This window comes from Urocitellus parryii, chromosome 10 (genome assembly GCF_045843805.1).
Source record: "Urocitellus parryii isolate mUroPar1 chromosome 10, mUroPar1.hap1, whole genome shotgun sequence".
NCBI lineage: Eukaryota > Metazoa > Chordata > Mammalia > Rodentia > Sciuridae > Urocitellus > Urocitellus parryii.
This window is the reverse complement of record NC_135540.1, coordinates 59,191,810-59,768,525: the sequence shown is the minus strand read 5'-3', so window position 1 is coordinate 59,768,525 and position 576,716 is coordinate 59,191,810. Positions and strand designations below refer to the sequence as shown.

The 576,716-nt window shown below is 35.7% G+C and overlaps 2 protein-coding genes across 9 annotated transcripts; both read left to right on the top strand.

Annotated features, from left to right (window-relative positions):
- The first annotated feature begins 8,254 nt into the window (after positions 1-8,254).
- On the top strand, positions 8,255-85,307 carry Arsj (arylsulfatase family member J). Its single transcript, XM_026389693.2, has 2 exons — positions 8,255-9,037; positions 83,327-85,307. The coding sequence occupies exons 1-2, from the start codon at positions 8,625-8,627 to the stop codon at positions 84,723-84,725; spliced, it is 1,812 nt and encodes a 603-aa protein (XP_026245478.2). The 5' UTR covers positions 8,255-8,624; the 3' UTR covers positions 84,726-85,307.
- Positions 85,308-213,847: 128,540 nt separating this feature from the next.
- On the top strand, positions 213,848-515,323 carry Camk2d (calcium/calmodulin dependent protein kinase II delta). 8 transcript variants are annotated; one of them, XM_077803187.1, is made up of 22 exons: positions 213,849-214,522; positions 216,114-216,208; positions 311,840-311,899; positions 375,154-375,208; positions 429,578-429,643; positions 432,699-432,771; positions 443,440-443,542; positions 450,240-450,323; positions 462,059-462,153; positions 465,147-465,269; positions 466,088-466,171; positions 466,601-466,643; positions 469,883-469,917; positions 471,256-471,288; positions 474,189-474,248; positions 476,369-476,410; positions 478,597-478,645; positions 503,786-503,861; positions 508,619-508,713; positions 510,669-510,897; positions 512,464-512,559; positions 513,755-515,323. In XM_077803187.1, exons 1-21 carry the CDS (start codon positions 214,458-214,460, stop codon positions 512,528-512,530), a joined length of 1,632 nt encoding a protein of 543 aa, XP_077659313.1. In that variant the 5' UTR covers positions 213,849-214,457; the 3' UTR covers positions 512,531-512,559; positions 513,755-515,323. The 8 variants fall into 8 exon arrangements, with proteins under 8 accessions (XP_077659314.1, XP_077659313.1, XP_077659312.1 ...); XM_077803186.1 differs by having other exon boundaries at positions 469,880-469,917; XM_077803188.1 differs by lacking the exon at positions 512,464-512,559 and having other exon boundaries at positions 213,848-214,522; positions 469,880-469,917.
- Positions 515,324-576,716: the final 61,393 nt, after the last annotated feature.

Below are 576,716 nucleotides of genomic sequence, written 5' to 3'. Positions count from 1 at the left end.
TATAAATTTGAATAAATTCTCTTTATAAGCACATAGTAACTCTTCACTGTATTTCTAAAAAAATAATACTTTCCTGGTTATTTTCATTTTTGATTTGACTTTGTAGTTAATTTTCATACAACTAAAAATGTTATGCACAATTAAAACTTTTGTATCTGTTATACCAAAGAAGTATAACAAGAACATTAGGCAATTTTCTTTCTTTTTCTTTTTTTTCCTCAGTGACCCTTTATATTCTGCCTTAACCTGTTGTCTCTGAGACTTCTGAAGTCACCCAACTAACAAATAGTCTTGTGGTTGCTATACATCACAAAACCTGACCTCAATTTAGAAATAGTGTGCCCAAAAATGAATAACTATGAAAACTTAAGGTCTGGGGTTCAGTTAAAGCAAACCTTTATCCTTTCTCCAGATCAACACTTGTTCAGTTGGGGAATTTAGAGTATTTCTCTGCTTCCCTGCCTAGTATTTCTACTTCTTCTTCATCAGCTTGTTATTCTCAACTTCTCCAGGATTAGTGGGCAGAGAGGAATAAAAGATAAGGGAGGCAAAGAAGTTATTAAATGAACAGTGTTATGCACTCTAGGCCTGACACTTGTTCAAAGATGACTTTATTTTATATGGGCTCCCCCATCAACCTTTGAAGACCCCTTATCTTCTCTTGAAATGGGATCAGGCATCTCCAAACATATTCCTAAGAGTCACCTCTGAGTGAAGAGCACAAATACCTTCAATGCTCCTTATAGAGGTCCCTTTGAGTCCATGAGAAGCCCTCCAGAATAGAACCAAAGATAATGGAGATCAGGTTTCTTTCACACATGGCCCACACATGATTACCAGGTAACACCCAAGCATTCTTCGCCCTAACAAAGAGAGCTGACCAGTTTCTGTGACCTCTTTTCCTCTGCTCACCAGTTGTTAATCCTGAGACTTTCTCAGGCAGAAGCCAGGCACCAGACCATCTGATTTTCAGAAAGTCAGCAACTCTCACCTCAAGCCCTGTAAGCAGGGCACATCAAGGGCTTTTTAAAAGATGTCTCTTAACAAATCCTCTCCCATCTCCGAATACTGTGACTCACCCATCCATTACCTTGGTGTAGGTAAGAATTTTAAGAGTTGTCCAACTGGTTTTAAATAATCTTCCTTGAAAACTGGCATCTTTTGACATCCCTCTTTGGAAAAATCTCAGCTTTGAATCTTAATGCCTCAGTTAAAACTTCTGATCTAATCACCTGATGAATTTATTTCATAATTAATCTTTTGCCATTGAAAATTTCATATCATTTAGTGCTGAAAATAGAGTCATTTCTCCACAATATCTGACAATCAAATCTTCTGCTTGGATTTATTTAATATAAATTATTTTTTCTCATTTAGCTCTCCAATTTTAACTAAACATGTTTTTCTTTTGGCCTGTTCTATAAGATACACATCAATTTTTTTTTTTTAGTGTAGAAACATAACTATTTACTGGAAATGTTTATTTAATTATGTTTATCACTGGAAATGCTTGTCCTTTCTTTCATTTTGAAATTATTTCCACATATTGTATTTTTATAGCGACAGATCCATTTTTGGTCTCTTCTTTCTTTCTTAATCAACATTTATTAATGTCTTACTATTATTTTCTATTACGTTCTACTATGTAGTAAGTTGGGATATTCTACTTTTCTTTTTGAAACAACTGTACATTGAGTTCTGGATTTTCATTGGATTGAAGTTGTGACGTTAAAATATAAATTGAGTTTGGAAGAATTATAATGGGAATGGCAAATTAAAACAAACATTAGTAGCTCCACAGTACAGCACTTGCCTAGCATGCACAAAGAACTGGGTTCAATCCCCAGTGCCACATTAACAAAACAACAACAACAAAAAAAAACCCAGCAACAACAATAAAACTCATTAATAGTGTCTACAATGGGCCCAGCACTGTTCCACGTGCTTTTCAAATATTAACTCATTTACTTCTCAAAACAACTATGGTGGATTTAATTATCAGCTCCGATTCTTCACCACTTCCTGCATCCACAGATTTGATATGGACACATCCTAGTAGAAATTTATTCTCTACCCTTGGTTTTGGGCTTAGTCATATAATTTGCTTTGCTTAATGGAATGTAAGCAGATGAACTGAGTCTTGCCATATACTTCCTCAGTTAGGTTTTTTTTCTTTTGGGCGCCAACCATTGCAAAGAACATCTGTCTATCTTGCTGTTTCCAGGAGGACATGGGAAACACTTGGAGCAGAGCTGACCCAATGCTCAGATTTATAAGAACAAAACTGTCATTGCTTTAAAGCACAGAGTTTTGGGGTAGTTTTTTAAATAGCATTAATTGACAATAGCTAACTAATGTGCCACACCATAAACTAGGTATTATTATTACCCCTATTTTGCAGAGGAAAAAAATGAGGCAAATAGTCATTAAGTAATTTATTAGCTAGCAAGTAGACAGCATGGTTCTCACTACTTCTAACAATCTTTATAATATTTAGCCCTCGATTTTGAAAAAAAAGTTTAATCAAACAAATTTTGATTCCTTTTTCTTTATCTCCCACTATCAATGTACGCATTTCTTTATAAAGTCTCTACATATAGCTTATTTAGTTTTTTTTTTAACATTTATATTTGACAATTATTAGTTCTATTTTTATAGATTATGGGTTAAAACCCTATTTCCGTTTCAACCTTGCCTCATTTGTCCATTGTTCAACAGTTTAGAGCTCTATTTTATCAATATTTGTAACTCACAGATAATAACTGCCCATGGGAAATATTAGTTTATTAGGAAAAACTAATGATTGTGTCAATTAACTAAGGGATTATAATGGGTAACCAAATTCAAAAATAAAAATTGATATTCTAAACAGAAAATTACTATATAAATAATAATATAGAATTTAATTTACAATTTAAGCAATAGGAACCGATTTTTTAAATTATAGAAATTATCAGGTTTTCCCATTATAAAAATATTCTTTAAAATTTAACTTTCAGATAAATATTTTTTTGAATACATGAAAGGACTCTTCAACAGTTCAAATTTTCTGAGTTTCTAATATGAAAAAACTTGCTATTTTGGTTGCTATAGATAGACATGATAGAAACTTGAGTTTCTCCCACATTATCCTTTTCTTTATAAATTACTTGTTTGTATCCAACAGAAACTTCCTCCCAATATGAAAGCAACCAAAATCTAACAATTAATAAATCATTCTATTTGGTCTGATCCAAAAAACTTGTGTTGCCTGTGATTATTTAATAGCTCAAAGCAGCTTGAGTGCCATAACTCATTAAAGAGTTTAGTAACAGGGAGTTTGTCAGGATGATCACATTAGGACCAACATCCACTTGAGACTATTTGTGAATTAAGCTAAATGTGGTGACACTCCTTCACTTTTAAATATTTAATGTACTTATAAACCTAATCAAGAAGTAGCTGGACTTTAAATGTTTTAATAGTTATAAATCTTTGGATTGAGTGTTTTCTCTCTTTTTAAAAAACCTATATTTAAAAGTCTACTGTATCTCCTAAGTGTCTGCAACCTGTTAGTTGAAAATAAATACCTCCAGGAGAAAGGGAAATAGTGTAGCAGGCATGATGTCATATAGTAGGCCTCCCTTCAAAAAAGTTTTTAGGTATATACAATTTGTAAGCAAAAGCAATTCTGCCCATGTATACTGGAGGATTGCGGGAAATGTAATTTTTATGGTGAGATTTAATATGGATGTTTCAAAGAAGGATTATTGAATTATGCATTTTACTGCCGGTTTCTACTTTTCTTAGCTTCTCATTCTCCTTACACTCACCTTCCAACCCTGGGCACCAAGTATCCTTGGTCTATCCCTGGGGGTGCCCCAGGCTACCGCATGGTGCCTTTATTCAGATTGTGTCTTTCTGGTGTTGACCATCTCCAAATTTAACCTTCTCTTTTGCCTTTATATTATCTAATCAAACAAAGTCCCAGTTTTGGGTCCCTTACTCTTTCAGGCCCTTAATTGATTCATTCTTTTAAAATTTTAATGAATTCTACTCTGTAGTCATATAACACAATCAAAGTATAGTTCTTTAACCCAGGGAATATATTGCTATGCAAATTTTAGATGTTATGGCCATTCTGTGATTTTTAGCCTTTATTCCTTCAAATCTCCCCTTTAAGTGCCCTGCAATTTCCTCTCTTATCATTATGTCTTGTGGCAATAACATTTTTAAAAAGTCAATAGATTCAGTTCTCTTAGAGTAAAATTACAACTCTTCAAACTCTGATGGATTGAAGCAGTCCATTTCTTACTTACTTATCAGAAACAGGCAGTAAAATGCATAACTGAATAATATTTCTTTGAAACATCCATGTTAAATCTCACCATAAAAATGACATTTCCTGCAACCCTCCAGTATATGCATAACAGAATTGCTTTAGCTTACAAATTACAAATATATACTGGAAAAAATTTTTTTGGAAGGGAGGCCCTGCAAGGCATCATGCAAATCATTTCCCTGTAGGTTCATCCTAGATATATCACTAAAATATTTTATCATGTTATATCCTATGTCCATAAGATGTCATTACTTCTAATATCCCTAGAATCAAGTTCCAGCTCTTTATACCTTTACACAGCCCCTCCATATCTGGTATCACTTGAACTTCCTAACATCATTTTCCATACTCCTCCAATCCAATCATGTCTTCAGTCAGCTGTTCTCTTCATTTATTTTACCAAAAATGCACTTCTTTTAACTTCACCTCCTTCCCAAATGTCAATCCATACATTAGGGGTGTGTTTTGCAATGTGTACATATTCACACTGAAATAAACCCAAGATAGAATTCTGTGAGAGAAGCTGATGCTAGAACACCAAAATACTGATTCTAAAATCAGGAAAAAATTATCAAGTTGTAAAGGTACTTGAATTTGAGAGACCAGGATGGTAAAACCAGTGTGTAGAGTGCATGAAACTCAGTTCTATAAAGAGAAATGAAAATTTAGGTCCTTAAAATACATATACACATACATACAATAAAGCACAGGGCATTCAACAGCCTCCAATTTCATTCTCTGTTTTCTCAAGGGATGTTAAAATAAGCCTGACCTATGGTAAGTAAGGCCTGCAGTTGACCTCGATTTTCCTCTGAGTCACATTTTATTTGTTCTACCATGGCATGACCCTTCTTGTTTCTTGGCTCTTTTACTAGATAAATAGTTCTTAAGTCTCATTTAGTATTAGTCTTGTTTACTCCAGAAATGGCTTCTTCTATCTCAAGTTTTGCTCCTATATCCTGAGTGAGGATGGAGGGTCTGCATGCCTCATATGAGGATAGAGTCCCCCATTAGTAGTAAGAGTATCTTTTAAAAAGTAAGGGCTTCAAAGTCAGGAAGATTTCTGTCCAAATTTTCTGCAAAAAGTAGATAACAAAGTAACATTCCCTCTGTGGAAAGGTCACTTCCCTGAACTACCTCACCCACTAACCACACCCAGCCTAAGTCAGCTTTCTTTGTTTTAAAATTTCTTTGAATTTTGTTCTATTTCTCTAGAACACTTATCTCATGCGTAACTATTGGAGTTTGGGGGGTGATAAGTTGATCAGTATATTTCTTCCCCACCATGATGTAGTTTCCATCAAGAGCTGAGATTGTGTCTGGTTTAGTTCACTGTTGTTCCCAGTCTCTAGCATTGGCCCAGCTCCTCAAATAGTCCCTAAGGTTGAATGGAAGAATAGTCCCTAAGGTTGATGGAGAAGAAAAAGAGTTAAAGTATATAAAACACTCTGTAAACACTATAAAGCATACACACACACACACACACACACACACAAACACACAGGACTATATCTGTATATAGAGTGCTATGGTTAGCACCTGGTAAATATTCAGTAAATAGTAACTTTATTTTTTGCTCTTGCTGGAAATCTAAACTGGAAATATCTTTCTTGCACAGAAGAAATGGACATTTCTGCCACTATGTCACTTGTTAATGTGTTAGTGAACTCTTCATTGCTATGACCAAAATACCTAACATAAACAAAGAGGTAAAGATTTTTTTGGCTAGTGGTTTCAATCCATGCTGGCTCCATTGCACTGGACCTGAGGCAAGGCAGAACATCATGGTGGAAGAGTATGACAGGGGAAAGATATTTTATCTCCTGGCAATAGGGGAGAGAAAGACAGACACAGGGGCCTAGGACACCATACAGTCCCCAAGGACCACTCCCTCCAGTTAGGTTCTACCTCCCACCATTTCTACCACCTCCTAATTGTCCATTCAGATTATAAATTCATCATCAGATTAATCCTTTGAACATTGTTGCTTTGGGTACCAATCACCTGCAAACACTTGAGTCCTACTTCTCAGTACTTTTCAATCCCCTAATACTTACCACTCTCATTACATATTTGGGAATTTAAACTCAGAATTACTAAACATTTCCAAACATGTCTTCTAAAACTACCATTTCTTCCCAGACCTTGGAATGGCTTCCTAGAAAAAGCCAAGACTAGCAGAAGGCCTAGAGAATGTTAGCAAAATTAACTTCATGGAGCATCATTGTGTCTTCCAAAGTTAAGTTTCCATTTTATGAAGTTTTGCTATTATAAAGGTCTCAGGAAGAACTTTAATAGAAAAGAATTTAAACTAAATGGCTAAATGAAACCTAGATTTATGCTTTAGTCAATTGAAAGAATCTAACATGAGGCAGGCCCACAGTAGGTGTTCAATAAATAACCATTGAAAAAATTGTGTGTGGGGGGGAGCATATCTTGGTAACGGTCGGCATTGATTACCTCTTCTATAAAAGAGATACCATAAATCAGTTTCCTGCCTTTAATCTTAAAAACTCTATGACTCTAGTAAAAGCAGGACTATCTTCTCAAGGAAGGCAAGCTTTGGTGTTGAGAGAGAGAGAGAGAGAAAGAGAGAAAGTAAGAAAGGAAAAAATTAAAAAAAAATTGAAGATCCCCAAATTTCTGCACAGAAAGCTCTGACTTCTTGACTGCAGGAGTGCAGACTGGCCTCATGGTTCTTGAGGGTGAAACGTTAACTCCTCTTCCTCTCCAGGGTTCTTGGCTGGATACCCTGCGGGTTAAGTTTGGAGCAAGGAAAAGAGGAGCGGGCAGTTTTAATATTTCACTTAGGAAGAAACTAATGAGTAAGTCAGGCTGTAAAGACCAGCTATTGGAGAAGAAATTCAACTTCAAAAGTTGCAGTTTGTGAGTGTTAAAAAGGGAGCGGGGGGAAGTGGGGAGAACAGGAAAAGAAATAATGGAGGGGGGGTGGGGAGAAGTGGCAGGGGTGACAGGGGAGAAAGGGACTGGTCAAAGAAACCCTGAAGTGAAAATAGGAAAAGAATATGCTTTGCAATTTGTTGATTCTCCTGCTTTTCCTCTCTCACTCAATCCAGAAGTCAGAAAAGTTTTGGAGGCGAGAAAGCTCTTCATTCAACAGACTCCCGAAGAGAAGCGCCTGCTTCATCCTTCCCGACTCCCGCCGAGTCCTTCCCCTTTTCCGGGAGATGGAGCGCAGCGGGCGACCCTCTTGAGAAGCAGCAGCCCTGGCTACCCTCGGAGTCCCTGAAGACTCGGGCAGCACGCAGGTCTCCCGCTAGTAAAGCCTTCCTTCTTTCGTCCGTTCTCCCGGAAAAGAAAAAGGAAAGACTGAGCCTCTAAACCGGCCCTTCCCCTTCCCGCTCTTCCTGAGGGACCTAAGGCAGAAAGCACTATTCTGTGATTCACTGGCGAGAAAAGAGGGAGGAGGCAAAAGAACTTCCGAGAGCCCAAACTAAGTAAGTTTGCCCAGAAAACGCCAGCAGGGTGTAGCGCCTCCGCTGGATGCACCAGCCCGCGGAGAACTGGTGGGCCCGGTGGAGAGGGGCGGCGGGGCGGACCCTGCCTCGCTCCGCACGCGCTCCTGCACCGGGGAGACGGAATCGGCCCCCAAGATCCTGCAAAGAAGTGGGCGGTTAGCGGCAGAGGGTAATCAGGAAACGGCTCTTTTCTCACTTCGCCGCCTGGTGAGTGTTGGGAAGATTGGCAAACGCCTAGGAGAATCGGGAAAGATACAGAGCCCTGGGAAAGGAGCCGGTTCGCTCCGGGCAGTTCCTCGTCGGCCGGGATAAGAGCAAGACGCAGCTACTCCACTCTGCAGTGCTTTCCTGGTGCTGGGACCCCTGGACGTACTGCCAACCTCATCACCCTCTGTGCATGTGCAGCCTAGGACAGCCTGGTCCCCCAAAGTGGAGGACGCTCTGGTTACTAAATGGCCCTGCTCAGTGTGATTATCAATTCCTTATTTGTTTACTTTTGGCTTCTGAGAACTTTTGAGCGGAAATATTAACTTTTCCTGGGGAAGCTACTCTAGGGAGAGAGGAAAAGGAAAAAGTGAAATCTGATGGAGAAGAGTGTCCCCCCCCCCCCCAAAGATTCTGAACTTCTGGATGTCCTGATAAACCAGCGCTAATAGAAGATTAAAGTTGTGGGCAGTAGTGACAGCCGAGAGGAGCAGAGGATTACTTGCCAGGTGGAGACCCTTTGCGGTCTATTGGGTCTCCCCTTCTGCGTGCATGTGTGCTCCAGCGGCGGCCAGTGGTGCAAGGTTTTGCGCGTGGAGTCTCATCTTGGAGCCGAGTGAATGGCCCCCAGGGGCCGCGCGGAGCTGCCGCCTCCGCCGCCTCCACCGCCTGCGCCTCAACAGATCTGGCTCTGGCCTGGAAAGATGCTAGCTATGGGTGCTCTGGCAGGCTTCTGGGTCCTCAGCCTCCTCACCTATGGTTACCTGTCCTGGGGCCAGGGTTTAGAGGATGAGGAAGAAGGGTCCCTGCGAGTTCAAGGTGGAGAAAGACCCGAGCCCAGCACAACTGCCACCTCTCAGCCCCATCTCATTTTCATCCTGGCGGATGATCAGGGATTTAGAGATGTGGGTTACCATGGATCTGAGATAAAGACACCCACTCTTGACAAGCTCGCAGCTGAAGGAGTTAAACTGGAGAATTACTACGTCCAGCCCATTTGCACGCCGTCCAGGAGTCAGTTCATTACTGGAAAGTAAGTATTATTCTTATATGTACTTCTTGGAGAAATCTTAAGCATTTAATTAAGATCCAGCTCTTAATTTAAGAAAGTAACAGAGTATGGGGAACAACTGAATGGATGAATGAATGAATAAATGAATGAATGAATGATGTATGGTGTTGGGCTATGGCATTAAAATTGATGCCCTGTTAATGAATCTTGGTCATCTAGTCAGTAGTCGTCTCGTTTTCCTTAGGACAGAGCCAGCTGGGAGCTTTTGAATGAGGTCAGGACTGTAAGCACCAACCAGAGAACTCCAGAAGCATTACCAATTCCGAATCTATTCTGACTTTAAAGCATGCTCAGTTTTGCTTTCAGGTGTCACAATAGAATTCACACTGGTTTTCGGTGATAAGAAGGACCGACCAAACTTTTTCTGTAATTCTTGCTTTGTTCTTAAATCTAGAATTGAATGATGAAAGCCGCAGGTCACTTCAAAGACAAAAGAGGTCACAAAAAATAGACGAAGGTAATGTAAAATCTGATCATTGTGTGTAGGACTCTGGTTGGGTCTTTGACGGTTATTTTTTTCTCTTGTGGCGTCATTATGAGGCCATATTTAATGCCAAGGCAGTTTTCAAAATGCAAAGAAGTTCAATGATCTGCTCAACAGGAGTGGGACTTCTGAAGTTTTCTGCTGCTCTTCACAGGACTGAAAATTTTCTGAGTAATGGCACTTAGATTATTTGGATGTTTAAGTGTTCTTAATATTGCCATCATTTTCCTAGTCAAATCTTCCACTTAGGGTTTTCACACATTTTAATTTTTTTACTCTATCCTATCAGAATATGGATTACTGTAACCTATTTCATTGCACCAGTTCAGCCTGGAATGAAGAGAAAGCAGGAGAGCTAGGAATCAAACTACTCCTGGATAGAGGTAGAAAAGAAGGCTTAAGAGTTCACTCTGTGGGCCTTGTGATTTCCGTTGCAAGACAGGGAACCCTTGCTTCAGTGAAGTTGTTCTTGGAATTGGATCCTATAGGAGTAGCCAGTATCCATTGGAAAAATAAAGACTACAGTATTTTGTAGGAATCTCTGTCTTGCAAAGACTTTTGCTTACAGCATAATTTCCACTACTTAGCAAACTGTCAAAACTTAGCATCTCTGCCAGAAAAACAACAAAAAAAGACATCCTTAGGAGTCTCATTGTATGTACTTCAGAATCAACTTTAAGGTTAATTACACAGCCTAAAGTCAAGGGCATTTGATATTTACAATGGAAAAGATTGTTGGCTAGAAAACAACAAGTCCATCTGGTGGCCTGGAGGTCAAGTTCTTCACATTTAATATCAACCACACTTACATATGGCTCATGAAATAATTGTGTCATATAGCCTCACTAGAGCTCTTCTAATTCGTAAAACCAAAATTTGTGCAGATAGCCAATAATACTTGAAAAATACGTAATTGAATTATATGAGTATATTTTTCACAACAAAGTACATGTTCAGAGCTTTTCACCAAACAAGAAAATTTAGTTCTTAAATTTCTTGCACTGATAACATATTGAGGTTTTATCTTTTGATCTTCATATTTACTTAAGATGAAACAGAAATTAAGCTGGAAATAATTCCTAATTTTTCTCTTTGGTCAGAGGTTAACTCTTCTATACTTTCAATGCAATCAAACATTTAATGAGAAGATTTCTTTTCATATTAAAACTGTCTATTGAGTGCAACAAGTTGTATTACTGTTCTCTAGACAGAAAGTTCAAATATCTTGAGTTACTTGATTTAAATTTCTATTTGAATTAACAGTTGAAGACATTTCACTTCTAGTTTTCCTTTTAAACAAATTGCTGGAACTTTCCTTTAAATGAACACAGATGTAAAAAAGAAAGTGGTTATAGAAACCTAGCTCCAGGCTTAATAGTAATACTACAGGGCCCAGAGAATACGGTCATTTAACCTCTCTATGAGCACATGTCTAGCCTTTCTGGATCCTCTAAAGTAAAAAAGGAAGCAATAAAATCCCAAATGGATTGAATTATTTTAAAGGGAAAAATAGGTTATGTGAAATGTGAGAGTATTCAGATATCTTCACATGATAAAAGAAGAGTTGAAATGATGGAAGCTGAATTTACTTTTAACACAATTTAACAAAACAACCCTCCCTTAATATTTTGCTAAGTTCAAAATGTAAAAAAAAAAAAAAAAAACAAACTTTTTTCTGCTGTACAAATCCATAACAAATTCCAGATTCTTTTAAAAATTTGCCATACCAGTCTGGCAATATTGACTATCAGTAAGCATCAACTGTGTTCAGACCCCTGTATTAGAGCTGTGAGGAGCAAATAAGGAGCAAGCCCTGATCTCTAGATGGTAATCCTCAAATTTGAGTGAGTAAAAAAAAATCATCAAAATGCTAGTTAAAATGCAGATCTCTGCACTTAATCAGTGATTCAGCTTCAGTAGGTCTAGGACTGAATCTAGAAATCAGCAGTAATTTAATGAGCACATCAAGTTATCTTGATGATAATACTCTGATAATAAATTTAAGAGTCTTGGTATTACATGGTGGCATCTACTGATCACTCACTGTGTTCTGGGATAATGTTTTTTAAGTACATTATCTCATTTAATCTTATGATAACTCTGTGGTGGTGGTTTTGACTATCACTCCCATTTTATATAGATGTGACAACAGATCCAAGAGGGGTAGTGATGTAGAGGTTCTGGTGACTGGACTTGGAGAAACAGAACTCTAGGTGTTGAAAGTTGGCCTGGTGAGACAAAAGGTTGAATGGGAAAGTGGCTGTGTGTGTTGAGTTTATTTCAAAGTAATTTTCTTATTTTAAAGTGTTACAAATAACAACATGGAGAAATGGCAGCATTTCTTCTTAAAAAAGAACACAATGAAAGCTTCAGTGTTAAAAATTTTGCAAAATTTAGACATGTGTCTATTGAAGAGTACAGAATAGGAGATAGGCAATATGAACTACATTCATATCTTTAACAACAAGTTTGTGATTTTTCTATTCTGTTATTTACTTATTGCAATTGAAATGCCCTGATGATTATTTTAATAAATTCAAAGGTAACTCAAACAGTATGCCTTTGTAACAGGATAACTTGATAAATTCATTTCACTTAAAATATACCCACCCCTATCCAACTGCTGCCATTTGCCAAGGTTAATCACTCTCTTGACTTCTAACACCTTAGATTAATTGTGTCTATTTTTGAACTTCATATGAATGGAATTACAGTGATAAATATGTGGCTTCTTATGTCTGGCTTCTTTTAATATTATATTTATAAAAGTTTTCCACGGTTGTTGTCAATGGATACAATTTGTTCATTTTCAGCATTAGATAGTGTGCCTTTGTATAAGTATACTACAGTTTATCCATTCTACTGTTTGTAGATAAATTTGAGTATTTTCCAGTGTTGGGCTATTATGAATAGTACTGCCATAAACATACTTCTGTGTGGTTTTTGGTAAATATATGTATGCATTTCTCTTGGATACCTATCCAGAAGTGGCATTGTTGTACATCACTGAATGTACATGTTCAGTTTTTGTAGATATTACCTAACAGTTTCCAAAGTGATGCTCCAATTTACATGTCTCTAGCAATTGTATGGGGAGTTCCATTTGCTTTACATCTTTGCCATTACTTGGTATTGTCTTTTTTCATTTTAGTCTTTCTGGATCATTTTGTATTGGTAGTCCATATTGGTTTAAATTTCCCGTTTTCTGATAACTAAAGAAAATTGTGTGTCTTCATATATTTTTATGGGCCATTTGGATATCCCTTTTAAGAAATATTCATTTAAGTCTTTAGCCTATTTTCCCTTTATGTGATTGTTTTCTCCTTACAGATTTGTGGTAATTCTATTCTATTCTATTCCTTTGTTAGATATTTATATTGCAAATATATTGGGATAATGTATTTTAAGTACATTATCTCATTTAATCTTATGATAACTCTGTGGTGGTGGTTTTGACTATTACTCCCATTTTATATAGATGTGACAACAGATCCAAGAGGGGTATTGATGTAGAGGTTCTGGTGACTGGACTTTGAAAGTACAGAATAGGAGATTGGCACTCTGGCCTGCTTATTCGCTCTCAATGTTTTTTTGTTGGCTTTTGTGAATAAGTTTAAATTTTATCATAACACATTTACATTCTTTTTCTTTTTACATCCTTCTTGAGATATTCTTGCCTAACTCATGATCACAATGGGTTTTTTCTCTGAAAAGCCTTATTGCTTTATTTTTATATCTACATCTACAATTCATTTGTAATTAATTTCAGTATAGTGTAAATCAGAGTTGAAGATGATTTTTTCCACATGTATATTCTAGCCTGCAGTTAATTAAAATCTACTCTGTACTGCTAAAATCTACTTCTTCATAAAACAGATGTGCACATTTGGTCTGTTTTTGGACCTTATTTTGTCCACGGTCTGTCTTTGTGCCCATATGCCATTCTCTTAACTACTGTAGCTTTATTATATATATATATATATATATATATATATATATATATATATATATATATAGAGAGAGAGAGAGAGAGAGAGAGAGAGAGAGAATCTATGTCTTTCTGTGTCTTCCTGTTCATTCTTCAAAATTGCCCTTGTTATTCTTTACCAATTCATTTATTTTAATAGGAAAGAAGGAGAATGGATGTACAGATACAAATAGGTCAGAAAAATTCAGTTTGGGAAATATGTAGTCTTTGTGGATTATTCTGCTAAGTAATATAACAAGTGATATCATCAGCTGAGAAAATCTAGAGATTTACATAGAGAATTACAAAGTATTCTTCTAGTAGAGTAAGCAAATTGAGTAGGGCAATGTATGAAAAATGCTGGGCACTAATGAAAGATCACTTGAGATCTGGGGTCATAAATTTTTGCAGAGCCCAGCCATCATTTGTTTGCTTTTCTCCCGTCATGCTTAGTTGCTTTAGTGCAGAGGCAGTGAAGGTGAAGGAGAGGATTGAACTCTATTTGGGGATCTCCCAAATGAATAGAGGGGTGGATCATGGACTCTGAATGTAGCAAGGAGGAGAGGAAATCTCTGGGGAATTTATGTTCTCTAAAAAAGTGCTGGGGTAAATGGATTGCCTGTTCTGAAGCAGGTGAAGTCAGACACTGCAGTAAATTTTGAAAGCTGGAAAGATAGGTTATAGTGTTTGGGAAATTGTATACTCGGGACCAAAATTTTGTAAGCAGTGCAGTTTGTTTTATTTTTTAATGATGTGGGAATGAGTGCTAAAGTGACATGGAGGAAAACATCTTTGGAAGTGAAAAATGAAAGATATTATAAATTGGATGGATAATTCCCATGAATATCTAAGTCATTGATAATTAGCAGTAAAGTCATGGTGCAAAGTACAGTAAGCCCATTTGGGGGATCAGGAAAGAGACCTGAGATTAGTTAAAGAATTCTAACAGGAACAAGAGTGAGTCTATCTATAGTCCCTTGCCTTGTTTTTCAAAGGAGTTGAACTTCTAAAGGGAATCAGAAGCCCAAATTGTCTAGAAGCATCAGTGAGAGAATTATAAGAACTCCTACCCCTTCTCCAGGTTCTGTGATAGCTGGATGCATGTAAAAGCTCAGTCCCAAGTTGAGGGTATAGCCAGCAATCAATCAGAGCAAAAAGGTAGAAAATGTCCATAAAAGAGATAAGGGCAAAGGAGACTTTCTAAATAACAGACTTTCAATAACAGGGTTTGTTGGAGAGGGCTAGGAGTTCATATAGAGAGGGGTTGAATCAGAGTAGAGGACAAAGAGACATATGGAGTTCAGGCTCTGAGTGAAAGCTGATATGTTGGGAAGATTATAGTTATGGTAAAGACTTAAATAAATGGGGCTGAAAGGTACAATGAGATGTTTTTCTAGCTCTCTTAAGAAATAGTAAGGGTCTGGTTTTAATTATAGCTTTTCTCTGGAGCTTGAGCTGGGCCTTCTAACTGTCCATCACCAACTATTGCCGCCACAAAACTACAGCCAGGCATGTAACCAGAAGAGCCAGGGGCCTACTTTGGCCCTGGGTGATGAGAAGAAAGACCACTTGAGATCTGTAGACCTGTGTACACCTGTCTAGACTGCAGGGGGCTTCAATGACAGAAGTATGAGTCTTCCAGGGGTTTACCAAGGACTGCCTTAAGATGCTAAATTTTCAGTTTACAATTGTGCTGGTGTTAGAAACTCTGAAAAAGTAACTGAATTCTTTTAGTCATTCTTACAGGAGAGAGTCGAGAGGAAGCTTAGGGGAATAGGGTTCAGGTAGTTTATTTTATGGGTTTCCTGTCAGCTTGTATTGTAAATGCCAAGGTCATGGATGCTTCCTTATCCATACAGTTTACTGAAGACCTTGTTTTAAGTAGTATTCTAAAACAGAGAGTAATCAATAAAAACCTACTAAGAAATCACTCATTACCTTTATAAACAGCTGATACTGAAACTTTTTAAAAAATTAAATACTTATGGTTAGGACTTCAGAAGAAATACAGATTTCCTTCAAGTCTTACTTTGACTTTTGAAAATGAATATAGCAGGTCGAGAGAGTGGCTCTCGTGCATTTCATAAAGAGTAGCTCAACAATCAGGGCCATGCTACAGGAGCTGCCAATTCCTATCTGACCCTGTAGTTGTTCTCATGCTAGAATCATGGTCAAGTAAGGTATTGGCTCACCCTGATGATCAAAGCCCCCAGTTTTAAGAGAGTCTTTTCTAAAAAGACACCCTTTGAAGTGAATCCCTGTTCAGGTAATACTGTTGAGTTTCCTGATTAGATATTCTGAAAGGTGGAGATTTATCCAGGTGCAGAGGGCTCAGAACATCTAGTTTCATCCATTGACCTTTCTCAGAGATCAAAGATGGGAGGTCTGAAGGACTGGGAGCTCCCGTTTTTAATGTGGGCTCAGTATGAAAGCTGCTTTTATTTTAAAGTTCAGTTTCATTCCATTTTTTTTCCTGTAGTAATATTCTAGAATTAATTTTGAATTAGTCTTTCTCTGTACTTCATTCTGATCTAATTAGACATGTTCTTTTTATCATTCTAAATATTAAATATTCCCAGTAGTGTTACCTACGCATGGAAGCATCTATTTCTCTTATGTGCTCTATTTTGAAAAAGACTTTCTGCCTCTCATCTTTTACTCCCTCTCTTCTAATTCACCCAACTCATCTGCATTGCTAAGACACGATTCTCATTACATTACTACCCTCAGCAAATATTCCTCTGGTTCCCCACTAACTACCAAAGAATAAGAAAAGAAATGAACTTTTACTGAGGGTCTTCCTGTGCCACTTGCTTTTCAGACATCCTGTCATTTGATCTTCACATCTGCCCTGAAGGCAAAATAATTTTATTATTTTGAGAAATATTAATAAAATATTTAACAAATGTCCTCGTTTTATGGATGGCATATAAAAAATTTAGAGGATTGTATAAATAGGTCACATCACAGAGCTTCTAAGCCACAGAGCAAATGTTTGAACCTAAACTTGTGTGACTTCCACAAAACCCTCATTGTTTCTGTCACCCCATTCCACCTTCTACAAAATTGCAAGCTCCCTAGTCCAGTCTTCAAACAAAAATATTCGTCTCTATACCTTCAAACTCTCTGCTCCAGAGAATTGGGTGGTTTAGTTTCTCCGGCAAATCTGATACCCTCTTCTTTTGCCATCTCTGCTCCATGGGATTCATACCCTTCTCTTTGCCCAAATGCTAACCACTCATTAAGACTCAGCTAAAAACCCACATTCCCCATACAGCTTTCCACGTTTCCTTAGCCAGAAATAATTTATCTCAACGATGACCTTTTATAATTCTTTCTAGAACTGTCTTATTAGGCCATGATTTTCCACTCTTTCACAGCTGTTACTGAAACTTTTAGCTCCTTTCCTGGTCCCCTGAGAAGAGTAGCTGATTTATAATCTCCATAAATCTCACAGCACCCAATCCAGTGATTTGTACTAATAGGCACTAAGCAAATGTGTGAAGACTGAACGAATGAATAGATGAGTAACAAGTATTTATTTCCCTCTGACAGGCAACATGATTGAACAGAAATAGCATAGTGAGAAAAATCGAGTCAGAGGGCTGATTCGACTAACAAGCTCCTGACTGTGACCTTGAATAAGTTATTTAATTTTTCTGAGCCCCATTGTTTTCATCTGTAGAATACGAAAATGGATGTCATTTACCTTTCCAACCTCAGAAGTTATTTCACTAACCAAATGAGGTAATGTGAAAGGAATTTGAGAACTTACATATTATGTAATTTTTAAGTAAAAATTATTTTAAACTTAAATTTATGTCCCCATGAATTTTAATCAATGTAAACCATAGAAGAACTGGTTATTTATTCTTTTTAAAATATTTCTGTGAGCATATTCAGCTTTCTGTCTTTTCCAATTTCACTGTAAGTTTAAAAAATTAAAATTAAACTATCTATTTTAATTTTAGTATAATTTATGAACTATAGGAACTTCATGATTTCGCTCATGAAAATGTTCAGGAAGGTGCTGAGGAGTGGATTTTCTTAAGTTTCTGCACTTTCAGATCATTGTAGTTGTTACTTGTCATGCTTGGCAGAACCTGCTGGAACCCCGCTAAGCCTGTGACAGGCGAGAGCAGCTGTGTATTTCAACAGTGATGTTAAAAGTCTAACACTAAATGAAAAGATTTGCAAACAGGGTAATGGAAAAAACAGTAATTACTTAACATCCCTCAACAATACTTCTAAAGCATTTTACTGAAGAGTGTTGATATATCTTATTCAGTTTTGAATGTCAGCTCACCCAGGAACTACCACCCCACAGGTACACAGAAAATAATTTTGAATGAATACACTGTGTTCTAGGCTTCAGGACCTTGTGTGTTCTGAGATCATTAATTATTTCAATAGCCTCCTACATTATTACAGTGCCTGAAGCTTCTGATCCTTACTCCACAATAGGACCTGAGTGAAATTTCTATAATACAGTCCAACTCCTGCCACTCCCCTGCTTAAAATTTTTAACAGCTCCTACTTCCTGAAGGTGACTGCCCAATTGCTAAGCATCCCATATAAGGACCTGCAAAATCCAGCCTCTGATAAAGTTATGGTGCAATCTCTCAGTGCTTCCTCAGTTACACTCTTTGGATTATCACTGCCAATGTATTCCTGCTTTACCATGGGGCTACATCCTTTATTTCCTGTTTCCTTCTGAATAGATTCCTTTGGTAGAATGGTCTTCATTGTCCTCTGGGAAAACACTGCTGCATCCTTTCAGACCTTCCACCACCCTCCTCTCTGCAGTCCTTTTCTGACCATCTTCTCACCCCACACTGGCAAAGTTGAGTACATTTTTTTAGCCTCTTTTGCATATTTCTGTTTCAGTTTTTATAATTGAAATATGTTATAATCATTTGCTTATCTCTTTCCTCCCAATCCCCCACAATTTAGTATACTAAATGATATAAACTCTGTAGAGTCTAATTTTTAAAAACATACAGAAGGAACTATGGTTAAAAGCAAGGAACTTGTGTGACTTGAGTCACATAACTTTATGATTCAAATTCCTGAAAAACAAATGAGGATGATAATTCTTGTACCTAACTTGTGGAGTTTATTGAGAGGATTAAGTTTGTGTACATCAAGAACTTAGAACAGGGCCAGCTTTGTAGAATCCACATAACCTTAATAATCTTGGTTACCTCCAGGCAGAGAAATTTAAAACTACCCCACAATTAGTCTATGAATATTTATTGATAAATGGACTCTCAAAAAAAATAGTCAATAATCACATTGAATCAAGTGAAAATCTCTGAGAAAATCTTAAAATAACTGTTTTAATGACGAATATATTTGAAATTAAGAAATAATTCTTAATTTCAGGAGTTTCCTTAGTTTTATCTACTAGTAATTGCTTCAAAATGTAAAGGAATGTTTTGATTTAAAAATTGTCAACATTTATGTCACCTTTGCTCATCAACCAAGATATGATAATATTTTTGACAGATGTGGATATTGAGATTGGTAACAATTTTTAATAATTGCTCAGATATAATTTTCAACTTTCTCATATTCAGGGAAAGCATATTAGGTGAAAGTTATTCGAGAAGCAGGGGCATGGGATTAAATACCTGGGTCTAAGCAGTATCTCCCCACTTACAGTAAAACTCAAGTTCCTTATAGCTTGTGAGTCTCCTCACCCAATGACAGAAGAGGAACTTCACAGATCTTTATTTTCTGGTGTAGTTATCTTAGTAAATAAGATCAGATTGGTAAAAGCCTGGCATGTAATAGATGCTGAATACACTTTAGTTTTAGGTTTAACTGAATTCCTTAGGGAATATGTTTTGAATAGAAAAACACAAATCATTCCAAAATCTCAACTACTCTTATCATTTTCTTCCCACAATGAGTATATGTAGAATTCTAATCAGAAATTATGTTTATCTTATATAGATAAGTTTTCTACATCTTTTCATTACTATAATAAGCAGTGGCAGCTAACATAAAGTAAGAGAATTCTTAGAGCTCAAAGAATGTTGCTTATTGTTTTTTCCCCAATTTCTTCATTTTATAACAATGACTTGGAATGTCTCTCCACTAACTGAATAGAAACAATAATAAAATGTCTCTCCCATATCACTAACATCAAATCTATCAAACAGCTGGGCCTAATGGGGAGACAATTAAAAAAATAACCACTAGGTCATTGTCTCCTTGCTAAAGCAGTACACTGATAAGCCTTCTCGGTAAATCCTTGTCCTCAGGCCTGGTAGAGAGAGTGAAAAAAAAAACAGAGAGGCTGAGAAACTGACTAAACCCTTTGTAGGTACAAGACTGCACAGTGCCCAAGTAGGCTTGGTAAGCATGTTTGGCAATATTCAGTGCCTAAGAAGGTCCAACCAGCAGGTAGATACAGCAGCAAGGACTTCTGTGGCAACTGATACTTGGTGAAATTAAATTTGTAGCCATAAATGTAAAATAGGCACTCAGAAATATTCAATGATTTTGAGGCTGGGGATGTGGCTCAAGCGGTAGTGCGCTCGCCTGGCTTGCTTGCGGCAGGGGGGTTTGATCCCCAGCACCACATACAAAGATGTTGTGTCCGCCAAAAACTAAAAAATAAATATTAAAAAATTCTCTATCTCTCTCAATGATTTTTCAATGATTTTTTTATTACCTCCTTCTATTGGGTCCCCTTCCTCAGAATTACTATTTCCAAATTTCTTGTCTCTTCTAACTGCAAATGTCAGTTGATTTCCTTACTTTGAAATTCCATAGGAAGAACAAAAACGATAATAGATTATCTCTTTTATATTATCAACACCAAATTCATGAACCTACCTGCATTGACCACCATGTTTTCTGCCTTCCTCCTCATAGGCGTTGAAGTACATCCATCCATCGAAGACACAAACCTCTGAAGCTCTGAGCCCCTTCTTCTATTCTCTGGGACCTGATTCCTATAATTTCACCCCTTTCCCTCCTTCCTTATTGATCTCTCTCTTTACAAAATCATTTCTATCAGCATGTAAATTATTTTAAATTTCTTCTATCTAAAAACCCAAACAAAGTGAATATACTTGATCCAAATTCTTAGCTCTCCTACCTTGTAAAAATTCACAAAAGAGCTATGTGTACTTGCTAACTCAATTCCAATTATTAGCCTATTTTATGTAAGTCTTAGACTATAAATTTGATGGTATTTCTGTATTATAATATTAATTAATTTCTAGGCAATCTATGTTCCAAGGTTTTAATGAATCTATAATTTACTAGATATTATGGAGAGTTAGTGCTATAATCTTGAACCTGAAGAACTGAAAATTTTTTAAGTAATTTTATCAGATTGTAAAAAATTACCTTTGGAGTTGAACATTTTGCATTATAGTCTTTGAGCAGCAAGTTCTTGCATTAGGTAAGACTGTTATAAATCTACCTGAACTGAGCACTCAGACTTATCAAATTAAATTTCAATTAGATTTAGATTTTTAAAACAAAATATAAACTCAAACACTCAATATCAGTGTTTTGCTCTGATCATTTTCCTAACTACAGGATTTAGTTAAAGACAGCTTGTAAGTGATAAGAAATTTATATACATATTTATAAATTTCTAATGTACATCCTCCAATCTAGCTATCTCTAAATATATGTGTATATCTACATCTAGATTTCTCTCCATAATATTCTCTAAGCCTCATAACTCTGAGTAATAATTACTATCTACATTTTACATAAGAGAATTAAAGCTCAGAGAAGTAAGTTGCTCTTGGCCAAGGTCCCATGGTAAGTAATGAAGGTAGGATTCAAAATCCAATATGGTGATTTTTCAACTACATTACCTAGATGATCCATAGGATGGGTTTGATAAAACTGCACAACTTATCTTCAGCGTGGAAGTCAATAAATATTCAAGAAAAGCAACAGCAGGCTGAAAAACTATATAATTATTCTAAAACCAGAAATTTATTTTCAAACTGACTTTCTCATAAAATTTTGGGAAATAGAAGTAAGTTTTTCTTCTTTCTTTATTTTATAAATAAATTTAAAATGACAATAATAGTTAATCTGTCACAATTTCTAAGAATATTGAAACCATTAGTCAAACTATACTTTCTCATAATTGAGATGAAATGTCTTATCATTTTATTATCATAATTTCTTAAATATTCAACAAGCGCAGGTCCCATAAGATATTTAAAGTATAATTCCAGTTCTAGTTACTGTGTTTTGAAGCAACCATTATATAGTTCCTATAAAATACTTTGTTTAAATTTGACTTTGAATACTTTTAATAGTTTTTCCATATATGTTGATTCTAATAACCTCTTAAGTTATTAAAAATTAGACATTTAGAACTGCAAACAGTACATGAAAATAACATGGAGAACTTGTTAGACATTATTCCTCTCATCCCCACCTTAGAAATTTTATTTCAGAAGTCTAGATTCTGCATTTCCAGGAAACTCTCTGGTGATGGTGAAGTTGTTCAGGGATCATGCCTCCTAACACTGCAATAGAGTCCTGGTCTTTCATGATCCATGGCCATTTGTTACCGTCTTCCTCTCTCAATTTCCCGCTGCCATTTATTTAATACCTAGTGTATACATATAGCCATTTAATGTGCATGTTAGTTGACTTGGGTTTTTTTTCCTCAAATGCTTCACAACTGAAAGCTTGTTTCAGGTCTCACAGATTCATCTCTTGAAAGAGACATGATCCCTATTAAAGTGCTTCTGCTCTCCCATAAAATTAGTGATAAAAACATTCCTATTTTAGGCAAAGCCATTGGCTCAAGAACAAAGCACAACTAAACTTCTGAAAACTAAATCATGAAATTAAAGGTACTAGGAGATGTAAACATTTGCAATATTGCTCTTCTTGAAACTTTCTGCCACAATGCCGACTTGAAAATAAATGGATAATTCACCTGAGTTCTTATAAATAATTAAGCTATGACTTTGATCCAGTTTCATCACTTTCCAGGTGTATTCATACATAGCATAATATACTACCGAGCTATACCATTTGATTTTGTTGCCATCATTTACCTTTAAAAGAAAATCTGGTCTGAAATTTGCTAAAATAATCCAATGATTTGTTTCTAACAGAATTATTCAGGTCCCTTTTCTGATGTGCTTCTGAATGATTTCAGGTATCAAAAGAACAAAACAAAAAACATTAGTAAATAAAAATAAAAATAAATATTATGCATTTTTTTCTCATCTTGAACCATAAGGTGGATGTTATTATTTCTCAGTTTTATAAAGAGACTCCAAAGGTTAAATTCACATCCTTAGAAATTCTAGAATCGAGTAAACTATGCATTACAAATTATGTAAGCCTTTTTGACTTTCCATCGCCAGTTAAATGTTTCCTGAAGTTGCTACCCTTAATTTAATTGGTCTTGTGTTTATTTCTTGAAATTCCTTCATCATTTATTCATTCATTCAATATGGAGCACCTAGTCCTTTTCAGCTACTATTCCAACACATTGGAAAACATCATGTAAGTGTTTGTTCTCATGATATTGAACTTCAAAGCAAGGGGATACACATAAGTAAAATAGATAGTGTGCTAGAGGTTAAAGTACTCTATAACATATAATAAAGCAGTAAAGGGAATGTGGAGTTACAGAGGTTGGGAAGGCAATATTATGCACTGCTCAGGGAAGGCAGCACAAAGAGATGAAGTGAGAGAGGAAGCCTTGTATGTAGCTTCTCTGAGCAGAAATGCATAGGCCCTGGGATAGGAGCACCTCTGGTGTGTTCAGGTACCATGAAGAGACCAGCCTAGTAAGAGTGGACCAGAGAGAGAAGACAGGAGAGGGTAAGAGGAAGTGGTATCAAAGAAGTTAAAGAAGTCAAATCTTTCGGTGTGATGCAGGCTGCGTATTAGCTTTTTGTCACTGTAACAAATACCTGAAAAAATTAACTTAATGGAAGAAATATTTATTTTAGCTCATGGTTTCAGAGATTCCAACCCATGGTTAACTGGCTCCAAGGCAGAAATACCTTGATAGAAGGGTGTAGTGGGGTAAAGCTGCTCACCTCATGGCAATTCAGAAGCAGAAAAAGAGAGATGGGAGGCAGAAGACAAGATACACTCTTCCAGAACACACCACCAGTGATCTCCTTTCTCCAAATAAGCTGCACTCCTAAAATTTCTACCCCCTTATATAAGCTTTGAAATCATAAATGGATCAATTCGTTGATGAGATGAATACCCTCATGATAGAATCACTGCCCCAGAGGGCCACCTCTGAGCATTGCAGCCTTGGGGATCAAGCCTTCAACCCATGAGTCTTGACACCAGGACAAGGACTTTCCCTCTGAGTGAAATGGGAGCCATTGGAAGGCTTGGACCAGAAGGGTGACATGATCTAACTGGGATTTTAGCACAGTTGCTTTCGTGGCTGTGCTGTGGATGTATTATAGAGGTAAAGTTTGCCCCAGGGAGACCTGTTAAAGAGTTCCTGGCACTGACCTGTGTGAGAGACAGTAGGGTGTAGAAAGGGGTGATGAGAAGGGGTAGATAATAAGTGTACTTCACACTTAGAGGAGACAAAAGTTTTTGATGGACTGCAAATGGGATGAGAAAAAAAGGAGGAGTTGAAGACAACTTCAAGGTCACTCATTCAAATATTAGCAAAAATAAAAGGCAGTACTTGCCCAAGCAGATAGTTCCAACTGGTCACAAGCTGTAGGAATCTGTTTGTCAATTAATCTGTCACTTCAAAGTCCACTTATGAATAATAATGGACTTAATTTCTGCTTCTCCTTTATCCAACTCCCTTAGGTTTTATAGTTTAGACAATTACCATCATAGATCCTTTTTTTTTTTTTTTTCATTTAGCCTTATAGTAAATCAGAAGGTCTGCAGTTGAGTCCTGGCCTAGATACTCACTATATTTCAAAAGAAGACAAAGCAGTGCAGGTGAATGTGGAGGAGGGATGCTCTCAGGGCAGGAGTGCTTGTAGGCCCCATGCCTGTCCCAGGGTGGCATTCACTGGGTGAATTTACCATTCTCAATCTCTGTCCTGCCTCAGGTTCACAGACACAAACTCTGTGTAGCATTAGCACATCCAGTTGCTCAGATGATTGGTGAGAAAAGGAAATCAACATGGAGATCCTATGTATGAGCTCAACATTTGTATTTCCATCAAAACAAAAATTCTACTAACTTCAAATTATTGGTCGTGTTAAATATCCAATGCATGCACACACATACATGAACGCACACACACACACACATGAATGCACACACACACACACCAATGTGCACACACACACATTTCTTCTTTGTCTTGGATTCATGTCATAACAAGAGTTTGAATGGTAGTTATTGTTAGACTCTGAATTTTTGGTGATATTATATTAGGGGATTTACCTCTAGCAAGATATTTTTAAAAGTTAGGCACACCCTTTATATTTGAAAATGGCTAACAATATATCCTTTGCTTTCATTTTTAGAAAACGATTTTTATTTTAAACTGTTGCACATGGTCATCTCTTTGTTCTCCAAGAGCAAAGCACTTATTGAGCAGCTTGTGAAGTACCCTGAGTCAATTGTATTACTACCATCTCCTGCTGTTGTCATCTGGGCCAGAGAGTTAACAGCTGCTCAGACACGGAGAAAATTTTTATTGAGATGAATATTTGCTTTAATGCATTCTCCTAAGTAACCACACCCTGTTTTGAAATCAGAACATCCAACCTCCATCTGATATCACATGTCAGCCCAAACATTTCCTTTCTTGGATTTTAAAGAAGACAACTGTAAGAAATTTCATTCTAATGCAAGAGAAAATTTTCAGTTCTTTGTTTCTTAAAGAAGATCAGTCTAAGAAATCTGTTACAATTTCAAATCCCTCTTCCAAGTCCCTTGATTTTAAATCTCAGTGTGAAACTTTCAGCGAGCATGTCATCTTGTCACATAAGTAAGTGTTCTTTCACTTCCCTAGTGCTAGAAGCATGCAGGACTGAGCAGCCCTTGAGTGTCAGGTCGCCCTGCTGTCTAGGCAAGAACTTTACTGTACTTTTCTCCCATTACTTATGTTTGACCTAGAGGAGCTGGCACACATGTTTGTCTGCCATAGGTAAATTGGCTTATTTCCTTGTTGGACTTGAAACTTGTTCTATGATTTGTAAACTCTTTGACGCTGTGGAATGTTTCATTCAAATAACTCCTTTGACAGAAAAACATGGAACAAAAAACAGATGAAAGCAGAACTGCTGGCAGAAGTCTCTAGCCCTAACCCTCTCCTTCCAAGGCAGGCTCAGGGCACTTCTGCTGTACAACCTCCAGGGCTCCCAGGTCATGATTGAAACACTCTGGTTTATTTCATGTACTCCAGGGATGTTTTTCCAACATATCAAGAAAGATAAATTGCTGACTTAATGCTGCAAATGAGTAACATGTTGATAACATGATCATGCTCAAAAGAATGACTGTGCAATAAAAGCCACTGATCTTTTAAATGCATCTTTGGTGGAGGGCGGAGTTACCAGGGATTGAACTCAGGAACACTCGACCACTGAGCCACATCCCCAGCCTTAATTTGTATTTTATTTAGCAATAGGGTCTCGCTGAGTTGCTTAACGCCTTGCTTTTTTCTGAGGCTGGGTTTGAACTCGCAATCCTCCTGCCTCAGCCTCCTGAGCTGCTGGGATTACAAGCATGCACCACTATACCTGGCTCTTAAGTGTATCTTTTATGAAAGTGCTTTTATTATATGTTTTACAAAGTATAGCTTCCATTTTGATGCATATGCCCAGAATCAAATACAGCTATGAAGCAGTTCAATAATGATCTTATGGCATCACAATGCTACAGTGGAGGTAGACATCCAAAACAGGGCACAGGGAGGGATGTGGAAAATAACGATGAAACCGACGTGTCCCTAAAGTAGAGACAGTTTCTCAGATAATGTCAGACTTTCAAGTTTTTCTTCTTGTCATCAAATGTCTTTTCAATAGCCCAGGAGAGAGAGAGAGAGAGAGAGAGAGAGAGAGAGAGAGAACACATAAACTATTATTCAAAAACTAAGTTGTAGGTAAGCTTATTACAAAACAGATACAGGGAACGACCACATGAAATTTGTTCTCCATTGATGTATATTTTTTGAGATACTACTACAACTCATTATCAATGCCTCATTTTTTTTAGTATTTCATCATTTCATCATTATTTTTATCAATATCTCATCATTTCTCTAACTCTACAAAAGGGAAATCAGTAGGGAACTGATGAGAAATAAGAAACTGGAAAAAAACACATAATTATAATAGTAAAAATTGAAAAGCAACCCAAATTTAAAGATAGTCAGTGATAGAAAGAACATTACTTCAAGCCCCAGTGAACATAGGCTTGAAATAGGAGAAACTAGAAGACTTCAGAAAATGTTGTTTGGGTGGCTGGTAAATCAGCAATATGAACCAAAGTAGACATTCACCAGGATGGAAGGCAGGGGATATTCTGACTTTAAACGGTGCCATTTGGCTTCATATTTTCATTCCAACCAAATGCCCTTTGATAATATGCCACTGTATGAGCATATTCTGTTGAAGCAGTTAACCCCATGTTAGCAGTAGGCGCCAAATGGTCTTTAAAAATCATGTTAAATTAACATAAAATAAAACAGAATGTCTATAAACATTTAATTTAAATGCTACACTTGATCATTATAATCTCTTTAAATAAAAAAATGATAGAACAGTGGTTCTCTTAATAAATGTTGTAAATTCATGAAAGATACATGAAAACCATGAAGTGCTATTTCTTTCTTCCCTGGTGCCTCATAACAGCTAAAAATTCTGTATCCCTTGAGACCATGAAATTGTTCACAGGTTTACATTTGTCCCTAAAGTTCAAATAGCTAAGTGTCTCAGAGAGCTTTATTACACTGACTCATTTTTGGCCGGATGATTCAATATTAGGGAATTGAGTCACCAAGTCAGACCGAAGTCTGTGCATTTGGAACATTAAACAGAAGATTTCTGAAAGGAAATGTCAGGCATATTTAAAAGCAGAGCCGTTAATGAGACAGAACACTGGACTGAGAGTAAACAAATTATCCCCCCCCCACCACACACACACAACAGTGTGCTGTTGGATTTTGAGGTTTATGTTCTGTGTGAGCCGTTCAGCAGTGTGGACAGCAATGTGAGGCAGAGTACTTGATTTCACAACATTAGTCTGAAAAGAAGTGTTCCCTTACAGTTCTCATTATGAAATTTTTTTTTCTTGAGTTTAAATTGCTATTTCAAGAAGAAAGTTCATTTTTCCCCTCTACTCCAGGAACACAAATGGCTTTGATTCTAGAATTCTTGAAAGCATGGTAGAGGAGAAAGGGAGAGAGTGTAACTGAGGGAGGGGTTTGGACTTGAAGAAAAGGGAAGAGAGATACTGTGGTCCTTAAAAAAGAAGGATATTTTCAAGATAGACCCATGTTTGAAGGTGGGAGGGAAGGCACAGTAGAATTTGTAGGGGAATTAGAACAAAATCAAAGTTAAAAGACCAGAGAAGTAAATTTGTTCCACAAAAAAAGTTGTCCTCTTCTTTGCCTATTTGAAATTTTACTTGTCCTTGAAGATCCAGGCCAATGCCATGTCCTCTCCAAATCCTCCATGCCCTAAACTATGTGTGTACATACTTTTATATCTATAACAACTAAAGATAAAATATGGAAGCTAATATCCATAAAGAAAAAAAAATAACCAGTTCATGATGTAGGGAACTAGTATTTATCAAAGCTAAAGGTTTAAAGAGCTTCTTTGATTATCATAGGTGTCTAGTGTGAGGAGCAAGGTACAAATAGAAAAATAATGGATTCCTTAATTTACCTACACATAGGTAAACATTTGTCCACATCCTGTCATTAGTTATGACACTGATAATACCATTTGTACTTTTGGTAGTGCACATAATTTTTAGCATTAATTTTCCTTCTGTACCTCTCTTGCCAATTAGACTAGATTCTTATAAGATAAACCTTTATGTACAGAAACATTCAAACGGGGTGGCTGATTTTACCAGAATGTTTCACAGGATTCAAGATGTATCAGGAAAACTGTTGTTCAGCTTCCTTTTCCATGTAAGTCTGGAAGGAGGGACTCGGAGGAAACAGAGGTTCCCCGGCAATGGTAACAGCTAGAAGGCATCTCTAATTATATTCCAGGATAACTTGGACTGCATTTATAATTTTCCGTATGCAGGCTTACCAGTTTCTTTTTAAAAGTTTCCCAGCACAATATGCAAATTTTAAAAGATTTGCTGCACTTACATATGTCACTCAATATTAAGTTGTTTTTCTTGAGTACCTTAGCATGGAATATTGAGTGGGCTTAACTTAGAAGATGTTCTCCAGACAGGATGTCTTAGATCTGTGTGTCGCCCCATTTGTTATATATTCATAAAATTTTTAAGATTGCCATTAAATCATAAAATTAAGAGAGGTATTTAAGCCTTGTAGGTGAAATTCTATCACGCTTGTAGGTTGGGTTTTTATGTTTTGTTTTGTTTTTCCCCCTCACATAAGCAATTTGTAGTTTTAGAAGCAGAAAAGAAGCAAATCATTGCCTTCAATATGCAAACAAATCAGTCCCATGAAATGTGAAAGCACATGTGGGGCACTTGTAATGGTACTTTTGGTCTCCACACTACAGACAGGGCTTAAAGTTGTTGGTTTGTGTTCTTCAGTATTCTATCTTGAAAAGGTTGATGTAAGATTTTCCTACTCAATGGAACTAAAGACCACATTTGTTGCAGGAGAACAACTTTAAAGACCCATTGCCACTCTCAACTAAAGGGTTATTCTACTTATTTTTACATTTTATCTTGCAATAAATTGTATTGTTTATTAGCCTTGCAAACATAAAGGACTTTTTTCTGTTCACGTTTCTCAGCAAACATTTCTAAAATTAACTTTTTAAAAAGAAACCCTTAAGGTTGAAGGATGCTAAAAAATATTTAAATAAAATGCTCAACCCCTTTTGGAAAGCTGAGAATAAAGGAACTGTCACCATCCTAAGGCATCAGACATGGTGTTGAAGACTTCATTGCTTTTTAGCTCATTTTGAGTCTTCCTGAAGGACCTCCTCTCCAAACCTAGCCTTGTCCGAAAACATTTCATGTTCTGAGCTATCCACAGTTATTCAAGACATTAGCTATTCAAAAGTAAAATGCATCTTGCAGTTAATGACCACATACACAACTCTATAGGTTCATGTTGCCACTAAATTGCAGCAGCCTGGAAATGGTCCACTGCCATCAGCCTTTGCCTTTTATCCTTTTTCCTCTGTTAAGCCATTGGAATTGCCTTTCTAAATTGCATGTCACGTGGTGCTAGTGTGGGCCTGAAAAGGATAAGTTTGTTGGAGCCTGCAGATTCACAACACCCCATTTTTGCAGAAGAGCCCCCTCATGTACCACCACCTCGTTTCTTTTCCACTTCCTTCAACAGCCCATCTTCTACTTGTGGTGGTCCCTGCCATCATTTCACAAATTAATCTTTTTCTCATACTTCTATGTCTTGGCACTATTGCTATTGCTTTTGAAGTGTCTCTGACCCATTTATTTGTCCTGTGTGTATCTGATTTATCCCTCAGAATTCAAATCAAATATTATTTCTTCATGTATTCCTGCAGACAAGAATTGTTCAATTCATTTTATTTACATTTGCCAGTACACAGCACTCATCCTTGTATTCTCCATTGTACTTTGAGATCTTCAGTGGCCCTTATAAATTTAAGTTTGCCCCAGTATCTGACATTGCAGGACATAAACTGCCAATAAATATTAGATGAATGGGTGGTCCCAGTGATTTCTAGTATTTAGAAAATATTTCTGTATTTTTCTACTTTAATATCTTAGATCTCCATCTCTTATTCTTTCTAAATGATTAATAATGTACTCTTTGTATTCTGAGATAACAATATTTTAAATACACCCTTTGAGAAGGGGAGGCTCCTTAATTATTATGAATAATCTGAATCCAAATCTGTTCTATCTTAAGTGCATTTTTTATATGGTGGTTTTTATATTACTTGCTTTCAGAATCACCACAAACTGTTCTCCTCAATATTATATTTTAGACAAAGAAATTACATGAGATTGTTATTTTTTTTTTTTTAGCTTGGGACTATAGCTCAACAGATGTTCAACTTCTCCAATGCTGGTTTTAAAAATTGCTGTGTTTCAATACATTTATATTACTCTGTCCCACATACTACTCATCTAGAGTCAGTTAATAGATGGGCCTCAGTGAAGACTTGATTATTTGAGAGTCAAACCAGTTGGAAATATAAAAATAAGAAAAAGGGAAAGGGAAAAAGAGAAATTATCTCCAGACTATAAGCCAAACAGCTACGGTTTGTACATAGTTGACATAGAAACATAAAGATAAACTCTTTGTACCACATATTTTACATTCATTTGGGCTTGATTATTATCCTGTAGGAAAACAGTTATATCTCTCTTTCATAAACTTCAAATCAAATCTTTTAAAGTCATAAAAATTGTTTTCTCACAGAACCCATTTGGCTAAAACCCATTAATATTACTTATTATAAATGAAAAGAATTTGCATTTGCCACATTTCATTAACACATTAGCATTCTGATTAAAATCAGGGTCTATACACAGGAGCTGAATTATCTACTTTGTCTTCTCATGAGTGACATAGTACATTGTTGTCCTGGAACAATTAGGAAATGAGTTTTCTTTCCTTCTGCAGCCATTTTGGACATGGTCTGTTTCTTTATGTTCAATTGGAGTTACATGAAAGTTAAACAATCCACAAAAGATAATTTTCATTAAAGAAAAAAGAATCTGGAGAAGAAAATTCCAAAGGCTTCTCTGATGTAAAATTGTTTTCAACCACATAATCAGGAAACTGCCCCTTCATAACCAATTTTAGATTCCAGTTAGGCTGCTTCTGCCCTCCCCGTACTCAGTGGGATGATATACTCACCAGAAGCTATCATTTGCATATCTTATAAATACTTTAATTCATTCCTCAGTCTCTAGTTCCTTGAACTTTTGTTTTCATGGAGATTTTTCTTTTTTATCATGATTGGATTACACATATACTAAGAGCTCAATGGAAATAAATGCTAGTAAAGCACTGGAGTTTTTAGAACTATATTATGGGTTATGTAGATATATTTAAGTTTACATATAACAAATACATTTCTGTGACACAAAAAAGAGCATTTTGTGGCAATAGCTACTCTCCTTTTAAAATAAACAGGATAAAAACAGAATAGATAAAGTAGGTAAAATAAGCCAACCCATGTTGCAGTCTTCCTAACAGAAGTGGGCTTACAAAAAAAATTCTCATTTAAAGAAAATATGTCAATGAAGATAAACAAGACGCATCACATGTAAATCATAGGTTATTATTTAAATTCCTGATATTTGGAATTTTGTTAATTATAAAAATGATACTTTTGTAGCTGAGACTTATGTTAATAAAAATATGATACAATGTCAAGAGGTGGTGAATACAATGGGAAAAAATAAAGCAATTTAAGGGAAAAGATTGGATTGCTTTGGGTTTCTTTTTCTTTTTTTTTTTTCTTTTCTTTTCTTTTCTTTTCTTTTCTTTTTTTTTATTCTGGGAATTAAACCCAGGGGTGCTTTACCACTGAGTTACATCCCCATCCCATTTTATTTTTTTATTTTAGATAGGGTTTCTTTAACTGTCCAGGTTGGGCTCAAACTTACGATATTCTTGCCTCAGCTTCCCAAGCCCCTGGGATTACAGGCCTGGGCCCCACTCTTAGCACAGGGATTGCTATCTTAAAAGTGCACTTAGGGAAGGTGACTGTAAAGAGGAGGCATTTGAGACTGAAATGAAATGAAGAACAAAACTACACCAAAATTGAGAGAGAAAAAGTGGCAAAGAGCATGGTAAGGGAGCTGATGTGGCATATTTGAAAACTGGTCAGTAGAGTGGTGTGGAATGAGAGGGCAAAGTGTGGTAGAAAATAAGAATTCAACAAAGTCAGAGTCAGACTTCAACTAAATGAGAGCCCATGGTAAGGACTTAGAAACTTAGCCCACATGTAATATCACTGGTAGGTTTTCACCACAGTTGTGATGTGTTCTTATTCCAAGTGATTTTTCTCCATCTTAGTATCTCAGACAAACTGCATGAGAGAGGGCTACTGTCTCACAGAGCAAAAGAAAGCCTGGGTCCCAGGATGAACTAGAATATTCTCTCTCTCTCAGTTCATAGCCACCTAAGTACCAGGACTAAAGAGTTCATTTTATTTTGCCTGCTGGGCAAGATCAGAATCAATAAAAAGAAACTTGACAATTGTATTCTTAGTTTCTATTAAAATCATGAAACTATCACTTTGCAATGCTTAAAAACTAACTTTCTTCTTAATTTGGCTATGCAGAACTTTATAAACTCTTACCTATTGCAAATGAATACTTTTATGTTTTGCCCCCAAGCAAGAGGGAACATACTTTCTTGAAAATCTGAGAGATTTTCCTTTAACTTTTCTTGAAAAATTGACACTACAGAAAGATTTCGTGCCTTAAGAAAAATGGGAACAACAACACAAGCTTAAGTGTGCTTAACATGAGATCAGTTATTGAGTTCTCTAAAGACATGGTTATCTGGTTTTCCTTTATATTAATATACATCCTTATCTTTAGTTCAAAAACATTGATCACTGGCACAGCACCTTAGGCAAAGGTGCTCAAGATGAGTGTGCTTTAAAACTTTTCCTTAACCCACTTCATTTTCAATCAGTACTCTTTGCTCTGAGGTGTTTCACTGTGACTTAGAGCCCATTTGTGCAGGGCAAGAGTCAGTAACCATGAGGTCCCTGGAAGGAGGAGGGTATATATATATATATATATATATATATATATATATATATATATATATATATATTTTTTATGGCTACAGTGCACCCAAGCTGCAAGCTTCAGCACATGGAAAAATATTTTTATTCACAAGTAGAAACAAATAAAAATGTTTAAATGTATTTCAATAATGTTTTCAAATGTGCAGTTTCCATATTATAAATGGCTCAGAAATATTCATAAAATATTAGCTCACAGCTCCTATGGCTGGAAGATAAAAAAGAGCAACATTTTCTTAAAATTGCATTAAAAGACATAAATCACAACATTATTGTTCCTACTATGTAGACCGTGTTGAAGTGTTTTTGAAGAAGCAATGCAAAATGGTAGAAATAACACTAGATTTGGAATCAGAAAACCTCAGTTGGAGTTGAAAGGTATATTTTAAAACATAGTTTTTTTTACTAGGTGATCTTCACTAAATCCCTTTATTTCCCTAAGCCTTGATTTCCTGAACTATAAATGAGGATTATAACAGTTACGAACGTTAAACAAAGCAACATGTAGACCGGAAAGCACTCTACAGATGTTAGTCATTATAATTTGCATGGTATTTATTGAGCTCTACCCACATGAATTTGGTGCTTGGAAATACCAGGCTGACAGCATTTTGGTAGTTACTTTTATAATAAAAAACCATAGCACAGTCCCTGCAGGATGGCATGAAACCTGGGTTTCCAAGTATGTTGAAGCTCTTTCCTCACTACTTTCTATTTAATAACATAGTCATTAAATTGATCATGAATCCATGTATATTTAAGAACTAAAAGATGTCTGTTAATTGGGTTAGGTTGAATTTTATTGGGTCAGGTTAAAATATTACCTTCATAAAATATTAGATCATAGCACATATTAAATATTTAAATAATATCCAGCCTGTCCATTTATCTTGATAGATTTTACTTGGGGGTGGGTAAGCATGGTATATCTGAGGTGACTCAAATGAGATTTATGTGGTGCCACTGGATCTGGCAAAACTCTGAGAAGTGGCTTTAGCTTATCTTGACAATGAGTGTCTGTTTTTGAGTTCTGTCCTTCTGTTATCTTTTGTCTATGCTAAAAGTACCTTGATCTCTTTTTCCTCAGGTTTTTCCAATAATTAATTTTATCCATCTGGCATGGGTTCTCAAACAGATGCAGTGTGCTCACATATGCTAAAGAAAATAGTCAAGAAATTGAAAAGGGGAAAAAAGAACATAGCTCTGTTTACAGAAGGGAAGAGGGACTAAAATAACACACAACAGATAAAGTGCACAAAGAACAGCAAAAAGAAAGGCATTACTGTATTAGAACAGGCTTAAAATCCTTTCTGAGAGGTTCCAGACATCTGGCTCAAGTACAGGTGTTGGATCTCCATGGATAAATTCAGAAACAGCCACATTTTCAAAAGTAATGACTCTATTTTAATCAAGTAGGACAAGTAAGAGCTGGGTTCATCTGTATTGCTTCTATGAGATAAAGTCCCACATACTGATAATTCTTGAACATCAGAAAATGCTGTTAACCATTATGGAAATATTTATCCTTGGGACAGTTTGTACAATAAGAGTTAATGCCAATAGATACAGGCTTCTAAAGTACATTTCTGTGGTTAACCCTAAATGAAGAAAGTTTAGCTTTTTGAAAAGCAGCTTCCTAGGTATTTTGTTATTTTATGTGCATTTAAAACTTATATCCTCATAAAAAAAATAAAAACTTAAGACAATAATATTAATGGAGGCCTATATTCCATAAGTCTGGGTTATTTTCTATTTTGAGTTCCTTATAAATGATATTGTTTGGGATGAGAGAAAATTGCTTGGAACATTATCCACTAATTCAAGGAAAAAAAATTGTATTAATTGCAGTTATTCTTTTATTTATGTATGTTGGGAAAGAGGGCAGCAAAGAGGAGAGAGGACATTGTTAATGGTCTTCATACATTAGAACTGTAATGAATGTATTCAGATATTTAATGAGATGTCAGTGACTCTGGAAAACCAAAGGACATCCTTTCAGAAGATCTAAAGTCGATTTTGATGGTACTATATTATTTTAATTACTTCTAGGCTGAGAAAGGTATTAGGAACCCAGAACAGTTAGAACTATCAAGAACCAAACTCATCACATAGTCCTATAGCTTATTCTAGAATGCTTCCACTGTATTTAGAAATATTGTCTTTTTAAATCTCAGATTTCTTAAATAATTTTATTCAAACATATGCATCTTTGACATCAGTAACCTTACTTGTAATAATTTATAATTTTAAATTACTTTAAATCTTAAATTTAAAGTGGGCTGGTATTTTCTAGCCCACTTTTAAAATCTTTTTTTTTTAGGCTGCCACTGAAAAAGACCCTTGTTACATTTACATTTTATCCTCCAACTCATTTCTCCATCTACCTAATAATCATTTTACAGTGGCTAAACTTGAAATCTATTTTATCCCCTTCTAACATTTATTTCCTTCTTTAATTACTTAGTATGCATTTTTACTAGATCAATCTGGTACCATGTTTTTGTGGGCTCTATTTGAGTCAAAAGGTACAGATTCTATTTTAAATTCAAATTGTCACTGAGAATTTTCACTGAACTAAGTTTGTTAAATACACAAAATAAAGAAAAAGACCCTTGTTACATTTACAAAATATGTTTGCTTCAAGACTTGAAAAAAAATAGACTATATTAATAGAATGTTTTATTTATTTCATCCTTAAAACTGAATGAACTTCAAACTATGAAGGACTAATGAGATGTGTTAGTGGCATAAAATAAGGCCAAGATAGGTAAAATGTCTCTATACAAGTTCTAAGAGAAAAAGCCAAATCTTTGAAGCAGATTGCCACAAGCTTTCTACCATGTTCTCTTTCCAGAATTCTCTTTGCTTCTGTTCTTCAGCACAGAGAATAAAGGCTTTGCACTTAGCTTACTCTGTTCACATCCTGCTTCTGCCACTCAAAGTCCTTAAGCCCTGTTTTTCAGTTTCCTGTTTATGAAGTAAGGATGATATTACTTCTAACAATTTCTCCAACAATGGGAGATATTGTTGGTCTGTTGCTAGACGTAAGGTAGACACTCAATAAACTGTAGCTATTACTGCTAGTTCTATGTTTTTTTTTTTTTGATCTTGGCTTTTGAATTCAGATTTCAACTATGGCACCAAGACTTCTGGTGTCAAGGTTATTGTCTGGCATTCATATCAAATTTCCTAAAAATGTTCTGTCGTTGCTGTGTAATTCAACCAAGGGCTAACTGGCTGATCCTTCTTCATCATGTTCCCATTTTAACCCAGTTCTTCTGTGACTGTATCTAAACTAAAATTTTCTGATAAGCCTAACGGATTTGCTTCTCAAATGGAGGGCTGGTATTTTCTAGCCCATAGAGAATGGTCCTATTGGTCCTTCTAACCAAGTCATGCACTTCAACACCTATTTCTCAGCCCTCTATTGCCCTCTAGTGACTGCTTTCAGCACTGCCTCACCCAGGGTTTGTTCTTTCAAAGAAACCCTTGGTTACCTAGGTTAATAGGTAGTAAGAACAGTTAGCTGAAATAAGAATCAGAGTGAATTAAATTACGTGTCATACTTTGAACATTAATATGTGTGTAAGAATATTTAAAAGGAGTAATTGAAGACTTGTGAAAATCAAGGATATCAGAATACTGAGGATGTGTCACATCTCAATGTCAGAAAAAGTCTGAGTTTTAGGGAAAAATCAGTTGATTTTGATTAACAAAAAACTTTACTTGAGTAGTCAGTTGGTTGTTACTGAGCAAATTACTATAGGAATTAGTGATCATTAGAAGCTGCTTTGGGTTGAGAAAACATCAAGCCAAAAAATATAGTTTAAATTTGTTCAAGCATGCTGACATCAGGGATGTTACATGTACATGATATCTCATAAAACAGAGAGTTATAGAATAGACAATCCTTTTAAGTTAAAAGAAAATAGACCAATAAGTAAAAAGTTGTTTACCGTGCCATTCAAAGTGATCTGAGTAGTAATTCAAGATTAACCTAAGGTCAGGTAGCTGGTAACAGTTTATAAGGCCTTGTTCTGGGTAAGTTCTGTTCCCTCCAACTCTTTAATACATGATTCAGAATACATCTATTTACCCAAATTAACAGAGTATGAATAGCTAGGATACTGTATGTATCTTCTCCACCTTTATGTACCAAGAAGGATGAGAGAAAGCATCAAGAAATGGGAAATTCTCTGTGTGGATTCACAAAATCAGCTGCTCTTCTACAAGACACAAGAAATCTGGCTTAAGAACAGCTTAAGTGGGAAGAAAATATCTTGGGTTTTCAGCCTCCTGCAAGCTTACTGTGCAGTGAGCTGCCAAATGAGCTAATATGGGACCTAATAAAGTGTGAACTTCAGGTCAAGGCAGGTAGTAGTCCCATTGAACTTTGCACAGTCGAGACCACATCTGGAGTATTATGTTCAATTCAAAGTGCCAGATTTTAAGATTATACCAACAGACTGAAGTCTATGCTGAGAGGGAGATCTGGCAACCACAGGGTGTAAGGATTGGCTGGAATAATTGAGACGATTCAGAAACATGGTTACTGTCTTCATATATTAGAAGAACTATGATGTAAAAAGAGATTCTGCATTTATTAGGATTCCAGACAAATAGAGCCTGAATGTATCCAAGTAAGAACCTTCTATTAGTAAGTGACTCAGAAATAAAATGAACCATTGATAAATAAAATGAGTCTTGGTGAGACATTGTATTTCCCACCACGGGAAGCATTCTAGAACAAGCTGTAGGACTAGGTGACAAGTATGGCTTTTTATAGCTTTACTGTTCTGGGTTTCTAATGCCTTTCTCATAAATCTGTAACTTTTATGATTCTGCTTCATTTCTCTCTTTACATTTGTTTTTTCAAACATTAAAAAAATCTTCAATTATTTTCTTTTACTCCCAATTTTATAGTCTTGTACAGAGTTGGCACTGTTCAGTGCCATTAACAGAATTATAGGATATCATGGCCACATCAGTATGCCAGTGCTTCAACCATATTTCTATCTTGGAACAGACTCCAGAGAAAATAATCCCCATTCTCCTGCCCAGTTATGATCGGGAAACCATAGCCTCTTCATGTGAAGACCTTCATAATTGGTGGCTATAAAAACAAAGAGAACACAGTCATTAGAGCATAAATCTAAGGAATTTATGTTCAATATTTTGATATTCACATTAAAGACACAAATGGAATTTATATACTTCAACAGTTTGCAGGCTTTTCAGTGCAAAATCAGTGTTTAATCCTCTCCTTTCCACCATCCTTCCCTCTCCTCTCCCTACTTTCACTCCCTCCTTTCTTCCCCCTCCTCCCTCTCTCATATGCCCTTCTTCCATTATTCCCTTTTCTCTCTCTTTCAAGATTTATCTCCCAGCTGTTGGATAGTGTTTCTCGATGAAATGTTCAGTGTTCCTTCCTATGTTTACCTGGATCTGTTTCCTTATTACCAAATCAAACCAACAGCCAGTTCCAGGTCACATCTGGCTGGTGCTTCCTACATCTGCTGGGCTTGGAATAGCTTTTCCCTTCACCAACTGGACAGGGAGCAGTGATGAGGGTGCATGGGGAGACACAGATTGGGGGAGCATCAAAGGGAATGGGGTTAGGAGACAACAGAAGTTTCCTTTCTTCTCTCTGATGGATTTCCTTCAGGGCAGTCCCAGACAGCTGACATCACTTCAAAGGAAGGGAAATGGAGATGCTGTTCTTCCAAAAGCAGGTTTCTCCTTTCATACAGCCCAATAGTATTATCCCTGTGTAATCACTTTTCAGTACATTTTATTAGAACTTCCTTCTATTTCCTGAGAAACCATATAGTTTGCATCTGTGTAGCATGCATGTCTGTGGACCCCTAGAGCTTGGCTTCTGATTCCCTTCTCAGATTAAAAGTGGGGAAAATCTAGAAGACAGAAAGTCCCCTACACCTTTTTTATTTCCTCTAAAGAGCTTCTTAACTGGAGGAGAGGCAGGAAGCCCTAACAATGATCTTCCACTTCACAGAGGTTTTAGATGGCATAGGAGTTCATAAAACACACTAGGGGTAGAACACAGATTTCAAAAGTGCTTTATCAGTGATGAGCTCATCAGTTTCACCTCTTTTTGCCTTTGTTTCTTTATACTTATGATGATGCTAATTTATCTGGCTCACAAAGAATTGTGGGAAGAAAATAAGGGACGGAAAGTAAATCCCTCAACGCAGGGATTGGCATGGAATAAATCTCAATCACATTCAGCTACTAACATGATTCCTTTTTGTTTTTAAGGTGGACATTGAGGGAGCCATCAGTAAATACCTATGGAAAGATGGAAGGCCCTGAATAACAATCTTAGTTCAGTGTGTACAGTTCTTGAGCTTCTTTCAGAAATGGCAAATCCTACTATGTGCTACACCATTTTATCCTTATGCCCCTTTCCTCCTCCTTTGATTGTTATCAAACATAAATAAAAGAGAGGGCCTCTGGTATTCACCATATCTTCAAGTCTAGCCTGAAGAAAATGTTACCAGAGAGGTGGCACATATCTTGCATTTGGACCTGAAGAAGCTCTTCGAGTATTTGTTGCAATGAAGACATAAAGAAAATCCTAAGAACAAAGCCAGATACAACCCAAAAAAGCCTAAAAGAGCTTAGAAATGTCTACAGACAGCTGCACTGTGGCACAGAGATATATTTTTCTTTGAGCTCCTGCAGCAATGTTAGGTTTTCTAATACCTGCTTTGGAATTTGATTCTAAAATATGATTGCCTGAACATATTGGTGAAGCATCATAGATAAGTTATGCCTCTAAGGATAACATTAAAATGTAGTTGGGGAAAAAAATCTAGAATACTACATTCTTGCAGCTATTATCAAAGCATAATAAAGTACAATAAAGTACAAGTATTTGGTTTTATAATAAATAAGACTACTTAGATACTGTAAAATGTGTCATTTAATAATACATTTAGAGTTCGAGGGAATGGTCAAATCTTTGTTAATTATAAGAAAGTTTTTGAAGAAGAGAATAAAATAGATTTTCCTGACTCCAAATTCTTGGTGATGTCTATCCCTTAGATTTATTGGTCCATAGTTACGATAGAATGTATATTTCAACAAGTAATTGCCTCTTCAAGTTTATGTAAACAAGATAGTACAGTGAGGCTCTAAATTACTCATAAGCCCATTACTTCATAATACAATAAGTAAAACCCTATACATTAATATATTTTATTAAATAGAAAATTTAGAGATTTACTTTCCAAAAATTCTATAATTAAAAACATACTCTATATTCAGATAGATTTGTTAATGTTTTACCATATTGCACCTACTGAAGAATGTAAATAAGTGCAAATTAAGTAAGGAAAAGGTAAAATGTATTAAGTAACTCATATAGTCCATATCCTTTATTTAATTGTTCAGTGAATTTATTCCCTACTGAATAAAAAGGTATTTTTTCCTATTTTAAATCACTATTATAGTACTAAATATCACAACTTGAAATATTCAAATATATATTAATATTGTTTAAAATACTTTATGGACAAATCTTAAATCTTATGTTTCCCAAAGAGTTCATGGAATTAATGGGAGGTGATATTCATAATTTTTTAAAATGAATAATCAATTATTAAATCACTTCATTTTGCTGCTTCACCCCCTGATAGATGAAGGTTTTAATATATTGTCTTTTAAGTGTTATTAAAATATCCATAACCTTTGTATAATTGAAAAAGTAAATACATCTAGAAAAAGAGAACCAGAAACCACTGTATCAGAAAACAGAAGAACTATAATTCAGATAACCAAAATAATTTTAATACTGCATTTGTTTCCTCATGGGATACCTACTGAGCTCAACTATAATACTATGTGTGAAAATGTGTGATTTATGCAAATGTAAAGCATAATGGATGCATTATTATTATTGAGGTCAAGGAGAAATGTAGATTTATGTAAATTAGAATGCAATTAGAATTTTGCATATTAAATATATAAATCATATTTATACTCTCATGTGTGTATACATATATACTGTATATTATAATACTACCTTTATACTATGTAGAAATGTTTTTTATTAGTGCATTTTAATTATATAGAATAATAAATTTCATTGTAGCATATTTGTACTTGCACATAGAATACTCAAGAAATCTTTTAACCAAGTATTTTAAAATCTTAATATTAGAATATGAAAGCCATAGATACACTTAAAAAATTGAGATGTAATTTACACAGAGAAAACTCATTTTAGTTCACAGTGCTCTTTTGATAATTTATATAGTCATATGACTATCACCACAATCAAAATATAGAATAATTCCATTATCTACAAAATTCCTTGTATTCCTTTGATGTCAGCCCTTCCCCATCTTCTACTTTCTGGCAACTACTAATCTGTTTCTTGTTCCTATAGTTTTACCTTTTCCAGAATGTCACTATTGTAGTCAGCTTTTGAGTTACTGTGACCAAAAGACCTGACCAGAGCAACTTAGAGAAGGAGAAGTTTATTTGGGGATCCTAGTTTCCCATTGCTCTGGCCCTATATGAGGCGGAACTTCATGGTAGAAGGGCGTGGTAGAGGAGCACTGCTCCACTCATGGAGCCAGAAACAGGGAGAGAGACAGAGAAGGTAGAAAAGGGGCCACAAAGCAGAAGAACCCTTCTAGGGTTCACTTTCATTGACCCATCTACTCCAGCAATTAACTACCTACCCACAGTTACCATCCAGTCAGTTCACTCAAACTGGAATGGATCGGTTAGGTTACAACTCTCACAATGCGATTATTTCACCTCTGAACATTCCTGTATTAACACAGAGCACCATCTTCTCTCTCTCTCCCTCTCTCTCTCTCTCTCTCTCTCTCTCTCTCTCTCTCTCTCTCTCTGTGTGTGTGTGTGTGTGTGTGTTTACTCTAAATTGTTTTGTGGAAACCATGTGCAAATTTGGGATGCTAGTTCACTGTGAAATGTGACATATTTAAATTATCTCCATATCTTAACCTTCTCCTCTTTAAAGAGCAACTGCTTATGCTCTTAAAATTTTCACTTGATATATAAGACTCTTTTTGGTGTGAAACTTCTGTTTAGGACCTCATTGTATTTATACATAGTGATTTGCAAGTGATTCAAAGATGCAGGTTACATTTAGGATTTTTATTCACTGAAAGTTTGGAAAGCAAACAGAATCCCTGTGGTTTCCAGTTCAAGGAAAGCATAAAGGAGAAAGATAATAAAGCAGAGCAAAAGACACTTAGGAAAGAGTAAAGAAGTAAATTCTGGCTTGCTTTTTACTTTCTGCTGCTCAACCAGACGAAAATGACCTACACCTCCTTTAAGTTAATCATTTCAAACCACAAAGCAAATTATTTTGGTGACAAGGGGGGAAAGTAAGTTGGAAGCACACACAAAAATTTAAAGAGTAGAAGAAATGTGTTTTATGAGAAATTGGTTTCCTGCATCACTCTTCTAGAAACTATGAACAGATTGATATTGGATCCTGTTGACTACCAAGATTGTTGGTTCAATTTGGAGAAGATCCTGTGTGGGAGAGATTCTTTTCATCAGGAAGAAAGTAAGAAGAAAACAAAGAACAGACAAATGCAATTATATGGAGTAATTCTGAACAATGGTATTTATAACTGGTTCTATAAATATGTGTGTGTGTGTGTGTGTGTGTGTGTGTGTGTACACAAAAGTAAACTGCATTAAGGGTCTTAGAGTGTAAATTGAGTAATAGAATTTATAGCAATTAAACTAGTTTTCTCATGGTTATTTATCATGCCTTTTTGCAAAACTGACTCACTTTCCCCTAAAATTTTTTTCTTATGATTGTGGGTATCTTAGGATCAAATTCACATATACTCAATAATAGGAATAATATTACTGAAATTCTACTGGTCAATTATGGTCCCAACTCTTAAAAGTTCATTTACTTCTGTCTTCTCTTGTCTCATTGTTGGCAATGAGCATTTAAAGAGAAACCAGCAAAGAACTAATTACAGCATGTAAGTTACTATTTAGACTTCAAAACTGATTCTTGATTTTTAATGTACTATTGTTGTTTTTATTAACATACATTTTCAAGAGCTAAAAAATATTATTCTCATTCAATTTAGAATAAAAAAATGTCCAAGATTTTATTAGTCACTAATTAATGAGAGTATGATTGAAATGCCATTACTATTTCAAATGAGAATTTGAAGTAGATATATATTCAATCTGGAATGTTGAGATGAATTTGTTAATAAGCATAAAACTGGCTAATATTCATAAACTATAAATATAATGTTTGAAGTCATCTTTCCTATAGGGCAGAAATCATTTGTATTGCTAATAACCAAGATTCATTTACATTGCTATGAGCAAAAATAATTTGTGTTACTCTCAGTTTTCTATCTCTTATGAGTTGTCAGTCACAAGACATGCTCCTCTAGAATGGATGTCCCCACAGGATCTGCTAGACACCAACCTACCAGCATTTCTCAGAAAGGACGCCTAGTATGTTAGCCAGATTTTCATCACTGTGACAAAATACCTTACAAAAACAATCTAGAGGAGGAAAATTTTATTTTTAGCTCACAGTTTAGGGGTTCAGTTAATGATGGTGCATTTCCATTGCACCTCATCTATAAGCAAGGTGAGGCAGAAAATCATGGCCAAAGGACTTGATAGAGGAGTTCTGCTCTGTTTATGATGGCCAGGAAGCAGAGAGCAGAAAGGGGAGGGGTCACTGAGAAGATGAACCCTTCCAGGGCACACACCCCTCTTCCAGCCATGCTTCACCTGCCTACAGTTAGCACCCAACTAATCCATTCAAACTAGGATAGACTAATTAGGTTACAGTTCTCATAATCTAATCATTTCACCTCTGAATATTGTTACATTGGCGGAGGAGCTTTTGGAGGGCACTTGCTATCCAAACTATAACAATTCACCACCTCTGGCCACCAAAAGCTCATGTTCACTCAATGCAAAATGCATTTTGTCTATTTCCAAGGATTCCCATAGTCTTAACAGTTCCAGCACTGCCCCAAAGTGCAAGTCTAAAGTCTCATCTGAGATTCTTGGCTGTGAGCCCATGTAAAAATCAAAAGCAAGTTACATATATCCAAAATGCAATGGCACAGAGTAAACATCCCCATATCAAAAGGGAGGGATAGGAGCATACAAAGAAATAATGTAGACTAAAAGAAGACTGAAACCCAGCCTGGCAAACATTTCCTGTAGTTCCACCTCCAGTATGTGGGGCACATGGGGATGACAAAGAGGATCTACCCAAAAGTGGTGGGCAGTTCTGCCCCTTTGCCTTTGCCAGCTGCAGTTCTCTTGGTGGCGCTCTTATCCTGATTCTCTTCACAGATAGCAGTTCCACATAATTGGCATCTCTTATTTTGAGGGCTCCACTCCAGCTTTCGCTTCACTATTACAGTTTCATGCACTGCCCTCTTCAGGAGCTGCCCCTGCTACATTTTGTCTGTCCTCCTGGGCCTTCCTTTGAAATCTCAGTGGAATCCTCCTATGACATCCTCACTATGGAATTCTGCATTCTTGAAGAACCAGAAGCACAGGTCTGCCACAAATTTGAAAAGTGGTTTACCACCCTGAGACTATGGCTATAGTGGCTTCTGAGTGCCTGGGTGACTGAGAATGGTGAAACAATTTTCTAGAATTTGCTATGCAAGCAAGTGCCCCCGCAGTCTCTCTCAAAAGAATTTTTACTTTTAGACCCTTGATGGGTCTGATCTTCCCAATTCCTGGGATGCCCTCAGAACATCTTTCCTATTGTCTGTGTACGAAGTGTTTAACATCACTTTGTTATAATTGCTTCAACAATCACATCTTCTTTTACATGTACTTTTCTGGCCAAATTGCAAGTGTTAAAAATCCTTCTTTGCTTTCTGCTCCTAATTCTCACAGTAAACCTGGCTAAAATCTGCCAACAACATTCAATCTCCTGAATGCTGTGCTTCTTTGAAATTTTCTCTTTCAGATTAATTATTCCATAACCTTTAAATCAAGCCTCACAGAAAGTTTCAGAACATAAGCAAAATGTAGACAACTCCTTTGGCATAATATAACACAAATGGCCTCTAGTTCAATTTCTTGTAGAGTTCCACATTCCTCTCTAAAAGCTCATAAAGCATCATCTTTACTCTCTGTGGTCCTATTGGCTTTCTGGTCTTCTGAACTCCCACCAGAATCGCCCATTAAGCTTCACTTACAACATTTTTGGACTTCTCATTGCCAAACTTTTCCAAACTCCTGCAAGCCAGTTCCAAAGGCTTCACAAACACATGGTCAGGTTAGTCACAGCAACAACTCTACTTCTTGATAGCAATTTCTGTGTTAATCAGATTTTTGTCACTATGACAAGAATGACTTACAGGATGAAAAGTTTATCTGGGATCATGGATTCAGAGGTTCAGCCCATAGATAGTCCACTCTTTTGCTCTGGGCCTGAGGTGAAGTGGGGCCTCATAACTGCAGAACATGGTGGAAAAAATTTACTCAGCTCATGGCAGCCAGAAGCAGAAGAAAAAGAGAGAGAGAAAGAAAGGGTGGTGAGGGAAGGGGTCAGAAGGAAGATGAACCCTTGTAGGGTACACCCGCACCTTCTCATACTACCCAATAAATCCATTCAAACTAGGATGAACTGATTAAGTCACAGGTCTAGTAATCTAATAATTTCACCTCTAAATATTCCTGCACTAACACAGAAGCTTTAGGGGGATATCTCATATCCAAACCATAACACTCAGTCTTCTTTTGCCTGTTTACAGGTCATGGACAGTATCTCTTTGACACTGTATATAATTTTATTGGACATGTTAGTTTCAAGGTTTTTTTTCTAAGTTAATGGGTCCCTTTTGGTGGCTAGATGACACTAAAATTATGCAACCATTTTTCTTGTGAAAATCTTAGACATCTGCCTACTGCTAGTCATCTCAAACTTTTAAGACAGAGTTATTGATATTCTTTTATCCACATCATTATAAGAGTTGCTTAAAAGCATCCCCTAGGAATCATCCTGGCTTCTACTTATCCATTTCCCTTGAAAACACTTGAAAAAACTTGAAAACACAGATACATATATACACATATGTTTCTTGTCTAGACTTTTCAAACTGACCTGCAAATCATTTCCTAAATATCACTCTCAACATCTCCTGGGTTCAAGCCACAAATAACAGTTCCTGGATGAATAAAGCGGCACTCATTATTTTCTGTTCACCACCCAAAATCCATTCTCACATGTCAGCGAGAGAGATTTTGAAAAGCTTAGATCATATTACTACCCTGCTTAAAACTTTTTGTCATTTTAATTAGAATAAAAGCCTAATTCCATGGCATGGCCTACAAGGTATAACATATTCTGACCCCTACCTACCACCCTGGCCTTGTTTCCTATCATCCTCTCCAACGGTGTCTATTTCATTCTCTGTCTATAAATACATCTATCTGATTCCCAGTTCAGGGCCCAGGCATTAATCATGCTTCTTGCTGGGATGACTTCCCCCATGTCTTCCCTTAACTTGCTCCATCTCATTACTTGATGTCAGCTCAAAAATCACATCCTTGAGTTTGAAAGTGGATCCTATGGCAGATGGTGTCAACTTTTAAAAGACGTCTGAACAGCTTTTGAGTCCACAGGGATGAATTTTGACCACAAGGTTAGTAGTCTCCAGTTTAACCCTGATTCTGCTTGGGTTTGAGATGTATTGGAATCTACCAAAGAGTTTCAAAATCCACATTTATGAATGAATATCTTGTGATTCCTAATAGAAAGATGCTCTACACTCTTAACTTACTGTTTTAATATCTAGATAAATTTCTGACTCAAAAGATTTTTTTTTCCCCCACATTCATCTATTAACCACACCACAGAGATAAATCACTATTTCTATGCTATGATGGAACATACATTTTTGGGGGTGCCGTTTAGTAATTTAAAAGAAGCATGGTACATTTTCAGATTTTTATGACTTTTTCATTTTAAGAAGCTCTGAAATTCTATCAGCATTGCCTTTTGTGTATATGCCAAAATAAAATGAAAATCTGAAAAGGTCACTGTCTCCACTGCTTGCTAAAATCTAACACTTCCTAGTGGTTGCTGATTGCATTCTGTCTTGTGCTTAAGGGAGCAGGGAAAGTGCATGACAGAGGTGGCCTTTGAAATGGGCCTTTTATCTGGACATGGTTTCATAACAAGGATTTATTTCAAGTTATAGGAGTGGTGTTGTTTGAGGGATTTTTTAGGACAGTGAAGAATGGGTCCCTTGTGATTTGGGCTCCTGAAAGGTTATGTGAAAGGTTGTGGCCATAATTTCAGGGGTCTAGTCCACTGAAACGTCTATACTTAGTGTATTTTATAGGTAACTGTGTGTTTAGCCACAGGATTATGTCATGAGGCTTCACTTATACAATATTGATCTGGAAACTGATAAATTAATCTGGGCAGAAAGACATAGGAAACAAGTAGTAGAAACAAATTCAGAGGCTGTTATCATAGCTTATGTTTTCATGTCCTCCCTTGATCTGACCTTTACTTACCTTTCTAACATTTCCATGTTACATTCACCAAACTGGGCTTCTTGCACTCCCGGGTTCATTAAGTCCAACACATTGACCTAATGAGGTCCCTTGCAACTGGAATCTCATCCTCCTTTCTCAGTGTCTCAACGGTCTCATCAAACTTCAAGGAGCTCAAGACCTTGATCCTTTATTTATTTTGCTCTGACCACTATTCCTGCAGCTCTGCTTCCAGAAAATATTTTTTAATACAGTTCTTACCTCCCTAAACCCCTCATTTTGAATCTGTAAGAACAATAGTATCTTCCTCAAAAATGTACAAAAGTAGATAATGAATGAAAATAATTTTGAGCATTCTTATTTTTGTTTCAGTTTAACTTGACAATATAAATTTACCATTTTATCTTGCTGTTGGTAATTTAAATACATAGATTATTGATTCCTCTAGATAATTGGATGTCAAAATGGTCTATTTATTTTTACTTCCACCATAGAGTTTGGTGTGATGCTTTACATATTAGACATTTAATTAATATTTTTAAATTTAATTAAGTGACATTTTTTTTCACAGCACATCTGTCTTGAATTATGATCATTTGGGGGCTTTTTGGCAAAACACCAGTACCAGATGCAAGTTATTTAAAGGCATTTAGGCCCTCTCATCTTTGTACTATCTCATTAAACTCCTGGTAGATTTTCTTCCATATGGTAGGAACCAAATAAACATTTGCTAAACCAAAGCATGCATAAGAGAAAGCAAATGCTATGTCCTTTAAAATTCTCTGGGGTGCCAAAGGCCTACACTTTGGCTTACACAGATATTGTACAAACAAGAAGAGGACAAGTAAATCAGTTTTGTGAAAGGTCCCTGAGACCTTCACCCCAGAGTCACCTTGCCTTAAAATATGCACCCAAATTCAAGAAATATGCCTGCTGCCTGTCAAAATATTTGGATCTAATATGATTTTTTTCTCATTTAAAATTTTAATTTATTTTAAATTTACTCTTTAACTCTTAAAGCCATCTCTAGGCGGTTTTAAAGTGGAAGAAATCTGTCTGTGGTCATTTCACCTTTTTCATTGGGTCTTTTCTAGGTATTGAGGGCTTTCCTGATGCTTGGTTTTGTCTGGCAAGACTATATTCTAGCAAAGGTTTTCATGTCCTTTTGTGTCACTAGAAGATTTTTGTCATGATTTGAATGATTACAGATAGACAAGCTATAACAGTAAGAATGCCTATGTGAATACTCAAAATCTCTCACCTTTTCATAGAGCAGATATTAGAAGAAATGGATCTTCTGGTGCCACCAAATCACAACTAGAATATGCTGATAATCAGTTAATATTACTTATTAACTGTACATAGTTATTTGTTTGTTAATAACGGCATACACATTTTTATTTTGGTTAATTTTCTTCAAAAATCATTTTGTGTGTCAGTTGAATTTTTCAAGATAATGTGTTTAGATGTAGTAGTGTTCTTATCCTCACAGAACTCAATGTAACATAACTGAAAGTGGAGATTTAAACATATAAAAGAAGATGGAAAAGACATTAATATTTTATCTAAGAAATAACAAAATGATTATTTTATCGAGAGGCATTTTTAAAAATTTTTGCTTCATTATTCTGCTTATGATAACTGCAACATAAAAATGGCTTGGTATTCACACCATAATAAAATATCTTCACCTTTATGATTAATGACAGTGTGTTTTCAATTATTTTTAGAGTAAGGAAAGCGTACAGTGAATCTGATTCTGATTCCAAAAGAATACATGCCAGGTTTCTAAATTTTGGAGAAATTATTTTGTGATTATATTATTTCCGTGCAGTATAAAAAATAGAAAGCAACTTATTTTTCTGTAAAATGAGTCCACTATTTTAAAAATTAAATATTTTTCTTCAACAAGACCAACTGCAACATCATCTAATCAATTCAAAATGTTTAATAAAAATTGTCTTTTTCTGCATTAGTGGGTTATATTGGAGAAGACCGCATTAACTATCATCATTTCATAAAGATGAATTAAAAACAAAAATCTATAATTTTTATATACCTAAATTGTTTTTTAGTGTATAGATCCTAGGTGGCATCCTGCGCAATGCCATATACATAATGAATATTCAATAAATGAGTTCATTTTTCAAGGCAACTTTTCTCATTTATAATGGTTACCTTTATTACCTTCTCCCCTCAGGCTGGTCTGTGCATTAATATACTCCTGCTGCACTATTTCAGGCTGCAAGCACTGTGCCATACACCAGCAATTCTGTGCTGAAGAAGTCAGAAAAGGCCTTGGCTGCATTGAACTTATATTCTATTGAGCAGCCAACGAGGAACAAAGAACAACCCTATCAGTAAGATTAATTCAGTTTTAGGATGAGAAAATACATTGATTTGATAGAGACTACTATTAAGCATTCAATATTGACTTATGCATATGGATATCCAGCTTGTTTATTTTTAAAGTAAAATTTCTGGTATACCAGAAATTACAAACCCAAGTCCTTGTATGTGCAATGCATGAAGTAGCTAACTACTGTAAGGAGTAGATGTTTTTTCAAATGTTTTTCCCTAGTTTTTGGCCTACCGCTGGCTACCACTACATGCAGATGTCCTATTTTCAGGTGACACATTCATTATTTTTCTTTTGAATTGCCAGTCTGATTCTAGAAAATACATATACCTAAAACAATGCATTCATTTTTCACTCATTCATTCGATAATCTCAAAAGTGACAATCATCCTTCAGAGCTTGTATGAAGTAGAAAACCAAAACGGTAAGATGCAGACTCTACTTTCCACTGATGATAACCCCCTCACCCTTGGCACCTTTCTGTCCACACAGCCAGAAGTAATTTTCTCCTCCTTGGAACACTGAAGAATTTTCTGTCTTGCATTCATTTCTATGTCTTACCCTCCTCACTTAGCTCTTTATGTATTTCTTTTATATATTGTGGCATTCCTCATAACCTCCTAAACTGTAAAAAAAAAACCACAGAAGTTGCTCAGTACATTTTTATTGCATGAATGAGGAAAAGACCAAACTAAAAAAGAAACATTGCTCATTTGATATCATCATTTCTTATAGGTTTTAATATCATATTTTTCACTGAATATTATGGAAAGAATATAATGGACATTACATCCTTTAATGTAATGATATGATTTTATTTGACATTTTCTTCCCTCAGTAAATATACTTAATTAATTAGTTAAGTTTAGGAAAATGTTTAAAATACATGTTAAACTTTCATAAAGACCAACTTTCACACAAAGTAATATGAAATCTACATACTGTTAATTTTTATTTTAGGGAAAGTTTGAGAATCATGATATATACTTAGAATAAATGGGAAAGTAGAGGAATAGATGACCAAGCAATCGGAATAGCAAAACAAATATTAATCCTTTTGTAGTTTGATGTAATTGCATTTGTCTATTTTTAGTTTTGTTGCCTATATTTTGAGGTCTTATGAATATAAAAAAAATTATTGCTCAGATTGGTGTCATGAAGCATTTCCCCTCTTTTCTTCTAGTAGTTTCATGGTTTCTGGTCTTACAGTTGCACCTTTTATCCATTTGAGTTGATATCAAGTCTATATCTCTTCTGCGTATGGATATCCAGTTTCCCCAAAACAGTTTATTGAAAAGACTTATTATTTCCTCAATGTTTGTTCTTGGTTCTTATACAAAATTAGTTGGCTAATAATGAGTGAAACAATTCATCTATCTATCTATCTATCTATCTATCTATATACATACACACAAATATATATACACACACACATATATATATACATATACATATGCATACAATGGTATATTTTTATCCATAAACTATATCCATAAAATATTTTGTCCATAAAATAATACTATTTATCCATAGAAAAAAAATGAGTTCCTGCCATTTGTGACAACTTGATGAAGCTGGACAACATTATGTTAAGTGAATGAACCAAACACAGATAGACAAATCCATATGATCTCACTCTTGCTGAATTTTAAAACATTGACTGACTCAGACAAGTACTACATGTTCTTTTTCATAAGTAGGAAGTAAAAAAAAAGTCAACCTGAATATAAAATAATAATTAATAAATGTTGGGAAAGATGGGGTTTGGGAGAATATGATGGAAAAGAGGGAAGATGGATTTAATCAGTGCATGCTGTATGTCTATGTTGAACTATCACACTGAACTCCATTAATATGTATAATTAATACATGTTAATCAAAAATAAAATAATTTTTAAAAGTTTATCTCCTACAAATAGAGTGTAAAATACTTACCAGAAATTAAGATGGTTATGGATTGGGGTAGGATGGGTAGATATTGGTCAAAGGATACATAATTCCATTTATATAGAAGGGATACTCTTCAAGAAATCTATTGTACAGCAAGATGATGTCAATATAACAATCAATATAACAATATAGCAAGTCAATGACAATATAACCTATTCTCAACAATTTCATACAGTGGCTATTATGTATTATCACCACAAAATTATAACTGTGTAAAGTAATACATGTTAATTTCTCAGATTTAAACATTCCACAGCATATATATAATTCATAATATCATATTTTATAAGATAAAAACATATAATCTTATAATAAGGTAAGGAAAATAAATAACCAAAAAGGAAGTATAAAATTCTTAATTCAGGTTTGCACTGGAAAATTTGTTTTGTTTGCTCTTAACTCAGACCAGTTCGTATTCTAGCATGGTAAAAGATAAACTCCAAATTTAGAATACACAATATTAAATTATTTATTGTTTTAAATTATTTATGTCTTTCAAGAAGGGAAGTAAATAGTTTGGTTTTAGCCTTATAAACCATATTAGATGTTAAAGTGGAGTTGTCAGGTAACCATTCAATACAAGAAACTGGTATTTAGAAGAGAGATTTTAAAAATACAATAAAAGAAATTAGAAGATACAAATGAAAGAATTAGAAGATACAAATGAAAGAATTAGAAGCCACAAGATGGTCTGATATGCAAAGATGAATCCTAACCACTCCAGAGTTAAGTGTCTAGTGGATAAAAGAGGATCAAAAGGATGCTGAATAGAAGCAGCTATTGAGGTTAGTCAAGAAAGTGTTTCAAAGCCAAGGGAAGAGAGTGAACAAAGGAGGAGCAAATGATCAACTTTACCAAAAGCTACTCGAGGATCAAGGAAGACAAGGACTGCAAATTGACCAATGGATTTAACAGCATGGAGGCAACTGGTGATCTTTTAATGGAATTATAGATATAAAAATCTATTAGAATATGATCAAAAGACAATGGGGAAATTAGGTGCATACAAATACTTCAAGGCATTTTGTTAGAAAACTGAAGAGATAAATAGAACAGCACATGGAAAGGATTATAGAGATAAGAGAAGGTATTTTGCAAATTGTGATAACAACATATGTGTAAGTTTTTCAGAATAGTTCAGTAGAGAGACAAAATTTGCTGATGCCAGAATCACTGGATAAATGTTCTTAAATAGGTAGGAGAGGACGGGATCTAATGCACAGCCAAGGGCTGCCTTAGCCAAGAACATGGGAAGAAAGGAAGAATGCAGGAGCTGATGCAGAGAAACAATAGATTGGGGGGGCTACTTACAGAAATTAGAATAGAATCTGAGTAATTCTGCTTCCTTTGCAAAACAAGGAGCAAATTTACCACTGAAAGTAAGAATGAGACAGGGACTGTGGGTTTTTTTTTTTCAATAAATGACAGTGGAATGCATTACAATTCTTATTACACATATAGAGCACAATTTTTCATATCTCTGGTTGTATATAAAGTATGTTCACACCAATTCATATCTTCATACATGTACTTTGGATAATGATGTCTATCATATTTCACATCATTACTAACCCTCTGCCCCATCTAGAGTTCGTCTTTTCCTCCCATGCTCCCCTTCCCTACCCACCTATGAGTCAGTCACCTTATATAAGAGAAAATATTCAGCATTTGTTCTTTTGAGATTGGCTAACTTCACTTATCTTTTCCAACTCAATCCATTTGCCTGCAGATGCCATAGTTTTATTCTCTTTTATTGCTGAGTAATATTCCATTGTGTATATATGCCACATTTTTTTATCCATTCATCTACTGAAGGGCATTTAGGTTGGTTCCATAGTTTAGCTATTATGAATTGTGCTGCTATAAATATTGATGTGGCTGTGTCCCTGTAGTATGCTGTCTTTAAGTCCTTTAGGTATAGACCGAGAAGAGGGATAGCTGAGTCAAATGGCAATTCCATTTCAAGTTTTCCAAGGGATCTCCATACTGCTATCCATATTGGCTGCACCAATTTGCAGTCCCACCAGCAGCGAATGAGTGAACCTTTTTCCCCACATCCTCGCCAACACTTATTGTTGTTTGTCTTCATAATAGCTGCCATTCTGACAGGAGTGAAATGAAATCTTAGAGTAGTTTTGATTTACATTTCTCTAATTGCTAGAGATGATGAATATTTTTCCATATATTTTTTGATCGATTGTATATCCTCTTCTGAGAAGTGTCTGCTCAGGTCCTTGGCCCATTTATTGATTGGGTTATTTGTGGGTTTTTTTTTTTTTTTTTTTTTTTGGTGCTTAGCTTTTTGAGTTCTTTATGTACCTAGAGATTAGTGCTGTATCTAATGTGTGAGGGGTAAAGATTTGCTCCCAGGATGTAGGCTCTCTATTAACCTCATAGATTGTTTCTTTTGCTGAGAAGAAACTTTTTAGTTTGAGTCCATCTCATTTATTGATTCTTGATTTTAATTCTTGCACTATAAGAGTCTTATTAAGGAAGTTGGGACCTAATCCAACATAATGAAAATTAGGGCCTACTTTTTCTTCTATTAGACACAGAATCTCTGATTTAATTCCTAAGTCCTTTATCCATTTTGAGTTGACTTTTGTGCATGGTGAGAAATAGGGGTTTAATTTTATTTTGTTGCATATGGATTTCCAGTTTTCCCAGCAACTTTTGTTGAAGAGGCTATCTTTTATCCAATGTATGTTTTTGGCACCTTTGTCTAATATAAGATAATTGTAATTCTGTGGGTTTGTCTCTATGTCCTCTATTCTGTACCACTGGTCTACCTGTCTGTTTTGGTTGCCAATACCATGCTGTTTTTGTTACTATTGTTCTGTGGTATAGTTTTGATAAGAATTGCATTAAATCTGTACAGTTTGGTAGTATGGTCATTTTGATAATGTTAATTCTGCCTATCCAAGAACAAGGTAGATCTTTCCATCTTCTAAGGTCTTCTTTGATTTCTTTCTTTAGGGCTTTTTAGTTTTCATTGTATAGATCTTTTACCTCTTTCATTAAATTGATCCCAAGTATTTTATTTTATTTTATTTTATTTTGGCTATTGTAAAAGGCGTAGTTTTCCTTGTTTCCCTTTCTGAGAAGTTGTCACTGACATACAGAAATGCCTTTGATTTATGGGTGTTGATTTTATATCCTGCTACTTTGCTGAATTCATGTACTAGTTCTAGAAGTTTTCTGGTGGAACTTTTTGGGTCTTCTAGGTATAAATTAGCAAATAGTGCTAATTTAAGTTCTTCTTTTCCTATCTGTATCCCTTTAATCTCTTTCGCCTAATCATTCTGGCCAGTGTCTCAAGAACTATGTTAAATAGAAGTGGTGAAAGAGGGCATCCCTTTCTTGTTCCAGTTTTTAGAGGGAATGCTTTCAATTTTTCTCCATTTAGAATGACACTGGCCTGGAGCTTAACATAGATAGTCTTTACGATGTTGAGATATGTTCCTGTTATTTCTAGTTTTTCTAGTGTTTTGAACATGAAGGGTTGCTGTATTTTGTCAAATGCTTTTTCTGTGTCTATTGAGATGATCAAGAATTGCGTTTTAATCACCTTTTTCATTGCTGTGGCTTAAAGACACAACCCAAACAACTGTAGAAGAGGAAAAGTTGATTTGAGGTCTCATGGTGTCAGAGGTCTTAATGCATAGAAGGCTGGCTCCATTCCTTGGGGTCAAGGTGAGGCAGAACATCATGTCGGAAGAGTCTGACAGAGGGAAGCAGCTCGTATTGTGATCAGAAAACAGAGAAAGGCTCTCCACTGTCCAGATACAAAATATACACTCCATAGCCCCCCTTCCTAATGAACTACTTCCTCCAGCCACTCTGCACTTGCCTCCAGTCACCACTCAATTAATCCAACAGGAATTAATTCACTGACTAGACTAAAGCTATAACTAATCGTTTCTCCCCAAACCTTGCACTATCTCATATGTGAGCTTTTAGAGGACACCACATCTAAAGTACAACAAATTGTTAGAGATCTGAGAGGAAGAGTGTGTTATGAAATATTTATTTAGGAAAACAAGTGAGGCAATAAATGAGTGAAATTGAGCAGGACTCGTGGCCAGCATGAAGGGTCTACTTCAGGTTAGTGGCTGTGACTTCAAAGTGAGACCAGTATACCAGTCCATTTGGGCTCCTAACAAAATACCTTATAATTTATAAATGACAGAAATGTATTTCTTAAAGTTCTATAAGCTGGGACTTCCAAGATCCATTCAGGAGACTCATGTCTGATGAGAACTTGCTCTCTGCTGAAAACATGTCACCGTCTTGCTAAATCCTCACATGGAAGAAGGGGCAAGGACACTCCATCTGATTGCTTTTAATAAGAGGCTCTACAAGGCCCTATCTCTAATACTGTCATATTGGTGACTGAGTTTCAATATTTTGAGGGAATGCATTCAGAACATAGCAAACAGTATGCCTCAGTTTAGATTTTTCTCTGGAATGGTTGCGGCCACAGGGTAGATTAGGCAGAATTAGAGTTTTACCAAGAGACGATGATAAAGTGAGAGGGAAGAAATAGAATTGCACAAATGTCCAAGGAGTAATGACCATGATGGAACATGGAATTTAGACAAAAAGCCATGGAATATAAGGGACAGCCAAAAGGTAATAGAATAAATGAAACTGTTGTCTCAATAAGAATTATTAGAAATTACGTGCTTAAAACTGTGATTTATGCCTTTCTGTTAATGGTAATGATTAGATCTTCTAGGTCATGATCCTTCATGTCACTGGAAATACAAGATTATAAGAAAAGAAGACCTCAAGAAACCAAGAGTGCAAGGCATTGAAAGAATCTTCCATGTGGATATTGAAGTAGAACTGAATAGTGTCTGACAGTAGGCCAAACACTAAACAAGAGCAGTAGAGTCTATATTCTGATAACACGGGTTTAAGGATTAGGATTTATAGAGAAGAGAGATTGTTTGGAAGTAGTAATGAAATGCAGATGGGATATCTACCCATTTCCAGGCCCGGTAATATTGGACCATCCCTAAAAGAGAGCCACAGGGATTGGAGTGTCTTCAGAGAGCCAGTTTTCTGTGGCACCAAGAAGATGCAGGTTATTTTCACCAAGAGATTGAGACAAAAGAAACTGTTTCTGACTACCTGAGGGTTGCAGAGGGCACATTCTGCTGGGGAGGAGTCAGGGATGGGAGCAGAAAGGAATGTTCAGAACCAGAGAAGAATTAGAGTCTAAAACCAGAGGAGACCCAGATTTCATCTGATGCATGACATAAACAGTAATAAAGGATAAAATGGAATTGGAGCTGAGCCAGAGAGAAAGGGGGACCTCAGTCTCATCAGGGCGGGTCTTGCCAGTAGACAGTAAAAAAAAAAAAAAAAAAAAAAAAAAAAAGTTCTTAAATGAGAGTGTTTTGAGGTTCCTGAGTTGAAAGGTAGAATATGAATAAAAATAGGGTCTTTAACTCTTGCTAGAGAATTCTATTTTGGATCACTTAAAAATTAATAGTCTGTAAATTTAGCCTAAGTGAACTCAGCTTATGAAAGAAAAAAAAAACTTGTTTAGGGAATGGTTTTTATGAGTTTTGTCAGATCTAGGCTATGGTTCCAGATATTCATAATGCTTTGTCATCTACTTCTTGAGTAAATCTGTAGCTTCACATAACTTCCTATCTCCCATATTCCCCTTCAGTTCCCTGGAGTCTAACCTTCACTAAAAATATTTTGCTTTATCATGGTTATGGCAGGGCTTAGTACTCTAGTAAACCAAATTTCTGGTCTATGAATGAGCTTTAATTATTTAAAAATACGTTTTTGGCCAAATTGAGTGTTTAGCAACAATCTTTTTGAATAAAAATTAGATAATTACCAATTGTCTAATATCAAATTATTTAAATCTCTAAACTATTTCCTCTCTCCAATTTCTTGCATCTTTTCCCTTTCTCCTGGTCTTCTAATGGTTTCTCCTCACTTCTACTTTTCCAAACAATTCAGTTCCAGTGTATAAGAATAGATTCCAAGTTGCTATGAGAGGCAGACAGATCCAGGATTGCAGAGTACAGTTTTTTGAGGACTTACTGATGGAAGCATGGTGCTAAGCAACAGAAAGACCAGTTGAAGCCCTGCAATTTGAGTCTGAAGGAGAGGCTAATATATTGGTTGAGACAAAAGTGACTTCATCCATGTTAGAATGTAACTGGTTTGTCTTAAGCTAACACCAGAGTCAAGTACACTCATGGCACCACTATCTCACATGAAAACTCCATAGACTAATGATTTTATCTGTTTTTAGTATGCTGGGAAACTATGGAAGAAAAACTTACTAGGGTTTCTCTGAGGCAATCAGTGATCAAGGTGGCTACAGACATGTGAAGCTGAATCTACAGAGCCATTTTTGAGACTGTGATGTGAGCTCTAGTCTATTGTCAATTTATTATGAATTCTCATCATTCTTTCCTGATGGGTATTAACAATTTCATTTACCTTCATTCACTTTTCAGTTTGTTTTGATACAGAAATTAAAATTACATTTTAATGTCTCCTGGATCAAGATATTTCCTGTGTTTCAATTCTATTTATTATTTTTTTTCTTATAAATATTCTTGACATGAGTTCTTGATTGTGTGTAAAGATTCCTCACAGGAAAAAAATATTTAACCTCTCCTCATTCCAAAATCACCCAAAAATTATTTTTAATCATAACGAGGTAAAATTACTTTCTTAGAGACATTTACTTTCAACAAATCTTGGTAACATCATGAAGTGAGGCTTGGAGCATTGGGAGAGTACATCTGTTCTTTCTTGAATCTCTTCTAAGCTTTGATCTCTTCTAAGCAAGTGAAAACAACAGCTATTCTTTTCAAACTCCTTTTATTCAGTTTGCCTCCTAAACTCTACCCTTTTTTGCTTTAGTTATCTCATAAATTCTTCCCCCCCCCCTTTTTTTTTCACTTAATCTTGGATTATGATAGATCCAAGAGAAGAGTAAGGTTGTTAGTAAAGAGGGAAAATCCATTCTGTTCCTTTCTTCCTTGCTTAAAATGCTGAATTTGGATTAAAGTAAAAGGAGGCTGAGTCATTGACTGTCTTTATTGTTATGCATATTTATTTTTACTTTTATTGACTGAATATTTTCCTACACTTAATAGAATCAGAAACATGTGTAGACCATATTGAAAAATAAGATTAAAAAGCCTGACTTAATTGTTATACTTAATTGGGTGATATTTTACTTTTAAGTTTCCATGGTTCAGGGTCCAATATTTGAATTTTCAGGCATTGCAGTGAAAATGGGTTCTTTTCTTTAGAAAGAAATGCTGAGTAGCCAGCTCAAGATAAATACATACATACCAGGTTACATATTTATTAACCTAAAATACAAATTGTCATATTGTTTAAAATGCTATTATGGTGGCACAAATATTGTGTTCATTCTCTCCATGAATGGAAATCGAATTATAAGCAAAAACAGGTGAATGAGTTTAGAACTGGTAGTAATATTTATGATTCAAATGTTTTGATTCAAATTAATTCTAATTTTTAATCACATCTTTGAATGAAAATATTAGCAATTATCCCTAACAAATGTGTATTTTTAAATCATGCATTAAATATACAAATAATATACAATATAAAAATATAATATTCCCAGCCAGGCAGGATGGGACACACCTGTAATCCCAGTGGCTCAGGAGGCTGAGGCAGAAGGCTCAAAAATTCAAAGCCAGCCTCAGCAACTTAGTGAGGCCCTAAGCAACTTAGCAAGACCCTGTCTCAAAGTGAAAAATAAATAGGGCTGGGATGATGCTCAGTGGTTAAGAACCCCTGGGTTCAATCCCTGGAAAGAAAGAAAGAGGTGGGTAGGGGAGAGGGAGGGAGGAAAGAAGGAAGGGGAAAGGGAAAGGGAAAAGGAAAGAAAAGAGAGAGAGAGAAAATTCCAAGATAGAAATTTTAAAGGATGATAATTAAAAATAGTGCTTCTAATCTGTTTTTTTTTTTTTTGTTGTTGTTGTTGTTGTTTTTGTTTTGTTTTTGGTTTTTGGTTTTTGTTTGTTTTACCTTCTGCCTACTGAGGTAGGTACTAGATCTCTGTACCCAGTGACTTTGACATTTACCCAAATTCTTCCCTCACATAATTACTGTTGAGGATTAGTTCTCACAGGCTACACCCTTTTCTCTGTTCTGTGTTTATAAGGCTGCTTCTCTTACAGGGACTCTCATGGCTGTTCACACTTATTTCCTTCTTGTGATGCTTTTAATTGTTTGATATGTAAATTTGATAAATGCATCACTTCTAGAACATTTTATATTTTAGTGATTATAAAATGCAATTAATAGTACAGAATCCAACATATTAAATAAAACCACCCAGAATATCTAAGTTGATTATGAAATACTTAATAATTTTGAATTAAGTTATGAAAAATGTCTATTTTAGAATTGAAGACTATGGTAATATTTACCAATGGTGAGGGCTAACAATTATTAAATGCTTACAAAATGCCAAGTGCTTGAGTCTCTACCTGGACTCTGCCATGTTGAGTCTTGTAGGTCGTTTGGTGTCCTGTGAGATTGCTGAGTTGGGCATCTACCCAGTTGTGGATCCTCTAGACTCCACCTCTCATATCATGGATCCCAACATTGTTGGCAGTGAGCCTCTGAAGTCAAAAGATCCTGCAGGACTACAAATCCCTCCAGGATATCATTTCCATCCTGGGTATGGACAAATTTTCCAAGGAAGATAAGTTGACTGTGTCCGGTGCATGGAAAATACAGCGTTTCTTGTCTCAGTCATTCCACGTTGCTGAGGTCTTCATGGGTCATAGGGAGAAGATGGTACCCCTGAAGGAGACCATCAAAGGATTCCAGAAGATTTTGACAGGTGAATATGACCATCTCCCAGAACAAACCTTGTATATGGTGGGACCCATTGAAGAATGTGTGGCAAAAGCTGATAAACTGGCTGAAGAGCATTCATCGTGAGAGGTTCTCTTGCCAAACTTAAGCACTCATCCAGTGTATTTGCCCTCTCCTTGCCTTTAATCCTAAAAACCACAGTTTTCTGTGTAGGCCACACAAGAACCTGATCGAAGACATTATGTTCTGTTTGAAGATTATATTTAAAGTTTCCAATAAAATATACACTGCTCAAAAAAAATGCCAAGTGCTTTACATATACTACAACTTTTAATTCTCAAAACAACTCAAGGTAGTAAATTCTTCCATTATCATTTACATATGAGAAATCTAAAGCATAGAGAGGTCAAGTTCACACTGCTAATAAGTCTGGAACTAAAATTTGAACCTATACAGTCTTATACTAGAGCAGTATGGGCCAATAGAATTTTATTTAGCCAAACAGACATAAAATTATCCATCGCATGGGTCATTTGACCTTTTTAAATGTAAAACATGTTCCACTGTTCCATGTAGGCACTGGAAAGGAATATGAATATTACTACAGCAAATTGCTTTCATGTAATCAAACAAAACTGATGTGTTTGAAAATTCACCAGCTAGAACCTTCTAAAGTAATGTCACATTGATTCATGATATTCTATAACTCCTTAATGCCAGTTATGACCAAATAGTATTTTCTTGTCTTCTTTAATATGTGAGTAAAATTATAAAGACAACTCTAAATATTAGTATTTCCCAATTGTGAGAATATAACAATGACTGATCAGAGTTGAATCTATCATTCTTCTAATGAATAACTACTGAACATGTCTAGTATATTTGGAAAAAAAATAAAAGCATACCAATAGACTGGATGTGACAATATTGTGTTACCCACAACACAATTAAACATGGAACAATAGCTAATCAAGAAGAAACAATTCAAGTATTTGTCATCTTCCTATTTACATTTCAAGTATAAAAATTAAATGTTCAAATACATTTCCTCATTGATTACAAAATCTTACCAATTAAAACCATTTAAAATTGATTAATGATATCAGATTTGGGCTGGTTTATAATTTCACACCAAGGATTTCAACTCAGTGTTCTCCCAACATAACCTCTTTGACAAAGGTATAAGGTTTTACTTAATGTGACAGTGGCTCTTAGGAAATTAGAGATATAAATATTTCCTGGGATTTTTCAATGTCCTTTCATGTAGGACAAACCTCTGTGTCAATGAATTGGAGACGGACCACAAAGGGGAAATACCTACCCCATCCATGTCATCAAACACATTGGCTGTTATTTGAATTATTCTTATGTGCCGCAGTCCGGCTGCAGCAAAATAACCGGGGGGGGGTGACGAATAACTTCTGTAGATTGATGCAGCAGGAATAGGAGCCATTTATTGTAGGGCAACAGAGCTATTTATACATTTTGCACAGCTTATCTTAATTAGCATAAACTAGAAACATCAATCAACCAATAAGGCATCTCCAAACTTAATGGTTCGCTTTTGTTACTTCTCAAACCACTCCCTCTGACATTTTGCCAGGCACCATCCAGACTTGTTTACGAACTCTAACATTTCTCTGGCAAAATACCAGGTGTTATTTTTGACTTATTTACAGACCTTAACAATTCCCCCTTTTGTTTAATTTAAATAAAGACCATAGTGGTTTTTACAGAAACACCAAAAATAACCTGCTACAAACAGAAAGGGAGGATACAAAATGCTATAATACAAGCCAACTTATGGCTCCATGCAAGAAGCCCTTGGAAAAATTATACCAGCAATGACACTGTTAGCAAAGATACCGAGTTACAATTTGTTGTACATTACAGTTTGTTGTCTCAGTCCAGGTAATGCAGTATCTCAATAGAATAACTCACAGTCCAGGTAAATCACAGTCCAGGTAAGTTCTGCAGGCAGCTAGCTTAAATCACAGTCCAGGTAAGTTCTGCAGGCAGCTAGCTTAAATCACAGTCCAGGTAAGTTCTGCAGGCAGCTAGCTTGATCCGAAGTCTTGTCCGGTTCTCAGCCGAAATCTCCTCCAGTTTTCAGCAACGCTGGAAATTCTTCCACGTTCGTTTTCACTGGCACTGGGACAAAGGCAGGAACTCTGCAGCGCTGGCTAAAGAAAATCCTGTAGCATTTCACTAAGAAAACAACTTTTTGAACAATTTAGTACATTATCTCAAGGTTTTGTTACATTTGAAATAAGCCTTAATAGTGCTCATTACTCATTAGCTTCCTGGTGTGGGAGAACCATTGTAGCTTAGTTATTGGCATTGAAAATGACCAAACATCAGGGACGCTGGTAGCGTCTTCTGCCAGCTGTAGTGTCCCAGGCATCCCCGGATGGCCCTGGGGAGTGTCCCGGACTCAAACTGCTTCTGAGCACAGGGAGCAAGAGCCTGCTAGACTGTGCCTCCAGGTCAGGTCTAGATTTGGGCTCCCGGCAGTGGAAGAGCCGGCTGCCACCGCTGCTTGGAAGGTACTTGCTGCACCATGACCCGCTTGCGCACATGGCAGCCACTGCACAGATTCACGCACCCTCCGGTAACGAAAAGCATTTAGTAATAGCCTTTTGCTGCAACTTTTTTTCTGATAATCCTTTTTTTTCTGAACTTTCTTTTTCTTTTTCTTTCTGACTAGAGTTCCTGGGCTTTTATCAACACATGCCCTAACTATTCTTGGTTTCATTGGGGTGTCTTCTTCCCTTAGTAATTTACTTCTCACCCCTTCCATATTTTCATTGCAAAGACAATACAATACACTGAGACAAAACAAGACACAAACATACTGTATCAATCTTCTCCATTTTCTCGAAATGGCCATTTTTCCTCTCTCTTTCCTTTCTCGCCCTATCTGCCTAGGGATGAGCGGATTGCTCCCATCCTATCTATGGACGGGCAGCTTTTTTTTCGTCACTTACCCCCGAGTGTCCCGGGGCTCCCCGTAACGGGCCACCATCTGCAGCAGTCCGGCTGCAGCAAAATAGCCGGGGGGGGGGGTGACGAATAACTTCTGTAGATTGATGCAGCAGGAATAGGAGCCATTTATTGTAGGGCAACAGAGCTATTTATACATTTTGCACAGCTTATCTTAATTAGCATAAACTAGAAACATCAATCAACCAATAAGGCATCTCCAAACTTAATGGTTCGCTTTTGTTACTTCTCAAACCACTCCCTCTGACATTTTGCCAGGCACCATCCAGACTTGTTTACGAACTCTAACATTTCTCTGGCAAAATACCAGGTGTTATTTTTGACTTATTTACAGACCTTAACACTTATGACTACTTGAGAATTCCTTGTATTTGTCCATTTTTGCTAAAGTTTTCATCAAAGTGTCCCACTCGGTGGTGGTTGTGCACCAGGTTGTCGGCAAATGGCTACATTAAAAGATGAAATTTTATCGTATATTTGGATTAGAAATTGCCAGGTGCAGCCTTTATTTCAGTAGTTTGCAAAAGAGAAAGCTGGATACACCATGCTTGCAGCTTCACAATTAAGAAGAAAAGCTAGGCTATGTGCTAGTTTAATTAACACAGGGCTGAGGAGATTATTCCTAGAATGATGGGTTAATATTCACTAAGCTGCTGGCTTCATTACAGTCTAAATGAACAAAATTCCCCATAACAATTGTGTTTAATCAGCTTTGTAGTGTCTGGAGCCCTGAATCTCTTGGTGAAAAGTTATATCCCTGGTAAATTAAACAAATTTTGTAGATTCAGGTGAGTAACTTGGAAAGCCTCTTGCCCCTTCTCAGTAAACAGACAAAGGAGCAATCATCCAAGATAATAACAAAAAGAACATGCACAAATTAAAAGAATTTTTACTTTACCAACACACACCCCACTCCCAGTCTCCTAACAGTCCTGTTCTTTGTACCCTTCCTTCTATTACTGAAATGAGCAATGTTCCACACATTTTGGGAAAGTTGCAGACCACTAATGTCACTCAGACCTCCTTTCTCTCTAGGCTTGTCACAAAATACCTTTGTGTTCTATTGTTTGTTTTAACCAAAGATGACCCAAAGTCTGAAGCTTCTAAATTTTATTTCTATTCTCCAGTTTCCCAGTGAGTATCATATTCACAGTTATTTTAAAATGTGTGTGTGTGTGTGTGTGTGTGTGTGTGTGTGTGTGTGTTTCAGAGAATTTCGAACAACATCATGCTCTCTCTGGTGAACTTAACCAGCTCCATACTGTACCTGTGCAGTGCAGCCATCCCATGTAGTAGGCCTAGCTTTAATGTTGCAGTGTAACATTACAAGTGCCTCTGCTCTTTATTTCATGATTTTTAAGGCTTGTCGGCCCAGATCAAATTGTTCAAGAATATGAATATGACATTTGTGGTTTCCTGGGCCACATTGCTATTTAGAAATTCCAAATCTTCCTTTATATTCTAAAATATGACAATGTACATATGATTTCTCTTCTTAGACAAAGTTCTCATTTTAGGAGAGACAACTTTCATCTTTTAATTGATAATAAACCTACCATTTTACATTAAGTTTGAATCAAACAACCACGGGAGTTCTCTAATTCCAGAATCTTTATTTTCTAAGAGAAAGTTTGTTAATTTTTGAAGAGGTTTCCTGATGTTGACTAGTGTATTTTTTTAGGTGTATCACTAATAGTTTTTCAGATTCATTTCTGCAAATATATGAAGAACCCTCAACATGCAGGGATATTGGAAAGTATTCTTCATAAAATTTATGTTTATGGTTGTGTTTTAAGCATGTTCACTTGAACCTAATAGAAACTGAGTGCTTTCCTAGAGAATATTTTATGATATTTGAACATTCATGAAGACATGAATTTCCATGGAAACCTTTTCATCCTCACTGAAACTATCTTGACCTGGAGAAAAACTTTATCTTTGGCAGAATGGTGCTTTTTGTTCTCTCATAAACTAGATGTTAGCTATAAGGTTCTACTCCAACAAATATGCAAAGGAATCTCAAACTGCCCCTTCTCCTATTAAAATTTGAAGGGGAATGGAACAATACAATACATATAATACACAGAAGGAAATGCTTTCCTTTACAAACTTAGTTGGTTTCCAGTTCCTTCTAGAAATCCTCAATAAAATTTGGCCACACTCATCCTACAGAGCATGATTTTTGTGACATACAGAACTATTTGACTCTCATCATTTCTTTGCTTTTCTCAGTTGCACTTCTGCATCTATCCATCTTTTAGTTTCCCCCCCCCTTGTCATGCCCAGGCTAGTCACGAACCTCAGCTCCTCCACAAAATTCCCCTTGCATTTTTGAGACATTACTAGTTTTCCAAAGATGTGGGTTTATGCGACATAGCGGTGGGTTTCTGTCATTTCTCTGGCTCCCCAACTGACACACTTTCATGTCCCAAATCCCACAACCATGATGCATGTCTGTCCTACCACAAACAGATGGGGAAAGTTAGGTTTCGAAGGGACAAGAGAAGAAGCCAGATGATGAAGCATGGCCTGAAAATCCTATGCTCTGGTTGAAGATCCAGGGATCCATTGGCTACTTTAACAAAATCAACAATAACCATTTGTGCATTATTGTTTACACATACATTTTCTTCACATTAACACATACAATTGTTGAATAACCCTGTGATGTGAGTATTATTTTCCCACTTTGCAGAAGCTTATGCAGAAACATCAAGAAATGACTTCTCTAATGCTTTGTTGTCACATGGATTTACGTTTTCATTTGAGATCTGATTATATAAAATTGATTTCAATTCCTAGTGGTCTGGTAGTCTTTTGAGGATTTCTGTTAATTACTAGGGGTTCACAGCCCTACAGTCAACTCTTTCTATAGCTGAGTCCTTGGTCTCAGTTAAATCTTATCCTCTAGATCCAGTGCAACCCAGAACTGAGAACTGGTCATTTTTTTGCTTATTTGTTTTTAACTCTTTGTAAAAAATGAAAGCAAACTCCTCTAGAAGTTGAAAAAAGAAACGTAGAAGTCTTCCCGATTAACATGAATAGTATTAAAATCTGCATGTTATTTTGTCTTTAAAAATAATTTTTTCAACCAAATAGAAATTAAAATGATTTTTTAAAAATATGTATTCACTTAAAAATCATAACTATTTACCTGATATATTAGAATTTATATATATATATATATATATATATATATGTGTGTGTGTGTGTGTGTGTGTGTGTATATATATTCTTAAAAACAAAAAAAATGAGTAAAGAGTAGCATTACTTGTCTTTTTTTTTTTTGCTAGTCTTTTTAACATTTATCTTAATTGAAAGTAAATGGATTTCTCATTGTTATTTGTTGTTTCTATTGAAGCATATGAATAAAAATCAGCCTCATAGAGGTATATAGTTGGGAAACGGAGATTTAGTTGAGTTGTTTTTTCGGGTAATGATGGGTTTTTTTGTTTTGTTTTGTTTTGTTTTTGTTTTTGTACTGCACCAACAGTTGACAAGTGGTGGTGTTTTGCAGAATCTTATTTACTATTGTTAAGTAAGACCAGACAACAACCTATGGGCCAGAAAGTGTATTAGATCCACCAATGATGATACTCAACTCTGAAATTGCTGTGTTTTTACATGCTAGGCACTATCCTAAGCACTTCACATATATTAACCCCTTCTGTCCTCACAGTGACTCAATGGGAAAGTTGCTATTATAAAGCCCATTTTATGCAAATGAGGAAACAGAGGCATAGAAATTCTTTTTAATAAATTTGTCACTTTAATCCAAGGTTTTTCCCAGGGCAGTAATTTCAAAGTAAAATAAACCCAATGAAATGGATGTGAAATAGAATTTCAGAGTTATTGGTAACCATATATCAATCATATTAGACACCCTAATAATACACTGGTAAGTTATAAAGGGAATAACATTCATCTTTAGCAGGTCCAAACACTTATTTTTCCCTTAGTATCCTTTCAACTATATTGTCATGAATTGATCTATTTTGTTAATGTGTGTTTCTAAATCTTCTAAATATGACAATTTAAGAAATTTATTAATACAGCTTCTGAATATAATTTTTAGTTAATTGTGCTTTTATGAGCATTTTTATTACTATTATAAAATATTACTAACTGATTTTCAGACTCTTTGTCTTGTATCCTAGTAGCAAGACAGCTAAGACAGCATTTTACCTTTCAGGATTGTAAAAGTTCTTGGGGGGGGGGGCGACATTTTTAATGTTGTAATACAAATCTTAAGAGCAGGTGGCAAGCAAGGCATAGCAGAAGGGTACACGTTTCCTCTTGGTACAAGCAAAGGGGCAACAGGCACTAGAAGCAGCACTGTAAAGGAAATATTTACTGCAAGGAATCTTAAAGGTATCTTTTAGGAGCATCCCATGATACGAAATCTATGGTCAGTCATGGGTATGGTTTCCCAGGTCAGAGATGCAGTGTTTTTGCAATATTTTCATATTTATGAGTAAAGAACAAGAAAAAAAATGGGTAGAATATCCCACCTGAGTTTTATCCATCAAATTTTTCTTCTGGAAAGAGAAATAAACATTACTTAATAATATTAAAGAGAATTTTGGAAAAAAAATTCTTTACTTTCAGAATATATCAAGATGTACATATTAAATTAATAATGGAAAGTCTAACTCAAGCAACTAATAGAACAGTTGAGTTTTGTCTATATGTAATTGTAAGTCAGTCAGCATATCATAAATATTCCTAAAGATTCTATACCTATACTCCTTTTTACAAACCATCCCCATTCTGGATATTTGTTGTTTTGAAAAAAATAAACCTGAATAATTGGCAAGTAACTTGGGTTTCCCTATAGAGGAATGTGAAGTATTTCTTCACAGTCCTTCATAAATATTTTTTTAAAAAATTGCCACATTGGTCAAAGAAAAATAAAGAGCAACTCCATGGACTAAACCTTAGTTTAGTTTGACATTTGGTAATTCCAGGCTGACTACTAGGAGACAGAAAGAAATACTGTTTCACCTCACTCGAAAAATGGTATTATGTTTTGGTTTGGTTTGGTTTTGGTTTCTTCATTTGCACACAGTAGAGCAGGAGGAGGAAGAGGACATGGAATTGAAGGATGATGAAAAGAATATGTAGGAACAATTAATTATAACTAGCATTTACAAAAAGTTTTACAGTTTACAATACAATTTATGTTTTATTTTATTTAATCCTACACCTCTCCCTCAAAATAATACTGTGGAGTTGATATAACACTATTATTGATATCTTCTTTTCTTTATGAATATAGTCTTTACAAATGAAGAGACTGCGCTTCAGATTGACTTGCTCAAGGTTACATAGGAGGGGAGGGGGGATAGTAGGGGATAGGAAAGGTAGCAGAATACAACAGTTACTAATTTGGCATTATGTAAAATTGTGGATGTGTAACCGACGTGATTCTGCAATCTGCATTTGGGGTAAAATTGGGAGTTCATAACCTACTTCAACCTAATGTATGAAATATGATATGTCAAGAGCTTTGTAATGTTGTGAACAACCAATAAAAATAAAAATTAAAAAAAAATAAAATAAAAAAAAGGTTACATAGGAACAGAATTCAAAATCCAGGAATTTTGATTCTTAATGTTGGTGGCTTTTCTTAACACAATACGTGCTGAAAAAAATTCCTATAATGTCAAGGCACAGTATCCAGAGTACAGCCTCTACCAATCCCTCCACTGACCTGACTTTTAACAGATATATTTCCTTTCCCACACGCACCCAGAAAATGAATGGTTACCTCCAAGGACATGCTGGGCTGTGGACCCAACCCGTAGTGCAGGGACAAACTTATTGCAAAAGACAAAACAGAACTGCCAGAGAACCTGTGAGATCACCAACCAATTAGTGCTCTTTCCACCCTGCAAGCCGTGATCTCCCCGTAAAGGGAAATGATCTACCTGCTCAGTGATTCCTTTTCATTTTTCTAGTACTTTGGGAATATCATTCCCAGAGAAAAAATATATGATCACTGTTAGAGAGAAAATGCTGACCATGGGCTCTTCATGCTCAGCGATGACTAAGAAAAGGATGCTCTTTAACTTCAGCAACAGAGGTACAGGAAATTGTGATAAAGATGTTCAGATAGTGAGCAAGTGGGAGCAGTTCACGCCAGGGGTGTGTTTCCAGACAGTAGGTTTCATCTATTAGAAATATTCAGAAGGTGTTTGTTTTCCTATTTTTCTTTTTGGTTTTGAAAATTATTATCATCACTATAAATATTTCCAGTCCAGAGAACAATATAGCAAATACTCTGAGTACTTTTCTACATAATAGAGAATGCTAAATGAAAAGAATTACTATATGAAATTTATGCATGCTACTGTACATGTGATAAGGGAGGGAATATGACTTATAATAAATATTAGGGTAATAAATATACTTAACTTGCTAATTTTCTATTAAATAAAGCTATTCACAAAGTTCAACACTTCAGAATATAAAATATCAATTTTATATCCTTACCTGCCAGCACTAGTCACATAATAATACTGTCATTTTATTAATAAATCCTAAGCTATTCAAAATAGCTCAATATTGGCATTCAAGATACAGTCAGTAGTCATCACTCTTAGAATTTAGAAAATACAATAATGTAAGGGCAAAGTCACAGATAGATTAAAGTTCATGAATTTATTTTTTAAATACTTAATACCTGTTAATCAGTGTCTATATCATATTTCTAATAGGATACCTATATGAATTTCACTAGCCTTAAGAATCTGATCATACCAATTATGAAGTTTTACTCATCCAATAATTTCTTTCTCTTTAGCTGAAACTTCTTTGTAGCATACAATTATAAACATCCTTTAAAAATAATGAGAGTATAATAAGCCCAACTGTCATAAGAAATAAACAAATACATGATCAGCTTTCTCTAAGTCATAAAAATTATTCTCTACTTGTGATACTTAATAAATCACAACATTTCCCACAGAATTATTTGTCATACTATCTCACTGTCCTTTAGGCCTTTCCCCAGTCACAGTACAGAGCTGGCATGTGTGGGTATTTAATAAATGTGGTTTTCATCAAATTGAATTTGTGGTTTTTGTCTGGGGATTGCTTCATTTTCTGTATTAAGTAAGTCATCTTGAATTTCAGTTTGTTTTCACAGGGCTTATAGCTGAGACACTGATAAGTTCCACATGAGTCTGACGTGAAATACTTTCTCACTGTGTGCATAATTTCAGGTGCAAAGATACTCAATTGCTTGACAGATACTTCCTAGTCTTGTCTAAGAGGAAATAATTTTGCTTAAAAAAAATAGAACTTTTTTTTTGAGCTAATTTCTAAAGAAGACACCTGGTGATGATAAGTGTCAAACTCCTCATAATTTTTCTTTTTTCAAAGTCAGAAATACAAAGAAAGTGTTGAATTTCTTGTATATAGCAGTCCCATCTCTAGAGGAATAACTAAATCTTGATGAACCAATATATATAAAAGAAAATGAGAGATTATAATTTTAAAATAATTGAAAGATTTTAAATTTTTGTTAGGACATCTAGATCTTACTTTGAAAATTCCAAGTTGAATACACTGGTACATGCCTCTAATTCCAGTGGCTCAGGAGACTGAGGCAGGAGGATCACAAGTTCAAAGCTAGCCTCAACAATGTAGCTAGTTCCTAAGCAACTTACTAGTAGAATGTTAGTTAAGGATATTTTCCTTAACACAGCCTGTTTGTAGGTCAAAGTTGGTAGCATCATGCATGGTTTACTATTTAAGTATCTCCCTGGTTTACACCTTTAAGTGAATTTTCTAATTATAATAAAAGATATTAAAACTTATAAGTATTCTGCAATTATATTGACAATGGCAAAAGAATATAAACTTTATATTGTCAATATGGATATACTTTGTTTTATGGAATATGTGTATTCTTAAAATAATCTCCATAAATGAAATAATTTTATATGCATCTGCAAAGTTGCTTCTTAAATTTTATTCTGTACGTAATTTTACAAATGAAGAATCCACTAGTTACATAAGCAAATATTCATTTTGACAGATGGTAGATAGTCTGGTAATTTGTAAATTATATATTAAATCTTATTTTTTGAATAATGGGTCTTTGAAAAACAATTCTGGAAGTAAGGAAGGGAGGAAGGGGGAGAGAGAAAAGAAGGAGGAGGAGAAGAAGGAAAGTATGAAGGGAAAAAAGGAAGAAAGGGAGGGAGGGAGGGGGGGAAAATAAAAGAATATGGAAGAAAAGAATCAGAGAGAAGACCCTCTAGTGGGAAAGAAACTTAATTTGGGATGGAAACTACTTCCAGAAAGGAACCATTTAACATGTGATTTGCAGCCAAGTTTCCATGGAGACCAGGAAAACTGTAATCAGTGTAGATAAGGCTTTGATATCATAAATGTTAGCATATTGTGGATGAGAAGGACATTTGGAAGGACAAACAACAGGTTCTGATGAGGAGGAAAACTTATCCAAAGACAGAATTTTGAAGTTAACAAGTTATCTTCATTTTCTTGTTCAGGATAAGGAACATTTTCTCTGGCTTTGAGGGAATAATTAAATAATTTATTCAGCTCATGTCATCCCTTTCTTGTGGTCTCAAGGGAGTCTCCTGAGAAGATGTCAATACCAGGAATAACATTCCTTGATGAGATGAATGAGTGTTCCCATTCAATTGGCATTTAGATTTAGTCTTTTTTACTTTAATTCATTGCCTTGATAAAATTAGTCTCATATTAATCTGAGTAGAATATAAGCTAAATTTTTTGGAACTCAATCATCATCTAAGTTTAATTTATGTATAAATTCATAAAACAAAGTAAAAATTTCTCTCCTAGAATTAATATCTCCCTGGAAACAATCACATTTAACAGCCTGATATACCTCCTTACATATTTTTCTTTCTCTAGCAACACACAGACTCTCAATCATTCATTCAGTATTTATAGATGTGCTATTATGCCCCAGGTATTGTTCTAGGTGATATGAATATAACAGTGAGGAAAGTCCTGTCCTCATGAAATTTAGGAATTTTTTATTGTAAAAGCACAGTAATGCAATGGACATTCCACCATGGCCAAGTGGAAAGAACTCCACGATGCAGCATGAACACTTTTCCACATCAGCACTTGTAGTCCCACCTCTTGAAATAGTCTATGTTCCCCATCTGTACTGCTTCACTTCTCATTCGTTTCTCAACTCATTAGTTTCTGAGTTTCTGCACACTTTTATTTTACTGACATGTGTCTGTAAAGTTATGCATGCTTATTGCCAAATGCAGTCAATGCTTTTCAGTGCTCACCTATTCCTGCTTCTCTATGGTGTATGATGCTGTCAGGTCTCTAAAACTCTCTTCCACTACTTTAGCTCACACGATAGTTGTTTTATCTCAAACTTTTCTTAGCACTTCTTGCTAAATGATGGTATCTTCTGGGCTCTGTCTTTAGCCCTTAGTCTCCATTTCTATCTTTTTTCTAATTGTGTTTTTATTGGTGCATTGTATCTTTAAGTAATAGTAGAATTCCTTGTGGCATATTCATACATGTATATAATTTGCTCCATTTCATTTTTCATTATTTCCCTTTCCCTCCTCTCCTTACCCCTCTTTCCTTACCCTTTCCCTCCTCTCCTTACCCCTCCTTCCTTACCCTTCCTCCCTTCTATTTACTTTTTAAATTAATGCATTATATTTATACACAAAGTGGGATATGCTGTAATATATTGATACATGCAGATAGCATAATTTGGTCAATTTAATTCCTCAGAACCTACTACCCTTCCATCCCCTCCTCAGTCCCTCTTTTAATTCCTTTTTTCTAAGTTCTTTATAAGGTCTCATGAATTTACCCCCAGCGTACATACCTATAAGCTGATGAGTCTCAAACTTTTATTTTGCTTGGTCCATATATTTTAAGGTGACTATCTTCCAGGTACTTTTAGCTAAGCAGAGCAAACCTCATTATCTTCCCCTTATTCCTGTCCCTCCTTCTGGGTTTCAAGGAAACTGCTCTTGCCCAGCCATTTAGACCAGACATGATGGCCTAGTGTTAACATTTCTTCTCCCATGTTCCCCACATAGTTTGCAGCCCTATAAATGTCCCTCTTTAAATATCTGATCTCCTTATCTCATCTTCACTGTCACTAATCTTGACTATCATCCTCTATCTCTTGGATTCAGGTAAATCTCCTTGCCCATGTCTTATTTCATTCCAACCGATTCTTCACACAACCACAATGAATTTTCGAATGCAAGGTTTCTATTATATGATTCTTTTCTCTATCTTTTGTTTTTTGATGGGCACATAGCTGCTCCATTCACCATAGAACTTATTAAACAGTTATCATGTATATATCTACGCGCTGAATTCTGTGGTCGGTACAAGGATGAACATAATGAGAAATGAAGCAATAAATATAATCTGGTAACTCTCATACAAGTTAAACATGATAAAGGCAAATACACTGTTGTGATCACACGTACAGAGAATGCTATGCAGGAAAAAGTTCACATTGCTAAAAGGGAGCCTGAAGCTCAAGTTGGGAGCTCATAGGAGGAAATTCATTCCATTCCCCCTGCTTTCCTTAGGGAAGACACCTCTATTTTCTACATCCTGCATTGCTGACCACCTTTAATTTCCCATTTCTACTGCCTAATTGATATTTGTCCCCTTTCTTGGGAAAACCATCCTCTCATAATGCTCATGCCACCTGAATGGTCTCTCTCCTCACTCTGCTCCCCAAACCTAAATTATATATTTTGTGAATTGGCTCTTGCCTCAGTCTCCCTTTCCACTCCAAGTGTTGTCAGCTACCTCAAGTACTTCAGACATTTGCATAGCCACCTATTAAAATTTTCAAGCTTCTCTAATGACCTTCATTTCCCTTCTCGGCCATGCAGGCCAAGGCCAGATGCCTAAATAGTACAGTTGCTCAGAAGTGCCTCATATATCTGAAATCTCAAGTCAGTAACATGCGTTTCACCTTTACCTCAGTCTTTCAATGTCATGATTACCTTGATAATACAATTTCTGCTCTTTAATTCACCACAACCTTTAGTTTTTAGGTTCCCCTACTTTTAATATCACCCCCATCCTTTCTAGACTTCCTGATGCATCACCTCAGCTATGGTTTGGCCAGGGCATTCACATCTCTTCTTCATTTCACCATGGTCTATGTGGTTCTCAGAAGTTTAACTAGAATTTCCCCTTCAAGGAAAACCTTCAGTAGATGCATCTACAATCCTTAGAGACACTGCATTATTTAACATGATGATGTTTCCTATCCTCCAGATTTTTTCTTCCACAGATTTCTTTCCTGCTCATATCCCCTTTTTTTTTTTTTTTGGCAGGGAGGCTACCAGGGATTGAAATTAGGGGCACTTGACCACTGAGCTACATCCCCAGCCCTATTTTATATTTTATTTAGAGATAGGGTCTCCCTGAGTTGCTTAGCACTTCGCCATCGCTGAGGCGGGCTTTAAACTTGTGATCCTCTTGCCTCAGCCTCCCAAGCTAGTGGGAATATCATTCTGTTTACAAAAGTACTTCTCTTCCTTCCTGTGACCTTGACATTAAATACAGCTCTATACTGTCATACAGCTCTCTGTCATTTAGCTTATACCTCTTTCCATAGACTAATCTTCCATCAGGCAGAATCTGAATCTCTACTGTCATATTCTAAACTCTTGATTAGTAGAGGGCCACAACCTTGGCATTTTAGATTTGAGCATTGTGCTCCTCTTATTGAAACACAATTTTTGTCCTCCTTTCAGCCCTTCATGAGGATTGCTCTTCCTCCTGCAAGTTTGGAACCTTAGATGTGTTTTGTGTTTCTTGTCCGTGTTCTTTCAGTTGGTTACCTTTGTTCTGCATTCACCCAGACACTCCTATGAATGCACTAAAACTCTACCCATTAGGAGAGAGTTCTCAACCCTGATATGAGCTCTTATAAAAGTCTGCAGTTGTCTTCTGATAGCACTTTCAGCTGTCATGAAAATCCTATAATTGTTTATGTCTGTCCCTAGAGGGACTAAGTTCCTTGAGAGCAGAGACCATCTTAATCATCTCTGTGACCCTCAAAGTTAGTATACTCTATGGCACATAGTAGGCAAATCAGTGTTAAATGAGTAATTCATTCAATCCACTCATTCATGAGATCAAAAACTAGGTATAGTCTGGTTGTAACACCCCTCCCCCAGCAGCACCCATCTTCAGAAGATACAATTAACTGAAAGATGAAATTAATCCCTGTAAATAGAATTTGTCTTTGAGACAAGAGAAAGGAAGTGATAAATTAACCTTTTAGAATATGTAATAATAGTTATATTTTCTCACTTATGAATACCTGATACTTTATTTGCAAATCAAAGTTTTCTAACTTATGAATATCTGATTGACATTTAATTTGTAAACTGCAATCTTATACCTTTGCATCCTTCAAAAAATTAATTTACACTCCACTATTGGCTTATTTTGTACTCTCTAACCATTTGTAATTCAGAATCTGCATGGAGGTATGAGGATTCATATTTCATTCCACTTATAATTGTACATTAAATATGTAATTAGTTTAAAACAATAGGTTTGTACTAAACATTCTTAGATAAAGGAAAATCATGAATTATAATATCTAGCTCCCAGTGATATAAATTAATAAAAAACTGATTAGAAACTTTTTATATATTTTTATGCCAAGTTGAAAGACCCTCTTAGCATTTTTCTTTTTAATTGGCAGGAAAGTGAGAATGATGGCTGTTACTCTTAACAGATTTGGCATCGTCACTATCATTTATATGCAATTTTCTTCACATGGTACCCAGATGGTGACAAAAAGTCCACCAAATTTTAAAACTATTTTCTTTATATTTTAGCCTAGGTGATGTGAACACTCAAAATATATTACTTGGAAAAAAATCTTATTTTAAAACAAATTTTATATTATGTAAAAATATAAGTTAAATATATACTGATGTATTTTTGGAAACTTCCTTATCAAAGACCTGTAAATGATATTATAAATTTGGTTTTGAAAACTGTTCATAGGGCCTGGGGTTGTAGCTCAGTCGCAGAGCACTTGCCTAGCATGTGTGAGACACTGGGTTCAATCCTCAGTACCACATAAAAATAAATAAAATAAAGATTTTGTGTCCATCTACAGAAAATAAAATACACACACACACACACACACACACACACACAAACTGTTCAGAGATTATATGAAGATTTTTATTTTTAACATTGAACTATAGTTTTTGACTCATGGATTCTTACAGCCAGAAGGAAACGTAAAGGTCATCTAGAACTTCTTTTCCAATTCTGGAATCTTTTTTTACAGAATCCTTGGTAGCTGACCCTCTAACCTGATTTACTGTTTGTTCATTTTCTTTTTTGCAAATTCCTTTTTTTTGCATTAGGTTGTAATCATCCTCTTTGTAATCTTACATTAGTCCTAATTCTATACTCTGGAATAAGAGATGAGTTGGGCCATTCACTAAGTTATAAAAGCTACAAATCTGGAAATCATTCTTTATCATTTCCTTTTTCTCTCACTCCCTCTATCAGCCCCTTACTGGTTTAGTTCTATCAGTTCTAAATTAAAAGAATACATTTGACCCACCCACTTCTTTCCATTTTTACTACCACTAGATGGTAGTCCAAGCCACCATCATCTTTGACCTAATCAACTGTAATAGCCTGCTAAACAATTTCTGTGTCTCGGTTCTCAGACTACAATTCACTTTCAATACCTGTGATGTCAAATTTGGAGTACATGCACCCTAAGGCAAAGCAAGATAATTCATTGAGATTCAAGAAGAAATGCTAGAAATTCTACTCATTTATTTTTGTCTCATTCTTTTAGATTTCTATTTTAATATATTTTATAACGTTCACAAATAAGTACCATAGTATGTATGTGCGATTTATAAATAAAAAATGTGTATATATTGGGGCACAGGCTAAGATAGTGACTATTTCCCAGATATGCTCTTATTAGTATATAGTAGTATTATTTATTTAAGAATTTACACACAGTACTTTGTATAATGTATTCTCTAATTAGCATTTTACCTCTCATTTTTGTCTTTTGCCTTTATTAAATTCATGGTTTGAGATATCCAGCTTCTCAGATCTGTTTGCACAGTCTTTTATAACAGGTAAATAATTTATGTTTTTCAATCGAAAGGCCTTCCATTTGTCTTAGTTATATTTGTCTTATACATTTTTTATATTTTAAAACAATATCATCTTTATAGAAAAATTGCAAGTAAAACACAAATGACATTTTTTTTTTCCTGAATGATTTTGAAAGTTAATTACTGTGGTAGTAGGAGCAAATGTGATTCCATTTTGTTTTATGACTTCATCCTGTAAAACAACCATGCCAAGTAGAAGGGTTATGACTGGAGCAAGATGTTCTTTTCCTTTTGCTATAGAAACCTTTAAGAACACGGGGTACCCCTAATGGGGTATTGTTTCTGTAACTGGGGTGACTGGGCTAACTGTGATTGGTTAGGTTTCCCTCCGCTTGACTGCACTGTCCCGCTTCTGTCACCTGGCTTGCTTGCATTGGCTAGACCGCCCCCCCCAACATCCCTTTTGAGGTTTTCAGGCTTATAAGGAGTGCCCTTGCAATTGTTCTGGGCTGATCAGGGGAACAGCCTTATGTTCTGTTCAGCCGCCACCAGTGTGCTTCCATAAAGGCTTGATTCGATTATACGTGAGCAGTCTGGAAGTCAGTTTATGAAACCCTGGGACAAAGCTTTAACTATAACATTACCAACATGGGGCCCTCGTATCCCCAATACTTTACTCCATATTTCCTATAAGTAAGGATAGTCTCCTAAAGGTAGCCACAAAACAACCATCAAAATCAGGAAATTAACATTGTTATTCCCTTTTCAACCTGAGACTTCATCTAAGTTTTATCAGTTCTTTAAGAACATCCATTTGGGCTGGGGATGTGGCTCAAGTGGTAGCGCGCTCGCCTGGTATGCGTGCGACCCGGGTTCGATCCTCAGCACCACATACCAACAAAGATGTTGTGTCCGCCGAGAACTAAAAAATAAATATTAAAAAAAAAAAAATTCTCTCTCTCTCTCCTCTCTCACTCTTTCTTTAAAAAAAAAAAAAAAAAAAAAAAAAAAAAGAACATCCATTTGAACTCAGAGCCACCTATTGCATTTAATTATAATGTCTCCTAGTCTCTTTCAAACTGGAAGAACTCCTTGTCCTTTGAACTACATAAGCTTGGGATTGAATTCAGGTTACACATCTTTGGTTTTGACATCACAGAAATAATATTGTGCTTTCTCTGTGCATCATATTTGTTATAATAACATCCTACAAAATTTTGGTTTGTCCCATAACTGACGATGGAAACTTTAATCACTTGATTAAGATGGTGTCTATTAGCATCTCCCTGTAAACTTTCTCTTTTCCCTATGTAATGTATGAGGAGGTACTTTGAGACTATGTCAATATCCCCTTTCATATCAAATTTTTATTACTTATTTATATCAGTATGGACTCAGGGGTTCCTATTTTACTTAAAGAATACATTTTTTTAATTACCACTATTTATTTTGGTGCTCAAATTGACCCAAATTTGACCACTGAGAGCCCCTTCAATCAGGTTTCTGCATCCTTTTAACATACTCTCATCAATTCTTGAACTTCTCCTTATTTTCCATCTATATTTAATTTCCTTTGCTTCAGCAACATTTTAGGTCATTTAGATTACTTGAATCATGATTCTGTCACTTCCAATATAAACTATTCCTCCCAAGATAATAAGCATTTCTCGTTGAGATATTTAAGTCATAGATAATAAGTATCAATGAGTATGGGCCTAAGAGAGGGTCCTCAATAATTGTTACTACTAAGTGACAGGCCCTATCAAGCCCATCACTCCAGCCAGCTCTTCTCTAGATTTCAACTGTCTCTTTTTGGAAATAAAATGACTTGTTAGCATTCTTAACGGAAAAAAGAGAAAAACAAAACCAGTAGTTTGTTTTCCACATGATTGACAGCACTGTGTCCATCCCCACCTGATCCCAGGGCCCAGATAATTTGTACTTAATAGGCCTTTACTTTCAGCCCACATGGTAATAATGAAGCTTTGTAGAGGGAGGAATAACCAAATTAGTCCCTGCCACACATTATGCACTTAGTAATGTTGCTCAACTGAGCAAATTAGCAAATACTTCAGATTAATGCAAATAAATTAATTCAAACTTTAAATGGATCTCGCTGTTTAACTAGCTATTTGTGTACTGTGGAAGAATCTACAAAGTCAAAAACTTGAGTCCAACGTGAACCCTAAGGATTCAAGCTGTGGAACTCGGGCAATCCACTAAATTATTATTATGAGTATTTTGGGAGATTTTTGTTTGTTTGTTTTGTCTTTGGTTCAATGGAACATCACTACCTACTTCATAGAACTGTGCAGCCTAAAGAAGATCATGTAAAATAAAATTTTCTGTGCTTCATTAACTGGTATTAAAGTGTAAAATTATCATTCTTGCCTCCAATCTAGATGATTTTACATCATTTTATAAGACAAGTTTCCTGTGAACATTTTCCAAATGCTACATCAGTCCTAAGCCATTTACCTAATGTTGATCCTTTAAAAGAAAAGAAGGAAATGAAGCTCTCCCTGCAGGACTTTTCTCTTGACTCTTGTCTAATTTGTTCTTTTTGAAATGCTCATAAATCATCTACTTAAAAAAATCATTCTCACATTTTTCTATGATCAACACAAGCCTCACAGTCCAGTTTGCAAATTTTTCCTCCTTTTTTAATGGAAAATTAGAACAGATTTGCTTTTCAAGTTTTCTGGCATCTTCCCTCTGCTCCTTGATTTTTTAGAAAGTTCTAATATTAACTCTTAAAAAAAAATAAGTGTTAGACTTAGCTCTGCTGTTCGGGAATCAGTGTTATAGCTTGGTGGATCAGGTTGAGGGACATAAGAAAAACATATATCACAATTTCTCTACCTCTCTATTTTCCCACCTAATAATCTGAGCATAAAGAATAAATTAGACTCTTATTATGTTCACACTGCAGATCAAATACAATCATGCATATGAAGGAAAGTCTGTATATTATAAAACTTTATGTAACAAACAATTCTATACTCCAGGCTAATTATGATAAAAGCTACCATTTATTACATGTACTCTCCTCACCGAGGTCAGTAGTCTCTTCCAGTACCCACAGCAACCCAAGAAAACTGGGGATCAGAAGGATTAAGAAATGCTTGAAGTCACACTCATAAAAAGCTGTGGAGGAAATTCAAACCCAACTCTGACTTCTTCCAAAATCTATACGCTTATCTATACCCCAAAAGGCACTCCTAACTCCCCCTTGTGAGGCCTAGGAGTTCAGCATTTAAACAGAAGCTGCCCTGAAAATTTTATACCTTTTAAGAGCTCCTGCCAAACTTATATGTTGTTGGTCCTAAATTTTCCAATATGAAAACCATTCCACTTTCTGGAGGAGACAGAAACCATGTAGTTGATTAATAGCTCTGAACTCTCATTTATCACCTAACACTATACCATCTTTCGAAAATAGCAAACTTTTCTCCCGCAAACATTTTTTATTTCAAGTTTTTCATAAGCCTAAATTCCTTTTGCCTTTACCACTAGGTGAGGGGGGGAAAAAAAACCCTAGAAAAACCTGAACCAATTATCCTTTCAAGGAATTGAATAGCCATTATGTCCAAGTATACTTTCTGCATATGATAGTTATTTAATTATATAACCCATCCCCATAAATCCTTTCCAAAATTTTTACCTCCCTTTTTAATTTTCTCCAAGTTTCCCTTGATAGGTAATACCAATTTGTCATGGGCAAAATCAGTGGTTTCACAAGTGATAGTAACAATGGCTTCTGAATGCCTTCTAATAATGCTTAAGAAATGTCTGTATCTTTGGGAGTTTATTACATTTTAAATTACTACAACTATGGTTATTGTGAAACTTTTATGGATAATGATCTGTGGAGTGGACAAAGAGAACATGAATGTGCCTCAGCAGTAGTGACCAGCTATCACTTTAGCTCCCACAAAACATTTTAGTATGTCTATAAATAACACACCAAAAGAACTCATGATTGCATTACACAGTCATTGGAGCAACTTAAAAATAAATTGAATCATTTACCCATTGTGTATATAACATGCTGATATTTCAGGATAACCACTGTGAAAAAAGTTTTGTATTTTTACCTCAATGTTATGCTTTGTAATCTGATTCTAAGAATATTTTAATATTTACCCTAGTAATTTTCCACAATCATCATTCTTTTATAATTTCTATATTGACAAATACAAAAGTGCTTTTTTGAATTTCTTAAATAAGTCGCTTTGAAAATGTCATGAACTAACAAACACATCTGGACCCACTTATGGTCCACTTCTACCCAAAAGCCCTCAGAAAAATGTCTGTAAGGAAAATATGATAGAAATTAAAATCCATTTAATTTTACCTTATAGGACTGCTCCATATTTTCTTAGACTATATTATAAGTGTTGCCACTGATAAACAACTATTTCCAACTACAAGTGGAGAAACATAACTCTTAGCACTAGCTAAAACATCTACTCTAAAATGGCTTTGCAAAAATAAAGTCCTGTGTAGTCAGAAACCTCTCTTTTCAGTGATCTAACAGGTTAGGGACTAAGTATGGATTATTGTTCGACTATCAGTCAAGAGATTTTTGTATGATTTTTGCCTGTGTCTTTAGTACTTAAAATCTAGTTTGAAATAAATGATCTCAGGAAATCACTTAGAAGCTAATGTGAGGTTCCTAAATTGAAAGCAATGATAATAATACTCCAATTCTGTGTATCCTTTCTCTTGTTAATTTTCATATAATTATGACTAAATTTTATTTTAATTAACTCTGTAATTAGTAGAATGACGTTTATTTGAATTAATTATGTTGTAAAGACTTTTATAATAAGACTGTGAAATAAGTGGTGAAATCATTGCTTTGAAAGCATTCATTTAGACTTATGCATTTCAAATGTTAAATCTGAAGCTAATCAGAATAAAACTTTTGAGTCAAGAGTAGAAATGTGGAATTGGTCATATATAGTTTGTATTAAAGCTTATCTTCATAGAAACATTATTTAATTTAGGAATCATTATTTGATTTATGTAGACTCTCTCTTTTATTCTGCCCTAACAAAATTTTTACTCTTTTTTTTTTTTTTTCCTCAAGGTATCAGATACACACAGGACTTCAACATTCTATCATAAGACCTACCCAACCCAACTGTTTACCTCTGGACAATGCAACCTTACCTCAAAAGTTGAAGGAGGTTGGATATTCGACACATATGGTCGGAAAATGGCACTTGGGTTTTTACAAAAAAGAATGCATGCCCACCAAGAGAGGATTTGATACCTTTTTTGGTTCCCTTTTGGGAAGTGGTGATTACTATACACACTACAAATGTGACAGCCCTGGGATGTGTGGCTATGACTTGTATGAAAATGACAATGCTGCCTGGGACTACGACAACGGCATCTACTCCACACAGATGTACACACAGAGAGTGCAGCACATCTTAGCTTCCCATAACCCTGCAAAGCCTATATTTTTATATATTGCCTACCAAGCTGTTCACTCACCACTGCAAGCCCCTGGCAGGTATTTTGAGCACTACCGATCCATTATCAATATAAACAGACGGAGGTATGCTGCCATGCTTTCTTGCTTAGATGAAGCAATCAACAATGTGACTCTGGCCCTAAAGACATATGGTTTCTATAACAACAGCATTATCATTTACTCTTCAGATAACGGCGGCCAGCCAATGGCAGGAGGAAGTAACTGGCCTCTGAGAGGTAGCAAAGGAACCTACTGGGAAGGGGGAATCCGGGCTGTTGGATTTGTGCATAGCCCACTTCTGAAAAACAAGGGAACAGTATGTAAAGAACTTGTGCACATCACTGACTGGTACCCCACTCTGATTTCCCTGGCTGAGGGACAGATCGATGAAGACATCCAACTAGATGGTTATGATGTCTGGGAGACCATAAGTGAAGGCCTTCGCTCACCCCGAGTAGATATTTTGCACAACATTGACCCTATTTACACAAAAGCAAAAAATGGCTCCTTGGCAGCAGGTTATGGGATCTGGAATACGGCCATCCAATCAGCCATCAGGGTGCAGCACTGGAAACTGCTCACAGGAAATCCTGGCTACAGTGACTGGGTTCCCCCTCAGTCTTTCAGCAACCTGGGGCCAAACCGGTGGCACAATGAACGGATTACCTTGTCAACTGGCAAAAGTATATGGCTTTTCAACATCACAGCTGACCCATATGAAAGGGTGGACCTATCCAGCAGGTATCCAGGGATTGTGAAGAAGCTCCTACGGAGGCTGTCACAGTTCAACAAGACTGCAGTCCCTGTCAGGTACCCTCCCAAAGATCCCAGGAGTAACCCACGGCTCAATGGAGGAGTCTGGGGACCATGGTATAAAGAGGAAAGCAAGAAAAAGAAGGCAAGCAAAAACAAAGCTGAGAAAAAGAAAAAGAAAAGTAAGACAAAGAAGAAAGGGCCCAAAACACGTTCATCTCCAAATTGCTATTCAGGTGTTATTCTTGGATAACTACAAATAGTTCCAGTTTGGTTAAACTTTAAAATTCTTAGTCTTTCACCTGTTTGCTAGGTAAGCCAGCAAATTTGGCTCAGAAATATCACTGCCATAAACACAGGGCTCATTTTCATGTTGTACCAGTCCAGAGACTTCTGCCACCTGGCTGCCACATGGAAAATTGTCCAGCTCCATGCCAAAGGTACTGCTTCTGCAAGCCACACTTAGAGGCCATGGAGATGTTTATTTCTCTGGATCCTTTATAAAAGGTGGTCAGTCATGAGTTTAACTGCTGTGCTTCCTTCAGTTGACCAAACACAATGCTTTACATTATAAGTGGGGACAATGATCAGCAATTGAGGAGCATGCTGATTTGATGGAAATGACAGGGTAGCATGATTTTAAAACTACTTTTGATATAGGCAAAGATTGTGTCACCTCAAAGGCCTCAAGAAGATATTTTCATAGTGAATTTTTGTATCTCTATCACATGACACTTGAGTTTTAACATTAATTCTATTTCATGTATCATTTCCTTGCCTGTGAAAATAAGCTGTTTTTCTTACATGTGAACAGCTTGCACCTCATTTTGTCATGCATGAGGAAATGGCAAATAAGAATGTTTGAGCACACTGCCAAAAATGAATGTAACTATTTTCTAAACACTTTAATAGAATAACACTTCAATATAAAGTGCATAATTTATTTTTAAAGTAAAAATATTTTGTTTTCATAAAAGATATGCAAATGGTTTTAATTATTTTATTTTTATTTTCTGCATACCATTAGAATAATTTTATTTCATTTCTTCAAGATTACCAAGCACTGTTATACAACAAATTACTGTAGTACTGTGTAAATACATAGAATATAAAAAGAAAATTTTCAGAAAAAAATTATAATCAATATGTTCAATCATTATTTTGAATGTAATGAGTATAGTCTTACAAATTATTTGGAAAGTCAATGTGCAGAGCTGATACTTCTTTATTGTTTCTACCATAAACTATTTATGTATATTAATTATTAAAATGATTTATTTTACGACACTGGCATATTTAGTGTGGCTTCTCTGACCTAACCTCTAGACTTCTAGATAATATTACTCATCTCAACAAGTAAAATTCTTTACAAATAGTCAAGTGAAGGTATGATTTGGTAACATAATAATATAAAGATTTTGCAAATAAGAGATGTTTCCACCTGGCTATTGCATTGAGAAAGATGTTCCCCTTATTAATAAATAACATTCAAAATGACACTAGCTTTATGCAAAGTAGACAGGAGAGAAATGGAAATATGAAAGATATGGATCTTGGTAGTAGTTAAAAATCTAGTTTGGAACTCATACAAGCAAACATTATGAGGAAGATCAAGAGAATTATCCATAATGATGTTTACCATGGACCATGGATAAGCTTAGATGTGTGTGTGGTTCCTGAGGGGCCTGGAGTTTTCTTTGAAGTGTCTTCTCTTAATGCATAGGCCCCTGAGCCACACCTCATGAATCACAGGAAGAACTGTGATTTGTGAGTTATGACTATGGTAAGAGGACATATGTGGTAGAATAGCAGTGTGCTAGTAAGTACCTGTATGTTAGAACTTAAGTGATTGACCACTGTAGTTTCTGGGAATCTATAAAACAAATCTGTAAACAAGTACTGAAATTACTATCTACGTGGGCAAATTAATTTAATTTTTAAAAATGTTTATATTTTTAGAATATGTAGCTTCATTTTATTATATAATATTAAGTAATATTTCCCAAAGTTTAGTCTAAAAGAATATTGTCAATGTTTTCCTTTGTTGATGCCATAACTTATAATAGATGATATACATTTAAAAAAAAAAAAGACCACTGAAGAGAAATAACTTTCAGATATTTTCTATTAAAGAAAGTTAAAGATGATAATTTACTGCAGACTTTCTTAGAGTTTTTTAAATCCTAGTTGGCACTGGAACTCTCTAACAGAAGAAAAATCATATACAATATTTTCTAATTTATTTTATGATAAAACTCTTCTCTATAATGCATTACATTGAACTCGGGTTCCGAGGAACAAACTGTGAAAATTTCCAATGTAAGCATAGAATCTTCTCCATGTGCCTAGCAAAACAAGGAAAAGGAACAAAGAAGTAAATTAGAAATATGAAAATTAATTTAATTTGGAGTCTCCATGGGCTTTACCTATTATGATGTGATTTTAAGTTCTTTATAAATGACCATAACTTTCTAAATGAAACTAAGTTAACATACACTGAAATGGCTTTAGGGATATTGATCACTGTTTTAAAGAGAGTACTTGCGGGGCTTGATCCTCAGCACCACATACAAAGATGTTGTGTCCGCTGTCAACAAGTTGCTAGTTATTTCAAGAAGGCCAGGAAGGAAAGCACCATGCATTTGACTTTTACGCCATAATCACCAAATGCCATGTTACTATCGGGTCTTCATTGTCTTATGTCCTTCTGAAATGGATCTGCAAGAGGCATTTCTAGGCTATCTGTACCTATTTTACACCTCGAATCCTTTTCTTAGGATAGCAAAGATAACCCCATTATCTTTGCCAGAAAATTCCTTGTAGGTGCAACTCAAATAAAAACAAACAAGGACAGTAGAGTGAATCAGACATAACTTTCCTATGTTTATATATGCATACAGGACCATGTTACTCCACATCATGTACAACCACAAAAATGGGAAGTTAAACTCCATGTACCTATTATATATCAAAATACATAATACTGTCATGTATAACTAAAAATAACAAATTTTTAAAAATTAACAAAAATACAAACAAGGAGGTGCCTTTCACCCAGTGAAAACATTTACTGTCAAGTCTACCTACAAATGTGTTTCATTTATCTTTACTTACTCTTTTCTTCTTATTCAAAAAATTGATGACTATCATGGTTGTGTTAATCAGAACTGTTTTTAAAGTCCTAAATATTTAGGGGAAACTGTGTCATTGATAGGTGAATATCCATATATTAATATATTTGAACAGTTGATTTCCCAGTATGCCAGAATGTGGCGTCAGGATTTGCTTCCTAAGCATTTTATTCATAGCATTATTAAGCACACAAATTGTGAATTTGTCATTAGCAGTCAGAATGTATGTTGTTGGCAGAGAAAAAAAAAATGACTTGCCCAAATCAGAAAGCAAAATTTGTATGTCATAAGCTAATAGCTACATTGTTCCCCCTCAAGGAAAAGTATGTCATAAAATTCATTCATTCATTCATTCATTCATTCATTCATTCATTCATTCAAAAACTACTAAATCTTTACTATCTGTTGGGCCATCAATGTTCTAGGTACTTGGGATACCTCTGTGAACAAAAGAGATAAAAATTTCTTAAGCTTGTGCAGGTTACTTTGTAGCTAAGCGGGGAAGATGACCACTAATAAACAAGAAATGAGTTAAATTATATACTAGAAAGTATGATGGGGGGGGAGAATATATCAGATAAAGGGAGGGTTCACTGCCCACCAAGTTCATCCATTGGTTTAGTATTTGTAAGTGCCGATGTGATGACATATACAAGGGAGTGATGACAAGCTGCATCAGGCAGGGTCTCTTTCTTCAGGTAGTGTACATCTTCCTAAAAGATAAGGCCATCAATCAAAAAACTAAACATGCCCTCTCCATATCCTTCCATGGCCACTCACCTCCTCCCTGTTTTGTCTTTATTCATAGCCCTTCCCACTGTTTACTGTATTTCATATTTTAATGTTTTCTTTGTCTGCCTCATCCTACTATAGTATAAGCTTCTTAAGAAGCTTATTAACATTTGTTACATTTACATCTATATTTCTAATATATATAAACCAATGCCTACTGATAGCACTCAACGTATATTAATATATGCATGTTTGACTGAATAAAGAAAATCACATATCCACTACATTAGCTTAGGTTTTCCCTTATTATTTCTTATACAGGGATTTCACTGTTGAAAACAGAATGAGTCATCTTTAATGCCATTCCTCATAATAACAACAATAATATAAAAGGCAGAAATTTCTAGCACTATAAAAACTAACTCTAATAACATAGTTATTGTAGGAACAGAGTGTTACAGCAAAAGCCAAGTAAAAATTACACAAAATTGAGACTAAATTGTATCTATATCATCTTTATTACCTAGCAGGGTAGAACATGTTTATCCTAACACTACTGTGAGTATTACAGGATACATTGATTTAAATGAAATTTTCCAAAAAAGAAATGGTTATTAATTTCTTCAAAACTAAGTTGAGAAATGAAAAATATAATTATCAAATGAACCTCAAAGTCTTCATAGAATTATGAAGCCAAATGAATTATGCCTCACCTCCTTTGTGTTTTATTACAAAGCTCTATGATTTGGCAGATTGGGAAATTTCTTTTTTAAAAGGTTTATTTTTCCTGAACATTTTATTGGTTGTAGCCTTGATATGAAATTGATGGACTGTTGGTTGGATATGCTGTTATTTAAAGCATAACAAAATGTTGCCTTAGGGAATCAGACAGACTTGAAGATACCTAAGTTTTTATTTCATGTTTCTAATTCAGAATTTTCTTTCAACAAATAATTATTAACTGGGGAGCACCATTTCTCATGAAGCAAGTAAAAGTAAATTTTCTTTTGGAATAAAAATTCAAAAAAACAATTCTCAGTGTGATTTACATAATATCAGACCCTCCAGAAACTATGCTTTAAGAAGGAAAGTTATTTCAGCCTTGAGAATAGTGAATGAGGAAGGCTTTCAACTGACCTTCTAAATCCTAAGCAACTATAAAAAAGAAAAAATATATATATAACCAAGTATAGGGTCAAAAGGAAAGTCTTCCCTTTGCCCTCTGAAGTTTTGCTGGAATAGGAGAAAGGATACACAAATTTGTTATCTGCAGGGAGGGGACCACAGAGTGTAATTACCCACTAGCCTGACATGACTCAGAAGGTTATATACCACTTTTCTGTAGGAGAGGAAGAGAATCTAGAATGGAGACAATTCTGAGGAATACGAAGAAAAAGCAGTTAACTTGGAGAAATATGTAATGGCCAGGGACAAAGTCCACTGGGCTCCAGAGGAGCAGAAAATGGACTTTAAATGACTGGATTGGATGGACCATAATAGACAAGACCACAATAGACAAGAGACTGTCCAGGAATGTGGGCTAACTTAAGTCTTTCTTCTTGCAATATGAATTCAGTTAATGAAAACTCAGGGAAGGGACTGAGTGATTGTTTTCTTCATCAGTGGGTCCAGACTTTAGCAGACAAGGAGGTGTCAGAGTAAAACCTCTTCCAGCATCTTCTGCTGTCTAAATTTCTTTCATCTGAAATATAATATCAGAGCACCATATTTGGAAACAACAATCCCTGGATTTCGCAACATTAAACTACAAACAAAAACAACCTTAATTTCGCTTATCGTCTGAAACTGCTATGTTTTTATTTCACTAGCACCAGACTTCCATAGCCTTCCTTCCTATAAAACCTAAAACGTAACTCCTCAGTCATGGAGACTCATTCTCTCCAATGCAGATTCTACTAACACTTCTATATTAATGGCATTTCCTGATTGCAATAATCCCCTTGACCACCTAAGAGGTCGGGAATGATAAGCATTAAAAAAAAAAAACACCTATAATTATTTACACTGTACAGACTTAATAGAAACAAAAAAAGTGTTTTCATTAAACTTTTTTTTTTCAGGTTTTGCTCAAAGCAACAGTTAACTTAGTATTTCGGAGACTAAGGTCACAGGTGCAGAGTACCCCTTCTCTCCCAGTGGAAGCAGTGACTTCAGGGCAGGGGGGCAGGCAGGTGAGGGAAAAACAAATAAAGCGTTTCCCTTTATTTTGACTTTGATGCGCACTGTACACTTCTCAGCATCCATGTGGTGCTGTGTTCAGACTATTTCTCTCTCTCCAGTCATATGCAACCATGGCTCATGCCTTTCTGCCACAGAACTAGGGACATAGATGCCTGTGTCCAACAAAAGTATCAGCATTCAATTCTGTCCCCTCCTGGGGCTATCCAACATAAAAGGAGAGGTGTGTAGGAGAGGTGTGTAGCATTATTTCTATTCTCTGGTGACAAGAAGATCTGAGGCCCAAACCCTAAACTTTAAAAGAGCAGAGATTAGGAGACAGAAGAGTGAGGGGTATTGCTGGGGGGTGGGGGTGTCCCCCACTGCAGTGAAATTCATCTCCCTAAAGGTGCCAGTGGGTGTAGCCGCTGGAATGCCCAGAGCCTGCTTCAGTTTGGGGAACTAATGAATGATTTCTTTTCCTGCCCAGAAAAGAACGCAGTGAACAATATAGTATTTCCTCTTTGGAGCATACCCAAATCATGCCTTTAGGAATTCCTGCCGTTTTTCCTCCTGTACAACAATAACAGAAAAACAGAGATTTCTAAGATTCTTTGGCCACTAAAAGCTCAAGTTTGGGAAATTCCTGAATCCTTCCTTCCTTTTTCCTGGAAGAGAAAGCAAAAACCAAAAGCACTATCCAGAGACTTGTTCCAGCCCTATATCCCAGCCATCAGCCAACAATTGGCTCCCAAACCTCTCAGTGTGTCTGCTCCTGGTTCCTGTTGACATCCCTCAAATCCCGTTAGTCGACTTGTGGGACTTTCCTATATCTCTTCCAGAAAACCATGTCAAAACAGGATATCATCCTTGTCAGCAAAAATGGATAAGTTTTTACTATTTGTTATTTATTCATCGTTATCCTGAAGCAATGGAATTCCTAGAGCACAGATTAGAGTCTTTATAGCAATAAGCACACTGCCTTACCACAGGTGACGCTATGAGAGCCACATGTGTAGGATTTCCAGGGCAGGGCTTGTTCCATAGGAGAGAAAAATCTGAAATTATGTAGCTGGAATTCTATATAGGAACAGGACAGCTATGCTCTCCTCTTCCATTATTGATAGAAAAATTGTTTTGCTCCTAGTCTTTTGCAATCCTTTGGAATATAAATGAAATCTCTCAAGAAGGTAAATGGGGGAAGTCCCCAGAATATAAGAATTTGGCTCTGGGGAAAGTAATTTTTTACCCTTTGAATGAGAGCAGAAGATTCCAGATCCATCTAACATCCTTGAACTCCCAAGATTTGTCCTTTAGCTCAGGTGCCAGTGACATTTGCCCAGAAAATCCTAGCTGCACAGAAACATGAAAATACTCATTATAGTCACTTCCTAACAGGTTAGTGGTTGTTTGCAAATGGAGGTTGGAGCGAAAATTGACTGCAAACAGGTATGAGGGAACCTTTTAAAGGAAGTATTTTATAACTGAAACATAGAAATAATTCACATCCATATAATGTACTAAAAATCACTGAATTGTACATTTACAAAGGGCAAATTATATGGTATGTCAATTATTACTCAATAAAGCTATCAAATACAAACCACTGTTTAAGGAGAATTACTTATAATAAATATAACTTAACAAAAGATTAGTTTCTATAATACATAATAAACTCTTTCAAATCAATAAAAGAAAATGACCTTAAAAGTCCTTCACAAAAGATGTTACATAATGGACAATAAATATATAAAAATTTGCTTAGAAATCATTAGGCATTAGAGAAATACAAATTAAAATCATAGTGGTAAATATACCACTATATATCTATTAGAAAGTTTAAAATTTTAAAAAAAGACACCACATATCGATGACTATATGAAACCACTGAGAGAGATGGTTAATGAGAATGTACATTGATATAACTGCATTTGAAAAAAATTTTGGTTATATCAATGAAAGTTAAACATATACATATATGTATGTATGTATGTATATGTATTGATATAACTGCTTTAGAAAAAATTTTGGTTGTATCAGTGAAAATTAAACATATATGTATGTATATATATGTATATACATACATATATGTATGTATGCATATGTACATGTATACATGTACAATGTATACATACAAACATATATATGTATAACTATGACGGATAAATTTTACTCCTAGGTATATATCCAAGAGAAACATATATATATTTATTTATTTATAATATATACATATTATATATATGGATTTCTGGGGTTCTGTTAATAATTTTATGTGTACCTCTATGAGATTAAGTATATTCACTTTTTAAAAATTCATTGAGCTGTATAACTGTGGTTGAGCTACTTTTCTGCATTTGTGTTATACTTCTCACCCACCTCACCAATACCAGAGTCCACTATACATGTCTATTCTGTGCTTATAACATAGCAATTTCACTTTCAAATATTTACCCAAATACAGGGAGAAAATTATTATGTACCTAGCAGAGTGTCTTGCACATGGTAATATTCAATTAAGATGGAACATAGAAGAACAACAACAAAAGGCCTAATATAATATTTCAATCTCTCTCTCTCTTTTTTTTTAACCATGTAGCCAGCAAACAGAAATTAGTGGGGCCTAAACATCTGCCTTCAACACATATTATAGATGACTGCCAATTTGTTTCAACTAGTTAAAGCTGAATATAATTAATTTTATAATTTCTAATAGTTCAAATCAATTCATTTACAATTAAATCATGAAAGTAAAGTGACATTAATAATTATATTAATAAGTGAAATAAAATCTGCATGTGCATTTAATTCATAATTGAGTCTTGTCCAATAATCACAATCTAAAGTCAATTACTTCAAAATTACTGACAATATAATTTAAAATAAAAAATGATGGTCCCTATATATATATGATATTCTGAATATATAAAAATCTGCTGAGAAAACAAAACTCCCCCTCTATTCCTCTCTGTTGCTCTTATTTTTTTCAGTGACTATCATTCTATTGCTTTGCGTTACCCTATTCCACCTCATCACTATCTCTTCTGCCTATTCATCTCTAGCTCATTCTGGCTCTTCTCTCTTTTTGATCCTTACTTTTTCTTCCCACTCTTTCAGTAACTATAATGTGTTTAATATCACTAGAAGCTAACTAGTTTGTTCAAATTCAACACATTGGCATCTGTGCACCTATGTTTTAAAAAAATTCTTTGAGCAGTGGTGGGAGTGAAAAAACGGGAGGTTGGAGTTGATTTGTACTTGCATGTTTGGAAATATGATAAACCCCATCAATATGTACAATTAACATACTGTGATGGTTAATATTGTTTGTCAACTTGAATAGACTAAGAGGTGCCTAGAAAACAAATAGCCAGACACACTCGTGAGGGTAATTCTAGAGATGATTGGAATATGGGTTCCCGAATGAGGAAGAAAGGCCCAACCTGAACTTAGGTGGCACCATCCAATAGCCTGAGGGCCCAGATGGAGCAAAAAGCAGGAGACAAAGTGCTCAACCGTTCTGAGCCAGTACATTTTTGCTTCCGCCATTGCTGTAGACTTGAGACTCCAGATTCTTCAGCCTTTGAACACAGATACACCAATGATTCTCCAGGCCTTCAGCCTTGAACAGGGGTTGCATCACTGGTCCCTCTTGCTGAAGCTTCCAGATTCTTGAACAGAGCAATTACTGGTTTCTCTACCTTTCCATCCTACAGATGGCCATTGTGGGTCTATCTGGCCTCTGACCATGTAAACTAACCTAATAAATCCCCTCTCATAATTATATGTACATTCAATGGGCTCTACTCCTTTAGAGAACCCTAACACTTATTTTATATGCTAATTAAAAAAATAAATTTTAGTCCTCAAGCAAACTTTCATACTAAGAGAGTTTTCCTACTAGCCACTTATATTCTAACTTAATTTATGAGTGAATAGGACTCTTCAGAGATTAATATTTTCACTTATAGTCAAAATATTATCACATTTCTATAATAGAAAACTTCATTTACCATTACCAAAAAATAAATAATTATCTTTGTGCATATATTTGCATGTTTAATTATAAATATACTTGTATAAATTATGGCTTTCAGAACTAATTATAAATATTAGTGGCTATTAAATAAGAAGTTTGTTTACAACTCAAAATTTGTCTTGTTATATTTCCTAGAAGAAAGTATATACCAACAGAATGTTAATTAATTTTAAGTGAATTCATGTTATTGCCATGCACAATAAAAAAAAAAGACTCTACATTATGGATTGTGAATTTTTAACATTTATGAATATTATTTTGTTTCATGAATTATCCCTATTTTGATTATAGCAAAATAAAGGTAGGTTAGATCCTTTAAGGAATAGTTGAAATCTGTGTTTTCAAATTCCCTCACTCCATGCAATTGATATTTTATTTTATTGAGATATAATCATTTTGTAAGTAAAATTATGGCATAAGATTTTATTTTAATACTTGTGAATAAAAAGATAAATCTTTTTTTCAATTAAACTATATTAATACTTTAAAGCAAGAAGTTGTTGATTAAATTATATTCTACCCACCTTAATACATTGGTACATTTGTCATATAACATCATTTGTGTTGTGTTGTGGAAGAATATTTGTGCTATGTAGCTTAAATTATTCATTGTAACTAAATCGACTGATTAAATTGAAAAACAATAGCTATTTTATGAGTTATCTAATTTTATCTCTAAATTTCACCTAATGATTTTAATTAAAAACAAAGTTATAATTTTTATAAACTTCTGGTTATTGATGTACATAAACCTCCTTTTCTCTCTAAGCACCTTTCAACTATTTTCCCACCATGTTCTGCTTTCTCTATAGATCGTAAATAAATCTTTTTTTCTGAATATGAAAATGTTCTATCTCCTTATAACTTGTTATCGGTGCTAATTTACTCTATAATTTATTTGCCCTTTGAAACATCTTTCTCTTTTGACACTTATCCCCTTGAAGCAGCTGGTTATTGAACTGAAGCATTTCATTAACTGTTTTGGATGCTGAACTTACTCAAGTAAATCCTTGAAAATTTTCACTATATTGGGCTGGGGTTGTGGCTCTGTGACAGAGCACTTGCCTAGCATGTGTGAGGTCCTGGGTTCAATTCTCAGTACCACATATCAATAAATAAAATAAAGGTCCATTGACAACTAAAAAAGAAAAATTCACTATAGTTGTCTGGCTTTCTCTTACACTAAAAAGTATTATATGCATTTTCATGCAAAATATACACTTCTGAAATCTGACTCCTAAAGTCCATCTCAATTTTATAAAGTGAGAGATTTTAACACATAAATTTCAATTATTGCTCCAAGGGTCTAACATCCTTTATTTCATAAAATATATAATAAAGAGTCACTGTTATTATTTAATATTTATTTTGAGAACCTAAAAGATCCTTCAAGGTAATGAGTCTACTGTAGCTTTATAAATAATGAGCCATAGGTTCAAGTTTGCCATCCAAAATCATTCAGCCAGTTCTCACCTCACGTTATCTTTTAAATCCTACAGTAGTCAAAAATTAAACCAGTATCATTGAATGGACTTCATATAATTGTGTGCAAAAAGGGGGAATGCCAATTACATAAAGATGTCAGTAACTTTATTTCATTTATTTTGCTCCCTTTCTGTAGGTCAGATAACAATTGTTGATACACCAGAAGAAGAAAAATAGGTAGCTAGAGGCTTTATGTTGCTAGTGTGTGTCTTCTACAAAGAAAAACAAAGCACACAAAAGGTTTATTGGTTGGGTCAGATTTTTGTAGTGTTTTGGTTTTTTAAAGATGAGAAAAATGAGAACTTTGTAGGGAAACTGCATGGTCTTAGCAAGCCCTTTGTTCAGGGGATCAGTTTTCTAGAAAAAGAAGAGGTTGGATTTAAATTAAGTCAGAGAACAAAAGATAAAATTGATTTTTCACAAGTCATAATGTTTAAAAACACATGTCACTAATCCCCTCGAGCCGGAAACATGTCTCTTGAGTCTCACCTGAATCTCACCTTATCTTTTCTCCTGGTGGTTAGTAGAGCAACAACCAAGCAAAATTCTAAAATCAGTCAAATGAGGAGCTCAACCTTTTCTCTTCTCTGTCAGGACCTCTCACTTATTCTCCAGCCTACAGAGACTCACAGACAAAGAGAGTTGCTGTACCTCTTTGTGGTTAAAAATATAAAGTGAGTTGGGGCTGTGGCTCAGCGGTAGTGCATTTGCCTGGCATATGTGAGCACTGAGTACGGTTCTCAGCACAGAATATAAATAAATAAAATTAAATTTAAAAAATATATAAAGTGATATGTACATAACTACTACAAATAATAGTAGAAGTACCACCATGTGTCCCTTAATAGCAGGGATAAATTCTGGGAAATGGTTAGACAATTTTGTCATCATGAGAATATCATAGAGTATATTTACACAAACTACAATGGCTACGATGTCACTAGGCATACAATTTGTTGGACCACCATTGTATATGTGTGCCATCATTGATCAAAACCTCATTATGTGGCACTAGACTATACATTATTATTATCTATCATGGTTAATAATAAAAGTGCAACTACTAAGAGGCATATTTAAACATTTATGATTGGCAAACTCATTATAAAAGGCATTAGCTTAAAGTCATTAGAGCTCAAGAATAGATTTAAATGTTTTTAAAACTGCCAGAGGTGACTCTCTAAAGTCAACTTAGAACTAATCAATTGAAATTACTAAAAGACAAATTTCAGCTCAATATACATAAGTAATTTTGTTTTCAGCAGAACATGGTAGACTCTAAAACATCATATGTCCTATTATTGAATGAAATCCAGAAGTGGAATCACTGTATGCACAAAACATCTAGAACCTCTGTGTTAACAAGGGCAGAAGAATCAAGCTTAGCTCAAGCTGCCGTAATGATGTTAGTCAGCTTTTGCGTCCCTGTCACAAAATACAAGATAAATAATTTAAAAGGAGAAAAATTTACTTTGGCTCACAGTTTCAAGAAGTTTCAATCCATGACACTTGGCCCTGTCTTTTGGGCCCTGTGGCAGGGAGTGCCTGGTGGAACAGAGCACTGACCCATGATGACTGGGAAGCAGAGACAGAGAATGGTTCAAGGTCCCAATGTCCCCTTCAGGGGTACACCCTCGAGGACCCAAATTCCTTCAATTAGGCCCTACTTCCTAAATTTTCTAACATCTCCCAACAGTCTCATCAGATGGGGCTAAGCCCTCAACACATGAACTTCTAAGACATATTTAAGATCTGAGCTACACTAAATAGCTTTCACAAGAAAGTGGGCTCTCAGTTTATCAGTCTAAGTTTCCTATCCAGAAGAGATTCTAACTTATTATATTATAATGCAAATGTACATCTAATACACACTCTGCTTATTTTCCCCCAGCTTCAATTGAAATCAGTAGAAAAAAACAATAGATTTGTGCCATACTCAGAAGCATGTGAAAATAAGGTCCACGTAAATCTTCCAAATATAACTAAAATTTTCCCTCTGATGACCTATTTTTAGTGGATAGCATAAGCCTCTCCTATAGTCTTTTCAACCCTGTTGTCAAGAGAGATAGGGCCACCTCTAATTATGATTACTTTCATGAGCTTTTACTAATTATAATATGTTAGCAGAAGAAGATAACCCTGTTGCCAGGGCAACCCAAATTACAATTTGTTTCCTTAAATCCTAACCCTACCTCATCAAATGTGTTTTGTATTCTTAGTTGGCTTCACTTTTATGTTTTTAAATGTTAGAATTTTACAGTTTCTCTTTTCTTATTTTGCCTGAGTCCCTCCCACATTAACAAGGTGTTTTTGCTTTTGATTTTCTGGCATTTTATTTTTATTAACCAATTCAAATACATATCTCCACCTTGAAAACAAGATATTTTTTCATATCTTTTACATATATCTGCCTTAAAAAGTTTATCCTCTTTTTAAAAATAAATTGATCAAAACTTCATTGTGTCTTAAATAATTTAGGTTGCTCAATACAATGCATTTTTACATAAACATTGAAAGCCTATATGAGCATTCCAACAAATTTCATACCCCACAAGAAGGATAAAATAACACTTGTGTTTTGATCAAACCCTAAGGGTTAAATCTAAGCTTCCATCAACTCAATTTTGTAGCCAAATATGCAGTGAAAAAGTAAAGGGTCAAAGTAGTTTGGTTATATTTACATATATGTGATCTTTTGAAAAAAAAAGCTTCAAAATGAAATTCTGGAAATGTATTTTGGAGATACATTCCTTCAACAAAGTAAAACTTTAAAGATTTTTTTTAGAGACAGGCCAATTATTGTTAGTCTCACTAGCAACCATTCATATGACACAAATGCTTATGATACACTCTCCTCAGAGAGCTTGTTAAGGTGTTGCATCAGACCAGAGACATTCATAAATCTTAGTTGTGTTTACAAGAGCTGTTGTTCCTCCTAATTATACCAACTACAATTTGCTAACTTCATTCATAGATACATTTGAATAGTTCACCAATATATCAATTTTTTTTTTTTATTTTCAGGGCAGAGGGGATTGAACTCAGGGGCACTCAACCACTGAGCCACATCCCCAGCCCTTTTTTGTATTTTGTTTGGAGACACGGTCTCACGCAGTTGCTTAGGACTTTACTAAGTTGCTGAGCCTAGCTTTGAACTTGTGATTCTCCTGCCTCAAACTCCTGAGCCTCTGGGATTCCATGCGTGCCACTGAACCCAGCTAATATATCAATCTTGAGGCACACAAACTTGAAATTAACTATCAGTATGAAACCAGTAATTTTATTTCTTTATTTATTCATTAATAAATAATCAAAACAAACTTTACAAACTTAAGGCATCAGAAGAGACAGCAAAGTCTTGAATTTATTTTTCACTTAATTATACTTTGGACTCAATATTCTGTGTGGAAAGAACTTATCATTTTCTTGTACTTATATGTAGAAAGAATATATTTTGCACAGTCACTCAAAATTTATATTATTACTGTACCAATCTCACTAAGAAATAGGAACAATGGAAAGGAGGCTAGAAGAATAAATTGTTTTCTTCCAAGTTCAATGTAGTTCAGGAAAAGTTAAGTCTAGAAAGCATAAAACAGAATTCATAAATGAAATAGCACCCTAGAATTTCTCAGATTGAGTGGCTCTATTTTTTTTATTCATTTAGAATAATTCTGCAAACCAGAACACTCTGTCATCCATATTTAACTGTATCCACTTTCTCTTCATGGCTTATTTCTAATGTTTCTTATATTTTAATATTACCTCCAACAACCAGTTTTCTATATTTAAAAACTTGGATTGTTTCATTGTAAACACTGGTTTTTAATATAGTTCAGAGATTCAATGATGTTAGTTATTAACTAACTAATTAAATGATGTTAGTTGCTAATACTTCCAAAGACAGCTACTAAGACAGTAAATCTCTGACCACAGAGGTAATATAATTTACCTTCCATGGCTGAAATTGGGGATATTGAGTGGTTAAGCCTCATCTGATTCTCCCAAACCATGAAATTATAAAGGGAAAGAATTGCTTACCGCCCTTCCCTTCACAGAACCAATGACCATCTACTCACTAGAAAACTAGTATTTGGATGTCTATCATAGAGAAGTAGCTGGAAGTAATAGGAAGAGTAACCCTACCTCATGTTGGGTTTGTTTAAGTAATGAAAGAGCTGTTTCAACTAACAAAATAAACATTAACCAGTGAACTATGGACAGTTACTTATGGAAATGCCTTTTTGACTTGCTTTACTCCTACCCCAACACCAGAGGATGAAGTGCTTAAAACACACTTGGTTGTGATTTTTTTGCATCCCCACCATAAGCACACATTCCAAGCCACTAGACATAGTCGAAAGGAGATCTTTGTGTGGTTTCAGGATTTAGGTTCTCAAATAGACAGGACTAAATACTAATAACCAGTAACATGTATGGTTTCTCTTTATGGCAAATGCTTATTCATACTTCATTTTTGAAAGAAAGTTCTATTCAATTTGTAATTCTAGGGTATAATTATTTCCTGTCAGTGCTTGAAATATATTTTGCTACTGTTTTACAAAACCTTTAAAGAAGAATTAATACCAATACTTTTCAAGTTATTTCAGGAAATAGAAAAAGAGGGAGCTCTTCCAAATTCACTCTATGAGGCCAACATCACCCTGATCCCGAAACCAGACAAAGACACCTCAAAGAAAGAAAACTACAGACCAATATCTCTAATGAACCTAGATGCAAAAATACTCAATAAAATTCTGGCGAATCCGACACAAAAACACATCAAAAAAAATTGTGCACCATGATCAAGTAGGATTCATCCCTGGGATGCAAGGATGGTTCAATATACGGAAATCAATAAATGTTATTCACTACATCAATAGACTTAAAGATAAGAATCATATGATCATCTCCATAGTTGCAGAAAAAACATTCAACAAAGTACAGCATCCCTTTATGTTCAAACATTAGAAAAACTAGGGATAACAGGAACTTACCTCAACATTGTAAAAGCAATCTATGCTAAGCCTCAGGCTAGCATCATTCTGAATGGAGAAAAATTGAAGGCATTCCCTCTAAAATCTGGAACAAGACAGGGATGCCCTCTATCACCACTTCTATTCAATATAGTTCTCAAAACACTGGCCAGAGCAATTAGACAGACAAAAGAAATTAAAGGCATAAAAACAGGAAAAGAAGAACTTAAATTATCACTATTTGCAGATGACATGATTATATACCTAGAAGACCCAAAAGGGTCTACAAAAAAAGAACTAATAAATGAATTCAGCAAAGTGGCAGAATATAAAATCAACACGCATAAATCAAAGGCATTTCTGTATATCAGCAACAAAACTTCTGAAACGGAAATGAGGAAAAACACTCCATTCACAATATCCTCAAAAAAAAAAAAAATACTTGGGAATCAACCTAACAAAAGAGGTGAAAGATTTATACAATAAAAACTACAGAACCCTAAAGAGAGAAGTAGAAGAAGATCTTAGAAGATGGAAAAATATACCCTGTTCATGGATAGGCAGAACTAACATCATCAAAATGGCGATATTACCAAAGTTCTCTATAGGTTTAATGCCAGTCAAAATCCCAATGGCATTTCTTGTAGAAATAGACAAAGCAATCATGAAATTCATTTGGAAAAATAAAAGACCCAGAATAGCAAAAACAACTCTAAACAGGAAGTGTGAATCAGGCAGTATAGCAATACCAGATTTCAAACTATATTACAGAGCAATAGTAACAAAAACAGCATGGTACTGGTACCAAAACAGGTGGGTGGACCAATGGTACAGAATAGAGGACACAGAGACTAATCCACAAAGTTACAAGTATCTTATATTTGATAAAGGGGCTAAAAGCATGCAATGGAGGAAGGATAGCATCTTCAACAAATGGTGCTGGGAAAACTGGAAATCCATATGCAACAAAATGAAACTGAATCCCCTCCTCTCTCCATGCACAAAAGTTAACTCAAAATGGATCAAGGAGCTTGATATCAAATCAGAGACTCTGTGTCTGATGGAAGAACAAGTTGGCTCCAATCTACATATTGTGGGGTCGGGCTCCAAATTCCTCAATAGGACACTCATAGCACAAGAGTTAATAACAAGAATCAACAAATGAGACTTACTTAAACTAAAAAGTTTTATCTCAGCAAGAGAAACAATAAGAGAGGTAAATAGGGAGCCTACATCATGGGAACAAATTTTTACTCCTCACACTTCAGATAGAGCCCTAATATCCAGAGTATAAAAAGAACTCAAAAAATTAGACAATAAGTTAACAAATAGCCCAATCAACAAATGGGCCAAGGACCTGAACAGACACTTCTCAGAGGAGGACATACAATCAATCAACAAGTACATGAAAAAATGCTCACCATCTCTAGCAGTCAGAGAAATGCAAATCAAAACCACCCTAAGATACCATCTCACTCCAGTAAGATTGGCAGCCATTATGAAGCCAAACAACAACAAGTGCTGGTGAGAATGTGGTGAAAAGGGTACACTTGTACATTGCTGGTGGGACTGCAAATTGGTACTGCCAATTTGGAAAGCAGTATGGAGATTCCTGGGAAAGCTGGGAATGGAACCACCATTTGACCCAGCTATTGCCCTTCTCGGACTATTCCCTGAAGACCTTAAAAGAGCGTACTACAGGGATACTGCCACATCGATGTTCATAGCAGCACAATTCACAATAGCTAGACTGTGGAACCAACCCAGATGCCCTTCAATAGATGAATGGATAAAAAAAAAATGTGGCATTTATACACCATGGAGTATTACGCAACACTAAAAAATGACAAAATCATGGAATTTGCAGGGAAATGGATGGCACTAGAGCAGATTATGCTAAGTGAAGCTAGCCAATCCCTAAAAGACAAATGCCAAATGTCTTCTTTGATATAATGAGAGCAACTAAGAACAGAGCAGGGAGAAAGAGCAGGAAGAAAAGATTAACATTAAACAGAGACATGAGGTGGGAGGGAAAGGGAGAGAAAAGGGATATTGCATGGAAATGCAAGGAGACCCTCATTGTTATACCAAATTACATATAAGAGGTTGTGAGGGGAATGGGAAAATAAACAAGGAAAGAAATGAATTACAGTAGATGGGGTAGAGAGAGAAGATGGGAGGGGAGGGGAGGAGGGATAATAGAGGATAGGAAAAGTAGCAGAATACAACAATTACTAATATGGCATTATGTAAAAATGTGGATGTGTAACCGATGTGATTCTGCAATCTGCATTTGGGGTTACAATGGGAGTTCATAACCCACTTGAATCTAATGTATGAAATATGATATGTCAAGAGCTTTGTAATGTTTTGAACAACCAATAGAAAAAAAAATCTTAATTTTCTCCTTGTTTAGGTGTATATTTGTCTTCCTTTAACTCTTTGGAATTCAATGAGTTTCCAAATTTGGCATTTATACTTTCATAAAATCTGAAAAGGCAATTTCCTTCTCAAGCATTTCCTTTTCATTTTTTTTTTTTTTAATAACAGGGCCAATGTAAAAAAAAAAAAAAAAAGGAAGTTATCAGGGACACATGCTCAACCAGCATCACCACGTCTTCTACTTTGTTATTTTGGAGCTCTCATTAGATGTGTATGGGAACTCTTCCCTCTGTCCTCACTTTAACATTTTCAGTTCCTTCTCTCTTCACTGAATCCTGGGAAGTTTCTTTACATCCATCTTCTATAAAATAACTGTAGCTGTGTAATATACTATTTTTTTTCATCAATCAAGTTTTTAAACTTAATTTTATACTTTAATTTTTAGAACCATTGTTTGGCTCTTTATCAATAGTACCTTGGTTTTAGTTTATGTTTTTGATTCCCTCTTTTCTTTCCTGAGAGATTTCACAACCACTCATTTTTTTTTCTATTACAATATCTACAGTCTTTGTACATTTGGCCCATAAAGTGTTGTTTCTGCTAACCTTGTTTATGGCTTATTAGGTCATGCTTTTAATTACGTTCTACTGTTTGATAACATTCATTGGAACTCTGGAAATTGTTCATTCCCCATAGGACATTTGAGTTTCCTTTTGCCAGGCTCTTGGGATCACCACCAGTCCTAAATCACTTCAACCTAATTGTTGGTTTGGGTATTTGAAGTCATGAAGTAATGTCATCCTTGCCTTAAATCAATGTGTGTCACATCTTCTGGTTAAGAATGCAAAGAATTTTGGATTATTTTTGTAGCTGTTTTTGTTATTTTTGTTTGTTTGTTATTTGTTTTTAATTTTACATTCTGTTCCATTAACACCAAGATGTTTTCATAGGTACCCAAGATTGTTGCAATAAAATGTGGTCAGATGACAGAAATGGAGACACCTGCCTTGAAACAAGAGTGTGTTGAAGATGCAGAGCAGGCAGAGTCAAACAGGGAAGAACCAGGGTCAGTCAGGAAACAGGAGAAGAGGAAGAGGAAGGCGGGACCCAGAGTCTTTCTGTGTGTGTGTTGGAAGGAAGAGATGAAAGAGGTAAGACAGTAAGCTGAGCAGGTTTAGGATTAAAAAGTTTTAAAACCTTTGGCAACCTCCAGGTTATAGGGGCAGTATTGGAACCTTGCATTAGTTAGAAGTTATTGTGGGCAAAGACTCAGGATCCTTTGTCTTGCATCAGAGGGGTACACTCATAGACAAGATGTTTGCTCTCTGTAGGAATCTGCTTCCCTTGGAGCAGATTCTTGACAATTCAAGATGTCAAAGCCTTATAAAATATTTTAAAAGATTAATTAATATGTAAAACAGACAGGCAAGTGTTCTCAACAAGGGAATTCCCTTCAAATCTCTTTTGGGGCTTAAGATGCCCTCTGGAAGCCGGAGTGTCAGATTCTTGACATCTCTGGTCCAATCTGCCATGGAATGCAAGGCCTTGCTTTGCCTCCAGCCTACAGGGGTGCATAGAACCTAAAAAGGGAAGCTCAAGCCTAACAAAGCCTGCCTGTTGCTGCCCAGGCAAACACAGACTCCAACCTCACTCATTCCTCTGCACTTGTATTTTCTTGTCAGTTTGTCCTCTGAAAACTTGGTTGTGGATTTTCCTAATTTATTGCCACAGTAGCCATGATTTTCTAAAAAGTTTTTATAATTAATCCATTCCTTCAGACAGATCCTGGGAGTTATTTCTCTGCTCAGCTAGTGAACTGTCTAGCTAAAAGTCTTACATTTACATTTTTAATGACTCTTCTCCTGTTGGAAAATTTTCTCACTTAACTCAATTAAAAATAAGGGGGGAGGGGGGGAATCTAAAAAAGAGTACTTAATAAAAATCTATCTTGGGTTTTCCAGATCTTTCAAACAGTTACAGCCATGGAGAATAATTGTCATAAAAGTGTAAGTTATTAAGATTTTTTTTAGCTAAATATTCTGTAACTTTAATTTTCTCTGTGAAATTTTAAAACCTTTCTATGCTGCAATCTGAAATCTAGCTATAAAATGTGAGAATATCTATGTTGCCTTTTCAATATGGAAACTATTTTTGTGATGATGCAAATATTTCTTCATGTTTCCTATTTTCTGATTTGCTAACTTTGTAGCATAGAAGTTGTTGACCCCATCTTCTTGAAACTCAGGGTCGGGTCTTCATTCCCCCAGTGTTAAAGATAACACCCAAGAAACACTGAAGCACTAATTAGAACAAATAAAAAATATATTAATTTTTAAAAAAAGAAACACTGAGGCAAGAATAAAAAGTAAATTTTTTTTTAAGAAATAGGAGAAAGAGACTCCTCCAAAAAAAGAAGGGGTCCAAAACTAGTGCTCCAGGGAGTGGGGGTGTCTTGCCCCTTTTATAGATTTCAGGTTTTCTTTCTTCTCAGGTGCCCTCCCCCTTTTATCTTGCCTATTTGACCAAAAGGTGACCAAAAGGCAGGAAGAGAGCCACAGGGGTTAATTGCCTGTGTTGGAAGCGCTGTCCTTCTGATACCGCTGGTATCACATGTTGAGGTATAACGTTAGAGAAGCCCACCAGGACAAGCCTATAAAGCAGGATTTATTTTTAAAAGGGGTAACATAGACTTCTCCTGGGAGGGAGAAGGGGTTCATAGCTGGTATCCTGGTATCCCCAGAAGTGAGGGTGTTCTTCCTTTTTTATATGTCCTAGGCTTCCTCTGTTCTCCTGCTCTCCTCCCCTTATCTCTCTCTTTCCTGTGTACGTGACTGGGTCCAGGAAATGCCCAGTGTGAGGGCCAAAAGGTGGGAACCAGATGGCCTGGAGGGGCGGGAAGGAGTCATCTAAGCAGGAAGAGGGCATAATGAACAACTCCCTGTAGGAAGGGACAATACTTGGGACAGGTGACTTTAGCAACTGGCTGGATGGAGCAGAGGCAGGTTATCTTGATAAGAGTGGAGGAAGGGCTCTGAAGGAATTAACATTTCAATTCCTCCATTCTCTGGACCCTTGCCTATCTGCCTAATTCTGCCTTCACTTCTCCTCCCCTGGAGGTGTTAGCCACTGTTTGAAGGTAAAGTGCTATCTACCCATTTCCTTTTCTCTTATAATCAGCTACCTGTTCTTTACCCCATCTCATTGTGAATATGCAATGTCCTTTAAATGGGAATAAGAAAACATTTTAAAACCAACTAAAGAAGACTTAGACACATTAGACAAGAATACAGATGTAGAGTTCAAAAATTGTATCAGGGAATACAATGTTAATTGCATGGGATATCACATGCGACTTAAAGGGCATATTAATTTTAAATCACTTTGCTTTCATTTTTGAGATCTGATAGCACAAAAATATACAAAAAAAATTTGATAATATGCTTTTGTTGTCATAAAACAGCCATTGAGATGCAGATAACTATTCTGAATTGTGTAATAGAGAAGTTTTGGTCTAATTTATTGTTTCATTTTTAACTTTAAACAAACTGGAAGTTCATAAAGTCATTTTAGAATATTGTGTGTCACCAAATAATGTTGGGAATTTAAACAACTTTTGTCCTTAATTGATCATGAGTTCCATTTTCTTAGGACTGAAGCCAGGTTTGAGATCTAACTAGTAAGCAGGAAGCTTGGGAAAAGCCTGCTTAGAAAAAGCCATCTGAATAAACATGTTTTGTATGCAATGACAACACCAAAGTCATTTGCCAATTAAGCTATCTGCCCATGAGAATTGAAGTATTCTAGACTGTTTATATCAAGAACAGCAGACACAGGGAAGAACAAAGGAAATGTTTTGAAGAAGCAAGCCTTTCTTTACTAAGAATTGGTTCTAACTAGCAATAGCAATCAAACATAATTTAAAACAAGATTTTTTTGTTTTTGTTTTTGTACAAAGGATTGAACCCAGGAGCAGGAGCATTTAACCATTGAGCCACATCCTCAACTCATCTCTTTTTTTAATTTTTAATTTTGAAGTAAGTTCTCTCCAAGTTACTTAAGGCCTCACCAAGTTGCTGAGGCTGGCTTCAAACTTTGAATCCTTTTGCCTCAGCCTCTCAAGCCACTGGGATTACAGACATGTGCCACCGTGGCAGGCCAAGATTTTTTTAACCCTTAGTAGCAATGAAAATAATATAATACTCAGGTTGGACAAGGGGGAAGAAAAAGAGACACATTGTTAGAGTCTGTAAACAAGTCAGGATGGCGCCTGGCAAAATGCCAGAGGGAGTGGTTTGAGAAGTAACAAAAGCGAGCCATTAAGTGTGGAGATTCCTTATTGGTTGACTGATGTATCTAGTTTATGCTAATTAAGATAAGCTGTGTAAAATGTATAAATACCTCTGTTGTCCACTCCTGCTGTATCAATCTACACAAGTTGTTTGTCACCCCCCAGTTATTTTGCTGCAGCCGGACTGCGGCAACACATTCTTCCTCTGTTGGTTGAAAAGTATGCTGCTACCAGCCATATTGACATTATACATTATCAAAAACCTTTCAAAAAATGTATTCACTTTAACCAACTAAACTTTCAGATTTTTTTTTCTAAAAAGTGTATGAAAATATGTAGGTACATAAGTGTTTATCACAATTTTGTTTTTAATGGTGAAACATTTTAACAAAAGTGAGGTCTTTCATTCTAAACATGGGCTAAGGAATTTGCATGGCTCTGCTCTTTAAAGAAGAAATACATGCCTTCAAGTCACCTCCCAGCAAAACCTGTCCTTCTGCTTGCCTGCCCACAGTGTGGTTGGGTGTTTTACCTTTTCTAGGTTTTCTCACCTCAACATTGATTATTAACTTGTAGGATGCTACTCATAGTTACACTGTAATTTCATTATCTTATTTTTTATATTTTAAGTTTTCTACCTCTTTCTTACTTTCCTTTAACTAAAATACTTATTCTTACATTTTAATAAAAATAATTTAACTCTATTAGAGTATTCTTTTTTAAAAATATTTTTTAGTTGTCAATGGGCCTTTATTTTATTTATTTTTATGTGGTGCTCAGACTTGAACACATGCTTGGCAAGCGCTCCACCACTGAGCCACAACCCCAGACCCTATATGAGTATTCTTAAAAACTACTTTCAATTTTAATAATCTCATTCATAACTTTTTGCTTGTTATCTGACATATATTTATTTTCAAGTTTAATTTTTTAAGTGTCTGTTTTCTATTTATTATTTTATATTTTGGTTATTTCTCAGCTCTGTTGAAAATCTGATTCCATATAGCTCATATTCCCAGCCCTGCCCACAAAGGACTCCTCAACTCATCTACATGAAAAAGAAGGGAATGTGGCTTCCTGTTCCAGCAATGTTACTCTTAAACTCAACCTCCACAAGAATAATTCTCCCTGCCAGCTCCACTGAAATTAAGTTAAAATATAAATGGAAACACATTATATTTGCAGAATGAGGGTTAACAAAAAGTCATTTGAATGACATGTCATTGATTGAGGGCAGACTAAAAGATGTGAAAACCTTTCACATCTCTCTAAGACCTTCAATGTGAGTTCCTGGTTCAAGTCAGATCATCAGAAATTTTGCACTTGAATATGTAGCGCTTGGGGAGTGTGTGTGTGTGTGTGTGTGTGTGTGTGTGTGTAGATATAGATGTAGAAATATTTTTTCCCCCACATTAGATCTTTACTGCACCCACTGTGGATAGCCCCTTCTTAGCACTTTAGAGGTAGGAGCTAGGGACCATTTAAATTAATTATACTAGATTATGCTTTGGTGTTCTCTTGTTGATATAGTTTCAAGAATGTTATACCAAATTACCCTAGGAAAACTGTTAACATATGTACTGTGGAACAGTTATTCAGAACATAGTTTCCCTGGAACAATTTTTCTGTTCTGATTTTGTGGCTATCGATATGATTAATTTTATCTTATTAACCCTGTGAGTGGTGTAACCTATTTTCTTCTCTTTTGTTGGCTGCTAAATAGCAGAGTCAAAATCATGGCCCATATCTAACAAGCACACAGTGTCTCTTGGCAAGCAACTTACTACTCACTCCTAGGTTTATTTTTCATATATATATATATAGTATGAGATTTCTTAGTTACTTAGTTTTGTCTGTGCATATTATGTACTTCAATATATTCCATCTGAACAAATTTTGAAACAAGAAATATTCTGGGAAACAAAGGAAAGGTCAGCTTTATAACCTCATTTTACACTTAAGAAAACCAGGACAGTATGATGATAGGCACAAGTCCGTAGCAGAACAGAAATTAGAGCAGTCATCTTTGAGTTCTGAAATGATTTAAGATGCAGATTCCAAAGGCATTAACCTGTGTTGCTAAGTCATACTTGCCAGATTTCCATCAACGCTGGGGATCAGCCACTAGTTAGAAATAATCAAATTTCTTATGCGGTTTTTCTATTTTGAGTCATATTAAAGTTCCAGCAATATTTCAACCCAAGCAAAGTCAGGGAGGATAAATAACTACAAGCATCATCTCCCACTTCTTTGCCATATGCTCAGAACAATCTTAGACAAGTTCAACTTGATCTTTTGTGAATACCCGTCTAGAAAGACTGCAGCCTTTACCAGGTGGGGATTTGTGACAATTGTGACAATTTTAAAGTACACAAGGGTAGTCATGCATGTATACATAAGTATGACATAAGGATACATTTTATTTTGAAGGTCTATTTTTGCCATATAATACTAAACAAAAAATTTAAATAATGCTGATAAAATACTTCAGGTAATAGATTAAAATTAGTGTAATAGACATGGTTTCTAAGCCAAAAAAAGAGTCTGAAAAGCAAACTCTGTTCCATAGAACTTTATACTTGTTTTAGAGTTCGGTACTAAGCATCATTCAGAGATTTTTCTATAAGACTCTGCTTTTTCTGGCTTTCTGAATGTGAACGTAACTTGTCATATTGTATAAAATTGAAGGACTAAAATGTATAGAAAAAATATTAAAATTAAAGATTTAATTTTATAGAAATATTTTTAGTTAACATTTATTAAATATTTACTTAGTGTGAGCACAAACCCAGGTGTCTTACTTACATTTTCTCTACTTCCTAACAAGCTTACCAAGCAGATACACTACTTCACTTTTTTATGGCTGAAGAAAATAAGGCTCAATGAGGCTGATTAAATGGTTAAGTGAATGGACCACTAAAATTTACAAGCGGCATTTTATGTATTACAATCTATTTTTTTATTTATTCATGTATGATAGATATAAAGATGCAGGGGTCTTATTTGTCAGTCTCATGTCTCATAATTATTTTTTTTTCTTGGCTTCAAATTTTAATAAAACTTGAAAAGCTTGCTGAGTCTGTTTAAATTGCATTCAATTGGAAGACGGAGCAACCCTAACAGACAAGTAAACTAGGAGAACTCTAGAAATAGGCAGATGAGAGCTGGCACAGCAGTTCAAGGATGCCTTCACCAGCCTGGCCATCTTTTCCTCTGCCTGTCCTTTACATATAAGTCTTCATGCTCCCTTTCATCACCTCATGGTCAGAAGATAACTATTGCATCTGTAGCTGTTATGTTTTAAGAAGGAGAAAAAAAGTGGAGGAGGGGCAAAAGGAAAAAAGCCATGCTTGTGGCTGCATGCCTCAGAAGCCCCTCTTGTCATTAACCATATCACCTTGATTTCTGTTACCTACCCCTCGTCACTCACCTTTTAAAGGGCAGACAACTCTGCCATTGGATAGGTTCCTCCAGGGCAGGCTACCCACTGCCCCAGATGCTGTTGGCTGGAGGAGCTTACCTGGGGCTAGAGGATTCAGGATGGCTTCACCCACAAATCTGGCACTCACCTGGTATGGTTACAATGCCTGGAGCCTCTCTCCTTGCCTTTGTAATTTCTCATCCTCAAGGGCTCATCTCTCTCTTCTCATGGACTTTTTCTAGCCAGATCGTTTGAATTCTTTACATGATGGCTGGCTTCCAAGAGAGTGACAAATGGAAGCTGCAAAGTGTCTTAAGATTTAGGCCCAGCAGTCAACAACATCACTTTTGTCAAAGTCAAACAAAAAATATAGAGATGAATCTTCGATAAATAAACTGTAAAGGAAGGGATTGGAATTCAGGAGGCATACACAGGCCAGGATGGCCTCTGCTGTATCTAGAGAACAAAGGAAAGGTTGTAGGGTTTATTGGGACAGAAAAATCTACACAGGTTGTTTAAGGGAGTTGGCAAACAGATTGTTAGTGCAACAGTTACTATGTAAAGCTAGTAGAAAATTCATAGTTGTAGTTTCATCCACAATTGCTGAGAAGAATGATTTTAGTTTTAAAGATAAAGCAGGCTGTTTTGCTGGATTGACCAGGTGGGGCAGGTTCTAGAACAATTGTTTGTCATCTGAGCATCTCTTCCCCTTGACCTCATAGCTCTATTTTAGATAGATATGACAAGAATGTTTTTTATTTATATGCCAAATTTCCACAATTTCAACATAGTCTACTGTCAAAGCAAGAGAAAGGACCACCTCTGATTCAAAGGTGAAGGAAAACTGACTTCATACATACATATCCCTGTAACTGAGTTAGCATTTAGGTTGTAAATCACTAAATCATATCTGTAAATAATATAAAATTTTCCCTACAAATATCTTTTCCAAGAAATATTTCCCGTTTAGACTTTCATCAACAGTGTATAAAATATTTAGTCTAATTATATTTTCAGCAATATATCTTCTGCATATCTTCTGCATTTTGACATTTATCACAACTTATTTTTTACATGCTTTGTTTTGATTAGTGAGTTTGAGATTGTATAAAACGTCTTTTCACTACTCTGTATTTTATTGTATGATTGTCTACATCATTGCCAGTTTTTCTATTTGGAAACTAAAACTTTTTTTTAACCCATCTTTAAGTCTTCATAAAATAAATATATATAAACTTACTGTTTATAATGTATTATATTTTAATAGTTTCTCATTTGCCTTTTTTGATGTTTTTTCCATAGAAAATATTTTGTTTTGTTTTTGAAGAGTATCAATCCTCTAATATGTATTTTATCGCATAGTGCTTATCCTTAGATATTCCTCTCCTCACCTACTAATACTTAAATTTTGTTACAGTATATTTCAGAAGGTTTTATGCTTAACTTTTTTATTCAGTTGGGTTTTATTTTTGTATGTGATCTGATGAAAAGGTTTGAACTAACAACCCCAAATACACAAAAGACCATTTCTCAATGTCATTTACTGAAAAATTCATCCATCTACATATATCCATATGTACACATAAATTCTAATATAAAAGCATATTGCACACACACACACAATACACTATGGTCTGATTAACTTATCTATTAATTCATAATGATATCAAGTGATGTATCCCTAATTTTATAACCTACCACATTTTCCTTCTCTCAAAAAGAAAAAAGATGTTGAGATTCTCTGAATTATTTTACGATTCCAAATAAATGCTTAAATCTTCATTTCAAAGTCCTAAAATGATCCCTCTGTTATTTTCTTTTTTACTTAAAAGTGTAATAAACTGGGTGCAGTGGCACATGTGGGTAATCCCAGTGACTCTGCAGGACTGAGGCAAGAAGACTGCAAGTTGGAGGCCAACCAGAGCTGCCTAACAAGGCCCTGTCTCAAAATTTTAAAAATAAAAGGGCCTGGGGATGTGGCTCAGTGGTAAAGCGCCTCTGGGTACAATTCCCATTACAAGAAAAAAAAAGGGTAAAAAAATATAAATTAATTTGGGAAGAACTGATATCTCAAAAATATTCTCATGTGGAATTTTCTTTCTTTTTGTAATTCTGGGGTTTGAACTCAGGGCCTCACACGTATTAAGCAAGCATTCCACAACTGAGATGTGTGAACCCCCATAAGAAGATGGGGGTATTGCTCCATGGATGAATCTTTTTTTCAGTAAAGTTCTATATTTATTTAATGTTGATCTGATATTCTTCTTAAGATTGTCTCTTGGTAGTATGTCTTCTTAGGGTAAGTCCTTTAGAATGACATAATTTTCTTTCACTTTATCTGCTAAGTAGTAAGTGTTATACTGGAAAGGTTTTGACTTTTGTAACTTTCACAAACCTGACCCTTTTATCAAATTGTTTTGCCTAAACAAAGGATTTCAAATTATTTTCTTAGATAACTCTTGATATATATGATATCTCCAACAAATAAATATTTTTGTCTTATTCACCACAAAATAAAAACCTTTTGTTGTATTTTATGTCTTTTACATTGGCTGGAATTTCAAAACATTGTCATGATAAACTTATTCATTCAATTAATATATAGTGAGTGGTTGGCCCTTTTCTGGCTGCCAATTTATGCTAGAAGGTTGTTTTTCAATTTCAGAACCTCATACTTATTTAAAGTGCTCATCCTAACTTTTGTAACTATGTGTCCCACACCAGTCATCACATTTTTTATGGGCAAGGTCTTTTTTGGTTGTTGCTGTGGTTGTTGACTTTGTAATCCTAATTACAAAGTTGAAGGTACAGAGCTTCAAACATTAGATATTCAATAGATGTTTCATCCACCAAGCTTCATCGACCTCCAACCAAGGAGCTGTCATCTTGAAGAACAAAATATTATGAGCAGTACAGCTGAAGTAAAAGGATTGTCATGCCAGAAAATTATCTGCGCAGTGAAAAGCAGCAGGAATCAGGGAGGTTTTGCCAAGAAATCTTAGTTTTAGAATATATTTACATACAGGATGTCCATGGCTCTTATCCCTGAGGAGATTCTAAGAACAGGTTTGCAACAATGCCTGGTGTGTGTTTGCTATTAGGTTAACTGTGGGAATGGGAGATAAACTAATACAAATGAAACTAAAGATTTCAATGTTGTCTTGTAGGCAAAGCTCAAATTAGAAAATGATAGAGTTAATCAATATGCAGATTAAGAGGCAAAAAATCTCATTTTTTTTGCTTAAATTATATCTAAAGGTATGCATGTGAATGATACAACTATCACTGAAAAATCTTAATTCAAAATGTAGCTTAAAGATTTAAGAATCTGTGTAGTAATTTATTGTCTTCCCCATAACCACTTGTCAATAAGTCTTTCACAAGTCTAGTTATTAAATATAACATTACTGTATAAAGTGACTTAGGAAAAAAAAGCAAATGTATTCTCCTGTCTAGACCATGGATTCTCAAGATCACTTTCTGGGTTAGAAAGAGATGGTGTAAGTGAACAGGGTTCCAAAGATTCCATGGAAATTGCTGGAGACTAATATTATATCTAAGGAATTTCAATTTTTCTGAATAATAATTCTGGCTTTGTGCCTGTTTCTATGGCTCATTCTATTCAGTCTGCAAACCAGTATATGTTAGCAGTCTCTTTTGAAGAGTTTGGAAGTCTGGTAAACATGGGCCAGGAAGAGCACTTGTTTTCTAAAACCAGTAAAGTTTAGGCATGACATTCTGGAATTTTGAGTAAGTTTACTCTGGGTAACTTAACAGCTCTGATTTAAACCGAGTCATTCAAATATAAAATGTCTTAAATACAAAAGACCAGGACATTCTTTCTTATCTAGTACTAGTGGTTAAATGTTGTATAATTGCCAAAGTACCATCTAAATTTAAATTCGTTAATTGACCCAAGATAATTGATCAATGGGACAAGTTATCCTAGGTACAACAGTGCAATTCTATTCAAGAGTTCATATCAACATACTCCTGAGGTGCTCCAAGAGAAAAGAGAGCAAGACAAATGACAAATTTAAACTATTTATATTATTTTGTTCTTGAAAATAACAAATCTATCCTAAGTATTTATAAAGAAAGATTGGGATACATCCATGAAATGTAAATTGTCTCACAAGCATAAAAAGAAATTGTGTTATTTTTATTAATTATGAATGTTAACATGTAGTTACTTATGTTATTATTAATTTAGCTTTAAAAAACTATGATGAGGGAATTCTACACTGATATGGTGCTAGGATAATAAATGGTACATTACAGAATATATTACTCAGACACAAGACTTTAAATTAATCAATATGGATCTATATGGCCTAAAAAAGTGAGAGGGAAAATAAGTGGGGAAAAATTTTTTTTAAGAGAGAGTGAGAATGTGTGTGTGAGAGAGAAAGAGAGAGAGAATTTTTTAAAGTTTATTTTTTAGTTTTCGGCGGACACAACATCTTTGTTTGTATGTGGTGCTGAGGCTCGAACCCGGGCCTCACGCATGCCAGGCAAGTGCGCTACCGCTTGAGCCACATCCCCAGCCCATGGGGAAATTTTAAATGTAATATTATCTATCAAAGGGAACATAGGTAGTCAAGAAGAATATAAATAATGGCTAAGTTTAGTCAAGTAACTAAATTGTTTGTTCTAGTATTAAAAAATACACACATAACATTTTCTAAATGATACCAGCCCTCTTTTGTAGAAACATGTCACAAGATCAGATATCATTTGTGAACAAAGCCTCTGGAGCTATAGTTATATTTTGAATCAGGCCTTTCATCATAACAAATCATAAATAAAATATGAAACCTCTGCTTCATGCATTAGTAGCCCAATGTAAACACAATGCATGCCTAAATTATTTTTCATTTTATACATTGAATCCAGGCCTGATAAGAAAAAAGTGTTTACTACTGTAAAAGTCTATAGCCTTGTTTAATCTAGGCTAATATGAACAGAAAAGAAATGATTTCTGAAAGATGGCAAAGTTCACCAAATCCAATGAAATTTTAAAATATCTCTGAATGAACAAAGCTAGAGATTCCTTCAGCTGATTCTGCCTCATGAAATTATCTGCATATCAAGTGATCCCACAGCTATAGAACTGATGTGCAGAAATTCTAGACCTTTGTAAAGAAAAGCAAACCACATTATAAAACAAGGCCAATATCAAAATTGATGCTGAGGCAATATTCAATGTTAGATTTTTCTAATACATCATTGGGAAGTTTCTAGTTTCTGTCTTTGTCTCCATCACTCAGGTAGCCGAGTGACCATGGACCACACTAGTGACTAGGAACACATACAAGTAACCACTGATATTAAGCCTTCTATGACTGAAAAATATCACTAGACATAATGATTACAGTGTTATAATTTAATAGTCACTATCACCCTCATATAAACTTATATAAATTGATATATTTATATAAATTGATATAGTTATATATAATTATATTATGTTTTCTATTATATATAATAATATAAACATTATATTTTATATAATATTCATTATTTATATATGACTATATAAATTATAGTGATAGCAACTCAGATATATTCATTTTTATTTTATATTTTCAAATATATAAAAGTTTACATGTTCACATATGTGTCCATATGTCTTTATGTATACATATAAATATATAAATTTATAAACATATAAATCAGATAAGTAACTCACACACATTTACTGTCATATGATGCAAGGTTCCCTTTTAGACTCTTTATACATGCTAAGTAATTCTCCCAACAACCCTGTGTAATAGGTACTATTATTATCCCCATTTTATTAAGGAAGAAACTGAGGGAAAGAAAGGTTAAGTAATGTGCCCAAACATGGTTAAGTTGTGGAACCAGGATTTAAATGCAGGCAGTCCAGTGTCAAGATCCGAACCCCTGTCTAAACAGGTTATACTTTTATAAAGGATGCAAATAAAGGACGACTTTGGGGAGAAGTCAGGGACCAGCCAGCAAATAAAAAATGCGAACCTAAGGCATTATTCAGTCCTAAATGTCTAGCCAGGAATGACCTGAAACATGTATTTCAGTATGTGCTTTTGTCCTTGTGTTAGTTCCATGTGAGAAGCTAAGCAGAACTATTGTAAAGACAGATTCGTTGCTGTTTAAGAAACATGTACTATCTATCCACTTAGAACTAGATAATTTTCCCGGTTTCGAATGCCTAATTTCCCTCAGAATTATAGGCCCTCAGTATGTTTAGCATTCTCTTCACCTGGACATTCTTGATCTATTCAAAGGCCTCTCTTTCAAGATTGAACACACTGCAACACACACACACACACACACACACACACACACACACACACAATATTCTTCCCTGACTTTCATAGCCTGAAAAATTATTTTTCCCATTTTAGTTCCTTTAGGATGCATTGTAAATACCATCCACTGGAAATTATGAAATCTTTTGCTTCTGCCTCATTTTCAAATATCATATTATATTTGCATTCTTACCTTTTAAGCTGAGTTGAAAATTCTTTGGGTACTCCTACTTCTTTCCATAAACCATAGACTATTGTAAAATGTTTTACATGTAGAATAAATATGTATTGATATGATTATCATTAAATGACCTTCGCCAAGGCTTTCATTTAACAAATGCAGGTAGGTCCTCATGTCACACGAAGATTCAGTGAACTATCTATGATTGCAATTATCTAATATTTGAAAAGTTGATCGAAGATTATGTTTCCTTACTCTTGATCTGATCTTTGCCAACCTACACACCATGCTTAATCTGCATTTGGAAAATAATGATTGGTAATCCAGTATTTTCTTCACTCTATACCCCCCACAGGAGAAACATTATATTATAAATCAAATTAGTACAATTTAAAATAATGTTCAAATAGCACAGAAACCTGGTGAAACCTAAAAAAATGCCACTTTTATATCACTCTTTCTTGGAACTGTGATAAATATTTGTCCACTCTTTTTCTGGGAATGTTTTATAGTATTCATGAAAGTGGACCACAATCACATAGAATTCCCCTTTATTGTAGAAAAATTTCTAAACAGAGAAACCACATCTGCTTTTTTCGCTAGTGTATGGGAGTCCAGGGACTAAAATAGAGATATTCAATAAATATTTATCAAGCGTAAAATGAATGAATAAACAAAGACCATTTTCTTGATAATGTCTTCATGTTTGATATTTAGTCCCTACAAAAAATCGTCTGGGGGGTGGCTGGGGTGTGTCTCAGTGGTAAATCCCTTGCCTCCCCCATGTGAGGCACTGGGTTTGATCCTCAGCACCACATAAAAATAAATAAACAAAATAAAGATACTGTGTCCATGTATAACAACAACAGCAACAAAATCCTCTGGGGTAGTTTCTGTTCCAGAAACAGGAAACAACTGAGGGAGGTTAACTGAGCTGCCCATAGTTACACAACCAGTAAAGCTGTAGCCCATGTTTGCATTCTGCAGGTTCATCCCATGTAACAAATAAGATCTGCAAGCAGTCATCCATCATGGCTTTTCCACTTTATATCTGAGTCCTCTGTGACTGGTACCTATTTGCTCTGTAAACTTTCCAAGGTCAAGAGCTTAGATTCTTCATTATTCTAGATAGCTGTAAAGGGGTATAGTTTGTTAAAGAAATGTTACTGAACTTGTAAACAGTCTGTGGGAAATTCTTGCAATTCAAAAAGCCCTAACCTGAAAGTGTAATCCTATCTAGTATTTATTTAATTAGCTATAAGTAGAGGTTTATACTAATAATCAGGAAAAGAGAGCCATTATTGTGAAAAAAAAAAACTGTTAATAAAGAACTGTTAATAAATATTTGACATGTGAATGAATTTTGTATTGAATAAAGTTATATTGAGGTTATTTATAGCCTTGAAACTATTTTAATTATGACTTATTACTTGATCCACAACTAACATAAATGACTATTACTTTATTTTGTTTTGTTTTGTTTTTAGGGGCATTTGTATCCCAATACTGACCAGAAGTATAAAATATTTCTCAGTTTATTTTATCAGGTTGAAAACTTACAGCTAAATGAACTGAAAGAAATATTTCAAAACCCACTTAGGAATAATTATTCTTAAAAGCTAAATCAAAAGGAAATTCACTATAATGAAATAAAGTAAAAATTGTTCTTAGCAGGTTAAATTTAATTATTCTGTCATCAGATTATTAACTAAACTATGTAGGTTTCAAGGAGTTACATGAGTTAAATGCTCTGAAAATTAGAAGAGATAAGCTAAAAACAGAAGATGTATGAAAATGTATAAATTATAGTTTTGTATGTCACAATAAGCATTTGAATATAAAATTTTGTTCTATCTTAAGTGATATTATTTCTTCTCATTCTTTTTTCGTATCCAAGAGCCTGAGTTTTAATAATAAGTAACCCTCAGGCAAGAAAAACAGTGCTTCAAAATAATTTGTAAAGTAAGACTAATTTTTAGCAAATTCTCCAAGGAATTTCTTCTTACTATTTCAAATTAAACTTTTCATGTCACAGATTCTTTAAAAATATCTGATTAAATTATATAGCCTCTATAAAGTAATCCATGGACCTAGGGACACTGTTTCCATCACTTCAGGGGAAATGACATTTTTTAAAATTAAAATTAATACCAAACTAAAAAAAAATCATCCCTTGCATGATGCAAATATATGTTGTATTTACATATATTATTTTATCATATATCATAATGTGAGCAGTTCCATTTAATAAAAAGTACCTAATAACTTTATTCCTTCACATAAATGGGATATGAATAGTCATTGATGTAAGAAGAATCTTAAGAAAATCTTAAAATTTGCACCCTCTTATTTCTTTTAATTCATTTTTTTTCCTTTCTGGGGCTATTTTTTAAAGAGCAAAGTTAGGTCAAACAAGATGATTAATAAAAGGAGATAACAGCAATAAAGGATGAGGGAACTAAATACATTTTAAGCAGAAACCCTGAGATCCACAACAATATTCATTTGCAACAGTCACACAGACCTTCAACATCTTCCTTGATTTTCAGTCATTTGAGTTCTTTATTTAAAATCAGTGGATAGTTTTGAACACTAACTATGGACTAGGTGCTATGCCTTGAGTACACACACAAAAAATATGTTCTCAATGTGGAATAAGAATACCTGTATTTGTGCTTAGATTGGGCAGTTCCTGGCTTGCAATCTAGACCGAATCCTTTTATGCCATAAGCCTTACATTCTTCATCTATAATATCTACTCTGATGTATGATCCTTGAAAACGAGGAAGGACATCAAGCACCATGTCTTTGAGATGCTCTTTTACCATTTACAAGACTCTATCAAGGTCAAGGGAACAATTACAGCCATAATGTCTGGGTAACTATCATCTGAAGGAGCATCAACTCTCTCACACATACACTGGGAACTGGGTAAGCAAGTGTTGTCTGCAAAAAAATTTCTTCTGTGCACATATGCAGAAGCTGTTCTATGGAATGCTGGTCATACAAAGGGACAACACAAACTAAAGGCATCATATAGCTTCAACTATAAAACCCGAAGGGGTCTCATAGTGATAGGCAGAACACTACCCGTCCAGCCTCCACTGGACATTCTGTTAGTATGTTTCAATAAACTCTGTCTCATATGCCATCTCCATGTTTTTTCTTTGGTCTCAATTTATCCTACTGTCCTAGCACAGCTAGACTGTGGACAGGACATCTGTCAACTCAATAAATAGAGATCAGATACGTAAATTATCTTGCCTATTAAAAGACATAGGCAAATGCCAAACACTGTTGTACCTCTAGCATCAGAGATTATGTCCTATTCACTGTTTTCAATCTCTTAAATTCCTTAGTACAATGCCTGTCATGTAGACAGCGCATAACAAAAAATAGATATGGAGAGAGAGTTCTGTGTTCGTAGATTGAAAGAATCAGTATTACTAAAGAGTTTATGCTATGCAAAGCTATCTATAGATTTAATGCAATTTCTATCAAAATTCCAATGCCTTTTTTAACAGAATTTAAAAAATCAATCCTAAAATTTGTATAGAACCACAAAAGACCCCAAGTAATCACAGCAATCCTGAACAAAAACAACAAAACCTAGGCACCATACTATAGATTTTGAAATACACTGCAAAGCTATCATAACCAAAACATCATGGTACTGGAACAAAGACAGACACACAGACCAATGGAATAAAATAGGGCACTTAGAAATAAATCTACACATTTATGATTGATTCAGACAAAGGTGCCCAAGAACACAGTTGGGAAAGTGATAGTTTCTATAATAAATTGTGCTGGGAAAACTGGAATCCATATACAGAAGAATGAAATGAGACTCCACATCTCACACCATAAATAAAATTCAACTCAAAATGGATTACAGACTTAAATGTAGGAACTGAAACTTTAATTCTACCAGAAGAAAACACAAGATACAATCTTCTAGAACATTGATCTGGTCAATGATATTTTTGGATATGACCTCAGAAATATGGGCAAAAAAGAAAGTAGGCAAATGGGGTTACATTGAACTAAAAAACTTCTACAGAGTCAAAGAAATAATCAAATGTGAGGAGACAAGCCAGGAAAAAGGAGAATATAATTGCATATCATACATTTGACAAAAAATTAATATCCAAGAAAATATAAGGAACTCAATAGTAAGAAAACAAATAACCTAATGATGGGCAAATAACCTTAAAACATCTCTCAAAGAAGATATAGAAAAGGTCAACAGGTATATTTAAAAATGCTGAACATCAAATAAATACAAATCAAACCAAAATGAAATATTATTTCACATCTGTTACAATGGCTACTTTCAAAAACATAAATGATACACAGAATATCCAAAGCAATCTTTGGCAAGAAGAGTGAAGCAAGAGGCACAATATGAGACTTTTAATTATACTACAGAGCTATAGTAACAAAAACAGCATGGTATTGGCACCAAAACAGACACATAGACCAATGATACAAAATAGAAGACACAGAGACAAATCCACCTAGAGTTTTCTCATCCCACACAAAGGTGCAAAAACATATATTAGAGAAAAGATGGCCTCTTCAGCAAATGGTGCTGGGAAAACTGGAAATCCATAAGATGCCATGTGAAATTAAATCCCTATCTCTCACCCTTACAAAACTCAACTCAAAGTGGATCAAGGACTTTGGCATTAGAACAGAGACCCTGTGCCTAACAGAAGAAAAAGTAGGACCAAATCTTCATCGTGTCAGGTTAGGAACTGACTTTCTTAACAACACTCCCAAATCACAAGTAGTAAAATCAAGAATCAATAAATGGGATGAAATAAAACTAAAAAACTTCTTATTTACCTCAAATGCAACCAATCAAGAACATGAACAGAGAGCTTACAGAATGGGAGAAAATCTTTACCACCTGCACCACAGAGTATAAAGAACCCAAGATACAAAAAGAACTCAAACTTAACACCAATAATAATAATAATAATCATCATCATCATCATCATCAATAAATGGGCAAATGAACTGAACAGACACTTCACAGAAGAATAAATACAATTTATCAACAAATATATGAAAAAAAATGTTCAACATGACAAGCAATTAGAGAAATGCAAATTAAAGCTACACAGAGATTTTTATCTCATTCCAGTCAAAATGGCAATTATCAAGAATACAATCAACAATAAATGTTGGCAAGGCTAGTGGGATTGCCAGTTGGTGCAACCAGTATGGAAAGTGGTATAGTGATTCCTCAGAAAGCATGGAATGGAACACCACATGACCCAGTTATCCGACTCCTAGGTTTATACCCAAAGGACTTAAAATCACCATACTACAGTGACATAACAACATCAATATTTATAGCAGCTCAACTCACAACAGCTAAACTATGGAACCAACCTAGGAGCCCTTCAACAGATGAATGCATAAAGAAAATTTGGTATATATACACAATACTCAAACATTTAAAAAAACAATGAAATTATGGCATTTACAGGTAAATGGATGGAACTGGAGCGTATCATGCTAAATGAAATAAGCCAATCCCCAAATTCAAAAATGGGTGTTTTTCTCTGATGTGTGGAATCTAATTTCACAATGTGTTGGGAGGGGAAGCAGATAGGGAACAATAGAGGTACTTTGGATTAGAAAAAGTGGAATGAAGGGAAGGGAGGGGGAATAGGAATAGGAAATGTAGTAGACTGAATCTTGGACATTACTATCCTATGTGCATATATGTTTATACAACTACATCATGTACAACCAGAAGAATGAGAAGTAATATTCCATGTATGTTTAACATGTCAAAATACATTCTACTATCATCTATAACTAATTGGAACAAATAAAAAGAATTTTAAAGAACAATATAAGTGTTGATAAATATACAGAGAAGAGTATTCTTGTGTACTATTAGTGGGAATGTAAACTAGGTTTGCTATTGTAGAAAACAATATGGCATTTCCTAAAAAAATTAAAAATAGAACTACCAGATGATCCAACAATCTTACTTCTAGGTATAAATCCAAAAGAAATGAAATATGTATGTTGAAGAGTTATCTGCATGTACATGTTCATTAGAGCACTGTTCATAATAATCAAAATACAGAATCAGCCTGTCCATCAAAAGATGAATGGATTTAAAAAATGTGTTATATATATGGGCTGGGGATGTGGCTCAAGCGGTAGCGCGCTCGCCTGGCATGCGTGCGGCCCGGGTTCGATCCTCAGCACCACATACAAAACAAAGATTTTGTATCCGCCGATAACTAAAAAAAATAAATAAATAAATATTAAAATTCTCTCTCTCTCTCCCTCACTCTCTCTTTAAAAAAAAATGTGTTATATATACATAAGGGAATAGCATTCAGTCTTTCAAAAAAGAAAATTTTGTTATTTAATACAACATGGATAAACCTGGAAGATACCACATTAGATGAAATAAGTCAGGCACAGAAAGACAAATATCACATAATCTCACTTATATGGAGTGGAAAAAATTTCATCTCAAAAAACAACAACAACAACAAAAAAAAAAAACAGAGACGAAAATGGTGGTTACCAGAGACTGGGGCAAGGAGGGGGTGATACTGAGGAAATTGTCAAAGGGCACTGCATTAGCCAGCTTTCTGTTCCTGTGGCAAAATACCTGAGGAAAAAAATTTAGAGGAGGAAAGGTGTATTTTGATTCATAGTTTTAGATGTTTCAATCCATGGTTAGCTGGCTCTATTGCCTTGGGCCTGAGGTAAAGCAGAATATCATGGTGAAATGATGTGGGGAAGTAAAAATATCACCCCATAGCAGCCAGGAAGCAGAAAGAGATAAAGAAAGGGCCAGGGCTATATATAGTCCCCAAGGGTGCACTCTAAAGAACCCACTTCTTTCAAGTAGATCCCACTTCTGACAGTCTCCATCACAATCCTGCAATACTATCAGATTATGAACTCATCAATGGATTAATCCATTTATAAGATTCAGAGTTCTCATGATCCAATTACTTCTCCAAAGCACCAACTCTGGACACTGCTGGATTGGAGACCAAGTCTTCAGCACATGAGCCATTGGGAGACAGTCCAGATGAAAACCAAAGCAGGCACAAAATTTCAGTCAGACAGGAGGAGTAAGTTCAAGAGATCTACAGCACTCCATGATGGTTACAATTAATAACACTATATTGTATACTTGAAAGTTGCCAAAAGAATAGAATTTTAGGGCTGAAGTTGTAGCTCTGTTGTAGAACACTTGCCTCGCGAGTATGAGGCACTGGGTTCCATCCTAGCACCACATAAAAACAAATAAAGGCACTGGGTCCATATACAATTAAAAAAAAAATTTAAAAAAAAGAATAGAATTTTAGTGTTTCTCACCTCACAATAAAATGGTAAATATGTGATGTAATGCATGTTAATTAACTTGACTTAACTCTTCTATAATGTGTTCATATATCAAAATATCAGGTTGTACATCATAAAATATATAATTTTTACTTAATTTCAAAAAATTAAAAAATATGTATTTTTTAAAAAGAATTCATCAGGTGTTGAGAAGACATTCTGACGTCAAATATGATAAAAGAATCTACACAGACAAATATAGAAAATGGTGAATCCCTCCTAGCCTAAAAACTGTATGAACAAAAATATACTAATATGTTCTACAGTAATTGGAATATATAGAAATATGATTAAAAGGTCCACATTCTAGTCTCAGGTCTGTTCCTTAATGTCTGTATGACCTAAGAAAAATGACTTAACCTCTCTTGAACTTGTGTTCCTCATCTGGAAAATGTAGACCTTCATATTTCTGGAAACTTCAAAAGACTGTTGTTAGACTCCCATGAGATCACATAAAAATATTTTGAAATATTTTGAATATTCTATACATATTACAAAATATTATCATATTTTCTTCCTGTGTTTCTTGTATTATCTTCTATGGTATTAAGTTTCTGAATATATGTCTTCCTTCTCTTCTTAAGCCACTAAATGTTCCAATAAATACATTTTTCTTACTTTTTTAAAAAAATAATGGATGAACGATCATGCCAGTGATAGCCTCACAGGGATGGGAACTATCTTAGAGAACAGAGTGAGATAGGTCTATGGTGGAGCCCAGTTCCCACTTGCCTCTAATCCCTAGTCCTATACTGGAGGCTGCTTTTCCTAATTCTGTCTGACACCTGGGTGGAGGTGAACTGTGTTCCCTAAAAGCAGCATGATATATGAAACCATTTAACAGCCAAAAACCAGATTTAGCTCTTGGATGTAGACTTATTTTAATGCTAACATTACATTTCTGGGACTTTGCTCCACTCTAATAGAAGAAATAGGCAATCTAATAGAATGTGTTTCCTTTACCACCCATACACACTCATTTATTGAATAAAACTTGTCCTCTTATCAAGTTATTTTTGCCTTGGTGTTCCTATAATACCTATTAGTAAACCATGATGTCTGAAAAGAAATTGTTCCCATTTTTAAAAAGAAATCACGTCCCATTTAATGTTACAAAGTTAAATTCTATGAGCATCAATAAGCCTATTAAATATTTTCATCCCCTTTCACAAATTTGCCTTTTCGTTTCCTACTCTATTATTCTACCAGCAGAATAAGAGCAGGCAAAGAACATTTTTCCTCTATGGCAGAGGGCTCAGCTTTTCCTTAAGGCCTGGAACATGAAATTAAGCAATATTTTAGTCTAAAATTAATCTATTATTAACCTAAAACTTCAAACAATAGCATACCAACTTGAAGGCAAGCCAGTGAGAGGTGAGCAAATATTAACCAGCCTAATCAGTACATATTTAACTTTCTACTACCATGTCAGGCTCCATGTCAGGAAATAGGGGTAAAAATGTTGCTTCTCCTTAAATAACTCATACATATTTATTATTATTTAGTAAAGTACATATTAGATGGAAAACACTAAAAGAACAGAATGAACATCAAAAAACACAGAAACCAGAAAGTTTAAAGAATTAGGGCAAAAAGGAAAAAAAAAAAGAATGGTTTCAATTTTTATAGGACAAAAGTGTAAGAGTAATAAGAGCTTCTACATGTCATTACATTTTGAGACTCAGTTTCATTTGTGAAATTACGGGAATGATCCAGATACTTTCATCCTTACAGGATTGTGGGAGTTTTAAAATATGTTTGCAAATTCTTAGACTCTCCACCCTCCAAAGAGTGGAGACTCATTCTTCTCCCCTTGAGTTTGGACCGGATTTCTTGACTCAAATAACAAGAGATTATGGTGGAGAGAACAAGAATAAGCCATAGAATAAGTCATAAAAGCATTGCTGCCTCTTCCTTACTCTCTCTTGATTGTTAATTCAGGGAAAATGTAGATTCCTTGGTAAGCAGCCCTACGGAGTGTGAGGCCTCACACCAAAAATCCTATGTTTGAGACCTCTTAGAAGCACCTCAGCAAAGCCCCCTCAAGCCTTCCCATGATGGCACACTGGCTGACCTTTTGACTGAAGTCTCATGAGAAAGCATAAGTCAAAAATACTCAACTAAGTCCCCTTCAGGGTTCCAGATTTTCCAAAAATTTTGAGACAATAAACATTGACTGTTTTAAGTTCCTAGGTTTGAGAAAATTCATTACAGAGAAATAGATAACTAATATAATGATATGAATTCTATAATGAAAAATACTATAAAATAATGAATAATGACTTTATATTTGACAAAGAATCTGGGAAATTAGTAGCAGCTTTTGCATGCAGAACCATTTAAGATTAAAACGGAAAAGATGTGATTCTGTTAGAAATACTAGGAAATATATAGAGACCATAGAACTTGACCATAGTCTGGGCCTGAACGCTAAACACACTACTGCAATGTAGCCCACTGAGACAGTTCATGGCTTTCACGAGACTGTGTGACACTCAATAAATATTTGTTGAATGAGAGAACAACGGGAAAAAAGTGAGAAATGAGTACGTTTAGGAAGAATATGGACACAAGTTAATGTTAGAGAACACTTTGCTTGTTTTAGACAGTGAGATAAAAACTTCATATGAATGAACAAGAAAGTACTTATGTTATTCAGAACAATTGATTTGAAAGGATCCACTGTCTGAAACTCATTTAAACATAGAGAAAAGAAGGAAAGGAATTTGATGAAAATTTTAAAAACCACCAAGCAGAGCAGAAAAAGTAATTAGATGAACCCAAGATTATCTTGGAAAATATGCCTTATCAGTATCTCAGAAGATGTTTCTCTAGGTAATATGATTTTTCAACAAGAAAAAACTGAGCAAACCAGTGTGAATTACTGGAATAGAGTTTAAACCAGTGTTTATTTAAAACTACCTAACACAATTATATGAATAAGGCCTGCTTGCTAATCATTAACTTTACTAGGGCCAATAGAATCATATATTATTTTTCAAAAATTAGTTATTTATTTCAGCATTCTGAACTAAAACTACAAATAAAGGTACAAGAAAATGATGATAAATTAAAATTTAAAGATGTTGAAATATTTATCAGTTATATACAAAAATATTTTGTCATGAACTTTAATAATTTATAAACACAGATTCCATTAAATGTCACCTCGATTACTGTCTAAGTATATTGTTAGAGTTCTGAAAGAACAGATTTGGACTTAGAAAGAGACCTGATTATTGTCTTCATATTCTTTCCCTTTCACCTCTAATTGGAGGAGCAAACATTTGTTTTTTATTTGGGCTGAACATTCACATAGCAAAAGACCTGAGATTAGTAGAACATTTTAAAAATATTTTCAAATTTTGTTCTTATGCAACTCAGTTTTCTTCTAAAATCTATGCACCTCTGACTCTTCAATTTTTATCTTTTTATTTTTTTAATATTTTTAACTCTTGTGCCTTTTATCTAAACAATAAGGGCGATTTAAATAAATACATTCATATGAACTACAACCCATATAAAAATCCTGAGAACATGGATCCTATTTACCTGGCACAGCTCAATCCCATGCTGTGCCTACGAGGAATACCCTGGCGTTCCAAATGCAGTCACAGAATGACTTTCAGAACAGCTCCTTGACACTTTGCTCATTTCTCTTGTTCTCCTGCGGTGGACCTTCACTTGTTCCCATGCTGCTCAGCTCGGTATTATGACTGGCTCCCATCCCAGTTCCAGACTTTTGGCTTAGTTCCCAAGACTCAAAATCACAGCTCTTATTTCTAACATCATTGCAAATTATTAACTGATAATGAGCCCTTTTTTGGAAGTGACCCCAGCTCTTCTGCAATACATACCATATTTCTGGGGGCTGATACTTGGCTAGGCCTGGTCCACAAGTAGGTACAAGATATTGTAGATTTGGCATATCTACATATGAGAGATTATCCACCCATGCCACGCATATTGTTGTTGGACCTGCCCAGTAAAAACTGGGCCTTTGGCCATCTGCCTGTGTATCACCCTTTACAGAGGTCCTTGTTTCAGAAAGTGCCTGCTTTAATATCTCTCTCAGGTGCCAGATCATGTATTTTCATCAAAACCCCATGGAGAGTAAGGACAATCATATATTCAAACATACATACGCTTTATTCAGGAAAGTGAACTTTTGCACTTTAGAAAAAGTTAAAAGAAAGACAAAATACAGGAGTTGGAAATTTGGCACCACTCAGAGTTAAAAGTTTGCCAATCTTTGGTATACACAAACACAAAAACAGTCCCAAGTGCATTGACTCAGGCAATAATTGATCAAAGCTCATAACGAAATCCTTAGACCTTCTTCAATTTCAAAAACCTGACAAGAAGTACTTGGAAGGGAAAATACATGAGAAAAATGGCTCTGAAATCAATATTTTCCATCTGTGGAAGATAGAAGGAAAAAAATTTTTTTGCCCTTCGCCTGGGAGTGTTTTATATCTTTCCATGGCCACATGCCCGTATATTCTTGCAGCATCCAAAGACTGCAGAACAACAGGAATGAATGGAACCTGGGACGTTAATGCAATTCAGTGCATTCATTTGTACAACTGTTATATGTTAAGCTCTCACTGTGTGCTGGAACAATAATGTTCCTGCCCTTCTCAGAGCTTATGTTTTCATGGACCAGAGGGATAAAAGTAAAATAAGTAAGGTAGTGTTATGTGCTGAGGGGAAATAAAGGCAGATTAAAAAAGGACTGTGAAGTGCTACTCTGGTAAGCAATGTTGCTATGGAGGTCTTTCTTAGGAAATAACATTTGGTCAGCATCCAAAATTAGACAAAGCCAAGGAAGCTCAGCAAACATGGGAAGAAATTACAGCAGAAGGAAGGATGGAGGCAAAAGTCCAGCAGCAAGAATATGCTTGGAGGATTCAATGAATGAAAAAAAGGAATAGGCATCTGCAACCCAGAGTGAAAGTTGTAAAGTGTAGGAAATTATTCAGAAAGGTTGCCACAGGCCAGATCACAAAGTCCTCGTATATTGTAGTAAGAGTTATAGTTGTTTTTGTTCGTTTGTTTTTCTCAAGTGCCATTAGAAGCTATCTGGGGGAAATTCAATTATCGGTCCCAATATTTTCCTTGCCAGAATAGGTTTATGTACTCAAGCTCTTGGCCACATTATTTTCACTGTGCCCTTCAATGAGGGTGGAGTATATTTCTGCACACCATCAATCCATGAGACTCTCTTTGGTCAAAGGAAGATTAACAAATGTGAAACACAGGCCTTAGATGTGCCCACAAGAGTTGTCTAGGCTTCTGGAGACGCAACTCTTGATTTTCATTTAAAGAGCAGGTATCAGGTAGTTCCTGTCCCTTCAACCAGGACCCCAGAATAAAACTCACAACAGAATCCATCCTAAAGCCTGAAGCAGAGCCACATGAACCGAACTGGGAGTGAGTTTGCTATGGCAAACCACTGAAAGTCAGGGTGGCTTGTTAAGCAGAATTATTGAAACAAAAGCTGAGTGATATATCATAGGAGGGTTTCAACCAAAGAAAAAAGTAGTTATTAATTTTTTATAGAGAGTAGACAGAAAAAAGACAAGAGGGGAAAGAGGAGGCCAGTTTGGAGATTGCTGCAAGAATTCAGGTGAGAGGTAGTGGAGGCTTAAGCCAGGGCGACAGTGGGGGGAGTTGGCAGGATTTGTTGATGAATGAGATGTGAGGTCTGAGATAAAGGAGTGTTGTAGCACACCATCTCACAGCAATTTTATCATCCAGCTTGTTATTTTATCCATCCCACCAGCCCAACTTACGTTTCTAAGCTTAAAAATCAGCATATAAAGAGTGTTTTTGTCAACTGCCATATATCCAGGGACACAGTTGCTATAGCAGCCAAGCAATTCTCTTTGGGCAGCCAGGTGGAAACCAAATCATCTTCAAGAATCCTAGTACAGAATAAGGAGATTTTTCTTCAATACAACATAACAAACTTCATAATTGCTGTTTTTAAAAAAGAAATAAGAATATCTAAATCAGGATGCTCTGGTCTGGCACATAATAATCTTTTTTGGAAACAACTCTTGTTTTTTTTTTTTTTTTTTTCATTTTGCGGTTTGTTCTGAGGATGTCATGGACATTGTTGTTTTGCCTCTAGGCTGACTCTGGCAGATGCTAGGTCATCTGTCTCCCTCCTTATCTGAGTGAGTGCCTGACCTTGAGTTCCTACAGTGACCCAGGCCAGGGTACATACTTCATTCATAGCCGGGGATTTGCTTCCAATTTATGTCATTTCTCCTAAGTGAAACAATACTAGAGCCTCAAGGACCACCTGGCCTCCCTCTGGCCATTTTTCTTTGAAGCTCAGAGCCAAACCAGTCTTAGGAGTCTGAATATCCCTTTCCCATATGGCTCACTCTGGCACTTCTCTCTATAAAACCAAGATTTTCTACCTGTACATTGTACATCCAGCTCAAAGCCCTGACCACTCAGATGACAAATGAATAAAGACAGTCTCCACGACTCATACATTTATAATCCCCTTGCTTCTCTCATAAAATCTTTAGCCTCCAGCTCTTATGATTTGGGTGACACATTATCTTATAGTGTACCCCACCTACCATCTGCATGCATATAGAACCATTTGTGGCGTCTCCTGTTCATTGTGTCCCCAGTGGTCCTTCATAAGCATTTGTCCTCCTCCTTGAGAAGACTGGAATAAGGGAAGACCAGCAGGTGCTGACATTAATGGAATTCTTTCTATTTCTGACATTGACCTTACATCACAGTATATTAAACTCTTTTTACTGTTGTATTATGACAGTCAGGGTCAAACAGTTTTTGAAATGCCTCATGTCTACTTGACAGCCATGGAAGCAATTGGTCTGATAGACTATAATAAAGAACTAGCCCCTAAAGCTCATGGTTATTCAAAGTAGACAGTACTGATGTGAGAGACAATAGTCAAACATTCATTAAACTCATTAAAGTCCTAAGAAACTCAAGAGGACTCAAAATAAATAGCATTTGACACAAAGAGTTTAAGGAGAAATCTCTTAGGGAAGAGTTTAGAATTGTTTGCAATTTGTAGGAGGGATACATTTTCTGCATTTTAGGAAGAAATCTTAAAAACGTTCAAGAGAGATTTATTGCCTGTGGTTTCTATGCAGCCAGTGAGTGCTAGGTAAATAAGATGCCTTGCTGGTGAGAGAGCTGTTACTTATTCTTGCAACCTTGGTAAGTATGCGCATGCTATCACAGGACAGATAGATCCTTACTGGAGACACTAAGCAGGCACAAAATATGCATGATGTAATCACACTCTTTAAGAAAATGACTGCATCATGCTACATACTTCACAGTTCCCTTTTCCTTCATATTCAGGAAAACATGTTTCGCCTTGCTCCTCTGTTGAATCGGAGTCACAAAAGACAGGTGTCTCTACATGTCTCATCTAGAATCATGAGAGTTTAGACCAACTAAAAGGCTAATGTCATAATATATTCTAGAAACAATGTTATTATTATATTACTGTTAGATCCTTGAGGAGAGAGAAGAGATGGATTCTGCAATATCATTAGGCACAAACTATATTCATCTAATTCTCTCTTGAGATAAAAAATATTGGGAGTCAGGATATGTATTTAAGTTATTATTGATTCCCATAGGACCTTGAGCAACTTTCCATTTCTCACCTCTGTGTATTAGTTGCTTCTCTGGCAATAAATAGTGTCTGTTCTCCTCCTCAATGAAGAGATCAGAATGAAGGAAGGGCAAGGATGTGACAACATCCTGTGACCTCAACTTTTCCACTTCTGATTCTTGCCTCATACCAAGTAAACTGTGGTTAGACAGCTTCCATGGATTGGATGTTGTTGGTTCCTCAAGGGTCCCTATATTGGAAACTTGGTCCATAATGGTAGAAAGTGCCATGGAACCTTTCAGAGGTAAGGGTGTATGGGTCACTGAAGGCATGCCTTTGGAAGGGAGTAAACCCCTTCTCACAGTTCCTCTCACTAGTCCAGAAGAGAGGGTTGTTACAGCATCAATCCATGGATTGAAGCCACATGCTCTGCATTGCCATCAGCCTTGATGTGAAGTAACTGGTAGGATTCTTACCAGAACTGAGCCAACATTCATGACCTGCCCTTGAACCCCCAAGACTTGTAAGCTAAATAAATCTCTTTTCTTCACAGGTTGATTACCTCATAGAAGTCACTGAGGTGACAAAGTGCTATTAAGACTACAATTTTAGAAATAAAGGATAAAAAAGGCATAAATTTAAGGACTCTTAAAATCAATACGCACATTTGGAACACTGTTTTAATTGTGAATTGTTAATTTCTACTAGCCTATTAGACGTTCCTACTAGTAGGTTCCTCAGCATTCTATTCTAACATGTCCAAAACAAAAGCTACTATTTTTCCCTATAAATGTAATCTTTTTTCTAAGTTTTCCATCTCAACCATTATTTCACCTTGTCAGGCAAGCCAAAAAATGCTGTATTGTCCTGTGCTCTTCTCTCCCCAACTACAATTGTTCAGTTGCTCAATAATAGAAATTCTGCCTCTAAGAATCTCTCAAATTTATTTATTCTTTTTCATTTTCCACAGTCGCTACACTCATTGTGTTATAAATAAACCTCTCTCATTTCTTTCCAACCCATCCAGCAAACCTGTTTCACAACTGAAATATTTACCTGCTAGTGCCATTCTCTAACCAAAGTCGACTTTGGTGATGCCCTGTTGCCCGTAGGGAAAACTCAAAGTCATTTCAACATTCTTTTTTTTTTTTTAGTATCTACTACATATACTATGAAGTATGGAAATATGAAGATGAAAAGATATGGACTCGTAGGGTATCTATACTGTGATTCTAGGAGAATCAGATTTGTTACCAGCTATTTACAATGCAATGAAATATATGTAAGCACAAGATGATGTTCAATATTCAGAGACAGGGTGGAATATAGAATGTTCACTAATTTACAGACTTTCCAATGTAAATATGTTTGAGCTTCAGATGAGTATGCCAAGCAAAGGGAATGACATATAGAGGATTCATAAAAATGAGCAGCACTTCAGAAACTATTCCTTTCAATCATTTTTATTGCTGGGAACCTGGATACCAAGAACTTGAGATGGAGAGCCCTGGAATTGGAATCATTGGGTATGGTGTTAGGAGGTGGTATTATAAGTAAGAAGGAAGAAGAGGGAGTAATCAAAGTACAGACAATGGGACGGGGAGGGGGATAATATTTATGTTGAAACATTCCAGAGTAGGTCTCAGTTCAAGGGAGAATTCTATAGAAGAAATTAAGATATGGCCATAAAAGCCATGCAGTAAGTTAAAGCTTTGAAAGGAAGAACCCAGTGCCTGAGAACTCAAGATGTGACCTACTGAGGAAAATTAAGATGTGACATTCAAAAAGAAGACAAAACCCATAGAAGAGTGATGTCAGAGAAGTCAAAAGAGAAAAATGATCAAAAAGAAACAGCAACTAATACAGTCCCACTCCAGCATCGAACTCTGATCCAGACTACAGGTTCAGCCTCACTCACTCCTGGCTCAGCTCTACTCTTTCTGTGTCTTCTCTGCCTCTAATTGTAGCAATAAGAGGAACACCAATAACAGTAGCTCTCTTTGATAGCTTATTTGCATGTGATGTCCTTTGGTATTTTAGCTTATTTAATTCTTATATTTCATAAAATAAATACTATTATTATCTCTAATTAACAGAAAAAGAAACTAAGGCTAAGAGAATATGGGAATGGTCCATGATTACACAGCTTATATTTATATATTTAAGTAATAAGATATTATCTATTATTAAAAATCTAACAATTTATTAGCACAATTAGTATTTAAGTTCAGGTATAATTTAGCTACACTAGACCATTTGCCAATCCCAAACATGCCCAACTGTTTTTTGTCTTCCTGACTATGCTTACCTACCATATCCTGAATTTACCCATCCTCTCTGGGGAAAGTACATTCTTCAGTAGAAACACAATTCAAGTGTTGTAGGAAGCCATTCTCGAATGTGATTGGGCACCTCCCTGACTGGGTGAGAGGTGTTCTGGCCAAACTGTGTCAGAACTAATCCCCACCCTTTTTAGGTTCGAGAGCCCATCCGTGTGGGGGTGTGACTGACCACTGACCCTGAGACCAATCACTGACCCTGACCTTGGAATGCTGTCCTCCTTGACCTTCACTGCATGGAATTTCCCCCTGAATTTCTTGTTCCCCAATAAAAGGCCACTCTCTGGCATGCCCTGCCTCTCTCTCTCTCCTGCTAGTCTCTTGTGTAAACCTCGCTACCTCACCAGGTGGCTCCAGGCAGGAGCCAGAAGGGGAGCCATCTCAGACCTGGTCAAAGAAAAAGGTAAGTTGAGTTTATGTGTGTTTATGTTGATCCCACTAGTTAACTTCTATGCTTAGAACCTCTAGTATGAAGCTAGCGTGCTGGTCGCGCGGCTGAAAGTGTCACTTGTTTGATGAAGTCTTTCCCTGAACTGACTTTTCTCCAGACAATTTTACGACTTTCTTCCTCTGGGTTTCCATGAGCATACTATTCATGCCATCCTAACAGGTAAAAAGCAGGTGAACACCCAAGGAGATCATTAGGACCTGTGAACACGTTACATCACATGGCTAAAGGGACTTGGCAGATGTAATTAAGGCCACTGGACTTTAAAGTGATTATCTTGGATTATCTAGGAGTCCAATCTAACCAAACAAATTCTTTTCTCTCTCTCTCTCTCTTTCTATCCTAGGGATTAAATCCAGGACCTTATGCGTGTTAGGTAAACAACCTACTACTAAGTTACATCTCCAGCCCTCCTGATACAACTTCTTAAAATTAGAGAAATTTCTCTGGCTAGAGTCAGAAAGATGTGGGGAAAGGTGGGAAAAGGAAGTCATAGAGATTGGAAGTATGAGACACTCAACCCATCACGGCTGTGTGGGACTTCAGAGAAACGATGAGAAAGAATGCAGGAAACCCAAAGAGGGGAAACTGGCCCTTAAATGACAGCCAGCAAACAAACAAACAAAACAGACCTTGCTTCACACTCCAACCTGAAGAGAACTAGTGCGGCCAACATCCTGGATAATTTTGGGAGCTGAGTTTTCCCCAGAGCTTCTAATGAAAAATACAGACTAACCCAAACCTGAAGTTTCACCTTGTGACATCCTAAGCCAAGGACCTATCAGAGCTCACTTGGACTTCTGAACTACAGAAATCATGAATTAGTAAATTTTTGTTGCAAGTAAATTTTTGGCAACTTGTTGTGGCAGCCGTAGAAAGAAAATTAATACAACATCCCATGTATTCCAGTTCACTGGTTACATGTGGCTATATTCCCTGGAAGTTGATTCAATGAATCAAGCAATCTCATATTATCTGTGAAGCATTTGTCCTTAATATTATGAGTAATCCAAAGAACAATTGCAGTCAAATTTGAATTGAATTTATTAAATGTTCTTTGGGTTCCCCATCTTGACCTCATAAGGGCCCTTCATCTTATAGCCTGTTTGTTCTTGGTTCCATCTGAAAATGAGTACTTCTTCTGCTGTTATTGGAAGATCATCTTCTTAATACCAGGGTCACCCAAAACAAATATGATACTGGCCTTACTTCAGGACTCTCAGACTCAAAAGCTACTCCAAAAAGTTGGGCTATTTTGTTCTCAAATACTTTTGTAATCTAGTCCCAAACACATGTTCTTGACCTTGACCATTCCCTTGTCTGCCGAATAACTGATTGCTTTGCTGTCATCTAAAACATAAGGTGGATTGGTGAACATGGGGTCTCTTATCTTGGTCAGGGACTTCACCCCTACAAAAGGTATAATACACCAGACATGGTGGCACATGCCTGTAATGCCAGCAACTCAGGAGACTGAGGCAGGAGGATCGAAAGTTCAAGTCCATCCTCAGCCAAAATAAAAAATCAAAAAAGGCATGGGGATGTAGCTCTGTGATACAGTGCTCCTGGGTTCAATCGCCCATACAAAAAAATAAATAAACAAACAGGAGAAGAAAAGTAGAATACCTTTAATTTCTTTCGTCTGTCTAATTGCACTGGCCAGTGTTTCGAGAACTAGAAGAACTTAAATTATCACTATTTGCAGATGACATGATTCTATACCTAGAAGACCCAAAAGGGTCTACAAAGAAACTATTAGAGCTAATAAATGAATTCAGCAGAGTGGCAGGAAATAAAATCAACACGCATAAATCAAAGGCATTCCTGTATATCAGCGACAAATCTTCTGAAATGGAAATGAGGACGACCACTCCATGCACAATATCCTCAAAAAAAATAAAATACTTGGGAATCAACCTAACAAAAGAGGTGAAAGATTTATACAATGAAAACTACAGAACACTAAAGAGAGAAATAGAAGAAGATCTTAGAAGATGGAAAAATATACCCTGTTCACGGATAAGCAGAACTAACATCATCAAAATGGCGATATTACCAAAAGTTCTCTATAGGTTTAATGCAATGCCAATCAAAATCCCAACGGCATTTCTTGTAGAAATAGATAAAGCAATCATGAAAATCATATGGAAAAATAAAAGACCCAGAATAGCAAAAACAACTCTAAGCAGGAAGTGTGAATCAGGCAGTATAGCGATACCAGACTTCAAACTATACTACAGAGCAATAGTAACAAAAACAGCATGGTACTGGTACCAAAACAGGCAGGTAGACCAATGGTACAGAATAGAGGACACAGAAACCAATCCACAAAATTACAACTATCTTATATTTGATAAAGGGGCTAAAAGCATGCAATGGAGGAAGGATAGCATCTTCAACAAATGGTGCTGGGAAAACTGGAAATCCATATGCAACAAAATGAAACTGAATCCCTTTCTCTCACCATGCACAAAAGTTAACTCAAAATGGATCAAGGAGCTTGATATCAAATCAGAGACATGGCATATGATAGAAGAAAAAGTTGGCTACGATCTACATACTGTGGGGTCAGGCTCCAAATTCCTCAATAGGACACCCATAGCACAAGAGTTAATAACTAGAATCAACAAATGGGACTTACTCAAACTAAAACGTTTTTTCTCAGCAAGAGAAACAATAAGAGAGGTAAATAGGGAGCCTACATCATGGGAACAAATTTTTACTCCTCACACTTCAGATAGAGCCCTAATATCCAGAGTATACAAAGAACTCAAAAAATTAAAGAATAAGAAAACAAATAACCCAATCAACAAATGGGCCAAGGACCTGAATAGACACTTCTCAGAGGAGGACATACAATCAATCAACAAGTACATGAAAAAATGCTCACCATCTCTAGCAGTCAGAGAAATGCAAATCAAAACCACCCTAAGATACCATCTCACTCCAGTAAGATTGGCAGCCATTATGAAGTCAAACAACAACAAGTGCTGGTGAGGATGTGGGGAAAAGGGTACACTTGCACATTGCTGGTGGGACTGCAAATTGGTGAGGCCAATTTGGAAAGCAGTATGGAGATTCCTGGGAAAGCTGGGAATGGAACCACCATTTGACTCAGCTATTCCCCTTCTCAGTCTATTCCCTAAAGACCTAAAAAGAGCATACTACAGGGACACTGCTACATCAATGTTCATAGCAACACAATTCACAATAGCAAGACTGTGGAACCAACTTAGATGCCCTTCAATAGATGAATGGATAAAAAAACGTGGCATTTATACACAATGGAGTATTACTCTGCATTAAAATATGACAAAAATCATAGAATTTGCAGGGAAATGGATGGCATTAGAGCAGAGTATGCTAAGTGAAGCTAGCCAATCCCTAAAAAACAAATGCCAAATGTCTTCTTTGATATAAGGAGAGTAACTAAGAACAGAGTAGGGAGGAAGAGCATGAGAAGAAGATTAACATTAAACAGGGATGAGAGGTGGGAGGGAAATCGAGAGAGAAGGGAAATTGCATGGAAATGGAAGGAGACCCTCATGGTTATACAAAATTACATACAAGAGGAAGTGAGGGGAAAGGGAAAAAAAACAAGGGGGAGAAATGACTTACAGTAGATGGGGTAGAGAGAGAAGATGGGAGGGAAGGGGAGAGGGGGATAGTAGAGGATAGGAAAGGCAGCAGAATACAACAGACACTAGTATGGCAATATGTAAATCAGTGGATATGTAACCGATGTGATTCTGCAATCTGTATACCGGGTAAAAATGGGAGTTCATAACCCACTGGAATCAAAGTGTGAAATATGTCAAGAACTATGCAATGTTTTGAACAACCAACAATAAAAATTAAAAAAAAAAAAAAGAAAAGTAGAATACCTACTGAGGGCCTATACTCAAGCCCCATGACTAAATATCTGGGCACTGTGGCTAAACCAGGGTGACACAAATTAACCATCACAGTGGTAAAATCATCTTAGCCTTTGCACGAGAGGGTGTGCCTACTTGGACTACTTATTTAGTACCATAGAAAATACAATTGGAGGCCCGGACTCAACCATTTTTTGACAAAATATGCCTTTTAGATTTTTTTCTTATTTTTTTTGTCTCATTATTTTAAAGGATTATTTTCTTCATCCTATGTATGTATATTTAACTAAGGGAACAAGATATTGAACCTGAGATGCAGATTTCTAGGTAGGTATTTAAAAGCATCCTCTTTAAACCACATCTCATATAGTCAATGTTGTTTCCCCTAAAGCAATTCATAATGAATCCACAGGGGATAAAAACAAATGAGGCTAATGCAAATTTATTCATATTAGGTTTCAACTTTTTATAAAGTCTTGTAAGAATTGTTGCTCTTTGCTTCTTTATGCAAAGTTGCAAGAAGTTTAAACTGCAGATGATATTAGCATTGCTAACATCATCTAAGATTTTAACATTTCTTTTTCATCAGTCTTGCTTTTCTCATTCTGCAACAGAGTCATGTCTACCTACACCTTTGGAAGTGCTGCAAAAGTGGACTTCCATTTGCTTATCTATTCATCATTCTGTGTCCTTATTGAGTGGCTCATTCTTCATGCAGGATCTCTGGAGTGTATCTCAGTCACAGGCAATATGCTAGTTTTGTGAATACAGCCAGCTCTGAGTATTTGTTCTACAAAGGCAGATTCAGGCAAGAAATTGTTTTTTTGTCCAAGGTTAATACAAAGGCATATGATAAGAACTCACACTTCAGTTCAAGTCCAACAGTAAGAGCCCTTTTCTTTTTTATAACATGGTCAGAAGTTTTGTTTTTGTTTTCTGGGATATTGACTTGTTAATTTTAAAGGTTATTTTTCCTTTCAAAGAAATAAATATCTTTCAAGATATTTTAAACTTTGAAGTTAATATGTTCACTGTAGCTAAGGATACAATAAAATAATTAAAGAAAATCTAACAATTTGCTCCATCTCACTGAGGAAACCAATGCTAACAACTTGATGTGCATCTTTTCATCTTTCTCCAAGGTTATAGAAACACACACACACACAGACACACATACACATACACACTCGGACACCTTTCATTTTATAAATGACATAGCACACATTAATCTGCAGCTTCCTTTGCCTCATTTAACAATCCACTTATGGGTAGCCCAATAGGTCAACACTTTGACACTTTTTTTTTTCCTTTTTAAACTACTGTTTTATCCTAGGTACATCCAAAAACCCTAACACAAGGATTTGACCACAGGCATTTTATTTGGGGGCAAGTTACCTTAAGACAGGCAAGAATGAAGCATAGGTGGCAGGAAAGTCAACCAGTGAATGATTATCAAGTTGGCCGATACTGTGGGAATCTAGGGTTTAAAGAGCAGAAAATGTATCCCAGAACAGTCTGCATACGAGAAAGAAGAGAAAATTTATATACTGGCCATACTCTGACCACTAGAGAGGGGGACCAGTATATAAGACCCATATCCTTATCTAAAAAGACTCATATCTTTTGCAATGTCATGTTTTCATGTTTATTGAAAAGGCAGAATTCCTACCTATAAATGTTCTGAGTGTTAACTGAGTGATTCTGGACACAAAGGAAGAAATATGGAATATAAATTAAGGAAAGTGCTGTCAATTATGCCTACAAGCAGCTGGTTGCTACAGCAACAGCTGGAGTGCAATGTGGTCTAAAAGGATGTGGGATGCCCAAGAGATGTCTAAAACAACCGCATAGTGTTCCATGATGTCTATGTGCCATATTTGTTTAACTATACACAGCTGAATAGTTACTTGCATTCTTTTCCGTTTTATTTTTTGCCCCTACAATGTTGCACAGAACATCCTTAAATATAAATAGTCATATATATTAGTATTTTATGTACATAATATATTTTCCTAAAGTGGAATTGCTGATTCAGAGCACTTTTCGTTGGTTAACTGATTCATTTCTCCCATAGCACAGTGATTATTATTGTCTTCAGTTTTCACATGAGGAATCAGAGATACCCAGAAGTCTAGGAAGGCAGATAGAATTTTTAAATGGCTACTAAAAGATTAAATTCCAAAAATATTCTTGGACTTTAAAAAAGAAAATATCTTAACATTATTAAATTAACCTTCTTTTAGTTCTTTAACTTATAAATCATATTTCTTTGCACCAATTAAAACATCATAACTTCAGGAAAGGGAGTAAGGTGGATGCTACTCCCAGGTGACACATCTAAATGGAATGGCAGAACTCCTTCCCTGTAAAAGAATAAAGAGGAAGGCCTAGCCCTTGGTGAAATGCTTACATGGAAGTCACCTTTAGGGTAGGATACAGGAAATGATCCTAATTTGAGAGCTACAAGGTTGAAAGCTTAATTTCTGAACCTCGGTGGACGCTGTATCTTTCTGTAAAGAACTTTCTGTCACAGTACCAAAACCAATGGCTTGTACTATGCCTCAATTATTGATTAAAAAATTAGTTGACAGGGCATATTAAGAGGTAAAAAGGCTTCTAACATGTGCCCTCTTTTTGTCTCTGACCCTACACCAAAGCAGAAGAATGTATTCCACTTATAAGACCTAACACGTGTTACACTTCGGAAAATAACCTCAAAAAAAGAATTTAAAAGGTATACATGCAATAGTAGTGCAATTACACGCATCAGGGAATACATCTTAAGTTCCTAGCAATGAATATTTTCATGAACAGTATTAATAAAAGCTTTTTGCCCCTTAGCCTATTTGTGATGCTAAGGATCCAGTTAGCAATAATAGCTCTTTAAAGACAGAAGAAATTCAAAATGATTTGTTTTTCAAGAGCATAAAAAGCAAAAGATGCTCCAGGGAAGGTTTATCAGCTATTACCAAATCAGAAATGATTGCCAAACTTTCTAAACACGTGGATGAATTATTCGTTTTGAAAAAGAAAATAGATGTTAATAGATTTGTCTATCTGGGGAAAATGTAGCAGACAGACTTCTAGAAAGCAAAATACCATATAAAGTATACTTGAAAATCGGGAGTTTCTTTCATTAGAAAAGGTGACACATCTAAATTCAGAGACTTTCGCATCCACATGCCTTCATGTTCACTTAGAAAACTGAGCAATTAAGGGTGAATTGGTAGTTAAGGCCCTAACTTTACCACTTGTAAAGTAATGATAGTACTTGTCCTGCAGGTTTCCTATATGAGAACTTGCCTCATATTGAGTCTTGGTGACATGAGGTATCATGGGAAAAAGAAGCAGAATGCTTTCAAAGAAGTAATGATGGATATGGAAGCATATAATATCTGCAAAGCCAAAAAAACTACAGAACTTACCCAATGCTGAACTCAGAGCAGCCACATGGCTTAATTTTTAAAAAGTGAAATGAGAAGATTCCAATATGAATCATGATATAAATTTCTAGGCACCTTTCTTTATAGGCAATTCTATCCTCTACTAGAAATCAGTAAGACAGAACATACTGAAAAATGTTCAGGTCTCCCCCAGGCTTTGGTTCATTATAAACTCTTTTACTTAATGCACACATGTTATAAGCTAAAATCTCTAGTGAATAGAGATATTATTCACCACAGCCCAGAATTTAGTTTAGCAATACTGGATCTAATCCAAAGGTTTCTCGTTACATGAAGTTCCACAGTGACTTTATTAAAATGTGGTTACAATGATCGTATGTCCTGATCTCTGAAGGTGGCCTTTTAGGGAAAGTCAAATACAATATGTGATCACAGACTTGTATAATTTGTGTATTGAAAGATTATCATAGAACTTGTCATCCAATCCCTCAATTTTATGTCTAAGGAAACAAAGACATTTAGAAGCTAGGTGTCTAATAATGTCTTCAATATAAATACAAAAAAAAAAATGCAATTAATGGGATGGTCCCAGTGAGGAAAGAATTATTCTGACACATCTTCGGCAGACTCTGAGCAGAACAGAACAAGCCATGATTCTGAGAAAAACATAGCAAAATTTCTAGCAGACACATATCTGGTTTTCTCTTTAAAAGACAGAGTGTTGGCCACATGGTCTTGTATTTCTTCACTTCCTGTCTTACCTTAGGACCTTCCACTGAGCAGAGCCTCACTCAGGGCGGAGTCACGTTGAGCAATGGCTTGTCACATACAAATAGCAGATACCAGTGAAATGTCTGGAGCAATGTTTGTGCAAACCCTGGTCTTTAGGCCTTTGTTTTGATAGCCACAGTGTTTAGCCCATCAGTATGACTGCATTGCCTTAACAAGAAAAGTAGCAAGATAAAAATCTTTTGTATGTTTGTGTAATGTCATAGGTAAAAGCAATTACCTTTGTTCAATACTACTACAAAGTAGATACTGTTTTAGCAAAAGAATTCTAAAAGATAGGTGAGCTTATCATCCCTTTCACAGAGATGAGAAAACAGGGGCTAAGAGAGTTAAGAAAAATGGCCCCAAGTCAGAAACTGTCTTCCAGACTCAAGGAGCCTCGTTCCAGGACCAACACTTTAATCAGGACACTCTCAATCCCTGCATTCATAACCATCAGATCTAAAACACTTCATCTAATCCTCAAAAAAAAAAAGAATTTTTTTTTTTTAAACCTGAGTATTTTTAGCTCCACTTATTTTACCAGAGATAAAACTCAGGTTTAGCAATGTTAAAGATAAAGAGGTCACACACATGACAAGTATGCTGGAAAGCCAGGGCTGTAATCCAGGTCTGACTGATTCCAAAGTCTCTACACCATTTTAACCACTGTGCACTTCCAGCCTTCAGTAGCACTATCCCCTGCTGGGGATAGAACCTGGGGCCCTGGCTCAGCTTTAGGGGCTGCATCCTGCTCTCTATAATCCTGGCTTAGGGAGAGACCATCTGGAACCATGATGTGTCCATCTCCCCCACACTGCCTGTGGCTATTTCTTACAAACCCATCCTGCCTTATTCTCTCAAGCCGAGTTCATCACCCTTTGGACACCCTGTGTTGGCTGCTGGCCATCCCTTCTGCTGGGAACCGGGAGGGGAAAAAAAAAAAAAAAAAAAAACAGTTAATTTCCTCAGCTCTGGCCAAGCTTCTTTTCTTCTTCCCTTTGTTCTGTAGAACTAAAAATCAGTATCCCTTCTAGTCCAAATTATCCAAGTCTCTCCAACTAGATTATATTCTTAATTAAAAATTCTTAATTAAAAATAGTTCAGTGTAATGCTATTTTTATCTGCAGTTATATATGTAGGTATACACATTTAGATTTATAAATTACAGTTTTTTTATTTTATCCAATTTAATAAAACAGTCTTTTAAATAACTTTAATATATATTTAGTGATGTAAACACATTTCTGTGGAATATTTAGTTGTAGAAACTATTTGCTAACCTTCAACAGAGTGTCTTATGCTTTCCTTTCAGACACACACATTTAGGGCCATTAGGAATGATAGTATTCCAAACCCGACTGCATTGTTTAACATAGTGGAATGTTTTACCTTTAAATCAATGAATTATATTTTGCATTAACTATGTGAAATCAGCAAGGTAATCCAGTTATGTCCATTTTATTCGAGGCTAACGTTAATGCTTTGAATTAGCCACATCAGTTCCATTGCTAATGAGCCAACTACCTTTCAAAATAGCCCATATCTATTTGCTGTTCTTGGCAATATTATGCATTATTTTCATGAATACTTGTGGAAAAAAGAGTGAATAGTTGACATTGATATTAAAGATACCTGTATAAGATTTGGCCAAGAGTGACAGAGAAAGAATATAGACCATAAGGAGATTGTTTATTTTTGTACAGTTTTGTTTAAACTATATCATATCCCTGATGCAAGGTTTCATTAAAGAAAAAAAGCCATTGCTTTGAGCATCTTGATATACAATTTTCTTTCATGTGAACAGATTAAAAGCATTTAAGCTAATGCCAATTCTAAAAGTGCCAACTGTTGAAAATATCTTTCCAATCAGACATCATTAATGTCTGCAGCTCTAAGAAATCTTTTTCTCTTAGATTCTGAGAGTCCCTGAAAGTTTCTTATTTTGCCAAAGTCATAGCTGTTTAGATGGAGCAATAGTTGCCTATTCATTCTTGCAGATACACTTTGGCATGATTATGTAATCATAAGGCCAAGATTCTCTCCTCTGAACCAAAATGACCTTTCAGAGATAGATTGCACTGGATAACATTTATCACCTTCTTTAATACTCTTACTGAATACCATTTTCAGTCATAAATTCAGCAAAACACTTTTAATTTAGCCAAACAGGAAAGTTCTAAGAATGCTGAAAGAGACCAATTGCACATTTTTTTCTTAGATATTAAAGTGAAGAATTGTTATTTTCAGCAACATCATTTTAAAACTCCAGTGGTTCTCACCATTAAGTGTATAAATAAAGAGAAATAGTGTGGGATTTACATTACAAATACATATTAGACAGTTTCAATGTCCAGAGCAAAAATAATCAGCGAGTAAATAGAAGAATTCTGCTTCTACCCATCAGGATAATTATTGTGAGTAATGCCCTACACCTTAAAGAGGCTCAAGGGTAAGGCATGAGGTATTTTCTAAGCTTGAGCAACAGCAAATATGAAAACAGCCTTCGACTGAGAGCCAGACAATCTTATACCTAGATTCTGGTTCTTCTTTATACTACCTGTGTATAAAGAGCAAGTTACCTGTGCTCTCTGAGTTGCAGGTTAATGTCCAATTTAGCAGACCAACATGTTATATATATATACATAACATGTGACATAATTTATAAAGACCTAATTCTGTTTTTTACTTCCCTCCCTGGTTTTTGGCCATCAAATTGCCAGAATTTAACTGTAAGACATGAGTAATCTTATGTAAGAATCTGTATTTGACATTATCTGTAAGACATTTAATTGTGAACTTCATAAAAATGGCAAAAATGTTTATGTAAATTAACTTAACCCACATGTATAATGGAAAATACTCCAAGTCTACTGTGCAACTTTATATATACAATACATACAGGATGTGTTAGTATGTCTTCCTAGAGAATTTGATGATATTTTCTAAAAGTATTGCTGGGATGGTTCTATTTCTGTATGTTCCTGTGGTCCAACTAAATTGGATCTGATACATCTGTTTTCTTCTTCCAAGGCTCTTATCAATAGGTTTTAGTTATGCTTTTGTCCTAAGCCAAAATACAGGATATAAGTATTTGTCTTTCTTTAATTTAACAAATATTTATTTAGCTCGTATTATGGGTCAGAACTCTTATCTGTTGATTTTCTCAGACTCATTTGATTTCCACAGAACTTTTCAGGCTCACCTGATAAGCCCTAATCTGCAGGCCACATGATGAAGGGCTTTGTTGGGACCGGAATCAGTGTTTTCTGTTTTAATGATTATATTCTCTCTGTAGGACTAATATTCTTCTCCATGGTGTGGAAACTTCACACAGGTTTAGACATCTTTAGACGAAAAAATAATCTCCTGTTCATAAAATGACATTTTACTTTCAGTGCAATACATTAAGTACTCCTAGCAATAGTAGTTCAAAGTCATTTCTATTTTATCATTGCATGCTCACTGTTTCCTAGTGGTCAGCACGAGATACATACATAATCCTGATGAGATAATATTTTACTCTAAGTTCAAAGCTTTTAATCCCTGTTGCTGTAACCAGAGGACATTTAATGGTAGGTAACAGGAAACAAATAGGTAATGGTAGTTGAGTAATTTGAGGGAGGAGATAAGAGCAGAAGCAGGGGTACGGCAAAGGGGATTACTTTGGAGAAGAATGTTAAAAATGGAAAATTTACCCAGAAAGAATCTTCAATATTGATTTAGAAGTTGATCATGATAAGAGTTATCCTATAAGATTAGCTAACAATTCTCTACTTGGTCCTTTAATAATTATCTCTTTCTTTAAGATTTTTTTTCTTTTGGAAATTTCAAGATCACCTACATTATTATGAATTTCCAATGCAGTCTATTTGTGGAAGTGTATAACTCATGAAGACTCTGCCAGAAAGACAAGCAGTTTGTTGCCAAAGAGAATAGCATTCAATGAGAAGCCATTAACTGCAAGACGATTTTGAGATCATGGAGAGAGAAATGACAATGGCTGGAAAGGAGTTAAAATCAGCTTAGTACCGTGACACAGCCACATTCAAAATATCTTTTGAAGGTACTGAAGAAGGAAAATTTAGAAGCAGAAGCAAGGCAGAGAAACAGAAAATCCCAGTGATAAGGATGCGAAGAGGAAAGAGCACTTAGTTGAGTTGGCGAGGAAGTAGTATTTAGGCTGAAACTTAAGAATAAGAAATATTTAAATTGGTGGAAATGGGGGGTGCACAAATCTCTGCAGCATGAGCAAAGGCCCCAAATGAGAACATATTTTCAGAGTTTATTCCAAAAACTGAAAGTATGGCCATAGTGTAAGACTAAAACAAAACAAAAAGACACGGAGAGCTGAAGCAGTACTTTGTTAATTTACCTCCCATTAGTTCAAGCATACCAGTGAAGGCTACTCTGAGACCTGTGCAACAGAATATTTGAAATATTTTTCATGTGCAAATCATTTTCCATCTTTGGATCCATTGTCATTCCTCTCTCCATTGAACTTCTACTCTGAGGAGTGGTATAACCTGGGCAAATTGTAGTTCCAGACCTTGCCAACTAGGTTCCTTCAACAGATGAATGAATAAAGAAAAATGTGGTATATATACACAATGGAATATTACTCAGCTATAAAAAAAGAATGACTTTTGTTGGTAAATGGGTGGATCTGGACATTATCATGCTAAGTGAAATAAGCCAATCGCAAAATAAATAAATAGAACCTAAAGGTTCTCTCTGATATGAGGATGCTAACACACATTAATGCAGAGGGAGAATAGAAATTCAATGGATTAGATAAAGGGGAATGAAGGGAAGAGGAGGTAGGGATGGTGGAATGAATCAGACATAATTTTCCTATGTTCATCTATGAATATACCACAGTGAAACGACACATCATGTACAATCACAATAATGGGATCCTACTAGAATAAGTTATACTCCAGGTATTTATGTCAAAATACATTCTACTATCGTGTCTATCTAAAAGGAACAAACAACAAAAGGAGATATTTAACTTGCCTTTGTATATCGACGGCACCTGAGAGAATGTCTCACAACTAGTAAACATTCAATACCATTTGTTTAATCCAGACAAAAGTGTGGGGTACATTTTGAAATATTAAAAGATAAATTGCTCAAGGACTCAAGCTAATAGGCATTGCCAACCACTGAGATTGAAGACAATTGGAGTTCTGGAGGATGTCATGTCAGCAGTTAAATGCTAGGCCTGGATATGACACATGTCACTTCTGCTCATCGGTCACTGGCCACAGCTAGCTGGCTCCTCCCACCCAAAAAAGGTACTAGAAGTAATAGTCCTATTGTGTACTCGGGAGAAAGATGACCAGAAATATTTGGTTCACGGCACTAATGACTATTGCATAAGTATTCTCAAAAAAACCTTGTCTGGACTTGCCAGCCAAGATCCCCACCTTAACCTCAAATTCCAACTTTCTTCCTTCAGACATGACCTGTGTTAGTTGACCTTCTCTCCTAAGGCCAGTGGCTTTTGTATTGTTACCATTTTACTATTTGTGAACTATATCTATGTCTAATCTTCCTACCTACCCTTCCTGAACATTATTTGCATATAAAGCAGTGGCTGTTGTGGTCTCCATGGCAACCAAGACTATCTTGTGCTTTTGCTAAACCCCTAATCATAAGGTAGTGTGTTTCTTTTTGCATTTAAATACATTTCTTATTTTTTTTTTAAAAAAAACTATTTTTTTTCTTTGAAGAATAGTGAAGATGTTGATGATTCTTAATATGTGTGGGCTTATGCTTTAGGACCAAGCAATATGCCTGTGACTTCCGAGTAACTAACTGATCAAGTGAACAGGAACCCTAAGAGGCAAATACTAAGGGAAGTCTGTGGCATGAAAATATGGTGATATTGTTTTTGCTTCAAATAAACTAAGCCCCCAGGAAAAATAAATTCTCAGTAGTTATTTTCCTTAGAAGGCAAGGTTAATTAAAATCAATATCGCCAAGACTTAAAATGAACATGACCATATTTCTTATTCATTAACTAGATGTTCCTCTTTGGTTAAATGACAGTTAATATCCTAGTTTCCCAACACTGTGTTGAGAGGATTTAATGCATTATTAAAAATGACTGTGATATATTCAACTGTTATATTCTTTGAGTGTTAACACATCCATAAAGTATTTTCAAAGAAATAAAATTATCATAAATATCTGTAATGGATGTCAAATATATAAACATAAGAGCTATTTTTATTAAATGCCTCTCTGATGCCAATATTGGCTATGAAAATATATACAGTCATTCCTTGGTATTCAGGGGGGAATTGGTTTTAGAACTCCAGGCAGTTACTAAAATCCATGAATGCTCAAGTTCATTATATAAAATTGCATAGTATTTGCATATAACTCATGCACATACTCTTGAATTCTTTAAATAATCTCTGGATTAATTATAAAAACTAACACAATGGATGTGCTATGTAAATAGTTGTTATACTATATTGTTTAGGGAATATTGATAAGAAAATGTCTGTATATGTTTTGTGCAGATACAATTTTAATATTTTTTAAAGATTTTCAGTCTGTGGTCAGATGAATCTGAGGATGCCAGACCCATGAATATGGAGGGCTGACTGCAGTACAGTTAGTGATGCTCAAATTATGCTGCTGCTTTGGTCTCATTACCCTTACGCATCTGCAAGAGAGGACTGGAGGTTCACAGAGTACAAAGAGCTCATCCACCCCCACAGTTACTCAAGAGCAGGTGCTGGCTTCAGTCCCATGTCACTGTTCCCTTCTGCCAGGTGTACTGGTAGTTTTTTCTGCTATGTGGCCATGTCTGTGACTGCCTCAAATCTGAGAAGGAAAGCTGGGACATTGGTGTTAGGGTGCCCAGAGCTCCTGCCAGATTGCAGTTATGGTTTTCCTTAAAAAGATGGAGCTCATTAAGATTATGTTGCTCTCTTTATCTAGGTCCTTGGCACCATGCCAAAAGTGACTTCCCTCTTGGGCCACATTTCTGCCAAGGAGCAGAATGATCCCCCAAATTTTCTGGGCCCAAGGTGATATAGCACATGGTAGGAAAGGTGATCATAGGATTTCTCTCTCTCCTCTCTCTCTCTCTCTCTCTCTCTCTCTCTCTCTCTCTCTGCTGTGTGTGTGTGTGTGTGTGTGTGTGTCCCTTTTTGTCTTTTCTTTCTGAGAGCCAAAATCAGGCTTATATAAAGAATTCATGCCTTTTGCACCTCAAATAAAAAAAAAAATATGTCCTGGACTCAACATTCTGGCTTGAATGATTACTCATATGAGGTATTAAGTGAAGAAATTTATAAAGAAGAAAAGGAGGAATGGCAATAGAAAGAAATGTAAGAAGGAAGAAAATTATTTTTTTTAAAGAGAAAAAAGAGACTACAAAAAAGAAGGATAGCAAATAAAGAAGGGAAATGAACACATTTTAATGCAAATTCTTTACTAGGTTTTAAATACCTGCCATGTCACTTCTCCGTTTTTAATATTTTGTAATATTTTATTTGCAGTGAGGACTCAAAATACTTCTACCCAATAAAGTAGTTGAAGGATAAAGTTAATTAACTTAATTAATTAACCAAGTAAAAATGTGTTAAAATCAAAAGTGCCATTCAACTTCAAAGTTATTAGCATTATATCCACTTTAACCAAACATAAAACTGATGGTTGTTAGTAAAGAGTCTCTGATGGCTGTTTAAGATTTGTAGGTTTTAGAAAATTCCAACCTATACTATGTCCAACGGGGGTCTTCAAGACTTGTAGGTACAAGGTGGTGAATGATATGCATAGTTAATACTATGGCATGTGATACCACCAATTAAGTAGTTTGGGGGAGTCTTACCAGAGGCCAAAAATCTAGAAATATACTTCTCTGATAAATGCCTTTCAATAGTACTAGTGACCTAAATATCATTCAATGGCCTTCTATTCACCCACATCCTGCTTGAGATTTTTTAGTAAAGGCTGATTGGCCCTGTTACCAGTTCTTCTAGAAATGGACCTGTTTAGAATTCAATGCCTTGATTTTTCTATATTAATGATGGCTATAGAGTGAAAATTAGCAGGTTTGCTAGATAATTAGATAATTCCTACCAAAATAGCTAATTTCCATATGCTTTTACTCTTGTATTTTTTACTTTCTTAAGACATACAAAATGATACCATGAGTTTAGAATTCAAAGTGGGATGACAACTTCAAGCTAAGTAACATATCCTTTACCTCAAATATTTAAGTTTTTTGTGATGAAAACATTTGAAATCTATTCTTAGCAACATTGAAATGTATAGTACTCAATCCTTAGCTATAATAGCTTTTCCTCTGACATTTTCCACTACTCTTTCTCTGACACTTCTAATGAATCTTTTTTCCCATCTCCTAAATGTAGACTTTTCCCCAAGTTTTGATGATCTGTTTTCATCCATTAAAATAACTTTAACCAGTCATGCTTCATGGATGATAAGAAAAACTATACCCTTAGTCCTTCCTTCTCTCACATATTCAAAACTCATGTTTCTCCCAGCAAATAACAACAAAATGACAAAACAAACAAACAAAAAAGACGATTACTATTGAAACACATCCTATCATACTCCATGAAAATAATTTTACATAAATTATTTTACTTAATAATAATTTAGTCTTTAGACATCAAATTTGTCTCCACTTTGCAGATGAGGAAACTGAGACTCAGGAATACTAAGTAAATTCCTGAAAGGTATCATAATAAAGCATTCAAGACTAAGTACATCTTATTCCAAGGATGGTACTCTTTATCTCTATGCTTTAAATTTTTTCTTGTCTTAAAATTTTTCTGATACACTGTCAGAATCTCAAAATCAACACACCTAAACCCGAAAATCTAAAATACAAAATTGTCCTCTCTCCACTATTTCTGTCAGTGTTATTAATGTTTTGTTAATTATCCAAACATTAAACCTTGGAATTATTGTGAACTTTTCCATATTCATCCCCTCCTATTCTCCCCTATATTCTTAGTAGATTAATATAGTATTCTCCCCTATACTCTTAGTAGATTAATTTCCCCCAGTCTTTCATATTTCATACAATTCCATGCCCTCCGATATTGTCCGCAGGCATGAACTCCAACAGTAACCTCTGAACAGTTCACTCTGCTTTCCATCTCTCCCCATGTACACTGTTCTCAGACTGACCCTGCTAAAGCCCGGTTTTCATTGTCTTATTTCACAAACTTCAGATCCAGAACCCTTAGCTTGATACTCCAAGCACATGTTTGCATTGACCTCATTTTAAGAAAATCAGCTAATTGTATCTAATGACTATTCCTTGAACATTCTTTTCTCTCCTCTGCCTTTTTTCACCTCACCACTACTTATGAGATCCTCTTCATCAATTAGAGATCTAGTGAAATAATATTTCCACCAGGAAGCCCAACTTAGTCTTCCCAATAAGCTCCTGAACAACTTGTTTATACCACTATTAATGTACTTATCCAGTACCTCCTTAAACTATGGTTCTGTATGGTTATCTCATTTTCTACCCCACTACTATAATCCTTCAAGTAGAAAAAAAAAGTCTTAGACATCTTTACATTTTTATAACATTGCTTTGCACACATACTAGGATAAATATCAACAAATATTGATTGTATGAATAAGTAGAAAGAAACACACATGAAACGTATCTTCAGAAAAACATCATATAAATCATATAAATGTACAATTTATAAGCTTAGACTGACATTTTATATGCCTAGTATATACTGTGTCATATATCATAGTATATATTAGTCATCAGTGACTATGTTCAATTATTTACCTACCAGAAGCTGTAACTCAGGCAGAAAGGGACTTTGTTTTGGAGAGCCTGTCTTAATTAAAGAGTATGTGCTGGCTTTCTAACAGTCAACATTGGAAAGAAAGAGAAGCACTCATTTCCAAATCTTCCTATATTATCTAATATAACTATGTGCTTCATGCCAAAACAAGAAAGAAAACATGATGTCGATTTCGTGTGAAATGGTAAATTGAATTATTTGGCTTATAATGGAGTTGAGTTCTAAACTTCTGTAAATTTCAATACAACAAAACAATATTTGGGGCATCCAAATCTTAAAAATAACTGTTTCTCTATATTTTAATTCAGTCCTCCAACTCCATTCTTAGGATATACCAGCATGCTCAATATAAAGTCAGAAAAATCCAACTTCAAAATCAAAATGAAAGCATCATGTGCCATTTTCTGTAGTATCATAAAACATTCTAGAATGTTTTATGGGTGTGCATATAAAAATAGTTATTAAGTCACTGACTTCTTGAGGAGACTCCTTGTTGGAAATGTTCATCCTGCAAGTGCTGGAGCAGGAGGGAAGCTTAGATTTAATTTCAAGCCTGTGGTTGATGATGAATTTCTATTCATCCCTGATGAAAGGCCACGCAATCTCTAGATATTTTTAATCTAAGGTGCCTTACAAGGTAACCGAGTCTATTTTCAAACAGCAGTTGCTGTCAGAAAATTCATTTGACAAAATTCTACCTAGAGTCCTAAACAATTAGCCTAATGTTTATTAATATTACAGCCCTTTAATGATTTGAAGACAACAATCATATCTCTCTTCCAGACAAAATATTGTAAGATAGAAGCTTGCTTTTATTCCAGCATTAAAGGGTATATGTAATTATTTCAAAAGCCTTCAACAGGACATTGAACTGTATAATGTTGATAAATTTTCAATAGGAGTTTCCTCTGAGTCTTTTCACTCTCCCAGCTCTGCTGTGCAGCACTGAGACTTGTTTTTGCCTGCTCTGACTCGGCAGATGAACAGTAGTATCCACAGAGGATATGTTCCCAGAGCCCCAGTGCTCGCCTGGAGCTCTGGGTAGTACTAAATCTTTTATATAGTGCTTTTTCCTGAAATGAAGTTTAAAAAACCATGCACAGTAGAATATTACCATCAAGTAACAATAAAATAGGATACCTATTATAATAGTTATGTGAATATGGTGCCTGTACTCACCCTCCCTCTTGCAATGACATGAGATAAAACGATGCCCAAGTGGATCATGGGCAATTGAAACCCCCAAAAGCAAAACCACAGTTAAGGGGGACTGCAGAACCATGATTTGTTCCTGACACAGGAAACCACGAGAATGCCCAGTATATGACTTGAGACGTTCATTAAACCCCAACTAAATAGATGTGGATTCCATCTTGCAGCTACACTGACCATTTCGCTCCCATACACAAGTACATCTCTGATAGTTGCTATGCACTCTATTCTATTCTTATACCTGACCACAAAACCAGTATTCCTTCCTTCATACCATTTACATATTTGCTTTAAAAACATAGCAAGATTATGCCTCACACTGTTAGTTTCTGTGTGTTTTTTGAGTTTTGTCTCTCCTTCTGCTTTTAAAGCATTTTGTCTAACCCATAATCAAACCCATCAACCAAAGACCCAAACCATGAAGTAATTAGCCACAGTTTGCAACAGAAAGATTAGGAAGCAGGTTTGAAATTGAACTTTTTTTCTGTTCCTAGAAACAAGATGGTTCAGAAGTTCAGTAAGGGCAGACACCTGATGGAGAAGGTGGAAGAACAGGAGGAAGATGTGCACAAATATGAGCTTTGAAGGTGGTTGGGGTCTGTGAAAAGTGTTAGGAGATACAATGGGTTAGAAATGGCCATGAGAACACTCCCCCATTAAGAAGATGCAAACATACTGCCTAGCATAAGGGTCATAAAGGACCCACTATCACTATGAGCCATTCATGTTTAGGATGTCCACCCAGGTATTTTTCCCATTTGGTATTTAAAGTATTTTCATTCCATTTGTTTATAATTACTTGATTCATGTATGCCTCCCTCCATCTCAGACTATAAGTTCATGAAGACTGTGTCTGACTGCACTTATTTTATTCGGGTACCTTGAACAGTGTCTGGCATGTAGTAGGCCTTAAATAAGTGGTTTTTTTAAAAGTTAGGTTTATATGACAGCAGAATGCATTTTGATTCATTGTACACAATTGCAGCACAAGTTTACAGTTCTGTGGCTGTATATGATGTAGTGTCTCACCATACGTGCAGTTCACACACGTACCTAGGGTAATGGTGTCCATCTCTTTCTACCATCTTTACTATAAATAAGTGTTTGATAAATGAACAAAAATGTGAAAATAAAATATGTAAATGCAGAGAGATTATAAATTATTCTAGGATAGACAGTGAGGCATAGGTGTATGCTTAAATTAACTCTTAGGAACACTGTTGTATAGTTTATCATAATGGTGTTTGGATTTTGCTCAATTTTGTTGTATTTCATAACTGTTTATTAAATATCTTATGCATTATAAAAACTTGAAGTGGATAGAAGCATTGACCACCTGGAAACCACCAGCATAGGGTTCAATAAAAGACAACGACACCATCGGTATCCTGGCAGTAATAACTGCACACATGGTGTCTGAACACCGACGAATCCAAGTTTGAATATGCCAAGTGTTGGTTACATAACCAGCCAGGGTCATCCAACAAGGGCTGTTCCTGACCATCATCCAGAATGTAGATTCTTCTCCAAAACTCATTTTTTGGACCATCTCGGGATTTTTTCTTTATTCCTTTTTCTTTTCTTTCTTTTTCTCTCTTTTTTAAAAAATTTTTTGCAGCCACTTTAAATAGTCAAACAGCATTATTTCACCCCAATTTTTGTTATTTGAATCACTTAATTAAGGGATTATGTGTAAAATATTTCTTTGAATGGGGCTAATTTTAAAAGGAGCTGTGTAGAACTCCCTATGTGGAAGCCAGGCATACCTCTTTTAACCCTAGCAGCTCAGAAGGCTGAGACAGGAGAATCACAAGTTCAAAGCCAGCCTCAGCAATGACGAGTGAGACCTTGTATCTAAATACAAAATAGGGCTGGGGATGTGGCTCAGTTATAGAGTGCCCCTCGGTTCAATGTGTGTGTGTGTGTGTGTGTGTATATATACTCACGCACAGACACAAATAATCATACTAGTATAGTATGAACATTTGTTGCCCTCCATAGTACCAACAGTTCCAATTTTCCTTCAGAATACAATCCTACCCACTTCAGCTTTCTATTGAAATTATGTTGTCAAATTTTCTGTTTATCAATTTTTCATCATTGTGACCAAAATATCTGACAAGAACAACTTAGAGGAGGAACAATTTATTTTGGACTCATAGTTTGAGAGTTTTCCTTTATGGTTAGTGAGACCCTGTTTCTAAATAAAAAACAAAATAGGGCTGGGGATGTGGCTCAGAGGTTGAGTGCACCCCTGAGTTCAATCCTCCCCCCCAAAAAGAGAGAGAGAGAGAGAGAGAGAGAGAGAGAGAGAGAGAGAGAAACCACAAGGATCCAGGGACAACATGGTAATCCCTAAAGGCATGTCCTCCCACAGTGACCTACTTCCTGTAGCCATATCCCACCTGCCCATAGTTATTACCCAGTAGTTCATTCAAATTATTAACACATCAAATAAATTAATTCAGGGATTAGATTACAGCTCTCATCCCTGCCTTAAAACCCCACCTCTGAACCTTGTGATATTGGGGACCATGCTTCTAACCCATAAAGCTCTGGGGATATTTCAGATCCAAATGATAATAGGCGTCATCACTAAGCCCATGGAGGGACATAGGACTAAAGCAGAAGCCAACCAGAGCTTCACAGCACCCTGGATTTTATCAGAAATGAGAACATACACTAAGCCAGTGTAATTAAAGAGACTTTCAGGACTATCAAGAAAAGATTTTCACCGTTTTCTAATTTAGAAATTCTGTAACCATTGTACCACAACATGCAGATAAAGAATAAAACCCAAAATAGTCTTTAGCAAAGTAAAAAGATGGAGGAAAGGGCTACTAAAGCACTTTGTAAATGTTAAACACAATTGTTGTCTTGAATACAGTTTCATGCATGGATTTCATGTCAGCTCTAAGGACCAATAGAGTCAATATGTTCAATTGAATTTTTTATGATTTACAACAAGGCATCTTAACTAATAATATTGATAATCCAGAGTTTACATGTCAGTAAACTTTTCCCTTCCTTTCTTCTAATGATTATATAATTATAAATAGTATTTTTTCATAAAGAAAGGTTTACTTTAACATATAATTCTATAACTATAATTTTTGGAGTGAATAACCACATCCTATTTTGCTAATATTCTTAACTTGTAGACAAATTATACCAATATTAATCTAACTGGTTTGGAAGCAAACTGAAAATTTCATCAAAAATTAAAAGTTAATATATTAAAAACTATTGAGATAAATACAAAATGGCATAAGCACACTGGAAAATGTTTTAGCAATTTGTTTCAGCAATTTCTATTTCACTCTTAATATGAATCCAAGAGACATGTGTTCCCAAAGACCTTTATGCAAATATAAATAATGGCTTTAGGGCTGGGGTTGTGACTCAGCAGTAGAGCTCTCTGCCTCGCACGTGTGCAGCCCTGGGTTCGATCCTCAGCACCACATAAAACTAAATAAATAAAATGAAGATATTGTGCTCAACTACAACTAAAAAATAAATATTTTTTAAAAAGGGCTTTAGTCATGAGCTTAATACCCAAAAGTGAAGGAGTCTAAACAAAGAACAATTTTATTAAAATATGGGTAGTACTATAATCACCAGAGAAGCTGGGTATTTTCTATCCCTGAAAATAGTTTTATGTAGAATTCATTATCTATAGATGGCAAAGAGTAAATCTTATTGAAGTGTACATGTATAGACAGATACAGTGCTGAGAATCCAACCCAAAACCTTGTACATGCTAAGTGTGCGTTATACCACTGAGCTCAATAGTACATATTTTTTAAATTAAAAAAATTTTTTTTTTAGTTGTCAATGGACCTTCATTTATTTGTATGTGATGCTGAAAATCAAACCCAGTGCCTCACACATGCTTGGCAAGAGCTCTACCACTGAGCCACAACCTCAGCCTCTCAAAATATATTTTTGACAGTACTAACATTCAGAGGATTGTCTTCCACTACAGTGACAGAATCAGTAAACAGAGCCTGTTGCCTATATTAACAGACATAGGTTAATTAATCAAAGAAATTGCTGAGAACATTTTTAACTTATTAGAGTTTAACTTCCAGTTGGTTATAGTGATCAGCAATATTATTCTCATTGCTTTGAGCAGTTGGACCCTTAAAGACACAAATATTTTGACCTCCATCTTCCATCTTCTCTCTCCAGTATTTCTAAGAACATTTCAGCAACTCCTCAGCAAAGTCTTTTCTTTTTCTACTTTGAGGATGGCAACCTTAATTAAGCAGTTTCTCCTCCCACCTTCATCTGCTCTCTGTACAGTAATATTTTACTTTGAGATTATCCCAGACCTCCTACTGATTCCATTAAAGAGTAAGCAGACTTTCTCTGACTCAAGTTTTTGGTTTCTCCTTTGTTTTTCCTGGCAGATACAGTTCTCTTATTATATGTAACACCTACAATAATTGCTGTTGCTTCAAAAAATCTGTAAGTTCTTTCTGAATGTTATTAAGACACACAGAAGGAAAAAAGAGTTCACAAAATAGAGATATTACTTTTATTTATATTCCAGCAATCTCAGAGGGGGAAAAAAAGTGGAAAGCCTTTCACCCTGGTGTCTCATTAATTCTGACAACATCCCTAGAGTCAGGGAAGTGCTGAGAACCATTATTCTTGTTATAGTGGAGAAAAACACTGAAAAACCCATAGAGGTTAGATATCTTGTTGAAGGTGACACACAGTTAATGGGAGCCTGAGGGTGGGGGTGAAATACATATATAAAGACAAACCTCAGGTTTCTGACTCCCAGGTACTTCAGCCTTTCTCAATTTGACTTATAAGTGTCTGTTCATAAAGTCTGCTTAACATTTAATTGTTATAGGTAATTAATTCTGTAACCAAAATGGGGGGGGGAGGGCAACAACAACAAAAAAAAAAAAAACAGAAAAATCTCAGACAGCCCAGACAATCCTCTGTATATTCAGACTTACCATTTTTTTTTTTAAATGTACTTCTTTGCAAACATTTGAGCATCCAGTAGAAAGGCAAATGAAATGGCAGATTCTAAGGACTGAATTGCTAAGAATTTATCCCCTCCTACTCATCTGCATCACTTAGAGGCTAGAAACCTGAGAGCTACATCTTCTCAGACTCCTTTGCAGTTTGAGGTTTTGAATGCAAAAGAAGTGCTGACAATATGATGTACGTATGCAAAATTTGGAAGGCAGGAGTGAATGGGGAGGCCGTCTTTAAATTCTATAATCTGCTGTTGCTAGCAAACATATTTAGAAAGATATTTAATGGATTGCAGCAACATTCAACTAGATGTGGAGAGATGGTTGAGCTGGCTCTGGCAGTCCAGCTCCACACTGAGTAACCCCATCGATTATCCCAGCAACAATAGTAGTTGTTACCTTCTGGCAGCTAAATGTTCCTGTTTCCGGCTGATGGGGCATGAATGATGTGACTGGTGAGGGCAAGGATTTAAGAAAAGTGTAGAATTAGAATAGAACTGTCTTCTGCCTTAGCTCTGTATTCACTCTTCAGTAATTAGCAACTTGACTCCCTAGTGTATGTGGGAGTAGGGTCTCTATTAAATAAGAATAATAATACTTACTTTGAAAGATTTTAATGAACAATATAGTAAATCTATATCGAAGTCTCAAGCACATTACCTTGAATCAGATGCCTACTCCATCTAGGTCAAAGCCCCATGTGGGTAGAAATAATATCTGTTGCATTTACCTTCTCTTTGTGGTAGGTGCTCAATAACAGACCTATCAATTTAGGATCGTTTCAGGGCTAATTCCAGGAAAACAGTTCAATGTGACCAGTTATCCTCTCCCATGAATGAAAAATCTCATCAGTTAAGGACAAGAGAGAAGTCATGTTCAAGTATTGCTCCCTGGAATCTGCCCGCTTGTAACTGGGTTTGTTTTTATGGATAAGAGGATAGTTTGCAGTCTAAAAGAGGCTTCAATGGAGGCCACTACATATATTCTCTATCTCACAAATACAAGGAAGGTTCTCACTCCAGACATTCTCTCATTATTTTCCCATCACTACCATAATTCATCATCCATGGAGTGATTTTTCCATTTTTTCAATGTTGTTTTCATCTATACATGCTCTAACTTTCTGTTAACTATGTGAAGAAATTTCTTTACCTTCTAAGATTTTAAGTTATTCTTCTATTCCTCAACCCTCATCCATAATTAGTCTTAGAGATTATCTTTATCAAGCTTGCTAGCTGCAGGACAGGCTGCATAAATGTTAGCTGCAGGGTAAAACTGAATACCCAACCCCCACACTTCATTAGCCCCTCCTTCTCTGGATGGTTATTTGATGCTTTCCCTTTACTTCCTCTTGTTTTTCAATTGGAAACTGGCACCTAGTCCATGCCCAATCTGCTTGAAGGCAGAAGATGACACCCTTAGCAACTACTTTGTGACCCAATCACTATATGCCAACAAGGCAGCTTGCAGACCCAGAGACCCTATTAGATTTAAGCAGCACAGCAAACGGCTATAAAAGCCTTCTCCTGCAGGTCCTTTCTCCCTCTCCTCTTTTCTCTGGTTGATCAGACACCCCTACAATAAAGATTTCTTGGTCACTCCGAGTATCCTGGTCACTTTTCTTTCAAAGCTCATCTTGCACTAGTTAGCCAGTCAAGAATATAAATTAAATTAATTTTATTGTAAACAACAACCTCCCATATTAGGACCATATTAGGAACATGAAGAATATATATAGGATTATGAATTATCTTAAAGAATAAGAGAATACGCTTCAGCCTCTAGAACTAGAACCCATAAATTTAAAGCCATCAGAAATCAAGAGAGTAACATCTTTTCTTGTAGGCTTCATTCTTATCTCTGTGCAAACCCTCAGAATCCCCAAATGATGAGGCAGAATTTGGTTCCAATAGCTTTGAGTTTACATATACCATAGCTCCAGTCACATAGAAGCTGAATCCCTCTTTAGTTCCCATTTCCACACCTGTCAATAAGAAGCTCTGATTGACTCTGCAGGAGTCCAAGGTTACTTTGAATTGTCAATACCCACAAATCTTTTGATTATTAATTACATGGTGCATGTAGCAGATGTTCAATACATTTTTTTTACTTATTTTTCATTTGTTCTGATTAGTTTGTACTATGATACATCATACGTGAATGGATGATAATTTCTCGTTCTTCTGGTTGTACATGATGAAAACCCACTAAAGGTGTAGTCATATATGTACATAGAGTAATGTATGATTCATTCTACTATCCTTCCTACTCCCATAGACCCTGCCCTCCCTTTGAAGCCAAAATTAGAAAGGCAGTCAGTATAGATAGGTAAATTGAGTCAGGTTGAATCAAGGAGGCCAATTTTGAATGAGTCCGGCAAGTTGGAGACTGTCCCCTGAGGGACTGAAATGTCAACTCCTTCAGAGCCCCTCCTCCACCCTTATCAAAAACCTCCCCTGGATCCAACCTGTTGCTAAGGTAACCTGTCCCAGGAATTGCCCTCCCTACAGGGAGCTGTAAGGTTGTTAATTAATGTGTCCCCATCCTGCCCTTCCCCCTTCAGCCCACTGGTTTCTCACCTTTTGGTCATACCACTGAGCATTCCTGGGTCTACTCACATACTCAGGAAGGAGAAAGATAAGGGGAAGAGGGCAGGAGAACAATGGAAGCCTAGGACAAACAAAAAGGGCAGAACACCTAGTTTCTTGGGATACAGGATACCAGCTATGGTTCCCTTCTCCCTCCCAGGAGAAGTCTATGTTACCCCTTTTTGAATAAACCCTGCTTTATATGCTTGCCTCAGTGTGATTCTCTAATGTTTAAACTTCAACAGGTGAGGAAGCTGAACTCCTCACCAGTAACGGGCAGGGCAGTATCACCTTGACTCGCTCTATCTAATCTAAAGGTACTCTATTCTTTCCTAACCCCACCCCTCAGCCCTCCTCATACACCGTCCTTATTGTGAGTTAGTATCGTCAAATCAGAGAAAACATTCAGCCTTTGGTTTTGGGGGACTGGCTTATTTCGCTTACCATAATATTCTCCAGCTCCATCCATTTACCTGCAAATGCCATAATTTCATTCTTCTTTAAGACTGAATAATATTCCATTGTGTATATATATAAAATTTTCTTTATCTGTTAATCTGTTGAAGAGCACCTAGGTTTTGGTTCCATAGTTTAGCTATTGTGAGTTGAGCTGCTATAAACATTGATATGTTTGTCTCAGTGTAATATGCTGATTTTAATTCCTTTAGGTATAAACCAAGGAGTGGGATAACCAAGTCATGTGGTGGTTCTATTCCAAGTTTTCTAAGGAATCTCCATACTGCTTTCCAGAGTGGCTGTACCAAATTGCAGTCCCACCAACAATGTATGAAGGTACCTTTCTCCCCACATTCTTGCCAACATTTATTGTTGCTTGTATTCTTGATAATTGCCATTCTGACTGGAGTGAAATGAAATCTCAGGGTAGTTTTAATTTGCATTTCTCTAATTGCTAGTGATGCTGAACATTTTTCATATATTTGTTGGTCGATTGTATATCTTCTTCTGTGAAGTGTCTGTTAAGTTTCTTTGCCCATTTATTGATTGGGTTATTGGGGAGGGTGTTTGTTTGTTTTTGATGTTAAGTTTTTTGAGTTCTTTATGTATCCTGGAGATTAATGCTCTATCTGAGATGCATGTGGTAAAATCCTCTCCTATTCTGTAGGCTCTCTCTTTATGTTATTGATTGTTTCCTTTGCTGAGAAGAAGCTTTTTAGTTTGAATTCATCCCATGCTCCTGGATAGGCAGAATTAATAATGTCAAAATGGCCATACTACCAAAAAATTTATAAATTTAATGCAATTCCTATTAAAATCCCAATGACATTTTTCTAGAAATAGAAAAAACAATCATGAAATTCATCTGGAAAAATAAGAGTTGCAGAATAGCCAAAGCAATCCTTAGCAAGAAGAGTGAAACAGGAGGCATCAGAATACCAGAACTTAAACTATACTACAGAGCAATAGTGACAAAAACAGCATGGTATTGGCACCAAAACAGACACATAGACCAATGGTACAGAATAGAAGACACAGAGACAAACCCACATAAATACACTTATCTCATATTAAAAAAAAAAAAGTGCCAAAAACATTCACTGGAGAAAAGATAGCCTATTCAACAAATGGTGCTGGGAAAATTGAATCCACATGTAATAAAATGAAGTTAAACCTCTCTCTCTCACCCTGCATGAAACGCAACTCAAAATGGATCAAATACTTAGGCACTAGAACAGAGACCCTGAGCCTAATAGAAGAAAAAGTAGGCCCAAATCTTCACCATGTCGGCCTAAGATCTGACTTCCTTAACAAGACTCCTAAAGTCCAGGAAGTAAAATCAACAATCAGTACATTTTTGTTCATGAAAAATGTGGCCAGAGGAGTGGTGTTATATATAAACATGGCTTCCAGGAGTCTACCCTTGGGGATTGAGTATGGAATGCAGTTAAGAATGCTTTTGTGAGCTTGATTGACCTTCCAAAATGTATCCAAAATATCTATTTCATAATTTGCATCCTGCTTTCTTTCCAACTTTTAACCCCTGTCTTCCCTACTTCCCACAGTCCAGCCACAGTAGCTCATTCTCAATTTTTTTCTTTTTTTTTTTTAAGAGAGAGAGAATTTTAACTTTTTTTTTTTTTTTTTTTTTTTTTTTTTTTAGTTTTCGGCGGACACAACATCTTTGTTGGTATGTGGTGCTAAGGATCAAACCCGGGCCGCACGCGTGCCAGGCGAGCGCGCTACCGCTTGAGCCACATCCCCAGCCCAGTAGCTCATTTCTATCATACATTATAACAAGTCTCTTCCCTTCTGCAAACCCTTTTAGTTTCAATTTGGCCTGAAATTCACTTTGACTTTTCATATGGTGACATATTCTCATCTTTTAATTGTAAGGCCAAATGTAAATGTAAGAGAGAGTAACTGGAGTAGGCCCATGGTTTTACTATCTGTTTATTTCCTTCATACATAGCTCTTACAACAATCAACAAATATCCTATGTATTAATTTGGTTTTGATTTTACTCCCTGTCTCTGCTGACTACTTCATATGCAAGGCTAAGAATGGTAGGGATCTCATTGGTCTTGGTCATTGCTTTCATGTTAATGTCTGGTACCAGCATCTAAAGGATTACAGGGCTCCATTGTTATCTGAATTATCTGGCATGACAACAGGTTCTGCCCAGGAGAGCCCATTCTACCGTTATCTTACAAGAAATGGTGGTAAAGAATGAGGATAAAATTTGAATATCTGAATTCATATGATAGATCTGGCAGTTTTGACAGTGTTTTCTTAGAAGCTAGTAACTTTCGACTTCCTCACTATAAAATGCTAAAGTAATGGTTATGATACTTAACTTTTCCATTAGATCATTTAAGGATATCAAGTAAAATGTTACATGAAATCATTTTGTGATTGGATACTTTAACATTAGTGTTACTTATAGCTAAAACAGTATGATAGCACTAATCACTTAATTAAATAATAATAGTAATTATTATTATTTAATAATAATAAATTAAAAAATAGTAATAACTATATTTGTTTGCCTAGACTTAGCCCAAAACCCATCCTAAGTGGATAGAATTTTAAGTTGTGTAATTTCCATAAGAATAACACCATCCCCACAGCCCAATCTTAGTACACTAATGTTATAGGATTTCCTGATGATTACTAGAAAAGATTCTTTCCGAAGGAACTATCAACAATGCAGTATAACCAGGCACAGTGGCACACATCTGTAATCCCAGCAATTTAGGAGACTGGGGCAGGATGATCACAAGTTGGAGGCCAGCCTCATCAATTTATGAAAGCTCTAAGTAACTTAGTAAGAGCTTGTCTCAACATAAAACAAACAAACAAAAAAGAATAAAAATATTGGTGATGTAGCTCAATGGTAAAGCATCCCTGGGTTCAATCCCCAGTACCAAAAATAAATAAATAAACACACATACACACACAAGAGTCCAGAATATTTTTGACACATTTATTATCTCCATTTTCCTTTCCATTTTGCTAATGTCCACCTCCTCCATGAAGCCTTCCTTACAATTCCCATTTGGAAATACTGTCCTTCTTTGGCTTACTTCAGCAGTTTATTGGACTGCCCATGGGCAGTAATCCCTTATCATTGAGATTCAGGGAAGCTGAAGAGGTAGGAGAGGAAAAAATTAAAGACTATCATTAGGAGGAGAGGCAAGGCTTGTACCACAGATTGTAAAAGAAAAGGCATCAGGGTTGTTACTTCGTTGTTTTTCCCCGAGAAAGATTTCAACTAGGGGAAAAAAAATGAAAATTAAAGACCAAAATCACCAACAGTTATTCTGAAAAATCTAAAAGAAGAGTATCCACTATGTTTTCTGACAATTTGGAAAGAAGCACAAAAAAAAAAAAAAATCCAAAACCAAGATTCTCTGTTCCATACATCTTATAAAGATGTAATGATAAAATAAAAAAACTAAAATATATGCTATTGAGATACTAATGTGACTCTATTTTAAAAAATAAATAAATAACAGCAGCTTCGACCTCAAGGCCTGTCCTAAGGAAGGGACTCCTGTCCCTGGAAAAACCCACAGAGCACTCCTAAGCACATACCCACCCTACTGAGTTGTTTGTCTGTAAATAACAGGAGAGACCTGCTACACCAGGTGTCCCTGACTCAGTTAGGCTAGATGAGGACCCATAGCAACCCCCTAGCAACCTCCAATCAGCATGAGACAGGGAAAATACCTGGAATGCCAGATGACCCCCTAGTAGTTTATGGTGGTTGATAACATGTTGGGAAACCATGTAGTTTAGCACGTACACTCCTTGTGGCCTAAACCAATCAGTTCAAAGGAATCCCCCTCTTGTACTAACCAATCACCCCTACCCAACTTGTTCACGCCAGTGAATGTGCTAATCGATGTTAAGAGTTGTTGTTTGATTTTCCCGTGGTATGGAATGATTTGCTGTGTGATGTTGTGATGCACAGAGTATCCCCCCAAAACCTATAAAATCTCACTGAACAAAGGACCAGGACTCACTCCCTGGGACCACTGCGTTGGGAACAGTTGTGAGTCCAGGCTCAAGCTTGCAATAAAGACTCTTGTGTGATTGCATCACACTCGGCTCCTGGAGGTCTATTGGGGTCCCACGAATCTGGCATAACACTACATGTCAAGCACTGGGCTGAACGTTTTACCAGTATTATTACCTCATTTAATCTGATAATAATATGTAAGTAAGTATATTCTGTACTCATTTTACAGATTAAAACACTGATGCCCACAGAGGCTCAATAACTTGCCCATGGTTGGTTTCATAGCTAATAAGTAACAGATGATATAATTATTTTCTATGTATAGATTTGCCTAGAAGGAGTCAAATTTTCCATATATAATTCACAGAAATTACTAAACATGATATTTTCTATTTAACTATCTTACATAATCATATTTTATGCGTATTTATAAAAAGAAAAGAGAAAATATTGTTGTCTAATATAGTGCATTTCCTAAATTACCTGAATGGAGATTTCCAGCAATGGGGACAGTGATAAGCAATGTCCTCTGGATTCCATTTCAAATCAATTTATAGTTTGTGAGAACTTCATTGGATAAATGACTTAATCTCTTTATATAGCAGGCTCTCTGTGTATAAATAGGAACAATAATATTGAGCAACTGTGAAAGCTAAATTTCTGTCTTCTTAATTCTCCCTTTGCTTTGCTCACAGAAAATATCCAATAAATATTGTCCTGCAGTCATGGTGGTTGTTGCTCTTAATAAACTATGGATAGTTGAATATCCTTGGGTGAGAACCCAGCCAGACCCTCTCGATGGGTTTTTTCTTAGCCAAAATTATTGTTTGACTCAGCAGGTTTCAGAGAATAGAAAAGGAAAAGCACAGAAATTGAGCATTGATTTTAGGCAATATTAAGTTTTAAAATAAAAGTATTGTTTTTCATGATTTGCTGCCATCGTTGTTGATGAGGCATATCATTTCTTATATAAAAAGGATGCTCCTACAAAATCATTTATTTGTTATTGAAACTGCAGTACCTATGCTTTAGGTGGGGCATAGCTTTTTCATTTTTATAATTTGCACAGTGAGAAGTTAATGAAATATTTAGAATACGTATTCTTCCATTATTCAAATTTAATCAGCTTGGCAGACAGACTGAAATCATGCAAATAAACATTTCGTGAGCCAGGGCCTGCCATACCATTGTAGTTCGTTCTCATCTAAACAGCTGCAGCAACTTTCACAGGATGCTCATAAAAGAGCATAAGCCTCTTTTGTAGTCAGATAGGTAAAAATTCTGTGCACATAGAAAATATGATGCACAAACTTTTTTTTTTCTCCATAAAATTTGGTGTAAATTTAATTTGTCTAGAATATGAAACTATGGCTAAAAATAATAAGGAAACAGATGTGGAGAAAGACTATGGGTAGATGGTACAGGAAACTCTCCAAGGAAAGGTAGTCAAATTAGAACAGTCAGATTTGGGGGGACAACTTGAGCATTTAAGCACAAGTTGAGCCCCATATTGTGGAAATGGGAGAATCCAAGACAGGAGACAGAATAAAATAAATAGATAAATAAATAAATAAATAAAATGAGTTAATCTTATTTTATAAGTATTTCTTCTTCAAGAATCTGTTGATGTCTCACTAATTAACATAAAAAAAGTAATGGATAAAGGGAAGAAGGAAACTAGGGCCTTCCTATAGAGGCTAGGGGCCTGTTTTCTGTCCTCATCATCATTATGGCTAACACACTTCATCAGCTTGGGTAGCTCAAACAGTGAGAAGGTGTGTCTCATAGCTCTGGAGGCTAAAAAGTCCAAGATTAAGGTGCCAGCCCTTAAGTTTATTCTAAGTCCTTTTGTATGTGGCAACCAACTCCTCATGTGCCCTCAGGATCTTTGTGTGCACAGAGAGAAGAGAACAAACTATCCCCAGTCTTTTCCTATAAGGGCACTATTGCCATCAGTTAGGTCCCCCACCCTCATGACCTCTCCTAACCCTCCACAAAACCTTATCTCCAATTACCGTCACATCAGGATTCATATTTCACAACATGATTTCTAGGGAACATAAACGTTCAGTCCATAACATATATCATGGGTGTAACATTTTACTTGCCTATCTCACTGAATCCTCATAATGATCCAATGAGATAGTGTCTATTACAATTTTTATTTCTCTTTCAGATATAAAGAAACTGTGGTCTTGAAATTTCTTGCATAAAGTTTATGCAGTCTGTAAGTAAGAAGTTTAATGTCTTTTTAAAAAATATTTTTTAGTTGTAAATGGGTGTTCTTATTTAATTATTTATGTGTATGCAGTGCTGAGGATTGAACCCAGGGCCTCACACATGCCAGGCAAGTACTCTAACACTGAGCCACAACTCCAGCCCCAAAGTTTAATGTCTTAACAAAGGGGTCTTTTTGTTTCTTTGGTTGTTAGTTGGTTAGCTGATTGGTTGGTTTGTTATTTAATTGGTTGATTGGTTAGGTGGGTAGGTAGTTAGTTGGTTGATTGATTAGTTGATTTCCTTCAGCAAGTTCTGTTATCAGGACTCTGTATTTTGAATGGTACCTTAACTTGCCCTTTCTTGACAAGAATGAATATCTAGTGAGGACGTTTTTTTTCATATACAAAATGAAAGAAATGGAAGGTCATATCCAAGTCTTCCTTTCCTTTTCAAATATTTTCATTTTTAAGAATTTAGTGAATGTTAAATTACAGCTACATTGAGCATCATAAAAGACTAATTGTAGATCAAAAGCATTAATTTTCTCTGACGTGATACTGAACCAAGGGATATCAGAATCTTCTAAAACAGGCCAACAAGCAAAATGAAGGCATTACTGCTACCTATGAGTCTTTTAAAAAAAAAAAATGGTCTAATTATACATGACAGTAGAATGCATTCTGACACATCATACATAAATGGAGTATAACTTCTCATCCTTCTGGTTGTACATGATATAGGATCACACCGGTTGTGTAGTCATATATGCCCATAGGGTATTAATGATTGATTCATTCTACTACTCTTTTTACTCCCCTCCCATCTCCCCATCACTCTCCTTAACGAATCCAAAGTACCTGTATTCTTCGCTTGCCTCCTAGGAGTCTTAATTCCTGATTTAAATTTGCCACACAAAGGGAAATTATTTAATATTGCATTCACTAGGGACCAAAATATTGAGTTAAGCAACATTGTCAATCTAAGTTTAGGGTTAGACAGCTTTTCTGTCATGGTTCTCTATGTTTTTTTAAAAGTTTTTCCAAGAAGACGATAGAGAAAAATCACAGAGAACTAGAAAACATTAAGGAAAACCTGTGATTCAAAGCACGTCTTGACACAACTCTTGTAAGCTAATCAATGCAGGAGAAGCTCCTCACACTTTAATATCTTGCTTCCTCATGAGAATATTAATGTGCAGGCTCATTTCTACTCAATTTTGCCATGCCTACTTGCATACTTGAGCACATACTCATTCTTAATTGACAGGAATGTTTAAGCACTAAAAAATAAGGAAGACCTGGAATGAAATGTGCTCATCTCTTAGAGAAACAGTACGTTTTGTGAGAACTGATGTTTCAATCAGGGCATTCCTCAGACTTCAGTCAGTCTCTTTTCAAGAAGAGGCAGAAAATCAATGATCAGATGTTGTAACCTTCCACTTCAGAGGGTGCAACTTGTGTTTTTATTACTAGTGTGCCAAAAGTCTTAATTCCTAAATGCTGACAAATTGTCTGCATCAAAAGGGCTGCAATTCAACTTAATTTATAAATGTGCCTAACAGACAGATCCAAATGTTCTAAAGCTGCTTTTCAAGCCGACGGTTAAATATCAGTGTATACAGAAAAGGTTTATCCTCGATTCTCCTCTCTCATTGTCATTTCTTCTTTTCATTGTAATTTCTTCATTATTTAAACAGAACATGTAAATAACATGGTGTCTGCAAATTGTTTCTAATATATGATTAGCATTCATACATATTTCTTGCATCATTAGGATGAAAAGAAACGGCCTATGACATATTGTTGGCAAACAGATAGGACATAAGTCTTTCTCCAAAAGGAATTGGGTCTTTTTCTAAATGGTTCTCATGAAAATTCATTATTTAGATTTTGTTTGTTATTGTTGAACTTTATTCCTGCTAAGATTTTCTCAAAAAAAAAAAAAAAAGAAAAAGAAAAAGAAAAGAAAAGGAAAAAAGTCACAAGAAACTAGGAAGCAGAACATGTGAATGTGAAAGGGGAGCTCAGAGAAATCTGTCACCATAAATAAAGACTACTCTATCATAAGATAATTTCCTAAATCAGATTGACTTCTAAAGTTGGAAGAATGTTACCCGATTCTTCGTGAAAACATATTAAAGGGCTAGGTTTGAGATGTTCCCTAGCAGGCATTTTGAAGAATTTTGATAGTCTTTGTCAATTTATACCCGAAGGAAATATAAAGGGAAATATAATGAATTGGTTCTACAAAGAGACATTTTTAGATTTTATATGATATAGGTGGTAGAATAAAAATACATTTAAGTATAAATCCTGATTATATAATGCTAAATTCTTTGCCAGCTATCTCCAGGGTTCCAAAACCCTTTCTACACAATAAGTAATCATTTCAACCAATGTGGAGATGACTCCATGGCTTAGGTATGATGTAATCACTCCGGGGGTTTTTTCCAGAGTACTAATTTGACTCACAAAATCATTTTATTTTAAGCAGCTTTCAAAGAACAAAGGTTTAAATTCTTGGCTTTTGTTTCTATTAACTAACATGTTAAAAATGCAGGAGATATGACAGTTGCATAGTTTGATCTCAGCTTCTTTTCTTCTTGTGATTTTCCTACTTCCTTAAGATACTAAATAACAGGGCAAAAAAAAAAAAAAGTATATCACAATGGGCAAGACAAAATAACCATATTTTGTGAGTAGAAAATAAAGAATTAAGCAATGCTGTTTGGGGGCTTCTGTGGTTGTTGCTAATAAACAGTGACATTTAATTAACTGAAATTTAAAAAGTACCAAGGTGAATGGCTTATTTATTTCATATATTTTTAGTAGTAGATGGATGCAATAACTTTATTTTATTTATTTATTTTTTATGTGGTGCTGAGGATCGAACCCAGTGCCTCACACATGCTAAGTAAGCGCTTTAACATTGAGTCCCTGCTCCAGCCCTGGCTTAGTTACTTAAATTAAGAAAAATGATTGTTCATGAAAGGGAAAAATATTTCAGTAGACAAAATATTAGTTCTCCTCCAAAATATTCCTAACAAAGCAATGAGCAAAGGGAAATTTGGATTCTTAAAGAGAGGGTTTTTAAAAACAAACCAAATTGTGAAAAATAGGAAGAAAAGAGATTCTGACTCTCAGTATTTGGTGACTTTAAATTTCAGGTATGGGAAAATTCTTCAGTTGTACTACTGGCCACATATAATATGCAAAATCAATCAGCACCAAAATACAGTGCTTCTCCCAAGGCTGGTATTTGTCTTCAAAATGCAATTCGATTTAGTATGTGATAATATACACAAAAATAAATGAAGAAAGACACACATACACAGTACATATACTGAAACACATTCCTATTTGCAACATGTGAGAATGATTCCAGAGTGGAAAAAAATATATATAAAAAGCAGTACTTGAAACACCATTTATGACAATAAATTTTACATCATTCAGTATCTCACAAATTTTCATGCAACTCATTCCTTCCATATAAAGGCAAGTAAAAAAAAAAAAACTTGTTACATTTTATAGCACATTATTGCAAATCATACTAAACATTTGCAAGAAGAATCTATGAGTCTGAAACTTCTACTAATATCCAGATAATCACTACCAATGAGGTGATTATTCAGTTTCAGTGTAATGAGAACTGCAGTAATTTGGATTTTATGCTTACCATTTCTCAAAATCATGAAAAGGTTTTTTTTGTTACACATTACACTAAAGGCAGAAAAGTTCTTTTCTTCTTCCTCTTCTTCTTTTTCTTTTTTCTTTTTTTTTCCCCAAAAGGTAAAACACAGAGAATTCTGTCAAAATTCTAAAAGAAGGAATGAGTTAGAATTTATTTGAAAGCTTTGTATCTATAGTATTAACATCTAATAGTAGTAATTCACACACTATGTTCTGAGTTCTGGTTCACATAATAATTTATTCTAAGAAACTTTTCTTCCCCCCTAAATTCACCCACATTAAGACTTTTTTAAAAAAGGACTCAGAAATAGACCCTGGAACATTATACTTGTTAGTGGCTTTCAGAATTACTACTCGCCTTTAAAGGGCAATGCCATGGGAGTGGGGGGATGGTTGTGGCGAGGTGGACTGCAGCTGCAAATCTGGTGTGGCGGAATAGATACTTCTGTAGCCAGGAAATGCCTCAGTAAGATTATTCTGGGTTTGGAACTGGCCAAGCTCTGTAGGGGAGATAGTGCATGACACTTCCTGGGGGGAGGGCGAGTACTCCCATGATGTGGTGTTTCCCTGTGGACCCTGTGGCTGAGCATGGGGCAGGTGGGGTAAAGCCAGGTGGCCCAAGCACACAGACGGCAGTAGCCCTTTGAGCAGTGATCTTTCTCCTTTCATCCTAAGGCTTTTTTTTTTTTTTTTTTTTTTTTTAATTTCCCTTTTAAGCAACATCACAGGGTGGAAATCATTGCCATAGTTGACAGCTGGTACCTATGACAAAAGAACTTTCTAGTTTTTTTTTGGTTGGAGATATATTTAGGTCACCTCTAAATCGCATGAGAGAAGCCAGTATTTTGGTGATACTGTGGATAGTTATTTTTAAAACACAGCTGTCCTAAGTAAAACAATGTAAGGGCAGCAAAATTTTATTTCTACCTTCTTAGGATTTTTGGCTGGGCCTGGGAATTAAATTGATATAAGATAGAGGAAGAGGGGAAAAAAGTGTACAAATTTATTTAATAATAAATGCTATGGACATGGGAGCCCTCATGAGGAAGTGAAGACCTAAGGAAGCAATTAGAGTTGAATGTTTACGCAGTGAATAGTACAAAGAGTAGCAAGTTATGAAAATATGACAAGGCAAAGGGCCTTAGGCTAGGTCAGTTAATGGTACAAAAGTAACTAGGAAGATAAGGTTAGTTTAACAAGGTTTGTTTGTACTGATTTTTCTCAGCTTCCACTCCTCAGCCCTGGTGATAAGAAAATTATGTTCCTGTTGGTATAGAAAGGAAATCTTCCATACAGAAGTTTTATTTCCTGCTTTCAGGAAGAAAAGGGAGAGATCAGAGCGCATCTACTCCCACCTGCTGATTTTTTTAGCTGCTGTTAGCTTGATATAATCCTTATACCAAAGTGGCATAGTATGGAGTGGTATTATCTGCCTCCCTTCAACAGTCTTCTTCCTTTTATTTCCCTAGATTTCAAAATCAAACAAATGCTATAAGCGCATAAATATAATGCTTGGTAAAATTATAAAAACAAGTAATGCATTCCACTTAGACTATCACGTTAAATTAGTCTTCCGCTTAAGAACTGATTAAGATATATGATATTCATTTGCCTTTTTAAATTGTGTCCTTTGAATTCTAAGCACTTTATGCTTTTTAAAAATTCATAAATCCTATCGAAAAAGAAGATTTTAAAGACAAATAAAATTTAACTTAGAGATGTATTCATATATGTCCAATTTCTTACATAATGAACTCAAATAAAAATGGAAAATATAATCAATAATGGCATGTCTATGGTGTAGCATAGTTTGAGTACAGTAAGAAATAATTTGCTATCTAAATGCTAAAACATATGCAGCCTTAGAATTGAGTATTGCAGTCCAGAGATCACAAATATTCTGATTAGTTTTTAGCAACCTTATATTTTTAACTTTGCATAAACCATTAACACTTTCATTTTCATGCTCCACTGCATGACAGTGGGCATGCTGACATGCTGCCCTCCAAGCATGGTGGCTGGTACCTGTAATCCCAACTACTCAAGAGCTAAAGCAGAAGGATTTCAATTGAGGGCAGCCTCAGCCACTTTGCAAGACCCTGTCTCAAAATAAAAAATGGCTGGGGATGTAATTTAGTGGTATAGCTTCCCTGGACTCAATTCCTAGTACCTCAAAAAAAGAAAAAAATTAAAATAAAAAAAAAAAAACATGCTGCCTTTGCTGAACTCCTTCCTCAGAGAATATGTTCCAATTTGTGGCCCCCTCTCTGGATACAATCTCATCCATTGTTCCTGAACATTTCATGTGATTGTATGTCTGTCCTTTAACTCTGCCACCCAGACCACAGCTTTTTTCCAAGTTTGGATACCTTTGACGGGCATCCAGTCTATTGGCTGAGTGACATCAATCAAATTACTTCAGAGGGATTAAGATGAGAGAACAATTTTGGTTTGTTCACAGAATAGTCAATATCCTAAACCAAAGGAACAATTTCAGCAACCCTCTTCCTACAATTCTGGGTTCCAGCACACTTGCAGTAGGTCATAAATATTCACCTCTATGAATTATTACAAAGTGCATGAGTGTATGTGTACATGTGACCACCAATAAGAAAAGAAAAAAAAAAAAAACACTCCTAACATCCCAAAAGCCCCCTGTGTATCCTAGTACTCTCTCCTTATAGTTTAACTTTACGCTGATTTCTTTCTTTTTAATCTTTTTTTAATTTGTTCTTTTTAGTTATACATGACAGTAGAATGTATTTTGACATATTATACATACATGGAATATAACTTCCCATTCTTGTAGTTGTACATGATGTGGAGTTACACTGTTTGTGTCTTCATATATGAACATAGGAAAGTTATGTCTAAAGGCAATGGAATGTCTACTGTCTTTCACATTCCCATCTCCCCTCCTATCCCCCTATACCCCACCCCGATCCAATCCAGTAAACCTCCACTTTTCCTCCCCACCCCACCCCACCCCACCTATTGTGAGTCAGCATTCACATATCAGAAAGAACATTCAGACTTTGGTTTGGGGGGACTGACTTATTTCATTTGGCATGATAGTCTCCAGTTCCATCCATTTACTGGCAAATGCCATAATTTCATTCTTCTTTAAGCTGAGTAATATTCCATTGTACATATGTACCATATTTTCTTTATCCATTCATCTGTTGTAGTGTACTTAGGTTAGTTCCATAGCTTAACTACTATGAATTGAGCTGCTGTGGACATTGATGTGGCTGTGTCACCATAGTATGCTGATTTTAACTCATTTGGATATATACTGAGGAGTGGGATAACTGGATCAAATGGTGGTTCCATTCTAAGTCTTCTGAGGAATCTCCATACTCCAGAGTTGTTGCACCAATTTGCAGTCCCACCAGCAAAGTATGCAAGTACCCTTCTCCTCACTTCCTCGACAAAATTTATTGTTACTTATAATCTTGATAATTGCCATTCGGACTGGAGTGAGATGGAATTTCAGTGTAGTTTTAAATTGAATTTCTCTAATTGCTAGTGATATTGAACATTTTTTTTTATATATTTGTCTTCTTTTGTAAAGTGTCTGTTCAGTTCCTTTGCCCATTTATTGATTGGGTTATTTGTTTGTTTGTTTGTTTGTTTGGTGTGTGTTAAGTTTTTTGAGTTCTTCATATATCTTGGAGATTAAAGCTCTATCTGAGATGCAGATGGCAAAGATTTTCTCTCATTCTGTAGGCTCTCTGTTTATGTTTTATGCTGACTACAGATATGTTTTTGCATCATTTTGGACTTCATATTGATGGACTCATATAGGACATACTATTTTATGACTGGTTTCTGCCACTCAATATTTTGTTTGTAAATCATCTGTGTTTGATTTATTTATTTATTTATTTATTTATTTACCTATCTATTTATTTATTTTGATGCCATGGATTGAACCTAGGGAAACTTAACCCCTGAGTCACATCCCCAGCCCTTTTTATTTTCATTTTATTTTAGTTTTTTATTTTGAGACAGAATCTCCCTGAGTTGCTCAGGGTCTTGCTCTATTTCTACAGCTGGCTTTGAACTCATGCTCCTTCTACCTCAGCCTCATGAGCAGCTGGGATTACAGGCATGTGTCATTGTACCTGGCTCCGCGTTATTTTAAGTATAAGTAGTTGATTTTTTTTTCATTACTGTACCCTATTTATTTGCCCATTCTACTAGAGATGAACATTTGGATGATTTTCAGTTTGAACTATTAAAATTATATTAATATAGATGTTCTTGAGAATTTATTTGGTATACCTAGGTATTGTTTCTGCTTTGTTTAAAGTGAGGATTTCTGGGTCATTGGGTAACTTGGGGTCACAGTTAATAGTTAAGGCACAACAGTTTTTAAAACTGATTGCATTTAAAGTATGATATTTCCAGCACATATTGTTAAATGCTTAAGATTGTCAGTTTAATTTCTTATAATTTCAGACATTTTATAGCCATGTGGTTCTCTCATTGTAGTTCTAATTTGCTTTCTCTGATTACCAATGAGGTTAGTCTGCTTTTCGTCTATTTATTCACCATGGATATGGTCTGCTGAAGTGCTAGTTCAATATTCTCCTGCCTATTTTTTTAAATTAGGGTTTTTCTATCTCATATTTATTTGTAAAGAGTTCATTATAGATTCTGGAATAGAAGCCATTTGTCAGTTGTAAATGTTCTAAATATCTTCTCTACTTTTTACTTTCTACTGGTATCCTTTGATTAAAAGATGTTTTGTTTTGTTTTGTTGTTTTTTTTTTTGTGTGTGTGTGTTGTTCCAATTTAACAATCTTTATTTTATCATTAGTGCTTTTGGTGTCCCTTTCATGACATTGTTGCCTATTCCAAATCATGAGAATATTTCACTATACTCTGCTCTAAAAGATTATTGCTGGGCTGGGATGTCGCTCAGCGGTTAATTATTTGCCTAGCATCGCAAGTACCACAATTAATTAAATTATTGATAATATAAATTGATATTTGTACATGGTAGGATTTGCTTTCTTTCATATGGGATGTCAAATTCAAGTAGCAACCAACTGAGAGTTCAACCAGCAGTGAGGGACTGAGACCCCGTCCAAAGGGGTCAACAACCTGTCAATAAGCCCAAAAGGAAACTAAAAATTGAACCCTCCCCTAGTTGAGCCTTCAGAAGTGTACCGGTAAGCTTTTCACCGATGTCTAGCCAATAGAAACTAGAAGATAATGAAACTAGCTGCTTTAAGACACTAAATTTGGGGATTATTTGTTATGTAGCCATAGATAACTAATATAGGGTATATCCACCATAGACTCTATTGCCCTCCACTGGCATTCAATATTTCTTATTATTTACCAATGAACAATTTTTATTGATCTTACACAGCATATAGAATTGAATAAAAAATGTTTCAGGTAATTAATTAATTAATACCTCTGACCTCCAGAAATGTTGAAATTACCCTTCTAACATTTACACTTTAAAATACTAGAAGTAAAAATACCTGAGGTTGAAGGCATTTTTAAAATTTTATGGGTGACCAACTTAATCTCACCACTAAGTCCATTTGGTTATGATACATAGCATTAAAAAAATCCTCCAAGATTAAGGTATAAATGCAAATTTTTCATATCACAAATTAATGCAGAACCCAAGTCTACCATGACTCCAGTATAAAGCCTAATTAATGAACATTATAAAGATAGAAATTCAAAGTTCTTTCAGGCTGTGTTTTTTTTTTTAATACATACTAATGCCATAGTTACTTTTCCCCATCAAACCACTGATTATTATTTATACTTAAATTTAACTTCACTTATATGACATACAAATTGGGGTGTCTCTCCATTATGTCTGCTCAAAAGCACTTTGGTCTTACCACATTTTTATAGACATTTTTTTAATCTAAGAAATATTACTAAGATAGAGCAGGGGGTTTTAAATTATTACTTATAAATATCCACTTTTCTAGAATGTTTAAAGATGTTTTATATTTTTAATTAAATTTTTAGAATAACATTAAAAAATGATAGTGTTGGGGCTGGGGTTGTGGCTCAGTGGTAGAGCGCTGGCCTAGCATGTTCGAGGCCCTGGGTTCCATCCTCAGCACCACATATAAATAGAGGTAATGTGTGCAGCTACAACTAAAAAATAAATAAATATTAAAAAAAGATAGTGTTTAAAATATGTAATAGGTATAAGAATCCTTTAGGTATTAAAGGGCATGCAGTCATTAGAAACCTAAGAGTGATAAATGAAATTGGGAAGAGAAAATAAGTTACATTGGATATTATTACAAATATTATTGGAATGATTAAGATCTTTATAATCTGAATCATAAAACATAGTCATTAAATTTAATGGAAATAATCTTACTTAAAATTCAGTTTATTTTCTTCCATTTTTCATAGCTATTAGAAAAATGTCATCTAAAATGAAAATGACCAGAAAGTTCATAAATTCACATGAGTTCCCTTTTCTTTGTTATGATTTTCTCTAATGAGCTTTTCTTTTGAACAAGAAAAATAACAGACACATAATGCCTGCGATGTCTAGGGAAGCTAATGTCATACAATGTATATTTCACATTTGTGTGTGTGTGTGTGTGTGTGTGTGTGTGTGTTCTACATTGTTGAATGAAATGGCTACAATGCTGGCATAAATTTAAGAAGTACATCCATCATGACTCAGACTCCTTCTGAATCAATGCCTGAGGGCCAGCCATCAACAACATTTTCCTTTCCTAGAACATGAGAGGTCTGAATTTTGCCAGAGAGGCCTGCCTGCCAGCCAACCAGAACCTGCCAATGCATTTAGGAAGCAGGCACATTATTGGAACATTTGGCTTGTCATTGCTCTGACTATAAAATCAGAAACATCATCAAGACAAAGAAGAACTTGGGCTGACTACTGGATTTACTACCCAGCTGTTCAAGAAATTGTCTGGATTCATCATCTTTGACCACACTAGCAAACACTCCTGGTCCATATGAATAACCAGATTTAAAAGCAGAGTGAAGCCTAACTTTCCAGTTTTATCAATGAGTCCTTTAGCTATATGATCCTTCCAAAACACATTAACTGGGTCTGAGATCACTTAAAAAAGAAGAAGGAGAAGGAGGAAGAGGAAAGAAAGAAAGAGAAAGGAGGAAAAAAAAGAAAGAAAGAAAAGAAAAAATATCTTGTCAGTAATTTTATGCATGTTTCAAATGTCATGAATGCTTCCAAAAGCAAGAAATTGCTTCAGTGTTCCTAGTTTATTTCTGGTACTTGTAAACATCTGGATAAGCATATTGTATTTCTAGGGGCCACTGGTATGTTAAACAACCAATGGAGCCTAAGTCAGTATTTTTTGAGTATTTTTGATCATACTTAATTTCACTTTTTCCCATTAATGTCTTTATTCATTTTATGCTCTTATAACAGAATACCACAAACTGTGATATATAATAAACAGAAATTTGTTGGCTCACAGTTCTGGAGGCTGAAAGTCCAATATCAAAGTGATAACATCCAATGAGGGCCTTGTTATTATGTGAATGTGAAAGGGCAAAAAGATAGCAAGAGAAGGCTGAACTTGCCCTTTTTCACATCAATCCCGACTCATAAACAGAGTTCTCATGGACTACTAACTTCTTGAAGACCTTACTTCTTAATATTGTTATAATGACAATTAAGTTTCAATGAGAATTTTGAAGGGGACAAACATTCAAACTATAGTACTTACTCTGGGTACTTATCTTTATTAACTGACTTAAATTTTTGGATAGAGAAACTTTATATTAGCATGCCATGTTTCCATTTACCTTTTTTGTTGCAAACACTAGCCTATATGTTTTAACATCTTTAATGTAATTTGCCTCCTTGATCAGTAGGGAAAGCTCTTTAAAGTCCTGTTTGAATGAAAGTAAATGAATATCAAAGGGAGTGAAGTTTCTATTGGCCTTAAAGAACATGTAGGATTTCTCCAGCCGGAAAGCAATAAGGGCATTTCTTGTTGGGAAAAATAACCCAACCAGAGACCTGGAAGAGCTAAAATAAATACAATTAAAGATACTGTTATGGTTTAGATATTAGGTGTTCCCCAAAAGCTCATATGTGAGACAATGCAAGAATATTCAGAGGTTAAATGATCGGGTTATGAGAGCCTTAACCCAATCAGTAAATTAATCCCTGATGGGGATTAACTGAGTAGTAATGGTAGGCCTGTAGGATATGGCGGGAGGAGGTGGGCATTGGGGTGTGCCTTTGGGGTTTATATTTTGTACCTGATGAGTGGAGTCTCTCTCTGCTTTCTGATTATCTTGTGAGATGCTTCCCTCCACTATAGTCTTTTCCCACGATGTTCTGCCTCACCTTAAGTCCCACAGAATGGATTCAGACTTCTATGAACTGAGACCTCTAAGAACATGTGCCCCCAAATAAACTTTTCCTCCCCTAAAATTGTTTTTCTTGGGTCTTTCAGTCACAGCAGTGAAAAAAAAAAAACGACTAAAACAGATATATTGAACTGGGTAAGTCTTAAGGAAGAACTTGCATGCTGTGCAATGAATTTTGGACTTGGTTCTTTAGGATTTGGAGTGAAGTAGATTTTTTTAAACAAAGTAGTAACATGTTTCCAACAAGTCACTGTTCACTGATAGAGACGAAGGACAGAGAAAACAATAAAGGCAACAGAAAATATCATTTAAATGGCTATTTAAACAATAATGGCAATGGATTGTAGCCAGAAATTTATTTGAATTTATTTCATCTAATTCTCTGAAAACCTCTTATCCTAATCAGCATTTTCTTTTTTCTTCCTTTCTTATTTTTTAAACTTTCATCATTTTTGACTTTCCATTTGGCTCTTCATTTTTAAGCTTAAAACCAATAGATTCTCCATCTCCTCCATTTTTTTTATAAACCTGCCTATGCTACTTCTACATTTATATAGTTTAGGAATATTAATAGAACTCATCACATATTAATTTAGTATCTATTGAAAACTGATTAAACTCTACTCTTCCTGAATAATTATCTTCTACTTATACCAAATTCCTGATGCTATAAACTCTCCTTCACATTACAAGAATGTAAATGTGAATGCTGCCAAAGTAAAAAAAAAAAAATTATTTCTTGGGCACAGTATAATGCAGCTGATTTGCAAAAGAAATTCTAGGGAAATATTTGACTCTAAGGCCTGTGAAACTTAGTCAACAAAGACATCTGCTCCACTTTCTTTCCTAAAATTCCTAAAGATTTCCCTCTTCCATCATTAAAGTTCAAAAGGACAGCCACAACCATGGCAATATAAGGAATCAGGCCAGAAGACTGAGCTGCTTATTGGAGCAACTATTCCAGTGAGCAGCTGGTTTTAATTGTGATCTAAGTCAAAACTAGGGCTGGGAACTGACCATGGGAGGTTAACAGGAGTTAGGAAAGACACTGGAGCTAGGCAAGACTAGATCAGTTTCTGAGGCCTAGGTCTAAGCCAGTAATTCAAAAATGACTACAGTCCAGTATCCTAGAGAGCTTCAGGGACATATGAGGTCTAGGAAGAATATCAATGCCTTGCAATAAGGTGACATTTGAACCAAGACAAGAAGGGAGTGAGGGAAGAAAATCATGCCTTGGTCATATATATCTTGGGCAGAGAAAATGGCAATTGTAAAATTATGTGGGTTCTTGATGAGAACCAAATAGCAAAGAAAACCAGTAAAGCTGGAACACAATGAATAAAGTGGAGAATGGAAATAGTTAGACCCAGTGTAATGGTTTGGATCTAGAAATGTTTCCACAAAAGCTCATGTTTTAAAACCATGATCCCCAACAAAGCATATTCGGCAGTGGTTCTTTTAGTGAGTCACAAGGGCTAAAACTTTACCAATGAGTTAATCCACAGGTGGGACATGGCTATAGGAAGTAGGTCACTGGGGACATGCCCTTGGGGACTACATCTGTCCCTGGCTTCTTTCCCCATGTCTCTCTCTCTTTTTCTCTCTGTTCCCTGGCTGCCATGGGATAAGCAACTTTCCTCTTCAATGTCCTTCCACCATAATGTTCTGCCTCACTTCAGACCCAGAGCAATGGAATCAGTTGACCATGGGCTGCACCTCTAAACCATGATCCCCTAAAACCTTTTCCTCCTATAAATTGTTCTTTCCAGGCATTTTTGGTAGGAGTAAAAAATGCAACTGACACATCAGACTTTGAGGGTCAGAGAACAAGTTTTTTTAAATTTTATTTTATTTTACTGTATATAAAAAGAAATTATATAATCTGACATGTTTTGAAAAATTAACAGATTTCTGGGTGGAAAGTAGACTCTAGTACTATACAGCAGATGTAGGTCAACCAGTTAGACTCTTACAGTAATTCAGGCAAGAGTTAATGGAATCTTTACCCAAAGTGGTAACAATAGAGATATGGAGAGGTGGACAGATTTAGGCTATATTCTGAAGTTTAACTGACAAATTTCGCTAATGGATTGGATGTGAAACAAAGGAAGTAAGGATGACAGGAGTTTTTGTTTGTAACAATTGGAAAAATATGAAGTTTTCATTCTGTATAATGACATATGAAGAAGGCTACATAAAGAGCTGTTTCTAATGTTTAGGGTGGGGGAATCAGGAGTCTCTTTTGAGACATGTTAAGTTTGAGATGTTTATTAGACATCCAAATACAGACACTGAATAAATAACTGTATATATAACACTGAAGCTCAGGGAGAAATCTCAGGCTGGGGTTGTGAGTTTTGGAATCTATCGCATTTAAAGTATAAAATTGCATTGAGCTCATACAGAGAGTGACCAGTTAAGAGGAAAATTATTTCTAGGACTGATCTTTTGGAAAATCCAGAACTTAGACATTGAGAAAATGAGGAAGAAGCTACAGGACATGGAGAAAGAACAATTAGTAAAGGAAGAGACAGATTGTTGTTTTAAAGCCCAAATAAAGAAAATTGTTGTAAAGCAAGAGACTGTGTTTAAATCTAATGACAAGGGCCAAGTAATTGGAGGACTAAAGATTGTTGTTACAGTGAACAGCAAGGAGATCACAAGTGGTCTTGACTAGAGTATCTTTGGTTGGATGGGGAAGGAAAACTTGTGAAATGAATTCAATAGGAAATGCAAATAGAGGAAATCAAGATGAGTCTAGGCAAGTTTTCCTTGAGTTTTGGTAAAACTGGAGTATAATATGAACACAAGAAGATGTAATAACAAGGCAGGGTTTGTTTAGGTGAACTATATATTACAGAATATGTGCTTGTTGGTTCCAATGATCCAGGAGAGAGTGAAAATGTGAAGATAATGGGGGGACAGGGTTTCTGGAGTATATAGATGTGAGCGTGCTTTGGAGGTAGCCAGCAACTGGATTGAGAAATGCAACAGAGCTAATGTAATCAGTTGCACTGGACTTTTCTCCCTCTCTGAATACACCTTCCTCTTACTCAGTAGTATTTAACTCCCAAAGTACTAAACTTAAAATTTCTGACAGCATACTGGTATTTCACCTCCAATTTTTAATCTATTATACACAGCCTTTTAAATTTTTTTCTAAGAAAACCCTTGTTCATTTTGTTAGAAATAATTACAACTTGTTAAAATAACTACTCATTTTAAGTGTATGAACATAAATCTTTCCTTCTGTCCTGTAAGATACCCTGCACTATGTCACCATCATGGTAAAATATGAAAAAAAAAAAAAAGTCTGAGCACCTTGGATGAGAGCATATTTAAAGTTCATTCTTTATATTTTTTTTTTGCAAGTAGAATTGAATATTTTAAAAGAGTATTGATTGTTCACAGAATCTCTAGGAAAGCTGATGAAAAAAGATTGATGAAAAATGTCCAAAATCACACAGCACAACTGATTCATGAAGGACATCACTCTGCAATCAATATGGCTGTCACTGGTGTGGGACCATATCTAAGGATCACTGCTTATCCCAGCAATCTCCCTCAAGTCCCTACTGCCCACAAAGCAATTCTTAACATGGTTGGTGACTGGGAGTATATGTCTTTTTAGAGAAGTACCTATCAGCAGCAGAAGAGACCAGGAAAGCAAGCATCTAGTTGTCACGAGCCATCCACGGGCTGTGTGTGTGAGAGCTGTGTGCATTTGAGCATATAAGGGGACTGGTCTGACATTGCGTGCTGATTGGGCTTTGTGATGCAAGTATGTCTTTCCTCTCATTCTGTCTGTGATCCCACACAGCACCTGAGATGGGTGTGACTTGCCAAGATTGTTAAACCATGACGCAAAGAAAAGAACACTGACTCTAATTGTAAACCAAATTAAAGAAAGCTTGTAATTCGATGGGCTGGGACTATCTCTCTCAAAATCCGTGGGTTAGAGGACAGTACCCCAGCTCTCTAGGAACAAGGTTTTATAGCACAAAAAGTTGCAAAAAGGGGTGTGTTTTGAGAACAGGATTTTGACAAGCATAATACAAAGGCAGATAGTAGGCTAATGATCTAAATGGTCCAACATTTCAAGTTAGGGAGTAAATTTAGATCCCAACACCAGAATTTATGAAGCGCCACTAAGGTTTCAGAGAGGGTTGTTATCTGGTCAGGGAAAACCAGAATTTCTGAGGTGCCACTAAGGTTTTAGAAAGGGTTGTTATCTGGTCAAGGAAAGCCAGACATGGGTGAGTTCAAGGCACGGGCAGGCATTCCAAGTAAGTTTAGAAATCCTAGTCATTTATAGTAAAACAGAAATTAACTTTTCATGACTTTATGATGAATGGCTCCCAATCTTAAGATGGAAGTAGGTTGGGTTCATCAAAGATGTCAATCCATCTGCTGACCACAATACATCACAAAGCAAAACTGTGTCTTCGAAACCCTATTCTCTGCCTTATTCCATCAAACCTCCCTTTTTTGTGTGTCCCCTCTATAAAATAAAAAGAATCTGGGTGCACGCTCTCTTTTTTCAGTGCTGCCCAGAGTGGAGCTGACCCTTGGGGTGACAGAGCAGTCCCACTCTGAATCTTAGAAACTCATGTCCGTGTGCTGCTTGGTTTCTTTGCTGTTTTCTTAGTTATTGATACAGCCAGCTCCTTTGAACCCAACTCATCTCACCAGCCCAGCAAGCTGGCGACATCTAGTATTTTCAGCTACTTGAATGGGGAGCAGGCCCACATTGGAGTATTATAATTGACCAAATTTTGGATTCCTACTACCAAAGAGTTTGATCAGTCTTTTTTTAATAATAAATTCCATTGATATTTATCTTAAAACACAAAAAAAGGCACATGTGTTGTTGTTTAACTCCTTGGTAAGTTTTTGAATGTCTCAGGTTCCTAGGTTTTATCTGTTTTTATCTTCCTCATGTCTTTTAAGAGGAGGACTTTCCAGACCTGCTGTGTCTGTAGACTACGTTTTGGATCACCTACTATGTGCCAGGCAGGTATTAGTGATACAAAGTGACACAAAGCCAGGCAGGTATTAATGACACAAAGCCATATTTCCTATCATCAAGCAGTAATGAATCCAGTGGCATATACGCTGAAAATCAAGGTGTGCTTAAGTCTCAAGGAACAATTATAGAATTGAACATTTATCAAGAAGTAACTCAATCTGGCAGGGAGTCAAATAATTATCTCATTTATTTTCATAGCAACCTTATATTCAAATATTAAGAGAATTATTAAATATCTTTAATCATATAAATAGTATGTGGTGGAGCTGTAATGAGAAACTAACCACTTTCTTTTGGAATTTTGTAGGTAGGAAAACCATCCAGCTCCCTCTCCACCCTTCTAACTAGACAGTCATCCAATCCCAGTACTTTAATATTATTTCAGGCCTTATGTGAGAGCTCTGTAAGAACCTCTGATTTAACAGTTTTAGCACAAAATTAATTAAAACACCTACAAATAGATATCACTAACAATAATGATCTCATCCTGTAGCTTCCCGCCACACACAGCCAGGAGTTTAAGTACCTGACCTCTCCTATTCTCCATTCCTATGACCATTTTTCTCCTATTCTCTCAGTCTGGAAGCCCAGTCCCTACCTCCTGACAGTTCAAAACTCTTAATATGTTGTTTTGTCCTTCTGTTTTCTAACCACCCTTTTAAACACAGTCTCTTCCCTTCCTTTTTACCACATTAGCATGTTACATTCCTACATGACCAATCCCAAATCCTAACATCTTCTAACTTTACCCTCAGCATCTGAGTCTTAGAAGGATACTCGACTTTAAGATTTAAAACTCTGATGAATAGTCAACAAACAAAAGTTAAAGGTGAACATAGAACATAGTTGATAACTTTAGTAACACCTGAGAATATTTAGTAATTCTTACTCCTCTTTCCTGTCCAAACTTTCAAACAATCAACAAAATCTGTTCTACCAAGATGTGTCTAGCAAATATGTTAGTGAATTTGTCTCATCTAGTTTAGTCTAAACAACAATTTTTGGATGTTAAAATAGCTAATCCTACATAAACATCTGAAGGTTCATTCAGAGTCCAGCAGTTTTGGCAGATTAGCAAATGAAATTTAAATACTTCTTTTGGGCATTGAGACCCACACAGTTAAATTCTAATTTTAACAATACGACTTTTCCATAGCCCTTTAATTATACAATGAACCCACTACTATTCCATTTTCCTCTAAACTTCAAGATAAATCTATGAAGTACCAAACGAAGTAAAGATTTGCAAATTATCTGCCTAAGAGGATGTGAATCACCAAACTATATAATTCAAAACCATGTGTTTTACTGACTTTCTTCATTTTACTGACTCGTTTGATTTACTGGCCACTTGAATCAAGTTAATTAAACAAATGATTAATATGTCAAGAACCTACTCCTGGACACAAAACCCAACCTTTCGCATTCCAGAAATATACTTGATGCTGTTGATGTTACTTCTCCTCATACCCCAGGTACAGTCATGGAATTGTCACATGTGTAATACCAACATGGAATGTTTTGATCACTGAGTTCATGGAATACGTTCATTTCTCCAGCCTGAATATGAAACTTCTATTAATGTGCCATAAAATAAAGAAACAGCATTCTTTGTTGCTTCTGAGATGTGAGAAAGTACTCATATTTTGCTCTTTCCCAAATGTCAGAGATCCACTTCTCTGATCTTGAACAGGTAAGTTTTTAGCAGTGGAGGAAGTTTGTATGATTTTCTTATTGTCTCATAAAATTCAATCACAGTGACTCCGTGGGATTCTGGCTTGGACAAGCTCACCATGGGCCCTGTGTATTTCCCAAGCATTCTTCTTAATGAAGAAGAATATTATAAAGATAAAAGCACATGAAACTATTCGGCCTTTCCTATTCTAAAAGACTGCTACACTTTTAAATAATTTAAATGCAAAATATAGCTTCTTTTTTTTTTTTTTTAGAATTTTTTTAATATTTATTTTTTAGTTCTCGGCGGACACAACATCTTTGTTGGTATGTGGTGCTGAGGATCCAACCCGGGCCGCACGCATGCCAGGCGAGCGCACTACCGCTTGAGCCACATCCCCAGCCCCAAAATATAGCTTCTAATTTTAATACTGATGTCTAAATTTCTGTGAAACTTCATGACACTGTAGGGCATTAACATTTTTTTCCTGTCTGGGTGGAATTAGTGTTTGAGGGTTCTTTGCATATTTCTATCTTAGCTTACCCTCAAACACAGTATAATTTTTGTATTTTAATAATTTTTGTATTTTCGTCCTATAAACCAAAATAAGTTTTAGTCATATCTGAATTTTGTAAGTCATTTTCCCCTTTGCATCATATTATTTTCCAGAGAGCTACCTTTGTTTTAAAACAGTTACATTAATTAATGATTAAATATAATGATAGAATCATCTACATCCTAAACTCTTCACTGAAAATTTCCTTCTCATTTTCTCCATCTTTATCACCTCAGTATTTATCTGCAGTTTGCTTAATTAGACTCTTATCTCTTTGGATGAGAACATCATCAAAATTAAGACAGCATCTCAGAAATCAGGGTTATGTATTTACAGCACCTAGCACAAGGTTCACCCAAAGGAAGCCCTCAACAACTAGTAATAATAGTTATACAGATAAAGCTTTCTTTCTCCTTTTTAAATTTTTTTGGTACATTATAATTATACATAATAGTGGGGTTCATTTTAACATATTCATATGTGCACATAATATAATTTGATCAATTTTGACTTCTGAATCTCCCCATAAATTTCCTTTCTCCCTCCCACTCATTCCCTTCCTCTGCTCTACTGCTCTTTCTTTCATTTTCATGAGATAATTTTTTTTCATTTTTTTTCTCCCTAGCTTCCACATTAAGAGATAAAACATATGACCCTCCTTGACTTTCTGAGTCTGGTTGATTTCATTTAATAGGATGCTCTCCATTTCCATCTATCCATCGATTTACCTTCAGATGACATGATTTCATTCTTGTTTATGGTTGAAAAATCTCTCTCTCTTTCTCCCTCTGTATGTATTTGTATGAGCACCTAATAAGTCCTGAGTTTTTGATCCAGTTTGTGGATGTGATCTACTTGATGGCACAGATATAAGGTAAGCCACAGATCTTGGGTTCAGTGTATGATGGGAGAGACAGGTAATTCATTATAATGGAATGTCATTCAGATTAAGAGATGTTTGTACAAAGTGCTTTGAATTCAAAGGAAATGACTTAACTATGGGATGTGGAGATTTGGAATGGGTTCCCAGAGCAAGGGACTTTTGGGATTAGAGATTCTGCGGGAGTTGTTCCAGTAAGTACATTTACTAAGAAAGACCTTACTGGGAAAGTAAAGGTCACTGAATGACTACTCTTTCTCCTGCAATATTGGACCCATGATTTCCACATATCCCTTGCTCTAATACCCCAGGCATGATACTACTACCTCCCCCACTGCTCTAGCTCCAGCTGTAGGCAAGTTCAGCCACTCCATAACAGTAAATCATGATACTGTGGGTCTTCTGAAACAAATATCACCATACTTCTAACACCATCAGAGCCCAAGCTTCCCAAGTAATTCAATTTTGTAGATATTTATCACTACTCTTCTCTCAGCATCTGACCACATCTCCCAAACTCTCGGTCATCCAGTCTTTTCACCAATACTTTTTCCCTATCCTGAGAAACTACCTCTACATCCTAAACTCTTCACGGAATATTTCCTTCCCATTTTTGCTGAAATTTAACCTGGCTCCTGAAAACACTGCTTACCCTTGAAGTCTTCAAGAGAAGATATTTTTAAAATTTTTTCTTCTTATACTCTATGTATTACATATGCCTGGAGCTTGAGATAGAGTCCTCTCTGTTCCTAGTTACTACTTCTAAACTTTCACTCATGTTTCCTCCTACTAAATGGTGATGTCTTTTGAAATACATGCTATTTCACTTTGCCACCTGTCTTCCCTCCTTGTTAATCTTTTTTTTTTAATTGTTGGTCGTTCAAAACATTACATAGTTCTTAATACATCATATTTCACAGTTTGATTCAAGTGGGTTATGAACTCCCAATTTTACCCCGTATACAGATTGCTGTATCACATCAGTTACCCTTCCATTGATTGACAAATTGCCTTTCTAGTGTCTGATGTATTCTGTTGTCTGTCCTATTCTCTACTATCCCCCCTCCCCTCCCCTCCCCTCCCCTTTTCTCTCTCTACCCCTTCTACTGTAAATCATTTCTTCGATTTGTATTATCTTGTCTTACCCCTCCTTTCCTCTTATATGTCATTTTGTATAACCCTGAGGATCGCCTTCCATTTCCATGCGATTTCCCTTCTCACTCCCTTTCCCTCCCACCTCTCATCCCTGTTTAATGTAAATCTTCTTCTCAAGCTCTTCGTCCCTACCCTGTCCTTGTTTACTCCCCTTATATCAAAGGGGTCATTTGGTATTTGTTTTTTAAAGATTGACTAGCTTCACTTAGCATAATCTGCTCTAATGCCATCCATTTCCCTCCAAATTCTATGATTTTGTCATCTTTTAATGCAGAGTAATACTCCATTGTGTATAAATGCCACATTTTTTTATCCATTCATCTATTGAAGGGCATCTAGGCTGATTCCACAATCTTGCTATCATGAATTGTGCTGCTATGAACATCGATGTAGCAGTGTCCCTGTAGCATGCTCTTATTAGGTCTTTAGGGAATAGACCGAGAAGCGGAATAGCTGGGTCAAATGGTGGTTCCATTCCCAGCTTTCCAAGAAATCTCCATACTGCTTTCCAAATTGGCTGCACCAATTTGCAGTCACACCAGCAATGAACAAGAGTGCCCTTTTCCCCGCATCCTCTCCAGCACTTATTGTTGTTTGACTTCCTAATGGCTGCCAATCTTACTGGAGTGAGATGGTATCTTAGGGTAGTTTTGATTTGCATTTCTCTTACTGCTAGCGATGGTGAGCATTTTTTCATGTACTTATTGATTGATTGTATGTCCTCCTCTGAGAAGTGTCTGTTCAGGTCCTTGGCCCATTTATTGATTGGGTTATTTGTTATCTCATTGTCTAATTTTTTGAGTTCTTTGTATATTCTGGATATTAGGGCTCTATCTGAAGTGTGTGGAGTAAAGATTTGTTCCTAGGATGTAGGCTCCCTGTTTATCTCTCTTATTGTTTCTTTTGCTGAGAAAAAACTTTTTAGTTTGAGTAAGTCCCATTTGTTGATTCTAGTTGTTAACTCTTGCGCTATGGGTGTCCTATTGAGGAATTTGGAGCCTGACCCCACAGTATGTAGATCATAACCAACTTTTTTTTCTATCAGATGCCGTGTCTCTGATTTAATATCAAACTCCTTGATCCATTTTGAGTTAACTTTTGTGCATGGCGAGAGATAGGGATTCAGATTCATTTTGATGCAAATGGATTTCCAGTTTTCCCAGCACCATTTGTTGAAGATGCTATCCTTCCTCCATTGCATGCTTTTAGCCCCTTTATCAAATATAAGATAGTTGTAGTTTTGTGGATTGGTTACTGTGTCCTCTATTCTGTACCATTGGTCCACCCGCCTGTTTTGGTACCAGTACCATGCTGTTTTTGTTACTATTGCTCTGTAGTATAGTTTGAAGTCTGGAATCACTATACCGCCTGATTCACACTTCCTGCTTAGCATTGTTTTTGCTATTCTGGGTCTTTTATTATTCCATATGAATTTCATGATTCTTTTATCTATTTCTACAAGAAATGCTGTTGGGATTTTGATTGGCATTGCATTGAACTTATAGAGAACTTTTGGTAATATCGCCATTTTGATGATGTTAGTTCTGCCTATCCATGAGCAGGGTATATTTTTCCATCTTCTAAGGTCTTCTTCTATATCTTTCTTTAGTGTTCTGTAATTTTCATTGTATAAATCTTTCACCTCTTTTGTTAGGTTGATTCCCAAGTATTTTATTTTTTGGGTGGATATTGTGAATGGAGTAGTTTTCCTCATTTCCGTTTCAGAGGATTTGTTGCTGATATACAGGAATTTATGCGTGTTGATCTTATATCCGGCCACTTTGCTGAATTCATTTATTAGCTCTAATAGCTTCTTTGTAGACCCTTTTGGGTCTGCTAGGTATAGAATCATATCATCTGCAAATAGTGATAATTTAAATTCTTCTTTTCCTATTTTTATGCCTTTAATTTCTTTCGTCTGTCTAATTGCTCTGGCCAGTGTTTCGAGGACTATGTTGAACAGAAGTGGTGAGAGAGGGCATCCCTGTCTTGTACCAGATCTTAGAGGGAATGCCTTCAATTTTTCTCCATTCAGAATGATGCTAGCCTGTGGCTTATCATAGATTGCTTTTACAATGTTGAGGTATGATCCTGTTATCCCTAATTTTTCTAGAGTTTTGAACATAAAGGGATGCTGTACTTTGTCGAATGCTTTTTCTGCATCTATTGAGATGATCATATGGTTCTTATTTTTAAGTCTATTGATGTGGTGAATAACATTTATTGATTTCCGTATATTGAACCAGCCTTGCATCCCAGGGATGAATCCTACTTGATCATGGTGTATAATTTTTTTGATATGTATTTGAATCCGATTCGCCAGAATTTTATTGAGGATTTTTGCGTCAAGGTTCATTAGAGATTTTGGTCTGTAGTTTTCTTTCTTTGAAGTGTCTTTGTCTGGTTTCGGAATCAGGGTGATGTTGGCCTCGTAGAATGAATTTGGAAGTTCTCCCTCTTTTTCTGTTTCCTGGAATAGCTTGAAAAGTATTGGTGTCAGTTCCTCTTTAAAGGTTTTGTAAAACTCTGCTGTATACCCATCCGGTCCTGGGCTTTTCTTAGTTGGTAGTCTTTTGATGGTTTCTTCTATTTTCTCTATTGTTATTGGTCTGTTTAGGTTGTCAATATCCTCCTGACTCAATCTGGGCAGATCATAAGACTTAAGGAATTTATCTATGCCTTCACTATCTTCTATTTTATTGGAGTATAAGGATTCAAAATAATTTCTGATTATCTTCTGTATTTCTGAAGTGTCTGTTGTGATATTGCCTTTTTCATCCCGTATGCTAGTAATTTGGGTTCTCTCTCTTCTTCTCTTCGTTAGCATGGCTAAGGGTCTGTCAATTTTATTTATTTTTTCAAAGAACCAGCTTTTAATTTTGTCAATTTTTTCAATTGTTTCTTTTGTTTCAATTTCATTAATTTCAGCTCTGATTTTAATTATTTCTTGCCTTCTACTTCTTTTGCTGTTGTTTTGCTCTTCTTTTTCTAGGATTTTGAGATGAAGTATGAGGTCATTTATTTTTTGGTTTTTTTCTTTTTTTGAGGAATGAACTCCAAGCAATGAATTTTCCTCTTAGAACTGCTTTCAATGTGTCCCATAGATTCGATATGTTGTGTCAGTGTTTTCATCCCCAGTCCCGAGCCTGAGCAAGAAATCTGTCTGCTAGACGCAGGCAAATACCAGCCTGAAATCACCTGTTCCGTAGCTGAATGAGCTGAGATCAGTAGAACATGGGGATGATTACATCATCTCTCCGAAATGGCAGCTGCTGTCCTCCTCTGTGGTCCGACCGGTGTCTGGAACCAAACTGGGCAGCTTCTCTCCTCTGTCTCAAAGCCGGAACTCAGCACTAAGGGCTGCCAATGTACCACTGGCGGGAGCCCCCCGAATCCGTATCGCTGCTCCCCTGCTCCGGCACCTTGCCGCTCCCCAGTGCGCGCCACAGACTCCAGCCACTGGGCGATCGCCTGTCAGGCTATGCGACCCTCCGTGCAGGGAAATGGAGCTCTCACGGCCGAACTTCGCACGATGGAAATCTGTCCACTAGATTCTGGAGCACCTCAATTTCACTGGAAATTCCCAACAAGATAGCCTTCAGCCGTTTCACATCGTCTTTCTCCTGCTTAGTGACGCGGTGCACTGGGGTGATGCACTCCCTTCGCCGCCATCTTGTAGCCTCTGTTTCAAACTCCCCTTGTTAATCTTTTATGGATCTCTGCATCCTTATTCCTTACTCATCAGTACCTTTCATGTCATGGGTTATCAATTTCAAAATCCAAGTAGATGATCTAACTAACACCTTAGTCTTTACGTTCCATTGTTTCTTTAGCTCCAATCATCTTGTCCTCCATCCTTCTCTAAGGCCCTCACAGGTCACACCTGGATTTGATCTCTGAATTTCAGTTTCATACATCTCATTCTGTTATCATCTCTTATTGTTTCAGCCTACTTACTCTTGTACTTCACTTTGTAATTCTCCACTTATCAACACCACCAATTCACTGACCTTATAAATTATTTTTATTTATCATAAACCCTACATCCTCATGTGTCACGGTATCCATTTTGTTTTTTAGGATTGCACTCTATAGTTACTTTATTTCATTCTGTAAGTACTTTATCTCCTTTTTTCTTTCTCATTCAATCATTATTTCCTAGCTTAAAGTCTGTCCAAATGCAACTAACTATTCATTTGTTCACACATGCTCATTGGAGTCAGGTGTGAATAACATCCTACCAAAGACAATTGCTAATTCTATGTCTTCAACTATCATTTCCTCCTCCTTGGAAATTTTTTTTTCTCTGTACATTATCTATAACTGTGTGCTTGCAGCCCTGAGTATGTTTGTAGTTGAAACTATTGTAAGTGCACTTTTATGAAGACCCTCCAAATAACATTCCATAAGACAGTTATATAACCTCTCTTTTGGGGTCTCCAGACAGTACCAAACACAAAGAATTTTCTTATCACTAGCTAAGCCAAGAAACTTAATTATCAGAAATTGCTACCGAACACATATTTAGTATATCAGGTGTTTGTTTTATATTTGTTTTCTGGTGTGTTTTACTTTGGCTCACCGTTTTTAGCCTTTAACAATCTATGACTTAGGCCAGTCTTTAAATATCTAGTTATTTAACATTGCTAATTCACTAATCATTATATCACTCCCTCATCTTCCAGACAAGATTTTAGACCAAGTGCAACTTTCTAATTTGAACAATCAGAGATTATTAAATGACATTATATTTTCTACCAGCAGACATTAAATGCACTGACCTGTTTTCCCAAAGTATAAAATGGATGCATCCACAGCTGGAACCATTGTTCTTCCTAGATCTTGAATTTAGTAGACTCCAAATCTTGAGTATTTGGCAGAATACATTGATTCTCCCTCATCCTCACTGATTTTGTTTTTTAATGTGGTAGGAGGGAGGGGTGGTTACAGGAAGTCTCTGTTTGTTTATATGTAAAATAACAAGAAGAGTAAAATAAATATCATGAGTTAATATATGTAAAAGTCAAAAGAGTCCTGGTACCTAGTAAACATTCAGTAGAAGTCAGTTTTATAATACATTTCATTATAAACCCAATCTCTCAAACCGTGAATTAATTTGGAGTCCCAAATACTTGTTAATCCATCCAAGGAAAAATGGATTACTCAATTTGTTTATGTTGTTGTTGTTGTTTTTTGACATCGTTTCTCTGTTCTCCAGCATCTCCTCCAATCATCTGTTGGCTTCTCTTTCTACTAGGTATTCTAAGTTCTTCTCTCTAAAGTTTATACCAATACTTTGCTTCAACTGAATTATCTTCTACCTTCATTCAAATTGTCTGGGAACTTGATCAAATAATAATTTTAAAATAGTTACTCCAACGGCATAATAGCTTAGAATTGTGTAATGTTTCCAAAAAATATTAAAATTATTGTTATTTAATTATAATATTTGTTAATCACAGGAGAACCCTGGAGTCAGTCTGATTTCCCTTTTCAAAATTTATCATAGCTCATAATGAAAGGTCCCCCCGTACTACAATGTCACTAACAGGGATGGCAAATTTCAAGCCCTCTAGTGGTCAATTTCATGTGGTTCCTTATCTAAAATTGAAAGCATTCTTCAAAGAAAAGGAAAAATTACCACAACTTCGACATATTTTCTTCCAAAAGATAATTGGACATTATCTATGTCCTTACACAATGTATCATAGTTAATGAATTATAGATTTAAAAGCAAATTTGCCAATGTCAATTCTTAAAATCATATATTTATTTTTTATTAAGAATAAGAAAAAATCAAGAAACTAAGATAAATTATTAGTACTTCCTGCTATAAGGATAGGTCAAATATTTAGTAACATACTGAACTTATTTTTTATTCTTTAGTATATCACATACATAGGCTTTTGGACCAGATGCAACCTCTTATTTATGTATGTTACTCAAAGGAGATAACAAATATTTTTAAGCCTTTTCTAACAGAGTTTTAAATTTTAGATCTTAATACCTATCTGGTAGAAATTATAAAAAGAAAATAACATTAAAAATGTGTATTTTAGCCAGGCTCAGTGGTACACACCTATAATCCCAGTGACTCGGGAGGCTGAGGAAGGAGGATTACAAATTCAATGCCATCCTCAGCAATAAAGTAAGTCCCTAAGCACTTTAGCAAGACCTTGTTTCAAAATAAAAAGTAAAAAGGTCTTGGGGATGGAGCTGGGGTTGTGGCTCAGTGGTAGAGCACTTACCTAGCATGTGTGAAGCACTAGGTTCAATTCTCAGCACCACATATAAATAAATGAACAAAGGTTCATCAACATCTAAAAAAAATTTAAAAAGAGGGGGGATAGTGGGGATGTGGCACAATGGTAAAGCAACTCTGGGTTCAATACCTTGAACCAAAAAAAAAAAAAAAAAAAAATCTGTAACTTGACCAATACACTGCATGGAAAATAATTGTAATGGCATTATTATTATTTGGGGGTGGGTACCAGGATTGAACCCAGGGGCACTTAATGACTGAGCAATATCCTTAGCCCTTTTTACATTGAGACTGGGTCTCACTTAGTTGCTTAAGGCCTCACTAAATTGCTGAGGCTGGCCTTGAATTTGCAATCCTCCTGCCTCAACCTCTTGAGTCCCTGGCATTACAGGTGTGCACCACTGTGCCTAAAGTAATAGGATTACTTTTGAGAGATAAGAAAAATTAAGATATTTTTCTAATTTCTTATAAAAATTATAGTCTTACTTGAATTATGCTATTATAAGTCCAAGTGTACTTTTTGTGTACCTAAAGAATAATTATTCCAATTTTTAAGTTGTACATGACTTAATAAGATAATTTCCCGCTAGCAAAACTTGGGGATACAAGTTTTTAAGTTTAACACATTCTGTGTCATTTCTTAAAAAGCAAAACACCGTTCCTTCTTCAGTTTCAAGGACTAAGGGCAAAACTAGGTGATTTTTTTAAAAATGACTATAAGTAATTGAAAAGATTCTATGTAGTTAAGACTTAAAATACTCAAAATGAAAAGTTTAAAAAGACATGAAAATATTAATCTGTGGTGATATCTTCCGACTTCTTTCAGCTCTAAAATGGTAAATTTACTTTTGATGAAATGATGTGCTATTTAATTACTGACATTTTATTTATAAAACTTCCTTGTTCCATCATCAAGAATCCAAATAACAATAAGTACTGGTGAGAAATTGGAGGGAAAGAGCTTCTATGAAAATTAGTATGTTGGTTCTTCAAAAACTAAAAATCAAACTACCATATGATTAATACCATATGATGCTATGCCACTTCTTGATGTTTATCTAAGAGAATTAAAGTCAGCTTACTTTAGAGATACATGCACACCCATGTTAATCATAGCACAATTCATAATAACCAAATTATGGAATGATGAGTCTGTTGACAGATGAATGTATAAAGAAAATATGGTATACAAACACAATAGAATTTTTGTCAGCCATAAAGAATGAAACTAGGGCAGGGCCTGTGGCTCAGTGGTAGAGCGCTAGCTTTACATGTGTGAGGCACTGGGTTCGATTCTCAGCACTGCATAAAAATAAATGAAAAAAATCAAGGTCCATCAACAACTAAAAACATATTTAGTAATCTTACAAGGAAATTAAAATTTTGAAGGGAAATCTACAAAACAAGTATTTCAACATTTGTACCTTATATTTTAATTGAAAAATAAAGAGATCTTCAGTTCCCTAGAAATGTAAGACCAAATGTAAAGAATTTTGTACATAATGGAAAGATTAAAAAAAAAAAAACTTCTGGTAAGTGGATGGAACTGTAGACTATCATGATGCTAAGTGAAATAAGTCAATCCCAAGAAACCAAAGGCCTAACGTTCTCCCTAATATGTAGATGCTAACACACTATTTTGCTAACACACAGTTTGAAGTTCATTGGATTAGACAAAGTGGAATGAATGGAAGAGAAGGGGGATGGAAATAAGAAAGACAGTAGAATGAATCAGACTTAACTTTTCTATATTCAAATATGAATACACAATCAGGGAAACTCCATATCATGTACAATCACAAGAGTGGGATCCTAATTAGAATAAGTTATACTCTATGATGTATAATATGTCAAAATATATTCTACTAACATGTATATCTAAAAAGAACAAGTTAAAATTATTTTTTAAAGACAGCACTTCCTCCAAATCCATATTATTTCTACCACAGTTGGTGTATTTTCCATTCTGATATAAATCTCATAAGTAATTGACTGTAAGGAAATTTCTGTGTTAGTGATCAGGCTGAAATATAAAAATGCAGAACTATTGTGAAATAGTTGCTCTATCCACCAAATTCTATCCAATTTATGGCATTAATTTTTTTTTCTTGCCTTCTGTATCACACCTAATTGAGCCAGAAGAGGGGAGCAACATTTGATCAAAATCTCTTGTCTGGCTATTTGCAGTTTGAAACATAATCATTTTCTTTGGGTGATTAGACCTGAAACATGCAAACCCATGACCATTTGATGGGGCCTCTACTTGGCCATATGCTATCTTTTAGAGATAAAAAATTTTGCTCTTTCTAGGACAACTCAGCCCTGAGGGTTCACAGCTTGGTTAACAGAACTGGGTCTGTTTTTTAACTCCCTTGGCAAGACATCCTTGTGCAGTGAGCAAACTGTACAACTTAATGGTATAGCCTTACCATTTTATGCCATGCAAAATAAAACAAAGCCCAGAAGCAGGTGCTCAAATAAGAGGTGGAGCTAGCAAAGATCCTTAGGTCTTTGATGCTAAATTAAATTTTAAACCTCTTTGAGACAAGTTTATTCCTATAATTCTGTTCTTTCAAATATTCTTGAATCTTTATAATAAATTATTTCATTTTGCTTAAGGTAGCTAATACTCATTCCAGTCACTTGAAATTTAAAAAAAAAAAATCAGACTTAGTTACGTAAATATCAGCTTTAATTCTTAGAAATCATTGGTAGATTCTGATATGATTCTAGCAATAACCTATATTGAATTGATATTTGAATATGTCAAAGTACCTTTTACTTCTGTATTGATTTCTTGAAATCCCTTTCAAATGCTGGGGTCTCTCAGGGTTTCAGAGCCTGACAAATCCTTCTCCAGTGTAGTGAACAAAAATGATTGCCTTCGATTGTATCCAGAATGGACTTAGCTTTGATTCACACCCTATGCATAAGGATTCCTCAAGCTAGACAATAATCTGTGTTGTTTAATATAACATGCCTTTTCTTTCTTTGCAACAATTGGTAAATATAGAATTGGAGAGGTGGTAGAAAAAGAAAGAATCAGAGGCTTTTGTACCAATGTAGTTTAAATGACATGAAAGAAACAAAGACCAAAATGCATGAATAAATAAACATAAGAATGAGACCACTTAGTGTGTTAATAAGCCCTCTTTGGGAATTCATTTATAACTTTCCGAAAGTTTTTGGTTCTGTTTTTATTTACTTAGTTATTTTTTTATGTCCACCAGTGGAGGGGAAACGCTTTACTCTTTCACCAACTGTGGCATCCTGGGTGTTCATAGAGCCATTTTCATGCACATATTTACTTTCTGTCTAGCTGAAGGAATGGGGGACTGCTTTTTGTTTTCTTTATCATCATGTATGAGAGGCAAACACACTTGAGTACACAGTTCCTTAAAGGACTCTTTTGTAAGCATGTATCTATAAGCATCCATTTCACACGACATCTCCCAGGGAATGTCCCTGCCACTGCAGGAATGTGGTGAGATGACTTTCCTTCTTACAGTTAACAACCATAGATCAGATCTAAATAAACACTTGGCTGACCTAGAAATTACCATTTCCTGAATCTGAGCTAGGAAATTTAGAACAGGTTAAAGTATCAATGTCTAATTTTTTTCTACTTATATTAAATTTAATTCTATATCAATAAAATTCTCTAGAGTACATTTTTTTACCATCTTTAGTTTTTTTTAATGCACAGTGACTTTATAAAACAAATATTTACATTTTTATCTATTGATTCTCTAATATGTGCATCTTGGTAGTGATAGGGGACAGATTGCACCCCCGGGTTCAGTCCCCCACCAAAAAACCCAAAAAGCCAAGAGGCAGACTTGGGTGAGACTCTGAAAATGTCTCTGGTATCCCAATAAAACTGGACTGCACTAGAGGCACGCTCGCTGTCCCTTTCCTTTCTCAGAGGATCTACTCTCTCCCTTGAGAGTGTTCTCTTTCCCTTTTCCTATTTCTTCAGTAAACTAATGCCTATTACTCTGAGCCAGATGTCTAAAATCTTTAGGACTTGATGGTGAAAATCAGGGTTTGAAGGATGGGGGATCTTCCTACTGCCCCACATTCCTGGGAGGCCCCAGCCCTATAACAGTAGTATCTTATGTGTTAAATTTTCAGAACAGATTTTGAAATCCAAGAGAGCTGGATCAGATAACAGGCGTGTCTGCCTTTTTGTGACCTTATGAACGTAAATATACTATCAACTGAATCTTGTTTTCTCAAATGTACAAAAGACATAACAAGCTTCACTTTTCAGGATTGTTGAAAGGATTAAAAAGATCTATGTAACATTTTTAACAAAGTGTTGGCAGATAGTAGATGCTAAATAATAGTCATTATGGAAGGGATGTACAGAAGTCTTCACCTTTTATTTTAGAACTTTATTTCTTATTTCTCACTTTTAATTTGGAAAGTGCTTTATGAAGCCTATAGAAGACTGGAAAACTGGGCTAGTGGTTTGGAGGAAGGGGCTCAAAAGATAAAACAGTAAGGAGACCAGACCAGTCACTAAGCACCAAGACAATAAGGACTTCTTCTATGATGATTGTATTATGTATGTGAAAAGCAATAAATCCTAACACAGGTGAAAAATAAGTTTTAGAATTGAATCTACAAGATATGGTACTTGTTGGAAATGAGGAACATAGGGAAAGAAAGAAAGCAGTTGAATATTATTTCTCCAAAGATCATGTTTTTAAAAAATGAAGAAATGGTACTATCAACAGAAATTGAAATTTTAGAAAGAATACATTTTGGCAGCAAAAACAGAATTGGGAAAAAAGAATGAGCAACTCAAAAGAGCTGTGGGAGTGATCTGAAGGCAGACAGGAGACAGGAATATGACAGTCTAAGGAGTGGGAAAGTTATAAATTTAAGGAAAAAAAACAAAGAATAAGAAATGTGAGCTCTGGGGATGTGGCTCAAGTGGTAGCGTGCTCGCCTAGCATGCGTGAGGCACTGGGTTCGATCCTCAGCACCACATAAAAGTAAAATAAATATATTGTGTCCACCTAAACTAAAAAATAAATTTAAAAAAAAAGAATAAGAAATGTGAATAATGAAGGAAAAATTTCTAGCAAAAGGAAAACCAAAAGAATGTAATTGAGGAAGTCTAAGGAAGAGAGTTTTAAACAAAGATGTTGTGATTTACATGTATTTGGCCTTTGTCCCCAGTTCCTGGCACACAGCCCCTAAAACCTGAAAACCTGAGAGAACCTTCTGTATACTAATGAGGTGCAGGTAGCTGAGGCCTGGATGGCTTCAGGATGAGTGCGGGGTGACCAGATAAACCAAGGCAGGATCTGAGAGTTGGAACTTTCAGTCCCATTCTCCAAACTCAAGGGAGGGGAGAGGGGCTAAATATTGAGTCAATCATAAATTGCTATGATTTAATCAATCATTCCTACATAATGGAATATCCATAAAAATTCCAAATGATAGGTTTTGTGGAAACTTCAAAGTTGGTGAACATATCCATGTGCCGGAAAGTGACATACCCCAATTCCGTGGGAGCTGCAGCTCCCACACTTTGAACTCTTCTGCATCTCATTGTTTGTTTGGCCATTCATTTGCATTTATTATAATATCCTTTATAATGAATTGGTAAATTAAGTAAAGTGTTTCCCTGAGTTATGCAAGTTATTCTAGAAAATTATCAAATTGTAGGAGCCCCCAATTTATAGCCAGTTGGTTATACATATCCAGTGGGACTGATCCCTTAACCTGTGACAACTAACTTTGAGTATTAGTATCAAAATTGAATAGAAATGAATTGAATTGAGTAAAAACAGTTTAGTAGTGGTTATTGGTTATATAAATTTCTACAGATTGCCATGATGAGGCTTAAATTAGTTCCCTGAAGTTGGTCGCTGGGAGGGCTTGGTCATTCTACCCCTAGATGGTAGAAGGATGGAAGTCAGATGGCACAAGAATGAAACAGAGGGCAATGGTAGCTCTGATAAAACCCATGTGCATGAGAATCCTTCTTTACATTTCTGAGGAACACCTGGATTCTGGCTTGGCCAGTCTGTTGGAAGAGCCTGGATTAATGTGTAAGAACCTTGGAAATGTGCTAAGGAATTGAGATGGTCTGGGAATGTTAAGGAAATGCCTTTGCTTCTAGTCGCTGGAATATCTGTCTAGTAAGGATTTAAGAGTCTGTCATTCCCTTTCCCACTTCCCATTTACTCTAAATTTACAGACCTGAATTATCCCAAGGTAAAAAAAAAAAAAAAGAAAGAAAGAAAGAGAAATTAAACTGAAGAATGGAGAAATAAAAATTGAAGATGAGATCTAACAGGGAGAGGGAAAAGATGGGCTCAGGCAAACTTCTGGCACTGAAGGTGATAACTACAAAAGCAGCATGCTCGGAAAACAAGCCAACAATCTCTGGAAAAACGGTTGTTGACAAGCTAATATTATTTGACGTTTAGGGACTATGGTAGCTAATTAGTGAAGAAGGATATTTAGTTTGTTTCCCCTGAAGACAAATTATTTCTATAATCCGTTTGCTCAGTTTACTCTGCTCTTTCCTCAAAGCAAACCCAAATAACTAAATATTTTCAACATTATCCCTTTGAAAAATATAGTATATTTGTAAAGCAGGAAAGATGCAGAGATTAGGAACCACAGAACAATAATGAGGCACCAAAAGAGGGTTTATGCGGGCGGGGCGGGGCGGGGGAGGGGGGGGTTCCCAGCGAGGTTTATCATCAAAGGGTGAGGTCCAGGGAAGTCCCGGGCAGCAAAGGCAGGAACAATGGTAATAAGGAAAGTTGAAGGCAGGAGGGCCTAGGCCATCTACATTGAAGCTACAGAGAGCAGGTTGGCCGAGCTGAGTTTAGGGGGATTGTTGCGCGTTGGTCAGTGCTGATGTGAGTTGACAGGGCGATTGCTTCAGCTGCAGAAACCCGTGGTGGTTGGGGTCCATTGCCATGTCAGCTTCTGATTGGCCATTTTGAGTCTCCTCAGCCAGGTGGAAATCCTTCTCCCACATCCACCATGAAAGAGGAGGGGAAGGGAAGCCTGCTGACCCAAAAATATTTAAGAGTATCTTGCTGTAGCATAAAGAAATAAATTGAAATATAGAAAATTAAATATAGTGATTAAAAATACAGGCTCGGGGTTCAGGCTACATGTGTTGATTCCTTACTTGGTTACATGCTTTGGGCACATATCTGTGCCTGTTTCCTCATCTGAAAAATGAAGATTATAGAAAACTATTTCGGAGGCTTGCAATTCGTAAACACTCAATAAATATTACCTTTTATTATAATCTTACACATGTATAAAACTTGAATTGACCTTTACTTTCAGTGAGAAATAAAACTATTTAAACATTTTGTGTCCCTGTTTTCTCATCCATAAAATGAAAAATACCATATTTCTTAGCAGACTGCTTGAAAAAACGTCATGATTCCTCTGGTTACCGGTTACCGTGATGAGTCCTGCTTCTTCCAATGTTGAAGTCTAACACTAGAGAAGCACACTGAAGCAAGCATAGAGTAGGAAATAAGAAGCTTTATTAAAGGATAGTAAAACAGACTTCTCCCGGTGGAAGAAGGGGACCCAAAGGTGTAACCCTTGGGATGAGGAAGTCCTGTCCCTTTCATATGTCTAAAGTTTCCCTTGTTCTCCTGCATTTTTCTCCCTTATCTTGTTCATTTGCCCTCATCTGCATAATGACTGGGGCATGTGGGTGGAATGGCCAGGGGTTAGCAGGTGGGCACCAAGGGCCTAGGTGGAGTGGTAGCCAGGAAGGGAGCAGCAGCCCAGGGGGCCTTGATTAGCAGCTCCCCATCTGCTCTGGAGTTGCTTAATTAACAACCTTTTTGGGAGGGGGAGTATCAAAGGGCTTTGGAGACTTGAACCTTCCATTCTCCCAGGGGCTGTTTCCAATTTCCCAGATTCAAATCCATTTTCTCCATCAGACCCCTTTCACCTAGCTACACTACCTGTCTTTAAACCTGGCTTCATCATGCAAAGAAAAGTTATTACTGTTCCCCATCCTATTTTTCCCAACCAAGTGAGGAAAGCTCAAGAAACCACACAGCCTACAAGCTGTAAACTTTTTTATCACATGTAAAAATTCAAAAGTTATATCTCTTTGTAGAACTCGTTGCTTTTATTACACAAGCAAAATATATTCAGTGAAGAAAATAAGAAAAAAACTCGAAAAAATTAATTTATATTTCTATCTACATAGGTGATCACAGTTGACACTTGGGAAATCTTACTTTGAGAATTTAATATCTTTCTTTATATCCATCCATACAAACAACCAAAAAAGGCCAAACTGGGACTGAAATATGTAAACTTTCAGTAACTTTACTTTTTAGTTAACACATTGTGACATTTTTCTATGCAAATATTTTCCTATAGCATATTTAATGTAACTGGAATTGCATATATATCATTGTACAGCTACAACAGTATTTGTGAATGCATTTCCTGTATTTCCACCATCAAACTCATTGACATGCTAATATGGCACTAAAAACTCCTCACAACAGGGAAAATACCATCTTGGCAGAATCTCCATATTTCAGAAGGAAATCAGAGATGAGATCTGGGGTCTGACCTCAAGTGGTTTAAGAAAATCTTTCATGAAGGGGAATCAATCACATATTGGATAAAGTTCATGATATAATGGTTTAAAATTGGGGAATACAGTGAAGTCATTCTTGATAATTAAGTGGATAAGCAAGCTATTTTACCAGGTGTCAGATTACTGTTCCTAATAACTTGATCTGAAGAAAATTTTAAAAGCAAACAGTTAAGTATCTACTGATTTATATTTCCTGACCAGAATTTCAAAAACAAAGGAAAAATAAAAACACACCTACATCATGATAATGTTATAGGGCTGGGGTCTTCCAGGAAACTGAGGCAGTGCGAATGTCCCCCTTCAAACCTCAGTCTTGAGATCAAGTCAGAAAGATTTCAGACTTGTTGTTCAGTTTATTAGAAGAGATAGAAAAGGGGACACTCTTAAGGGAGAGAGTGAGTCTTCTCAGAGAGGAAAGGAACAGTCTCTCTCCTGCCCTCCAGCTTTATTGGGGGATCCCAGAGATGTTTCTGGAGACTTTCATCCATGTTCACTTCTTGACCTTTGACAGCAGAATGACATCAGACTTTCAAGTCCCCACTGCCATGACAACTCTAGGTCACGTTGGCCCACGCTGACCAATTCTAATTAGAACCCATTCTTACAGATTTTATGTTCAGGGGGAATTATCCTTATCTTCCTGAGTCCCAGGTTCTGGTGTGCAAAAGGATCACAAAAGTCCCCCTTTCAATGTGACTTATATTTCTCACTTTAGCCAGATAGAGCTGCAGGTAACTTGCTTTTCAAAGGTGAAAGCATGTGGGCATCAGCACAGTGGCCCTGTTTTATAGAATTATTCCCTTAACCTCCTGTTTCCAACACTCTTGCCTGTCTGTCCCCTATCAATAATAAAGATAGTCTATCATATTACTTTATATTAAATAGATACTCTCAAATGTTGATGCATTTAGTATTCTAATGTTAATTTTCCAAATATATTTGAATATTCATTTATGCTTATTTTTACCACCACCACCTAAATTCAAACTTTTGCCTTCTCATACCTTCTTTTTTTTTTTTTTTTTTTTGGTTGTGGAGGTGCCAAGGATTGAACCCAAGGCCTTCTGCATGCTAGGCAAGCACTCTACCAATTGAGCTATACCCAGCCCCTCAAAAACCTCCTTTTTTTTTTTTTGAGAGAGAGAGAGAATATGTTTTTTTTTTTAGATGGACACAACACAATGCTTTTATTTTTATGTGGTGCTGAGAATCGAACCCAGGTTGTGCCCGTGCACTCTATCGCTGAGCCACAATCCCAGCCCAACCTTCTTTTTTAAAGTTGATCATCATGGATTGATGAAAATCATTCTCTGCAAGAAACTTGATGACTCAGAAATGTCACAGCCATTAATCCTTTCAGAGTTTCCACATTGTTCTTCATCTAGTTTATTTTTGTTGTTGTTTAAAAGGTCTTTCTAACAAGTGGGAAAAGATGGACTATTCAGTTAATGTATTGGCAAAACTCAGGAGTTATCTGCTATAGTTTTGATCCTGAATGCTCCCTAAAGGCTCAGGTAGTAAAGGCTTTGTCCCAGCTGTGGTGCTTTTGGGGGTGGGCAGAACTTTTAGGAGGAGGCCACTAGTGGAAGAAAGTTAGGCTATGGAAGAAGATATTGCTTGTAGAAGATATTGGAACCCTAACCTCCCCTTTATTTACTTCCTGGCGATCTTAAGGTGAGCAACTTCTTCTGCCATAATGTACTGCCTCACCACAGGCCCAAAAGCAAAGGGCTTAACCACCCATAAAGTGAAACCTCTGAAACTGTGAAACAAAATAAACTTTTTCTCTTTTTAAATTGATTTTTGTCACAGTAACATAAAGCTGACTAACACACTATCTGAAGGAAAAACTGAAAATAGATCCTTGCCTCGTACTATCCACAAAAATAAATTTCAGACAGATCATATTATATCAATATTGAGGGAAAATATCTTTTATAGCTTGGCGTTAGGAAAGCCTTCTTAAGACACAAGAAAGAAATCTTGTAGAACTTTTTGAAATGAAAGAAAGATCTTGTTACGTATTTTAAGATTACTAGAGAAGTGACTGAAATATTTCAGGAAAGGAATAATGGAATCAGATTTGTTTCCAAAGATGCATTTCTCAACAAGAGTACAAGTACCAGTGCAATTTGGAGTCTATTTCAGCAAACTGGGTGAGAGGAGGTGATAGCCGGTCTAGAATGCCAGTGGTGGAAAATGGAGAGAAGTGGATTGATAATTCTAGAAACATTTAGAACTTAGGGTACAATGTGGGGACAAGACATAATAATGAAACTAAGCAGGGACCAGCCTATTCAGTTAATGCATTGGCAAAATTCTGCTACAGTTTGGATCTTTAAAGTTCCCCACAGTCTCATGTATTGAAGGTTTTTCCCCCCAGTCTTAGTCTCCTCTGAATGTTCTTCCCTACCTTTGAATTTTGAGCTTTCTTATACATACATGTTTACATTGCCCAATTTTAGCACAAATCCTGCTATGTTGGTTTATCCAAAACAAAACAAAACAAAACAAAACAAAAAAACAGCCTGCCTTCAGCAAGGATCCATGCTAACAGTCATAGCCAAGTAGTAATGATGCATGGCATTTTTGGTTGAAAGGTGACTCCAGCAAGCCATTGAGATGATATGATTATGTTAAGATCTGCATTCAAATAGATATTAGACCCCTACTGTCCGCCTCCGCCTACTACATTGGAGCTCTAGCGGGACTCCCGGAGAGTTCCCATTGGTTGGGGAAGTGCGGCAGGAGGGATTTCCGGAGGAGGGATTTCCTGTTGGCGTGTGTGGGCCAGCATATTTCCCGGGAACATACAGGGCATTGGAAGGGAGTTTCAAAAATAAAGTTTGTTCCTGTTTGAGTGGCTCGTGATTTTGTGCCCAGCCAGACTGCGGCAGATCCAGTTAGATCAGATTAGCCAGAAGACCCCATCAGCCCTGGTGTTTCCTCTTGGTAATTTGCCATCTGTTACCCACTACCTATATACTCACTCACTTTAGCTATAAATATCTACTTGTATTGGGAGTTGAGCCTACTTCCTCTCCTCTATTCCAAATTCAGATTGCAATAGTTCCTACACCCATTGAGCTACCCCTGAATAAAGTCTGTCTTACTATACTTCAGCAAGCATCATTGAGTAATGTTTTCTAAAATGTTACACTTAACCAAACACAGTGTGCACACCTGTAATCCCAGTTACTCAGGAAGCTGAGGCAGGAGGATCACAAGGAGGTCAGCCTAGGCAACTTATCAAGATCCTGTTTCAAAATAAACAATAAAAAGGTCTGGGGGGTTCAGTGGTATTGCACCCCTGGATTCAATCATTAGTACCATAAAAACAAAACAATTTGTTCCTCAGAGAACTGCCTCAGTGAATCTATTTCCCCTACATTCTCATCTTAGGGTCTATATCTGGAGAGCCAAATGTGAGACAATAATTATGTCAGTGAGAGTCATTAAGGTAAACCAGGAAAGTTGTGTAAAGTAATTAAAAGGGCAAGCTAAGGTGGAATCCTAAAAGCACTATAATATACCATAAAGACAGAGAAAAAAAGAGTCCAGAAGCAGAAAGCAGGAAAGAGGCAGTAGAAATGTGGGAATGGGCAAGGGTATCCTCATGGAAACCAAGAGAAAGAATTTCAAATGAAGAATATAAAAAGATACAAAGTTCTTTATATACATACCCTAGGGATTAGTGTTCTATCTGATGTGTGAGGGGAAAAGATTTGTTTCCAGGATGTAGGCTCTCTATTCACCTCACAGATTGTTTCTTTTGCTGAGAAGAAACTTCAGTTTGAGTTTATCCCATTTATTGATTCTTGATTTTAATTCTTGCACTACAGGAGTCTTGTTAAAGAAGTTGGGGGCCTAATCCTACATGATCCAGATTAGGGCCTACTTTTTCTTCTATTAAACACAGGGTCTCTGGTTTTATTCCTAGGTCCTTGATCCATTTTGAGTTGAGTTTTGTGCATGGTGAGAGATAGGGGTTTAATTTCATTTTGTTGCATATGGATTTCCAGTTTTCCCAGCACCATTTGTTGAAGAGGCTATCTTTTCTCCAATGCATGTTTTTTGGTGCCTTTGTCTAATATAAGATAAGTGTAATTTGGGGGTTAGTCTCTGTGTCCTCTATTCTGTACCATTGCTCTACCAGTCTGTTTTAGTGCCAATACCGTGCTGTTTTTGTTACTATTGCTCTATAGTATAGTTTAAGATCTGGTATAGTGATACCACCTGCTTCACTCTTACATATATAAAGACATGAATTGGTGTGAGTATACTTTGTATACAACCAGAGATATGAAAAATTGTGCTCTATTTGTGTAATAAGAATTGTAATGCATTTTGCTGTCATATATAAATTTTAAAAATTAATAAATAAAAAAGAAACAAACAAATAAATAAATAAATAAATACAAAGAAATCAAGTTACTTGAAAAAAGATTTATTAAATATAGCAACAAAGAGGGCTCATTAAAGCCTATTAAGTTTGGTGTATTTTGGAAGACAAAAACATTTTGATACTGTAAATTCATTTGTTTAAGAAATATTTTTTTTTGAGTACTTATTATGGCAACACCTCTGTGCAACTGCTATAGTGTGGGAATGAATGACAGTTCTGCCACAAAGTGACTACTGGTCTTAGTACAGTCCAGTTGATTAATGATGAAACAGGTGTACATGAGAATCATTGCATGTGCACAAAATAAAGCTCAAAATCTAATCAATTTATTTAATTTATTAATAACTACAGTATTTTATAGTTATTTTGCTTTTCATCTTATATAATTTCTTACCACAAGTCTTTCAGTAAGTATTAGATATGTATGTATAATTATTCATAAAGAAACAAGTTTGCTAACCAATATATGTACTTGGATGATGGAGAGAAAAAATGCCACTCCTCCATTGTGTAAACACCTCTTCATTTCTTGTTTATTTACACATTTTCAGGACAAAATTATTTCAGTAGCTGATGAAACAAAATATTTTCTGTTGTTAGCTTTTGTTCTATGGATAGTTTCTCTCTCTGCAAATTGAATTTGTCTTGCACTAAGAGATGGTGCAGTGAACAGGCTTTCTGCTCATGCACAGACCATATCTGTGTCTGGCTTTAGACTCTATCTGTATCTGGCTCTGTGTCATTAAGTTATCACATGGGAAGGTCAACTGGAAAAATCAATAGCAAGTTGCTTATTTACTCATTGACTCTGAATCTGGCTAATAATCTGGACTGTAGTCCAGTGTAATAAATGCTAAAACAGCTATCTGTAAGTGAAAATCATTACAGGTGCACAAAAGACTCAAATTCTGCTGATACAGTCTTGCTAACAAATTTTACAAAAAAATCTACTTGGAACTTGCACTGAGCCAACTATGGAAATAACATTATTTCTTCATTGTTTCTTGTCTTGTAACTTGTATCAAGGAAAATCCATGAATATTAATATCTGCCCTTATATACTTAAATATGAGAAACTGGGCTGGGGATGTGGCTCAAGTGGTAGCGCGCTCGCCTAGCATGCGTGCGGCCCGGGTTCGATCCTCAGCACCACATACCAACAAAGATGTTGTGTCCGCCAAGAACTAAAAAATAAATATTAAAAATTCTCTCTCCCTGTCTCTCCTCTCTCACTCTCTCTTAAAAAAAAAAATATGAGAAACTTGCATCTTCCTGGTGACTCTACTAAAGTCCTGCAATTTTTAATTGCAAGTAGCTAAATGAGAGGGAGAGAATTTTACACACACTGACCTTCACCATGCTCCTTGGTTATAAATTGCCACTTGTCCTTGTTGGAGTTAAGAGTTGAATACAATCTCTCTTCCAGTTGCAGTGGTCCCTATCAACATTGCCCAATTTGAATAAAACCTGCCTTGTCATCCAAGTTTTGTGAATAATTTTTTCTTAAAAACTCCGTCTCTTAACTCCTTATTCCTCCTCTCTTTTACTCTTGGGAACAGTTAAGCATGTTTGTTGAAACACATCTGGCACTAAACTGAAGCACAACATCTAATGTTCGTCTATGTTTATGGGTCTATACCTTTTATTATTTAACTGTATTTCGTAGTTATTTCAGAAATGCTGTTAAAGTTAAAAAATATTTTAATCTAATTACTATCTTAGGAGGTTCAAACTTCAGAAATAACAGTGACTATTTACTTAAATAAGAAATATTTTAATTAGTTCAAAATATAGATTAAAGAACAGAGCAAATATAGATTAAGCAACCAGGGCTTTTTATTAAAAAATGTACACATTAATTGTCTGATCATACATCAACATTAATCTCAGTTGTTTCTTTTATTGTATTGCACAATTATCATAACCATTGTTGGTAGTTTAAATAACTGAGATAAATACTATAATTATGTAAAACTTCATTACTGGAATATTTAAGAAACAATTTTCTTCCCAGAGCTGTAAAAATTTTATATTATCTTTATTTATTGTTTTAATTTTAGTTTTTCTGTTTCATTTTTAGAGTCAGGGAAGAATATTACATTATTTCATTATAAATTGGAGACATAGTACTAAATATTTGAGATGTACATTAAAAATTCTTAGTCAATACCAAATTGTTTTTTTCAATTTATAGCTCAATTATTAATGTTTAAACAGCAGGTTTCATTCCTTTATGTAGTTTTTGGTATCATTTTGTGCTATACCACTATATTTTAAGCAATGTGATTCTTGCTTTAGAAGGCTGGGAATCAAGACTCATACAAACTTCATTTTTTTCTTAACAGGTGTTAAAATTTATGAACTACATTAAAGACAAGAGATGCAAGGATCAAGGGATCCAAACTAGAGAAAGGGCAAAAAGAATTTTAAAGATGAAGCAAATGATGTTCTATGATGCCAGCTGAACAGTAGAAGTCTTCAATTAGACACACACAAGAAAAAAATTGCAACCTATGGATGACCTAATGTGTTTGGCATTGTTGAAAACTGTACTCAGACTACTGGAAGAATTAGCAACAGATACAAATAAAGGCGACCAGGAACAAAATCATAGTAAAGCATAACATTCTATTATAAATAACATTTTCATAGATAGAACGATGCAGACACTGAATAATAGTTTAACACAGAAATATTTATTGGCGAGGTGGGGGAGGGATATCTGAGATGTTGGCAATTCTTGTAAATGTGCAACCAACAACAACAACAAAAATCCCAGAGCATTTTAAAAACATTTATGTATCTTGAGTATTTCAGTAAAAGGAGGTCACTGGCAGAACCGCATTCCTTAGATGAGGGAATAAAAAAATTAGGATCAAACCTGACTGCAGGTAAGGTAATTTACTAATTAATAGCCTCTGGGAACAAGCAACACCACCTTTAAATCTTAAGTTCTCCGTAAATGTAAATTATCCTTTATCTTCCAGCTGTAAAGTTTTAAGTTGAAAATGAACTAAAGAGGAGCAAATTACCAACAGGAATGCAAGTCCTTGTGCTGTAGAACAAAAGGCAGCAATTTGAAGAAGACTATTCATGATGCTTTTGTTTTTAGTCTGCCTCTAAATTTGCAGTTGCATAGTTTATATTAAAGACCTAGAAGTGAAAAGCAGGCCCAGGAAGTTATTTTAACTGTCAACAACTATTTATCTAGTTTAAATGTAATGAATAATTATTTTTCTCCTAATTACGGAAAACAATGGCAGACATTCCTGAACTGTCAGTTGGTTTTGCAGATTACCATTTACGGAGAATACTCAAGTGCCACTATCTGTTTGGATCTTTGCGCCTGCAAGCGAAGCACACACGACCTCTCCTTTTCCTTTTCCCTTTACAAAGCGAAACAGACTAGACAAGTTCATGTGACGCGAGTGACGTCAGCCCCCACTGGGTCGCGTGACCGACACCCAACCTTGCCTACTATCCCGCCCCCGCCACCGGAGCGGGAAAGCTCGCGAGAACTGGCCTTACTATCAGAACTTACTTAGGTGACTGGGGGAATTACTCTGGAGGGAAAGGAAGGTGTGGCAGGGTGGTGGAGTTTTTGCTTTCATTCTGTTAAAATTCATGGCCAAGCTAAAGGCCTTTGGGGACTGCCAGAGTCTAAGCAACCCACCTGGAAAACACTAGGGGAGCTGGCTGGACAGAAGTGACAGTCAAATCTGAAGTGAAACGTGGCGCACGGGCTGTCCTCGGCCCTAGCTAAAAGGGTTGCGTGGGAGGGAGACAACCCGTGTCTTGAGCCGCGCTAGGCGCGGCGAACGCGGGCTTGAGCTGGGTTGGTCCCCCACAGTCGCTGGGAGACCGTGGGAGGTTAGGACCCTTCCGTGGAAGCATTCAGATGCCCACATCCGGCCCTGCCGGGTTGACACTGAGCGCCCAGACGGGTAGTGGTTGCGCCCCTCGCCTAGACTTCCCTAGTGCCCGCCACCCCAAAGGGCGCGGGCCTCTGCGACCCCCCGCAGCAGCCCCTGTGGGTGCACGAGCTGCCCCGTGTTTCCCCGGTCCGGAAACCCCACCTTGAGGAAGGATTCTCTGGTTTAAATGGGTAATTTTGACCCACTCTTCATTCACCAAAATCCTCTACAGGCTTCTCCCCCGCACATCCTCCTCCCACCAGGTTTCCTTAGACGGGTGTGCTCCAGTGTGAGACCACGGGAGGAAGAGAGAGCCTGGAAGGGACGCGGTTGGAGTCGCTAGAGGGAGGTGTGGGACCGGCGAGGAGGGGGCTTCGCGAGGAAGGGGGTGCTGGCAGGCGGAGGGAGCGGCGGAGGAGGTGCTGGGGGTGGAGACAGAGGCCCAGGGACGGTCTACGAGGCTTCGCCCGAGCCGAGCGCTCTTTCTCTCTCCGCACCGTCTCCAAGCCTCTCGGGCTCGTGTGGACCGCGAGGCCGCCGAGGTGCTCGGCGCCGCCTGCGCCGCCGCTGCTCTCGGGAGAGAGCTGGCCCCGGGTGCGCACGCTCGGCCGAGCCCAGGCGCGCCCCGCGCCCGCGCCTGCTGACAGCTGCAGCTGGGCTCGCGCTGTCCGCTCCGGGCTCCGCGGCCTCAGCCCCTCTGCACTCCGCCTCCACCCGTTCGGACTCCCTCCCCTCCACCCTTGCCCCTGGTGTGGATCGTTTCGCAACTGCTCGCCTGTCGCCCCGTGCCCGACTGTTTTTCCCTTTCCCTGCTCCTTCTTGAGTACTTTGCCCCCTACATTTGGGGAGAGGGGCTAGAAAGGGAACAGGCGAAGCGTCTAGGGAAGAAGGAAGCGAGGCCCACAGGCGGAGGAGGATCGGCGGACTGTGGGGAGGAGACCCCACACCACCCTTTCTGGTCATCTCCCCTCCCGCCCCGCCCCTGCGCACACTCCCTCGCGGGTGAGCTACTTTGGGACGAGGAAAGTGAGGGCGGCTCTGGGTGACAGCGCCGCGGGGCCAGTCCCAGGGAAGACGCGCGTCTGCTCGCCTCTCGCCAGTCGCGCTCCCAGCCAGGGCACAGCCCGGACCGAGGATGGCATCGACCACCACCTGCACCAGGTTCACCGACGAGTATCAGCTTTTCGAGGAGCTCGGAAAGTAAGCGCCTTTGCCCTGCATCGCACGTCCCCTTTCCAGCAGAGGGAGGGTCGCTTTGCCCCCGACCCATTCACCTCTGGTGTGGGCAGGGGAGTTCTGGAGACCGGAGGAGAGGGAGGAGGGCCCCTGGTTTGTCTCTCTGGAAAGGTGCTCTTAGGAAAGGGGACTGGGGAGGGTAAGAACCCCCTACTCCGACTGTGGCCCGCTGCCACAGTCCTTAGCCCACCTTTTCCCGCTCCCCACCCTCTTGCAGGGAGAGACTTAGTGAATTTACGGTCTCTGCAGTTGTAGCTGTCATCCTCAGAAGTGTGCGTGCGTGTGTGTGTGTGTGCGCGCGCGTGTATGTGTTTGGAGAGGAAGCAAGAACCCATGTAAAATGCAACATATATCACGTTTTCTGTAAATAGAGATGCCTCCTGGTTAGCCCGCGTGTCCGCCGTCTGACCCACGTACGAAAGAGCGCTCACTGCCACAGACAGTGCCATATTTATTGATGCCGAAAGTTCAACTTGGCTTAATGTAGAGTCTGTTTCGCATCCAGTAGTTCTGTCCAGGAAAAGGGCCACCCAACAGAACCCAACCCCCTGCCCTATATTCGCTATTATTCTTTGCGCTAGATTACTCGCTCACCATCATTCTTCCTAGGATTTATGTGTGCATCTTTGCATTCTCTGGGAGGATTTATTTATACAGGCAGCTGAAAAGCCCTTTGGAGACTGGGAGAGCGCATCCCAAGGGTAGCCTAGCGTTGTATAAACGACCTCCTATGCTTAACTGGCAAGAACTACTTGGAAATGTTAAGGAAGAGGACAGAATACCTACTGAGGATCTGTGCAAAGGAACCTAGGGGCAGAGTCATGAATGTTGATTTATGTAGCATCAAACCCAAATCCTTCTCTATCGCTAGTTTCCACTTTTTTGAAAGGGGTGCGTTGAGAGGCATTGTTGGATTATACGGTTGAATTGAAGGAAATAAATATTTGTAAATGTCGTCAAAACCACCTTTTTATATTGTCTGCTGTTAAAACATGGAGAATATGTCGGAAGAGCAGCTTAATTCAACCCTCTCCCCTCCCCCAGCCTAAAACAGGACATGGAGAAATCACCATACCAGAATTTGTTAAAGCACATCAGTGTGCTCAAGTTTTATATTTTAATGAAAATAATCGCCATATTTACTTACTTGGAGTCACGTTAATTTTTTTTCCCTACCAAAATAAATAGGCAGCAGATTTTTGCTGCTCTTCTTCAGCTCTGTGCTTAGCAAGGTTTTCTCAGAGCATTTGGTGCTGTGAGTGTGAATTGCAAAATGTTTTCAAATTTCATGTGCAAACAAGAGCGGTCATAATTGGCAGTTTCTTTCATTTTGTTGATTAGTAATGTGTGCTTCCAGCTAAATAAAATTGATTTTATTCTTTATCATTAAGAAGGTGTGGGTTTCCAGGAAGAATTGTTCATTTTCTGAATATTGCTGTGTTACATTGATATTTAATAGTCCACCCAAATCAGTTAAAAACGTCCAAGTGTTGTAAATTTTTAATAGAATGCTAGGTCTGATATTATTGATAACCTGCTAATTATTGGTTTCCAGGGGAGCATTCTCAGTGGTCAGAAGATGTATGAAAATCCCTACTGGACAAGAGTATGCTGCCAAAATTATCAACACCAAAAAGCTTTCTGCTAGGGGTGGGTATTTTCATCCACATATATATGTTTATTTTTGTATATGTCATGCTAATTGTTGATTTTCTTATAAGCAAATATGTCATGTAGTTATAATTGAATTTTAGATGTAGGTATCATATTACATATTGACATTATTCTTTCCTGAATGCCTCTTGGTCTGTACAGTTTAAAAATAAATGACCAAATATAATTGTTGTTATTTAATAAATAACTAAAATTCTGTGTTATGAACAACAACATAAGTAACTATTTTGTAAAGCAAATAAGTGTCAATAAGTTCATTTTACTTTTAACTGTACTGTAAAAGAAGTTTTAGAGGATCCTGGAATGGAAAAATATGTCTTACAACTGTCATGATTCCTGTTTGCTTTTGAGAGGAAAAATAGGTCATAGCTCAGGTGAATCATATATTTCAATTGTAGTTACACTTGAACTTAATTCATCAAGTTATATTTAACAGTAATGGCTTCAGGAGAAAAAAATTATGATTGTTATATTCTAAGAAGTTCAGCTTGATTTTGATGTTTCTGTGTGTAGTTTAGATCTTTATGTGGTCTTCTGACTTAAGGCTTCACTTGGGATCATTTAATGTATTCTACACATGCAGTTTACAATCACAGAGATAATTTAATAATCATAAAATAGCGGTTGACATAAGCAGAAAACTTGGAGGAATATCACTGCATTCTTTTTATTTTGTTGAACTCTCACAAAAGTACTTATTACTGAAATGTTAGGCATTCCAATTATTGTGGGCATGTGTCTGAGGTATTTCCAAGGGAATTTGTGGTTTGATGAAATAAAAATGAAATTAAAATGAACAAAATACTATAGTGTAAGCCCATTTCAGTGTCCTGGTTTATTTTAGGTAATGAGAGAAGAAATTCCATTAGTTTTCCAGTTTTCCTCATTTAACATGGCTTTTCAAAAGTACTTCTTACTGGTGTCCTGGGATCATTGCCTTTATCCAGTGCTTTTTTTTTTTTTTAATTCATTGCAAATTCTACTTTTAACATGTACTTTAGATTTAAGTTGGCATTTCAGTTTATTCATTTGAATGGAATTTTGTTGTAATTTCCTTCATCTGATTTTAATATGCATCTGAGGCAGATCTATTGCTAAAGTAACCAGCATCATAGAATCTTGGTATGAAAATTAATGAGAAGCATGTTGTGCTAATTATGTTCTCCCTTCCTTAGTCTCTACTCCATAGTAAGTTAACAATGAAAAAGAAGTTACTAAACTATGAATACCATTTTAGAAAAAAAGGAGAAAAATGAGTAGATTTTGTTCAGTGATTACCTTATTTCTTTTGGTGTGTAGGGTTATATCATTTTGACAAGTGTGGGGGTATCACTTCTTTTGGAGCCATTATAAAACCTATTCCAAATCTTTTGGTCACTTTAATTTTTTTCTCAAAACAACTTACTCTAGTGCTACACTTTTACTGATTTCCTTGATTAGAGTCATACCTCTTCATCCACACCACTTCATAATTCTACATCAAAATGACAAATACCCTTGTCCATGTTTACATATGTTTTACTCTGTTCTGCCTCCAATCTATGGAAGATAAATCTTCCCTAGCTTGATTAGCTTGATGGAATTTCTTCTCCCTGCCACTTTGCCAGTGTCTCTCCACTGTTCTCAAACTGTGCTTCACAAAACCACCTGCACCAAAGTCTTCTTGCCCTCTCTGGATTTAATGACTCCGAGTATTTCACTACATGTTGAAAAAGTAGCTAGGATGAAGAGTTAGAAGAAATTCTTGTTCTTCCTCTGCATATTTTTTTTTTCTGGTAACTTTGGGCAAGTTTCTTAATCTGTTTTATGTTAACCTGCCTAAAAATGAACAAGTAAAGAATGTCATTAGCACTGGACCCAAATGGTCGGGATTGAATTCTGATTCCTATTAATACCTACTAACCATGTGATCTTGGACATTTTGCCCTCTTTTCTCTGAGCTTCAGTTGTTTTCTTTTTTTATCTGTAAAATAGGGTAATAATAAAACTCTTTCTTATAGAGTTTTGCATGCAGCAAATGAATTATTACAGTGTAGAACAATAGTATCTGCCACGTTATATGTATTTGGTGAATGTAAGAACTCTAATAAGGTTGTTATAATGATCAAATTAGATTATTTATGAAAGAATTGGAACATTATAATTATAGTGGTGGATTTGATTTAGCTGTGAGAGCCCAATTTGAATCTTAGCTCTGTCTGTTGCTTGGTATGTAACTTTGGTTCAGTCACTTACCTTTTTCCATCTCTGGTTCTTTTTTCAGTAAAGTAGGAAAACATAATCAAGGGATTTTTTTTTTTTTTTTTTTTTTGTACCAGAGATTGAACTCAGGGACACTTGACCACAGAGCCACATCCCCAGCCCTATCTTGTATTTTTTATTTAGAAAAAGGATCTCAATGAGTTGCTTAGCACCTCTCTGTTACTAAGGCTTCCTTTGAACTTGAGAACCTCCTGCCTCAGCCTCCTGAGTTGCTGGCATTACAGGCATGCACCACTGTGCCCAGCTTCATGGGGTGTTTTGAGCATTCAGTGAATTTTGTGAGGATTACTTCTTCAATTGCACAGTGCTGTGTCATTTTTACCTATTACAATTCTGTAAAAATTGTGGTACTTTTTCTAAAAAATGCTCAACAACTTTATTGGGGGTCACCACACAATTAGAGCTGGTTATAGAATATTGTACTTTGTAATGTAGACAATCTAACCCCCCAGATTAAATTATAAAATTTTAAAGAAAAATATCATTCTTTCATTTTTTGAAAAAACATTCAAAACATGCAACTAGAGAACAAAGAAGAGACCAAGTACAAAGTGACTGAAATAAAATGTGGTTATTACATGATCTGTAAAGGAGCTAAGTATTTAGTTTACCCCTAAGAACAAGCAAAGATTGAGCATAAGGAAATCTGTAAATTAATGTATTGGGAGCACATGCTTTAAAATACATATTTTTTCTAATCCTATTCCCTTCAGAGAATATATGATCCACAAAGAGTCCGCAGAAAAAATTTTAAAATTACAAATACATTCAAAGTCAATTGTAGAATGAAGTGTGAAAATAGTATGGCTATTTTTTCTAAGGTACTGATTTGAGAGAGGTACACTGGCAAGTTTTATGGAACATGGAATTTTTTTGTGCCATATTTTGTTTGCATTAGTAGAAATTCCATGCCTTTATAAATTCAAACCTTAGTCCTATTTATTTTAAAGACCAGGCAGGTTTTCTATCTCAGCTGATGTTCTTTGGATGTAACATTATAATTGAAAAAGAAAGGGCCATTTGTCAATAAACCTAAGACTATGAGAGAATTGAAAAAATTTGGCTACATTCCTGCACAAATTTGCACATCCAACTTTGCTGTCACCCAGCATTTTTCTGCGCCTAGGTTTTAATGGATCTCTAGCAAACAGTTTCAGTTGCATTTCCTCTCAGCTGTTAGTCACACACACCATATTTGGGAGACTCAGTGTCTGTTGAAGAATTTCTTTCCTTTTGCATGGGCATGCACATGCATAGAACATCCATTATTAGTATTATTAAGCAAGTAGGTTAACTAGGCTTATGATTTTAACTTGGCCTCTTTTTTTTAAAAAAAAATAGTGTAGAAATATCTTAAACATCTGATATTTTATATGTAAATTCTGTCTTCTCAAAAAAGTTTTTTTTTTTTCCCCCGGGGGCAGAAGAAAGCAGAGGGCACTGCTCTTAGTAAATGGTGACTAGCAATAGAATTTTCCCCATATTTTCTCCATAAGAATTAGAAATTATATAATTTTGATTCCAGCAGTTTAAGTGAGTGCTTAACAAATGCTAATTTGCTTTGCTGTTTTGATATTCTATTTGTTCAGAGTGATAAACTGTTTTCATATTCCATAAAGTCCATGGAGGATTGTGATTGCCATTAGAATCCAGTAGATTGATTGGTTCTGATGACGGTTGTCTTTAGAAATATTCTATGTGACATTTTATTTAACTTCTATTTATTTTGCATTTTCAAGCTTCCCGATTGTCATAGTGACTACTTGACATTAATCTTCCATTGTATTTCACGATCCTCAGAAACCACTTATTACATAGTCTTAATATGCCACAGGTTACTGGTTTTATAAAATATAATGAATTAAACATAAGCTTGAAATAATGTATGCTATTACAAATATATTTTATCTCTACCCAGTTGCTAAAGTTAAAAAGGAGTTTTATATTTCTATAAAACTTCATAATGCAGTTAAATAATTTCATTTTTTTCTTTTACTAGTCCTAATAATTTCTAAATGGGTGACAGTAGTAGAACATGATGAATCAGAACTATAAAACTACTTGACCATGTACACAAAATTAGTGTTGTGCATGTGTGTATGTACATATCCCTAAGTAATATTTTTTGATTTTTTTATATTTATTTTTTAGTTGTAGGTGGACACAGTGTCTTTATTTCATTTTTATGTGGTGCTGAGGATGGAGCCCAGTGCCCTACTCACGATAGGCGAGCACTTTACCACTAAGCCACAACTCAAGTTCGTGTTTTTTTTTTTTTTTTGGTTTTTTTTTGGTGTTTTAATAGGGATGTCAAAATCTAACTCAGACTGCTTTTTTGTTTGTTTGTTTTTTAATCCAGGCAATCAAGAACTTACTATACTTTCTCAACTTTGTGGTTACTTATCTTGAATTGGAAGTAAAATTGAGACTATATAGATGATTCAAGTTGTTCTGATTATACATTATTGATGTGGCAATTTGGAACTAATTGGAGAAATCAATATTTGAAGGTTTCTTGACTAGAATGTTTTCAGAAAAAGTTAAGTCTTTTATTTTTATACAAGTCACCATAACTCTTCACTTTTTGGGCCCAGAAGTGGCTTGTTTTATTCTTATTTTGTTTCCTTTGGTTATGTTTGGTTATACTGTGTTCTTACATAGGCCTTGATATTGGACATTTATTTTTTTCTTTTGGTGAATGAGAATATTGGTATTCAAAACTGGTCTGAAGATAAAAATAATAAGAATGTATACCCACGTTTCCAGGAAATAATAGAAATCCTTTCTTGATTCAAACATCATTAAATAAGGTAAACTTAATGTCAGGTTCCTAACTATGATATCAATAACTGGTGTCCACCTTTGCCTGACTGTTGATATAAGAGCAGACCCTCTAAGAACTTTGATTATTAGTACAATTAGATTAGTGCTTTTCACTCCCATTGACATACTGAATCAACTCAATGTAAAAATTAAAATTTAGTAGTATGTCACCTTTTGGGGGTCTTTTAATGTTATTATCTTGAATTCTAGAAATCAAGTACTGGGATTTTCTTTGGCATTTAACTTATTTTGTTAACTAGATTTTAACTTATTTTTAAAAGTCTTTTTTTTGAGCTGAAATCCAAGGCTCATTCATAGTACCACTAGGGATGGGTTGATATATTTCTTTCTATGCTGTCTCTCCCCATTTATTAGGGTACGCTGTGTTATACAATGTTTTTATATATTACTGGCATTAATTGAAGGTTGTTTACGGAAATATGTGAAAGATTTTTAGTTACTCATTATGTGTGTGTGTGTGCATTAAAGATTTTAAGTTACAGTAATAGCACTTAGTATTAGCAATATCTTAACTGTAGAACATTTTTGTAATGGTAACTTATAGTTCACATCACTTTATAGGTTATTAAGTACAGTCACATATTACTTATTTTATGTGTTTATTGAATAAATATTGAACTGTTACAATAGGAGAGTCTTAGGAAAATAAAAATTATACAAACAAACATGTGAGAAGACAAATTGAGTTACAAGTAGAGCATGAATAAAGTACTGTGCCTTTTCAGCGGAAAAGATCATTTCTGCCTAGGAAAAAAATTAAAAAGGCTTTCATATGTACAGATTTAAAGAAATGTTAAAAGCCACAATAAAGGTAAGACTCAAGTGCTTCACCCTGCAACACAAAAAAGATTAAATTGTCAGGTGCAGTGGCACCCACCTGTAATTCCAGTGACTTGGAATGCTGAGGCAGGAGGATCGTTAGTTTAAACCCAGCTTCAGCAACTTAATAAGGCCCTAAGCAACTCAGGAACACCTTGTCTCTATTAATAATAATAATAATAATAATAATAATAATAAGGATAAAAAATACACACACACATACACACATGCGCATATATATATATATATATATATATATATATATATACACACACACACATATGTATATATATCTCAAAGGGCTAGGGGCATGGCTTGGTGGTTAAGCATGCCTGGGTACAATCCCTGGTACAAAAATAAAAAAGGCTAAGTAAACAACTTGGAGAAATTGTTCAAAATGACTTATTGGATTATAATGAAAATGACATTTTATTCATAATGGTAAAAATATTGCAATTATCAACATGCAATTTTTATAATATATTAATTAATTAACTAATTAATTAATTTTGCTGTGTAGGGGATCAAACCCAGGAACTTGCAGGTGGTAGGCAAGTGCTCTGCCACTGAGCTACACCCTAGCACCTTAGAATAAAATTATTTTAAGTGAAGTAGGGCGTTTCTTAAGATGAAAGAAGTCCTTTGATTACAGTTAAGATGTACAGAGCAACATTTCTTAAGATGAAATCATAGACCTTCATCTGCTATAACTTCTTACTTCAGGACTGGGAAACTGGTAGGTTTCAAGAGGAGAGGGATTTGTATGTTGTTTATAAATCTCTTAACTATCATAGTAATTATACACACTTACAGAACAATAACATCATTGATTTTTATTTATTTTTTAGTCACACGACTCATCTGGGACTACAGTCTCCTTAGAACTTAATTATCTTCCAAATCAATAATGCCACCATCATCAATAATAATTTAGAAAAATAGAAGTGGTGATAGTCATTATATAAAACATGCCTTCTAAGTGACATCAGGTGTATATTTACAAGAGACTGTTTTAATTTATTTGCACATTGCATCCTTTCAGATTAAGAATATTACCTTAATTTTAAAAAGAGGAAACTGAGGCTCTTATACAAGGCCTCAAAATTAGTTAAGTAATAGCGTCTGAATTTCAATCCATTTTTTTTCTAGTCACAAAGACTGCCCATTTCCATGATCACATCCCATAAATTATTATTATATAGAACTTAACCTTTATGTATTTACCTGTGTGTTCTTGACTGATCTCACTAGGCTACAGAGTCCTTCATAAAAAAGACTATGTCTTGTACTCATACATTTCTATTGTAAGGAGGGAACTGAGAATCACTTCTTCTTTTTTCTTTCTTTCTTTTTTTTGTTTTGGTTTTAGGGATTGAACTCGGGGGCACTCAAGACTAAGCCGCATCCCCAACCCTATTTTATATTTTATTTAGAGACAGGGTCTCACTGAGTTGCTTAGCACCTTTCTTTTGCTGAGACTTTGAACTTGCGATTCTCATGTCTCAGCCAGGAATTGAATATTACTTCTACAAAACACATGTAACATAAGATCAGATTGAGGCTTCAGACAGCCTCCACATATATATTCTAGAAGGAAAATAATGAAATATGTTATCAGAATGGTAGAAAGATGATTGCAGAAGAGTTAAGTGTTTTGGTAAACTCACCTCATTAATGGATCAAAATTATCTCACTACACAATAAGTTTCTAGCATTACTTTTCAGTGATTTACTTGCCACTACTTCTGAAAAACTTGGCCCTTTAACCAAAGCCCAGAGAAACCTCCTGAGAAAGCCATTCTGTTCCTTTCACTTATCCTGTTTAACTAGTGAACAGAAGACAATTTTTTGTTGTTTCTTGAACAACAGTATTGAATGTGTCAAATTCATACCAAAAATGTAGCAACAGAAAGAAAAACCCCAAATTATCAGGTTCCATATATATTGGAAGAATAACTCCTAGGTATCACAAGTAGTACAAAGGTACACAAATGAAATATTGTGATATAATATTCATGTACACTTACATGTTCTGCCTAAGGTGCTCTACTTTTTTGATTGACAATATAGGGATTTTGAAACTTTTATTACATAAAATTTGATATATGTAATTATGTATACACTTAATTTTAAAATAATAAGCAAACAGTAAACATTCACTCAACTAGGATGTTTCCTCTTACTTTTGAAGCTGCCTGTGTTCTCCTTGCTGATTCCCAACCCTTATCTCCTTCTAAGAGTTAATCACCATCCCTGTTTTCGTTTCTCCCTCCATTTCTCCATACCCTGGAGTTTTAAAATTAATTGGCAGATCTTAGTTGATCAAAGGAAAATCTGTGCACTCCTTATCTAGATAAACTTTGTTTTATTGGGGGTATAAACTCATGGAATAAAATGCATTACTTCTAATGTATTACTATATCATTTTGCCTTCTCCCTTAAGGTCAAGGCAAAGCATAAATTTGGGATTTTTTAAATAACAAGAAACTATTTTCTTCTGATGCCTTTTTGAAGAAATTGAGTTAATGATGGGTACATATACATTGAAATAAACTAAAAATAACAAGTGAAACTAACTTGTTAAATGTAAATATCATGAGTAAAATTTGATCAAATTTTATCTTATAAAGAAGCTACGGAGAGTTGGGAGATGCGACATTATGCCATTAGTGTTTAAATTATAGTCTATACTTTGATGAGGAAATGATATTTCTGTGATATCTGGAGTCAGCCTTCTGGTGACGTATATTCATTAGTAATACAGCTTCAAACCCTGCATGTCCCAAATGGACTCACAGACTTTTTCCTTCTGTGAATGGTGTCATAATTTTTCCAGACTTTCAAGAAGGCACATTTGGTTTTTTTCCCCCCTCTCTTTGTTTTTTACCATTCATCCCATTCCTTTCCTGCTTCAACTTTTTAAAATAGTTTCCTAAACAGGATGACAGTTGTCATATTTTTTATACGTTTTTTTGAGTTCACCTTTCAGCAGCACCCTGCTTGGCATCTTGATAAGTTCTAGGAACACAGAGGTGAAAGACAGTGATTCCATCTTCAAGTATTTCCTGGATTCTGTCTTCAAGTATTTAAGAGTGGAAGTCAGCGTGACAAATACTGTAGAGCTTGTCAGGATTGTAATGGAGGTATGCCCTGGGCCTTCTGAGAGCATGTAGGTATGGGCTCAGGGAGATTGTATTACAGGGATTTCCTGGAAAGACTGATATATGAGGTTGTGTTGTAAATAAGTGAGAAGGGAGCAGTGGTTGTCTAGGCAAAGTAGGCAGCATATTCAGAAGGGAGAAAGTTCCTGTTCTAGCTTCCCAATGGAATGTGAGTACACCTAGTAGTGTTATGGAGTCATCTATAACTTCCTCTCCTAGTCTTCCTATCTCCAGCCAGAAGTGATTTTTTTTTTTAATCCTTTACTTTCTAAATAACTCTTACAGGGAGCTATCACATTTCTCCTTCTATGTTACAATTAATTATATATGTTGTAACTTTTAATTATATAAGATATATGTGGACATTCTCCCCCCTCCCCCTCTTTCTTTCTGTGGTACTGGTAATGGTAATAGGCCCCAGGAACCCAGGGGTGCTGAGTGCTCTATCACTTGAGATACACAACCTTAGCCCTTTTTATTTTTATTTTTTAATTTATTTTGAGACAGGATTTTGCTAGGTGGCCCAGGCTGGCCTCAAACTTCCAATCCTCCTGCTTCAACCCTTCAGTCACTAGGATTATGGGCATGTGCCATTAAGCTCAGCTTGTAGGCACTTCTTAACTTTTACTCTGCTTGGCATGGTAATTATAATATTTCAAATACTTGCACGTTTTAAATGAGTGAACAAGTGAATGAGTGAATGAATTCAAAGATGTTGTCTCTTGAAATAGACATTTCCCCAAAAGAGACTTATGACAAGTAAAGTAAATGAAAATTGAGCTTAGGCTTTATGTCAAACGGCATATATTAGCTTCATCAATTAATTTCTAATTTATATACTCTTTTGTAATTTCCCTAATGACAATTCCTGCTTTGTTGGAAAGAGTTTTGTATAATTCAGTAATTTTTTGAGCAGCTACTTTTAAGCTGTCATTGCTGTGTTTTTCTCTTTTTACATATTATAAAGTGGCTTATTAATGAGGGATAATATTTTTGTGGTCTTTGTGTCTGTCAGCACCATTTCAGTAATGCCAGGCTCGTGTCATCATTACATTATTTAACATGTATTAGTCCTTAAATTTTTTGATCTCTTCTACAGAGGTAAGTGGTTATCTAATTTTTCATTTATCTTTTGTCAAAGTTCATTTTATAAAGTGTTTTGGTGATCCTTTACAAAGTTTTGAGTGCATAAATCATGGATGCTGTTTGCTTAGTGTTTATTTGATTGTTTTTTAAAGCAGTTGGTGGGAAATTGTTGTAACTATTTATCTGTCAATTCAGAAATTTGGTAAAAGGAAAATGTACTTGTTTCACTATCAAAGGCCCTTAAAACAGAATGCTTGTTGAATAGCACTTATTTGTGTTCCCTCCTCAAGGGAACTTTTGTTGCGTGATGTGTTGCAAGATGTGGAGAATTTTATACACACACACACACACAGACACACATACACACACACACATACATACATACATACATATATAAGTTAGAGATATATTTCTAATATAATAGAAATTGCATATTCTAATAAATATTATGTAATAGAAAACATGTTCTTTTCATAAAAACATCTCAATCATATTTTTAGACGGTGATTTAATGGCTATAAGCATAGTAGCAAAAGTAATTTGGAAAATTAGTTCAGGTGAATATTTGGGTCACTTTGTGGAAAATTTATCCATGATGAATCTCTTATTATTTTAATGAGCTGAATTTTACATGCTTTTATTTTAAAACCTGTATAACAATATTTGTTAGGTTCAGAGAGAATGATAAACTTTGGACATACCTCTGAAATACATACTTATTACCAATTTGTATAAGTACATTTAAAATTAATTATATGATAAAATAGAATTTGGGAAAATATATAAAAATAGAAAAGGCAACTATCATAGTCTAGTTCAGTTTCCTCAAGCAAGCACTGTTGATACTTTCTTTTTTAATTTGTTCATGTACTAGACTAAAATGCACAACTTTTTGCCCTGCTTTTTTATTTACAATTATTACATTTTCTTTCTACAAATCATTCCATTTAATTATTTGGTACTGGGGATTAAAACCAGGGGTGCTTAACCACTGAGCCACATCTCAAGTCCTTTTTATTTTTTATTTTGAAAAAGGGTCTTGCTAATGTGCTTAGGGCCTTGCTATGTTGATGAGGTTGGCCTTGAACTTGTGATCCTTCTACCTCAGAATTCCACGTCTCTGGATCCTTTAAGTTATTAATAACTCCGTTGTGCTTTACTGAGAACACCAACAAATTATTTTAGTATTGCTAGATTTAAAAAAAATTTTTTTGCTCTTTGTTATGGTAACTGACATGATTTTAAAAATTGTTTTGTGAAACTCTTTATACTTTTTATTCTTTTCTTAGGAAATGTTCATAGAGGAGAATTAAAGAGTTCCAGGATTAAGTATTATCAAAATTCTTGGTAAATATTGTCCAATTGCTATCTACTTTTGTATATTTTCACCAAGGACATTGAAGTATAGTACAATACTGAAATTGAATTTTGAGGAATTAGTTTTTAAATTTTAATTTCAATTAAATAAAAACTGTGTACTCACCATGTCCTAGTCTCTTTGCTAGGTACTGGATAAATAAAGCCACAAAGATAAGGTCCTTCCTCTCAAGGTAAACCGATGTGCAGTCAGCTAAATTACCATACAGGTTGATAAGTGTCACAATAAAAGGTATACTGAGTTCTGAGGTATAAGGAGATAACTGTTGAGTTGATGAAAGGTCAGGGACACTTCTTCAAGGAACTGATATCTGCACTAGGTTTTGAAAATATTCAGTTTTTAGAGAGAGATAAAAAACCAAATTAATAACTTATTATGAAAAAATATTCACGATAAGTGAGCAAATTGGAAAGTGCCACTGAAGTGAATTAGATAGAAACACTTTCTAGCCTTTGGTGATCCACTTACCAGGTGTAGTTTCATGGAAGCATGCAAGAACTGATGAAAAGAAATGGATTTTTTTTTCTTTCATGGATTCATTAAGTGTGGCAAGATTTGTTGGTATTTGTAAGGAGAATTCTGGGATTTTATATCACTGAGTAATTTAGGGATGATCAGCTGATAAAAGAGGACTAATTTCTTTTCAACCTCTCATTTTGTTTTATTTAGTCTCAGAACAAAATTTTTTAAAAAGTAAGAATGACTAAATGGAAAATAAAAGAATAACAGTTAATTAAAGTAACCAATATTATAAATGTGCACTAGAAAATCTGATTTGCATTTATAAAACAAAAAGCTAGTCACTGATGTTGCAATATTGATTTGATGGCTATTTTAAAAATGTGTTTTTAAACTTTTTAAATAAAATAAGATGTCTAAAAATGATACTGACAAGCCGGGCATGGTGGCACACTCCTGTAATACCAGCGACAGGCTGAGACATGAGGATTGCGAGTTAAAGCCAGCCTCAGCAAAAGTGAGGCGCTAAGCAACTCGTTGAGACCCTGTCTCTAAATAAAAATACAATTCCCGGTACCAAAATTAAAAATAAGAAAAAGTGAACACTGGAAACATTGAGGGAAAAAAAAAATGATACTGGCCTTAGAGCATGTGTCTAGAATAGTGCCTGATTACTCTTCACAGATATTTATTGAATAGATGGAGGAATAAATTATTGCTAAGCTGTATTATCTTATGATTCATCAGTACACATTTAGGGACCCAGAACTTTTAGCATTTACCGAAATGTTGCCTCTCTCTTTTACTTTTTTTTTAAAAGAAAAGCTAACGATTACACTGTCAGAGTAATTCAATAATTTTTAAGTTAGTACAACTTTGTCATTGGAAAATAGTCACTTCTTTATTCACATCACTTAAATAATGTAAAAATCTTTTATTCACTTAGCAGATAACTTTGATTTAAATAGTATTTTAAAAAAGATAATATTTATAATATTGGTTACTTTTCCCTCTAGTGAGGCTAAACAATGCATTTTTTTCATTTTTAGAATGATCTTAGTAGCAATAAAAAATTAGGATGTAAGATCTCTCATTTTTATTAGCGTTAAAGTTGCATATTTGTAGTTTAAAGGAAAAAAGATCATTACTCTTTGTAAATCTATAATTTGGAGTCAAATTTAAAAAAAAATTAAAGTGGAAGTAGGAGCTTTGGGAGCAGAGCAGAAAGTCTTTTATTACCTTAAAAAACAGGGACTCAAAATTGGTATAGTTATTAGAAAGTAAGTTGGGAAAATTCTAATTCCTGACCACAAGGAGAATTTGAGGGTCAAGGTGTACTCCAGTTTTCTGAATGTAGATTTCTTGATATCTTACCATTTTTCATTCTAATAGAATTAAAGAGGAAGAAAATGCTGTCAAGGAGAATAGTTTGCCTCCTGTACATAGGATTGACACCTACTTTTCTTGAAATCTGGAAATTTTGGAAAAAAGCTTTCTTTGGGTTAATTTTGCCTCTTTCTCCCTATGCATTCGTACAATCAAGAAAATACAAACCAAAATTTAATTGGTAACCTTATTTAAGTTTGTTTGAAAGAAGAAAATCCGCATTCCTTATACTAGCATAGAACCAGTTACTGGGTTACCTCTGGCACTATATCTTCCACTTAGTGTTAATAATCATAATGTGTATAATCTGCCAGTGACAAAATAAAAAGATAGCACTAAGACATGAATAGGGATGGCTGAAGGATCACTGAAATAGTTTATCTTTTTAAAAATAATAATGGTTTTTAAATGGAATTAATACTTGTTGACCTTTTACAAAGTAAAAAAAATTATTATAGGTAGGAAACTTTTTAAGGTATGTTTTGAGATAATCCAAACCAAATGAACCTAAATTTAGAAACACCAGTGTTAGAAATATACAGTGAGCACATACAAGGTCAGTTTTATAAATAGCCCTTAGCTTCCAGAGTATAATTTCTCCTCCACCCGGCATGTGAATGATTTATTCACAATGTCTATAATAAGCTTAGTGGAAAAAGGGATGGAGGAAGTGAGAAATAAGTCTTCGAGAAATTCCTGTGGCTCACACTACTGCTTATTTAGCATCTTTCATTCAAAAATCTTAAGAGATTCCCCAGTTGAGTTCCACAGTACTTCTGGAGCGTGGGTGAGGGACACTGAGGGATTCCTGTGCCTGCTGCCTTACAGCCTGACATCCCCGGGAAGCATGTTGCAGCTGTTCCATAGAGCATGCCCCATTCCTTCCTGTGCCCAGAAACAGAGGAGACACATTACCCAGCCAAGGACATGGCACAGGGATTAAGGGAACAGGAGTGAATCACCTGGAACTAGAATTTGTCTAGGCTTGTGGGTCAGTAACTGTATTGCTATAAAAATGTTCTTCTTTATATTCTTCTTTTTGCCAAGAAAATAAACTCTGCCTACTATGTACTTATGAGAGCTTAACATTTAATAGTGAGGAATATGATATCTTTTATCTATTATTGATGAGAAAAGAAAGCAAGGTTAGCATCTTATCTAAAAGATATCAAAAAGAGAACCATTTGCATTATTTCTTTTTAAAAAATATATATTTTTTTAGTTGTAAATGGACCCTTATTTTATTTGGTTATTTATTTATTTATATGTGGGGCTGAGGACTGAACCCAGAGCCTTACACATGCCAGACAAGTGCTCTACCTCTGAGCTACAACCCCAGCACACATTATTTCTTTTATATATATTATATATATAGTTGTAGGTAGACACAATACCTTTATTTTATTTATTTATTTTTATGTGGTACTGAGGATTTAACCCAGTACCTCCCATGTGCTAGGCAAGTGCTCTACCACTGTGAAACAACCCCAGACCCTGTCTCAAAAATAAAAAGAGATTAGGGGAACAGTTTAGTATAGCTCAGTGGTAGAAGGGTTGCCTAGCATAGGTGAAGTTCTAGGTTCAATTTTTAGTACCATACAAAACCAACAGAAGAAAAGCAAGATTTTTTTTATGAAGATAATAAAATATGTCCAGTTTCCACACACACACACACACACACAAAAAAAAAAAAACATAAGGTTTTTGGCAAATAGTTGACACACGTAAGTAATCTTAGAGGAGATAAAGATGAGTACCAGAACAAAGTAATGTGATAATTCAGTGTACATGCCGATGACAGTTTTGGAAACAAGGAAAGTAATACTGAGAAAGAAGAAGCTAAGATGGATGGACAGAGGAAAGAAAAATAAAGTCACCTGGGTGCAGGAAAGCACACAGTATTCAGAGACAGACCAAAAATGTCCTTTTGGGCAAATGATAGAGAATTTTTATGGAAAATGAGGAAAAAAAGACTAATACCAGGTATAGATTTTTGCCAAGGTGAGAATGGTGTCTTAAATATATTGGAGGCACATTAAAGAGGACTTCTAAGTCCTTGCTTGGCAGGAGTGAATAAATTGGATGGATTGGCATAAAGGATGAGGGACATTGAGATTCTGACATCTTAAGGTAGTGAGGGTTCAAGGTTGAGTCGTGGAGAATTATAATTTTAAAATAGTAAATTGAGAAGTGAGAATTGAGCTGATTTGGGTGAGAGAAAATGAAATGTGTTTGAAGTACAAGCAGTATATTCAGGTTGAAATATCTAAAAGAGCTTTGAAATTAGGTGCAGTCCTTGAGAAAGGGCCTCAAAAGATGGTACAATGTGTGGCCCAGGTTACCAGCATCAGCTCTGAAGTGAGATTGCCAGGGTTCAAGAAGTGGCTTGACCACTTCCTAGTCCTTGTGATTTCGAGCAAACTTCCTAACCTCTCCAAGTCTTGGTTTCCATACTTATAAAAGTGTAGTAGTCATTTTAGCAACTGTTATTTGTGATTTGTTTACATGGAGATGGTAGTGAAAGTGGTGCTGGTGAATAAGATCACAGTGGAGAATGGGAAGGAAAAGAGGGTTGAAGAGGGCGGTGCAGAGAAATGCAGCGACTAATGGGTGAAAGGAGAAAGTAAGGTCAAATTAAAATAAGTGGAAGGGTATATATCAGGAAGATAGGAGGAAAGTAGGATATCACAGCACTTTGAACTGTGAAGGAGGTAATTTTCACAAAGGAGAGGGTGGCAGAGTAACATTCATTGTTGTAGATAGGTAGAGAGAAACGAAGGTCAATATTCAGGAGTTTCTAGGACAGAGTCATGAGACCAGTAATCTACTCTTTATCTTCACAACCTTGGAACCTAGCACATTGCATAAAATGTAATGTGTTTAATAAATATTTGTTGAATGAATGGAGAATAAATGACTATTTCTTGGGATTAAGGAAAAAATGCACATAACCTGCAAAAGCTTGCAGGAGATAGACATATAATATGAGAATAACATCAGAGATTATCCCAATCAAGGAAGTTAACCAGGATAAAGAAAACTGAAGTTTATTTGGAGAAAAGGAAAAAGAATAAGTAGGGAAAATACACATAATTTGAGGAAGAGTGTAAAATATTTTGGGGCAGAGTCCTAGAAGAGATAGGGCATGAATGGAAGTGTAAGAACAGTTTGGGAAAGACATTCTTTTTCTCCAGGGACAGCAGGATGGTGAGAATAGCTGAAAATAGGACAAGTGGAAGTGATGTTGACAGTTTTGAGATTTGGTATGGTCTTTGGGGATTGTAGAAAGGAGCCAACCAAAGGCATTATGCAGTGGTGTTAACCTGAATGATTTGCAGGTGCAGCTAACAGGACCTTGAATTTGGCACTAAAGTGTCCAGAGAGGGCTCTTGCCACAATGTGGCAAGGTAACTATAGGTAATCTGGCATTTTAAAAATATTTCAGGAGAAAGAGACTTCTCTTTTTGTTTTTTCCCCTTACATTATTTCCCCTCAGTTCATAAATCTAATAAGTGAGAATAAAGCAGCTGCAATTTAAATTTAAGGTGGGTAATAGCAGAAGCCCTTGCTGTTATTCTTTTATGTTATTTCCAGTTTGCATCTAGCAAGAGAGATGAAGCAGGGAGGTGGTTAGAAAATAGAAAATTGGTAAATTTTTTTTTCTCCAGGAGTAACTACTAAAATGGTATCATTCTGGAATGTTTTTACCTGAAAGCAAAGCCTGGGAGATCTTTTATTAACAATCTAAATTAGCTATTTCTTTTTCTATTCAATTTCATTCAATTTCTCTTTATATACAAAGGATTCTCCAGGCAGCTTTTGATAGCTCAGGTTTGTGCATAATTTTATTAGCAGGGAAAAAAGTATTCTTTATGGAGAAAAATATTATTGCAGATTGGAAATGAGCATTAAATATGAGAAAAGACAAAAGGTAGACATAAGCTGATTCATTCTGGCTGTTCTGTTATTTCTTGGACCTTGCTTACTTTCTTACTGTTTCTCTCTAGTTCAGTAACTACAATAATAAGAACTTTGGGTTTGGTAGGTTTTACCGAAATTATTGGTATCCTTAAATATCTTTTTTAAAAGTCTGTGTCCCTTTTCAGAGTTCCCTCCAAAGGCTTATTTTGCTCCCTGAGAAAAGCAATGAAAGCCAAGGATTGTTATTGTAGAAGATGTGATTGGGATGTGTTGTTTTTAGTTTTTACAGAAAATGTTTTTAATGTTCCCTATGTGATTTTCCATCTCCCCCTTTGGTATTTCTGTTGATGTTTAATATTTAATTATTGCTACTTTTCCCTCCCTCTATCAACCCATTTCTCAGAATCAAAACAATATCTTACGAATTTTTGTTCTAGAAAAAAAAGGTATTTTCTATATACTTTTCCCAGTTCACCACTGCTCTTGAAGTATATGGGAGACATAAAAGTGGTGGTAGAAATAGGATATATTTTGGAGAAAGAAAATATAAGAGATTCTGATTGAAAGATAGTGATGTGAGAAAAGTAAGGAGATATGACTTCCAGATTTATAGCTAAATTAGTTATATGATGGTGGTGCTGTAACTGAGATGGAGAAAATGAATAGAGTCAAACTGGGATGGGAAATCGAAGAGTCTGGTGTAATAAATCTGATATTTATCATCCCTCAAAGTAACCCCTTACCTATTGGTAGCTATTCTACATTCTTACCTTTCCTCTTCTCCCCACAACTCCGGGCAACTTCATATCAATTTTCTGACTCTTTAGATTTGTAGTCATACATTTTATAGTCTCTGGACTGGCTTCTTTCCCTTAGCATAGTACTTTCAAGGTACATCCCTGTTGTAGCATGTAATGTTACATAATGTTCTACCATGTGAGTATACCACATTTTAAAATCCATTCTTTAAATAATGAGTAGTTAAGGTTGTTTCCACTTTTTGTCAGTTTTGAAAAATGCTGCTGTGAACTTCTATGTCCAAGTTTTTTTTGTGTAGATATGAGTTTTTATTTCTCTGGCATGTACACTTGAAATGAAGAAAATATTTTATATACACATTCACGAACTATAAAGAGTTTACTATATAGACAGTATCTTATAGTATAGTACAGCAATTACTATAGTGATTACTAACCTGATTAATGTTCATTATAACTCTTGTGCATCAAATTAATAGGGAAGAAAATTTTGCAATTTAGATATTTGATGTGTGGACAAGAAATGGAAGACTTTCAGTGAGAAAGTGAATTATCCTCCCTTTGTGTGTGAGAAAAAGAGATGTCCTATCATATGTGAAAGTCTTTATTTAACCATTATTTTAAGTTAGCTGTTCCTAGCGGTGAAAGGAACATCTATTTCATGTCAAAGTAACATCATTCCAATCTATTATTGTATGATCTCTACTCTTGTCAACTATTGCTAGAAAGAATTTAGCATGGGGATCATTCTTTGTCATAGATTTTTGTTATATTATTGATGCAGATGCATATTTTTCATTTAATTGAATGGAAGGTTTGATAGTATTGTTACACAGGATCTGCTTTTTCTGTTCTCCCTTTGTGGGGAAGATGGCTCTTTCTGCATGTTACTTGTCAGCTGTAGCAGATACAATGTCAACTGACACTGGAATAAAGTTTGCTAAGCTTTTGCTTTAGGGCTGGGAAGCTGTTTGTGGGGAGTGATGTGTCAGGGGACTGAGGAATAGGCTGAAGTTGTCTTTCATCCAAATCTTGGGTTAGTTGGATAATCAAGTGTTTTCATCTTAGTCTTTTAAATAGTGAATTTAGGATTTCTTGAAAACCTAACAATGGGACATGCCCCCTTTCTTTCCAGTGAAATTTGAATGTTGAATTTCAGTTCTTTTGCAGCATTGAATTTTCTTGATCTGCTTAACAAAACAGGACCAACGGTCTGTGAAGGACTTCCATGTACTGTGGCTCTTAAGTGCTATGAACCGTGTAGGAGTGGAAAAGAACAAGGAAAGATGATTTTTTTTGGTAACGAGGAATTGAACTCAGGGGCACTCAACCACTAAACCACATCCTCAGCCCTATTTTTTTTGTATTTTATTTAGAGATAGGGTCTCACTGAGTTGCTAAGTGCCTTTCCATTGCTGAGGCTGGCTTTGAACTCATGATCCTCCTGTCTCAGCCTCCCAAGCTGCTGGGATTACAGGCATGGACCACCATACCTAGCTGGAAAGGTGATTTTTTAAAAAAGGATATCTTTTTTTAAAAATCTTTTTGGGTACTAAGGATTAAACCCAGGGGCATTTGAAAACTGAGCTATATCCCCAACTTGTTTTATTTTTTATTTTGATACAGTGTCTCAGTAAGTTGCTTAGGGCCTCACTTAGTTGCTGAGGCTGACTTTGGATTTGTGATCCCCCTGCCTCAGCCTCCCGAGTCACTGGGATTACAGGATGCACTACTGCACCTGGCTTTGAAGGGATATTCTAATTCACAGTTAATATTTATTTTTACAAAAGTAAAAACCCTGTTTTGCACTAATGGTAGGATATTTGTATATACATATATTTACAACTGTATATATTTTCAAGTGAATTACTATTGTTTCCCACATTATATCTTTCATAAGATGCTTTAGTCAGTTTTATAGGCTGGTTTAATAGTCCTTTTATGCCTTTCAGAGTTGACTCTTGTTATTGGTTTGGATATGAAGTGTCCCCCAAAAGCTCATGTGTGAGACAGTGCAAGAAAGTTCATAGAAGAAATGATTAGGTTATGAGAGCCTTAACCCAATCAGTGAATTCTTGTCACCTGATGGAATTAATTGAGTGGTAACTGAAGGCAGGTGAGGTGTGACTGTAGGAGGTGGGGCATTGCGGGTGTGGCTTTGGGGTATATATTTGTATCTGGCAAGTGGAGACCTCTCTCTCTGCTTTCTGATCGCCATGTGAGCTGCTCCCCTGTGCCACACTCTGCCTATATGATGTTCTACCTCACCTCGTTGCCCCAAGGAATGGAGGTGTCCATGGACTGAGACCTCTGAAAGCGTGAGCCCCCAAATTAACTCTTCCTCCTCTGCAGTTGCTCTAGTCAGATATTATAGTCACAGCAGTGTAAAAGATGACTAAAACAATTCTTCTCAAGGAGTTTTTGGTGACAGGGAGAAATTCATCTTGGAAAAGTTTGCCTGATATGTAGAATAGTGGGGATAAGGGATGTGACTCAGTAGTACAGTGCTCGCCTAGCATGGAAGAATCCCTGGTTCAATCTCCAGTACAAAAAAATGAGAAGGCCTACTAATTTTTTTCATTATATTTTTAGTATTATATTTAGGGTTTAAAAACAGGGTTCCTAAGAAGGAACTAGAAGGATCATGAAAAATACCAATTATGTCTTTTCAGAATCCACTGAAAGCATGACAACACAATTAATATGTTTTTTATATATTAATAAAAATATATATATCCTAAGGTTATATATATATATATATATATACATATAATGTATGTATATATATCCCATGTGACTGACTATGGCTTCCCAGATAGAATAAGTTTGAAATGCTTGGTATCAGACCTTGATTGAAGTCATTTTCCTAAATGAGGTCTTCCCTCCACTTTTTTTCAATACATATTATCGTTTTTTAGAGAGCTTGATGTTTTGCTTTGGATCTGTTTCCAATTTTATTTGTTATTATAAAGAAATATTACCTTTTGAAGACATTCACAACTAGATGATATGAAATATTTACTACAGCATTGAGAAAATGCTGTTTATGCCTTAACTAAAATATAAAGGAGAATGAAAGATATATGTAACTGATAAATTATTTTTATTGTGGAAAATACATAATATAAAAAACTTTTTAATCATTTTTAAGTGAACAGCTCATTGGCATTAAGTACATTCATATTGTGCAATTATCACTATTATTCATCTCTGGAATTTTTACATCTTCCCTAAACAAACATCTGTATCTATTTACCAATAACTCCCCATTCTTCTTTCCCCCCACTTTCTAGCAACCACCATTTTTCTTTCTGTCTTTATTAAATTGAATACTCCAGATACCTTAATAAAAGTGGAATCACATGATGTCTGTCTTTGGGATTAGTTAGGTGAATATTTCAAAGTAAAATTACAGTTATGAATGAGAGAGAAAGCCAAGAGAAACCCTCTGCTTCAAGTCTGTATTTTATTAGCTTTTATTTTGTATTTTTAAGGTCTCTTTCATTCAAGTAATCATACCATAGTTCCACTGCTTCCATGCAATGTTTATTATTGATAGTGACCTCTAATATGCTTTTAGAATTATGGGGATATTTTTGGTGAAGTTCTTTTTATTCTACAAGTGAACCAGTTGACTATTTGGATTAACAATGTAGGTCTAAAAGTTTCATATAAGTTGTAGATGAGAAAATATTTCTAAATGTTTTTGTTGAGTAGTCATATAATGATGGTGGTGTCTTTTTGAGTCTTTGCAATGCTCTAACAAAAAAGGATAACCAAAAGTATATTTTTCAGTTTTATTATTTCTGATATTCAAAGTATTAAATGATTTATTTTATAGAAAGTTATGGGAACTCTTTTTTTTTATTACTATTTGTCAAGATGATTCCATATGTCTGCCCTAAACTAGATAAAGTAAAAATTACAGTAGTTTTCCATGTAATTTGGTGTTTTATTTTAGAAAAAGCTAAAAGAAAAAGGTTGAAACAACTGAATTAATCTCCTGTGACCAACATCCAGAATAAGGTTTCAAAACTACTCTTGATCATCTGAGTTTGAAGGATTCAATTTATACAGTTTTTAAAAATTTATTTATTTAAAATTTTTTTTAATGATAGATACAATAGCTTTATTTTACTAATTTATTTTTTTATGTGGTACTGAGGATCGAACCCATGCCTCTTGCATGCTAAGCAAACACTCTACCACTGAGCCACAACTCCAGCCCCAGATTTTATTTTTATCTATTTTATTTTATCTTAAACTGAAAGCTGAAATACAGCAACTACCTCCGTTAAGAAAACATTAAATCGGAGGATTTCAAACAAATTCCTTGTTTTTTTTTTTTAATTTTATTACAGAACTTGGGTAAGAATCTTTATATTTAAAAATTAAAGCTATTTTTTTCCTTAAAAATAACATATTTTGTGTTCTGTTTAAAGGCAGAAAGGAAACTTGTTCTCTTTGTACATATTAGGCCTAGCCTTTGGCCAGTGGTTGAGTCATGAATAAAGTTACTTTGTGTATGTATTTTAAAAGACAAATTTCAAATAATCACCGTGTAAATAGGCCCATTATAATTATATGTATGCATCACAATTTATTAATAAAAATGTCATTTATATAATTTCATACTTTAAAAACTATGTACTTGAGCAGAGTATGCATCTCTATATTTTAAAAATAAAGTGAGTTTTTCTCTTTATAAAAACATGCAACTTTATTTCACCCCATAGCTCTGCTTTTAGAATTTTATCTAAGCTTTTAAGATAGAGGCACACAAATTTCTGATAATTTCAGCATTATTGATATTTCATTTGGATTTATGCTTATGTTTGATATCTTGACTTTTCCCTTTACTTAAGGCCTTTTAGCGTATTTGAAAGCAAAAGTGGCTGAAAAAAGGCAATATAGAACAGATGCTCAGTTTAGCAATTTAAAAAATGTTGCACTTGCTGAGAAGCATTTTTAAATTAGACTAGCATCTAGTTATTCTTTGATCTTTCATTTGTGGTGGTTATGCCTAGACATTTATAAACTAAAGAAACAATGCTTACACAGGAGAAAAGACATTGAGGACTGTGATTCCTTTCATAAATATAAGGCAACTGCATTTATAGGTATGTGGATTTCTTTTGGAAATCATTTGGAAGCCTTACTAACTGGCACTTTTCCTGATTCATTTTGCCAAGTCACACTGTCTGTCAGTCATTAAGCACACAGCTTCATCATTTGCACATACAGCTCACGTTGCATAGCTCTGTACTAGTTTACCAAATCTTCCTTTAAAACTTCAGGTGATAACTTTTTGTTAAATCTGTCCTACATGGGCTTTTCCTTAGTATTCATTACATATTTACATTAAATTATACCCTATGTTTATTTAAAATCATTTGGAAATTATAAAATAAGTACTCTTTAGTCTTCTTCCATTGTATGGCCCCGCTAGTGTGTGTGTGTGTGTGTGTGTGTGTGTGTGTGTGTGTGTGTGTTTTGTATGATGCACTATATAGATGAGGTACTTATTAGTTCTAAATAAACGGCATGAACTTTTCAAGGAGGAATTCCACAGCCCTCTCATCTCTAAACTGTGGCCATTAGTTCAGGGAAGAACACTGGGGGGTACAGTATGGGGATGACAAGACAAACTGACACACATAGACAGTAAAAGCTGGGCCCAGGTGGGTAGCCAACCTCTGATGGAGTTTAACTAACCCAGAGCTAGCTTAGCATGTTTATTATATAGGTTTCATCAAAAGGTTAATTGTGAGAAAGTTTCAGTGAAGCAGGTAATCTAAAGGACTGGCAAGACTTTAGGGTTATCTTGTTATGTCAGAATCTCTATCCCTGGGAGCTGATGCCTTAGCTCAAGGTCTTGACTGATATAGCTGCGCGCCTTTGCACACAGTCTCCTGTGGCCAGTGTCACCTTAGCAACTGGGCCATCTTGACCTGTCTCTTCACATGGGAAGTTCCCAGGGCAAAGGCATCTATGAAGGAGTCCGAAAGACCGTGATTCAAATCACCACTCTCCACATTGAGATTAGTCAGGAGCTAATGAAAACTCCAGTTGAGCTTCCCCTTTTTGAATAATCTTGAAAAATCACACTTCAAAGATGACCAAAGCAAGATAGTTATAGAAAGTAATATTGTAAAGTTCTTTAAAAGGAATATATTCCAAAAGAAAAGGTCAGACAACTATAGTGATATATGAGTATCCATGTTTATAGTAGCGGCACAGTTGACAATAGCCAAGTCATAGAACAACCTTAAGTGTCAACAGAAGAATAGATAAAGAAAGTGTGATATATGTACAAATATATACACGTATATACACACATGCACACATGTGAGTGTACACATACACGTGCACGCACGCACACATGCACGCACACAGACATATACACACACACAATGGAGCTTTATTCAGCCATAGAAGGATGCAATTATTTCATTTGCAGGAAAATGGAGGACCTTGAGAACATTATGTGAAGCAAAGTAAGCGAGACTCAGAAAGTCAAGGGTTGTCTGTTTTCTATGTAGAAGTTAGAGCAAAACAGATTTCATGAAAATTGGAGGAAGTTCAGTGGGGAGGGAGGAGAGGAGGACAAGGGGAGATACTAGGGATTGAAACTGATAAAATTATATTATGCACATGTACAAATATGTCACAAAGAAATCCACTATTCTGTATAATTATTATGCACTTAAAAAGGATATATTAAATGGAAGGTGTATCAAAACTAGTATTTGCTTTGACCACTAAACTAACTTGTGGTATTGCTGAAATTTCTAGTGTCAATATTGTGTCTCGCAACTCATTTCCACCCCCATCCCTATAAGTTCATGTCACATAATAACTGGGTACGAGCAAGCTGGAGAGTTCATAAACTGCCTTAGTCAAAAAAATTTCCAAGTTGTAGATGCAAGACTCTTGCCATTTAATTACTTCTAAAGGTCTTGAATTCATACAAACTAATTAAAATATGTAAAAAAAATATGTGCACTGCCCTGTAACTGATTCCACTGTGAATTAATACCATTTTGATTAAAGGCAGATTCATTAAAAAGTTTTACTGAATTCAAAAGAGTTCAGCCAACAATACAAGAGACACCACAGTGGTCATGTGGCTGTGCAAGTGTTTTCACTTTGAAAAGTGGCCGGCCCAGTCTAGGTAACACAGCTGGAGTCCAGTTGCCTAAAAGATGAGGAGAAAAAGCCTCAAGAAGTGAAATGAGCCACATGACAACAGTCATGGAAGTCGGTGAGAGAACGTGTAAATGTGGTATCTTGCATATAGTAATAAACAGGTGGAAAAATACCTGTCATTGTTTACTATGCTAAAGGAGGGTCATGGAGGTGAGATAGAGCAACCAGTGAGCAGGTAAAGGAAACTTCTTGGGAAGAAAGTGACTTAAATGGCAGCCCTTTCAATATTTACTGTAGTTGAGAGAAGGACTTATAATAAAGCCCTTAAATTCTGCGAATCAGGTTAAGGACATATGTGACAGGAAGGGTCCTCAATTAGAAGCCTGTGAGTGATATGGTTTGGGTACTTTTGTTTTTCTTCCTTGATAAAATTGTTGAAGGTAAGTGTTCCTCTAAAATATACGTTTATATTTTGGTAGAGAAAGTCATTTTGTACAGTGGAGTACAGAATATATGAAATCTAGCATATAGGACTAATATTATTCAAGACTCCTCAGTAAAATATCTTTAAGAAATGAGAAAAACTTTCTGCTTCTTATATGAAATTCTTTTATCTTCGGAAACTCCTACCCAAACAAAAGACATGGGAATAAGAGGCGAACAGAACCATTAAATGAGAGATTTAGGGAAAAAAAAAAAAAAAAAAGTTGACAGTGACCAAGTTGTTGAAATGATTTTGCTATTAGCACCATCTGAAAAGGTAGCGTAAAGGATTCCAGTCACTTGTAGACCTATTAATTTATATAACAACTCTCTACTGAGCATATACTTTCTTCAAGGAATAAGGATGATGGGTGAAGAGTAGAGTTTAGGTCCTTAGGAAGCATATCGTCTATGAAGAGGAATAGACGTTAGTAAGTTTATCTTTGTCTGCTTTGGGTTGCTATAAGAGAGTGCCATAGCCTCTATAGTTTATAAACGATACAAATTTACCTCTCAGTTCTGGAGCCTGAGAACCCAAGATCAAGGAAGGCACTGGTGGATTTTCTGTGCGGTGAGACTTGCTTCCTGCTCATAGCCAGCTGTCTTTTTCCACGTCTCTACGTGGTGGAAAGGGCAAGGGAGCTCTTTGGGGCCTCTTTTATAAAAGCACGAATCTCATTCTTAAAGGTTTTGTCTTCAGAGTCTAATCACCTTCCCACAACCCATCCCCAGACACCTTCATGTGGGGCATTGGTATTTAATGGAGGAATTTTGAGGAGATGCAAACAATCCAGTCTAGTGAAGATAGCAAAGTGCTAGCACAGTGATGCAATCGAAATTGATTCAGGAAAGCTAATATGAGGTAGGGCCAAGGGAGGGGTTTCTCTGAGGGTGAGGCATTTGAATTGAGGCTTAAAGGAAGAGAAGAAGCTGGGCAAGAGACATAAGAAATGGAAAATGGACAGATGGAAATAGGACAGAATTTGGCCTGATGGAACAACAAAAGGAGCCCTTGTAGTTCAAGTGTAGTTAGTCAGGGTTGAAGAGCTGACTGAAGTTGCCCCAGCAGGCAGGATCTACAACATGGAGGAGCTTGTAAGAAATGTGGTAAGAAATGTGGATTTTATCTTAAGGTTCGTGCTCAGTATTGAAATAATTTAAGCATAATTGTCTAACTCTTATTTATAAAGCAATCACTCTGGGCCTCCAGGGTGATAGATTGGAGGAAAGATGTAAGAACTAGTTGTATGAGGCGTAAGGTTAGTTATAAGACTTGAAGTAGTACAAGGAAGACATGATGGTGATAACTTAAATGAGAGTATGAGGGATTTTTAAAAAATCTGCAATTATTTTGGCTGCAAATTTAATCCTGTGTTTCCCCATTGTTCCTTGAAAAGCAATTTTATAGTAATCCCTGTTTTTTAATCACAACTGTAATGCCATAAGAGGTTTTTTGTTGTAACCTACTGTGGCAAGAAATTAGTTTTAGGTGAAGAATAGCATATGCATTTAGCTGTGATTGTATTGGGCATATTCTTTGAAAAACTTTGGTTATTAATGAATTAATAATACAGTTTTCTGAGTGGATTCCTTCATGCACTACAGGAAGTGCTTTCTATTCATTATCGTACTTAATCTTTACGACAATCATATGATGTGAGTGCTCTTACTTGCTCCAAACTCAAAGTAGGGAAACCAAGAAACTGAGAAGTTAAGAAACATTCCAAATTCACAAAGAGAAGAAAGTATGTAGTCAGAATTAGAAATTGATTCTTTCCGATATCACAACTGGAAAACTTTAAAGCCTAGAATATCTTTATTGAGATATAATTTTCATATTAATAATGCACAGATCTTGTGTTTAATGAATTCAGGTAGTTATATGCACCTGTTAGCTATCTCCCCAAATTAAATACAGAACATTTCTTTCACTGCAGAATGCTTCTTTGTGGGCTGTTCTGATCAGTTCTCCAACATCCTTCCACCACAGGGAACTGCTTTCCTATTTCTATTATCATATATCAGTTTTTCCTTTTGGGCTTCATGTGAAAGGAGCCAAAAGATACATAATGTTTTGAAAATCCATCTGTGCTGTTGCTCATTACTTAGTATTTTTGCTGCTGAGGAATCATATTCCCTTCTATGAATACAGATCCATTTACCTGTGTAGGGACATTCAGATTGTTTCCAGTTCTTAGCTATTTCATGATTAGAACTCTGCCAGCATTTGTGTCCAAGACTATATTTTCATTTTACTGGGTAAATAGAAGGAGCAGAACTGCTAGATGATAAGGTACACTGTATGCTTACTTTTTAAGGAGGCTGCCAAAGAGTTCTTGGAAATGGTTGTACCCTTTTATTTTCCCACTAGCAGTGTAGGTGAACTCTTCTTTATTGCAGCCATTCTAGTAGGTGTCTACAGTGGAGTAGTATCTCATTGTGGTTTTAATAGACATTTCCCACGGGACTAATGATGTGGTACATCTTTTAATATGTTCACTGATCATTTGTACATCTGTGTGTGTATGTGTGTGTGAAGCTTTTAAGACTTTTGCCCTTTAAAAAAATTGGGATTCTTTGTATCTTTATCAATGACTTCTATGAACTCTTTACATCTCTTAAATACAATTTCTTGACAGATATGTGTCACAAATATGTTCTCTCAGACTGTGGTTTGCTTATTTATTTCCCCAAGACTGTGTCTTTTGATAAGCAGAAATCTTTAATATTGATGGAAGTCCATTTGGTCAGTTTTGTCTTTCATAATAACAGCTTTCTCTGTCCTAAAAAAAAATTTGCCTGCTTTACAGTCCCCCCAATGTTCTCTTCAGTTTTCTTCTTAGAGATTTACTTGAGCTTTAGATTTCCATCTTTGATTCATTTAAAATTTATTTTTGTATATGATATGAGGTGAACAGAAATGCTATTTTTTTTCATATTTATGGAGTCATCCCAGCATCTTTGTTGAAAAAATTCTCTTTCTCATTGAATTGCTTTAGTGCCTCACTTAAGTCAGCAGTCCATGCATGTGTGGGTCAGTTTCTGGACACTGTCCTGGTTCATTTGTATGTTCTTATGCCAATACCACATTGTCTTATTGATATTTAATCGGGTAGTGTATGCCATCTAATTTTGTTCTTTTTGACCTAGTTTTAAGTTTCCAACTTTTTTTATTTTCTATGAATTTTAGAAATAGTTTGTCAGTTTCTGTAAAACATAACCTGTTAGAATTTTTGCCACTGAATCGATGGATTAATTTTGTGAGAATGGGCCTGTCACATCCTCTGATCTATTTATATTCTTCTTTCTGTGCCCTTATTTCATAGCCCAGACTATATGATCAAGTACCACTAGCAAACATAAGAATCCATCTCTTTTCAAGTTTGCCAAAACATGGATTCTCAGAGGAATCTATAAATTTATTATTGGGAGAGGTCATCTCAAGTAAAAGAACAGTTTAAACTGAAGCATTCTGTTTGGTTTTGAAGAAACATCACTTTCTAAAAAACTACAACCCTTTGGCAGTGTATATATATATATATACACACACATAAACAATAATACTATATATATGTGTGTGTGTATATATATATAGTATATATATCTTACATGGAGACAGGCTCTTTGAGTAGATAATGGGTGTGGCTACATTTTCTAAGTGGAGGGGAAACATACAACATAGGTAATGAAAATAAAGGCTTTTAAGAATTGAGTTTTTCAGGGGTAAGAAATATAGTGATTCAGAGCACTGATCTTTCAATGTTTAATTTTGGTATAAATACATAATATGTACCTCAGAAGATTACTATGAGGATTAAAGTAAGAAATGTATGTGAAATGCTGGGCATATTGTTTGGCATAAGGTAAGATTTCAAAAAGCTCCTGGGTGCAGTTAAAATTGCTCAACCCATTTCATCTCCTGTGCTTTCGTTTTAGAATGCTGTTGCATAGTATTCAAACACTTTGCAAAAGTGCCATTTTTCTCAAATATTAATTATTTTGTGTGGGTGGTGCTGGGGATTGAACCCTGTGGGCCTTGTGAATGCTAGACAAGAGCTCTACCACTGAGCTCCTTTAAAAAAAAAAATATATATATATATATGTATATTTATTTAGGATGTCAATAGACATTTATTTTATTTATTCATGTGCAGTGCTAAGAATCGAACCCAGTACCTCATGTGTGCTAGGCAAGCACTCTACCACTGAGCAACAACTCCAGCCCCATCCCCAGCTTTTAATTTCATTTTGAGTCCTACTGTCTAAGTAGGTAAACTATATCATAGCATGCATTTATTTATCTATTTTATAATATAAAAATATTGTGCATTATTTATATATCAAATAATATATATGAATACTATACATAATATATGGATACTATATATATATTTTAAATATGCAATACTGTATAAATGAAATCAGTATCCATTTTATATTAAGAATTTTTCCCTCTTTTATTGGACTTGAAATTATTGCTGACTTCGCAGAATGAAGCTCCATAATTTTTTTCTGAAGCCGGAAGTAGCAGTTAACTTATGGACTTACGGGATTTGTTACTATTTTCACACCAAAATCTGTTTTGGATTTTACTTTTAATTCCTACATAATAGCTAAGTTTCACCATGTTCATTATATGAAGTATTACATCACATCCTTTTTCATGGTGATGTTTGGAATGTGTGTCTAATTGATAGAAATTGTTACCCCATAAATGTATCCGCTATCACCATAAGTCAGAAATAGGTGCTAGAAAGGAATGAGGAATTTATGGGAATAGGATTTAATGGCTCTTTGTCTTTCATTTAAGCAATTAAGTAATTACTAGGGTGAGATTTATTTTATTTTAATTTTTTTTCAAATACTAGTGAACATTACAATTTCAGTCCCGATACTTTGCTTAAATAATTATGCTATGTGTGTGTATGGAAGGGTACTGGGGATCAAACCCAGGGCCTTGAGCAAGCTAGGCCTCATCCCTCACCCAAATTAGCCATTGTTAATTAAATTAAATTATTAAATCAGGCATTATTAATATCTTAGACTGATGATTCCCTGTCCTCTCCCCCCCCATCATTTAGAAAATGAGTTGTGTGTGAGACAGAATTTATCTCTCTGAATCTATTTGTGCAAATTTTAGTAGTACAGGTATTAAATAGGGCCTCACTTCTTTGGTGACATTTAGGGGATGATATTTAGGGGAATTAAATTTACACCACAGGGTTCTAAATTGAGAAACTATGCTGGAGAGATGCTGTAGATGCTGTATGTCAGGAATTTAATTTTATGGCTAGAGTGTTTCGCTTGTAACATTGTAGAAAGATACAAAAAAAGTTTCTCTACCCCAAGGCAAATTCCAATCTGGGAAACAGGATGATATTTTCCTTACAGATCAGTTAACCAGTGATAGGAGAAGTGCTCATGATTTCTAAAGGTTTTGGTGGGTACTTATTTGTGAAAACAGAAGATCAATTCTAGAAGGGAAGCCAATTTAAAAAAAAAAAGTTTTCATAAGATTTACCAACTAGTCTACTAAAATACTCAGTATTGTGCTGGAACTCACCTGTTCTGTTTTGTAGGTTCTTTATTTCCTATTTGAGTTTTAACTCTGTGAGAAATTTAATTTTACTTCTTATAATTAAGCATAAGGCTTTAAGAAATGATATTAATCCAAATAAAAGGAATCTGATAATAAAATTAGATTTATTAGGATTTACATATTAAAAGTCAGATATGATGGTCCAAGCTAATGGGACAAGTGTAACTTGAAATGTATATTTTGGGGAAGTAGTCTAAATGAAAGCTGCTTAGCATGCTAAACATGTTAAGCTCTGACATTAAAATAATTACATTTTTTAAATGAGCAATAATTGACTTTTCACATCATCACACCTTTCTCTTTTGAAAGTTAATCATTCTTGTCAAGATGACTGTCCATATTCTACCAAATAAAATGATAAATGTATTGATTAATAAGTCCTTTTTCCTTCCTATGGGAAATGAAAAGAAAATACTGTGTGTGTGTGTCTGTGTGTGTCTATATATAGGGTGTGGTGAATCTGTATAGCTGTGTACATACATGTTGTTATAATTGCTTCCAAACACAGTACATTTTTAAAATGACTTCTTCAGGTTTAAAGGAACAGCAACCTTTTTGTCATTGCCCAATTTCTTGCTTGTTTTCTATGCAGTAGAATATTAGAACAATCAATAGAATGTCTGAGAATGTGCTGTTATTATTAGCAATATCTGAGAAAACAACTGAGAAGACAGAGTAATATTTTCTTTGAAGTTTTTCTTTCAGGGTTCATTTTGTTGATATAAAATTGAGAGAAAATGTGTTCAATCCTGGTAGGATAGTGTATGATGCTATTGCAAAAAAAGCACAGTTTTTTTTTTCTTTAGAAACCTTTCTCTGTACTTACAAGATGAATATACATGGATCTATTATTTTTAGAGAAGCTTTAGGTTGGCAGAAAAATTAATTTGAAAGCATGGAGGGTTCCTATGTACCCCCTTCTCTCAGTGACATAGCCTCCCACTCTATACATCCTGCACCTTGCTGGCGTATTTGTTAAAACTGATGAGCCTACATTTACACATCAGTATCCCCTAGAGCTTATTGCTTCCATTAGTGTTTCATATTCGTGTTGCATATCTTTTAGGTTTTGACAAATATATAAGGACACTTATTTACTATTGTGTTCTTGTACAGAATAGTTGCACTGCCCTAAAAATCTTCTGTGCTGTACTAGTTCATTCCTCTTTCCTCCCTAATATCTGGCAACAAATAAGCTTCAATCTCCATAGTTTTGTCTTTTCCAGAAAGTCTTGTATTTGACTCTATTTGCTTCTTCTAAAACTTCGAATAAGTAGAATTATGCAACACTCTTTTGTGTGACTTCTTTTATTCAACATAAAATGATTTTGAGATTCCTCCATGTTTTGTATTGATCATTAGTTCATTCCTTCATTTAGAATTGTTATTCCATTATGTAAGTATAACCACTTTATTGGCAGATACATTGTTTGGTTCTAGTTTGGAAGCCATTTTGAATAAAAATGGAGGGGGCATTCTTATTCCAGGCTTTTGGAAGACCTCTTGTCTTTTGGTTAAATTTCTAGGAATAGAATTGCTTCATTCTAGTTAATGTATGATTGGCATTGCAAAACTACCTGTCAAGTAGTTTTCAGAGTTCAGTTGCTCCAAAATCCTAACCAATATTTGGTATTATTGGTTATTTAATTTTAGTGGGTTGATATCTCATTATAGTTTTGATTTATATTCTCTGATGTCTAATAATATTAAACATCTTTTCATATGCTTATTGGCCATTTGTGTACCTTTTTATCATGAGGCATTTTTTTTCCTTTATTTTAAATTCAATTCTACGTTTTAAATTTAAGTTCTTTATTTATTTAGTTATTTATATATCCTGCCTATAAGTCCCATATCAGATAAACATGTTTGAATATTTTCTTTCAGTCTGATTATTGCTTGTTCATTTTGTTAACAGTGTATTTTACTGAGCAGAATAGTTAAATTTTGGTAGTTTAATTCAGCAGAATTTTTTTTTTTTACATGACCAGCACTTTCCATGCCCTAAGAAATTTGTGCTTACCTCATGATTGCATAGCTTTTCCTTGAGAACATTTATGTTAGGTCTACCATCTTATTTTTGAGGTAAGTTTTGTTTATGATGCGAAGTAGATACATTTTATACCATAGGATATTCAGTTATTCTGTTACTCATTCTGAACTTTTTCCTCATTGAATTGTGATTCTTGTTGAATATTAATTGATCACTTTATATGTGGGAGAATTACTGAACTCTTGTTTATGTTTTGCTTATCCGTTTCTCTATTCTTATGCTTATTCCACAATCTTGAATATTATAACTGCATAATAAGCCCAGAAATTAAATGGTCCTCCAGATCTGTTCTTCTTTTTAAGAGTGTTTTAATGTGTCTAGATCTTTTGTATTTCAGTTTCAGAATTTGCTTTATAATTTCCTACAACCACATCTGCTGGCATTTTGTTCGGCTTAGCAATAAACCTACATAGCAAGAGGAAATTTGACTTCTTAACAGTCTTGAGTTTTCTTATTCATGAATGTGACATGCAGCTATTTTTTTAGGTCTTTCTTAATTGAGCTTATGAATATTTTATGATTTTCATTATGGAAGTTTTGCTTGTTATTGTATATTCCAAGGTATTTTATTTTTATTTAAATAGTATTGTGTTTTGAATTTATTTTCTAACCATTCATTGTATATAAATAAATAAATTATATATATATATATATATATATATATATATATATATTAATTTGACTTTTGTATATGCTCCCTTCTATCCTGAAAACTTGCTAAATTTACTTTAGTATATTTTGTAAATTTCCTAGTACTTTCTATATACATAATTCAGTTTTCTGTAAATAAAAATTCTTTTACTTCTTCCTTTCCCAAACTTGTGCCTTTTATTTCTTTTTCTTGCTTTATTACACTGGCTAGGACCTCCAATTTATCATTGAATAAAAGTGGTAAGAGTGGAGAGAGTTTTTATCCTTGACTTATTTCTGATGTTAAAGGAAATCATTCAGCTTTTCACTGTTGCATATGCTATCAACCGTAGCTCATTTTAGAGTGTCCTTTGTCAGACTGAGGGAGTTTCTTGTATTCCTAGTTTGCTGGAGTTATTGTTCTTTCTTCTCCTCCCATTTCCTCCTTTTTTCTTTCCTTCCTTCCTCCTCCTCAGCCCTTATGTCTCTTCTTACACCTCTGTCTCTTCCTCCTCTTTTTTTTTTAAATAATGAATATGTGCAGAATTTTTTCAGATTTGTTTTCATCTATTGGGATACTTGAGAGATTTTTATTTTTTCTTCTATTAATGGTGATGAATTACATTGACCTTTGAATATTAGAACTGAGTTAACTGGAATAAATCTCTGTTACTTTTTAAAAATATAATGCTGAATTTACATCCCAAAGTTTAAATAAGAATATTTAATTCTGCCTTCCTGAGAGCTATTGAACATTTATGATTTTCTTGTAATCCTCTTTGATGTTATGCTTTCAGTGTTATTTTGACAACATAAAATAAATTGGAGTAGTGTTCCTCTTCCCACTTATCCTGAGTTTATGTGCTCTTGGTGTTGTATTTTTATGTATGTAGTTGATAGTGTTCACTAGTGATACCATTTGGGCCTAATCTTCTACATGTGAAAATTTTGATGTGGGATGGTCTGGTTTCTGATCTTTTTGAACCAGTTTAGATGATATTCCTTTGAAGGAATATATCCATTTTATTTATATTACTGAATGTATCAGGATAAAGTTAATATTTCTATATTTTAAGTTTCTTTATGACAAAATGATATTTTCAATCCCTGATATTCACAATTTGTGTTCTCTTTAATTCTTGCTTAGTGTAGGAAGCAGTTTTATCAATCTTAGAAAAATCAATTTCTATTTTATTGATTTTTCTCATTGTAATTTTTCTATTTCATTGTCTTTTGTTCTTCTTTTATCTGTCCACTAGTTTTGGATTAATGTGATCATCATTTTCTAGCTTCTTTTTTATAAATTTTATTTTATTTATTTATATGTGCTGCTGAGGATCAAACCCAGTGCCTCACATGTGCGAGGCAGGTGCTCTACCAATGAGCCACAGCCACAGCCCATTTTCTACCTTCTTAAGGCAGAATCTTAGGGCTAATTATTAATATTGATCATTGATCTTTGTACTAAAATAAATTACCAATATCAGTACTTAAAGACATAAGTTTCTCTCTAAACATTGATTTATTTAAAATTACATTATAAATATTTATACTTTATTTTGAGATTATATTTGTATGTGGTAATAAAAAATATAGAAGGGTTGCATATATGTGCTCTTTACCTAATTTCTTCCGATGGTAACATCTAACACAAATTTTTGTTGTCATTGTTTGTTTTTGCACATGAACTTCAGAATTTATTTTAAGAAGAAAACTATAAATTTGAAAAGGAGAGGGAAAAGAAGTTTATTAAAAAAAAAAATTCTAGGAAAACAGCCCACAAGTCATAGGGCACCTGTTGTGCCTTCCTCAAAGTGTAAAGCAGGTATGAGGAGCCCCAAGACCTCATGCCAACCCATGGAGGCGCTGAATACTCTTTAAACTACTTCATTGTACAAGACACACTTGAAAGTAGCACAAGTTTTGAATATCACAAATTTACCAATTATATTTCACCAGATTTACATCGTATGTGTGTTTGGTTTCATGCAGTTTTATCACGAGTGGGTACTTATGTCCACCACATATCACCATACTGAACAGTTGTATCATGACAAGTATCTTTCTTTGTTCTTCATTTTTATAATCACACCCCATTCCCTTTTGATAAACTCTCACCTCTTGTGCCGAACTCATGGAAACTACTAATCCATTCTCTCCATCATTTCTTTATATATATATATATATATATATATATATATATATATATATATATATATATATGAAAATAGAAGCATGTAGAATGTGACCTTTTGAAAGTGACCTTTTGTATTAGTGTAAGTTTTCAGTAACATTTGTGTATAGGTCTTGTCTGATGTAATTTTTAATTTCTCTAAGATAAATGCATACAGGAGTATAATTCCTAGGTATATGGTGATTGTATATTTAGTTTATATAAGAAATTACCAGTTTTTTCAGAGTGGCTGAACCATTTTATATCCCATCCAGCCAAGTAGGAGTACCTAGTTACCTTGCATTTTTGGCCCTGCAGAATTTGTCCCTATGTTTTATTTAGATAACTTGCTAAGTGTATAGTGGTAACTCATTTTGGTTTTTGTTTCCACTTTCCTAATGGCGAAAGATGTTAAGCACTTTTTATATGTTATTTATCATCTGTATTTTCTCTTCAGTGAAATGTCTGGTCTTGTCTTTTGCCCATTTTCTCATAGGATTGTTTGAGTTTTATTCTTGATTTTTAAGATTTCTTTACATATTATAGTTATCAACCTTTTGTTGGATATGTGGCTTGAAAATTTTTTCCACCTCCCTAGATTGTCTTTTAATTTTCTTTAACAGGGTCTTTGAAAGAGCAAAAATTTTTAATTCCGATGAGATCTACTTTATTGCTTTATCTCATATGGGTCATGCATTTGGTGTCCTTCCCCCATTAAATTGCTTTTGCATCTTTGTCAAAAATCAATTGAACATATTGTGTGAATCTGTTTCAAAATTCACTGTCCGGTTAATCGATGTGTCTACCTCTTTGTCAATACCACACTGTATGGATTATTATAATTGTATAGTAAGTCATCACGTAGTGATTCTTTCCACTTAATTCTGCTTTAAAATTTTTTTTAGCTATTCTGATTTCTTCGTTTTTAATGTAAATTTTAGAATGATATCATTTATACCTATGAAACATTTTGCTGAGATTTTGATAGAAAATGCCTTAAACTAGTAGATATAATTTTTTTTTTTACTACATTGGGCTTTCCAATTTCTTTCAGAGATGTTTTGTAATTTCAGCATATAGATCTTTTCCATTTTTGTCACATTTATACCAAGTTATCCATTTTTGCACAATTGTAAGTGGTATTGGTTTTAGTTCCAGTTTCCAAATATTCATTGCCATGTATTGAGATATGATTGACTTTTGTGCATTAGTTTTGAATCCTGTGACTTTGCTTTTTTTGTAGTCTCCTTGGGATTTTCTATGATCTGACATATTGGGATGTGGCTATTTTGTACAAAATAAATGATATAGGAGCAAGGCAACTAACAAAGCCAGGAAATATATGAAAATAATCCAGATAAGAGATAATGGTGATGATAAATTATAAGGTAGACATTATGTAGAGAGAAATGGTTGGATTGTGCTATATTTTGAAGGCAGAACTCATGGGAATCTTCAGTAAGATTGAGGAGATGATGCTTCTCCAACCACACAAAATTTAAAATATTATATCGTTATTGTTTTAAAATGTCTTTGCTGGAGATAAGAACATATTAATGTGTATGAATGTTATAGGCTATAAGGAGATTATCCTTCAGTTGTTTAGTATTAGTTAGGAGCCTTTTAAACACGTATCAGCAGTGTAAGGGTCAAAACCTATATCCAATACTTTATAGGTACCTAGAAATGTTTGCTTTAAATAAATTTAACAGTGATTTGTTATAAGCAGATTAAACCTTAGAAGCAACTACTTGAAGCTACTTGTGTACTATTTATGGTAAAAGAGCTTTACTTTCCATCAGTGGCCTAGAAAGGCAGAGAACAGGTTCCTTTTTGGCAAAATAAATTTGATGTAGAGCAAAGAGTTTGCATTTCAATTTTAAGATATATTTAACATTATTAAGAGTAGATTATCTTCAAAAATAAAATTCAATAGGCGATAGTTACAAAGTGAAAACTTAAAATATTTTTTATTAAACATATTTTCATTCTGCAAAGATTTTCACTGCTTATATCTGTTGTGTATATCCTTCCTGAATTATCATGTTTATTTGTCTTTTTAACCATTAACTTCTAAAAAATATTTAGATTTATTTTCCTTTTATCTCCCTTTGTATTTTGATTTAGATTTAAATGAGGTTTTGATACTTAATCTTAAATCCTTTCTCCCACTTTCTAGTTTCAGAATTTCTACCTAGTTTATTTTCATCTATACAATTAATTCCCAATTCTACGTCATAACTTTGTTTAAATTAAAGAGGGTTTTCATGCATTTTTATTTTTAAATTCTCACAGAACCGAATCTTTTGTATATTTGAAATGCTAAGTAGGGAAGCAGTCTGTTGATAAATGCAAAATAAGAAAAAATGAACAAAAATCCCCAGATATATTATGTCAAAATCTGAAAAAGTAGATGATAGTGTATAAATAAAAAGAAAATTTAAGACAAAAACAAATCATAGAATAATATTTATGTTGAACAAAACTTGTAAAATAAAAAAGCTATCATAGTATTAAAAATGTATGTGCTAAATAACCTGTTAACAAAAGGGAAAAGATATTTCCTAAAACTACCTTCAGGCTTTATAATAACAAAAATCAAACAAGAAAAGCTAAAAGAAAGAAAGTAGAACAAAATACAAAGGGAGATAAAAGGAAAATAATTTAATGATATCTCTAGATAAAAATCAATGACATGGAATAAAAGGCCATTAAAACGATAATTATTGGAATATGTTTTAAGGTAATTTTTCAGTTATTGAATATGCCAATAATTATTGGATATGCCAACAGTTCAAAAAACATAAAGTTTTAAAATTTAAATAAACTTCATATTTTAATTTTGTCATTTAAGCCCACAGCAAACTTTATATATAGAAAGTAATTCAAAACACATGAAAAAAGCTAGAAAAATTTATAATTCATTTTATGAAGGAAGTCTTTATTCTAAAATAAATAATTCACATGAATAATGACATAATACACAAACAATTGAAATAAAATATTGAGTAGTGTTAATCTCAGGAATACAAACCTCATTCAATATTAGGAATTTTACTGATGTAATACTTTCCCTCATTATGTTAAATAACAAAAGACCTTACCTTGATAGTTGTAGAAAAAGTAATAAATGAAATATATTTCCTTCTTTTATAAAGGAAAAATAAATATTAAAAATAGAAGTGGAAGGATTTTGAAATGTATTTTTATCCTGATAAAAACCTTGTAAATTTGGTACCCTTTAGTGTTTTTCTTCTCAATTCTTTCTATTCTTTCTGAATGGTCACAAGATCATTTTGGTCTTATGAGATAAGTTAAAAGAATAAAGTTGATATTTTCATGGATAGTTTTATCAGATATTACTTGGAATATCAGCTTTCTAAACATCTTACCTTGATCTGTAGAATTTTTATAAGTAGTCACATAGCCACTGTCTTATTACTAATAATTACATTTTAAATTCGCCTTTATTATTGTCACAATCTACTGTAGATGATTATCTCTAATAAGCTCCTTAGTTGCACAGTGTAGATTTATTCTGTCTTGACTGCTCAGGAATGATATTTATAGAAGTAGGATTAAAGTACATAAGCATATATCATTCTTTTGTATTTACCTAAGTAAAGTTTGAATGTGTAATGTTATATCAGTGGGCATATTCAATAAAATATGGACCTGTAATATAGAGTATGGTAAAAGTTATCATTTTCTGTCACAAAATTTCACATTGGAAACATTATAATTATTTTGAAGTCAATGTAATTGTTTCTGCTTGAAAGAATAATAGATTTTTTATGATGAAATTATGATTTTATTGTCCAAATTATTATTTTTTGATTTTGCATCTACTTATGTTCTTTCATTGAAAGCTAAGTGAATCTTGCCATTAAATTTTTGATTAAATTGATGTTAGTTTGTTTTTTTTAAATTTCTGGGGCTACTTTAGCATTGATAGTGATCAGTATCAGATTCAAATCACTACTATTAAATAGGATTTTAATGTACTCTTACTTTTAAATTTTTTAAGTATGCTTACTGCTTTTAGTAGTTTTTACTCTGAATTGCTAAATGCCTTTAAGGATTTTTTAAAAATTGATTTTGTGTGTGTTCTGTGCATGTGTATATGTGATCGCTAGTTTTCTGTACTGAAAATTAATGTTCGATTAGGTACCGGAAATACCTTTGAGTGATTTAAAAATTTGACTCAAATTCAGTTACTCCCACCAAGTTGTCAAGCAGACCCATCTAATTGTTGGTACAAGGTAGTACAAGACATGCCACTCCCAAATAGACTGATGATTTTTGGCCCCTTCCAATGTTAGATGGTTGAACTATTACTGGTCACTGTTGGTAGTAATCTCAGTTTCTCATCTTGTCCACAAGCAGTGTAGTTTTGCCTTATATTTGCATCTCTGTTGTTCAAACCAAAATTCTGTCATTGAGATCTCCACAATCCTTAGAATGTAGTTCATTATTCTAATCAACCACCTATAATTTAAGCACCCCAGAGGTTTTAATCTCCTACCTTCTGCTAAGTAGCTAAGTATTTGTTCCAGCTTCTGAGTGTTCTCTCAGAGTTCTAATATCTTTGTTTCCTAGTATTCTGTTAGATTTTTAGTGATGTTTTGGATCCTGGAAAAATTAGTGCTTTGAGTACATATTTGACTGCTTTACCCAATTTGGCATCTCTGTGACCAAAAAACCAGATAAGAACAATTTAGAGTAGGGAGTTTATTTGGGGCTCATGGTTGTAGAGGTCAATGTGTAGAGTGTCAACTCCATTGCTCAGGGCCCAAGATAGGGTAGCACATCATGGTAGAAGGGTCCAAAAGGGAAAAACTGCTCAGCTCATGGTGGGATCAGGAAACAAATGAGGGGTTGGGGGAAGCTACAAGCAAGGTGTCCCCTTCCAGGGCACACCTACCTCCTCCAGCCTTGCCCCAACTGCTTGTAATGGCTTATCACCTAGTCATTGCCAATTAGGATGAACTGATTAGGTTACACCTCTCATAAACCAAACTTCTCAATATTCCTGCATTAACAGGAGCTTTGGGAAGATACCTAATATCCAAAGTGTAACACTGAGTTTAAGGATCCCATATAATAAAACGTGACTAAATTTAGGATTTGAAGGAGATATTAAAAATGAGGGCAATGATCATGTAGGTTTTTCTTCCCCCATTGGTCGAGATGGGGCCTTAAATTTTCAGAGTTAGGTTGGTAAAGTTTTGTAAACTCTATTAACTAGTTAAGTACAAGTTGTGCTGCTTTCTATCCTATTTCAAGACCTTATTGGCTTTTATTAATAGTTTATGATTGTGTAGCATCTCATCTAAAAATTTAGAAAGTGTTCTGAAGGGCCAGGCAGAACTGTCTGTTTTTATAAGGCAGCTTGAGCAGGAGCAAGGGAACAACATCATGCACCAAGCAGATTGGTTACCTTCCAGTTACAGTATACCCCGTTGCTTTCCTGGTAATGGTTAAAACAAGGAGGACTTCCTTTCCATGCCAGCTGTATCTGTCCTGTTTAGGGATTTGGCTGAATCCCTCTCCAGATTTATGGAAAGTTGAGATAAATAATTTACTTTGAATATGGTAGCAGGGATTTTGAGCATGAGTAGCTTCATTTTGATTTGGTCTGTTCTGTTGGGACCTAGCACAGGAGCTCAGTTCAAAATAGTGGCCTCCCATAAAGTTCACCAACCAGGATTAATGGATATAATTTATAGGAAAATTCTATGATGTCAGCCATGTGAATCTTTGTGATAGTATTAATTATTCCTAAGCAGTTTGTATTTTTATACTCTGTGTTTACTTGTTATCACTCTGTTTTTGCTTAAAGATAAAAGCATATAGTTTTCTTAATTTGCTATCTGTTCCTTTTATTTTTAATTTAGGTCTTTATTGGTTTATCTTAATGTGTAGTAGTATTTAGTTTTCTTTCATAAAAAGTGATTATTTGGCACTGTATGTTTTTGTCTAAACTGTATCTACATCTTTTGATTCCATTTTGCTTTAAAAAAATGTCTTCTAGTTGCGCCACTTAGCAGCTTTAATTTTACTTAAGTTTATCCTGAAAAAAGGGAATGGATACTCAAGGGCATGATATAATATTTAAGGGGTAACAGCAACTTAGAGTAGGGAGTTTATTTGGGGCTCATGGTTGCAGAGGTCTAATAACAAGTACATCATGTTCTTCATATTATAATTAAGATCAATAGTCTTAATTATAAATAAATTTAACATAGTATATTAATATGGTTATAAAAGTAAGGCCTAATTGTTTAATTAAAGAAGGAAGTAAAAGATAGTTAAACATTAATAATTCTTTAATCCAATAATCAAAGATTATTGGAAGGTGAATTCAGTGGTCCTTAAACCCCATTTGTAGTTTGAGACAAGAACATAGAGATTTAGTGTGATCATTTAAAGTTGTATTCTAAAATAGCCATTTGACTTTACCTCAAAACTTCTTTTTGAAAGTGAAGATTTGTTTTTATTTTGCTTGTCACATAATAAAAGTTCATTTGAGTAATAGATTTATAACTCAAGTTTCAGATAGTCCCAAGTCCTTGAATTTTTTTCAGAATTCAATCCTGAGCATGCTATAAAAATTTATATACTGGTTTCTTCAAAATATTTCCACAATTTTTTTTAAAACTAGTAATTTTTTCACCTACATTTTTAATATTTTATATTAGATAGGGATGAGTAAAGACACTTTTTTTCTGACAGCAAGGTGAGATTTTTTTGTTGGTTAGTGTTTTGTTTTATTTTGGTTTTACATTCTTATGGAGTGTTGATATTATTTCTAACTGATATTGAAATCTACAGATCAGAATTCATCCTTTTCTTTGAGTCACCTCTTTTTCCTTCTTGATTTATAACAGGAATTAATGCCTTTATGAGAGAGGCGGGGAAGACATATCCCAGAGGCTTATTGAGAAGAACACAAGAACGTTTATTTGGATCTGATAATTTTTTAAAGATAGGAAAGGTAATATAGGATGGAAAGATTTAATCTTTTGTAAGAATCTCATTAATCTTTTAATTCTAACATTAAATGAAAATAATTGGATCATTAAGAGCTCTATTTGTGCTGAGCATGGTGGTGCGTGCCTGTGAATGCAGTGGCTCAGGAGGCTAAGGCAGGAGGATTACAAGCTCAAGGCCAGCTTCAGAAATTGAGCAAGATCCTGTCTCAGAGTAAAAAGTAAAAAGGAGTATGGATGTAGTTCAGTGGTAAAGTGACCCAGGGTTCAGTCTCTAGTTCCAAAACAAACAGACAATACAACCTCTATTTGCTTGTTTGCCTTTGTGTTCATAACAGCATTATTGGGTCATTTTTCTTTTGGTTTGCAGCATACCCTTAAATGATATCAAACCTGATTTTGCAGGGATTCTATTTTAGAAACAGCTCCTCACTAAGTGTCCTCTTTTATGTTACTAGTTCACTTTTCTTGATGTCATTACTTGTGTGCAGTAATTTTATTATTTTATTATAAATACCAAGGGAAGGATTTTGGTTTACAGGTGAGCTCTGCAGGTTTGAGATTGACTTGGGATTTATCAGATGACAAGATAATGCCAATTAAATATCAAACTACTTCGTACTTCAGTATATAATAAAATAGCATTTAGTTCCTAAAATTTGAGTTTTATTGGTAACAGCTAAGGGTTTTGTTTGAAACTATAGACTAGGGCAACAGATTGAATTGTGATCCATAGCTGTGATTATTAGAAAATTTATTTTTAATATTTAATACTGACTGAGATGAGGAAATTGCAGATACCTAATTGAGGGAGGCCTTGAACCTGAGGTAAACTGGACAATAAATTCTGCAGTGACTTTAGTCTCTGTTAATGTGGTAGAATGGCTTTTTGCTTTTTCTGAGTATTGGGTTTTTCAGAAAAAGTAATGGAGGGAATGACTTTATATGTGTCTGATAAGGTTTCATGACTCTCGGAAATTATGCTTCAAAGCAAGGTCTTTTTTTTGGTGATATAGTAGTTCCCTGAAAATATCTGTAAGGTATTCTCAGCAAAGATAAATTATTTGATCAAATGTATTTCAAAAAATTTTGTTACCCAGTGGAATATATTTAGGATATCTGTGGGATATCTCAGAGTCAAACTTCTAGAGACATATATTGTGAATTTCTTAGAAGGAGGTATGTAGTTTATAGCATTTTCCAAAACACTTTGATCATGGAAACCACCTGTAACATCTTGAAGGATGATAGACTCCATAGAAATTAATTAATATTAGGGATAGTGCACTTACCCAGCATATTCTGGACCTTGGGTTTGATTCCCAGTACTTCCCCATAATTAATTTTGCTTGAAAACATGGCTATATAATAAATATACACTCTCAAGTTAATCCAATTTATATTCAGAGTTTTATAAATATTGGTAGATTTTGATAAAATAAAGCAATATTTTGTGATATAAAATCTCAGAAAATGAGATTAAAGAATACCACATAGTACATAGCATCTGCCAAAATTATATAAAAATAATACTTAAAAATAAAACCTAGGCCAGGCATGGTGGTGCACAGCTGTACTCCCCGTGACTCTGAAGTCTGAGGCAGGAGGATCTCCAGTTCAAGGCCAGCCTCAGCAATTTAGGGAGACACTGTTTCAAAATTAAAAAAAAAATAAAATAAAGATTTGGGATGTATCTCAATTGTATAGCAACCCAGGTTTGATCTCTAGTACCACACACAAAAAAATACTAAAATAAAAATTAAACCTAAAAGTAGTACCTTTAAAGAATAAGGTGCTCACTATCTTATATGGTTTACTATGCTGGAAATTTAGGCAGTAAGGTATGAAGAGAAAAACAAACAAACAAAAAAAGTTAAGATGGAGAAGGAAGAAGGAAAACTCTCAGTATTTTTAGAGAATCCAAGAGAATATGCAGATCAGTCTTTGTGCCAACAAAAGCTACGAGACACAAGATCAATAAAAAATTAATTGTGCTCCCATAAAGTCAAAGCATACACAATTTTAAAAAGACCCCATGTATAAATAACAGGAAATAACAAAGTTATTGAGGAAAAAAATCTAACAGTCTGTGCAAGGCCTTTTATGAAGAAAATTTTAAAGCACCATTGAAAGAATATATATCTGTATGAATGGGGTGGAATCATTATGTTTAAAATGACAAGTATCCCAAAATTATTCTGAATTCACTAAAATGTCATTGAAAAATTCTACCAGGATTTTCCAACAACTTGATAGGGTAGGGTAGGGTAGATAAAATTTTGTTCCACTCTCTGAGGGTCTCTAGCTGATACTCTAGACAGAGTAACAGGAAGAACACATACAGATTTTATTGACATGAACATAGGAACCCTCACAAGAAAAATGAGCACTGCACAAAGGAGTCATGAGGCCTCAGCGCTTACTACATCCTGTATTGAACAAAGAATGACCTGGAGAAGTTACTTGGAAGTAAGGGATGGTTCAACGAGTTTTCCTTGTAGAGATTTTTCTAGAGACACTCATTCTCTTCCCCTGGTGATGAGAATGTCACTTTCCTCCTGGTGTAGGGAGGGCACCTTCAACATGGGAGTTTCATCTCCTGCTTTTAGGAAGAAAAGAGGAGGACAGGGCACCCTTCTTGTATCCTTTTCAAGTTCCTTTACATCAAAATAATCAATATGCCCAAACAACATATTCTGAGGTTTCATGTTCTAAAATCCTGAAATAGGTAAGTTGATTCTGAAATTCAATTATTCTGGAATAATAAGAGGCAAAACATTAAAAGACAATTTTTAAAAGAATAATGAGGTGGGAGAAGGGGCATTTGGGGAATAATTGTCCCACCAGATAGCAAAACTCATATGTGTATATATATATATATATATATATATATATATATATATATATATATATATATAATATAAATATATATTGGTTATATATATGTATATAACCAATATTGGTAATGGTACAGGGAAAAGGAAACAGATTAATTAGAATAAAATAAAACAGAATAGTTTAGAAATGGATACGCATATTTGGGAACTTGTTATTTGTCAAAAGTAGTGGAGAAGTATTGACTATTGAATCATTAATCTGACACAATTTACATATACATGAGGAAAGAAAATAAAATAAGCACTGTTTGAAACAGTGCCCCCAAATCAATTCAAGATGAAGAAAGTACTATGAAAAGCACAAAGTAAAAACTTTTAGAAAAAAAATTACAGGACAATATCTGTATGACCTAGGACTAGAAAGGATCTTTTTATTTTGAAAGTCACAGAAAATGCTTTAAGTAAAAAATTAATAAAATTTGACCACATTAAAAAATGAGAGTAGGCACAAAATTTCTATATTATTATGAATTTTAAAATAATCTATATGTGACAAACTAAGCCACAGCCTCTGGTATAAATCATATACATCACATATATAATGGGTAAAGGATAAGTAACCAGGCTATTAAAAGAAATCCTACAAATCAATAAGAAAAAAAAATTATTTGTAGAAGAAAATAAGGAAAGAGTAATGACAGTCAAAAAAGAATTCACTCAAATAGCTAATAAGCATATGAATATATGTTCAATGTATAATTGTAATAAAAAATGCAGGTTGAAAAAAGAGGGCAACTTGCATCCATATTTTAGCAACTAATCATACATTGTATAACACCAAATGTCAGGGAAACAGAAACTGATATTTATTTCTGCAGGGAGTACAGATTTGCATAAACACTTTGAGAGCCATTTAGGTATACCTAGAAAAATTGATGATTTTTAGTTCCATCTCTAAGTGTAAAAGAAGGGAAAAGTTGGAGGGTTAAGGGGTTATGTGTATATGTTACATTTTTAAAAAGAAAAGACATTGTATCCAAATATGGTAAAACATTAATATTGGTTTAAACAAGGTAAGTAAATCTCTTTTCACATGATTTAAAGCATCATAGAATTCATAGGTAGAAGAAGTCACATATTTGTCTTGCAATTTGAGAATTAGACATGATAGAGACTTGCAGTTCATCACTCTTGATAGGCTCGATAATGTTTGAATGTGCCTTGAAACTTTCTGATTTTCTGGTTTGAGGTGAAAGAAGGAATGGCATATAGTTTTGGTGGAGATTTTTGTTGTTGTCGTGGTTACGTTTAAATGAGTCAGAAATAGGCAGTCTTTTAAATAAAAGTATACTTGTATGAAATATAGTTTAGAAGTTAGCTTGGGAAACACCAATGCCCAACAGCTTTGAGCCATAACTCTATAAACCTATGAACATGAACCTAATTCTAAAGATTAAAAAAAACAAAAACATTTAAATAACAACCATAGCCTTCCTGGGTCAATCTTAGGCACTCTGTTAGTCAGTTTTCTGTTACTGTGACAACATGCTTGAGAAAGACAAAGGCAGAAAGATTTATTTTTTGCTAACGGTTTCAGTAATTTCAGACTAGTCATCTGGCCCCACTGCGGTGGGCTTGTGGCAAGGCAGAAAGAGCATTGTGGCAGGGACTGTGTATGGAGCAAAGCTGCTCACCTTGCGGCAGTCAGAAAACAGAGAAAGATGTCAGGGTCCAGGGTTCCAATATACCTTTAAGATCACACCCCTGGTGACCTACCTCTTCCACTAGGCCCCATCTCCTATTTTTCACCATCTCCAATAGCACTGTCAGCTGGGGACCAAGCCTTCAATTCCTGAGCCTTTGGTGAGATTCCAGATCCAAACTATGACAGACACATTTTCAAGTGGGTCAGTTAGTTGTTGACTATCCCGGGTATCCCTCAGGTTTACCTCTATCCCCTAGGAATTGGTGATTGCATTTTTTCCTGCATAAATCTACTATAATGAGAAGAGCTGATAAATCTGCACACAGTACAGTATAAGTGAGGATATGTAATTAGTTTCCTATCCAAAGGGTACTTACATTTTAAGGATATTCAAGGACTTACACTAAAATAATGAGTTTCTAAAAGCAGAAGTTAAGGCTACTTCAGCTGTGTAGAGGTAGGTGATCTGACAAGGGCTTTCATGAGACTTTTCATTCATTACCGAGAGGGTGTCTGCTGTACTTAAGCATCAAATGAATACATCTTTTTAACTAGGAAAATAAATGAAGGGAAAAGTATATTTAGTGAGTGATAATGTTATTTTTTTAAATTATAAGAGACAACTTAGAAATCATACAATTTCATCATTTTGAAAAGTATTTAGTATTCAGATACTCTCTGGTCCTAGAATGAAGCATAAGCTGAGATGTTACTGTGGAGAGGTAATGGAGGCCCAGTGATAGTAGAGGCCCAATAAGTCAACTACAGGGTCCATTTCACTACAGTGGCTATCGTAAGTACATTATTAGATCATTTATTTCATAGGTCAACATAAAATCTACTTTGGAGAATGACCATTTTGTTGTAATTCAACAATGTCATACTATTTCAACTTAGATTTGCATTTGCTTTGAGGCTAATCTTCATCATTTCAGTTTAAGTTTTTCTTTGAGTTCAAACAGATACAAACCCTTAATAGAAATACATTCACATTTATGTAAGTAGATATATTAGCTTTTAGTATTGATTTTGAGTTTCTGTATTAACTATTTTTTCTTTTTAGCTGATTATAGTGTCCATTGGGACAGTTTGTGTAAAAAGGGGAGATTTAGTGTCAATTTCTATGGCCATTAGAATTTTTTGAAATGTATTGCAAAGGACAAGTTGGGAAAACTTAGTCTATTTGTACTATATGCGCGCACGCACACACACACACACATTCAACTATAGTTTAGTATATATATTTATATATATATATATATATATATATAGGCGCTAAATAGGTACCTATAACAAATCTCAATCGATTATATATTTTATGTTTACATATTTTGCATGTTTATATAATTTGACACATTTTAGATATTTGTTATGGTAGAAATATTTATTACATATTTCTAGTTAATAAAACATAAACATTTTCTGTAAATTCATTGAAATAGAAAATTTCAAGTAAGTATTAGAAATTAAAATTAGTATAACAAAACTTTCTGGAATTTCCAAAGAATTAAAAATATCCATTGTGTCCCCTATTCTATATCTATGACACCAATAAACACTTAAATTAAGCAATTTTATAGGTTTCTAATATAATTTTATAGGTTTTCATATGTGTCCTGTGTATCGGACGACGGGACATAATGGGTTAAAGAGTGTGAGTTAGAAGCATTCATTATGTAGAACACATTCCAGAATTAGTCCAAAGAAGACTTGCAATAAAGATACATTTATTCTCTTACTACGGGAGTTGTACACTTAATCAATACCCTGAGAGCTTATTAAGGCACTTTCCCATTTCTCAGCATGAACTTAGTACATCTTAAGTCAGCAGTCTTGGTTTCCGTATTTTCTCTGAAAATAGCACAAAGTTGCCTTCCACTTCTGGCATTGCCTTGCCTGGCTGCTAAGTTGTAGTGGCAGCAACAGCTGAGACAGCAGTAATAAGTTAATAGAAATAGTCTGTGCGCTGAGACTGTAGCCTCTTATATGATCTAAGACATTTTTTTTGAAGTTTAATACAGGTACAATTTGCCAAATCTGCTTTGCTATTATCGATTTAATTATTTATCTCTTAATTATAATCCCTTTAGTTCTACTCTTTCTAAAATAAAAGAGGGCAAAAAAGTTGATTGACACTTATGACTGATGGTGTGTGTGTGTGTGCATGCGCATGTGTCCACTTTCAACAGTAATTCCAGGTAGGTGCCAAAGAGCAAGGTGTTTATTGTCTTCTTCAGGGGACAGAAACACATGGCCTCAAATAGTCTCTGGAGTTCAGCATGTCTCTGTATTTATAGCTGTAGTTCCTTGGCCTTTGTTCCTCCAGGCTTAAAGAAGGATTTGCATATCTAGAGTTTTTGCCAGAGACCTGAGTTCCGCAATTGTCCTTTTTCATCCTAGTAAATAAATTTAATCTGCTTTAGTCTACAAATGTGCCATGAAGATTTTTTTTTTAAGTGGCAGGAAATTAATCACAAAACTGTGAATAAGTCTTGTCAAAGTATCCTAGTTTTTAAATATCCTGACCTATAAGTCTTAGAAAATATATAGTTCCAAGATACAACTATGAATTTAAGAAGATTGAAATTTTAAGTAGTTTCCTTCCAAGTATCCTAATTTCTTTCTATATTTTGATTCTCATATCAAAATGAACTATGGAAATAAAATTTAAGATAAAAGTGCAGATTTGCCTCTCCCACCTTGACCTTAAACTGAAAATAAGTGTCATTCTGAAATCTGTGCCAACTTTTGCTCACAAATGAAAAGGGAGTTCTACCTAGTTAATTCCTATTTATTTTCTGGGGTAATAGTATTCTAAACTGAAGCCTCTCTAATATGCACCTACATCTTTACAGTTTTTAGCTTTTCACTCCATGTATAAAAGCCTCTTGAAAGCAGAGCAAATTGGACTATTGTTTACCCTTTGCTACCCTTTTGCACTTGGGTCTTTTAGATACTTTTGAACCAGGACAGGTAATATTTGGAAGACTTTCAGACTACAGTGATTCTCTAGTGTATTTGACATAGTATCAGATAATTGGCTCCAAAAAATATTTAAATCATTCCATCCTGTACCTTTCACCTTCTGAGCACATATACTTAGAACAATCAAAAAAATCTCCTCTTCTCTTAATAGTTAGTCTGTTCGTCCTGTGTTGTAATTGAATTGGAAGGTGTAGAAAAATATTTTAAACACTTTTTTTCAATTCTGAACCTGTGACATAATTCAGTAAATATTAATGTATTTAACTTAAAAATGCATATTGTTGTTAAATTAAAAAAATAGTATTAACTTTGATTTTTCTGGAATTGAGAAAAATATTTATTTTTTATTTAATATTAATTTCTCTGAAAGGAAATTGGGTTGTAATGTAGTTACCCAGAGAAATGACATGGTTTTTTTTATAATTCGTTTCATAGATGATGGGATGATTTATTTAAAAAATAAATAGAAAAATATTTTCCTGCTTTTATACCTACATCAGCTTTCTGTGTTAATATTTTTCTGTTCCTAAAACTTCATGTGGTTTGGAATGGGGATGTAGCTCAGTGTTAAAATGATTGCCTAGCCTGCATGAGGCACAGGGTTTGATTCCCTAGCAATACACACACATTCTCATATTCATTCTCTCTCTCTCTCTCTCTCTCTCTCTCTCTCTAATTTAGTTCCATTTTGAAAAAAGAGAAGAAGAAACTTTGTTTATTAAAAAATAGCTCAGGTCACTCAACCACAGAGCCACATCCCCAGCCATATTTTGTATTTTATTTAGAGACAGGGTCTCACTGAGTTGCATAGTACCTCACCATTGCTGAGGCTGGCTTTGAACTTGCAATCCTCCTGCCTCTGCCTCCCAAGTTGCTGTGATTACAGGCATCCACCACTATGCCCAGCTGAAAAGATGCTTTTTTATTTTGAAAGGAATAAGTCATGCTCAATTTGAGAATACATTTTATAGGTCTGAAGATATTGCTTAGTGGTGGAGGCTTGCCTAGTAGTTGTGATGTCCTGGGTTCAATCCCCAGCACCCCCCCCACACACCCCCACACACAAAAGAATACATTTTATGGATAAGATGTTAACTGTCAAGAGAGGTTTGAAACAGATTATCCCTATAGCTGTGAAGAAAACTTCCTTTTACTTTTTTTCTTCTTCTACTCTTGATGTGAAAATTATAGGTGATTTTTTTATGCTAGAAAAATTTTACTATAGCCTCCTTAGGATGGTCAGAGTAGAGGTTAAGAATAGTTACCTCTGGCAACAGAGCTAAAAGACATGCTCAGCAGCTAACATTTAATTGTCAGTAGAAACTCTCCAACGATGAAGCCCAGTGCCTGGGAACTGTTGGTAGAGTTAGTTTCTTCTGGAGAAAGCTGTTCCTAAAGTTTGTTTGCTCACCAATGAAACACCTTTGAAGCCTTCAGATTATACCAGCTTTGACCTTACTGTGATTGATCACTTAAAAAATGATCTATGACCACCAGTAATGGAAAACACGGAATCCTTTTGGATTATCACACATTGTTTACAACACAGTAACCTCGTGATATTCCAAATGGGGCTCATACCTTTAAAACCTATGTGATAGGGAGGGAAGAGACATGAAAGGGTGGGAAATAAGAGGGAGAGTGGCCTTTTTAAAAGATGGGTGAATTTGTACTTAATTACCCTTCAGTTGTGTGAGTAATATGAACAAAAATTCAGAGAAATTTCCTGTTGGAATATTCAAAGCCTCATACATTGCCTCTGTCAGGGAATGAAAAGGAAGTATCATTAACTCTGAGCTTTAGGTGCCTAAAATCCTTTACAGATATTGTGTCATTTTTATCATCAACACTTTAACAAGGTGGTTCTGTTGTAATCCCCTTCTCTGGATGAATCTTTCTGTAGATCTGAAGCATTCTGAGGTTAAAATGTTTCTTAGTGTCTCACCCTGTGGTTTGATCCAAGGCAATTTTCTTTATATTGTATCCTATAATTTAGAGTGTGTTCAATAGTATCTGGAAGTTCTCTGGTTGTGTTTTAATATCTTTGTCTTGTTAAAAAATGTGTAGAAATTAGAGTTAAAAAATATTTTGGTAGATTACAGTTCTGTATTTTAACCATTCTAGGCACATTCAATATCCATCTAGTTATAAATAATATTGGAAAAGACTTCACAGTTTCCCTTAGTAACCGAAATTTGTCATTAGTTTGATTTAATCCATTTTCTTCTGGACTGTCCTCAATAGAGATGGAGAATGGCTGGTGACTATTCTCAATATAATAGCACATATATTTCCAGAACATTAAAAAGCATTCCCTCAGCTTTTTCTTCACAGCCTGGATATTCCTATCCTTTTGATCTTTCTTCTCTTTCCAACCCTTTCATCATCTGCGTGGACTTCCTTCCGTTTATTTCTCTGCATTCCCTTTCAGATGTGGAGATCATAACTGGGCTTGGATATCCAACATGAGTCAAGCAGTGAAGAGTAAAATAAGAAGCTTACCTCAGAGTTTCTAAACTAATTTTCTATTTATGAACCCCAGTAATGTGCTTGCTTAAAACACAAGAATGGTGACTTGCTATCATATTTCACTTATATATCTACTTTGGTTCAAAGTATTTTTTCCCTGCTGTGTTTCACTTATTGCACGTGGCCTGCTCTTACCTGAGTTTTTGCTGTATTTTAGATTTTAAAACATAGTGTTTTGTGAGATGACTAAAGAACTGAATAAGTCTTTTGAGGAAAATTTTGATGGAAATTTTTTTAAGGATTTTAATATGTTTAAAGTGATCATGTCATTAGATATGTCTTTATATACAGTGACACCTGAAAGTACTTCATTTATACTTAAAAAGTTGATAACACAGCTGTCTTAATCATTTCATTATTGCATGTAGGTTTTCTGGTATACCAACCCCATATCAAATGTTTTTCTAATCTACTTAAGTTCTTTATGTCAATCGTATTTAGTAATGGGTACTTAACCACCTATTACATTACTTGTTTTATTGAGGAAATGTTAAATAGTGTTAAGTACCAGGACAAGTTTTTGCCATACTGTCCTCTAAAACTCACTCCAAAATGCACATTCTTTGTTGAAATAGCCAACCTTTTCCCCTTCCCACTTCAGAACCTTTGTAAATTTATAAAATCATGTTGTTCCATAGATGGTGTTTTCCATTGTGGACTTCCCTTTTTTCCATTTTAGGTTTGCTTATTGTGATACTCCATTTTATTCCAATAATTTATCTTTTAGGATATTCATCAGTGATTTAATAGTATCAATTTTTCATAGAAATATACTCTGGGCTGGGGATAGAGCTCAGTGGTAAAGCATTAGTGAAGCATGAGCAAGGCCTTGGCTTCAAACCCAGTACCACACATTTTTAACATATTTAACCACCCTAAACAAAATAAACAAACAAACAATAGTAAACACTCTAAGATGTGTTCCTAAAATCAGCATTTTATATAGAAAAAATGTGACTCAGTGTAACTCTTTGGAAAGGCACTTCAACTTCAAAATCTTATGTCTTACCTGCTAATTAGTATTTTCTTTGCTACTGAATAACCCGTTAAGTTGGGCAGCTTTTGACATGAGACAGACTGTCCCCGTCTAGTCTTCAGCCTTGCTTCCTTCCAGCAGGACTATGTTGTGTCACAAGTGTGCACCTGTTTTCTTTGACGAGGCCTCTTCCTGGACTGAAATTTCCCTACAAAAATGGATACAATATTTCTTCTTTTTCAACTCCATTCATTATTATGTTTTAAGAAAATTCAATCTCCAGTCTGGGCAGGTCTATGGAGAAAGCAAAAACTGACTCTCTCAAGAGCATGTTTGTTAAATTTTTATTTTGTAATAATTCTACATTTATGAGGTAGTTGCAAAGATGTTACAGAATGTTCTTGTATACCCATCACTTAGCTCAGAGCTAAAACTTATACAGTGTCTGCTGCTTAAAGGCCAGATCCTGGCTACCTTTTAAAGGCATTCACAAAGGCCATTAGAAGGCCTGGTATCTGTAGATGATGGAGGTGTGGGATAGTAGCTGCTGGCTGCAGGGAGGAGGGAAGTATCTGAAAAAGCTTTGAAAACAGGGAGGGCTTAGCTCCATGTACCACTTCTTAAGGAGGAAGAGGGATTTCTGGGAACCATCTAGTCTCTGATGAAATACAGCACAGTAGATAACAACAAGTGAATGCCAAAGAAAACTACTTTTTACTTTAGTTTTGTTTTGCATTCTGTGTTTTTTTGGCCTTTGTTCCAAATTTTAGGCAGCTCTAACTTTATCCCAGAACCTTCTTCTCCTGCAGCTGAACTTGAGGTAGTGTAAAAACCTCATTGATAATGCCTTCTTTGTGATTTAATTTTAAGAGCTTTTTTCACTGTTAGGTTTGATATATTTCTAAGTGGGAAGGATCTTAGCCTGGAGTAATTGAACTTTTATGGATTTATGGTGGGCCTTATGGTGTGTAGGAAAAATTACGATTTTTTTTTTTCCGAGAAGAGGATCTGTAGGTTTTGTGAATTTTTTCAGGTGGGTGTAATTGCTCCTTGCTTTTTCCCCTCCTCCCTGCATTTGTAATACTCTGCCTCATGTTAGAAAGGATGGACTATGTCAAGTGAATTAGGCTGACATTCCACGTGGCTAATGGGATCTTAAATGTATATTTATTTTCTATCAGTACATATTACAGTGTACATGTTTCCAGTAAAAATAAAATTGAGTTATGGACTTGCTTTAAGTAAAATTAGTTTGAGATAATAACATTCAAGTTGCTAGTCAGGAAAATTTAATTTTTTCTTTTTCTTTTATTATAATAGTAAAGTCATTTTTTTACCATTAGTAAAATGTACTTAGGTCGTAGCCATGAAATTTCAAAGGGTACAAGGAAAAAAAGCATTGTATGTTATATTGCTTTTTTTGTGTGTGGGGGGATTGAAACAAGGGCATTGTGCATGCTAGGCAAGCACTGTACCACTGATCTACAGCAACACCCTAATTGCTTTTTAAAATTTTTGTTTTGAGACATGATCTTGCTAAGTTGCCCAGGATGCTTCAAACTGTCAATCTTCCTGCCTCAACCATCTGAGTAGCTGGAATTACAGGCATATGACACCCCACCTAGCTAATTTATATTACTTTTTTTGCTAAAATCATCAAGAACAAAAGAGCCTAGGAAGCTTGTTAGATTTGGGGGTAGTGGGGCTGATGGAAACACTAATTTGTATAGTTACAAAAAATATTCAATTTTCATTTTAGTATCTCTTCTGACCTGCAAGTAAGCTCCATAGAGAAGGGCCTTTCTCTTTAAGAAGAATATTATGCTTCTAAGGCTATTTTATATCAATTATATTTTCTAAAGTATCATGCAAGTTTGATTGCTGAGATTTCCGATACATCATTTGGACATGAATTACCTGGTCCTTTTAAAAGTGGCTATAAGAAATAGATATAACCCTGGAAAATTCAAAATATATTTGAGGAACTATATCTTCCATTTTATGCTTTCTGTAAAATAGATTATCATTTCATCAAGAAAGATTGTGTACTTCTTATCTAGTTCCATAGTGTTATTCCTATTGTATCCCAAATTCATTTCTTATAGGGGGTATTTAAAAAAAGAAAGAATTTTTTTTTTCAGTTTCACCATTTTAACTCTTTTTTTTTTTTAAATTTAATTATTACTTTAAAGAATCAATAGGGCATTGAAGAAGTTCTCACAGGTTTGGTCAGTAGTTAATATACCCTACTAAATTCTGCATTAACTAAAGACAAAAATTGAATCTCAATTTTATATTCTCATATTTAGCTCAAATCAATTTGTATTCTCAATAGCTAGAACCCAGTAAAATTGTTTAAGTGAACAAATTAACATGTATCAAAACATCATCCCCTATGTTCTTTCTCTGTGCTGTCTGAGACAGCAGCTGCTAGCTCTGCGTAGCCAAGAAGCACTTGAAATGTTTCTATTCTGAATTGAGGTTTGATGTAAATATAAAATACACACTAGATTTTAAATATTTAGAGTGTTCCATAACTCATTAATATTTTTGTATTGATTCCTTGTCAGAATGAAAATTATAAAAATTTTGTATTAAATAAAATATATCATTAAAAGTATAGTCTGTGCATTTCTTTTTGCTTTTTTTAATGTGACTGATAGACAACTTAAAATTACTTATGTGGTTTCCATTTGTGGCTTGCACTGAATTTCCATTAACAGTGCTATTCTTAAGCAGAAGTTGGCAAATGATGAATGATGGTCCATAGCTGACTTGTTTTTATATAGCCAACAAACTAAGAATGGGGTTTTTTAAAAAACACATTTTTAAAGGGTCATTTTAAAAAGTATAAGGATATATGCAAAGGAGATCACATGTCATGTCACATGTGAGATGCAAAGCCTAGGATATTTACTAATGGGCCCTTGATTTGAAAAGTTTGCTGATCCCTGTTCTAAAGTAGTTGAAAGGATAGAACTCATGCTTCTTGTCTTCCAGCAACTTATACTTTAAGAGAAATAATATTTTTGAAATGAAGTTTGGTTAAGTGATAATGTGATGAATGCCTTCATACATCACAGGATATAGAAGTGGACCAAAGGTAGGTCTTGAAGAACGGGATGATTTGTGCAGGAAGGTTGGTAGACATGATGATGCACTCCCCAGATCCCCCTGCAGAGAAGTACTTACTGTTGTAGTTGCTTTATAGAGAGCCACCTTGCCCAAGATCATACCCTTTCCAGGGTGGCCCATATCCAGGGATGCTGGGGGAGGTATAAAGGACTCACCCATTTTCACTAACCTGGGAATATTCTGAAAGACCATCTTAGTTCCAGAATTCCTGGAGCTGTTGGTCAAGACTGTTCTTGACCTTTTGCCCATTTCTTTATCCTTCCTGTTCTTTCCTCAGGTTTTTATTACAAGGACACTCTCTAATAAACATCTTGTGACTGAATCCCATCTTAGAGTCTGCTACCTGGACAATGCAACCTGCAGTGGGCGGAAAGGAGAATAGTATTCCACTTGTTGAGAATTAAGTAAACAAAGGGACAGAGACTAGAATAAATAAAAGCTCTGTTGGAGATTAGTGAGATCAATTACCTGGATAGCACAAAGTGTTTATATTTGAAATGATAGCCTGCGAGACTGCCAAAAGGACTTTATCTTGGGAAGCTCTTTGAGCAGGAGTGTGATATGAAGAAAACAGTGCTTCAGGAGAATTAACATATTAGTGTAGACTTCAGAAACCAGAAAATGAAAATTCTGTACACTTCTCTGCCATTTTAAAATCTGTGCCTAATTTCATGCAATGTCAGCAAATGATGGTTGACCACATTGTTTGACTAAAATCAGGTACTTCAAAATTTAGGATTTTGAAATTACTCTGCCAATGTAATCTTTTGAATATTTTCTGAAGGCTGAATCAGATTTTCTGCCTTTAGTCTGTTCCTAAAGAGGGTAGAAAGGATGCTCTGCTGCAGTGTTCTGGCCTCATCCAAAGGGCTGCTCTTACCTGCTCCACTTTTCCCAAATACCAACTACTCTTGCCCATTAAATATGCTGTGATCACTTTCTTCTCTTCTGCAGGGAAAACAGAGTTGCCTTCCACTAGCACTGGTAAGGGAAATAGAATTTTGTGGCCTTTCTAGACAGGTAGATGAAGCATGATCAATTTGGATAAAAAAAGAAAATTTCTGGGTATATAGCTGTCATATAATATGTCTGGAGGGACTTACAGAGAGATTAAGGGGTACAGTTTTCCTGGGATAACTTGTGTTTCCTTTGTTGTTTTATAATACTCTTAGCTGGTTTGGAGGGAAGTGCTTTTACTTTTGTCATTGTTTCTTAATCTGTAGGAGTTTGCTATTTGATAGTGCTGTTTAGAGTAAGGAGGGGAAGCCTTTGTTAGTTGGGACTTGGAAGTGTGGCTCAAGACTTGGTTTTAGAATCATATAAATAGAGCCAGTGCCAGTGAGTCTTGTAGAGTTGAAATAGACTCTTCTCTTTCCAGTATTTCAGTCTTAAGAACCAGCTGGAGAAAGATACATCACATTTGCATATGGTAATTTTTTCCAACCTGAAAATATTTATCCTTATTTGGCCTTTATTATGAATTGGTAGAATATAATTCACTTAAATTCCATTGACAATAGTAAAGAGAGGCAGCATACAATTATAAGTTTATTAAAAATAACCCTTTGTCAGGACAGTGAAATGGTTTCTTGCTTGAGAAGGCAGATTTTCTTAGAGTGTTTTATAAAAAAAAGTAGCCTCAATCTTGGCTGGTGTGGTCAATACCTTTGAAGTAAATTTAGTTTTTGTTGCCCCTTGAATATCATATGCTTGTGTTCCACAGAAACGATTTACTTAAATTGGATATTCATAAAATGCCAGATGGATATATTACAGACAAGCAGGAATGTAGGATGTTTAAGTACATAGTCACTTGAAATGAAACAAACAAATAGTAGAGCTAACTTCTTAACATGACTCATGATTCCCAAGGAATGTTTGCATTATAGAAGTGCTTAGTTCTTTTCTAAAAAGAATGACTATCTTGATCATAAATCCATGTTTCTGAAAGTTGGTGGCTTTGGTTTATCAAAACACAAATTTAGACCTGTATATATTATAATGAATACAGATGTATAGGAATGAGTTTCTTGATTTAAATTTGCATGAGATCAATTTGGTCTCTACATTCAAAATGATGTTTTGTGTATACCCTACATACTGTATTGGGGTTCCCAAAGTATGTTTCATTTTATTATTTTGATGTAAGGAGTTTTTAAAAATTTCCCATAAATTTTAGTATTTTTGTCAGGGAGCAAGATGATTATAGTTTATGTAAATCACTGATTAGGCAGAGGGAATACAAAAACAGAGCAGCATGGAAGGGAGAAGCGGTACCTGTCTTCTAGAGCTTCTATATTGATGTGAATTGAAGCTGCTGACCTCTTACTAAACCTTAGATCATAAGCTTGAGTATCCTTGGCTTAATACTAATGGATTTTATAGTCCTTCATTATGTCTGAGTTTCTCTGGGAATATGCTGCCTGGAAATATGCTTCCTTGGTATTTCAGCTGTGAGGGTGGCATTATGGATAATAAATAAGAAAAGGATCTCATTTGTGTAGAATCATAGTTTTATTTTACATGATGGTTTTTACTTTAAGTTCATGGCATATGAGAGAGAGTCACCTCACCCATCCCTAACTATTTGCCAACAAACATCCTTTGTGCCTATGGTCTGTTTAGGCTGGTTCCTTAATCAATTGTCTATTGCTACCTTTGTTAGTAGATAAGGCCAGGGATTGAATTATATTTGTTTTTAGCTACTGCAATCCACATATTTCTATTTATATTAGAATATAGTAACTTCTAAGAATTTGGAAATGTGCCACTGAGGTATGTCAAATACATCATTTCTCATATATGTGTGTGTGTGTGTGTGTGTGTGTGTGTATATATATATATATATATATATATATACACATTTCGCATAATCTCGTGTATTATATATACAAATATAATATATTTTAGTGTTGTGTATTAGTAGTATATATACTTAATACGCCATCCATGGCTGTCACTTGGAGATTCATTAAAAATTATTGATGACAATGTAAAAAAGATGGAATAAACCCACAAGGAAAGGTGTATAAATCATATTAGATTACAGAAGAGAAAATTGAAGTATAGTTTGTATAGCATGATCAACTTGGATAAAAAAGAAAATTTCTGGGTATAGAGCTGTCATAAAATATGTCTGGAGGGACTTACAGAGAGATTAAGGGATGGAGAAGAAAGGATTTTCATTGTTTGAATTGTTTCAATAGTGAATGTACTTGCAAATATTTTAAATTACATAATAAATCATCCAGAGAAAAACACAAATGCATAAGATAGCAATGTTGGTAGGTAACATTTACTGAGTATGTATAGTAGATCAGGCGCTATTCATGTAGCATGTATTTACTCATAAGTTATCACAGGAACTCTACAAGGTTTATGTACTGTGAACCCATTTTATTCATGATAAATTTGAAGCACAGAGAGCTTTCGTTATATGTCTAAGTCAATGTATGAGGAAAGAGTCCAAATAAAAATGTTTAGTGTAAGTAGTGATGAATATCATTGTGACCCAAAAGACTATAAACATTGTAGCTAGCTAGTTTTGTGAGCAGGACTGAATAAAAGAGAAGGTAGTTTCTTTTAAACCCTATGATTTCTGCAGTGGTTCTTGGAAATTTAATTCAAGGAGAAAATGGACTATTTGATAAAGTCAAAGGACTTCTATTTGAAAGAATCGTTTCCGAGGGGGCGGATATCAGTTGCATTTTGGAATTTTTGGTAGGTATCTCAAAACAGAAAGGAATTATATGAGTCACTTCTCATAAGAACTGACTTAGTGCAGTAAGAAAGAATCCTTCTCAGATTTTCCCAGATCATTGGTGGGCTTAGAGATGGTAACAAATGATTTCCTCTATTGCAATAATTAAGTACAGAAAGAAGAAAAATAGATTTTAGGCCAGGGCTTTGAATACATTTTGGAGCAGTGGTTCCTTCATTCCACAAATATTTAGTATGTACCTTGGAAACACCCAGTTAATGTATTTTTATAACTAAATTCAAACTCCTAGCGCTTAAAATCCTCCTTAAAATGAAGGCTTCTTAATCTCCTCTAACTACCTATGTTAGGAGATGAAGTTCTTAAGCCGCAGGGTTAATTATTTCTACTTAGTGTCCCTGGAACTTATAATAATGTGGTAGCAGAGAAGGCTGAAGCAATGAGAGGATGCATACATTCTTTGTTGTTTCTGTGATCTTGAATGTACTTATTTCCATATGTAGATTTTGCCTTCTGTTCTTTCTTTAACGTTTTTAACACCTTGAGACCAAAGTCAGCGTACTTATGATGAGATTCTCAGCCAACCTTACTGACATTTTGGATCAGATGTCTTCTGTATTCAACCCAGACTCCTTTGACATTAAGGGACTTTGTACTTCTATAATGAAGAGGAGAAGATAAGAGCTACTTCCAGACCACACAAATGCAGTTTCTTAATAGCTGTTGTGAACAGATTATTAGTAAGGCAGATAACAGATCTTCAGAGGAAAGAGGGAACTACAGATTTCTGTGAGTCATCCTGCAGAGACTGTTATTTATTTATTTGTTTGTTTGTTTATTTTTGAGGTCCTGGCAATTGAACCCAGGGCCTTGTACTTGCCAGGCAAACACTCCACCACTGAGCTACGTCTTCAGCCTCTGAGGCCTTAATTCCTCTCTGTTGCTTCTTAGTAGGTCCACTAATTTATTAAACAAATAATTATTGATTTTGCTGGATTAGCACTAGATCCTAGTGATATAGCAGGAATCAAAACAGAAGAAAATGCCTGACTTCATGGAGCTTATATTTTAGTCATGGGTAAAATACAAGTTTGTGAAATGGTGATAGGGCTGTGGAGAAAAATGGATAGGGGCTAAGTTTATGTGTACGTGTGTACATGTGCGCTCATGTGTGGTAGGTATCTGTCTATGGGTGTGGGTGGCAGTTTTGAATATGATGGTTAGGGCTCACTTAGTGTGGTTCATTTGAGAAAAGTCCTGAGAGAGGTAAAAGAATAGACACGTGAAGAATCTTCCAACTTCCCAAGCAGAGGGGTCAGGAGGTATAAAAGTCCTAAGTTGGGGCTGAGGTTGTGGCTCAGTGGTAGAACACTCACCTAGCATGAGTTAGGCGCTGAGTTCGATCCTCAGCACCACATAAAAATAAATAAGGCCTTGTGTCCATCCACAATTAAAAAAAATTAAAGTACTAAGTTGGTAACATATTCAAATTGAGGGGAGAGACCAGGGTTGGAGGTATAAATTTGAGTGTGTGTGTGTGTGTGTGTGTGTGTGTGTATGTGTGTGTATTTGAATTATAGAGGTTAGATAGAAAATGACTTGGAAATTCTCTTGACCACCTCACTCCATTTCCTCTTAGTTTCATACTCATATTCTTTCCCATTCCATAGACCCCCAAATGGCAATGATATTGGCAGGGTATCATCTGGTTCAAAGATGTAGAGGAAGATTCTTTTCTTTTTTTTAATCTTGTAATTAGAGTAAATACTCATTTTAAAAAGATGAAAAGTCTTCTTGGTGACTATTGGGTTATGATCAGATCATGCTCTAAAAAGAGAAAGAATCTTATTTTCGTGGCAGTATTTCTTTTTTGCATCAACCATATGCCAACCAAGGTTGTGCCCCTCTATGAATCATTCCATAAATATGTGGTGAACGCTTTGTGCCTGTGCTGGGGAAGCTCAGTATAAGAATCTGAGCTCACACAGGTAAAGCAACTAGAGCACAGTGTGAAATGGTGTTGAAGTGTGTCTTGGGTCATGTAGTATAGTATATAAGGTAAAGTTTATTAAAACTCATCATTTTGGTGTTTTTGAAAATGTTACAATAAATTACTTTCTCTTGATCATGTGCGTGGGATGGAGTTCTGGGTAAGATGGGGCACATAGCAGAGGGGCAGCCTTCCTGTCTGTCCCATGACCCATAAGTCTGTATGATACCTGACAGGTATTGGAGTCACACTTGCTTCCCCTGTCTCACTAATGTTATTGAGTATGTAACCTAGATCTTTTTTTTTTTTTGTCTATTTTCTGAGGAATAGACCTCCCCCACCACCACTGCCACTGGTTTTCAGGATATCTCTCAAAACAAACACACCAGTGGCACTCAGAGGGCAGCTACATTGCAAGAGCTGAAAGCATTAATAAAAGTTTGTATTAATGCTTCATTAATAAATCAGCAATGGGTAAGAAATTAGATCTTCCTTTTCCTGAGGTCTTCCACTGTGTCTCCATGCTCCATTGGGTTAAGAGACTCCTAAAGTTTGAGGTCAGATGATATCATATGGTGTTTCCATTTTCTGGCCAATCTGGTTGATTCTTATGCTCTTAGATTAATCCACCTATCCCTTCATAAACTAGTTAGCTGATATAGATCATGAATATGTCTATTATTTTCATATAAATTTTTTAAAGACTAGCAAACATGAGAAATTGATTTATAGAGGGAGAGAGGCTCTTACTTAATGATACTATTCTAGCATGGCTAAGTGAGGGAAAATGGATTCATTAAAACTCATTTTCAGTTAGCTTTGCAATACTTAATAGAATGGTTTTGTAACAGATATTTCTTCATATTTGGGTTCATTATAGTAGACATTAAAATTAGAAAATGTTAGGAAAGTCTAAAATATTTTCTTTGGAAAATTGCTAAACAGCTTTAAGCTAGACAAATGAAAACATTTTTATTCATAATAATATATTACTTTATTTTTATACTTTTATTTGGTTATATGCATTCTGGAGCTCAGATTTTCCAGCACTTACTTTTAAATTGTTAGGTCCTGAACAAAAATTTCACATAAAACCCCATTAACCTTTTAAAAAACAAACATTTCCATCTAGTTGGAATGCAGAGACTATGAGTACCAATTAGACTCAAGGAGAAGGGGAACAGGCATTAGTTCTTTCTCCTCTGACTGTCTTTATTTGATGTTTCCATTTTCTCTATGAGGATCAGAACTAGAAGAGTATTCGGGACTTAGCAAGTGCGTAGCTGATCTTTTAACAAGGGCACAACTGAAGCTACCAATAATGGTAGTATTTTATTGCATCATTTCCAAACAGCTCATATGAATAAAGTCTCCAGAAAATCTGTTAGCATTTTGAAACAGCAGAACTACCTAAAGCCCTCTTTGGCTTCTTTAACTTCCAGGCTAGTCTCCTAGGAACTTTTAATGGGAGCTTTGGAGCCCATAAACTTTACAAATATTGCTTCTGACAACATTATGAAACCACACTGGGCAGGACTGCTGCTAAAGGAGACTATTTAAGATTGGTTTTCCTATCCTGACCCCTGATTCAGAATAAATACTTCCTTTCCCCACTGTTGGGGTCTGTAGATGATCTCCCTCTGAGAGACCAGTTTGGTGTTCATTTACAGTTGGCTGCCACAGGCTGGTTTTAGTTATTTTTCACATCTCCTGAAGGTTAGAGGTAACATAAATGACTTCCTGTGGGTCCCAATCTGAATAAGGAAGTAAAAGTGAAACTTTGATGAATCTCGTGATTTGATGAAAACCATGTAAGCAGTTCTGCAAATTATATTAATGGTACTGGAAAACAAGATCTGTTTTAAATGATAGTCAATAAAGAAAATATTACTAAGAATAATGTACACTGTATACACTTGTTTTCAGGGAATATATCAGTATATCTATATGTAATGCCAATGTTTTGTGCATGTATGTTTTCTGTGAATATTTAGTACCACAGAAATCAGCACTGTGTAAATGTAGATCAGCAAAATTTAAAATTATTCAAAATGTTTGCACACTTTGAAGACTATAGACACATTTTTGTTTAGTGAATAATGAGATCAAATTTTTGTTGCTTACTTTAAATATTTTTTTTTTAATTGGGAGGTCTAAGATACCTGTTTTCATCCTTCTCAGGGTTGAATTGGTATTTTAAATATGATTGGAAAAAATATGATCAACAGAATTCTCATGCAGAGACAAGGCACCTGGGATCAATGAAAGAACTTTGGGTGCTAGACAGAAACTTTTCTCAGAAAACGAGATTGAAGATTGAAACACTTAACAAGGATTCTTAAATTATTCAGTGATTTCCTCAGCAGCATTGTAATTTTTGCTTAGGCAGTTGTTTCCTGGTTGACTTTATTCATCTCAGGTATGACTGTTTTTCTTTGTCCTTTTCTCAGGAGAACAAAGAAAATTTCATTAAAGCACAACACAGAATTATGTTCATTGGCTATGCTTCACCGAAGATTCATTCATTGCACATTTGGCCAGCTTCCCTCATCACCCATTTAAGAGTGTGGCAAATGTAATTGGGATTTCCCCAGCAATTCAGGGACATTCACTAATCTTTTTGTTCCTTGTCGATGTAGCCACAGAATGACTGTAGCTCACGAAAATCTACTCATGCTGGCATTGTTTGTATTCCCACCTTTGAGCTGTGTCCTTCTTTCCATCCAGTTTTTCAATTTTGGAATTACGGGTAGTTTTAATCTTATAAAATATATATACCTTCATGTACTAACTATTGGTAGAAGAGATTTGGCACTTGAGTCTAAGAATCTATGCAGAGTGGACAGGTTTTCAGACTTGTATTTTTTCAAAATGTTGTGATAGAAAGCCCATTCTTTTTAATGTTAAAGGAGAGCGTTCCAGTCTTTTTAACTTCAGTGAAGAGTGTCCCATCATTTCGTGTCTTTGTGTGTGTGTGTGTGATAGTGATGATGTTGAACTGCCTAATGCATTTGGGTTGTTGTAGATACAGAGTACTCTATTTCCATTATTGTGTGTTGTGGATCGTAACTACTCTCTGCTGGTAATAACTCATGTAGTGTAATAAATTAATCTTAGGTTCTATCTACAGGGTTTAGTCTAAGGAGTTTAAGGCATTCACAAACAAGCCTTTCCTTGTGATCTATTATCAGTATCATTAAAAAGTGTTCAGAAGGAAGAGACAACTAATCTCAGACTAAGAGGAAATTAATATTCCGTATATAGAACAGCAGTTTTTGAATTTTAGTCTCACAATAGTTTGTACATCATGGTGAAATCAATGAATATATGTTGAGTAAGTTAATTCAAACCAACTTGATGAGGGCTGACCTAGAAATTGTCAAATATTAGTAAGGAAACATTAAATATTTTAAAGTGAGGGAGAAGTCTCACCATCACCATACATGGCAAAAAGATGAGGCAGTGGTGGGAAATGCTTAGTAATATCAAAATGATTGAATAGGTAAAATATGTAACTTTGGGTATTAAATAGTAATTTAACCATTTCTAATTTAGTATTGCTGCCTCAGTTTCTCCAAGATGAGGACTATTTGGTGGGGACGGGGGAAGAAGACCACAGATCAGTGTAGGTCCAGATCTGTGCAGAAGGAACTCTGTTCCTACAATTTGGAGTTCATTTCCCTTTATTTCACAAATCACCCCCTTCAACATCCTAGAACTTTCCCCTATAGATTCCTTGCTGGAGGCTCAAGGAATTCAGATGAGATGTATGATTGGCCAAGGTGACAGGGGTTACAGACCTGTGATGTGTTTTCTTCATCAATATGAATTCATGAATAGGGCAAGGCCTGTATTGGAGTTGGATTATGAATCATGTTAAGTTGTATGAGGATCTTCTGTTACCTTCCTGTGCCATCACGTTTTGAAGTCTGCAAGGTTGTGTTCTTTTAACTACTTTGGTTCTTATTATCATTCTTGGTATGGTTTCATTTTTGTCATTTTGACATGGATGTTCCACCTCCACTGTGGTATTCGTGGCATTCAAACTTAATGCCTATGTAGTAGCTTTGTTGCTCAATGGAAAAAATATATACGGGATACCCCTTAAAAGTCTGGTACTTTTTTAGACATTGCAGAAACAAGTGATAAGACATAAAGTTTTCTGCCTTCCAGAAGGTACTATTCTAGTGGAAATGGAAGAATGCTTACAGGGCAAAACAGTTTTTTTTTTTTTTTTTTTTTTACACAGGTGGGCAAGTAAACATCAGGCTGTGATAAGTCCTCTGAAGGCAATAAACAAGAGGATATGATTCTGATTAATAGGATGAATAAAAAGTTGTAAGAAAAGGTGTGTTGGTAACACCCGACTAGAGACCAGAGTGAAAAAGGAAAAAGAAGGCACACCATTCCTGAAAGAATGAGAAGGTCAGGTTGCAGGGAAAGGAAAGACCAATTTTGAGAGAAACTGAAGACAAAGTTATAAATATTTCTTGCCTTTTCATATACATAATGATGATGTGGTTCAGGGCAGTAGAAGTTGGAAGGCAAAGGGGAGATAGATTTGAGAGACACTCATTGGCCAGGAAGTTGATAATTCTGTGACTGAATACATGGATGAAGGAAGCAGGGAGTTACAGGGAAGGGGAATTTGTGGCATCAAGAACTAGAAGAACAAGAGTTCTGTTCTGTGAAGGATGCCCCCCAGGTGCCTCATAGCACAACCGTGTGAAGGTAGACCTCTGGCAGCGGAAGATGTTTGAGAATTAGAACAGAGGTCAGTCTGGAGACACAAATTTTAGGAACTTGCATAGCACTGATAATTGTGTAAATAGATGAAAGTTGTTGTGTCGTTTCTAATGTCAAGTGCATATAACAGAAAACATTTCATTTAATTGGAAAGTGGTAGAAAGCTATTTAATTCTGATACATTCAAAGATGGGCATAGTTAAAAAGGAGAATGCGCGCTCTCTCTCCCTAAGGCTCCTAAGCTTCTTTGAATGAGGCTGTTTACTGGATGGAAGTCTGAGAACATGCAGACCTCCTTGTGAAGGACACATATAATGTTATGGAGAGATCCATTCATTTGCCTCATGCTGCTTTTTGGTGGCAAGAGTTTTGGAGTGCTTAGCAATAGACATAGTCTTGATGGATCACCTTGGTGTGCAGAATCTTCAGGAAGGCTTTTTAAGATTCAACAACTCTAAGAAACCATTCATTATTTAGTATTTAAGAAAATGAAATGCTGTTCTTTGGCTGAGCCTGATCTACCAGATAGTTGTTTTATTTGATAAGGTGTCAGTGTCTATTTAATTGAAAGATTTTTCCTGTTATTTTTTCATTTTGTAAATGTCACCATTATTCTGTCATGGCACTTTTAGAAGTTTTAATTTGTGTATTATCTTGTAACAGAACCATCTGAAAATTGCAATGTTTGCGTGAGATGTTGTATGATGAGTGAACCAAGAAGGGCTGTAGGAAACAGTGCCTGGTGATTTCATATTTCAACTTAAGGGCAAAAGGAAGAAAAAAAATATCCCATTTGTATTTGGCTGCTTTTATGTTACTGACAAGAACAGTCAGAAGCTACCCATTTTCAGCTGGCAGGTGGGTGTCTGAGGAATTCTTGAGTTTCCTATTTCTTATAAAGCATATGCCAGATAAAAAGTATCAGAGGCTGAAAGCTTTCCTTGTTTAGCCACAAGACAACTTACTGCTGACTTGTAGCAAACTGTTTATTATTGTCCTTATCTGACTCGGGTAATTTTCAGTTGGAAGGCAATGTCCACCCGTACATTTTTGTCACAGCTTTACTAAAAAGGGACTGACAGGTTTTTAGGCTATCAATTTTTTCATCTTAGTTAGACCATTTGAATTGGATTTGATTGATGACCTGGCTTGACTTTAAGATGGTTTGTGACCACAGGCCACAGAAAATGACATGTAAGGTTAATCGATGTTTAGTCAGTTAAAGTATATCCCATCAGCCATTTTGCATGTACTGCTAGGAATTTGCAACAGAAATAATGTGGAACATATAAAACAGTTACTGCAACCTCTGAAATATATTTTTCTCTGCTTCAGTAACATAAGACTGAAAATCCAATGTGAGTACTAGTGAAATTATTTCCCTCCAGTGGAGGAAGAAGAGGAGAGGGGAAGGATTGTTAATAATTTCCTGAGCTCTTATTTGGAAAGGTCAGAATCTGTGTGTCAATATATACCATACAGGTGTACTGAGGTACCCTTCTGGGTATATAAATCTCCATTATTTGGACCTTGATATTTGAAAATATTTTGATTAATACTTCATTTTTCTTCAAGATAAAAATTAATTCAAATTTTAGCAACAAGGGTGTTTCTTAGAATTAAGTGCATTTTTAGTGACTTGGCAATCGTTCACTATTTGTTTATCTTTTTTGGGGGGGTTACTGGGGATTGAATTCAGGGGCGCTCAATCACTGAGCCATATCCCCAGCCTATTTTGTATTTTATTTAGAGATAGGGTCTCACTGAATTGGTTAGAGCCTCACTTTTGCTAAGGCCAGCTCTTTGAACCTGTGATTCTCCTGCCTAATTTATCTTTTTTAATTGTTATTTTTACCAAAGAAAATGAGGCAGCAGTTAATGTTTATCTATAGTGGTTTCTAAAGATATCCATAATTTGTTCTAGGAAGTGAACAATTTTTACGACTATTAACATAATGTTAAAATGTCCCTATTTCACACTTTTTGCAATATTGCTTGGTTTCATTTTTTTTTAATTTTTCATACTTTGTAGACTTAATTTACTATCTTTCATAGTCTCATGCATTTCCTATTTAAAGGCAGAATTGTAAGTTACTTGTATCAGTTCAAATAACAGAAGTTTGTATCGTGGATTCCTATCCACTACGGTGGATTCAGAAAATCATTTGGATGATACTAGAAGAAAAGTTGAACTGCTGTTGAGAAGACTGTTGGATTTGGAGAATTCTCCTATATTTGGATTGTTCTCCCTGAGTGCCAACAAAGAGTGAGAAACTATTCAGCCTTTCTGTCCTGAAGTCCTATGTGGTAAACTGGACTCAGCTCTCAGCAGATGCCTATCAGAGAGGAGACAAAGCAGGCCTTCCTGTCAGGGCATCCTCTGCTGACAGTGGATAGCGTGAGGCCACTGCTTGTGTAACCACCATAGCACATTATTTGAAACTGACCTCAAAACTTTGATTTGCTTAGTTTATTTTTAGAAGTAATGACAGTATAGCACTTTGAGGCTTGGATGTTATTTCTAGACAGAAGAGTAATGTTATTTTTCTGAGAAATAGAATTTCAGGATTTTAAATGGATTTTTTGGTAAAGATTTCTAAAGCTTTTCCAGTAACTGAGACTTTCTGGGCAGATGGGAGAGAGATGGGAAGCAGTGTGATTCCTCTATTCCTGTTGACCTCTGCTTCAGACGGTATGACTAAAGGGTGCCCGGCAACAATGCAGCGTCTCCTCTGCCGTTATTCTGAATGGGTCCCCTGACATACAAAGAAGGCAAGAAGCCTTCATTCTTTTCATTTATTTTCCTTCCAACTTACTAAATTTCAAATTATAATTATATATACAATACCTACTAGGTTGTCTTTAAGGAATAGATTTGTGTATATAAATTTTAACCTGACACATCTATTAGTCTATTGAAAATACATACACATTCACATAAACAATTAGAATATAAGAACAGTGACTTTTAATGGATATATATATTAGATTGTGTGTTAAATTTTAATGATTGTGGTTATGCAATATGGGTGTCTATACAAAAATACTCTTAAAACCATTTGAGGGGGCTGGGATTGTGGCTCAGTGGTAGAGTGCTCACCTAGCATGCAGGAACACTGGGTTCAATCCTCAGCACCACATAATTGTAAAATAAAGATATTGTGTCCACCTAAAAACTAAAAATTAAAAAAAATCCATTTGATACTTAAAGACATAATTTTCATTAGCTGCCTAATTAAAAATCTTTGCTTCGGTTGGATATGGCAGTACATACCTGTAATTCTAGCAACTCAGGAGGTTAAGGCAGGAGGATCACAAGTTCTAGGCCAGCTTTAGCAACTTATTGAAAGCCTGTCTCAAAATAAAAACAGAAAAAGGACTAGGGATGTAGCTCAGTGGTAGACGGCCCTGGATTCAATCCCCAGCACTGCAATCAGTCAGTCAAATGAAATCCTTGCCTGTAGTCCTCCTCTGATTCCATACTCCACAATCAGCTAATCTGTATTGCTTACTATACACCAGACACTGTTCTGTTTTCATATGTAAATCTCTCAACAACCCCAGGAAGAAGGTTCTATCTTATAGAAAAAGAAACTAAGGCACAGTGAGGAGCTTGCCCCAGACCACAGATGCTCCTAAGTGATGGAGGTAGTATTTGAACCTGGGTAGCTCTAGAATCTGAGTACTTAACCATTATATTACATTGCCAACAAAGTCTAGTTCCTCACCCCTCTGATTAAAACCCACCCTTCCTGAAGCAGAAAGTCCTAACTGCTTAGGATACAATGAATGTTTTTGGTTCTTTTTGGTTTTCCCCAGCTCACAGTTCAGCTCATTGTCCAAAGGCAAGTACTTCAGACCATTTGCTGTTCTCCAAAACCTCCAAATATTTTTTTTTCCTTACCCGATGATGTGGATCATGCTATATCTTTTCTCTAAAGTTTGTTTCATACATTGTTAACTGGAAAACCCCTACTTATTCTTCAAAGCTTGGGTTAAACATCACTTATTTTATAAATTGTTGTAAAATTCTATTTTCCTCAGTTATATTCTCATAGTACTGAACTGTTGAGGGCAGGAATCTTTTCCCAAGCTTTGTATCAGCATACCTAGTACAGGGCCTGCTCCATAGACTGTACTCATGAAACAGAGTCATTATTTGAATTCAACACTGAGTCAGTTTGTATCTTAGATTGTCAGAGGTGGAGGCAACCCAAATCTGGCTGCAAACTCCTGATGACAAGAAAAAGTGCCCTGTATCTTTCCTGGGAGTACCCTGTCCCCTCGGCTGATTTCATTTAACTATCTAGTAACCAGATTCAGCCTTAAGACATGCCCCTGGGTCCTTGGTGCTGCTCTGCAGGAACTCGTCTGGTTTTTAGTCAGAGTTTCCTGTGCAGGTGGTGGAGGATTTTGAAATGTTTGAAACATAACCATTTTACACCCACTTGAAATAGTTTCTTTGGTCTGGGTAAGATAAGAAGTGGGTGGGAAAAAATTAGTGCACATAGCCCATTACTTTGAGTTGAGATCAGTAATTAAATGTCATGAATGGGGTAAAATAACACATAGTAGTTGTGCTTAGAATATTTGTTCTTCAGATTTCCATTCACTTTAATTTAAAACAGTCAGTTTCCAGATGTTGGATGAACATTGACTAATTCCCCAGTACCCTCTTTTATACTGTTTTCTGGATTATAGATCATCTGACTCAAGCGTATTTAGAGTAACTGGCAGATGATTGAACCTGATGAAACTAAGAGCCTTTTATTTCTCTAAGTAAAACAGGGAATTCAGTCAGGTTTATTACAGTCACAGAGCACTTTGTACTTAGCCCTTCTTTGATGCAGCAAAACTCTGATGACTCATTTTGACTTGAATTGAAGAATGTTTGAATTAAAACATTTATTTAGAATAACAGTACAGGAGCACTTTTTTTCATGAGTTTACTGAACTAAAAGCTAAAATGATATAATTTCTAATTTTAAATAAGAAAATTAAGGGGTTTTGTGTGGTTTTAACAAAATAGAGGCTGAGAAAGATTATCTGTGGATTATTTGTGCACTTGAATTGGAGTGGAGAAAAACAGAGGGGGGAAAAACAAGTTTGGCCTACTTATAATTGCAGTATAGTTTTCTTGTGTTTGGACTAGAAGTTGAAGTCCTAGTAACATTGAAATAAGTTCAGAATTTGAATTTTAAAAACTTACAAATTTTGAAAATGTGTAAAAATGGCAAATGCTAACATTCTTTGATTTAGAAAAAAATTGTGGAATTTGTGTTGTGTTTTCAATTTATAAAAATCTGAGTGTAGAGCTGGAGTTGTACTTCAGTGGTGGAGTACTTGCCTAGCATGTACAGGCCCTGGGTTTGATCCCCAGCACATGGGCGTGCACACACACACACACAGAAAATCTGAGTACTTTTCTTATACTTTGAAATTCTTTTTTAAAAAATGAATACTTTAAAACAAACTATTATTCTTCCTCCTATACCAAAACAGGTGAAATATTTAACCTGTTTATATGATACAAAGTATCATATAGGTGATCTAATTTAATTCTAGCAGTTACCCTGTGTCTTTGTTTTCTGTGATATAATAAAGTACAGATTCTGGATACTTTATAAAGAAAAGGTCTATTTAGCTCCCAGTTCTGGAGGTCCAAAAGCATGATGCCACTGTCAGCTTCTGGTGAAGGCATCATGACAGATGATATCACATGGCAAAGCACACCTACAAGAGAGGTCACAGACAAAGAGGAAGCAAGAAAGCCATCCAAGAAAGCCAATCTCACTTTATAACAATCTTTTACCACCATGGTAACCAATCCAGTCCCTGACAACCTTAGCCACTGCCATGAGACTAATCAATCCCTCCCATGATGCCTCAGTGACTAACCACCTCCCAGTAGATCCCACCTCTTATAGGACGTTCCAGTAAAGACTGGAACTTTTAGGGGACAAACTATAGAACCCTCTAATACATAATAGTCATCTATCAAATAAGCATGGAAAAGGAAGCTCAGTAATTTCCCAGAAAGGTGCAGAGTGAGATTCAAAATCTGGTCCATATTCCTGTATCCCATGTTCTTGCTGGCACGTCACCGGATAGAGAATTTCAGTTTTGAATACAGATATCCCCTGAGGTAGGAAAACAAACACACTGGGATTACAAAACCAATCAAAGAGGCTGTTTTTTTTTTTTTTGTTTTGTTTTGTTTTTTAAAGAATTGGGTATGCCAAGTGGCATATTTTAAACAGAAGTCATCTAAATAAAAGTTTTATTCAGATTATTAGTTTTTACTTAAATCCCAATAAATTTGAATAAATTGTGGGTTTACCAAGTTCACTCAATTTAGGATATTTTTATTTCTGTAGCAAGGAATGAACTCAGGATAAAATTTCAGGTGAGATTTTTGTTACTTGGGAAAGTCCTAAAGTTTTCCGTTTTGGGCAAGTTTTTTTCTCTTGGCCAATCTTAGGATTTTATACAGAAAGTATCCTACGTGATAGAAGGAGGAATTAAGGGAAAGGCATGTAGCATAAACTTAAAAGTTGTGTTCTTCAGTCAATACAATCAGTGAGGGGGCACAGAGAGACCTTTGATTTCTAGTACTTCCTTCATGGAATGAATGATTATAAGAAAATCACAGACACATTTTTGTGCTTCATTTTCTCTGGCCCTTGGTTTAATGCTCTTGGTGACCTCTCTATCTCACAGGGAAAGAGTGAAGATTAATTAGCCCACACAAGCCAAGTGTCCTGTGCTGCCCCAGAGAAAGGTGTCCCATAAATCTCACCTGTCACTAAGAGGCCTCCATTTGTCTCCAATCCTTGCATAAAATGGTGCCATCACTTCGTATCTCCACATTCAGGCCAAGGACAGGTTTTTTGTTTTTCCTGTGACACAAAAAACACTTGTTCTAGTCTTCTATGAATGGCCTGATTTCTTCCTCTGTGTGTGCGCCTCAGTATCTTCACCTGTCAAAGCAGCAGTCCATGGTGAGATAATCCCTAAGAGGAACAGAGTTGCTATGATTTATGTCCTTTCGTTTCTCTTGTCCCCTCCAACTTCTTGAATCTATCGAATTATGAAGTTCACATCCTATTAAAGAACTGTGGCACACATGGACATGCCATCCAGGTCTGCCTCTGAGGAGGACCTTCTGCAAGTAGCAGAGAATCTAGAGTCAGGGTTGGCTTTGGCTGAGAAAGGTGGCTTTCTGGAAGTCATGCCTCTCCTGGGGCACTTCACATGGGATGACCAAGTTGAGAGCTATTTTAGTCCAATACTGGACAACTATAATGGACAGAATTTGTTCCAGAATGTTCCGCAGAACTGAGACATTTTTGTTGAGTTTGCCTCAGTTCAATTTCTCACACTGCTTGATCTTCCTTCCTTTCCCTTTTAACTCTACTGATAAAATCCTATAGGTTTCCCCATCCCCCTCAAATCTTGCACTTCACAGATCTATTTCTACAGAATCTGACCAGTGACAAGAAGTTAAACATAATCTGAAGCAAGGATTAGGAGAAGGGAAATCCTCTGGCCACAAACGAATAGACTTCATTATAATACACTTGTTTCATGATCTGTGGTTTATTATTTTGGAAATTGTATTTTTATATTAAAATAAAACATGTCCAGGAAGGAAAAGTACAGCCACTATCATGTTTGGGATGGGATTTTTGTACAAGATGGCTGTGTAAGATTTTTAATAAGGCATGAAACCTTAAACAGTTAAAATTTTTAGTTCTATTAATGACATTTGTAGTTAGGTCTTCAATCACTTTTCTACATCTATAAATAAATCTTCCTTAACCTTTTTGTTTCACTGAATTTTGTCAGTCTTTGGAAAGGGGCATCCTACATCCAATGTTACCAGTTCTTTCTGATATTTGTTAGAGATGCATTTCTTAAAGTGGTTTTTGAGTTGTTTTCAAATAAATCATTATAACTATGGCAGAGAGGCCTTTCTTCATTTTTTTTTTCCTGTCCCTTTATTCCCTTTTAAATGTTTTGGATTTGTTTGTGTCTTAAAAATCTAGTGAGTGTGACAGCTGATATGAAGTAATTCTCATCAAGAAAGTTTATGCTGTTTCTAAGAAATTAGGTTTTACATCATAATGAAGCCTTGGGGTTTTTTGGCTTGTACTTTAATTTACAGATTACATTTAGAGATTTGTCTTAGAAGTTTTTGTTTTGAAATTGAATTTGTAAGAACTCAGTTATATAACTTTTTTAAAAATGTGCTTTTCTCCTGTTTACAGTTTGGGGATATGACTTAGGATTTCTCTGTTTTCTTTTACAAGGTATTATTGCCTTTTTTTCTTTTTTAAGCGCAGAACAGAAAAGCAGAAATGGTGGAATATATGACTAGTTCCAATGGTAGACATCTAGAGCAGAATTAAGAAAGAAAAGGAAATGGGCTGAAGAGAGACAAGAGTTTACAAAACAACATGTGTTAATGGAGAACAGGATAAGAGACTACATTCTGACCTGTACGTGTTGATGAACCTAAACTGATTTTCACTGTGCCTACTATGTTGTGATCATAAAGTAAATTATATCTTTTGCACCAAGACTTTGAAAACTTAATTTGCTCTTTACCATTAACAACTTTTCTATTCATTCACCCCTTAGATTTTGCAATTCTTAGCAATGTTGCCACACTAGAACCTTAAGCAGCAATATGTGAATAAAATAAACATATTCCAAGAATAAAATAAAGCCACTCACAAACATGGTGTATTTAGTCCTGTTATGTAAAGTATAAGAACAAGCTAAATCTCTGCTATTGGCAGTTAGAGCAGTGGCTCCTTTGGTGTGGGAGGCAAGACTGGGATCCCTGGGGGCTTCTGGGTGCTGGTTACAGGGATGTGTGTTCATTTTGTGAAAGTCATTGTTCAGTGTACTTATGACATCTGCAATTTTCTGTTTGTACTTTATACTTAAATAGATTTTTTAAAAATATCAGGCTAGGGAAGCATCCTTGGGCTAAATGTATTATGTTCACCTCAACTTAAAGATCACAGAAGCAAGCATAAAATGACAGAAATGGAAATGGTCTTCGTTGACTTCACTAATGTCACAGGAGAAACGGATGCCTAGATGGCTTTGGAGTCTCACAGGCCTCTAATAGTACAACGATTTCATGTTTACGACCTAGGAAACATTTCAGTGAGGCCCAGGTTTTGACAGAGCCCATTAAAGAGCATCTGGACCCCTCTGTTCTGCCTCTCAAGTCCTTCCTATCTCCAAACACCAGCTTCTTCAAAGGACTGTTCTCTATTAAAAAGGGGGTTGGGTTAATAAAATTTATGAGGATTTCTAGTGATACCTCACACCAAAAGGGTTTCTAGCATTTAATCCTTGGGTAACCTGATTTTCAGCTGTCCCAGACTACCAAATTATAGAATATTCCAGTTATTTGAAATATTACTATAGCTTTTAAAAGGTTTACTTCCGTGATATTTAGTCAGTCAAGTAGCTATTATTGCATAGCCATTTTTTTAAAAAAAAAAGTTTAAGCCAGGTGTGGTGGCACACACCTGTAATCTCAGTAACTTGGGAGACTGAGGCAGGAGGATGGCAAGTTTAAAACCAGCCTCAGTAAAAGTGAGGTGCTAAGCAACGCAGTTGCTTATAAATAAATACAAAATGGAGCTGGGGATGTGGTCAGTAATTGAGTGCCCCTGAGTTCAATCCCTGGTTACCCACCCACTTTACACTTTAAAGATTTAAAGTGTAAATTAAGATTTAAGATTTAAGATTTAAAGATCTTACTTTTAGATCTTTAAAGTGTAAATCAAAATGGTACTAGATGTTGTCTTACACATATTTACTCATACATCTTACTTAACACTGGTATGATACCCCTTTTAGATTTCCAATATGTGTTTTTTTCACCATATGACACATATATTATTATATAGTGAAAAAACTTTTTTCTCTGTATGCATGGGCTATTTTTTTCTTTCAAATAATAAAGTTGGTTTTAATAGAATCAAAGGAAATGTACCTATCAATGATGTATAGGATTTTAAAATTTTTAATTTCATGAAACTGTCTAATAACTATAAGAAGAAACAGTTTTAAGACTTTGGCTAATATTATTAAACATTTCTTCAGAGTCTTACAGAACATCTTTCATTTATGAGATATACATGAAGAAAGATCTAAATATCTTTCCTTTGATGGCTATCATTAGGAATTCAAGAATGTAGAAAGTTTTCATCTAGGTCATTTACCAAAAATAGGGTGATTTTTCTGGTTTCTTTTCAGTTGGGTCTTTTTTTTTTTTTTTTTCTCTTTTCTGTCTTGAAAAGTTCTACTACCTGTTCAGGAATCATAGTTCACTTCCAAGAGTCATATCAGTGATGGAAAAGGATTAACAATGACAGAATCATCAAGCCTAGGGTAATTTTCTCATCACCTCTCAGGGTGATTCCTTTATTCTGAGATGATAACCCAATCATAAGTGGGCACCATCTACCCGCTGGCCTTACCTGATGGTCACAATGCTTATGACATAATAATTACTATTAATTTAACATATCTTGATCTTTGAGGTATTAAGGTAATATGGCAATAACCACTGGAAATAGAGCCTACATGGGGCTATTTTTACTTGACTGATTTTTCTTCTTAATTCCAGGCCAATTTTGTAACACACACATTTTAGTTTTTTGATAAGTAATCTTGTCTTTGTCAATAAGCATTGGATTTTGTAGAATCTAGTTCTTTTTTTTTTTTTTTTTTCTTTTGGCACCAGGGATTAAACCCAGGGGCGCTTAACCACTGAGTCACATCCCCAGCTCTTTTTTATATTTTATTTAGAGACAGTGTCTTCATGAGTTGCTTAAGGTCTCACTAAGTTGCTGGCTTTGAACTTGCTATCTTCCTGCCTCAGCCTCCCAAGCTGTTAGGATTACAGGCATGTGCCACTGAGCCTGGCTTACTTAGTTCTTTTCCAGCGCATAGTCCTGACATGGGAACTTTTAATTCAGGTGGTGGTGTTGTCATCTGACTTTTAAAGTAGTCTGTAGTTTCATTGGCCAGATTATACTCATGTCTCTGTGGCCTCTGAAGAAAGAAGTAAGCCAAGTTGTATTCGGAGTAGCTTCCATTCTTTTACTTACACTTTCCTGTTTGTATCATCTTCTTCCTGTGTATTCTTGAATTAATTTAATCAATATTTGTTTTTTACGTGACATATAATTGTCTTACATGCTGGATATAAAATAGTGAAGAGGAAAACAAAAAAGAATACAGATCCTGTTGTCCTGATTACTGTGGAGACAAACCATGAATAAAAACTTACATGTGAAAAAAAAATCATATATGTGTCAGGTACTATAAAGATGTAAAATTGTGCTGAGTGTGAGAGTCAATAATAAAGGATTTGGCCACATTAGTAATTGCTTTCTTTAAGAGGAGAACTTGTTTCAGGGTTGGAGGAATGCATATGTATCAATCAGACAGAGCAGGGGGAAGCATTCCAGAAGCTGGGCAAGCATTTACAGAGGTTCTGAGGTAGTCAAATACATGATGCAGGGGAATGAGGCAGACTTAATGTGTTTTAATTTCTTGCATGAAGCCTGAATGGAGCATCCTCCTCTTCTTTAGGCCTTCTTTTTGCCTGGATCTAAGAATTAAATGGACATAAGTGATCAACAGGGAAAAAAACATGCAAACAAATTTACTTAATATAAATTTTATTTATCATGGCACCCTTAAAATGACATAAAGACCCATAGAAGCACTTTGAGCCATCACTTACATATTCAATTGGACAACGAATAAGTTCTGTAAAAGCAACCGAATTATGTGGGAAAGTTTAAAAGCTAAGAGTTATTTTAGTGAGGCCTTACAGAATTCTCCTTGGTCTCCACTTCCCATCTTTGATAGTGCAAGGAAAGCATCTTTCACAGCTCCTGCTTTTAAGAAACAGAAGGGAGGTCACAATGATCTTCTTGCACCTGCTGTTTTTCAAGTGGCTTTGATTCAAAATAGTCAATGTGCTGGAGCTGTTTTTAACTCCTTCGGTGGTACATTTGAGGAATTCAAAAGAAGACCATTATGGCTGGAGCAGACAGTGTGTAGGGATGTGGAGGAAAGTAAATAAGAAAGAGGACTATGGATCGGGCAAAGTGGGGAGTCTGTGGACTGGTTAGAAAAAGTGCACTCTAGAAAGCATTGAACAAGTAATGAGGACAGTGAGCCGGTGGTGCTTGAAGACAGGGCTTTTTCACTCCCTAATGCTACAGGAGGAGGACCATATTTCAAGCAATGAGTGCCAGAGTGGTGATTGAAGTGGAGTGGAAATGCAGATCACCAGCGACAGAGAGGTCAAGGAGCCCAGAGGCCGAGTGTGGGACCAGTGTTCTGTGTATTTGCTGGAGTAGCCCAGAGTGCTGGCAGGCTTTCAGTGAAGTCGAAGACTGGCCAGGTGCCAAGCCCTCAATAAATTAAAGAAGATTGAATGTGGGAGGGGAAGGAAGAGCCGCTGAGTGTGCCAAATGAACATTTCATAAGACTTGGGGGGTTTGTATAATAAAATTCCTAGATTTTTGATGGTATAGTTTCCCAATATGTCATCATATTTTGGTCATGATGTAGATATATCAAAATCTGAACATGGGTCGCATGTTCCACAGTGTAACAGGAATTACATCCTTATCTTTTGTATAGAGTCTACGTAGATCTTCTTGTCTTACCCAAAGGTAAGCCATCAGGAGAAGGCATAGTGATAAATTGTGAAGGAAGTAAACAGTACAGCTGTTGAGGGGGAAGCTTCCATTGTTTTTATTTTCATACTAGTCTGAAAATGTCACCCCTTTGGCTACAGTTACCTTTGCATGTACATTATTTATATATAGTCTCATTTTATTTTTTAAAATTCAACCTTTTCATCAGAATAATTAATTTTCCTTTGAGTCTATGAGAACTTTATCATTTATGCCAATTTTTGTGGAGCCAATTAGTTAGATCCTTTTGACAGCAGTTACACCGAGGGAGCAAGCCCTGATATGATGTGAGAAGTTTTGTCTGGAAACAATCTCCTCCTGCCTCCTCCTCCCTCAGTTCATGTTTGTAAACTTTATCATTTCTTCATTCATGTATTAGGCTAGCTGGCTTTGGTTGCACATGCCTGTAATCCCAGGAAGTGGGGAGGCTGAGGCAGGAGGATTACAAATTTGAGTCCAGCCTGGGCAATTTAGCAAGACTCTATCTCAAAATATTAAAGGAGCTGGGAAGGTAGCTCAGTGGTAGAGTGATTGAACCCTCAGCTGAGTTCAATCCCCAGCACCACAAAAACAAAATAAACTCAAACATTTATCAGGCCAACCAGCAATATTTCTGTACCAAGAAGTTGTCAAAGGAGAATTCTGACAGTTTCCAAAAGTGTATGAACTATGATTTTTAAAGTCAAAGGAGTATGCTATGTAAGTTCACAGGAAAAGACCTGCAGGACATATGTCAAAACTGTAAACAGAGGTCTACCTAGGTGACAGCCTTATAAACGATATTTCTTTCTTCTGGCTGAAATATAGTTCCAGTTTGACTCTGACATTTTTATAGTAAGAGTTTTTTTTTTTTTTTAATATTATCAGGTGAAGGCAAAACAAAGGTAGGGGGAAATAAGTCAGGAATTAGCTATGGGAAAAGGGAAAAGATCTTCTACATAGGTGATAGTCATTGTGAAAAGTGGAATGTGCAGGTGTAGATGCTTGTGGTATATATGATTCTTCAGGAAACTAATTGCAGGATGTTCTCTTCGGAGGCTTCTAGTCACAGTCCTGTATTTTCAGGTCACTTGGCAGAATTTCTATAGTCTCAAGTTTTAAGGAGCAAATAGTGCCTCTGGTATTTTATTCCCTGGGGAGAGGTAGTCATTGATTTAATAAGCCCCAAGGGCTCCCCTCCCTCCCTTTCCAGCTGTTGGAGGCATTTTTTTTTTTGACTGACAATATCCCCAGATTAACACAAATCAGAAATTGTTTCCTCTGCAAACAGACACTTACCAGGTGGGCAGTTAATTTTATCTGGGAGTGGAGTTAACTGTCCAACCCTAGTCAGGTTTGGGCCTGCTGCTTTAAAGTTCACCACACAGAGGCAAACACCTTCCCCTTTCAGAGTGTGACAAGGAAACAAAGTCAATTTAGGTGGCATTTAATATGCCTCCTTGTAAACTGTAGGCATAAAGCCAGGCAGGGTTGCAGAAAGCTCTTGCTTTGGAGATGTCCCAATTGTAATGCCGTGCCAGTTCCAAATACGTGATCTAAATGATGCAGTGCCTGCTTGAGACAGCATTCTAGGTAATAGATAAATATTCATTCCCCATGAAGGATCACATCTAGAATAACAATGAGTACCGCTCCTTCAAGTCTGGAGAAATTTGCCCTCCCTTTCAGATTGATTTTTATTTTAATATCAGAAACAAAAAGATGATTCATTTCTAAAGTGTGAGTTAGGTAGAAAAATTTCAGACAAACTGAAGGCATAGAAGCATATTTAACAAATGCTCTACATAAACTGATCTTCCTAGCTTTGCTTTCAAAGGAAACTGGATGCGGAACTCTGAAAGAAGAGGGCACTGATGTGAAGGAAATCCAAATTCCAGAAGGATCCAAGTTCTGTAGTTCAGTAAAGCTATGTTTTTGATGGTAATAAACAGGGATGGAGTGCCAGAAATCCAGGAGCCCATGTGGGCATTAAAATTTCAAATCAGGGGAGAAAGAGTTATTATCAGGGGAACTGTCTCCAGAGGTCCCTGAAAGGGATCATTTAACACCTTCAAAAATGTCTCCTAGGAGACAGCAATCACACATCTATCAGAGGGTAGCAGTGCAGATCAGAATTAGCTCCTGGGCTTCTAGCATTCCATCCCTGTTTTTCAATCACATTGCCCTCCCAGGTGGTTCCCTTGGGTATTGTCCCTTACAAGATGAACCCTCCTATGGGCCCACATATAGTCCACACCTAACAGGCATCTTTGTCTTGCCACTGGTGGAGGCAGAGCTCAATCACAGCAGAGCCCTCTTGGCTTTGCAATTTCAGGACAGTTAGACCACCCCAATTTCATTTCACAATCAGGTGTAAAGTAGGTAGTAGGTCTTATTTTTTTCAAACTGTAGGAAATGCACCTTCAAATATTTACCTCCCCCAAACCCTGATTTTGGTACCTTGAGGAAGCTTTCCAGTGCAGTGTAGGAGAGAGCATGAAGAGTTTAGACCACTCTTCTCTCTACCGTAGAGATGTAAGTCAGTGCTGGGCTCATGATGGCAGAATGGCTTCAATGCAGCCCTTGGCAAGTCCTGAATGTGTGATTTTGGTGCCCTGTATCCCACAACTATTTTGTTTTCATCTATCAGTGTTTTAGCTAAAACTGAGGTAATTTCACTTTAATATCTTTTTTCATTTAGGTAGTTGCATTAAAACCCATCTATTTGTGTGTATACATGTGTAGGAAATAGAAGCATCCACAAAAATGTGACAGATGCGAAGCGTACAATAGTCTAGACTAAGTTCTTGAAGCAACTTAGATAATGTAGTTTTGTAAATGACTGCTTTACTTTCCTTCTCTAATTTGAAGGGTATTCTTATTTCAACCACTAATTAATAGTTTAACTACTAGTTCAGGAGGATCCAGAACATGATATGTTACGTTATCTTCCCAAACAGCTATCAGTACCCTTGTCTCTCTCAATAAATACGCTTAATAAACATGTCAACTGTAAATATGTTTAAGTATCATATCTGATAGAGGACTTGTTTTTCCCCTAAAATTAAATCTCAAAAATTTAATCTCTTAATGAGAAATGGAGGAATTAATATTTTTATTTGAGGGGAGGTACTGGAAATTGAACTCAATGGGCACTCAACCACTGGGCCACATATCCAGCCCTATTTTGTATTTAATTTACAGACAGGATCTCACTGAATTGCTTAGTGCGTCACCATTGCTGAGGCTGGCTTTGAACTTGCGATCTTCCTGTCTCAGCCTCCTGAGCCACTGGGATTACAGGCGTGCATCACAGCACCCAGCTCATATAATTTTTTATACTTTGAATTGCTTTGTTTGCCTTTATTTCTGGCAGAGCCTGTATTGGATATCTGTTTTTCCTATGATTTTCAATTGGGTGATCCCCAATGATCCCCAACTATAGTTGATCATTCTTGACCAGTGTAATATATTTTACAGATTTTACATGACTAGTGTTAGCAATATAAATAAATTTGTATTCACTTAAAGAAGAAAGTAAATATAATAAATTTTGTGAAGTATTTTAAGTAAGTATAGTTTACCTTTTTTTCATAAGCACAGGCTACTTAGTGTGTACCCAGATTTATTAGGATCTGAAGCATATGCAATTTGAGAGATTTTAAGAAAAAGAAAACAATGCATTTACAAAATTAAACTCAAAAGTACACATATATTTATAATGAAAATAGGTGTAGCAAGTTATACATTTTAAAGAGCTGAAAAGTATCACAGAGCATAACAAAATCCAGAAATATAGCAAAAATCAGTGTTTCTCCTCCTCCACACACACTTGTGAAGCAACCTGTAGTACAAACTTATGAGCATAATTCCACCTCTTGAGTGTGACTTCATGCTGTGACAGCCTGGGTGATGGCTATGTTCCTGGCAATTTCCTTAAACTGGGATGGCTAGCAATAACATTGCTACACAGAAGTGACTGAAAATCAAGTAAGTTTGTTTCATTAAACCCAAACTAAATGAGTCTTCAACTCCCCAACTTCTTAGCTACATTTCAAAATTGTTCAGGGCCATTCTAATTTTACTCAACACAAATGTAGGTATGTAGGGAAAGAGAGGAGAAGAAGAGGAGAAAGAAATAGTCATCCTAACAGAGTGCTGCTTAAGTACTTTGTTTTTCAACTTTTATGAAAACCTGAGAGTCTGTGAGCATATTGCTATGGCCTTTACAAGAGCCCCTGCAAATGAAAGACCCTGAAGCTCAAACTTTATTAGTTTCAGTTTCCTGAGGGAAATTCGATGAAAGAAATATAATTGAATGTTCCAGATACTTTAAGGAACCATAAAAATCCATATTTCTTACATTTCTTTCTTTCATTCTTCTGAATTATTATACAGAGTTATTCTTTATCTGTATTTTAAGGCTTTAGTATTGAATTGCTGCATTAAAAACTGTCCCATGGAAAACTATAACTATTTCATAGTTTCTGCCTTTTGAATAAATTGCATGTACCTAATTCTTAGACAAAAATATTTAAGAAAAGCAAAATATATTTACTTTACCACAATAAGAAATACCAAAATCCTTGAAGGAAATATGTAACTGCCTATAAAAATCACCAGGGCCCCTGGAAAAAATGGATTATATTTATATATAGTATGCCATGTTACCCTTTTGGGTTCTTTAAACCTCTAAATAGTCAAAATTTGAAGGATTTTAATACAAAGTATCTATAGCGAAGTATCTATAGTGACTTCGCTCTATTATGCCTAAGGAAAAAATGGAATTGTAACACAAATTCTCCAATCTCATAAGTAAAATTACAGGATGGGGAAGTACAATATAGATCCACTTGTGGAAACTGAGGATGGAGTGTTATACAAAATTTATCTCATTACTCCTCCTTAGTGGTATAATTAGAATAACTTTAAAATTTTATATGATTTAAATTATTGATGTATAGTTAAAATGAAGATATAGACTAATTTAAATCTCATTAATTCTTAATATGCACAATCTAATATGAAATTTATGTAAAGATTGGTTTTTATGATATTTGCAACCCTTTAAGATGTAATAATGGTGCTATCGACAGAAATCCTCTCTTTATTCTGTGTGAAGTCTTGGCCTAATACCTTGTGTTTCACATGCCATCTTAGAAAGTTTTTCCTTCCTCCTTGACATGGGCCTTGACTGTGACCTAGTGCTACTGCTTGGATCCCTTCACTCTGCAAGCACGTGCCCTTGCTTTCTGCTTGTTCAGGATACCTCTCTCCTGTTGTTGTGCTTCTGGTCTGTTCCTGTGAACTCTGGTGACCCTCCTAAGACAAGTGCTCTGTCCTACAACCTGCCAATAAGTGATGTAGCCATGTTAGGAGGAGATGGTACAACTCAGGCAGAGGTACTGTGTTGAGAGGAAAGTAACAGCACCCTGGGGAAGGCTGAGAACTGAGAAAAGTTGGCCCATGTCAGGGAGTGCTACAAGAGGGTAAGCAGGACTCTCTGCCCATCCCTTCTCTTGTTCTTCTAGAGGAAATTTGCAGTCTAGCACCAGTTTCTTTTCAACACTACATATCCTGTGCTGCACCCTATTCTATACAATTATGTCCCACTTACTCTCTCAGAGTCTGAAAGCTCTGTGCGGATTTTCCTTAGTCCATCACCTAGAATTAGTGAGGGGTTTCTGCAGAGGCTTTTTCTGTTAGATCCTAATAGATGTTCTTAGGTGTTAGATGTTCCCTTCTTAATAGATATGTAGATATTCTATATAGTGAGATATCAAATAAATATTTATATGAAAGCATTTTGTATAAATTAATGATTACTCTTGTTTGTAATTTTAAAAGGTGACAACATATTATATCTTCATTTAGAGCCTTATGGTAGAGATACATTTGCATCGTTCTGTGTAAAGCATTCTTTTCCATAAAAGCTGTAACATCCTGTCTCTGAATGGACACCACTATTGTCGTAGAAGAGGTACTATATTTCTCCTGGAAGACAGCCTAAGAATAGTGTTATCCAATTTCATTATTTCTTCCTTTACAATTCTAAGAAATAGACTAATCTATTATCCAATGGCTCCCTCTAAACCAGTTTTATATGATAAATTATTCATCAGAACCCCATTTAATTTGAATGCGTGAAATGGATGAATAAAAGAATATTTTAAGTTTGTATATAAACTGGTCATTTTCATTTGTTTAAAATATTACAGTCAAATGAAATTTTTTTCTGTACTTTTGTCTATTTTGAGATATTTAAGATCTTTCATGTAATTAGAAAACTGAGTTTTAGATCACCTTTTAATGTATTTATTTTGTCTCTTAGACCATAATTATCAGTGGTTCCCTTAGCACTTCTAACACCAGCATCCTGGATAGCATAATCATTTGAGTTTTATAGGAAAGACTTATTTTCATAATAATGTCCCTATAAAATGAAAAGGCTTTGATGTAATTAATTTAAATGTAGTTTTTAGAAATTTGGTTATTTTAAAGTCAGATGCATTTTTAGCAATAGTAGTGATGATGATGATGATGATAATGATGATGATACCATAATTTGAGAGCCTACTTTATTCCAGATACAATTACTGGTACTAGACATTTTATGCCCATTTTATGTTATAGATATGTTATCAGTGTAAATATTTATAAGACACTGTATATTTCAACACATGTATACAATGAGTATTGATTGATGAGAGTAAGTAGCATATCTATCATCTATAATCTATGATTTTCTTCTATATTGAGAACATTCAAAATCCTCTCTACTAGCTATTTTTAATATTCACTTAATTGCTGTCAACCACAGTTATCCTGATGAGCTAGAGAACATTAGAAGTTACTCCTCCTTTATGGATGAATCTTTTGAAAGGTCAAATAACTTGAACTCCCAGCTAGTACTTAATGATAGAACCAGGATAGCAACTCTTGTCTTCTTTATTCTGAAGCCTGAGATCTTTCCACCTCTCTAGGTTGTCTCTCACAATGTGTCTAGGATTTTACAAAGTCAGGACTTCATTATTGGCCTCTATTTCTCTGGAGTCAGTGGAGAATTCCATTTTCTTCCAAAGAAAGAAGGTGAAATGAAGTGGAGACCTACTTCTTTTTCCATTCAATGGATGGATAACATCTCTACAGATGAACTATGGTTTCCAGTTCATACACAATTGAGGTTGACTCACTAATTCATAATTTAACATTTGTATGTACTTCCTGTACAGAAAAACTCTTTGGAAGATTTTATCTCTAAATTGAGATATATAAAATGTTAGCACATATATCTAATTCTATTTTACCATGGAAATAAGAACATCACCCTATACAGTTGTAGAATCTTAATGCCTTGTCTAGGGTATCAGTAGGCAGCAGAAGTGATAGGGATTCATTGATCCCTAATGTCAGAAAGAATCTAGGTCAGATAATTAAAATTCCTATTTATGTTATAGTTCAAAATAAAAGGATAAAATGAAAATGTAATATTTAATTATGGGCTTCTAAGACATTTTATTTAATAAATACAAGAGCTTTAAATCCATAAATGTCATGTTCAGGTTAGTAATGAAGTATCCCTGCAAATATTTGTATTTGCTATTTGCTATTTGAGACTACTTCATTACATTCCTAACTTAAAATAAATATTTAAAATGTGACCTACTTAAATGGACAGAATCTATATTCTTTCTGGAGGAATGCCTCACTTAATAAGACGTAATTTCTCTATCAAGAAAAATGCATTCAGAATGAAATCCCAAACCTTCAGGAATAAGGCCTCTGAGTAGCCACATTATAGTGCCCTAGAATTCATGCAGATTGTACCTTGTTGTTTGCTTATTGGGGGGAGAAATGGGGATTGAACCCAGAGGTGCTCTACCATTGAGCTATATCCCAGCCCCTTTAATTTATATTTGAAGGCAGGGTCTTGCTAGGTTGCTGAGGCTGGTCTCAAATTTATGATTCTCCCATCTCAGTCTCCTGAGTTGCTAGGATTACAGATGTGCACCACCACATTTAATGATTGTCCCTGTTTTAAAGGGAAAATCTTTTCAGGTTTCTACTTCTGGGTTATTTGTGATTATTTGATACTTTTATGCTGTTCTCCTTGGTTCTTAGTTCTCAGCAGCTATGAAACAAAAATGAAGTAACTTTATTTTTTTATACAACAAATATTTAATGCCTGTTATGTGCCCCTGAAGCTGTACAACAATAACAGCTGACAGCAAAACCTCATGAAGGAATAGAAAATGGTGAAGCAATACACAACGTAGAGTAGTTTAGGTCCATTTTGTTTAATCTCGCTTCTTGTGAGAGTGGACAGCTAGTAGATTTAGTCCTAGAGAGGCAGGGGAAATGTCTCTTATTTGACTAAAATTCCTTGAGGCTGAACAAATGTGAAAAAATTGAAAATCAAATTGGGCTGGTTGTAGTACAGAGGCCAGAGAAGCAGGATTAACCTGTCCCTCGAAGACCGACAGGTCTGAGACATTGATCCCCAACTGGAACATAGGGCCCAGGACGGGCAGGACCAATGAGATAAGGATAAGGAATGCCACCGCAGACACTGGCCAGCTCAAGGCTATCAGGGCCAACGTTATAATAGAAGTGTTTTCATGAGCTTAAGGTTTGATGCCTTCATAATTTCAAATTTCAATATTAGATTATTTTAGGGGTGAGATGGTGTTTGTGAGGAGAGTGGCCTGAAAGAGTTAAACCCTTTGGCTGTGGCAAACCCCAACCTTCCTTTGGTTATATGACTTGTGTGTATATATGTTGGCAGAAGGGGTAGTAACTGGCCAATTGTGACAGAAGCCCAAATTCTTCCCTCTGCCCAAACTATCCCTTGGCATCGACTATGCTGAGAAGATGATTCCACTGGGTGAGTATGCAGGCTAAGGACCTGTGGGATTTTCACACCTCCGAGGGCTTCCCAAATTATTACAGAATAATAACTAATGCTAATAATGATGACTTTGTGGTGTCAAGAAAGATTAAGTTATTTTATCTGTGTAAGTTATTTGTCTGTGTAAGAGAGCAATGACAGAAATCCCTCCCTCAAAGTCAATAGTTTAATGCTTTGACATTTCTGGGGAGGGAATAAACAATTACTTTTGAAATTTACATAAGAGCTTATGCTCTGATATTGCCAGATAAATAAGTTGTTGTTTTATGTAGCTTTAGTGATACTTCTATTGCTGAGTGAAATTGATTCAGGGCTAGCACTTGAATTTGCATTTGCAATCAGAGTTATTTTGCATAAAGATCAAATTTTTAGTTTGGAAATAGAGTGAAGGATTTACTTCATCAGGTCTGGATTCACATTTTTCACCTCATTTGAAATAAGATCTCATAAGTGAAAAAAAAAGTGCTTAAAGTTGGGGCGAAATAACTGTATTTTGAACAATTTTTCAGGAACTGTTTTGAAATTCAGAGGTCTCTGTACTTGTGATACTATTTCCAATTGACTTCATGTCAAAACTATATGATAATATATTTTCCTTAGGTATTGTTTATATGACAATTCATAGTCCATATATTGCCAACAGCATGTACCTTATTCAGACCTGACAAGATTATAGTCTGAGAATTTGCATTTTTATTCATATGAAAGTATGGACTTGAGCATCAAAGGAAGAATAAAGCCACACTATCAGAGCACTTGAATAAATATTAAGTGACAAATGAAACTGGTTCTACACTAGCTTCAAGGCCTGTGGATAATAAGAAAATCTTTAAGCGATGCTAAACAGTATCATGGATGCCTTTCCTTTTCTAATCTGCCCTTGCATCTTACCATTATAGTTGTCAGAGCTGGGAATGATGGGGTAGAATATATGATTTTTGTGGATGAGTTGAATTAAAAGTAAAGGAAACTTTAAAGGTAAGATAAATTCCTCTGTTCGGCAGTATAAATAGAGAAATGTGCTTTTTTGGAATAATAAGTACATAATCACTCCTCACCCAGTCCTTCTAAAAGTGAAGTTATGAAATTGATGTTGAATTTGAAGCACACCAGGTAATATCATTCCTATTATTGTTAAATTTTAGTTTTAATTTTTAAACCAGAATTCAGTTCTATCTTCATGTTTGCAATGTCAAAACATGCCCTTGTGGGAGAGTACATACAGTACACATTATGATTCATAGAAGATCATTAAGTAGGTGATTTTATGGAAGCACAAGTAAGCGAAGCTGCATATCAGAGAGAAAGTTCATCAGCACTACTGTTGTAAAGTCTGCTATGGCAACAAGAGCTAAAATGACCCCAATAATCCTTGCCTCCTGGTGTCATATTGAAATCTGGCCAGCTTCATTCCTCACTTCTGCCCAGATGAGTATGGCAGACATGATGGGATGTTGCTTCTTATCTTAGGCTAAATAAGAGCGTGATTTTCCCCTTGGCTTCCCAGACTTATACTCTTGGTGGTTTTATGAAGCATGTTGTCATGTTGACACATGCAGCAAACCCAGGACAGCCCCCATCCAAAGCCAGCCAGGAACCAAGACCCTCATCTCAACTACCCTTGAAGAACTTAATACTACTAATAAGCCTGTGAGCTTGCGAGCAAATTCTTCCCCATCGAGAATTTTATTTTATCATCTTCATTTTAACTTAATTACAAATTTAAACACCCCCATCTCCAAATAGAGCATATTTTGAGGTCTAGGGATTAGGGCTTCAAAATATGAATTTTCCAGGGAAACAGTTCAGCCCATAACAATTGGCTACCTAAAAATCTGTAATTATTTTTATGTTTATATCAAAAATGTGGTTGATCTTACTGTCTATAGAGGTCTTTTGCTTCCTTGTTTTTCTTTAATATATTTGTTTCATATAATTTATATATATATATGTATCTATATCACATGATTTAGTGTACATATTTGCATGTCCTGGTCTCTATAACAAAACTATAATTCCTATAAGCACATGTCTTTCATATGTTTTACATATAGCACTTCAAAGTGTATAAGATAATGTTAATCGATGTATTTTCCAGATATATCTTGTGTTTATTTGTTTACTTCTAAATAAGAATATTCTAGAAGTAGTTTACCTTGAGAATAAGGACTTTTTCATGATAAAGATACTTGAAGAACTTATATTTATTTGAAGTATGGATGTATAGTTTTAGATGGTGCTAAAGCTAGAATATCTGTGTAACTATTTGGTCATCCAAATTTAAGGGACACACTACTAGAGCTTCTTCATCCTGTGCTGCTGATTCATCAAGACACCATTTTCCTCTGAGCATTAATAGAAGTATATATACTTAAAATATTTCAAAAAAAAAAAAAGGGGGCAGAGGAGGAAAAAGAAATGAAAGCCACTGCTATGCAAAATTTCTTTTAAGTATATGCCAAAGGTTCTCAAAATCTGAACGGCTGATCTAGGGAGTCCCTGGAACTCTCAGGGGACCTGCAAGATTGAAACTATTTTGAAAATAAAATTAAAACATTGTTACCTAGAGGTGTAGCCCACTGGTAGAGCACTTGCCTAGCATGTGCTGCAAGGGTTTGATCCAGTACTGCAAAAAAGAAAAATTATCTTTGATGAGCCAATTAAAATTATTACTGTTATTAAGTCTTGACCTTTGATTAGGCATCTTTGCAACATTCCACATGACTAAATTGGAAGTATACATGAAATTCCTTTGTTCTGTACTAGTGTACAATGGCTTTCCCAGGGAAAATTCCTGTGCAGTTGTTTGAACTGTGAGCTGAACTAGCTACTTTTTCATGGAACACCATTTTTACTGGAAATCATGACTAAAAAACTATCTGTGCCTATGCAGACTTAGGTACGTGACAGACGTTTTCTGAAAAAGGAACTGAGCCCTTCACTTCAAGCAAAACTGCAACTCTTAGCATTTACTGCTGGTATCACAATTCAAGCTTTCAAACACAAATTTGAATTTTGGAAAACTTGTGTCTGCCCACATGAATTTGGCTGATTCCCAAATTTAAAGATTGTCCTTATGAGATTATTGGTGATATTAACAAATGTTTTGTTTATGATATTATATAATGATATATGTCAACATTAGAAAGGACTATACAAGCCGGGCATGGTGGCACACACCTGTAATCCTAGTGGCTTGGGAAGCTGAGGCAGGAAGATCATGAGTCCAAAGCCAGCCTCAGCAATAGCGAGGCACTTAGCAACTCAGAGAGACTCTGCCTCTAAATAACATACAAAATAGGGTTGGGATGTGGCTCAGTAGTCAAGTGCCCCTGAGTTCAATCTCCAGTACCACCCCCCCCCAAAAAGAAAGGACTATATAATTTACTGAACCAACATTTTCTAAATGGCTTGAGTATCATATTGTAAGATAGTACCTGAGTTAAAGATTCTTTCAAAATACAAGAAAAAAATTTTTTAATGTAATGAAGTACGATTTTATATTAGCATATATAATATTAAAATGTGTTTGATTTAAACATTAAAGTCCATAACCTTGTTTATTTATGGTTCATAAATTTTATTGATGAGGTTGCAGATTTCATGTGACATTTAACTTCAGAAACTACCATGTGTTGAGTTTTGGTAGAATACTACAAGAATAATATCCACAATTATGCAAAAAGGGTATTAAATTACTATGCTTTCCATCTAGATATCTTTGTAAGGTTAAATATTTTTTGCACTTAAACCAAAACAACATATTGCAACAGGTTGAAAATAAAAGCAAATATGAGAAAATAATTATCTGTATTATGCCAAACATCAACAAGATTTTTAAAAAAATCTCCTTTACATTTTGTACAATTGCTCTCTTTTAAGTTTGTTTTTGGGTTTTCTTTATTTATTTGTAGATATAGTATTTGTCATGAAAAATCTGTTTTTGAAGTGGAATTGGAAGATCACATTTTCTACCATCATAGTAAAAGATTGTTTTAGGCAGGAATGTTAAATCAGAGGAAAATTTGAATAAAAAACAGGTGGTTTATGGGTATTAAAGTATCTCTTCACATGCTTACAAGTTACAAAAGAAAAATAAGGAGGAATTGTTTGGTGGAGAAATCAACATCACCTTGAACTGGTGATCAAAGTCAGCCTCTAGTTTGAGGAACATATGGACAAAACGTACCTCCAGATGTGATGGCCTTAGAGAGAGTGTTGCAGCTGAAAATCCACAGGCTAAATCAAATCATGAGCAAACATTTGATGAGACCAAAATATGAAGTTTTCTTTTAAAAAAATACATGGTGACATACTTCAAAAATATCAGGATCAGAAAATACAAGGTATAGAAATGTTGTGAGACTGGATGCTGTATTAGAGGGAGAGAAATACTGAAAGGGCATTATTGTGTTAAGTTGAAAACTGGAATATGGATGGTAAAGCACTCTATCAATGTTGAATTTTCTGGCAAATGTAGTGTGATAGTAAGAAAATACTCTATTTCTTAGGTAATAAACATTGAAATTTTAGGAGCAAAGGGCCTTGATATTTTTAAGTTACTTTCAAATGATACAGAAAAAGTTATATATAAATGTACATTTACATATTTCTGTATACATACATACATTTGATGACATGAATATGTTCACAGAGTGCACAAGGACTCTCTGAACATATTCATGTCATCATATATAATTATATAGACATGTAATTATAACCAAAGTAATTTTTGCTTACAATTATATGTCTATATACCATACAAAGGAACCTAAATGATTTTTAGAATTAGCAAAATATTAATAATAGATGTATATAGATAAATAGTACACAGTTGCTCCTTGTACTATTGATGTTCTGTTAAATATTCAGTAAATTTGAATAATTACCAAATAAGATATCTAAAAATTTAAATGTGGTTACATTTTACAAACTATATAATGAACTTATGATTGTTTTTAAAAATACATATTTAATTTTGGGGGGATTCTTGATAAATTTTGGGTATGAAAGTCACAGAGGCCAAGGACCATTGGTGCACACTGTGGATGGGTAGGTAGGGCTCTTCTCACTATCTCAAGTCTATTTTATGACATTAAGGAGAGCTGATTTGGTAGAACCCATTTACTAATATTATAATCCAGGGCAAGCCAGTTAGTCTCTCTTAACTTTAGTGTCCTTGTATGTAAAGTTCAATCACTTGTTTTGTATACAGACTTTCAAGTAACAAGCCCTCCACAGTGCTATCTTTATGGGTGACCTGTGTGTTTCTGTGTTCTGCCATGTCATTTTGTGATTGGCAAGTAATTTTTGGTTATAATTATATGTCTGTGTGCCATCACAAAGAAACCAAAAAACATTGTCAGGATAGTTCTTTAAAGTACAAGTTTTCATGCCCCTGTAAACAAAATGGTTGGAGACACATAGAAATGTAATGATGAACCTTAAAAAGAAAGTCATATAGGAACCATGCATGGTGATGCTCACCTGTAACCCCAGCTACTCAGGAGGCTGATATAGGAGGAACACAAGTTAGAGGTCAGATGGAGAAAGTTAATGAAACCCCATCTCAGATTTAACAAGAGCTGGGGATATAGCTCAGTAATAAAGTGTTCTTGGGTTCAATCCCTAGTACTGCCAAAGTATAGCAGGTAGAGTTGAGGAAGTAAAGATGAACAAGCAGAGATGTTTGGAAATCCTTGATTTTAGGAAGAGCCTGATACACATAGGAAGTTGAACCAACAATTGTAAGAAAAGTGGTTGATAGAGGATTTGCACAGGAAACACTTTTCCTCTGGGTGGGGGTGGACTATCATGACCTTGTTTAGCCCTGATTCCACTGGCTTTTCAATCTCCAGATATTCATCCTCTCCTCTAAGTGGATATGTCTATATCAAATTAAGTTGTAATGATATTCATTTACAATTAATGTAAGAAAAAATAGTGTTGTTTTGTGTCATTTCTAACATTTCCCCTAGCATCTATACCTCACTCTATTAAGCATAAAACCAGTGAAAAGTATAGAAAATGAGATTGTTGAAATATATGGTGGTCACCTAAATCCAAATTCAAATGATCATCATCAGAGCAAAGTTTTGTGTTGTTTGTTATGCAGTTTGTTGTGTTTTATTCTTTTTTGTTTTATTGTGATTTATTTCTCTGTATTTAAATTTTTTTCTTTTTCCTTTTTAAAACAGATCATCAGAAACTGGAAAGGGAAGCTAGAATCTGCCGTCTTTTGAAGCACCCCAATATTGGTGAGGAAATATTTTTAATGTATTTTAAGTGCTAATTTAACATGGATGTACTATATTGGACCACAATAAAAATGTTAACTTTATTAAGTGGAATATTTACAACTGTTAACTAAAATTAGTTACATTTGATTCTTCATAGTTTTTAATACGATTGTTTATTTTTTGATGCAATTGTTTTTTTTTTGGATGCAATGTTCGAAGCAGGAATGGAAAATTAAAAACTATCTCCACAAATTAAACTAATCTTAGTTTGTGGAAATTAATATATTAATTAAATCAATAGTGTATGGTTCCTGTTGTGCTTAAAATTGACTACATAGCAACCAGTGAAAATACTGAGTGTAATTTGTAGATTAAGTAAATGAAAATTAGATAAACCCTGGCTATATTATATTAGCTTTATTTTAACGACATGTTTTGGAGTCTGTTATGTGAATTAATTCCAGTGTCCCTCTGTGGAGTCATTTGAAATGAAAATGATAATCCCTCACCTCATTTGGAAAATAGTCTTAAAGGTAAAAATAAAACCAGTATACCCATTTTTGGGAAGATATATACAATTTTAAGCAGAACAGGAACCATACACTATTGATTTAATTAATATATTATATATATATACATATATATATTTTTTTTTTCAAGAAGTAGTAATTGGGGTTGGGGATGTGGCTCAAGCGGTAGCATGTTTGTCTGGCATGCGTGGGGTGCTGGGTTCGATCCTTAGCACTATATAAAAATAAAATAAAGATGTTGTGTCCACCGAAAACTAAAAAATAAATATTAAAAAAATTCTCTCTCTCTCTCTTAAAAAAAAGAAGTAGTAATTGTATATAAACTAACAGTTTAAAAAATAATATGTAGTAATGTTGAATAATGTTTTTTATGTATAATTAAGAATTATTCATGTGCTGCTGATGAAGCATGGAGAGACAGAACTTGTGCCATTTATTCAGTCAGCTGATTTCCTTTCCATTTATTCTGTAAGAAGATTATCTTGTATTTATTAATTCTATTCTATAAACTAATAAAATTATTTTACAATATTATCCCTCATGAATTATAAGTAACGTGATAGTTTACACAATTTAAAATGATGAATAATAAAATAAGAAAAAGGGAAGAAACAGCGGAAAGAAAAAAATATATACAGAAGTTAGATTCTGTGACAATTTATTTTAGAAAAACTTTAACTGTCCCACCTCCCTCAGTTTTGTGAACCAAAGTATTTGTGATCTAGAAGTAGTGAGAAAAAAATGATAATGTTATAAAATTTGCAAAATCATTTACTAAGAAGATTTATAGTTCTTTGGTTTTCACATGGAGAACCATTTCAGTACCTATTTCCGACTTGAATTTTTGAGTGTCCTGCATTTAGTGGGTGCATCCTAGGTTCTTAAGTGAATAGATTAACTACTGAGTTAATCTGAAGCATACAGAAGTCTAAAAGGAAACTTCTGATATTGGAAGAGAACAAAGCAACTCTGAAATGTAAATCTACCTGCTTACAAGAGCTTACCCCTGATAAAAGTCTATGGCGTTTCTTGGTCTATGGGCTTGTAGGCAGCCATCTTCTCTCTGTGTGTTCACATGGCCTTCCTTGTGTGTGACATCTGTGTCTTAATTTTTCTTTCTTGAAGGATCCAAATCATGCTGGATTAGAGTTCACACTTATGACCTCATTTTAACTTAATTACCTCTTTATGCCCCTTTCTCCCAAAGACAGTCACATTCTGAGGTACTGAGGTAAAACTTGAATGTATAAATCTGGTGGGATATAATTCAGTTCACAGAATTGGTGAAGAGAAATTGCATAATATTATCCACACTAGTTCAGTACTTTTCTTGCTCAGGTTTAAGAAAAAATGAAAGATTCGTTTGGTGAATTTGCATTTCATATGTGAAAGGATTGTTGTTTGTTTGTTTATTTATTTTTTATTTATGTTAAAAATCCTTCTGTGAAATTCAGTTTCTGTTGATAAGAAAACTAGCTTCCTTCATTTTCCCCCTGGAAGATTGAAGTCAAATATTCTAACAACTCTCAAACTAGACAAGAATGGTTTTCATTTGGACACCACATACAGAATAACATTATCATTAAAAAAGGAAATGTTGTATACTGGGGAAAGTTCTAGTTTTGTGACCTAGACAGCATCATCAACATATACACAGACACAATATGTACTTTTTTTCATGACTCTATAGTGACTAAACAGTTTCTTGGTTACCTCACTTGAAAGTTTTTCCCATCTCAACCGATTTCAGGAGTACAAAAAGAGATATGGGAATTCCAATTCCTTGAATACTAGTAGGATTGGCTTCTAGCCACAGGAGAGACGTTTTTTTTTTAGTGATTCTGTGCTTCAGGACATATAAATCACAGATTAAATTTTGTACAACAGGATCTCAAAAGTCCTAATACAGGAATCCATCTCTATCATTCATTTCCTCAATAAGCTACTGATGGGGAGTACGGGCGGAAAGAAGGCAGACCCATGTCCTTGCCCATATGAGACTGTGCTGTTGCAGGAGATGGAAAATGAATAAAGAAGGTTAGATAGTGATAAACTTAGGGGGAAAAGAGAAAACAGGGAAGGGAAATTCAGAACATCATGGGATTCCAATTTAAATAGCTAGGTAGTACCACATCAATGAGAAGGTGACATTTGAGTAAAGACCTACCAGCCAGGAAGAAGCAAGTCATTCAGTTCTTTTGGGGGTGGGGGACCACATGCAGGCAAAGAAAATAAATAGCCTCTGGAAAGGCCCTGAGGCAGGATCTTGCCAGTGAATTCTACCAAAGCTTTTTATTTAATTACAGAAGTAAGGGTAACTTATTTTTTATTTTGTCTTGGCTATTTTAATTGATGAGTCTCCAAGTCATGTAATCTGGTAATGTAGTATTTACTCCCATAAAGAACAGTGATTTTAAAAGAAAAACAGTGACAATTGTCAAGAAAGTAGGCAAAAGCCAATAAACAGATAGTTTAAAGATAGATGCCATGAATGGTCAGTCAGAATGTGATCCTATGATACCAGGGACAGGCCAGTAGTGTGGTGAGCAGATAGCTTCTGTTCCCTTTGGGATCATTGTACCTAGTTAGTACTATCATTGTACCTAGTTAGCAGTACCCTGTAGATCACCAGCACTTACTACCAAGTCCCACTGCACAGGGAAAATAGCATCTGTCCTTCACTTCCCTGAAAGGCATAGTGCGATGTCTATGTAATGTACGATCCCATCCCCTTCTTCCTTTCCTCTATTTTATTATTTGTTCTGTTATTTTATTCTTTCCTCTATTTTGCTACTTAAGCTCTGTTAAGTTTCAAAACCTCAAGGAAGGAGATACTATTTCTGACAATTTTTCCCCTGTGAAAATTTGCTTTTCATTTTTATGTGTTTTTCTTTTGGCATAGAATCAATAATCTTGAGAACTTGCAGCAAGTAAAAGGTTTCTCCCAAAGAAACACATTTTAAACCAACCTAAAGTGGTAATTTATGAAACCACTTTTTTTTTTTCCCAGGGTTATTTTTTAAGTTTTTCTGATCTTAAAATTCATATACACATTTAACGGAAAATTTAGAAAATACAATGATGTATGAAGATGAAACCAATGAAGACAATTTTTAATTTTTATTTTATACATTTCTACTTTTCATATTAAATCTATGTGTATATGTACATGTATATATATGCATATTTGTGTATGTGTATGTATAAATTTTCAACATTCTCTTGTGCACATTTTCATATCCTTTCCATAGACCATGAGGATTGTCTCACTTGACAAAATTTCCTTTATTTTTAGAACTTTATTTTGTTTATCTTTTTATGTGGTGCCGGAGATCCAACCCAGTGCCTCACATGTGCTAGGCAAGCGCTCCACCACTGAGCTTCAAACCCAGACCTCCACAAAATGAATTGAGTAGCCATTGCCAAGCAGTGTTCTGGGATGTACTCAGTGGTGATGAAGCAGTGATCAAGAGAGATGATGTCTCTCTCTGCTTTCCCATAGCTTTGCTTCCTAGTGTGGAAACAAACCCCATGATAACAATGTAAGGATGATTTTTATGCAGATAATTGAAGGTCAGTTTGCTACCAACAGACTGGATGGCTGTGGTTAAAAAGAAACAGAGCCAGACATTAGTTGAAGGCAGTAAAAACACCCCCCCCCCCCGCCCCTGAAAAGTTGCAACAGGGGAAAGAGCTGAGACTTAGATATCAAGGATGGGGAATGAGGAAGTTGATAAGATATCAAAGCTGGAGGATGAGGAACTTGATCAGATATCAAAGGTGGGGCATGATTTATAGGGTTCTTCACTGTAACTTTCCTAATGAGGCTAGGGACTGAGTCCAAGAACAAGGCTTGGTTGAAGAGAAACCTGTCCAAAGTCTGGTCAAAGTGACATGACAGGCAAATATGACCGTGTAGGTCACATTTAAACTAATATCTGATTGAAGATGAAGCCATCAGTAAAAGCCCATGGAGAAAGCAGTTCAGGCAGAGGGAGCTTCCCTTGTTAGGGGAACAGTGGAGAGACCTGTGGATCGCCTCCCATGGGAGAAAGTGAGAGTGAATGAGCAGGCCAGGTAGGTATCTCATCACAGGGCTTTGTAAATAGGGTTGAGGGGTGTGGGTCCCACTCTGAGTGCCATGGGAAGCCAGTGGAAGGATATTAAGCCAGTGAGCATTATTATACAATTGGCTCTGTCTGCTGTGTGCAAAATGGATTGTAGTCACATGCACACAACCAGGGACAAATAGTGTTCAGTCAGTATGTCATAATCCAGTGTGTACCACTGCAGTGCCCTTCAGCCACATCTTTTGAGGTAAGAATTTAAACACCTCCAGGCTGATTATCTTGAGGGTGGTCCACATAGTCTATGAAAAGCACTCTCATCCTTTTGTTCAATAAATTTGGGAGTACGGGCAATTCCTAAGAAGTTCCATCTTTGTACTCCTCTGGAAAGATTGTAGCTGACACTGAGGTGTTGAAGCAATCTGGAGAGAACCTCTTCTTTGTGTGTTTTTGTTCTTACTTAATTTTTGCTCATTCTATTCATCTTTTAATAAAATTGGTTTATTTTCCCTTGAGATATGGACACTTTTGTGGCAAACCAGAAATGTTGAGCTGTACATCAACATTTCCGTTAATGAAGGGATTCCTTTCAGATATTGAAGTACAATATTTGAGGTAATTGCCAGATTGTTTTCAAAATTACTCTATATTTGAACTAATTTAGTGTTTGACTTTTGATAAGTATTTTTATGGAGGAATTTGTTAAAAAGTGTGGTGAAGCCCAAATAACTAAAAACAGTGAAAGCAACCAGGAAAACTAACAAACAAACATTCATTTAGTCCAATTATGTGAATTTGAAGACACCTGGGCCAGCAAGGGAAAAGAGAAAATAGCAACAACTTTGAGCTGGCTCATCTGATGCCCCAGGTGAGAAGATGTGATACCCACCATATATCCACATAGGCTTTTATTTGTGATGAGAGCGCTCTTTGAGGTAACTTTCCAGCTGGTGGGATGATAAACTCAGTGGCTCGGCTGATCCACTCTCTGAAGACTTTTGTATGTATTCTGTATAGACTGCTGAATGACTGCGATGATTTTTTGAAAGTTTGAAGAAACATTTAACTTTGTAGATCAGCACTAGCTTTGAAAGGCAAACCTTTGTAGATGCAGCTCAGTGAACCTCAGCAGATAGAGAGGGAGTCCAGGGAGGGGCTGAGTGGCCCTATCAGTCTAGTCTGTTACGCCCTGGAACCCCTACTACAATGAATTAACCTTTCTGAAATCACATCATAATTTATGATTACCACATTCCTACCGGCTCTCCTAGCACTACCCCGAAATATATGAGAATGCTCACATGTAGTTTTTAGTAGGCAACAAAAGCCAGCACTAGTGGAAAACCCCCCAGAGTCCGTGGATCCATCTATTCTGCTACTGATACTGATCATCCCCGTCTGCTTTACACCTCTTTGTAGAGCAGAGAAAGTATTTACCTTTTTATTTCTGTCTGAGAATCATTACAGATAATTAGATATTAGATAATGCACTTATTTTAGAGAAGATTAGATATACTTTGGAAGATAATTAATTTAAAGAAACAACTTTGAGCTGGCTCATCTGATGCCTGAGTGTATTATCATGGGCACAGCTTATCAAGGGGTAACTAATTAATCCACTTCATAATGTTTAATAGTTTGTTTCTGAGAGATGTAGTCCCAACAATGGAAAAACATGTTTCACAAAGTTTTGTGTATCATATATTATGTGACATAATATTTATGTATTGTACATGCTATAAAATATGTAAAATATATAATACAGGACATATTGCATATAATCATAATATTGTAATAACAGATCTTGTAGATTACATAGTTGAAACTTTAGTTTTTAACTTTTTAATAATTGAGGAAACAAAAAAAAGCTCTGTGACTTGTCTACAGTCTCAATTCTTTAATGACATTGCCAGTCTTAAATTCCCTCTCTCTCTCTTTGCCATACTGAAAATTGAACCCAGGGCCTCACCCATGGTAGCAAGTGTCCCACCACAGAGCTACACTCCCACCCCTTTTTATTTTGAAAGTCTCCCTAAGTCATCCAAGTTGGTCTCAAACTTGAGATTCTTCTGTCCCAGTCTCCTGAATAGCTGGAATTACAGACGTGTACACCAACACCTGGCCTCAATTCTTGACCATCTCTATAAGCAGATACTGATGTTTATAGACTCTAACTTGGAGCAACAAGATTTAAAAGGTGAGCTGGATGTGGTGGCGCACACACCTAAAATTTTAGAGACTCTGGAGGCTGAAGCAGGAGAGTGGTAAGTCTGAGGCCAGCCTCAGCAATTTGATGAGTCCCTGTTCTCACAATATAAATTAAAGAGAAGTCTGAGAATGTGGTTCAGTGCAAGAGCACCCTTGAGTTAAATCCTAGTACTGCAGAACAAACAAACAAACAAATAAGTAAATAATAAAAGATTAAAGGTATTGGTGTTTTTGTTCCCTTTCAAGGAAAATTTTGAGTTGGTTATGTTTCAAATCAATTCTTTCCCTGATAGGGTAGGCATTAGGTTAAAAGGTTCTAATACTGATGTAACCCTGATATGGAACTGTTATGTTTCAGCAGAATGCTCTGCCTGCACAGGTTTTATTGTTTGACATTTTTAACAGCACATGAAATTCCATATGCTGACAGGTGGAGACTTAAGAATATAGAAAAGCCTTTTCTTTCTATAAAAAGCGGGTTTCCAATGCTCATGAGTGATAATGGCATTTAGGATCTATGTAATATTCTTTCCTTAAAATGTAAAACCAGAAGGGCCCTTACAAATTACTTAGACCAAACTAAGTTCTGTAGATAGAGACTGGAGGTTTTAGTAGCAAAGTCATAGACCCAAGGTCATCCACAGATCTCCAAAGAGATGGTATATCTTATTTTTCTTGACCTTGGAGGTATGAGGTCTTACTTCAGAATAGCTTAACCGTATCTTAGGTGTTTCTGGTCTTCGCAAAATACCATTCCTCAGATTTTTATAAAACAAGATTAACTATCCTTCTTTAATTGTTTGCTCTTTTAACCAATGACTTCATCCAACCCATAAATTATGCCTGTTTATTCCATTCTGCATGCAGTCCTCTTCCAGCTTCCTCGGGTTCTACAAGGAACCAATGCAATCACATTTTAGAAGCTTAAACTCAATAAATATAAAACTCAGGTATGTCCAGTAATTATCTATCAAATGAGCAAGTTTCTTAATGTATCTATCACTGAAATATTTCAGTTTTTGAACCTTTAAAAGAAAGAGTGATGCACAGTGGTGCCCTCCTGTAATCTACAGGCTGAGGCAAGTTCCAGGCCAGCCTCAGCAACTTTGCAAGACCCTGCCTGTCTCAAAAAAAGAAAAGAAAGAAAAATAGTAACAGGAAAGGTGAGCAGAGAATAGTTAGTATAGGGTAAATGTTCATCCGTCAGCTGAAGGAATGACAGTCAAAAGTCTTTTTTGCAGTGATGTAAAGAAGTCAACAATACCCTAAAGAGTACCAGCTTGCACTCTCCATGACAGCTCCCTTTATTTTTATTATGCCTAATGTCACAGTAGTTTGTAATTATATAAGAACAACCAAGTTTTATTGCTGGACTATTTTTCTAGTGACTCTCAAACAAGTAAAAGGTAACAACATTAATCAGTGTAAAAAGGGAAGTACTCTTGTTTAAGTTCAGCTTTTGCTTGATTACATCTCACCTTTATCTTGATTATTTGGTGTAAAGGCTAAATTACTTCCTAGAATATATCACTGACTGTAGAATTGATTATTCTCTTTTAAAAATGGGAGATACAAACAGCAAAAGAGACTTTATTTTTCCTCCAGAAATAAATATTTTCAAAAATTCTCATTCCTGATTATTTTTTATTTTATTTTTTTCACTTGTTCATATAGTATGGCACCAGTGGTGTAGTCCTTAGAATTCTTGATTCAACGTTAAATTCACCATCTTTTTAAGTAAACAATTTATTTAATAGGCAGACAAACTAGAAATATAAAAATTGTATATGCAAGACAATATGGTAAAATCTTTTTGATTCAATTTGGATCTAAGTCTTCTGTTTCTTGTCTCTTTGTAAATTGTCTTCAAATTTTTTGAAAAATATGGAACTTATTTTGAAAAATAAATGAAAAATAATTTATTTCCACTTATTCTCACTGTTCTACACTAGAAATAGTTGGATTTTATTTAAAGCTATGGAGAAAAATGGCCTCTTACAAGTGGACAGTGTGGCTTAGACTTAGTGGATAGTAGACTCTGGTCTATCAATATGTAATATTTCTTTAAATATTTCTCATGATTTGTTTTAAGCCTTTTCATTTCCATCTTGCCCTATTTTCACCACATTTAAGGTATTAAAAGCTTATGATAGTTTTCTGACCTAGGAAATATATGCTTCACTGAAATTTGAAAGGAAAATATCTCCAAACTTTATTAGTACCCCCTTTCTTTGTTATTTTGCTGGATTTTCAGTTTTGTAGAATCCCGTGTCCACTCCCTTTCTACACCATGCATCAGAAGTACTTTAAATCACTTAAAATTATTGTTCTCTTCCCTTTTTTCTGGTTGCATTAATAATTAAAAGAAACTTACCTAACTTGAAATACTTATATGAGGTGAATTACAAAGCCACCCCAAAAAATGAGCTTTGCATCTAGAATTAGTAATAAAATTGCTGTGTTGCGAGGCACTGGCCTAAGTGCTTCCCATGCATTCAGTCTTAGAATTCTCAGCAAACAAATGCCATTCTTATCTCCATTTTACAGACTAGGAATCTACAGCCAGGAGAGGTTGCACAATTGAATCAAGGTCAAGCACTAGTAAGTGGTGCAACTGGAATTCAAACCTGCACATTCTGGCATCACAGCATTCTTCAACACTACTACTCCATTTTGTTCCTAGTTATTGTGTAACTCCTCATCAGCCAAGATATTTTTTACTAAGTAGAGAAAAGAAACTTTTCTTTTGGCAGGGGTACTGGGGATTGAACCCAGAGGTGCTTTACCACTAAGCTACATCCTCAACCCTTTTCATTTTTTTGAGGTGGGTTCTCAGGAAGTTACTTAGGCCCTCACTAAATTGCTAAAGCTGGCCTGGAAATTGTGATACCCTGCCTCAACCTCTCACATTGCCAGTATTATAGACATACACCACCAGATTTGGTTAGAAACTTAAAATTTTATGAAAACTGGTTACAATAATAGTAGATCAAGATCCTTGCCTAAGGAAATTATGCAATTTGTTATTTATCTTTAGCATGGGATTATTATTTAAATACTTATGATAAATACAGATATTATAGAACTAATGATACATAGATACATACATATATACATGTGTGTGTGTGTGTGTATATATATATATATATATATATATATATATATATATATATTTACTTAAAGATGAACACACAGTATCTTTATTTATTTTTTATGTGGTGCTGAGGATCAAACCTAGTGCCTCACACATATGAGGCAAGTGCTTTACCACAGAGCTACATCCCCAGCCCCAGAACTAATTATATTTTAATGACAATTTTTAGTATCTTCATGAAAAAAATTGGCCTTCCATCTAAGTGATCACATTTGACCCTGCATTCATTATTGACTTGCTGTTTGTAAGATAACTTTTTACTCTCCTCTCTAATTGATTAAATTAATAAAATACTTGTTAGAGAACAATAAAGAATTCCAGGGTGTGATAGTGCACACTTGTAATCCCAGTGGCTCAGGAGGCTGAGGCAGGAGAATTGCAAATTCGAAGCCAGCCTCAGCAACTTAGCAAGACCCTAAGAATCTTAGTGAGACCCTGTCTCTAAATAAAATATGAAAAGAACTGGGGATATGGCTCAGTGATAAAGCACTCCTGATTGGATTTCTAATCCCAAAACAAACATTGAAGGCTAAGGAAACAACAAACAATTGTAAATAGTAATATTCTGCAACGTACAACAGGTAGAAGCATTTCCTGTCTGGATTTGATCTATAGTGCATGTATCAATATCACAGCCAGCTCTAATAAGCTCTCCATGAATTTGTGATTGTGTCAGGTTATTGTTTGACATAACATTAAGTTTTTTGATTTTTTTAGTTTAAAAGGCTAATAGCCTATGTTGAAGGAAAAAACCAGATATACACGAATATATGACTTGAATTATTCTCTTGAAATAATTCTTTCACATTTTCACTACAGTATGTTTTCTATGAATAGAAAAAATATTTGGTGAAACCTTTCTCACACTATTGAAGGTTAGTGGTTTTTGTAATTAAGGTTTCAAAGTTTAGTTTTTAGTAGTAGGTTTATTGTGTAAAGGTTTTAGCTAATAATTAGAACAAGAAAAGAAAATTTTCTGCAGCCTACAGTTATTCACCAAAGAAGATGGCAATATTTTTATGAGCACATTATTTTGAAGCATATGATTTTTGTCTTTCATTTGTTCTTTTGAGGAAATGAATGCTTTACTTTTAAATACCTATGTTGACCCTTATTTTATACAAATAATTCTCTTGTAAGAACATCCAGAGTTATCTTTTTTGAATATCAGTGCTTTTGCATATTCAGATGAATTTCTGTTGGATATTTGCAAAAAAACCAACTGTGCTTTAATCTTGTCTATTTTTTATTAGATCAAAATGCTCACTTTTAAATGGAATCAGTAAAGCCATTGTATTTTGATTAACTCCAAAAATATTTCTTAAAAACTTTTAAAAAATGTAGTATAGGAGATATACTGACTTAATGTTTTGCCACTCATTTTTTAAAAAATCTCTGAGACAGTCAATAGATGTGTTTTATATCCACATTTGATTTTGGAATAAAAGAAAATTGTATCTGATTAAGCATAAAGTGAAAGATCAACAAATAAAAGTATACAAGTTGGAAATTGTCAACTATTTCCAATAATTTGCATTAAGTTCAATGAAGCTCAATAGTGCTGTCTTGCAGCTAAAGCACTGCAAGACTACAAAGATGAATGAGAGCTTTTGCTTGATCACAAAGGGTTCAAGGGCAGACTGTTATGAGTGACCTAAAGTATAGTGTGGTTGCATACTAGGTTGGAGTTACTTTTCTTAATATTTATTTTTTAGTTCTAGTTGTCAGTACCTTTGTTTTATTTATTTATATGTGGTGTTGAGGATCAAACCCAGGGCCTTGCACATGCTAGGCAAGCACTCAAGCGCTGAGCCACAACCCCAGCCCCTGGAGTTATTAAAAAGGTGCTGTGGAAGCACTAAGATATAATCCAAGTTGTAATCTAAGACTATTAGCTGAAATTCAACAGATAGTGAATAGAATTTTGCCATAGAAAAGTAGGGATTGGCTCACTAGCATTGTTGAAAAACAGGCCAACGAAAGATAAAGATCAGATGTGAAAGTGCTATCATCCTTGAAAACTATAGAAAATCAGAATGATTCAAGCATGATGTGTGTCAACCATAAAGATTTGTTGAGAATAATAGTGGAGAGTCTACTCTTTCTAAGGGAAGGAATTTGATTTTAATCTGTAGAAAATAGAGTATTATCAAAGATTTATGTAGTTGACTCACATAATTATTAGTTTCTTAAAAGAATAAATTTGGTAGTAAAAAAAAAAAAAGCACAATTCTCAACTGGTGTTGAAAGAGCATTTGAAAGCCTCTGAGATTAAACTGGGTGAGACAGAGGATGAGCTCCAGAACCATGGCTGTGGGGTGTGGGTGGCAAGGAGGGCAAAAGTCTCAGAGATGTTCCTGTAGAATCCGGAGAGCTGGGGCAGTCTACTGTGGCAAATGGAATAGAAGGAGGTTTCTGATTTGGGTGACAAGAAAGATATTGATTCCTTTGACTGAGAATAGGAACAAAGGAGAAATTAGAAATTTAGCTGATTTGATACTTGAGGAAAACATTATTTATTTATTTTTTTTTTACCAATTGGAAAATAATTCATTTTGGCGCACCACGGAGAGAAAAGAAAAAAAAAATATAAATAGCAAACAACACTGCACAAACCCCTGATATTTTACTTGATGACAGAAATTGTAAGCCTTTCAATATCTGCATGTTCTCTTGTGGATGGAAGTGGTTGGCAATGATGACTGTCCCTGGTAGGCGGAGCCTGAGCTCTGATGAAGTCAAGAATAGGCAGGTTGGTTCTCAGAGTATCTTCTGAACAACCAAGATAAGGACTGCAGAAACTCCACTACCTAACTGGTTTAGCATGTCTAGAGTGTTTTACCCCATGTCCACTAGAGTAAGGTTCACTTCTAACTGTTCCCCATCCCTGAAGTATCCTTAGTGGCTCAACTGTTTTCATTTGTGTATCTCCCATGGTCTTTCCTGTGGGATACCACAGAGATTCCTGAAAGCATGGATATATATTTTGATTCATCTATATATGAGGGATGGGGAGAGTGGATAAACCTACCTAGCAGGAAGAGATTATGGTACAAAATGGTTACTTGTAACAATAATGAAAAGTTTTTCTTTAAGAGCAATATCAATTTCTTTAGATATTTTTTTCTCTCTGTATGTGTGTCAAAACTTACTTTACGCCAGGCACAGTGGCACATGCCAGAAATCCTAGCAGTTTAGGAGGCTGAGGCAGGAGGATTGCAAGTTCAAAGCCAGTCTCAGCAAAATTGAGGTGCTAAGCAACTCAGTGAGGCCCTGTCTCTAAATAAAACACAAAATAGGGCTGGGGATGTGGCTCAGTAGTCTAGTGCCCCTGAATTCAATCCCCAGCACCGCCCCCTACCCCCCAAAATACTTTGTATATAAAAAGCTAAAATTCTGTTTTAGATAAATAAAAAGAATTTATATTGGGGCACAAAATACTTGGAAATATGCAAAAAAAAAAAGCAATATTGATTCAAATGTGTTGATTTTGGATAGGGTTACATCAATCTGTACTTCTCTGACTAAAAGAAAATTATCAGGAGTATACATTTTACTTACAGGCTTAATTTTGTTGGAGCTATAATAAAGTTACTATTTTGAAAATCATTTTTTTTCTTCTGTCACTTGCCATCCCTCAAACAATTTCTCATGTAGAAGCTGGTGGTGCCAAATACACATTTAAGATTATTTGTTAGGAACTTTCCAAGAGAAGAGCTCTGATGGAACATGGTTTTCAAATGTCATTCTTATATGTGTTGATTATTCCAGTGACCTTTCCTTTTGATAGTGTTATATAAATCTGCCCTTCAAAATTAAATTATATCTCTTGGTCACTCTAGAGAATATATTTGTAATCTGGATAACAGAAAAGAGATAGGGTCATTTTTTTTCCCCCTGCAGAAAAGCAGAGAATCATTTCTTGAAGATAGCATTTTTCAACCCCCTTCACTCTCTCTGAAGAGGAGACATTTGGCAATGTGTAGACGTTTTTGATTGTCACACTGGAGGTGTCCTTCTGGCATCTTTTTGGGAGAGGCGAGGGGTGCTGCTAAGCATCCTGCAATGAACAGGACAGCCTTGTGTAATAAAAAATCATTTGGCTCAAAATGCCAGTGTGCTAACCCTGATTAAGGAAGGTTAGAGTGACAACAATAACAACAAAAGGATAAGTAGCTTTATATGGCTGGATTCATATAAATCCCTTATGTTAAAAAAAATAAAAATACGGTGACACAGGCCTGTAATCCCAGCAGCTCAGGAGGCTGAGGCAGGAGAAATGAGAGTTCAAAGCCAATCTCAGCAACTTAGCTAGACACCTTGCAAGCAACTTAGTGAGACCCAGTCTCTAAATAAGATATAAATAAGGGCTGGGGATATAGCTTAGCTCAGTGGTTAAGCAATCTTGGGTTCAATCCCTAGTACCAAAAAAAAAAAAAAAAAAAAAGTCACGGCCATTAGTGTAGCTCCTTAAAAGGGTCAGTCCACTGAAGAGAATAATTGCTTTTGAAACAATTTGTATGGATTTAATTAAATTGAAGCATAGAAATTGCATGGTAAGCAGAAGCCAAGGGAGCAAGCAGACTGTGGCTGACATACTCTAATTTCAATTTCTTAAAAAAAAAAAAAACAACTATTCATCAAAACAAATTTTATTAGATAACCTTGGCAATCCTGATTCCTTACTTTGCACACTAAAGGATAATGAAATGTATTTCAATAAAATAGAGTAATTCAGTCTTTTAGCTAATTTTGACAGGTCTTCTCCCCAATTGCTTTAGATCAGTGGTGTGTTACTATAATGTAGCAGTTACAAAGTATCCTCTCACAAAAGGGAAAGATAGACGTATATATTTAAGTTTGTTGTGAGATTTTTCTGTAAAGTAGAAAATATTATTTTTGAGACAATAAATGAACTGGATGTTTGTGACGCAGTTATTCAGTTTTCATTTAAGAAACATTTAGTGTTTAAATAGTGAAATGACAGTGTTGGGTTTATTTGAACAGAATTTCTCTGGCTGCTGAAGATATCACTTCTTGAATCAGAAACTTATCATGGTTTCCCACTGGACCAAGGACAAGTTGGAGTCCTCACAAGGCCTACAAAGCCATACACTGTGATGGCTCCCCTTCCCTCCTACTTTCTGATCTTAGCTGGACTTTTCTCCCCTGGGTTGCTCTGCATCAGCCTCTGGTGTCTTCCTCCTGTAGGTTTAGCCTGGAGTTCTTTCTGAGAGCTCTGCTGCTCTGGCAGCAGGTGGTCATGCTTGTTCCTCCAGGCCTCCGCCCATCCATCACCATCAGGAGGGGAAGCCTTCCCTGACAGCTCTGCGTGAAAGAGCAGCTTCCTTCCTGAATCCACCCCAGCTCTCCCCATCATCCTTTCTTGCTCTACTTATTCTCTGTCACACTCAGAGAATAAATATTTTGTAGTTTCTTGTTGATTTGATTATTTTCCTCCCACTAGAATACAAAACCCCAAGAAGGCAGGGAATTTGCTTATGTACTGTCAGACCTAAAACAGCATCTGGACTGGGATCATTGCACTGTAAATAATCTTACAGGAATTAAATCCTGCATGGTTACTTTTAGTTTTGTTAAGTTCAAATTTAGATATTTGGAAGGGAGACAAACACTTCTTTTAATATAATTATAAAGAGTCATATAAATTTTTATTCATGACATAGCTATTTTTTGTTTTCAAGCACAAGAGGCATCTCCAGGCTTTTGATTTTCTACTAGATAGAATGAGTCTAGTGGCCAGTCATTGACCCACACCTAAGCAAAGATTGTTCAACAGGAAAGCAAACACATGGCTCCTACCTGGTTTGGCAGGTCAATAAACCCTCATGAGTCAGTCTGCCCTTTTATTACTGCTTGACCTTCCTAAGTATCCCTTTATTTCTTAATCTGAAATTACCATCCTGCTGGGGGGGAATATTGGCTGAGACCATTTTGGTGATCTTTGGAATTTGAATCCTCTTTGTCAGGACTGTCAAGGACTCACGTCTCTTTCATCTGAAAGACCCCTACAACTGTTGGCTGCCTCCTCACCTTCCAGGAGATCATCTTATGATACCCCAGAAAGCAGAATTGTACTATCAATAAAAATCATAGATTGCTTCTACCCTTTGTCAAATTGCATATTGATTCCAGTAAGGCTAGAGGAACCTCATTCTTATATATGTATGCTTATTTAATTTGACTTTAAAGCAAAAACCTTTCTTTTCAGATGAAATTACCAAATGAGTCAATAAAGAGGGGCTTGGTTGTCTCTCCTGGCTACTCCTATAACAGGCTTGCATGTCCCATGTGATCCCTTTAAAGGTGCTTGAGAGCCCTGCTCTGGAGCATGGATTGCAGATGTTTTCTTTAAAGCACCCCCTTGTAAATGTGTTAGGCTTTGCAGCCATGCCTTATTGTGGGACTTTACCATGGTCACATGGGAGCAGCCACAGCCATGTCATAAATGAAGGTGTAGCGGTGTTTCAGTAAAACTTTAATCATGGACACTGAAGTCTGAGTTTCATTTATGGTTACATGTCATAGGATAGTATTTGGTTCTCTTTTTATCATTTAAAAATCTAGAAACAATTCTCAGTTTACAAGCTGTAGAAAAAATTAATGGTGGGCTGGATTTGGCCCTTGGGTCCTAGTTTGCTTGCTAATCTGCTCTAGAATCTAGAAGAACTTGTCAGCTAAACTTCCTAGAACTTTCTTTCTTGGATCTGGCAGACAGCTTCATTTGTGTCTCCTGGTCACTTTGTGTATTCTGAATCTCTAAAATGAGAAGCTAAAATATCTGGGTCCAGGGATGACCTGCATTGCTTTCCACTTCTGAGGTCCTCTTGTTCTGGAAGATAGGGCCATTTCAGCTCTGAGTTTATCTCTGCTCTGGATTCCAGGTCTAATGTGACATGAAAAGCTTCACTCCTCTGCCCAGTTTTATTTCAGTGTTGCTGTTGATCTTGCAGTTACCTATGCTCCCAGTTACCCATGGCTAGATTTCTTGCCCATGCTAAAGTTCTGCATAGTTACTCCCATCTCTTGGCACCTTATCACCCAACCACACCTAAATAACCTTTGATTTTGGACTGGGTTTAGAACTTGAACTGATAACACTCAAGCCTTCCTTTTATCCTCTTTCCTTGGAAATGATTATCATTTTTAGATTATTTTTGAATTTACACACATGTGCTACCTCTAGAATAACTCTGACCTTTGACCTTTTCTTCCACTTTTAAATATTTGACCTGTACATAACCAAAGTAAACTTTGTCTTCCTGTGACTGATTTGCTGCTAAGCCAGAAATCTGACAAGGTTTTTGTTGTTAGTGTTTATTCTAATTATGCTAAGATCTTTTTTTCTTTTTGAACGGTACCCTCATCTATCCCCAAACACTGAGTACACTAGGGTCTGCATCTCTTATGAAGTTGAAGTTAGAATGGTTTCAGTTGAGAGCTGGCCTTTTTGAATAACACAAACCCATTTTGACAGTAATGAGTATGAGCTGTGATGAAACAGTTTTGATGAAATAAAGACCCTTTCTATGAGAGTACAGAAAAGAACATACTCATCTTCATTTGCAGATATTTCACGAGTAGATTCCTACTGTCTTTGTACCTGTTTTTTAATTGTAATCCTGACCTGTTCCCCTTAAGTACCCTGCCCAAGTTTCATCAGAATGGGGCAGAGTGATTACTGTGGAGGAGTCTGATATTCTTCAAAGAGAAAGGGTAATACAGCTCTGGGCATGTGGACCCTTACCCAGTGTAACAGAAATTTTCCCAAGTGAGGAAAATAAAAAAACCACGTGAAGGCACACAGGCACATCTAGCAGGTTATCAAGATGGTCAGCGGAGGGAAAGGCTGATGTTTCCACTGCTACATGTAGGAGATATCAACCCACATTCATTCACTGTGTCTAGATACCGGCTGGGAGCTGCCAAGAATGAACAATTCTTACTTTGTGTCAGTAGTGTATCAGAATCCTTTGGTCTCTAAAGACTGTCAACACAGTTCCAAACCCTATTCTTACTGCTGGTGATTGATACTGCTGTTTTGGCTCTTTTACTTGGACTTGCTCTTCTGGGGCTCTGGACCATTTGTTCTGCACACTTGAAGTTTGGACTTGTGAGCACCCATGCGTGACTTTGCAAACAGCTCTGTTTGTGACCTGAACCTAGGATACTTGCCTCTGGCCTACTGCTTCGGTCTCTTGCTGGACTTTTCTGCCCTGATTGCTTCATATCCTGGAAGACAGAATTCTCTCTGTTCCTTGAAATATCACATTTTTAGCCTTTATTTTGAATGGATATAGACTGAAAAATACAATGTGACTGATTTTTTGGGAAAGATTTTCACTTCCATGGATTTATTTATCTGGTATTTTAATTGTTCAATTTCTTTTTTAAAAATTTTTTTTAGATATTGATGGACCTTTATTTTATTCATTTATTTATATGTGATACTGAGAATCGAACGCAGGGCCTCACACATGCTAGGCAAGTGATCTACCACTGAGCCACAACTCCAGCCCCTAATTGTTCAATTTCCAATCACTGGGTTATGTGACATAGAGATCTTTCCTACTATCCTTTGTTACATTATCTATTGTAAAACTGTTCAGACGTCCCTTTTTTATGTTTTTAATTTAAAGTGTAGTATGTCTCTTTTATTCCACAAGTATATTTTAACCCAACTACTATGTCCATTTTGCAAACCAAGGAATTTAATGATCGCTATGAATGGATCATTACTTAGCCTAGCAGAAATTGCATCCTGATTTTAATAAGTTGCCAATAGCAAATTTTCTGCCTTAGTATTCTCCTACTATTATAGAAATTATTGCTTGTATTTCTCCTTGATAGGTAACATAACTTTAGAAAAATACCTTGAGAAGTTATGGAAATAGTTTATAGAGTATTTTAATATCACCTTGAAGCTTGAATTGTTAAATTATCGAATAACTTCAGAACATGAAAGGCTAATAGTTGAGTATGGAAATGAACAAATAGATAATGGAAAACATAACTTCGAAAAAGTGGTATTTTATTAAACTAATCTTCTGATCTTTAGCTGCCAATCAATGAAAAGAAGCTTGAAATGTTCCTTAAACTCTAAGTTCTATGATGGGGACATGGCCACAAAATGCTAACCACTTCTGATGGCACTTTAAGTGTGAGAGAGAGGAGCAGAGGTGAATGGAGGTTCTGACAGTATCCAGAGATGCCTTGATTTTCTGTAGTCCTCGAAAGGAGCAGTTATGGAATCCTTCTACCTATCCCTCCAACTTGTACCCCACTATAAGATTATGGCTGCCTTGAGATGAAATTGACTGTAGAGCCCATCTTGAATGGGACTCCTGAGAAATAAGTCAAATATCCACTGAAGATTCAAAAGTAAACTCGTTTTAGAACAAGTAGCTCTGTTTTAGAACATGGAAACTCTGGACAAAATTCAGTTGGGGTGAGCTGGACTTTCAGAGGGAGATTCAGAAGGGTTAAAGTATTCAGATACAATATTTTCCCTTGATATAATTGCATAGACTTTGGTTTCAACTTCACAGATTGACTAGGAATAGGCTCTATGAATCTACCATTTATTTATTTTTAGTCATTTGTTTTTTAAAATTTTACTTATTTATGTCTTATATCAAATACTACATGGAATTCTGATACAGGTTTTCAAGGACCACAATTTATCAAAAACGTTGTTCAAGAGATGATGTTATAAAAACCTTAATCCTCAGTAAAGCTTTGGGCCAGGAGCCTTCTATTCAGCTCCACGGACACTAGTCTCCCTGTTCTCTTTTTCTTTCCCATACCAGGTCCAGGGAATAAACTCTGTAAGAAAGATTCTTAGATAAGAATAACCTGAAACTTATTGTGTTTAGATACTTAACATAATTATCTTATTTAATTTCCCAACTATTCTGCAGGTATTAAAAATATTCCCATTTTTAAAATTTAGTTCACTGAATATTGAGCATTTACTATGTGCCTTATTTAGATGAGAAAACTGAATCTCAAAGAGACTTACTTAATTTGACTGGGGTTACTTAGTTTAATGGAGGGTGGAACCAGGATTCAAATACATTTGTTTGATTCCAAAGTTCATGTTTCTACTTTACAAGGCTTCTGTCCTCCACTTCCTTCCTTGTCCGTGCAAAGTGGTGAGAGCTCTCTGTGCAGCTGTATTACTTTTTATTTAAATAAAGCACTAGAACGTGACCACTGTGGTACCAGATAATGTTGACAAGTTAGGGGCTTCCTGCTTGTGAGGCACATTAGGACACTTATGAACATACTCAGCAGTTCAAGGGAGCATGAAATGAAGGGTCCAATACACAGATGGAAGAGAGAGGACCGTGGAAGGTTTTCTGCAGGGTATTGGACAGATTTGAATATCTCAAAGGACGAGAGTTAGGGAGAGAGGAAGGAACATCCTTGTCCCAACATCATGAAAGTTGAAAAGAGTCTGCGCACGGGACTCTGCCAGGTCATCATTGGACTCCACTTGTAAGGTGCTCACACTCTATGAACTGTGGTGAGGAATTCCCCCTTGTTTGCTTCTCACAGAGAAGAATCCCTTTTTTTCATTTCCTTAAGTTCCATTCCTCTGAGCCTCTGAGTCTAGGCTTTTGTGAGTTCTCAGTGAAACTGAGTGACTATTGCCTCTTCCTTATTACTAAGTCCAGTGGAACCTTCTTGGTTCTGGTATTACTTGATGTTTCTCTTAGGTGAAATTGTGAGTCACCTCCTTTGGGCTTTTGTAACACTCCGTGTTTTTTAGCTTTCAATGTTATCTCTACACATCCCCAATCTCCTTTATGGGTTCCTCTTCCTCTGCCTCCCTCTGAAATCTCCCCTGGGCATCTCATTCATACATACCCTGGTAATTCCTTAATCTCTCTTTTTGTTTAACATTTCCCTGCAGACATGCTCCTCCTTACCTACTGGAATATTTGAATGCCGGACTGACACCTTATTTGTTAAATGATTAATAAAATGGTCCTTGTTTTCCACCTGTCCCACCCAACCCGGTCTCCGCCCAAACCTGCTCCTCTGCTTGTTCCCAGCCTCACCTTAGAGCCTTTCCTACACTACAGATCTGGAGTCCTCTGGCACATTTTCTTTCTTGCCAGTTTGTTGCCGAAACCTCAGTCCTTGTTCCTGCTGCCGATCCAATAACAAGGACACAGTTTTTTTGTTTTTTTTTTAATATTTATTTTTTAGTTTTCGGCGGACACAACATCTTTGTTGGTATGTGGTGCTGAGGATCAAACCCCGGGCCACACGCATGCCAGGCGAGCGAGCTACCACTTGAGCCACATCCCCAGCCCAAGGACACAGTTTTGAGATAAAGGAAGAAGAAGGTTTATTGCTTTGGTAGCAAAGGAGAAACAAGGGACTCCTGTCTCAAAGGCTGAGATTCTGCCCATCAGCCCAAACGGGGCTTTTATAGAGGTGACTCAAAGGCTACAACCCACTGTTCTCTGTTGGAGTTGTAATTCACTTGTTAATTTGGGAGATAGTCATTTCTGAGATCTGGCACTATCACCAAAGACTGAATGACTTGATTCCTGAGTGTACTCAGGACAGATGACTCTGCCTAGGATGGGGAGCAAGGCAATCCTGCTTCCCCTGAGATTAGGGAGGGGAGAGATTGTGGAGGAGCAGGGAGAGGGGAAGAGAAAGAAACATGTCCATTTAAAAAATAAGTTTCAGCAGCAGAGCAGCAAGGGTTATATTCAAGGCATAAAGTGGACCACTGCTACAAATTTATATAATCGCAGGACAGTTCTTCTCACTTGTTCTTCCTTGATGGCAAGTCCCCTTTTCCTTAATGTGAATGTCATCCCCCAGGCTCTCATAAACCTTTTCTTTTCTGAACTGCTTCACTTTGCTACTGAGAAAGCAATATTTTATTTATATTTAATTAATAATTAATTAATTTAGCAATACTGGAGATTGAACCTAGGGGTACTTTCCCACTGAGGTACATGCCCAGCCCTTTTAATTTTTTTTTTTTTTAATTTTGAGGCAGGATCCTGATAAGTTGCTCAGGATGGCCTCAAACTTGCAATCCTCATGCCTCAGCCTCCAGAGTTGCTGACCTTAGAGTAATAAGGGATTACAGGATTGCCACCAGGATGTCCAGTGAAAGGGGTCTCTTAAAAATGCAAATTAGATCTACTAATCCCCTCTTTAAAATATTTCCAGGGCTCCTTAGTTCCTCCGGCTAAATTCTAAAATCCTAACATTGCACATTGCTATACACTTCAAATTCCCATAATTCGTCTCTATTTTTCAACTATTTTCCCTCACCCCAATCCTACAATTTCAAATTTCTCATCTTTTCTGACTGTCTTTTCACTTTCTCCTTGTTGGTGGGAAAGGCTCATTTTTAACTTCTTCCTCTGATTATCTCTCTCTTCCTCAGACCTGTCCCTGAAACTACTCTCTCAGCTTTCCCTGACACCCCTAATTGGTATTCTAATACGTGTACCTATGTACAAAGGCTCCTGACTGAAGGGCTGGATTTCTTTTGCTAATTTGCTCAGAGGTGCTGGTCAAATTAAGGGTGACTTTGGTCCCATGTTACCTATTTACATATCCTTATTTTCCCCAAACTTAGCTCTTTAGCCTGAAGGACTTGACATTTTACCTTCAGGGTCAGACATACTGACTGTCCTTAAACTGTGGTGCAAACTATGGCATAAAAATCATACCCATTTATGTGTATCAGTTTAATAATTTACCATGTATTTTTATATTTATTATTTTTTTTTCTAATTCACAACAAGGCTGGTTGATTAGTCATGGGGAAGGGAAAGAAGCAGATTAAAATGGTAACTTTTAAATCACTTGGGAAGCTCTGCCATGACCACCATTGTCTCCCTAATATATATTTGAATTCTCACTGTGTTTCTCTAAATCATTATTTTTTCCCCTAGTGACTGAATTAAGTTGGGGGCAGATTTGGAGGACATTCGACTAGTACTTTCTCTAAAGTTGCTTGTGCAAAGCTGAGAAGAAGCATAACCCTAATGAATGTTTTTTTAGAAGCAGGTAGCTGCTTACCGAAGGTGAAATTTCTCTATTTTCTTAAACCTCATTTTGCTAAGGTCATAAACTGCTCTAATTGACTTCTACCTCTGATTCTAAATTATTCTCCTAAAAGTGTACCCAGCAGAACGGAGAGAGCATGTTGAATTCTGCATCTTCTAAGTACCTGTTCTTCCTCCTCCCTGTATGTATCTATCCCCTGTGGGAATCATACCTCAGGAAAGAAAATAATGAACTTCCTGCCTAGCTCTTGTTATTTACATGCTCACATTCTCCAAATACCTGATGGGGTTTTCTTTTTTCTCTATGGTTTTCTCCTTTCCGTTTTCCTCCTCTCCTGCGCGTGCACACACACACACACACACACACACACACACACACACACACACTCCTATATTTCATTTCTTTAGTCAGAGCTACTCTAGTTTTTTCCTTCAAGGTGCATAGTTTTCAACCCCATCGGCTCAATCAGGCTTCCCCCCTTTTTAAAAAAATTTAAATTGATCATTTAAAAATAAATGACAGCAGAATGCATTACAATTCTTATTACACATATACAGCAAAAGTTTTCATACCTCTGGTTGAATATAAAGAATACACTGAATGTGTTTCTTCCTATTAGGTGCAGACAAATGTATGGAATTATTTGAAAGCACTGGTAGCTTATGCTTTTACTCAGAGGAATCAGAAACTAAGAGTGAGTGACTGATGCTTCAGGCTCTAAAGTTACAAATTAGGAGGTGTTAATGAATAAGAGTGAATACACAGTACCAGATTGAGGAAGAAGGTTAGACAGTACTATGGTCAAGAGAGTGTGGACATGGACAGAGTTGCTATTCCTTCTTGCCTTTGGTGCAAAAAATGGTGTAGAACTAAAAATCAGTTCAGAGACCTTGAGTCCCTGTGTAAATATTTAGTATTTATTATTTCAAAAGCACTCTGCTGTCACCAGGATACAGTTTAGTAATTCCAGCTCTCAGAAGGCTAAGGCAGGGGGATTGCAAGTTCAAGGCCAGCCTCAGCAACTTAGTGAGACCCTCTCAAAATACAATAAAAAAAGAGATAAGGATATTGCTCATGCTTGCCTTGCCTGTGTGAGGCCCTGGGTTCCTTGAACAGTACCACAGACATAAATATACAAACAAACAAATAAATAAATAAATAAATGAAACTTAAGGCAGCCTACCCAGTGAAAGCTCAGGAACTAACCTACAGACCAAAGAGAAAAAGGAAAAGAAAAAAAGAGACATTTTTATAGTTTCTAAAACAAAATGGCATCATGTCTTCCCTGATGGTTTGTCCTAATTTCCATCTAGATTTATAGTACAGTAAAACTATACAGGATAAATTTTTAATGGAATTTCCTGAATAGTTGGATTGTTGAGTACTTGCTGCTAACATTTTTGATTATGTGCCCAAACCAAAACAAAAGAATGCATTTAGCTTCCTCAATGAGGATTTGTGAAACCAAACACAAATGAAACCAAGGGAAGCAAGATAAGGGCTCACCAGTTTATGAAACTTGCTAATGGTACTTTAAATAACTCCCTCCCCCTAGACTTTGCTCTCACTCATCTTTCTTACTCCACTTGATACATTTTTTATTATTTTGAAAAACAATCTGAAACATTGAGGATATGTCCCATTTTGGATCTAGAACTGTTGGTAGAATCGTTACAAAAATCACTGCAGACTTCGACTTACACTTGGCCTACAAGATCAGACTCATCCATTTATTCTTCCATTTAGCAGATCTTCTTTGAATATTCATCATGTCGATTTTACTCTTCTAGAACACCTGAAGTACGGCAATCAACAACAGCTGACACAGTAACAAACAAGTAAAGCCTGCCAGAGGTCAGATTGCAATAAGTGGGCTGCAGCTGCAAGTGAGGAGGCATGCTTTGCAGACACTGCTGGGAGGAGTCTCTCAGGGCCCGTTGATGGGAGCCTACCTGCCTGGGCTGAGAGCAGCACACAGCCATGCAGGATGGCAGGGGGTGGGGTGATGAGGCTGGAAGGTGACAGGAGCTGGTCAGTTGTGGCGAGGACCTTCCCTTTCCATCTAAGTGAGATGGTGTGATGAATTAAATGCCTTTGTCCACCCTGCCATACAAGTGCTGAATCCCTAACCCCCAGGGTGAGACGTTTGTATTTGGAGATGAGGCTGGTATCAGGCTTCCCCCCTGCAAACTCTTCTGTTAATGTAACAATATTCAGAGGTAAGATGAGAGGATGGTGAGAACTCTAAACCTTATAAGTTCATCCAAGTTTGAATGGTCTAACTAGGGGTGGGGGGGTGGGTAACTGTAGGCAGATGAAGTGTGGCTGGAGGAGTTGGATCACGGGGGGCTTGCCTACATTCCCTGGAAGGCTTCATCTCCACTCCCCACCCCACAGCCCCACTTCCTGGTTTCCCTGAGTGGATGGAGGAGGCCTTCTCCACCTTGCCCTTCCAACGTGATGTTCTGCCTTATGTTGTGCCCAGAGTAATGGAGTTGGCCAACCAAGGACCACATCTCTGAAACTGTGAGCTCAAAATAAACTTTTCCTCCTCTGAGTTGTTCTTGTCAGATATTTTGGTCAAAGAGACAAAAGGCTGACTAACAGAAGTGGTTGGGTCAAAATGGAACATTGAAGGTGGGACTCTCATGATATAGTATTAGAGTCCTTCTAAGAAGACCAGAGCTTTCTCTCCCCAGCATCTGAGGACACAGCAAGACGGTTACTACAAGTAGGAACCAAATCTGCCAGCACCTTGATCTTAGACTCCTCGGCCTTCAGAACTGTGGGAAATAAAGGTCTATTGGCCTGACTATGGTGTTCTGTTATGGCAGCCCACACTGACTCAGGATAGGAAGGCTCTGGAAAGTTTTGAAGAGAGGAGTGAGCTGATCTGGTTTCTGGGTGAAGAGGATTACGCTAAATGCTACCTTCTAAGCAGCCAAAGCAAAGACTAGAAGACATATTAGGAGCCAGTTGCAGGAATTGGTGAGTTGTAGTAGAGTGGCAGCTGTGGAGATGGAGCCGTGACCAGATGCAGGGTGTATTTTGAAGGTAGAACTGAATATACTGGTGGAGTATATGTGAATGGTCACATACAGGGAAGCCAAGGATGAATCCTGAAAAACTGGAAGAAAGGAGTTGCCCCCGAGGCAATCAGCACAGCCAGGAGTGGGTAAGTAGGTTATAAACTGAAGAAAAGAGGATTAGTCACCAGTGTGTTAATTTCATTGTACCTTCAAATGGAGATGCCAAAGAAGTCATTAAGACAAGTCTGAAGTTTGGTGGAGATTAAGGCTGGAATACAGAATCAGGAATTGACAGCATGCCACCAGGAATGGTATTTAAAATATTTAACAATAAATATGGCCTGAGTACCAACCAATCAGAACAGAGGCAGCCTTCACAATGGGCACAACTGTGCGCTTTCTGTCAGCAGGAGATCAGTCCAACTTGTACCCACATGTGTGAAAGATAGCTCTTCCCTCTTTTTATTGTGTGTGTATGTGGTATTGGGGATTTAACCCAGGGACACTTTACCACTGAGCCACATCCCCAGCCTTTTTTATTTTGGGGGAGGGGACAGGGTCCTAAGTTGTGTGGGGTCTTGCTAAGTTGCTGTGCTGAGGAGGACTTTGAATCATAGTAATCCTCCTGCATCAGCCTCCCAGGTGGCCGGGATTGCAGGCATGCACCATCACAACTGGCCCCCTTCCCACTTTGGACCTTCTTAGCCTTTACAGACAAACTATAAACTTTGTGGCTAAACCTTGAATGCAGATTCCCCATTAAAACTAAAAAGGCACTAACTAGAAAGTATAAGGAGTGGATATTCATTTTCTATATCTGTATATGTATCCACTACCTGATTGACATTATGCCCAGTCACTCTTTTCTTGTAGAGGAGAAATACAGAAGCTTAACATATTAGTATATTTTTGAAGGCCAGGGACAAATTTAAAAGTACTGACTTTTAAGTACAGCAAACCCACATTTGATCTTCCATATTGCTACCTGTTTTTATGGAAACAGTTCTTTTTCCTCCCTTTTTCAGAAATCAGAATGTGTGAAGCTGAAACTAAGTCTGCTTCACATTGTTATGAGGACTAGAAATTCTATATGTAATGGATCTCTAGCAGTGCCTACTGTTTTGCAATTACTTACCTGAATGGTATGCTTTTAGAACTTAAAGGCAGCTTAACTTGTCTTGTATTCTTAACAATAGTAGTTTAGATCATTTTAACAAATGTTCATCCTTTTAAAATGTTAACAATGGACTAAGATTCTAATCTATACTCAGTAATATTTGGGCTTACATTTATGCACACTTGGACACTCCTATTTACCAAGAGGAAATGTAAGTGGTCATCAAAGAAAATAATGGTTTTGATTAATTTTCCTCAAAAGTCAGATTGGAAATATTCAGCAAAAATGTCTCACACTGCATTAACTATCAGTTATATGTTTATATAAATTTTTGCTCAAAGTTGTTACAAATCCGTCACCTTTGTTGATAAGCCCCTATAGGATAGGGACTTTTTTTTTTCAGGACCTGGGCTTTATATGAGGATAATCACAAGGCCAGTTAAAATGTGTATGTTGGGTGAAGGTCTTCTAGGCTTCTGAAGATCGTACTCAAGAACTTGATGATCTGAGGGAAATGACTTGATTGCCTTCCAAGATACATGGGGATATAAATTCCATTAGGTTTCCAGACAGGGCCTCAGCAAGTTGCTGAGGCTGACCTCCAACTTGTGATCCTCCTTTCTCAGCCTCCTAAATCACTGAAATCACAGGCATGTACCACTGCACTGGGTGTTTATTGCTTGTTGTTGATTCCCCAATATCTGGAAAGTTTCCTGGCACAGAACGGGTACTTAAGAAATATTTCTTGAGTTAAAATGTGAAAACAGAGTACTGTAGTACTAATTGCATCTCAGTGGCATATAGAAATGTAAAGTAATCAGACACTACATGAGTCTCTCATTTCTGAAAATGCAACTTTTAATTGATTTGCAAGTGGCTTTCTTCGGAGCCATGATGCCCCTACTGGACTTGGTGTCCTGTTACACTGGATATTGTTCTTTTTTCCTCCTCATTAATATTATGGATTTTTCTTTGCAACTTTCATTTCCACCAAAGAAGTCTAGAAAATGCTGTACTCCCCATTTTATTAGTAGGTCAATATTAATTGGTCAGGTCTCTCTTTGCTTTGAAAATGTTCTTTCCTAAGAGGTGTCTCAGTCACTCCTTAAAGTCAATACCTCTTCCGATTCACAGAGGTTTTAGTCACTCTTTTGGTGCTGTGATTTAAACACCCGGCCAGAACACCTGTAGAGGAGGAAAAGTTTATTGGAAGGCTCATAGTTTCAGAGGTCTTAGTCCATAGAGAGCAGGTTCCATTCCTTGGGTGAGGCAGGACATCATGGCGGAAGAGTGTGGCAGAGAGAAGCAGCTCATATGATGATCAGAAAGCAGAGAGAGACTCCACTCTCTAGATACAAAATATATACCCTGAAGCCACGCCCCCCCCATAAATCACTTCTTCCAGCCACACCCCACCAGCCTCCAGTTACCACTCAGTTCATCCCATCAGGGATTAATTCGCTGATTGGGATAAGGATATAACCCAATCATTTCTCCTCCAATCCTTCTTGTATTGTCTCACACGTGAGCTTTTGGGGGATACCTCACATCCAAACCATAACACCAGACGAGGCTGAAGAAAAATGTCAGAATCTAGCAGTAGATAGAGTCCTGATTCAAAACTGTCTATTCTCAACAACATGTAAGGATCAGCTGTAGAGGATCAGAGAAGGGGAAAAAAGGGAAACCTTGAAGGTGGCCTCGTTGTTGTTAGTGGTTCTTTTTTGGAGGATGGAGGGTGATGAGTATTGAACCCAGAGGTGCTTTAACACTGAGCCCTTTTTATTTTTTATTTTATTTTTGAGATGGGGTTTCACTAAATTGGTGAGGCTGGTCTTGAACTTGTGATTCTCCTGCCTTCACCTCCAGAATCCCTGGGATGATAGGCCACGATGCCCAGCTAAGGCTGCTCTTTTGTAAGGGATACTGCGAAAGATTGGCAAATGACTTTCAGTGTTTTTTATGACCCCACTAGAGATGGCACTATGATTTATACTTGTGTTTTTGTCATACTTTTAAAAGCCAATATTTTAAATAAAACAATAATCCTGCCCTTCCTAGCTGTTACATGACAGTACATTTTTTTGGACTTAATTCTTTAAATTATAGCTATAATTTGAATGTAGCTGGGGGTGGTGGAGTATGCCTATATTCCTACCAATTCTGGAGACTGAGGCAGGGGGATTGAAACTTTGAGAGCAGCTCCAGCAATTTAGAGAGACCCTGTACTAAAATTAAAAAAAAAAAACAATAATAATAGAAAGGGCTGGTGATATAGATGTAGATCTGTGGTATAGTGCCCTGGGTTCAATCTCCAGTGCCACCAAAAAATTAAAATAAAATAAATATAATGTGCCAGGCACGATGCTGACAGCTCTGTATGCATTATCCTAAATTTAATAGTTCTAATAGCTGCCTGAGCAAGGTACATTGTTATGCTCATCCTTACAAATTTACAAATGAGAAAAGAAGATAAAGGTACTAAGCCCTTCAGCCATAAGTAACTAACAAGTGGCCAGGCTGCCATTGTATGCCAGGTATTATTCTTGCAGAGCCCACCCTCACCCTGCACTACATCTCTCTGTGACAGCTATGGAGGTCTGGGATTGTTTTGTTTATCCTGTTGGAATTGACAATTACAGTAATGGCCAAATATACTGTGACATTAATTCCCCCTGGAAGTGTAATGTGATTATGTTTGGTAAACTGAATGAGTGTCTGATATCTATGAATGCTGCTTTTAATTGATTTACAAATGACATTATTTGGAGCGGTGCCTGCTGGCATTGGACTTGGTGTCCAGTTGCACTCTATGTTGCTGCCTTTTTCTTTTCTTCATCGACAGGGTTTTCTGTGTTAGACAATTTGAATCATGTTCTTTGAAAGTAGCCTCTGAAGAGAACTTTGTAATTATGGTAACTATGGTGAGGTAGCCTTTGAGTAGAATTAACAATAATAAAAAAAAAATCCCACATGCAGTAGGAATTACTTTTGGTTATTGCCCATAAAACTAGCAGAGATGGATAGACTAATAATTTTTAAATGTGATTTTGGACCACTATATCTTACAACTTTTATCATATGATATCTTTTAATGTCTACCTTTAGTTTCCTCATATTGACTTGCTTGCAAAGCTCCTGATGTTTCTTCAGTAGAATTTACTTTATAATTTAATGGCCACATTATCCTGACTCAGGTCTTTATATAAAAAAGCATCTATTCTTCCATTTAGAGCAGCAGATGGTTAGGGGAAACAAGCTACCCTTTGAAAAACCATAAAACTGACCTTATGCGTTGGAATGGATTATGTCCCAGTCCTGCACAGAACATTATTTTGTGATGTGACTTTTCAGTATTTTGAGGTTTCATGTCTCTCTGTCAAGTTTCCAGTTCAAGCTGAGAACACCCTAGGAATTTGGACCTGAAGTTGCTCAGATTCTGTTCTGTTTCTCTCTCCAAGGGCACTTTTCAAGTGTCTGTAGACTTGGGAAGCAAGATTTAGTAGAGGGAGTATCATTTAGTTACTATAAATATTATGTTTTTTTGCTGTGGAAGGACAATGACTCGACTTGCAAGCTGTATTTTGTTAGTTCTATGTCCTTTGTCCCCAACTTTTCTTTTCTTCTTTCTTTCTTTTTTTTTTTTTGAGGGGGGGGGACTGCATTTGCTTATTTTTGTACTGAAAATATGTCAGAATGTTTTGAGGTTGAACTTTTATGATTCACACATCTGTGCTGTGTGAATCAATCATGACTGCTGATGAATGATATTGATTCTAAGTCAGAGAGCATGAAAGCTCATGCTAAAGCACAGAGAAGCAAAGTTAATAACAATAGGGTGCTTATCGTTTCGCTTTTCTAAGGGTTCTGTCTCTCTTTATTATATGCATTAGTCCTTGTGTTCCTTTGGGGTTAAAGCTGAAGTTGATACCAGAGGAAAAGCTTTGAGAAATCAGAGAAAAATGAAGAAGCTTAATGTCAAGAATGAGAGGGAAGTTACAAGAAGTTTGTTAATTTCACAAGTTTGGATTTTATAAGATTTTCTATTAGATCAAGAGCCTCTCTATGCTCATTGTTAAAAGTTTTGATTGCTTTAAAATTGATAACCGCTTTTCGTGAACATACTTTATATACAGAGTTATGAAAAATGGTGTTGTGAATGGATAATTATGATTGTAATGCATTCCACTATTGTCTTGTATGTAAGAAATTTAAAAAAGTTAAAAAATGAATAAATTGATGACTACTATTATGCTGTAAATTCATGTGCCAAAGCTCCAGAGAGTCATAAATGCATATGCATATTATCCTCCTACTTCTGAATAGTAATATTTCAATTAATAAAGGTAAACATACTAACAATTCCATCTTTGAAGTCCTTTTATATTTTCCTTCAAAATATCCAAATTAAATAGAACTCTATAAGGACAGCTTAATATCAGCATTGTTGTAGGAAAGAACGCACGACCATAATCTAGAACGGTCATTTCTTCACTCACTATTATATGTATCTCTTTCTGAATTATTTTTCAGATTATTTTGTTAATTGTAGATAGATCATGGCACCAGGTTTTCACCACTACACATAATACTCAACTTGTTTCTCTGAAGGTGTTGCCTAGTTCCCACCTAACCAAAGGCAAATGAATACCAAGGAACATTTACCCTTATGCATTTTGGTTTTGTTCCGAACTTCCTTCCAAGACATTTGATCTGCTCTTGTGTATGTTGGTCTGTAAAGGGTGGAAGTATTCCAGAAGGCTGCTAGCTTATTGGCTAGCAGATTCTCACTGGTGAGGGAACTGTTGATCAGTGTTGGAGGTAACCACTGCAACCAGTTTGGATGCTGTTTAAAATCATCAAATGGACCACCTTCAACAACTGTGCCATTCTGTACTCACAAATCACAATGAAAGGAGATGGGAAAAGGTGATTTTTTTTTTAAATGGCCTAATATAAAAAAACATCACCTACTTTAAAATATCAGTTTGTGGTTCTGGTTTCAATGAAGAAGTAACTCCTGAATTCTATTTGAACAACAAAGAGGTGAACTGTAATTGTTTTCCAAGGTCACGGTCAGGTTGGAAACTATGGGACTTGATTTTTTTTTTTTTTTTTAACTATGTTGTGTTCAAGAAATTTTATACAAAATACAAGTGTGGTAGATATTTGCAACATCTTATAATATTTTGAGTAGACTTTCTAAATTAGTGAAATTATAGCATTATAGTTCCTGTCTTACAAACTTGAAAGCTGGAAATCAAATCCTGGTCTCTTGCTGCCAGCATGCAGGCATGTCTTTATATGTGGCCTTGCCCAATCTGCAGTGTTCGCTTTTCTTCATTTGAGGATTGTTCTGTCCGGAAACAGATTTGGCATAGATCGTCTATTGTTTGTCAGTGAGTATGATGATATAGGGCTCTGGTTGGAGTAATTAGAAGTATTAAATCTAATTCTTGACTCATAAGTAACTGATTCTGGGGACTCTGGCAATTGTGGTACATGACTATATCAAGGGCAGCTGATGCAGGGGCATCTGCTTTCTCATCAGGCTAGTTTTGGATAGTAGTTTGGGATTTTTTTTTTTTTCCTGAAAAATTAGACCTGGGCCTTCCCAACAATTCTGGATGCTACTTGATATTGGTTTAATAAATTTCTTAAAACAATGGGAGTGGATTGAAATGTTTCAGTCAATATAGTAATTCTGAGACCATGACTAAACAAATGTCTAATTCATTTTTCTCTAGAACCACATATCTAATGTCTAATAATTCATTAATTTTAGGGAGGACAAATAAGCTAACTAAAAAAGTAGTCATAATGGATAATAAATTTGTGAAGTCTTTTATCAATAACACTGTGTAATACTCATTGATAATGTTTTTCAAGACAATTGAAAAGGAAACTTGTCTCTATTTATGCCTTGTTCTCTGTCCTTATATAGCTCAATTCTATTTAAATATTTCTTTCCATTGAAAATAACTACACATTCATTTTTTGTTACCCACCAAACGGATATTGAGTTAAGCATGACTAGGAAGGAAAATAAAGGTGACCTACATAAAGTGTTGAATTTTTGTCTGAATTGCCTGATTGGTGGATAATATGAGCTTGATTCATTGTGTTGACTGCTCTTCTTAGTCAATATCCTAAATGTCCACTTCTCAAAGGAAGTTATATTGTAAGCTATCAAAGTAAAATAGCAAAGTTATATGTATCTCCTTCTGAATTAGAAAATTTGTTTTTCTATCTGTTCTCTTTTTTACCAAGAACATAATCCATTGACAAGAGTACATTTATTTGCATGTAGTATCATCTAAAGAATTTAAGAGAGTTGAAATTCTTTTGTACATTTAAGTCAATTCACTGCTAGCCCTGAGGTTCCAAACAAATGTGGTCCATTGTTTTTCAGACTGTTCATTGTTCATCTACTTACCCGTGGCCACTAATTCTCATGAAGCTGAATGTCAATAGTGTATTTCATACAGTGATGTTTAGTGTTTTTGTTTTTGATACCAGGGATTGAATTCAGGGGCACTTAACCACTGAATCACATGCCCAGCCCTTTTTTATATTTTATTTAGAGACAGGATCTCACTGAGATGCTTACTGCCTTGCTAAATTGCTAAGGCTGGCCTTGAACTCTGGATCCTCCTGCCTCAGCCTCCCAAGCTGCTGGGATTAGAGGCCTGTTCCAGGCAAGGGTTGGTATTATTGTTTGTAACTTATGTTTCAGTTGCATGTGTGTATATTTTTGTTTATATACTCATTGAATCACTACATAGAAGGCAAGTTTTACTGAGAGTCAGTTTACCTTGAAAAAAATGATCAATTAACAAAATGAAAAATATTTAAAAGACCAAAAACTTACTTTTGATCACTTAATGCAATTTTTATTAAAAATCTAAATTATTAAAATTGTTTTGAGTCCCTTTTTGGTTTTCAAATTGACTGTGGCAAAAATGGTCACCCAGAAGTTGTTACCTTAGGTTGTACGAGTTTCTGATGCAGACTTATTTCTTCAGATGATTCAATTATATCAGTAGTTTATAAAAGTTTTTCTGAGACTCCACTTATGGGTGGTTCTTTTTAACTGGGCACTTACCAGCTTCCTGCTTATTGTGTGTGTGTGTGTGTGTGTGTGTGTGTGTGTTTTCTTTAATAAAGAATTATGAAATTGAAAGAATATGCTCTCCAAATTTAAAAAACAGTTTCTTAATTCCATTGTACTATTGAATTATAAATTATTTTATAGTTTAGGTGTTTTGTCCTGTACTAGAAATGGAGATTTTTTTAGGTTGATGAAGATGTTCTTCCAGCTTTGCTTGACCGTGTTGGGTGCAGCTTCACTTTGTGCTACTGGTACTTGGGAACTAGAGGACTAAGCTGGGTCTGATGGTACAGGCCAATAACCCTGTGATTTAGGAGACTGAGGCAGGAGGATTGTAAGTTTGAGGCCAGCCTCAGCAACTGAGGTAGACCCTATTTCAAAATGAGAAATAAAGAAAAGGGGGTTGGGGGTGTAGCTCAGTAGTAGGGTATCCCAAGATTTCACCCCTAGTACTGCAAAAAAAAAAAAAAAAAAAAACCTAAAAAAGACCAGGTACAGCAACTCTTTCTTCATTTCTCAGACTATTCAAAAGCCCTTCTGTTTAGGAGATGTTACAATATGAAACTTTTCCACAATGACAATAAAATCACATTTCATTTTCTAAGATTTTATTATCCTTTAAAAAAAAAGAAAAGAAATTCACCTTTACCAGAAAGAAAGCATTGCCTTCATTTTTTTTATTATGTAATAAAGGACCTTTCTTTTCTACCCTTTTTATTCATATGCATTATCTTTAGAGAGTTGTTTTTGCTAGGGAGCCCTAAATATGTCATGAAATGATGAATGATTTGAATGCCCAGAAGCTTTGTAGCAGGAAAGATAAATCCTCTGAGAGGATCAGAGAGGGTGATAGATACGAAATACGTCAAACTTCACTGTTCCACGGCAGAAATCCAGAGAAAAGGTCACCCAGACTTCTGATTTTATTGCTCACTTCTAAATACAATTTTTATATTAGTGTTAATCATAGTTTATATTAATATTAAAGATGAAGATGACTTTTTTACAATTAACAAGGGTGTATCTCTTAATCCTTTTCAATTTCTTTTATATGCCCTTTCCTGATGGAAGGCAGTGTTTCAGTGGGTTTTAAACTGCCCTATAACTTGCCTATGTTGGATCTAATGGTGTCATCTTTTTTACACTCTTTTTGATTATACATGAAGTATTAAATAGTCAGATTGTATCTAGAAAAATAGAAGCTTACAAAGTACATTGATTTTTGTGGTAATGGATTTATAAAAAAAAAAAAGTTTTACTTTGTGAACGGTTAGCCACCTAGGTTTAATTTCCCCTTCTACTAAGCATTTGCGTTTATTCAGGATATTGATGGTATCTTAAAGAGTGGTGCTAGAGATCACTACATACAATTAAAGAGCTAAAAAAACATTTTTATTTGAAACCAAACAAAAAAATAAACAGAATTGATCCTCATTACATGTAGATTCTGTATGTTCAAGCTCACCTGCTTTTGAAAATGCATTTGTAACACTTGAAGTGTTTTGGTGGTCACCTGACATTCACAGTCATGCAGAGCAGGGAAAAGTCTGAGTCACCCTATATCTGTGCCTGTGTTAGCTGCCTTCCAGCAAGGCGATACTCTGCCTTTTCACTGGCAATGGAATGCTATGCTTTTGTGCCTTTTCTGCTAATTTTGCACTTTAAAGTGGTTTCTAATACTTCCAAGTTCAAGAAGGGCTAGATGCACCTTATGGAGAAAATGCTCGTGTTAGATTAGCTTCATTCATGCATGAGTTATAGTGTTCTTGACCAACAGTCCAATGTCAGTGAATCAATAATACATATTAAATAGGGTGTCTTTAAGTAAACACACATATAAAACAAGCTTTTATATATTGGTTGATTGTCCACATGTTATGATGAGAGACTATAGGAGGCTAACCACATATTTCTCACCAGAACAATAGTTTAATATGTACTAAGTTAATGTTCATGCTGACTTCATAGAACTACTTCATAAAACTACTGAACATAAGGGGAATCACCTGTATTGGGCAATTTGAGATGTATTGTAGCAAAATATCATGGAAAACAATGATTTGAAACAAAAGAATAAAATTTAACTTAAGTATTCACTAGCAACATAATTATTTTGAAAGATGTTTTTCTGTACTTCCTTTAGCTTCCAAGAGAGCATCATATGATAATAGATGTTTTAAAAGAAATAAGTAGAAAGCTTCCTGGTGTTAATTTGCTGCTTTATTCATGGGTAAAATTAAAGCTCATTATTATAAAAAAATATTTATTAATTTCCATGAAAAAAGCGTAATTCTTAATTTGTATACTATTGTGAAAATGTTTACTTAGATGCAGGTGGATTGTTCTAGGACAGAGCTGCGACCTTCTAACTCTAGCCCCTAATTTGGATATGAAGAGTAGAAAGACCAGTTTGCCAAGATCAGAGTCAAGTAGAGGGACCAGTGTGCCAAGATTGGAGTCAAGCTTTTAGTAGCCAAGGCCTAAATTAATGCCTCCTCATTTAATCAAGTGCTTCTGTTCTTTTCTGAAGCTAGAAACCCTATTGTCACACATGCTAGAATAACTGCATAGCGAAGACCACAAGTATAAAAAGATGTATTTCAGGCAATATTTATTTATACAAAGAAACTTGTCAACTTTATTTGAGAAAATGTAAAAACAAACTTGTATTATAGCAGTTATTTTAAATTTAATAATGTTATTTAATTTAATAATAACAATAATAGATGACATTAGTACTTATTGGTACCATGCACCATTTTAAGCTCTTTATGTATATTATCACCATTAATTGTCACAAGTTATTGGAGAGATTCTGTTGTTATCTGTATTTTATAAGTGAGAGAATGAAGTAGAGTTTAAATAAGTGTCCAGGTCCATTTGGTTAATGAGCAGCAACCAGGTTCAGAGTCTCAAATATGATAAATGGTGCTCTGATACCTTTTACTTTATTTATAATTATAAACATATATATGTATATATATATATAATTATCTTATTTTTTTGTGGTACTAATGATAGAATCTAGGGGGTGCTTTACCCCTGAACTACAGTTTTTTTCTTTTTATTTTTCTTTTCATTTCTTTTCTTTTTTTTTCTGAGACAGAATCTTGTTAATTGATTAGGGCCTTGCTAAGTTGCTGAAGCTGGCCTCAAACTTGTGATCTTCCAGAGTAGCCACCATGCCTGGCCCTGACAACTCATTTTAATGTGCTGAAGTCAAGTAGACAAGAGTAGATTTCATTTGCTAAAGAACGATTTATCAACTTTTTAAAATGTCTCCATTTAGACGTCTATTTGACATTTCTAATTTTCTCTCATCTTCTCAACCTGCTGCTCCTCCTCCATGTTCACCTGTATAGAGGTTCCTGTCAGCAGTGCTTTCAAAATATGTCTAGAATCTGACCACATTTTCACCTCAATACTACCAGCCCAGTTTGAAACTTCATAACATTTCACTAGACTTGACATATGTGTCTTTATGTTTTTGTCTTTGCTTCCTGACACCATATCTTCTACACATCAGTCACGGTGGGTGTTGTTTTTGAAACCAGCAGAACACATCACCTTGTCCTCAGAATACTACAATGAATTCCCAGTTGCCTCTGGGGAAAAGCCAAAGTCCTTCATCATGGCCTTCATCAGACCCCTGCATGACACCCTCCCACACAGACACACCTCTGACCTCAGCACCTGTGTGTTAGCTCGATGCCAGCCACACTGCTTCTCATTCAGGTTGAGTGTACTCTTGCCTCTTAGGACCTTTGTCCTTGCCACTCCTTTGTCTTCCATCTGATTTTCCCGAGGCACCTCATAGCCTGCTCTATTTGTTTTATTCTGGTTTTCCCCTTAAAATTCACTTTCTTGGTGATACCATTCCCAAGCACCTTCTACCTGCCTTCTGAACCTGTTTTTCAGAGCGCTTATCACTTTCTTACCCTCATGTTTAACTATTTGTTTTACATTAGTAAGTCTTGAACACATGTTTTGTGAGATGAGGCACATGCATTTCTTTGCCTGCTGTCTTCTAGTATTGTACAGTATTTTGCACAGTGTGCAAAATGGACGCATATTTACTGGAAGAACAATGAATTCATCACTGACAGCTCTCTTCCTGTCTTCAACATTCTGTGGATTAAAGGAGGCACATACAGAGGAGTAGAACACAAGTTTGATCCTGCTGCAGGCTCCAGACATCTGACTGATCAGGCAGGTGGTCTCTTCCTCGTGTATCCCACGTGCCTGGTCAGAGAGGATAAGAACTTAACTTTGATCAAAAACATACACAAAAACATCAAGAAAAAGCTCAGTTTGGTGAATATTTTTGTAAGTAAGAGGATGGTAATTTGGGGTGTAGGAAATTGAAAGTGAGATTTCTTAGCATTTCTTTGGTGCCTGTGTGAAGACCATGGGTCATCACAGGTCCAAAGTTTGACTTTCCATTTATTTTGCAATTATAGATACATGGGCTTATCCTTTACCAAGAGAGGATTTGGTTCAGGAGACTGATTCAGAACCAACACACTGATGGACTGATACCAGAAATCATTTATTCCTGCAACAAGCATTTACGTAGTTTCTTAAATATGTCAGAATATGCTAGTCACAGGGAATACAGATGTCATAAATTAGTACCAGTTTTCAAGGAACACATTACCTTGTGGGCACTACCATGTTGACTGCTCAGTGTGTTGTCCCACTTGTATGAGACTTCACATTAGAAGGCAAAGCATATACATATATAAAATATGTATTTTATAATACATCACACATACACACACACACACACACACACACACACACAGAGCAAGGGAAAACACAGAGCAAGGGAAAAGTAATGTGTCCCGCTTTTCTACCAAGTGAGCAAGAATGTTCATTGTAATTGATTAAGGAACACAAGGAGAATAGCAAATTTTCTTTTCTTTTCTTTTCTTTTTTTTTTTTTTTGGTACCCAGGATTGAGCCCAGGGCACTTGATCATTGAGACACATCACAGCCCTATTTTGTATTTTATTTAGAGGGTCTTGCTGAGTTGCTTAGGCCTCACTTAGTTTCTGAGGCTGACTTTAAACTCATGATTCTTCTGCCTTAGCCTCCCAAGCCACTGGATTATAGGCATGTGACACCACATGTGCCACCATGACCAGAACAACAGCAAATTCTTGATTTCCATTTTACCTTTTTTATTTTTGCTTTTGGTCATTTAATAAAAAGCAAAAATAAAAATATCTTTATCTTATTCCAAGTATATTACAAGATTCAGTTTGTTGCTTTTCTTGTTTTTTTTTTTTTTTTTTTTTTTTTTTTTTTTTTTTTTGCATTGGTTATATTCAAGGAATGTTTCCATGGTACTATTTGGCTGGAAATTTGACATAATTCTTGATTTTCTGTATATGGTTATATATCCAACAATAGGATATGTTATTTCCAAGATAGTTAAACTTACTCAAAGCTGATTGAGTTTCACATTTTTATTTCATTTGATAATTTTTACTATGCCCTTTCCTTAAAATATAAGGGAAGTAAAGTCCCTTCCTCTGGGGCTCTTGAATCCTGAGCAACTGCATTTTGAACTTAGGATGAATAGGGTTTCTGTAGTAGAGACTGGTGTAGGTGGCATTCTCGGAAAGGAAACTCTTAGCTCCCTAGTGTTAGAAAGGGTAAATCTCTTAGGGAACAGCTTTAAGCTCTGTTTGTGTAAAGTAAAAATGAGCTTGTCAGTAAATACTTCTGGACCAAAGAAGGCCTTGGAATCCTGGCTCCTGTGTTGTTGTTTATGTATTAAATAAACAACGAGAAGCTCCATGAGGGTGAGTGATAACAACAGAGCTAAAGAACAAAACACTGAAATAGGGGCTAGGGTGTAGCTCAGTGATAGAGCTTGGCATGTGGAAGGCTCTGGGTAATATCCCCAGTAACAACAAACAAGCAAACACAAAATATCTAAATATCCTTCTATAAGGGCTGTATATGATGAGACAGCATGTACATGTAATGTGATCCTATTCACCAATTAAGCAATTAAATTCACATATATGTAAAAATATATGAATATATACAATAGGTAAATCCATGTATATGTATGTATGTATAAATATGTATGTACAAATATATGTATATATCTTTTATTTAACATTAGTCAATATTCCCATTTTTGAACATAAGCTCAAGTGGGAGTATCTCATATATATCACAAATATGTACATATGATAGAGAAATATATCATTATTGATCTAGTATAGATTTGCTAAACCAATTAATGAGAAAACCAGCAGAAGTAAAAAGTTTTTCAAAAAAGCATAGGAGTATCGTATAGTCACTGAAAGAAAGAATGCAAGCCTACGATTACTGCACAGCTGAACTGGTTATGGCTCTAGATAATAACACCCTAACCCTTCAGAAGCATGTGCTTTGTCATCAGTTTTCCACAGTGAAATACTTAGTCCAGACTTTTCTGTGAATACTTTAGGTTCTTTTGCCATATAAGATCTCTGTTAGGTATTCTTCATATTTTGTTTTGCTCTGCCTTTTTTAAAAATTTTTTTTTAATTACATAAAAAACGTTCTCATGCTCATGGGCTATATAAAAATTGGCTGCTGATCTAATTTGGCCTCATAGGTCATAGTTTGTCAACTCCTGCTTAAAGCCTAATCAATAGTAAATTTTAAAAAAAGGTAGCTATCGTAGAGAATTAGATAATTCCTGGTTAAGCCAGTCACACAATATTCCATTATGACATTCAAAAGACATATATTTGTTCTTTTCCTACTTGCAGGTTTTAGAAACACACACACACACATATTGTTTAATAGAGTTGTCTGAGCTATGAAAATATTTACTAGGTGTGCATGGCTCTAATCAAGTTAATCAGCTAATTGGGGAAGGCAATGCTATTTAAATGACTGCAGAATCAAAGGTGTCATTTCAAGTTGTCCAGTTCTATAATAGACAGGTGGGTAGCGTGGCGCCAGCTTCTTTGGAAGGCCACAAGTGACTTTCTCAAAGAAGTAATGTTTAAAATAAGCTCTGAAGGGGAGGATGAACCTAAGGGGAGGAAAGACCATACCAAAGCAAAGGACTAGCAGGAGAGGTATGGCTTGTTGCAAGAGGACTGGGATACCTGTCTGAAAGAAGACCCCTTGTTGTTGGAGGGAACTGGAAGGGACAGAGGGAGGGATGACTTGAGGGAAGTGGTAGAGGTAGGGCCTTGGGGCTGGGGTGACCACACTAACCTCTTTTCCAGGGGATGTCCTGGTTTACTGGCATAAAAATTAGTTAGCCTCTTTCACTGCACAGTGTCCCAGTTTGGATGCTAAATTATATGATAAGTGGGTCAGGTTAAGGAACTTGCTCCTTAACATAAAATCAATAGGAATCATTGAGGAATTTTATGTTGGGTGAATGTGATGCAGTCAGGTTTGCAATTTGAAAGGACAGGTTGCCTTGTGCCTAATGGATTTGAAGCAGGCCACCGAGAATTCTAAATGTTTCCTGGTCACTTTGTTTTACAGGTTAAATCATTTGTTAAATTTTCACAATAGCAAGTTTTAGAAAAGAAAAATCAGGCAACTATGCTTTCTGGATTCATTGGGTCTTTGGATAAAGACAATCAAGACATGTTCTAGTTCATTTAATTAAACCCTATGGCTTGTTTGCCATATAGTCATGCAGTGTTGTATTCTGATTGGAGTGGATGGTGAGGAGATCATCCAGTGAGACCATTGGAATAGGCCTTAGCTGCAAATCCAATAATTTAGAATACAGAATCACAAACTTAGTAAAGGATATTGTCCCAGAGAGTCGAGGAGGGCAAATCATGATTGACTTATTCACAGTAGTACTCCAGAAAATTTGCTATATGACTAAAAGTATGGGACACCCAATAACTATTTCTTAAGGACATTGTGCTCTTTCTTAAAAATCTTAGATACAGCCAGATGCAGTGGTGCACACCTGTAATCCCAGTGACTAGGGAGGCTAAAGCAGAAGAATTGGAGTTCAAAGCCAGACTCAACAATTTAGCGAGGCCCTAAGCAACTTAGTGAGACCCTGTCACTAAATAAAAAATAAAAAGTGTTGAGGATGTGGTTCAGTGGTTAAGCACCCCTGGGTTCAATCCCTGGTACAAAAACAAACAAACAAAAAATCTTAAGTATAATGATTCATAAAGCTCCTTAACATTTATCCCATTGGCTAAGAACCTCTAAATAAAGACTCTATTCAAGGCTATAGAGCTAAAATATTTACCTATAACATTGAAACATATTTACTATTAATGGTTTATTTGGTTTGTTTTGTTTTTGATCAGGATTTTTAGAAAGTTTGACAAATATTTTGCTTAGGAGTATTTTGGCAAAAATCAGTTTTATCAAAAAAGAGTTAATGTCATATAGCTGTTTTTACTGAGAACAAATTAAAATGTACCTTCTATATTCCTTTTTTTATTTTAGTTTCCCTATTTGGCAAATAAAAATCAGGAAGAAAAACTTAATTAAAATGAACAGTCAAATTGAGCATGAAGATATTAAAATCTTAATAGTATGAATGAATAAAATCAGAGTAATTATTGTCCTGTAACTTAGATGCTATAAACATAGGACGTATGTATAAAGATTTAAAATCACAATAGCCCTTTAATAAGGTATAGACCTTCTCTGGAATATTATAATAATGAAATGACAGAAACTCATATTCCTTAAATTTGGTCTTTAAAAATTAATGTATTTACTTAAAACATGTCTCTTACACAAAAGAGAAATAAATGTGAAAACTTATAAAATATGAACAAATCTTTAGTAATTGGAATAACCATTGGGTAAAACCTAGATGGTGAAAAAATTGCCAACTTTTGCCGTCTTTTAGGTTTTCCCTTGTAATTATGAAATAATAAATCGGATATTATAATACTTACAAACTGCTCTCTGCTGTCTTAAGAGATTCCGGCTTAGTCCATTTTGTGCTGCTAGAATATAATACCTGAGACTGGGTGATTTGTATAGTCAGAAACCTACTTGCTCTTGATTCTGGAGGCCGGGAAGCCTAATATGGAGGGGCCAGAATCTAATAACGACTTTCTTATCACAACATCCTGTGGCAGAAAGACAAGGGGCATGTGATGGAGCAGAGAGGCAGAGGTTGAATTCTACCTGTCATAAGGAACCCACTCCTGTGAAAATGGTCTAAATCCATTCACCCCACCCTTGTGGCCTAAATCACCTCTCACCGGGCCTACGCGGGCCTCCCAGCACTGTTTCATTGAGGATTGAGTTTCCAACATGTGCTTTTGGGGAGGACGTGTTCTAACCATAGCGTCTCGGAATGTTCATTACTTCTATTTGTGCTGAGTGCAGTCTGGCTTTCCCTCGTGTGTGCTGCTGTACCTGTAATACTGGAAACCATTGGCTGTTTACTCTTTCCTGTACATTCCACTGAGCCTGGTGTGGGTAGATGTTTTTTTGTACTTCACTGCTTTTATAAAACTACTTTTATCACCTCCTCCCTCAAACTTCCTTTATTTCCATCCTTTTACTACCCCATCTCTGCAACACATTTTCTCAAATTATAACAACTTCAGTGCACCAGTGTTCTATCATTTTCTTGGTACATCCCCTCATTTTTTAAATTATACAGCAAATAAGCCTACTAACTTTTCTTCTCTCTGTCTCTCTGCCATTGCTCCTTATGGTTGGAATTAGCCATATTGATTATTCATTACACCATATTCCTCTGACAATCCTCTTCTCTCAGCAGGCCTGTCTCTCTACTCCAGGGTCAACAAACTTTTCTGCAAAAGCAAAGTCATAAGTATATTAAGTATTCTGGCCGTAAGTCTTTGTTGCAAATGCCAAACACTGCAGCCCTAGCTTGAAAGCAGTCATATATAATGCATATACAAATGGATGTGGCGGTGTTCCAAAAAAACTTTATAAAATTTGGTGCTCTGAACAGCTGAGTAGGGACTTGAAGGAGATGAGACTGGGAGGCATGTGAACATTTGGGGAAGAAAGAGTTCCAGGGAGAAGAAATGGCAAGTGTAAAGACTGAGGCAGGTGTTCACCTGGAGTATTCCAAATAGAGTCAGAAAGCCAACATAATGGGAGCACAATGGGTCAGGCAAAGAACAGTGATTAGGAGAGGCCAGGGAGAAAATGGAGGAAGGGATATTTTAGGTCAAGAATGGAATTTTGGCTTTTACTCAGAGGCAGTGGAGAGTCAGTCATTGGAGGGTTTTGAGCAGAAGGACAATAATCAGATTTTAAGTTTTAATAAGATTGTCTGGATATTATCATAAACACAATGAGAGGGCTTTGGGTTAAAAAAAAAAAACTAAAATAATATAGGAGATGCCTGAAATATGCCACAGACCAGGCTGACAACAGGGGAAGAGAGGAAAAGTGAGCAAAGTGAGCAAGCTAGTAATGGTGGAAAGAGTGAAAAATGGCTAGATTATACATATGTGTGTATATTTATGTACATATTATATACATACACAATTGTGTTCATGAAATATGTATTTTCCCTCTAATACATATTTTGAAGAATTTGCTTTCAGTTCGGACTTTGCTCTTACAGAAAAGAGTCAAGAATTGCTCTGAGCCTTTTATCCTGACCATCTGGAAACAGAGAAGACTACAGGTGGAACAGATTTGGGGGCAGGGGAGGATGACAAGTTCTTTGGGCTTGCTTGGTTCAAGATGTCTGTGAGATAATCAGATACAACTATGAGATAATCAATGTTTGTGATATCTGAACTCATTAAAACTTGCTTAATTTCATGATAAATGGACAATTGTTGTTTACTTTAAAAATAAAAATCATCAGCCTAGGCCGAACTAATTCTTACAACCGAAAATGCAATACCGGGTACCCGATGGATGTGACTGTATTTAACGCTAGTGTTTATTATTGCAGTAGTGTCTATTCATGAGTAACTTTTATGTTTTTTCTGATTGTAAGTCTTAGGATTACAGAGGGATTTTTTTCCCTGTGTGCTTCATTTGCATAAATTATCCAGAGGAATAAACTGATGTTTTAAAATACTTTCAGCTTAAAAATTTAGTGAAAAAATTGTTACTATAATAACAAAATAAAATTTTTAATATAATGTGATTACTATCTACAGATTTACATTTCATTTCTTATTATTTTAGTAGAATTTTAAACACATTTTCCTGCTTATAGAGCAAATCTAGTTTGGGAAAAAAATGCTTCTGCACGAGATGAATTTTCAGAAAAGGGTTTGAAAGATGTGAGGATTTGGGCTGGTGGATCTCTAGGGAAAATTCAGTTGTATTAAGATAACATGGTAGTTGGTTGCAAAGAAGGGATGATCTAATAAGTTTTCCATTCAATCTGTTCTCTAAGGGCTGGGTCAGAAAAGCAACTCATCTGCTCAGTTAATGTTTTAAAGAATTGGCAAGATAAATGTTCTAAGTTTTCTAATTATCCATTTAAACAATTCCAAAATAAAACAAGGTCTGTTTTAAACTTTAACTTGTTGAAATGTTGAATAGGGAAAAGTCTCACACTTAGAAGATCATATCAAATTTGAATTGGTAATAACTGTACTCATTCTTTTCTGTGTTGCTTATTAGCCATATCATTCACTAATATAAAAAGGCAGGAACTTTAAGTTATAAGGACTAAATAGGAGCTCCTTAAAGCATCCTCTAATACAGTGCTTAGTTTTTACTATGACTTGGAGTAAAATTTAAAAAAAAATTATATCATGACTGAGTGCAAATTTTGTGTGTTTGTGTCTCAAAGTTTCACAAAATAATTTCCTTTTATATGAAATACACATCATTACATTCTATTTTTTTTCTTTTTCTCTTAAAAGTTTGTTTCACTTTTCATTGAAGTAACACCTCTTTATCAGCAAGAGATTTGCCACTTCAGGAATACCCTTACATTTCTTTGTAGTACTGTCTGTTTCCCTTATTTCTCTCATACTCATTGAAACTTCTGATTATGTCCAGAAAGTATGGTAAGATAGATGAAGTCAGCAGTCTCCTTCTTTTTGAGTATTTTTAAAATTAATTTTCTTTATTCATATATGACAGCAGAATGCATTACAATTCTTATTACACATAGAGCACAATTTTTAATGTCTCTGGTTATATACAAAGTATATTCACACCAATTTGTGTCTTCATACATTTTACTTTGGATAATAATGTCCATTGCATTCCAACATCATTTCTAACCCCATACCCCCTCCCTTCCTTTCCTACCCCTCTGCTCTATCTAGAGTTTATCTATTCCTCCCATGCTCCCCCTCCCTACCCCACTATGAATCAGCCTCCTTATATCAGAGAAAACATTCAGCATTTGTTTTTTGGGGGGATTGGCTAACTTCACTTAGCATTATTTCTCTAACTCCATCCACTTACCTGCAAATGCCATGATTTTATTCTCTTTTATTGCTGAGTAATATTCCATTGTGTATATATGCCACATTTTTTAATCCATTCATCTATTGAAGGGCATTTAGATTGGTTCCACAGTTTATCTATTGTGAATTGTGCTGCTATAAACATTGATGTGGCTGTGTCCCTATAATATGTTGTTTTTAAGTCCTTCTTTTTGAGTATTTTTGCTGCTAATGATATCCAGGAGTGATGATTGGCTTATTATAAATATTAGAAGATTTAATAAGAAAAAGTTAAGACAAGAAAAAAGGAAGAGAGTTGGAACCACCAATAGAAATATATAAAACAAATGATATTGATGAAAACTATATAAGGGAAGATTTTTCTAAATAAACAACATTTGAATTGAGTGCTAACTTTTCCAAGGAATGAAATCGCTTTTCCAAAAAGCAAATTAAAAGTCAAATGGAGGGCTGAGGATATAGCTCAGATGGTTGAGTGCTTGCCTCACATGCATAAGGCCCTGGGTTCAATCCCGAGCACCACACACACAAAAAAAAGTCAAATGGACTCATGCAATTAAAAGATGTAACAAAATAATCTAAAATTATTTTTCAAAGAAAATGAACATTTCATATATTACTATCTAGAATTTAATTTCTTCTTGTATAAATGTTTTTATTTAAAATGATCAGACAAAAGTTTTAAATGGATTATTTATTTTCTATTTCTTTATCATCTGAGATTTTATATTTAGTTAGGATATTTTTATTCCATAATAAAGAATCGACTGTTCTCTCCAGTTGTTTGTTCTGTCATGTGATTAGTGTGGCTGATAACCATATCTCTGCATGTCCCACCCTCTACTTAGGTTGAAATTCTCCCAAGTCAAAGATATTTTGACCATCCAGAAGTCCTGTTGAATAATCAGCTTTGTAACTAGCTCTGGCCTACCAGAAAACATTACAGTTTCTCTTAGTCCGCTCTGAATGTTGCTAACCTGATCTATAGATCTTACAGATATAAGAAACTACTGTAAACTTAGGTTTGAATCTTGAATTCGGAATAGAGTGGGAAAACTATAGAGTTGATTTGCTGTGACCTTCGAGACTGATCTGCGATCCCATGACATTTTTTCTGTGTGTATTTTTAGAATAGTTTTAAAATTAATATGGGTGGTGTTCTTCATCAAGTTTTTACATAATAATTAGAAATGATTATTTCAAAAATAACTTAATTTTCATTGCTTGATGTTAAGTATAAATAGTGAATTGCTTTTATTTTTTTTTTTTTTATTTTTTTTTTTTATTGGTTGTTCATAACATTACATAGTTCTTAATACATCATATTACACGGTTTGATTCAAGTGGATTATGAACTCCCCCTTTTACCCCGTATACAAATTGCTGTATCACATCAGTTACCCTTCCATTGATTGACATATTGCCTTTCTAGTGTCTGATGTATTCTGCTGTCTGTCCTATTCTCTACTATCCCCCCTCCCCTCCCCTTCCCTCCCCTCCCCCCCTCCCCTTTTCTCTCTCTACCCCTTTTACTGTAAATCATTTCTTCCATTTGTATTATCTTGTCTTACCCCTCCTTTCCTCTTATATGACATTTTGTATAACCCTGAGGATCGCCTTCCATTTCCATGCACTTTCCCTTCTCACTCCCTTTCCCTCCCACCTCTCATCCCTGTTTAATGTAAATATTCTTCTCAAGCTCTTCGTCTCTACCCTGTCCTTGTTAACTCCCCTTATATCAAAGGAGTCATTTGGTATTTGTTTTTTAAAGATTGACTAGCTTCACTTAGCATAATCTGCTCTAATGCCATCCATTTCCCTCCAAATTCTATGATTTTGTCATTTTTTAATGCAGAATAATACTCCATTGTATATAAATGCCACATTTTTTTTATCCATTCATCTATTGAAGGGCATCTAGGCTGGTTCCACAGTCTTGCTATCGTGAATTGAGCTGCTATGAACATCGGTGTTGCAGTGTCCCTGTAGCATGCTCTTGTTAGGGCTTTAGGGAATAGACCGAGAAGGGGAATAGCTGGGTCAAATGGTGGTTCCATTCCCAGCTTTCCGAGAAATCTCCATACTGCTTTCCAAATTGGCTGCACCAATTTGCAGTCCCACCAGCAATGAACAAGAGTGCCCTTTTCCCCGCATCCTCTCCAGCACTTATTGTTGTTTGACTTCCTAATGGCTGCCAGACTTACTGGAGTGAGATGGTATCTTAGGGTAGTTTTGATTTGCATTTCTCTGACTGCTAGCGATGGTGAGCATTTTTTCATGTACTTGTTGATTGATTGTATGTCCTCCTCTGAGAAGTGTCTGTTCAGGTCCTTGGCCCATTTATTGATTGGGTTATTTGTTATCTTATTGTCTAATTTTTTGAGTTCTTTGTATATTCTGGTTATTAGGGCTCTATCTGAAGTGTGTGGAGTAAAGATTTGTTCCCAGGATGTAGGCTCCCTGTTTATCTCTCTTATTGTTTCTTTTGCTGAGAAAAAACTTTTTAGTTTGAGTAAGTCCCATTTGTTGATTCTATTTGTTAACTCTAGCGCTATGGGTGTCCTATTGAGGAATTTGGAGCCCGATCCCACAGCGTGTAGATCATAACCAACTTTTTCTTCTATCAGATGCCGTGTCTCTGATTTAATATCAAGCTCCTTGATCCATTTTGAGTTAACTTTTGTGCACGGCGAGAGATAGGGATTCAGATTCATTTTGGTGCAAATGGATTTCCAGTTTTCCCAGCACCATTTGTTGAAGATGCTATCCTTCCTCCATTGCATGCTTTTAGCCCCTTTATCAAATATAAGATAGTTGTAGTTTTGTGGATTGGTTACTGTGTCCTCTATTCTGTACCATTGGTCCACCCGCCTGTTTTGGTACCAGTACCATGCTGTTTTTGTTACTATTGCTCTGTAGTATAGTTTGAAGTCTGGTATCGCTATACCGCCTGATTCACACTTCCTGCTTAGTATTGTTTTTGCTATTCTGGGTCTTTTATTATTCCACATGAATTTCATGATTCTTTTATCTATTTCTACAAGATATGCTGTTGGGATTTTGATTGGCATTGCATTGAACTTATAGAGAACTTTTGGTAATATCGCCATTTTGATGATGTTAGTTCTGCCTATCCATGAGCAGGGTATATTTTTCCATCTTCTAAGGTCTTCTTCTATGTCTTTCTTTAGGGTTCTGTAATTTTCATTGTATAAATCTTTCACCTCTTTTGTTAGGTTGATTCCCAAGTATTTTATTTTTTGGGGGGATATTGTGAATGGAGTGGTTGTCCTCATTTCCGTTTCAGAGGATTTGTCGCTGATATACAGGAATGCCTTTGATTTATGCGTGTTGATCTTATATCCTGCCACTTTGCTGAATTCATTTATTAGCTCTAATAGCTTCTTTGTAGACCCTTTTGGGTCTGCTAGGTATAGAATCATATCATCTGCAAATAGTGATAATTTAAGTTCTTCTTTTCCTATTTTTATGCCTTTAATTTCTTTCGTCTGCCTGATTGCTCTGGCCAGTGTTTCGAGGACTATGTTGAACAGAAGTGGTGAGAGAGGGCATCCCTGTCTTGTACCAGATCTTAGAGGGAATGCCTTCAATTTTTCTCCATTCAGAATGATGCTGGCCTGTGGCTTATCATAGATTGCTTTTACAATGTTGAGGTATGATCCTGTTATCCCTAATTTTTCTAGCGTTTTGAACATAAAGGGATGCTGTACTTTGTCGAATGCTTTTTCTGCATCTATTGAGATGATCATATGGTTCTTATTTTTAAGTCTATTGATGTGGTGAATAACATTTATTGATTTCCGTATATTAAACCAGCCTTGCATCCCAGGGATGAATCCTACTTGATCATGATGTATAATTTTTTTGATATGTATTTGAATCCGATTCGCCAGAATTTTATTGAGGATTTTTGCGTCAAGGTTCATTAGAGATATTGGTCTGTAGTTTTCCTTCTTTGAAGTGTCTTTGTCTGGTTTCGGAATCAGGGTGATGTTGGCCTCGTAGAATGAATTTGGAAGTTCTCCCTCTTTTTCTATTTCCTGAAATAGCTTGAAAAGTATTGGTGTTAGTTCCTCTTTAAAGGTTTTGTAAAACTCTGCTGTATACCCATCCGGTCCTGGGCTTTTCTTAGTTGGTAGTCTTTTGATGGTTTCTTCTATTTCCTCTATTGTTATTGGTCTGTTTAGGTTGTCTATATCCTCCTGGCTTAATCTGGGCAGATCATAGGACTCAAGGAATTTATCTATGCCTTCAGTATCTTCTATTTTATTGGAGTATAAGGATTCAAAGTAATTTCTGATTATCTTCTGTATTTCTGAAGTGTCTGTTGTGATATTGCCTTTTTCATCCCGTATGCTAGTAATTTGGGTTCTCTCTCTTCTTCTCTTCGTTAGCATGGCTAAGGGTCTGTCAATTTTATTTATTTTTTCAAAGAACCAGCTTTTAGTTTTGTCAATTTTTTCAATTGTTTCTTTTGTTTCAATTTCATTAATTTCAGCTCTGATTTTAATTATTTCTTGCCTTCTACTTCTTTTGCTGTTGTTTTGCTCTTCTTTTTCTAGGATTTTGAGATGAAGTATGAGATCATTTATTTGTTGGTTTTTTCTTTTTTTGAGGAATGAACTCCAAGCAATGAATTTTCCTCTTAGAACTGCTTTCAATGTGTCCCATAGATTCCGATATGTTGTGTCTGTGTTTTCATTTAGCTCTAGGAATTTTTTAATTTCCTCCTTGATGTCTTCTAAAACCCATTGATCACTCAGCAACCTATTGTTCATTCTCCAGGTGATGCTTGATTTTTCCTTTCTTCTTTTATCATTGATTTTCAGTTTCATTCCATTATGATCAGATAAGATGCATGGTATTATCTCTACCCCTTTGTATTGTCTAAGAGTTGCCCTGTGACATAGTGTATGGTCTATTTTTGAGAAGGTTCCATGTGCTGCTGAGAAAAAAGTGTAGCTACTTGATGTTGGGTGGTATAGTCTATATATGTCAATTAAGTCTAGGTTGTTAATTGTGTTATTGAGTTCTATAGTTTCCTTATTTAACTTTTGTTTGGAAGATCTGTCCAGTGGTGAGAGAGGTGTGTTGAAGTCTCCCATGATTATTGTATGTTGGTCTATTAGACTCTTGAACTTGAGAAGAGTTTGCTTGATGAACACAGCTGCACCATTATTTGGGGCATATATATTTATGATTGTTATGTCTTGTTGGTGTATGGTTCCCTTGAGCAGTATGAAGTGTCCTTCTATATCCCTTTTGATTAGCTTTGGCTTGAAATCTATTTTATTAGATATGAGTATGGACACTCCTGCTTGTTTCCGCGGTCCATATGAGTGATATGATTTTTCCCAACCTTTCACCTTCAGTCTATGTATATCTTTTCCTATCAAATGCGTCTCCTGTAGACAGCATATTGTTGGGTCTTGTTTTTTGATCCATTCTACTAGCCTGTGTCTCTTAATTGGTGAGTTTAAGCCATTAACATTTAGGGTTATTATTGAGATATGGTTTGTTCTTCTATCCATATTTGTTTATTGATGTTACTAAACCTGATTTGTTATCCTCTTTGACTACTTTCCCCCCTTTACTGTCCTACCTCCCATTGTTGGTTTTCAAAGTTATTTTCCATTTCCTCTTCCTGTAATGTTTTGCCAAGGACTTTTTGAAGAGATGGTTTTCTAGCTGCGAATTCTTTTAACTTTTGTTTATCGTGGAAGGTTTTAATTTCATCTTCTAATCTGAAGCTTAATTTCGCTGGATACACGATTCTTGGTTGGAACCCATTTTCTTTCAGTGTTTGAAATATGTTATTCCAGGATCTTCTAGCTTTCAGAGTCTGTGTTGAGAGATCAGCTGTTATCCTGATTGGTTTACCCCTAAATGTAATCTGCTTTCTTTCTCTTGCAGCTTTTAAAATTCTCTCCTTATTCTGTATGTTGGACATTTTCATTATAATGTGTCTAGGTGTGGATCTCTTAAGATTTTGCACATTCGGCGTCCTGTAGGCTTCTAGGATTTGGGATTCTGTCTCATTCTTCAAGTCTGGGAAGTTTTCTCGTATTATTTCACTGAAAAGACTTTTTATTCCTTTGGTTTGGAGCTCTGTGCCTTCCTGTATCCCAATGACTCTTAAATTTGGTCTTTTGATATTATCCCATAATTCTTGGATGTTCTGCTCATGGTTTCTTAGCAGACTTGCTGAGCTGTCTATGTTCTTTTCCAGTTGAAATACTTTGTCTTCATTGTCTGATGTTCTCTCTTCTAAGTGATCTACTCTGCTGGTAGTATTCTCAATTGAGTTTTTAAGTTGGTTTATAGCTTCCTGCATTTCTAGAATTTCTATTTGTTTGTTTTTTATTACCTCTATCTCCCTGTGAAATTGATCTTTTACTTCCTGGATTTGTTTGTCAATGTGATCTTTCATTGTCTGATTTTGCTGTCTCATGTCTTCCTTGAGACTCCAGATCATCTGAAGCATATAAATCCTGATGTCTTTATCTGACATTCCATCTGTTGCAGCTATTACCTCTTCTAAAGTTGAGTTGACCTGCATTGCTTGTGGTCCTTTCTTTCCTTGTCTTTTCATACTGCTGACGTTTCTTTCTGCTTGGTGCCACTGTTGTGTTTTTGAAATTTACCCCCTATTTATTTATGTTGCTCTTGTATAGTTGGGAAGTCTCCCTTGCAGGGCGGGTATTGGCTGTGCTCCTCCTCTAATTATGGTGGTCTGTCTACCCCGCTGATCGGTCGCAGGTCTGCCCCCGCTGCGGGCACGGGTGGTGGCTTTGCTCTGCCCCCACTCCAATTGTGGTAACTTAACTACCACGCCCTGGGATCGTTGGTCCTGATCTGGATGTGGGTGGCGGCTCAGCTGGGCCCCCCGCTCCAATTGGTGTGACGAGTCTACCGCGCTGGCAGACCTCTAGGCCGGTGGGTCGCAGTTCTGCACAGCCCCCACTCCCAATGGGGGTACCTAACTACCTCTCCAACGGGTCGCTGAGCCCCCTCCGGACCCGGGCGGCGACCCTGCTCCACCCCCACTCCAACCAGTGTGATGCGACTGCCTCGGTGTTACGTGTCCACCCCGCTGGCAAGCTACCTGGCCTGTCTTGCCAGTTGGCGGCAGGTCTGCCTGCCCTGCTTGCTCGGATGGCAGCTCCGCACAGCCCCTACTCCAAATGAGGTTACTTGGCTGCTGCGCCGCGGAATCGCTGGTCCTCTTCTATGTGTGGGCGGCTGCTCTCTTCAGCCCCAGCTGCGTTTGGGGTGTCATGGCACCACGCCGGCGGGTCACTTGGACTGCTCTGGGCGCAGGAGGAAGATCCACTCTGTCCCTACAACACCCCGCCGGACCCTGATTGAGAAGCAGTCACCACCGGTTCCCTAGCCTTGGGCCAAAGCAGCTTAGGTAGCCGGAACCCCGCCTCTCCGATCTGATACACTCTCTGCTGGGAGCTGGCTCCAGGGAGCGAGGCCACGGGTTTCCCAGCCCCAGGCCAAAACTGTTCCGGGAGTCAGAACCCAGTCGCCCCAAGCTCAGCGCACGCTCCCCTTGGAGCTGGCCTCCGCCGGCAGTCTCCGCAGTTTCCTCAGACCTGGGCCAGGTTAGCCCCGGGAACCCGAATCCAGCTGCTCAGTGCCCGGCGCACGCCTTGCCAGGCACGAGCCTCTAGGAGTATTCTCCAAGAGAACCCCCGCCCCGAGCCTGAGCAGAAAATCTGTCTGCTAGAAGCAGGCAAATACCAGCCTGTTATCACCTGTTCGTAGTTGAATGGGCTGAGATCAGTAGAACACGGGGATGATTACATCATCTCTCCGAAATGGCGGCTGCTGTTCTCCACTGTGGTCCGACCGGTGTCTGGAGCCAAACTGGGCCTCTTCTCTCCTCTGTTTCAAAGCCGGAACTCAGCGCTAAGGGCTCCGATGTACCACAGGCGGGAGCCCCCCCGGATCCGTATCGCTGTTCCCCGCTCCGGCACCCTGCCGCTCGTGAATTGCTTTTAAATATAATGTTAGGTAACATTAAGTTTAAAAAGTAGATTTTCTTATCCCTATAGGGGATATATTTGAAATTTTGTTAAAGTAAATTTTCAGTTTCTAGGTAATGAGTTTATTTGGCTCTTATTAATGGGGCATATTGCTAAATAGTCTGTCAAAAATATGTACCTTTTATGTAGCTTTAGAAATGTGTTCAAATATCTAAAATTAGAACAGACTGGCTCTGTGCCTGAACAGTTTGTTTTCCTTAGCCAGCTAAGTCAAACTTCCACATTATACATGCCCCAATTCTAAAAGTGTCATGTTAAAAAAAAGTAAAGGAAATCAGAGTATAAATGCTATACGGGACTACTGACTTTAACAATAACAACAAAATAATATCTATATATCTATACCTATGTCTATATTTTTTCTCAATATAAAATAAAATGAACAATATACATGGATTTATATTTCAAAGAAACAAATTGCATATCTTTTTCAAATATACTTAAATTAATATATTTTTTATTGGAATGACAAAAATAAATGGCATTATTTTAGTTACTGTCTTGTGCTATAGGAAGTAGAGCTTAAGGAAAACAAAGCTCATATGCAAATTTGACTTCAGTATTCTACAAGTATTAGGATTCTGAATTTGGTCTTCAATGCTTCTGTGTTATCTGTTTGAAGTTTTCTCTCTAGCTTTGTCCCAGAAGACCTGGTAGTAAATGGTTGAACTGGAGCTTTTCCCTAGAGTGCTGCCATTTGACTGTTAAAACATTTTAAAGCTTGCGTAATTTTTAAAAATTTACAAATGGACTCAATGTTGGCATTCCTATTTGGGGGAAGGCTTGGCGTATTACATGACCTAACTTGGCCAGTGCCTGCTCTAGCTATGAATGATAATTAACTACTGATGGGAATATAAAAAGAATCTGACTTACAAGCTGTCAGTTTTATATCCCAGTATGTGAACCAGGTCCAACTACCTCTATCCTTACAACACAGCACATAGCTAAAAATGCAAAATCTGCCTCATTTATAACCAGAACTGTTGCTCAGAGCTGACAAACAGTGATTATGAGGATGCAATACAATCTGTTCTCTATGAATTAATTTATTAGCATTATGATAACATTGACAGCACTGCCCCACCACGTTTAGTTTTGGAGAATTATACTAATTCTTTCATACTTTCTAAGCCAAACGCGTTCTTTTTTTTCTGCTGAAAACTGATCATGATATGGAAAGAATTATTTGAGGGCAGCGTGATGAGTTCATATTTCAGAATAAGTCTTTGTTGTTTATCAATAGTTGCCTAACAATTTCCACCCTCCCACTCAGTGACTTCAGTCAACATTGGTGTATTATTTGCAGCAATTCTAGGGAGTTCAATCAGATGGCTTTTCTACTCAGGTCTCTCCTGCTCTTGGAGTCTGTTGTGAACTCTGCTAGTGATGGAAAATCAGTATCAGTACGACATCTCATCCTCTAAGGTCTCTCTCCATGTGGCCTCTTGTCTTTCAGTAATCTAACCTGAACTTCTTTAGTTTTTAATGAACTCCTTTTTAAAAATTATAATTGCTAGTGAATATTAATTGGACAAATTAACGGGCTTCCCTGTGACATTTCCATATATGAATATATTCTGCATTGATTGTATCCCCCTCTCTTCTACCCTTGTTTCTCTTTCTCCCTGAAACCCTTCCCCTTTCCTAATAGTCCCTCTCTTCTGACTTCAGGTCATTTTATTTATTTATTTTATTCATTTATTTGTTTATTTTCAGATATGATGTATAATACATGTAATAATTGTCTTTCTGTATCTGATTTATTTTGCTTACCATCATTACCGTCTATTTTCCTGAAAATCACATGATTTCATTCTTCTTTATGGCAGAATAATTCTCCAACATGTATATATACTATGTTTTCTTTATCTATTAATCTGTTAATGGGCATCTAGGCTGATTCCATGACTTAGCTGCTGTGACTAGTACCTGAATAAACATGCGAATATCTATTATATGCTGATTTTATTTTCTTTGATTATATGTAATCAAATCAGGACTATTATCATTACTTCTATTTTTAGATTTTTGAGGAACCTTCATACTGTTTTCCAAAGTGGCTGTACTAATTTACATTCCCACTAGCAGTGTATAAGGGTTCTTTTTCCCCCATAGACTCAACAGCACTTGTTGTTTTTTAATACAAGCTGGAATAAATTTTGATTTGAATTTACCTGATTGTTGTAAAGATTTTAAGCACTTTTTCATCTATTCATCGGCAATTTGTACTTCCCCCTTTGACAAGTGTAAGTTCATATCTTTTGCCCATTTATTGATTGGAATACTTGTTCTTTTGTTGTTAATTTTTTTGAGTTCTTTATACATTCTGGATATTAAGCCTATCAGGTTAATAGCTGGCAAGGATTTTCTCCCATTCTGTATATTGTTTCGTCACTCTGTTAATTGTTTCTTTTGCTGTGCAGAAGCTGTATATGTATTACCATCATTACCGTCTATTTTCCTAAAAATCACGATTTCATTCTTATTTATGGCTGAGTAATTCTCCAACATGTATATATACTATGTTTTCTTTACAAATCTTTGTTGTAAAGATTTTAAGCACTTTTTCATCTATTCATTTGTACATTGGCAATTTGTACTTCCCCCTTTGACATATATATATATATATATATATATATATATATAAAATTTTATTTTATTTATTTGTTTTATGTGGTGCTGAGAATTGAACCCAGTGCCTCATACGTGCTAGGTAAACGCTCTACCACTGAACCTCAACTCCAGCCCCTGTGCAGAAACTGTTTAATTTGATGTGATCTCATTCATTAATTCTCTCTTTTATTTTCTGAACTATTGGATTTGATTCAGGAAATGGTTTGCCTATGCTTGTATTTTAAAGTATTTCTTCTTTGTTTTCCTCTAGTACTTTCAAAGTTTTTGGTCTTACATTAAGGTCTTTGATACACTTTGAGTTGATTTTTTATACAGGGTGAGAGATAGGATCTATTTTCAGTTTTTTACATATGGATAGCCAGTCATTCTAGTACTATTTATGGAAGAGGCTGTCTTTTTTCCAATACATATTTTTGGTATCTTTGTTGAGAGTCTGATGGCTGGAGAGGGCCTAGGTTTACTTATGGGACCTTGATTCTATTGCACTGATCTGTGTGTTGGTTTTATGCCTGTACCACGGAAGAGTAGAGAAGTGCTACTGAAACATGTGACTTTGTATCCTTTCAGCCTTTTGAAAAATAATAAAATAATAAATCCCTATAAAAGGATATATTAACAACTTCTTTTCTCCTCCTCCTCCTTCTCATTCTCGTTCTCCTTCTTTTTAAAGGAGTGCTAGAGATTGAACTCTACCACAGAGCTATGCCACCTGCCCTTGTTTATTTCTTTTTTGACAAAATTGTTCTTAATATGTGTCATAAAAATGGATAAGATGTTCCCAGTGCGGTGGCACACGCCTGTAATCTCAACTGCTTGGGAGGCTGAGACAGGAGGATTGCGAATTCAAAGCCAGTCTCAGCAAAGCCGAGGTGTTAAGCAACTCAGTGAGACCCTGTCTCTAAATAAAATACAAAACAGGGATGGAGATGTGCCCCTGAGTTCAATCCCTGGTACCAAAAACCAAACAGACAGACAAACAAATGTATAAGATGTGCCTAATAAGCAGTTTTGGCATCTTTTAGAGTTTAATTATCCTACTCTTTTCCCTCTTCTCTTTGGCTCACACATTTCAACTTCCTATCAAACACTGTTTCATTCTCACACCCCCCTCTCCTTACACGCACATACACACACACTTCTTTTCTCATGCTATCATAATATCTATGATAAAGCAATGTTAATTTTTGGAAATGAAAATAATTTATTTAAAATGTATGATATTTTATATGTTGTGTAAGTTTTCAAGATTCTTTGACATATTAAGATTTTTAGTATATTAAATGCCCTATCAGAAAAAAAATAGCTGAGTTTTTGGGAATTCTCATACTCCTAATATGAAGTGGAAAATTAAAAATTTTGAGGGATTTAGGAAGTATATAGAAAGGCAAATGTGACTATTCCTGACTCTACTTTTGACCTTGTCTCTATGTCCTCAAAATTATAACATCACATTTTAAATGGACACTCAGAATGGATTTCCCATTTTGTGAAAATAGTTTTTTCTGGGCATTGCTTTTCTTGCTGTAGTCACAATACTATTTTCTCTCTTTTCTTGTGCTTTCCATGTTACTTACCTTGACAAACCAGTTCATATGCCAGAAGGTATTTGGGGAGTAATTTGATGATGTATATATTTTAGGGCAGTCATATGTTGAGTAAGCACAAATCTGTAGAATCAAGCAGCTGTAGATTTTGGTCCTAGTCTGGCCAACTGCTAGTTGTTAACCTGGAAGTTTCTCTAATGTCTCCAAGTCTGTGTTCATTCATTTATAAAAACCAGTGGAAAATATCCTCATGGTCCTTGTATATACTGCATAAAATAACTCTTGCAAAAATTATTTGCATTGTGCCTGCCTGACACAATAAGCACTATAATTGTATATTGTATTATATCTTTTAACACCTTAAATGAAATTAAATATTAAAATAAAGAGGAAGCTTTTATCATATCTAAGTAAAACTTTCTTTTCTAAGATCCTGCAAGAGCCATGTTCCTTTCTGTTCCCTTTTTTGTGGAGCTAATACTTAACTAAAATTGTAGTAAAATCATACAAGAACATAGGACAGGAATACAAAGCAGTGATCCTATGATAATTTCAGTACCAACCAACAAATTGATAACATGCAGGAGAGGAAAGCAAGAGAATTAGGCCATGGGTCAGCTGACTTTTAGAAATATTTTAACCTAATGGGCATTTTTTTCTTCCTTTCTATGTTCTATAGTTAAAGTTCTAAAATTTAAAATTTTAATGCTGCTTCTGTTTTGGTACCGGGGATTGAACCCAGGAAACTTAACCATTGAGCCACATCCCCAGCCCTTTTATTTTTTTTTATTTTGACTTAGAGTCTCACTAAGTTGCTGAAGCTGGCCTCAAACTTTCGATCCTTCTGCCTCAACATATCCTGAGTCACTGAGATTATAGGCGTGTACTACTACACCCAGTTGAAAACTCATTTATTCTTAAACTCAGTTTTACCTTTGAGCAAACTTCTCAAAAGAATGACTGCCAAGATACTTTTAGCTTATTTTCTCAAATGCATTTCTCATTATCTTCTTTAAAACTCCTCTCCAAAAAACATCGTAGGGACGACTGTAATTAGGCTAATTGTGTGCGCCCATATGTGCAGCTTATGGAAGAGCAGAGAGCAGTCATAGCAAGAACATGGTGCAATCTGCCTCCAACAGGAGCTGCTCTAGAGCTCTCAGGGCTGGCCACACAAGCAGGCTTGGGCTAACAGCTGTGATGAACAGAATGGCAGAATGTCAGCCCCATAGTTCATTTGGTGTGAAAATAAATTGACAGTTATTTATAGGGAATAATTAATGTAACATTGTAGAAAAGTAAATACATTTTACACCCTTTGAGAAACTGTTAAAATGAAAAAAAGGTTGGAAGATGAAGGATCTTCTTACTGACAGCAAAGGCTTGGTGAGAAACAGATGTCAGTGACTGTGTGAAACTGTGTTGCAGAGAGTATAGAGAGTTCATCAACTCTGACAATAGAGTGGAAGAGTTAAAAATTATACAAGGAAACCAACCCATCCTCAGGGTAACTGTAAACTTGTAGAATATCTCTGTGAAGATGATATCACATAGTTCGGTTAATAATGTGAAAATTTGTGATGATCCCATGTAATTCTGTTTTGCCAATTTCCTATGTTAAAAATAAAAAAAGTTTGAAAAAAGTAGGGAGGGTAATAAGAAAGGAAGGAATAAAGGAAGTTGTAGGTGGGTGTGGTGGTGCGCTGTAATCCCAACATCTTGGGAGACTTAGGCAGGTGGATCACAAGCTCAAAGCCAGTCTCAGCTGGTAGTAGTTCAGGGTAAAGTTCCACTGGGTTCAATCTTTTGTACTGGGAAAAAAAATAATTAAATAAAGGAAAAAAGGCAAATATGTATATAAATTCCAAGTAAGCATGAGGCTGATTTTTCTATATCGGTACTATAATTTATTCATTATTAATCTCACATGCTCTAATGTCTGGTTAGACATATCAGATTATTTTGGAATGGTGTGATACAAAAGGAGTGAACTCAAACACATGGTTGTTTTAAACCATTATCACATGAGTGCATCCATATGTGTACCTTATGGCGCCTAGTTGCTTTTGTATCATATGTTTGATCATCAGGATTGTATCTTTGAACAACTCATGACTTGATTAAACACCAATTCATTTCTAAATGCTTATCATTAATAAGTATTATTAAGCTAGTGGGAAGTTAAACTAAGATAATTTTATTTCTGATATAGACACACATTAGTACTGCTTCAAATTGCATCTGAAATATCCTGCTCACATCATCTCTACAACTTTCTGTTCTGCTGAAGCGTGTTGACACATGCCTATAAGACCAGTGTTCTGGAGAGCTGAGAGCTGGAGGATTGCAAATTTGAGGCCTGTTTCAGTCCCATATTTTTCAACCTTTAGCGAGACCTTGTCTCAAAATAAATAAAATAAAAGGGCTAGGGATGTAATCCAGTGGTAAAGCACCCCTGAGTATAATCCCCAGTATTGAACAAACAAACAAAACAACTTTCTTATCTGAACACCTTTACTTACACTGGAAAATATTTTTTTTCTTTGAGACAGTGGAATAAATTAGGGGAGATTTCCTTTTGTATACATGTGAATTTTACTTTTCATCTTAACGTGGACTACGTGGAAACTTGCCTGATTTTCTAGAATAATTGTGTGAGTTCTTTAAGTAGTCATATCATGATTTGAATTCATTCAACCATCAACTCTCTTTGGCATCTCTGAATCTGTGTCATTCAAAAAAAGCTAAGGAGTTATTAGCCATGACATGGCTTTCTTTACAATGCTAACTAATCATGAGTCCAACATATATTATCACATCAGGGCTTTTATTTTCTTCAGTAGTGTGATTTTCAGCAAAGGTAGTAGGCATCTATGATATGAGCAAATTGGAGAATGCACGAAATTCAAATTATAAGAGAAATTCTTGTATGCCAATCATTTTATTTCAGGCATATATAGGTTTATTGAGCTTGGTGAAAAACCTGGTATAGTAAACATTCAAAAATGACTTTATCTACTGTGTGGGGCCATGATTCATAAAATATGGTTCTCTTTTAGTAGTATTGATGAGAAGGAAATTCTGTATACTGAAGAAGGAAAACGTGTTTGCTTTAGTTAATACAGATAAAATATGCTGCATACATGAATTCAAGGGTGATTCTATGACAAACTAACAAGATAAGGAAGAGGAAAGTGGAGTGAGTTCACATTTCATGGCACGAAAGTGTGATAGAGTCTAGGTTTGAGACTGAACTGCATGGGCCACATTCCCTGTTGATGACTCCTCTCAAGTTGATGATTGTAAAAACCTACATTTTACAAAGAATTAGCTACAGTGTGGAGTGAAGCAAAAGTCTCTTTGTGTACCTTTGAGAAATTTCTGGAGAGGATATCAGAAAAGACTTTATAATAGGCCATCAATGAGATCCAAAGGAGATGGAACTGGATTATAAAGAATTGAAATTGTACTAAGCGTATGAGCTTGGGAATTTACTGGGCACTATAGACTTCCTGTCTAGATGACTCTAATTTTGTGTTATAACCTAAGTGTTCTTTTGAGTACACATAATAGCTTAAATTATTAGTGTTTTAAATGCAAAAGAATGATATATTGGTTTCAGCTAGAGTTATCAGCGCACAAGAGTCTAGTTCATTGGAAAATTTATATGCACTTTAGGAACCAGTAGATTATTTCATCAGTGAAGTTCTAACTGTACACCCTTTTTAGCTAGTGACTTGGAATGAATTTTGATGATTTGCGTAGAGAAGCAATATAATAACTGTGTTCTGACAGGTTGGCTAGGAAGTACTATGTAGAAATTTCAGGACAAATGGGAAGTAGGGAGAGGGAGACCAGTTATTAGACTTACAGTGATCTGACTTGCTATCCCTTCTATAATGATCAAGGCATGACTTGGCAGACACTTGGACCAGGGAATGGCAAGGAAGTGGGAGAAGTGCTAGAACTTGGTAATTTTGAATATGTGTAATAACAATCATTAACATTTATATTGTATTTATCTGGCAATATGTGTGTTCTTTTATGGTATCATTTCATCACAACCATTTTAAGAAGTATAGGTTCTAATCCAATTATAAGTTGAATAATTTTCTTAAGCTCTCAGAGTTAACAATTATCAGAACTAAAATTTAAACCTTGAATCTGAACTCAAGCCACACAGAGGATATGGGCTTATCAGAGGCTAAAATAAAAAGTGATGTTAATATTTCTAGATAGAACAAAGATGCCCATGAGGAGACTGGATTAATCTTGGTCCTTGGCATAATATAATGCAAACTTTCTCTTTTTCCTTTTTGTCTTTTTTTTAGTGAGACTTCATGACAGCATATCGGAAGAGGGCTTCCATTACTTGGTGTTTGATTTGTAAGTACTTATTTTATGGTGAGCCTTTTTTTTTGGCTATTATTTTAATTGAACAAGGTTTTTATTATTATACAGTTCAAATTAATGGCTACTATAATATTTTTAAATATTTTTCAAATAACATTCAACTCTAATTCTTTTGAAAAGAGGTGACTACCCAGTGGAATTTTATTTAAATTAATCTTCATAAGTGAAAGTTTAAAGTCTTTCCCTTTGCATTTTCTATTGTGATATCACATGTAGTTTTCGGTTTTACCTTGGGGTACAAAACTAGCGGACAAGAGCAAAATTTTCAATTGATTTTTTAAAAAAGTGTTTGTGGGATTTATCAAATGTTAAAAAAGAAGACTCAAGGAAGAAACTAGGATTATCAAGGTTGATTTAAGTTAATCAGGATTTTAAAACTAAGGTTATAACAATAAGGATAAAGGGAAAATATTGATTCCTGGAAGAATAAGGTTAAACAGGTCACACATTTTAACTGACTGGTAGGAGTTTAATAAGAACACACTTTCTGAAAATCAGTTTGTGATTCTATTTATCAAGAGATTTAAAAATGTCCATATCATTTGGCATAGTAATTTCACTTTGAGACTAGTACATACAAAATATAACCTAAATCCAGGTCAAGTTTTATGCTGAAAGATGTTCATTGATTCTATCCTCTAAAGGAGGGAGGAACAGAAAAGAAATGAGACAAATTAATAACAAAAATAAGTGTATAATTATAGTACATTCGTTCAACGGACTGCTGTCTAACATTTTAATGTGATACTCGCGGGAGTTTTGGGTTACAGCTAAGAAAAATTATTTCAAATAATATGAGTCTATATCAGTGTTATTTCTCTCTGGATGTGTAAAAGATTTTTCCTTTGTCCTTGGTTTTCAGATGTTTGACTATTATGTGTCTTGGCATGCATTTCTTAAGAATTTATATTTGAGTTTAACCTCTTAAATATGGATTTATGACTGCAAAACTTTTTATACATTGCCTTCTTGAATACTTACTTTCTCAACACAACTTCTTTGTCCTTACTTTTAAAACTCTGATGAAATGAAAGTTGGATTTTTTTTTTTTTTATTGTCATAGTCTCATAGGTTTCTGAGGCTCTGTCCATGTGTCTCTCCTGGTATACTTTCCTCTGTTTGTTCAGATTGGGTGATTTATGTTGTTCTTTCTTCAAGTTTGACTGAATCGTTCTTCTGTTTTTTTCCATTCTGCTATTGAACGTATCTATTCAGATTTTTTATTTCAGTTATTATATTTTTTAGTTCTATAATAATTTCCTTTTGGTTCTTCTTTGCTAATACTTTTTTCCCCCATTTGTTTCAACTGTGTTCATGGTTGCTCATGAAAGCTATCTTTTTCTTCTTATTTTTCTTCTTTTTTTCAAAAATGCTAAGGATTTAACCCAGAGTCTCACACATACTAAGGAAGCACTCTTCATTGGGCAATAACCTTAGCCCTATGAAAGCATTTTTATTTGGCTGATTTAAAATCCTTGTCAGATAATTCCAGTAGTATTGCCATCTTGGTTTTGTAGTCTACTGATTGTCTTCTCATTCAAATTTAGATTTCCTGATTCTTTGAGTGATTTTGGATTATATACTGGACATTTGAGCATTATTTTATGGAATTCTATATTTAATTAAATCTTCTTTTTAGAAAGCCTTTTCTGATTCCACATCAGCAGGATTAAAGAGGTGTTACCTTATTACTGATTCATAATGGTGACACCCACATAGTTCCCTACTCTGCTTCCACTAACACCCCTGGGGTGTGTCTCCTTATAGCAGAGGAATTGTTTGTTTGCTTAACCACTAAGCAACATACCCAGCCCTTTAAATTTTTTTTTTTTTTTTAATTTTAAGACAGGGTTTCACTAAGTTACTCAGGGCCTTGCTAAGTTAGTGAGGCTGGATTTGAACTCTGATGATCCTCCTGTCTCAGTCTCCTGAGCCACTGTTTATATAGGCATGTACCACCATGCCCAGCCTTGTTAGTTCTTAATTGATTTAATCACTCAGACATCTTTTATTAGTAAATCAAGGTATAGTGCTGTAAACTAAGATATGTACTTCAGGCTGTGATGAATGTTGGATTGAAAACACTTATGCTAATTCTCACTACCTGAGTACTATAATCTGAATTTTGTTTGATCACAGCTCTGTGTGGGTAGGAACAACTATCTTTTTTATGTCATTTCCTGGGAGCATGTGAATAGAATAACAAAAGAGAGATTAACAAGATAAAGCATACTAAATTTTTATTAATATTTTTTTCTGTGGGAGTTAATAGAAAAGAAGTGAAACTCAAAGAAGCAGTTAGATTCAGGGACTTATATACAGTTTTATTGAAGGAACAAACATGGACTTCAAAAGCCTAAACAATATAGAAATGCTAGATGCTGTGACGGATGCCAGCACTTCCAGTTGCTTGGGAGGATGAGGCAGGATGATCACAAGTTTGGAGCCAGCCTGGGCAACTTAGTGAGACCGTGTCTCAAAAGAAAATAAAAAGGGTTGGGAATGTAGTTCAGTGGTAGAGCACTTGCCTAGCATATTGAGGCTTTCGGTTCAAATCCTAGTACAGAGAAGAAAGAAGGAAAGAAAGGAAAGTAGGAAGAGAGGGAAGGAAGGAAGGAAGATAGGTCGCTTTATATATAAATTCATCTTGCTATTAAATCCATGTTCTGTGAAAGTCCTCCTCACTGGTACAGGGATGTGGGGTCGGGTAGAGAGGGGATGCCTTCCTCAGAGAGAAATTTGTTTCCTGATAAGGCAGATAAGGGGCAGCCAGAGAACTCTTCAGCAATTGTTGATTCTCAGTTACCTCTAGCTCTAAATAATCCCTGTGCCAAAGTGGCATATTTGGGGTGACATATTCTGATTCTCTTCTGCTGCAAGAAGCACTGCAGTATTAGGTCAAATGCTCTGCCATGCCCCTTTTCTTCAGTCATCAAACGATTTATATCTATCCTTTGTATTTTATGGATTTCTATATTTCTTACTAAATTAAGGGAATATTAAGAATTACATAGTAGAATGTATTTTCTTATGCATGATTTTTCAATTTCAATATAATTGGTGAAGAATGTATAAAGAAAGCAGTTTACATGAAAGCAAAATAATACAGTGAATTATGTCTATAGCAATGATGATTGTTTGTGGTAAGTGTGAAGAGACCTCTAAGGTTAAAATTTTACATAAAACCTTGGTAATTTGAAATATACTATGTCAGGCAGCTGAATCTTTGTATCTAGAATGAAGAGCTCAGACCCCTCTTGAATTATTTTTTAGTAAAGTTTAAGATGTGGGTTTCTGTAGTTCTTTTCAAAATGCTTTGTCAGTAAATGATTAGTGACCTGGTTAAACACAGTCCAATCCAACACCTAGCCTTAGTTGAAAAGCAATGTTTAAAGAACTGATTTTTAACAGTTACAAAGAGCATATAACCTATATAAATATATTATTCCTCAAAATTCTGTCATCAAGTAAGAGGGCCTCTAAGTAGCTCTAGAAAAACAAATATTTTAAATATAGTTTAGAAAATGATGGTCTTAAAGAATGAAATACTCATATGGGAAAATCAGAAGACACTTAGCCAATCAGTTTCAAGATAAAGCATCTACTTGAATTCCTAAAGAAGGAATGTGCCCTGTGCTCCTCATTCTGAACTGGTTTTGGCAGTGTGGTACTTGTGCATACTTTCCCCTGGAATGTCAGCTATTCTGAATCTAATGGGAAGTTCTATTTTTATTAGGTGCATTTAGTCATCTTCTAATGGAATACTTTTCACTTTGTAAAAAGCAAAACAAAAAAGGACATGAGTTCTATGGAAAAAAAATAGTTTCTTCTTGCTGTTTTAAAGGTTTATATTTTATTCAGGTATTTCACTACCATTTCCAACTAGATAGTGTTTATTCTACTTTTTTTGCAAATAGAGTTGGAATCAGTGGGAAAGGCCTGCATGAAATCAAAGACATCTTCACTGAACTGCCCTGCCTTGTTGAATCATCCTAGGGTTTATGTCTAGCGGGGGATGTGAATTTATCTGAAAACTAAGGAAAGACCAGAAAGTCCAGAAATGGAGTGAGATCATAGTCTCAAAGGAAGAAGCTTTCAGGCAAACTTTTGGCCTTTGGCAGGTGAGGCAGATCCTGTTCAATTTCAAGGGCTGATGAGAAATAATGCTTTGACAAGGCAGTTACCTGAATATATATGTGTTGGCATGGAAAACCCATTTTCCCGATGCACATCTTAGGATCAGTGGGTGGGGTCCTGTAAATTAGACTGAAAGAAGAAGGGAGAGAGAGAGAGAGAGAGAGAGAGAGAGAGAGAGAGAGAGAGAGAGAGAGAGAGAGAGAGAAAACAAACAAAACGCAGAAGTATATTAACATGTGCATCACATACATCACATACAGGAGTCACCCAAAGGAGTCAGTGAGAACTTGGGCTTATCTAGCATCTTAACAAAAGAAGGATACATTTTTAGGGATGTGTCAAAACAAAGGAAAAGTTTACTGGCAGAAAATTATGGAAAGGTCACTACAAGAGGGGAACCAATAGAAGATGAGGGCTGGTGTTAGTAAGCGGTGTCCTGTAGATTCCTGTGGTGCAAGGTCTAGGTTTTCCTTAGTGATCAAAATATGTTCTCACTAGGTGGGACAACTTGACAAATTTATGTCCTTCTTTTGGGCAAAAAGGGAAGACAGAGACTTCTCAGTATGCACTTTTTTCTCAGTTGCCTTCATCTGAAAATGATTCTTATGAAACAGTGGTATATTTTGGGGTGGTATGTTTTGCCATCCTTCACTGGTGACATGCATTTCAGAATCTGCATGTCAGAGATCTGTACTACGTGTATATTGATTGAGTCCATATAATGAGATATAGATTTATCACAGCACTCTCTAAGCAATAGGGTAAATGTGTAAGAGAATGGCACAGGTTGGACTCATGTAATCTCCATAGGGAACTAATATGGGTAGGTTAGAATAAGGTTTATTTAAAAGTGTGCTGAAAATGACAACTTAATTCTCAACCTCAAAGATACCCAGGGCTACCCATTTAACAGTATCATTTCCCTAAGTCCATTTTTCTTACCTAATAGATGTCTGTGGGACTAGATGAAAAATGTGTCAGACATCTTTCACATCCTTTTTGTTTTGTGAGGCTAGGCTGCTGTTCTCATCAGTTTGAGGTTTCTGATAGCATTAATGGAGCTCCTGATGTCATTTCTTAAGATTTCTTAAGACTCCATTAGAGAAAAATGCGTCTATTACATCTAATGTACAAAAGACCATTTTTCCCCTAGCATAAACACCTCTTGGTACATGAAGTACTTCCTTTTTTTCTGTTTTAAAGTGTCTGTGTTCATGTCCCCAGATTAGAAATTTTCATCAAATATATAACTGGTGTTACTAAATGCTTTAGGAAAAAAGCAGGGATGTTCAGCATTTTAAAATGACTCATTTTGAAAAATACAGAAAGGAATACTTTAAGAGAATGTGATGTGTTGTATCTTACTTCCCCATTTTATCATATTTATATTGGTCTGGTCCTTATTATTAGGAAAGTATTTATTTTGCATATGGAATTATAATATTAAAAAGACCCTTTCAAACCACATCCCTTTGTACTAGGGAGCTGATACTTTTATTAGTAATATCATGAATAAAGAGTAAGTCAAGGGAAGAAGCTCCATGATTGAGTACTTCCCTTGCATTATATGCATAAGGTCTGGGTTCAATCCCCAGTACTATTTAAAAAAAAAAAAAAAAGAAGTAAGTGAAGCACCATCCACATTTCAGACTACATAGTTCGTAAAGTAGGCTAGATGATTTTTAAAAGTTCATGGTATAAGCCTAATACATAAAAGCTCAAAGAGTTACACAGGAGTTTGGGAGAGATAGTTAACATTCATTCATTCAGGACTGTGAGGAAACAGAAGAGAAATGGTGGCAGACATAGTCTTTTCCTTGGAAATATTCCTTCTTTCAACAAATACATATTTAGGATTCACTTAGTCTGCCAGGCACTGCAGATAAACTGATTGAAAGGAAGGGAAACAATCATTTCTACCTTTAAAAAACACCAAAAAGTGATCTTACACCCATGATGCTAATGGCTTTCTTTCATCTACTAGTATATTTTGTTGCATGACCAACAAGTTGACAATATTTACAAAACACACAGAGATGATTTGCTGATGTGGATCCCCCCCATTACTGTTTTCATTTTACTGAATACCTTTTATGTATTATTCACAACAAATTTTATCCCACTTGACACCTACCTAGCATAATATTTCATTTGATGTGTATCACTGTAACAGTGTGTATTCCAAGCAGTTTAAAAATATTTTCTCACTCAGATCAAAATATGAAGACGTAATATTGAAAGTTAATTGTCCTATCAGTGTATTGTTAAACAGAACTTGAGAACAAGTCCATAGCTTAAACTTCTGTTGAAAAAATTGAAGAATAAATCAATAAATTACAATTTAGTACAACTACGTTGTGCCGATATTGTGCTGTGCACATGGGTTGAAGCAAAGAAAGATTTAGAGTAGAGGTGGATAGCCTATCTAGAAGTTACTGAAGAAATAATAATAGTAAAAAAAATAGAAAAAAAGAAAAAGAAAGAAAGAAAAGCCTGACATGGTGTTGCACACCTAGAATCCCAGCTACTGGGGAGGATCAAGCAGCAGGATCACAAATTGGGAGCCAACCTGGGAAATTTAGCAAACTTCTCTCTTAAGATGAAAAATAAAAAGGCTGAGAATGTAGCTTAGCAGTGGAGAGCCCCTGGCTCAATCCTTGGTAACTAACACACACATGAACTAAAACATAATCCCTTGGAAAATACATTTTAGAACAAAGGTAAGCCTATGAATTTTGTTTTTAGTTGGCAATTTCTGGGCAAGAAACAATTGTATTTAAAATGAAGTAACAAGGCTGTTATTTAAAATATCTGTAAATATATTGCATTTATTGTTTGTTTTTAGAAAGCAACTGTTTGAATCTAAACATCTGGGGTATTTTAAAAATGGAATTTAATGTTCATTATAATGATGATCTATGAATGTAGAACTCTAGTAAATCTCTGGTGGAAAAAAAGGGTTTTACAGTTATCACACTAAATGATTTCTTTATTCTTTTAATTGGAAAATTAACAAAATAGTTAATGGTTTTGTTATATTTTTGAGGAAGAACATATTAAATGACCATGCTATTCTGTCTTCTTAATAGCAATACTTCTAATAGAAATACTCATGTGTTTGGTTCTTTTTCTGAGTGGAAGGCTAATTACATGATTAAATTCTTGTTCCTTGACCTGCTCCATGTTGGCAAAAATCCTACTACCCACCTGCTTGAAAGTTAATGAGAACTTTCAGTTTGTGTAAGCTTGTCCCAGGATGACTCCAATTTATACCCTACAGAAGGAGAGGGGATTTTCATGATGAGTACCATTCGAAGTCATTTGCAGAATTGTCAGGGATAATTGTCCCAAATAGAAAGCCTATTTCTGTTTTGTTTGTTCACTTTAGTAACATTTAATCCTTGATGTGAATAAAGACTTCTTCCTGATAATCACCCTAATAATAATTTAAATTCTGTAATGTAAATCTGAATATTTTAAATGTCCGTTGGTAATCATATTCATTTTAATGAAGTAGGAGAAAATGTTATGGAAGACATTGTCTTTTCTCCATTAAACTGCCTTTCCTATTTTGCCAAAGATCAATTGACTGTATTTATGTGAGTGTATTTCTAAATTTCATTCCATTCCATGGATCTGTCTTGCGTTTTTCTTAGCTCTTATTACAGGGTCTTGATCATTGGCTATACAGTAAGTGTTGAAGTTGGGTAGGGTCGGTCTACTGAATTTGTTGTTTTCATTCAATATTTCATTGGTTATTCTGGATCTTTTGACTCTCCACATAAACTTTTGAATTTTTTTGTTTGTATTGGAAAAATATCTTCAAAAGATTATGATTGGGATTGCATTGAATCTGTAGATCAAGTTGAGAAGAACTGACATCTTGATGCTATTGAGTCTTCCTATTCATGAATATGCAATTACTCTCCATTTTCTTAGTTATTTGATATCTTTCATCAGAGTTTTGTGGTTTCCTTGTATAGATCTTATACATATTTTGTTATATTTGTTACCTAAGTATTTCATTTTTAAGAATGCTAAATAAATGGCAATGTGTTTTTTATTTCAAATTCAATTTTTTCATTGTTGATATATTAAAAAGTGGTTAAATTTGTATATTAATCTTATATCCTGAAACTTTACTATACTACCTTGATAATTCCAGGAGATATTTTGTTGTTGACTCTTTTTGGAATTTGTCCAGAGATGATCATGTCATTTGTGAACAATGACAACTTATTCCTTCCCATTCTATTTGCCTTTTATTTCCTTTGCTTATCTCATTGTATTAGCTATTATGATGTTGAAAAGAAGCTATGAGTGGGGATATAATTGCCTTGTCACTTTTGGGGAACTATCATCTTTTAGTTTCTTATAATTGTTCTTTTTCAAAATGAGAACAATCAATTCTCTAATCTATAGGGAATGATAATCCTGAGTGGATGTTGAATTTGTGAAGTTCTGTTTTCTGCACCAACTGATATTATCAGATGATTTTCTATTTTTTCACTATTGATATGATGGATTACATTTATTAATATTTCAAATGTTGAACCACCTTGTATACCTGAAATAAACCTGACTCATTCATGGTGTATAATTCTTTAATTATATTGGTGGAATCAATTTGCTAATATGGAGGATTTTTGCATCTATAATCATACATGATATGGTCTATACTTTTCCTTTCTTACAATGTCTTTATCTGGTTTTGGTATTAGGGTAATTCATAGAAAATGTTAGAATGTTTTCACTTTGCATATATTTTCTGGATCAATTTTAGAATATTAGTCTTTTTTTCTTCGTGTAGTTATTACTGGTTTGAGAGAATTCACCAGGGAACACATTTGGAACTAGTGTTTTCTGTTTTAGAATGTTATGAATTATTGTTTCAATTTTCTTAATGAATACAGGCCTATTCCAGTTATCTATTTTTTCTTGTATAAGTTTTGGAACACTGTGTCTTTCAATATATTGATTCATTTTATAAAGGCTATAAAACTTTTGGACATAGACTTCTTCATAATATTCTTTTATTATGCTTTTGATATCTATGAGATATATAATATATACTGAAGTTCTTTTATTTGTGTTCTTTTTATTTTCTTTTTTTTCCCCCTTATAAAATTTTCTGATCTTTTCCAAGGAATAGATTTTGGTTTTTTTAACTTTTCTCTCTTGATTTCCTGTTGTCAGTTTCATTAATTTGTGCTTTAATTTTTATTATTTGTCTATTTAGTTTAGATTTAGTTAGTCCTTCTTTTTCTGTTTTCTGAAGTGAAATCTTAAATTAATTTCAGATCTTCTCTCTCTACAAACATATGCATTAAACTATAAATTTCCCTCTAAGACTGCTTTTGCTGCATCTGACGTATATTGATAAGTTCTATTTTTGCTTTTAGCTTAAATTACTTTTAAATTGCTCTTGAGATTTCCTTTTTGGTTCATGTGTTATTTAGAAATTTGTTATTGAATGTCTAAGTGTATCATATTTCCCAGCTATCTTTTGGTTATTGATTTGTATTTCATTCAATTGTAGTTTTAGAGCAGACTTTGTATGATTTCCATTATTTTAGATTTGTTTAGGTATGTTTTATGGCTCCAAATTGGTATATCTTAGTGAATGTTTCATATGAGTTTCAGGAGAATGTGTAATCTTCTATTGTTGTTAAAACAGTCTATAAATGTCAGTTGCATGCAGTTGATTGATCATGCTGTAGAATTCAACTCTGTCCTTACTGATATTCTTCTGCCTGATGGATCTTTATAGAGAAGTATAAAAATCTCCAACACTAATAGTGGATTCAGCCAGGTGCAGTGGCACACGCCTGTAATCCCAGCGGCTCAGGAAGCTGAGGCAGGAGGATTTCGAGTTCAAAGCCAGCCTCAACTGGCAGTAAGCAACTCAGTGAGACTCTTTCACTAAATAAAAATACAAAATAGGGCTGGGGATGTGGCTCAATGTTCGAGTGCCTTGAGTTGGATCCCTGGTATCCGCCCCACCAAAGTAGTGGATTTATCTTCTTCTTTTTAAGTTCTGTCAGGTTTTTTCCCTCACCTATTTCAACACTCTGTTTTTCATCACATACACATTAAGTGTTGTTTTATCTTCTTGGAATATTAATATCTTTAGCATGATGAAGTGTGCCTCTCTTTATCTCTGATAACTTTCCTCAATCTGTCTGAAATCAGTAGAACCGGTTCTTTTAATTAGTGTAAGCACGGTATACCTTTTTCCACCTCTTTACTTTTAATTTATATGCATCTGATATTTAAAGCAGATTTATTGTAGACACCACATACTTGGATTCTTGATTATTATCCACTCTGAAAATCTGGTATTTACCCCATTTACTATTTTTTTTTTTTTTTTTTGCATTGAGGATTAAACCCAGGGCCTCATGCATGCTAGGAAGTGCTCTGCCACTGAGCTACATCCCCAGCTCTTTTTATTATTGTTATTTCTCATTTTCAGACAGGGCTTCACTACCTTGCCCAGGGCTGACTTTGAACTGGCAATTCTCCCAAGTAGCTGGGATTACAAGTGTGGGCCACCACTCCTGACACCTTCCTCTCTTTTCTTTTGCTGTCTCACTAGACCTTTTCTAGTTGTCCCACATTTATTGGGTCTTCTGTTCTGATTTTTTTTCCAGTCACTTTTTTTCCTTCTTTTCAGTTTTGGAAATTCCTATTGTCATATCTTCAAACTTAGAGATTTTTTTTTTTCTCAGCCATGTCCATCTTATTAAAGGTCCTATCAAAAGCATTCTTCATTATTATGTTATAGCATTTTTGATATTTAACATTTCTTATTGATCATGTCTTGGAATTTTCATGTCTCTGCTTATATCCCTCATCTGTTCTTGCATGGTGTCTACTTTTTCTTTTAAAACACTTAGTATTTTATCATAGTTTTTATTTTTTATTTTTTTTTTATTAATTCCTGATCCAACATTCCTGTGTATCTGACCCTGGCTCAGATACTTGTTCAGACTCTTCAAACTGTGTTTTTTACCTTTTAGTATGCTTTGTAATTTTTTTTTTAAAGGTAGACATGATGTATTAGACAAAAGGAACTGTGGTAACCAGGCTTTCAGTAATGTTGAGGTAAGGTGTGGGGAGAGAGGAGGCATTCTGTACTCCTAAGATTAGATCTTCGTGTTTTGCTGAGCTTAATCCTCTAAACTGTGATTGTCATCAGTGATTATCCAGCTACAGCTGTATAGAGTTGAATATTTTCATCTCTCCAGGTTTGTTAGACTCTGATAAAAGCACAGCAGGTTAGATTCTTGTAAAATAATCTCTCCTGAGGGTAGTCCATTTTATGATAAACAGAGTACTTTGCCATATTTCAAAATAGTTCCTTTCCCTCTCCCATTGCTGGAAGCAGGAGTGGATTCCACCCCTCCCCCTAGTGTTTACTATGAAGACCTGATGCAACTTCTGGAAGTTGCTTTAGTGGGGATAGGTTTGAATGTGTTCTCCAAGGATTCATGTTTTGAAACTTAATCTTGATTATGAGTTACTAAGAAGGTAGAAAGAAGCCAGACATGGTAGAATGTAACCCCAGCTACTTGGGAGTCTGAAACAGGAGGTTTCTAAGTTTGAGGCCAGCCTCAGTAACTTGGTGAGAGCCTAGATCAAAATAAAAAATCAAAAGGATAGAGATGTAACTCAAAATGGGTCACTTGCTAGCATGTGTGAAGCCCTGGTTTAATGACCAGTTCTGGGGGGAAGGGAGAGAAGGAAAGAAAGAAAGGAAGAAGAAAAGAAAAAGAATACATGAATGAGAAGAAGAAGACAGAACCACTTAATCCAACTATGGTGTTCAGAGGTGGTACCTTTGGGAGGCAGTTAGGATTGGCTATGGTCATAAATGTGGAACTCTCATGACTGAATACGGAGGGCTTTTTATAAAGAGAGTCCAGAAGATACATATACATGAGCTCCCTTCCTCTTGCCATGTGATACCCTTTGCCGTATCAGAATTGTGCCAGTAAAATGTCGTCACTAAATGAAAGCCCTTGTACCTCCAAAACTGAACTAGATAAACCTCTTTACTTTATAAAGTTATCTGGATTCGGGGATTTAGTTATATAGTAATGAATATGCATTAGAACATAGGTAGAATTCACAAACATGTGGTGTGGGGGGACCCCTAATATTGGATTGTTCTGAAGTTTTTATTTCTAAATCTGTCCAAAATGATCCTTTGATGAATTGGCAATTCATTAAAGTGCATGTTTTCCTGTCTCTTACTGGTTCTGAGGAGGTGTCTGTACATCTGTTCTGAGGAAGTATCTGCTCTGGTCCTCCTACCTTACTTTCAATTTGGGGAGCCGTGGTTTCCATTGTAACCTCATCTCTTTGGTAGATCTAAGAAGAGCTGTTAAATTTCCAGTTTCTTCACCTTTTGCTGATCATTATTGCAGAGCAATGGCCTCTAAGATCCTTATGTACTGGATGAAACTGGAAGTCCTTGAAATATTTTTAATCTTAAATTTAAAACATGTAAATTGTTTTGATTTTAAAATAAAAGCAAGGCATACTTATTTATTAGCTGTAGATCAGAAATCAAGATGAAGTTTGAACTTTTAAGACATGTTTTAAGATACTTGGAAGTATAACCTGTATTTTTCTCACAAACTGTAGGTAGCTAAACTAACAGAACAGGTACTTTGAGTATTTATCAGAAGACAACTGAAACTAATCAGATCTTTAATCATGTTTCATTCAAATGTGTTACCCAAAGTCATTAAAAAGGTCTACTACGTACGTCTTTGGTGCTACCATATTTTGAAGGTACAATTTTCTCAAAAAAGTTAATTAAATGGAAAACCAATGGATGCTTATTAAATTATTGCCTTAATTCTGTTTGGCTTCTGGGTCAGATGGTTTTCCTTGAAAAAGGCTGGAATTGCTATCCTGAGTATTCTTTGTCGTTTTGGAGACAGCGTCTGTGGACTGTCAGTGACATTCTGCTACGAAAGAGAATCTGGAAAAGTTACAATTTAAAAGATGCTGGACTAAGTTTAGCAGTCAGCTTCTTCAGTATGTGATGATATTTTTTGCCATGTTCTCATCCATTTCATCTCCCGGCTTGGACTTTGTAGGCAGGAAGCCCAACTCCCATTTGATCCCTGCTTACTTTTCACTTTTACTTGAGACACCAGACTCGGCAGGTTCTGATATTGGCTTGCAGTTAATTCCACCCTTAAAACACACACACACACACACACACATACACACACCTCTTTCCGAGTACTTAGTGCTTTAGACATTGTCTGCAAATAGATCTGCTCTTATAATACATTCATTCAGTGGATAGTGATCAAGTGCTAATTGTATGTGAAGCACTTTGCTAAATACTGGAAATAAAACCATTAATAAGGTATCCTACCTGTCTATAAGGAGCTTCAGAGCCTACATGGGATAAGAAACAATGAAGTGGGGTGAGCCTCAAGGCAGGATGAGCTTATGGGAAGGAAAAGACATCTGACAGTGGTATGGAACACACAGGAGGCTCTGCCCTTATGTTTGAAAGATAAAGTAGGATTCACTTATTTACAAATTTTTACTTCTATGTGCAGTGCCTAGAGGAATAGCATAAGCAAAGACCTAGAGAAGGCTGGAAAATTCTAGAAATATTCAGTTCATTGTGGATAAACCATTAAGTTTGAAAAGCTTAGAAAGAGAGTACCATGGGGCTCTGAGACTCAAAAAGCAAGCTGCAGCCAATTCCCAAACAATTCCCAGATTTATCATTCCTTGCACTAAAATTTGAACCTAATTTTTTTAAAAAGAGAGTTGAGGGGAGTCATATAATATGTATTTAAAAAATCATTAGCCTTCTAATGCAGGGTGCTAGTTTTTGGAACCAAGTGGTACAGAGGAAATATAGAAAAGTAGAACATTTTCAGAGTAAAAGGGTAGAAGTTATAGAAATGATGATTAATTAGATCTAAATTCTTTTGTGAAAGAGCTCTATTTAGAGCATTACATTTCTAAAACATCTGTTACAATCTGATTAGAGAAAAAAAAAGATTTTATCTCTTATAATGCTTTGACTAGCTAATTGTAGCTTTGTAATTGGGAAGAGTTTAGACAGTGGCATTTTGTTAATAGGTATTTAGAAGACTCAGAAATAAGTACTAGTTCTGTCTTTTGGGAATTCTGTACCTATGAATTGAAAGGTGAGTGACTCACGGAGATTCAACCAAGAGATTTATTGGGGGGCTGCCTGAAGGGGAAGAAAAGGAGAGGCAGAGGGCAGAGAGAGGAGAGGAGGAGGGCAGAGAAAGAGCAGAGGAAGAGAGAAAGAGAAAGAGAGTAGAGAGAGGAGAGAAAGAAGATGAAGAGGGCAGAGAGGAAGAAAGGAGGAGGCAGAGAGCATGAGCTTTCAAGCTTTGGCGTGAGAAGGGTTGTGCAGGCGACGTGGCAGGTGCTGATTGGCAGGGTGACTCAGGAACATCGAGCAGACACTGTGTCCTGCAGGGATTGGTCAAGAAAACCTCTGAATTTGGTGCTCTTCCGTGCCCTTTGGAGAGGAGCGGGAGGGGTAAGGGATTCCATGATGTTCTCCAAGAGGGAAATTTAACTTCAGTGGGGGGTCTCCTGCACACCCAACATGAATGAAATAAGAAAAACCTCTAAAGTAGGAAAGATAACAGCAAAAAGTCCAAGGAAAGTACATGACTTTTCATAAGCAGATTTTGAGAAAAGATCTCTACAAAATAAAGTGAGGATGTTGGCAACCCAAATACACATTAGGAACTCGATAAATGTCTGTTGAATGGTAACTTGAGTTATTTGATATTTTATTTATTTATGATATTTTTTAGTTGCCGATGGACCTTTATTTTATTCATTTATTTCTATGCGGTGCTGTGACTCAAACTCCGTGCCTTACACATGTGAGGCCAGTGTTCTACCACTGAGCCACAACCCCAGCCCTTGATAGTTGAAATAACAGAAGAATAAGCAGTTGGTAAGAATATTTTGGGCTGGGGATGTGGCTCAAGCGGTAGCGTGCTCGCCTGGCATGCGTGCGGCCCGGGTTAGATCCTCAGCACCACATACCAACAAAGATGTTGTGTCCGCCGAAAACTAAAACAAAATAAATATTAAAAATTTCTAAAAAAAAAAAAGAATATTTCAACTGAAATTATATACATTCTTTCTTATGTGTGCATATATCTTACAGATCATACCTTCATTTGTAAATATATGCCAGTTCTGAGTGGTAGTGTGGGCAAAGATCTAACTGAGCAGTTGTTATTTCCTGGCATTCTAGATAACATGTAAAAAATAACAGGTTTAATTTATTTTTTTATTTTTATTTTTTTTAAAGAGAGAGTGAAAGAGATAGAACGATAGAGAGAGAGAGAATTTTAATATTTATTTTTTAGTTTTCAGCAGACACAACATCTTTGTTGGTATGTGGTGCTGAGGATCGAACCCGGGCGCACGCATGCCAGGCGAGCGCGCTACCGCTTGAGCCACATCCCCAGCCCCAGGTTTAATTTATTTGATTTGAAAATATAGAACTAAAATATTTAAAACAAGAAAAATGGTTATTCTTGGTTTAGTAATAATGGTAATGAATATGAGGTAATAACATAATTTTAATATGAGTCATTACCTAAGCATTGCCTGCCTTTCATTATCCCTGCATGTCTATTTATCTTTCAGCCCACTTACCTGTCTAAATTAGCCAATCTCTCTAGCCATTCACCAAGCCATTTGTGTGTGTGTGACTATTGTTAGTTTGTTATGTGTTGGTTTTACAAATTTAAGTATTTTGATGGATATAAGTAGTTGTTTTAAATAAGATGTGTCTTTTGTTTTAAAAATAATTGAAAGAAAAAAATTAATTTGATTTTTCATAAATGCCTTTCAATTTTGTAAATTTTGAATTCCAAATCTATAACCTTAGTTAGAATTTTTATTGAACTCTCAAGAAAAAAAATCTTTCATCATAGATTTTGATGAAAATTGTAATACTATATGATCTAGTTCATATTTCTTCTTTATTATTTTACTGCAGTGATAAAATATGTCCAAGTGAAGTTTTGTGTAACATAGTTTAACAGTCTTAAATCATGATTTCCATTAATTTTCACTATATTTTTTCATGTATCTTGATACATGAGAGGGTGAGGAACTAGACCTTAACAAATAACATTTTGTTCTTTTTTTTAAACAAGAGCTCTATCATTCCCCTGAAGAACATCCTGTTTTTTTCTATGCTTGATATGTTTTCCCTTAGTGGCCTGATGCTACCCTTAACAAAAAATGCAACCAAAATGCTACCAAGTTAACCTCTCAATCTGCCTAAAGAGCAGGTTTCTTCTTACTTGTCTTTGTTTCCCCAATGTCTTGCTACGTTTCTGGAACAAGAAGATGCTCAGTCAATACTTGTCAAGCCAAACTGAATTCTCAAGCTTCTATTTCATTTGTTCATTCATGTGTTTATTCAACAAATACATTTAGTTTTTTTTTTTTTATGTATTTGGTATTGTGCCTGTCCCTGGAGCCCATAATGGAAAAGATTTGTGTCTCTCTTTAAGGCTTCTGAAGCCTTTGAGTATTCATTTCATTAACGTGCATATGATCAAAATATCGTAGTAGTAATTTGCTATATTATCTAGGTAATTTCCTTTTTTTTCCTGTGTGTTCTTTGCTAGTACTTCCTCATCAACCAAGCTTTTAAACATTTGATTAAGGATTTGGTCTTTGAGCATCACTTATTTCTGTTTATACTTGATTCTTAAGAATCTCATCCAGTATCACGGGTTTAATTTCTGCTTGCAACTAATGGCACTGAATTTATAACCACTGCTCTGACCTCTATGCAAACACCAGGCCTGTATATCCTCTGACCTACTCGACATGTCCACTAGGATGTCTAATTAACATCTCAAATTTAAGACATCTAAAACCTCTTTCCATTTCCCTACAGTCAAACTCTCCATCTTTTCAGTTGCTTAGCCAAAAAAAAAAAAAAAAAAAGACAACAACAAAAAACCCTTAGCATTATTATTAATTTACATCTTTTTCTTAAGTACCATATCTAGTTCATCAGCAACTCTTGTTAACTGAAAGCATATTTAGAGTTTGATAATTCATCACCATCTCTGCAGCATCACTGTGCCTAGATCACTGTGAAAGTGTCCCAACTAGTCTCTGTTTTGTTCTTGCCTTCCTGCGGTCTGTTTTTGGAACAGTGAGGTCCTATCAGAATCCAGGAGTCTGCCACTCTGCTCGGCACACTGCCTTGCCACATTGCTTACTACCGTCCTCCTGACTCACTCAGCTCAGGTCACATGGCCTTCCCCGTAGCCCAGGCATGCCCCCCCCCCACACACTTCCATTTCCCTTGACCCTGAATGCTTCTCCCCGAGGGACCTGTGTGACTCACCACCCCCTGTTCCCTTCAGAGCCTGGCTCACAGGTCATTTCTCAAAGAGACCTTTCCTGTCCACAGCTCTTTTTTTCCTTCTCCAGCTCTTCCCAGTTCCCTCTTTGACTTTTCTTTTCTCCTTCCTCAGTACCTCTCACTGACTAACTTAACATTAATTAATGACCTCATGTCACCCGCTAGAATATAAACGCCATGAATGGAGGGACTTTTTCCTTTCATTGGTTCACCTTTTTATCCCTAGTGCTTAGAACATTGCCTGGGTATATAGGAGGCCTTCAATAAGTACATTTTCATAAGAGCATGTGAGAATGCTTCTGGAAAGCATACAAAATTGTTTTGCAAATGATTTTAAGTGAATATTTCAGGTCTTCTTTCATCTACTTGCTATTTAGGGTGTACAGTGGTACCACACAGCACCAGCTGATGCCTAAGTAGTAGCTAATCAGCATGCTCAAAATGAAAGAAATTAATTTTTAGCCAAAACTAAAACCGGAGTTTCAGTTTAACCAAACATCTACTTGTTGAGCAAAATGTGACATCATGATACGTATTTTAAGAAAGGAAAGTATTTATACTGTATGGTCAAAATAGATGTAATGTTCTCAAACAGATGGTAATTATGGTGTACTTAGGTTGAAATACTGATTATTCTTGATTGTTATGATGCTTAATTAATTTATGCATCAATACATACCATCCACCTTGGCTTTTCGTAGAGAAATTTTAGTTACTTATTTTTAGACAGCAAGCAAAGTATGAGATTCAATTACCCTGGGAGCCTGACATTAATGACTGTAATAATTTAGGCAATTGAAGTCATTCCTATTATTCTCTTTCTCAAACCCATAAAGTGCCTAAAATGAAACATGAAGGGTATACATGGCCTAACATATTTCTTCCTTGGTTACATTCTTCACTGGAGTCGTTGCAAAGAAAGACTCTTTTATTTGCTTCTTTTAAAAATCTCTTATTTTGGAATTTGAAAACTATTCAACCCTTTCCAGAAATGTTGACCCAAATGTGGCATTTTCATGGACAGTGAGAAATATTTTCTGCCTGCTCTTACTTGAACAAAGAAGCCCACTGATCTGAGTGAACAACATCATCAGTATTTGGTTTCTTGGCCTAGGGTTAGTGATGATATGGACTCTTCTAAGGACATGCCTAGCAGATAGTCACAAAACACTTGGGAACTACAAGAAAGAAGTGTAATGATGAATAGCAGGAATAGTACCTTAGAATTAGCAATATTTAGACCTTTAAATTTTATCCCTTATGTAATACCTTTGCTGTGACAAAATACCTGAGATAATCAACTTTTAAGGAAAAAAGGTTTATTTTTATTCATAGTTTCAGAAGTTTCAGTTCGTGTTTGCTTGACCCTATTGCATTCAGACTGTGATGAGGCAGTATATCCTAGCAGGAGTGCATGGCAGAGGGGTCCTGTTTAACGAACAGTGGCTAGGAAACAGAGACAGGAAAGCATTAAGATCCCAATATCCTCTTAAAGGGCATGCCCTCAGTGACCTAACTTTCTTCTACCAGGCCCTACCTCCTAAAAATTGCAGTACCTCTCAATAGCATCATGGCCTGGGATCCAAGTCTTCAACACATGGTCTTTGGGGAACATTAAAAATCCAAAGTATAACACCTAAAGTTTAGAATAACTTTATAATTGACAGTTATTAGTATTCTGGAGAAGGAAGAATACTTTCTGTATTTGCTTAAAGTTTTCTTTCTGTAACTTTGTGCTTTAGTATTAATATGCCCTTAGTTTTGCATGATTTGTTTTTATCTTCTCCTTCAGTCCAAATATAAACAAAAGGGCTTTCTGAAATTCATTATTTTTTAAACTTGAACTTTCACATCCCTTCTCCACTCCATGGATCTTTTAATTGTGTGTGCTGAAATGGAGCTAACAAAACAGTTTCATCGTTTCATTACTATAACCAGCAAATGCTCATAGAAAGAGGTTTTTCTGTAAGCTTCCGGATGTTACAGGCTCACAGTCAATAGTGTTATCATTTGTCAAATGAGAGGCAAACCCTAAGTGTATGAGAGTTAGTCTTATTTAAACTAAATCTAAGTGGCCATAAGTAGAAGGTGGTAGATATGTTAGATTAAGGGGATCTGAGTTCAGCCTCATGTCCTAGTATGTTCTGTTGAGAAAATAAATGGGAACACAATATTTATATCTAAAACCACGTGGTAGATTGACTTGAGGAGCATTTTAGTGAAAAGTATTGGATGTTAACATGAAAATTAGTGCATTCAGGACTGTGAATATAACTTAGTGGTAGAGCACTTACCTTGCATGTGCAAAGCTTTGGGTTCCATTCATGACACTGAAAAAAAAAAAAAACCACATTCTTTAGGACTTGCTATATTGCAAGAGAAAGAGATCCAAAATAACTTTAGCCAAAAAGTTCACATATTACCTCAAATAACTGAGATATTCATGGGTAGACTTGGTTTCAAATGTGACTCAAAGGAAGTGCAAATTCACTGGACCCCATGCCTTCTTTCCTGGCTTATTGACAGGTAGATTTTCCCACTATGGTAATCCCCACAGTTCCAGGCTCACCTTATTCTTACAGTAATAAATCTTGGTGCAGAGAACTCATTTTCCAGTAAATTCCAACAATTGTATTAAAATTAAATTATATTGTTGATCTTTGAACCAATTACTCTGACCAAGAGACTGACAGGGAGCTTGTGAAGCGGGCAAATACAGTAGTCAAGCCAGTACAGGCCACATGAGTCAAGAGGACAGGAGAAGTAGCTTCCATAGGAAGACAGGGTGCGGCTATCCCAGGAGAGGTGAATGCGAGGCAGAGAAAGCAACACAGGTCCATTACAGGCAGAAAAGAAGAGGCTGCAGGAATCAAGCCAAAAGCAAAGTTGCCTTTGAAGGAAAAGAAGTGTGGCCTCAAAAAGGAACTCAGAGCAAGGCTCGGTGTGCGCTCGTTAACACACTCGCCTCAAGCACAGGTGCCTGCAGTGTAATATTAGAAACAATATTTAAAAGTTATCTTTACAAAACAGGAACTAACTTTTAAAAATGGCCTTTATTTTTCAAGCATAAAGATTTGGATACTAATGTATGTTGTAAATCTGAACCTTGCACGTTGAGATTAGTCATTATCAGAGAAATTCAAGTGACTAAGTCTATGGTTTTCTGCTTAATTTTGCTCTTCTCATAGAGCTTTCTGATTTAAAAGTTTTAAAAGAATGAAGGTGTCTAAATTAGAATAAAGTTTTATGGAATCAGATAACATCTGTGAATTTCCCATATATGTTATACATGTTTTGTCATATAAAAAGATTATCAGTGTGTGTGAGTATATCTGCATCATGTGGACATAAAAGCACATGCTTGTATACAAGTATGTCCATGTGAAACCAGGGATGAGCAACTAGTGAGATTTAGAAAAAATCAATTTAGAAGTTCAACTTCAAATCTGAAATCTCTCATGTTTTATTATTTCAGAACATAATCTTTGTTTTGTTTTTTGGTGCTGGGGATTGAACCCAGGGGTGTTTTAGCACTGAGCTACATTTTCAGTCTTTTCTAATGTTTTTTTTTTTTTTTCTTTTTTGAAACAAAATTCTTCCTCACTTGCTGAAGTTCTCACTAAATTGCTAGCCTTGAACCTGGAATCCCCCTGCATTGCTCAGATTACAGGCATGAGCCACTACACCCAGTTTTTTGTTAATTTTTAATGTATTAGTGTCTAAATTTGAAATTCAAACAGTGCCTGGTCTCATTTTTTTCTATAGATAATTTAATGCACAAGTAGGTAAAATTTTTAACCTGTTTTATTTCCTCCTCCGTGGGAAACTTATGAATATAATTAGCGAATTGAAGACATGTTTAACTAACAGTTACTAAAAATAAGCTGTGAAGTTCCTAGTTACATTTGGTCCAAAGTGAGATGATGAGAAAGGACAGCAAGCTGGTGTGGAACCTGGATTAACAGCAGGAGAGAGAGAGTGACAGCCCTCTGGTTTCCAGCTTCATCAGGGATCTTTAAATAGAGAGTGAGCCCATCACTGCTTTTAATGGATCATTAGGCAAAAAAAAAAAAAAAAAAAAAAAACGGGTAAAGAACTAGAGGACTTTTTTTTTTTTATTTTTAAGATAGAAGACAGGCATCATGAATACTTTTTATTTTGTTGCTCATTATCTGTTCTGTTCTTCTTTTGGAATGACCACAGTTTAGCTGTGGGTCCAACACTGTTCATGCACAGCCTGGTGAGTGCTTCAGAAGTTGTCGTGTTCTCCTTTATCTAAGGAGCAGGCCCAAGACCTGGGTTAGGTGCTCCCCTATTCTGAAATTTGGAACCAGAGCCAGGTAACTGAAAGACTAAAAATGATAGGAGTGTCCTTACTATAGTGGATTGTCTGGGAGAGACCCACCAGGGCCTCTTACCTGGAACCAGGCATCTGCTCTGATTGGTGCCTGCTTTGCTGCTTTGTCAGGTCTCCCTTGATTCTGTGAGCTGCCTCAGATCCGATAAACCCCGTTCCTGCCTACTACAGAAGCCAAAGTTGGTCCCTGTGGCCGACCAAAAACAAACTAAAAAACAAAACAAAATAAAACCCAAACAAACAAACAAAAACCTTAGTTGAAACAAGGAAAAGCAAGAGGTAGAAGAGATAAAAATAAAAAGAAAAAATGAAGGGAAAAAAGATGCAAATTGGGAATAGTAAACAGAAGGAAAGGGAGGAGGACTCAGTCCTCAACCTGTCTGGTCTCCAGGAACTCTTTCTTGTTTTCGCCATTAATGATACTTTACCTCCAATTTTGCTCATATTCATATCAACCAGACAGGTGTGTTAGGTACAGAATTGCAGCCTGAAAACCCACTTGCTTAGGTTTGTCCTCCTGCTCTGCCACTTATTTGCAGTCTGACTTTGACTCATTTGCCTAACTTCTCAGGGCCTCAATAATGTCCTTGGTTGTTAATCAGAAATAGCAGAACTGTATGACTTCTAGGATTGTTGGAAGAATTAAATGATTTGATCAATTAAAACTTACAGAACAAGTGTTTAACATAAAGTAAACACTTAATTTTAAGTCTGAGATACATAGAAAAAGAAAATAAGGGGCTCAGGATGTGGCTCAAGTGGTAGCGTGCTGGCCTGGCATGCGTGAGGCACTGGATTCGATCCTCAGCACCACATAAAAATAAAATAAAGATATTGTGTACTAAAACTAAAAAATAAACATTAAAAAAAGAAAAGAAGTTTCTATTGTATCCACTTAATTTTTACCTTATTGTTTCAGTGAATAAATATTAAACACCTTCTATGTGATTTTCCTGTTGCAGGTGCTATAGTTGAATGCAAAGATGAATAAAGCATTGTTTCTATTGTCAAGCTGCACACAGTAGGATTTTGGTAGTGGATACAATTACATATAATTCAAGAAAAAAAAAGATGCCATGGGAGATATGTAAAATGAGCTTGAGGAATTTGGAGAAAAGAAAATCTTTTTCAACTAGAAATAATAAATTACATTACGTATATTTGGTCTTTAACTATGCGTAAATTTTCACACAAAAATGGAGAAAATTGAAATTTTACTCAGAAGTAAACAGCAGTAAAAGTGGAGGACTGTCTTTTTTTGGATGATAATAAATAACCAGTTTAGCTGAAGAGGACTTTTCCTTCTTCTTTAGGAATCAGGAGGAGGCTTGCCATCTGAGAGCATGCCTCTCTTTGAGTTTTCCATCCCCATGATCAAGAGTGAAGAGAAAAGCTCAGGAACATCTCCTGTTCCTGCCTTCCACATCTGCAACTCACACAGCCTTCTTGCTTTGAATCCTCATGAACTCACTTCATTATGTCCTTCTTTAGCCCTGCTTGTGGCAATCACCCAATAACCCCCACATTCCCAAGCCACTCATCTCCCACATTCTGCTCCCCACCCACATTCTACAGATAAGAAACACCTTTCTATTGAGAAAGGAGATATTGCTGGAAGTAGTTGAGATGCCCAGGAATAATCTTATATCATGTTGCATTTTATGATGTAAATACAAGAATCAGATTTCTTCAAATCCCAGCCAATGATTAAACTTTATGCAAGAGTAGTTCAGGCTTTTCAGGTTTGTAAAGACATGTGTAGCTTGTGCCATCAGAAGTAATGGGAACTCTCATTCAGGCACTTTAATCTCTTTACCATACACATTGAGCCACTACTAGTTACAGGCATGCCTAGATGAAGTAAATGTACATGAGGGAATTTGAATTCTATAACTCACTGGAAAAAAAATATTTAATACGTAGTTGGTTACATGAACAAGTTAAAAACCTATATTTTAAAAGTACATTCTGCTTATACCCTTGTCTTATATAAGTTTAACTATAACAAGTAAAACCAGAAATTTCATTTTTTTCCCCCAGATGGTATCATTGCAAACCATGAGTGTTTTAAACAGCAATTATTGTTGGGTTTTCCTGCTGGCTCTGTTACTAGAGACTTGTTGGTTTGGGACAAAGTTAACTGGAAGAGCTCTGCTGTCTTGCTTTTTGGAGGAGTTGAGTTTCATACTGTGTGATTTTACCCGATTTTATTGGATGTATCCAATCATAAGTACAAATAGTACATTTCTAACTAGCATTTAAATAAGAACTCAAACCTGCTATCCCAGGAAATAGTTATTCTGTGTTTAATTTGTCCTTAGTGGATTCTGTTATCACAGAAAGTGATATTAGTAGATACATTAGTACTTTTTTATATGTTAACTTCAGTAAATCCACATGAAATACATCAAAACCAGATAAATGAGGCTGTAATTCAAAGCTTCATCAATTTGTATTGCTTTGAGTTCCCTGAAGGCTCAACAGTCAACAATGCACATTGGAATTCACAGCCCTGGGGAATTCTTGTTTAAAACCAGTGGTACATCTCAACAAACTGGGTGGAGACTCGGGGTGACACTCAAGGTAAAATTTAGCATGGCAGCAATTTAAAATTAGAAGCCCTCAATGAAAGATGAGACCTGTTTTAGGCCACTTGGTGAGCCCCACCTTTTAAAGGCAGGATTTGACTCCGCTGAAGAGCTGAGCAGTCACAGGGGGACAAACTGTCTCTGCCCCAATAGGGAATGCCTGTCTTCCTATTTGGTGTGTGACAGTGTTAAATAAAGCTATGACCTTTGATTATCTCCCAAGCATTTCTACCCCTCCACTGGCAGAGTGCCAAGGGATAGTGTATATTTATCAGCAAGCCTGTGGTCTAAATTCAGACATTGTCTAAAGCTTATGGCGATCAGTGTCTACTGTATATACTGTACAGAGACTCTTTACTTGACCAGTTCTCTGTCAATCCCCAGAAATGAGGGACCTCTTATTTATTGTGTTTCATGAAGTTCTAGCTTAAAGTATTCCCTTTCATACTAATTTAAATAACAGCCTGAAGTAGGGTATGAGTAGAAATAGTCTCTATTTTCTGTTACAATCACTGAAGTCTCTCTCTCTCTCTCTCTCTCTCTCTCTCTCGAACTTTTTAAAATTTTTTTTTCATCAAAATGTCTTTTTAATTATTTTAAGTAGTGCATTATAATTATATATAATAGTGGAATTTGGTGTTACATATTTGTACATGCATACAATATAATAATATAATTTGGTCTGTTTTGGTCCCTAATACCTCTCCTTTCACTCTTCTCCTTCCTCTCTCTGGTCTGCTTCCTCTTCAAAAGATGAGACCTGCTCAGTAATAGTACCAACTTGCTTCTAAAAAAGTGAAACGAGGAATACTTATAATTTTGAAAATTTGAAATGTAAAAGGGGAAACTTTTTTGTCTTAAAATTTAAACTATACACTAAAAAGGGTCAATTTTGCTATAAGTAAATTGTATCTCAATAAAGGCAGTTAAAAGAGAGAGCTGTGCTTTACATTATATCCTAGGCTTAGATGTTTTTATTTGTTTTAGAATTTATATACAAATTTTGGGGGATAGGAAGGGCAGCAGAATAGAACAGAAATTATGATTGTTGTATGTATATAGGTGACTGTATGACCAATGTGATTCTGCAATCTGTACAATCAGAAAAACGAGAAATTATACCCCAATTGACTCAAATGTATGAATTGCCAAGATATCATTGTAATGTCATGTGTAGCTAATTAAAAAGAAAAGAAAAAGAATTTATATACTAATTTCCTTCGTACCCCCACTCTATTAATGGAAAATGAATCCCATCCACACCCCACAATGGGCCACTCAAACATTACCTGATTCTGACTGTCTAGACAAGGCTTATTGGATCAAGTGTAGACACCCACCTGACCAACCTGGATTTGGAACCAAGACTCGGGCTAAAGTTGTAAGGTCTTGCAGACGTGGGGTCAGACTGAGAATATTCTCTCTGATAGCCTTTGGTCAAATAGAGTCGCAGAAATGTTATGCAAAAGAAACCAACAGTAAGAATTGAGCAGGTGTGTGGAGCTGCTGTGAGCAAACCTACTTGTATTTTCATGTAAAAATAAATGAACAAAAATAAATAGAGATGAAAGTCCCCTAATGAGTTTCTAGAGGCTGAGTTGAACTTATAATTAAATTTTGACTTTCCTTTGTAAATCTACTTTTACTGCATAATAGAACTGGTGTGAGTTCTGGTTTTCATAAAAAGAATAAGAAAATTACCCAATGACATTTGATATTTTTAATCCAAAATTATAGAGCAATATCATTTTTTTTTTTTTTTGCTAGCATCATTTCTTTTTCTCCTAAAATACAGGCTGCAGCAGTGGGAAAGGACAGAATTTTTCAGAAGTCTGGGCTATTTTTGTCAGCTCTGTTTTCACCTAGAAATTTCAGACCTTTTAAAAAAATATAGTCTAAGTAAGAATTTGACACTTGTTCTTTTTTTTTTTTTCCTTCCTAGACAGTTTTTTGGGCTCATAAAAGGTAAAACAGAATCAAAGTCACTGATTCTATCACTTTATATTTATAAAATTATTCCCTTTATAGGAGTTGGTTTTACCTCTACCTTCACACAGGGTTATTGATGACTGATCCATTTTTAAAAGCAAAACAAAGAAAACTCTCCTTTCTAGAGATTGGAAGATAGCTTAAAAATCATTATAGCCAACTTGATTTTAGTACTTAATATGTGCTATATATGTGCATATTAATCCTTCAAAACATTATTCTATTCTAACCTGATACCAATCAGCAATCATATACAGTGATTGCTGTTATTACCATCATGTTATAGATAATAGACCTTGGTGACATTAAGTACATTTCCTAGAGCTCACAAGTTTGAATACCTGAATTTGAACCTAAACAGGCCACTTCTAACCTAACCACAACAGAGTGGATTGATGTTTCAGAGCAAAAAAATGTAAGAGATCATCAGATAGTTTTTCTTTTAATTATTGTTTTGTATCTTTTATGTAACTAGAGAGTTTAAGAAAATGTAGTACATCTTACAGAACCAGAACTAAATTTATCATGTTATCTTTATGTGTGCTTTAGGTGTTATGTGCTGTAGCATTTCAGTGAACACAACATGAAAAACCATTTCTCTTTATGTTCATGTGTGAGTATGAACAGTTGTTCTAGGGAATACTCACCAACCAACCGTGGCATGATTGAATATCCCAAAGTTGAAGAACCAAACCAAGGAGCATTATATTATTCATGAGAAACAGACTTGTCATTCTCTATTGGGTTTTGAGTTGGCTGTCTGTGTCAAAAAACAATTTTTTTTTGAATGCAAGATCTTAATTGCTTACGTCATGATATTTTGATCTCAACAACTAACGTCATGAAACTGAAGTAGAACAAAATGAGTTAGGTGATGGCTCCCTTGTTTTAGAAAATAAAATGGCATTTTCCCTTGTGGATCCTGGAGCCTGGGAAGGAAAGGAACCAAGTAGGTATTAAAGCACTCTGCTAGTCCAATGTGGCCTTAAATCTGTGTAGCATAAGAAACTATAGGGTGAAGAAAAGCTTTTGTTCCATGCTGTCAACGACAAGTTTGGGGATGAGAAACCTATAGTTGGGGGGAATTGACTTTTTTAAATAGTGGTTGTATTTTCTATAAAGTTTGAATTAATTTTTTCCCAGTATCGAATACAGTTCCCCCTTGAAAAATACCAACCTCTTTCAAATTAAAGGAAAAGTTGCTTAAGGAGAACACAAAATAAGAGATGACCTTGGTCTGAGAATGGGTGTGGCAGTTCCAGAGAAAACCAGCAGGGAATCTGGAGGAGAAGCAGCAGTTCCAGGAAGGAGCCACCCATGGTAAGCCACCTGTGCTGCCATTCCTGGCCTGGAACAATTGCTCTTCAGAGCTCTTATCTCCACAAACAGTCAGTGGAATCTCTTTTAAACTGGCCCTTTGTTACATCAGTTTGTGGAGAGAAGAGTCTGTTCCAGGTTGGTACACACAACTCACACCTGCTCCCTCGGGGAACTTTACTGTTTTTTTTTTTTTTTTCAATTTCTTCAGTAGTGGACATTAATGCCATCCCCAGCTTACTGGCTGAGAGTTTATATTCTCCAAAATACTCTTTAAAAAAAAAAATGTTTTCCATTCTTTAGATAAATTCGATTTTATTGAAGAATTGGGTTTTGGAAGTCATTCAGTTTTCATTTAGAAGAGGAGTAGCTTTGTTCATTTTCTGTCATTGTGACACATTCTGAGATGAATCATCTTCTAGTAGGAAAGGTTGATTCTGGCTCATAGTTGCTGAGGTTTCTATTCAACGTTGGCCCAGGTGGTTTTGTCCTATGATGAGGCAGCACCTCATAAGAGAGTACATGGTAGAGCATGAAGAAGAACTTTGGATACGCCGATGTGTTTTTAAATTCTTTAACTCTATGGAAAAAATCTCTCTTTAAAAACTCTTCAATGAAGTTTCTCATGTGTCCTGTTGAAACTGCAACATAAAACCCAGCTATTGATTTCCCCGAGTACCTACCAAAGGAACAAAACTAGCTTAGACACTTTCTTTTTAAACTCACGTGATCCACATAAGGAACAGGCACAGCTTAAAGTAATCCATTTGAAAAATTTGTCTCCAATATAAAAAGCAAATGATTCTGAAGTGGAACAGAGAAGCTTCATGTGACTTGTTTACTTGGGTTGTATAAATCTAGAGCTATACCACTGATTTGGTCCGATCTAGACAATTTTCAAAAATACCCAAATCTATAGAGACAGAATCAAACTTAATGAGACCTTATTCTTTTGTTCCTGTAATTGTGAAATATTAGAAACTCAGTCCTAGGACAAATGATCGAAAGGAGAAATGTGGATAAACAGGCTGTGACAATTGAGTGGGCCTTTCATTGTTGGGAATGACCTAAACTGTGAGACTTCCTTTAGGAACAGACTCTCTTTCCCCAGTAAGGAGAGTCTGTTCCAACTGGCAACACAAGGCCAGTTGGAGTCCCTGAATAAAAACTCCACAGGATATGAGACTCAAGAGAAATTCTGTGACTCGGGCAAGTTGGCGCATGCCTGGAATCCTGTAATCCCAGAGGTTCCGGAGACTGAAGCTGGACAATCATGACTTTAAAGCCAGTCTCAGCATCTTAAGGAGGCCTCAAGCAATGCAGTAAGACCCTGTCTCTAAATAAAATACAAAAGAGGAGAGGGGGCTGAGGATGTTGCTCAGTGATCCAGTGCCCCTGGGTTCAATCTGATACTTCACCCCACCACCACCAAAAAAAGAAAACTTCTATGAAATGAAGACAAAATTGAATCTTTAATTAAAAAAATCACAATATATTCTAGGAAATTTTGATTCAAAATATGATTCTGAGAAGTGACCTAGTTAAGCTGGTAAACTTTTAAGATTCAGAAAGAATTCTTTAGGCATCTGTAGCAAGTTCCCATCTAAGAAAAAACACAGCAGTAAACATGCTCAAATATACAACAGAAAAACTCCAAAAACACAAAGTTCACTAGGACCTCACAGGGGGAGAAGAGGGAGTATTAGCAAAAAAAGAAAAATTAAATCCACAAAAACCCAGATCAGTAAAACAGAAGAATTAATGAATGAAAAACTGTGGTAACAAAGACTCAGTGAATATGTTATCCTCTTCAGGATGAAAAGGATTCTAAATGAAGAGGGGATTATGACACCAACAGAAAAATCTAGGCAATTTAAAAATTACAATATGAGGAAAAAAAATAAGAAGATAAGAGTGGGCATGGTGGCACACCCCTGTGATTCCAGCAACTGGAGAGCCTGAGGCAGGAGGATTGCAAGTCCAAGACCAGCCTGGACAATTTAGCAAGGCCCCAAACAACTTAGCAAGACCCTGTCTCAAAATAAAAAATAAAAAGGACTGGGGTTGTGGCTTAGTGGTTAAGCTATCCTGGATTCAATCCCCAGTGCCATTAGTTAATTAATTGTTGAAAGGGCTTCAAGGTTGATATCTAGATATCTTCCTACCCTAGCCAGAAGATACTTACTAGAGGCTCACAATGTTTTGCTTTAAAAAAAGTCACATAGTTTACATCTGCGCTTAATAGGAAGTCAATAGGCAAGAAAGATCTTTAGTGATCCAAAATATTTGCCAAAAAAAAAACATTTACAGAAGTTCATGCACTTAATTCTTTAAAGATTGTCGACCCTTTGTCAGAACATATTGACTTTCGTGTGTTTTAACAGGTTTTGGGGTCTCCTATCCAAGTTCTCAGGCAATTAGAGGCTGGAAATTTGAAGGGAGAAAGATACACCAAAGACTATTGGAAAGCAGACACTGATTGCAGGAACAAGAAGAAATAGCTGATTGCCTGACAGAGGGAAGAAATCAGCAAATTTTAATGATAGGGAAAAAAAGAATTAAGAACCCAAAAAGCACTGTGACCTGAAAGGACTCAGTGTGGCAGCAAATACTTTTTCTCACCTTTATTGTCATTAAGAACCCTAAAGTGTACAGAACACAGATTTCTATAATCATAGTTATGATCTTAAGCCTTTAAGAAAATTATATTTTATATTCTTAAATTAAAAGTTCAGAGGAATTTAAAGTACATATTGACATAGCATAATAAGTAAAGTTTTGGAAACTTAACGGAGTAATCTTTGACTATTTGGGAAAAAATAATTTAAGAAAATAATTCATTTTTAATGATATCAGGCAAATGAGGTATTTTCTAATTGTTTTACATTTTGTTGCATGAACACACTGCAATTTAGCATGAAGGCATATAGCATGAGTCTGTGTGTTCCCTTTCTATCTAAAGAGGGAAAGGTAATCTTCAAATAAGCAATTTTTCTAAAAGTTCTTTAAAACAGAAAGTAAGTGTAACAACCTACACTCTTCAGAGAGGCATGATGGTTATACTCATTACCTGAGTTTTGTGGAGCTATAAATATTACTGTAGAAAGTCTAATTGGATGTTAAAACTTGAAGAAGTGAGAGCACAGATGCTCTGCTTATTTTTTCTCTAACTTGTCCTCCCTGTGTATCATACTGTACTCTGTGGACAAAGAAAGACACCCTGGTGAAATAGGGCCTATAAGAAGTTCTCACACAAAACCGTGGATTAATATTTCCATTTTCAATGTAAATTTAACACAGTTTGAGAGGTGACAAATAGTTCTAGCATTTTTCCATTGATGTTGACAGAGAAAAATATTGTTCTCAATGAGATCTGTCCAATGAGGCACTTTTGTCAAAATCTTTGTAAGATCTAGGGCATATTTTTCTTCATAAATTCCTTATAATGTAGACATTTGATTGAAAGGAACATTTAATGATGGTGTGTTACTGAATGTGAAAAAAAGTGTTTCAATTTATAAACCAAGACTCAAAATTGGAAATAAGCTTTGACATATATACAATGAGAAATTAGGGCCTTTGGTTTCTAACTGACTCTCTTATTATATGGCTGATGACCATGGAAAGATTATCCCACTATTCTATACTAGAATAGCTTATTGTAACAGTCCTTTCTGGGCTGTGAAACCTTGTAATTTATTCAGATGCAATTCATAGAATCGAATATCTTTTTAATTGAAGGAATAGTTTGGTCATATCACATTGTAAACCTGTAACTGTGGCAGCAATGCAGAGAATACATTTGTAGGAGGGAAAAATGAATTGGGAGATTGATCAGGAAGCTTTCCAGTAGCATATGGCAATGGGGTAAAACACTGAACTGTGAATGGAGTGCATAGAATGGAGGGCATCAAGTCCAGAGGTGCTTTAGAGATAGAATGTGGGAGATAGTGGCAAACAACTGGACGCAGTGGTGAGGAAGAAATGGAGTCAAGAATTTAGCTTGATTGCAGTAGGAATAGCAGCTCTGTAAATTCTAATTTTATTGCAACAGGATGTGCACTAAAATTAACAAATTTTTGCACAACTTGAAATTCTTTGGAATGTCCATAAAACAATTACTACAGCTAGTTAAAAAGTAAAAGAATAATAGATGGAGAGAGAATGAAGGTAGACAAAGATATGCATGGGAAATGCATTTATAGGCTGATTAGAAGAAGCCAGTGAAGAAGACGACATTCAAGTCCCAGGAAAACGAGAGAGAAGTCAGAGGGAACTGAAAAGGAAGGCTCAGAAGGAAAGAGAACAAATTAGATCAGGGATGACACCTCTGCATGGAACCACCATATGACCCAGCTATACCACTTCTTGGTATTTATCCTAAAGAATTAAAGTCTTCATTGTATAGTGACATGTGCATACCCACATTTATAGCTGCACAGTTCACAATAGCCAAACTATGGAACCAGCCTAGGTATCCATCAGTGGATGAATGGATAAAGAAAATGTGGTATATATACTCAGTGGAGTTTTGTTTAGCCATAAAGAAAAAAGAAATTATGCCATTTGCCAGAAAATGGATGGAATTAGAGACTATTATGTTAAGCTAAATAAGCCAAACTCCAAAGGTCAAGGGTCATATGTTTTCTCCTATATGCGGAAGCTAGGGAGATAAATGGGAAAGGAAAGGTAGGGTGGGGGTCTCATGAAAATCAAAGGGAAACCAGTATAGGAAAGGAACCAGGGGGTGGGAAGAAGCTAGGAAGGGGGAAAGTGCTGGGAAATGATATTGGCCAAGCTACATTGTTATATTTTGTGCACATATGAATATATTAAAACAAATCCCTTCATGATGTATAAGTATAAGGCACCAATAAAAAATGTGGAAAGAGAGAAAAGTAATGAAGCCTTTGATCTTCAAAATAAGTCTTTTTTCTCAAGAGCAGGACAGAACGAGGGGTAGTAAGTCTGGATTCGTATCAGTTTGAAAGTGGGGATTAGAAAGTGGAGGCCATGCACAGAGTTCCATAAAGCCTCCTTTCTTGTTATCAGGAGACTGGGTCACCTCTGCACCATGTCTGAAGGTGAGATTTGGAATTCACACCCTTGATGCTCAGTATTTCTTTGCCTCTTTATCTATAATTTTATAATAGACGTACTGTGCTTTATTGGGATATCCTGAGTAGGCCAAGTCGGTTGAGTTTAATTCAGAAAATGATAGGTGATTTTTTTCAAATCTTTTTTTTTTTGAAAGGACAGAATCAGAATCAGTACCACAAAGCTTAGGAGAAACAGCAACATAATTATAGTTTCAGAATAAATTAATTAGCATTTAAATGATTATCTCCAAGACTCAATTCTTTAAATAATCTATTTGCTTAGATGTTTTGTGTGTGTGTGTGTGTGTTGTTTGTTTTTAATGAAATTTTATTCCAGTTTACTAGATTGAAATTGCCACCTTAGTAAATATTTTAAGTATCTTTTCCCTTGTATAAGAAACAGGCCCCTTTTATCCTGTTTTTTGAGCCTTCTAAATAGTCTCAGAGGACTTTCAATATAAAAACAATAGTTGAAATCAACCAGTCCCTGTCAGATAATGATATATTTTCAGCCACTTTTCCCTTTATCTACAACACATGTATTAAAAGAGTTCTTATGTAAATGTGCTCTATTTGAATAGTTCAATCTCTGGTTTTGTAAGCTATTCTGTGGGGAGGAAGAATGCTTCATTTCTCAGAGCTTCCTGTAGCCATAAATTCTTTTTAAGTAAAAATATTATAGCTGTTCCATTTATTTTCATCTTGAGGTCTGTTGTCATGATCTGGTATTTTATCCATCTTGAAGTAAAATAATATTTTAGGACTCAGGGTCAATATGTTTTTCTATGCAAACAAGATTAGGGTTGACTCTGGATGTTTTATAAGCAAATGATTTTTATTTAATTGGATTTATTGTCTTCAAATTGGTTTTCACACATCTCCGGTACAGTCTGTATTTTGTTAATGATATTTATGAAACTAGTATCTCATGCAGAAAGAGTATACTATTAATAGCTAGACCAACAAATAGCTATAGATAGATTTTATACAAAGAGATCACAAACAATAATTACAATATTAAAGTCACAAAATTTACTTTTCATTTTTACTATGTGAATATTATTATGAAAAAAATTAATGATACTTCATTGGTCTAATTTTATATAGTGGCCAGGATTTTTTAAAACTAACATGAAAGTTTGCAAATTAAGTTGTCTAATTTTCTGTCAGCTTATATGATGAACTCATAGACATTTTGAACTCCCTATTTAAAAGAATAACTTTCATAAAATAAAGCATTTTAATGAAAACTGCTCTTTTCTAATTAACTCCCTTTTCCTTTTATTGTAAACCTTTAATTTAAAAGTTATATTCTTTATATTCAGGGACTAAATCTCATGAGCAATTAGTTGTCTTTGTTCATTTATATTAAAGTGCAAAAATATGTTTTTCTTTTTCATTTCTGTGAATTTTATCTGAAGTCTTTTCAGCTGTTTGACATTTTCTGCAAGGCAGCTTTGAAGCAAGCTGATCTCAAAGTTTCTATAACTATGCTTTTGTCAGAAAGTATGAGGGGTTCAAGACATGTGACAGGAAATAAGGAGCCAATGTCTGTGCGATATCCCTGGGCATTTGGCCTCTTTGGATCCTAGACTCTTCCACAGTGAGAAGAAGGGACACAAGAGGTTATTGTCAAAGTCAGCCTCACCCTTGAAGGCGTGTCAGTCATAACTAACTCTGAGGACTCTTCTTTCACGTGTTCTCATTTCCAAAATCAAATTCCTCTCCCCAGACAGGAGCAAAAGTACAAAGGGACCTTGTTTATAGTGGAACCTTACTTGATACTATCTTTTTTTCCTTTCAGATATTGAAATGTAATTTTTGACATTGCCTAACTTTCAACATTAATGTCCATCACTGTCCATCCCTGTCTATGCCTGGGTGCCCACTTTAGAGCTTGCATTTATTTCATTTTTTTTGAATTTTCTATATTTTATAGTATCAAAGGTAATTCCATATAGTTGACATAAATGTTAGTAGGATTATACCCCATGACAAAAATCCAGGCTTACTACAGAACAGGAGAAAATATCTCCCATGAATTAGACATATCTTTCCTATCCACATAGATGAATAGATGACCAATATGATGCCACGTCATGTGGAGTTCCAATTGGAACAAGTTGTGCTTATATTGTATATGTTATACTTATTCTATGAATAATATTTCAAAATATATTATACTGTCATGTAAAAATATATGTGTGTGTGTATATAAATAAAAATTTTTACATAAAAAAATCTAGGCTTAAAAATCTGGTAAAAAGCTAAGTATGCTCTGTGTACTTATTATGGTTAAGGGCATGGATCCATGTATGTGTCCCAGATCAGCCACTTTCTAACTTTGTGATTTTTGTGGCTTAACTTGCACCAAGCCTCATCCTTTACATTTCTTAAATGAAGATAACATTATTGTCTTTTATTTTATTTGAAAGGATTAAATAAGACCATGTTCATAAAATGCCCAGCAAGGCTAATGTTTAATAAATCTTACCTATTAATTTAAATGTCCGTTGTTTTGCAAATATCCTCAGGGTAGAAAGTCACAGTTGGACGAGGACCACCTTGTCTTTTCCAGCTCATTTCTTTAGCTATGGCAGTGTCCCTACTGTTAAGGGCACCAAGGGTAGGCCAGCAATAGCCTAGCAGGGCTAGGCCAGTTTTTCCGATGATCAAGTATCAAGCATATTGGTTCTTTTGAACCATTCAAGACACCTTGTCTCCCAGAAGCTGATCATTTTACAAAGAAAAGAACAAACATAATGAGAAACAGGTGCCTGAACACAAAGATATAGAATAAAAAGAATAGTGATGATAGAACCTAGAAAATTAAAAATCTCATGCTATGAAATATGTGCTTATAGTGGCTAAGTTCGAATATCTATTTATAGCTTTCCGCTTGGATGTCAGGGTACTATAGTTTGGATTTGGAATGGTGCACAAAGGTCCATCTGCTAAAGGTATGGTCCTCAGCTTGGTGCTGTTGGGAGGTGGTGGAACTTTTTTAGAGGTCATTGGGGGTATGCCCTTGAAGGAGGTTATTGGGATCCTGGCTCTCTTTTTGCCTCCTGGCTGCAATGAAGTGAGAAGATTCCTTTGCCATGTACACCCCCCCCCCCATGAGTTACTGTGCTTTCACAGGCCCAAAGCAATAGGCACAATAACCAAGGACTAAAACCATAAAGAGGAAAATATAGACTTTTCCTCTTTTTAAAAGTGATCATCTCAGGTATTTTGTTATAGTAATGGCATAGAAAGCTGGCTAACACACAGCGGGTATAAGCATTTACATTTTATCCTTTTTCTTGTAGTAATCTGGCACCTCTCTAAAAAGTTTGTGAAAGTTTAGAACATTGAAGTTTAACAAATTTGCTGTTTATAAATGTATTTGTTACGTATGTGACCTTGTGTCACCATCTTCTCTGTGTTGTAGTGTCTATGGATAAATAAAGCAGTTGAAATAAATTTTATCTCAGGGAAAAGCTCTAAAAAGTTCTCTGTATTTTTATTTAGAACAAGGTACAGTATTCTGTTAAAATCCTTCATACAAATGCACTCTCTTCATTTTATATATAGACTTTTTGTTGAAAATCTCATTCACACTGCATTGCCTTCAAGAACAAAAGGCAGGAAAGACATAATGGCTGACACAGAAAAAAAAAAAAACCTATACTTTTCTATCCATTTACCAATAACAAAAATAGAAAAAATATTGAGTTCTTAATATGTGCTAAGTATTTTGCTGAGAGTGTTATAAACTTTATTAAATTTAAATAGACTATAACTATTGGTCTCACCACAATGTAAATGATGACTAAGGAGGCTAAATAGCATCCCTAAGAACAACAAATGGTAGAACAAGAATTTAAGCAAAGTCTGATGAAGGCCCTGTGAAGGTCAAACTTTTTTTTTTTCTTATTAACTATTCAGGTTATCTCTATTAATCTGCTTTCCATTGATACCAAAAAAAAAATACTTAATCTGGATAATTTCTAAATCAAAGAGATTTTTCAGCTTGTGGTTTTGGAGGCTGAAAGTTCAAATAGCATGTCTCAAGCTCTGGTGAGGGCCCCCTGCCTGCATCACATCATGGCAGAGAGCATCATGATGAGAGCATGTGTGACAGGGGGAAATCAGGTGGCAAGACAGGATGCCAGAGAGCAGATACCAGTTTTGATCTTTTATAATGATCCTCTCTCAAGGGAACTGGGATCCTACAAGAATTTTCTTAATCCCTTTCCAAGTCAGTGCCCATAGCAACCCTGCACTGAGCTCATCTTTTAAAGGTTCCACCACATTCCAACACATGAACCCTATGGACCAAGACTCCAACACAAGAGCACTTGGGGGACAATCCGTATCCAAGCCATGGCAATATCTAAGGCTTATTGCTGCATTATTTCTAGATTATATTTATCTTTATGTTCTCTACTTATTTCTTCCTTATACTTATTTATGCCACTCTAAATTTGAACGTTCTTTTCATTATTGACAGACAGCATTCCTTCTCCTGAAACATCTAAAGCAGATTGAGTATTTTTTCTTTATCTTAAAATAATCACTCAAATTATTTACATAGAGTAATAACATTATCTTAAAATTAATTTGATTATAGAAAATGAAATATCATAGCCTTATTTATTGTAATACATAACCTTTTCATTTCCCCCATGTAAAGATAAACAGATGGAAACGTGAATCCCTTCATAGTTCACTTTTAAGTTCATGATAAGGGTGATATCAGCAAGTTATGTCAGCTGGTGTGGGGAATTGTGAGCTAGGCTTCAAATATTATGTAATAAATATTATATTCAAATATTTAGTCATAGAAAAGAAATAAGAATATATATATATATATATATATATATATATATATATATATATATATATATTTGCATGAGTAAGGAATATTTTGGCCTATTTAAAACCATATTATTTTTAATTTATTTATATGTTTTTATTTAAATTGTAAAAATTATACATATATTTGTGATGTACAATATGGTATTTTGATATATGTATACATTGTAGAATGGCTAATCAAACTATCATATGTATTACCTTACATATCTTTTTTGTGTGTGGTGAGAACACTTAAAATCTACTGTTCTATGGAACTTATGCCTCCCATGTAATTGAAATTTTATGTCTTTTGACCAATATCTTCCCAATGCCCCACTCCCCAACCTTTGATAACCCCCGTTCTCCTCTCTGCTTCTCCAAATTCAACTAGTTTACACTCTGGATATAAATGAGGCTGTTGTAGTATTTGTTGTTCTGTGGCTGGCTGATTTCTCATACCATTCTCTATGTTCATCCATCTTGTTGCAAATGATAGGGTTTCCTTCCTAGTCCAGAGTAGTATTTTCATTGTGTTTATATGCCACATTATCTAGTCACGATTTGTGAACACTTAGCTTGATTTCATATATTGGCTATTGTGAATAATACCTCGGTGAACATGAAAGTACAGACAACCCTCCAACATACTGATCTTATAACCTTTGGATATATCCCGAGTAGTATGAATGCTGAATCATTTCATAGTTCTATTTTAAATTTTTTATGACACCTCCATTCTATTTTCCATAATGGCTGTACAATTTAAATGTCCACCAAGAAATGTGCAAGGGTTCTCATTTTTCTGTATCCTCTTCAGCACTTAAATTCCATGGGTTTTTATAGCAGCCATTATAATAGGTGTGAGGTGAGATATTTCCTTGTGGTTTTAATTTGCATTCCTCTGATTTTTGGTGTTGATTTTTCATATACCTGTTGACAAGTTGTATGTTTTGAGAAATATTGTTTTGAGGTTCTTTGCCTATTTTTTAATCAGGATATTTGTGTGCTTAACTATTAAGGAGTTTGAATTCCTTATATACTTCCGATATTAACTGCTTATCAGTTATATGATTTGCAAACATGTTCTCCCATTATATAAGTTATTTCTTCACTCCATGATTTTTTCTCTTTGCAGAGGATTTTTCATTTGATACAATCCTATTTGTCTTTTTATTATTTCCTATGCTTCTGGTGTCATAAACAAAAAAAAAACATTGCTAAGTTTATTGTCATTGAGGTTTCCCCTTGTGTTTTCTTTTCCTAGTTTCATTTTGAGTTGAGTTTTTTATATGAAAGATAAGGTTTTAATTTCATATATATATCCAGTTTCCCCAGCACCATTTGTTGAAGAAACTATTCTTTTCCCTATTCTGTGTTTTTGGTGTCTTTGTTGACACTCAGTTGAGTATAAATGTGTGGATTTATTTTTTGACTGTCTCTTCTGTTTCACTGATTTCTGTGTTGGTTTTATGCCGGTTTATCCCACTTTTTTTTTTTATTATTACTATAACTCTGTAGTTCATTTTAAATAAGGTAATTTGATGCTTCTAACTTTGTTCTTTTTTTGCCAAGGATTGCTTTAGCTACTTAGGGTCTTTGGTGATTCCATGTTAATTTTAGGATTGTTGTTTTTTTCTGTTCCTGAAAAAAAAAAAATTGGGATTTTTCTAGAGATCACATTTGATAGATTGCTTTGGATGTGGACATTTTAACAACGTAATTTTTCTAATCCATGAACATGGAATAGATTTCCATTTATTTATATCTTCCATTTCTCTCAGTAGTGTTTTGTAGATTTTAGTGTATAGTTCCTTCATTTCCTTGTTGTTTTTTTTTTTTGTTAACTATTGAGAATGAGATTATTTTCTTGATTTCTTTTTTCAGATTGTTTGTCACTGGTTCACAGAAACACTACTGATTTTTGTGTGTTAATTTTTGTTTGTATCCTGCAGCTTTACAGAATTTGTTTACTGGTAGAACGGTTTTTTAAATAACTAACTAGATTATACTTACCATAAAAAACTTTTAAAAATATTTAGGGGAATATCTTTATATGTTTATATTTTATTATTGCTACAAGTGAATTTTTCTAAACTACCACAATGAAAAGATAATTTAGCATTAAATAGTATCCCAGAGAGGAGAGAATTACCTGGATTCTAACCTTTAGAAAGGGTCTTGTGTTGTAATGGGAAAATTTCCTCAAATTATTGTTTCAAATATTTAGAAGTGAATTGCTTAAACTTCTGGTAACAATTATATCGTTTTATCATCTGTACCTAAAGAAAACATTGAATATATTTAAAATTGATCACTATAAACACATGTTATTCATGTCTTTTTTAGTCATTTTTCTATCTTGTATTAAAATCATTAGAACAAAACTGATAATCCACATTCAATCCTTACATCTATTTAAAAAAAAATTCAAAATGGAAACAAGAGCTAAATGTCTTACAATATAGGAGAAAATCTTCATGAATTATAATTGGCAGTGATTTCTCAGATGACACCTAAATAAAGCAAAAGAAACAAAAGGACACTATCAAGAAAGTAAAAAGGCAGCTGACAGAGTAACATAACATGTTTGACAAGACAGTAATATCTAAAATATATAAAGAACTTCAATTCAACAACAACATCAACAAATTCAAACATGGGCAAAAGGCTTGAATGGACATTCTTCAGAGAAGATATCCAAAGGGCTAATAAGTAGGTGAAAAGACATTCAGCACTACTAATCAGTAGAGAAATATAAGTTAAAACCATCTTGAATTTCACGTCCATTGGGATGACCATTGTAAAGACAAAAACAAACAAAACCTAGAAAATAACAAGCATCAGAGAGGATTGGAACACTCGATTAACATTATATTGAAGTAATAACAAGAGTTGAAGAGAAATTGGAACCCTCATACTTTCCTAGTAGGCAAAAGCACGGCCACTGTGGAAAACAGTTTGGTGATTCCTCACAAGGTTAAACATAGAATTACCACGTGATCCAGCTATATAACTCCTTAATGTATACCAAAAGGAATTAAAAGCCAGGGCTCAAGCAGATGCGTATACACCAATATGTATAATGGCAGCATTCACACTAGCAAAAAGACAGAAACAACCCAACTAATAAATTTATAAATAAAGTGTGGCATAAAATCCAGTGGAATTTTTTCCAGCTTCTAAAAGGAATAGAATTCTGATACATGCTACAACAGAATAAACTTTGCAAACAAAACCAGACACAATAGCATAATATTTTGTGTTTCTGTTTAAATAAAGTCCCTACAACAGACAAATTCAGAGAAACACAAATTGTGGTAGAGGTTACCAAAGGCTGAAGGGAAAGTACAATTAAATTTTCATTTAATGGCTACAGGGTTGCATTTGGGATGATCAAAAGTTTGTAAATAGTCATGTAACACTGTAAATGTACTTAATGCTGATGAATTATATATTTTACATGACTAAAAGTGTTTCATTTCATATTATAAGTATTTTACTACAATTTTTAAAGAATCATTTGTCCATTCTAAAGAGAAGCAGGAAAGAGGGAGAGATCTGAATTTGTGAACTTATGGTTTAAGTGTCAACTTGTTACTAATCATTTCTACTTCTCCTAAATACATAAACCTGATAGCCAAATAATGATATCTAATTATAAAATTGCAAAATAGTAATCAAAGTAGATTCATAGTATTGAAGCAGTAATAATTATAATAGATGTTCATTGAACATATACTGTGTACCTTACACCATTTATGTTCTTCAACTTTTTAAATTCCTTTAATCTTACATCAGTACTATTACATTTTGTCATTTTATAGATGAGTACACTGAAGCTCAGAGAGGTTAAATTATTCTAAATCACATAGCCAGATACCTAAGTAACTAAGTAGCACACCACAATTCTAACACATTGGCTAGTTTCTAAGCTTGTCATTTTAATAAGTTTCAAATTTTACTTTGAGATGTACCAAAAAGCATTGCCTATTTTGAAAGTTTTATTAAAATTCTAAAGATTAGAAATGTAGAATTTTACTTGAGGATCTGACACTTTTCTCTGTACTGCAGGATAATAGATGTGACATCTAGAAATCTGGCTAACATTTTCAGAGTCTAAGCGTGTATAATGTTCATTCGGTGGATTTGGACTCTGATCTGATTTGTTGGAGCTTAATGCCAGTGCGTTGGATTATTCATTCATTAATCCAATCAACAGATTTTTATTTTAAATTTTCTGTAATATATATACTCTGCCAAGCCCTGAGAATATATTAATGGACAAGACAGACCTTATGTTGTAGAAGTCAGGGAAGGAAGAGATAAAATAATAAGTAAATAAACAAGTAAACCTAGCAAAATAATTTTAGTTCCTGATTGTAAAACAATAATATTATTTGGGAGAGTCACTAGGGGCTGATGGCTGATTTAGAAGGTGATTGGAGGATGGCTACCACGAGTTGTCAGGAGGCAAAACTTAAAAGTTGAGAATATCTGGGCGTGCAGAGTCCATCAGAGGGAACCATGGGTGCAGCCCAAGAAAGAGTGGCCTCAGTGAGGAGTAGAAAGAACCAAGGCGAGGGCGGCTTTCTTGCAGGGACTAGGGATCTGGGACAGAAACTAACACATAAGATAGGTGTGTGCCACAGTTCCGAAAGCCAAGAAAAGGAATTTATACTATGTGCAATAGGAAGCTTTGGGAGGATTTAAAACATAAAATGAAATAATCTGATTTTATTTACAAAGCTCTCTCTTCCTGCAGTGTGGTGAAGGGATTATAGGAGCCCAGAATGGAAGGGAGAAAATGGATATTGCAGGAGTCAGAGGGAGAACATGAGAGCCATTGAGCAAGGGTAAGGGAGTGGAGAAGGAGAACACTTTAGTTTTATCTTAAAAGAGGTGAATTGAAACATGGCACCATCAGCACTGTCAGAAGCCTTGGAGAGGTGCAGTATGAGATGAGTAGTGGCATAAAAGGGATTTGAGAATGTCAAGGAGAAAAGTTCTGGTGTCCAACCTTTGTGTTGTCTGGATGAGATCAATGAGTTCAGAAAGGGGCTGGAAGATAGGGAGAAAATGGAAGAGTCAAGGGGCTGGGATTTTTTTTTTTTTTTTGAAGAAAAATCCCAGGTTCCAGTGAGTTACCTGCAGTTTCATTATATTATATATACTTTAAACTCACCACAACTTTTGACTCAGAAATGCTTCAGGAAACTAAAGTGATGAAAGAAAAAAATACATTTTCCAAATGTACAACAATGGCAGTAAAAACAGTAACAGGACATGAGGGGGAGAGGGCTGAAGGTTACTTGCATATATGGTAAGAGGTAACAAAACTGATGTTTCAATTCACCTCTTTAAGATAAAACTGAATGGTAACAGGGCAAATAGAATCAACCTCGGAGGAGGCTGTTTTACCAACAAATGAGAGAAAATTCATGTGTATTTACATTTTTGCAATGATATGTATGTAGGAAACTATTTTGTATTCTAATATTTCCATTTATACTCTAAACACATCTTTCTTGTTCTTATATCATTCTCAAAATTACAATGGGTTAGTACAGTATCTCATCATGTTGTTGTATCATAATTATTAAATCATTTTCATAAAGATGGTCATTTAGATTGTTTCTATACTTTTGCCAGTAGGGGTGAAATTCCTATTATATAGCTTTTAATATCTTAATTTAATTCAAATACTCCTAATCTTAGGAATTTTGCAGCTCTCAGGCGACATAAGATATAAATTCCTAATGATGATATTTAAAAATCACCTAAAATTCCACTTATAAATCTAATAGTCTCACTTCCATCCAACAAATGATAATCTAATTGTAATATACTTCAGGCCAAAGAGTTAAGGGTGATGTCATGAGTAAAAGACATAGGGAAAGAATCATATTCTAAGAAAGGAATTGGAGTATTTAAACATTTAAAGCATCAGAGGAAAACAGGCATTTTTCTTAAAAAGAGGATGACAATTCACATGTGTGTTAAAGTCGCACCATTTGATGCCCATCAATTCAATTTGGGCTCAAGACAGTAAACTAGTTTCAGTTTAAAGAATTCTTAATATAGGAAACATTTTAGAAGTGACAAAGTAGATATAAATGGGAATTTAAAAGAAAAAAAAGCATGAGGAGTATCTATTTCACAGATTCACTTATGGAATTTTTCAGTTCTAGGTTGGCTTCCTTTGATGCCTTCACAATCTGTAATATTTTCACGAAAATTCACTACCCTTTTCTTCCCAAGGAATACTGAGCTTAAAATTTGCTTAAGTCAATATATCTTGAAGTTGCTTATTTTCATTGTTCATTTTTGTAAAGCGTTAAGTACAGATATACTCCTAATTTGAATCACGTACTTAAACAGATGACTTCCAGACGATCAAGTGAAGTGGAATTTGCTGTCACCTCATCTCCCTTTTGATCCCAACAAGTGCCTCTAAGAGAATCTCCTTTCCTTTTACATGTGAAGGATCTATAAGATAGCACCTCTATCGATGTATTCATCTGTCAACCCACCACTTAGAATTGGAGATGTGACAAGCACATCTGATACAGCCTAGGCTTTCCCTTTTAGGGTCCTGCACAAGGGTCATATCTCTGCAGCAACCCCCTTCCTAAAGCTCTCAGTGAAAGAAAAACGCCACACAGTAGACCTTAAACAACTAGATCCAGAGTAACTGTTCTTATTTTCCATTGGCATCACGCACAATTAAATTAAATTATCTTATTTTTTGAGAATCTAATAGTCTATTTTAAAGAAAATTATTGGACTAAATGCCTGAACCACTGTTCAGTAAGTTAGTTGCCAAACACCATGTGGCTTTAATGCCTTCACAGTCTGGTAAGTGCATAATAGGTAAGTGCAAATATTTTTGATTCCATGAACAAATTAATTATTAAATTTAGACACATTTTTTTTCTTACCAGGCTATTATAATTATAAAAGATAGAAGCAATCTGAAGCAATGCAAACTTGTATAGATGTTTGTACATAGCAACTAAGATAAATCTGTTGCTCCTATTATATATAGCCTGAATAAAAACATGAATTTGAAGTTAAGGTGAGGAAATTTGATCATTTAAATTATTTGTCAAATAAATGGTCTCAGATCTCGATTAGAAGGTAATATATAGTATAACTAGCATACAAAACTTAACATAAATAATTTTTTTAAAAGGCACCAATTTGAATGATCTAAGCTTTGGTAAATCTTTCTAGATAGAAAAAGGCTAAAAATAGTATAAATAAGATTCCAAATACATCCTGAACAATAATCTGCATGTAGCATGTGGATATTTAGTTGTTTCTTAATGGAGCTCTGGTAGAATTTCTAATTTTGTAAAAGAGGCAAAGAAGGTTTTATTACCTTTTATTTAAAAGAAATATTGGCTTCATTTCCTTAGAAAAATATTTCCTAATTCAGAAATATGGCTATGCAGGATAGCCTTCTCTTTTCCAATTAACATGAATTGGTGCAGCTTTACTGTGAGGCTTATTTTCAAATTGATTGAACATTTTGTATCCAGTAACAGTCATAAAATTACCTTAGCAAATGGGGCTATTTTTTCCTAATTAAGTAGGTATGTATGCTTATGTATACACACATATATATGCATATATGCAAACACATGAAATAAGACATTCAGTAATATTTAGTAAACACAACTAAATTGCCAGTAAAAGATAAGAAATCTGTTGTCGGATGATGTATATAGTATGGTGACAACAGAATACGTAAGCTGAAGTGTGGGAATTTCTGAAAAGGCGTGCTAAACCTAGATACCATTACTAAGTCACTATTTGCTATTGACTAGATCAAAAATTTGGAAATAAAACTAATAATAATTCTTGATATTTAAAGAAAATGAGATTACTACCCTACATTCCCTTCAGGAAGTACTGTATTTGTTACACTGTGTGAAAATTAACCCTTCATTTAAAAAAAAAAAAAGAAATGATTGAAGTAAGCCTCTGTCTATTCAGATACATGGGAAAATGTTGTGATGCTAGAAATGCATTTCTGGTGTGAAAGTACAACAGTTAGAGCATACTATAAAAATGTTGGTAGAAGGTAGAATATTGAATGCATTGGAGAGAAAGTGGTATCTGGAAGTCCCCTTTAGTATTAAGGCATATCCTGAGGAATTTATTGCAAAGAATGGAAGAAAAGCTTGGGACCCAAGAAGAGAGATTGGTCCTTTTATTTCATTTCTCCCTTCTCTCTTCAGCTGAACTCCTAAGTGTTCCCATTCCACATTTCTCCCTCATGTACATGAGTCCTTTTGAAACAGCACTTTCTCTGTGAAAGTGGCTCTCACCGCCCCCAGAAATAATTCATTATTTTCCTTGTCATCTCAAACCTTTGTAAATTCATTATTTCCTCCTGGGCTTTTGCTTATTCTTGCTTTATACATTTTGACTTCCTGAATCTAAACCACAGTGTTCTGGAGCATTTTGTGAGGCATAGAAAATGGAGGCAGTAGCAAGGATTCTTCATAAACTGACAGAATGTGACAGGACTCCCAGCTTGCTGGCTGGCATCTGGGCATCAGTTTGTGCATTAGTCCAGTATGGATGCCACTGCTCTTCCATCAGTGAGTTCACACATAGTCATTCCATGTATGTTCCATTTGTGCAAATTTATCCCTTTCATCATGCCAAAAAGAAGAGTATTGGGTGAGACTTACAGTTGTACATACTTCCTCTGTAAATGGGATGAGTCCCTTATCTTGGATTTGCCAGGCCTTAAGGATTCTGCCTTTATATGTAAAACTACGCTTTAAAGCATGTTTCGTAGAAACATAATCTTTGATTTATGTGTCTATTTTCTCTACCAGACCACATGCTTGAAAATTGAACTGAGCTCAATTCTTTTTATCCATATCTGTTAGGATATGCAAACCTCATGCGTATTATAGATACAGTTTAATAACATTTGTAGAATTAGTATATAGATGACACTGACCCATAGGTGGTAAGCTTAATTCTCCACATAGTTATTTTATTATTAAAAACAAACAAACAAGCTGTGACTGAATGAGTGTCCAACAGGAGAACTTAATGATTTAGTTAGGGATATCTGTTCAACTAACTAGCCTTGTTTAAATAGCCTGCAGGTACATATAGGCCCTTTCTTTGTAAACTTCCACATAACCATATGAATAGTGATTATGGTATGTCCTCTTCCACAGAGGGTAGATTGGTCTAAAGAATAAAGTTTGATAAATGCAAACTTCCTGACATCTTAGAAAACCCCAACTTAGTGAGACCATGTCTCACAATAAAAATTTAAAACCGCTGAGGATGTAGCTCAATGGTAAAGTGCCTCTGGATTCAATCTTCAGTACTGAAAAAAAAATTTATTATCTTATAAGATTTATCTAAATATCTATCCACAAAAATCTATGTATACACACATTTGTATGTTTGTGTTTGATAACAAATTATTAGAAATATTGTGACCAATAGTAAAGATCAGTTATCCCAAAAGTAATTAATTAGTTAATTTTCTTTTGCTAGGAATGGAGCCCAGGGGCACTTAATCACTGAGCCAAATCTCCAGCCCTTTTTATATTTTATTTTGAGGAAGTGCCTCACTAAGTTGCTGAGCCTGGCTTTGACCTCACAATCCTCCTGCCTCTGGAGTCACTTACAAATTACAAATATATGCCTGGCAGTTATTCCAAACTTTAAAATAGTCCCATAAATATATAAAAATTAACATTTAAAACTGCAACTGGTTAGTTTAGATAGATGAAGCATAAAGTCAAATGAATATAAAGATTGGATTTATCTGTATGGCTCATCTTCATTGTGAATTACCTAGTATGCTATTTCTCCTTTGGTCTCATTTCTTCCTGAAAAAGCATTGTTGTCTAACTTTGAGTCTAGACTGCAGCCAGCCTCTTTAGCCAGATTTCTCACCTCTGAAAGAGTGCTTTGCCCATTTGGGACTGGGCCCAGCTTCAACTCTAGGGACTGAACATGTGAGAGATCAGTGCCCATGCCTGGCAGGAAAGCCCAATGTCTCAGTAGGATACTCACAACAATTTATCTGGAAGGATTACCAGTTGTTTTCAATTTTTAAAAATTTGTTTAATATATGCACCAGTATTCTGATACTAACTTGTGTCTTCTTCAAAGAATTGAGTGCTTTATTGTATCAGTTGATCCATTCTTATAATATATGTGTATATGCCAAGCAGGATTTTGATGAGCTGAGAGTAGAACCACTGCAAAGCTACATTATGACAAGTCATAGGTTCCTGAAGAGGTAATCTGATCACCTGTAATAGACAACCCAAACTCAAAAAGAAAGTACTCTACTACGATAAGTGAGAGCTGATGTCCAAAGCATTTTATACAGCCCTAAGTTCAATATTAAGATTTACTTAAAGATGTATGAAGGATCCTATAAATAGCTCACACCTCACAATTTACTTTCAAATTTGGTATTCCCAGGATGAGAGCATTTCAGCTGATTCAGTGAGTATCCTCAGATCTCTGAAAGGATTCTAGCGCCATGCTACTTATATTTTGGTGAATAGGGGATAATGAGAATGAGTTAGCCATAGGACATTGTCGAATGTGGATAGAACTGCTGTTAGCATGTTCAGTGTTTCTGGGTTATGAGAAATGGTTCCTGGCATGACCTTTGCTTAGAGAGCACAATAAAGATGGAGTAGAGCCTTCCCTTATGATACACATATGATACACATACTATGTGTTTGCAAAAGATAAATGAAATGAGAAGGTAATTGTAAAATTGAGTTGTAGAGCTGAAAGAGGATACAGAAGTGATCAGGAATAGAGTAAGATAAGAGAAGGTGAAAAGATATTAAAGGAATAGATGCAAGAGTCAGAGATTAGTGCTCTTTGAAAGCATTTAGGGCCTTATCAGCCCACCTCACTTCCCCATTCCACTCAGTAACCCCGTAGGTGGGACAGTACCCATGAATACACCTTCCTGCTTCTAAAAACCCCAAGCATGTTATCTCTTCTGGCCTAAATCAAGTTTTGAATGGAACAATTCCAATTCTCTTAGTTTTATCATCTCCATTGTAATTGTTAGTAGGACTGAGAGAATCTCTCTGTCTCCAAATCAATAAGAAATTCCTTGAACTTGTATTTAACCAGCTCTCTGGCCCTTATGATTTCTATTATCTAATTTGGAAATTATTACAAAAATCATTTCTGGACTCCCTCAGATAATGGACTACTTCAGAGGGATCATCAAAGCCTAGGTATTCAGATAGAAAATATCTGAAAAAGGGAATTTATCTTAGCTGAAGAAGACATGAGAAATGTAGCTAGAGTTGTTTTTTAAATCTCTTCATACCCGGTTGGTGTCAGGGCCCCCACACCTTCTGTCGCATCCTTAACTGCACAGGATGGCACACCTGATTCTGCCCCCGGAAGGGTGACACTGCTTGACTCATCTTGAAACTCTAATTATTCACTGCAAACTCAAAAACCTATAAACATGTGAAATAGGCATAACTTCATAGGGAAGTTGGATGTATGATATTCTTGCTCTGTGCATTCAATTACACTAAAAAGGATATGGGTTCAGTTCTTCAAAAACTGAAATACATTTTTGTCTTCCCAGTATTATGTTTTATAATTTTCCTCTCTCAATCTCTAAATCCAAATGTGTGCCTTGTAATACATTTAACCAATACCTTATGCACTGGTGAACAGGATTCATTCATAGACAAATTCTGTCTTATGAGAAAAATGCCATAAGAACTGACACTGAAATAAATGACTTCTAGAGGAAAAAAATGCTTGAAGATCCTTGCTTTCTTATCAAAAATGTAATGGAAAAGAATAATAAAATTATGAAATTTGCCAGTAAATGGACGGGACTGGAATCTCTGCTAAATGAAATAAGCCAGTCCCCCCAAACCAAAGACCAAATGTTCTTTCTAATATGTGGATGCTGACTCACAATAAGTGGGGAGAGGAATCATTGGATTAGACAAAGGGGAATGAAAGGAAGGGAGAGGGAAAAGGAATAGGAAAGACAGTAGAATGAATTGGACATGACTTTCCTATGTTCATATATGAGTACATCACAGTGAATCTCAAAATCATGTACAACCATAAAAATGGGATTCTAATTAGAATAAGTTATACTCCATGTATGTATGTCATAATGTACTTTACTGTCATGTATATCTAAAAGGAACAAACTTAAAAAAAATTTAATGTAATGGAAAGTGTCCAATGTCAGTAATAGCATTCACATCTCATCATCCAACACATTTCCTTATTGATCTTCTTACTCAATAAGCATTTAATAAGCGCCTGCTATGTCACAGCCACTGAACTCAGCACTAGTTATTTGACAGTGAAAGAGTAGGAACTGATTCTATCTTTGCAGAGCCGTATTGGTGGAAAGACAAATGTTAAACACCTACATACCAACACATAACAGTGATGGTGGTATTGTGAAGAACAACTCAGTATTCAAGGTGGGGGAGGGATAATTTAGATGGGTGGAAGTTTGAGAATATAAAATTTAAGATAAGTTTTGATGATTTTACTCAACAAATAGTAAAGGTAGACAAGTTGGAAATGTCTTGGGAGAGAGTTGAGCATGTGAAAAGTCCTTGGGGCAGAAAGGAGCTCAGATCACTTGAAGGATTGAAAGAAGACCATTATGGCTAAAGTACAACGGAGCAGGGCATCAATGGGGGTAAAGATAGGCAAAATATAAATTAGGCAGCTAAGTGAAGGTCCTATGAGGATTTGCCTAGAAAATCAATGGACAGCTATGGAGGACCTTCATGCTGACATATGGCAAAACTTGATGTACATTTAAAACTTGATGTACAGTGACCCTTTCTGCCTTTGTTCAAATATTTGCTTTTAGCTCATGAGGTTTATCCTGCACCTTTACATAAATTTTCCGAGAGGAATCCCCATTTTTTTCCAGATGGGATTCCCAGTCCTTTGTCTGGCAAGAGTGCCTCTTCTCCATGCTCTAGGGGGGCCCTGGTTTGGTTCCTCTTTTCCTACTCAGCTCTAGCCTGAAGCCCCTGGCTTCCCTTCAGCCACCTCAGGCACCAGTTCTGACCTCCAGTCAGTGCTCCTTATTTGATTGACATGGTACCATCTTACCTTCCGGAGCCCCATCTTGGACTCCACCAGCTGCTCAGCCTCATAGGCTTATCTGAATTATTTGTGATATTTTACAAATGTTTCATTCAAGATGAAGCTACTTCTGACCTTTTCTGATATAAATCACAAACATGTAGAAAATTACAAACACAAAAGGACAAATCATTCTGTAGGGTAATATAAAGTGAATCAAAATCCTAATATATAACAAAAATAACAACAAAATATTTATCTTTTTGATAGATAAGTCTCATATTTTCAGTGTACTAGATTATCCTCTTTTTTTCCCCATCAGCCCTAATGTTCTAGAGATTCATAAATGGTAATTAAAGTTTCAAATATATAATTGATGTGCTTCATATCATAGCAGAACTCCAACAATTTATTTACAAATCTCTAATTAGTTAATTAATCTAACAGTTTATTCATGGGACTGATTTAACTTGTGGCATTATCTGATATTTCACATAGCTCACTAAAATTTTTCCAAACTCTGTAATAACTACTGCTTAATTTTGTGCTCCATTAAACAATACTGTGAGTGTAGAAATGTTACATTAAATATAGGAAATTCAATAATTTCTCTTTAAAGCAATGAGTTCTACCACTTTTTCCTTCTTAGACATTTATCATACATGTCATAGAAGTGATAACATGGTTTCACTTACATAAGGATATTTTAAAAGAATGATTGCTAGAAGATGAAGAAGAAAACACTGTCAGAGATAGTTAACTATATAATCTAAAACTCAACATTAAAAAAAGACTCTTCCTGCAGGTAGGATGTTGTTCATTGCTAGAGCACATGCTTCTTGTGCAGGTGGCCCTGGGTTCAATCCCCAGCACCAAACAAACAAAACAAACAAAACGCTCTTATACTATGTTCAAAGCTGTTCATTGAAAGTTATCAGACTGTTAGTTCTCTCTCCTGACTTTTGTATTTTTTTTAAATACAAACCTCTTAAGAAATAAAGCCTATTGCCATAGATGGTAAAACTTTAGTGTGTATGTGATTTTTCTCCCTTTTAAGCTCATGTGAAGTCCTGACTTATAGTAAATGAAGTGGGTAGCATGATTTTCAAACTCACTTAATCCATTTGATTGTTACTCCAGCAAATTGAGCCGATATGTATTAATGCTAGATTAAGAACTAACATAACAAATCAGTCAAGATTCCAGTATTCAGCATCTGACAGCTCTCATGGTAGAAACAGTATAGCTAAAAAGCTACTATAGGCAACAATAATTATATTAATAACAATAAACTTTTGGTGGGGGGGGGTATTGTTGCTGTGGACTTAAGCCAGGGCTTCATGGCTGGTAAGCATGCATTTTCCCACTGACCTATGCCTCTGGTCCCTAGGCTTCTTACTCAGTATGACTGAACAATTTAACCATTTAAAATTGTAATGTATACAGGTTTAATAGGTATGTATGGTCAGAAACAAAGATATATGATACATATGATAATATATCACATATGTGATATATGATATATATATATGACATATATATCTATATATATGTTATATACATATCATTAATGTTAGTCATAGTCAAAGGAAGAAATCCCACAAAACTTTTATCATCATTTTAGGGACAACATGGATTTCTTGGAAATGCTTTCTGGTTATTTAAGTATTTTGTTTTATCATTTATCTAAGATACATTTGTGAATGATTATTATTATATATTTTAGCTGAGAAATATAGCTGTGCTATATTACAAATCAAATTACATGTATCAGGACTTTCAGAAGAAGCCTTGCGAAATTTTGGATGATCATTTTACGTTATACATTTTAAATATAAAATAATAGAATTGAAAACACTGTCACCCACATGAAGATTACAGAATGCAATGGAGAGGGGGAAAGTTGCATAAATGTTCAGACAGATTTATGATTTTTACCATCCAATCTTTTTCCTGTAGGGCAAAAATAAGAATAGAGAAGAAAAAAATAGCCAGCAATCTCTGAAACATGCTATTATTTGATGATTTCTTAGCATAAAGCAGAAAGGCAAATGAGAACGAAGAGAAAAAAACATCTTAGAGTCACTCTGTAGATTATACCCAAAGCTCTAAACCCTCACTTGGTGCTCTGTCAAATGACTTATGCCTTCTGAACACCTAGAAAGTCTGACAATGTCATTACTGGAGAGGCTGCACTGTGCAGTAGACGGCTTGTCTGTGCCACTTAAAGTTGCGTAATCCTGGCAAGATACAAAACTTCTTTGGGCCTTCATTTTCTCAGCAATAAACTGATGTTAAAATTACCTAAGAGGCTCTACTGTCATGTTTATCAAAAGAGAATGAATAAAAAAGTTACCTAAGAGGGCAATTGTAAGAATTCATGAGTTAACATAATGCTTTGTACACTGCGTGACACATTGTAAGTGCTCAACAAGGATTAGATATTATAAAGTATTATAAGGTTAAACTCCAAAGTGGAAATTTCCTTTTAAAATCAAGCCAGATTATAGCAGAAGAAAAAAAATAGCTCATAAATACATGTTAAAATGGTCCACCTAACTAATAGTAAAGGCATTCATGTTAATATGACCTAACATTTTTAAAAAATTAGATAATTTATTTATTAATAAAAATATTAAATGATTTAGGCTTGTGGGTACTTTCATAGCCTTAGGTACACAACCATTTGGGACGACAATTTGTCATGTCATCCTAATAAAATTTTAAATGTTGACATTTTTTGACCCTGAAATTTTACTTGTAAGATTTTTTTTTCTAGAAATACCCTAAAATATGTAAATATTTTTATAAATAACTCATTTTGCTGCTGTTATTTTAAACAGGAAAAAATGCTTCTGATCTGAAGGTGTTCTTGATTTAATATAATGTGAAAACAAATTAGTTTATTTATAAATATTACATGATTTCACTTTTGTGAGAAAAACGTATTTCTATATGTGTTTGCAAAGGGAAAAGTGTATATGTTTAAACACATACACACACACACACAAGTTGAAAAGATGTGCAAAGAAATGTGGCCTGCAAACTCATATCTAGCTGTGATGTGCAGCATCTCTATTTATTCAGAAAATGTTCCTAATCTATGCCATGCATTTGTTAGACCTCAATTAATAATAGAGAACCAAAATGAAGACTTCAAGGGAAACCATTTTCTGTAAAAGATATTTGCTGAATGTATTTATGGCATACAGAAAAACCATGATCTCAGAATCTAAGGAAACACAAACAAATAGAAAAGATGAAATTTTTAAGTTAAAGAGATTTGACTGTTAAGGAAAGTAAATATCATAATGTTTTAAAATATCTTGCTTCGATAATTTTAAAAAAATAATCCAGGAAAAAAGTTCTGTATGCACATTAGTTGCAAATCTACTGATGCCTAGTTTTTTTTTTTTTTTTCCTTTCTTTAAAAAACTGTGATTATCTTGTTTGTCTCCACAGAGTTACTGGAGGTGAACTATTTGAAGACATAGTGGCAAGAGAATATTACAGTGAAGCTGATGCCAGGTAAGTGACTTGCCCTGGGCAAGATATAAGAATCATCATTCAAATGACTCTTGTTTGATATATATTTATATGTATATATTTAAATGCACCATGACACTTCACGTTTATGAGAATTTCATAATAGCATCTCAGGCTTCTTTTCCTGATAAGTCCTTCTTAATAGAAGTTTATCTCTTCTAAGGATCTCTAGAATGATTCTTAGAAAACAAATCTATGGATCTGGTCTGAATTTTATTTTGATCATTTCTCAGCTGGGCTTGCCATATTCCAAGGGCTTAATAGCCACAAATGGCTAGTGGCTACCAAGTGGACAGAGAGGTCCAGAGCATTTGCATCATCACAGAAAGTTCTGCTTAGCAGAGCACATCAAATTAGAAAGCAGTAACAGACCCATTTGCCCCAGTGGCCTCATTAAAGGTTTTTTATTGGCTCCTTAACTCTTTGGAAGTTTCATTAAAACCCTTGGAACTCTGACATGAAAAATATTTATTTGGGTATTTCAGAGGATTCAAGAGTAATTTCCCAATCTTGTTAATTGGTGATCTCTTTATAGACCTTTTTTAAAGGGCTAACATTTTGTCTACTTTGGAACTTCCTAGGTTTCCCAAAGCAACTTTTTTTTGGAGTGACATAGCAGAAATGCACTTGCTTGCCTATTACTTAGATGGCATGGTGTCAATTTCCTCAGTGTTCCTTATATATTCTGGAGTAGTCGATTGCTTATTTTGAAAAACTGATGAAGAGCAATTAGCTCATTAGCAATGTAAATGAGATGTTATGAAAATTCAGTTGTGGCCTTTCTGCCCCCATTCTTTATTGCTCTCAGAACTTCCCATTGCCACACATCTGTAGCAGGACCTTCTGCAGATATTCTGCTGACAGTGGAGGTTCCCCATCCCTCCCGAGTAGCACATGCACACATGAGCTCATTTCCAAATTTCAGATTTTACTTGGTTTAAAGCTACTGTTTATGGCATTCTGTGATTCTATCTGTACATAACATTCCAATTTTTTAATGGAATTTTTACTGCCAATGTCAAATAGAAAGTTCTGTGTCACCTGTGTCATGAAGAGTGAATCATTAGTTATTTAGTGTACCTCAAATCTTCATTAAACCCAGAAAAGGGGTCTCAGAGCAAGTCTATGGTAACCATTTGCCCATTTTCCAAGAGAGAGTAATAATTTTAATCAAGGTAGTAAACAAGTTAGGGAATATAATTTGTCTCTCAAAGTTATGTTAAATGTGCTGATTTATTTGAACAATATTGACTCAAATAAAGATAGAGATTATAGTGACTGTTGAAGAGTCCTATATAGACAATAGGTCAGAAGCTGTGAGTTGTATTATTTAATATGCATGCTTACATTAAGTTTGAAAATTAAGAATAGGATATTTTTAGGATAGGTCCTACAAAAAAAAAATGAAGGAGAAGCATTCTCTTCCAGTTACAAGCACAAAGGGGTATATTCCTTAAAACATTTGTAAAAGTCTGTTTTCTTAGTAGCTCTAAAGAATTTAAGAACTGAGAAACAAGGAATGTGGCTCCATGGTGGAACACTGGTCTAGGATGTACAAAGCCCTGGTTTTGAACACCACAAAAAAACAAAAATTAAAATGAAAAAAAAATTAAGAGTTGACTCTATCCTCACTAGTCAAAAATTGTAAAGGTGAATAATGTTTACTTTTTTATTTTCTATTATTCCCTAGGCCCAATAATTTATACTTGTGTTTTGAGAAAAGAAAGAAAAAAAGAAAAAAGGAAAGGAAAAAAGGGGGGATATGAAGTGAATATCATGATAGAAGAAAAAAGACTCACTTGATTTAAAAATAATGAATAATACTCAAATAAGCTTCATAGTCAATGACCACCAGTGTGAGATTCTTTTACTATTACTGTTGATAGAACTTGAGCTACAAAATCACAATCATCAATTTTGTTATGTCTATACTATAATAAATCTGATTACTTTTTAAATTCATCAATTTCTTTTAGAGTAGCATTATTTTGTACATTAAATGATTGAAAATGTCCTTATCAAATCGTTCACTCCACCCTTAAAAGAATGTAGTTCTGTTCATACTTGCACTTGAATTGCACAGTGAACTTTTACAAAATTCATCTGTGTGATATGTTCTGCATTATTGCATGTCAGATAACAGCTCATGGGACCTTATGGGTGGCAGTCAAATGATTTCTCCTATTTTAATTAGCAGTCTATTTGTCATTAGTGAGCTTTTATTGAGAATAGCATAAAAGTTGCATTTTGAATAGTAATAAGCAAAAGCTTCCCTTCACTAAAGTGTATAGAAGTGGGTTTAACAATTACCAGTACTCTAGGGGATTTAAATTTTTTATTGATGTATATATGTGTTATTTATTTATTTGTGCAAGCTCCCCAGTCCTTCCCCGGGGTATTCTTATACTGAAGAGGGTTTATTTTATGTCATGAGTCTACTTTAAATTCTCCCTCTGTTATTGGAGACTTGCATTAGTTTTCCTATTGACATATTATACAGGAAACACCACTTCTGAGTCAAAATGGTAAATGTGTCCCTTTTTTTTTTTTTTAATCCTCGTTTCACCTGCCACTTCATCTGTGTTTACCCTCTTGTTTCAACACCTATGTTTAATTGTGACCTCAGATTTTAAACAGTTTAGATGTGTCTGAGAAAAACCTAGAAATTTTATCTCTCTGGAGAATTTTCCCAGAACATTTTTGGTAATTATTTATAAATTTTTCTTCCTAAATATGGAAATTTCAAGTTTTGCATTGGATGATTTAATTTGTAGACTTAATAATGAAAAAAAAAACACAGCTCAAATTGTTTTGTCTGAACCTGTCACAAATTCTATGTTGGATGTCATTTTTGTTAGAACCAAAATTAGCTTTATTCAACATTATTTAATTCTGATGTAAAGCTAAAAACAAAGTGAAGAACTACAATTTTTGTTTGTTTGTTTGTTTCGTTTGAATTTTCATTTTATTTTGTATTCAATGTGATTATGTGCCTTTAAAATGTTCTCCCTTCCATTCTGCCCTTGTATCTTTGCAGTCATTGTATACAGCAGATTCTAGAAAGTGTAAATCATTGTCACCTAAATGGCATAGTTCACAGGGACCTGAAGGTCAGTATATGGAGTCCATAAATCTGAATCAAAGGAGATTCGTTGTTGTTGTTGTTGTTGTTTTCTTGGGAAAGGGCAGGGTGGGTGGTTATTTAATATGGTTCCTTTGCCTTTCCCACTTTCTCCTGAAATGAGTAAATGATGAAATGATAATGCATGATGGCTCTTTCAGTTTGCTCATCTACAGGCTAAATATACATCATAGCAAAAAGGGAAGGACACTATGAAGAATACCACCTGTTATGTTTCCAAGCAATAAACCACCAGAGGCAGTTTGGGGGCAGGCTTTCCTCAATTGTCCCGCATTAACCTGGAGATAAACTCGGCCTGTGATGTATGTCCGCCTGTAGATTTAAACACCACTTCTGTTCTGAGACCATGGGTTGCTGTAGCAGAACAACTGGTTACACATTGCTCCATTTGAGTCTGACGAACCCTTAGGCAAGAGATAATAATTGCCAGCTAAATTAAAGCACAAAAAGTTAATGATTTATCAAAAATTCATTACGTATCCTAATTTAACCTTAATGGTGTCTTGCCTGCTAATGTAACAGCTTTTAAAATGATACCAGAAAAAATGGGAGAGAATAAGGGTAACAGTTTTTGTGCATGGGGTGAAGACTGAGGACAATAACTACAGAGATTATATTTGTGTTCCAGTTCATTTCCTGGAAGAATTTATAGCCAGGAAATGAGCTCTTGAACCAAATGAAATATTGTCAAAATGGATTTTTCTAGAACAGGTTGATCCACACTTGGGCTTATATCTGGCAAGATTCCGATTGTTCTGAGGTAGTAGTCACTCTACTTGAGCAATATGTTTACATGACTGAAGGAGGTAAAATACAACTCCAGTTGTCTGCTAGCTCTGCACTTTAACCCAGTCTCTCTGAGGGTATACAGACAGTGAGTGTAAGCTTGGAACTAACACACGCCCCCTGGTGTTTGCATGCAGTCATTGCATTCAGCAGATCCTGGAGGCTGTGCTACACTGCCATCAGATGGGCGTAGTCCATCGGGACCTGAAGGTGAGTAATGCCTTTGGAGAAGATTAAACCACCACATAGTTCCTAATGACTGTTCAGCTGCAGTTATGCTTGTAAAGGCAAAAATATAAGCAATAAAGTTGTTGCTTAATGTATGGAATCCATCCAAAACTTTCCCTCACCAGGCACTTTCTCTCACCACAACCTCTTATCTCTAATACACACTTGAGGCATATAAATTCTTATTTATTCAGAGAGAAATAATTTCCTAACATTAACAATAAATAGATTTCTATATTCCCTTACTCCTAGGAATAGATATAGCATTTAATGTGACTGTCAGTAGGGCTGATGATCTCTTCTTCATTTTAAAATTGTTCTGTGGACATTGATCGAACGTGTTATTTAATATTTACATTATATGACTAACATTTTGTAAAGAATTCTCAAAATTAGGGCTGGGTTTGTGGCTCAGTGGTAGAGCACTTGCCTAGCATGCATGAGGCCCTGGGTTCTATCCCCAACACCACATAAAAAAAACTAAAACAAAATAAAGGTATTATGTTTGTCTACAACTAAAAATATTTTTTAAAAGAATTATCAAAATTATAAGTGTTATTGCATAGACTTTTGGCCCAAATGTTTGGATACCATTATGAACTCTGATATTCTCTTTCCCCTACCATTAGTTCTGGGAATTCTGAGGACATTTGAGAGCTTCTTGGTTCTAAATGTATTTGTATTCCTGGGGACCAAGATATTCTTGTCTTCTAAAAATACAGATGGGAAAATACATAGAATATCAGGTAATGCGCATATAATATATAAGTTATATTCTTATATCACTGACCTCACTCAGTGTCTTCTACCATTGAGGACAAGATAGTTTTAGATCATTTAGAAATAAAGTAGTTCAAAAAGATACTCCTCTTTCATTAATTTTCTGTTCTGTTCTCTCAACATTTTAGCTTTACTTGTGGTATTTCAGAAAAATAGTGAAAGCCCAGAAATTTAAATGAAAGAAAACTACAGGCTAGGGGAAATAGCTAATGTACTATATCGCACCACATATTTTCAATTCATTGTCTACAACCTCAGTGTTTTCTAGGCTTTAGTACAAAAGTGGCAAATTTAGAATGTCTAACACTGTAGGTGTTCAGTGGAAGGACTTACACTGTTTTCTTTGTGTAGACTTCCCTAGCTATAATCAATTGTAAATATGTAGTTTCCATTCATTTAATGATCTAGGAGAATATACTTCTAAATATCAACAGTTGGTTACATGAAGATGTGATTTGTATGCAAAACACTGACTTAAGTTTCTTGGAATCATTTGATTTCAGTTGATTCTGAGAGTTTTAACTACCAAAGGCAAGGCAAGTCTAAAGGTATTTTCTTTGAGTCAAGATAGGACTTTATACTAAATGTACCCATTATGATCAAGGAAAAACAGTGTGTTCCTTTGAAAATTCATATCTTCGGCAGTCACCCCAAAATTTCTCACTAGCTATGTACAGCAGACATAACTCATTTTTGTTACATCTCAGAACTTTCCTTTTTACCTTTTTACATATGGGCATGCACAATATTTGTGCTATTTTATCAAATACTCTATTTCATAAATCTATTACTTGAAACATTTTATTCCATGTTATATAAACTGAAATATACTGTAAAAGTTAAGCATAAGCAGGGCACAGTGGGCACACACACCCATAATCCCAGTTACTCAGGAGGCGGAGGCAGGGAGACAGAAAGTTTGAGGCTATTCTACATAATTTTGTGAGACCCTGCCTCAAAATAAAATTTTAAAAAGGGCTGGAGGTGTAGCTCAGTGGTAGAACACATGCTTAGCTTGTGCTAGGCCCAGTAATGCCAAGAATGAAAAAAAAAAAAAAAAGGCAACTGTGAAAAGTGTGAATTCTCTTTTATAACTTTTAAGTTATATTTTGTGGGAGTCACAATATGGTTAAGGTCCTGTGATAAGGTCCTCCCATTAGAAGCAGCATATGTCCACCTTGAGTGTTCTGAATCCCGGCTTGGTTTTATGCCTTTTACCAAGATAGATATTCTGTGTGATGAATATTCTGCTTGTAATTGTATATTTACCAATACAGTAAAATAGAGAAAAGAGATGAACTGCTGAAGTTTATTACCAGGCTTTAAATAAAAAGAGGCCTGCAGTATTCCTCTGCCATATTTTTTTTCGTTTCTTTATCCCAACTCATATGCTAGTTTGTACTCAGTTAAAATGTTTAATGCACATTGGTTCATATCAGAGAGAGAGAAAGACATAGGAAATCTTGTGTTTTTTATCATTATCAAATGCATCTATGGCATTTGTCTTTATGCCTCTCATTGGAAATATAGCTGTTCCACCATACCCATCATAAGACCTTAACCTAGCAAATACTTGCAACATATTCTTTTAATTTTGGAATGAATGAAATTCAACCAAAAATACAAATGTATGTGAATTATATATTCATGATATAAATATTTATAATATAAAAGGCAATCTTAACAGATTATTGAGCGTGTTAATATTTGGATAACATAAGGATGAGAATATCTTCAGACTGAAGAATCCCAGTAGAACATTTAGTTAACTGCCACCCTGTGGAATCCACCAGTTCGGAAGCATAGAACCACAAGATTGAAGCAACTGGAGGATGTCCCAGAAACAAGTAATAGGAAAAGTTCCAGAATGATAGAATATTAGCATAAAGAAGTACACCAGACAGCACCAAGCAGTACCCTGTGGATACATGGATTGCAGTCTATCATCTGAGATGCAGCCAGTGGCGGCCAGTTGATGTGGACCCAGGTTGTATTGGAGACATCTAGCACTGATGAAAAATTATACTATTATAGCTGAAGAATAGGACTGGACTCTTTGGGAAGGTCTGGATCAAGGCAGGACCTTAGCAACCCTATGCTGTATAATGTGAATCTTCACAACAGCTTTACACGAAAGGTACGGTGATTATCTCCATGTTTACTTCGGGAAAATCTGGTAACCATAAGTGAAATAACTTATTCAAATTCACTCAGTTAGTAAGATGTGATTATGCCCTAGCAATTTTGTTCCAAGTCTACATAGTTAATTACTACCACCTCTCAATTCAGTTAAATTAATTAAAACTTTTACAGAGATCAAAGAGTAGATCAAAATAATACTGGGCAAATAATTTTATTACTAGCTTTATGAACTATTTGGGAAATGGTTAATAAATCAAAAGGCTTTAATAGTCATGCCTATTAATCTTCCAGAAATAACAAAATTTTTATCATTAAGAACAAAGAAAATAAGGCATATTTAACTTATAATGTGGAATAGAGGCAACATAATTTGACAATAGACTAGTGTATAAAGTAAAGGTTTCCTACTTAGAAAATTAATAAGTTGACATAGCCAACAGACTTTGTAAAATGAGATGTAGTTAAAATGTTTTGTTTGTTTGTTTGTTTGTTTGTAGTGCTGGGATGGAATTCAGGGCATCATGCATGCTAGGCCAGCCCTCTGCCACTGGGCCACATCCCTAGCTGGAGACATAGAAAAGAAAAAATATGCATTTGCCACATTTGATCTAGACCATATGAAGACAATCAGTTTGGGGGGAGTAAGTATATCAGACACGTTCTTCCTCCCAAAGAATATTAGGTCAAAGAGAGTTTGCAGTAACAAATGACAACAATTCTTGATGTCACAAGAAATATGGAAATATCAGGTCAGATGGCATAAACTCTTATTTAAAAACCTATCAAGCTTGGCCTGGTTGCACACATCTATAATCCCAGCTTCTTGGGAAGCTGAAGCAAGAGAATCAGAAGTTGAGTCAAGCCTGGACAACTTAGCAAGATCCTATCTCTTTTAAAAGGGGCAGGGATATAATTCAAAAGTAGAGCACTCCTCAATACCAGGAAAGAAAATAAAATAAAATAACCTACAGAATATAACTTCTGTGAATTAGTTGACAAAAGTAAAAAGAGTTACTATAGCTATGCTTTTTCAACTATATTTCATACAAAGTTGTAACGTTTCTTCAGTTCCAATATATTTGAAAGGATTATTAAACTATTTCATGAATAATAATGTGGATATAAGGCTTTATATACACAATTGAATCTTCTAATAACAAATCAAAACACTGCAAATTCCCTCAGCAGAAATTCCTTTCTTTCCTATTAGCTTCCCTTCTGAATAACAACATTACTGAATGGAGAAATCATTGGATGGATAAATGAATATGAGGATATATTGATATATATTTTAATGAAGAGAATAATTCTGGAGATTTTGGGAGGTGGAATTTCTAAAACTACTTCAGAGAAATAAACTATGATCATAGTAAAAAAAGAAATCAGTTTTCAGTGGTAGGAGAAGGATGAAAAGCATTCAGTCAATCTTTGTTAACTATATATATCAAATTCTAACTTTGTTTTGAATAATTATAACACCACAAGTATTCTACTTTTTTCAGAAACATCTTTAGATAAAAGCTTGGAAGTTTGAAGAACACATTATGTGTGTATAATGCATGTTTATAAATATTTTAGAAACAAATTATACATTTGAAAAATTCAATAATTCATTGAGGCATACTAGAGTTTATTGGGTGCCTAGTGTGTGTGAGGCAGTGAAGAAACTGGACAGTTGGCACAGTCACACTGAAGTTACACTCTGGTTGTTTAAGTCTACTCAGCTGCAAGAACAATGCATGCCCATTGTTTAAAAGTCAATTAAGAAGCTAAGGAGTGCAGGGATGCACACCTGTAATCCCAGGGACTCAGGAGGCTAAGGCAGGAGGACTGCAAGTTCAAAGCCAGCCTCAGCAACTTAGCAAGACCCTAGGTAATTTATCGAGAATCTATCTCAAATAAAATAAAATGGCTGGGGATGTAGCTTAGTGTTTGAGTATCCCTGGGTTCAATTTCTGGTACCAAAAATAAATAAATAAAGAAAGAAAGAAACAAGAGTGAAACATCAAGTGATTCTTGTGAACCTGCTCATATCTCATGACAATAAAATGCTTCCTGATCAAAAACTCAGCTAGAAACTCCCTATGCTAAGGACAAGAACTCAAGCATTCATTACATATAAAGATAAAAGCTCAAATCACTTGTACTATGTGCAAGATGAAATAAGCAAGCTTGACACTCTAGCTTTTCAATTCATACAGATTTTCATTTTGTTTATTTCTTGGAGCATTGTTCACACCTTCTCTAGCACAGAAAAAAGTGACTGAAAACATACCAAAGAAGAAAATGGTGAACTTCTTGTTGAAATATTTAGATTTTTCCAATAGAGGAAAGAAACTCTAAAAGACAGTCTTTACTCCTTAAGAATAATACCCAAGGGAACATAAGAATGAAATAATATGTATAATAAAAGTAATTGTTTATTATATTCATAACACTAAAAAAAGAAAGAAGTAAAATACATGTGATTCCGCACATAGATTCCCAATGGTTAAGTCTTATTGAGGATGGTTATCATATATGTGCCCAGATAAATCTTTGATCCTACTAGTACTGAAGATGACCATTACCTCGCCAAATAATTTCCTTAACAAACTATGGGAGAAGCAAGAGTAAAACTATGTGGTTTTCATAAGTTTTCCACTAATTTTATTTGATGATCAGTGTACATGTTTTTTAATACTTCAAACTCTTCTAAATATATATATCAAGTGAACCACCTCTTGAGAACGAAACATTTTTAAAACATCAGAAAGGTTTTCTATCTCATCTTCAGATGGAAAGAAATTAGTACTATGGCTGTCAGTCCTGGCTTTATCTCTTTAGAACCTCAGTAGATTGAGTTATTTGATTTTATTTTTAACTTTGAGATGGGGGTCTCTCTGAGTTGCTTCCAGTTCTAACAAGTCTCTTCCAGTTCTAACAGTGATTTCACAACTTGCCTGGGTACATTGATATATTTGAAAATATTCAAGAAAATCTTGGATCATATTGAAGAAAAGTTGTCATTGTATTCATATGGAAATACAGAACAAAACTTACCAACAGTTGCTGCTCATTACAGCTGATATGCTATAAATGGTTGTTGACATTGAGACCAGATGTCATGGAAAATCCTGCATCATTAGGAAGCAATGGGGTGGGGAAGGAACCTATGTGTGAGAATGTCAGTAGAGTCTATTTAAAAAAAAAAAAAAAACCCAAAAGCAATCGCATTGTAAGAATTTAGAGCTAATCTCAATAAATAAAGACTAATATAATAGATTCATTAAATATTAAATGTCCTACAATTGAAATGGCCAGCTGCCCTGGACCATCATAGCTCATCACTAATGTGTATGGTATCCCTACAGAGGACAAAGGTCCTGTGATATGAAACCACAGATTCCATCATTCCATAGACACTTATGAGGCATAATTTAGTAGCTTTATAATATTTATTTAAGATATAAAGTAGCTAGTTAGCTAGCTCCAAGAGTCTGTCAATTAGGACCAGCACATGAGCCCAGACTTTTCACATTTCTTTTTAGTTACCATGCTCCCCATTTCTGTCATCTTACTGTGCCCCATGGAAAACTGTCATTCACTGAAAGAACTTGCTTTCTAATCTCACCTGTCTCATTCATTATAGAAGATAAACATAGTGGCATAGTAGCAAATAAACATCCTTTCTAAGGAGGCAGCCACTTATTAGCTGAGAGAGTCTACTCTTACCTACTTGGTGAAATATAACCATCAATTATTTTCCTTTTTGTAGGCATTCAGAATTTGAACTAACCTACTTGGCAATGAACTTTTTGTCATACAGTATATTTTCAAGGAGGGTACATAAGTGGTAGTGATTCAAAAAAGTCAGAGTAAATGTACCTGTCCTACTTCAAATGTTCTTTAGAAATTCCACACCCTCACAGAACACAATAACAGGATTATTCAAACACATTATATACAAAGAGTTATTTAGAAACCAAATTTGTATAATTTCCTTTTATTCTTTTGCTTTTTTGGTGGTACTGGGGATTGAACCTAGTAGTGCTTTACCACTGAACTACCTACCCCTTTTTCATTTTATTTTTAATTTTGAGATGGGGGGGGTCTCTCTAAGTTGCTGAGTCAGGCCTGAAGTTGTGTGATATTTTCAGCATTTCACTGAAACTGGCTATTTAAAGCAGTCTTCTGATTAAAATATTCAAAAGCAAATAATCCTTTAATTAATTCAATAATCCTTGTAATTTTTTCAGCTTACAATCCACAATTCTGTATTTTAGGTTTGCCTAGAAGATATACATAAATGTGAAGCTAGTCAATGCTACTGATTTTTAAATACATATACAATCCCCTTGAAATAGCCCTGCCTTTTCCTATCCATAACTGCAGCTGAACAGTCTCCATGGGTATAGGGTGAAATACCGATCCAGATGGATTTATTATTTTCCTGGATGACCCCACAGTCAAGTATTCTAGGTATCTCTAATTATGGATATTTTTCCCAGTCATTCAGTGGTCCTTCATGATAAAACTCAAGGAGTTCCATTTCTTCTGAATTGGCAGAGAGTTGGTATTTGAAGGCACAGTGCACACAGCACTGTCCAGAAGCTTTCTGATTTAGTGATAAGAGTAAAAACATATTAAATTTCTTAAAAAGTTTATTTGCTAATGTTATTGGCATTTGCTCAACAAGCTTCAAAACCATTTGACTTAAATGTTCTACAATGGCTGTAATTTCTTAAGTGATTGGAACTCTTCCCTTGAATGAGTCTGTGCTTGACAAATTAGGGTCAGATATGTGTTAGCAACCCTCTCTGACAGCTCAATGCTTTTGAATGTGAAGGTCAAAACTGAGATAGACTCAATCATTGCTTACCATTGATGGGGTTTGTCTAGGTTACTTATTCCATAAATTAAAAGTTGGACATTGTATCTTAATTAAATTAGAAAATGTATGAATGTAGTGGACCAGAAATTTTAGTTGTGAAAGCAAAATGTCAGATGTGACTATTTTAACAAGAATACATACTTCTGTATACTGATAAATAACCAGAGTTCCAAATCATTTCAAATGTTAGGTTGAAAACATCCTTATCCTAAAATCTAAACTAAATTATTTACATAGTGTTAAGGTAGTTCAAAATCCTATCAGCCCTAAAAAGTTACAAAGGTTTCCTCATATTTACAAATTATCATGATAGTGATGAATCTGATGGCAGTGAGCAGCAATAGCCTTAATTCTGGTAACTCAATTAAAACTTATTTTCCCACACTCCAATTTCTTATAGATTTAACCTAATTTCTTCCAAGTTCTGGTTATGGGTTTTTTTTTTTTTTTTGCTATTTTGCATGGCTGGCTTAATTAATAAATTAAACAATTATTTGGGCTGTGTTTACACAAGGTCAAAACAACTAACAGAACTGACTAATTCAGTAAGAAGAAAGTAGCCAATTTGGTGGAAAAAAAATCTGGAATTGCTTATTTGTCAACATATAAACAAAATCAGCTTGATGGACTAAATTTTTAGATTTTCAAACAATAGTTTTGGCACTTGTAGTGTCCATTGTTTCCCAATATTTTTCAGTCTGAGACACAGATTCCAAATTTGCTGGTTCTTATTGCCAAGTAGGAAGACTTTGATTCACTTTCCCATATGTATACCAGTACCATATGTTCACCCAGATAACTGGACTGCATAGACTTTGCTATATATATTAACCAGCCTCCTTTTCCTAGCCATCTAATCCCTTCATTTCTTAAAATTTACAAAGGGGTTCCAGGGAAATGGAAGATGTCATGGTGCTTATTTTGAAAGTACCAATGTGTCTGGATGCACTGATTGGGAAACAATGGTGTAGACGCAGCCTCCTTCCAAGACTTGAGTTATTAGTCCTGGAGTAATGATAAATTACCCAGAAAATAAAATGGATCTTTCCCACCATATTTTGAGATGGGAGCATACATATATAAGCAATGTTTTGAGTCACACTTTGAAGAAATGTAAATTCTGTTTTAAAAAACTGGCTTATAAAGAAGAAAAAGCTGACTATAACATTTGGCAAATAGCAGTATATTCTTTCTGCCTTTAAGAATAAACAGATTCTTAAAGACAGCATTTTTTTTTAATACGTAATTCAGAGTTAAGCTCCAAAATTTGTACAGAAATTGTTTGGAAACATTGAGGAATCAAAATCACTACATTTGGGTCCAAACTCTTAAAGTCAACTAGGATTTAATTTGCACAGTTTCATTTGCCAAATGTCTGTAGATTGGTCCAATTCTTGTTATCATTTTGCCAAGTTTCCTTCTGCTGAAAATGTCTGTGCTCTGTTAGGCTTCTAAGTCAATGTCTGTGGCCAAGTCTGCAACTGGTCCTTGGAAACATGTGAGCAGGTCAAGACAGGTGTTCTCATTTATTTGATCTCTCCCCTCTGTACAGTACTCTACAAAACATTTATGCATCTGTCTAAAGCCTGCACACATGATTATTTTTAATCATTTTTCTAACCATGTTTTCCCTGGGATTTAGGAATGACAGTCTCCAGGAGAGATGACAATGCATGACTTTTTTTTTTTCTCCCCTAATCTAGTAAAAATGTTGTTAGTTTTGTATAGTCACTTAAAATAGGTTCTCACTTCAGTCTCTTTCTCTCTCTCTCTCTCTCTCTCTCTCTCTCTCTCTCTCTCTCTCTCTCTCTTTCCTTCTAAATAAAGCCTGAGAATTTGCTTTTAGCTAGCAAATCCAAGGGAGCAGCTGTGAAACTGGCAGACTTTGGCTTAGCCATTGAAGTTCAAGGAGACCAGCAGGCATGGTTTGGTAAGTAGGGCCCCTCTCCTTCATGCTACCTACAATCTTTTGGATATGAACTCCTGGCTCCTACTCCCATTTCCTAGCCAAAATAAAGTGGAAATGTTCATCTTGACTACTCTTAAGATATTGGACCCCAAGATAGTAAACCTAACATTAAAAGGTATGTAACCTAGAAATAGTTAAGGAAAAATACTGAAGGGAGAACAGTAACACATATACCTTTTTCTTCAAAGGACGGAGAGAAAATACAATCCTGTGCTAAGAATTAATAGGAGTGTTATAATTTAAAAGAATACTTTTTCTGAAAGAAAGATCATCATTCACATTCATCCTCACATGATGCTAAAGACTGCTATGTAAATAGTAGGTAGTCAGAAAAGACAAACTATCTCATGTATTTTATTAGGGAATTAACTTTAAAATATTACATCCTATAATTATATGTGTATTTACTAAGTATTTCATCTCAGTTGTCTCCTATTTTGTTAATATGCCAATTTTCTCATGATAAATCTGATAATTTAAAAATTTCTAAATGGTGAAAATTCTGTTTCTATGTAGAGGTAGAAAGCTCTGAAACCTTTCCTCAGACATCTTAGGAATCATAACCAGCACTCCTCTAAGAGAAAACATAACAGATTATTTAATCAAAGTTTTACATGATATGAAATAAAGACCTAAAGACTTGGAGAAAACATTCTATTTTTTTGCTAGGTTTGATTTTAAAAAAATACAGATATGTAGAAATGACATATCCAAAGAAGACATGACCTGGTGGTAATATGTTCAGAGGGGAGCCCACCATGGCCTGTCTTTCTGAATTCTTCTTGGCTTCTCTGTGCCTTCCTGGGTACAGGGCAGGGCAGGACCTGCTGGAATGAGGGTCTTGTGATCAGCTACCAGACAATATAGGTCAGAGGATTTCCTTGTGCCCAACTCTCACATCGAAGGTTAGAGGAAGCTTGGAGTATTATTTCTAGTTTTTATGGCTGGCTGAAAGGGGGTTCACGTATTTGTAACCTACCTTTGGCAAGAAGAAGTATAGTTTCCATGGCTAAACTTGGAGGAGGAAAACAGAAGGACAAAGGGCAGGAAGATCTTACTTTTGAGCCCCTTTCCTTCATTTCAAAGTGCTCAGCATGCCAGGGATACTGTATCCTAAGCTCCAGCATTTACAATTAGGGAAGAAATCAACTCTAAATAAATTTACATTATAGTATTTCTAGCCAAACTTATGGATTATCCCAATATTCAGCTGGAATAAATTCTTTATCCATTGATTTTCTTACGCCTCTCTCTACCATTTCCCAGTATTACCTGATAGTTCATGTAGAATTTTAAAATATAACCTTTCCCTAAGCCTCAGTTTTATTTCTTTTTGATTTTTAATGTGTTGAAGTTAGACAATTTTTTAATGCCTTTACTTCAGATTTTTTTTCCTCTGAATAACAATAACAACAAACAGAAAGAGGGCCCCCCAAATACTTACTTCTTTAATGTGCAAATGCTTCTCTGTATCCCTATCATGCAGCATCTCCTAAGGTATACATAGCTCCCAGGATCCCCTGGATCTTTCTAATCTGCCCCAGCTAGTTGATGGAAGCAGGTGACCTGGCAGCCTTCCCACATCTCCTTTTCCAGGAACCTAATTCAAGACCTTATTTTCTGCTGCTTGTCCTTTGTCAGGAGTTCTGACTGTTATCCTGATGGCAATCTCTCCCAAGCTTAATGCCACCTTTTACAAGTGTCTCCATACCACAATTCCGCTCCCAGTGGATTTAAAACCTTCAGACTTGTCATTTGGTCTGTCACGTCTTGACATTGGAATAAGCTTGTCCTTGTTAACTGCAAACTGAAAGAAGGCAAGACCTAGATTTAATTCTGGAAATTGGAAATGCAGATATATAGCTATATTCTGGGGGAAAGTATGGTCGACATAGATAAGGAATATACAGTAATAAGAGTTAGGGGTTCAACAGGAAGTAGTGAGCTATCACAGAGATGGGCAAGGCAAAATTACTAGAGGTACTTAAATAAAAGGCCCTGACTCTCAAGGAGATGAGGCTTTTGTGCCAATAATAATTTACCACGCAGGGAGAAAGTAACTCACCACAAGCATCCAAGAGGTGCCCTGGGAACACGGGTGAGGAAGTATGAAATTCCACCTCTGGGGAAAGCACTAATAATTGGGCTAACAACTATGATTCTGTCCAAGATAAATGGGAAATTTGTCCATTGGAGCATGGGAGATAAAGGCATTACAGATGGGGGACCAGCATATGCAAATGCTTGGAGGACATGAAACTATTTTTCTGTTACATTGATAAAAAGAAGTTTGATTCAGCTAGGATGAGGGGTAGTTTATAATAAGGTGAGTGATTTTTTTTTTTTGTGGGGGAGGTCCCTTTCAAAGGTTTGATTTTTAAAAAAAACTTAGAGGCTTCAGGGATCTGGTGAGAAATTTTTAATAAAGAAGAATGTAATTGAATTTAAGTTATATAATAGTGATTTAGGTAGCAGTGTGGAGGATGGTTAAGGATAGTTAATCTGAAAGCAAAGACTTTATTAGACTAAAGCAGTCATTCAAATTATGTATGCTGCAGTTTGAACTAGGGTGGATATAGGACCAGGCAAATTCCCTGGAACAGACAGGGACTCTGAACTTTAGGAGAATCTGTTTAGAAGAAATGAAAGTCCCAGATATTGGGTTCAAAGACAGGATTCTAATCCTGTCTAGAGCAAAAGAGGAGCCCACTTCATGAGAGACTTGTATGAGGCAGGATACCAAAATAGGAACTTAGGCCCAGGGATATAATCACTGGGACTGGGTGCAGGGTGATGATGATTGGATACCAGGAATAACACAGAGGCATTTGTTATCATCAGCGCTGAGGCACAACATGAACCCCAGCAATGCTGGCTTGATGACAAGAGTGTAGGAATTGTGTTCCCTAAATCTCTGTGTTTTGTGTCCTCTGCTAGATCACATGTAGTTTAAGAGGACTTGGGGAGGTGGGGGATCTACTTTTTGAATCAGAATACCTGAACTTACATCCCAGCTCTGGTTCTTGATAGCTGAATGACATTGTTTAAGTCACTTAATTATCTTGGGCCACTATCCTGTTTCTAAACGGCTATCATGAACACTCCTTCATGGTGCTGTTAGGAAACCAGTAAAGTAGTCCAGGGGAATGCAGATAGGCAATAAATTATGTTCAGTACGTTTTCAAAATAATCTTGGTATGGAACATTGTCATAGTGCTTTTGCCTATTCAGTGGCAGTTGTTTAGTGAAACAGTGAACAAAAAACTGGGTATCAGTTAAGCAAATGCAATAGCATCCAAATAAAAGTACATGGATTTTCAAATTGTGACAGCTCATTTCTAAAAGCAAGCTGGTCACAGAGAAACAGCAATGGATCAACAGGAAAATTCCCACTTTTTCATCAGGATGTGCTTTCAATAGTTAAGATCTTATTAATGTACCTGTAAAGACTTTTTAAACAGATGCATCTTAACTTTCAAGGAGATTTCACATTTTAGAAGTGTAGAAACTTTGTTTCCAAGTTTAAGAAAATATGCATTTCTTTTCTTTATCTCCTTCCCTCCCACTCTTCCCAAGTTCAAGTAAATCCTCATAGTAACTAAAAAAAAGCACATGGTATATAGTAAAGTTCTTTTGAATATACTATAGATAGATATATAGGGAATGGAGATGTTTTAATAAGCATGACTTGTTTTCATAGCTATTCATTATCTGCCATCATGGTCTCAATTTTGATTAATTTTATCTTTTAAAATGTAATATTCATATTTAAAGGAGGAAAAAAAACTTGTTATTTAAAAAAATAGCAAGTCTCTTTGTTATGTGTTAGGTCAGTTCTTCAGGCTTTCATATAAGTTTATCTGAAAAAACTCTAACTAGCCAAAAATGCTAGAACACCCTATGTCACTACCTTTAATAAGATGGCAGAAGTTTTATCAAAGAGAATTAGCTAATACAGCCTGTTTCTCCTATGGAACTAGAAATAATATTTGCAATATATTTCTAACATTTGGTTGCTGCTAGAAAGAAATGAAAAGCAAAAACCAGGATATTTTACTTCCATCTTGCTTCTTGCTGTTATATATCTTGTTTTAAATATTAAGGTTATTTTTTTAAATGGCAATAGGTTACAATGGATACATTTTCAACAGTGAGTAATTCTGTTTTCTCTTTGCTTTATATGTTTTGATATTCTTCTTGGTTTTTCTGAATAAAAAAATGCTATCCCTAGAGAATACAATATCTGATTAATTTCCCTATTAATAGCATATATCATAATAATCCTGGATTCTTAAGGGTTTAATCTCTCATTAAAGACAGCTTTATGGAAGAATGAAATTATGGCATTTACTGGTAAATGGATAGAACTAGAGACTATCATGCAAAGTGAAATAAGTCAATCCCAAAAAACCAAAGGCCAAATGTTCTCTTTGATATATGGATACTAACACACAATGTAAGGAGGAGGAATAGAAGTTCATTGGATTAGACAAAGGGGAATGAAGGGAGGGAAGGGGACATGGGAATAAGAAAGATAGTGGAATATACTCACATGTAGTTACTTCTTTATCTTCTCTAGGGAGAATATCATTAATGTTTCCTGCTCTTGGCCATATAAATTACGTAAAACATACATTGAAGTTTACTAATTTTAGATAGTATAGATTAAAGTGTAGCTGAAATTCAAAATGAGAAAGGATCACTGAGAACTGTAGGCATCTAAACAGAGTTCTAAGATAGAAATAATTTAGATCCACTCTATGTTAGAGAAAAAAAAATTGGAATTCAAGAAATAGAAGTATCATCAAGAATGAGATTAAGAAGCTCATTCTCAAGAGACCTTAAAGGGATCAATCAAGTCATGTGCTCAGAAAAAGTATAAATCATGTTGGATGAGTGAGGGGAGCCAGATGAAAAGGGATCTCAAAGTGTGCACTCAGGACATTGAATTCACACTGGACTTTGGCATGAATTTCTCATTGGATTCTCTTTGAGTCATGCATGCATGTCTCAAGGAGGTGGGACAGGAATGGGGAGGGCAGGTATGGTATATCACAAGTGTTAGGAAGTCCTTTGCAACAATTGTGCCCATTCCTATCTTGTCATGTGACTCCACATGACACCTTCAGGTAATTCTCAAAGCAGTGGAACCTTTGGTAATTCTCTGAGGTAGAAGAACCCTCAGTGGATTAGCAATGGTTTATTCAAAGCTCTTGTCTGGAAGTCCCTTCTCATTATCCACCACATCTTCTCATCTTCCTCCAAACAAAGGAAGAGAAAAGTAATGGGAATTTTAAAATGGGGAAAAGGAGAAGTCCAAAAATCCTTTTCCTCATTTCCTAATCTTATTTTTCTCAGAGAAATAATTGTGTTATATGTGTTCTTTTTTTTATACCTCTTTGCTTTCTGAATTTGTCACATAAATAAGGGTACTTTGCAATCCAATAAATATACAGTGTACTTCAACAGTAATCTGTATTTGAAGGAATTCCTGATTGTATATCCTTTTAAAAAGATATTTTCAGTTTTCATTAGTGTTTTTTGAGAAAACTTTTAAATGAAAATAATTATATTTAATGATTTTAAGATAACTTTTATTTGAAAAACTATTATTTCCAGAAATAAGAAATATTTTACTCTAAAATTAGTTATAGATTTGTTGTTATGTTAGTGCACATTATTGAATTCTACACTGATTCATATTTGCTATCTAATCTCTATTATCAGATCTTCTTAACTTTAAAGTCTAGTTTGGTACACATTCAATAGTGATACATTTGAATGTTCCTGAGTCTTCTCTTCAGTTGCTAGTTACAAATACACCCTGATATTTTATTAGTATATATTGAGCTCTTGGCTATATTTTAGATTTATTTCTTTTCCTGATATATTCTTTAGTTACTTTTAGTCCCATCTCTAGCCTCATTGCCCTACACCCACCCAATAGACTTTTGTATCCTTAGTTTCTGTGTTTTATATCCTTCTATTTTATAGGTGCCTTCTTCTCATAATACCATTAGTTAGATGTTATGATAACTATCATCATTTTCAGGGTCCTTATCCTATCTCCAGTTTTCTCCTTATTTCTTTACAGATTTATAACTCTCATATAAGTGATACAAGAACTACTAACCAAAAAGTGGCCTTTAGTATACAAGATTGTGCAACACAATAGATAGATTTCCACATCTGGATAAAAGATGTGTGTGTGTGTGTGTGTGTGTGTGTGTGTATTTTTTCCTCCAAATAAACTACAGGGCAGGATAGACTAGTGTTGATTACTTAGTATAAAGAAAAACTAGCCTGGTGCACTGGCATTCACCTGTAATCCCACAGCTCAGGAGGCTGAGACAGGAATTCAAAGCCAGCCTCAGCAACTTAGCAAAATTCTGTCTCTAAATAAAGTATAAAATGGGCCAGGGTTGTGCTTCAGTGGTTAACTGCCTTTGGATTCAATCCCTGGTACCACCATCCCCCCATCCCCACCAAAAAAAAGAAAAGAAAACTAAACTAGTCTACATTACTTCAGGACTCTGGAAGTTTTGCTTCAAATGACAAACATATCATCTGATAAAGCCACTAAAAAGTTTTCTTAGTTTCCTATGTCATATTGATTTTGTCATGTTAATACCAAATAATAAACATCTATTTTCCCTAGGTTTTGCTGGCACACCTGGATATCTTTCTCCAGAAGTTTTACGTAAAGATCCTTATGGAAAACCAGTGGATATGTGGGCATGTGGTAAGGAATCATATTTTCAAAAAAATATTGCATTATCCTCATGTATTAATGTTTAGGGGCTATTATAACAAACTATGTGAAACTGGATAGCTTAAACAGCCTATATATATTTCTTGTAGTTCTAGAGGCCGGGAAGGGCAAGATTGAGGTGCTGCAGATTCAATGTCTGGGAGGACCTGCTTCTTAGTTTGTAAACAGCAATCTTTTGTGGGGGAAGATCTCATATGTTGAAAGGGATAACGGAGCTCTCCTGGGTTTCGTTCACAAGGCACTAATTCCATTAATGAGGTCTTCAGCCTACCAAAGGTACCACCTCCTAATACCATCACAGTATATGAATTTAGGGAGTCCCTAAATATTCATTCTCTTGTTTTAATTTAAAGTCGTTATCTTTTACTTGAAGTTGATACTCTCCAATCATCAGTTCAGAATTTCTTAGGAGAGATTCTCAAACCTTTGCCTACAACAATAAATCTGGAGATCTGATTAAAACTTCAGATTGCTGTTTTTCTGAACCAATATGTTTGGGATGGGAACACTGACATTTTGAACAAGTTCTCAGGTGATACAAATGCGTAGGTCCTGGGCACACCCGCCATTGGGGTCATGTGTTCATGCTCCCATCCTCCCAACAGATCCAACCAGCTCTTCCAACAAATGTCATGTTTTCCCAAGAAGCCTGGCAAGGATAAAATAAATCTCAGAAAATAATGAAATTGGCCATCCTCTGGGGACTGAGCTCTGTTTTAGGCCTTTATCAGCCAAATCTAATCCAAGAAGTGTCCTGTACAGACTCAAAAAATATGTTACTGGCAGTATTTCCACTTAAGTTATATAATGGAATTTCTTCATTTCAGAATATATGAAAGACTGAAATAAAGGGGATATGACAGGACACTCTGAAATAGTTTTCTACTAAGGTTATCAACACAAATTAGTCCTCTAAAGTTCTTGAGTTTCATTGCATCTGGTCTATAAGTAAGTATTTAACTACCATAGTTTGGCACTAGTGTGCCGTAGACAGATTCCATTTCCTTTGGTTTGTCAGCATGGAAGGAGTTGATTTTTTTAAGTTATTTCTAGATTCTGAAAATAACTTATTAGATTTGCTTTTAATTTTAAATAGAAAGAAAAGAAGTTCATCACGCCTACTTCATAATGATAGATAATCCCAGCCTGTATTTCTTATCAGTTTTATATGCTTAGAAACAACAACTTAGTATTTAATCTTAAACTTGAGTTTTCAGAATTAGCTCTATGCCTATGAAGGCAGTTATGAGCAAAGAACTATATTATTAGTCACCACACCTGAGTTTTAAGTCTTTATACCTATTCTTCCTGTCTCTTTAATATCTCTGTGCTGGTTTCTTTACCTGTAAAATGATATTATCCAGTGGGAGGGTCAAATAAGGCACACTTTAAAGGAAAACATGTTGTAGCCTGTAAAGCAATTTAAAATGCAAACAGCCATTATTGTTCTACAAGATTGGAAATGGCATGTGCTTTAAGGATAAGGTCTTAGGTGGGTCCAAGTTCTGTCTTTCTTCTGCCTACCTGAGTAGCTGCTCAGCATGAACTCTCAAATGCCTTTGAGTTAGAGCACTTTTGCAAAATGTTGTTGTCCAAATCTAAGTGCTTATGGCAGATGGCTGGAATATTTCCCTTGCAATAAATTAGCTCCCCGCACAGGTCTGTTTCTGCTGACGACCTTAAAAAGCAGCAGAATGGCCCTATAGTCAGGCAGACAGTGATGGGTTTTGTGGAAGGTAGACTCATATTTTTAAACATATTTTAAAATGTGATAGAGTCATATTACTGTGAGGTATAGAGGGGTGTAGGTAGAATGTTGTGTTTGGACTCTGAATACTAAAGAGAGAGAATGGTATGATTGATGAGTAATTAGGAGAAGGAGGACTGGCATCAGGGCATTTCATGGTTTTTCTTTGCCTGCTTGTCTGAAGGTCATTTCCAGCCTCCCCTGACCTCCTCCTTTATCTCCTTGTTTTCCTAGTTTCCTTCCTATTTTCTTCCTGCATTCCTCCTATCTGCCTCATGGGTAGGAGAGGTAGGGATAGTGGTGAAGAAAACACACTTGCTGTATGACATAGTTCAACTTATTTAGTCTCTGCATTGCAGCTTCCTCTGATGAACGGAATAATATTTTCCCATAGGATTGCTAAGATTTATTTTAAGACATGTGTTAGTTACCATTACTATTATTACTACAAAGTATTTCTTTAGAAATGAAGATTCTAGATAACTGACATTTCGCCTTAGTATAGATTTGAAAAACAAATTTTATTGGATGACTTAACATTGCCAGTATGATAATCAGCTGAATATTATGATGCTCTTAGCTGAGCTGATTAACTAAAAACCAAATTCACATTCCCTCCCCATTATCCTCTCTCTCTCTCTCTCTCTCTCTCTCTCTCTCTCTCTCTCTCTCTCACACACACACACACACACACACACACTTTTTTAAATGATTTATTTATTTCTTTTATTCTGTGAAAGATATTATTGTGGACAAATTTTACAGCTTTTGAATAAAATTCCATTCACTCAAAGAATCTAAATAATTTTATTCTTCTATTTAAAACATTTTTTCACAATGTATGACTTTTATTGATATTGAAGAATATTAGGTCCTTTAAAAGAAATATTTTTTAAAAAAACCTTGATATCTTTGCCCTAGGGATTGTTCCCTGGGTGCATAGCAGAATCCATGACACATGTACATATGGAGCTACCGTGAGGTGACCTGAGCCCTGAGCCTGAATAGATCTGTGGTGAGCACAGATGCTGCATTTTTTATAACCTTTGATATATCATCAGTGCTTAGACCGACTGTCTTACCTTAGTAAGCACACCATGTTCAATTTTAATATTACTTTGGCAAATTTGAATTCACTTGATTTCTCGGTTTTCTGTTCAAATACATTTCTATAATGTAGCTTCTGTATCTAATCTTTTTAAACAGTGAAGTATCATTTCATAATAGTATTTCATATCTGTGAAATGTGTGATCACTTACGGGATGGAATATCTTGACTGGAAATAGGTAGCTCAAAGATTTCAACCCCAGTTTAGCTGTGGCCACACCTTTTGTTTTGCCCTTTTCTATTCTTACCTTTTTCTTCACAGTTTTCTGCAATCAGTGGGCCTCTTTGTGACAAGCTCTAGTTAAAGTACATATTTGCAGCCAATTCCCATTTTCTTTAGGGACTATGTGCTTCTCTAAATTGTGTGCCTAAAAATGTGCTGGGGATCACATATACTTATTATGGTATTTTAATTAGATTTTCTAATATCACATGTTTGGGGAAAATGGCTACTTTCTTGTTCACTGCTATCAGTTTGGAATTACTGTTTTATCATTTTATTATATGCCTTCTCAGGTGACATAAAAATTATATTACATTAATTTTATTTATGAGATACCCTTGCTCATCACTGTTGTAGTCACCACCAAAGTAATGTGTATATTATTTGATTGTTTTTAGGTTGTGGCTTATCCTCAGGGAAACTCTTTTTCAACCATCAGTCAGTACTTGCTGTTGCCAATTAGTCCTTCTTTTTAAGAGTAGACTTTGAGTTGTATAGTAAGAAATGGCACAATTCAGATAACAAAAACAATCCACTTACCAGAGTGGCAGCCAGTCTTCTATGTGAATTAATCTGTGAGCATTCATCATAGCAGGTTCTTTGTCATTCTGGCAGTTGACACAGAGCAAAGTGAAGCACGGCATCAATAAAGGGACTAAAAGAAGTCTGTACATTATTTTTATTAGAAATACGCAATTACCTGCACACAGGAAATCTCAAATGCCACCATTACCTTGCTTTTGTGATCTCACACAGAGTATGATCTGACCTATACTTGGTCTTTGAAAGCAGCTAGTCCATTACTGGAAAGTAAAGAATAGGCATTAATGTAGCAAGAACCTTGTTCCACAATTAACAATAGTAAATTGATGTTGATGGCTTTCTTGTATATATAGTGCCCTCCACAATTCCATTGTGTGGTGAACAAATATTTATAGATGTCACTGGTTTTTAATAGAGCTCCTTGTACAATCTAGCTTAAAAAGGGAGAAAAGATGGAAGGCAGGCAGGAAAGCAAGCGGGAAGGAGAGCAGGCAGGAAGGTGAGAAGGAAGGAAGACAGGAAGGCTGTTCAGCCCACACACAGGCCCCTCCCTCACACCACACATGTTCCCTTACCACCTCTCTATCTTATTTAGCTATCACTCTGAGTAGTTATGAGTGATAATAAATTAGCAACTGTGAATTTGGAATTTTATGGAAAATGTTTTTTCTTTTATGTTATAATGAATTTAGGTTCAGCAGTTGCATGATTTCTGAGGCTAGCCTTTTCATACTTCAACTGGAATAAGTCAACATTGAGTACTCCATAGGGAGGAATGAAGGAATTTTGGTTTGTGTAGAAGGGGAAAGGGGAGGGGTACGGTTGTGGGGATGGAAAGGACAGTAGAAAGAGACAGATGTTAGTACAGTAAAAACATGTATGATTACACAAGTGGAGTGACTCTGAACCATGTACAGCCAGAGGAAGGAGAAGTTGTGCTCCGTTTGTGTACTATATGTCAAAAGGCATTGTACTGTAACATTAATTAATTAATTTTAAAAAATATTGTATACTTTTATCATTTGGAAATCTCAAACCCACTGGGCAATTTGTTGCCTCTTTGAGTTCTGTGATTTCCTTACACTGGGTCATCACAGGTTTGCCTCAAATTTTTAGAAAGGTTTTCTGCCTTCATTCTTCATCACTTGTATCTTCAACAGTCTTCAACTCCTGGGGCCTTACTCCCAAACATAATCTTTACCAATATCCTCCTTTGCTGAACTTATTATTGTCTTAAATCTCTCTAGATCTAGAATGTGTAGTCTCCCTAACTTGGTATTTTTTCAAACTGTGAACCACAGATCGCATTCTCCAAAGTGACCTGAAGCGCTTATTGAAAGTTCAGCTTCTCCAGATGCGGTGGTGCACACGTGTAATCCCAGAGGCTCTGGAGACTGAGGCAGGAGGATCATAGGTTCAAAGTCAGCCTCAGCAAAAGCGAGGCACTAAGCAATTCAGTAAAACCCTGTCTCTAAATCAAATATAAAATAGGGCTGGGGATGTGGCTCAGTGGTTGAGAGCCCCTGAGTTCAATTCCCAGTACTGGGATCTACCCCAAAACTATTGAATAAATTTCTCTTGGATCATATGATCCAGCCGGTACACTGCTAGGTACATATTCAAATAATTTAAAGCAGAATTTTAAAGAAATATTTGCACACCTGTGTTCCTAATAGCACTGTTCACAATAACCAGTGGGTAGAAGCAAGCAAATGTCCATCAATAGATGAATGGAATAAAGAAAATATGGTATATACAGACAGTAGAATATTTTCAGTCTTAAAAATAAAGGAAATTTTATCACATATACAACAAGGATGAATTCCCAGGACATCATACTAAACAAAATAGGCCAATAGTAAGAAAGCAAATACTATATGATACCATTTATACAACATATCTGAAATAGTCAAGTTCATAGAAACAGGAAGTAGAAAGGACTGTGGGGAAGGGGAATTCATATTTAGTGGATAGAGGGTTTCAGTGTTGCAAGAAAAAAGTAAGTTCTGGAGATCTGCTTCAACACACTGTGAATGTTCTTAACCCTCCTGAACTATACACTTAAAAAGTATACATATATCTTACATATAATTTAATGCTTTATGTTTAAATTTAGTGTTATGTCAGTTTTGTTGTGTTTTGTTTTTTTACAGTAGAAAGCCAAAAATGATTCTCTGGATTGAGGTTCAGAAATTTTCATTTTAACAAGTTTTGCGATGTATACCAACATTGAACAGCACTACCCCAGCTAGTTGCAACTTCCTTTAGGGAAGCAGATTTTGAGGCTCACAATATGGCAGAAGTTGCAAACAGGTGGTACCGTAGTCAGGTTAGGCTGCTCTAATGAAGTAGCATAGACTGGGAGGCTTATCAACAACTAGTTCCAGTTGCTGGAAATCTAAGATAAGGGTGCCCAAATGGTGGGATCTGGTTCTGGTAAGGGCCTTTTATGAGGTTACAAATGGCCACCATCTGACTGTGTCCTCATGTGGCAATAAGAGGGATAGCTGACTCTCTGACCACTTCTTATAAGGTCACTAACCCCATTCATGAGGATTATGACCCTCATGGCCCAATTGCCTCCAAACACCATTCCGCCAATTACCATCATGTTGGAATTAGGCGTAACTGTATGAATTTTGAGGGTACACAAACATTTAGTCCGATGCAGGTGATCCACAGATTTCATGGCCAGATATTTGAACCTGTTATTTTGGCATTCATATTATCAGAAGATTTCTCTAAAAATAATCACTTTCTGACTTTTATAAAATAAGCAAAAGAACAGATAACATGATGTTTTTATTAGTATATAGTAGCTTTACCTGTCAGACAAATGGACATACCTCTTGCCCTGGTTCCCTCCCCATCGCATGCACAATACAGGTCAGGCGTTTAACTCAACCTCATACCAGAAGGCCTGGCAGTTTGCCACTCTTACACCATGATGTACGTACTTCCAGCATCTGAAAAATGGCTTCCTGTGCTGCTGGCCATGGTATTCTAGCCCCTTGCTCCACCCGTCATTGGTCTTTAGGTGATAGAATGCTGGTTGAGCACTTTCCTTATTTGGATTGTATGGTGATTTTTTTCCTTATCATATTGCAAGATAAGAAACAGCCACACTTGTCACTTATATAGTTAATTGTGAATCTCCAAACTCCACATGCATTTTACATGTTGACTCCCAAGGGTAAGTAGATATCTTGATTAGGTTATTATATTAACTTTCCACTAACGATGAGTTTTTCAACATTTCTTCTTTGTCTCTTCTTTCTTAAGAACACCCTTTAAAACGCTCAGTGATTAGTGTGATCATAGGTTTAACTGTTTTTCTAACATTAGCTTTTATTAAAATCAGGTTTGAATGTCCTTGATACTGTAGTCTTTCTGCCTAATCAGTAATCAGTACTTCTCCAAACTCTTATTAATCAAACACCTCTAATATCTCCCAAGCACAAATTTATACAGAAAGTAATAAAAACTAGTTTTTAAATATTATGTGGAACCAGCTGTGTCAAAAGTAGTTTTTAAACTATTTGTTGTGGAAAATTTGCAATACACAGAAGGAAAGAAAAGTATAATGAACTGATGCCTGATTTTGTTTCATCTAAACCCCCACTTATTCATCCATCTCATGATGGCTTCATTGAAATCCAAAGGTCATATCAATACATACATTTTTAAAATGAGTCTTTTAAAATTATGACAATAATACTAATTATTAAATTAAATTTTATTTATCTATTTTTGATGGTGCTGGGGATTGAAACAAGGGCCTCACGCATATTAGGCAAGTACTGTATCACCAAACTGCATCCTCAGCTCCACTAATTTTTTTAAAAAAATTAATAATAACTGCTTAACATCATCAGATATTTTACAGTTTTTTCTGTTTGCCCTCTTGTGCCACAATTTTGTTGCTGGTGTGGTCTCCAGTCTCCTAGATCTCTTTTAACTTACAGATTCCATTCCTCTCTCTTGCCACTCTTCTCATTTCTCAATTATTTGTTGAAGAAGCCTATAGTCCCCACAGCACATGAAGTTCCCAACTTTGATCTCTACATGCTATTTACCACTGAAAGGAACTGTAACGTCTTGTAGTAGTGGCTGATTCCAAGTGTGGATCATAAAGAGTATAGAATGGCACAGGAGTATCCTGTTATACCAGAAGCAAAGGAAACCATTAAAAGCCACTAGGTTTGTATTAACAGAACCCAGAAGGTTACCTGAGGAAGCTTCAACTGATCAGAGACAGGACAAGGAAGACGACTAAGCAAAAGAAGCGAAGCGTCACTCATGGAACCACATCAAAAAGTTTAGATCCATGAGTTTATAATGATAACCACAATTCAAGAGGAGTCCTGATCTGTGGGGGATATTAGGGAGTCAGTGAATTATTTTGAAAACTGGTTAATACATGGGAAAATAAATAAATCTCTATCCTTTCCTACATGAACTGCACCTCAGCTTAAACAAGCAGTTGATCAGGTCTTGTTTTGTTTACTTTAAAGAAGCTAGGACAGAATTAGAAATGTCATAATTTTGCAACCACTAATGAAATATGTAGGCAGTGATTATCAGAAGCAGCTAAGATTATGAGAAACACCCAGTATTTGAGGGGGTCATTTCACCCCCTGATATGTTTTTGTAAGACAAAAACAAAAATTGTACTGCCCTAGTTACATAGGAAGAGGAAAAAAAGCTATATTGTTTTTTTTTGTTTTGTTTTGTTTTTTATCTTTTTTTTTTATTCTAACAAGGGAGAAAGAGGTTAAATATAAAAGTTATAGAAAAAGATAAATTGGAATTTTACTGTCAAGGCAAGGACTCCCGAAAACAACAAACACTTTTAAATAACCACTTGTTAAAATACATAGCAAATAGGAAAATGTGGTTTCAGGAAACTTTTAAGGCAGAACCAAATGGACCCCTTCACTAGTAACTTGATGCTTCTCAGATGACACAAAATGTCAAATTTAGTCCCCACTCATGTATGTAAAGTGGCTCAGGGAATTTTTAGGCCATTAACTGGCTTAAGTAATAAAGTTTCTGAAACTCTCAGCCTCATTTTTTCATGAAATGAAAATGAACATTGTATGAAAATAAATATAGTATGAAATGAATATAGTAACAATGTCTACTATAAGGCACTGTACAAGGATTAAATGAGGTAATGCATTAAAACATATCTACTCAGAAAAGGTTACCTGCAATAAACATATTAATAACGCATTATCATTATGCTACAATTCTCATAGTTAATCTGAAACTTCAAAAAACAGAACTACAAGAGAGCATAATTCTGGCCTAGGATTCTAGTCTAATAAGCAAGTAGATAGAAGCTTAGGGAACAGAGTTTTTTTGAAAGAGGCATTAAAAATTTCACCTCAGCCTATTCAATAGTGCCTTTGCTTTTTTTTTTTTTTTTCTGTTTTAGTCTTCTGTCCAAAAAAAGTGATTTTTAATTCTAATGCTTATACTATTATTTTATTTATGGTACATTTTGCATAGAAACTCATCATTCAAATAATTAAATTGTGGATATCTTTGTATGCATTGGCTGCTCTTCTCAGGGCATGGGCCCTCTGTGAGCTTCCCCTTCCCAGGGAAATCTACATCAACTATCAACTGCAGTCAGTTTAGAAGAACGAGCTGCCTGAGTTCAGAATGCAGAAATGTCTCAGCTGTGAAGTCTGTTTAATAATTTTATAACAACCTAACTCTTCTGATTATTAGGAAAATGTCCAGATTCAACACAAACAATTGTCATTGAAAAACAAATTTTCTTCTTCACCCCTGAACTGTAGGTGAGACTAAAACTACCCAGGTTTAGCTTCTTTTCTACTCACCCTTTGGGAATATAAACACAGACAGTCATCATCATCATCATGGTAGTCATTGTCATTTGATTATATCTATTACATCTGAAAATAAAAAGTATATGAAAATAAATATAAATGGATACATACTAAGTCTATAATGTAGTAAAGATGGAAAAATTAGTTTTAGGTTATAAAGATGAGGTAGCAATATATCTTGATTTTCTTCACTGTGCTTTTTTAAAAAAACAACTCCTCTATTTAAAAGCCTAAATACTTTTTTAAAAACATTTAAGAATATTGTATAAAATGTTTGACTCTGTGTTAGTCAACTTTTCATCACTATAAGAAAATGCCTGAGATAAGTTATAGAGAGAAGTTTTATTTTGCTCCGATTTCAGAGGTTTCAGACCAGGATCAATTGGCTCTGTTGCTTTTGGTCTGATGACATGGCAGTACATTATGGTGGGAACACAAGACAGAGCAAAACCACTTACCCCATGGACAGGGAGCAAAAGAGGAAGAGGATGGGGCAAGGTCCTACAATAGCCTTTAAGGGCATGCCCCCAGTTACCTAAAGACACCCCATTATCCTTACTTCTCAAATATTCTACCACTTCCTAATAGCGCCTCACTAGGGACCAAATTCTTAATACATGATTCTTTGGGGGACATTCAAAATCCAAACTATAGCATTCTGTTAATGATTCATGTGACTTTGCTTTGAACTACACCTTCCTGAAATAGGCTGTAAAAGTCAAAGGCAATTCAACTATAGCTTCAAGCCATTTTAGCTGTAATAGTATTCTTTGTTTAATAAAGATATCCATACTGATAAATGGAGATGATGCTAGGTCTCCCTAGCAAAGACAAGGTATAGAAGCCATAAGCCACCTCTCCTAAGGGAACAACAAAGTTCCAGGGTGTCCAGGTAGAGAGTCGCCAGTCCTACTGTCCTCTTTCAGGTTTTCCAGGCTTACGGAAACAGCATACAGGAGAGGTCAGAGGAATGGCAGAACTTCCTCCAGGATAATGAGCTAGAAAAGAAACCAAAGACCTGAATGAAGCAGGTCAATAAAGTATTTGAAAAGTAGCACGAGGAACATTTGATGATCAAGAGGACTACAGTGTCAAAACAGGAGACATCTAGACTACAGATAGGTTTTTTTTTTTCAAAAAGCTATGAATATATAATTTTAACTTCAAAAGTTAAAAAGTTAAATCATATATTGATTAAATTACTTTGTAAATATAGTTAGCCTACTGTATGAGGTTTCCACATCTGTGCATTCAACTAACCATGGATCAAAAATACTTGAAAAAAAAAATTGCATCTGTACTGAGCATGCAGACTCTTTTTCTTTTCCTTAGTTCCTAAACAGCATAATATAACACTTATGTACCTAGCTTTTGTATTATATTGGGTATTATTAGTAATATGGAGATGACTTAAAGTATATAGGAAGATCTGTCTAGTTAATATGCAAATACTACACAATTTTGTATAAGGGACTTGTGCATTCATAGATTTTGGTATCCCTGTGTATGGTTCTAGAACAAATCCCATTAAGAAACCAAAGGAAGTGACTTTATTACACATTTATGAAAATATATCAAATCATATTACAATTATATGTTTATTTAAATTTAATGTGCAATTTCATCCATCTCTTCCCTTTTACATATATAGATAGATAGATAGATAGATAGATAGATAGATAGATATATTCCTCTGCAGCAATGCTCATCTGGATGTTTAATTGAAAACTGTTTTTGAAGACAGAGATTACTGAAGAGAAAAGGGCTTTATCTTTTTATGTTACCCTTACTCCTAGGGACACTGGCATTTAGAGCCTGAGTTTATTATCAGGATGCCATCAGTCAAATGTCCTAAATACTAGCAAAATAAGTATGAGAAAATAAAAACACATTGTTTTTAACCTTCAGCCTACTCAGAATCTACATAGATAAGAATTTGAGGAAGCCAAAGAATGTGTCACCCAAAATGACAAGAGATTTTTTTTTTAATCTTTAGACTTTAGTGAGGTAGACTGACAAGGTGAGAGTTCTCCAGTATAGGGGGGTAGTGCACTTAGCCCCCATGTGGTGCTTCAGAATAGATCAGAATGTGTCTCAGAAGTTTTCCAACAGTGCAGTTCTCTCTGTTCTGATGGGTGCAGCTTAATATCATTGAGGATCAGCCACATTTGATGTATTGTTGTCTGTATGACTTACATTATGTCAATATGTTCATTTCCCTAGGTGTCATTCTCTATATCCTACTGGTGGGGTATCCACCGTTCTGGGATGAAGACCAACACAGACTCTACCAACAGATCAAGGCTGGAGCTTATGATGTATGTAATAAGTATTCATGCCGCCTTCGAGGAGTGTTTGTTTTGGTTTATTGACTCAGAGTCATATTTTCTCATTGTTCATTTAACCACAATTTTCAGCGGTTTCCCTCATTTTCTTCTCCCTTAGGAAAGGGAAGATAAAGAGAAAGAACTGTAGCAAATGTATACATTTGGTATTTCCTTTTAATTCACTATCTCCTAAAATGTAAAGAAGTTTGAAGTCTCTGAAGAAAGACTTGTCAAAATGTTCAGATTTTAGTGCATAAGAATTAAAAAAGAAAATGCCTGTTTCAGAACTGATTACTACCTTTTTAGTTGAATTTTAACCCCAAATGCCTATCACATGGTTTTAAATTGTGTATCAGTAATACTTTGCAATGATTCATGTACCAAATAGAATATCATTTTACTATATCATTTTTTGGTCTGGTTTACCTTAATGAGTTTATATGTAAGCTTTTATTTGAACAATGGGTTTCATAATTGAAAAAAATACTGGATAATCACAGTATCATAATTCTAATACATTTAATTTATAATTAAAATGGTTGAAAGTATATACACACATATTCATGAATTAGGTTTAGTATCTAAAGAGGAAGGATTTGTTTATCTACTTTCTGTTGATAACTTAGCTTTGAATTCCCTGATGTAATTTCCTCTCTTGAAAAATGTAGTCATGTGTTACTTAATGATGGAGATAGTGTCTGAGAAATGCATTGTTATATGATTTCATCATTGTACAAACATCAGGGTATATTTGCACAAACCTAGATAGTGTAGATCAGTCACTTGGTGTGGCCTCTTAATGCAACAGATGGAGTAAACATGTGATCTGTGATGTCATTACACATGTGATGCTGGAGTAACATGGTGTGCTATTTTATAGTCAATTGTTTTTTCAGAAACGAAAGAATTATACTCTATAAACAACAATAAATACATGGTAAGGTAAATACATAAGCATATCGAGTAATGTAGTTGTTTATTATCAAGTATTATGGACTGTACACAATTGTATGTATTATACTTGTGTGACTGGCAGCACAGTAGATATAATTACACTTGTGTCACCACAAACCCATGAGTAAAGCATTGTGCCATGACATTGTGATAGCTATGACATTGTTAGACAATGGAAAATTTTAGCTCCATTATAACTTATGATACCACTGTCACATATTTGTTCCATCATTAACCAACACATCCCAATACCAAGCAGTATTGGGTCCATGTTATATGCACAAGTTAAAAGTTCAGTGTGGAAGTGATATGAAAATTTTTATTATATTTTGTCCAGTCTCAACCTGTTCAATGTATTTCTGGGAAAATGTTCTATTTACATGGATATCAGTGTATCCGCTATCAAAAATTTAAAATGTCTATTCTTTTTATTTTGAAGCCTTCCTTTCTAGACAGACTAATAATTGGACCAAATCATCATTGCATGCTACAGCTAGCACAATCACTATCTTTACAGACTAGAACTAGGCCCCTCAGATGCACTGCTTGGTGAACACAGAGGAGTGCCTTTGTGGAAACTAGAAACATGAGGAAAGGACCCACCTTTCTTTAGGCAGAACTGACCCCTCATTTGCGGTCAGGAAACCTGCCAACATTGAGACACAGCTAGGAGTGTTTTCCCAACAGTTCCTAAGAGCAAGTTTATATAACTGCTCAAGATAAGCTTATGGAATTTAAAAATTACATTGTTAAACTGGCAAAAATTGTAGGTAATAACAAAGCAATCACATTTCTCTCATCTTTCATTTGGCTATTGGATCACAAACTGCTAATTCTGTAACTACTGAAAGTGTAAATTCCAAGACACAGTGATCATGGTTTTTTTCACAATTGTCTATAAAAGCGAAATGTCTATAAATAGAAATTATCTATAAAATCTAACAGGCCTGTAATACCAATGACGTGGGAGGCTGAGGCAGAAGGATCACAAGTTCAAGGCTGGTTTCAGCAACTTAGCAAGATCCTCAGAAACTTAGGAAGAACTTGTCTCAAAATTTAAAAAATAAATAAAATTTAAAAATAAATAAAAAATTAAAGGGCTTTGGATGTAGCTCATGGTAAAGTGCCCCTGGATTCAATCCACAGTACCAAAAAAAAAAAAAAAGAAAAAAAGAGAGAAAATTCATGAACTATAAAAATTTAGCGACAGATGTGCTGAAAATTTCTCTTAACCCATGAAGGATATTGTATCTATTAATTAAGCTAATTATATGAAAATAAAATTAAATGATTGCCAAAAAAAATTTAGTGTAAAGAAAATTGGATCCTTAGCTTTATTATATAGTTATTAACTTAATGATGGAATACTAATGGAAGTTATTGAGAGTTGGGTACTGTCATGCACTTGGGTGAAATGTATAGTTAGATTAAACTTCTTGAGATGTTTACCTGAAATCCTGATGATGTTTTCGTAGTCTCAGATTTCTTTTCACCATAGCACTTCAAGCAGCCATGATTTTTAGGTCAGTGTTGGCCCAGGAATTGAAGCTGTTTTATTATCTTTGCTCTTACTGTTTGTGAGATGTGAAAGTATATAATATCTCATATTGAGCTGTGGAATGTAGGATAGCATGATGACATTAGCACATGTGACAACCTCACATTTTTTACTTACTTTTGCAAATAATTATGAGAAAGATTGCATACAATTTAATTTTCAGATAAAACAAAGATATTTTGAGAGGAATAGAAAATTCTTAGGTTGTTTTACTAAATTTTACAATGTATTCACTATGTGTAATATGCAATTTAGTATATGTGTATGTCCCTTATCTATTTAGCATATATAGATTTATATATGGAGTATATCTAGATCAGTTCATCTATTTTGGATATAATTTAACTTATACAAAAAAGTAAATTTATAAAGAAATTTACTACTTATGAAATTGTTAATATATTTATCTCTTCCTCATTTGACTGAATGCATCTGTTTTTTAAAAACTCTCGATAAATTTATGTCTTTGAAGTTTCCATCACCAGAATGGGACACAGTGACTCCTGAAGCCAAAGACCTCATCAATAAAATGCTTACCATCAACCCTGCCAAACGCATCACAGCCTCAGAAGCACTGAAACATCCATGGATCTGTGTAAGTAACAATTCTCCAAAAACCTTAGGAGAATGAAAAAATGAAACTCTCCATTAATATATTTTTCATGAATTTTAAAATAATTTTGCAGAAAAAAAATGAAAGTCAGAATGAATGGACTTAAAATAAATTTTATAATTGTAACAAATCTGCTTTGCACAGATTTCTAAGTAAATATTGTCTATAGTAACACAAGGAACAGACCATTTGCCATAATAGTTATCAACAAGACTGATGAATACAGGTTGATAAGATAATCAAGAGTTAATGCATCCCAGAAAAAGAAAATAGAGTTCAATTATTTATCATTAGCAGCTTTAGAAACAAATCTGAGATTTGAAAACTAAGAGTGGGTTTTAGTAACATTAAAACATGGCCATAATGGTCCGAATGTACTTTAGAAATACGAAGAAAAAAAATAACACAGAAGTACTAAGAAAAAACAGTGGAAAACTTGGGGTACTCTAAAAGCTTAAGTAAATTTCTAGAATGAGTATCAAACATTAGGGCAATAAATATGGTACCAAGTAAAGGAAAAGCAGTCCAATAGAAATGTGACTGAAGATTTACTGAATTTAAGATAATGTGGGAAACCAGTGATATTCATTTATAAACATATAAACTTTCTATACATAAATGTTTCAGCTTAGTTGCTAATAGTCTTGAAAAAAATTATTCTCTTTTTTTTAGTTAACTTTGGCAATTGAAATTAATCATGAGTGCAAGCACTATTAATAAAGATTTAATGAAGTTGAAGATACTATTATGCTTAGTATGTTTTAAATATCCTCAATGAAGTTATTTTTCTCCTCTTTCAGCAACGTTCCACTGTGGCTTCCATGATGCACAGACAGGAGACTGTGGACTGCTTGAAGAAATTCAATGCTAGACGAAAACTAAAGGTATGAAATTTCATGTTTTTGCGAGAGTGGAAAATGAACTATTGTAGGGGGGAAATAACTTTTAGCAAAAACTTTTACATGTAGATCTCAATACTCATATTGTTATGTTTCTTGGTTGTGGGAAAATGGAATATGCACCATAATCAGGCAAAAAGAAAATCTAGGATCAGTGTGGTGCCACATATAGTAGTTTCTACCTTCAGGGGAAAACAGCAGTGTGATTCATAATCCATCTGGCCCACACATTGAGGTGATCCCAGCATCACAAAAGGCACAGGTCTAGGACTCTTCTGGAAACAAACAAACAAAAAAAAAACAATAAAAAAATTTCCTAACTGAAAATGAGAACAGGAGAAGATTTGTTGCCCTAGACTATTTATTAGGTAAAAGATTTACAACTTGATTTTTTTTTTCTTATTTCTCTGACAGGGTGCCATTTTGACAACTATGTTGGCTACGAGAAATTTTTCAGGTACATGCGTTCAAAACTGTTCTCCCTATTGTCTGCTGTCCTCTGTAGTGGTCCTTTTTATTTTTTTGTAATTCAAAATCTAATTATTAGAAAAATTCTATTGTTTGGGTATGGCAAATGTGTGGCATAGATTCCTTCCACACCTGTGACTGCCACTGGTACTCCTCCAAGGTATTGTCTGCTGCAGAAACTCTTGGGACTGCAAGCCCTCACAAGAGAATCCAGAGAATTCTAGGCAATAGTCAGTGCTGCTACGGACTAGACACCCTTCTCTCAAATAGTGGAGTGCACACAAATATTGGAGATATGTACTTCCTCATTTTGTAGTTTTCCATATCAACCCTAGAATGTATTAATTGTTATTTCATAAAATAATAACTGAATAAGTTTTTTGTCTCATTCTTATAGGAAATTCCATTAAGCAATATTTCTAAAAGAAGACCATTATTTTGGAACTAATTTCTCTTAGGCCTAAGTTCTTTCCAAAGTACAGTAGTATATTGGAATGCAATAAAACTAATTACAACTGCCCAAGGTATCTAACTCCAGAACTTAAAGAGAACCAGCCACACCGACATATCGTAGGATAACAAATTCTCCTCAGAATGGTAAAAATAAGTGTGTTGAGCAGAGTCTAAAAGAAGCCAAAGAGATGAATTGTTATTAAATGACTCCAAAAGGGAGAGAAAAGGATAAATTATTTTCAGAAATTTCAGAGTTTCCTTCTCGGATAGATTGTCCAAAAGCTCCAGGTTTCTAAAATTTATATTTTGAATAATCAGTCTTACATATGGGGAGATATAGAAGCAGCAATGAAGCTACAATGGATAAGCTTACAATTTTGACATTTAGACTTAGAATAATTATCAAAACTTACTGCCAAAATATTACCACCTTAGTTTTCATAATAATGATACACAGCATCAATCTATCCAGCTATTTCAGTTCTTTATTTTGCTGAGCCTGGATGTAATAGTGACATCAGGTGAACCCATTGTATTATTATCAACTATTCTTCAATGATTTCCACAGCTATATTAGTTAAATGGTGACTTCTGCATGTTTGCCATCTGGTTAGAGGTAATATAATACATAGGCTGTTAACCAACAGCAGTAATAATAGTACAGTCAGCAGTGCTATGAACTGAGGGACTCTGTTGGTCATTTGTATGTATGTTGTTTGGTGTAATAAAATCTTGCTTGTTGTCAAGTTACTTGTTTTGTAAACAATTGAATAATGTGGTTGACATTTATATGAGTGAGTTCAATGCCATCTCATTATTAGGTAATAGACACTATATTGAGATAAATTAATATTTACTGTGGCCCAATAATTCATGAATCATTGAAAGGTAGGATGGCTTATATCATATATATATTGTTAATAGCAAACTAACTTTAAAAATATCTCCAGAATTAAATTATGTATTTCGTGAAAATGTTAAACACACTCAGTCATCAATTGGGCCTTTATTAAAGAATGTTTGTACCCATTTATATAAACTTTTTGTTTAACTCATATTTTCCTTTCCATCATCCTGTAAGCTAAAAATTCATGACTAATATATGGATTTTATATCATTTCTGAATGTCTTAGCATGAAAAGTAAATCTTTTTTATCCATCACTTCAAAATCAACAGAATAACATTAGACTCAGTTACATCTTATACTTGATATTGCATTTTAGTTTGGAGTATGTTATTCATTCTATTTCATTGCCAAACATGCTCTTTAAATAATCTGTCCATGAGTATATGGTTATAAAGTTGTTTTTATTTTTTCTTTTCTCCCTGTATGTGGAATGTATTTCTTGTGAGGTAAGGTGATTAGTAACCAAAAGGAACTTCTCTGCATCTCCTAGGCCAAATCGCTGCTTACCCTGGATCATTGTCTTCTTTTTGCTTGCTATTGCAATTCCAGTTATTCTGAGTTTGCTTTCTAACCTATTAACTGCCACAGGATTTACTTAATATTATTGCTTTTTAGCTCCAAGCAAACAGTATTATTGCTAAGGCAACAATTTCTTTACAACCTCAAGTGATAATAAATTAACAGCCTTGTTGCTAAAGACTAAATAAAATTAATACTTTTCTATCTTTTAAATATATTTAAAATTATAACAAAGTCATCATCAATATAACGTCCCAAATACAAGAAATATCAGGAAATGAAGTTTATTTAGCTAAGTACTTTCAATTCAGTTGCCAAATTCTATTTTGATGCACTTAAATATTTATTACATACAATTAACATAAAATGGAAGTACACACTTTGTTCTACATATTCATGAATGTTCTACACATGATGTACTAATTGTCATTGACAGTTATGTTATCTGTTCACTCTGTGTGTACCCATTCATAAATATATTTTTGAAAGGATGACTCTTCTACCTTTTAATATACTCAAGAAGTCCTATAACAAAAAGAATGATGAAGGCTTCCCCCCAGGAAAAATGAGAAATGAATTTTATAGAAGACATTATGCTTTAGGATTTTTCTGATTTAGTTAAAGACTTTATTTTCTTTTATACCTTATCTCAAATTGTATGGTTTTAAATTTTCAATTTTACTAAAGTCTTTTGTTTAGTAAGTCTTTATATTCTAATTCTGAAGTATAAAAGAATATATAATGCCATTTTTTAAAGATCATGTGCTAAGCTTTTAAAAAATTTGCTCTAGGTCAATAATATGCCATTTTGTTATAAGTGCAGTCATTAATATTTTTTACAAAAGCTAAAATTCTCTGATTTCAAAAAATATAAAGATGTTATTTCGCCAGAGCAAATTTTTACAAATGAGTTTTCAACCTCTAGAAAGAGGAGCTTCAATGGCAGAACTGACATGGCCACCATACTTGTGGTGTGAATGAACATGTAATACAATCTGTCAGCTGATGTCTCAAGATTGAAACTAACTTTCTGGATTACAAAAGGATAGTCCAGTTAAAGTTCCAGTATCCTTTTCGCAACCAACAGTAAAGTCCAATAACACAACTGGCAAAGTTTCAATTTCTTTCAATGAACTACATAAGAACTTAGTTCTAAATTTGTTGTGGCAAAACCAGAAAAGTGATACTGTATTTCAATGTCCTGTAAGCTCGCGCTCATCAGTGTGACCTTGATAACTTGGCATATGTTGGCCATAACTCAGCAAAGGTGGTAGAAGGAAACAATAACCTGCCTGTCTTGTTTTGATGGACAATTCACTAAACTGATTTTGCTCTCACTTTGCAGCAGCCAAGAGTTTGTTGAAGAAACCAGATGGAGTAAAGGTAAGTTAAATGGGTTATCTTCAACCATTTTTGACTTTCAGATGCTGGATAATTTTAAATATAAGCCCCAAGTCATTGCAGTTTTTGTTTTTTATTGTTCTTGATAATAAGATGCAAAATGAAATATTAAAAAAATTAATAAACAAAGACAACTAATACATATACTAAGTTGTGTATTTTTTATTTGTTTATATATTAAATAATCACCAAAAAGTAGTATTCATCTATAGAGTTACCATAGAAACTGAATGTCTAAATCCTCTCTGATTTACTACAGTCCCAAATACCATGGTGACCTGAAAATCCGTGAAAATTAAATACTTTTACAAATAATTATGATGTATGCTAAAGATTGTTGAAGTGTATAACCTAAAATAAACAGTAGGTCTGGAAAATGCAACGTCAAATGACCACATTTCTCTACTCGAGTGGTTTTTCTAAGGTCTTAATTGTTCCTGTGTTTTTATCATAAGGTTTAGAGACATATTCAAGATTCATATACTGAACAAATATTAGAAAAATCTTTCAAGGAAGATAACAACAGGATATTTTGACTTCTCGGATTTCTAATCAAAATGATGCAACTTATTTTCTACTGATTGTATTTTGTTTTAGGGAGTTTTCTTTTGATGGAATGTAATTTTATATTTGCATAATAATGTTTGTTATCTTTCCATAGTATGATCTAAATGTTTCATTTTTTTAATCCTTCTCTCTCTCTTCCAATGGCAGATTCATACATTCCTCATCAATGCTTCAACATTGTTGGGAATTAATTAATATTCTCATATTTGAACTTGACTCAAAGTCAGGTGGTCAGTTCACATTGAAAATAGAAAGTAGAAATCATTTGTCAGTTCTTCTGTTCATACCCAGTCGTTTCTTCACCACCTGTCTGTGTGCACTTTGAGAATTTCCTGAGTCATGCACTTGTGATTCTCATTAGGATGGCATTTCCGATCACCAGTTGCTTCCCTCAACTTATAATTGTATCTTCTTTTTACTTATTTTATTCAGTCTAGATTTTGGCAAAGACTGTTGATTTCTGCTTTTTCCCTGATGTTACATTGTTAGAAATATGGTATTTTAAAATAATCAAATGTCTTCTTTTGAATTTTTCTGTAGCACTCAGTGATGGAGAATTCACAGTTCCTATTAAGATGTTTATTTCCACTATTATCCTTTTATAGAAAGAAACATTTTCAGAACTTTTTTTTCTTCTAGCCCACTTATAGCTCCTCTTTGAAAACTAAATTATTCTGTACTACCTGCTTTGGCACTTTAAATTCAACGGGTCATACTTTTTTCTTTTCCTTTCTCTTTGACTGGTCAATTCAGAAAAGGAAGTCGAGTTCGAGTGTTCAGATGATGGTGAGGATCTCTATCTGCCAGATTTCTCCTGTGAAAATTCACACTTAGGAATAAAACAGTCTTATTTAATATAAGTTAGTGTAAGTGGAGGAAGTATAGAATCATCACGGGTCAGTGTTAATCAACTGTCAAAACATGGTACCCACTTTCACATTATATTGTTTTTCCTCTGAAGTTAATATTTTAAATAGGTAAGAAGTTAAATCCTCATCCATATGCTGTTAATGAATTTGACCTTATGCAAGGACAAAGTCATTTTCTCTTTGAAAATAAAAGGACCATGACATAATTAATGAATGTTTACCGACAAGTAAAGAAATGCTATGGAGTTATCTTTCAAATAAAGATCATGGTTGCTAAAATAAGAATTATTCTTTCTATAATACATTCGCTGTTCAGTTTATAAATAATGTGAAAGTGATCTTACAGTGTATCCATCATAACTAAGCACCTTTAAAAGAAATATGCATTAATCTCAACATTTAATAAATTCAATGTCTGAGAAAGAGGAATATATTACCCATGCTTCAAAAGGGTAATTCAGTGCATCATTTAAATATTTGATTCAGTTTGGTTTTTTTTAAAGAAAAATATTCTGCTTCCATACCTAAACATAGATGCATTCACTTTTATGTTTAAAAGACAGTTAACAAAAGACACTTGTATCTTTTAAAAGACAGTAACTTAACACAGCTACATTTCTCTTGTATGTTTAAAAGACAGTTGTGCTTGAACCCGTACTTGCTATTTGACTCTTTGAAAGGAGGTTCTTCTATCGTTTTACTTAGAAATTTACTATTTTCAAATTAACTAATTTTACTAACACCTTCAGCATATTCCTACAATAAAAAATTCATTAAGCTAATCTTTTCATTAACAAAATGTTTCCAACTGCACATTTAAATATGATTGAAAGTGGTAGTTGAGACTTATATCTATGTACCTCATGTTTGCCATGCCTGGTGATACAGGATGGTTTATCCACACAGAACAACCCTCATTTGGGAGAGATGATGGTGTGTGTGTGCTGTGTATCTATAGGTGAATGTGTATGGGAGGATGGTAGGCATGTTTGCACTTATACAGATAAACTCATGTGCATAAGTATGCATGTGGGACATTTTCACTAAAATAAAGCATTTCAAAGCAAGCAATTACATCCTGGGGTGGGAAGAGAATCTCAATCTTATCTCAAAACAGAAATAAAAATATCTCAGAATATTTCTCTTTTATTTGCATCCCCCGATATGAACTAAATACAGAATGTTAAATACATGTAGTGCTTTAATCATACATATCCCTTATCATTTGACAAGAATCCAGCTGTTTTGCCAAGTGCTCTTCCTTCATAAGAAGTATTTGTGTGTGCATCCCTCCCTTATCTCATGTATTTTCTACTAACAGAAGTACATTTTGATCCCTCTTTAATAGATACCACTACCTCTTATCTCTTTTTGGCTCTTATCCAAATTTTTGCATTAAATTTTGTGTAGTTTGATTTAAAGAAAAATTTTTCTAAAACTATCTGAACAGTATAGATTTATATAGTTTAATATTTAATGAGTTTTCCAGTAAAGTTTAAAAGTTATCTGTTTTTCTGCATGTCACAGAGCACAGTATTACAAATTATCTAAATAATACTACTGATACCAGTAACCACACAAATACAAATAAACAGAAAAGCAAAACATCTCATACATAAGTTATTTTTTTATATTCTATCTTCCTCTCAGTGCTAGTTTCAATATGATGTATGGGCATAAATTATTAGATATTCTAGAAATCCTGAGCAATTACCCATGTAAACGCTTATAAATACTCATCTGGTATTTGTTTATTTTATGTAGCATGTGTTCCTTCTTGAGTCCTTAAGTACATTTACATTTGTATTAAAATTATGGGTTTTCTTTTTTAATAAAATAATATATTGAAATACCTAGATTACATAGTATAATTAATGTTTATATTTGCTTGATAAACATAATGCAATATATCATGCATGAGTTTAAAACAATGTTAGTTTTTTTTTTTTAGTCTGATTCTTTAGTGCCCAAAATCACTTTGTAGTTTCAAGTTGCTTCTAGTCCACAAAGAGTCTTCTCTGTGGGCCATTACAATATTTATTTACCTTCCGATTTTCTTTCTCAACATGGAGCCCACAGTGGTACAGATATCTTCTTTAAGGGTAAACCCAATTATTAATGCAAGCGAACTGTATTACTAAATGTGTTCTTTTAGGATAGCAGTAACACTTTGAAAGAAAATATGGTGTTTTCCTCTTAAGCAATTGTGAAAAATAAGGTCCTTTTATCTTCCGTATAAAGACTTTGACTTCCCCTCTAAATAACAGAAGATGTATTTTTAAAGGAGACCCAGACTTAACATTTTTAAAAAACATTTTAACACCTGCCTTTGTCAGAAAATCCAGGTTTTTAGTTGGATGGTAGTGAATGAAGGCTCCCCAGAGAAAGATGGTTTATGTATGACTTCAGGCTCAAGAATAAAATGGGGGGGGGAAAAAAGGACTGTAACAGTGAACAATTGGAAGCTTGGAAACAGAATCCAACCTGAAGAGTATGAAAACGGTCATATTCATTTCATACTCTCCACTTGATCTGAGCTCCACTGAAGCGGCTCCTTGTCTGTTTGCCAAGGGGGCACAGCCAAAGCTGCCACATCTGTTTTCTCACCCACCATCACAGACAAGGTCGTCACCTGTGCATGACCTTCGGAGACTAGAGTGATCATCATCCCTGTCAGTTGTCACAGTGTCTTTCACGTTCATCTTCAGTGGCTCTTTATTTTCATGTCTATACCTCCACGTAGACATGCCGCGGAGAGAGACTTTGGCTACCGAGGGGTTTAAGGCGTCTCTGTTTCTATTTTCTGCATACCCACAGATAAACAACAAAGCCAACGTGGTAACCAGCCCCAAAGAAAATATTCCCACCCCGGCGCTGGTATACCTGGACTCTTTGTAACCCTTCTTAACTTCGTCACTGTTTTTTGTTGTTTCTCTCATTTGCTTCACTATGTAGATACATATGTATATATAAATATTTTATTTTGTTGGGTTTTTTTCTTTTTTGCTTTTTAAGATATGGAAAATGTTCATCTCTTTTTCTTTTCTTTTCATGTTAAGAGAGTTGTCAAGCAGTATGTTTCTAACATGAAATTATCTCATTTCATTGTTGAACATTGTGCTGGTCTCTGTGGTTGAAATTTTTGCATGCTGCCTTAGAAATACAGTAGAATGCGCTTTGGTTTCTCTTAGCTCTTCTGATGATGATAACAGCTCTGACATCACGCAAATGACCATCTCTTCGTTTCATGACGTGTAAATGTCGGCATCCAGGAGAGCTAACGGGATTATTGCTAGACCACATAAAAGCCGACCTTATTCAGAGTTTTATTTCCCTCTCATTCAAAGACAACATGGCTTTGTAAGACCTCATTTTATGAGATCAAGAGGCACTGGATAATTTAAAGCTTTTTGTTTGTTGTGTTTTAAATTAAATTTTCACTGTTTCACTTTTATCCAAACAATGAGTTTGCATAGCATAGAACCTTGCATTATCAATGCAGACAAGTTTCTTCCGTTTTGGTGAAATCCAAAACATCCAAATCATCAATTAAACTAACTCAGTTGAACACTTTGAGATGATGTTGTATTAAAATTCAAAATTCGAATACTGGCATTCTGTGTTCTAAGCTATATAATATTTACCTCAAACTGTTCTCATATTTTGATTTATGATTTTGAGAAATGTTTCTGATTTATTTTTTTACTGTCCCCATACTGTTATTGTAAATGAATAATAATTTTTAAAAAATAGGAGGTTATTCACTTGGGTCAACCAGTAAACTCAATTTTAAATGTAAAGAAAGAAAACATCAAAGTAGAAGATTATTAGGGCCAGAGGTAGCTCAGTGGCTGATCATGTGCTTAGCATGCAAGAAGCCCTGGTTTTGATCCTTGGTGTCCCCCAACACACACACACACACACACACACACACACACACACACACACAAACAAAGATAGCAGGTTATCTACTAGTGAAAAACACTGTCCATCACAGCTGCAGCCAGGGAAAGCATGAAGGGAGCAGTAGATATGTTCTCTAAGTGTGCAGGATTAACTATCACGGGAAAGTGCCTGTAGTGGGTTGGGGTAAGTCCCACTTGCCAAGGCATCAAATAATAAAAGTGCCAAGCAGGCCACTGGTGCACAAACCCCGAATCTTTTCTTGCATCAACTGTTTGCATATTAATTTCCACTTGAGGTTTTTTATATTTATAGTAATAGGAAAAAACAGTATTTTATTCATGGAAAAAACATGACTTTACATCCAATTATTTTGTGTAAAAAGTCCATAAAGCAGAAATTTTCTTTTAGATATGAATGCATACAGGGTTTAACAAGGACATGTTTCCAACTATAGTTATTATATGATTAGTTCTAGAACCCATTAAAAGATCCTTTTAAATGATTGTTAGAATCTCTCATGGACTTTTGAAATGTATGCTTTAAGATGGTCTTTTTTTATTTTTTAAAATGTGGTCCGATGTTTCTAGATTTTTTTCCAAGGGTATTCAGCTATATGCTAATTATAATGAAGATAACATAATTAATTCTCCAAGCAATACAGCTGAAAAAATAACTTCACAAAGAATATGAAATCTTCCGAAAGAGATCTGCCTTCAGTCACTTTGGCCCATTTTCTATGTGACAACAGTAATGGGCGCATTAAAGAAACGAAGGTTCTCTCTGGCATAGGACTTGGTGAAACAGTGAGTGCCTCTTCAGGTCTCCAAATTTCAAAGCCCTGTGTGTATACTGATCAGGAATAAGGTCTTTGCATGCTGCTTCTGGGTAGGGCAGAGTCTTATCTCATGGCTCACCAGGGAGATCTTTCATCAGAGATCTTGTCTGCTGCGACATCTGACAGCAGTTAACATTGCTTTAGCTCTTGTCACTCTTTAGTTTTGTCAGTTGGCTCTTTCTGCTCTGTCCCTCAGACTAGTAAGAATGTACTTACCAATGCGAACTGTTTCTTTCTCTATTTTGTTCTCACTCAGGAGCCCCAAACTACTGTAATCCACAACCCTGATGGAAACAAGGTATTCAGAAAGAATCAACCACATCTTGCTTTCACAAGATTACACATCTCATCAAATTCTCAATACAAAATTCATTTATGATCTAAAAACGAAAAAGAAAATCTTTGTTCTTTGTTTACTGCACTTTGTTTTTGGCCTAATGATTCTAAAACTGTACACCAGACTTCTTTCAAATAAAAATGAATGACAGCTTGAAAGAGAAATGAATGATATCTTTGTAAGAAAATAAAGTCAGGCTATACATTTATGATGTCATTCTGTCATGATGACTGTGTATCTTAAGCAATTCTACGTGGTCTTTTTCGTTTTTCCATGCCTGTTTGTGCATTGTACTGTAGATGTATACTGCATGAAATTTTAGAATTTCTTGCTATCATTCCATTGTCTTCAAAAATATCAACTTGAGTTTGTAGGTATTTGTTTAAATTTAGTGTTGTTTCTGAGTTTTATTCTCTTCTGTTGTCATAGTATTTTGTTTTTGTTTTTGTTTGTTTTCAATTCCCTGTTGTTGACGATGTTGTTGTTGTTTGGCATGAATTTGAGGAGAATTGGGAGTTTCGTTTCTTGTGAAATATGTTTATCATTGAGTTATATGCATTTCAATAACAGATAGTTAATTATTTATGCTGAATGAAGACTAATATGCTCTACCTATTGTAAATTATTTGTACAGCATGTTAATTAAATAACAGCACTTGCATACATATCTAAGGGTGAAGGGAGACATTTTCTGAATGTATTTTATGTTTCCCGTTTATTGCTTTTTAGACATTATTTTATCTCTAAGGGGAAGAAAAATACCATCATTAGACTTTTATCAAATAATAATATAATCATGGGTCTTACTTCTCCTTACCCTCATCAACAATGGGTGGGCTTAGAAAATATATTTCCTCTCTGGTTTAACATTCCACTGGTCAATACTGAATCATTAAAGTAAAAAAACATTAAGTGTTATGTTTTTAAATATGAGATGCATTTTACAGTTAAAGACTTAAGGTAGTGAGGACCATCACACATGAGAATGATTTTTTCAATAGCATTAGCAAATGAAAGACCAAGCATAACAGCTGGAGTGGACACTTTCATAGTTCTAGCTATATCATTTGTAAGAGTTGTTGCATGGTATTCCTTGCTTACATAAATTAGTCTACTGTTATGATGCATGGGTTTATCTTCCATGTTTAAATCTGAACGCTATGTCACCTTAAGAAACGCATGAAGACTTTTTTTTTTTGGTTTGGTGTGTGTGGAGACTCTGGGTACATTTTTACATACTTATCCCTTTGATTCAAATATTGTGTATTATATTTATATAAATTGATCACTTTTTAAAATATTGAATCTATAAAAAAACACTGACTGGTATTTCATCACTTTTCAAAATCTGTTTTATGTCACCGAGCATATAACTGTTGATTGAAAGTTTGCTTACAATTTTTTTCAGTAGCCTTGACTTATTCCAAATAGAAAATTGTATCTTTCTGATGCATATTGCAAAATTTTTTTCCTAGAAAATATTTTTATTAGTACACTTTCACTGAAAATATTCATCAAACCATTTTAAGAAACATACCTCAATATATGGCAATTACAGTGTACTTTTAAGTGTGCTAACTTGTCTTCAACTTAATTTGTAATTTCACAAATAAAGAACTTTGTCTTTTCATTGTGGAAGTGGGTTTCTTATCAATGACAATCAGTTTCTAATTTAGGCAAGATAGGAAAAAAATCTAAAAGTAAATTATTAAGTATAATTCCATTGTGCTGGCCCAACATGAAAAGTCTTCTTCAAATTGTTTTCAGCCTATTATTGGCTTAATACCTTTACTTTCTTTATTCTCTTAAACACATACAAAAAAAACATACTTTATGCAACACTGTGACACAAACACATCTTTACCCAGTTTTTAAAATAAATTATATTCTGCTGCTTCTACAAATCACCCAGAACTTATACTGCTACAGATTTAGGCAACCAGAGTACTCCCTTTTTGAAATGTTTATAACATTTGACATTTTATTTCTGTTAAAACCACTTAAATGTATTTGTCCATCTGCATGTCAGCATATGCACACAGCCTGCTGAAGAATTTTGCATGATATGCATATCACTAGTCAAATTCATAAGATGAAATCAAGCCATTCATTACATGCAACTTAAAAATGTGTTTTCTTCTCAACAGGAGTCAACTGAAAGTTCAAATACAACAATTGAGGATGAAGATGTGAAAGGTATGCTCAAGTCAGAAATGAAAAATCCTAACCCAAAGTTCCATATGTATCAGAAAAGAACATAATTTGTTTCAAATAAACAATGAATTTAGGAAGTAGTCTTATCCTGAAACACAAAGTTAATTTTTTATAAATACATTATTATTTCAATATATACATATTGACTTTTCCAATTTTTTTACATTATTTTATGTGTTTTAAAATATTGATATACTCAGATACATTGTTATCATGACAACTAGCATGGGTAGATGATAACAAATTGTACATTTGTCGATTAGAAAGTAATATTAAATTTATGCACATATTGGATATATTCATGAATCCTCTCTAGAATACAATTCATATTCAAGGACACAGTATGAAAACGACACTTGTTTAAACTTGAGATGGTTTCAAGTGGCTATCAATGGAATTTTGTTTTGGCAGCTTTTTTACTCTAGGTTTTCATGTACTTCTAATATATTCAGTTGCATTGTCAAAACTTTTTCAGCTACTGACATCTTCTCAGTATTAAACACATATTTGCTTGCTTCCTTGTGGCCACATCTCTGGGTTACTTTTGCTTCAGTCATTCATGTACTTTGTGTTCTTATTTTTGTGTATATAACTACAATTTTACAAGCCACTTGTTTAGAAGGCTAAAAAAAACATTCTGAAAAAGAATGGTTTAAAAAAGACATTTAAAATATGATTACTAAAGGAAAGGAAATATAAAGAAAATTGAAACATATGATACATCAATTAATTAAACCTCATGTAGAAAGACAATTTACCCAATAGCATCATCAAAGCTTATAATTCCATAGGTGGCTTTAGTAAAATATAGGATTGAAAGGTTGTATTCATGTTATTGAATAAACAACCAGGGAATTCTCAGGTCAAGGGAAGACATATGCACTTTAGGAAATAAAGATGACTGTGGACCACAAGTTGCCAGTCACCTCTGCTGACTTTTCCCTTTGGGGTTGAATAGAACAGCTGGCACTATTGAAGTGTACTTCTATGTATATTACTAGTGCACTGACTTAACTCTGCTAGAGGAAGACAGCCATTGTTTTTTATAGTTGAAAGGTGAATAGCTATGTCAGGTATTTTATATAGTAGGTCTGTTCATATCATTCTTGCCCCTGAGCTAAAATTTGAACTGAAATAATTTTATGAATCATTGATGCTAGTCACATTAGATATAGAGTTTTAAAAAAAAAAAACAAAAAACAAATAAACAGATGTGCTGCTTAGCTTTCTCAGTGATTCTAGAAGCATCATGTTCTTAAAGGGTTTGGATTCATTAACTCTTTCAGCTAAGCAAAATGTTATGTGTGATTTTTCACATTTTCCCCTTGATCAAGATTCAGAAAACCTATGCATTATCCACTGGAAAGACTGTGAATCTTAAAATAACTAAGTAAAATCAGGAGGATACCAACACTTCACTGTTTGCAGTTAATCTACCAAGAAGTTTGTAATTATTCGTTGGTGATTATGAGCAGAGTTCCTGAATTCAACTCTTCAGTTAAGAAATACTAACTCAGGATCATCGATATTAATTTATGTACATATCAGTATATACAAAGAGTCCTCTGATATTTCACAAATGAAAACAATATTTGCCTATATAGTTATGCTGAGTATATAACACCAAATGTTAGAGAAATGAAGCTTAATAATGAGTTCAGAAGAAATGTACAATTGATAATTGAGCCCAAAGTACTTTGGTTTATTTCCCTGGACCTAATAAATAAATTATTTAAGTTTCTGTTTAACTTTACTAGCATGGATCTGGCCACAGAATCCTAGAGAGAGTACTTTAGGCCTCATTTGTGTTCTCTATAAAACCCATACAGCCTTTGGGTAGCTTTTTAATATTGAATGAAAATGTTAAGACTAGAAGATGTTTTGCAAGATCACCCAGCCCATCATTTTGACTGTAAAGCAGGTGGTACATAACGTGGTCATGAATGTTTTGATGTATTTATTATGCTAGCAATATGTTTATGTAGGAATCTCTGCATTTATCAGTGCACAGTCCTCAAAAAACACCCATTATAGTTCTGCATTTGAATGATGATACTTTTTCCTTCAGCTCAAAATTTGTTATAGCTCTGGGTAGCTTAATAGAATATTTGTTGTCCATCTCTGTTAGAAACCACATTTACCTATATATTAAACACGTAGGAACTGACAAAGACCATCAGTTATATAACCTGACCAGAACTATGTCCTCTTTACAAGACCATATCCCATCTATAAAATGGCATTTCTTTCTTCTGCACATACTCTGACCTTTCTGTGTAGCACCTTGTGATCAGGGAAAAACACCACACTTTTCAACAACCGTAAGGCATATTGCCTCAGCATACTCCTGCCTGGTGGCACATGCTCTATCCATTCCCTCCAGCCACCTCGTACGTAGCATGTCCAACATGTACTTTGTCTTGCAGTGTTTCATGCTGGTGTGATCCCTTGAACACCATATCACATGTTCCCCACACTGATGCCCCATCTCCAAGGACTGCCTGGCAGAATAAGCTTTTATGTTCTCTCCACTGCAGATAATGTGGGCAGGGGTGGGGAGGACTCACTCGTACAGTGATTTCGCCAAAGAGAAATGAGATAAACCAACAGCACAGTCCCCTTCTCCCTCACTCTTTGGGGTAAAACCATCATAGACAAGCCAGCTGTTCTCAGAGAAGGAAGAAAGGAGACATGGTAGATAGACTAATGGTGCTTCACAGGGGCACCTGGAGCATCCTAGTAAACCAAGGTTTAGAGGAGACTCACTTTCCTTTAACTCTGCCAGTTTCCATTCAGAATGACTATGGTTCTCTGAGGCCCAAATGAGGTGTTCCTTCTGGGCTGTGTCTAGGCTCACTTTCCTCATTCATTCAGCAAGTATTCATAGAATGCTTACTGTTTGCTTGAACTCCACGTTTCTTCTTGTCAAATAGTCATTGTCTAGCGAGTCCAGAGACGCAGAGTCCAACCACACTTCTATATGCTTTACCTGAGTCTTTTTTGCTAAAATGTAGGCTCATTCTCTTATGTAATTCAATAAGTATCAAAAAACATAGAAGGTGAGATTCCAGATAAGTGTATTTTTTTAATCTAAAAATCCTGTTATTTTTCTTAAAAACTTCAACATTGAGTTATAATCACACTTTTCTTCCTAAGCTCACAGCCATCGTAAGAAATTTGCCTCTTTTTACAACTCCTATTTTTCAAAAGCTCCTAGAGTTCCTTGTTTTCTTTCTCCAAAGGGAATGTGTTGACTTCCTAATGTTGACCTTTTATACAACTGTCTAATTTTGTCCTGTATTCAAAAACCAAATATTATTTCTGATGCTGTCTGTAAACTCAGCCACTAACTCAGTGTCATGGAGAGATACTGACAGTTTGAAAACAAATGTGACTTTTAAAGCATAGTTACTGCCACAGCAGCACTATGGTAAGAACAGATCATTATATGTCCCTCCCCCCCAAAAAAGAAAATAATAGTTTTCTGGCTAGAATTAACTTTTTTTTTTTTTAATTTTGAGACAGGGTCTTGATAAATTGCCCAGGCTAGCCTCAACTCTTGCAATCCTTTTGTATCAGGCTCCTGAGTAGCTGATATTACAGGCATGCACCACTGTGTCCAGTTCAAAGTATACATTTCTAGGTCAAAACAGTTGAAACAGCCATTTCTATTTTGAATGCACTTGTAGTAAAACATTACCTTGAATCAATTTCAATGTCACTGAAAGGCTTTCATCATTTATATTTCATTAGAGAATGGCAATTCTAACAGTGCTTCTCCTTAGGGGTGTGGGTATACCCAAAGTCAATGATATTTAGCAATGGTTCTTTCCACACTGTAAACATTTGAAGACTGTCCTTTGGTTTGTGGCTATAGCCACTGTTTGCAGGGCCTGTCGCTGTATGCCACAATGCCTCTCCACCTCATAACCTGTCCAGCACCATTGCTCAGAGTCAGCTACCACTTCCTGATGAGTGCACGTCCATTTGATCCATCTGCTGCTCTTTCCCAGCATTCCCAAGTTGTGCAACACCTGTTGAAGCTGGGCTCCTGTATGCCCTTGTCATCTGTGTCACTCTGCTTCCAGTATCTCACTTCAGCTCACCACTGAGCAGCTGCTTGGATCTCTTGCTGCATTTCATCCTTACATGTCTAGGACAGTGAAGTTCTGTGCGACAAACAGAAATCTGTAGCTTTGAGACTGATTGTGTGTGGAGCTATGTCCTTATTTGCCCTCTTTTTCCTTTTCCTGACTAATAGTTGATGGTAATGAAGCTGTATAGGATGTTTGCACAGTTATGGGCAGAGATGTTGGCACCCTTATAATTTGAGTGAGGTTTGGTATTTGATGATACCCAGATTTCCTGGTATGAGCTAATTGGCAGAATCTTTTAATGAATGAGCTGTTTGCATGTATCTTTTATAAACATGCACATTAGTATACTGTATGGTGACTAAATACTCAGACTTAGCTCTCCTTAAGTTCTGCTTTATTGATGAAAATCCTCATTTCTGTTAGGATTTCCTGGGGCAGATAATAAAATGGTGGCAATCTTCTTCAGATCTGCATGTAGTTCATCACTTGACTTGTCTTACATGTTTTCCTCACTTGCAGAATTATGCCATTCCATTAGGCAAAAAATGTCTTAGAGGACCTTTAGTGTAGTATAAAATAACTGCTTTGAGTTTTCTAATCTAAAATTTAGTTTTACAAGATTATTAAGAAAATCTCTTATCCGTATGTGTTCATCTACCTGACGACCTTTTAGCTTTTAAATCAGGATGAGTAATTCACAGAATTGATGCAGAATTTATTCTATTCTGCTACCAATACAAAATAGTTTTTTTTTCTCTTGTATGTCATTTTCCCACATTTCTTCTACTTTATCTCTATATTCATTCTGTTTTTCTCTTTACTTTTTGCCTTCTGACAGGTCTGTATCTTGAAGAGCTTTAGGTTTGTGTAACTCTGCTGACAAAATACAGTCAGTACTGTTGCCAATCCATTTTAATATAAAATCAAAACAAAAAAAATCTAACAAGCAAAACTATAAAACTATATATTTTTATCATAAGGAAAATAGACTCACTCTATTTGAATAAATTTTTGAGCTCAGAGGTTCTATAAATAGATTTTCTTACAAGTTGCAAAACATTATAATGAGTTTTAGAAATAGCCACAGCAGAAATAATGTAGTATTATATTTTGAAATATTGCATAAATCCTAAAAGCACACGAAGTCATCTCTCCATATCTGCAGACTACGTGTCTATGGATTCAACCAACTGCAGATCAAAATTATTCAAAAATAACTGCATCTATATTGGATTTGTGCAGATATTTTTCTTGTCCTTATTCCCTAAATAATAACAATACAATACTACATACTATGAGTAATCTAGAGATGATTTAAAGTGTATAACAGCGTACCATAGAGAACTTTACCTTTAGGTGCATATGTAAAGGCCCAATTAAAAAAAACTGTAAATAAATAGAAGGAAGACTAGTGGAGTAAAGAAAGGGAGAACAGGGGGAAGAAGAAGGAGAGGAAAAGAGAAAGTACTGGGGACCAAAATGGAACAAACTATATTCCATGCATGTGAGATTATGTCAAAATGAACCCTACTATTATGTATAACTATAATGAACTAATAAAAACATCTTTTAAAAACTATACAAGAGGATGTGAGCAGGTTATATGCAAAAAACATGCTGTTTTATATAAGGAACTTGAGCATCCATGAATTTTGTTTTCTATAGAGGTTTCAGAACAAATTTTCTGGGGATACCAGGAGACAAGTATATGTTGTAAGATTCCTTCCGTCAGTTTCAGAACCTTGATTAATCTCTTAGTCTTTTAATTTTGAACTCATTTTAATAGTTCAAATTTTTAAAATCTGACATTTACTATTCATACATACTTGTTTATGTGGTAGTTAAAACTACAAGAGATAATCCAACTCACCACTTGTGTGATCCAAAATTTCATAGATGGCAAGAGCTAACATTAAAATATAGTTTCATAGATACTGAAGATAAAACTCTGTTGTTTTTGTTCATGTATCTATTCTTACCATTATGAAATTTAAAATAATCGAATAAGCTGCTGAATTTAACATTATGTATAATTGTCATTTCAAGATAATAATTTATTACTTGTTTAAACTAATGTAAAATATAAAATGTCAGAAATGACCTGATTGGAATCTAAAGTCTATAATTCGGGTTCCATCCTTTTTTTTTTTTTTTTTAAAAGAGTGTGCAGTTAAACATTGTAGGATAATATATTATAAAATAAAACAGATGGTAATAACATGAGCTAGACAAAATAATCAAAGCAAGACATTTAATTCAAAGTTGAAAAAGGAATACATTGCTGTGGTTTTAAGATAATATGATTTCAGTTTAGGGGAAAAAAAACAATTTTCACTAATCTGGATAACCAGATGTTATCAGTAGCAAACCTATAAAATCAGTACTTTAAACATATTCCAATAAAAATTACTATGGAGTTGTATTTCATGCTTCTATTTACTATAAAAAATAATATAACAATAATTAAAATTACCCTTTGGCCTCATTCATCTCTGTACAGAAGTTCCATTCTAATTATTTACCGTTTCTATCAACTATGAATTATGTATAATTCTTAAATTATTAAAATAAAATAGTTCCTTAAGTGAAATACTATCTCCTTTCCTTAGTTTGTATTGTTTTCCATAATAAATATATCTAGAAATTTTGTGAAATTATATGTCTATATTGTGATTCTACTTGTAAGTCAATGAAATAGCCCCAATTTTTCACCTGTTATGAAATTTTACCATTATCCCTCTTATTTGCTCAAGAGAAATTGGGTCTAAAGTTTTCAAAGAAATTAGTCTTAGTCCTGTGCAATTTTAATATTCTATTAGTTGCAGGTCATTTTTTTTTCAGGCCAATATGTTAAATGGAGACGTAAGATAGTAGAAAGGAGAAGCGGAGAAGACATTATTGAATAATTATGCTTAATTAATGAGACTGTGTAGAAACAATCACTTTTTGCATCTAAAATAGTAGTATATTCATTATTCAATTTGGTGCAGTTCACATTTTATGGGCATCCTCAAGGTATGCTGTACCAGGTAGACAGTAGCCATATTTCTTTGTTCTCATGGAAGAAATCTGCAAAGGACAAGGATGATTCTGCATGATAATGTGCCATGCAAAGAGGCAGATGGTTGAGAGAATTTCAAATGGACAAGTCTAGTTCCGAATGAATTATGAGGATGTGTTCTAGCATAAGTCAACATAGTGAACTGTGCTCAATAACACTTAACTAAACTACAAAAGTTGTGCACAGTCTGGGAGTGACACTCTCAACAAGACAACTTTCCTAAGCATTTCTAAGCTTTGGAACATTCTATAACCAGTCAGTTGAACAACATTTACTATGAGGTAAGTGTTGGGGAATACAGGTTGGATGCAAGGGAAATATAAAGGTGCTGTGGATCCAGGCATAACTCTCATATTTAGAGGTATTTTTGAGCCATAGATAACTATGTACAGATTTAGTGGCACATGCTTTTTGTACTTTGAGTTTCCTGTTCCAAAATTCTCTAACATATTAAGACATAATTATGGAGTTTGCATAAGAATACTATTGAGATGAGAGCAAATTAAAGAGGAGCTACATAGCCTTTTTTTGTGATTTTCTTCTGTAAATTGAGTTTATAAATCAGTTATCTATGTTGAAGGCATTCATGACCACCACTCCTAATATCTCTTCAGTGAGACTTGGATCCATATGCAACTATGAGAACTTAGCAGAACGAAGTTATTACTATGTTCTGATGTTGTGAGTTAAAAGAGATGATGTATATAAAGTGCTTCCCACATTTTGAGTAAATAACAGTATTTTGATGAATTAGCAGTTACTACTAGTATCAGGTACCAGATACTGTGTTAGTCACTAAGTGTTCAAAGATGAATGCAAAGGGGTTCCGTGTTCAAGGTCCTCACAAGCCGCTGATAATATACTCATAATCAGTGCCTTTTGATGAGAACACAGAAGCAGCACAGTAATTTAGTCTGGGATCATCCTGAAAAGACTCCTCAAATATGTGGCTCCTTCATGGTACATGCCTGTAATCTCAGCAACTCAGGAGGCTGAGGCAGGAGGATTGCAAGTTCAAAGCCAGTCTCGGTCACTTAGGAAGGCCTTACTAAGCATCTTATCAAGGCCTTGCCTAAAAATAAAACAGACTGAGAATGTAGCTCAGTGGTAAATGCTACATTAAATGTTCCTTGGTTCAATTCTCAGTCAATTCTCAGTAACAACAACAGGCTTACCGAAACTTGTGAGTGACTCCTGAATTTATTTATTTATCTTTCTTTTTTGGTACTGGGAATTGAACCCAGGAGTATTTAACCACTGAGACACATCCCCAGTCCTTTTATATATTTTATATAGAGGTGGTCTCGATGAGTTACTTAGGACCTTGCTAAGTTGTTGAGGCTAGCTTTGAACTTTCAATCCTCCTACCTCAGCCTCCAGAGCCCCTGGGATTACAAGCATGTGCCACCCCCTCCCCAGGCTGAATTTAGTTTTTAAAAGTAAGGAATTATGAACCAGGAAAAAAAAAAGAAAGAAAGAAACAGGGAGAGGAGAAATGTGTGATACATAGAAGGCACCGAAAATTCAGATACTGCGGCTGACAACCAGTGATCTGGAATCACACCAGCCCTAATGCCCTCTTTCAGAGAAAGCCAAGCTCTTTGCCAGGCATGAGGAATCTAACCTTTTAAAGGGAGAAAGAGAAATTTCAAAACTATTCCTTGTGTCTCAGTCTATAGGAGAAATGGAGAAAAGACAGTGAATTGCTCATTAAAAATCAGATGTCAGTTTCCTAAATTTCATGACTGTGTGGAGAAGATGGTGTGAAGCCTGACCCCGGATTAAAGTGGGAGAAGGGAAGTTTGGGGAGAATGGGAATATGGAGATAAATCTTACCTTTTCCAGTAAAAGTACAAGTTTCGGTAAGCCTGTCATTGAATCTTTGTTTCAAAATGTCTCAGAGACTTCATGAGCTGCTCAGTAACTTCCTGCCTAGCAAAATTCAGGTTCAATGGGATTTTTCTTCCACATTAGTTCCTCTGATGCATTTCTTTCTTTCTTTTTTTTGTCTCTGATGTATTTCTGCTTTTAGTTTTGACCTATTGCTTGTTTCCTTTTAAGGTTTATTTCCTGCATGCTGGTTAGTCTTGAGTCAGAACCCAGTCTAATATTAGTCCTTGGGGTCACCAAGAATATAACTGCCCTGGACAATTTTTATTGTAACTTATTTATTTATTTTTTTTTCTGAAACTGGTGCATCCTAGAACAAGGCAAAGTTAAATTTTCCTTCCAATGGCTCCAACACGGCTATCTTCTGCTTTCCAGTTCTTTGTTTCTGTCTAGTCTTCAGATAAAGCTTGGACAAATCATATGAGCATTAAAAATTAACACAAAAGCATATATGTAGATAAAGCATAAACACCATCATTTTTAATAAACATAGAGAATCTTAGATGCTTGTAACATATGTAATTCCTGACAGAGACCTCTATTTAAAATATTTGGATGCATTCATTTAAAAAAACAACAATAAAAGGATGAAGGGCTAGGGATGTGGCTCAGTGATAGAGTGCTTGCCTCACATACATGAGGTCTTGAGTTTGATTCTCAACACCACGAAAAGATAAAAATTTAAAACACACACATACACATAATTGAAACTTACTGTGTGCTGGTAATGGTAGAATAGGCTGAGGGTAAAAAGGATCAGCTTTGCCCTGTGCAGTGGCATACAACTGTAATCTCAGTGATTTGGAAGCCTGAGGTAGAAGGACTGCAAGTTCCAAGACATCCTGGGCAACTTAGGGAGACCTTGTTTCAAAAACAAAAAACTGTGTGTGTGGCAGCAGGGCAGGAGCAGGGTGGGTGTTAATGGAGATCAATGGTAGATTGACCTTGGGTTCGATCCCCGGTTGGGAGGGGAGACAGCTTTTTCCCCAGGGAATTCTTAGTTTTACAGGGTCCTCTTTAATAAAATGATATCCACCAGTGCATACCATTTTTTAATTAACATTTTATTCTATGTTAAAGATTAACATTTTTTTCAGGGTACATAAATAGAATTCTTTCTCCTTCCTTTCTTCATTTCTTTTAATGTGTGATAGCATTTTTCCCCTGGCTATTGTTGTTGAGCAGAATTTGTCCATCTATCTTGTAAAAGTAATCCCTGTGATGGGTACAAAGCACTCATTTAGTTATTAGGATTACTGTGATTTGTTTTACTGTAGTAATTTCCTGTGAGTCCACCTAACAATAATAGCAGTAATAGAACACAGTCACGATGAACAGAGATAATGTTTGTCAAATGCCTGGCAATGTCTGACCCAAGATACTCAGTATGGTTACATAACTGCTGGCCATTCTTCCCATGAGTAGATGATATGAACACAGTGTTCACTATTGAAAAAGTCCATAAGTCCAAAGGGACTTTGGGGGTTTTGTTGTTGTTGTTGTTGTTGTTGTTATTGTTGTTGTTTTGTTTTGTTTTAATTCTTAACATTGCACTCAATGAATTCATGAATTAATTAGAAAGATTTCACTTAAATTAATTTTGTCAGAGACAAACATTTTGCTTTTAATTAAACATGATGTAATTTTAAGTAATTGTTGTGGGGACAGACGAGGCAATGCACTGGAAGATAGCAGGAAACAGCCAGGCTCAGAGGGCACAGCTTTTGCTGTAACCAATTAATCCCCTGAACCCCAAGTTCAGGTAATTTCAGAATTTTATACCCAGCATGTAAGGGGAGGGGCTCAGAAGTTCTCAGTTTACAGAAGTTCACATAAAAGCAGCTTTTTCTTTCACTGTTCTAGGCAAGTTAACCCTTCAAGGACAATACCTGAGAAGGGGAAAGCTTCTTATCCCTATCTTTCCTCCCTCGGCCAGCTGTTTTCACGGAGCCCAATTGGTGACTTCTCTTATTTTTTATCACATTTTGATTGGCAAACACATCTCAACAAACTACTATACTGGATACATGTTTGTGAAAAACAAGTACAGGGGTGTTCAGCACCTGGAATGCTGATTTCTTCCCAGCCAGTGGCCAAGTAAAATAGAACAACAGGAAAATAGGAAGTTTAACTACATTTAACTTTTTTGTAGAGATTCTTTTGCTTATAGTATTGTTATGTGAATATTTCTGGAGAAAGTTAAGATTATTTTTGTGTGTGGAGGAGGGGGTGCCACTACACAGTGACGCAAAATGTTCCCTTGTTTAAACTGATCCTTTTTCCCTATGGATAATCACATCGAGTGTTTTGAAAAATCATCCCAAATTAGCTCACTTTGGGCCGTATCTTGATTATCAGTAAGAGTAAAAATAGGTGAACTCATTGTTTTCTTCAGCAGTAGAATAGAAATTTTTAAACGACCATGTCTCTACAAAGGTATTTAAACACTTTTCAGGCAAGAGGTCTCAAACAACCATCATGTTCTATTCAGAGGTTATGATTTTGTCAGTGTTTCCTCAGGGAAACACTAACCATCTTGGTAGATACTTGCAGATTAAGTGTGAAAGACCTGTTAGTTTTTGATTCTATACAGGATCCTTGGTTTCTTTATTAGCATCACTGCATGTGGTTATTTACAATAGACCATCCAGCAAAACACAAACAGCAAATGTTAAGGAGAGAATTTGGGGTTTTAGGAAAATAGACAAACATCCACTGCAGTTATGGCTTTCGAATTAAAAACAAAAACAAAACAAAATGAAAAGAAAGAAATTCTGCTCTACAACATCATTTGTGTACAATTCAAACTAGGAAATATTTTTAAGTGGGGAAAATAACTTGTTAGGATACTGTCTATTTTAAGTAGAGCATCTCATCTGTACCCAACCTACTTTACTTAGAATTATGGTATTCTAATGAAATTTGTATGATATCATTCAAAGTTAAGCTGAACAGAAATGTAAGGATAATTCTGAACAATAGAAAAAACACCTCTGAAAAGGTTAAAGGTGTATAATAGCAGAAAAGGTAGTTTGCTTTTAAGAAACTATCATGATTTTTAGATGTGTTTATGACAACATAGGAATAGTGTGAACACATAAGGTAACATACTTAAGTCTGTCTTCAAAAAACAGAAGTTCTTTATTCATAAACTTTACGAGAGAAGAGACACCTAAAAAGAAACTCATTAATACCATGTAAATATATCCAAGCAAGCGTCAGTAAAGTGAAATGTTGTGCTTACCAGTTACAAAGAATCAAACAAAACATTCTTTGGGATAAGAGTATAAACATCTACACCTGAGTTATCCTTGGAGTCTTCTAGAGTTTACTAACATGAGCAATGTTGTGAGTTATTGAAGAGCTCTGTACTACAGTTGCTTAAATTAGATTAATTTCTCTTAGGTGGTGTGGGGTTGAACTCTGCTGAGCAGATACTAGAGCTAACCTTTGACAGCATTCCCAATTGTGCTCCTCCTCAGAGTTCATGTGGAGTCATTATCTCCAAGTTATCTCAAAATTATTTTCTATGGAGGATTCTTACTATTTATTGTCTTACTCTTGATTGACATAATGTAGATGTGAATTTTATAAGTATGGATTGTTCATTATTCATCAAATAATCTGAATGATGTCTCACCTTTTGAATTCAACAGATAAAGGAAAAACAATATATCCATACTATAAATATGTATCTACTATGTTATATTTTATAATAATTTTATAATTTATATTGTTAGATTAAATAATAGTAAAAGTAATAATATATTGTTATTTCTAAAAACTATGGTTAAGATATTTAATTTGAACAGAAGCTACGTTTGTTAAACTTTTCTGGACCTCTGAAATTTTAACAAGATATTCCATTAGACACTTTGATTTTTTTTTTTTAGTACTGGGATCAAACCCAGGACCTTTCCCATGTTGCTGGGTAAATGTTCTACCACTTAGTTACTGCCCAATCCGTTTTATTTTATTTTGAGATAAGATTTTGCTACATTGCCCAGGCTAGCCTTGAGTTTGAGATCCTCCTGCCTCAGCCTCTTGAGTAGCTGGGATTACAGGTGTGTGCCACTGTACCCAGTTAAAATAATTTTCTAAATTGAATTTGGAACAGAATATCCCACAGATAAACTGGTTGTATAATGCCATTATGAGATATCACTAAGACTCATTTAGACAGTTTCAGTCTAATAGCATATCTTTATCTTCTTAGTGAAGCTTTGGAAAATACAGTAACTGAGCACAGAAATGGCTCTTGGTCCTAGGAGTCTTATCACTGCTGTCTGTTACATGCATAGGAAAACTGAAAGAATTAAAGGAATTCACATCGTTTTGTGAATGCATGTTTGTGTATCTGTCTGTCTGTGTCTATGTCATGAAAATGGAAGGTAGGAATAATTTTCCTCTAAACCTATGCCTCAAAAGTCGTGAAAGACCATTATAAATTTATCCAGAGTAATTGCTCTTTTGCCTTTTTAATTCAATGGACCAACATCTCAAAGCTACAGTAATTGTTAACATTGACAATATAGGTACATACATTACATTGTGTTCTATCCTTTGGCTCTACAATGCCACGGACAAGTCTATTATACTATTGACTTATCAAGACAGTCCCTCATTTCCCCATAATCTTGCAACTAACAATAAATTCCTTAATTAATTTATTTGCCTTATGAACTTTTTACAATCTCTCCTCATTTATTTTATCAATTATAGATGCTCTATTACTGTTTAACAATGCTTGAGGGATACCAAACCAAATTCTACCACATGTTTTGTTAGTTGACCTTTCTGCTTTCCATTTCAATGGACCTCATCTTCCCTTGCAAATTCTCTATCACTGATTCTGGAAGCTGTGGATTAGATAATGATGGACTTTGTAATGAGTGTACAAGCTACTCTTTCTACAGCTGCTTAAAATAAGAATTAACTAGAAAACATGAGAGTGCAATGACAAGAAATGCTTAGCATATTCCTGGGTAGTGGCAGAATTGCTGTGTTATCTTGGCAATCTCTTAAAGGAGAATAATTAGTCATTAAAATTAGTTAAGTGGAATCATTTAGCACTTTAAAAAGTGAAATGGCATTCTTATAGTTGAAATATCATACAATGTTAGGTATTAATACTGCTTGACTTCATCCTCATTGAGGAAACGTTGGTGTGGGAAATGCTGAAATATGACCAAGAAGTTTTGCTAACTTTGAGACAACAGATGAACCTGGGCATAGTGCTATGACTAGATTTTCTTCATGATCGAAAAGGGGGGTGGGGCAAAGAAAAAATTAAATTATGTGCCTGTAGTCCTAGCTTCTCAGGAGACAGAGGCAGAAGGATCAGTTGAGTTCAGGAGTTCAAGTCACTGTGCAATATAATAAGATCCTGATTTTTTAAAAAAAGAAAGAAATATCAGATAGTGATCAATGAACACAAAGGCAATAACATTTTTTAATTCTCCTACTATATAGACAGCCTTGTTCTTTTTCAAAAAAGCAAATCTAAGGATACCACACTTTAATACTATGGATTTGTGTTTGCCTTGTTTGGTGGATCTTTTGTTTTGTATTTTGCAAAACTAACAAAGGTGTATGATATTATGATATTCATGTAGAGAGAAGGGATGCTCTTCAGCTCTACTTACAGTCTTGATCTCTGGAGCCAACAGAGCATTCACAAATTATAGGTGGATGGTTCAGGAAAATATGGCTATAAGCAAATATACCCAAGAATTTATTAAATTCTGTTTTTCAGTTTCCATAAAGGAATGGATAAGTTACTAAAAAGAAAGTAAATTATAAGCCAAACAACCTTAATAGAATCATTGAAAATATTAAAACTTATCATCGTGGCTACACTACATTTGACACTTCTGGCAATTTATACAAAAAGACAGAGCATTAACATTTTGACATGAACTTTTGCCTTAAAAGATGAATACCCTGTTCTGACTAATATTATGTAAACTTTTGGGCAGGATTAGTTGGAAGAGTTAATAATACTATCAAGATTAAAGAAAGACTAGATTTTCTTCATGATCGAAAAGGGGGGTGGGGCAAAGAAAAAAAATAAATTAAAAATTAAAAAAAAAATTTAAATTAAATTAATTAAAAAATCTAAGCCTCGTTGACTCTTCCAAGTCTGATATTTTTCTTTTGCAAAAGTGTCTCTGACTATTGCCTTATCCTAGCAATAGAATCAAGAGGTGCCTTTGAGAATGCTTAGAAGCTCTTATCACACAAGGATATAAGCATGAATGCCAGGAGATTACAATTTGTAATCTTAAATCCAGCCAGATGGTGTGGGTCTTTAAATCAGTTTCTTAAAATCCTCTTCTACCATGTCATCAGCTCTTAACTGGAAGTGGCACCACACCTAACTGATTCATGGAACATCTTAATACTTAAAATACTCAGTGGTATTCACAATGCTGTGCTATTTCCAGCATCTACAAGTCAGCTGAGGGTGGCAGAAGTTCCCCAATTACTTTAATATGGCTGGACTGGATTCCTTTATATTAGCAAATGTTCTGTATCACCACTGATAGATTATTCAGAACATAAAATATTTAAGTCATTTTTCTATGAAAATCTTTAATACACTTTTAAATAGTAAATGTTTATTTTATCTTTAGATCAAAGGTAATTTAGGAATAATATGACCATATTTTGCTGCACCCCAGTGATATCCTTCAGAACATTTTAAAAATCTAAACCTATTGGCCCTTATATTAAATGATCCCAGTGCTAGGTCTTTCTGTTCTTATATGTGTGTTAATCACTTATTTTTAGGCCATAATAGGTTAATAGGGCCAAGACTAATAGCATTTCTCCCCCCAATTAACTAGCACTTATACTTTGAAAGTACTCTGCAACAGAAAGGAAAGTACAAAGATGGTTTGAAGAACTTTTTAAAATATATGTATATATAGATGGACACAATACCTTTATTTTGTTTATTTTTATGTGGTGCCAAGGATCAAACCAGTGCCTCTACCACTGAGCCACAAACTCAGTGCCTGGTTTGAAGAATTTTAATATATTTTTTTAATCTTCAGCACCTCAAGTAATTAAAGGGATGAATAGTTAGTGTTATTGAATAGGTGACTTCTGGATAAATGAGTTTTACAGTAATTTCTTGAGAGCATTTTTCTGTATAAATTTGGTGATTGGTGGGTCTTATACTTGAATAAAATATTACAGTTTATTAAACCAACCAACCAAAGAGTTTTTGATAGATGTGATTTTAAAAGTTAAAAAATAATGGAAATTACCCAATGTTAACTAATACATCGGACTAGTGAAGTAAAAATAAATTTACTAAGAAAAAAGCTGCTAATTGCACAGGAAATGCTAAGCATAGCTGAGTTGATAGGCACCTTTTCCTCTAAAATTACAGCATGAAAATGATCCTAATTTGTATATTTGCCTTAGATAACTCTTCCCAGGGGTTGTTTTTGTTAATGGCAGTAGGGAAAGATAATAAAGACAGGGGGCACCCAGTTGTGTAAAATTGGTACGATAATTAATTACGACCCTGGCCCAGTAATTAAGTAGTCACCTTGCCAGAGTAAATTCAAAGACATTTAGGTGGTTTATTTAACTTTATGATTTCAAAATATTGAGTTGGACACCATGGGCTGGAAAGGATCATAGATCAGTGAATTAAACAGCAGAAGAAAACCTCGGCCAAATAAAGCTCCAACCCTGGCTCAGCTTCCAAACTGGCTGGATGACTTGAGCAAGTCACTTAACCTCCTTGTCCTTCAAGTGTCTGGCAGCCAAGTAATAAATCACCTCTGAGAAATGCAGAAAGAAGTTAAATTAAATAGAACTATACATGTTGAGAGACACAGAATTGCTAAGTTAACACCTAAAACATACTAAGCAACTATTTTAACTGTGCAACTTTTGACCATCAGTCATCTTTTTTCTTGTTACTGGGGATTGATCACCAAGGGATGCCTTCTCATCAAACTACAGCCACAGTCTTTTTCTTCTTTATTTTAAGACAGGGTCTCATTAAGTTGCTGAGGCTGGCCTTGAACTTGCAGTTCTCCTGCCTCAGCCTTCATAGTTGCTGAGATGACAGGTTGTGCCACTATGGTCCAGATGGAATAAATACTCTTTTATTTGTTCTTTTTAGATATACATGACAGTAGAATATATTTTGACATATTATGCATACATGAAGTATAACTTCACATTCTTGTGGTTGTAAATGATGCAGAGTTACACATATATGAACATAGAAAACTTATGTCTGATTCATTCTACTGTCTTTCCCATTCCCAGCCCCCTTCCCTTCCCATCATCCCCCTTTATCTAACCCAATGAACTTCTGTTCTCCCCCACCCCTTATTGTGTATTAGCATCCACATATCAGAGAGAACTTGAATAAATAATCTTTAGGCACAGTTCACTAAAAGATTTCAACAGGGAGCACTCTGTCAACATCTTAGTCAAAATCAGTTTGCAAGTATAAATTCTGTTTATTTCCTCGTCCAAGTTTCACAGTAGGCAATTAGATTCCTGAATAAGGTTTATCATTAAGTCCTTTCATCTCAACAAACTAATTCATCCAAATCTAAATAAACACAAAATTCAAGCTGAACTAACTAGAATGTTTCATTGCACTCAACGATCCTAAAAAGACAATAAGTTTAAACATTGATGCAAAATTCCTAATTTATCTTACTAGCTATTTGTGGATTATCTGAAATATGACAGGCTCGTGTATTGTGGTCATTGTGCCGACTCTGAAGTCTTCAAGATCCATGAGTCTTTCCATGGAGTGACATCCAGACTGCTAGGACACATGATCATCATCTACTTAGTTGTCATTTACCTGATATTTTAAAATATACTCTGTACTTATATGTATTGCCTACCATGTATTTACTTATTCATATGCATGTACATTTATAGATATTGACTTACTACTTGGCGTTCAAGGTACAAAATGGTAAAGTCCTGCTCAGACATATGTGAACGTGCCATGATAATGCAGTAAGGTCACAGTAAGATAAAATAGCTTAGTCTGGAGCCATCGGGGAGAGCAACAAAGGAGTCATATATGAGCAGGGAATGGGAGACTTCCAAGCAGAAGAATCAGTGGGAAAAAAGAGACTAATCAGTCAAGACTAGTTAAAAAAGCATGACATCCCTAGTTATGGTAGAGAATAGGTTATGTGGGAGCCCCATGGGACAGATAGTGTCAGGTGATGAAGCTGGAAAACTAGAGGAGGAGAATCTTGAAAACAAACCAAAAAGTTTGAGCTTTGACTTCTAGAGCAAATGGAGAAGCTTCCCTGAAAACCTTAGAGGGGTATAATTGTGTGACAATCAGGGGTAGGACAAGGGCTAGGGAAGGTAGCTCAGTAGTAGGGCACTTGTCTAGCATGTGGGAAGTCCTGGATTCAGTCATTTCTGTACTGGGTGGGGCGGGGGTGGGTGGGATAGGCTGATCAGAGCAGAGACATGGGGCCTAGAGAGGAAGAAATGTCTCTGAGAAAGATCTGGAAAAAAGAACAGGAGTTAGTGACAAACTGTATGTGGACCTGAAAAGAAAGAGGCACTGACGTTCTGGTTTGGTCGACTGAGTAGACCATGATGCCACTGTCCATGATGAGAAATAGAAGAGAAGCAGCAGGTTTTGTGAGGAGGATAAACTGGGTCCGAAACGCCAGGCCAACTAGAGATGTTTAGAATTTAGTTAGAAACATGAACATGGAGCCTAAAAAGATTTACAGTCTCAGTGATAGACATTTGGCAATCTCAGCATGCGGTCAGAGCCAGAGGAGTAAATGAGATTGCCAAGGGCAAGCAAGTGAAATAGTGAGGAGGCTGAGAATGTACCCTGGGAAACATCCTCGTAAGTGCCAAAGAAAAATAATGACTCATGGATGATTGCATACAGGAACAAAGGAAAGCAGTGAAGTCCAGAAGAAACTCAGGGTTTGGAGCTGGGAGATTGGTAACTTGTAGTTCCATTAGTTAAAACAAGAAAGACAAAAAGAAAAAAGGAGTTTGGTGATCAATTTTAGACTAGTGAAAAAAATTATTTTATTTTCTTACCATGATAAGTTGTGTTACGCTATACCTAAACTATTTTCAAAGTTTTATATCTTATTTATTTATTTATCTGTGTATTTCTTTTTGGTGCAGAGAAGATTGAATTCAAGGCCTTATGTAAGATAAACATGCATTCTATCACTGTTTTACACCCGCTTTTATATTTTCAAGGTCTATCTGACCATCATCAAATACCGTAGTATGGAGTATTGGAAAGGCCATGGGACTGGGAATTAGAAACCAGTTGAGTTTTTTTTCTGGACTCACTATGCATTCAAATATTTGCTGAACATTTTTCCTATGCCACATACTATATTAGATGCTGGTGTTGCGGTGATGTAATAATTGCCCCCTACAAAATAATAGAGAAAACTAATTAATGAAATATACACAACAAACCCATGATGATAAGTGTACTAGTGCTTTTAAAAAGCAAATATAGGATATGTGTGAATTTGTAACAACCTAGAACCTGACCTATCATGTGGGTCAGTGAAGGTTTTTTTTTTTTTTTTTAGGAAATAATAATTGAGTTGAGAACTGATATGAAAAATAAGTAAATAAAAAGCAAGAAATGGTACAGCATATATGAAGAGCTGTAGGAGGAAGCATGGCTATTTCAAAGTGCTAAAAGAAGGCAGCATGAGTCCAACAGAGAGAATAAAGTCAAACAGTATTTGAATGGGTCTAGTGATATGAACAAGGTCTAGATATTGGAAGGTTTTATTATGTGTCTTTAGACACTTATACCAAGAACGATGATAAGACTTGAGAAAAAAATCATATGTGGATTATCAGAAGAGACATGCTTTAAAAAGAACAAAAAGGTTTGACTGCAGAGAACAGAATGATGAAGAGAAGTGGTGATGGAAGCATCTTGTAGGAAGGCCATTAACAGAGCCTGTACAGAAATGAGGGGCCCTTGTACTAGGAATGGTGGTGGAGGAGAGAGGAAGACTGATGTCTAAGACATTTAAAAGGCAAAAGCAATGGAACCTGACAGATTGAATAGGAGTGGTTAGGAGGGGGGTTCCAAGATGATTCTCCGGCATCTTTCTTGCCCGTGCATCTAAATGGATAATGTTGCCATTCATTCCAATGGAGGTCCATGGAGGTACAAGGTTTTGGGTTGTGAGAGTTGATAAGATTAAATGAGATATGTTAATTTTGAGGTATATTTGAGATACCCAGTAGAGATTCCAAAATAGGCCTTAACACACAGATCTGGAGGAGAGATGTAGGAAGGAAACCACAACTGGGAGTCACTGGGAATGTTAAATTTAAAAAATAGGCCTTTGGCTATTATCTGTCTAATCCTGATTTCTAGGAAGTCAGATGAACATTTCATTTCACCTTGGTGACATGGAACTTCAGCATGATTCCATTCTGACTTTCAGCTTGGTCTATTGGGACCCATTATAGGAACTTAGTCCAAAACAGCAAAACAAAACAGACAACAAGGTAAAATTAAATGTTCATCTGACCTTCCTAGAAATCAGGATTAGAGAGATAATAGCTGAATTTCCTATAAAGTCCAGTTTCACTTGGTATGACAATGAGATTCTCTCTGCTTTAATCCTTACAAAAGAAGGTGACCTGAAGTAACCTGACGCTAACCAATCAGTTATTTCTCAGTTCTTCTCCTTGTCCCCACATTACAAGGAAAATAACTTCTAAATGACCCATCCAGTTTTTGTTTCTGCTTTGCTCTGTCCTTTTTTATCTATTAAAACCAACCACCTCTGCTAGACTCACTGGAACCCTTTTTCTGTTTTATGGAATGAAGTGCTACCTGGTTCTAGAAAATATAACCAATTCAGATCTTTAAATTGTTGTAATTTGGTCTTTTGACAAAATGTACATAGAAGTTTAAGACACTGATGTTGATAGGACCCCAAGAATACAGTGTAAGTTGACCAGAGGACCTCAAATTGAACGTTTAAAAGAAATTGAGCGAGTAAGACAGCATAGGCCTCTAATCCCTGCTAATTGGGAGGCTAAAGTTTGAGGATCACAAGTTTAAGACCAGCCTTGACAATTTAACCAGATCTCAAAATAAAAATAATTAGAAAGACAGAAAGAAAGACAGAAAGAAAGACAGAAGGAAGGAAGGAAGGAAGGAAGGAAGGAAGGAAGGAAGGAAGGAAGGAAGGAAGGAAGGAAGGAAGGAAGGAAGGAAAGAAGAAAGGAAAGGAAAGGAAAGGAAAGGAAAGGAAAAGAAAAGAAAAGAAAAGAAAAGAAAAGAAAAAAGAAAAGAAAAGAAAAGAAAAAAGAAAAGAATTGAAACATGTAAAGTCCAGGTAAAGATAACTTGGCAAATGAGAGTAAGAATGGTAAGTGAAGAAGGGCTGGGAATGTAGCTCAGTGGTGAGCTTTGAGCCCAGCACAGTGGGGGATGAAATAAGCAGGAAAGTCAAGTGCAAGGAGAAGTTCTAAAAGGAAGAGACATCAACGTTTCAAGCCCTTTGGCAGTTCCCATGACTACTGTCCTTTCTGTCAAATCTGATGTTTGAAGAAATCTTGAAATCTATAAATAGGGGCTGATAATGAAGCTTACAATAAAGCCCTAGGTTCTGTCCCCAGTTCCCCACCTCAAAAAAAAGAAAAAAAAAAAAAGAAAGAAAGAAAAGAGAAAGAAAGAAAGAAATCTCTAAGTGATTTATTACAAAATTAGTCTCAGTTGTAGGTTTGTCTGCTTTTATTTTTATTTTTATTTTTCAATGCCTGGGATCATTCACATCCATATCTTACTGTCAGTCCTTCTTAGAACAGTTAAAAAAAAAAGCCGCCAAAATATGAAGTTACGTGGGAGAATCTACCCACTTTGTATGTTTGCATGGACAATAACTGCACTCAGAATCTAGAAACTCCTTTCCCCTTGCTTTTCTCTCCTCCTTTTCCCCAACTGCAAAACCCCAGAAATGACTTTGGGACCTGTGGATATGAGCCTGAGCACCTCAATTCTACAAATAAAACTACCGGGTAATCATCTCCCTGGGTTAAATGGCCAGCTGTGGGGTGGAGGAAGCACCTGACATTCAGGAATGCCTTAATGGTGCACTCTTCCCTCATCTTGGGGCGAGTAGGGACACATCCCAAGCTCTTCCCACTTTGACTTCTGCAGTGGGCATTACTCATCTTCAGGAAAAGGGAAGGTCAGAGGAGAGTGGACACTCCCCCACAGAGCAGAGCTAGCCATGCACCTGGCCCAGGGACTGTCCCTCTGCCTCCCTGCTGATGTGAGGAAAGCTAGCTAGCAGGACCCCTCCCTCTTCCTCCAGGCCAGACGCTGGGCTTGTGGCAACAGTTCCAACCACAAGCTGACTACTATATACAAATGATTCATTTCCAGCCTTCTGCTTTCCTTTAAAGAGTCAGCTGTCATGTGCCACCTGTGACTCACTGAAGCTCCTTTGCCCCAGGGAAATAAGCACTCTAAAGATTCCTGAGTCCCAGGCCCCTCCTAAGTCAAGAGAGTCACGTTGCTCTTGTGATGATACAGCACAGAAGCATTCAGGCTAATTCCTATTTGCTGTTCTGCCAGCCAAAGCACCATTGTTTCTGAGCATAAGAACTAGGAGAGAAGACAATGTATGTTGCTTTCAATATGCAGGACAAGGCTGAGGCCCCGTTGTGGCATGCAGAAATTGGAGAGCAAATGAGTGTTTGCACTATGGTTCAGAGAGTGAGAGATGGCTGATATATCCGATTCCATAGTGTGCTTGCAAGGGAACACAGAGACATTCAGAAACTTTAGGAAGTGCTCCTCAGCTTTTCATACTCAGTACTGAGTCTCACCCAGTGAAAGTCCACAGATGACATAATCATCATATGTTCATATTTTCTCTCCCTCCCTCTTTCCCTCTTTATTTTATTTTATTTTTGTTGGTTATAAAAGACTGACATTGTTTTCAAGTCAGCCATATCATAGTTTAAAAAATCTGTCAGTTTCCAATGAGGCTTTCCTATAAGGAAGATGCTTCGGTTACCACATTTTAGAACCTAGTTTTCTGAACTCCTCCTTATGGATGTCCTTTATATTTCAGAATTAGGTCAGCTGTTGTGAGCCTTTGCCAGAGCGTCATACTGTTGAGGCCACAGACAGATGAATCACCTATTGCCTAACTAAACTGAGCTAGAATGTGTCACTGGCAGCACCCTTATTTCAGGTTTATCTCAGGCTACTACTTCTGTTACTTTGTTTTGAGGATAGATATATTATTGATATTCACCAAATGAACAAAGGCATTGAATGGTTTTGATGTGTGAAGGAGCTAACAAAGACTGTTATTTTATATTCATGAAAGGGAATTAGGCAATTCTAACCTATACCGTGTTATTTTAATATTGTAGACCTTTACATTGTTAGCAACCATTTTATGGGACAAATATAATGATCATGTTTATTTGTTATGAGGCAGTTTCATTTAGTGGAGTTAAATTAGATTTATAGAATATTCATTTTTAAATATGGAAAGTTATCACTGTGATAATCTGGAGTTTAAAAGTTAATCCAAACTTTTAAGTTTGCAATTAAAACCTGAAGATCAGATTCAGAAAAAATTCAAACTGGTTCTTTTAATGAATAAAGGACTAAAACCAAGGGTCAGCTTTTCTATGATGAATAGCCATCTCACTGACTCACTAAGAAAGATTGGAGATGACTTTCTGTGACTCCCCACCCCTAGACTATTTTTAGTACTGTTAGGGGAGAATCACAATATTCTTTAAAGAAAATCCAATCAAATTTAAATTTTTAAATGTAAGTAAAAGGACAGTGTTTTGAAATCAAGAAAAGTTTATCCTTAGTTTGAATTGACCAAATTCACAAACTTATTAAACATCTATTTTATTAAAGACATTGGACAAAGCTTTTCAGGGGATTCTAAGAAATGACCAAAGCTTTGTTTTTAGGAAACGTTTAACTAAAAAGACAGGTTATACTATACAAAGCTTAATACCAACTTAAAACAAGTAATAATGTGGTTTAACTAAAATGATTTTGTTATATACATAATTGCCAAATGAATGATACAGGAACTATAGGCATCCAAAAAAACAGGGAAGAACACTTAAGTCTATGTAATTAGAAAAGAATTATGAGCCAAACTAACTATTAGTAGTTTTACCAATTGTGAATTTGAAATAGAAACAAATCATGTTTGGTGTTGGTTTGACAGCTGTACAGAGGGACTTCTATCCTCTCATCTGCCTGCATTTATGTTACTTCAATTTACAAAATACCATTTATCTAAATATCACGACGGCCAATCACAGTGTTGCCTCTTTTGTAAGATTGGTTGAGCTAAACAGAAGATGAAAATAATTACATAAAATTCAACGAGTCAATGCAAGATATCTTTAGTATGAAGATAGACATATGTTCTTAGAGTTGTTTTTTTTTTTTTTAAGATTAACATCATTTTTCTTTCTTTCTTTCTTTTTTCAAATGGAATGAACCCAGGGGCAGTGGGCTACCGCTGAGCTGCTGACCTTGCACTTGTGATTCTCCTGCCTCAGCCTTCTAAGTAGCTAGGATTATACGCCTAGGCCCAGTTCTACTATTAACTTTTTAAATGACATTATTGTTCATGATGAGTAGGAAAATAATCACAAATTCACTGAAATTGAAAAAGGTAGTAAAACTTAATTTGACCTTCCAGATGGCTATTATTTTCTAACAAAGGGAATGTAGTTGTGTGTCCCAAAGGTGAATTTGCCCAGGAATCATCTGAGAGTCCTGTTAAAAAGCAGACTCTGAATCTGTAGGTCTGGAGACCTGAGAATCTGTGTTTCTAACAGTCCCCAGAAGAGGTAGGAGCTGCTAGTCTGTGCACTTCAGGCAGCAAGACTGGAGAAAGGAACATTCATGCTGTCTTCCCTGAAGGGTGTATCATACGTGATAATGCTATTTAAGGGAAATAGCAATAATTAGAGTAACATTTTGTATGGTTTTTGTCCTTTGTTCTCTCCCATTGCTATATATGTCTTTGCCTTTAGCACGAAAGCAAGAGATTATCAAGGTCACTGAACAACTGATTGAAGCCATCAATAATGGGGACTTCGAAGCTTACACGTGAGTAGAGGCACATTTATTTTGCTCATACATATGGAAAATGTGCTTTCAGTGTGATTGCTTTCTTTAACATATCTGCACTCATATATATTTCATCCCAGATTTAATATGGCATCAACAATTTTATTTCTTATAAATGATGAAGGGCCCTCAAGAGAAAAATAAATGTATTTAGGATTTCAGAGAGAGATGACAAAACTTCCAAGGACTGGAGATTTCTTTGCAAATGCACAGATGTGTAATCATAAATGTATGAGTGAAGGGCATGCAGGCAGAGCAGTCCATCTGGGCACAGACACAAAAAACAGGAAAGCACAGAAAAGGTGCATTTGGGGTTAAGAAATCATTTTTCTTGCAGTTCTGCAAGGGGGCAGAGACAAAGAGATTAAATGGCTACATCAGGCAGCCTTCTCCCTTTTCAATCAGTGCAGCTCAGCTTTCTCGACCTGCATTTCTTCCATGTGTTTATCTCTTAAAAGAAATTTTACTTGAAGAAAAGATTCTAATTCTTTATTTAAAGTTTCTAAATAAGTGGTTTGTAGGTTATATGAAGGAAATCAGTTTAAGTACAAATAATGCATTCCATTTAAGTGGGGCATGAAGGTTTATTGCACAATGTATGTGAGTTCATAAGTTAGCTATTTGGAATAAAAATCTGTCTAAGCCTCCTCCTTACTCAATATAGCAAAGTGAGTTTTCACTTGAGTCAAAGAGTTAAATGCAAAAAATGTGATTGACTCTGATCTCTGGTTATAAAAATCTTTGCAAGCTTTTAATGGGGAAATAAGCATAAATGAGAAGATAAACTTTTTAGTTTATTTAGTTAATTTATATATGTTAAAGAATCAAAAAGAATTCTGAGACAAACAATAAAATAAGAAAAATATAATAAGAACGTTTTATAAAAATAATGTTTTATATTGTGTGAATAAAATTGAAAAGCAGAAAAAAGTAATAGATAAAGAACAAGAACAGACTATCGACACAAGAGGAAATACAAATGAAAAGTAAACTAACAAAAGCATGTTCATGTCCGCTAAATAAGAATGTGCAAACCTAATTGCAAAAGCATTTTCTGATTATCAGATCAGTAGGTATGCAGTCTCTCCTTACACCAGATAAGCACAAATATTGCAGGATGACAGTGACTTTCCTACACCACAGAATGGAACATAAATGGTTGCAAACATTCAGGCTGGTTGAATTAGCGGTGGAGGGCATTAGTTGTTATATACTAGAAAGTTTTCATAAAGGTTCACTTTAATCCTATAGTCCTACTTATAAGAATTTAACATGACATGGATTTAGGTTCTGGGAATTGAACCCAGGGCATTTTACTACTGAGCTATATTTCCAGTCTTTTTAAATTTTTATTTTGAGACAAGTTCTCACTAAATCTCTTAAGGTTTTCCTAAATTGCTGAGGCTGGCCTTGAACTTGTAATCTTCCTGCCTCACCCTCCTGAGTTGTTGGAATTACAGGCATGTGCTTCTGCACCCAGCTTTTTTACATGAATTTTGAATCTAAAACATGGTAAAAGATTTATAAACACAGGTATACATTGAAGCATATTCATAATATTGAAAATTTGGGACAACATAAAAGTATAACATTATGGTAACCATTACATAATCTTGAGTGCCATTAGTCCAATGAATGTTTATGTTTATGTAGAGTTTCTAGTGACCTGGCAAAATACTTGCTATGTTTTTGCTGAAAAGAAAAGTAGGATATAAAGGTGTATGTACATAATTATTCAAACATAAGAAAAAGCATTGAAAGTAGAATGAAATGTGTCAAATTACTCTTGCAAAAGAAAAATAAAGGGGCTGGAGTTGTGGCTCAGTGGTGAAGTGCTCACCTAGCATGTGCAAGGCTTGGGTTCATCCTCAACACCACATAAAAATAAATAAATAAAATAAAGGTATTTTGTTCAACTACAACTAAAAAATAAATATTTTTTAAAAAAGAAAAAGAAAGAGGTTGTCTCTGAGAAATGAAATTATGGGTAGATCCTTTTTCTGCTTCCTTTTTATTCTTTCCAAATTTCCAAAGGCAAGTATTGCCTTTTTTTCATTAGTGACAAATAGCTGTGTTATCTTTCCTTACTGTAACAAAATACCTGAGATAGTCCACTTAAAAAGAGGAAAACTTCATTTTGGCTCATGCTTTCAGAGGTATCAGTCCATGATCCATTGGTCATGGGGCACAAGCCCCTATTGTTTGGGGCTCATAGCAATACGGTATATCATGGCAAAAGCACATTTATCTTGTGGTGGCTGGGAAGCAAAAGTGAGGAAGAAGCAGTGCTCGAGTCTTAATACATTCTTCAAGACCACACCTCTAGTAGCCTAACTTCCTTCCACTAGACCCCACCTCCTAAAGGTTCTACCACATTCCAGGAGTACCCTGGGATTGGAACTAAGCCTCAACACATGGGCCTAGGGGAGACATTATATATTATAGCACTAGTCAAATATAAAATATGGAAGAGAGCAAATGTAAGAACTAAATTAAATCAGGTGCTGATTCTTATAAATTAAATGTTTGTGTATATACAAACGTGTATACATTTATATATATATATATAAATATATATATAAAATATATATATATATATATATATATATATATATATATATATATATATATATATATATAAATCTCCAATTCTTTAACAAGACCAAATAAAATATATATACTTGGAATAAAAGAAACAGGTTTTTTTTAAATGGAGTTTAGAAGAACACTTTTTGTCATCAGACACAGTTATTAGAACCTTTTCTTCTATTTTTTTTTTGCTATTATAACCTTGTTAGACTCATCTGATTCTCCAAAAAATAATCATATTATTTTTTAAAATAACAACAATGCAAAAAAAAAAAAAACATTTTAGTAATAGCATTCCCCTGAGGAATGGTTTTTTAAAAAATGTGCTTTGTGATTGTTTTTTATTCAGACAAGAGGATAATTGTAGCCAGGCAAAAGTAGAGTATTATCTGTATTCTCAGACCCTTTAAAGTGGGGTATTAAAAGTAACACAATGCCTAGGGATCACATTGGTTCACTAATTCCTTTGCTCATAGAGGCTTTGGGTCCCATTTTGTACTTTTAGGCCTAGAGATAATCTAAGAGCACTTCCATTTGGTAGATTTTGGATATATTGATAAAGCTCTGTCAACTGGTCCATAGAACACCTGCTCATAACACGTACACACACATCAAATGGCAGCTTTGTGAATCTTTTTTAAATGCAGAAGAGATAGATGATTGACTGATTGATAGATGAGTGAAGAGAGAAAAAATAGATTAACAGATTTACAACTATATTAACTCTTTTGAAGGTTGTGTAAAAATATTCATCAAAATATAGTGATTCCCAGATGATCTTAGAAATGATGTCAAGTAGTAAGAATTTTGGTTCACTGATATTGACAACCCAAACTCCTATTTATAGAGGGAAATAATAGCTTCTGGCAGAATAGATTCCTGTTACCATAGGAACACTATTCTTTTTTTTTTTTTCTCCTCATATTTTTTATCGGTGCATAATAGCTGTTCATACTGATGGGACTTACATATTTCTACATGCACAGAATACACAATATAACAACATAATTTGGCCAATTTCACTTCCCAGAATTTCCCCCAGGAACACTGTTGTTAATAGAAAGAGATTTTAAATATATGACGGGAGCTTAAAAGACAATTGCCCCACAGGCAACCTCAGACAGAATTTATAAACTCAGCATCGCCCCTGACCTTTTTGCGACTTTCCTTACCGCACAGGGTAATTGCTGTGATCTCCTACCTTGCCGCACATTCTATAAAGAGTACTGCACTTTGAAGAAGCATAGTTTGACTTATAAAAATTGTTTTTCTATTGAATAGTTAAGAAATTTGGATAGCTCAGGGGTAGAGTACCCCCCCCAAAAAAAAAGAAAAAACTTAAAGAAATTTTGCTGGCCACAGTAGCACACACTTCTGCTACTCAGGAGGTTAAGGCAGGAGGATCTCAAGTTCAGGGCCAGCTTGGATAACTTAGCAAGACCTTGTCTCCAAATAAAATTTACAAAAATAAAAGAAGGTTTGAGGAGGTAGCTCAGTAGTATAGTACCCCTGGGTTTAACCCCCAGTTCTGGAAAAAAAAATAAATTTTAATGAAAAAATACAGAAGAAATCTATTATGTGTATTTTAACCTCCTATTTATTTTCTTTTGAAAGTAAACTTTAAACTTAAACTCAGTTAAGTCTTGAGGACATGCCAAGAAGCATAAGATGTGATACCTTTAAGTCAATTATGATATAGATTTTTCATGTGAATATAGAAGGTGTGATTCATCAAAATATTGTTCCAAAATATTTTATTTTAGAACCAAAGCTGCTTTTATAGGGTTTGGTGTATGTCTCAGACTTGAACTATAAATATGGAAAACATTTAAAGAACAATAAGAGTTAGAACAAATGGATAATTCACTTTGGAAACAAAGAAGTAGACATTCTTAAAAGGAAACACTTCTATTTAAATCAGTTAATTAGTTTGCCCCAATTATAGCTCTCTACAAAGTTTCTCTTTGAACTTTATTCATCAGCCCACCCTACCAAGGTCTATGCTAGAAATTTTATATTTTTAGTGGCTTTCAGAGGCTCTCTTCTTCTCTGATTGATAACTAAGAATGTTTTACACATAGAAGAACAAAACATATCAGCACATTTATCGATTGACTATTTTTATTATTATTATTTTTTTCCTACAGAAAAATCTGTGACCCGGGTCTTACTGCCTTTGAACCTGAAGCTTTGGGTAACTTAGTGGAAGGGATGGATTTTCACCGATTCTACTTTGAAAATGGTACATTTACTCCAAATTCAACAATGTGCTTTTTCCAACTTCTCTTCAAATTTCTCCCAAATTTGCAAACTCTTTGTCTCTTTTCTGCAATAAGAAACGCTTTGTTCGGCATCATTTTACAAGCATTTTGTGTTCGAAACTGAAAATAATGTATATATATATACATTCACACTGTATATATACACATAAGGAGAGAGAGACAGACCGACAGACAAACTTAAAAGGTTTATTGTGTTTTGAAAAACATCTGCCTTTGGATAAAAGGCTTTGTGTGTGTGTGTGTATGGGTGTGGGTGTGTGTGGATGGGTGGGTGGGTGTGTGGTGGTTGTGGTGGTGGTGGCGGTGGGGATACAACCAAGGGCAAGCCCTCTACCACTGAGCTACATCCCCAGCCCTGGATAAAAGATAATTTTGATGGAATGCACCCATTAAGTCCAAGGGAATGTATAATATAAACTGCATAGTGTTATGAAGAAAAGTATTATTTTAAGGTTTTTGAAACTGTTTGTGTAAGAAAAATTTTAAAAACCACAGCACACAGAATGTTCTACAGAGAAGAATTCTGTGAAGCATATTTGGTGCTTACTTTCAAAATTTTAGTGGTCTCAGATAAAACAGACACATTTCAGAGAAAATGACAGAAGTTTCTCCTATAGAAATCCCTCAGGCCATCAAAAAGTGAGTAAACCAGGAATTCCCTTATTCTTCTTTCCCTTACTCCTAATGATATTAGAAGTTATATTTTCATGATGCCTGCAGTGAACTCATTGTTTTTGCAGTGAGATCTTGTTGATTTAACAAAAAATTGTAGTAATGATTAGGATAATTAAGCTCACTTTCAGTAATCATAAACATTGATAAAAATGCTGGCCTTGACGTGGATTTTTAACATGTATTATGAATTGCTTTTACTTATATGCACGATGTATTTGAACACTAGGTGACAAATTCACCTGATCAAAGCTTTAGTAAATGTTCTCATATTCTCTAAGTTCTAGTGCTCTGATTGACAGCATATCATATTTCCTCTATCTGACTCTTAATCAACATCATCTCATCAGCAGTAAAAAGAATCCATTAACCCATTAATAACTTATTTCAGCGTGACACCGCCTTTTTTATGTGACTATAGTATTTTGATTAATATACATAGTATTTTCTGAGAATGAGAAGCAAGTTTCAATTCAAACTGTTCTAGTGATCAAAGAGAAATACCATCAATAAGTAATGTGTACTAAGTCCTCATGTCTCTTGGTAACTGAGTAAGTAGAATAGGTAGTTACTATTAAGACACTAGAGATGGGAGCCTCATGAGCACTACTTAGTCAAAAGAAAGATGGTTAGAACCTATTTGGCCAACACCAAATTGTAGATTTTCACTAAATAATCACAGATAGGTTCTCATGGACTGGAGTCACAGGATGAGATGCAGAAACAAATTCACGCTGTGACCAGCCTTTCTTAGAGACAGTGGTCTCTGGGCTTGATATTTGCTGTTTTCTTGTCTGTGTTCCTTACCAAAAACACACTCCACTACAAGCTATCCTGTGAACTACCCCAGCAGGTCATTCATTGAGATGACAGCTGCTGCTCAGAGCACCTGCGCCTGGCCTTCTCCACTTCTATTCCTATTATGTCTTCTGTTTCTAATCATTTCCCATTACAAATAAATACACTTTATAGCTTTTTCTCCCAATCAAAATTTCTAAAATAGCATGCAAATGGTCTATAAAGGGTATCAAAGAAAAAACTGTTTCCCCTTTTGTTCTTTTCTCTTATCCTTTATACTTTAGACAGCACCCAGCATCAGATTAGTGTAAATAGCCAGATTAATTAATTAATTAAGGAGTTAATAAGTAGCATTTCATCTACTATTATCAACTGGAGTTATTACTGGTTTTGGTTCACTTTACATAGGCACTAATTGTTTTCTTATCATGTTGTTCTTTTTCAGCTTTGTCCAAAAGCAATAAACCAATCCACACTATTATCCTAAATCCTCATGTCCATCTGGTCGGGGACGATGCTGCCTGCATAGCATACATTAGGCTCACACAGTACATGGATGGCAGTGGAATGCCAAAGACAATGCAGTCAGAAGAGACCCGCGTGTGGCACCGCAGGGATGGAAAGTGGCAGAATGTTCATTTTCATCGCTCGGGGTCACCAACAGTACCCATCAAGTAAATATTTCCAGGCTGTCAGCTTCTTTGTTACTATATATACCTATGGTCAGCTCCTCTACTTATTCCACTGTTAATAACATGGCACATGTTATTTAATGCTAGTGGTTGATCACATTGGTGGAAATAAAGTCCTTCTTTGGAAGAGTCTTCAATTCTCTGGGACAGTCAATCAGACAAGCCAATAAAACTTACCATAAAGCAGTACACCATAGTTTTTGTAGTTTCTAATTTCTATCTACTGATTTATCGTATGGTTAAATCAGAAGGATTCATGTAATAAGGCAAAATATTTGTGACTTCATTTTCACAATTGGCCGAGGAAGGTGATGTATGTAGAAGGAAAGCATAAAAGCAGAGTTTGTAAGATGGCCAGTGAACTCTAAGAAGCTTCACTTCCTAGATTACCCCCTGGGGCTCATTGACTGACATTAGAAAACTTATAAATCAGTTTTACCAAGCAAATATCAAGTATGGCAGTGCTTTCTCACCTCACTGCTCTACCTCAAAGGTTGTATTTGGCTACCAGTCAATAAACATACTAATATTTATTGCACATCTCTGAGGTGTTTCACCTGTGCCAGGTACAATGTGAGATAAAGGCCTTTGCCCCTCAAGGAACATACATTCTAGTTCAGAAAGTAACTAACTGCAATAAATAAAAATTATTTATTTTATAAATAAATAAAATTCTGTAATCAAGTAATCAACTGAAGAGTAAAGTAGAATGAGGAACCCCAAGAGCACACTGCTGTTAACACTTTGCATATAAAATAGAATCTTAGACAAGGGTTAAATGACAAGTGTTATTGGAAACGTAGAAACATAAAAAGATCAAAGGGAAGATAGTCCTAACTAAGGGAGCAGCATGAAGAAAAGTAACGTCAGGATTTGGGCTAATATGGTAGCCAGTTATGGGTGAGGAAGATTGGCTTCAACTGGAGTAAAGGACAGATGGAGGAAAAGAGTTTACATGGGCCAAGTAGGACAAGATGATCGGTAAGGGAGCTTAGATGGAAGAGATATTTATTTAGTCCACTGCTGATCTCTTTCCAAATTCTCTCCCCACATCACCTGTTGGTAGTTGAGGGTGTGGAATGGGAAGTCAAGTCCATACAAACAAGCCATTCAACTCCAGAGAATCCATCATGATTTCTTAGTTTGATGAATACCACAGTAGTTTTCAAGGGCCTTCTCTAAAGCCTCGATAATTATCACATCACTGTTGGATTAAAAAAAAAAAAGCGGGGGGCGGGGGGATCAACAAAGACAAAAAAAAAATGCCTTAAAAGCAATAGGTTGAAATTCCAAAAACGATAGTTATATCATCAAGAGAAAGGCACTAAAGGAATATGAAGATAATGAAGACAACTATTTTTGTGTTTGTGTGGTTCTTTTACCCCAAAGAGGTACAACACAAATTGCCAGTTAACATAGAAGGGATTACATTCGTGTGGTAGCAGGGGCTGGGTTTTTCTGCAATTCCCTGAAGTGTTGATGGGATAGAGCCTATTTAAGAAAACTTCCTTTTACGCCAGGTGGCTTAAATGGGGCTTCTCTTAATAGGCCACCATGTATTCCAAATGGGAAAGAAAACTTCTCAGGAGGCACCTCTTTGTGGCAAAACATCTAAGGCCTGAAAACCATTCACATATGGGTCTTGTAAGTAGCATCCTGCTCCGGGATACTTTGCAATTGGAGCTAATCTCAGAAAGGCTGCATGGCTGTTTTTCTTTCCTGGAGGATATTTGTTCTGCATTATATTCCATGAAACACATACAAGGTCTTTAAAAATCCATAGCAGTGTTGCATGAACTCTTATGTTTAACATCCACTTTAGAATATAACCCTTAATTTTAAAGGTAATACATGCTGAGAAGGACCTTTTTCCTGTAGTTGTTGTTAGATTGTGTTATTTTAGAATCCTGGAGTTCTCAGACCAACAGTCAGTTATGTTGGAGTCAATTCAGACAACTCTCAATTATCCAGACTAATTCTTATTCACCTTTAGAATCCTTTGGTGATTTACTATTTTCTAGAAGTTGCAATTGCTGTAAGCAGTTGGCTGAGGTTAATATGTAAATTAGTTTGCTGTGCCTGACTGAGCATGATGGTACTTGATCCTCCTGAGAACAGGCCACAAGTGGAAATCAAGCTGAAATTTAAAAGGTACAAAGTAAGGTATTCCACAGGATAATTGAAAGTTGGCCATAACTAAATTCATGCCTATGTTGTTGTTTTTAAAAATGTGTTTCTGACGCTTGGATTAGGATCCAGATAACTGTGATGCTGTTGTTAATATTTTCCCCACTCGAAAACTGGACCTTATAAGAACTTTTAAGAAATAGTGCTCTCAGTGGTTGCTTTAAAGAATGAAATAAAAATAATCCTGTGGGGTTTTTTTTCCATTCTAGTGGCTATATTCCTTGTTAAATTCATTTCAAAGTTTAATTTCCCAAGGAGTCTTAGAATAATGAAGACCTAAGGAAGAACTTGAACTTCCAATCTCTTTCAACCAAACAATAATATTAATTTATTAAATTTGTCTAGTAAATATGAATACTCAAAATACATATTTATATTTAATAATTTGATGTCTATGACCCTGTCTCTATTTCTATCTTAGCTTTGTGTGAAAAAAAAAACAGATAATACTGAGTCATTTTATATTCTTCCTGACTTTTTTTTTAACATTGTGTATTTAATCTTATAACGATTTTAAGCAAATATCTCTTATATGCAGTATTTTTAATCTGATCTTTAACTGAATTATAAAATTGTGGCGTAGGCACATCTGTGGCAAAGCAATTTGATGAAGCAACGTAACTTATGTCTTCTTCCATTTCTCTCCTTTCAGCTAATTATCAACGTGCCACTTCTGCATTCTTTGTTCTCAAAGCACCGGATGGTAACCCTGGGCCGTCCTCTCCTCCTCTTCATGCATGTTTCCGAGTGCATGAAGTTGTGAAGGTCCTACATGTTATGCATACGTGATGCATCATCTATCATATATTCCTTCCTGTACATTGTTTACACTTCAACGATGGGGATGTTCCATGCAAACTGAAATTACTGTTGGCAACCAATAGGGGGAGGTCAGACAAAAAAAAAATCCCAGGATATTCCAAGTACAACTATTCATCTAGTTTCTCTGTTTATGCCAAGATTTAATGTAACAGACTTAAAAAATTATTGTTCTCTGAACGACAGTTTGTAAGAGATATGTAAATTTTTTAGAACTCTGTTTTGGCTTGTTTGTTTTTTTAAAAAGGCAAAAATATATATATCTATATCTATAAATATATATATACTTTCAGTTTCTGGGTGTGATCCTGGTTGAAATGGGTGATTTTTCACTGAAAGCTTTGCTGTTGAACAATTAAAGTGGGTTGATATGTGGGCAAAAAAAAAAAAAATCACATATGCGTGTAGAAGCAAGAATCAGTTGGTTAACTGCCATCTAAAGCCATGATGTATTTAGTCAAAGTGTAAACTGGAAAAATTCACATCACGTATGAGTTTGATCATTTTAGAACATACACTGTTCTAGTGGATTTGCTGAATTGATTTTTGTTTTCCTTTCTCAACTCTGTCCTCTGCTCTCTTCATTTTATCCCATTTCTTTGTTACTTTTGTATGCTTCCTTTTTTATTATTCTTTTGTTCTTTCATTCTTTTCCTTCTTTCTCTTGTGGATAGCAATGTGTCAGAATAAAAGTGAAATTTGCAGAACAATGGTAAAATAAAAACTGAGGTATTTTGGAGGGAGCTAAAAGCACTTTTGGTCATCTTCTGGGCCCACAGAACTTAAAAATAATTGAATAAAAATAAAGTTTAAATAAAGCTTAAGCTCTGGTTTGGACTTAAGTATCCCAACTATGTGGGAGGTATTGGAATTGTTGAAACTTAGACACCAGGTTAGTCCTTGTAAACTACAGTGCACCCTACTAATTGGGATGGATGCCAGGAAAATAGCAAGCTGAGAGTGGATTAGGTTTTTGTGCAAAAGCACTTGTTTTGTGCAAAAGCACTCATTTCCACCTTGTGAAAGTGTAGGGCCCCTCCTGCCTCACCATTAGCTAGCGCTCTAAAGTTAGAGAGCTTAGAGATGTTTCCACTCTCATAAGCATTTTGAACTTGATCTTTGCAACTTGTGCTTTTTTAGCTTTTCTCTTGATTCAGAATATCATTCTCCCCCTCCAAGGAGTTAGGATTTTCCAGTTTAAAATAAAAAGCAAAGGGAAATGTCCCGGTTTTCTTTGTGCTTCTCATTTCTCCTTTGTTGATTCAATTCCTGTGAGGTTTTTTCTCTTCCCTGAAATACTTTCTAGTGCATGGAATCTCCATCAGCATTATTTTAACCATAGTTACAGTCCTCAGAAGCCTATTTTTTAAAGCAGAAGGAAAACAAAACAAAAAAAAAACAACCCTCCCTCTTTTCTCTCATTTCACCTTTCTGTGTTGATTACTAATAACCTTAGATATTGTTGCTAGTGGACGTATGGTAGATGGGTTGAAGCTTTTCTGATAATTATTACACAATTTAAAACAACATGTATTTAAAATAAATATATACATTATATGTATTGAGCCATGTTAACCTGCCAATGAGATCTGTGAAAAAATAATGGCCTCATTTTTCCCTTTTTAATTTCTTTTACCTTTTTTGTGAAGCGGCTCTACGTGGCATACATGTATTTAAAAAAAAAAAAGTAGGTGTAGATTGTTTGTTTTTTTACACTTTTAACTTAGCATGTGGTGTTGAAGTATTACCGTAGATCAAGTTTGTCTTCCGCACTAAGATGTGAGGAAATTGTGATTTGTTCTCTCCACCACAATTGAATTACACATTTATTATCTTCTATCATTTTGAAACACTGCAGTTTACCATGGGACACTGTATATATTTCTTGCCATAATGGTAAATGACTGATTGATATATTTAAGAGTTAATAAATTTGTGATTTCTGCTGACAATGTGTCCATCTTTCTTTCTTGAGGGACTGTCTTTATGCATGCGTGGTGTTGGCCAGTGTCAAAGGTGGGCATGTCCTACTACGGTATTCCTTTAGTACATCACACCTTGCACTCGGTGATAATGGCAAGTTAATTTTCTCTGTGCACAAAACAATGGTCTTTCTAGGGAAATTTTGCTGAGAAAATAGTGAACCGCCAAGGATCCTAAAAGCTTCTAGACCTGTGCCCTCTGATTCATCCTTTCACCCAGATGCTAAGAGATTCCTTTGCTCCCTCAAATCTGGCTAAAGACCACTGGCATCATCTCCAGTACACAGGCAAGCACCCCAGCCTCTGCTGCTTAGCACCTTGAACATGAGTAGACAGAAGAACTCAACTTATTTCTAATTGATGTTAGAAAAAACACCACAGGGCTGGGGATGTGGCTCAGGTGGTAGCGCGCTCGCCTGGCATGCGTGCGGTCCGGGTTCGATCCCACATATAAGCAGGGATGTTGTGTCCGCCAAAAACTAAAAAATAAATATCAAAAAATTCTCTCTCTCTCTCTCTCTCTCTCTCTCTCTCTCTCTCTCTCTCTCTTTTTTTAGAGAGAGAGAGAGAAAGAAAAAAAAAAGAAAACACCACACACCACACACACATTTCTCTCACATCTATTTGTGTTTCTTACCTAGAATATTGTCCCCTGCGTGATAAACATGATTCTTCCTCATTCCTTAGAGATCTGTTGGGAGTGTCATCTCCTTCAGCAGATCTCCAGTAGCGCTCTGGGCTTGCTTTCTCTCTTTTACACAGCAGCTTGTGTTTACCGCTCCTGCTAACCACGTTGTTTCTAAAATATACTTTGATTTGTATCTCTTGTGCTGGAGTATAATGTGTGCATGGACAAGAACTGTGTATCACACTCCAGGGCAAGGAAGGAATGTTATTAATAGTCACTGAACTAAGGCCACACCACAATGGAACCCCAGAACCACAATGGAACTCTTATCAGATAGGCCTACCTAGATTTAATGTTGGACTCTGTCAAGACTGTCTTGATACTCTGAGCAATTGTTTCCCTCTGAAGAAACTTTTATTTCCATATTCATAAAATGAATATACTACTAATTTGATAAACATACGAACTTAATAAGGATATTCTGAGCATTAGAAAGAATGGGTACAGGGTACCTAGAATGCAATGTGGTAGGAATTAAACAGTAGCAGTTTATAACTGTTCTGATTACTAATATGACTATTCCTACTGTTATTGTTATCCCCTACTCAGGAGGAGTCACGTCTCTTGCTTTGCTATGGGCTACTCTTTTATTTAAGTGTACAGCTATTTGGTAATCATATAGTCATATACAAATGTCTCTGCAGGAAGATGAGAGAGAACAAGGTAACCACCCAGCTGAAGGCAAAAAGATGAAATGGAGAAAATCAATATATTCTAGGAAAGCATTTGAGGAATTTTAAGTTACTGAAATTTGGTATATGTAAATAAAAGAATTATATATAATGTAAGGGGTGAACTTAGAAGATACAAATTTTGAATGATTTCATTAAATAAAATTCTACTACTTCAATGAACAGTTCATGTTTTTGTGGTCTCCTTTGTCATATGGTAAAAAGTGAGAGTATTTAGAAAGATTGTCATGAGGATCAGTGTAGCTGGCCATGTGTCCATGACCTGAACAGTAAGCCGTCCTAATCCACCATGGCTTGGAACAGTAGCACCAAGTATTTACAGCATTCCTGGTTTTTACTCAGACAAGACTAGTCCTCCAAAGTGAGCAAGAATATTTATTCTCTGCAGACTGAGAAGGAGAAATTGATAAGAGATTAGCATAATTTTACACCAGGAACAGTTGCATACTAAGGGCTTCTGCTGCTTTAGAACAAAAATTTAAAAAATTTGATTTGTCAGTAAAAAAGTTTTTTTATATTAAAAAAAAATGAGTTGCCATTGGGTGCAGCAGCACACACCTGTAATCCCAGCTATTCAGGAGGCTGAGATAGGAGGAGGATTGCGTGTTTGAGGCCCATCTAAGTAATTTAGCAAGACCCTGTATCAAAATAAAAAATGAAAAGGGCTGAAGATATGGCTCATTGGTAAAGCACCTCTGGGTTTAATGTCCAGTACCACAAAAATAAATATATCATATATAAATACATAAATAATTAAGTACAAGTTGTCAACATTTTTAAATTGGATTTTTTTAAATATTTATTTTTTAGTTGTAGTTGGACACAATACCTTTATTTTATTTATTTTTATGTGGTGCCGAGGATCGAACCCAGGGCCTCACACATGCCAGGCGAGTGTCCTACCACTGAGCCACAACGCCAGCCCCTCAATTGGATACTTTACATAAGCCATGATTTCTGGCTTAATTTGAAAAGCTACAATGCTACCGCACACTCCCAGAGCTCACTACAGCAATAGCCAGAAAAACTGACACCTCTTTTAGGAGTAGCAGATACTCACTGCCCCCTCAACACACACACACACACACACACACACACATACACACAAGAAAAAAAAAAAGCCTGCCATCTTCTTTTTAAGTCTCTGCATCTAAAATACCTGGGATTGTTTTGACTTTATTTTATCCAGAAAATTGAGGTCCACAAAAAATAGACCCAAAGCACAAATCTTTTCTGAGATGCTATTTATTTTCTGTAACTACTATTAATTATTTATTACTGAGGTGATTATTTATTAAAGGAAGATTGGCTGCTATTTTACTATAAAATGAGTTTCTTTCGTCCTACTCGCCAAGTCTTGCCTAGCCAAGAACTGTTGGACAATTTTTATGGCTGGATTTATATTCTGGCACTCCAGAATAAATTGTGAAATATTTATACAAATCCTAGCAATTTTCTGTCTGCAGCCAAGTGTTTAGAAAGTCTTCTGGGGATACATACAGGCCATCAGGTCTGACTCAACTGCTAACAACCGAGTCTGGGCTTAATCTCAGTTAGCTCTTTACAAGGCTATTAGGACCCCACTTCCTTTCTCCTTGGACTTTCTCCCTTGCTTGGAAACCCATAACCATGACTTTTATCCACTTGTCTGCCTGGGCCATGCTCATACTCCTATGGCTGCATACAACTGGAAGAAAGCACATCATCATGCTGACAGGTGGCTGTGTAAATTCATGGCCATAAGTCCTTAAGGCTTCCCAGAACTCACGTTGCCCTCTTCTACTCTCTGCCAGCTATTTCAGACTTTATTTACTTTCCTTCTACCTCCAGCACTTCTGCCCCATCTTGACTCAGGGAATGACCTTTCTTCCTACTTTTCTGCAAAAATATGAAGCAATCTACATCTCTGTCTATACACCCTGCCCTCTTCCCTGTTCCTGTGGATAAATAAGTCATGCACCTGGCAGAGACCGACACCTCTGTACACCAGTTCCCTGCCTCCTCCCTGCTGCTCATGGGTATGGCATTCCTCCCCAGCTCACCTCATCATTACAAGTCATTTCTTCTATCCTACCTACCTCCACCAATGCCCCATTTCTTTCCTGTATAGCCAGACTTACCTGTATTTGCTCTCTGCAGTTTCCTCCCATTCTCTCCTAAACCCATTCTAATTCCCCACTCCACAAAAAGTCTTCCTCAAAGACCCCAGTGACCAGCATGTTGTTAAATCTAAGGATCAATTTTTAGCCTTCACTCAACTTGATGGATCAGCAGCATTTGACCATAGTTCACTATCTCAGTCTTGAAACACATGCTGCTTTTGTCTTCTAGACAAGTCATTTGCCTGATGTTCCTTCCACCTTTCTAGATGTTCCTTCCCAGTCTCTGTAGCTCGGTAGTCCTTTTTCTTCAACCTCCTTTGAAATTTTGGAACTCTTCTTTTTTCTATCTTCCCTCACTCCCAGGATAATTGCATCTAATCTCAATGACTTTAGTTATATTAGTGATTCTCAAACACATCTCCATCCTAAATCAGTCCCCTAAATTCCACACATCTAAACCCCACTGCCTATTTGAAATCTACACTCTAGATCTAACACGCATCTCAAATTTAACATGTCCAAAACTGAACTTCTGCTAATCTGTGCCCAACATGCCTCCCATGATAGTCCTCTCTGTATCTCAAGAATTGGCAATTTTTATTATTTTTTTAATTTTGAGATAGGGGTTGACTAGGTTGCTGGCCTTGAAATTGTGATCCTCCTGCCTCAGCCTCCCAAGTTGCTACCATGTCCATCTTGATTTAATTCTTGAGTTTTCTTTTTCTATTTGAAATCCCATCACCTTCAAAATATAACCAGAAGGTGAGCACCTCTCCTCTGGACCAAATCACCGTCATATTTTCTGGAGTACCAGAATTTCCCCCTTACTGGTTTCTGCTTTAGTTTCTCTTCTATTCAAGGCAGCAGCCAAAAGGCCTTGTTAAAATAATAAGTCAAAGAATGTAACTTCTCTGCTCAAAACCATCCAGTGGTTTCCACTATTGCTCAACATAAAAGCCAAAAGTAGGTCCTTTGGCCTGTGCGGCCCTGCCAGACATGCCTTCTCGTGGCCTTTCTTGTCCCACTCTCCTGTGAACATCCCAGGAATTCCTGTCTCTGGGTCTTTGCATTTTCAATTTACTGAGCCTGAAATACTCTTTGTCAGAGATCCAAGTAACCAGCCCTTCATCTTCTTATTCCTTTAAAAAATAAAGTCACCTTCTTGGGAAAGCTTTTGCTGATGATTGATCCTGAGATTTCAAACTCTCTCCCCAACTGGACATTTCACACTCTCTTGATTTTTTTTTCTCCTTAGCACATACTATTTAACATATTGCTTTCCTGATTTTACATTATCTATTCATTTTCTCTTCCAGTAAAATATATGTGAGGGCAGGAAATTTAGTCTCTTATTACTGATATGTTCCCAGTCCTTAGGAGTATCTGGAATATACAGGGTGTTTAATAAATATTTGTGGTTGAATGGCTAAATGAATTCACTGTTCTGCTTGGAAAAGTTGAAGATTCCAGCACATACATGAATTGCCTCAAAGTAATCTTAAGGTTGTAGATTGCTTATATTATAATGACTTGAAAAAAGGAATTAGGAAAAACAAAGAGAAACTATTGTGGCTGAAGAAAAAAAAAAAAACATTCGACATCGTGTTACAAACATAAAACTTTTTAAGGCTACAGAGAAGAGAAACCTAAGTCCCAATAGCTCAAATGATATGAAAAATACATTACTTCACAGAACAAGAAAGAGGTGAGTCAGGTCTAGGTATGCTTACTTCAATGATGCAACGATGTAAAAACAGACCCGGGTCCTTTCCTTTTTCAACTTTGCCCTTGAGGGAAGGCAGAGTATCCTGCAGGGGAAGACGCCTCCAGTGCCAAATGAGGGCCTTGGGTCCCAGTGTCACCTCCAGAAGGGACACATCCACAGAAAGAGGAGCTCTTCCTCTCCTCCACAACTACCTTCCCGCCTCCAGCAAAGAAAGATTTCCCACCAGGGAGCTGGATCACAGCCATAGCCTATGGCTACCACAGATAAGGATCTACCCTGAGCTAAAAATGGGCCCCTTTCCCTGGGTCACAGGTGTTAAGGAGAGGGTGGCTTGTAGGCTAGATTGTGCTTTGGTTTTGCTTTTTTTTGTTTTGTTGTTGTTTTTTTTTTTGTTTTGTTTTGTTTTGTTTTTATAAGAAAGATTTGGGGACTTGTCTGGTATAAGTCCATAGGAAAAGTCAGAAAAGTTCTGTTGTCCCCTTTAGTGTGAAAAAAAAAATATATGAAGGGATAAATTGTTATTTTCCTCTCTAGGTCTGAGTCTCATCCACGGACGACTTTCCTCTTGCTGTGTATTCCTGACATGTCCTGCCAGTGTTGGAAAGTTCTTTTGCCACCTAACCTCTTTAGAATTGGAAAGTGGAGGTATTTCTCTCAACTGAAAGTTGTTGAAGGAACTGGAACCCCAAGAAGGGTCTATTAAACCAGAGGTGCTTCATGCACACTCTGAATACTCTCTTTCCTCTGCCCCAACTTCAATGAACACATTTTTAAAAAGAGAGAGAGGCTTTGGTGCCTGAAACCACATTTAGTGATCGTTTTTTTTGTCAGTTCTTCTTTTCTTTTTTATTACTTTAAATAAATAAAGAAAGTGGGAGGTGGGGGGGCTTTAGCAATCAAGTAAACACCAAGGATTTTATTCATATCCACCCACTTGATTCTGCCACAGCAAAGGGAACAAAAGACTAAGCAGTTAGTTCATGTGCAGAACCTGTTCCCCACAGTCTGAAGAAACAGTTTGCTGTTGTGTGGGAAGAAGTGTTTAGCTAAATGACTTGTGATTAGATGGCATTATGTGTACAAAGCTTCTTTTTGTCGGTGCTGTGGCTGATCCTCATGGATGACTCACAAAGATGGCTCAGATTTTGAAGGAAGCCTTCATTCTCAGAATTCACCTTCCTCTCCCACTTGTTCTTTTAATCTTACCATTAACACCTTTTACCCTCAAATCAAGAGAACTCTCCCTGGGGCACAGATCTAAAAGAAATGACTTTAAAAAAGGGACAATCAGGCTCCTAAGAAAATGAGCCAGTCCACTCCTACTAAAAGATCAAAGACTCAAAATGTGTCAACATGTGTAACAACATGTGTAAACAGAGGTACTAGGTAAAGAAAAGGAGGGCTTTAGAGTGGCAAACAGGCGCTTGGCTGACAGATGCTGAACAGGAAAGAAAATCAAACACCATGTCCTTACAAGCGGGGAACCAGAACAGAAGGAAAATACTGACCATGTGTCTGCTGTGTCCCAGGCACTGTGATAAAAATGCTCCCCAAAGGACAAGCCCCCTTCCCAGCGGATTTTAACTGTGGGTTTATGCTTCATTCCTAACCTGGCTCCTCTGGCCCCTGAGAGGTTGATGCTTATGCCAAAAAGTCCATTAATACTTACCCAAGTAAACAAGCTTGACTTTGGGGAAAAGTCACGCTGAGCTATGAGATGGCTTTTACCGCTTAATCCATTACTCATTCCCCAAGAGCCGTGGTGGGGTTTGAGGCACTGGAGCTGGAGAAACATCCGGCCTTACTCAATGAGATCTCTGCGTTGATGCTGTGATTCCCTCAGCAGGAGAGGACCAAAAGGGACTGAGGGAAAGGGGGGTGGGGCCAGGGAGAGGAAGTCTGAAGTCACAGGTCTCAGTGGCATGGAACCTCAAGTGTCTCTCTCTTCTGGTTTAATCTCAAACACGTCTTCTTTAAAAAGAAAAAAAAAAAGTGTACATACACACTCATTAAAAAGATGGAGAAACACATCACCCCAGAACAAATATTAACTCTTCCAGCTTCTTATGGTTTAGATATCAGGTGTCCCCAAAAGTTCATGGGAGGGACAACCCAAGAAAGTTTAAAGGTAAAATGATTGGGTTATGAGAGTCTAAACCTAACCAGTGTGTTAATCCCCTAAAGGGAATTCACTTGGGTGGTAACTGTAGGCAGGTAAGATGAGGCTGGAGGAGGTGGGCCTTTGAGGTCTGTATTTTGTCTGTGGTGAGGGCTCTTTCTCTCTGCTTCCTGGTGTGACATCCTGCTTTCCTCTGCCACACTCTTCCGCCATGATGTTCTGCCTCACCTGGAGCTCCAAGGAATGGAGTCAGCTGTCTATGAACTGAGACCTCTTGAAACCATGAGTGCCAAATACATTTTTCTTCCTCAAAAATTGTTCTTGTCAGGTCTTTTGGTCACAACGTTAAAAACACAGCTCCCAGAAAGGAAACACTGTCCTGGTCGCCTCATGATCACCCAGGCCCTCTCTCATTCTTAGTTCACTTGCTTTCTTTTCTATTTCCCCTCCTACTTACCGGGAAAACCATAGATCATTAATTTTATTATCTAGCACAAGAGAGATTTGGAAATGCTATAATTCCTAATTAGCGGAAAGGAAAAGTGTATTGCTGTGTTCTTCCAGTTACATAAGCATAACAAAAACAAGATCAGATTCGCTTAGGTAACTTGATTTTTTTCATCCGCTGGCATATCATTAAGTTCATTTGAAAAAAAAAATTGCTCCTATAACATTATTTTGGTGGCTCCATACTAATCTATTCACCTAAATGATAGAAGATTTATTATAATCAACCACATATTGTTGAACATGTATTTTTTGTCTTATTTTTATGCTATCAACAATAAGTAAGGAACATTCTCATAGCTAATTTTTTTGTACAGACTCTTGATTACATCCTTAGGGAAATTGCCAAAGGAGAAAATACTGAGTCATCGAGTCAATTTTAACCTCCCAAAAAACAGTTATGATTTATAGGAAAGAAATTATCTGAGAGATTAAATTGCATACCCTCCCCTCGCTCACTCAGTGGTAATTTTCATCTCAAATCCTGGTTCACGCCCCCGTATACTTTGCCATGTCCAGTCATCTATATGCACCCTTTTAGCCACAGGCTTTTCTCAGGCAAAGAGTACAGGGTACGACACTGGGAAGAGCTTCCAGAATGTTGTTGCTTTTCACAGTTTTGAGGTGCTGTTCTTGGCTTTTTCTTTGTCCTTGTTTACATTCATCTCCAGATCTTTCTGTCCATGGATCTTGCTGTTAAGGCTTGGTTTTATTTGGGTGGTTGGGTTTTTTTGTTGTTGTTGTTTTCTTAATTGTTTTTTTTTCCTTCCCTTCACTCTTCACTCCTTTAAAATTGACACAACTATTTCCTAGATATCAATTATGTTGTGCTTAATTATTACCCCAGTTGGGTAGTGTCCTAGACAAGCATAGGAAGTCATGATGGAATTCCTCTGCCTGTAGATTAGAAAGAATGACATGAAACTCCAAAAGGATCCTTTATTCTTTATAACTCCCCCTACCCTTAGCTGTTATTTTCGTTATACTGGTATTAGCAGTAATACAAAAAAGAAAAAATAAATAAAAGGTTATGCCTCATTTGCAGAAACACCAGGCAAATTAACAGCTTATAGATACTTTCCAGTCCAATAGGCCATCTTGTGAGTAAGCAATTCAAAGAACTAAAATAGCCACTGTCACTTTAAAAGTGGAATGGAGCCGGGTGTAATGGTGTGTACCTGAAATCACAGCTTCTCAGAAAGCTGTGGTTGGAAGATCTGGGGATTAAGGCCAGGATGGGTCACTTAGCAAGACCCTATCTAAAACAAACCAACCCCCAGAAAACTAGAATGAAAACAAGATGAATTTATGAAACCTAGAAAAATGTCTCCCAAATAATGTGGTTCCAGGACCACTTTATACTCTGAAAAATAATTGATAACCTCATAGATTTTTTGTTTTTGTAGGTTATAATTATTGACGTTTGTCATATTAAGATTAAAACTGAAAAAGTCTGAAAACACAAAAATTCACCCTCAGAACATTATGAATTCTCTGGAAAATTCCACTGTACTCTCATGAGATAACAGAAATGATCTGGTCTTAGAAGCAGTGCTTTTGGGAAGTGGTGAAAACTTATGGGGTGGGGCCTTATGGGAGGTCTTTAGGTGACTGGAGGCGTGGCCTAAAAGGGGATTGTGAAACTCCAGCCTGCTCTTCTTTGTCTTTGTTTCCTGGATGAGAAAAGTGTGGTTTTGCTGTACTGTATATTTTTGCCATGATGAGCTGCTTCACCACACACCTAAAGCCTGAGACCAAAAAGTCATGGACTCCAACCTCCAAAACTGTGAGACAAAGTAAGCCTCTTCATTATATAAGTTAATTATCTCAGGTATTTTTTAATGATACCTAATACAAGTATTATTGTGAAAATAGTTTTTACCCTATGAATCTTTGAAAATGTCTTAGAAACCCTCAAGATATTCTTGGGTAACACTTCTGACCTAGATAATATGAGAAAGAAGTGTGGAGTAATTAATCAGAAATATAGTAGAGCTCCTGAAAGTTTAACAACCTGGAGACCATTTGAAATCCACCCTCCTCCAAGACATTTATGATGACTGACTACAAATAACGATCAGGATGTTAAATAGATAAACATAGGAGAACAGTGAGTACAGCCATCACTGATTAATATGACAGAATGAAAAATAGATTTGGACAGAAACAGAAAGGGAAAACATAGCTAAACATAGTAATTGACCATAAATGTATGGCATTTGGAGGATGGGGGAACAGTAGAGAAGAACAGAGCATCCAAAATTAATTTGAGGTGGCAAAGATGGATTACAAGGGAATGCCTGAGGTAGGGTTGTTTTGTTTTGTTTTGTTTTGTTTTTGTTTGTTTGTTTGTTTGCTTTTTGGTTTTGGTAGGTTTTTGGTACTGGGGATTGAATCCACAGGTGCTTTACTACTGAGCTACATGCCCAGCCCTTTTTGTTTTTTATTTGATACAGGGTCTTGCTAGGTTGCTTAGGGCCTCACAAAGATGTTGAGGCTGGCTTTGAAATCATCATCCTCCTGCCTCAGCCTCCAGAGTTGCTGGGATTACAGGCGTGTACCACTGCACTCAGCCTGAAATAGTTTTAAATGTAGAAAAAATACATGAAATAATGTCTTCCAGACATTGACTATAAGGCATCATAGGACATTGCTCTCTGAGAGGTAGCAAGTAACCAGGTGAGTGAGCCCTGGACTCATCCCAAGGTGCTGCCTAAAGAGCGTTTCTAGCTCACAGCACAGGACAGTGAATCCAGGCATTGCTCAGCAGAGTCCTGAATTGAGGATATAGAAGTGGGAGAACAGAGGGAACCAGGCAGCAAGAGTTCACAGGACAATGTGCCAGAAAGAACACTGTGGCGAGGATGCTATGGAGATCTGTAGAAGATGTTCCTTGAGACTTCAGCTGAGTACTGATCAGTAAGACTGGGGGAAAAAACACGTGAAAGAATTATAATGATACATCTTCAGGGTTCACCTAAGCCCAGGAATAGTCTGTGCTTTCACTAGCCTGAGTGGAAAATCGTTGTGGAGAGATTCGGGGCTCTTCCGTTCTCAAGGCCTGTCTGATGTGCATTTATTACCCTTTACTTCCTTGCTCATGATGATCATGCCACAGGGATTTATAATTAGAAAAAGAGTTTGTGCCCTTAATCTTTGGTTTCTGTGGATAAAACTTAACCGAATTTCATTATCGATGTTTTGCTGTGGTTTAGGTTATGCCAGCCTAGTGGCAATATCTGGTTTCTGTGTGGATCTATGTATTTATTAATTTATTTTGGTGGAGCTGTAGGGCAGAGTAAAAAGCAACATGACTTGCATAAGACCAAAACAAAACAACAACAACAAAAAAAGAAGAATAGATAAATTGGATTTCATCAATTAATTAAAATTTTTGCTTGTCAAAGGACACTATCAATTAAGAAAGAAAAAAAAAACCCCCACAGAATGGAAGCAATAACTTGCAAATTATATATCCCGTGAGGGTATAGGATACAGAATGTGTGTGTGTACACACACAACCATGAAAAGATAAATAACCCAATTTAAAATTGGGCAAATTATCTGAGTGGATATTTCTCCAAATGAATGGACAATAAGCACCTTAAAAGATATCTTTATGAAAATACATTCCAAAACTATGAGATACTATGATACACCTACTATACTCAAAAGAGAACCAGAATATAGTAAGTATTTTCAAGAATGTGAAGAAATCAAACCCCTCAAAAATGGCTGATGAGAATATAAAATGGCCCAGCCTCTGAGGAAGAAAGTTTGGCAGTTAATTAAAAGTTAAACATAGAGTTTTATGACTCTGTATTATCCAGCAATTTCATAACTAGAATGAAAATGCATATGCACAAAAGAACTTATAAATAATTTTTCACAGCAGCATTTTTTATAATAGCCCAAATGTAGAAAGAATCAAAATATTCACAAATCAATTAATGGATCAACAAAATAAGACACATTTAAGTAATGGAATTTTTTTGAGCCATAAAAAGGAATGAATACATGCTGAAATATGGATGAAACTTGAAAATTTTATGCTAAGTAAAAGAAGCCAGATACAAAAAGCCACACTTTATGTGAGATCATTTATATAAAATATCCAAAGTAAGTAAACCCATAAAAACAGAATATAGTTAAATGGGTTCTAAGGGACAGTGGGAAAGGGGAATTGGGAGATACAGGAATTCTTTCATTTGGGGTACTATAAATGTGTTAGAATGAGATAATGGCGATTATTGCACAATATCAATAAACTAAAATCACTGCCTTGTACATTTTAAAGTGGTTTAAATGATGAATTTTATGTTATTTGAATTTAATCTTAATTTTTAAAGTTTTTAAAAAATCTATGGTGCTATGGTATCATCTTCTTAAAATTCAGGACTTTCACCTTAAATAATAGAAATATTACTGGGAAATTACACTTTTTAGAAATAGAATTATAAGTTAACTATTCTATGATGTCCTCTTTAACTTGAGATGTAGACTATTACTCCTGTAAGAACCTTTTCTAGCTATTAATTTTACAACACATCTCTAAAGATTATAAAGTTTCACCTGATGTGTTCAAAGGGAAGATTGCTTAAGAGCATTCTGTAAGTGAGAAAAAGAATTTGGGTCAAACATAAGCTCCAGAGTGACAGTGAAGATACAGGAAGATATTGCATAATCACAAAAAAGCAAGCTCCAAAAAAATAGAGCACGTCACTTCTGGAAATGAAAAGAAGTTACTAATTTATACATTGATTATTGATAAATCTGTGTTTATGTGGAAGTATAAAAGTCAAATGAGTAGGATGCACCTTGGATTCATGGTAAGGTGATCAAATAGAACTTATCTGTAATATTTTATTTATTTTGTTTAAAAATAGGCAAAGGAGCCTGGCATGGAGGCTCATACCTGTAATCTCAGTTACTTGGGAAACTGAGGCAGGAGGATTTGAAGCTAGCCTGGGCAACTTAGTTAGACCCAGTCTCAAAATAAAAAATAGAAAGGGCTGGGGATATAACTGAATGGTATAGCATTCCTGGGTTCAATCCCCAGTACTTCAAAAATAAATAAGGAAGGAAGGAAGGAAGGAAGGAAGGAAGGAAGGAAGGAAGGAAGGAAGGAAGGAAGGAAGGAAGGAAGGAAGGAAGGAAGAAAGAAAGAAAGAAAGAAAGAAAGAAAGAGAAAGAAAGAAAGAAAGAAAATGCATTTCTCTGGGTATATGTTCATATAATGCTCACAACAATCCTGTGAAGTCATTGTATTGTTCTCCCACATGAGAGATGATGAAACTGATACACACAGAATGACTGAGCCAACAGTGACATGCCCAAGGTCACACAGTATTGATAAACCTGGAGGCCAGGCCTAGATCCAGACTCTCTTATTACTATTGAATTCTGTGTTTCATTTTGAATAGGTTTTCTATAACAGGGAGCAAATAAATGGTACAGTGATTGAATAGCACCCAGCACAGTATGTTTTGTTTGTGTGGGTTTTTTTGTTTTGTTTTGTTTTTGTTTGTTTGTTTGTTTTAGGATAGGTGGTATGTTTTTAGACTGATAGAAATGATTCCCTTGGGAGGGAACAATGGAGGGAGCAAAGTCTTTAGGAAGAAGTGGGATCCACTGCCCTAGAGGAAGAGCTGCCTTAGAAGGGAGCACTGGAAGACTTCCATAAAAAACAGAGAAAGGTGGGAAAGAGCACCTCACTCAGACAGGAAGTGGATATTGGGTGGACAATGCAGAAGAGGAAGTCAAGTCTTCAGCTCAGTGTAGGGATAAAGGAGGGACGTGGGCATTTGAGGAGAATGGAGAAGGCAGAAAATATTGTTGGGGGAGGGAGGAGAGCAAGCCTGAGGGGGCCAGGGTTGGATTGGTGGAAAGTTGTGACAGCTCACTGGAGTTTGTGGTCACAGAATTTTAAAAGAAGACAAATCAGCACAGTGGAGTGTTTTTCTCCCTCCATGTTCATCTACTTGGGGGCTAGTGCTGAGCAAGTCAGTCGTCAAGACAACTATGTAAAAGTCCAATTAAGTAGATAAATATGCTGAATTTTGAAACACTAATTAACGTTTGCCAGTAGGACTAGAAAGGAAATTCAGATTTGTGTATGAAGCAATACAAGCAAAAATGTCATAGTGCATACAGAAAACTGCATGTAGTTTAGTGTTTGGGGAGTAAAATGTGGACAAAGAGGAAGGGAGGGTATCAGGAGACATTCTAGAAAGATCAGTGGCTTAGTATTTTGTTGTTGTTGTTGTCATTGTTATTGGAAGGTAAAGTTATAAAAGTATCAGATAGCAAAAGCATGCAATGTCTTATATGGCAAGAATTTATTTGTTGGCAACAGATAGAGAGCCATTGTAGTGTTTTAATGAGAAGAATGATTTGGTTGGTTTTGTATTCAGAAGAGATTTCTTTGGCAATAGTGTGGAGCCTATATTGAAGAGGGCCAATATTAGAGATATGCATTCTGTGGTGGACAAAACAATAGCCCTATAATTTATACCCACCTCCCAGGCCTTCAAACCTAGTAGCCTGTTGCCTTACATAGCACATGGGATTTTGCCTATGCCATGAAGGATCTTGAGATAAGTGGATTATCTGGGGGTGGACCTAGTGTTATCACAAGGGTTCTTATGGGGGAAAAGGGAAGAGATGTGAATACAGAAGCAGACATGAGGAAGAAGGAGAGATTTGAAGATGCTATACTGTTGATTTGACTGTGAAAAAAAGCCAGGGTGTACAGGTGGTCTCCAGAATCTGGAAAAGACAAGGAACTCGCAACCCTCAAGAGCCTCTAGAAGGTGCACAGCACTTCCAACATCATCGTATTAACCCAGTGAGATTTCTGACGCTCAAAACTGTAAGATCAACAGGAGTTATGTTAAGCCATTAAGATTGTAGTAATCTTTTACAGCAGCAACGGGATTTCAACTAGGAGTTTATTGCCATGATCCAGGTAAATGGTTGTGATTCCTGAGCAATGATTGGGAACAGCAAGGATGAGCTCACTGCATACTTATTAGAGTTGTGACCATGGGAAAGTCGTGTTCTGGTGCCTAATTCAAAAGGAAATTTACTCTGAAAGAGGACATGATGTGGCAGATGACTAATTTACCACCATAAATCATTCCTTTCTTTCTAAAATACAAACATGTTGCCAGAAACTTACTGTTGGGAAGGGATTGCATTTCTCAATCTGCCTCTAACTAATGGTCCTATGCTTAGTTCTTGCCAACAGAATGGGAACAGAAATGTTGTGTGTCACTTCTGAAGTCAAAGCCCTTAAAAAGGGGTTGTGCATCTTTACTCCTTCTTCTTCATTCACTGGCTAAATGTAGGATTCTGAGGTTTTCTGGGTAGCAGGACAGCTAATGGGTAAAAATCCATAATATCAAAGGAGGTCCCAAAATCTCCACATGGAAGATTATCTGTTGGGCAGTGATACACACATGGGTCAGTTTGTTAAGCAAGATAAGAAATTCTTTCTTTTTTTTAAAGACACTTATTTTGAGGATTTATTTATTTTCATTCTAAAAATTAGAATACAAATGGAATGCTGTTTTAATAAAATATTAAAAATGTGTACCATCATTAAGGAGATGGTAGAAGTTGATATAGGAGTTTTGAAAAGATGGAGATTCATGCTATACAGTGGCAATAGACTTGAGTAAACTTGGCTGACAATAACAAAGTACCTATTGAGCTTATAGCTCTAAGTTGGATTAGCTTGTTAGTGACTGTATTTAAAAAGTTATTAGAATAAAGATAAGCTCAGTTATGCATTGACTTGCATGCAAGCAAAAATGAAAGGGGTAGGAGTAGCCTAGTATTTTGCAGTCAGGAAATCTGCATCATTCTAGAACTCTAACATTAATAAATGAGTTTTAGAAGGTTTGAACAAGAAAGACCCTTCAACTTATCTTTTCTCAATTAAGTGACTCAGTCCTAAAACAAACATCAGATTAAAGATATTTTCTTCCCATCTGAACACCATTGTTTCAAGCAACTTTCGGATAGGCATCAAGTTAAAAGAAAAATGTAGGGCAAAAAGTTGAAGAAATAAGGGACAATGTATAAGATTAAAACCAATATCCTGGCATAAGGAACTACCTGGAGGCACACAGAACAGGAACCCATGAGGTTCTTGAAGAAGCTATGTTGCCAAATAATTCTCAATCCTGAGCAAAAATGCTATTGAATGTTTAAGCATCATCCTCAAACCATAAAACTTGTACAAACAGGAAGCTCTACAGAATCAATGAACATGCCTCAATGTCCATTCCAGATATGGTCATCAGACAAGAAAGAGCCAGGAGGTATGGAGTTGGTATCACAGGGAACAACAGGCTATGGAATTCCTACCAGAAAGCTGGCTCAATACCTAATCCAGTACAATTTCAATTTTGCCAGGCATCAGTGACTACTGTATGGTCCCCATTGTCCTTTTAGATTGTTGAATGCCCCAAATGACAACAAATAAACTATTAAGAAAACAGAACTAAAATTTTCAGAACTCACTACAGTAAGAAAGAACACTACTTTGATCATAGCTCAGCAGTACCCAGAAGAAAATAATCAGAAGTGGAATATCTGTAGGGTTTCAGAGTCTGGGTTCAATTGGTTTGAGGCAAGTCATTCAAGGTGAGGAACTGTTTGAGACGATGTAAGACTTTAGTATGGTTCCATGCAAGTGAAAGAAATGTCATGAAGCAAAGCTGTTGTTGATAAGTGAGCTATTTACCCAGGTGAACAGACTGTTGTGTCTCGCGGGGCGGGGGTGGGTGGGTGGGGAAATGATCTGTGGAAATTTCCTGGGGTAACCATTAAACTGTTTCTTGCTTTATGGTTTTGTCTTTCCTGGTCAAAATGTTGCTGTAAAAACAACAAAGTTGTGGTCCACAATATTCTTCTACCTTGTATCAACACCTATGGTCTCAATTCTTACTATTTGAGCTATCCTCTTCAGATTTCTCCTGGACACCATGAAATGGCTGTCAGAGAGGTCTTCTAATCCAAATGTTGTCAAATCCATGAAGAACCACATCCAAGTCTGGTGGAGACCTGGGATTAAAGGAGAGAATAGGTGTGTTCTGTATTTAGAAAGACGTTTGTACATGGATATTGGCTGTATAGTTGTATGGACAGTGTAGAAAACAACTAATCACCAAAATTGTGTACTTCCCTTGCATTGTATAGGACTATCTCTGGGAATTATCTCCTGGGGACCACATTTCCCAGCTTCTTATGTAATCAGGTAGAGCCATGTGACTAGTTCCCAGCAATGTTAATAGAATGTGAATGGAAATGATGTAGGTCACTTCAAAATCTAAAATCTGTAAAACAGATGTGAATTCTCTTCCTCCATTTGGCACAGAAGGCAGATCATTTTGGAACTGCAGGGGGGAGGCAAAACCACAAATGGATGGAGCATGGGTGTATGGGTTTCCACATGTGAAAGGTTGTCCACAGACCAGACCTACCTACAGCATTTTTTAAAGTAAACCTCTATTAGGTTAATTCACTGAGATTTGACAGTATATTTATTTATAACAGTAGGAAGCATTATCCTAACTTGTGATGTGGATGATCATAAAACATGGACTATACATATATATAAATAAGATCATAGACTGACAGTTGATATAGTGATTAAAAATTCAATTCAAAGACATATTTATAGAATTATGACATTTTGCAAAAACAAAAATAGCATCTATAAATAGAAGAAATAGTTAAGAATATCCATTTTTAATTATAAAATGTTTGAACATTGATTATTTTAATCTTATTCTTTACACTTTCCTGAGTTTTCCCAAATGCTCTTTAATTAAAGTGAATTATTTTTGGTATAAGGAAAATGAAGAATTTTTAAAAAGATAGAGCTTTTCATAGCCAGAATGACTAGCATTAAGACATAAATCATAATTTACAAGTCCTATATATAATAGGGCCTCAAGAAATACTTACTTAATAATTATGATAATACACAACAACTTCTAGTTTTCCAGAATTGATGATGTCACAGAGGGCCCTTGAGGAGTTTACTCAAGTTTGGGTTTGAAGATGCTCTTTTTTCAAAAAGTCAATTTTATTAAAAGTCTATTCTTAAAAATCTTAATATCCAGTAAGTAGCATCATTATAAACTTTCAAAGCCCATTTAAGAACTATAGGCTGAAACATCAGCTCCCCAGACATGACTGACATAGTGTTGTGATTCATAATTAAGAACCATAATTAGGGTAAGAATCTGGTTCCTGAAATCACCTGGGATCCTAGTGGAGTTGCTGGCAGTGGTATCTTTCTCCCCAGAGGAATGCTGAAGTGCCATCCAGTTCTGACTACCTGTGAAAACATACTTTCTATCACCATGGCAGCAAGACTGGTCATCTTGATGAAACAGGTTTCTGTTCTGAGTCCCAATAAGGGTAAAATCTTCACTTCCAGACACAGGATGAGTCATTGCTTTTGGCCTCATTAGGAAAGTATAGCCCTTCTGTCTGCTAACAAAACCATTTAACCTGATGATTAAAACCATGCAGCCAAGCAACGCGAATTCCAGCAAGCAATTCCAAATCCTAGCTTTGCTTTGGAAGACAAGGTGAACTAAAAAAGAAAGCAAAGCAAAACAAAGCAAGCTATAGGAAACCCCACTAACCCTTTAAAAGTGTGTGTGTTTTTCCAAGACTCGGAACCAATCTGGTTGTTAGAGAAAAAGTTTGGTTAAAGTCAAAGGTAGCATAGGAAGTCAAATCAGTCTACCCCCTCCCTCGAAATGAAGAACAAACAAGTTGTTAGGTTGAAAAGTTCTTGCTTGAATATTACCTCTTCAGAAGAGAACTGGAGACAGAGGAAAGGAGGCTGCTGAAACAAAGGATTGAGTGGACAGAAACAGAAGCCCCAGTGAACGGCTTTGTATGGAGAGCAGCTGATCAGGCAGTTGGGAATGTTCTGAAGCAACCATGTGGCTTTTGAAATCGTAGACATATTTTGCTGAGAGAAAGAACATGAGATTAAGCTAGACCACAAGAAGAGACTGTTCAATTCAAATCTGACTGTCAAAGTAAGACGTCATGGTCAAATTTTTTCTCTCTCTCACACATACACAATGCATTAAAAAACATAGACAATAGCAATCTAGACATTTTCTCTCCTTCCCCAACTCCCCACGTGTACAGGCAGACTTCAGATCAAAGAGCTAATTGAAGCATCATTTTTTTTTAAAGGCCACTCTAAAATTTCACAATCTTTAATACAGCAACTCTGCCAATACGCTTGTGTGAAAATTTGTGCTGAAGGTTCTAGTTCTAAACAGAGCATCATTGGAATTTTGTGAAATGACAGCATCATGATTCTTCAGTGGCATGAAAAGAAAGGCTAATAATTTGTCCATAAGAGTTATGAAGATTTAAGAGCATCTTTAGTGTGTGTAGCATGAATGTATTGTGAAAAAAATACAATGTAGAGCAGTTGGATAATAAGACAGCAAAACCAAGGGAGATTCATCCAAGATAGACTGAAAGATGAAAAACACAGCTCCATGTGCAATTAATTAAAGGGTGAGTCAGAGGTACCCTTAGGTTCAAGGTGCACTGTAGATGGATTGCAGCAAGTGAATCCTTGGTAGCTCTGAGCAAAAGCCATTTTGATTTCTCAGAACAAAGCATTGAGAGAAATCCAATAAAGTAAACAAAATAGATTCAGGCTCCAGAGACCTCCAACAAAATAGGGTTACTAAGGAGAAAATGCCCAAATGTGAATTGTAAAGTAAACAAACATAGGAAATAAAGAGCTACTGACCAGATTTAGTCTGAAATGTGCTAGTCAATTGAATTTCATGTTCCCTAAAGCAGTTTGATTTTGCTTGGGTTGGAGGGATACATGATTTTCCACCTAAATGAACATGGCAATTGTTAGTAACAGAATGCATAATAACAAGGCATGATTGATGGCAAAATACCTGTAGAAGTTACAAATTTTTCTTTAAAAATCTATGATACTTAAGATCTACTAACAACCCCGTGCCCATCTTCCATATGCATGATAAGGATACTGGCTAACTTATTCTGGTTTCTCTGTGACATCTACCCTTCTAGGAAATTCAGACAGTAATTTCTCAGCAATGTCTGTATCTCGGCTCCCCTTCTTTATGTTTCTGTCTCTAAATGTTCATTACATTAAATAAGGGGGTTCAGAAAACAGAGGCTATGATTAAATTGTAAATGTTGAATTTGCTCCATATTCCACCCTAGGGGGAAAAAAAAAAAAAACATGTTTAAAGATGAAGGGAAGATCCCTGCAACTCAGGAAGCTGAGGCAGGAGGATTACAAGTTCAAAGCCAGCCTCAGCAACAGTGAGGCTCTAAGCAACTCAGTGAGATCCTGTCTCTAAATAAAAAATATGAAATAAGATTGAGGATGAGTGGTTGAGTGCCCCTGAATTCAATTCTTGGTACCAAAATGGGGAGGGAGAAATCTTTCCATCCATGAGATATATTTAGATATTAGAATAATAATTAGTTACCTAGAATCTTCATTTTACCTCTTCACAAATTGAACTAATATAAACCCCAAATGAAACAGGGCTAAAAATCTGAGAGACATTTAGATAATCTTTATTATATTTTCCCTTCTTTCTCAATATCTTATTAGGATTTGCACATCCATAGAATAAGGATTTAAAGTTGTGGAGAGTTAAGCAGTACTAAATTCCTGGTTTGTTTCAAAGATTGTTCCACAGGCTAGCAATTGTTTGAGTCATTCCATTTTCAGATTGATTTTTTAATTTTCTAGGTTCTTTTACTAGTCATATTTGTTACAATGCTATTAGATATATGAGGATGTATTTCTCTGAAATATCTCATTTTAACTTTACACCAAGAGTCTCAAAGTACCACCATTTGGGATGTCCCTGTTTTATGATTCCAAAACAATCCTAAAATCAATGTCCTAGATGGGAAATACCGGTGACTAGTATCAAGTGATCACCATCATTAATTCTCCAACATCATTCCCATTCAGAAGAGTTCTAGACTGGATTATGGAAGAAATGATGAGATGGAGTCGGGAGTACAAGATGTTTACTAGAGATAAACACTTGTGAAAAAAAGGGGAGAAAGCAGAACTTGGCATAGGGAGAAACTGAATACCAATAGAGTCAGAACAAACGGTGGACAACCTGACTGGAAGCTGTCTACAGAGTCCAGCCCATAAGTGTTCCACAACAAATTGAAATGGCCAGTCTCGATACTCCTCTCCTAGTCAGTCATTCTATGTAGGCTGCTCCAAGAAGGGCATGACCTTGAGCAAGGTGAGTCTAGGCAGTTGAGAGTTGAGGATGCTTGACGATCACACTTACCAGAAAATGAGCTTTTGAAGGGATCTGGGAAGTGCTTCTTCATGTTTACTAAAGAAATTTGTAAATTTCCCTTCTGAAATATGTCCACACAAAAACTTGTACATGAATGTTTAAAACAGTATTAAAAGGAAAAAAAATGGGAACAGCCCAAATGTCCATTAAATGATAAAAGGATGAATAAAATATGGAATATCCATGTGCTAGAATAAAAAGGAAAGGAATACTGCTGGATGCCACAATATGGATGAACCTTGAAAGAATGATGCTAATGAAAATGTCATAAAAGTCCACATACCATATGATTCCATTTACATAATTATAAGTCTATAGAGGAAGAAAATAGATTTGTGGATTCCTAGGACTTGGGGTGGGGGAGCATGGAAGCTGGTGCTAATAAACACAAGGTTTCTTTTAGGGCTATGAAAATATTCTAAACATAGTGGTAACATACAATTCTAAATAGACTAAAATCACTGAATTGCTGACTTCAAGTGGATAAATTTTATGATATGTGAAATAGATCTCAATAAAGTCTTTAAAGTCAGCACTAAAGTGAGGTAGGAAAATGTACTTCCTGCTCTCCTCTGAATATGCTCATCATTGTCGTTGTCAACATTATCATCACCATTAATATTTATAAGACACTTGTACCAGGCACTCATTTAAAGTGCTTTGCCTCAATTACCTCATTCTATAATAACCATTATTAGTCCCATTCTATATATGATAGAATGACTCTTAGAACTCAATAATTTGCCTACAACTACAGATTTATTAATGTCAGAACTATGATTTAATCTCTCCTTCTGATTCCAGACTTGCTTAGTGACTTTATTTTCTGTATTTTAGAAATAAAACACCTGTGTGTTAGTGATGCTTTCTAAAAGTAATCCTGTATGATGATATGATGATTTTATACTTTTTGTGCCCTATCCTCTATGAAGTCTGAGAGTTTAAGTCATATTTCCTAATAACTCATTTTGCTTTGATTTGGACAATCAAGTTTTAATCTATTTCTCTACCTGGAGGAGCAGATTAACAATCCTTCTCCAGTAAAATCACTACCAACTGGCATCTAGAGAAATCTGATGATAATCAGGCAGTGGTAAAGACTGTGTGTAGTATCTCCCAGTAGGGAGATACTACATTTTCTTTGCATATTAGTATGACAAACTGTAGAAGAAACAAGGATACTGAGACTAGGAGGATAATGAAATATGTGTGTGATATTGGATTTTCCCAAACCTGAAGATCAGTGGGTTTTGGATTGTTTTCATAGACAAGTGGTGGACTTCTTGAACACGAAAACATTCCTCACACCATGATCTTAAGTCAGAAAATAAGACTACAAACAAATGATTTCACGTGATGCAGCCTCAAAAAATGTGCCCTTGTCACTTTACTCTCATTCTTCAAATAGAAGGCTTTTCACCTACCATGGATTAGAAAATATGAATTCAGAATCCATCTCTGGTGGAATCCCTTGGTAGAAGCAAACTAGTTATCTGAGGAACTTGAATCTCATCAGAGGAAGGCATTCCAATGTATACTCCAAACAGATTTATTTTAAAAATAAAAGAACATTTTTGACAAAAAGATGAATAACTAATGATTCTTGGAAAAAAGTAAGAAAAATTTGAAAACTCATGAAGTTATTGTCACCAAGAAAAAAGAGGGTAGGGTAGGCCCAGGTTCATCCTGCCACCAGCATACACCCATTGGAACTCAGGCCCAGCCCAGATCTGCCTCTGCCCACCTGGATGGGACCCAGGCCCAAGGTAGGTCTAGGTCCATCATCCCCACACACACCTGGGAACTGAGACCTAACCCACTTCCATCTTGGGACACTGCAGACATCATCATAGCCTTCCCCACGCAGTAGCCTCTACCTCTTGACAACAGACAGAGCCTAGAAGCAGCTGCATCTTAGAGAAGGCATCCCAAACATAGTGTAAGGCCCACCCTTTCAGCCCCATCTCTGAAAGGCATTGCATCCATCTTAGGGCATCTCCACTGCTATCTTGAGATACCTCCACTATTGCAGCCACCACCGTTAGTTGCAGTAGCATACTTCAAGGGACACCTGCAGGGTCTGGAAGCTCAACATGAAGGTGAGAAAAAGATAATAATCTTCATGGATACTACAAGATTATAGGGTAGAAACTGTAATATCTTAGATCCACACTGCAAGAAAGGAAGACATGTTCCATGAAAATGGTTAGCATACAGAATAAAGACAGAATCTTAAAGACCATAAGAGAGAAGAATCAGAGCACATATAGGGGAGATCAATTTGTATCTCAGCAGATTTTTCAACCCAGATCCTCAAAACTAGGAGATCATGGAACAACATATACCAAACTCTGAAAGAAAATGAATGCCAACCAGAAATCTTATATCCGGTAAAATTAAGCTTTAGATTTGATGATGAAATAAAAACCTTCGATGGTAAACAAAAGTTAAAAGAATTCACAACTAGAAAGCCTGCACTACAGAACATCCTCTGCAAAATATCCCATGAAGAGGAAATGAAAAACAATGACAAAAATTATCAGAGAGAGAATTGCACTAAAGGAAAAACTAATCAAAGGAGAAATCAACTCAAGTTAAATACCAAAAATAAAAAAAAATGGCTGGGAATACAAATCATGTCTCAATAATAACCCTGAATGATAATGGCCTAAACTCACCAATCAAAATACATAGACTAGCAAATTGGATAAATTTTTTTTTAAAAAAGACCCAATAATATGCTTCCTCCAAGAGACTCATTTCATAGGAAAAGACACCTACAGACTGAATGTAAAAGGTTGGGAAAAATCATATCATTCATATGGACTATGGAAACAAGCAGGGTTTCCATCCTCATATCAAATAAAATAGACTTCAAGCTAAAGTTAATCAAAAGGGATAAAGAAGGACACTACATACTTCTCAAAAGAACCATACACCAACAAGACATAACAATTATAAGTGTATATACCCCAAACAATGGAACACCTATATTCACCAAACTCTTTTCAAGTTCAAGAGTCAAATAGACCACAACACAACAATTCTGGGTGACTTTAACACACCTCTTTCACCACTGGATAGATCTTCCAAGCAAAAGCTGAACAAAGAAACTATAGAACTCAATAATACAATCAATAACTTAGACTTAACTGATATATATAGGATATTTCATCCTTAATGATTGAATACACATTCTTCTCAGCAGCACATGAAACATTCTCTAAAATAGACCATATCCCACAAAGCAACTCTTAGCAAATACAAAAAAGTAGAGATACCACCCTGCATTCTATCAGATCATAATGGAATGAATCTAGAAAACAATTATAAAATAAAAAAATAAAAGCTACTCCAATACCTGGAGACTAAATAATTTGTTACTTAATGAACAATGTGTTGCAAAAGACATCAAGAGGGAGATTAAAAATTCTTAGAGGTAAATGAGAACACTTATACAACATATCGAAATCTTTGGGACACTTTGAAGCCAACACTAAGAGGAAAGTTCAATGCATGGAGTTCATTCCTTAAAAGAAGAAAAAGTCAACAAATAAATGACCTAACATTATATTTCAAAGCCCCAGAATAAGAAGAACAAACCAACACCAAATTTAGTAGAAGACAGAAAATAATTAAAATCAGAGCTGAAATCAAAGAAATTGAAATAAAAGAAACAATTGAAAAAATTCACAAAACAAAAGTTGGTACTTTGAAAAAAATAAATAAAATTGACAAACCCTTAGCCATGATAATGAAGAGAGAGAAAACTCAAAGTACTAACATACATGATAAAAAAGGAAATTTCACAACAGACACTACAGAAATACAGAAGATAATTAGAAATTATTGTGAAAACTTGTACTCCAATAAAATAGAAAATATCAAAAGCATTGAAAAATTTCTAGAGTAATATGATTTGCCCAAATTGAATCAGGATGATATACACAATTTAAACAGATCAATTTCAAGCAATGGAACACAAGATGCCATCAGAAGCCTACCAACCAAGAAAAGCCCAGAACTGGATGGATACACAACTGAGTTCTACAAGACCTTTAACAAAGAACCAATACCAATACTCCTCATATTATTTTGTGAAATAGAAAAAGAGGGAGCACTTCCAAACTCATTCTGTGAGGCCAGTATCACCCTGATTCCAAAACCAGGCAAAGGCACATTAAAGAAAGAAAACTTCAGACCAATATCGCTAATGAACATAGATGCAAAAATTCTCAATAAAATTCAGACAAATTGAATACAAAAATATTATCAAAAAGATAGTGCACTATGATCAAGGGGGGTTCATCCCAGGGATGCAAGGTTGGTTCAATATATGGAAATCAATACATGTAATTCATCACATCAATATACCTAAAGATAAGAATCATTTGATCATCTCAATAGATGCAGAAAAAGCATTTGACAAAATACAGCACCCCTTCATGTTCAAAACACTAGAAAAACTAGGAGTAATAGGAACATATCTCAATATCATAAAAGCTACCTATGCTAGAGCCCAGGCCAACATCATTCTAAATGGAGAAAAATTGAAAGCATTTCCTCTAAAAATTGGAACAAGACAGGGATGCCCTTTTTCACCACTTCTATTTAACATAGTTCTTGAAATACTGGCCAGAGCAATTAGACAGACAAAAGAAATTAAAGGGTTACCAATAGGAAAAGAAGAACTCAAATTAGCATTATTTGCCTACAATATGATTCTATACCTCAAAGACTCAAAAAATGCCACCAGAAAATTTCTAGAACTAGTAAATAAATTCAGCAAAGCAGCAGGATATAAAATCAACACCATAAATCAAAAGCATTTCTGTGTATCAGTGACAAATCCTCTGAAAGAGAAACGAGGAAAACTACCTCATTTACAATAGCCTAAAAAAAAAAAAATTGGGAATCAACTTAACAGAAGGGGTGAAAGACCTCTACAATGAAAACAACACTAAACAAAGAAATTAAAGAATACCTTAGAAGATGGAAAGATATACCTTGTTCTTGGATAGGCAGAATTAATGCTGTCAAAATGACCATACTTCCAAAAGCACTATACAGATTTAATGCAATTCCAATCAAAATCCCAATGACATTCCTCATAGAAATAGAAAAAAATAATCATGAAATTCATCTGGAAAAATAAAAGACCCAGAATAGTTAAAGCAATTCTTAGCAAGAAGAGTAAAAGTAGGTAAGATCAGTAAGATCAGTGTACCAGACCTTAAACTATACTACAGAGCAATAGTAACAAAAATTGACACCAAAATAGACTGGTAGACCAATGGTATAGAATAGAGGACACAGAGACAAACCCACATAACTACGGTTATATTATATTAGACAAAGGTGCCAAAAACATACAGTGGAGAAAAGATAGCATCTTCAGCAAATGATGCTGGGAAAATGGAAATCCATATGCAACAAAATGAAATTAAATCCCTATCTCTTACCATGCACAAAACTCAACTCAAAGTGGATCAAGGACCTAGGAATTAACCAAAGACACTGTGCCTAATTGAAGAAAAAGTAGGCTCAAATCTCCAACATGTCAGGATTAGGCCCTGACTTCCTTAATAAGACTCTTGTACTTTAGTACAAGAATTAAAATCAAGAATCAATAAATGGGATGGATTCAAACTAAAAAGCTTCTTCTCAGCAAAAGAAGAAGAGAGCCTACATTTTGGGAGCAAATTTTTACCACACTCACATCAGATAGAGCAGTAATGTCTAGGGTATATAAAGAACTCAAAAACCGTAAACCCCAAAAAACAAATAACCCAATCAAAAATGGGTCAAGGAACTGAACAGACACTTCTCAGAAGATGATATGTAATCAATCAACAAATATATGAAAAAAATGTTCAACATCTCTAGCAATTAGAGAAATGAAAATCAAAACTACTTTAAGATTTCATCTTTCTTGAGTCGGAATGGCAGCTATTAAGAACACAAACAACAATAAGTGTTGGCGAAGATGTGGGGAAAAGGCACACTCATACATTGCTGGTGGGACTGCAAATTGGTGCAGTTAATCTGGAAAGCAGTATTGAGATTCCTTGGAAAGCTGGGAATGGAACCACCATTTGACCCAGATATCCCACTCCTCTATACCCAAAGGACTTAAAAACAGCATACTACAGGGACACAGCCACATCAATGTTTATAGCAGTAAAATTCACAATGGCTAAACTGTGGAACCAACATAAATGCCCTTCAGTAGATGAATGGATAACCCAAATGTAGTATATATACACAGTGGAATACTATTCAGCATTAAAAGAGAATAAAATCATGGCATTTGCATAATGGATGGAACTGGAGAAGATAATGCTAAGTGAAGTTAGCCAATCCCAAAAAAACAAATGCCGAATGTTTTCTCTGATATAAAGATGCTGATTCATAATGGGGTTGGGGTTGGGGAGCATGGGAGAATTAGATGAACTCTAAATAGAGCAAAGGAAAGGGAGAGAAAGGGAGTGGGCACAGGGGTAGGAAAAATAGTGGAATGAGGTGGACATCATTACCCTAAGTACATGTATGAAGACATGAATGGTGTGACTCTACTTTGTTTAAAACCAGTGATATGAAAAATTGTGCTCTATATGTATAATATGAATTGTAATGCATTCTGCTGTCATACATAACAAATTAGAATAAAAAAAATAAAAAAGGGAAAGACAGATTACCAACATCATAAAGAGTACTCATCATTACTAATTCTCTGGCTAGCAAAACCCTAAAAAAGGAAAACCTTGAACAAGTTTAGGCCTGCAAAATTGAGAACTGAGATGAAATGGGCCAATTACTTCAAAAATATAAACTATCAAAACTCACTCAAGGAGACACAAATAAGATGAATAGCCCTATATTTGTTAAAGAAATTGAATCAATAATTAATAACCTTCTCAAAAAACGAGGGGGGAGCACCAGGTCCAGATAGTTTTATTGAATTACTTCTACCAAATGTTTAAAGAAGAAATAGTATAATTTCTTTCAGAAAATAGAAGCAGAGTATACATGTTCTAACACATTCTAAGAGGTCAGCATCAACCTAACACCAAAACTAGATAAATACACTACAAGAAAGAGAAACTATCGACCAATATTCCTCATGAACATAAACTCAAAACTCCTCAACAAAAATTAGAAAATTAAATCCAACAATTATAAAAAATGAAATTCATCACATTGGTATGCAAAAATTTAAAAATTATATGGCATATCATGCAGAGAAAAACATATGACAAAATTCAATACCCAGCCATTATGGTAACTCTCAGCAAAGTAGGAACATGGTGACCTTTCTTTATTTAATCTACAAAATACTCACAGCTAAGATACTTAATAGTGAGAAATGGGCACTTACCTATAATATAAGGAACAAGTCAAGATGTTCTTTCACAAGTCCTTTTCAATATCACACCAGAAGTGCAAGCTAGTGTGAATAAGATGAGAAAGAAAATAAAAGGTATACAGATTAAAAAGAAAGAAAACTGTCATTGTCACAGACAAGATGGCCTGTGTTTAAAATTCCAAATAATCAACAGAAAACTTCTAGAATGAACTAGCAGAGCAAGTTTGCAGAATACAAGGTTAATAAATTCAATTTCTTTTCAATATATTAGCAACAATTGGAATCTGAAACATGTGAAAACAATTTCAATAGCACCCAACAAAATGAAGTGGTTAGGCACAAATCTGACAAAGTATATGCAAAATCTATATGCAGGAAATACAAATTCTGATGAAAAAAAAACAAGAAAGACATAAATTAAGAGATAGTTCATGTTCATAAATTTGAAGAATCAATATTGTTAAAATGTCATTTCTACCCAACTTGTTCTATGTCCTCAAGGCAATCCCAATCAAATCCCTGGGAAGCTACCTCATAGGTATCATCAAAAGTTTCTCAAAGTTGTAGCACTTTCACTACCAATTACAGCACTTATATAAGTTCCATTAGTTAAGTAGTCAATATCAGCATTGTATCGGTGAAGAATAGACATAACAGATCACTGCAACAGACTACAAAGCAAAGAAATAGACCCAAACAAACATGTTCACTAGTTTTTCCAATAAATGATGGTGAAATATTTGAATATTTATGTACCAAAAAAAAAAAGCTGTCAAATTAAAAGCTATAGCACTTTGAGAAGAATATTATAAAACTTGTAGGAGGAGAAAATCTTTATGATCTTGGGTTTTGTCTTATTTTATTTTATATGTGGTGCTGGGATCAAACCCAAGCTTCTGTTCATATATTCAATGTAATACTTTTATAAGCTAAAAATGGCCAAATAATTTAACTTCTCTGTGCCTCAGTTTCCCAAATTGAAAATGAAGAGGTTGTTCCAGTTTATAAGAGTCCCCTCAGCTCTATGAATCTGAGAATGATTGAAGACCAGGGCTTTGTATTTTGTCCCTATTAAATACATGCATAAATACATGCACATCAGCCTTTTTCCTACTGTGACCAAAATACCTGAGTAAAACAACTTAAAGGAGGATGAATTTTGGCTCACAGTTTTGGAGGTTTCAGTCCAGGGTTGGCTGGCTCCATTGCTTTAGGCCTGAGGCCAGGCAGAACTTCAAGGCTGAAAGGGTATGATAAAGGAAAGTGCTTACCTCATGGAAGACAGGAAGGGCAGGGAGGAACTAGGGAAAGGTAAACCCTTCCAGGGCACGACCCCTGCTATCTACTTCCTCCAACAAAGACCCACTTTCTTCACTCTCCACCACCTCCCAATAATGCCATCAAATTTTAATCCATTAATGGGTTAATCCATTGGTGAGGTCAGAGCCCTCACAATCCAGTTACTTTCAAGATCAATTTTTCCTTCTTATTTTATTTCTATATAATGTGAAAATCTAAGAACTTGATGATGACTCTTGAACCTTTTGACTATCATCTTCTAAATATCTCATTAATCAATTTAGCTGTAGCTAATGTGGATCATATTCTGGAACTGCCTGTTTTAGTAAGGATTCCTAGGAATGTGTGGTCCTTAATCCTAGGAAAGAGTGAGGGAACTCATTGAAAGAGAGGAGAAAATCAGCAAGAGATGAATAGTGTCCAAAGGAAGATGGAATTCTGAATCTGCAAGTCCATTAAGCCAAGTTTGGAAAATTGAGAAAATGACTTGTAAAGCTTCTGATAAAATCTGTGTATTTCTTCTTGAGATGGGATTACCTCTATATACCACATTCTGGCTAGTGTGTATTTATGCCCAAGTGCCTTTGGTGCCTCTGAAATAGAACCTGAACTTACCTGTGGACTGATATACCTACTAAAAGAGCCAGTAAGCCCTGCAAAATTTACCTTATATTTCTGGGACCGTGACTGGTAAGCAATTAGCATCTGTGAACTTAATGCTTTTCAGCAAGAAACATTCTAATTGTTTCACTGATTTCTGAGACTATAGTATCAGGGAGTGTTATTCCCTTTCTATCCATGTTTATTGTCGTGTATTAAATATAATCTTTGTATCTCTCTTTATATGTTCTTACATATGTATATTTCAGTTTGTTTTCTATGATAGTAAACTTCAGAAACTGTGCTGTGGACAGATCATTGAGAAGTTTATTTTTTAAAAATGCATACTTGGAGGTCCTACCTAAAGAGATTCTGAACTGATAGATGTGGATAAGACCCAGGAACTTCTATTTGTAAAAAATACCCTCTCAGGTTCCAGTGCAGCTCATCCTTGACTTTAAGAAATATAAACTGAGAGTGGAGACTAATTCCTTTAAGATGATTTATATCATTTGTGGAGGTCACCCCATGCCAGTGGCTATTAGTTGTTGCTTCTGATAATTGCCAACTAAATACTCCTTATGGCCAAATTGCTGAACAGAAATTGAATTTTATGTACTTCATTAGGCACTGAGAAACAGAATAAGGGCTGATGGATATGTTCCCTGAGTAGTGGAGATGATCATCAATTCTTAACAAGCTACTAAAACTCCCTCTTTTCTTGGATGCACACAATCCCTTTGACTATAACAGGTCTTATGGAAGGCTATTTCCTCTGTGGTTGACACCATATGAATGAAAAACTGTTTATACACGTAGAGATGTACTCACTTCTTCCTCCCTGTTGTCCATCATCTCTCTTCTCTTTTGCCTAATCTCAGTTGAAGAAGATGCATTTATTTTATCAGTCATAGAAATACTGCATGTGCAGGGAAGTACTCCATTAGGGACAGAAGCATGGTGCATTAGTTGGCATTGTGTCACTGTGGCCAAAATGCCTGGCAAGCACAACTTAAAGGAGGAAAAGTTTATTTTGGCTTATAGTATCAGAGGTTCAGTCTGTGGTAGGGCAACACCATTGTTCTGGGCCCAAGATAAAGCAGAACATTATGGTGGAAGGGCATGGTGGAAGAGCATTGCTCCATTCACAGGAGCCAGAAAGCAGAGAGAGGGTGAAGGGTCTGCAGGAAAGATGCACCCTACTAGAGCATGCCCCAAGGACCCACTTCCCCTAATCATGCCTCCCCACCTAGTTACCATCCAGTCAGTCTATTCAAACTCAGATGGGCTGATGAGGTTACAGCTCTCACAATCCAATCAATTTATATCCAAACATTCTTGCATGAACACAGGAGCTTTTGAAGAACACTTCATAACAAAATCATAGCATACTGTGTCCACACTATATAAAATTTCAACAAATGGGCAGGGGAAATAAGAATACCAGGCAGCTAGGGCTTAGTTTCCAGTGTGAACAGACCCCTAATCTCAGAACTTTCAGCTGACACCCTTTCTGACGGCCTTCAACGTAGCATAACACACTATAGTCCTTTTATCCCTATTACAGACCTATTATTACCCCTATCATAGGCCTAACACAGTACTGTATTTTGATTACTTGTCAGAATCCCATTCTCATCTCTCCTTGAGGATAGGAATTATGTTGAAACCATCTGTGTATCTGCTGCTCCTGGCAAAATGCCTGACCTAAAGTAGACAATGAAAAAACAATAGTCTAATAAATGAATCAATAAACTAACCTTCTGGAAAAGTAGAGCTAGTTTCTCCTACAAGCTTCTGGGAGTATTCTAATCTTTCTAGTGGTGTCAGATCCACATTAGAACTCATCCTGGCATAGCCCAGACAGCCTCCAACCATGGCTCAAACCTGCACTGTATTTGCTTCACTAGATTTGTTCTAAAAGGAATGGTTAGAAAGAGATTTTTTTTTCCAATCTACTTTAAGCTTGCAAATATTTAATGTCTATGGTAAAGGGCAAACTTAGAATTCTAAAGTGTGCATGGGTGTGGCATGGTGGAGTTAATGGCATTCTCACACCTTATAAAGATTCTGAATCTAACCTGTCACAACAACTAGTGCTACATTTGGGAAACTACATACTGTCTAGACTTACTCAAAACTTTAAACATCTTTAAAGAGCCTCCCCACCCCCTTGCTGTATTTATTTTCTAAAATATCCATCAGATAAAAATTAGAAAAGGAAATCTGGTGATTTGGGAGAGTTATCATTGACCATCTGCTAAAATGTGCTCAATACACACCAAAGAAACATTTAGACATTTCCCCATCCCTACCCCCCAAGAAAGGGAAAGAAAACCTGTTTGTCACCACCGCATCTTCATACCTCCTCCCCAGTCATCATGTCTCTTGTAAAGCTTAGATATTTTCCACTTTTGATATATCCTTAGAAAATAAATAAATAAATAATAAAGAATGGAATTTATAATTGAGAGCCTAACTGCAAATAAAACAGAGTCTGATCTCAGAAGTATAGCAGGAAATGGAATGATTCTTTTAAAGTCTAATGACTCTGACACCTGGTGGTTTAAATTTGTTTTCTAAGGAAAAAAAAAAAAAAAAACTCAGACAAAACCTTGGAGATGCTGGAAAATGAAGAACAGTGTAGGATTTTTTCATTGGTATAAATTCGATCTTGCTGTTAACACAAAATGGAACATCCACAAAATCTACAACACCTAGGCTTTCTCCTGCTTTCTGCTCACAAAATGAAATAACCTAATATTTCAAAGCAGAAGCTGAGAATAAGACAAAACTTGATGTGAGTGTTCTCCTGCCTTGGGAAATTTACTTTAATTCTGAGAACCTCAATTCCCTTACTCAGGAAAATAAAGGTGAAAATACCTAAGAGATTTTTAACAGTATGAATAATGTATGTCTAGATATAAAAAAAATAGGCCATAGAGAGATCAACTACTACAGTGCTCATTTTAAATGCTCTGCCAAAGGAGACGCCATTAAGTTTTGAACAAATACAGTAGAGTACCCAGAATGGAGAACTGGTCCCTGGTTGCCCACTTGACTATTTTATTCTTATCGAACCTTGTTTTCTAATTCCCCAGGTCTTTATACGGATTCAAATCTGTGTCATCCTTAAAGAAAAGGAGGACAATTAAACACCATAATCTCAAGATGCACCTTTCAGTTCCCAAGAATGTAGTCAAGCCAAGGGAATAAAGAGAGTTTCCAGACTAGGATGACTAGTGAATGTTATCATGAAGGACACCAACTTGCCCTAGTCCCCAGGGGAGCCTGAGAGAGTTCCTTGTTTTCTGTAGAAAGTTGTTTTTTGCACATACACCAGAACAGTTGCTTCTTAGGAAACTGGTCATACAAACAAAACAAGCCATGCTGATGATGTCACTGCTTCTGCAGCCTAACTTCTTAAATTTCTCCCCCAGTGGCAACTGGTGCAAAATTGAGGGCATTGTGGAAATAATATGTGTCATTCATCCAGCTGGTCAACACTGGACAAAATGCTATGAGGGACAAAGGTGCTATGTATATTCAGCCTATCATAACTGGACCTTCCCTGTGAACAGTTCTTAATAAAGCCCTATGTCTTATCCTTCATCTCCAGGTGTTTTCTTTGGTCTCTCGGCAACCACTGCCATGGCACAACTGGGCCAAAGAACTAACAAGGTCATTACATATTTTTTCCTTTCATTTTTATTCCTTCTGACATTTTTTTGGTCTTCCATTTAAAGTTGAACTCTATGAAGTTACTGATATTCCATCATTTTTAACTGGCAAAACGTTGTTATTTTGTAGTGTCTAACCAAATATCTCCCTGTTATTAAGTAAATAAACAGGTTGAGAAAATTATTTTAAAAAGACTAAAACCATATCATTATGGTTGGCTCACCTACTGAGCTTTAAATGGACCCTAGGATATGGTATTTAGCTTATTAAAAGGAAAAAAAAAAGCTCTTTAGTGTAAGCTTTATATTAAAGCACCTGTGATTAATCCCATGAAAAGATTCTTCTTCCATCTTTCACAGTAAGAGTAAAATTATATGCTATGCACCTGGGAATTTAAAAGACAAATTTTCTATGTATAATCCCAAACTGTTTTCCTTTTTTACTATCTATGAAATCAAGGAACTGTAAAAAGAAAAAAAGTGTGCTTACAGAAAATAAAAACCTCCTAGGCAACAATCTCACACAATACAAAAATAATCTAATGTTGGCAGGAGTGGTCCCTTGGAACTAGTGGCTCATTTGTTTCGAGTTCTACTGTTATTAACTTCTGGTGATCAGGGAGTGAGAAATGGAAAGTATGCCTCAGAGAATCATTAAGAACCCACTAGATAGAGATAACCCACTTAGCTGACAAACCACACAATGCAGTTGGATTAAAAGTAAACAAACACACAAAAAAACAGAGCAAAAATTTAAAACTACTGCTGGAGAGCTCAAAGTCCCTGAGAATCCTGGCAGATCCCTGAAGGCTTCACAAAAAAGAGATCCTTTCAATGTTATTGTCCCACACCAATAACAAATGCTAAGTGTGTTTACAAGCAGCTAGGGAAATGAAAAGAAGACAAATTCTAAGCTGGAATTTGGCAATATTTAAATGAGAGGTTTAAAATGTCTGGTGGCTCTCAACATTTGTGGCTTTAAATGCACAGATCCTTCCTTCTGCAGGTGTAGAACCTGCAAAATCAGTCCTGCTCCTAGTGCCAGGCCCTATCTGGAACTTGCTGTTCAGTGCCAGAGTGCCCTGACCTGAGTTCAGTCCTTTGGCTTTCTTTGTGCTGTCACTCAAAATCACAGGAGCAGCCTTTGAACTTTGAATTAATTAATCACTATGTGGGAAAGTTTCCTGAACTCTTGCTGCATAAAGAACCTGTACTGATCTTCAAAGAATAAGAATATGATGTGCCCACTACAAGCCCAGAACAGAGTGGAGCCCCCTCTCTAAACAGGTAAGATAGACCTTCCAAAGAAGGTCCAGTCTTCTCCTTCTAGGCCTTCAGCAATAACATCACTGAGCAAAAACAGCTAATGGGTTGCAGTCTCCTAGCTTTTCTGCCCTATCCCTCCTCCACAGCTTCTCATATCCAAGGATAGAGTAATAACTATACATGCACTGAAAGATTTCCCAGTGGATTTATCCAGATATGGAGGGGATGGCCACAAATTTTGCTTTTACACACAAAAAGTTTTTAAGGGATATTCTCAGTAATTAATAGAGGAGTCAGAGGTGTGTATCATTTGAGTCTTGCAAAATGCAATGCTCTTAAATTTAGATTCATTTGAAAAACAAAAGCTGGAAAAACAAGTCAGATTTATTTGCCATAGAAGAAACACTTGTACCTGAATTTAGTGATCAGTGCCTCATACCTTCTTCACTATTTCTCTGTATGCAGAATTTTTTCTGTTATTTACCATAAAAATTATGGCTCCCAAATGAAATATAATTAGATCAGGTACTTATTAAAATATGCATTTTGTTTTGTCTGAATACAGTAAGTAGTACTTTACAGTAAAACAGAATCATTTGTGTGTGTATATATATATATATATATATATATATATATATATTTATATATATACATATATATAATGGCTATTTTAGACTGAATTTTTTGAGACATCTTCACAGCATTTTATTCTTCAAAAGCAATTACTGAAGTTAATTGTATAGGTTTTAGTCATAAACGTGACCAGCCACTACACAACTGCTATCTGGGCATGGTGGCACTCGCCTGTAATCCCAGTCTCTCAGGAGGCTGACAGGAGAATCACAAGTTTGAGGCCAGCCTTAGCAACTTAGCAAGGTCCTATGCAACTTAGAGAGGACACTGTCTCAAAATAAATATGTTAATAAAAAGGGCTGGGTATGTGGCTCAGTGTTTAAGTGCCCTGGATTTAATTCTCAGTACAAAAAAAAGAGACTGCATATCACATTTACTGTTCCCTCTGCTCAACCACTTCTCTCAAAGAGCCATCTGGCTGCAAGACTCACTCCTCACCTTCTTGAAGTCTTCACTCATAGGTCACTTTGGTGGGAATTTCTCTGCCCACTCTAAGCAAAACTAAAAGCTCACCCCTAGGTCCTAGTTCCTATTGAACTTTCCTGATTTAGTCATCTCAATAGGACTTCACCATAGGACTAGTTTATATATTTCAATCACTTATTATATTTGTGAAGGTCTCCATGCTCCATAACGGAAGGGACCTTTGCCTCTTTGCTGATACAAAGCAACTAAGAGTACCAAGCATGAAGTAGATGGTAAATAAAGATGATTGAAGGAAGACAGACTTGTGTGTTTTAAAAAGTTTCCTTTGAGACCATCTCTGAAGCCAGTTTGCTCTGAATGGAGTTAGTTCATTTATAGATCTAGGAAAATACATAAAAGATCTTTGCAGGACAAATAGAATGTGCTAAAACAAATAGTGATATTAAATGTGATTTTTTTTGGGGGGGTGTTATGAAACAAAACACTGGAAGGGGCAATCTCTGAGGAGGTAAAAACACCACAAAAATTCTACATTTGAGTAGCACATTCTCAAAAGTGTTTTACAAAGCTTGAAATGCCACAACAATAAATAGCGTTCATGTCTGTAACTCACATGTGGGTGAGTGGTTGTGTCTTACTGTGGAGTTTCAGTTCCTTCACAGGTGACAGAAGAGGTTGCCAAACCTTGTGAACTGAAACCAAAGGAAAGATTCCCCTGAGCTGCCAACAGATCTGCCAAGATTTTCCTGTTTCTGAGCCGGTGATGCTGTTGAACAGTAAAAGATGTTTCCTGTAACTAACGAGCCCTTTTGCAGGTGCTCTGCATTGCTGGGGCTCACAAAAGTCAGCTCCATATCAGAGATTGCTCCAGGGAACTTTCTGGAGCCTAATTAGGCTTTCCAATTCCATCATTAGGCACAGCTATTGGTGTGTCCCTGGGTGAACCTAGCTGCCTGCTCGGTACTCATGGCTGCCTTCTTTGGCACTTGTTAGAGGAATGTGTACAACTTGTGGCATACAGAACAGAAAGGGCAGAACAGGATTTTTTTTAGTACAATATATCATGGCAGCCTGCCATTGCTGTGTAATCTCACAGGAAGTCTCCTTCACAAACTAAGTCAACAGGAACAATACAAACAGCATCTATTCCGCCCTCTGTGCAGCCCTGGGGTTCACAGTATGGCTCCCTCCTTCCTTCCGCTTGCCTTGTCATTTGCTGTTAGCTTTCTTCTCCCCCCTATAGTAGGCTGTGGAATGTGGGAGGTCTAAATTCCAAGACAATTGATTGCCCAGTTGTTTGATGAAGACTGCGAGTGTTGCTTTAATGACATGAGTTACCAACATAGAATAGGACCCCTGAACTCTCATTTGGATGATGTGTTCCTTTCAAATCCTATGGAGAGAAGAAGAATTTCACAGATCAATTCACTTCCTCAAAAAAAAAAAAAAAAAAAAAAAGTTTGCCCTGGGCTGGGGCTGTAGCTCAGTGGCAAAGCACTTGCCTAGCATGCATGAGGCACTGTGGTTCGATCCTCAGCACCACATAACAATTAACAAATAAAATAAAGGCATTCTGTCCATCTACAACTACAAGAAAATTTTTTTAAAAAAGAAAAATATTTGCCCTGAAATCTTTAAAAATAATCATGTCATAGTTTACACCTCACAAAGGATGTGTGACAAATGTAAATGTTCACCTCTGGGACTCTGAAATCACTGCTTTGGCCCCCTGAGGTGAAATGCATGGGCGATTAAGCATTGAAGACCATACCCGATGCAAAATCTTTCAGCAAACATTTACTGCTATAATTATTTCTTATTATACATTACACTGAGAAAAAATGCAGTAAACTTTTCTTAAACAGGTAATAAAATTTAGTGTTACCTAGCATCCTGGATACTTCTCAAGTTATCAGTGACTACGGGATCAGGAAAGGATAAAGGATGCTTATCTCTGGCCCTAATTCCATTTCAGCTGCAACCATCAACTCTATTCTCATCAATTTTAAGAAGCAATTAACAGACTTGTGTTTATTTCTCCATCTCTCGCTCCTTCTCCTCACCACCTGATCCAGGTGCTAATCAGCAATGCAAACTGTGAAGGGAAACAGGAAGAAATCAGGAAAGAAGTCAGAAACCTGGCTGATCCACAGCAAAGCCAAGGCTTGCTCCAGTGAACAAGAGCAAAGCACCGTCCAGTCCAACAGCATGGGAGATTTATTCTTTCAGTTTGGCATCTACTTGGAGCAGCCCATGAGCTGCTGGATGGCTCTCACACAGGGCCACATTGTACTTTTGTACTGTTACAAATCTATTTAAAGTGATGTTAGTGAGTCTGTTTGAAAATTTCTGGCATCTAGTTTCATCAACAACATCAGGCTTCTGCTTAGGTGGACCTGGTAACTGGCTATAGCATGTGGTTTGATGATCACTAGAAGGAAGATTGGCTTCTGCACACTCCTGAGCAACAAGTGCCCACATTCCAAGAAAATCATTCTGGCTGGCACTTGGTGGTCCTTTTCTCCCAGGATAGGACAACTATTATTAGCCAACAGGTGTGCCCACATGACCAAGTTTTCTCCAAAGAAGTGTTAGGTGATTGCATCACTTCCCAAAGAGAGCTTCCCCCAGAGTCACAGAGCCTCCACATGGCCTTCCCTTCCAATGCTAGCTGAAGATAACTACTGGCCCTGCATGTGGGTGTCTGAATCACCATGTGGAAGAAAGCTGTCCAAGAACCTCACCTCCATGCTGGGATGTTGTAAGCATGAGAAATAAAGCTCAGTTGGTTTGGGACCATTGGGGTGGAGAATTAGCCTATTCTAACACATTGCCTTAAATGCCACTTTCAGAAATGTACTCATTGGAATATAGCTTTTTCCCTTTAAATACTCCCACCAAGACATTCATATACTCCATTCATTCCTAAGCCAAACAGGAATATAATACTTTCTTAGTAACTTGTCATTAGTGAGATGATTCCATCAGAAATTTATGGAAACCATCATGGCATGGGTCATGGAGGAGAAGACATATGCTGCAGTAGAAATATATAAAAAGAGAGAAGAAATGGCCAGGATTCTGAAAGAGGAGAGTGACTTTTTGTGCTTCACAGCTTTGCATAAACCAGTTCTAAGCATCTGATGAAGCCAGTAAGACCAAATCCTGTCCTTACGTGTTTATATGGACAGAGGTACTGGCACCTCTCTCAACCAACTGGGGGAATGAATCACATGAATGTTTGCTGTTCTCTGGGGCCTGGGTAAGGGAGGCCCACTTTATGGCTTGAGCTTGCCCCAGGTGCCAGCTAAGGAACACAATGGCCTTTTCCTTCCGGAGGTCAACAGACCTCCAATGCTTTTAGCTGGGTTTACCATGGAGTAAGATAAAGATCAAGCTCAGGGTCACTGTGACAGGAGGATCCCACTGAATAAAGTGATGACTGATACATTTTGAACTGTACCTTCTTTCAGAGAAGCTTTGGCCTATTAGACTCATTTGACTCTTCTTCTCACTCTACTGTCCTATGATTTCTTTCTCAGACCCTAAAAGTCATTTTAAATTGCTTCAGTTTCATAGGGCAGCAGTTATACTGTACCTACTGTGCGCAGGGTACGAGTATTTCCCAGTGCCTGTACTTCACTCTTCTTCTTTTAAGCTGAAAAATTTTACCTTCACATTCTCCATCTGGATTGCCCTCGTTCTGAGAGATTTAAATTCAGAAGGACAGGGTTAGCCTCCATTACTACAGTAGTGGAGGCTTAAGGACAACAGGAGCCACTGTAGAGACAGAACAGAGAAGTCTTTTACTTCTTCCCATCCTCCTTCCCCCATCGACAAGAGGCCATTGACCTCTCCACAGCTCTTTGCTCTTGATTCGCTTCTAATATAAAACCCTGGCTCAGCACCAAATCTTGGTCTCTGTACAAAATCTTGGACCATTATTGGGAAATCCAGTCCAGAAAAAAAAAAACAAGACTTCTATTCAGCAGTTTCCATCTGTTGCAGGACTCCAGTTGTTTCGGGATAGCTCAGTTACCAGATCTTCCTCTGATAGGGAAAGAGATGATGCCATAAGGATCTGTTTACTCCATTCATTCCTAAGCCAAACAGGAAGATCAATAACCACCGTTGTGCTGTCTTCTCGAAGTTGAGTTCTTATATAAAAAATACTCATGATCTAATTTTCATTTTTACGGTGGTTAATTCCACTCATTCAATCCATAAGAAGAAAACATACTTATTCCTTAGTAAAGCACTTTAAGAGAACTACCATGAGCATTGAGAGTGGCCACCAACCCATCATCTCATTTTATCTGCCGAGGAGATTTCAGACGTGTTTAACAGCAAACATGATACTTATTACCTCATTCTTCCTGTTGCCCAACAGGATAGCTTTTGGAATAAGTGGAAAAATTTGTTTAATGAAGTGGGGATGGAGAAGGGAGTCCAATTTCAGCTCCAAATCCATGCCTAACCCCAGTTTCAATTAATTTACCAAAATAAATCTTATATACAATCCTGAAACTTCCCCTCACTTTGGATCAGAAGCAGGTATTCATGTGCAGATTTGGTTATGAAAATTAGTTTCAAAAAATTATTTTGAATGTAGAAATTGGAATATATTTTTGAATTATCTGTTCTTTTTGTGTGTGAGAGAGAGATTTAGGATCACCTTTGAATTTTGCAAGCGATAGCACGGGGGTACATCAGGTAAAAACTAGGAGAAATTCCAGAACTTGCTAAGGGGAGGGACTTTTGTGGATGTATGTTTCATCTATTTTGTTGATATGTTTGTGACTGAGGCTTATTTTGTCGTTATCTATAGGAAAAGAAGAATATTCATGCATTAATCAGATCTCTAAATAAATATTTATGAACCTAAACAATTTCTAAAGCAATATAATGCCCCAAACTGAACTTCAAGCAAATGAAAAATCAGCATTCTTCCAGCCTCCTTTTAAAGGTATGCCAAACTGAAATATATAAATATTTCACTGAGTTTGATACATAAATTACCAAGTATTTCTGCTAGGTAAAGAACAAAATTATTGAGTGTCATGAATAGAAATTAATCCAATGGGGCATTTTAAGAGAAATTATTCTGTCTCTAAGAAGTTTTATTAAATGGAGGAATGAGATGTATTATGTAAGGTTTGTTTTGCTCATATTTTCTTTCATTTTACAACATTTAACTATTTTGCTACCTGCAAAAATGATATATTTTCAAGGGAGAAGCTCAGAAAACACAGAAACACTCAAAGAAAGACTAAGAACTAATTCTTGTATTCAAAGATGACTACTGTCCATCCAGCCTCACCCTCCCTCTGTGTGTGCATGTGCTCCTGTGTGTTTGTGTATCAGATGCTAAAGAAAACTTTTCCTGCCAACTCAGAGCTGGGAGCCTCTGAGGCTCCTTAAAGACTAAGAACTAAGGAGATTAATCATCCCTCCACGCAGGACACGTATTATGGTTTGGATAGGAGTGCCTGTGTTAATGCATAAACGTTCAGAGATGACGTGATTAGATTATGAGAATTGTAACCCAAATCAGTCCATCCTCATTTGAATGGACTAACTGGTTGGTAACTGCAGGCAGGTGAGGTGTTGCTGGAGTAGGTGGGTCACCCTGGAAGGGGGCATCTTTCCTGTAGCCTTGCCTCCTCTCTGTTTGTGCCTCCTGGCCACCATGAAGAAAGCAACTTTATTCGGCCTCCCTTTTGCCATGATGTGCTGCCTCACCTTGGGCCGTGAGTCATGGAGTCAGCTGACCATAAGGCTAAAATAAACCTTTCCTCCTCAGAGTTGGTCTTGTTGGATAGTTTGGTCACAGAGATGCAAAGCTGACGAACACAACAGGCTAAGAGTTTTGAGAAGCAAGTTTGACAATCCCAAGCCATCACCTACTTTGGAAGAAGCTAATTGAAAGGAGCAGGTAGGGGAACAGTGGGCCTGGTGGTGTGGAGTACTTTCCAGACACATCTGCAGATGTCCTGTATGCTTCCCTCTTGTGCCCCCAGCTAAGCACATGGAGCTTCAAGGAAGCCAGACTCAGGCATATGTCTCCTGAGGTTAGGGAAGATGGGGATCCCCTGATTTGGGCCAGAGATTCCAGAGTGGTCTGTGGTTGGCAGAGCAACAAGAAAAAAATCTTCCTCAGTATGAAGTGAACTTCCGTATATTAGGAGGGCAAAATGTACAGGAGCCAAGTGGACAAGAAAATGTGACTGACCTTGAGTTAGCCAGAGGATTCACCATGAGGACATGGCAGGGAGGGGTGGTGACTGGGGCTTAGGAGGGTGCAGTCTGCAAGCAGCCAGTTGGAGGGCTCCAAATGGAAGGAGCAGCAGTCAAAGGCAGAGGATGGGTAAGGCCCAGATCAAATCTCACATACATGTGTGTATACATGAACATACGCACACATGCATGTACATACACACATACCTGCACATATGCATACACACAGTAGGGAAGACAAACCTGTCCCTCTTAATCCCCTCTACTTGATTTTATTCCAGAACCTTAGTTAAGCATATGTTTGTACATGTTTTTCTCCATTTCAAAATAACATTCCCTCACATACTAGAAATACTCATTTAAAAATTTCAACTGTGTGTGATGTCCAGGTGCAATCGCATTTTAAAATACTAGGTTTTTTTTTTTTATAAAAATACAACTTGTCCTTGGTAAATTGCATTCTATTTTCCAATAATCTTATTTTCAAGAAGTTTGATCTTGAGAGCATCATCAGGATTTTTTGTTTTCTTGTTAGTGTTTGCTAGGACCTTATTTCTAGACCACACTACAGCTCTTTCTCTGTCTCTGCCTAGATCCATTCTGACCTGTACTATGCTGAGTAAATGTCTCCTGTGGTTACACATGGCCAACAATACAATATCCCAAACTCCATAGCTTGGCATTCAAGAATTCTCAGAACTTAATTTGAAAAACTCTTTTCAGATTTACTTCTCACCACTCCCCCAAACTCAATCCCTCCATCAGGAAGGAATATGCAGCTAGCTGGTCAATACATAGTCCCTGGTCACGCCGCTGTCCATCCTCCTCCCTGGTTTTGCTCATATGGTTTCCCATCGATCAGGGCCATTCCTGTCTATCTAGGAATGTTAGATGAAAATTCTGGCATGAAAGGAGTGGGAGGCAGGTATTTACTTCAGGGAAATAGTAGATTCTGGTGAAGGTTGTTTCAACTTAGTTTAGAAGTTTAAGCATATTTATTAGCTTAAGAAGGAAAAATTCATATAACAGAAAGACAAAAGGACTAAGGGGATTTGGATAGGATGCTGTCAAAAATAAGCAAGGAGAGACTTCTATGCATAGAATATTGTGAGGGGATAAACAATTTAATGCATTGTGTTCATCTATCTTTGTGCATAGAAGGTACTATGGTTTAGATGTGAGGTGCCCCCCCCACGTTCATGTGTCAGGCAATGCAAGAAGGTTTCGAGGAGAAATGATTGGATTATGAGAGTCTTGATCAAATCGGTGAATTCATTCCGTGATTGGATTAATTGAGTGGTAACTGAAGGCAGGCAGGATATGGCTGGAGGCTGTGGGTCATTAGGGGTGTGCCTTTGGGATATATATATTTGGTATCGGACAGTGAAGTCTCTCTCTCTGCTTCCTGATCATCATGTGAGCTGTTTCCCTCTGCCACACTCTTCCACCATGTTGTCTTGCCTTACCTCAAGCCCCAAGGAATGAGCCGACTGTCTATAGACTGAGATCTCTGAAACTCAGCCCTGAAATAAACTTTTCCTCCTCTAAAATTGTTCTTGTCAGGTCTTTTAGTCACAGCTGAAAAAAAGGAAAAGGAAACAACTGATTAAAACAGAAGGGAATCTTTATTGAAGGCCATTTCATAGAAAAACACCAAATGTTGGAGGTAGATCCAATAATTAATTTAAAATCAAAAGTAGGATAGAAGAGTTTGAGTAGGATAGCAAAGAAAGAAAGATAGGTAGAAAAGAGGCAAGAGGAAGGACAAGGAAAGTTAACTTTAATCTGAAAGCCTTGTGATAAAAGTTCCACATACTTTTCCTCTCTAAACCAGTTCTCTTAGTCCTGTCACTCATAGATTTCTGGAAAATCCATAAGTCTTCATTTATAATCTTGAAGTTACCATAAATGCATTCATGGCAATTACCTTGTGCACTGTTAATGAGCCTATGTAATAAATAGATTAAGCAAAGAGAGACAATATTTTAAGAAACGTCTATTACAATGGTATCTACTGATCAGATACGGGAGACTGCGTGCAGCCTAAGGAGCCTCACAGTTGCCAAATCACCATAAACCATCATGGGAACGTGAGATATCTATATGCGCATGAGCTGTCATGCCCACACACTGTCTCATGTCCATCCTTGTTTCCTTTACAGAAAAAGAGCCTGAGATCCCCATAAGTGTCTCTCACTCTCTAGAAGGCCCACATACTCCCTTGAATGTGTCTCTATTTTCCTAAACAAATCTCTGTCTGTGCCTCTGACTCCTCCTTAAATTTATTTCTGCAATGTTTGTCAAGAGCCCCATTTGTCCCGAGTCTCATTTCAGATCTCATTCTGGATCTCATATGGTGACAGGATAACTCAAAATAGGACATTTATGATTAACACCCAGGCATCATAGCAGCCTTACCAGTAGCGAGAAAAGATCAAGTTAGAGAATCAGCAGGATGCTTCAAGTAGACATGCTGTCACGTCACTCCGACTTCAATGGTCTATTCACTACTTGTCCACCATCCCATCAGTTGTCAAGTCCCTTTGAGGGACTGAGACTCTCCCACATGGCTTTGGTTTTTGCATCTTACCACTCTTCAATTAAAAGCTAATTCTGGTTCTCAGAACTGTTTGCTTATACCAAGAGACTGTTTATAAGGATTTCAGCATCTAACAATAACTGGGAAGAATTACTTAAAAGATGAAGAGAAACAAAAGATCTGTCATTGCAAACAATTGAATGAAGCCAGTCAGAGAATTAGTTGAAGTTATCCAAAACCATTAAAGTCATTTGCAGGAAAAAAAGAAATCTATGTAGAAGGCAGTTTGATTAACGTTTCTCAAAGCAAAACTTTGAAAAATCTTTCATTCTCCCTCTCTAGGTCTTTCCCTCTTTCCGTCGTCCCTCTCTCCCCACCTCTTTCCCCTCATTTCTCCCTCCTTTTCTCCCTCCCTCCTTCCTTCTCTTTCTCTCTAAAAATAAATATCACCCACTATACTCCAAGTACTATGCTACACCCTATGGTAGAGAGATGAAAATAAAGTATCTGATCTAAAAGAATTTAAATATCGTTGGAAAAACAACAAAATAAATATACTTAATGGTATTGTTGCTAAAGTAAAAATGTGCCCCAAAACAAAATAAAATAGGAACTTCCACTGCCTTGCAAGGTCAGCAAAAGTTTCTGGGGGAAACTATACTTGTCTTTCTCTAAAGAGTCTCCCAAAAGGAAGAGGAAGGGACATAGCAGGGAGCATCTGGTATGAACTGTAGTGGAGTCGGAGGCAGCAAGGATGGGTGAGGAGCCTGCAGCAGAGATACTGCCCCACCTGCCTGTGCATGGTTTGCTTGCATGGGCACCAAGTGCATGCGTATGTGGAGGGGAGGGTGGAGACTAGGGTAGACATCAAAGGCCCCTGTAATGGATGCATTGCAGTGTTTTATGGTAAGAAAATATTGTTAAAAGCGTAGGATGCAATATGTAGGATAATTGTGTGCTCTTGAAAAGCTCCTAAGAAAATCATTTTCTGTAAAACTATGAATTGCTAGGCAGATGTGACTGTTACCATTTTGTTAGACATGTGGATTGCCTTTCATTGCATTGATAGCTTTCAGTAGAGTGGGACAGGGACAAATGTGGCCCCACTATTTTGACCCTATTATTCCAGACTCTATTATTTGGGCAAGTTAACTTTATTTCTGTGCCTTACCTGCCTCAATAAGTAAATTGTTGTGTAAATAACAACAAACAAAGTGCTTAAAACAGTGTCTGGCTCAAAGTAAGTTCTCAACTGCTAGAAATGTTTTAAAAGACTTTTATAGCCAAACTGATTTGGGCTTAAATACTTTTGTTGTTTAATGGTTAAACTTTAACAAAAAGGCCACTACAAGAATACAACTTGGCGTTAAAATCACAGCCTGTTAGAGCTGGAAAAGGACTTAGAGTCATCCAATCAACCCCTTTCATATTTTGTAGGTAAAACTGCCACCTAGAAAAGTTCACCAGCTTTTCCACTTCCAAACCCCTAGTTCTGTGGGCCTTTCCACTGTACCATGGCAGCCGCCGCCTTGGGCAAATGCTTGATCACCTGCTGCCCTCTAGTGGCAAATTAGGGAAACTTTCGTATGCAAAATAATGAAAGTGCTCTCACAAAAACCATTAATTTGTAGAAGGCTCACCAGTCATGTTTCAGACTCCATATACTGTCTCTATGAGGTAAACTTAAAACTCCTAGGTTTTTTATTATTTATTATAGAAACAATAAATTATTTATTATTTATTATAAAATATAATATTTTATATTTTTATTATTTATATTTACATGTAGCTAAAATTATTTTTATACAAATAATGGATGTGCTTCTTTGGGGGTACTGTGTATTTACAACATTCTTATGTAAGAAAATATTTCTTACCTCCCCATTTGTTTATAACTAGAGTGTTGGTTATGTGTTAAAGTACCTCATGACCATCTAGTTGGGTTTAATTATCTATATAATAACTAGATCATACTTACTTCCTGATTCAAATATTACATGACTTGGAAGGAAGGAAGGAGGGAAGCTGGGAGGGAAGATAGATAAGAAGGAAGAAATTAAACACAGCTAAAGGTTACAGCATACTTGGTGAATCACCCTTTTTACACACATCCTGGGAACAACCAGCAGTAGACAATAGATTTACTGTTTACACTGACACATATAAATGAATTTTACACAGATGTAGGCATCCTCTACCCTCTCCTCTGGCTCTTATTTATTTTTATAAGACATGGTGTGAAGTCAACAGTTACATATTATTATGCAGCTTATTATAGATATGAAATGTCTTAAAGGTTTTAAAACTATTGTTTTTTATTATTTATTTATTGTTACAGCATGGGGGACTGAACCCAGAGCCACTCTACCACTGGGCTGAACTCTAGCCCTTTTTATTTTGAAGGTTAAACAGGTTATGCTCAGTTGCCCAGCCTGTCTGACTTCAAACTTGCAATCCTCCGACTTCAGCCTTCCAAGTCCCTGGGATTATAGGAAGATACCACAGCACCCAGCCTAACTAATAATTAATTTATTTACTTATTTATTTTTATTTTTTTTATTTTATTTTTTAAAAATTTTTATTGTTCGTTGTTCAAATCATTACATAGTTCTTGATATATCATATTTCACATTTTGATTCAAGTGGGTTATGAACTCCCATTTTTACCCGGTATACAGATTGCAGAATCACATCAGTTATACATCCACTGATTTACATATTGCCATACTAGTGTCTGTTGTATTCTGCTGCCTTTCCTATCCTCTACTATCCCCCCTCCCCTCCCCTCCCCTCCCCTCCCCTCTTCTCTCTCTACCTCCTCTACTGTAATTCATTTCTCCCCTTGTTTTTTTTCCCCTTTCCCCGCACTTCCTCTTGTATGTAATTTTGTATAACCATGAGGGTCTCCTTCCATTTCCATGCAATTTCCCTTCTCTCTCCTTTTCCCTCCCACCTCTCATCCCTGTTTAATGTTAATCTTCTTCTCATGCTCTTTGTCCCTACTCTGTTCTTAGTTACTCTCCTTATATCAAATAAGACATTTGGCATTTGTTTTTTAGGGATTGGCTAGCTTCACTTAGCATAATCTGCTCTAATGCCATCCATTTCCCTGCAAATTCTATGATTTTGTCATTTTATAATGCAGAGTAATACTCCATTGTGTATAAATGCCACATTTTTTTTTATCCATTCGTCTATTGAAGGGCATCTAGGTTGGTTCCACAGTCTTGCTATTGTGAATTGTGCTGCTATGAACATCGATGTAGCAGTGTCCCTGTAGTATGCTCTTTTTAGGTCTTTAGGGAATACACCAAGAAGGGGAATAGCTGGGTCAAATGGTGGATCCATTCCCAGTTTTCCAAGAAATCTCCATACTGCTTTCCAAATTGGCTGCACCAATTTGCAGTCCCACCAACAATGAACAAGTGTACCCTTTTCCCCACAACCTCGCCAGCACTTGTTCTTGTTTGGCTTCATAATGGCTGCCAATCTTACTGGAGTGAGATGGTATCTTAGGGTGGTTTTGATTTGCATTTCTCTGACTGCTAGAGATGGTGAGCATTTTTTCATGTACTTGTTGATTGATTATATGTCCTCCTCTGAGAAGTGTCTGTTCAGGTCCTTGGCCCATTTGTTGATTGGGCTATTTGTTTTCTTATTGTTTAATTTTTTTAGTTCTTTGTATACTCTGGATATTAGGGCTCTATCTGAAGTGTGAGGAGTAAAAATTTGTTCCCATGATGTAGGCTCCCTATTTACCTCTCTTATTGTTTCTTTTGCTGAGAGAAAACTTTTTAGTTTAAGTAAGTCCCATTTGTTGATTCTAGATGTTAACTCTTGTGCTATGGGTGTCCTATTGAGGAATTTGGAGCACTACCCCACAGTAGTAGCCAACATTTTCTTCTATCAGATGCCGTGTCTCTGATTTGATATCAAGCTCCTTGATCCATTTTGAGTTAACTTTTGTGCATGGCGAGAGAAAGGGATTCAGTTTCATTTTGTTGCATATGGATTTCCAGTTTTCCCAGCACCATTTGTTGAAGATGCTATCCTTCCTCCATTGCACGCTTTTAGCCCCTTTATCAAATATAAGATAGTTGTAACTTTGTGGATTAGTCTCAGTGTCCTCTATTCTGTACTATTGGTCCACCCGCCTGTTCTGGTACCAGTACTATGCTGTTTTTGTTACTATTGCTCTGTAGTATAGTTTGAAGTCTGGTATTGCTATACCACCTGATTCACACTTCCTGCTTAGAGTTGTTTTTGCTATTCTGGGTCTTTTATTTTTCCATATGAATTTCATGATTGCTTTATCTATTTCTACAAGAAATGCCATTGGGATTTTGATTGGGATTGCATTAAACCTATAGAGAACTTTTGGTAATATCGCCATTTTGATGATGTTAGTTCTGCCTATCCATGAACAGGGTATATTTTTCCATCTTCTAAGATCTTCTTCTATTTCTCTCTTTAGGGTTCTGTAGTTTTCATTGTATATGTCTTTCACCTCTTTTGTTAGGTTGATTCCCAAGTACTTTATTTTTTTGAGGATATTGTGAAAGGAGTGGTTGTCCTCATTTCCATTTCAGAGGATTTGTCGCTGATATACAGGCATGCCTTTGATTTATGCGTGTTGATTTTATATCCTGCCACTTTGCTGAATTCATTTATTAGCTCTAATAGTTTCTTTGTAGACTCTTTTGGGTCTGCTAGGTATAGAATCATGTCATCTGCAAATAGTGATAGCTTAAGTTCTTCTTTTCCTATTTTTATGCCTTTAATTTCTTTAATCTGTCTAATTGCTCTGGCCAGTGTTTCGAGGACTATGTTGAACAGAAGTGGTGAGAGAGGGCATCCCTGTCTTGTTCCAGATTTTAGAGGGAATGCCTTCAATTTTTCTCCATTCAGAATGATGCTAGCCTGAGGCTTAGCATAGATAGCTTTTACAATATTGAGGTATGTTCCTGTTATCCCTAATTTTTCTAGAGTTTTGAACATAAAGGGATGCTGTACTTTGTTGAATGCTTTTTCTGCGTCTATCGAGGTGATCATATGGTTCTTATCTTTAAGTCTATTGATGTGGTGAATAACATTTATTGATTTCCATATATTGAACCAGCCTTGCATCCCAGGGATGAATCCTACTTGATCATGGTGCACAATTTTTTTGATATGTTTTTGTATCTGATTTGCCAGAATTTTATTGAGGATTTTTGCATCTAGGTTCATTAGAGATATTGGTCTGTAGTTTTCTTTCTTTGAAGTATCTTTGTCTGGTTTAGGAATCAGGGTGATGTTGGCCTCGTAGAATGAATTTGGAAGTTCTCCCTCTTTTTCTATTTCCTGGAATAGCTTGAAAAGTATTGTTATTAGTTCTTCTTTAAAGGTTTTGTAAAACTCTGCTGTATACCCATCCAGTCCTGGGCTTTTCTTAGTTGGTAGTCTTTTGATGGCTTCTTCTATTTCTTCAATTGATATTGGTCTGTTTAGGTTGTCTATATCCTCCTGACTCAATCTGGGCAGATCATAAGACTTAAGAAATTTATCGATGCCTTCACTATCTTCTATTTTATTGGAGTATAAGGATTCAAAATAATTCCTAATTATCTTCTGTATTTCTGAAGTGTCTGTTGTGATATTGCCTTTTTCATCCCGTATGCTAGTAATTTAAGTTGTCTCTCTTCTTCTCTTCGTTAGCATGGCTAAGGGTCTGTCGATCTTATTTATTTTTTCAAAGAACCAACATTTAGTTTTGTCAATTTTTTCAATTGTTTCTTTTGTTTCGATTTATTGCCTTCTACTTCTTTTGCTGTTGTTTTGCTCTTCTTTTTCTAGGATTTTGAGATGAAGTGTGAGATCATTTATTTGTGTTTTTTTTTTTTTTTTTAAGGAATGAACTCCAGGCAATTAATTTTCCTCTTAGAACTGCTTTCATTGTGTCTCATAGATTCCAATATGTTGTGTCTGTGTTTTCATTTATCTCTAAGAATTTTTTAATTTCCTCCTTGATGTCTTCTATAACCCATTGATCATTCAGTAACCTATTGTTCATTCTCCAAGTGATGCATGATTTTTCCTTCCTTCTTTTATCGTTGATTTCCAGTTTCATTCCATTATGATCAGATAAGATGCATGGTATTATCTCTACTCCTTTATAATGTCTAAGAGTTGCCCTGTGACATAATATATGATCTATTTTTGAGAAGGATCCATGTACTGCTGAGAAAAAAGTGTAACTGCTTGATGTTGGGTGGTATATTCTATATATGTCAATTAAGTCTAGGTTATTAATTGTATTATTGAGTTCTATAGTTTCTTTATTCAACTTTTGTTTGGAAGATCTGTCCAGTGGTGAGAGAGGTGTGTTGAAGTCTCCCATGATTATTGTATGGTGGTCTATTAGACTCTTGAACTTGAGAAGAGTTTGTTTGATGAACATAGCTGCACCATTGTTTGGAGCATATATATTTATGATTGTTATGTCTTGTTGGTGTATGGTTCCCTTGAGCAGTATGTAGTGTCCCTCTTTATCCCTTATGATTAACTTTGGCTTGAAATCTATTTTATTTGATATGAGTATGGACACTCCTGCTTGTTTCTGAAGTCCATATGAGTGATACGATTTTTCCCAACCTTTCACCTTCAGTCTATGTATGTCTTTTCCTATCAAATGCGTCTCCTGTAGGCAGCATATTGTTGGATCTTTTTTTCTGATCCACTCTACTAGCCTGTGTCTCTTAATTGGTGAGTTTAAGCCATTAACATTTAGGGTTATTATTGAGATATGTATTGTTCTTCCAGCCATATTTGTTTATTTATGTTACTTAACATGGTTTGTTTTTCCTTTTCGATTATTTTTTCCCTTTACTGTACTACCTCCCACTGTTGGTTTTCATTGTTATTTTCCATTTCCTCTTCCTGTAATGTTTTGCCAAGGATGTTTTGAAGAGATGGTTTTCTAGCTGCAAATTCTTTTAGCTTTTGTTTATTGTGGAAGGTTTTAATTTCATCTTCCATCCTGAAGCTTAATTTCACTGGATACACAATTCTTGGTTGGAACCCATTTTCTTTCAGTGTTTGAAATATGTTGTTCCAGGATCTTCTAGCTTTCAGAGTCTGTGTTGAAATATCAGCTGTTATCCTGATTGGTTTACCCCTAAATGTAATCTGCTTCCTTTCTCTTGAACCTTTAAAAATTCTCTCCTTATTCTGTATGTTGGGCATCTTCATTATAATGTGTCTAGGTGTGGATCTCTTATGATTTTGCATATTTGGCGTCCTGTAGGCTTCTAGGATTTGGGATTCTGTCTCATTCTTCAAGTCTGAGAAGTTTTCTCGTATTATTTCGTTGAACAGTTTGCTCATTCCTTTGGTTTGGATCTCTATACCTTCCTGTATCCCAATGACTCTTAAGTTTGGTCTCTTTATTAACATATTTCTTGGATGTTCTGCTCATGGTTTCTTAAGAGTCTCCCTGAGCTGTCTATGTTCTTTTCAAGTTGAAATACTTTGTCTTCATTGTCTGATGTTCTATCTTCTAAGTGTTCTACTCTGCTGGTAGTATTCTCATTTGAGTTTTTGAGTTGGTTTATTGCTTCCTGCATTTCTAGGATTTCTGTTTGTTTTTTATAACCTCTATCTCCCTGTATAGTTGATCTTTTGCTTCTTGGATTTGTTTATGTAATTCATTGTTGAAGTGATCTTTCTTTGTCTGATTTTGCTGTCTAATGTCTTCCTTGAGACTCCAGATCATCTGAAGCATGTAAATTCTGAATTCTTTATCTGACATTTCATCTGCTGCAGCTATTACCTCTTCTAAGGTTGAGTTGACCTGCATTGCTTGTGTCCTTTCTTTCCTTGTCTTTTCATACTGCTCGAGTTTCTTTCTGCTTGGTGAATCTGTTGTGTTATTGAATTTTCCCCCTATATATTTATATTGCTCTTGTATAGTTGCATTGTCTTCCTTGCAGGGGCGGGCGGCAGCTGTGCTCCTCCTCCAATTGAGGTGATCTGTTTATCACGCCGGCGGGCCGCTGGGCCCCTTCTGCAGGTCGAGTGGTCTGCCTACCTTGTGGGCAAGGGCTTGGCCCCTCCTCCAATAGGGGTGATCTTTCAACTAGGCCGGTGGGCCGGTGGGCCCCTTCTCCAGGATGCGCGGTCTGCCTACCTTGCGGCTGGCAGCTGGGCCCTTCCTCCAATTGGGGAGATGTGTCTACTATGCCGGCGGGCCGCTGGGCCTGTTCTGCAGGTCGGTCTCAGGTCTGCCTACCTTGCAGGCACAGGTGGCGGGGCCCTAAGTAATAATTTAAAAGATACAATATTTTCCTTTCACATGGAGACTCTCAATAAATTCCTTAAGGTGAAAGGATTTTAGAAATATTTAAATCTGTATGTTGTTTCCACAGACATAACATGTCTCATTTTTCCATGCTTGGACTAAACACTTGGTCTTATGAAAATTCTAATTATTTCCAAATTGATTGGTTGAAAGTCACATGTTATTGTTTAATTTATTGTTTATCTTATTGTAGGTAAGACTGGAATATATTGCCAGGTAAACAAGTCATTTGAACTTTTTTGTGTGACTAAATGAATAGCTTGTTCGAATCTTTTCTTGTTTTTATACCATTCGAGACCTTTTTATGTAATCAATAAATTCATACTTTTCCATTTATTTCTAAACTTGGTTTATAATATGTTTTTCTATATGAATATTTAAAATATGTATATAGTCAAATGTAAGATTTTTTCCCCATCCAGGTTTCTAGGTTTTTTCTTGTCTATAAACATCTTCCTCACTGAAGTAATAGTTTGCTCTGTTTTCCTTTTATTACTTTTATAGTTTTTTAAGAAAATTTACATTTAAGTAATTGAGCTAGAATTTATCTTGTTAAGGAAGAATAAATAGAGAGCTAGCTTTATCTCATGTTCCAGATTTTTAGCCATTTGGCCCAACACTGTATGGAGTGGTCTGCTCTTTTCTGACTGAGTTAAAATGCTACATTTATTCTATGACAAATTTCTAATTATTTTGGATTAATTTCTCTTTCTGTATTTCCAATTCTATTTCTTTGCTCTCACTGTCTATTGCTGCAATACTTTTACAAACAGTAGCTTAAAATACATTTAACATCGGGTAAAACTACAGGTCAAGTAACAACATTCCTTTTTTTAACGTGTAAAGTATAAGCTTCCTGATAAATTCACCTCCTTTAAAAAAAAATGTGAGTTCCAATTAAAAATCCTACAAGCAACTTTCTTGTGATCAATTTAATCTAAAAATAAAGAATTGATGTTACTGAAGTATTATTCTATACAAGGTAGTGTGTGCTCATCCATTTATTTTGGTAAAAATCTTCACCCACTTTTAAATGGACTCTTGCACCTTTCTTATTTCATTTAAAACAATCAATGAAATCTCCATTGTAAATTGTATAAATCACTTCCTCTCTTTTATTTTTAATTTAGATATTTGTGTGTGTATGTGTGTGCGCGTGGGTGAGTGTGTTAATTTTTTTTTTTTTACATTTTCTAGTATGATTTTTAAAAGAGTACCCAATTGTTGACAGTATTTGTCTTTGTTTTTCCTGAGTTCAAAAACATATAACTTGCCTATTAATAATGTTTGATTCTTCTTTTCCAACATTCATACTTTCTTTGATTTTTCAAAATGCATTGAGCAATGCTTCTTTAACAATGCCAGATAACATTGGAAATAGTGGACATTATGTCTTACATAGGATTGCTCCCAGTGGTATTAGGCAAGATGAATTTTCATGTAAGAGGCACATGTCTCCTCCTTAGAGCTCTTAGTTCACTTTTTACCTTTGAGTTCTTAGTTCACTTTTAAAAAGTCCAGATTACAGAGCAAAAGGCATGAAGTAAAAGGTACTTCCTAGCTGGGTACAGTGGGTAGACACCTGTAATCCCAGTGACTTGGGAAGCTGAGGCATGAGGATTGCAAGTTCTAGACAAGCTTCTGTAGTTTACTTAATGAAAATCTGCCTCAAAGTGAAAATTTTTAAAAGAGCTGGAGGTACAGCTGGTGGTAGAGTGTTTGCCTCGCATGTGTGAGGCCCTGGTTTCAATCGCCAGTAGAGTGTTGGGTGAGGGAGAGACAGAGACAGAGAAAGACAATAAATAAATCTTATGATGCACAAATTTTAGTTAAAATTAAAATCACTTGGAAACTACATTCTAAAAATAAATCCTTTCTAATTGTATTATGTGATAAATAAAAGAATACTCTATTTGTAGCATATTTTTCCTTATGTTTTCTTAAAAAAGAACAATTTATTTAATGTATTGATTTTGATACTTTTACAGAAAAGTTTCATAAGTATCCCATAACTGATAGCCCTTTACAAAGAACTGAGGCAATATCCTAGCAACAAGCACACTGGGCCTGGTGTCATTGGAGATGCCCAGGGCTAACACAAGGCAGATGAGGAAGAGGTGGCTGTGTGGAGGATGGAGTCAAAGTTTTTCTCTATTATTGCAAATTTTGCAAAAGCTATGCTAAAATGTACATGACATAAGGGCTAACCTAAATTCATTTGAACATATATATGTTAGAGATGTACAGTTTATACAAACACATATGCATACATAATTTGATCATTTTTTTAAGAGAGAGAGGAGAGAAATCTTTAATGTTTATTTTTTTTAGTTTTCGGTGGACACAACATCTATTTCATTTGTATGTGGTGCTGAGAATTGCACCCAGCGCCCCACGCATGCCAGGCCAGCATGCTACCGCTTGAGCCACATCCCCAGTCCCATAATTTGATCATTTTAAGAAGAAATATCTTTTTTCTTATTTTGTTAAAAAAGTACAAAAATCAAGAGTGGATGCTAGAGTTTACCAAATGCATGCTGATCATCACTGGGAGTAATTGCTTATTGCTTTCTCCCCTTTAACCTTCTAATGTGAGAAATTTTATTAATTGCTGTGTTTAACAAGCCATAATTATATCTTGGAATGAAGCCACATGGTCATGGTTTCTTACTTTTAATGTGTGTGCTGAAATACATTTTATTTTTTATCTGTGATTTTTACATAGATATTCCTTAATGAAATCCATCTATTCTCTTATTATTTTGCGTGGTTATTTTGTTGCATTTTTGTCCAGTTTCAGTACCAATGATTTGTTGTGTTTAAAAAAGAAAAAAACTAGGAACTTTTCTTCCAAGGCTCTTGGTAGTATAAGTTGCTATAATTATCTGTGAATTGAAAGCTTAACGGAATCCATTGCAACAGACCAAGATCTGGTGCTATTTATTTATTTATTTGTAACAGGGTTTGAACCCAGAGGTACTTAACCATTGAGTCACGTTCCCAGTCCTTTTTGTTGTTGTTGTTTGAGACAGTGTCCATTAAGTGCTTAGGGCCTTCCTATAGGATCTGGCACTCTTTAAATACTTGGTTACTTTCTCAGTTTCTTCTATGGTTATTGGAGTTATGTCCTCTAAGGCAAATTATAGCAAATTCAGTTTTTAAAAAATGAATTCTTTTGTTTTTTACACTTATTTACCTAAAATTAGAAAACATTTTCTTCCTGCTTCTCTCTTTCATTTTCTAACATTCTTCTTCTTTTCTTTCTTTCTTTCTTTCTTTCTTTCTTTCTTTCTTTCTTTCTTTCTTTCTTTCTTTCTTTCTTTCTTCCTTCCTTCCTTCCTTCCTTCCTTCCTTCCTTCCTTCCTTCCTTCCTTTCTTTCTTTCTTTCTTTCTCTCTCTCTCTCTCTCTCTCTCTCTCTCTCTCTCTCTCTTTTAAAATCTCTTGATTTTGTTAGTGGTAATTGTATTAGTACTTCAAAAGAGAGGTCTTGGCTATATTTTTACATTTTTTTCTCCTTAATTAATCTGTTAATTCTGAAGGCTTCTATGCACCTCCACATCCATAGCATGTTGCCTGGTCTCTTCACTTTGCCTGGGGCCCTGTTCCTTCTTTTCCATGACAATTCGTGCACTGTTTTCCTCTCTGGCCACTTTCGGCAGATAAGCTATCACCTGATTTTAATGCATTTAGTTTTTCTCTGGCCCCTGCTTAGCCATATCCCATAGCTTCTAATATGTTTAATTTTTAGGAGTTTTTGGAAATCAAACTGTGGAAGGATTGAGAAGCGATAAGCTGGGAAACCAGGCTGGGAGAAGCCAATGGAGGACATTAACGTAAGGGTGCCACTTGCAGAACAAGGCTACAGAGGATGCAGAGGTGAGAGCCACGCTGTCTGGGTCCTAGGGCTGCTATGACACCGTGGGCTGGGCTGCTTGTAAACAACAGATGTTTATCTCTTAGTTCTAGAGGCGAAAAAAATTCCAAGATCAAGATGCTGATGATTTGGTGTCTGGTGAGGACTTGCCTCTGGTTCACAGATGGTATCTCCTCACTGTGTCCTTGTGTGGCAGAAGGGATACAGCTAGCTCTGTGGGGGAATTTTATAAGGGCACTCATCACATGAGGGGGTCCACTTAGGTGATTTAATCTCTTTCCAAAGGCCCCACCTCCTAATGCATGGGTGGGAGATATTTCAACATGGGACTTTGAAGGGTAGGGACACAAAAATTCAGACCACAGCAAGGACAGGGAAGCAAGAGAGCACTCTGTGGAAAAAATATGTATTCGGGTGAATACAGGTAATGTTACAGATAGGGAGAGGAAAAGCATTCATGGAGGTTGATTTTATGTGTCAGCTTGACTGGGCCATGGGGTGTCTGATTTTTGGTCACACACTATTTTGCGTGTGTTGGTGAGGGTGTTCCTGGATGAGATTCACATTGAAATGGGTATACCGAGTCATGAAGATCCCCCTTCCCAGTGTGGGTGGGCCTCATCCAATCAGTTGAGGCCCTGAGTAGAACAAAAAGACTGGCTGTCTTGCAAGTGAGAGGTAACTCCTGCTTTGAGCTGGGATTTGGGTTTTTCCTGCCTTCAGACTCAAACTGAACATCAGCTCTTCTCAGGCCTCAAGGCGTCTTTGGACTAGATAACACCTTCCTCAGTCTCTCTCTTGCTGACAGTGAATCATGGGACTTTTCATCCTCCCTAATCATAATCATATGAGCCAATTCCTTGCAATAAAGATGTCTGTCTGTTTGTCTGTCTGTCTCTCTCTTCACCATGTGCTACGAAGCTGAGCCCATAGGTGGCAGCTTGGATTTCTGGTCCCTGCACTACTGATTTTTTTCAAAGCAGCAGCAGCTTCCTTGCCTTCATTCTTTTAACCCTTCCAGCATTGATGTAAGTTTCTGATTCCTTGCATTAAATCCCTTCCTGCAAAAAGGCCTTTGTTTTTGGACAAAACCTAATTGTTATGAGCCGAATTGGGCCCCCACGTGTTCAGTTTCCTAGGTGGCAGTCCTAATATCCACTACCTTAGAATGTGACTGTCTAGAGATAGGATCTTTAAAGAGGTGATTCAATTAAATAAGACCACAAGGGAGAGTCCTAATCCAATTTCTCTGGTGACCTTATAAGAAGAGGAAATTTGGACACACAAAGGCCAGAGGATGTGTGTGCCAGAGCCTGTGAGGACACAGTGGGAAGGTTGCCATCTGCCAGCCAGAGAGCTTGGGTCAGAAGAAACCAACCCTGCCAAATCTTGACCTTGGATGTTTCGATGTTTCTCTTCCAGAACTGTGAGAATATAAATTGATGTTAAGTCATGCAGACTATGACATTTTTGGATGGCAGTCCCAGGAGACTACTATACCATTCTAAATATTAACTGGACTTTTGGAACTACAGACCTCCACATGGTCCTTCTTGATTCCTAGGATTGAGAAAGTAGGGTGGTTGTTGTTGTTGGTGGGTTCTCTAAGGTTTTCTATATTTGAGTGACTTGAAAATCCATGCTGACTTTCTTGTGCAGAAGTTGTGGCTCTACAAACACTATGTAAATTCTCTACCCCACTACTGGGCTCTGATCCACACCCGGGAGAAACAGGCACAATGTGTCGGCCATGCTGACCTTGTGTTCAGTTGTTCCTGCATATCTACAAAGACAGCTGTTGTGTTCACACCCACCTTCAGCCAAGCCCAGGCCCTGACAGCTCTTCTCGGTTGCCTCTCTGCTGGACCTGTTCCTGGTGGGGAACAGTCACTCAGTAAGGGAGTCTGGCGGCTCCATCCAATTCTGCAGTCAGTTTTGAGAAAAAAAAAAATTAAAAACAAAACCCAAAATAGAGCATGGGAGAGGGGGGAGGGGAAGTTTGAAACAGGAACAGAAACCAGAACTGAATTCTAACGACCTATTGACCAAGAGCTCCTGAGGCACCCTACCTCAGAATAGGGAGAGGACAAAAGGGCTTAATTGACCATGTTCCTGCTCTTCCCTAGCAGGAAGCACTTAACTAAGTTTTCTAACCTAGAGGACTAACTTATGGCCTCCAACACCTACCCTGAGCTCACTCCTTCACTGAGAGGTAGATGATCACAAATAGGATCACAAATGAACACCAAGGACACATTAGCTGCCATGGCACTTTTATTTTAAAGGGTGACACATAGAGCAGGGCTTGCCACCCTCACCTGCATCAGGCACAGGGATACCCATCTGAAGCAATTATTACCATCTTTTCCCGATGAGGAAAGTATCTATCTGGAGTGACTTTCCCAAAGTCACCCCATAAGTATGAACATAGCTGGACTGATTCCCACCCAGGCTTTGCTCTAAAAATCAACATATTTACCCGGTGGTCATATTTCCTCCCTGAAATCATTCAAGAACTTATCCATTGAATATTTCTAATGATGGAACTCCATTGGATCTATTGAATTACTGCAAATACCACTGTCAAATGTGTCTGTCCGTCATATCTAACAGCTCTTCCCAAAATGTATTCTCATATACCATTTATTCCATGTTGTGGAGCTAATTTAAAACCAGAGAGTATTTTTTTTTTCCTCCCAGAAAGTCTGAGTACAACCAAACAGGAAGATTTTAATTTGTGTGCAGGAGGTAGAAAAGAAGTTTTGTTTTCTTTCTCAGCAATTTAAAAGATATTCTTAAATGTTCTAGTATCATGGTGAGACGGAGTGGTAGTACATATTTACTGGTTCATTCTAAGCTTGTATTTCTAGCTTCAATTAGATAAGAAATAAATCATTCCTTAACGGAGGGAAGGAGTGTGTAGGTTTTAAGTGGAAGTGGTGAATGAACACAAAGCCTTTCAATTTCTTTTCCTTTAAGCATAATGAAAGCAAGAAGATCATCTTTATTCCATGATTCAAGAAAAATGTGCAGTGATTTTGGTTCTCATTAAATATATATTTAGCTTCTCTTTATTTGGTTTATTCTTGTGCCTGCCCACTTACCCACACCCAAGATACTCTACGCTGACATAAAGTGAACGACTTCACAAGCAGCCTGATTTCAAATTCAAGCCTGTATCCATGTGCTTGTGTGTAATTTACACCTCTCTCTGACTAATGCAAGTCATTTATGAGTTATGCATAATCTTTCCTCAGGCTGGAGCGTTTGCCCCATCCCACTTTTAAATTTATTTCTGTAAAAGGGCATCTGAGTCACCGAGGCTCATTTAAAGAAATAGG

Coding starts and splice junctions, on each gene's coding strand:
- Camk2d (XM_077803186.1), top strand. CDS start 214,458: ATGGCATCGACCACCACCTGCACCAGGTTCACCGACGAGTATCAGCTT. Junction 432,772..443,439: donor TAGTTCACAGGGACCTGAAG/GTCAGTATATGG, acceptor TTCTAAATAAAG/CCTGAGAATTTGCTTTTAGC. Junction 466,644..469,879: donor GGCTACGAGAAATTTTTCAG/GTACATGCGTTC, acceptor CTCACTTTGCAG/CAGCCAAGAGTTTGTTGAAG.
- Arsj (XM_026389693.2), top strand. CDS start 8,625: ATGGCCCCCAGGGGCCGCGCGGAGCTGCCGCCTCCGCCGCCTCCACCG. Junction 9,038..83,326: donor AGTCAGTTCATTACTGGAAA/GTAAGTATTATT, acceptor TTTTTCCTCAAG/GTATCAGATACACACAGGAC.